General features: G+C 40.3%; 1 protein-coding gene and 1 pseudogene across 14 annotated transcripts; both read right to left on the bottom strand.

Moving 5' to 3' along the window:
- Positions 1–13,046: 13,046 nt before the first annotated feature.
- Kiaa1217 (KIAA1217 ortholog) lies at positions 13,047–394,252 on the bottom strand. 14 transcript variants are annotated; one of them, XM_077802770.1, is made up of 23 exons: positions 303,726–304,150; positions 294,708–294,991; positions 176,644–176,724; positions 164,418–164,616; positions 114,999–115,197; positions 111,069–111,162; positions 77,743–78,575; positions 60,636–60,740; positions 60,068–60,117; positions 54,179–54,345; positions 43,312–43,487; positions 38,069–38,199; positions 37,128–37,275; positions 33,074–33,497; positions 29,621–29,804; positions 27,350–27,513; positions 26,264–26,431; positions 22,790–22,909; positions 18,386–18,421; positions 18,158–18,235; positions 16,444–18,045; positions 15,816–15,938; positions 13,047–15,073 (listed from the first exon to the last, which is right to left on the bottom strand). In XM_077802770.1, the coding sequence occupies exons 1-23, from the start codon at positions 303,793–303,795 to the stop codon at positions 14,576–14,578; spliced, it is 5,934 nt and encodes a 1,977-aa protein (XP_077658896.1). In that variant the 5' UTR covers positions 303,796–304,150; the 3' UTR covers positions 13,047–14,575. The 14 variants fall into 14 exon arrangements, with proteins under 14 accessions (XP_077658896.1, XP_077658895.1, XP_077658897.1 ...); XM_077802769.1 differs by having other exon boundaries at positions 33,041–33,497; positions 303,726–304,149; XM_077802771.1 differs by lacking the exon at positions 18,386–18,421 and having other exon boundaries at positions 33,041–33,497.
- On the bottom strand, positions 139,295–146,272 carry LOC113191453 (large ribosomal subunit protein eL42-like; annotated as a pseudogene).
- Positions 394,253–430,653: the final 36,401 nt, after the last annotated feature.

The following is a 430,653-nucleotide window of genomic DNA, read 5'->3' as shown; positions in this document are numbered from 1 at the left end:
AGAAATAGATCTTGAACTGCATTCTCCTTTCAAAAGGTTTTGCACCCTCCAAAAATGCCTCACTTGCTATAAATGGGACTATGCTCTCTCTTGTAGGCCTAATTAGAAGAAAGGAAAAGGATCTTGCAACCATGCTAAAACTGAATCTGATTTTCACTGGAGGATGCTCTGGGTTTCCAGGGCTGGTCCCATCTCTGATGGAGTACCTCTTCTAAGGCTCACTGCAGCACTCAGTACAGAGAATTCTTTATTCCCAGGGTGGGTTTATCTGTATTCAATCAATTGATCCTCTCTTTTTGCCACAGAGGAGCCATTATTTCCTTCTCCCCTGCTCTGGGTCTCTGTAGAGAAATCCTTCGATGCAGCTTCCATCCCCCATGCCAGCTCTATTGCTGGTGTCCCCAGAGACGTCCCTCAGCAGTGCCCACTGATCCTGCCCACACTGCAGCAGTGGCCACCCAAAGGATGTGTTCAAAGCTAATTCTTCTGGAAGACTGGTCCATCCTCTAAAGCTCTAGACAAAGTCATTCATCATTGCCAGATGCCACTCTGTGGTCTTCATATACAGGTCAATGCCAGTGATCCCCTGCCTTTTCTCCTTCCTTCTTTCTCTTCTCTTCCTTTTCCTTCCTTTCCCCTTTCCCCTTCCTTCCTTCCTTTCTTCCTCCCTCTCTTTCTTTTTTCTTCTATTATTTTTGTTGACACACCAGATCTTTAGCCAAAGACTTAGACTCTTAGAAACTAGGTCAAATATCTGAGTGGAAGACATGGCCCAGCACTGTTCTTAAAGACTGCACTTCTCAGTTATGCTGCCACGCCTAGCCAAGAGAGTCTAAGTTCTTGCCCATCATCTGCAAGTGTTTTATGCAACTTTCAGGCCAGTATCTTGAAAGGCAGGAGGCCTGGGTTTCTACTTGTGTTCCTCTTTCCATGGATTGAATGCAACCTGGAACCTCTAGAACCATAAAATAACCTTGCCTTGCACAGTGGACAGAGAGGACATAATACCATGGACACCAGCCCTGCACAATCGACCTGAGCTGCTTGAATGTGAGAGAAATAGACCCCTCTTTTGTTTAAGCCATTATTGCTTTGGGTTTTCTGTTACATGTAGCTACCCTTAGCCCTAGGTTACATAAAAGTATAATGCACAATCTTACAGATGAGGAAGCTCAGGCACAGAGATGCTCAGCCACCTGCCCAGATTCCAGGGCCCCCCTCACGCATTCTCCAAAGCCTGTGATGGCATTAAAATCTGTCAGGTTCACTACGGAGGTCCAGTTTTTATCTCTGTAATGCAGAATTTTAGATCTTATTTATTTAGAAATATCTACTCCTTTATGATAGATTAAGTAGTTATAAACATCAGCTTAGTATTATTTATCTGAATAAAATCTATGCACTTGAGGGTTTAGATGTGACATATCACTAAAAACTAAGATTTTTCTAAAATGAGAGAGTTTACTGGGCAAGGACATCAAGAAGAAAACAACACACAAAGCTTCAATTAAATATTTACGTTTTTTCATATGTAAATTAAATAGTTTTTTTAAATCACTAATGTTGGACTATTTTCATAAGCAATGTTAGTTTTTCATAGGAAAGGTAAATCCAGAGTAAAGTCTGAGAAATAAAATTACCTCAAGAAAAATGCCCAGATATATTTAAAATTCCATCTTCTGCAGAAAATTCCCAAATTCCCCATTCTGCAATCCAAATTCCCTCTAGAGAGGTAGCACCAAACTGAACATACCAGACCTTGATTCTTATTTGAAATTCAAACAATAGCTTGGTGCACACAGATTTTCAAACCAAGAATAACCCAAGTTCCAATTAACAAAATGGATGGTGACTTTTTTGTCCACAGAAACTCTGTATAGTCACAAGAACAAACTACCAATAGCGGCAGTACTTTGGGCCACTCATAGCCCTGTGTGAAAAAAGCATCATAAATTATATTTGATTACTTTATTTGCATAAAGGTGAAAATCAGGTCGAAATATGGTTAGAGTCAGTTATAATAAAATCAGTTACCTGGTGGGGTTACATCTGGGAGGTGGCCTGAAGAGCACCTGGTTTCTTTCTTTCTTGAATTAGGATGGGAATCACCCCAGGTAAGTTTACTTTGTAAAAATTCAATCACAAACTTATACTTTGTGTACTTTTATGTGTGTTACAGTTCAGAAAAATGAGACTCAAAAGCTAATTTATATGAAGAGAGATGATTTAAAAATATCACACCTTAGAGTTGTATGGGCTTTTCCCACGTCTACAGAAGCCTGTGTCATACCCACTGTTACCTTAGTCCATTGGGACTGTTAGGACAAAATATACCGCAGACGACTTATAAACAGGAATGTATTTCTCATGCTTCTAGAAGGTTCGAGTTCAAGATCAAGATTCCAGACTGGTGCAAGGGCCTGCTCCTGGTGCATGAATGGATGCCATCTCCTTGTTGGGTCTTCACATGGTGAAGGGACAAATGAGCTCTCTAGGTTTGTTTATTTTTTGTGGGGTTGGGGATCAAACCCAGAGCTTGGTGCATGCTAGGAAGCACTCTGACACCTAGCCAAACCCCAGGTTTCTGAGTCTCTTACCAGGTCACTAACCCCATTCATGAGGATCTGCCCTATGACAGAATCACCTCCCAAAGCCCCCACCTCCTAATATCATTTCCTTAGAATTTCATCATAAATTTGGGGGAAGGGAGTGCACTTTCATTCTTTAAAAACAGGTCCATATCCTAAAACTTATGTATTATGCAAACAAGAAAACAGCCTTGTGGAATTTAAAAGAGGAGAAATGACCTAGGCTCAGAAGAGAATATACATTCAATATACAAATATATGAAAAAATATTGACCATCTCTAGCAATTAGAGAAATGCAAATCAAAACTACTCTAAAATTTCATATCACTCCAGTCAGAATGGCAGCTATTAAGAATACAAACAATAAATGTTTGCAAGGATGTGGGGAAAAAGGTACACTCATACACTGCTGGTGGGACTGAAAACTGGTGCAGCCAATATGGAAAGCAGTATGGAGATTCCTTGGAAAATTGGGAATGGAACCACCATTTGACCCAGCTATCCCACTCCTTGGTCTATAACCCAAAGAACTTAAAAACAACATACTACAGGGACACAGCCATATCAATGTTTATAGCAGCATAATTCACAATAGCTAAACTGTGGAACCAACCTAGATGCCCTTCAGTAGATGAATGGATTAAAAATGTGGCGTATATACACAATGGAATATTACTCAGCAATAAAAGAGAATAAAATCAAGGCATTTGCAGGTAAATGGATGGAGTTAGAGAAGATAATGCTAAGTGAAGTTAGCCAATCCCCCCCAAACAAATATCAAATATTTTTTCTGATATAAGGATTCTGAATCATATTGGGGTAGGGAGGGGGAGCATGGGAATAAAGAGGAACTCTAGATAGAGCAGAGGGGTGGGAGGGGAAAAGATGGGGTATGGGGTTAGAAATGATGGTGGAATGTGATGATCATTATTATCCAAAGTACATGTATGAAGACATGAATTGGTGTGAACATAGTTTATATACAGAGATATGAAAAATTGTGCCCTATATGTGTAATAAGAATTGTAATACATTCTGCTGTCATGTAGTTAAGAAAGAAAATCAATTAAAAAAAAGAAATGACCTAGGATACAGCTGAGATGTTCTTTCTAATTAAATCTAAAATACTGTACTTTGAAAGTCAGCAAATAGAGTAAAATCAGTTATATGGAAGCAGGTGACAATGACAGTGACTCATCATTTGGGTCATCTTGGGACAGGTAATCCTGAAAACGTTTAGGGTGCAATCAATTTGAAGGCTGAGGGAGGCCCTGGTTAGGTCATTCTAATGAGGCCATGGAGCAGAAGGGACCTAAGGACACAGCTGTCAGATACTCTACCCCGCACCACTATTTCCCTCTTTGTGAGGGATGTTTGGAAATAAAGATCAGAGATTCTTAGCTTGTAGGGTGGAGGCATGGACAAAAACCAAGGAAAGACCTCAAGAGAGGGCCAGTTCTTTGCAACAGATTCTCAGGGACTCTGACCCTCGCAGGTGTTGATTCTTTTCCCTTAGGCCAACCTGCAGCCCTTAGTGCAGCGCCCCCTGGTGGGCATCAGAAGGCAGAACAGCTCCATGTCACCTCAGCCACTCCCTAACCTGAGCTTTAGGAAACCTTCAGTGGACTTTTCTTTCCCTACACCATAGTAAATTCTGTCCTTCCTGGTCACAGTTGATAATCATGGTTTTGCCTCAGGCTCTGAGAAGTCCCAGCTTTCACGCAGTGAAAGCCAGGATGCAGGAAGTACTGAGAGCAGAGCTTCAAAAAGATGCCAAAGTGGAATTTCTCCACCTTTTAGTGGCACCCATGAGATGAAAATTCCACGTAGTTCCTCCACCATTCTTTGGGGGAGGATAAGGGCAACCCCGAAAGCTGAGTGTATTGATATACAGAAGGTAAAGTCTTTGTACTTGCTCATCAGGCAAAAAGTTTGTGGGATAGGAGTCAGCTAAGTAGGAGACGTCCGTAGGACATGTAGCAGCAGAGCCTGGAGTGGCCTAGTAAGGGCTTTGGGTTTCATTTAAATGCACCTGGAATGTTCCATTGAGTTTAACAGGTGGAAATGTGAGGGGGATACATATAAATTTGTCCAAATATCAATTTCAAAAGTAGCATTTGAGTAGGTGGAAGGGGCTCAGGGCTTTTGGAGACAGACATCATTGAGTGATATGTAGGCTATTGCTGTTCAGAATTCAATGCAATCACAAGTGACATTTTTTTTTTTGCACTGGGGATGGCACCCAAGGGTGCTCTACTATTGAACCACCCGCCTAGCCCCTTTTGAGACAGGTTCTTGCTAAGTTGCTGAGGCTGGCCTCAAACTTGTAATCCTCCTTCCTCAGCCTTCTGAGTCACGAGGATCACAGGTGTGTGCCACTGTGCTCAGCAAGAACACAACACTTGTGTTGAGAGGAGGAACACTACCACTAGGCTCTGCATGGAAATGTTTATTCATATTTTGATTAAAATACATCATCTATATGTCACTAAACTGAACTATCGATCTGCTTAGCTTATCTGGGTCGGAAACCCTCGGTTCCTGTGGCTTATTGTTTTACCCAGGTGTTTACAGCTTTGAGTTCTTTCATCCCTGTGATGGATAGCAAAACTAACTTCAGAAATTCCACAGCTAGAAATGCAAGAACAGCAAGCTGAGTGAGCTGGGCAAAATAGCCAGTTGGCAGGAGAGGGCCGCCTCACTGAGCTTGACTTCCAGGGAATTCCACCTTGGATCTGCCGTGTCAGCACTCGGGTCCCATCACTGGACATGCTACTCAGTGTTCTTTTCCTGAAATCCTAAGGTGCTTAGAAGGGAGGTTTTTTAAAAATATTTATTTATTTATTTAGTGTCTTTGTTCATTTCACTACCCCCCCCCCAAAAAAAAAAATAGGAATAATGGAGGTGGTGAGTAGTTCCGAAAGGATGGGCAAATGCCACCTTCCTCACAATTCCATCCAGGGCCACAGCTGCATAAGCTCGTCAATTTGGTATTTTTATAGCGGCAGTAAATACTGTAGTGAAGGAAGTGGAGAGATTTCAGTGAGGAGCAAGGCTTGCTCTAGTCTCTTCGAGGAAGTTCCAGAAATGACCACAAGGTGGCAGCAGGTGAACAATCTTTTCCTAAACTGCTGTAGCTTCTTACAGGAATCTTAAATCTCAAGTCTTCAGAGATTTTAGTGGATGATGTGAACCATAGGGACCATGTCAGTCTGCCCTACCCCCACACCCCATCTACTGGCTGGTGTCCCCACAGAAGACCATGGGTCTTCATGGTTTTAGGCAGGTCCTGCTATGGATCCCTCCATGTGTTACAGACCTTAATTTCTGTACTTGTTAAATATTTACATGTCACTGTATAGCCTTCCCTAAGTGCTGTGCAGGAGGGGTGCCAACAGCAGGGCCCCACATTCAGGCTTCCTGAAGGGGTAGTGGACCAGAGGATGAATACAAGTCAGGTAAGGCTGGAGGTCGGGAGAATATTCCAGGTGGAGGAAGCACCCTGTGGTTTGACTTGTCTGAGGAGCAGCCTGAGGCAGGGAGGTTGGAGCTGTGAAGGGCAGGGAGAAACCAGGTCCCATCCCGTAGGGCAGGACTGCCTCGCTTCACTCCCCCAGTGTCTCCCTTGTATGGAGTTTTAGAGGGAGCTACAGAGTCATGGCCCCTGTCTCTGGAGTATCAGGCTCAGGGCATTCTTTAACCAGGTTGGGGAAGGTGTGCCAGGTCTGGTGAGACCCCTTCCACTGTGATATTCCTCATTTGTGAAGACAAAGGACATTTGACTGCAACCCCTGTCATGATCTATTTATTCCTATAAGTTTTCCTGCCTTCTCACTTCTAGGCAAAGGAACTGTCCTACAGAATAGCTTTGAGATGATGTTTGATGAAAACAAACAAAACCCCAATAAACTCCTTCTCAGAAAGTCCAGGGACTGGACCAGAGAAGACCAGGGTCTTGGATGAGAGGTGGCTGGGACCCAAATGCCACTGGTCTGTAGTGAAAGGAGCAGAAGACCAGGGTGAGAGATGGCTGTGAAAGGGAATATAACAAACATCTTTGCCTTCCTCATAGATCTAACAGAGCTGAGCGCTCTAATTCATTCAGAATTCTCTGATATATAATTTTAGAATCCAATCTCTGTGAAGGACTGCACAGTCCACTTTTAATTTTGCCTCAAACAAAATGGTTGAGGAGATGCGCTTCCGAGGACTCGAGGCCTTCTGCCCAGAGGAGGGCAGGACAGTGGCTTGCCCGTGTTCTGGATCATCTATGCTTGTTACCCCACAGAGAAGTGCCAACTAGGGAAGGTGTCAAGATGGGCCCCCATTTCCTTGTGTCCATAGGATCGGGCTTGTTTAATATAGAACCACTGTGAAGCCGAAGATGGGGACTGAAAAGGGGCCCTGGGGACAGAAACAAGGAGATACCAGTGATGGCAGAGTCAGCCATAGTCAGCATGGCTGAGGGGTGACAGGAGGTTGTAGGGTGGGCAGACCAAGCTGGCAGATGAGAGAAACCGAGGCAGAGCTGGGGGCTGGTGACAGAGCAGAAGCAACGTGCCCAGCACCAACCTGCCTGATGCAGACAGGGAGACACGGAGGATGCCAGGACAGGGCTCACGGGAAGAGCTAGCCCCCTGCCAAGTAAGGAATGGGCTGGGGGCTCTTGGTTTTGACCTGGTGCTGCCAGCACTTCTCATCTGGGGGGTCTGGGAACTTCCACATCACCCTCCCAACTTCGACTTGCAAGGTCATCTGAGACCGGCTTCTGTTTCTCAACTCCCCTACTATGTCCCCAAACCCTATGTCACATCTAAGCTCCTGAAAGGGGTGGGAAGTTTTGCTTTATGCATCCATGTCACCTCAGAGAGGCCCAGAGGCAGCATGTGAAGTGCATCACCAACACGTCATTCTCTACCCAGGCACCTCTGTAACAAATTCACTTGGAGCATCTCATTTAAGCAAATATTAGGAACTGTTGTGGGAAATTCCAGAATTTCCAGAGGCTGAGGGAAGAGCCACACCTGCACTTTCTTAAAGTCAAGTCCTTAAACTGTTTTAACTCCAAAGATTTAAATACTGTAAACATGCGCTCCTGGTACACAAAGCTCTCAGCCTAGTTAGGATTGGAAGATGCCCACAGAACGAGAAGTGTCCAAACCCAAGCCCATCTCTGAAAAAGGAACCAAGTAACTATCCAGTAGGAGGACAAATATTGCTTATAAACTCCAACTTCTAAAGCACACAGTTGGAAAGTTAAAAAAAAAAAAGTAGTGGCCAAGCCAATACTCTTTTTTTTTGGGGGGGGCGGTACTGGGGACTGAATCTAGGGGTGCTTAACCACCAAGCCACATCCCCAGCTCTTTTATTTTGAGACTGAGTATTGCTAACTTGCTGAGGCTGACCTCAAACTTGAGATCCTCCTGCCTCAGGCTCCTCAGCCACTGGGATTACAGGTGAGATCTGCCATGCAGGGCTTGAGCCAATACACTTCAAGCATGAACTTTCTGCTATGTGGCAATAGTTAACTCATCTTTATTTTTCTTACTGCCCACCGCCCCTCTCATGGGAGACTGTGGTTCAGTCCTGATACACCATTAGCATCACCTGGGGATGTTTTTGAAACCCCAGTTGTACCTCTGAGTGCTTTCCAGGTGACAGCAGCCTACAGCTAGTTTGAGACTCTGGCAGGAGAATCAAGGCTATGCTGATGAAAGGGTGGGCTTTCTTGCGTTCCCCGACTTTTCCTGTTAGCAGATCAGCTGGGAGAAGGCATCTGCAATCTGTGCTGCCTGGTTCTAAGTGACAAGTCCCCCTCCATCCAGAGCTTCAGCAGTTCCACCTATTGCCACTCACCTTTCTGAGACCTTCCATCCCTCCCTCCCGCACAGTTGCTTATGGATTAATCATTTACCCCTCCAGGTACAAATGACAAGAGCAAAAATGAATTTAGGTTTCACAGGAAGTTCCAGCCATGATAGAGAATGTTGAGGCATAACTGAGCTCTATGTGTGTCCTGAAGTGCCACCATCATGTGCAGAGGGTCACTAGGCCAGTCCCATGGTGGCTCCTTATTGTTGGATCCTGTGCAATTGGGGGTTGATAATGAAGCCCATATCCATCATTCCATGCCAGTGGTTTTTAGTCAAAGCAGAACTGCCACTTGGGGGTGATTCTGGGTGTCTGTGGGAGAGTGTTTTAGTTGTTCCTATGGTGGTGGTGGAGCTGGCATTGAGTGTGGTCAGGATGTTAGACATTTGCTCAGGAAGATGTGTAGCAGGACCCACCCCTAGCAGGACCTGGTAACATCCACTGGCATTTTGAAAACCCTGCTATAATTATCTGAGCCTGGGGCCAATTCCATTTTACATTTTTTTTGAGGGGGGGGTGGTACTGGGGATTGAACACAGGGGCACTCAACTATTGAGTCACACCCCCAGTCCTTTTTTGTGTATTTTATTTAAAGACAGGATCTGAGTTGTTTAGTGCCTTGCTTTTGCTGAGGCTGGCTTTCAACTTGCGATCCTCCTGCCTTAGCATCCCGAATTGTTGGGATTACAGGCATGCACCTCCATGGCTGTTTTTTTTTTCTTTCTGAAAATATGCTATAAATTTTCCAGAAATGTGTAAGACAAGGGAGAGTTATGCTTTGTTTTGTCTGAAGTTTTTATTATTATTAAAGGCACTAGTGATCAAATTCAGGACTTTGTGTATGTTAGGCAAGAACTCTACCACTGAGCCACATCCCCAGATCTGTCTGAAGTTTTAAAAAGAGTTGTTCATTGTTTTGAGAAAAGTCTCATCATCAAACATTTATGGTGTTTAAGTTCCCAGTGCTCCTCTGGATTTTGCTGATTAGTTCGATAGCCTTATTATAACAATTATTAAGGCTTTCTGTAATGTTTTGTTTTGGAAACTAGGAGAGTAGGAAGGATACATCAAGAATTCTCTCTCATATTTAAAAGGGGACCTTGGATCTGATAGGATCAAAACTTGTTGAATTTCAAAGCCTGAGAGGCTGACGTGTCTTCACAAGTCCATGGTCTAAAGTCTTAGGAAACAGACCTCTAGAGAACCCCTTTCAGGAGGTGTTTGGAAGCAGCTTAGCTATAGCACCCCAGCAGGTGATTGAAGGTTACAGGAGGATTGCAGGGGGTCAGGCCTAGCGAGGCCAGGAGGAGGACAGGGGGAGGAGAAGGCATCCTACAGGGAACAGACTGCAGCTTGGGCAGGACCTCGGTGTGGCCTGTCAAGGCAGGGCTTGGAAGGTTGGGGCCGTCCCTATTCTACAGTGAGATGCAGAAGCATAAGGACAATAAAGTCCTCACAGGGAGTTTGTGAGGATTAAAAAGCAATGGCTGGACAGAAAAGGAAAGAAAAAAAATGAAGAATCAAAATAACCACAAGGGCTGTGAAACACCTTAGTATTATACCTGGTCCCTAATGGGCAACAGATGGTCGTTATTGCTGATACCTTCACAGACCCAAGGACTAAGGAATCCTTGTAAATCCTAGGCACTTGAAACAATAAGCATTTATGTCTAAATCTAAGGTAGGCAATGTAAAGTCCTCCTTTTTTGACACAGTGTGTTGCACATAATTAACTCTCCTGCTTCTGGGTCATCCAGGTGGGGACTGGTTTTTAAGGTAAGTGCCATCTCCAGAGCTAGAGGAACCAGAGATCTAGCAGGGCCTGGGATTCTTTTTTCCTCCATGGGATTTGTGCTCTTGGGATCCTTTAGTCTTTGGACGTTACCTGCTCAGCGGCAAAGATCAGGGACTTTGGTTGCATGGCTAACGACATTTTCCTGGACAATGTCTGGTTACTTTTACAAAACTATCTTTCAATTGGTTAAAGCAATTATCATTTCTCTAACTCCCTCCAAAAAGCTTCCTGATTGCTCAAATGTCTGCCTTTACAGAGCACTGGAGAAGAAAGGAAGTTGGTTAAGAATTATAGAGTGGGCATTTGGGAAGAGAACTGGGTTTGCCTATGAATCCAGCCAGGAAGAGTGTGGGTGATGGCTAAACCTGCTGTCTGTCTGGGCCCAGTGGATGTGTCTTCTTTCCTCATGGGTCTTGTTCCTGGCACCCTGCCCAGTGATGAGCACCATCTGGGCGTCTAGTTGGGCAATTTGGGACCACCTGCTCCCCAGCCCGAGAAGGCAACTCCATGCTTTTCTGCAGCCATGATTCCCAGGGCCTTGGCTTTTCTCCAAGTTTGTGTCAATGTCTGTTTTACACTGGAAAAAATTCTAGTAGCAAGCAGCACTAAAAGACAAGCAGCTTCTTTAATGTTGCAACACTGTTAAAGGTTCTGTGAGAAAGGACCCCTGAGGGCCAAATGCCACCACCTCCATGAAACACTAGAAAAGACCTCTGCTCTGGACGCCTGCAGCCAACTTTTAGAACTCAGTCTGGCCCATCCACCTCGAATGTGAGGCAAGTTCATGCTCCCCTGCCACCCTCAACCAGGCTAGGAGTCTCTGAAGGGCAAAACATGGGCTCAGCCACCATCACAGCTGTGATCACTGTAATCCTAACCTTTGTGGAGAAGCATTAAGTGTTAGGCTCAGTCTAAGAGTTCTGTATTTAATTCTCCCAACAATCCAACCAGGTAGGTTCCTTTACTGACAGAGGATGAAAGCAAAATGTGCTTGAAGTTGCACAACCAGGAAACAGCACTGATGTCACAGGTCACAGTCACCCCCACCTGTTGTACTGCCCTCTGCACAAGAGGCACTCTGCAAGGTGGCTCAGTGACTTGATAATGATTCTGAAGAGCTCATTTAGTTTATTTCTAAGCATTTTTTTTTTTTTAGTTCTAGAGATTTATTCGTTAAATGACAAACTCCCCCTTAAGTGAGTCTGTTAATAATTTAACAAAATCTGGAAATGCAGCAGTTCATCGCTCAATTGACTGAGGGTCTGTTGTCATTTTTTTTTAATATTTATTTTTTAGGTGTAGATGGACACAACACAATGCCTTTATTTTGTACGTGGTGCAGAGGAATGGAACCTGGGTCCTGCCCGTGCTAGGCGAGTGCTCTACCGCTGAGCCACAACCCCAGCCCCCTGTTGTCATTTTTGTTAGTTTCTTTCTGTTTGGGAGGGTCTCTTGGGAGTGACCATGAGCCAAGTAACCACTCTCTAAGAGAGTCCTGATGGGAGGTGGGGTTGGCTAGGGTCTGGGGTTGTTCAGGTGAGACCCAAAAGGATCAAAATGCACAAAACAAAAGAAATTCATTTCTTACAGATCCTAGAGAGGTTCAGAAGCAGATGGGCGCTGACAGGAAGCCTGGAAGCGGCAGAGAGCTCCATGGGCAGATGGGGGACAAGCGAGAGGGGACGAGGGGCCATGTCCTTATCAAGGCCCGTGGGCTTGCTCTGTCTTGGGCTTTCCAGTGGGGGTGTGGATGGAGTGGTTGGTTTGAGGAAAATGTAGGAAGGGGGAACTTATTTATATGTTTCTGGTGTTGCCCGTTAGGCTTACCATGGTCAGCTGCTGTGAGTTGAGTTTTAGGTCAGAGAGATGAGGAGCAAATGGGGGGTTAATTACAAACTACCATGTGGGGAGGGAAAGTCTTCACTAGGCCAAAGGTGACAGGGTGCCCCTGGGCTTCCTACAAGGTATCTCAGACTAAAACAGGAAGTCAAGGCACACAGTTTATGAAGGGTGCCTTGGTGTGGTCACAGGTGGCCTGTGCACACTTGGATTGGGATCTGCAGCTCCGGCAGTTTCCAGTTTGCAGAGGAGGAAGCAGCAGTCGGGGGGAGGTCATGGATCTGAGCTAAGCTGTTCCTTACCTGGAGAAAGGCTCTGTCCTGCAGCCTTACCTTGGCTGAAATGAACTGTTACCTGCATGACCTTGCCGAAATAATGGGAAGTCTGAGGTCAAACTGGAAATGTGAGCCACAGTGTGCTATTTAGCTGCTCACAGAGAATTCTCTTCATAGAGAGAAGCAAATACATCGGCATAGATTAGCTAGTTTATATATATGAAATAAAATAATTATAGTAGTTATTATACATATATAAACTGAATGTAGTGAGATCAGGAGAGATGACTGAAATGTGGCAACCTTTTATACCTAAATACTTGCTTAAGTGCTAACACATGTGATTTTACCATTACCATGATGAGACAAAAGAAATTGTTTCAGGTGAAAGCATCCCAGCTTAGGAACTCTGAGGTTTGGGATCATACAACTAGGTTCTAAAGTGTAAGTTAAGACTTTACAATATACACCAAGCCACCAAATTAACTATTTTGGAGGTGGAAAAGAGTGATAAGCAGGTTCCTAAGTTTGTTTCTGTAGTCAATTCATAATTTTGGTATTTTCACCAACTTTCCTATTTTTAAAAAATGAAAACATACAGTGTGGTGTTTGCTAGTATATTTCCCTCTAGGCCAGCATTTTTTATTTTTTCCAATTGAGAACTCAAAAAATAAATCTCAATGGTAAAGTCATTTTATTTCTCTATTTTACTTCTACCCGAAATGTAAGAAAACAGAGAAAGAAGTAAGAGGCTCTCCAGGAAGTGAGGGTGGAAACTCGGCAACCAGGTTTGCTTTCTCTTAGCCAAACCTTGAGAAGCCACAAAGAAGAGAGTGAGTCGGCAGGTTACATACAAGTTACGACACTTGCAATTAATTTATTAGGAACTCATTATTAGTCACCCCAGAGTTTTCAGAAAAACAGTGTTGTCTGAGAGGTTGTTGAGTTACATGTTACTGATAATGCCCTCAAAGCCAAAAACACTTAACTTAGTAATGGTTACATTTTGTTCTTTGACCAGGAAGTAGTTATAGTGACAAGGTACAAAAAATAATAAGCATGCAGCCCTTTATTTAGTTTTGCAAAGTCTCTGCTCATAGTTCTGTATATTACATGACTGTGTTATACAAATACATTTATTTACAAAACACTCTAGCTGTGCAAACTCGTTGCTTTTTAAAAATGTATGGATAGCCCCATTTCTGCCCATTCCAATATATCTTCTTAAAGCATGCATAAAAATTAACTTTGGTGTGGGAAAACTACTCTATGTGCTATCACATACAGTATTTTTGTCTATTTATATATTTACAAAAGTTGATCAGTTTACAGAACCGTACAGAAGTGTACATTTTAAAATCCACAATGCAATAGTGTGGGTTACCAGGTCTCAGAAAACGAAGGAAGGGGTTAGATACTGTAAAGAAAACAACCAGAGAATCTCAACATGTTTAAGAGAAAAACAAAAAGAAAAGAAAAAAAAAAAAGCAAAGAAAACAAGCTTGCTTGGGCTAGCAAATTATTATACATACTTTTAATGGCAGTGCAATAGTTTTGATAAACTGCTTTCTACAGAAGCCTCCCTATTGGCTTACGTAGAAGTTCATTGGCTTAGAGTCTAGCACACTACTTTCAAATGTACAATGCTATAGTATCAAAATGTTTTGGCAAAAAAGATCTTGAAAGGAACCATGAAGTTTTGACAAAAATAGAAATCTGTAATAAAGCTAAATAACACTAAAATAAAAGGAAATATTATAGTATCTGTTTTACAATTTATATAGTCACACTTGTGTATTTCTCTGTTCACTTCTAGTCTCCGTAATGAAAAATATTTTTATACAAAACATACTAAAGTTCTGGAATCATACATGTTTTACATGCTTAATACAGTTTCCCCCATCTCTCACACACCCTGTCCGCTCCCCAAACTCTCTTTTTGGTAGCAACATGCTCACTCCATTTGACAGGTCTCATTCTAGACAGTAAACACTACGTAGTTACAACAACAACAAAGTAAAAAACAAACAAGCTTTACCGAGATCTATTAACCCAGTATTTAGCACATACTTGTCATTAAGCCTCAAACAGTACAGCAATATATTACATTCTCTTGTGAAAACAGTTGTTGCAGACTGCTAAAAATGAAAAAAACAAAACAAAACAAAATATGTAACTCCGACTTGGGCCTAACAGGATTTGGCCTTTAAGAGGTCTCCTTGGCTGTGGAAGGGGTGGCTTTGCTTGAACTTCCATTCTGTGCCTTGTAGCTGGTGAGGCTGGGAGTATGGATGGTCCTGATGCCTTTGGCACCTTGGCTGAGGGAGGTCGGGGAGGCAGGGGAGGGAGGGGAGGAGGAGGAAGAGGAAGGAGGGACTGCTCGGCCATTTTGAGTCTGCAGTGAGAATGAAAGGTGGTGACCTTTACCTGTGTGAGGGGGGCTCTGAAATTTTAAGGAGCCATTAGAGACAGAAGGGATGAGGGAGGCGGAGTGAGCGGATCGTCCTGTTTGAGGGCTGAGAGGGTTAGAAGTAATCGATGGTTTAGTAGCAGGCGGATTAGGAAGGTTAGAGCTGTCACCACTAGAAGAGGGCAGAGAACTGCTTTTCCCAGAGCTGGGGGAAAGGGCTGGAATCTTAGAAGCAGGTAAGGAGGGGGAAGTAGGCTTACAGTCCCCAACAGCTTTCTTAGCACTTCCATTAGCCTGCAAACAAAGATGGCGGAAGACAGTTTATCAGAAAGCTGGTAACACGATCAGCCCACAGGGCCTGGCAACACAGCCCTTCTGAGACTCATCCAATAAAAGAATAACAAAATAGTTCAAGGCCTGAACTAAGTCTTGTGCTTTTCTAGACCTGGCAGATCCCCCCCATGCCCCCCCCCAACCACCCACCCCAGTCCAACCACATAGCAAAGGATGTTCAGGCAGACGGAAAGGAAGAAAGCATGTCACGTCACTCCAACTACCACTTCCTGTGGGCAAGGTTGGCCGTGCATTGGGATTATTATTGGGTTTGGGCGGGACACTGTGATGGGAGAGTTAATGTACTCCTAGGGATGCAGTCAACACAGACGTTAGTATTGGTGACTTTAAGGGCAGTTCAACAGCAGGTTGGTTTGTCTCTGCTTCCCAACGTGTTCTTGATGAAGCACTACATTCACCAACGGAAATTCAACTGGTCTGGCACCGTGTGTTAACAGTTAAAATTTGGAGTCACAAAGTAAAAGATGTTTTATTGCAAGCATGCAAGAGCGTGGTGAAAAGTTTAACAAAGGTTTTTGTTTTTTGTTTTTTTTTTTAGACTTTCTTCATGCCCCCAGATCCAGGATGTCTACTGTAAACCATAGCTTACAAAGAAAACATAGTATTTAGTATGAACTAAGTCAGTGACTTGCTTCAAAACGGAAATCATGTCCATCCAAAATTGGGTTTAAGGTAAGACTACCTGACGATATTGGCGAGGATCCTGCAGTTTGGATTGCTTGCCAGGTTTGTCCAGGCTTCCGGGTCTATTCTTGGAACTCATAGGGACGGGCATCCTGCTCGTCTGTGGGGTCCCTCCGGAGCCCTGTGGGAAGGACCAGCGAGAGGGGGAAGAGAAAGAGAAGCATGTGAGTGGATCGTCACCAAGGCTGCCCCCACTGTGTGCAGAGAAGGCCAAGGGGAGAAGCCAGAGCCCTACATGCAGGACAGATCTAGGAGACACCAACGTGGGTTAATTGGAAGAATCAAACAGAATCAACTGCTCACTACTGATCAAACGGATTTTAATGTGAGTATCAGAGCAATCATTTCCAGAGCCAATGGCTGACCCAGCATCCGGACGTTTACCCGACACCAATCAGCAACAGAGGTAAAAACAGAATCAATTAGCTGTTAGACACCTAGTTGTTGTTGTTTTGAAGGTGAGAAAGGATGAGAGAAGGGGATCATGGCGAACACACACACACAAAAAATATCACGAGCCACCTGAAAGGAAGCAATTAAATCACAAGACACCTTTGGCTAATGGTGATTATGGCAGGTTTAAGAAAAGCAGCTGGGTCTTTTCATTTTCCACCAGACCAAGATACCTTACGTGAAGCTGAAGATACTGACGTGGGGGGCTCTAGGGCAGGGGGGGCTTCATCCAGAACTAGCAAGTTTCGGGGAGGGGCCTCGTGGGCTGTGTGGGGTGAGCTTGCAACAGATTCTCTGTTGGAGGAACACGAGGTCTCCACTAAGGCTTTGGGACTCATTTCACTGATCGTACTTTCAAGCTGTTTGATGGTCTTCTCCAGGCTGTCCAATGTTCTGTAGGTATTTTTCCTAATTTCATCAGTTCTTGAAACCTGAACTGTGCTCTCTAAACTGGGTTGCTCCTGTCTCCTAGCCATATTTTTCGGGGTGTCTTCAGGTTGAGACCTGGTGATTTCGAATCGCTTGGCTTCTTTGTGCTGTTTCAAAGTGCCATCCTCTTCCTCTTCCTCGTAGACCACCACCTGCAGGGTCTTCTTGCCTGTCTTGGTTCCCGTGCGGATTGCCTGAGTGAGAGCAGCAAGTTGCTTTTTAGGGAACTTGAATTTAAATTTTTTCTTGGGGCTTTCAAATTGGTCATCGGCCACGTCCCCTTTGCTTTCGGAATCTGGAGAATCTGTCAGGCTCAACTTGCACGGCTCTGTTGGGTTCATGGCCTGTCCTGCTGGGGGCTTGGTCTCTGCTGATAGGGAGAGTGGCTTCGATATCATCTCTGTCTGCTGTCCCTCACTCAGACTTCCTGAGGCAACCTGCGTAGGAAACATGTGGGAAGCGTCATTCTTGACTACGGAGTCTCCATTTTCCTCCTCTTCCTCCTCCTCTATCTTTTCTTCCGTCATCATTCTCTCCAATTCCTCATCGCATTCCTCAAAGATGGTGGAAAGTCTCTTATATGCAGACCGGATGTCCATGGGTTCATCAAAAATGATGATAACTGGTTTCTTGTCTAGGCACACGACCGGCTCTTCGCCTTCAGTCACCTCTGGGCGGGAGGTCGTCTCTTTCTTGGTATCGATATTGACTGTCTGCACATCTTGTCCCTTTTGGCTCACTATGTCATGGACCTCCCCGCTGGACAGCACCTGGACAGCGGTTTTGGTGATCATGAAGGCGATGTTGTCAGTGGCTGAATTTTCTTCAGTGGGAGAACCTGGAATTGAGTCTCCATCATCAGGAGGATTCAGGTTTCCATGCCTCGTCCCTTTGGGTCTTAGAACAACTTGGCTGATATCTGTCATGAGCCCATCTTGATCTTGTGTTCTGATGTCATGACTATTCGATTCTGTTGACCTGGCAGGGGAGGGAACGTGACACTTATCTGTATTTTCGGGTCCTTGTTCACCCATCTCCTTTGTCTTTCCGTAATTCAACTTCTGATTCTCAGGGTCAGGTAGAGGGTACTGTAGTCCTGAGACTTGGGGCCCTTTGTTTATTTCATCTTCTAATGAGTTCATTCCAGAGAAGCTGAAACTGACCTTTGGCATATTTTTCTGGGAATAGTTTCTACTGTCTCTGAATAAATTCTTATTGGAAATGGAATTTTCCTTCATTAAGATGTCAGTTTTATGTTCTGATGTTATGGATGCATCAGAAATACTATTCTCCATTCCTCTTTCCCACTGAGGAGGGTCACTAGGTCTTAAAGCCCCTGCAGAAACCTGCAAGCGAGAGTGGAGGAGGAAAACCACACACATTAATCAGCAATGGATCTGCAAGGGAAAGTAATTGTCTGCATGGTTATCAGCTGGAACACAGATGTGGCGAACTCACCTTTTGTAATTCCATTTGGGGACCATTGTCATATTCAACATCAGATTTCCGTACATCTTCATGGAAAATTTCCAAATTCTGGTAGAATAGTGTAGGACATGTTACTCCACAAAACCACACCCCCCCAAAGTGGATTATAACTAAATTGTTTCTTTAATTAACATTTCCAAACATGCTGGTCAAGCACAGTTGGTTACACGCCAATCCAAAACCTATGGCTCTGTTTACCTGGGATTGCTTTGTTCTCCAACTTCCAAAAATGCCCTGTGTTTGCACAAGATGAAAGTCTCAATTAGCAAAATATTTCAAGTATTTAAAATTTTGTGGGGGATTATTTATGTGAATAAGGGGACCAATCAATACAACTTCTTTTCAACCTCTGACTGTGATCTTAGTTGAATCTGGAGCCAGAATTGCAAAAAGCACAGCATATGGAGAAGCAGTGTGTTCAGATTCTAATCCAAATCTTTCTCTTAACTATATGACTTTAGGCAAGTTATTCATTTCACTTGTCTGCACCTTCATTTTCTTGCCTAGAAACTGAGGAGTAAGACCAGGAGATTTCAAATGTCCCTTCCAGCTTGATTTCAGTCCTATTTCTGCTTCTGTGAAAATTGTTCTATAAAGACTTCTGCATTGATTAGTTATGGTGCTTTGGAATTGGAAAAACAACAACGACATTATTTTTCCCTGGTCAAATGACAGATTGAAGATGTCTTTGCAGTTTTTACGCAGGTGTCAAGGGGTCAAAATAACCTTCAAATTAATAACCAAGACAATCAAATCCAAATTCACAGTGATAATGCTGCCACAAAATACGGTCATGTATCACTTAACGATGGGGACCCATTGTGACAGATGCATCATTAGGTGATTTTGCTGTTGTGTGATAGAGTGTGCCTATTCAAACCTAGAGGGTACATTATCCATTCAGTGAGGCCTCTTGATGTCATCAAGAGACATGAGGCTGCTACTTGTGCAATAGGCCAGGCTGTCTTACTGTGACATTTTTTTTTTAATAAATAGAAGCACACACTAAAGTAATGATACAAAGTATCAAAGATACAGGGATGGGACTGGAGTTGTGGCTCAGGGGTAGAGCACTTGGCTAGATCATGCGAAGCACTGGGTTCGATCCTTAGCACCACATAAAATAAATAAATATAATAAAAGTATTGTAAATTCAACTACAACTAAAAAAATTAGAAAAAAAGATACATAGGTATTCAAAGTCTAGAAGATACATAAACCAGCAACAGTTGTTTATTATCAAGTATTATGTACTATGCATAATTGTGTGTGCTATGCCTTTACATGTAGATCTGTTTCCATCAGCATCACCACAAATAGGGCAGTAATGGGCTGTGCTATGACCTATGGCTGCAGGGACTGTTGCTAGGGGACAGGGATTTTTCAGGATCATCATTGTATATAAGGTCCCCTGTGGACCAAAACATTGTTATGTGGTGCATGACTTTTATCTAAACACAAAACAGATATATTAAGCTAAGACAGTGACAGTGACATCATGATTCAGCTTTACTTCTCTGTATATTACCATGCAACTTTTATTCTCTACATTTTATGGTGTAGAGCAAAGATACATTTCTGAGGGTCTCACCAAGGCTCAGACTAAAGGGCCCAACAGTGAGGCTGCAGGTAATAATGGAGCTTCCCCTAGAAGCACAACCTCGCCAGCCTGACTGTCCCCTAGAAGCACAACCTCGCCAGCCTGACTGTATGAGCAGCCTCAGGCCATGCCACCACCTGGACACTAGTAATGCCTTGTGGCTTCCAAAGCACTGCTGCCCCTTCTTGCTGTAGAAGCCCAAAAGGAAATAGTGGTTATAATAGGGTGTAACACAATCCTGAAGAAGGCTATTTGGTTAAACCAATGACAGAGTAACAAAGCACAATAACCCAGGCTGGGCCAACTCAACCCAAAGCAGTCCTAAGTCCCTGGTCAAAACTGGAAAGAATGTTCACATACACTCAAGGAATAACACATACACCGCAAGGTTAATTACACAGAAATATCCACAAGGTACAAGGCACATTTAGCCACCCAACACCTCCTGTTTTAACTTCTGCATGTCCTCATGTTGAAGTCCCCCTGCAGAAGGGCAGTGCTGCAGTTTGAACCATACAGTTTCTCTTGTGGGATTTAAAATGTTCAGATTATAAAACAACTAACATGTCAAATGCATGGTTTTTTTAAAAAATAAAGTTCTGGCCTAAGGTTTCAACTCCAAATATGTAGTTAGCATATTTTCCTAGGACCTGAGTGAGAATTTACCCTCTGAATCAAAGAAGGGATTGGCATGTAATATTAGGAAGACACATGTCAGACTGGTATGTCTTCCTGCGTTCATTTATTAGGGTATCTGTCCTGATTGTTCAGGGGCCTGTGCCACACCCATGTTAAATATTTCCAGTGTCACCCTGCAGAACATGTATTTTGATGTTGATTTACTAGCAGAAATAATCAGGTGGAAAGGCATCATGTTAAAGGTGTTGAGGAGGGCTGGAGTTGTGGCTCAGTGGTAGAGTGCTTGCCTAGCATGTGTGAGGCACTGGGTTCTATTCCGCATATCAATAAAAAAAAAAAAACAACAACCCACCAACAACTAAAAAAATATTTAAAAAAGGTATTGAGGATACATTTCAAGTGAACTATCATTTTCATCATGATCTAGAAAAAGGAATAAATGTATCAAAGCAAGTGTGACATTGGGTCAAAAGTGTCATGTAAATAGAAAATGATTTTTTAGTTTTAGAAGGTCAAGACTCTATGTGAAAAGGAATTAAGCCTCTTTAATATGTTTCTAGGCCCCAAGAGTTAGATTGCTTACATAACTGGAGAACCATACTCAATAGGCAAATGGACAATAAACCAAAATAAGAGACACAGTTACAAGAAAATTGCATAAAAGCAAAGTATTAGGCTAGAGCTTCATGATAATAAGAGGAAAACATTTCACTTATGGGACAGGTGAACAGCCCAGGTAGAGGTTAATAATGATAAGAACTGAGAGACAAATTTGAAACTTATGGTTATTATGAAATAGATCTATATCTGAGTAGAATGATCCAGAAAAAGCACCTGCAATTAAACCCAGTGCTGGGCACTCAAGATAGACCTGCTGGTTTTCCAAAAAAAATCCTTGGTTGTGATAAATGATATCAATGGGATATGGGTTTTTAATTATGGAATAACAAGAAATCTCATGCAACATTATAGCCAAATTGAGAAGTTCAAGTTAATAAATCAATGATTGTCTCTTTCAGAAGGGATCTTTGAGAAGTTCCAAGTTCCCAGTCAGTGTTTTAGACAGAAATGGTTGTATTGTCCCAAATATGCCATGCTAGGTCATGCCAGGGCCACCCATGAGTTAGTTATTTAATAAGATCACATAAGAAAATTCCACATAAGAAAATTTCACATGAAAAAGCAATATATTTCCAATATGACTTTGAGTTCAAATTAGGAGGAGGGTTTCTTCATGAGTGAGATCTATCAATATTCTTGTGATCTCCTCTGGTGGAAAGGATTCTCCTTCCCCTGGTAGCAATTTTATATGTCCCTTATGTGGCAGATATGGTTCATCCAAGGGCTCTAGGCTGGCTGTGAGCCAGAGAGGAGCAGATTTCTTGAAGGCTTTGTCAGACCAGCCTTCAGACACTGTGACGTGCCATCTCCCTCACTTAGATATGGACCAAGGATCCCAGTTGGAGAAGCTGTGGTGCTATCTTGCACCTGATTAGTTTGACTTTTAAGGGAAACTTTGAGTCCCTGAATTCTGATATATAAGTTCCTGGTGAGAACTGTTAGGACTTGAGTTGGTTAAGATTTTTATCCTGATATTTAGACAAGTATCTTCATTAAAATAAGATGGCTTGAAACCCCCAAATCATAAGTGCTCTAGATCCAATTTAAAGTCACAGCTCCAAAGTCCAGGTTAATATCCTTTCTCTAAAGTATGTATGCAATGACAACTGCTTTGTTTTTAAGCCTGGACAATCTTTTAGAAGCTACAAATATAGTTCAGTGCTAGAATTATCTCAGAAGACACACTTTAAAAACTGGTAATACTTCACAAGGATTCTGGTGGGCATTCTTGGACACATGTATAAATACTCATAGGTTTCTGTGATTCCATATTTATACATATGTGACCAAGATATTTTCTGTTATGCAGGTCTTCCCTGAGACTAAGGCTTTCACCTATTTTTAATATAGTTTCTTTCTTTCTTTCTTTTTTTTTTGGTCCAGAAGACATGTTAAAAGTTGGAAAACTTCTATATATTTGGTTGCTATTTCTTTTTTTTTTTCCTTTCTAGAGTTGTTCTAGAAAATCTAATATTCTTTAGTTTAGGAAGATATTGCTTAGCTTTTGCATATACTATTATATGCTGGGCACAGACACACAATGTTCACTCTGGAAACCTGAGCCAGGTATCTCTGATCTCAATATAAACCTGTGTCTCTATTAGTTAAAAAAAAAAAAATAAAGGCAGAGAGAAGGAGAGATAGGGCAAGAAGGTCAAGTGCAAGAGAGCCATGTTAGTGTCAGAGCAAGGAAGAAAGGGCTGTCTGACCATGTGGCAAATGCATAATTGCCACGTTGTTACCTTCTTCTCCTTGGGTGGCACTGTGGCGCCTGGCCTAGTGTCTTTAACGTGACTGTCAGCCCGGGACTGCTCAGCATGACTGTTTGAATTTACTTCCATAAAGGAACACTTCTGGAATGCCTAAGGAATTAAAATAGTGAGGTTAACAGGGGTCCAAGTATACCAAACAGAGAAGAAGGAAACAGGCAGGAATCCAAAAGCACAGGGACCCCAGTACTGGGGTCCTGCCTGCAGTCACACCAGGGAAGCATCACCCTGAAATCCTGCTCTCCACGGGCCCTCAAGTCAGCAGAACAGTTGACTTGGGGGTGAACCTCTGGGACATCCTCACCAAGATAAAATGGGCAGAGCCCTCAAGAGGAACACCCTGGGGCTGGGGGTGTATCTTATGACTGAGCACATACTTGACAGGCATGAGACCCTGGGTTCAAACCCCAGGATCAAAAAAAAAAAAAAAAAAAAAAAAAAAAAAAAGAGGAGAGGAACACCCTTTCTTTTGTGTGGGTGAGCCTGATTTGTACTTAGTAGGATTTCTTGCTCTGACCTTTGTAAGATGTTGAATGTAAGTGAATTAAAACAAAAAGATCTTTTCCTTCATTCCTTTTTTTTTAAAAAAACAAAACAAAACAATTTTATTGTATTATAGGAAGAAGTTCACAGGACATTTTAAACCTTAAAAGTAATTTTTACTAATCCATTCTCTGAAATAGTTAACAGGTCCTACCCTGCTTGAGGCTCATTTAAAACGAAGTGACCCTCCTCAGCACCCATACATGCATTTCCAAATGGCCAGGGAGCTGCCTGAGCCCTGGAGATCTGCCTCTGAAAATTAACCATTGCCACTCTGGGAGCCAGAGGCTGGCTCGTGTGGACACTGTCTCAGGGAGGCCAGTTCCCTGGCAAAGAAAGAAAGTAATGGCTGTTACTAGAGGGCTGAGAAGGAAGTGGACATTTCTAGAGCCTCCTGACACTTGACAATGACAGCAGGAGAGCTGAGGACTCAGGAACCCAAGTTCATGACCATCATTGGTTTTCAACCAGTTAATTTGAGGGAAAAGGACCATCACCAAGGCTTCTTCCAGAGAACAACTAAATCAAAATATCTGGGCCTTTTCCAATCCCCCAAATAATTCTAAGGTACAGTGAGGATTGAAAAATCACTAACGTAGGGCTGGGGGTGTAGTTCAGTGCTAGAGCACTTGCCTAATATGCATGAAGCCCTGGGTTTGACCCCTAGCCCTGCCAAAAACAAACAAAAACTCCAACAAATAAACTAACCAACCAACCAACCAAAAAACCTTATATAAATGCATCATCTCAAATAATTGTCTAGTATTTTCTTTATGTCAAATACAGACGTTTGGAAATAAGTTGGCAGGCAGAAAGGAGAATTGGTGTCTTCTCTATATGAACATTCCAGAACTGGTCCTAAAGTCCAAATATAGCTGATGGTGAGAGCCTCCTCTGCACTTTCTCCCATGACTCTGCTTGTCTCTCTCTTCTCGCCCCCCTGCCTTCCCTGCTACCTCACAGAAAGCCAGTCCTGGCTCACCTGGGAATCCCTGGCTTAAATGCCTGCCCATAGCCTTGCTTACTGAATCTACTCGCCATCTCTGTTGGGCTGTTAGGCCCTGGCTTTCAGAGCCTGTGTTTTCTTCTGATGCCTGGTGATGCTCTTAGAGGGGGCTGCAGAGTCTCCTCATCCTGCCCAGGATCTAAATCTAGAGGAAGAAGCAAAGAAATCAGCAAGGCCCTTGGCCACTGTCCTAGCAGGTTGGTTCTTTGTCCCAGCAGGAGAGCCAACAGGGCTTGGCTGAGTTAGGGTCACAGCACATCATTAATCACTGTTAAATGACCATCCACCATGGGGCCAGAGGCCAGATACTCCATGCAATGAAAAGTGGTCATCAAAGAGGGTATCGAAGATTAAGATTTCAGTGGAGGGAGGCATTCCCAAGTGGCAGGTTGGAAGTGACTACAATAAATGTATGACTTCTCTTAAATGGCTTAAACCTGGATTATTCACAAATCTAAAAGTTATTCACTTTACAAATCTATATGCTCCAACCATTCTAAAACCCTGTGAACAGTCTGATTTGGTGAAGGGATGTCCCAGGTCAGTCTGAGTTTTACTAAGGCTCAAAAGGGTTTACGTATATGACAGAGTAATCGAGAATCCTATTTTCCCTATAAAATCCAGCAGCTCAATTCTGGCAGTTATTACCATGGAAACTAGTAGTGAAAAAGACATGATTTGAAAGACTCCCTACTCCAAACGAAGAAGGAGAATCCATGGGCCTGCACAGCCCCACTTTGTGCAGGGAGAAAATGACATGTTTTGGAGTCCCAAGAAGTGTGACTATCTGATAGATGGAAATATCCTATAATACGCAGGAGTCCACCAAAATTCAGAGTTTAGTCTGGGAATTGTGTACGCGTTAGACAAGTTTTTAGAACACACTCTTAGGGAAGATTCTTATCTATGATTGGAATGTGAGATATCAGTTATGGGTATAGTTCCTATATCCCATCCTTAATCCTATGAGTGAAAAAGTAATAAGCATGTAAAGCTGATGAAGTATCATTTCTCAAACAGGCCAAAGCAAATGCAGAGCACATTTTTTTTTTTCAGCTCTTCAGAATATCTGATAAGATGACATTCACGTAGAACAGGAACCTGGTATGAACTACAGGTGGTCATTCATTGGCATGACTCAAAACTGGTCACTCTAAAGGTTAGAGCCAAAGAACAGGATCCACCTAAAGTGCGCTTCAATCAGTCCTTATCAAGGCAAGACAATGGCTGGTGTTTCTAATCACCATCTTAATTGCTTTTGGGATGAAGCAAAGACTATTAAGTCAGAAGGAAAAGAAAGAAAATCCTATGGCTAGAGCTAGGGAGGAGTACAAATGATTTTTCTTTTCTTTTTTTTTGGTTTGGGCAGACATTTATTTTCTAAGATCCTAAACCCAAGTAACAAAAGCAAAAATATAGAATGAGATTTCAGTAAAGAGCTTTCTCACAACAAAGGAAACAATTAATAGGGTAAGATAAAATTTTATGGGTTGGTAGAAAACATTTGCAAGTTATGTTATCAAATGTGGGGCTGATATGCAAAATATATAAGCAACTGAAATGATTTAATTATAATAAAATAAATAACCCTATTAAAATGGGAAAATTACTTGCATAGTCATTTCTCCATAGAAGATAATTACATAGCAAACAGATTCTTGACAAAGATGCTCAACATCACTGGTGAGATTCCTCACATGTCTCACAGGCACCCCAAGAGCCTGGTATGGTGCCATCTTGGAAAAGTAGAGGCCAAGGCTAGAGGACGAAGCTTATGTGTCCTAGCTCCAGGGGCCCCTCCCCAGCCTTCTCTAGCTAAACCAATCTGTGGAAAGCGGTGTCTAGAGAGTCCTGGATGAGATGGTAGAGAGTCAATGGCAGTCACCTCACTCACATACCTGGAGTTCTGCCATTATTTTGTCTCCTTCTTCTTCTTCTTCCTCCTCATCTTTCAAGGAGGATGCAGTGACTGGTGGTGGGGATGGGGCCCAGGCTGAAGCAGGCTCTTCTGCTGGACATTTTGTGGCTCTTGTCTGTGGGCTTGAACCAACATCTTCACCACTGGCCTGTGGGAAATTCAAACCACAGATAATGGCTTAACACCTCTTAGGTACCAGCTAAAAAAGTGACAGATTCACACGATCCCTCGTCATCTGATCCCTTGGCTTCCTGGATCTTCACACTTAACTGAAAGGCTAGTTTGGGTTTTCATTTTGACAAGTCATCATTTTGGTAAATAGATTGAAGAATTGTAATAAAATCAAAACTCAGCATCCAGGCCCTTTAAGAAAGGCCACCTCCCATCCTCCATTTCCTTGGAAATTGTATTTTACATTTAATGTGACAAAACTTGCCAAGTTAAGCGGGAGCTATAGCTCACTTAACATCTTTCTGTATAAACCCTCACCTGTGTCAGCTAAGCCGCTACCTTTGTAAGATACCTTTCTTTCACTTTCCCTTTTCTTCCCCTATTTTCAATCTTAAGATGACCTGTTTGGGGAGTAGCTTATGATTTATTTATTTTATTTTATTTTTTGTTTTGGTAATGAGGATTGAACCCAGGGGTGCTCAATCACTCCCAGAGCAACATCCCCAGCCCTTTCTATATTTTATTTATAGACAGGGTCTCTCTGAGGTGCTTAGGGCCTCGAGGCTGTTGAGGCTGACTTTGAACTGGCAATGTTCCTGCCTCGGCTTCCAAAGTCACTGGGATTACAGGTATGTGCCACCAGGCCTGTGATAGCTTGTAATTCACACTTAAATCAATGCAGTGAAAAGTCAAGTCAGGATAAAACCTGTGATGCGAGTCTATTCTAGTCACATCAGCTGGGTTTTCCCACCTGTGGCACTCCTTGGGCATGTAGTTTAGTTGAGGTTCTATTTCTCTTCTCCATATAACTGCTTTTATGTTTGAACCCAGAGCATCTTGTCTAAGGGTATCATCGTGCCCCAAAACCAGTTTACTAGGAATCAACCCGTCAGACCTTGGTGGTGGTGCTCTCCTTCCTGCCAGTGTAGACCACATCACCGGATCTCGTGGTAGTGAGCCCCGATCCAGGCAGGTAACTTCTCCGAGGAGGTGGGGGAGGGGGAGGGGGTGATTTTCCCCCCAGCTTGTCCAAGTCTGGTTCTGAATTTGGTGAGTCTTCTGGAAAACAATGTGCCATTGTGATTTTTTTTTCAAGATAATGTTCAAAAAGTCCAGTGTATTGCTATAAGCTTAAAGAATACTGACTTAAAAATTTTGTCTTTCCCATATAGCAACGATTAAGCATACAGATCCTGAAGATCGACTGGATTGAAATCTCAGAAAGACCCTGCACAAATGACCTAACTTCTCTGTGTCTCAGTTTTCTCATCTATTAAATGGGTATTCATTATTAAATTAATTTTTAATGACACAAAAAAGCTGATTGTCACTTGAAAAAACGAGGAACTAAAGGTAATTCCAAAATGCCTCATATTTCCTCCAACATCTTCAGTCCCTCAGTGAAAAGACAGATGTATTAAGAGGGATGTGTGTGGGGAATGTTAGAGGAGGATCTAGCTGAGGGAAGGCCAGAGAGGAGATAAGCTAAGTGAGGACAAAGGACAAAGCCAGAGAGGAAGTGAATTTTTTTTTAAAATTGGGGTCATGGTTACCTGGTTGAAAAAGATTCTTTCTGCTAAAAAATAATAAATAAAATAAAATAAAAGGAGGGAATAAGTGTAGAAATCAGAGTATTATAAATAAACATTAATTTCTGGTCACACATTTCTAGAGGCCTGCACATTAGTGGATTATTTCTGAGAAGGAATCAGAGCATTAAAAACAACAACAGTAATAAAAAAATATAACAGTAAATAATAGAACATTGTAATTAAGTAAAAATATTCTTGGGAGTTACTTGAAACATTTGTGCAGAACCCTTTTCAATCTGAAAGAATAAAGAGGGAAAATGAGGCACATTAATAAAATTGATGTTATATTTTTGTTATATAAATGCAAGAAGGAAAAATTATGAGAACTATATAAAACATCAAAGGACTGTAAGGCAAAGTGAATGATGGGGCAGAGCAGACGTCCACAAGATAGAAACGTAATGAGTGGGTCATTTTAGCTATCAGAAATTCTTCCTGGGGACTTGGAGAGACAGACCATCTTTCTGAGAAAAGTGTCCCTCCCAGGTCCTACCCTGTCGGAGTAGATGTTGCCTGGCTATCCAGGGGCCCCAGACAGGCCTCATCCAGATGGCATGTGGGATGGGGTGGGGCAGGGGCACTGAGGCCTCTGAGCAGAGGCTGAGGGGGGAGAGTTTCAGTGAGTGGAGCTTTGGAGAATGAAATGTGGCAGGGAATATTCCATGAATTTTCAATCCAATCCACTTAATGTTCCTTGACAAGCAAGTCCAGGTAGTGATTCCTTTTCAAATTAATTTTAATGGTTGGACAAGGTACGGTTGAATGTGACACGGCAGAGACTTTAGGCTGCATGTAAAATAACATCTCTGTACAAAATTTTAAGATCAGAGTAAGGCATGTGCCTTGTAATTAGTGAAATATTTTGTAGTTTGAGTTTGTAAAGTTATATTCATGCATCACTTAAAAATAGGGAGACACGCTGAGAAATGTGTTTTTAGGTGATTCTGTCAGTATGTGAACATCACAGATGTACCTACACAAACCATGATGGCTACAACATCACTCAGTAATACAATCTTAGAGGACCACCATGGTATGTGAGGTCTACTGTGGGCCATACGTTATGTGGTGCACGACTGTATTTTATGTTAGTATTGACACACTGATGCTTCAACTTCCATGATTGAGTTGGTTAAATATACATTCTAATAATTTTCTCAAATGTAGAATTTCACCTGATGATTGACATAATATTCCCTGAGGAACTCATAAAAGCACCATTTTCTTTCTGGGGGGTGGTGGTGGCGGACAAAAAGCTCTTCTTTTAAATGTAGGCCTCATACTTTCCTAGCTTCTGCTCTAAGTGTCATATGTTCAGAGGAAATAGAGAAGCTGGAAAATTACCTTTTTCTTTATTGGACATTATCTGTCATCCTAACACCCAACATGGCTTCCTACCACAGTGAGAGGTAAAAAGTCGTAGCAAGGATCTAAGGAACACCTGGGGATTCACTTTATATGATTCTGGAGAAGTGAGACCTTGGTCCCGTTGTCTAGCACAAGCTCCAGGAGTGACATCCCTCTGAGCTGAAGACACCCCATGCTGGCAGCTCTAGCTGTGAGATCAGCCTCACCTGAGAGTTCCAGCTTGTCCACGGGGGCATCTCCCTTTGGCAATGGGGCCGAGGCTGGTGGCATCTCCAGGTTTGGAATTGACTTCATGATGTTGGCCTGAGCTTCTTCCAGGAGCTTCTCAAACTCTTTCCCATTATAATGGTCCAGATTTTGCCTTTTCTCTTCCCATTTCCTTTCTGCTTTCTAAAGGGAAATGGCAAAAGAAGACGGTTTAAAAACCAGAGGGGAGAACTAATTTAGTCTGGAGATTTCACATTGAAGTTGGGCATGTAACTCAGTTAAAATGTCGACAAGACAATGTCCCGGTTTTCCTTGGAGGGACAACTGCACATATCAGATGAGTCCTGGCCACCCGACCTTTCTGCTGTCTGCCACATCATTTAGAACTACATGGCTTGACATTTCAGCCCAGGTGACAGTCATCCACAGAGAAGCAAGCTCAGAAACCCAAACCCATTCCTTAAATGATCACTAAGCCCTTATGACATACTTCTACCAATACAGAATAAAAAGGGACACAGATAAAGCTGTCAAAGATACGTTTTTCACTACCAAATTTTTGCTTTTTAAAGTAAGTTTTCATTGTAGAGGATATGTGCAAACAAATGAAAACCGCAACACTAACAACAAAATAATCTTGTTCTGTTCTGATTATACACTGTGTGTGTGTATTGAAATATCACATAGTATTTTGTTAATATGTACACTTTTTGTGTCAGTTTATAAAAGATAAAATTAATTTTAAAAATCCTACATCTTAGTTCCACTTCTAAGAACTAAGAACTGCTATGTGACCCTTTCTTGGTCATGTTTTTTTTTTTTTAATCCCTATATTTTAAAAGACATTTCTCCTGTGATTTTACAGATGTTCAATAATCATTCTAGAAAGGCAGAGTGGAAATTAGCCCCAGAACTAGTGGAACCTCAGAGTTCAAGATTTGGAAAAGATCACTGAATCAACACACTTTATGTAGGAGTTTGGGGTGCAGTAAGATGAAGAATTTGCTCAAGGTCCCCATATAATCAGTACCCTCACTCATTTTTTCTTCTTAGCATTTACTATCAGCTGGCATATACGTGTTCTCAGTTTCCCCACAAGTAGGTAAGGTTCTTGAGGACACAGACCTTATCTTTCTGTTCACTGCCTATCCCAGAGCCTAGGAGGGCTCAGCATCTCCACTGAATGAATAAGGTTCATTCCACTTGTTAGTGGCTAAACTGACAGAAAGACCCAGGTCTCCCTGTTTGTGGATCAGGGAATTTTTAGGAGATGAATTATGTCTCTTCTCAAAACAAAATATACAAATCACAATGATTATTATGCTAAGTTCTTAAACATCCATATTCTTTTAAAAAATTTTGGTGGGGGGAGGGTACAAGGGATTGAACCCAGGGGCACTTAACCACTAAGTCACATTCCCGGTCCTTTTGTTGTTGTTGTTGTTGTTTGTTTGTTTTATTTTGAGATAGGGTCTCCATAAGTTGCTTGGGGCTGAGACTGGCTTTGAATATGTGATCCTCCTGCTTTAGCCTCCTGAGCTGCTGGTATTAGAGGTGTATGCCACCCCACCTAGCAATATCCATATTCTTAATGGATATTTGTGAAATAAAAGTGTCATCAGACTGACATCCTTTAAGTATTGAGATAAGTGATGAGATGTCTTAAGAGGCAGATTATAAATTCTCAGGAGGAAAGGCATATTCCCCAGCTTCTCTATCAGGCATTAAGGACAGAATCAAAGCCCAGAAAAATCCTATGAGAAGCAATATTAATTAATTAATTTTTGCAATTCTGGGGATTGAACCTAGAGGTACTCAACTACTAAGCTACATCCTTAGGGCTTTTTACTTTTTATTTTGAGACAGGATCTCTCTAAGTTGCCAAGGCTGTCCTTGAACTTGCAATCCTCTTGCCTCAGCCTCTCAAGTACCTGAGATTTACAGGTGTGGGTCACTGCACCTGGCAATAAGCAATTTTTAAATTTTGCTGATTTGGATTAGGGGCACAGCCTCTAATTCTGGAACACAGAGAAGCTACATAGGGACATGGATAATGTGGTCAAAGGTATATTTTTCACTACCAAATTTCTGGTCATGACTGTGGCCACATTGGTTTTAAGAGGGCATCTCTAACATACCCACCCTGAGTTATTCCCTGATGACTTGCAAGAAAAGCAGGAAGGATCAGGACTGGGTTGCTGGGGACAGAGCACTGAGCTACAGGGTACAAAGAAAAGGCTTTGGGGTAAAAGGAAAAAGATCTATGGAAGCAAAATACAGGATTTAAAAAAGAATATTTAAAAACAGTGTGTTTTTCTACATGTTGGGTTTTTCTTTAATTTTTTTGAGGTGCTGTGGATGGAACCCAGGTCCTCGCATATGCTAAGCAAATGCTCAACCACTGACACACACTCCCAGCCCTCACTTGATCTTTTTTTTTTTTTTTAAACTTATGTAGTTTTTAGTTGTAGATGGACACAATACCGTTATTTTATTTGTGTATTTTTATGTGAGGCTGGGGATCAAACCCAGTGTCTCACACATGCTGGGTAAGCGCTCTACCATTGAGCCACAACCCCAGCCCCCACACTTGATCATAAGACCTACCTTTCTCTTTCCATTTTGACTGCCTCTGCTTTTCATTCTTAGAGTCCTATAATTTGTCATTCTGCTTCCTTAATTCTAGACCTACTACCACAATCAATCCTCTATATTGTCTCCAGATTAATTTCTTAAAAATACTATTTAAAAAAAATCACGGGTCAGATCTGCAGTGTTATTTCTCTGACACCTTCAAAATAAACTCCACACATTTCTCAAACTGGTTTCATCTATTTACCCATCTTTATGTCTTCAGTTCCAGTTAAACAGGTTTACTATGAGCTCAGCCTCTGCTCCAGCATCCCTCCATCCCAAAATGCCACAACACCCTTCTCTGCTTATCACGAATCTTCTGTCTTTCAGGATCGTAGTAACCTTCCCCAGCCTGCCTTTAGCACAGGGGAAACTCAAGTCAGCATCTACTGGCTCAGGAAACTGATGGTTACCTCTCTCCCCAATTTCCTGCTCAGTGATGTCATACTGTAGCTTGAATTTGCCGTAGTGGGAGAATGTACACCACGGAAATTGGTAAATGCCACAAATCAGAGCTTTCTTCCAGAGAGCTGGTTGTTAAATATTTACCGGCACCCCACTGACTAAAGGTTAGGGGCCATCTTTCTCAAATCTTATGACCTTTCCTTTAACTTGGCTATGGAATCCTATTCCCAATTGAAGGAAAAAAAATCTATCTTTGGCAAAAAATATATCTTTGATCCACAAATGAATTCATATACACACTATCTCTATAATTAGAGTGTAACTCATTAAGGGAAAAGACTTTGTTAACGGGATGATGAGAAATGGAAACAAGACTCTACCTCAATGGACACTGCCCTGTTCTTGGCACTCACACTGTGGATTTCCTCAATGAACAAGCTCTGCATGGTGGAACCATTCGTGGGCGTCTGAGGGGACTGTGGGGCTGGAGCTGACTGTAGTGCAGAGGTTACTTCCTGTGTAACTGCAGGAGGGTTGGCTGAGTGGGTACCAGTCCCCACAGGCAAGTTCTGGGCAGGGTTCAGCAGGGCCAGGGAGTGCTGGGAGGGCTGGATGACCACAGGGGAGCTCTGCGCGTGGTGAACGGTCATGCCAGACAAAGGCACCACTTCCGACTTCACATCGCCAGGGACTCCCGTGCCATGGAAGGGCTGGCTGGGGCCATGGGCTGCTTCCTCCTGGTTCTTCAGGACTTCGGCAGCTGTGGCCTTTTCCATAGCGACATACTGTGCGGCTTGGGCTGCATCGGTGCCCTTCAGGAGCCCGTCGGTGACATGTCTAGGAGAAACCATGCACAGTAGAATTATCTGCTAAAATAGGTCATTTCCATTTTGTCACTGTGGTGTACTCAAAGGCCATGCATCCCAGAGCTGGGTGAGATCAAAACAAGAGAAACTCAAGAGTAGCTGCTGGGGGGTGTGTGTGTGTGTGTGTGTGAAGGTTTCCATAGCAACTCCCTAATGCCCCTGATGGCCTCCTAGTTATGTATGAGCTGCTTCTCCAGGACTTTCCCAGGAGATGATCTCATTCCCTTTTCATCAGCACTGTTGTGCCCAGACTGATGCCAGCCTGTCATTGTTCGGATGGTGGTGACACGACATGAACAACAAGATTCTAACAACACTCTGACTCCACCACCTGATCCTGGCCTTTGCAGACCTTCAATACACCCAAGAGCTTCCTGAAGCCTCCAGCCACCCTCCAATGGCAGACACCTCAAAGGGTAACCTGCCTTCTAATTCCTTCTGTTTGCTCTGTTTGCAGATCAACCTGTTGTTCTCTGACATCCCCACCTGGACCCAACCAAATCTTTCTGCAAGGTCACAGATGACTCTATTGTAACATTGGGCTTGGTCCTCATCCTCCTCTGCTTTGGGAAGTCATTCATTGCTGTGTCTCTACCCATGCTTCAGAGGAAAAGGCAGAACCTTTGCTGACAGATGTGCCTGTGTTTGAGTGTCAGTTCTACCATGTTCTAGTTATATAACACTGGGCTCATCACCTTTTTGAGCCTCAGAAACTTTTCTGTAAAATGTAAGGATGGTGACAATGACAATGGACACAATGCTTTCCTTGGGGGTTGTTAGAACTAATGTTGTGAAGTTACGATATAAGACGAAGTCACGCCTGTAACTTGACCCATAACTTAAGAATCCTACAATCCCTTCTTATTAAAGTACTCTCTTCTCTCTTTTCTGATTTGAAAAGAAAAAGAAAAAGACACTGTATTTCATGACTCTCCTCTGTTACTTACTTCTCTCTTTACTTTTGACTTTACCAACCCCAGGCTTTTAACTCTCCAGGGTTTTCCCAAGATTTGTTCTCTCCTACCTCTACCAATTTACTGGACTACTGCTACCATTTTCAGTAATCATCTCCATGACTTTGATTTAAATCCTCCCTCCCTCTCTTCCTCCCTCTCCTCTGCTGTTCTCTCCTTTCTCCCTCTCTTGCTCTGAACTAGGCCACGATCCCTTCCAACTCTGTCTCTGGATCTTGCCCACTAATCTGGGTGCCTAGTAGGAATCTCTTCCAACCTCAAATTCCACTTGTGCCAAACCACCACTTGGGCATTTTCCTAAGCTCCTAAGTGTTCTCTGAACTGTGACCATTTGTCGCCCACCTCACCTTCCCTGCCATGGTGTATGGTCATCTGCATGTCCTTAGCAATGTGCTCATTCCCACTTCATCCTTCGGTCTTCCACCATGCTGAGAATCACATGTTATGCACAAACATGGTAGTACAAAATTAACCATAAATAGGCTTGTGACGGGCACCCTATTAGAAGCTAAAATTTATTTTATTTTGAGTTGTTCGACTCGTTTTATGTACCATTCTCACCACTGGGTATTTATAAGTAAAAATGTCATGTAACGTTCAAAAGCTATAATCCTATCTTCTGTCACTCTGTGCTGGCTCTCAGCACATCCTTTAACTGCTTTTCAGGGATGGAAAGGGAAGGGAAGGGAGAATGAGCAGTATTACCTGGCAGATCATGCTCTATTTTTGCTTAATAAGGTTGCTTTTTTTTTCTTTTGTGGCCTTGTGGGTGAGTTACCACATTTGGGTTAAAGCTTCATAAAGAATTAGTTTAACAGATTTTTATCCTATTGGAAGAAAAAGTTCCTTTGGAGATTTAAAATATGTGACTTTATGAAAAAATTTAACACACATGCAATTTCTTCCCGTATACAGTTGGATGTGGACTTCACAGGAGGGGGCATTTTTTATTTTAATCTGGAATTCCTTTAGCATCCTGTGCTTACACACTTGCTATAGAGGGTTATCTCAAAAGGGGCTTTTCTGAGGTTATTCATTGCTAGAAAAATTTAATCTGCTCCTTACACTTAATGATTTGCCTTAGTTAACTGTGAACTTCATATACTTTTCTTCTAAATCTGATTAAATGATTATAGTCAGTGATTAAAATCCCTACAAGAAAGATTCCTAAATATTACTTCTGTTTGGGACCTGATCTCAAATCTGGTCCAGAAGGGGAACTTTTTGATCTTATTAAAAAACCCTGAAACTTCAGGGACTGCCATTGTAGGGCTGTGGTTTATTTTTGGTTGTTGTTTAGTGTCTATTCCTCATGGGAGAGAGTGATTTTTATAAGGATAGGGTCCCACTTGTCTTGTTTATTACTGTCTCTATAACACCCAGCACCAGGGCTGGGCACAGGGAATGTTACTGAACTTTACTGCATCCCTGGCTGTGAGGTAAGAACCAAGAACTACTCTGGAGTCAAAAGATCTGTTCATAACCCAGCCCCACCTCTCACTAGCAGTGAATGTCCCCAAGCCTCAGATAAATACCTTTAAATAATGAAATAACAGTGGCTGGAGTGGATGAGGTAATACACATCAAGGATTCTGTCCTGCGTCTGATACATAGAAAGTGCTATGTCTGATACATAGAAAGCGCTGGGAGGTCCAAGTTATCCTTATTGTTAGGTTGAGAAGAGAGTAATCCAATTGTAACTCAAAGACAGAGCATACAGAATGTCATTTACCAGGGTGCTTCCGAATCCTGCATGCTTATATGTTGGCATCCCCCACCCCATGCTGGGGATTGAACCCAGGGCCTTGCACATGCTAGGCTAGTGCTCTGCTGCTCAGTTGTACCCCCAGGCCTGTAAACACTCTTTGAGTAGATTATGGAGTTCTGAAGTTTTCTTTTCAATGAAAGTCATGGGTCATTCAGTGATTTTCTAATCTTTCCCTATAGTAACCCTTCCTGATGAGCAGGTTCACCCTGGGTAGGAGACTGGCTCATGCCACTTCAGGAGTCTTGGTTCTCTTTTCTAGATGGCACCAACACACTCTCATATACTCCTTCAGTAGGAAATTTAAGAGAGACTTATTTATTTCTACTCACTTTCTCCAAAGCAAAGTCTTCTATGCCTCTGAAGTGAAGGAGGCTAATAGACTACTTTGATTTAGTCCTAACTTCAAAGTTACTAACAAAACAAAATAAAACCAAGCCAAAAAACAAAACCAACTTTCAAATGTTTTTTTTTTTTTTTTAAAGAAATGTTGACTGTGTCTACTCATTTTATTATTTTATTTTCTTGTGTTGCTGGGGATGGAACCCAGGACCTCATACATGCCATAAACGTGCTCTACCACTAAGCTACACCCTAAGCCCGTGTCTATTCATTTTAAGTCATAGGATGGGTCCAATGCTGCAAGTCTATACTAAAGAATTAGAACCTCGAGGTATATTGCAATGAAAGCCCTGGGGTGGAAGGAGTTGTGGTTTCCAGAAACAAAATTTGATAAGTCATGACTCTGGATGCAGGCTCTTGGATGGTGGCAGAACCTGGGTCTTCAACATGCACCCTGGTCTCCCCGGCCCACCCCCTCAGAAGGCCTTCCCAGCTTGGGGGTGTGGAGGTCCCCAGTTACCTTCGCAACATGGTCAGGATGTCTGTCATGCTGCGCACACGTTTCAGGAGACTGTCCAGCTTATGTGGCTCCTCCTTCAGAAATCGCACAGCCTCGACCTCTATGCGCAAGACGGCTCTCATCTTGTTTTGTAAGGTTGGAAATTCTCCTGTAGGCCAAACCAGCTGGTGATTAAAAGAGAATGGCAGAACCACCACCCCCATCCTGCACCCTGACACTGGATAGCACTGAGAAGTGTGGGATTCACATGTCTGTTGGAAGCGCAAAGCAGGGTTAAGAGAATAGGAAAATGTCAGTTCAAGTAACTTTGTGCAAGGTCACAGCTCCTTTAGGCCTGTTTTCTGTATATTTGGGTTAAGGCCAACTGAACCTTGGGGTTATGTTTAAAGAGTTTGGCACAGGTGTCCAGGCACACTGTACGGGCCCAGCAAATAGAAAAATTAATAGAAGTGTTATTAGCATCATTAGTCTTGAATCTTACAGAACCCACTAAAATATAAACTTCAAAAAGGTAGGATATTTGCCTGTTTTGCTCGGTGATATATTCCAAGTACCCAGGCCAGTGTCTGGCATGTAGTTATTTGATAAATAATTGCTTGTATGCTTGCATGAATGAATCCTTCACTATTTAACATATATATGTATATGTGTGTGTACACATATATATACATACATGTGTGTGTGTGTATATATATATATATATATATATATATATATATAAATGTGATACATATAAATTATATATTTACTTATTTTAAATGGAGTCTCATTACACTAATTAGGCTGGTCTTGAACCCCTGTGCTCCACCCATCCTCCTGCCTCAGCCTCCACAGTAGCTGGGATCACAGGTACACATCAACAAACTTGACATCTATTTGACAGATTTTTAAACATCTCAGGAAACACACTTCAGACTTCTCCCCTCTAGTGGAATGCTCACCTTTCAGGGTGGCTACTGCTTCTCCCACTTGTCTTAGGAGGAAAGCCCCATCTTCCACATCCTTGAGAGTAACCACTCGGCCAGCGGACGAAGAGTCCTTCTTCAAGTCTTCAACAAAGTCTTCCAGCTCACTGTGGAGGAAACAGACAGCAGACAGGGCTGAACAGTGGGGTCCAGAGGAAGGATGGGTACAAGGGTGGAGTGCTTGCCTGGGTCTCCCATTTCACAGTGTCGAACCCTCTTAAGCCTTTCACTTAGATGCCGAGAGCACATGAGAGCAGTAGCTGGGTTTGGCTTGGAATATTCCCCGAGGTGTAAGGAAGGTCCAAGGAGGTTTTCCCAGGGCCTGTTCATGGGGAGGCCCCCACTGGCCAGAAGATCATGCCTGATGGAAGACCCATTCTTCATTCCCAGTGGGGATGATACCAGCTAAGGGAGGGATGAGTGCAGTTTGTGATGGGGTGGGGTGGGGTGGTGTGTGCACAAAGAAGCACTTAGTGGAATGAGATGAGAAATATGGACTGGTTTACATCAGGTTTCTCAACTTCATTGTTTGACATCTTGGGCCAAATAATTCCTTTTTTTTTTTTTTTGGTCAGGGACTAACCTGTGCATACTATGATGTTTAGTAGCACCCGACCTTCACTTTTGAAATGCAAGTAGTACCCCGGCACCTTTCCCCTTTAACTTGTGATAAATAAGAATGTCCAGACATTGTCAAATGTCCCTAGGGGAGGAGGAACAAAACTGTCCCTGACTGAGGATTGACTCTTTCCTATCCAAGCTACAAACAGAAAATATGTTTACCAATCTGGTTTCTGGTGTGTGTGTGTGTGTGTGTGTGTGTGTGTGTGTATTTGGGTGTAGAGATGTCAGCTCCAATAGAGCTAAGTTAAGCTTTTCTACTTGAAACAACAAGAAAACAACAGTCTGCTTCCGGGCACATTACCAGCGCTACCCTAAACACCTGTTGGTATCATTTCAGTTTGCCTGGGAATGCAACCAGAGAAAATTTTGTCATGAATGTACAAGGAAACCTACTAGTGCAGAGAAAAAGGATTGGGAGGAGGGAAGGGAGGGTAAGGAGAAGTAATAGGAGATGTATTTGACCAAACCATATAAGCAAATATGAATATGCATATATGAATATGCATATATATTAAGCATATATGAATATGCCACAGTGAAACCACAGTGAAACCCACCAGTGTGTATAATAAATACGCGCGCGCACATGTGTGCGTGCGTGTGTGTGTGTGTGTGTGTGTGTGTGTGTGTTTGGGCAAGGAACATTGGGAAATGCAGAACCACTAGGTGGCAGTAAGTGAACAGTGATTCTGTTTCCTGGAACTGAGTGTGGAACAGGGAGCTGCCAGAGATAAAAGAAGGCAGAGTTATCAGAGAAAAGATGGATCACAAAGCCCCCTTCCATCAGGTGGGCCAGTGGATGGCGCCATGGCAGCTGTAGAAGAAATTCAGGCAGGGATATGTTGTAAATTCAACAGGACCATAAGGCAAATGACAAATTCATCCACTTCTGACCAGTGGATGGAGAATGTAGTGATATCATTCATTCTGTTATAGAAATTGGTTGTGAATATTTCTGATGAAACAATGTCCTTCAGGACCCAAAGGGAAAGACTTGCCTGCTCACTGTCCACACTTGTGAATGATATAAAGGTGCTTATTGTTAGGGGAACATACCCAAAGGATGCTTCCTACATCTACTGTATCCCTGAGGAGGAGAGACTGTGTGGCGTCCCTCATGAGAGCTCTACATATGGTATATCTGGAAAGGTTATTTTCTACCACATGACCCACAGTCACTCTGCCTGAATTCCATTTTGATGTTTTCTACACAATGTGACTCTTGGATTTTCTAACCCTCATAACTCATAGATTTTCTTTGTTGTGCAAACTGATACCATGGTATACAAGTGTCCCTTCTATTCTAATGTTCATGATACCTATTTAGACAAAGCATTAAATATTACATTTGTGAATTGAAAAATTGTAAAAGAGACACCAGAGCTAAAAATGAATGTGGAACATCTTTTAACCTAACAATCAATGTGACTTTTGAAATACTAAGTTGCTTTTCATGCTACTTTTGTGAAAAAGCATAGAGTTTGTTAAAATAGATTTCATCTGTTATTATAAGCCCAACTATTATTTCCAGGTAGAAAACCATGAAAGAGAAATGATCATGACCCAATATCTATCTATCCTTTTAGACTCAAATTTCACCTCTCTGTCATCTGACTGGCCTGCTAGTACCTGGGCTTCACATGCTCTCCAAGGGAACTTGTTTTCCAGTGCTTGGAAGGAAAAGGAGGAACAAGAGGAGGAGAAAGAGAGAGGTCTCTATTCCCTCATGACCCAGAGTTGGGAGTTTCTGACTATCTTTTATAACCTGTGCTCTCACTATGCACACACATCCAGTTAACCCACTTTATACATTATAAGAGGTAAAGTTACAAAAATATTACAATGGTATATATATATTTTAAAGACATCTTTGAGATGAATCCAGATCTAGTTTTTTTAAAATATATTTTTAGTTGTTGATAGACCTTTATTTTATTTACTTATATGAGGTGCTGAGACTTGAACCCAGTTCCTCATACATGCCAGGCAAGTGTACTACTGCTGAGCCTTAGTCCCAGCCCCAGACCTAGTTTTAGGCAATTGTACTTTAGTGTACTTTGTCTTTGATTTCTTTTCCTATTTCTTTTTCTGTTGTTTGGTTCAGGCTTCATTACCTCTTTGCCTAGATTGTTACACTTGCTTCTAGTGTGGTCAATTACTAATCTTGTGCAATCAGTCTGGCATAGGACCACCAGAGGGAATTTTTCAGAATACAGGTCGAGTTTTGCTATTTCCTTGATCAAAAATCCTTCCTCATCATGTGCAGGTGCTTTGGAATCATCTATGTAGCTTAAGTTTCATTGAGAAAAATTCTCAGGTGGGGTTGGACCTGGGAACTTGTATAAAAACCAGAAATTTAGCCTGGTGCAGTGGTGCATACTTGTGGCTCAGGAGGCTGAGGCAGGAGGATTGCAAGTTCAAAGCCAGCCTCAGCAACTTAGCGAGATCCTAAGCAGCTTAATGAGCCCCTGTCTCTAAATAAAAAAATATAAAAGGGGCCGGTGATGTGGTTCAGTGGTTAAGTGCTCCTGGGTTCAATCCCTGATACCAAACCAAACCAAACCAAGTCAAATCAAAACAAAACAAAACCAACAATAAAAACAAAATCCAGAAATTCAGATTTCTGTCAACATGATCTTCCAATTTTGGTAAGCACAGCCCAGACAGGCATCAGGCGGATATCCAAGTGGAGTGTAGTATAAGATCTAGAAATGAATGGCACAACCTAAACAGGAGACTTTAGTAGTATCTTGCATTCAATTCTCCTGCCAAACTGGACTACCCCCAATTCTCTAAGGATATCCTGTACTTTCCTGGTCCAGAGGCTCTGTGGTCCATAGGGTTCCTCTGCCAAAAAGATCTCTAGCCTCTGCTGATGAAATTCACCTGCCTTTAAGCCCAACTCAGTTCAGTTTAACAAACCACTTTTGACATTACCATGTGTATAGGGCTATGAGGGCTATGCTTGGCCTGTGGGGCATATAAAGAATAACTACTTCAGGTTAAGTCTCCCCAGTCCCTGGGCTCACAAGCAGTAGGTTCACCCACAACCTGCACATCAACAGTTCTGCACTAAACTCCTATTTATACATTCTGCTTTGCTACACTGAAGATCCCCAAGGGCCCTGTGCATTCTTGATTCATTTATGGCCATCCCATAACACCAACCAGAAAAAATCCTCTCATGTATTTCATGGCATAATTGTTGCAACTGTCTTAACATATATTCACGAGTATTCTGTGCATATGAATCTTGCACCAAAGACAGTTTAGTAATAAATGATTTTTGAATAATATTGACACAATTTTTAAAAAGCCTCTCATAAAGGTTGCATCTCAGTTTTATGCAAAAAAAATTTTGGTATCATATATGTGACAATTACGCAGTAAAATATGGTACAATATATTTGTTCCATTATCAGCTATGCTATTGGTCTTAGGATATTATTGAGATAAAGATGCTTGTTAAAGGCCAGAAACAAGAGTTAGTTAACCATTAAAAATTTAAGGAAATTTTCTTTTTAAATCTTGAGACCTAGTATTAAATAATCTGGCTGTCACAAAATCATTTCAGACAAATAATAGCCTTATTACCTCATGGTGGATGATCAACTCTGTCCACAAATGTATGAACTACGTAAAATTTTAGAAGTTTTTTTTGAGATGTCAATGAAGAGTGGCCTACTTTTATTTGGAAAATAATAACTCATATTGATTTTTTTCTCTCTAGACTGTTGAGAGGGACATTCTCATTTTAATCAAACACATGGGGTTGGTATTGTGATAATATAAGCTACAGCTCAAATATGAAAAAGGTGATAGAATATAACACTTTCCATCATAGAGAATTCTGGTCAGGTTGGTCATAGGAAGAATCTGCAAATTCCCCTTTTAGATTTAATATTTCTAAGCAAAAGAAAACTACCAACACTAGAGGAACCTAGAAAAATTACTATTCATGACACTAAAAGGTGAAATAATTCTATAACAAATCTTTGTTGCGTAACAAAATAAACATTAACTTAAAAGACGGGCCTGCCTCCTGATGGGGAGTAATAGAACTTTGCTCATTTCAATGGTGGGATTTGATAGATGCTTTCAATAAGGACCTTATATAGGATTGGTAACAAGCATCTTTCATTCTGAATCAGACACACTTTACATTGAAATTCTTCTTCAGCAATTTTAACTATGGTTGAATAATAGGAGGATAATTTTAGTGCTGTGTTATTTTGCTTATTAGTTTTAATTTATTGAGATTAAATACAGACTTCCCATTTATCATTGGGTTTTGACATTTGCTGCTTTTAATTTTATGTGTTGCTGAACCCTAGAGAAAAAAAATGTAATTCTCCAACTTGTAAAACTGCTAGCTCACTCATCTGGGGGTTGCTGAATTTCCCAGACTTCCATGATGGGGTACCTGTGTTCACAGATACCAGGACCAATGGAACACTGACTTGTACACAGTAGGGGCTTAATAAAGACACAGAGAGAAAAACACCAATTAAGAAAATCCTCCTTTTGAGTAAAGACACTTTTCCTTTTCAGGTTCAACAGCTAGACTTGGGACCAGTGACTTCTGGACAACTCACCATAACTTCTTGACAATCCTCTCCTCTTCGTGGAGGTATTTTTGTCTCTCTTGCTCCACTAGGGTGCGCTGTCGCTGCACGGGATCCTCCAGCCTCTTCATAGTTTCCACAACTTTGCTACTGATTTCCAGCTCAGCCTTCTTCATCATGGCCCTCAGCAGCTCCTGGTTCTGCAGCTGTGGAACAAAAGAAATCAGCCTCAATTGGCTGTGCCTGCCTGCCATCGTGGCAGCTGAATGCCTTGCAGACTTCAGAAGTGGATTCGGATAAACAGAATCTTTGCAACTGCATCGTTATTTCTTTATTTTAGCAGGAAAAGGAAGGGCTCAAAGACTGTATATCCTATTTGCTTCTTCAACCAACATCTGAATTTTAGCAACTGACTGACAACCAGACTTTCAAGTCTGTAGCAACAAAAGGAAAAAAAATAGGGATCATTTCTATCCTATGGCCATGCATCATGGGTACAAGATACAAACTCTATGGACAGATTTTTATAGAAAGCAGCAAAGAACCTAGCTTGGGAGCCAAGCAGACTTTGTATAAACTCAAAACCTTCTTCCAACCCCACTTTGAGACTTTGGGCAAGTTACTTAGACCTTCTTGGTCTTCATTTCCCTATCTGTAATGTTGAGGGACCTACTTTCCTTGGCAGGGCTATTCTGAGGTTATATGAAATACTGCTTGGATTGGGATAAGTACTCCATAAATGTGAACTTGGATATAGCATATTCCAGAGTATCAGTTGAAAGTGAACATGTGCCTCTCTGGCTGGTGCCTTTCATATGAATACCCATGAATCACAGACCCTAAAACAGTACTCACTGTTAATGGTAGCAATGACAATGATTCTAGATGAGCCCAAGGCTCTTGGCAATTTATGAATATCCCTGGATTTGAAGAAGGCTGCATGTGTACATAAGCCTACAGTTTCCATAGCTTCCAGAACTCTCTGGTGTGTCATCCCAGAGCATATAGGATTTGCAAGTTTGCATCTAGGCTTTACAAGAATCTAGACCAACAACATGAGTCCCTGGGGTAGGACAATTTTATGACAGCACATCCATCAAGCAAATTTCCTTGATCAACCTCAACAGCGGTGCTTCTATTATGCCTATTATATCATCCCTAAAATTTCCCTGAAATATCAGGTAGCAAATTTCAATTGTTTCCTTGTTTCATGGACTCTTCTCTAACTACTATGTATCTACTCGTGGGAGTTGGAGGTGTCTTTGCCAATTGCTCCCGATCTGTACATGTTGAGCAGGAGTATAATCTGACCGTGGGACCACTTGCTTGAGACCTCATCGAAGTTTCTATTTTCTCTGAGTAAAGACAACATATTTTAACTCGGGCTACAAGCAAAACCACTTTGGTTTCCAACATCAGCACTGCATGATGATTAACTGGCTTCCAGAAAAAGAATGCCTGGGCCTAAGTTCTAGTTTTACCACCGAGTAGTGGTGTGTCTGTGGCCAAGTCATTAATCTCTGTGTCCACCCATAAGAAGGTGTAGTAATAGTTCATAGCTCTTGGCTGGTCATGGAGACTGAGTAAGACAATTGAGTACTTACAATAGTCTCTGGCATGAATCCAGCTCTGAGTCTGTACAACCTACTGTTATCAGGGAGCGAAAACTTAGGGTAGGGCGTGTGGTTTTGTTTGGGAGGGAACCAAATAAAAATGTGCCACTCTTGGTGACCTTCTGTATATGACTCACAATCATGCTCTCACACTGCTTTTGCTAATGTTTTTTTTATTGTTTTGCTAAAGTCTTTTTACTGTGGACTTACAAACAGTCAAAGTATTTCTGAAAGGCACCAGTTTTGGAAGCAACTTCCTGCCATGCTCCCTGTAGCCAACCTGTCCACAAGGTGCTAGGCAGCCTGGCCCCTTCCCACATGGCCAGTCTCCCCTCTCTCCATGCACCCAGCACTCTGTGCTCCAGACACACCAGTATACTTTCAATTTCTCTGGCTGGCCAAGCTCTTTATACCACAGGTATTTTGCACCTTTTGACTTCTCGAATGCTTCTACCTCCACCTGGTTAATTTCTGCTCTCCAAAGATTCCAGGACACTGTGCCAAGCACAGAGCAGAAACCCGGACTGAAAGAACAGCATGAAGCAGCAATGTTGAGGATAACAAAATGATGGAGAGTCCATAATTGTTTCCTAAATGATTAAAATATGGAGAGGCTCACAGAACCTGGGCTTTGTTTACATCTATGCCCTGGGCTCAGCTTGAATGTTCTACCTTGCTCCAATCACAGTAGCTGTGGCAGGGTCAACACTGCACAGGTCAACTAAATACCCATAACAATACTACCTGCTATCAAAATGGTATGCCCCAAATTCACTGCCATGGATCCAATTTCACAGAGCCATTGCCTTTGAAAGGGAGGTAGGGGGGATGAAGAGTGATGGGTATGAAAGGGGCAAATAAACAGGTAATTAAACAAGTCTAAAAGTTATGGAAGCGTGAGTCCCTTTCCCGAGAGATTCTGATTTAATTGGTCTGAGGTACAGCCTGAGCCTTGAGAATTTTTAAACTTCTCAGATGATTTGATTTGCCACCAAGAATAGCATCAGAGGCTAAGAAAAGGGCTCTCCAATGTACAGATGATGTCACTGTGCTCTGATCTGCGGGGCACAGCCCTCTGCAACAACCCTCCTGCCCCAATCCCCCAAACAGTGCCACGGTCTCATTAGCAGTGAGCATTAACAATGGCCATCAAGCTAGAAATTACTGCTGGAATATTTCAGATTCTCAAAATTGAAATTTGAAAGCTAGGAAAAGTAAAGCCCTGAAAGTTCAAGGGATTTCTTCCTGCTTCCCTGGCAGTCACTGTCAGGATTAGAACCAGGAAAAATTTGAATTCAAACTATTTTTCCACTGCCCCAAGTTGTTCTTCTATCAAGATAAGGGAACACGTCTGCTTTGTTCCCAGCTATAAGCACAGTTTTTGGCCCATGGTATGTAGCCAACACATATTTGTTGTATGAGTGTTAATGTTAATATTTCTGAGCAGACTACGGGTGCCCTGGGAGAATACAACTGCACATCATATTTAAGTGCTAGAAGAGCAGAGAGGCATTCTCCTTGAATTCTAGGCTTTATTATCCTCATTCCCAGAAAGAGAGGCTTTAGGGGATCCAGTTGAGAGGACCAAAGAGGGAACACTTCCCAGCAGTCCAGCTGACACATGGGCAGTGATGCGTGACCTCTGGAGGAATAAACATTTGCCTAGTTTCTCTGTCTCCTTTTCTCTATCCCCCCCCCCCCCCCCCCGCTTCATGTCCGTTGATGCTGTCTCCAGGCCACAGGAATGTTCCCATTTCATCTCAGCACAGTGCAAACAGTGCTTACAGAAAATGCTTTCAGTCAGTAAGTAAGTTATTGGCAGCTCAAATCGTTGGTTTATTTTTGCTTACGAGGTGATACTTACATTTCAATTTTTTTTTGAAGATCAACTCCATGGAGTATGGTTTACAACCAATAAAATATGTCCATCTTAAGTCAGAGTTCTGTGAGTTTGGACAAATATATATGCCAGTATAATCCTCACCCCAAGGCCAGAAGACATTTTTTTTAATCACTCTAAAACTTTCCTTCCTTATCCTTTGCAATTAATCCCCAATCCTCAGTCCAGGGAAGCCACAGTCTGCTTTCTGTCATTAAAGATGAATTCCCCCTGTCCTAGAGCGTCATATAAGTGGAATTATACAGTCAGTATGTACTCTTTGGTGTCTGGCTTCTTTCATTCAGTACATTGTGGTTGGTTGTTTGTTTTGCAGTGTGGGGGATGGAACCCAGGGCCTGATGCACGCTAGGCAAGAACTCTACCTCTGAGCTCCATCCCTAGCACAGTACACTTGTTTTTTGCGATCCTGGCCATGCTGTTGAGTGTTTCAACGATTCATTCTTTTTATTTCGGAGTGGTATTTCATTGTACGGGTACACTAACATTTTTGTATTTTTACATATTACCCTGATTCTGTTGATCTTGTTGATTTCACTTATTTATAGTAGCTCACTCTATTTCTTAGCATGTCTTACAGATTCCTTTTGATTTCATATGCTCACAATCACGTCCTCTGCGAGTAAAACCGATGACACTGTTTACCTTCCCACCTGGACACCTCTATTTCTTTCTGTTGGTTTTGTTTTGTTTTGAGAGAGGGTCTCACTATGTTGCCAGGCTGGTCTTGAACTCATAGGCTCCAGGGATCGTCCCACTACCCTTCCCTGGCTGGATGCCGCTTTTCTTTTCCTAGCCTTTTGCACTTGCTAGGGTCTTCAGGATAGTGTGAAATAGAAGTGAGAGTAGATTCCCTTGGCCTTGTCGCTGATGTGATGGGATGCGTTTAGCATTTCACTATGACTAAAATGCCTTCTGTAGTGTAAGGACATTTACTTCTCCTCCTAGATCCCTATATGTTTTCGTTATCCGTTGTGAATTCTGTCACATGCTTTCTCAATTTTTCTTGAAATGATATGATTTTCTCCTTTGGACTGTTAGTATGGTCAAATATATTGATTAGTTTCTTCATATTAGAACAATCTGGTATTACCAGGAACATTTATATCCTTTTTTACCTAAAAAAAGGTTGAATTTCACTGCTATTATTCTGTTAAGGATTTGCTGAATCTATTTTCATAAGGAATATTGGTCTGTGCTTTTCCTATAATATTTCTACCTGGTTTTGCCTTAGGGTAATACTGGCTTCATGATACGAGTTGGGAAGGGTCTCTATTTTCTGAGATTTTTCCTTTGAATACTTTAAAGAGGCCACTCCATTGTCTTGTGGCTTATATTTTGATGAGAAGCTGGGATTCACTCTTATTTATGTTTCTTTGTATGATTTCATTTCTCTTTTTCCCCTTCTGGCTGTTTTTAAATTTTCCTAGTTATTCCTTGATTTTTTAAAAAAATATTTATTTTTCAATTGTAGTTGGACACAATACCTTTATTTTATTTATTTATTTTTATGTGGTGCTGAGGATCAAACCTAGGGCCTCGCACGTGCTAGATGAGCGCTCTACAGCTGAGCCACAACCCCTATCCTTTGATTTTTAGCATCTGATTACACCCTGCTTTGGTGTGGTTTCTTTTGTTCTAACTGGTAAAGGTGTTTATTGAGCTCTCTTGGTCTTGGATTTACAACTTTCATCAAAGTTGGCAAAATCACAGTCCTGATCTCTGAATATTTTTCTGTCCTTTACTGACTCCTTGATTTTGTTCCACAGGGCACTAAATTTTGGTTTGTTTTATTCTTATACTTTAGCTTGGAGAGTCACTATTGCTATGTTTTCAAGTTGACTGATATTTTGTTTGGTCTGTGACTCATCTAAGTCCGCTCAAATACCATACTTTTCAGCATTAAAAGCTGCACTGGGATTTAAAAAAAAATACCTTTCCATTTCTTGTTTTATTATGTTCACATTTTCCTTTAAATCCTTGAGAAGAATCATATCTATTTTGAAGTCCTTGCTGCTGACTTCATTATCTGTGTCATTTCTGGTTGGTTTCTACTGGGTGATTTTTTCTTAAGGTTATAAATCACATTTTTCAGAATCATTATGTCTAGTAATTTTTGATGAGATGCTGGACATGGAGTTTGGGATTTTGTTGTTTTCCTTTACAGATTCTGGACTTTCTCTGGTTAGACAGTTCAGTTACTTGTGGATCAACTTTGGCCTTTGAAGTCTTAAGGGTGTTCCTTAAGACTGAAGCATAGCCTTTCTCTGTTCTTTGCTGAATGCGCATGCATTCTACAAGGCTTCTCTACTCTTTCCTGTTAAAATATGAACATCATAACTTGAAAACAGCTTCCAAGCCTGTATGGGCTCTGGGAAAATTTCAGCCCCCAGCTCTCCCAACTTGGTCTTTGCCTGGCTCAGTGGTCTTTCCACACCACACAGAATTGGCTTATGACCCAACAACAGACCCACAGATTTACATATTTCTTTCTGTGTACAGCTTCCTTCTTCTTGGTACTCCATTCCACAAACTCTAGCTGCCTCAGCTCTCTAAATGTTGATCTTATTTCAACCCAGCAGCTGATCCTGGGCTGCTTGGGGTATCCCAAGCATTACATTTGAAAAGCATCTCTAGGCAGAAATCTGGGTCACTGGTGGGTCTTACCACCTTTGTTCCCATTCTCCAATGTATCACACCACCATTATCTGTTGCCTAGTGTCTGAAATTAGTTGTTTCATTTGCTTTTCAGTTCTGTAGCTGTCAACAGCGGGAAGGCAAGTAGATCTGCAGTTATTCCTTCATAGCTGGAAACATGATTTACTGACAATGTCTGTGACACGTTAATAAGCATACTTAGGCAGAAATAATGTTCTTGGACATTAAAATTTTAATTGGGCCAAATGAGTTATCCATATCAATGTCATAAACAAAGTAGGAAACTGTTTAAATCAAATTCCACCTACCTAAAAATAGACCTGTACTTCATGTACTTATTCTTGATTTCTTTGGTACAATCAGCTTTGACCACAGTGGATAGTGTGATGGGAATGGTTTTTCTGTCTAACAGTGATACTGAACAGCGGCTGCACCAAAAGTTGGGAAATTTCATGATGATCACCAGACCCCAGAATGACTCATGAGCAACTGGACAAGTTCTCCCAGGCTTTAGGGAACAAGACAGAGGATGCCAGGTCACAGCTGCATGTTATCTGGGTGCTGTCTCCCCATCTCAGGCTTCTTATTGTCTGAAGATCTGATTGAGGCTGGGTATATTGTACCAAGCAGCCCAATTTTCAAGCCCTGTACTAGTTTTATTTATTATTTCTGCCTGGCAGGAGAAAACAGGTTTTCTCCACACAAGCCACCAGAATACACATTCCCCTGACCATTATTTTGGACATCAGAAAATAAACAAGACCCTGAAACAAGAAGTAGTATCATATAAAAAGATACTTTCAGATAACTATTGAGTTTTATCATTTCTAACACAAGGGCTCTGTGTACTGCTGTTTCTTTTATCATGTTGATCCTCCCTCTCTGGAAAGAAATAGCAAATTCACAGTAGTCTTAAAAATGTAACATTAAATTCAGAATAACTCTTTTTTTTTTTTTTTTTTTTGGTCATGAGTATCACAATTAGGAGATAGGGTCTAAGAAAAAAAATTTGTGGGAATTAAATAAGTTGAATGTTTCTAGTCTCTTGATTTAGGTCAAGTCTCATTTGGTTTCCACAGAACCTGCACCAACTCTTTTATAGACTTATTTCTCCTCAGCCCACAGGGAGGGTTAGAAGTGTAGTCGCTTCTATGAGTCTGGAATTACCTTGGCAAAATCCAAGTACTGAGCCATTTGGGAAAATGATGTTGTTCATCCCTCAGAAAAAAGCTTCCTCCTCCCAATCATATCAGGAAAGGTAATATACATAGATAATTATTTTTGAAAGAGAACAGTTGTGAGTAAGAAAAATATTTTCCATTGTTGCTAGCCCATTATAGACTGTTATTTGGGAACAGGAAAATAGCAACATAAAAGATGCATATAGCAATCCTACCAAACATCCCTAAGCAGAGGGCACATCTGATTAGCCCCTGCGAAAGAGGCTTTAGGTTACTGTGTATTCTGTTCTTACAGACTGGTCGGTAACTTCCTTAGTTCCTATTTGACCTTCTGTGATGGCTGACAAATCTAAACAGTTCCATGAGGTACCTTATAAGAATGAGCATCCATAATAACCTGAGAGCAGTAGTTCTTGCCCTGGAACATTCTAGAATCACCAGCTAGTCCACACCTCGAGTCCACACCATTAAAGTCAGACTTTGGCAGGGGTGCCTCAGTATCGGTCATTTTGTTAAGAGCCTGAAGTGGCTCTAACGGACAGCCAGGATTGAGAACCATCTGTAGAGAATTCAAGTGAAACTGCAGAGCAGAGAATTATATGAAGTGATTTTCAGAAGTTCTCTTGATCTGCTTAGGCTCCTTTTACCTTCTTTAACTTTCCTTCTGCCCTGCTAAAATCTACACACCCTCCTGGGTCTGCATCCCATTTCTATTCCTGAGAAGAATCCATCAGTGTTGAAAGTGAGATGCTCAATACGATATGCTTGCAGTCTAGGATTTTCCAATGATTTAATTATCTAATTACTGGAGCTGACTGCCAAGCACAAAGATTTCATTCAGTTTCAGTATTTTTATAACACAGTTCAAAGAACATTTGAATTTCTAATTCAATTTTTGTTCTTTTGAGACTCTTCTAGAGAGTTTCGCATATCTCTAATGATAGCTCCATTATTGGCCTTATAATCACTTTGGGGTTGCACTTCATTTTTGTTGTATAATAATACATATGCTGAAGGAGAATGGGTGCTGCCATAGCTTAATTATTCTGAGTTGTTTTTGTCTTAAACAGACTCCCCTGACTGAAAAGATAGAAATCTGAGGGGGAGGGAAGTCACACTGGAAGAATACCAAGTCACAGGTAGAAACAATAGCAGCTGGGTTAAGAAATAAGGTGTTTATCTTCCCCAACATGTCTGCACTTGAGAACTATAGACATTTCTAAGCTCAAAAGCACATTTGTACATTGTTCTTTATTTTCGGAGAGCCAGAGGACCTGAGCAGTTCTGAAGCAATAGCGGAACTTGGGTGTTAAAATGGCCTAGACCTTGATCAAAAAACCTTCAAGTTCAAGGCTGCAAAGAGTGGCAAGTTGCAGGAGACCTCTGCTAGCCAGCTGGAGTACCAAATGACACCATTCACCAAAGTGCAATGCTACAGATAGGAACACCATAGATGTGCTAACAGATTCACCTTAACACCCATGAAATATATAGGGCAAGTAAGAAATTGATGCTAAATTAATTCTACTTCTCATCTTCAAACCAACAATTTCTCTTCTCTCGTCCTCAAACCAGCAACTTCTCTATATAAATGATAGATCCACTCATTTTTCTTATGGTGGGGAAAGCACAACAAGGAGAGCATAATTTCCAAATGGCCAGCAGGTGGCGCCAAAAGACAGGAGCAGGGTGAGGAGGAACTTCACTTGCAGAAACCCTGACCATCTCTGGCTTGCAGATGTGTCCTCTGGCCATCAGAGCACTAAACAATTGGGTTTAATTACTTTCCAACATTTAAAGATAGATATATTTCCTGTAAAACCTGTATTTCCAGATTCTCTTGCATCAGGCTACGGGTTGGCTAGGACAGAGTGGTGAAGGTTCTCTAAGGGGACAACTTTGCCCTTGTCCCTCCTCACTTCCCCTGTTACATTACTGCCTGGACACTGAAGACATCTGTGTCATCACCCCAACATACAACCCAAGCCCAGCCTGGATACTTCATTTCATTGCAAAGTCTTTAAAAATTGTGAAGCAAGGAGAAGCCCATGCAAGGGATGGGCCACTTCACCGACGACATGATTCAGAAGTGATGTAAGTAAATTTGCACCAAATATCCAAGGTGTGGGGATCTGAGCACTGACCAGTGTGTCTCTTCTATTAACTCCTGTGACCTAAGCTAGGGCCTTGGGGCAGATCCCTCAAATCGGCTGCTCTTTTTGTCCTCTGGTATGCGGAGGGCAAGGGGAAATAATTTTCTTAGCCATAATAAGGTGGTGAGAAAAATGTAGGGTTTATGTCATTAGTGTGTGGAAGGGACAGAAGAGCTGTGACTCAAAGACCTTTCCTTACTGCACCTTGGGGACTAAGGGGGTTGCCTTCTTCTGGCTACTGAGGACGCTACAGTGGTGGCTCCTGTGTGCTCTCCTGTTAGCAACGTTTGGCTCATGAACTTTGGTTTTATTCTTGAGGGGGTTATACTGGGGATTGAACTTAGGGACATTTGACCACTGAGCCACATCCTCAGCCCTGTTTTGTATTTTATTTAGAGGCAGGGTCTCAATGAGATACTAGGGCCTCGCCATTGCTGAGGCTGGCTTGGAACTCACGATCCTCCTGTCTCAGCTTCCTGAGCCACTGGGATTATAGACATGCACCACCACAACCAGCCCAAGAGCTTCTTCAAGGAAGCCAGGGAATATCTTGAATAAAGTCTGAGCCAGAACTATATTCTCGGTGCTCCACCTACCACAACAGGCAGGGAGGTGTGAGGCTGATCCATGAAGCAATCCTGTGACCTCATAAAGAGACATGCAAGCCAGCTCCCTAGTCCTTATACCAAGTGATAGAAGTTTTATGCAGTGTAAGATTTACGGGATTTGTTGACCAAGATTTGTGACATGAGAGTTATTTTCTCTCCCCTTTGATTCCCCTATAGTACATATATTCCTCAACAATGGAAAAGGATAAAAAAAAACTTGGAACATACTATGCAAATAAAATGCAGATGTTTTTCTCAACAAATCATCCAGGATGGCTTTTTTCTTTATGAATTCATCTTCTATTCTAAATTCATAGTTCTAAATACATCATAGTTCCTTGCATATAAATAAATAAAAAAACAAAAACAAAACAAAAAAAGCTTGGCTGACTGTTGCACCTTGCGCCTGCTCCCTGGGGAGAAAGAAGGAGCCTACACTGAGCTGGCAGCCTTAACTGGCTGTTAGAATGCTCCACAGGGCTCCTGTCTATTGAGTCTTCTCCAACAGTAAATGTGAATAGTATTTTTTTCTTTTGTCATGTGTAAGAGCATGTACCACTTAAAGAAATCATTATAGATGGCCTGTAGTTGCAGCAGAAGGCTCTAGACCAGGATTAAGTTGTGCAGGGGAAACCCGGCCATTATGGTTCTAATGCTTCAGGTCTTCAATTAGCCCCTAGGAAAAAGATGGCAGAAAGAGCCCAGAGAGGATGCAGTGGGGTGGGCTAGGGGAGGAGGTGAGGGGAGACTTAGCCAGTGAGACAGAGGGTGCATTCATGAGGGATACCTGGAGTTGTCTCATCTGCTGGAGCTGGAGCTTGAGTTCAGCCACACTTCGCTTCATATCCAGCAGGCTCATGTGGATGGCCGAGGCGCCTGTAGGCAGGGGCTGGCTGGGCGGCACCATGGCCTCTTGGGCGCCCAGAGTCTTCCCTCCGGAAATGTGGGGAGTTCCTATGAGAAAAGAGCAGCAAAAGACCTTAGAATGTCATGGAGGGAAGTCCAGGCTCTGAGCCCCATCTCAATACAGAGTTCTAGTAACTTTAAGAGTGCCATTTGCTTCCTTATGAAGCATGGTTATAAGCCACACAATGTTATGGGATGTAGTCTGTAAATACCATGTTCTGGAAGTTTAGTGCTAGAGGATGGTAGACCACAGAGCAGAGTGCACAGCTCGATGCCACATTAAGGAAGTTAAATGTCCCCGCTGCTCTCTCCCTCCCTCTCTCCCCTTCTTTCTCCCTCCCACCCCTTCCTATCTTCTGTAAGCACACAGGTTTGCATGGAGGAAAGTTAAAAAACACACACATACATACATATATGCGTGTGTGTATATTTATGTATGTATATGTATATTTATATAAAACAAAGTATTAACAGTATCCCATTGGTGGTATTCCATATGAATTTTATATTCTTATTGTTAGTTCTTAGATTTTTAAATCTACAGAGTGCACATACAGAAAAAATAACTTTAAGATTCATGCGACTGTGTCCTGCATGGCAGTGTACCCTAAGGATGCACACCTCGTTTCTGGACAAGAGTTGGGTGATCACCAAGATAATAAGGGCTTGGTTCTCTCCTGAATCCCTGCAGGTTTCCCAAACCCCAAAGAAGTAGGACTTCTGCACACATCTCCTTTAGTAAGAAAATGAGGCGTGACTCCAAAATTCTTTAGGAATAGAATTTAAAAAATCAGCAGAAAGCAACTCTTCCAGGCAACTCTTCTGAGGTGTGGCTCTGTGGCAGCACATTTACCTAGCATGGGTGGGGCCCTGGTTTCCATCCCCAGAACCGAGGGGGCATAGGGCAGAGCTGGGGAACTCTTCCTAAGTTATTTTATAGTTGCCATAAACTTTTGTTTTTCGAGTTCAACTTAAATAATCCTCATATATTTCGTAAGACCATCAGGGAACGGCCCGATTTGGCCAAGTTTGTTTGTAAAAGGACTTAAAAAGAATCCAAGTAGTGAAGTTTAAGGAATGGGAACAAAAAGAAGGGACTGCCTCCTTTTTCAGGCAACTGTTTGGAACAGGCCTCCAGAGTGGATGAATCACTAACTTATACACATGCACATACATATGCACACACATGAACACATGCACACACAAACATCTGTTCAGTTCTTTCCGGAAGCTTTGTAATGGGCCAGGCTGGCCTTGCTGGACAGAACCCTCTTATACAAACCAGAGTGGTTGGTTACCTAGCAGAGGTCTGGCTTTCCATTCTGGCTTAGCAACCAATGGGCCCCTTCTTTCCCCAGCACACACCACCCTGCAAAGCCTCAATGGAGCTGATGCCGTGGGCTAAAAAGCTGGCCTGCTATGAGTCAGGGAGTGCTGGCCACTGTGCTCTGACTAGCTTGGCCTCTACAACACTAGTGGAGAGTGGACAGCACACAGGTTCATCATACTTAAGAGACAGCCCAAAGAGAGCAGGTCTCTTCCTTGCCTCTCTAAGGGCCACTTGGGGGAAATCAGGAGAGCAGATTAGAGGCATCTTAAAAGATTTACAAAGGAACCCCAGCACAACAGACAGCAAGCTTTTATGAGCCTACATAGTCACTCTTATGTCCCCTTCCTCTACCCCAAAATGAAAATTGCCCTCAAAATGAGCAATATGTGCCATCTCTGCAATTGTTCAAAAGCATGTTCTCCACTGTGAAGGGACGAAGTAAAAGAACATCCAATAACATTTCCAATGACAGCAGCATGTCAGAATTGGTGTTTTCCAAGGTCAATTATTCTATGGGGGGATCACAGTCAGGTGGAAGTCTTCCTCTTGGGAATCAGCCACATTACTTTTATCATCATCACTCCTATGTGGAGGCCTAAGCGCATGTGCATGCACATGCCAACAACCCTCCCCCCCACAAAATAATATTATGTGTTCAATGAATGGCACCATTGAAGTGTTTCTCCAACAAAAATAACACTGTGCTAACTAACTATTACCTCCTGTTTGGTAAGAGGAACCGTTCTGCTAATTCTTCAGCCAGGTGAGGGCTCACCTTCCTTCAACATTCCTCTCTCTCTCTCAACGTTCTGAGGGCACCACTGCACCTCACCAATCTTTAACTGTTAGAGAAAAGAGGTCGAGTCTCCATGCTATCTATCTGTGAGAGCTAAATGCCGAGAAGTGGCATTCACAGTCAAATGGTCTTTACGGAACCTATCCCCTCCTTTATTTTGAGGTGCTGAGGATTAAACCCTGGTCCTCACACATGCTATACAACAGCTGTTCCTCAGCTGCATCCCCAGTCCCACACTCATTTTTTGAGATACCTATGTCTTCTTTTAAAGCCTCTTAGCTCACCCCATTTGGTTTCTATTCCATCATTCATGGAAATGGCTGTTTGTAAGGTGATCAGTGTTTTCCTAGTTGTCAGTCCAATGGATGTGCTCCAGGGCTGACATGACTTCATTGCAATGTGACATTGAGCTTTGTCAGTCATTTTTCAACAGTTACTTTGAACATTTCCTCTCCCTTGCCCTCCTCTACTGGTCCTTCTTGGTCAATCTCTTTCCTAATTCCTTTCTCTGCCAACCCTTGAAATCCTGGCAGGTACTGTCCTGGGCCTGCTTGTCTTCTCACTGGATGTGCTTTCTAGAGAGATATTTCCACCTCCATCATCTGCCCAGTTATCTCATGTCCTTGTCACCAGCATACAAGTATCTTCAGCTTCATATACCAATTGCTTCAAGTCACTACTGGACTTTCCCACGAGTAGGTTAAATTGATTATTTCCACTCATCTTCTGTTTCTACAGACCTAATTGCAGCCAGGAGTACTATATCCACTCAATTATTTAAGTCAGAACCTGGGAATCATTCTCAGTATCCACTTTAGAGTCTGATCTTGAGCAAGTAACTGAATCTGGTGGATTCTGATTCCTTATCTGTAAAATGGGCGTAAGAGTTATTGTGTAGGCTAACGGAGTGACACGCTTAACTGCTAGTCTGGCACAGGGGAAGTCCTTGCACTGTTAGATGTATTATTCCTCTGAGCAGAGGGCAGAGAGGGACTCTGTCAGCTCTCCTCTCCTCACCTAGAATCTCAGAAGGTATAGAGGCCAGAGGTGGCAGGAGTACCTGGCTGAGATCTATAGGTAAATGCACCAAAGTCTCCATTCAGGATGGAAATGATCTGCTGGTTGGATACCATCAGCAGGTCCCCACTTAGATTAGACTCATGAGACCTGGGATTCTGCCCCCCACCCCAAGGCCCATACATGGGTATTCATATTCTGTCCCTCTCAGGCCTGGTTTAGTGAGAGTCAACATAGGGTAGTCCTCAGGATTGTATTCTTTTCTGAGTACTTAACCTGCTCTTGGGAATTTCTTTTTGTCAGTTATATCTTAATTTGAATCTTATAAAGTACACATTTGACATGAATTTATTGTAATAGAATGAACATGGATTGGGGTTTGGTAAGACAGGCTGTCATTCTTTTTAGCTGTGTGACTTTGAGTAATTTGAACTCTGAGCGTCACTCCTTTTACATAAAATATGGACAGAAACACTTCCTTATAGGTTTATGTGTGTTAAGTGATATAATGCACAGTATAACACGTCCTATGCCTTGGAAATGGGAGGTTCCTTCTGATCTCATATCTACAGTAAACTACATACTCCTAAGGTAACCAGGAAGTCTGGTTTTCCTCCCTTTTGGTCAGATGAGTTCCCTGACTTCTATATAATTTTGTTTGTCTACAGAACAGGGATAATACTTCCTAGGATTCTGGAAGCATTCATGTATTTTGTGCACTGTATAGAGCTGCTATGGCAACTACACCCCTGTGGACAGGAGCTTGCTACATGAGAATGAGAAAGACCAAACTCAGCAGAGACGTGGAGAGCAAGAGCGCACCTCCATTGCCAATGGCACTAAATCGGTTCAGCCTTTAGAAAGAGAAAGCCAGCAGCATGTCGCCAGGGCTACTAAACTGCTTGTCCCTTTGGACGTATTGATTCCAATTTTGGGAAAATATCCAAGGATATTAAGACTTTCTCCTTCCCCCATGCTCAAAAGAGACATTTACAAAATTTTTCAAATCAAAACAACAACAACAATAAAACAGCTTGTATATCTTTTAAGGGACTAGGGTATCTTTAACATAAAACAATGGGATAAAATGACAGGTATGTGAACTAGGTTGAAAGGTGTCACGTGTGTGGATAATGTGTTCAGTTTCCTTATTGGAAACACAGAAATACAATTGCTCCTCATCCTGGAGGCTGTAGTCAGGAGTTAATGGGTTGATGCATGAAAAAAAAAAAAAAAGCCAGAATAGTGCATGACACATAGAAAGTACTTACTAAATGTTTCCTGTTATTATTCCACAAAAGGGGGAAGGAATAGAAGGAGAATACAAACCAGCATGTGCATATTGATCAGAACAATGGTATCAGACACTAATCATTTCTAATAAGGATCCCAAAGGGAGGGAAGGTTTTAGTATTGGGTAGTTTCCTCCCTCCACCCCCCGGTTCATAATAAATAAGAAACTAAATGAACGAATAACTATCTCCAAGAGAAACTGGCAATTGCTCTGAAAACAAGTTTTAGCAATTTCCATGAAATAATTCTCTGGCTTTGGCCAAGGCCACTGATTGATTTCTAAGCAAAATGCTGGAAAAGCAGCCCTGCTCACTTTAGAGCTCAACTGTGCTCAGCCAGCGTGAACCAGGGCCAGCAGGGGATTAAACTTAAGTCCCAAATTCTGTCCACTCTACTCTACTGCACAAAACTAGTAGATGTGGTTTCCCCAAATAAGGGGTTTGACCCAACTTGACATATGTTTCTGGGTAATTTAGCATCTGAACACGTTTCTGCTAATGATTTCCATTCTAACTTGAAGGAGGTGTGTGGGGGGAGGCTATATCTTCTTGACAGAGCCCTGCCTGAGGAATGCAGGGGGAGGCTGTCATTGCATATATCTGGACACTAGGAAACTCCTCTAGTGAGGGCAATGGTCCTCTTCTTGGAGAAGGCTGGCATTTAAAAAGCAGAGCCTGGTCCAGATGCACCTTCTTCTCTCACCTGGTCCACTGGCTGCTTCCTACTGGTTCTCGCCCTTCTCACCTATTCTCACGCTGCAGCTGGGCTGATGTGTTTCCCCGGTGTCCAATCTTCCAGTGGCTTCACTTTCCAGTTAGGATAACATCTTGAGTTCCCTCCATCTGGATGGTTCCTGCCTGTGTTCACCTCCCTCAATCCTGGCCATCCTTTGTACTTCACTTTGTCACTTTCTCAAGGGGATGCTCTTGGTAAGGGCTAGCCCTGTGGGTTAAACATTTATCTTGTCCTTCTTGAAACTCAACACACATAAAATTACTTGTCCTATTCTCAGTTTTCCCACAGGAGTCCAGGCAGCCCTGTGTCTGATGCCCACCATCCTTATCTAGTGCTAGGCACACTAGTGTGTCTTGGGTGTGTGGTCATATAAATGAATTAATGTAGCAGCAAGTGAATGAATGAATGAATGAATAAAGATGACAACTTTTCATCCCCTGAATCAATGACTAACTCTGCTTTTTCAGCACTAGCCGGAAGCTGTAGTGTAGGGAGTTATCCCAAAAGCCTTCCAAAGCACAAAAACTGGGTGACTTTGGGAAAGGTTAACTAGCTCTGAAGCCAGCAGGCTCCTAGACCTCCCAAGAACATTTACTTACCTGCACTTTCTGTGTGGTTCCTGTTGGCTGTCGTTTTCATCATTTTCTCGCTGAATGAAAGAAATAGAGAGTCAGCTACGTACTTTCCAAAATGCCCTTATTTTTTTGGTACCTTCCAATCACGATTCTAAGCAATTAGCAGTGATGAGATTAAGCAATGAGGGTATTTTGTCATCAGCATCATGACTGGCTTGGATGGAAAAGGCTTCCCGGGTGTGCATCTGATACTGTGAAATGTAGCCAGGCACACTCATGACTTTCAGATGGTGGCAGACGTGGACACGCGTGGATGGTGGTTGCGGGCACTGCGCAAGGAGTGGTCCATGAAGCCACATGCACTGGGAAGCCCATTTACCCTTCTTGGGCCAAAGTTAACCTTCGTCCAAGAATTATCAGAACAAAAACAACAAAACAAAACAAATATAAAAATCATGATTTCATAGAGACGAGAATATTTTAGCCTTGAAATGATTATGAGGAAAGGAATTTGAATGAATGAATGATTTTAATGATTAAAGAGAAACAGACTGAATTTAACTCTTTAATTGGATAGCTGGTTTCTTTTTACCTAGATGCATCTTTGCTACTACTTGTAATGGGCCCTTTAAAAAGCGCAGACTGAACAAGGCCAGTTAAACTGGCAATCTGCTTCTCCATGGCTTGCATCCTCTCTCTGTAAAACAAGAGAATTGTTTGTTAAAGCTCTTATTGACTTTCAGACTGGTTTTTCTAGGTGAATGATCCACCAGAGGTACCACCTAGAAGGTACCACCTAGAAGCCACCAAAGTTCACCCCAACCTGGCTCAGAAACCGGAAGCGCCTGCAAGTCCTTGGCTGAGATCGATTGGATGATCAGAGTTGTAAGACAGTGACCTCAATTAAAAAGACACTGTGCAGACCAGCAGAGGCCTCCCAGAAAACTGGAAGGAAGGGAGGAATCTCCCTCAAATTCTTTTGTTGGCACAGGATGTGTTTTTGAGTCTTTCTGCCCTGCTTCATTATTTGACCTTACACAAAACGGCTCCTCTCTGGACCAGGGAGACCCTAGGTCAGGTACTGCACAGTCACACACAGTTGTAATCTGTTCTTCTCTGCTGGGAGACTGCAGGATGGTTTTGGTGTGAATGATGGAGATGTTTGGCTGTGTGTGTATTTACACTTCTTTTATAGCCCAAGGGCAACACAAGCAAATGTCTCTTATTAAGACCATGGAAAATATGATTGAAATCAGTGTATGTTTGGGAATAGATGATGCTCAATCCAATGTTGTAGAAATTTTAGCCTAGAGGCTTTTATAGGATCAGGCAGGAAAATGAACATCCCTAACAACTTGATAACTCAAGGCGTCGATAAAAAACTCCCTTTGTTATTGACTCAGGGCAGATACCGTACCTCTCTGTCTTCAAGGTTCACAAGAGTCATGTCAGACATTTCAAACAGGTTCACATTTCCGGACCCCAGATGTTTCATAGAACTGTTACATTATTTTCGACACATTATAAAAACAACTGTCTATATGAGGAGAGCATCAAATGTCACCTCCTGTGAATTCACTTATGCATACCTCGTAGTTAAAACAGGAAGAGAGGGAGAATGGCTTAAATAGGATGGGTATCTCACCATCATTCCCCATGAGCAGGTGTCCTATGTGAGCTTGGGATAAGTGGCCACTGTGGGTCTCAGTTCATGGTCCTCTAATATGAACCTCAGTGATTCCTATGTTACAAACAGCATAGGCACACATGAAGACTCTCAAATAAGTCCAGTGACTTTATCTGGTACTCAATGGTACAAGTCATAGTGATCTATTCTTCCATGAAGTTGAGCTCATTGAGAGATGATATATGCATGTCCTGAATTTTATGGCAATTGAACATTTTCAAGCACAGGAGAAATGAGTTGGGCCTTGGAATGTGACCTATCATGCCAGGTGAAATTTCAGTTTTGCAATTCCAAGCCTCTGACTTCAGAAGTCCATATATTTTCTTTAGTTTAAAATGGTTGGTTTGTCACAACACTGAATTTTTCGGACATGAGCTAGACAGTAAGGATAGTTAATGGCTGTAGACCCCAAAAAGAAAAAAAAATAATTAAGTATTGATAGTATTATTTCTTGGTTCTAATGGAGCAGAAAGAAATCTCCAATGGTGAACATGGACACACATCTCTATGGAGTGCTTCAGCAAACGTCTCCAGGTGCACCGGCGGGTGCTGTAGAGCATTTTCAGATTCACCTCTTTCCCATAAAGTAGTTAATGTGTCAAAAGAGAAAGATTAGTAAGAAATCCAAATAAGGAAAGCAGTTTTAGTAAAAACCCAATGGAAATCCCAGGTTTATCAAACCAAATCACACAGTGACATCTCAGAAACATTGGGGTGACGGTGATGGTGCTCGAGATACAGACCCACAAACTCTTGGGAAATTAATGACTTTCTTGGGGAAGTGCTCAGTACCAGGTGAATGTCTTCCATTGCCATTAATTGTCCCACAGGGACTGGCTCTGTCCCCGGCAGTGCTTGAAGCCAAATTTATGACCCTAAGACAGGGGCTCCCTTCAGAATTACAGGTTTAGTCATCTTATTTAATCTCAGGCAAATGCAAAAAAACATATCTTTTCTGTTTTTTAAGTGGCATGGCATTTTTAGATTCTAGATGGCTGTGGTTAAGAAGTGGCTTAAGGGTTCTGTACAACTGGGGTGTGAGATAGTGAGGCACGGTGACAGCCCAAGTATGCAAAGAAGACAGCAATATTAAGAAATGCAAAAAAAAAAAAAAGCAAATCTACAGCTGTATAGGATAAAGAAGAATCTGCTAAGAGGGAAGTGGTAGAAGGGAATGCTGGGATTCCAACGCTGTTCCTGGGCACAATGCTGATTAGGGTTAAACCAGTGTTCTTGAAAGTAGTCTGCACTGACCGATTACATCACTGGAGCTCTGAGGGGTTCCTTCTGGTCCCTCTCTGATCAACGGCTTTCATTACCTTACCCAAGAAAGAAGAGTAGGAAAAAAAGAAAAATAATGAAACAGCGAACAACAACAACAACAACAAAATGCCCCCAAACATAGCACCAGAATGATTCTGGATAAAGAACATTGATCTTTAACTGGTTTATCATGATGGTTAGAAATCTAGAAGGTCACAGCACAGCCCAAGTCATCTCCACCCAAGAGTCTGCAGGAGGAACAGGTGTTTTCCCCAGCTCTGTGGGTACCTGGATTCTCCCCTGGGCTTTCCCCAGATAAAGGTTTTAGGATGTGGAAAGAGACAATTCCCCAATCACATCTCATTCCCTTATCTTTCAGGACATAGTTGTAGGACTTCCTGAGATGAGCTGTTCAGGAACCAAAGCCCTGTGTCCAGTGGGCATCCAGGTGCTCTGGGCTCCTTCTAGTATTGGGAGTTAGTGCATGAACCCTCCCTTGGTGGCCTCTTCCAGGCAGCGTCCCCTGCAGGGCTACCAGGAAGGACATAATAATGTAACAGAGACATGGAGTCAGATGACTGACATCCTCCTCAGAGGGTTCAGATGCTTGGGCCAGGCAGCAGATGGGGAGCGCATCTCTCCCTTTGCCCAGAAAACAGCAGGGTCTGAGGACAGCGCGGCTGGCAACGCACGGCAGCGTCTGTCTCAGCCAAAACCACCCTACGAAAATACAATTCTTTTGACACATGGTAATGAGAAAAGTTTCCCCCTCTTAGTTAATCATCAAAGAGTTTCTGGTTTCAGGATTCATTTGAGGGAGATTATCTGATTTATAAATTCATAAATAAGATTGTCTTTCCATTTCATGGTTGGTAATCTGGAAACAATTTTATGGTTTAACTAAATTACAGCAACTGGAAACTTACGCAGCCTTCTCCCATGATGAAATGCTATGAAGTATGTTTTAATGTAAAAGGGGAAAAATAGAAGGGAAATGCGCTGGAAGAAGAGAAATTAAGCACAACCCTGTCATTTTATTGCCGTGGCAATTTCGCATGATAATCATCAGAATATTAAAGATGCTTAGGCTAATTCTTGCCAACATCACTGGCTTTAAGGTATTACAGAACCGGTGTAATTACTGTTGAAAAGATGGTTTCAAAAATGATTTCATAAACCATTTTACATCACTCCATAAACCATATTTATGTGATTAGTAGGTATGGTTAACTGGTTATTTCGTGTCATAAGTCAGCTTGGCTGAATGAATCTTCTGAAGGTCCAAACATAATAAGAATAAAAAATTTCAAGTCAAATTCAGGGAAAGTGCTGGTGCTGCCTTCACTAGCTACTGCTTTTTTTTTTTTTTTTTTTCTTTTTTCTTTTGGTGCTACGGATGGAACCCAGGGCCTTGGAAATGCTAAGCAAGTGCTCTACTACTGAGCTACATCCCTAGCCCTTTTTAATTCTTACTTTGAGACAGGATCTCACTAAGTTGCCCAGGCTGGTTTTGAACTTGGGATCCTTCTGCCTCAGCCTCCCAAGTGGCTGGGATTACAGGTGTGTGCCACTGAACCCGGATTCAGCTACTGCTTTAGCCAGGTTTCCTATAAGCCTGTCTGACATCTGACCCACACTGCTTGGGGTCAGGGGTGGCTCTCGGTCTTCAGAGTGCAGGGTAAGAATTGGGTAAATATTTTTGGCCAGCAAGGCCATTTATAGAACTTTAGATTCAAAATTTCACCTTCACCAGTTTTTGAGTAGGGCTGTGTCTTTGTACTGACCGAGGCCTCATTAAGCCTGAATTGGGTACTTATCCTTGTATAACTAAGCAAATTAATGGCTATTAAGAAATAGGTCAATGTTGTAACAAGTATGAGGCTGGCAATTCTCCTACAGCGAATCCCACAGGATATGATTTTAAATATCCAAAGGAGATACAGGGGAGTTGGCTGGGCCCAGCCAGCCGAGTTGATGAGATTAGCTCCCAGTCAGAAGCACTAGCCTTCCTAACCAGTTACTTATTTTGAAAACCAGTGGCACAGGAGAGTCAAGAAGAACTCCAGTAACCAAGAATGGCCTTCTAAGAGTATTTCCTAGAAGGTCTGCCAATTCACTTCTAATTCTAATATTTTGTGAATTTTTCTTCTTTATGCTTATGATCGTTCATCTCTCCAGAAAGTGATGAATGGTCATTGGGACTGCCAGCAGGTATTGTCCAACACCTGGTACGTGCTGGGTGCTGTGCTTCTGCCATAAACAGTGTAGAACAAAGCACCATCAATCCCCGGCAGCACACTCTTCTCACGATATCAATTTTTGAGAAATCTAATTCCACTTTTGTCCTGGCAGTGCAAAAGGCATTCTCTAGAACTGAAGAGTGGACAGGCTTAAAGCTGGACTATGCCCTAACTTGTTCAAGCTCTGCTTCTGTGGTACGAGGGGAAAAAAAACCCAGAGTAAAGGCATTGTTTTCAGATGAGACCAACAAAACACTGGAATCCAGATGATCTGAATTGATGGGAAATCCTCACAAATATAGGACTGGGAGCAGCGAACTTTCTATTTCTGCCCAAAGTTAATCTACTGGTTTAAAAAAGAGAGAGAGAAAGAAAGAATAGGAAAAAATAAAAAAAAAAAGAAGCAAACCTATGTAACTAAAGATGTTGTTCTAAAACTTCCCAATAAAATTAACTAATCATTGAAACATCTGGATTTATTGAGGGGATGTTTGTGGTTGAACTCTGTCCCCTGCCCCCGCCTTCTGTTTATGGAGTGAGCAGGAGGACTGGGTATATTCTGTATTCCTTGTCGTGACTTCAGTCCACCTCTATGTGTCCCCTGCTTCTCCTTTTGGATTTACACATCTATAAGCTGGCTTCCAGCAACCAAGAAATTCATTTCCACATCTTTGGATGATTCCAACCCAGGAAGCTGTCCTCCTATCTGACACAGCAGGCCCCCCTCCTCAGTGTTGCTCCCCTCCCAATAGCAACACAGCCTGGTGACCGAGCCTTTGACACAAAGGCCTTTGAGGGACATTCCATATCTAAATTATAGCACCTGGCATGGGCCTCACACTCCCTCACCACCAGCCTCTCTTGTTTCTAGGCTTGCTCCCAGCATCCCTGATTCCAGACTCGACTGGCTTTGCCTTCTGACCATTTGGGAATGAAAATAGATTAAAAAAAAAATCCCTCTATCCCTTCTGTTTCTTCCTACCTCATTTCCTTTTGGTGAGGCTTTGAGGAGACAGAGTAGGGGGAATCCTCTTACTAGTCACCCCAGCTCACTATCTTTTGTAGCTTTAATATCTATACAGAAAATGCTTTTAGAGGTTTGGCATTTCGGATTTTTAAACTCTTCTTTACAGCCTTACTCTGACCTTGAATTCTAACTCAGGATGGTTTTACTGTCTATATCTGAAACTCCCAAATCTCTACTAAGTAAAGCAACATTTTGTTGTCTTCAGTTCCCTCATTTATACAAACTAGCCCTTTACCTGCATCTTAGCCCTACTTTCTCTCCATCAGCCATCAATGTTATTTTTTGGAGAGTCCCTGTTAATTTCTCTGGCTCCTTATTTAGTGTGTTAGTCAGGTTTATGATACTGATACAAAATACCTGAGATAAACAAATGAAAAAGAGGAAAGGTTTTTTTTTTGGCTCACAGTTTCAAGAGGTTTCAGTCCAGGGTCACTAGGCCCTGTTGCTTTGGGCCTGTGGTATCATGGTGGGAGCACATGATGCAGGAGGTCTGTTAATTTCATGGAAATAAAGAGAGAGACAGGAAGGGGCCAGGGTTCCAATATCCTGTTCAAGGGCATTCCCCCAATGACCTAACTTCCTTCCACTGGGTCCCTTCTATTTCTTCCCATACCATTTTCTTTGGTTATATTTCAAGGAAACAGAGAGGGACTTGTCTCACTGGGCAGACATGTTTTCCCAAGTCAGGAAAGAAACAATGACCAAATCACCTGAAATGCTCTGATAATGCATGACTTATGATGCATGAAGACATGCATATTTAAGAAACCTGTTTTTTAAAAAAAAACCAAAATGGGCAAAAATGGAGCCCCATTTACATAGCTCTGGAGAGGAAAAAAGCTAGAACTATTCTTCCTTCATAAATGCATGGAGACATTGAGATAATGAAGGCTCCCATGGGATGCATGTACTAGTAGTGGATAGTTTTGGACAGTTCACTTTCCTAGAGGCCTTGGGAAACGTTTGATTATCACCATCAGCTTCAGTTCACTTCAACAATCACTTTGGGTATGGGCACAGGTGCTTGGGATCTATGATGCCAGAATCTTTTGTCCTTGTTCTAGGCTTCAGATGGCACTGCTAGGTAGTCACGGGTGGCCACACTCTAACCAGGATTCTGTGGGCTTCCTATGTTCTCAACACTGTCAACAAAGTACTCCTGGATGATGGAGACAGAGCAGTCAACTGGGAAAGAGAAAATCCTCATAAGAGCTGACATGTGGCTGTGTCATGCAGCCACATCAATGTTTATAGCAGCTCGATTTACAATAGCCAAGCTATGGAACCAACCATGTGTCCTTCAACAGATGAATGGATAAAGAAAATATTACTCAGCCATAAAGAAAAATGAAGTTATGGCACTAGCCGGTAAATGAATGGAGCTGAAGAATATCATGCCAAGTGAAATAAGCCAGTTTCAAAAAACCAAAAAAAGGTCAAATGTTCTCTCTGACATATGGATGTGAACTCATAGCAAGGGAGGATGGGGAGGGGAAGAATTGAAATCCACTGGATTAGACAAAGGGGAATGAAGGGAAGGGAGAGGAAAAGGGAATAGGAAAGACAGTAGAATTAATTGGATATAACTTTCCTACCCTTGTATATTTGTACAAATGCAAAGTCCTGAGGTAGGAACATCTCTGACATATTCAAACCCAGGAAGCCGGTGTATGTGGGTGAAGTTTGTGACACAGAATATAGGAGGTTTGCTATAGTTTGGATCTTGAATTTCTCCCAAAGGCCCATGTATTAGAAGCTTGGTTCCCTGGCTTATGGCACTATTGGGAGGTAGTGGGACCTTTAAGAGGTGGGGACTAATGGAAGAAAGTTCGGTTACTGGGGGTGTTCCCTAGAAGGGGATATTAGGATATCCATTCTCTCTCTTTGCTTCCAGGCCACCATGAAGTAAAGAATCCTCCTGTACTACATTCCTGCCATGACATACTTTGCTGCCATAGACCCAAATCAACAGGGTCAAGTGTCCACAAACTGAAATCTCTGAAACTGAGTCAAAATAAACCTTTTCCATTATCAAGTTGCTTATCTCAGGTATTTTGTTACAGTAATGGAAAGCTGACTGATGTGAGGCTGAAGGTCTCAGCAAATAGAGAGCACAGGGTCTCAAAAGACTTTTTCTACCCCTTGTTTAAAGGATTAGGGATACACATTGCCTTTTGTCCACCACCCAGAGAAGATCATTTCTGAGATCCAATCTGACTTTGAATTCCAGAATTAAAAAATTTTCTTGTCGGAAAGAATTTGTTTGGGTGTCATACTTCTTCTCATTCTGGGTTTGTGATCTTGATAGAGCGGGGGTGGGGGGGTTGGGGAGGCGGGAACCAAGGGTGTGGCAGGCCAGGAAAATAGGGCAAAGCTCAGTCACACCTAGGCCTAGCACTCCCGATGTGCACAACTTCCGACACTCCAACAGGGTTCTTTCTAGCACAGCAAACATGCTCGGGGAAATCCTCTAGGTTAGCCTTTCATTTATTTCACAATTTACTTCTAATGGCTTCAAGTCAGGGACAAGGACACAATAGTCTCTCAGATCCAAATGAGATGACTTCATGGTTTTACATCAGTAAGGCTCTTATTTATAGAGAACTTTCTGATTCACAAAATGCTTTTGTACCTATGCTCATTTAAATTGCACAGAACCCTTGAGAAATACTAGTGGCCATGCCCAAGTTACAGTGAAGATCTGAGGCTCAGAGAGGCAGGGATTTCTTTGAGAAACACAGTGAATTAGTTTCAGACCCCCATAGCCAGTGCTCTCCGCCCTTGGTTCAGATTTGAGTCCTGTGGTGACGTGCAGTCTGAGGTGAGGCACTTCTCTTCCTGTTGGCTCTCTCATGGGTGACTACAGCCTCCACTCCCAGGGCATGCCTATACCCTGCTTCACGAAATCACTGATTTTGCATTTTTTTTTTCTCTCTTCCTGGAGGGCAATCTTTAATATTCATGCTCTGGAAATGACATCTCATTTTTTTTTTTTGAACAGGTACAAACTGGTAGGAATAGCTGTTCATTCATGTTATGGCTTATAATTTAACCTTCAAATGAGAGATGGTGTTAGAAGCCACGGAGAGATGTCTCTTGAGTGGTCCTCAGGGGGCTGTGAGAATAAGCCCCTTCCCCACACTCGCTTTTGATCTGTAAAATCTTAAGACTGGATGCCAAAGAAAAAAGATAGCGATGCTTAGAATAAAGAAGGAAGATATTTTGTATGTGTGGCCTCTGGTTTTTAAATTTTTATTTATTTTTGTTTTGTCTTAATTTCTTGTGCATGATGGTGGAGGTAGACAGGTACTATCTTCATGATGAAGAGAAAAGAATATTGAGACAGAATGATGGTGAAAGTAACTTACTGGAATAGCTCTGGTTGTTGCACCTTTGGGGTTTCTCTTCTGTTTGTCTGCTCTAGAGTCAGACATCAAGGTATTTGCTGATTTACAACTTGGCAAATACCTCAATATAAGAGTAGTGGGCAATATGGACTTTTTAAGACCCGCCATTTTTAAAAGTTAGAATTCATGCTTGGACTTGGCTGTATTTTTGAATCATATCATTCATTGCAAATAAAGTCTAGATTTCAAATAAGGTCAAATATAATCTCCCCAGCTAATCACTACAGAGGGTAACATGTGGCCTGGCATTAGGAGAGCCTGGAATTAGGCACCTGCTGTGCCAAAGGCTGCTCAGATGAGCCCCAACCCTGGGCTGGGTGGCAGCCATGTTGATTCTACACCAGGTTAATCTTGCCATCTTTTAAGGAGGCTAAATCGGCACCTTCACATTACTCTTCTCTTTGAAAAGGTTCTAGCTGGCAATGAAAGGGATGGTCTGAAGCACACAGGCAACTCTGGTTTTGTTTGTGGTTTCAGGCTCAAGACCTCATGAATGTTCAGAGATGGAGAGGTGCATTTTAATTTGATCTAATTAAGGAAGATGATGGCTTTTCCTTTTGAGAAATTGGTTTAAAGTGGCTCAGATCTTGTGGCAGTCATTCTCTGGTATGTTGGGCAGAATCTCCCAGGTGTAAGAGTGGTGCAGTCTTCATAAATCTGTCAATTCTCAAGTATGTTTGTCAGACATCGGTGGCCTGAACTCAGCAAAGGAATGTCTAGCAGATATTACTTAACCGTGATTAAGTTATATTAAAGTTATATTCCTGTGATGGAAGTAATAACTCTATTTATGGGTACTTACTTAATTTCTGAGACTGGCGAAAGCATATTGTAAAGTCATTTTTATAGGTTCGGTAATGGTAGAAATATAAATTTTGAAGAAAGGCCAGTCCGCCTTCGCAAATGATATCTTTTCATTCCATCATGTACGTGCCTTATATTCCAGACCATCTTAATATTCTCATGGAGGCTTCCAGACCAGAATAACTTTGGGAAAGTGCTCTTTTTTTTTTTTTCTGAATTCTTAGCAATTACCGTCTGTATCACTACTTTGGAATTAATTATGTACAAGCAGCCCCCAAATTATGGCAGTCTTGTCATTGAAAAGTTTACTTGTACTTTCATTGTTTAGAACTTGCAATAAGTGCTGGTTGGATTTCCAGCTGGCCACAGAAGCCTCTTTAACCTACAATGTATTATTAATTCTATTGTTGTTCTGCATCGTTTCCAAGGAAAACGTGTCCTAACTTCCCAGCTGGACTTTGCAATATTGGAAAAATATCTCCCCCCTGAAGCTCAAGCTTTTGGGAGATGTGTTGGACTTGGCATGTCCTCTCCTTCCTCCTGGCTTTGTTAGGAGACCCTGTCACTCTTGGGATGAGAAGAAGAGCATCCCAGGGTATCATCAACGCCCAAAGAAATGCCATGCATGAAATTCTACTGTTGTAGTTATTCCTCCAAAATGGGTATTCAGTAGGCATTCAGAACCCAGAAGCTTCCTGCCCTTAACTGTAGCATAACTTATACATGTGTATTAAACTTGTTTTATGATCGTCTTCACAGTTTATGAATAAGAACCACGTCTGAGTTTCTTGGTTTCCAGAAAAGCATCCAAGTCCACAGCTAAACCCATAAGAAGAGCTTAATAAACGTTTACTGATCCATAATCAGAGTTTCCTGAAATAGCAATTCAGGAAGGACCTGGGTCAGTCAGGTATTATCAGATACCCAAACAGGCAACCTAATAATTTCAGCCAAATCTGTTAGGGGTCTTTATCATCAGTCATATAGCTCAGAAGCAGTCTTAAAAGGATGACTCACAGCTGGCTTGTCTTTTTGTCCCTGGAATCCAAAGGGATGTACCACTCAAACTACTTTCCTGAAATGCACTTAAAAGTGCCTTTGATACTCTATTCTAATTCGAATCTTTAGGCACACTAATTCCATTCTCTGTTCAAATTAAATTTACTTTCTCATTACCCCTATGTGACCATTTTGTGCTTTTTGATATTATGTTTAAAAATAGGCCTCCCTATGGCTTTAGGCAGTCCTTTGTCCTAGCCATCCCTGTGTATTGATCTCCCGTTAGCATTTAGTAGAGTGCTCAAAGTAGGAACTCTTGGGTTCTTGGTATATTTCATGTACCCTCTGAAGTAGTTACTATTATCATCTCCATTTGCAAATGAGCACATGAACACAATTCCATAAGTGGTCAAAGACATTGGGAAAAAGTATTGAAACTGGGATTTGAACCCAGGCAGTTTGGCTTTGACATCTACTAGAAGTTACTGCTTCTCCATAAACGGTTGCTGAGAGATCGTTTTACTTTACCAAGAAGTAAGTTATGGCAGAATTGAATTAATAATTGGTGTGATTCATGTCTTATGAATGTCATAATTTGCATGGCTTGAGCATCGGCAGTCTTTCTCTACTTCATTATGTTTTTTGAAAATTCCCATTTTTTTTTTTTTTTTTGAGAGCCATGTTTCTTAACCAGGGGAATTTTACTCTGGTGGAAGGCATTTGACAATTTCTGGAGACATCTTTGACTGTCAAAGACTAGGGAAGGCTTGGGGCATATTTTGCTCCTGGTATCCAGGGGGTCAACCAAAGACCTCTGGGCCAAAGAGGCTGCTGCTCAGCACAGGTCACCCCCTCCCTAGCCCCTACAACTCATCAGGCCTGAACTGTCAACAGTACAGAGTCTAAATAGCCCTACTTTAGAGCGATTCCAAGTTTAACTACTTAAGAGATCTCTAATGTGGCTCACTTTTGACTAAACCAAGGAGAGGGGTTAAAAAAAAAAGCCATAATTCTTTTTGGGTCATTCAGACTGCTTTATAGCAGGATAAAGCATAGCTTAGAAAATCTTCAAAGGTCTGCCAATCACCACGGACATTTTTAAATGATAGAAACCCAAATTTAGACTTTCATCCAATCAACTGCTAAACCAAGGATCCATCCCACCTCTCAAAGCTACCATCACAACAACATTTAATCCTCATAAAATGAGAAAGTGATATAAAATGATTAAAAAAACACACACACCGCCAATTAGCAGGCAGGTTTCCTTTTCTACACACAGCTTTCCTTAGTCTTCCAAACCACCCAAAATAAGAGTTTCTGCTCGCTAAGTCTACACTGTTGCAAAAATCCTAACGAGTCTCATGTGGCTTTTCTTTCTTTAGACACAGGTGCCTAGGCAGGGCAAGGCTTTGCTCTTCAGTGAGCCTCTTTCCTAGTTTGTTGAATGTAGCTGCTCTAGGTAAAGAACAGTATAAAAGTCTGATCTTGGCTCAAGTTTACTGAGTCTGACAAATCATATTTCATTGGGAGGAATCTGCTACCCACTTGGAAAGGGAGTTATTAGTCACTTTGCAATGAGCACTCTTGACTTTTAAGAGTTATTTCAATAAAAATATTTTACACTATATGATCCCAACTACAAACAGAAAATAGCAAGACACAAATGTCCTTAAATTTTGCAATTCTTAAGAGCTGTTTTATATGCCCCGGGTAGAAAGCATGATGCTGTTTCATGAAGTGATTTCATAACCGGGGGAAGACAGCCTCACGCGCTGTCACATGATGTCTCTCTCTCAGCATCTCTCATGGTTTTTCAGACCCACTTTCCTCTTGAAGAACCAGGTGAAGGGTGTCACTTGGGTACAGCTACTTCAACACTCAAGGTTGTCTTATTTCTATAAGCTCAGACATGAGAACTGCTGTCCTGAAAGTCAAAAGTGACTGTGATCTATTACTTTACCCCAAAGTCCCTGGGCTCCTTGGAAGGAGAACCCCAACATCACATGTTATACCCTATACACTGCTTTTTCCAGATCTTCTAGATAGAATGGGTCATTAGCAGATGCTTCTTGAAGCACTTTTAAAAAGAAAAGATGCCAAATTCATTAGAACAAGGCACAGGACTAAATATAAGAGTCGAAATTATGCCATTTAGTCTTTAGCTCTTCATTTCCATGTCAACAGACCTGTTTTAAAACCGAGTTTCTTCAGACAAGCTACTGTTGAATGGCTCTTGGGTATGGTTGTGAAAGAAAGAATTTTTCTCTCTGATTTCTAACGTCCTGCAGTTATTTGGGTTATTACATGGAAGTGCTCTTTGGAACAGTATTTGAATCCAGCAGCGCCCAAAAGAAAGCAGAGCTACAGATTTCTCAGTCTCCCTCCTGTGTTTTTTTGTAGCTTCACATCTTAGATGTAAAATTTCACTTGAGAGTTTCATATAAAAAGCACTCTAAGATTTATTTGCTTTTTAATATTATGAAATTGCAACAGAAATTGGTTTGGCACTTTATACCCTGTACTCATGGAGTTTAAGGGGTTGTACACGCTTTAAAAATACTTACCCAGATTAAATATTTCTAAAATAACGTCATGGGGATAAGCAAGACAATGTACTATAATTTTGTGCTGCAGTAATTGTTTCTGGTGTTCTTATTTTAATTTTTTTTTGACGTAGTACTCAGATGCATTTTTTTAAAAACAAAATCTATCAAGAATGTTCTCTTCCTTCTTTCCCCACTTCTGCATAATTGTGCTAATATATTAGCTAGGGCAGTTATGTTTTAAATGGCATGTATATATTTAGAAGTATAATTATGCAAATTCTACCATGTTTATGATTGTGAATATCCTTTGGGAGCAGTTATTTAGCATCTAGTCCTGAAACAATTTTTCAAGGATTCTGGTTGAAATGCTCAGAATTCACTCCTGAATTCATTTCTTGCTGGGTGAAGGTGGGGGCTCATGGTTTTCAGTCCCAAGAAAGAATACTATACGGTGGTAAAAAGTACAGATTCTTGGACATTTTATGCCACTTACTGGCTTTGTGACCTTGGACAAGCTACTTAAGCTATCTGAGCCTCAGCTTCCTCATCTGTAAAGGAGGGGTGCTGCTAGTGGGTTCTCATGACAAGTACATCTCCTGATGTGTGCAAACTACTTACATAGGCTTGGCTCATAAAAAAGGTAAAATAAATGACAGCTGCCATCAATAGCTATAAAACACCCGGCAACCCTGCATTTCAGCCTAACCCTGCATTTCAGCCTAATCAACGAGCTGTTGAAGAGTTCACTGTCAGATTCAGAGGGGTAGCTACAGAGAAGGAAATGTGGCACAAATCCCATACTTTTCCCTTTGTCCCACCTTCTTATCTGTTCTGGAAGTAGTGGGGGGTGGGGTGGGGAGACTGAGAACAAAAGTTCTAGAGTTGAGTTCTTTTGAACCAAAAGTCACTATTTACTCTTGGCACCTGCCTGCTGAGTTGGGGCAGAGGTTAGTCTTTTACTAACAGCAGCTGTTAATCTGTTAAGCTGTATGAGTGTCTGCATGTATGTCTGTACCTGTGTCTACGTGCTGTATATCTGTGTGTGTGTTCGTGTGTCTATTTGCATCTGTGTGGTGTATGTATCTGTGTGTAGATCTGTGTATCTTTGTGGGTCTGCAGGTCTATGTGGTGTATATATGTATCTGTGAGTGTATATCTATACATGTATATGTCTGTGGTGCATGAGTTATATGTGTATGTGTCTATATATGTGTGTATGTGTGTCTGTGGGTATCTGTATGTTCCTCTGTGTATACATATATGTTTGTGTATATAGGTGTGTCTACATATTATGTCCATGGGCTTGTATATGGGTGTGTTTATGTATATGTGTGTGTCTGTATAGGGCTCTTAGAGAACAGTCTTGCACAAACACCCCAATTCTACCCTTTGGAGCTAAGTTCACTAACAGGTGAGGAGTCACCTAGCCAGATGTATGAGATAAAATTGTTCTGTGCCATTTCATATTTTGGGGAAGGGAAAATATGAAAATGTTAAATTAATTCATAACTACAATCATATGTAAGAACATGGTGATAATTATGACAGTGCATTTTAGGTGAACATTAATCTTTTTTGGTCAATGTTTCTAATATTTTTTTGTTTTAGATGTATACAAATTTAGATTTTCTAAACAGGTTTTCTAACACATAAAACAGAACTACATAGAATCTTCTAAGATTTAGCAAAAATGTCTCTGAGGCAGGCAAATCCTTTTTAAAAAGAGAGTGGAGGTTCTAAAAGAATGCAGATGGCACTGAAAGCTCATGTCCTTCCATGCTCTGGTCAGGGAGCTGCATAGGAAGACTCCTCAGGTCTGCAGAAGATTCTTGTTTGATTCCCTCCAATAACCAAATCCCTGACAAACACAGCTCAGCAAAGCCTTGAAGTTGTTTACATGTGGTAACTGCATGCATGACACCCCACTAGGCACTGGGAAGGAGGCAAATACCACTTGTTGGCCAAAAATGTACCTAGAACCCAGGGGGTGGACACAGTTAACATGATCCCGGTGGGATAGGGCTTTTGATCTTCTGATACCCTCAAGGTGGGCAGTGTGGGGAGGTGTCAGCATGGGGGGATGAGAGGGAGGACGGATCCTGACTCAACATTATATCCAGAAAATGGATTCATTTTATTATTTTCTAGACTAAATTCTTGTGGCTTTAAATCCCCTCTTTTCAGTGATACACCATTTCTCAATCCACACCTCATAATCCACTGCAGGGGACACATCTGTTACCCTTTCTGCAAAGCACACAGCACAAGCTCCAAGCCCCATGACAGGTCCTGGTACATTCCTCTCCAGCTGTGACACTGGTCTGTTCTAGCCAGCCACTGTGGACATTCATTCCACCCCCTTCACCGTCTGTGATTATGAGAAGAGTCCCTATCTTTGATTCTCAGAATTTTCACTTCCTAAGAACTATGAAAAGGAGAGAATGAATATTATTTTCAAATCCTTAATTTTTCTTAGTTCTACCTAATCCAGCCAGTCACCACTGAGGTTTTTTTTTAGCTGTGTGAGTTAGAATCTGTTGTTGTCTTAATGACCCCAAAATGTTCATGTTCATTCTTGTTCCATTCTCCTGAAATCTGTCTCTTGTGAGATTCCTTATGACTGAACAAATAAGGAGGGACAAGCTTTTCCTGATAAATTTTGCTAAAGGGGACAGGACTGTCTGATTTCTGTGTGAAAACATTGATGTAGACAGTTCACATTCCATTCACAAGTTTGGCCTTCTTTTTATAAGGTTATATAATAGTAAGTGATAATACCATTTTTTAGTGAGGAACAGTGGTTCTAAGAAGGTTCCGAATGACTGAATATCTGATTCTTATTTTTACACACCTTGTGAATTCACATATGATGACAGATAAAATGCTTCACCTCTTTTGGCCTCAATTTCCTTGACTAGATTTTTATGAGTGTAATTATTATGTTGACTTCCTTCAACCCATTCAGGTTAGAGAAATTCCCTCTATCAAAATTTGCTTTTCTATTATTACTTTATAAATTTTGGAGGGGTTTCAAAACATGAGAGGAAGGTTCTGCACTGGTGAATCATACCAATATATGCATATAAAAAAGAAATTTAAATACCCAGAGTGCCTCATTCACGAGAAAAGTTTTGCTGATTTTAGCACCATTCCTGAGTGGATATTAAATCTAAACCATTCTATGTTCATGCAAATTCACATTTTATCATCCTACAAGACAGGCAATGACACATTCTTTCCATTTCCCAAAACCAGATGAGAAAACAAAATTGCATTCTAAAAGAAAAACAGAAATTGCCACTGCAAACAAACCACTCACTTCTTATTTTCTGCAGCAGATCAATTACTATGATCTCTTGATCTACTTCTCTGAATAGTTTCTGCTAATCACAATTTTCTTCTATATGATTCAGATTTATACTAGTGATAATGCTGGCAAGACCATGGTCCAGAGACCTGCTGACTGATGGTCCTTGTGGGCATACCTATCCTCTTTACCATGGCTACTGTGTACCTCACAGGACCCCATTGATTCAGAAGCTCTTTGCAGAGAAGGCCAACCTTGGATGCTCCTCTGTGCCCTCAGCGGCACCCATAAAGCACAAGGCTGGAGCTTGGCACTTATTCTTTGGCATTTGTTCTCTGATTTCATTTCTGGAGAGCAGCCCGCCCTCAGCAACACATGAGCACAGACCACCCGTGGCTACCCTTCCCATGCCTTACCTGGTCTCTCTGTCTTTGGGGATTGTAGCAGTGCTGTAGGCAAAAACTTGCTTCTCAACTAGAGGAGGGCCAAGGTCCACAATGCCGGATAATCCTGGAGTGTTCCTGGGCTTTTCAAAATATACCAAGGTGCCTGGTTCCTTTTTAAAGGACTGACGACTTGGCGAGGCCCGGTCTGGCTGCATGGTGTGAGGGGGGCCGTGAGCATTATGATGAGCGTGCATGTCTATCATCCTCAGGTCACTGACTCGGTGAGGAGAGGCGGGGGGTGTTTTGGAGCCCAGAGTAGGCAAATGGCTATCTGGATACTTCCTTGGTTTCTGTCTGTACAGTGATTGCTCCATGTGCATTTCTGCTTGCATGGAAGGGTTACAATAAGCACTCGCTGACCGAATCGCTGTGCGGTGATATGCAATGATGTGATCAGGGACATCCAGGGGGTGCCCTCCATGGGATGAGGCTATGCTCATCCTTCCCTCATGATAGAGGTAAGGATCAGCATAGAAACCCTCATTTCTGTACATCGCGATGTTTTTGCTGTTCATGTCTTCATCGGGCTTGACATCTCTTCTTTCTAAGATGGCGCTTGGGCTTGGTGAGATGGATCTGGAGACCGGCAGGCTGGAGAGTCTGTCCCGGGGGATGGTGGCATTGCCAGGAACAACCATGGGGCGAGTGCCCCCATAAGGAATTCTGGATGGGGAGGGAGGCATGGAATGAGGCACAGGAGTGGATGGTGGAGAATTGGGAATTGCATGGGGTGGATGAGCTGTGGATCCAGGTCGAGAGGCACCAGGGCCATCTCCTCTTGCATAAACAATTTCTCTCTGCATCTGAAAAAATAAATAAAGGAATTAGAAAGTCTACTTTGAGATTTGTGTTTTTAGAGAGGTCTGAGTGTGATGCTGAGATGGGAGATTATCCAGGTGTTCTTGCTGCAATTGCAAAGGTCTATATGTGCAAGAGGGAAGCAGGAGACTGCAGGTCAGGGGTGAGCTGTGATGATGGAAGCAGAGTCAGAGATAGAAAGACTAGAAGGTGCTACACTGCTGACTTGAAGACAGAAGGAGGCATGAGCAAAAGAACGTGCATAGCTTCCAGAAGCTGCAAAAGGTCAAGAAATGGATTGTCTCTTATATTTTCCAAAGAAAGGGTGGTCCTGCCCATAGGTTGATACTGGCCTGTGAAACTCATTTTGGAATTCTGACCTCTATAATATAATAAAGGTGTGTGTGTGGTGTTTTAAGCTAGGATTTTTCCTCCCAGTGCTGGGGATTGAACCCAGGACCTCACACATGCTAGGCAAGCATGCTACCACTGAGCTACACCTGCAACCCTAGAGTCATCTAATTTTGAGTATTGTTATAGTGACCACTGTGAATGAATGACATAGAGCTCAATGCTGTGGGGCTTGGAGAGAAAATATTGCAGTGATTTAAATATTAAAATCATAGTTTCTTATAGACTCTTAATAAATGTGGGTCTAATGTATCAATAGTTCTGAAATTGTTTTGTAAAACGTGTCCTGGACATGTATTCCTACTATTAGACCTGGGAAACAGTAATCACCTCTTCCAGCTTTCCAAGCTAATACAATCAACGAGACATGACTAGAGAGGCAAAGGAGATCCCTGGGGAAGCTTGGGAGTTCCATTCATCCGCCAAATCTTATTTGAACTTACAAGAAACCAGACTGAGAAGTTGGGGGAGGGGATAATGATCCTGGAGATAACAGTAAAATTATAGTCAAACTCATAATTGGGAAGCTGAGGGGTAAAGAATCCTGACGGTACACCTTCTGAGGTGCCATGCGGTGTAAGGAACCTGCAGGCACAGCCATAGTGACTAGGGCTTTCTGCTGTCATAGCCTAGTCTTCGGATGTGTTATTCCCTCCCAGTTCAGAAGCTGCCACAGTCTCCCACTGACTCTCCTGTAGGAAAGCAATAGCGGAAGAATGAAGTCAATGGGGAAAAGGGAAATGAATTTGTAATTTCAATTACGCTACTGTGTTTAGCAAGGGCCCGCATTAAAAAATACAAACGATTCAGGACATGATTTTTGATACTGAAATTCTCTAATTGGCTACAAGGGACAGGATAGACAGCCTTGGCCCTTGCTTCAAGTCCTATTTGTGCCATCATTGAAGCCCACATTCCCTATCCTAACTTCCAAGAGGTGTTATAGACAGGAAGAGTATAAATGGTTATAGAGGGGTTGAGATAGTGGCATGAAGAGAGAAGGGAGCCCTTGAACAAACAAGAACCCAGATGTACTGTCAAAAGATAAATGATTGGAAAAGCATTAAGTAGATTCCTCAGAAAATTTGGAATGGAATCACCATTTGATTGAACCACTGAATCACCAGTTATCCCTCAGTATATACCCCAAAGACTTAAAATGAGCATTCTGTACTGATGCAGCCCCATCAATGATTATGGCAGGTCAACTCACAGTAGCTAAGCTCTGGAACCAACCTAACTGCCCTTGAACAGATGAATGAATGAAGAAAATGGGGTACATATACACAATGGAATATTCACCATAAAGAACAAAACTATGGCACTTGCTGGTAAGTAAATGAAACTAAAATCATACTAAGTACAATAAGCCAATCCCCCCCAAACCAAAGGCCAAATATTCTCTCTGATATATAGATGCTAACACACAATAAGGAGAGGGAAGAAGGGAAGAACAGAAGTTCACTGGATTAGACAAAGGGGAATGAAGAGAAAGAAGGGGGGTTGGGAATAGGAGAGACAGGAGAATGAATGAGACATCACTTTCTTATGCTCATATATGAATATATGACCGGTGTAACTCCACATCATGTACAACCACAAGAATGGGAAATTATACTCCATGTTTGTATGACATGTCCAAATACATTCTACTATCATGTATTGCTAAAAAGAACAACAACCAAAGACTAACAGTTGGCGGATGGGGGAAAAGAATAGAAAAAACAAAGGCAACAAGAGGAACTTGAAAATGAAAAGGATCTCCCAGCCTTGAATACAAAGAAATCAATTCCTTATCACATAATTTCATTTGTTTAGTAAACAACATTTACCAAGCACTTAGGAAGAGCCATACATTATTGGAAGGTATAGTTCTGAACAAGCCCATAAGTTTCTGCCAGGGACAGGCTGAGTTCTTTTATACACATGGTAGAACACTGGCCAAGAATCAGTGGATCTTCCACAGCTTCCTGACCCTGGGAGAATCTAGCAGTGCAGAACCCTTGACGAGACCAGGAAGTTTCACCTATTATAGTGGATTTCATAACAAAAGTCACTGATGATACACACAAGGTACAAATAGGTAGCAACAAATTGAAGCCCGTTGAGTATTCCGTTCCTGGGCATCAGCAAATTGGCTTCTCAGATCCCTTAGGAGCTGTTTCTGGGGACCCGTTCTGGTTAATCACTTACAAGTACAATTTATCTCCTCTCATGTCACACACAGAGTTCCTACCATCCCAGGCCAGTCTATTCTCCTGTGATATCCTCAGGTTGTTCGTATCCCTGGAATTCTGTTCATCTCCTCACCCGTGTGGATCCAGATCTACGCTCAGGTTCCAGGTGCCCTGGGGATCCAGCCCAAGCAATCCTCTCCCTGCTCACTTGACACCCTCATGACTCAGGCATGCAGGGTTGTAGACCAGGATGGCCACTCCCAAGGTCACTGCAGGATAGTATACCAGCATGGTTCTTGTTCCAGAACGGCTAGAGCCACCATGTGACAGGTTTTGTAGGAAGTCAGCACCCAGCCTCTATAAATGCCTCTCCCACTCAGTCTTCTACAATGTAGGATTCAATGAAAAGAAAGGGATGGCTCAGCAGGGCTTCAGAGGTCATAAAATCTAAGAAGGACCGGCTTAGCCAGCAGTGAGATATCTGACTGGATTCTCTGTGCAGTCAAACCAAATAAAGCAATAATCAACCAAAATGAACATCAAGATAAATTCATCATATTGATTCAAACATGGCACCTTCCATAAAGCATCACATAGATCACATTGTGCCCAAGACAAGTTAATAATAAATGGCAACTTGTCATTATTGTTATCAATACCCCTGTGTCGTGCTCCTATCAGAGAGAGAGAGAGAGAGAGAGAGAGAGAGAGAGAGAGAGAGAGAAGAGAGAGAGAAAAGAAAATATCTCTCCCCTGTAAGACTCTAAATGTCTAGAACCCCTTTGGGTTGAACAATAGTTCTAAACAAGCTTGTCCCTGTTCTCTGTTCTCTTTTCTCTCTTTGTTCTGCTTTAGACAACATCTTGGTTTGGGGAATTGTGACTCCAATTAACACTCAGTAGAAACTTTCTTCTTTCTGGCACAATGCTAAAAAAGAGCCATCTAGATTTCAGGGAGTATAAAACTGTCTAGGAGATAAATAAAACTGTAAAATTAATTTTAATTAATAAAAAGTTGAATATTTTTTTAAACAGCAGAGATATCTGTATGGGTATTTAAAAATGTGTTTGGGGATATGAAAAGAAACGGTGAGGCATTTCATTTTATAAATGAAACATTAAAAAAATTCTCATTAGGAAAAAATTCATTAGACTTTCTGGTGGCACATGTAGACATGATCAAAAAGAAATGTAACAAGTAGTTAAGAATAACTCTGTGACACTGTGTTGTAAATTCATATGGGGAATGTGGGTGATAGTCAAAATATTTAACAACCAATATCCAGTATGGCATGGGTGCCAATTCCAAGCACAATGGAACTTCAGCTACTGAGCATGATCCTAGCCAACAGCAATTGGCATTGTGTACCTGGTGGTAATGCTGTGTATCAGCCCTGCCTGGTCCACTCCAAAATCATAATGCCATCATCCAACAGGGTCATGGAATAAGTCACTGAGCTACTGAGCTATCCACAGTGGAATATAAGCATTCAATTATGAAAAGAACAGGTGATTGGAGCATCAATGTTTCTATCAGTCAAGTGACTTAGAAGTTGGAAGTCTTTGACAGAATTCTCCTGTTGATTTGCCAAGTGATGACTGACTTTCCAAGACAGTTTTAAAAAGCGCCCTGTTAATTTCATCCGTGGCTCCAGACCCCAAGAAGAGAATGACATGATTATCCCATTAAGTCTTGGGAAATAGGTTTTAAGCCTAAAACTAGATTAATCTCTGAAAATGAAATACCTTGGGTTCATACACTAAAAGGTATGGACCAAAGACAACTCACTCTTAGGGTGTGTCAAAGTCCTGGAAGATGAGAAGAGAGAATCTTCTCCAGGTCTTCAGTGTGATCTCCCAGGGAGGCCACTTGCTAGTCCAATAAAAAGTGGACTTCCTTGATCTGCAGACATTCGTCTGATTGAAGCAGGTGATGAGTCAGAGTCTTATAATTCATAACTTAAAACAACCTCCGCCTTTCAGACTTGTGTTCTTCCCGTGTCAATACTTCCTCGAGTGACACACCTACACAATTTTATCTCATTTTGTTTTTTAACTATCTGGCTATTTCGTAAAAACATGGCATTAAACACATATTGAGGTTTTCCTGTTCTGGTACTCAAAGTTAGATCTCCCAGGAGAAAATTACATTAATCTCACAAGGTAAAATAAATAAACAAAGCACAAATACACACAAGGCTGAAGATACATATGGAATTGCTGTTCGCCTTAATATATCTGAATTTATTCTGCCATCAGCCTCTCTTATGTCTCTGGTCTCTAGAAATCATCTCCTTGCTCTTAGTAAGTTAAAAAAGTCTCTGGCTATGTGGTATCCTTAATACTTTCTCCCCAGAAAATTTGTAAGATTTAAAGAATTTCATATCATAGCAAGAAAAGAAGATAACCTAAACACAAAAATAATGATTCTTCTGAATTCAATACATATATATATATTTTTTTCCTGAACGTAAGCTCAGATAGAATGTGTTCAATTATCTGGCAGTGTAGGAACCGGACTATTCTCCAGACTATTTATTCTCCCTCATTCATATGGTATGTGGGCATCATCTTTCCCTCTCTCCATTACTGCCCCAAATCACTACTGTGTCTCGGTTATTTGAGCCCTTCTGGTTTTTATAAAGAGGGAAATTTCCTTCAGAGTCTCATCACCATGGACCCGGGTAGGCAGCTATTGTCTCTGCCCATAACACTCAGCTCAATATGTTTGCCCTATATTTCTAACAGTCTAGGAAATATCTTGGGTGGCTTCAAATTAATTATTTGAAGTTTGAGTTAGGAATTTTTATCTACAGCTCTATTTCATTTTCCCAAAGCCCTGTAAGCCAAAAAAATATCACTCATTTAGAAGTTTCTTGAAGGTAAGATAAGAAAGCACACCTTAAAATTGTTTCTGGGGAAAGCAAAATGTAGCATGAAAAATGTTTACCTAACATCATTTGGGGAAGCTGTCTCATGAATCGTGTCTCTCTGTGGAACATTTAGAATGCAGAGATATATGCTTTGCAGAAAGGGAATATTATATATAGTTTATTGTATTTCAAACCCCACCCTTGCAAGTCTAGAACTTGTAAACATACCACTCCATAAGACCACACAATGAAGTAACTGGAGAAAAGAATTCTTAGGATATACTTTGATCCTGGAAGAATTAAAGCCACTTACTTTTTCTTCAGGAAACCACCTGTATAATTACGCTGTGAAAAAAGCACATTGGCTCAGCTCCTGGTTATGTGATCCCTTTGTTTGCTGGCTTCATCTAAATTCTCAGTTCCACTCTCGGATATCTTAGGCAGCTTTCTCTTCTGATGAAATCATCACAAAGGACGCGGAGATCCTAAAACGTTCCCCAGCTTGAGTGTTCACCACGAGTAAAGACCATTTTTCCTTTACCCAGTTCTCAGAGCGGAGCTGCCACAGGCATGGGTAAAAAGTAGCCTTCCCTATGATAAGCCAATTTCTCCTCCCCTTGGAAATTAGTCACTGAATAACCTCAGCCCACATCCAACCACAGGCTACCGCACGGGTGAGTCAGTCCTTCAACAATTGCTTACAGGGAAAATACATACCCCCAAAGGAAGTCTTAAGAGGCCTAGGTAAATGGGTTAAATCAAGAAAATATTACCAAATCGATTCTACCTAGGTCAAGCAGGATCGTTTAAACAAGCAAGCCAAGAAACGAAACCATCAGAAAACCCAACCTGCTAATCACTTCCAAAGACCAGCTCTTAGATCAGTTTTCTGTTAAGAGTGCTGCTGTGAAAACCTAGACCAGTACCCCAAACTCATTCTGCTGCCAGACTTTTGAAGTTCAGGAATTGGCAAGTGAAGGAAACCTGAGCCTCTTCCCCAGGTTCATAATACTGAAGGGAAAACATGGGCGATAAAGGAGGCTGTCTATTAATTAACCAGCCTGCCTTGACTAAGCTGAACTTTGGGTAGCAGCCATTCACCAGTCCTTCACAACACCGGGTAAGTAACTGCAATCATTCTGGAAAACACGGCTGAAATAAGAAGGGAAGACAGGACAAGTCACAGCTACTCAAAAGAGGAGACAGGCCCCGGAGCCCAGCAACCCCACCCTAAGCAAGATGGAAGAGGAGCAGACAGGACATTCTCCAGAGACCTCCCCCTGCGCACCACTGTCAGCACAGCCACTCACTCCCAGGGGACGGGGACAAGGAAGTGCGTATCCACAACAAGAAGTGGCTTGTGCAGCTCTCAGCCGGGGGACAGGTATTAACACATGGTTGGCAAAAATGAGAGAGATGGAAGCGCCTCCTTTGCTTGCAGGTAGGCTGTGTTCTATCCACGTCACACTTTCTGAGTCCTAGGGGACTGAGTGGCACCCAGTGGCTCTCCAACTGGGAATCCTGTGACACTGAGCTCTAAACGCTGGGCTGGCCTCATGCCACACCAGACTGCCACGCTCTGGGCAGCCTGTACATTTTTCAAACATTTTAAGATTTTTGGAGGTTGTTCTTGTTGACCAAAAGAATGCCCTGATGTCTTTTAAGTCCAAATCCAGTAGGAGTTGCAGGCTTTCTTTAAAAAACAAAACAAAACAAAAAAAAACTGGGATCGCTTCGTGGCCATTAAAGAAGGGGAAAAACGGAGCACATGACATTGCCTCCCTCCTAGGATGTCAGAGTGCTTGCCTAGCATGCACAAGACCCTGGGTTCGAACCCCAGCACCACAAAAAAAAAAAAAAAAAAAAAAAGAGAGAGAGAGAGAAAGAAACAATATTTGGATGAAGTGGTTGCAAGAGATGCTGAGATGCCACCTAAGAGGTCGGGAGAGTAGAAGGAATGTGAAAACCCCTGTTGTGATTTTTTAATCTAATCAGCAAGGGTTTGTTATTTCTCACCAGATCATGGGAAGCACAAGCTATCGGGCCCGGGGAGGCATCTGGTATACATTTGGCAGGTTTTGCTTCTCCAGTCAGAGGCGGGCTTTCCAGGAAGGGGGATGGATGCAGGGGCTGCCTCCCTTGACTGATGAAGCCACGCTTCCACACTCCAGCGCTTCCCACAGTCCCTATTTTATGGCACGAGGCGTGCTAATGAGCTGGGCTCTTGGAGCTCGCTTTACCTGCTGTCTGTGACACGTAGGACTGCTTGTTCCAGACATGGGGTGTGAAGTGTCTGGGGCCATGCCATCCCCCACCAGGAAACAGGAGCTGTGAACTCTCCATGCTGTTTGACCAATGCATCACTCCACGTTCAACACACTATTCTATGTCATATGCCCTAGAGAGCAGTGGCTTCTTGGACCCTGCTACCACGTGAGTGAGTCGGTGGGTACCATGTGAGAGGAGGTCTGGCTTACCCTCTCCCACCTCTTCCTTCCTGCCCTGTTCAGAGCAATTTCCTTTCACTTTCAAAATGCTCCAGGGCGCTGTGTGCACAGAGCCAGAGCTGGCATGGCTTCGTCATTACGAGGGCAGTAATTCACTGTCAGGAGCTTGAAAGCCAGCCCAACCCTGTGGTGAATCAGGATGAGTTAAATGCTCTCTAGTAAGCATGAAGCTCACCCCAGAGAAAAGGGGAGTTCAATATCCCAAGGCCCCCGAGTAGCAGCTAATGAACCAGACATGCTAATTTCCTAAGCAATATCCTGGTGCCATACACGGGGCCCAATGGCTTCACCTGAGTGGAGCGTGCTCTCCAGAGAAGGGCTTCCTCAGACTCAGTTGTTACTACAAAGTTTGGCTCAGTCTGCATACAGTCAACTCCCGACACCCCCATGCTCTGGTCTGATTGCTTCACCAGATCCTTCTCAGCCCTGCCTACCTTGGGATGCAACAGACTTTGTCAAATTACTCTTTCCCAGCAGTGCATAAAGTGTCCTGCTATTCCCCTCTTCCTTTCATTGACTAAGGCTATATATAAGAAAAGTGGAAGTAATTTATTTCTTTTGAGCTAGTGTTAAGAAAGGACATGCTAGTAAATATTCAGCCTTACCTCAGTAGGAAATAATTTCTATGCTCTGGGAAGGCCAATAGTGTTGTGAAATTTATTCCTAATTCCCCTTTCTTGTTCATTTCTTTATTGATTTAAAAAAAACAAAAAAAACAACTAAGTATGCTAAAAGAAAACCCAAAATGTGCCTATAAACATAATGATGGTATTGTGAGAGCAAGTAATTATTATGTTGGACACATTTCAAATGCATCTTGTTTATGCTGTTAAAATTGCAAAGATGGTCATTTGTGAGGTCTTATTAACCTATTAAGTGTTTCATTTGATCATAAATGGAATGTCTACCAGCCATGTGACAGACAGACCGTTGCCAAAATTACTGAATTCTCAGGAAAGAGAGGGTCCAGCCAACTGATGGCTATATATTTAAGATGATAGTTAATTTTCACAACTATTTTGACACAAAGAACTCTGCTGAGTCCTCCAATGCCAGACCTGGTGGAGCAGTTCTATGCCCTACTCTGAGAAAGAACTCAGTCTGGAACAAAATAAAAAAGGAATATTAAATAAATAATTTAACTTCCAAGCCACAATCAATAACTATGCAGAGCCGTAGGAGAGATAAAGAAAGAAGGCTTTCTCTCCCAGATACCTGACCTTCCATTGGGCTACTCCTGTGTTATCCAGGCCAAGGACAATCTCCTTTTGTACCTAAAATAGTTACAGTTTGTACATTCACATCTTGTTTCTAAACACTTGGAACAGATGGAGTCAACTACTCCTTCTCATTTTTTATCTCCTTGTCTGCACATCCACCCATTTCTTGGATGGAAACAGTCCTCGTATGCTTGACTCCCTTTTATCATTTTCTAAATTTGTTGCTGACACATCATCTATGTTACTAAACTCAAGCTATGCAGTGCCTTAGATATTTTCTTTTGATGATGGGTTTCAAAAAGTCTATTTAGCTCATCCATGTAATTCTGCAGTATACAATATATGGCCGTATTTACTTATAACACTTTTTATTGTATAAAAAATTTTAGATGCCTTTCCCTCCCTTGCAAATACTCATTATAATCACCCAGCAGTTTACAGTTTACAAAGTGCTTTCAATTTTGATTTTATTTAATTTCATGCAATTTTATTCTATTTCATAATATGCTTATGTGTATCATGCTCACATATACTTATGTAATTATACATCACCTCCTGCAAACACACACTGATAATCACCCACCAGTTTGCAGATTACAAAGTGCTTTCAATTACAGTTTCATTTCATGGCCCCCAGAACTCAGTGAAATACCTACTTACTGCCCCATTTGAATGGTTAGGAAATGAAGCATGGGGAATTAAGTATCTTTCCTCACTTCTGGTAGCTAGGAAGCACAGCAGTACTTATTCCTAGGGGACACATTCCAAGACCCTTAAATGGTGGATAGTCTCAGCCCTATATATACTATGTTTTTTTCCTATAACATACATACTTATGATTCAGTTTAGTTTACAAATTAGGCACACTACAAGACGAACAACAACCATAATAAAACAGGACAATCACAACAATATGCTGTAGTGAAAGTTATTTGAAACTTATGAATTGCTTCTGGAATTTTCCATTTAATATTTTCAGATTATGATTGTGCTCAAGGGCACTGACACTTGGAAAGGGAAACTACAGATAAGTGGGAGGGCCACTGCAGTGAGGTAGCAAGAACCTCAGTTCCAGGATTCCCACTGCTTCACTTCCCCCACCACTAGGAAAGGCCGTGTCCTCCAGGACACTGTGCGTGTTCTGCAAAGAATCACATCCCAATGCCTTCCCAGCCAGGATCCCAGAGGGGCACCTCTATTCCTGGATTTTGGTGTGCAACATGGAAAACACCCTCTGAGAAGTACCTCTCTTGCTTTGCTCACAGGTCTGGATTTTCACAGCAGAGGAGAAGAATCTCTGGGTGTCTCCCTGGGCATGGCATCTAATTATCCATTTGGTCTCTTGGCTTACATTAGGTTTTATATACTTGTCCAAGTATAAATATATACTTGGTTTAGATATGAACCATATCTAAAAAGCTCATGTGCGAGACAGTGCAAGAATTTCTAGAGGTGAAATGACTTAATCATGAAAGGTATAATTTAATCAGAGGATTAATCCACTAAACTGGATTAACTGGGGGGTAACCATAGGCAGGTAGGGTGTAACTGGAGAAAGTAGGTCACTGGGGGCGTGCCTTTGGGGTGTATATTTTGTCCTTGATGAACAGAGCTCTCTCTGCTTCCTGGCTGTCATGTCCTGAGCTGTTTTTGTCGGCCACACCCTTCTACCTTGATGTTCTGTCTTATCCAGGGCCCAGAGCTATGGAGTTGGACGATCATGGACTGGACCTTTGAAACCAGGAGCTAAAATAAACTTTTTCTCCTCTATGTTGTTCTTGTCATCTTCTGTTGCTGGGGCCAGTGTGAGCCAATCATCAGCAGGCAGCTGGAAGTTTGCTGGCAGCTGGAAGTTTGTTAGGGCCCCTTTGGCCACAGCTGCCGGCTGATGATTGGCTCACAGTGGCCCCAGCAACAATCTTCTGGTCACAGCAATAAAGAAACTGACTAAAATATGTCCCCAAATTATATTAGTTATATAGTTAATTATATATCATTTATAATTAACTAATAGATGTCACTATATATTATGCTTGTGTATATCACATCCATATATATTTATGTAATTACATATCACTCATAAATCATCACTATATAGATGTCACTACATCACTATTAGTTATACATATGTATATGTGTATACACAAACATAAATACATACTGTCATCAGTCAGACACTAGGTTACTCATGGCTAATTATCTGGGACACATCTGATTAAAATTCCTTAGCATTATGACCCAATTCTGCTACTGGGTGATATTTCTGGGAGATGCATTAACCACTGCCAGAGGTGCTAGGTCCCTGAATCTGGGCCCTTTGACCATCTTTCTTTTCACTAGGGACACTGATCAAAGTTGATTATGTTGTAAGTGAAGAAGGTTAGATACAGCACTATATAGCTTTCAGATGATTGTGACAATATGAGAATTAATAAAGTACATACATTTTGGTTCAATGATATGACAGATCAAAACTTACCAAATGAGTTGATGATTATATAGAATTTTATGTTCTACAACTGCAACTTAAAGGATGGATAGTTTTCAAGACTCATTGAAGAAAATGATGGTGAACACATTGATGAATGAAAGATGCCAACTTAGAAACCAAATGGCTATCTACAGTAGTCTTCCCCATCCTTGGGGGATATAATCCAAGACCCTTAGTGGTGCCTGAAACCAACGGGGATAGTACCAAACGGTATATATACTACATTCCCCTTACATACATATTTATGATCAGGTTTAATTAATTAACTTACTATAGACCTTAGCAGCCTCAGCATATAGTATTTTTTCTTTCCTTTGATTTAGAACTTTCACTTCTTGTCTTAAAGGAAGCATTTAACAGCTGGCTACCCTTTGGCATATTTAAATAGCCTGTATCACTACTCTTGTGCTCTGAGGCCATCATTAAGTTAAACGAAAGTTACTCAAATACTGTGATGTTTGACAGTTGATCAGATAACTGAGAATTGCTACTAAGGGACGCACGGGTGGGTAGTGTATAGAGTGTGGATACACTGGACAAAGGGATAATTTACATCTTGGAAAAGTGTGGAGATGGCACAAAATTTCATGATACTGATCAGAATGGTATAGAATTAAAAACCTATGAATGGTTTATTCCGAGAATTTGCCATTTAATATTTTGAACCATGGTTGACAAAGGAGCTCCTCCAATATCAGGACTGCTGTTCTTCCAATACCCATTTATCATGGCCTCAAGCAGTCTCAAGCAGTCCCAGTTTCTTATCACCAAGTGTTCTCTGGTAGGTTTGTCCCCTACCTGGCCTCCTTGCACCTTCCTTTGCTTTCCTCACAGCTCACCTGGAACCAACTCTGATGATCCAGGTTGTGATTTTTGCCTTTCTACAGGATTCACCCCATTTCTTTCTTCATATTGATCCCAGTAGGATATATGCTAGTTCCATTACCACTTATTAGAACGAACATCTAATGCAAGGTGACCTATGTTAGAAGAGTCTTTTTTTAAAGAATCATCCATGGATGGCTTCCAATGAAAGATGTTTCACGGTGTCATTATTTTGATCTTCAGCTGAACAATATCAGCTAGTGTGTCAGGGGAACGAAGGAGTGTGTGAGGGAAGAGCCCCAGAGGTTAAGTGGAAGACAATAATCCACAAATCAAGTCAGCTCAATTTTCCCTCAAAATAAACCTGAAAAACCAATGATGGCTTGTCAAACCAAATAGCCCTTGTGCCATTTCATCCTGGATTAAAAAGAGTCACTTGTCCCACTCATAAAGAAACCTTCAAAACCAAAAGGAATTCCACAAGTTTCCTAGGTATATAGAGTATGTTATCTTGAGAAAATCCTTATGGCTCTGACTGGGAATTAAAGCTATGTGTTACAAAGGCTCATAAGTGAAAAAGCATACGTTTCCAGTTCTCATTAGTAATGAAAAAATCTAAGAGCTGTGGGTTTATAAATTAAATGAATACAGCTTTGAAAACCCATCTGTTTTCCTGGGCTCTAGTTGGAGTCTGTAGCAGACAGAGTAAGAGCACCTGCTTGTTTTTGGACCGGACCAACGGTCCTGAATTCCCTCCGGTATGTCTCTTAGAAGACAGTACAACATGATGGAGGGGGAAGAATATCAATGGGGAATCATGGAATCTAAATTCTGTTCCAGGTGTTAACGTCAGTTTCTTTACCTATCAATTAGAAGCCTGGTCAAAATTTTCTCTAGGGCCCATTACAGTTATAAAATTCTGTGGGTTCAGGAGATATTTTCTGAGTGACTACTGTGTTATGGTTTAGACATGAGATGTCCCCAGAAAGCTAATATGTGAGACAATGTAGGAATGTTCAGAGGTGAAATGATCAGACTATGAAAGCTGTAACCTAATCGGTGGACGAATCCATTGAAAAAGACTACTGCATTGGGTGATAACTATAGGCAAGGTAGGGTATGGTTGGAGAAAGGAGGTCACTGAGGGCATACCTTTGGGGTTTATATTTTATTCCTGGTGCCTCTATCTCTTTGCTTCCTGGCTGCTAAGAATAGAGCAGCTTCCCTCTACCATGCTATTCCGCCATGATATCCTGCCTCATTTTGGGTCCAGAGAAAAGGAGTTGGCTGACCATGGAATGAACCTCTGAAACCATTAGCCAAAATAAACTTTTCCTCCTCTAAGATGATATTGTCAGGCATTTTGGTCATAGCGATGCAAAGCTGGCTAACATACATTGTGACAAGTCCAAGGGTAGCGCTGGTGTGGGGGTAAGGAGATCTGTAAGATGTCATTCCTACTTTTCAAGAGCTTACATTCTGGTAGGGAAAGTAAGGCATGTACATAACTGTTAAAAATAAGACAAAGCAAGAATCATTTTAATGAGAGTGATAGACACATACTCTTAGAGCCCACAGAGAATGAGAGCCTTCTGGCTGAGTTTTGAGTAACAATAATCCGAAGAGGTGAAATTTAAGTAGGTCATGGATTAGGAGTAGAGTTTCAGTAGGTAAAATAGAGTTTCCTTTCTTAGGTATTTCAGGCAAGAAGGCATGGTCAGAGATAGAAGGTAGGGAAGACCAGCTGCCCAAGGGAATAGATAGACCACTGATAGCATCAGAAAGTTGGTCTAGGTCAATGATTCTCCAACTTCAGTGTGCGTCAGAACCAGTCAGAGGGTTTATTAAAAGATTACTCGGTCTCACATCTGATTTGAGAGGTATGAATGGGGACCAAGAATTAGCATTTCCAACAATTCCTTAGGGGATGCTGCCCTACTGGACTGGGAACTACTCTTGGAGAACTGCTGCTCTAGAGAGAAGAGAGGAAACGCCACGTGGAGTCACTATAAACTCATGATGAGATCTCCATTTTACTCTGGACTTGGCTAAATTCTAGTTCAGAAGAGTGGCCTTATTCAACTTTGGGTTTAATTCCAGGCATTTGTAATTACTTAGAATTTCTCCAGCAGTAAGTATTTTCACTAAATCTGCCAGGAGAAGATGGAGATGGGGAAGTCTCTAAACATATTAAACATTAATGAAATACTGTATCTCCAAAATGCCTTCCGGAATTAGCTCATTTAATCTCCAGATCACTCCCATCCGATAAATATTATCATCAGCCATTTCACAGATGAACAAACTGGGACCCAGAGATGTCAAGGGTCTTATTCAAAGACAAACAACATGGCCAGGACCTAGGAAATGCCAGAACAATCTTGCATTCTAGTATCAAGAAATCAGTGAGGATGTCCGACTTTCTCTAAATGCTCTTCACAAGAGAGCATTGGCTTGAGAATCACCGCAGATGAGTATTATTTCTGTCCAAAACCAGGTTCAGAGATATCTCAACAAAAACATCTGCACTGATTGTTACAAGAGAGAGAGAAAGGTGAAACGGACCCAACCATATTAATGCTGTCTACAAATGGGGGGTAAAAAAGTCTTCCAGACAATGATTCTAGGGTATGCGTGAGCCCCACAACAGTGCTCCATTCAAAGGAATACCTTCCTGTGTTTTCAGTTCAAATATCAAGTCAGTCAGCCAGTGAACACGGCTGGGAAATATGAGATGGTTAGCAAAACCACTGCTTCGCCTTATTTGGATAAATAACAGCCTCAAAGACAAGCAGTTTGGGAGTCGTGCATATCCTGAGGCTGAGCTTGGCAAGCATCTCTGCCCACACCCACCCTGCCATGCCCTGCTTTGCCCTGACTGGCAAGAGAAGTCTAGCCAGCCACCAGCCTGTCCCCACTGAGCTCTGATACTGATAGGACCCTCCTCAGAGACTAGGTGGGCTTCCCTGTGTCGCCAGAGCCAACTGCCAAACTTTGAGCGTTCCTACTCTCTAATGAAGCCCTGCATTCCTGGAACGTACTCCCCCAAACACTGCCCCCTGCAATGGGCAAGATCTCTCTGCCCCACCTGAAGCCACGCATGTGAAGAAAAGGCTTTGTCTTCTCTGGAGTGCTTTTCAAAGAGAAGTGGTGCTCCAGGCTGAACCAAAGGTAGCTCTTCTCCCCCACTGCCCAACTCAACCTCTAGCCTACCCCCTTTTTCTTTGAATTATCTTTCTCTCTCTCTCTCTCTCTCTTTTTTTTTTGAAAAGCAACATCAGGAAAAATTTATCTCCTCTAGTGACGATGGGAAGATATGAATTAAAATAAATAGAGGGGCATTTCTTCAGATTCGAACAGCAAACCATTGGCTCCATTTCGAAATCTCTGCTCCAGTATAAAAATTAATTTCTAAAAAGTGTTATGGGTGTGCTAATCCTCTTCAATCTTTACTCCTTCCCTCCCTCATACTCAAGGAAGACAGAGGAGCATGGTGGTGAGACAAGCACTGGATGATGAATCCAAAGACTTGGTTTCTCTGTAGGAGCTCTTGTTGGCAGAAATCTCACCACTCTGGCTGTGTTCCTGACCCTGAACTTCTCTGAGCCTCCAATTCTGCTGTCTCATTGTTCCAGGCATACCTTTTGTACTTATGCTTCTGGAGCCACAAATGCCAAGCAGGCTAAATCATCATCGCATCACTCTGTGTGTGCAGAAATGCGTAAAAGACATACATTCTTATTAACATCACCAACAAACGCTCATGCACTTACTCAGTGAGTTTGTGAGTAAAGCAAAAGGAACAAGATGAATAATACCCCCTTGAACATGTTCCTAGGGAGAGGAAGAGAATGACACAGTCTCTTCTTGAAGCACAAGAACTGAGGGAAAAATGGAAATTGTGAATGTAGCAGTGTGAGAACACCTTCCTGTGTTATATAGCACAGACATCATCCTCGAGGATCACGTGCCTTGAACTCAGATTTAAGAAGACACTTTCCATCATTCCATTCCCCAATTTACTGACGATTCTGATCTCGTTCTAGCTATCTAAAAGACTCCAGACTCATCTCATACCAGAAGAGCAAGAAGTAGACTCAAATTTCAATGATATTTATAATAAGTATAAAATGAATAATTATCCTCATCTGTGCTTTTTTTTCCGCCCCCATTCCCATATCACCTGGGAGAGATCTCTTTGGGAATGAAAAGAAAATTCATGCCATTACTTCCATGTGGCCAGAATAAAGCTTGTAGTGGGTGAGGAGGAAGCTCAATTAGTTCAAGGTAAGTTTTTGGATGTTCTCAGAATTTCAAGAATCATCATCCCTTCTAGACCTATCCCATGTTTATATTCAAAGCTTGGATTTGGGCATTTGGGGCTTGTTCTTGATAAAAAAAAATTTTATCTTATAATATTTCTCAAAATAAATTCTTGGCAAAAATAAATTGATTCGCATTTTTAGGGGTATAACAAAAAGTAGAGGTCTAATGTAAATGTAGACTATTTACGCTGAGATGGTGTTGCGTATATATTCACTATATTTTAAATATAAAATTTGGTAATTTTTATATTAAGATGGATTATGTATTCAAGTACATTTCTTTTGATAACAATTTTGTGTCAAAATTAAAAATATACAAATTCCACACTGGACTCATTTTCATGCTCTAATCACAAGGGGGTACTGAATAGAAACTTATTAGCATTTTGCTAAATTTCTTCAGATCATTGTTACGAATAATAAAAATATGGAAACATTTTAAAACAACATATTTCAGTCTTAAAATGGTCAGATTAACATAATTATAGCCTTAGGTTGCCAATAGTGCCATGGATCTCATTTTCATGAGAATGTAGAAGTTTGTTCAGATCACAAGCTAATAGGCTCCTTGGTCTAAATATATACAGTAAAATCTGCAACAAATTTCTAAAGCGTTAAGGTCTGAACCCTGTAGATAGCTGGTGAGTAAATTACGCTGCAATGGAGCATTTTTTTTCTTTTCCTTTTTGCAATTACACAGCTGCTAGGAAATATATTTTTAGGTTTATTTTAAAAGGCAAGGAAAAATGGTATCTACTTGGTGGGTATGCATGCAGAATATTCCTTTAGTCACTACTACAAGATGCCAGCCATGTAGTCTAGACGAAACCATCAGGCAATGGTCACAAATCCCATGCGTTAGAGGTGGCATGTTTTATGAAAGACTGTGCAGAGATGTGTGAGCACACTCTGCTATTTCTGAATTTCCCCACTGTCAATATCGTGATTTCTTGCTGTTTGGGGCTTTGTTTGGTAGCTTTTCCTACTCTATTGAAGGCAAATGAAAAGGAACAGTTTCAAAGAGTGAAATCAGAGCAAGGAAAAGCATGACCTTTGATGTCATGGAAAAAGAGAAAAAAAAATGAAGGGAATGAGATTAAGTGCATGTGTCGATCAACAAAATGAGTCAAACATATTGTCTATATTTCATGAACCCAGAGTTAGTGTTGCCTGAACAGTGGGGACAGGTCCTCTTCCTCAAACGACATGCTAGATATTCACACCTTGTGTCTAGTGGGGCCTCCAATAAATAAATCTGCACAAAAAATGATGCAACGAATAGCTCCTCTTTTGTGGCAAATAATGAGACACTCAGGTCTTGAGACTTCATAAAGACGAATTAGACTGGATTTTGACACTAAAGTTGTTTTTCCAGTCCTCCATGAACCCCAACTTCGGTTTCTGCACTTCAAGCATTTACAAGATCCTGTCACCATTGTGTCCATATCCTTACACCAGCTGTACTAACACTCATTTAACCATTTTCTTTTAAGTCAATTTTAAATTGACTTTCCTTTTTCTCCTTAACTGCAACAGAAACAACAATATTCATTCACTCTCAGGCTCTTTGTGTGTCTTTCCAAAAAAAATCAATAAAAACAACATTATACAATTATTAAAATTTAATAACCACGTTTCTCTGTGGTACCTAAATATCAATGGTTCCAAGTGAAGAACAAATTAGAAAACAGTTTGAGCTTTAGTACATTAAAGTTTCAGAGTGACTGTAGGAGCTATTTGACACAGCAAAGAAACTGATATTTAGAGATAATACTATAATACCACATGACTTTGTTAAGCCAACCTTGTTTTATTCAAAGTATGTCATAATTTGAAGCAGCTGCTGTTGTTTCAGTTGACTAGATGTCTAATCTCTCTCCCATAAAAATATTGGATAATCTAAATCTAGTTCAAAATCCATTTGTTTTTGGTGCAAGCCCGTGTATTTCCAATCAATGGACTCTAGACCTACTATAGGATTCCTGGGTTTTTTTGAGTAAGATAATCTAGAAGAGTGAGACTTGAGCTGCTTTCTGGAAGGGAGGAGGTAACACCTGGCAATACTGAATGGCAGCAGTGGACGGCAAAGAGAAGTCAAATATACAGCTCTCCTAAGTCCATTAGACAAATAAACCTCATGAGGCCTGGGGAGGAGAACAAAAGCATGGAACAGGCTAACAGGGCACTAGATATGGACAAGGGGCTGGTCTGAGGACAGCGGCTTGGGCTGTAGCCCAATTTTTGTCACTACCTTATTTTGTGATTTATTTATTTATTTTTTGGTCTTGGGGATTGAACCCAGGGGTGCGTCAACACTGAGCCACATCCCCAACCCTTTTTAAAAAACATTTTTAATTTGGAGACAGGGTCTCTCTAAGTTGCTTAGAGCCTCACTAAATTGCTGAGGCTGGCTTTGAACTCGTAATCCTTCTGCCCCAGCCTCCGGAGCTGCTGGGATTACAGGCCTGTGCCACCAAAGCCCTGCTTTATTTTGTGATTTTGACCAAACTTCTTCAACTACTCTGAACCTCCTGGGACTCAACTTACAGGTGAATGGGTTACCAAAGATGACACCTAATACTCTCTTTCTACCTAGAAAGCCCAATGACTCTAAATAAGTCAAGCCTGTTCACTGAAGGAGCACCAATGATGCACAAATCTAAAGCCGCTCGCTCTGTTTCCTCAAAAGCAGACAAAGTGTCTATCACTCCTGCAAATTACAGGCAAGCAAAGAGATTGCTACCCTATGAGGAAAAAAAAAAGCATACCAGGGAGGAATTGTGTTACCAGGAGAAAAAAAACTTTTTTTCTCTTTAAAAATTAAAACATGATTCCTTTCGCTCTCAAATTTATATGAAATAACACATGCTCACCTGAGACAGTTTGGGAAAAGCATAAAAGTGCAACTAGAAGTGCACTATGGACCCAGGGAACCTCAGCTGATGTGGCAGGGAACAGTTTGGTATGATCTGGGAAGACAAAATCTCGGCCAGATAACAACATGTAGGTACAAGGGATACAACTTAAAAATACAAGGACATATGTTTCCAGTCAAAGGCCATTTCCGTTAACATCTATATTTGTAAAAGCAAAGAAAAGACATGTGGCTTGGACATCAAAAGGCAGATGGGTGTGGCAAAACCCTCTCACACACTCCAGCCACGGCTTGGAACCCTTTGGGAGTCAACCCTACCAGATACCTGCTGATGCTCTGTTCCAAGCGCTTACTTGAGCTGTGCTGGTTGTTTAGCTAACCCTGGGATTTATGCTGAAGTGGGGTTGGAAGCAAGTTGCCTTGATCCTGACGCCCAAATTCTGTGTTATGATGAGCAGCTGCATTGCCTGGTGATGCTGTTGGCAGTAATTACTTTGCATCGCAAATCACCAGAGTATTTTTGTTGCTCGGTTGACGTCTCAATCTTCAGGAGGGGGTGGTAAGAGCATTGCTGTAGGGGAAACTCTGGTTCTGAGAAGGCTCACTCAGCTTGCTGCCCTAACCCCAGAACCTTCACCTCTAACTTTCTGGAACATTCTCCCTGGTCTCCTCCTGAAACAGTGACAGGTGGGCACATTGAGCCAGTCTCCATTCAAAGACACTTTCTCACTTCCAAATCAAGCTTACAAATACTCTCCCTGTTCTCCCCAACACATTTTAAATGAACACTGCAGCACACAAAGCAAGAAAAAAAAAAACAATAAAATCTTCAGCAGTAAAATCAGCAGTTTACCCAAAGTGCTTTTCGCTATCTGATGTTCACTATTTTCATTTCACTAACTTATAACTAGGTCCATGGATAAACAATCAGCCTGATACAGTCCAAGGTTTTAGATGCCACAGATCTTAAAAAAAGAAAAAATTCCCAAAAGTACAAAATAACTTATCTTGAAGCCAATTCCAATATTACTTGTTTATTATTATTATTCTCAAGATAAATTATCTGTATTTGACTCCAGACTATAGGCATCAGCAACTGGTGAGGCTGTGCAGTATGGGATATAGAAACAAGGGCTATGGAGAATCAACCTGGATTTAAACCCCAGCTCTGCTACTTATTACCAGTGTGCTACTTCATCTCTCTCGGCCTCAGTTTTCCAATCCTAAAATGGGCACAATATTAACTATGCTATAGGATTATCATTATGACTTAATAAAAATATCTGTTATTTAGATTCCATTGGATAATCACATCTCATGTACATCAACTCATCTACAGACTGTGATAAAGACGGAATATAGATAAGCAGATCCATGCACACATGTACCTTTAAAGAAAAACTGACTGACATAAAATCTTCATTAAATTCCTTTAAGAGAAATTAATGCATAGTTTGTGAACAAACTCCTGCAAGAGTAAGACAAAATATTTATTTCAATCAGCGTGATTTCTATCAAAGACTTTTTCAGGCAATCATTAAATAACCTGGTGCAACAGACTCAAATCTGTTATTTATAAACTGTAGGAGTTTTCAATATTATATTATCAAGTTTAAATTGATATTTCTTTAAATATTTTCAAAACCAAGATAAAGGAGTTGTTTTTATTTAAAAATCTTAAAGTGATTTTCACAGGAACAAAAGACCAAATAATTCTCCCCCGCCTGTGCCTGTTAAAGGACACATTCTAATTTCCCTCCCATTTGTACCATGTCTTTCAATTTTCTACATTTGTCTCAGAAACTGAACACAAGTCAACATCTTCCTGAAAACATGGGACACTGTCACAAAACACATAAATCAACAAGCTCGGTACAAGCAAACTCCATTGACATTTTAAATCCCTTTCTAAATTATAAGGCTAAACAGAAACTAGATTCACAAGATTTGTGGAATGGAGACAGCCCAGTGTAATTTCAGTTGATCTTTCAAAACAGACGAACACCAGTAACAAAGAGGTCTCCTTCCAAGCAGAGTGCACGAAGTTGACATAAAAACCTCAATTGTGATTCCTCATTGAATTGAACTTGAATACAGAAGGCTTAACTCGAGTGAATGTAAATGTGCCAGAGCGTGACCAAAAGAAGAAAAAAAAATTCCAAAGATCACAATTTGTTATAAAGACACAGTTCTTACCTTTCATCTTCCGTGGACCTTTCTTTTCTAGAAAAAACTTTCTAGACTTGCAGAGACCTGGAAATCACCCATCTCTCGAATGCTTCCTGCTCTGCCTGTCTTCTTAGTGACTAAACGCCAGCCTTGGTTTTCTTACACAAGGAAGCTTTTAGTCAAAATATGTGGTTTAAAGGAGCAGTATCCACCCTTGTTAAAACCATTTCACGGACATTCAGAGGTTTTGTTTCTACTCTATGAAAGTTAAATCTAAATAGGAAGGCATTTTTCCTGTCCCGGAAATCAGCATAACTAAAACCAATGCTGAGCTAACAAGAAGTGTTTCTTCCATGTGTTCTGCCTGGCAGACACTGCAAGCCATATCAAGGAAACACGTGATGTTTATAAATACAATATGGCTCATGTTGTCATAACCTCTCAATGACAAAAAAAAAAAGTGCAAGGAAAAGCAAGCAGCCATGCAGCAAGAAAGATGAGATTTTGTATCACTTGAAAACTGTCTCTCTGATGCGCATATGTTACCTTCTTGCTTCCTAAAAAAATCAGACTTTATAACTGGGAGCAGTGAGGGAAGAAGGAACTATCTGTCAGGTTCTGGATAGCCACTGCATTAAAATGTATTCGATGGATGATCATTTCAGTAAGTCATTTCTAATCAGCTGGAACAGAAATCATCCTTTTGCATGTTAGAGAGACACAATATAATAGGAACATTAGTACGTGTGCTGCTCATAGGTGAGGTCCAGAGTATCCACTCAAGCAAATACTAGACAAGGATTTCACATAGCGTGGAACTGATGTGGAACATTATACATGTCTGTTTATATTTTCAATGATTAACTTCTGAGAAGGGAGCTACCACTCCTATCATTCTCACTGTTATCTTCAGGAATCTCGCGTAAGAAGTTAGACCAGAGTGGGACTGAGCTCTTGAGAGCTGGGAGACAGAATCAGTGAAATTTTGCCATAAGGGATGAGGTTATCTGTTCTAAAACCATGAGCCCTATTTTGTAAGTTTGGAGGTATTTGAAGTCCTGACTACAAATTCAATCTGAAAGCAAGATTTGTCCTAGTGAGTCATAAATGCAGCAACACATGATCTGCTGTATTATTTAGATTTGTTGCCGATATTTAACTTACTCTCTAACAAAGATGAATGCAATTCCTGAAACCCACTCTTCCAAAAAAAAAAAAGATAAGTGTTTTTTTTTTTTTTTTGGAATCACTTAGTTTAATCTGACAAATTCAGACTCTTTTCCTTATTGTTATTTTCATCTTAAATTTCTGGATTATTAGCTGCTATCAAGTCATCATAATGAAATGGGGAATGCTGTTAAGACAGGTAGACACTTTTATTCTCATTTGGGCCAGCAACCCACACAGGATAAACTAGGGATGTGCTGCAAAGCTCAAATGTTTGTGTTTACAGATTATCGTATTAATCTTAGTAGATAAATATCGGCAGGAAGTTTGACAGGAAAGTGGTGATGTAAGTACCATTTTTTATCTACATACTCAGGACAAGGACACTGAAGAGAGCCAGAGGGAGCATAAAGATGAATGAAATGGGGCCCTGGCCTCCAAGAAGCCTGGAGTTTGGCAAGGAACTTAAGATAGGTGCATCAGGAACTACTAAAAAGATTTGATGCAATCCCCATTCAAATACCAATGGCATTCTTCAAAGAACTAGAAAAACAGAATAGTCCTAGAACTCATTTGGAAGAATAAAAGAACTAGAACAGCGAAAACAATTTTAAGACAAAAAAAGCAATGCTGGAGACATCATAAATTATACTACAGAGTGATAGTAACAAAAACCGCATGGCACTAGCACAAAAAAAGACACGTAGACTAAGGGTACAGAACAGAAGGCGCAGAAACAAGCCCACCTATCTAGTCATCTGGTCCTTGACAAAGGTGCCAAAATCATACACTGGAAAAAGACAGCCCTTTTAACAAATGGTGTTGGGAAAACTGTTTATCCACATGTAGAAATATGAAATTAAACCCTTATCTCTCACTCAGCACAAAAATCAACTCTACATGGATCAAAGATCTAGGAATTAGACCAGAAACTATGCAACTCCTAGAAGAAAATGTAGGATCAACACTCCAACATATAGGCAAGGCAATGCTGTTTTCAATAGGACCCCAAAGCTCAGGAAATAATAAGACTTACTAAATGGGATGGCATTGAATAACAAACTTCACACAACACAGAAAACAATTACAAATGTGAAGAGAGAACTTAGAGAACGGGAGAAAATCTTTCCTAGGGATTCTTCTGATGGGATTAATAACCACAATTTAACACTAAAAAAAAATTAACACTAAAAACTCCTCCAAATAATTAATAAATGGGAAAATGAACTAAATAGATACTTCTCAAAAGAAGAAATACAAATGGCCAACAAATGTATCTGAAATACACTGTTAGCCATTAGAGACACAGAAATCCAAACTACACCGAGATTGCATCTCATTCCAGTCAGAATGGCAACCATCAAGAATACAAACAATAAATGCTAGAGAGGATGTAGAGAAAAAGGAACATTTACACTGTTGGTGGGATTGCAAATTAGTACAACCACCATGGAAATCAGATGGAGGTTCCTTAATTAGGAATGGAACCACCATATGACCCAGCTATACCACTCCTCAGTATATATCCTAAAGAATTAAAGTCATAATGACATATGCATGCCCATGTTTATAGCAACACAATTCACAATAGCCAAAGAATGGAACCAGCATAGGTGTCTGTCTATTAATGAACAAATGTATAAAAAATGTGATAAATATACACAATGGAGTTTTGGGGTTTTTTTTTTGTTTCTTTTTTTGGTACTGGGGATTGAACTCTGGGGCATTTAACCACTGAGCCACATCCCCAGTCCTTTTTATTTTTTATTTTGAGGCAGGATCTCGCTAAGTGGCTTGGGACCTTGCTAAATCGTGGAGGATGGCTTTGAACTAGTAATTCTCTTGACTCCTGAGCCACTTTGATCATTGGAATGAGCCACCACCATGCCTGGTTCCACCATGGGGTTTTACTTAGCCATCAAGAAAAATGAAACTGTCATTTGCAGGAGATCAAATGGAACTTAAGAACATTATGTTAAATGAAACAAGCCAAACTGAAAAAGTCTCATATGAGAAAGTGAGAGAGGAAATAGGAAAAGAAAGGTGTAGGGGGGGCTCTCATGAAAGTCAAAGGAAGATCAGTAAAGGTAGAGGAAAAAGGGATCAGGAAAAGGAGTGGGGAGGGCAAGGGGAAATACTGCAGAACAATATTGATTGAATTATATGTCACATCGTGGGCATGTACAAATATGTCACAATGAATCCCCACCATTATGTCCAAGTATAAGGCTCCAATATAAAATATAAAAAATAAAGACAAAAGAAAAGTAAGAATAAAAGAAAAAAAAGGAAATGACCCATAGACATGGATCTTGGAGACAGCAGTGGGAAAGGACTGAGGTAAGCATAGGAATGACTAGGAAGGCCAACTCCAGAGTTCTACCTGGCTTGAGACCCACTCTATCGCTCATTGGCTCTGTGATTTTGAGCAGGTTCACTAACCTCTCTGATGAGCACCAGGGTCCTCATCTGTCACAGGTAATAAGATAATAAGAACTCTCACATTACCTTATTTTTACAGTCAGAGATGAACAACCACAAGCAAAACATTTATCAGGGTGCTAAGCACAGAAAAGCATATGATGAATATTATTTTTTAATACCACTGTCATTGTGAGAGCCAAGGGGATATCATGGTTGGGTCAAAGAAATCTTTGAACAAATGAGAAAATCAGCTAGGAGTGTTTCTTTGAAGCTTCCATCTCTTGGGATTCTTTGCTCCACACTTCCTGTTCCTTTTTTCCTTATCCACCTTCCCTAAGGGTATCTTTCTAGTACAGTCAACAGAGAACAGAATGGGGTAAAGTGAAACATGAAAAGATGCCATGAATCCGGTACAATATAGTGTCAAGAGATGAAACAAATGTTAATAAAGTAACATTTATACATTTCAAAACTTGCAGAACTTGAATGGAAATATGAAGGAAAGGAGACTGTGGACTAAATTCAAAGAAACAGAGGTGAGCTCAAATCCATGTGACCTTGGAAATGACTTCTTTGGCCTCAGTTATATCATCTATAAAAAAATCAGCATACCTACTTTGCAGAGTTGTGGACTAACAGAACAGTATGTAAAGTACTTTAACGCATTGTCTACTGCAGACACAAAAAGGTCTATTATCTCACATTCGGGACAACAATGGTATAGAATGAACTCATTTACATCCTGTCAGATTCTGCAAGAAATTAACAGAGTTCACATTACTTATTCCTTTTTTTTTTTTAAATGAAAGTCAAAAGTGGAATGTACGACAAGAAGAAATTGAAAGTAGGGAAATTAAAGAGAGGGGCCAGGAACAAAGCCAATACACAAAATACCCGCCACAAATGCCTATATCCTTGCTGTGGGTGGGCCACAGATTTAATTCTAAGCTTTAGAGGAGCAACACAAAGAGGGAAAATGATCACTTACAAGATTCAAAGTGTCCATATGATAAAAATAAACCAAGAGAAGCACAACTATTTCTGGCGATGAGAACAGAGAGATATTTTTACAGTGGGTTCTCATTAATAACAGAAAATGAATAATACAGCATTTGTAGCACCATCATTATAGTACTCAATGCAATCCATGTAAAGAGGTTTACTCAACTTTTACCACAGGTTAGGATGCTGGACTGGCTTTCAGAGGTCTACTGAGATGGACGTATTGTGGTTTGTGCCTTTGAAGAACTAACAGTCTGTGGATGAGATGAACATGACCTAAATGACTACACCACCAGGTTTGCAACGTGTCCTCAACGCGGGGGAAGATTAATCGTAACAGAGCGTTAGGGAAAGCTGCATGGAATAGGCATTCTTTTCTTTAGACTCGAAAAGCAAGTTTTTACTTTTAAAACATTTTATTACGGAAACTGTCAAATATAAAAAAGTGGAGAAAATAATATAATGAATGCCCAGCTTTGGCATTTTTTCAACATTTCAACAATTTTGCTTCATCTACTTCCTGTATGTGTGTAGATTTTTGTTATTGTTTGCTGGAGTGTTTTAAAGCAAATTCCATTCATCCTGTCATTTAACCTGCAATACTTTCGTATGTTTCATTAAAAAAAAAAAAACCCACCAACCTATTATTATACCCCACAGAATTACCAGTTTCATCTTAATATCATCTGATTCCTAACACATGTGGAATTTTCCCAAATAGTTTTAAGGACATTTTTTTACAGCTGGTTTGTTCAACTCAGTATCCAAACACTGGTGTGCCTGTGGCACTTGGTTGTTACAAAACAGTCAGGTCCTGAGAAACTCAGCGCTCCTTTTCCAAACTTTTCTCAAGGTAGTAGTTTGTTAAGGGAATCAGATGATTGTCCAGCAATATGTTTGAAGACCAGAATTTTGAAAGTTAATGTCTTGAGTCTGTTTCATGCTAATATAACAAAATGCCTGAGGTTTTTTTTTTTTTCCTTCTTCTTCTTCTTCTCATGATTTTGATGATACTGGTGGCTAAAGAGCCCAGATAATCTGGTGCCAGTATCTGTGGGCCAGGCTGCATCAACATGGCCAAGAAGCAGAAAGGGAAATGGCCATGTGTGGAAGGGGCCAAGCATGTGAGATGATGTTGCTTCATAACAAACCACTCTTGTAAGAATTAATCCAGTCCTGGGAGAAGTACACTGATCTCCTCTGAGGGTGGATCCCCCCATCCATTTTCCAACCACCTTCCATCAGGCCCCATCTCTTAAAGATCTACCACTTCTTACATTGGGGACCAAGCTTCCAGCCCATGAGCCTTAAACCATCTCCAAACCATAGCAGGCAGATATGTGGAAAGGAAGAGGACATTTCAGAATCTTGGAACTAGAAACACTGGGGAGTAAGAACAGAACTGCAGCTGATGCAGTTGGTAGAGAAATAATGACTACTGTAACTACAGCAGCAGAATGCTAGCTAAGGAGCCTAGTATCCACAACTAAGTTACCCAGTTCAAAGATCAGCCTTTTCTCTCTAGCTATGTGGCCCTGGGATAATTTCTAAACATAAGAAACTGTTTCATCAACTACAAATAAAAGGACTTATTACAATGCCTGTCTCAAAATTTTGTCTTGAGAATTAAATAAAAATGTGTTAGCAACTATAAGAATACTGGTGTGGGCAATGGCAGAAGGGCCATCTCTGAAAGACCTTGCAGCATGGAATGGGCAAACTCTGGGGGCTGTTTGAATATGTGAATAGCAAGAATCAGGCAAAAGCAGAATCATTGACACCTCAATGCAATGTTTTGAACCTCACATCCCCTAGCCCCCAAGAGATTCATGCACACATGTATACTCCCCAATGTTACCAATCTATCCTCAAAAGATAACAAAAAAAATCAAGGAGGATAAAGGCTTGGAGGAAAAAAAAACAGTGATTTTTTCTTCAATGGGATACATTTGAAATGCTAGAAGAATATCAGTATGAAAAGAACCACATAGAAGTTGAACATTTGGGTCTTGAATTCTAGAGATGGAAGAACTAGGATACAGTTTTAAGGGTCATCCATATGGATGCAATAATTAAATCAGTAGTAAAATAAAAACTACAAGTGCAAAAGTTCAGAAAACAGACAAAAGAAATAAAAACTAAAATCTCCAAACTGGTAAAGACTGCGGGAACACACTGGAGATCATTTAGGGGGAAAAGGGAGGAAGAAACACTAGTGAATAAAGGAGGCTGGGGGGTGTTTGAATGGAGGGAAGGAATCCAGACATGGCGATGTAATGGAAGCCCATGGTTTCTAAGGAGACCATTCCTCAGCATCAAACACAAAGTTCAAATAGAAGAGGTCTGGGCAGCGGTGACTCATCTGGGTATTAGGAAGTAATTTAAGATGCAGGGTCAATTCTGGGGAGTTATGATCTAAATGAAAATCTGGCAGTTGTCTGTATACAAGTAAAAATCCTAGACAAGTGAAATTAACAGAAGGAGACAAGAGGGAGAGCATTAAGGGAGAGTAAAGAATCTTGGGAAGTAATGTTGACTATATACAAGAAGGTAAAGAAGCCCCCAAACTATGAAAAAGCCACTAGGAAGTCACCAGTACCATTTGAGAACCACAAAATGGAATGGTTCATTTTAAGTTATATATTTGTGAATTAAAAACCCTGTGAGTACCTATATAATTTGTGTGAAAGATCCCCTTCCATATGGGAAGCTCGATCCCTTGGGAACTGAAGTATCAGCTCTACCATCTGATGCAATAAACAAAGGCTATGTGATTAAATTACATCAGGATGATTTGCACCCGTGTGCAAAAATCAGAGCCGGGTGGGCTCAGATCCAGTTGAGAACCACAAGTCTCATTAGATATCCTGGCCTCAAAAATGCTCAGCTAGATGCTAAATGAAAAGCTAGACACATGCTTCCCACCAAGCATAAATTCCATGTACACTCTGAGGCCCATAACCTCAGAGTTAATACATTAGTCTAACACACTTCCTGAGGAACGCCATTCTATCATAAAACTGCTCTGGGAGAAATGCCTGGGAATTTTGGATATACAATCTGAACATTTTCTTTCTGTTCAAAGGCAAGATATTAAATTTATCATTTCAGGAAAGTCTCCGAGGCCACTGCAAAGTTCTGGCATGGCTGGTGTTACCCCTCTACTTGTTCCAACCAATGTCTTTCTCATATGCATGTTTATTGGTAAGGAGTGGGCAGCTGGGAGTTCTGGCCCAGGCTGACTCTAGAGGCTGGCAAGTAAAGTCTAATGACATCAGGGGCAGGGCTGCAGTGACTGACGCATGCAAGTGGTTACTGTGGAATTCCTTCAGGCCACGCTTACATTGCAAACATACGGAGGATGCAGCTCCCCTAAACCCAGCATGCAGCTTGGTTTAGTCTGTGACAACTGATCCTAGCTCTGTTCTTTACCATGAACAATGGGGTTTTGGAGCTGGGCTACAAATAAGGCTCAACAAAACTTCCTGTAGTTTCATAGCAATGCAGACACATTCATCAGAAAAGGAAAAAGAATTCTAACTTCCAGAACCAAAAGGTGAGGCCCAAGGAATTCCATGTCTCTAAGTTTGGAGAATCTGTGAAGAGGGGTTAAGTTACAAACTATAGGCATGATCACATCGAGCTGGTTTCTATTTTTTCATTTCTAAATAGTCTTATTGAGACAGAAAAGCTTTTCTGTTGTGTTGGATGGTGAACATTTGTCATCCCCTCATTTGAGGACAATGGTTGACTTTCTTATACAAACAACTGGTGTCTAACGTAGGCTGTGGATAACCCAGAAAGTGATCGTTGTCATCTCATCTACAAACAAAAACAGACCCACTTGCTGAAACCCTTAGCAAAAGTTGTGCATTTTAATAGGCTTTGTGCATATGGTTAATATTTGATGCTTCCAGTCCTCACAGCAGGTCCTTATGTAGGCACCACATCTGCTTAAGAGTTAAAACAGGTGTCCTCCCAGCCATAAACAAGATTCTCAAAGGCAATTGTGAGGCGCCTGTCTGGGAATGGCTCTACGTAACAGAAACAACTCCAAGCATAACGGAACTCCAGTTCAAAGGCCAGACATATCAAAAAAAAAAGATATCCAAAGGGGCAAAGACTCCTAAGAATGTCACCAAAAAAGAGTAATAAAAGGCATAGTGTCTTGTAGTATTTATCCATGCTTCATGATTGGCATGACATAATCTGTCTTCATGTATCTCTGGTTTATAGTTGAAGTGGAACTGGTTAAAAGTGAACCTCAAAATTTTAGATTTTCCAAAGTAGCCACACAGACTTCAGTTCTACTCACACACCATTTTAGACATAAAAAAGCATTTGAGGATATAAGCGGCCTTTTTCTCCAAAAGCATAGACCCTGGTTCCACATGTCACTACTCACATTCCAATCCAGAATCACACAGGGATTCTTCTAGCACTTTCAACTGAACCTCCTGACTTGTTTCTTGGTCTTGAACTCACATACTCTTTGTAGGAGATACAACTGTGGTCTCCCAATATCTGTACCCTAACTCCCTGCACTTGTGGTTACATTGGGATACTTGGGAAAGAGAGGTTTAAAGTTGTTCATCAGCTAACTTGAAAATAGGGAGATTTTTCTGGACTACAGTGTAGGCCCACTGTAACCACAAATGTCTTGAAAAGCAGACAACAGGTTAGAGATAGGCCGATGGTCAAAGTGATGCTATTTTGCTAGGTTTGAACATGGAGAAAGGGGATTACAAATCAATGTTGATGATTGCTAGAAGACATAGGGGGAAAATAGATTCTCTCTAGACTCTCCAGAAAAGCCTTGCTAGTGACCCCTTATATTGGGCCAGCAAAACTCATGTCAGTCTAAAGACTCTAGAACCATAAGATCATAAATTTGCAGTGTTTTAAGCCACTATATTTGTCATAATTTATTCTAGTGGCAATAGGAAACCAACAAGCATTATCAGGAGACAGACAGCACACCTCACTCAGGAACAACACTCCAACTCCAGGAAAGAATCATGCCTGAGTTTCTTTGCAAGTATTTTTTTTTTCTTTCTAGTTACACTTCAACATTCAACTAAGGCTAACCCATAGAAAAGATGATATGAAATGGTGCGGTGTCATCTAAATGTGTGTGTTTGTGTGTGTGTGTGTGTGTGTGTGTGTGTGCGCGCGCGTAGGGAGGCGGGTTATGGGGTGTGCAGCTGAGAACCAAATCTTTTATTTTCCCCTCCCATTTTTACTTCAGAAGAATGTAAAATTATTATTAGAAACTCAATCCCTTCCTGGTGGATCTACATTAATGTGATCTTAAAATTTTCTTTTTTAGTTTCCTTTTTCTTTTTCCTTCAAAACACCCCTAGATACTGTGAATATCTGTGTGATCTCCTGAGATGATCTAAATCTAGAGGATTTTTAGCTCTTAAATCACACAGATGTTTGTGCTTGCCCACAACATGGTTCACAGAAGATTTGCTAATATTAAATACAGTACAACAGTAAATAGTCCTGGATTAGAAGGTGAATAATGGAATGAGAACGTGAGGAACTTGGAAGACACACTCTGAGAACATGAATAGTTTGTCCATGTAACATGTGTACTCTTTGTTTGTATGTGAATTTTATGGGATCCTCTAAGTTAGTGTATTAAGGAGAAAATTTTCAGGATATTCTTAGAATGAGGCTTTTTCTAAACTCTAGGCTTAAGGGTTGGAAGGGTGTAGCTCAGGGATATGGAACTTGCCTAGCAGGTGGGAGACCCTGGGTTCAAACCCCACCTTGCCCAAGATAAAAATAAAATATAAACTCCATGCTTAGAGGTGAGGTGGATTAGGGTATACAACACTCCCATTTCAATCTGGTTGCCCCAAATGACGAGGCTATCTTATTTTTCTACTATGGAACAAACAATGAGTCACCAGAGGAGAACCCATGAAACCAGGTGGTGGGGTGTGACTATGTGAGAAGCAGGAACAAGAAGAAGAGATGGTTGGACCCACCAAGAAAAGTTAAAAATAGAACAGTGCCGCTTACCCTCAGGTCTCCATTCACAGTTTTTGGTGTGTGACTGAATGCGTGTGAAGGATCCTTGTTGTACACTTTGAGGAGGGATCTGTCCTGAATGTTCCTGGAATCAAAAACATCAAAAACTATGGCAGATGAAAGAAGCCTGACTCTGGCCATTTCCTCTGCAGGATCAGGTAAAAGCCATGAACAGACAATCTGGCAGTGTCTACCAGAAACCACACAAAAAGTTCTTTCACCATAAAATAGGCAAATATAAATAAGGAAAAGAAGAAAAACGACTTCGGCTTTTCTTTCTTTGTCTCGTTCCTCGGGCAAGTATTATTCTTTCAGTGTAGCTCTCCACCCATAAATATCAGGTAACAAGAACTTTCTTTTAAGATTTTGAGGGTGGAAAACTAGCGCTTTCAAAAACAATAAAATTCCAACGTTTACAATATGTTCAAAGAGATTCGGTTAATATTTAAATATTTAATCGTTTACTTTGCCCAAACACCTGGTTTGCTGCTTATCTAATGAATGTGCACACGCACACACACACACACACACACACACACACACACACACAAATGCCTTTTTTCTTTTTCTTTTCTTTTTGTCTACAAACATGCTCGGCAAAGAAAATAAAAATGTTATATGCAGTCTTAAAAAAGTACCAAAATTAATTAAATTAATATCTTTACAGTGCATTTGTTTCTTCCACAGTGGGTTTTAAAAAATACTTTCCTACAAATTGAATCATGGGCCATAGAGGAATAGCAGCAGATAAATTCTTCTCTCCTTCTAAACCTAGCACTTACAGCCAATGAGTCATTCCACAAGCAAAAGACAGAAATCTCGTACCTTGCTTGGCGCCTACCTTAAAGTTATTTAAGAGCACATGAATGTCTACGAAGTCCTTGTTTCACCCTGTAAAGTCTTGGAAGGGCCATCCAAAGTCCCTTCATCCCTGTCTACCCTGTGATTCCACTCCAGTGATGGCTGGGGCAAACTCAGAAAAATGTGTGCAGGAGGACAAATACCTTCTCCCAGGTGCAGCGATACATTTAATGGGCTGATTGCAATCACTGGGATTACTGGGTTATGTTTTGGTTTTAAGTGAAGTGGAGGATTCTTGGACTGGTCCTGCTCTTCTTCTTTAAATACCTGCCAGTCATTACTTTGAAGCAAGGACTAGTCCAAGCTTGCACACTTGTTCCACATTTCAAGGAGCTCGTTAGAAGTCTGCTGAGGGGAGCATACAGCCCTTGCTATTGAAAGGGGCTCAGTTAATGGGGAGCATACAGCCCTTGCTATTGAAAGGGGCTCAGTTAATGAGAAGGGGAATGTCGCAGGGGCAAGGCCTTGGGCATTCACTAAAGGAACGGCACCCTCTGGCTAGAGGTAGAAGTCATGTGTGACGATGTGGAGAAACTGCAAACCTCACTGGTGAGAAAGACTTACTGCAACTGTAAAGATATTTTGAAAATACATGAGCTTGGCTTATGATTAATTTAGAAACATGTTCATCTGAGATGAACCAACAGTAAAAGGCCAGATTGCATTTATGGTGGTGACATTTACAACACAGTATTCTGACCTGAACTCTGCAGCATTCCCGGAAGGAAAATACACAGAACCCAACACATAATGAAATAAGCCAAATGGTGAGAAAATACACTCTTGCTTCAAAAGTACTCAGGAGGTGACATGAAATTTGCCTTGAGTTTAGATTAAAGCCATTGTCTTCAGTTAGAACCTATGTGATACTTTTTTTTTTTTTGGTCTTAAAATAATGCTTATGGTGAAAATTTCTTCTATCATTCAAATGAAATAGAATTGAACCATCTTTTATATTTAAAAAAAGAGAGAGAGAGAGAATGATTCTCAGGAAGGATATATATGTGATCATTTAGCATAAATATTATATTCATCATCCAACAAAAGCATTTTTCTCTGCTTGAACACTTTTAGGTCTTTTTAAATATTTAAATCAAAGAAGCTGAGAAGTAAAATTATAGAAAATTTACAAATCAATGACTTTCCACTTAAGCTTTTTAAATGAGATTTTAAAAAAATCAGGCTATCAGTACTGCAGCTTAAAGATCAAAAAGATCATCATTTTTGTGATCATAAAATGTAAGCATCACTGGGAATGATAGTGTTTAAAGTGACTGCCCTTCAAGTGCTACTTTCACTAATCTTACCAAATGGATTTGCAAGGAGGGCCATGACCTGTTTCCTCCTAGTCCTTCTCGTATTTCTCTTTGTTAACCGCTTTCCAACATTCCCAAATAATGCAAACAAGAACCAAATGAATCACATTTTGAGGCTTGCGAAAGGCTCTAGGAAATAGACTTGTGGCAATCCTCCCATAGGCTGCAAGACAGTGAGCTCCAATCGTCTACAACCCTCTCCTTAGCCCTAAGCTCCATAATCAAGAGTGCTTAGTTTCACACCTACTTCCTATTACAGCATCCCTCCATGCCTCTAAGTGTGGAAATATGATTGTTATAAAATGTCATGTCCATGTAAAAATACTACATGGGATTATATTATTGCAAACAGTCTTCAAACATAATGTGATTATTTCAGCTTTAAGTTTATGCTTTGTAAATTAAAAAAAAAAGTTTTGGTGATAGCTTGACTAATAATTTATATTGAAAACAAGCATGAATGTTCTGGTACTCATGAATATTTAAACCGTTTTTAAAAAGCAGGAAGGTTGTGTAATAGGTAGCACCTATACCTTAGGGCATGTGTCAAACTTTGAAAGCCCTAAACTACTCATTCATCTTGGCACAATACTAAATATGTCATTTGTGATCATTGTTAGATATTTATCGGTTTACATTTACTGTCCTCTAAAGGCATATTTTAAAAAGTGGTACTTGTTATTTCCAAGATAACAAAACAGGAGAGCTTGCTACCACCACGGGGCGAGGATCCAAAAACCCCAAGTTCTGCCCTTGATGATCTGAGAATGTCGACAGCCAGGTTTGGGGTGGGGCTTAGTGCTTAATTGGCTGTGTGCTCTTGAATAAGACCCTTAACTTTGATGTTATCTGTGATTCTGGTTCCATAAAATGAAAGGGCCAGATTATCCACTAAATAATCTCTTGAGTTCTACAATAGGTAAAGGCCACCATATTAGTGATGTAAGTCCTGTTTCTCAGGTTATTTGAATAGAATAGTTCAAAAGAGTCCCTTCTGTTCCATATACTCCACCACTGCAGCCAATAGGATGCTTCTGTTTTTTTGCCATTTACAGTACCATGAATCTTCGTAGTCTAGTTTTAGAATACATCCATCTGGGTGTCCTGGAGAAAGCCCTCCTGGAAAGTGAGACTCTTGGGTAAAGGACACTCTCAAAGAAACAAATGGAAAGTGAGAATGCTTTGCAGTCTCATTTCTTTTAGGCAATAAAGGTGAGCCACTGCTTGTATTTTAACTTGTTAGTTGTAAATCATGACCCAGTAGGATCATTACTCCAAACAGCCACAGTCTCTGTCTACAGGGGAAAGAGCACTTGAGAGGGAGTTTGGAAATTTCTAGTCCTGAGTACTGCTTTCAGTTCTCACCAAGTTTCTCCACCAACTCTCTGGGCCTTGGTTTTCCTGACTTTGAGATGAAATGGTGGGCTGGATCATTTCTAATGTTCTTTTCTGATTTATCACACTGAAAGATCTGATGTCACACTCAAAGATCCATGCAAAAGTCTTTTGCCTCCATCTTTATAAACTATGCCTTGCAAATGAACTGTGGAAAGCCAGAGAGTGAATTCACACCTGGGTGAATGATCCTGCCAATCATGATAATGGCTGTTGCTTTCTTCACTGGGATGAGATAAAAGACCCTCTAAATACCATATGGTGGAGAGAAACAAACCATAAATACAACACATGGAAGACGCCCCCTCCCCCCACCAAAAAAAAACCCTCAAATGACATAACTACTTACCTTACATCATTTAATTCATAATAGACATTTCTGCTTTCATCTTTGATGTAAATGGCGACACTGGGCGACTCCAGCATTTTCATGGTGAGCTGCTGTGGAAAGGCACTTACAAAGAGAGCACGGATCGTGTCTGCACTTGTGATTTCATTCGGCATCCTGAGCTGCTTGGTTTCATCTCCGTACTGGAGATAGAGAACCCCTGCGTGCAAAAGGAGCATGGTTATTAGTCAGACTTAGAGGACTTGAAGCACAAGCTAAGCTGTGTCTGTCCTACTTCACTTACAGATGTTCTTGACAAACTTGAAAAGCATGTGACAAGGAATATATGTTTGGAATTTCCAAGGAATGCACTATCTGGTTATCACATAAGCATCTGCTTTTATTTTTTGGAGTCCAGGCAGGTATTAAGGAGGCTAATTAACCACTGTTTTAAAACCAAAAAGATAAAGAACTGACCTAGACTAGCCTAAGGTGAAAGGTAGCATTTAATTCCTTTGGAAGGTATACTTAGGACCTAATCCCTTAGGGTTATTTTTTCCATGTCTTTCATTAACCAGGAACATAATCATTATAGCAAAGGGTAAACTACAGAGCTTAAATCTTTGTAGTCCATTCAGAAACATTTTTAGTGGAAATGCTACCATATTTCTGTGGTCTTAATATATACCTACTGTATATTTGTACCATCTTAAGTTAGCTACAAAAAAAGAATTGGACACAGCAACATTTCATAAATAAAATGGGAAAAAGTCCATTACACAAAGAGAAACACAGGACTGAATCACAGAATGATACAATTTCAAGGGGTATGTGGTCCCCAGTGAACCACATTTCTTAGTATTTTATTCCCCTATAGAGTGTAGTCACTTTCCACATTGATTTTGGGCTTGGCCCTGTGACTTGCTTTGGCCATGGGAACATTATTAGCAAGTGTGATGCAGAATGAAAATTTGATATGTGTTTGCACACTAGAGGTTTTCCTCTAGGTGAGCTGCACCTTGGGATCCACTTCCAGGAGTTCAACCAAGGCACACCTGCGGGAGGCCACACAAAGAACCAGAGTCCTCCTGGCTCCAGGTATGCACTCATTTTATAGCCAGAACTACTGACTGGTCATGTGAATGAGCTATCCCAGCGGATGCCACATGGAACAGAAATGAGATGCTCCCTCCAAATGCTGTTCAAATTGCAGAATCATAAACAAATAAATGACTGCCATTGTTCCAAGTCACTATGTTTTATGGTCATTTGTTATTCAGAAACACATCCCTGAAATAGGATATCTAAGACCCTAACACTGAATGTGAATCTTTGTGAGATCCTACCGAGGGTGGACCACCACTTGGCTAAGCCTTAATAGGAGAGAGTGATAAGAGAATAGAGCGACGCCTAGATAAACATGGCAGTTCATGAGACAAATTTATTACTTCCTTCAGAAATTCCATTTAAAATGGCAATGAGGAATCCAAAAGACATAAATCCACAATGACAAAGATGAGAGAAAAAATGGCTGTGTGCTCTTGAATAAGACCCTTAACTTTGATGATCATAGCATTTGAGACAAAGTTGACACCTACATCTTTAAGGGAAGAACTTGACCTACAACATCCAGGGCCACAGAAATCAAGTAAAAGATAGGAAGGAACAGTGAGTTGAACGCATGAGGCCTGGTTGAACTCTTTTCTTCCCCAGTTCGTGGCAAGATGTCCACCTCTCCCTTTCCACACTACTCAGCCAAGGAATTCCTCATTGCACTCACATCAGAAGACTGAGGAGCTCCATCCAAAGACTGGATTCAGGACGCCCAGGCCCAGGGGAGAATGCTAGCCAAGGGGCTCAAACCCCAGTCAGGAAACTGAAGGATCCCCCTAGAAAACTGAGTGGCCTGGAAGAAGGTGACCAACAGATTTTTGAACATGATATTTAGATGTCGTCTGGTCATGAGATATGTGGAGTGCCATATATAAAAACTTGCAGCTGGTATGACTACGTCTCCACCATACATTTAGACTCACAGGGATTCACAGGTATTTATCAATGGCTGTAAACAGGAAACAGAAACTCTGTGAGGCGAGGCAGTTCAGGCACAGGGGAACACTTGGAGAACCGTGCAGCAGAAATAAAAATTCAGTGAAGAAGAAAAAGTTGATGGAATCTTAGAAAGTAGAGCAAACAGATCTAAGGGATGAGAAAGGGAGAAGCACAATAATAAGAAAAATAGAGAATGACATCAGAGCATCATAGTCCTAATAAGAGAGCTTTGGGTAAGAGATCAGGAAAAAGAGAATTTCCCCAAAAAATAATCCAAGAATTTTCTTTTTTTTTTCTTTTTTCTCTCACAAACTGAAGTACAAGACGGAAGATTTAAAGCATTCATGAAATGCCCTAACATGCATTTAGGCTTGTCGATGAGACACTAGAGATGACAGGAAAAAACAGAGGGCTGTAAAATCTCCCAGAGGCGGGGACAAAGTCACTTAGGAGGCACTGGTATCAGAAAAGTGGTAGCTTTCTGAACAGCAACCAGGAACCAAGACGATAGCAACACCTTTGAGAATCTGAGGTAAATAGATAATTTACATTTTAATTATTTATGTTGTTTACTGTTAGTTTTTCTTCCTAGAATGTAAATTTCATGAGATCAGAGATTTAAAAAAAAAACATTTTTTTTGTTGTTGTTGTCCATTGTACCTATGATAGTAGTAAGTTTCAGGTAGTAAGTTTCTTAATATTTGTTGAGTGAACGAATAAATTATTAGTTATCCAAGGGGGGATGTCACATGCAGTCTGGGTGAGCTGTAAGAGGTTTTGTTAGGTGATGTCAACTGCCAAACAGCCTTGCCTCTGGTTTGTATTCTCATTAGGAATACATTCTGAAGTGGCAATTTCTTGGACCAGCGTAATCCTCTTGTGCCGGGCAGGCATAAGCAGCTCCATTTCCCCTCTGCCCATCCTAATTTTGGCCCTCAGCTTCCTCAGGGAAAGGAGTTCTCCAGAATTTCCACGTGGTTCCACATTCCTCGGAGTACAGAGAAAATCTTTCTAGACTGTCTAAATCACAGGTTGTGCAATGTCTTGCCCCAAATGGGAGGTGTGGCCACTGTCCCAGGCGATTGCTAATGCTATATCAAAAGGCCAAAACCGCTTTGAGGTCTGGGCCCCGCTAGGCCTAGGGTGAGGCCACTGCTGATGAGCCATTTATGGTCTCACTCCAGTTTCATGTCACAGCCTCACTGCCCCAAAGGGCCTGATTTTCATCCCCACATCTGCATTCTGTACGTGTGTGTGCTTGAAATAGAATTTGTAAGCTCTGGAGTGGAAAAAAAATGGGGGTCTCAACTCTAGTTACCTCAGGTCTGGCTGGCTCAGATGTCAGCTGGGTACACACGTCCAGTTACAGAACGTGAAAATCTGGGGCGGATGGGAGAGATGCCTTTACAAACAGAGAAGAGCAGTCTTTTCACACTCGATTCAGGAAAGGTATTTAGAAATGCTTAAACTCAGAAGGAATTCTCTTAATATACAGTGGCGTTTTGTTGGCACACTGATAAGCTAAAACCCACATGGTTTCTAGAGATTCAGCGTGTTTGGCACAGACTCTCTCCAAGTTAGTCCTGGCTGCTCCAGATTCAGAGGATGTCGGAGGGAGTCTGGATCCTAACCTCCCTTTTTATGAGGAAGGGAAGAGGATAAAGAAATGCTTTTTTAGGATGCCTACTATATGTCAGATATAGGGTGCATTATTTCATTCCATCAGCATAGCACCTCGTCAAGTTGTTAGTAAGGCTACTATTTCAGATAGGGAAATAGAAGCTCTGAAGGGCCAATCAAGCAACTTGCCTAAAAGTTACAGCCACTTTACTAAGAAATATATCCAACTCTGTCAGTCCACAGAACCAGTACCTCTCCCTTGAGGCATGCTGCTTCTGAAATTCTGCATTTAACCTTGTCCAATCCTTCCACTCAACAACTTTAGTCCTCACACTTAGACTGACCATGAGTTGAAGATGCTGGGGCATGAGCAGGGCCGTTCAGGAAGCTATCTCCTGTGGGGAGTGGTGATGTAAATCAGGGTGTCTGATTATCTTGAGGTTGTGGTGCACTTGCACTGGGATTTTTCTGTACATGAGTGTAGGGTTAACATTCCCCAGTTGCTATGGCAGAGCGGCCCTTGGTCTCTCTGGGCAAACATCCAGAGATGTCTGTTTTAATCTTGAGTTGCAGACACTGTCTCCTAAGAACAGAAGATTCTGAACAGAGCAAGGTAACCATAATGGCTCACCTGTGCTGTGACCTTCAAGTCTACCTGCTTTCCAGAAACTTTCTCACAATATAAACTTTGGATGATAAAACCTATATAATAACCATGCGGAGCCAGCTCTGGGTCACTGTTCCTCCATCAGAGGAGAGTACCCACCTGATCCCACCTTTCTCTCTAAATGTTTGTGTGTCTTTTCTTAATCCCCCTTTGCCCCTCTCCAGTCTCTGAATGAACAGCCATGAAGGTGGCAGCGATCTCCTGTCTCTAACTCTACTGAAGGAAATGCCAACCCCTGGTTAAAAACAATCCACCCGCCAGGTGGGTTGGTGGGGCTCTGGGGAGGCAGAGAGCTCGGAAAGCTGCATCAGGGTTCTGAATGAAGCTCCCAGCACTTGGAGTCCTTCTGAGAAGCCTGGTCCTTCAGTGTCCTCCCACGCTGATGACTGCGAAGGCAGCGTGGATTTCAGCAAAAGCTCTAAGTCACACTAAAACAAAATGCAGCTGGCAGGTCCTTCAGGCTTGTGTCTGTATATTTTTATTGACTTGAATCTCAGAATTACTTCCACAATGCAGGAAATCTTCTCTTTCTTAAGATATCCAAGGAAATTCACAGTGTGGCCCCTCAGTTTCCAGCCTTATGACCCCAAATCATCCCACCTTCCTTGGGTATCCTGCCATGAATATTTGCACCAGGTGCTGTGCCCCTGACTGGTGATGGCCCTCTCGCCACTTCTTTGCTTGACACGCACATCACACATACCTCCTCTGCACGAGCTTCGTCAACCCCTCCCTCATCACTTTTCCATTATGAGTTAGAAAATTAATTTCCTCTCACATATGTGTTCACACTGTGTTTTGTTGAAATTGCCAGCATGGCTTTTAATTCTGCAATAGTTAGTTGTATATGTGTCGGTTTCCCTCATTGGATGGTAATATAGAGTAGACTGTTAAGCACCTGGTAGATGCTCAATTATCTTTAGTTAAAATAAATTCAATTCTCTCTGTAACGTGGTCAAGTTAATATGATGTACGCTTGCCTTCTGGAATGGCAATACAATTTCCTCTAAAGGGCATCTTCTGCAGGCAGATAATGTGACAATTCCAAATGAACTAAATTCCTTAATTTCTCTGAATCCAATTGCTGATTATGCAAATTACTGTTTGCATTACCAATGGCATCTAGCTAATGCCCTAAATATATAGAGCTCTTGCTGGATTTATTTTTCCACTTAAGAAAAAAAAAGATAAATTAAAAGACAAGACAGCTTTTTATATCTATGAAATCAGCAAATGTTTTTACAATACAATAGCTTAGATAAGAGTTAGGAAAATGGGTATTCTCATATATCACTGTTGGGAAAGTAAATTGATACTACTTTTCTGAAGGGCTATTTGTGGATATATATTCAAAGCCCCTCAAATACACATTTAGTTTGAGCCAGTAACTCAACTTTTATACAGTTAGGCACAAAGCAGGATGTTAAATGAAGCAAATTTGTAAGTACAATACAAGGGGTGGGGAAGTTTCTGTCCAAAAATAGGGAAGTAATTTAGTAAATCGATTATCTTAATAGATCTATTCACTGGAACGCTACACTGTTTTTAAAAGGGATTCTAAAAGCATGTGACAATGAACAAAAATTTATATTTCATTAAGTGGAAAAGCATATTATAAAATGGAAAGGAACTACATTTATAAAAGCCAATTAATAACCATCATGGAGAACAGTGATAGATCCAGGTTTTGTAGGTGCTGAAACCTAAAATTTTGAGGATCATAAGAATGAAAAGTTACATAGTATGAACTTTGGTGACATTAGCTTCATGGTAAGCCCACCAATTTGATGACTACATACCAAAATGTTAAGAAGAGTTGTCTTTGGGCAATCAGTACACCCACACTTTATGATTTTCTATATCTTCTTTCTAAAATAAGTGTGCTTAAAAGATAACTTCCACACATCTGAAAAGACCGGCCAACTGGGAATCTTATTCAGTTAACTGGGTAATTTTTTTTTAAGCCAGAGATAAGGATCAAGAGAGGCAGCTCAAATAAAACCTTTAAGTTAAGGGAGCAAGAATGTAAATTGGCATCTGAATGGGGAAGATACTGGTATTTAAGCAAAAGCTTCTAGAGTGTAGTTATCACAGTAGGGCATCCTTAGGAGACTGTTCAAGGGGTGGGGTGGTGACCTGGTGGTAGAGTGCTTGTTTAGCTATGTGAGGCAGTAGGTTTGATCCTCAGCACCACATAAAAATAGATAAACAAAATTAAGGTCTTGTGTCCATCTACAACTAAAAATATTTTTTTAAAAGAGACTATTTAAGAGTCTTATGATGTAAACTTACTGGGACTGTAGAAATGACTTCATTCATTGGCTAGATAAGGTCCTATCATGTGCCAGGTCTGTGTGAAGAACTGGGAACACAGTGGCAACAAAAGAATCACAATTCCTTTCTTCTAGGAGGGGTTTTCTGGCCACTTTCTGTGTTTTAACCCCTACAGTGGTTCCATAAATGACACTATTCCTTGGAAGTTAGCAGTTCACATCTAACACATATACTGCAACTGTAATTAGATTTCCTCTTAACTTGGTGAAGAGTAAGATAAATTGAATATTGTTGTTAACAATTCACTTCATAAGGCTAGTATTTACTCAGATATTAGACAAATAGTATGAGAAAGGACTTCAAGTTTCTATGTAAACCCCTTAATAGAACATGATATTTGCTTCAAACACAGCAGCAAGCTGAAGACGGTTGTGTATTCCCTGTAAACCTCCAAGATGCATTCTGTCCAGAGAGGACACCTACGTGCCTAAGTCCCTTCCTGTGGAACAGCTTTTCAAGTAGGTGACAAAGCAGAACAGTGACAGTTGCCTTGGGAGAAAGAAAGTGTAGAAATTTTATTCTCCATGGAAAGTCTGGAAACTCTGGTTTTGCAATCACCTTACTCTTAGATTTTGCTGTCTTTGTCTTCAGTTGAGGAACACCAAACCTTTGCTACAGTTTCTAAAAAGGATTAAATCAACCCATTATTATCTCCCTAGGAGAACTGCTATTTAAGGCAACATAAGACTTTTGTTAAGTCTTTTAATTAATTCATCTTTTATTCGTTATAATGTGGAACTTGGAGGTCCTCTGGAAAATCTCATCAGGAGATTCCTGGCAATAGCAAGTTTAAGCCAAATTCTAATTTAGAATGTACTTTAAGGAGTCATTACTGTGGCACAACCTGTGAGGGCGTGTTAAAAGAAATGAACATGTAGGAAGTTAAATATGGCAGAGTCTTACTCCACCAACAACCCGACAGACAGTAGTTGCTGGATGGAGGTCCTGCTTGGAGATTCTTGTTCTCAGCACTGAGACTTGGTAATGGCATATCAGTGTTTAACCCTATAACTATTTTGTACAATTGGGCCTCAAGTGAAATGTTAGTGCCATTGAAATAAGCATCCCAAGGCATTTCTATAAAAACTGTCTTGAATCAGCTAATGACTTCTGGAATTCTGGCTGTGTTAAAGACATGAATGTATTTAACAAAAAAGACACAAATGCTGATTTTTTTGCACTGTGATGCTCTTCATTCTCAATGGGTCTTATTGTCCTTTATGTGGAGATGAAACTTGTCCATGAAAAAAAAATAAAATAAAATGCAAAGTCACAACAGAACATGCAGAAACATCAACCAAACCAGCATTTCAGTCTTACAGGTTATTCAACAATTAAGGCAGAAAACACTACAAAAAATGCGGTAGAAAAAAATATACTAATTACAGGTATACTGCAACTGTAACTAAATTTTCTCTTAACTTGGTGAAGAGTAAGATAAATTGAATATCATTGTTAACAATTCACTTCATAAGGCTAGTATTTACCCAGATATTAGACAAATAGTATGAGGAAGGACTTCAAGTTTCAATGTAAACCTCTTAATAGAGTTCCACCCTTAGCACGCCCTGATACACACACACAAGAATTGAGGAGAGTGTTCTTCACCTGTGAAGGCTTGGTGAAAGGTATCCACGAAAAATCTCAAATAAGCATAATGCTTAATGATGAAATATAGAAGCCTTGACTTTCAATTCAGAATTTTTATATGAGCAAAGCAAATATGTATGAAAAAATACCTCATGACCAAGAAGAGTTTCTTGTAGGAAGGTAAAGATGACTGAATACGAGAAGTATTTTCTGTAATATAAATAAGTAGAAAAACTATACACTGATCTTTTTTTTGTGAGGCATATTCATAGAGGTCCTTGAATTTTAATTTTTGATATTTTGATTTCTGAGTTTACATTTAGGCCTAGAAATTAGGTTTAGGCCTATGGTTGGAAGAGAAAGAACTCCATCACACCACTTTAAACTCATGATCTATTATAGGACCACAGTCAAATGAAACTTACACCACAAACCCTACGAGTTTTATAGAATAATATGGAATGCTTCTTTGATAACAGCATAGATTTGTAAAATGTAAACAATGCGAGGGAGGTGGCACACAATTGTCATCCCAGTGGCTCCGGAGGCTGAGGCAGGAGGATCTTGAGTTCAAAGCCAGCCTCAGCAAAAGTGAGGTGCTAAGCAACTCAGTGAGACCCTGTCTGTAAATAAAACACAAAATAGGGCTGAGGATGTAGCTCAGTGGTCGAGTGCCTCTAGTTCAATCCCCAGCACCTCTCCAAAAAGTGTGAACAGTTATAGTAAACTACAAATATGTTAATCCTTTTTGGCCACCTCTTTTCTATATATATTCTAAACATGTCTATATACTATACAATAATCTTAACAGAGTCAAACAAATGTTAGGAAAAATCCAACAAAATCATATTTAAAAGACAAAACAGTAATCTGCAAATTAGAGAGGGTTGGGGATACAGGTCAATGAAACTCTGAGTTCCACCCTTAGCACCCCCCGACACATACACCCAAGAATTGAGGAGAGTGTTCCTCACCTGTGAAGGCTTGGTGAAAGGTATCCATGAAAAAATCTCAAATAAGCATACTGCTTAATGATCAAATATAGAAGCCTGGACTTTAAATTCAGAATTTGTATAAATTCTTCATGGAAAGAGAGAGCTAGCACAGTTAATATAAGAAAAAGAAATAAAAGGCATGTGGATTAGAAAGGGATAACAAAATGATATTGTTCACAGGTGATACAATAGAGATTCCAAGGAAAACCGCAAGGTATCATTAGAACCCATAAGGAGTCAATACGACTAATGATGCAAGATCAATGCATGAAATCAACAGCAAGGTGGATACTATTTTAGAAAATAGAGAATATAGTTAAATAAATATGCCATTTATAACAACAATCTGGGAATTCTGAAGAACAATAATAAGTGGGAGTACTTGCTCTACCAGATATCAACACTAGTAAAACATTGTGGTTTTGGCACAGAACAAATAGGATTATGGAATGACACACAGGGCCTAGAAAAAGAGTTATTATGAGAGCTTGATACAGGACAGGGCTGGTCCTACAAATCCATAGAGAAATGACTATTCAATAAATGATGTCAGGAAAATTGGTTCTCCATATGGGAAAAGTAAGAAATACATCCCTATCTTGCATCATAGGTAAAATAAGATTCCTGATGGACTACAGATCTATATGTGAGAAAGCCAACTATGAAACTGAAGAAAAATACATGGTGTTGTCTCCTAGCTCATTGGCATAGTGAAAAAAATTTTTAAAGGGAACAGAAATCGTATACCACAGAACAAAATATTGCTTTATTATCCTACATTACAATAAATATTTTATACTACAAAAGACGCTGTACATAAGGAAGACAAATCACATTCTAAAAGAAGATATTTACAGCACTCATGGTTGACGTAGGATTAGTATTCAGAATAATTAGAGATGACTTATAAATCAATAGGAAAACAGCAAAATAGAAATGGGTAATAATGGATATCCCAAGATGGATACGAATAGGCAATTCAAAGAAGAAACCCCCAAAGGCGAATAAACTTTAAAATGCTCACTAGGAATTTAAAATGTAATGCAAATAAAAAGAGTGACTCGCTATCTTATGCCCATCACAGAGGCAAAAATCAGTAAATGTAAGAGCTTCAGGTATTGGTGGGGACATATGGGAAAGTGGTGCCTGTCACTTCTTGCTGGTGAGAGTAAATTTGCACAATCTCTCTGGGACACCTGGGAGAGTTAAGGACATGCATCCCATAGTTGGCTATGTCTTTAAGCTGTCCATATAGAGAAAATCTCAAAAGTGGGCCCTGTTACAGGATACTCACTGCAGAACCATTTGTCAGTGATTTCTTTGTAGTGGCTTATTTGTAGAATAAAATAGTAAACAGCAGTAACAAGTGGAGTAGAATCATATCTACCAACACGGATAAATTGAAAAAGAAAATAATAATGCTGAGTCACCATAGAAACTTTATTGTAAAAGGATGCATGTGGTACTATCCATTTAAGTAAAGTTTTATGATACATTTAAGTAAAGTTTTATGATACACACAACAATGTGTATCATAAAACTGTGTATGAGTACAGCAAATAGAGCAGATATACCAAAATTTTCCTATCAATTATCCCTCCAACTTCAGCAAGTGGTTAGCTCTGGGGAAGGAAGAGAAATGAAAGGATATGGAGTTTTAAAATACTTTACGCCTGAAATAATCCTGGAAACATTTTCTTTTTCAAAATTTGACAAAAAATGTACATAGCACTTGTTATATGCCAGGGAATTATCTAAACCCTCTTGCAAGTATTAACTCACCAAATCTTCTCTATGAGGTCACTACTATTATCCCCATTTCAAAGATGAGGAAAACGGAGGCAAAGAGAAATCATGTGGGTGATTCACTTAGCTAATGATCTTGCCCATCATGTTCAGCTGCCTCTCCAATCATAAACAGATGTTGGCATCCATTTACTTTTGTAATATCTACCATATTGCTGTTTTCTGTGTTTTTTTTTCCTTTTTTTCAGTCAACAAATTAAAGAAAAATCATTTTAACAAAAAAGAATGTCAAAGTAATGCTGCTGTTTTAATAGTGCCCCTTTCACGGATCCCCATAATCTGACCTGGGAGCTCAAACCTGAATGAAGTTGTGGGAATTTGGGAGTTTTCTTTGGTTTGTAATAAAACAGAAGGTGTTGAAATTCTATAACACAAAGCAAAGAGTAAAGGCCACAAAGGGAAGAATGAGATTTTTTTAAAAAAAGATAATAACAAAAGGGTAAAAGTACAATACTCTTGTTTGGGGGAGGAGGGAATCAGAAAATCAACTGGCCTTTTAGGAATATGAAAAAATGTAACTTGGGCTGTGGGTCCAGCTCAGTGGCAGAGCACTTCCCTAACCTCCTTAGCACATCTGAGGCCCAGGTTGGATCCCTAGCACCGCACGCGCACACACACAGACACACAGACACACACACACAGTAAGAATTACACAGATTTTCCAATGCATCTTTTCTCAGCATCAGAAAGATTTTTTTTTTTTTTTAAAGGTGATTGCCACTTCACCTAGGACATTTATATATCCTATGGTTTCTTTGGTCACAACGATGAGCAAATTTAGGCATGGAGATTATGGACATTAGTGAGAAACAGTCTGAGCTCATCTAAAATTTTTTTTCTCTGTATAAGTATTAGGATTCTACACAGTAATAACTAACAACTATTGCAGATAAATGAAAATATCTTTAGAAAAGTTTTTGTGCTATGAAATGCTAGTTTTTAATATTGATACATGTAGACTTTTTAAAAGCCACCAACATATAGTATCATGAATTAAATTGCTAAGAACTTCTTTGATTTTCTACTAGTGGGGAGAAAATTATGATGCTTGAAAAGATGCAACCTCTTTGGTCCTCAAGTAGGGGGAGAAAGGGTTCAGAAAGTGTTAATGTGATGATTTTTTTTATACCCTAAGGCACAAAACTCAGGATCACCAAGAGTTTCCAGAGGACATGTTCAGGGTAGAGGGAGATAGGAGTGCCTCCTTTACACTATTAAGTCAAGCTAATGACACAACAAAACAAAACAAAAATGCAAAGCTATCCTTGGACAACAAATATTGTAAACAAACATCAGAAGACCTGTACCTGTGGGATTCCAAATCACAGGATCAACATTTTACTTTCTCAAACTCATTTTTATTTTTTAAATTAAAAAATTATTTAACTTCTTTTTTTGTGGTGCTGGGACTCAAATTCACAATCTTACACATCTAGGCAAGTACTCTACCTTGAATTATAACCTCAGCCCAATTTTTAATTATTTTTGTTTTTGTTTTATTTTTATTTTTTCTAATTAGTTATACATGACAATAGAATGCACTTTGATACATCATACACAAATGGAGTATAACTTCTCATTCTTCTGGTTGTACACGATGTAGAGTTACATGGGTTGTGTAATCATATGTGCACATGGGGGAAATAATGTCTAATTCATTCTATGATCCTTTCTACCCCCATACCCTCTCCCGTTTTCACTCCCCACTGCCTAATAGAAAGTAATTCTATTCTTCCCTAGCACCCCTTTTATTAATGCCAGTTAGCATCCGCACATTAGAGAAAACTTTCTGCCTTTGGTTTTACAGGATTGGCTTATTTCACTTGGCATGATATTCTCCAGTTCCCTCCATTTACTGGCAAATGACATCATTTTTAATGTTTGTAGAGAAGGGGTCTTGCTATGTGTCTCAGGCTGGCCTTGAACTCCTGTGCTCAAGTGAACCTCCCTAGTAGCTGAGACTATAGTTATGCAACATGGTGCCTATTTCAAACTCATTTTCAAAGTCACACATACAGGCTGCTTGGACCTCCCAAAGTCTTGCTCTTTGGTCACAACTCTCCCCACCTCTTTTCTTCTCTAGTGTCATTCCTCGGCTCCACACCTTCACCCTTCCTGTGAACTGTGCCTCAATGCCCAGCTCTGCATGGATCCTGTCCCACCAGTGTAGTCCCCGGCAGCCTATGACTCCCAGGGAAATCATTCCCCTTTTAGCATCTCAGGAAGCATTTGGGGGATGCACTTTTCATCCGTCTGCAAATCGCTGGCCTTTGCTGGCGTTTGGGTGTACCCACCCACGTACCTCAGGAGACCTTAAAGTCTGGGTAATGTCACATGCAGCCATTGAGAGATTCAGAACACTCAAATTTGACTCCTTGCTATTTTATTCCCCAGATCTACTGCAGAAGGCAATAAAGTTGGAAATATAGCCAGTCAGGAAGGGCGGGAACCCAGTGAGCTGCCGTTCCTCTCTGGGTAGACATTTCTCAGTTTCCTGTTAGGGGTCTGAGGGTCAGGCCCAACACTTTTTCAGAAAATGGTGAGGAATACTGTGTGGGCAGTTTGGAGAAATCCATATCTCACTAGCCTTCATTTTGAAGCTTAAAACAAACAGATATGCAAACCAAAAATCACTCTATCTCCCATGGGATCTGAAAACATAAAATCCATGTCAGTTTTGCTAGAAGTGAACAACTTTCCTAAATCTTTGTGATCTGATTTGATGGAAGTAAAGGATTTATGTATATAAATGCTGATGGGATGTGGGTTAAACTGTGTGGTGGAGGAGGAGTCTGGCAAAGGAACCTCTGCTCCCCACAATCCCGATCATTGGTAGAGGTACCCCTAAGACTGAGTGGTGACTAAGGCAGTGCTGCTTGCAGGACATGGGGAAGGAGCCTGCCATGCAGTTTGGGACAATCATCACATGTGCCCGGGCCCCCCCCGGGATGTGGAATAGACTTGAAGGTAGAACCAGAAGTGGGGAGGGAGGGCTGCTGCAGGGTGGGCTGGAGAGGACCCTTCTTAATGACACGATCCAGCACCAAACTGACAGGTGAGAGAATTCTAAAATCAGACCTGACTTTAAAAATATTTAGACAGAAATGATATACTCCTCTGTATTCTTGACCCAGGCAGATTTGTGTGTGATACACAAAGGCGAGTGGTGTTTCCTAATGTCAGCATCAAAGCCAGGTATAGAACTTCCTTCACCTCCTGACATCCACAGTGGTGAGCGGTCCATGTTGTCGACAGGTGATTGTACTTTATTTTTAAAGAGGTCCTAATAGAGATGGATACCTGAAGTCCTCTACTTCTGCACAGATTTGATTATTTGGGATTTTATGCTAGCAACAGCATCCTCCTGAACTGCTTTTAGGGTCCCCACCTTTTATAAGTTGGTGAACTACTTGAGTTTTAAAATTTCCCTTTTACAATTGTGTGCTAATTATTCTGTCATTTGTTCCCTCTTTGGTTCCTTTGGGCTCTCAATAGGGATGAGAGCTTTCTTAGGGATGATATAAAATATCACAGCTGCCCCACAGACACTCCCAGACAAACCCAGTTGGACGTTGGCCTGACATGGGCAGTGACAGGGTGTCAGCCACAGGATGGGTCCATTCCGTTCTGAGGCCTGTCCCTGGCTCACTGCCCACTGCCCCTCCTGAGCCTTGCCTGCTGCTCCCAGTGTGTGTTCTCAGGCTCGTGCCAGAGGGTGTGGGTCGCTGGCAACCTCCTCGGTCGTCTTGTCCATCTACACGCCCTGGCCTTTCATGAGAACTGGAATGTCCTTCCCCACCCTGGCCAGATGAGTAGAGGGGTTCCAAGAGTAAAGAGAACCCAGACAGAGGGCAGTGGAAAGAGCCCCAGCTCTCAAGGGCCTGGGGTGGGCGCTCAGGTCCAAAGTCACTCATGAAAGTGTGCAAGAGTGTGTGCGTGAGCAGGAGGGGAAGAGGGAGCGGGGGCTGAGAGTCATAGTGTTTTAAGCTAGGTCATCTGGTGGCTTCTTACCTAGCAGGGAAGGGACGAAGGGATTGTGAGGTGAGCCTCATCTGTGCAAGGTGCACCTCTGCGAGCCATTTCTTGCTTTCAGTGTGAGAAAGGAAGGAGCTACTGCAGACGGGAGTCTGGGTGAGGGAGACGAGAAGATGGAGCCACAGTTTCTCCCCAGAACTGCTGGGTCTCCAGCACTCAGGGACTTTAAGAAGAGGACAGTGTGGGGGCACTTGTTCTCATGACATAAACCTCCAGGGCTGGGCCTGACAAATGGACTCTAATCTGCTTTCACAAGACCAGAAAGACTCTTTGTACCCTTACATTTGACTCCCCTTGGGTACTTTCTGGAGACACATTTAAGAGACATCACGGGTGTCTGGTCCCCCCCATGTCCTTTTGAAGTCTCCGCGATGCCTTTTAAAAGGAACTTCTGATGTCAACCACAGGATAATAAAGAATAAATGTCTGAGAGTGGCTGGAGCAGGCAGGGCCCTGTGGGAACAGCTCTGGGAGTGGCGACTGGGGAGGGACTGCCAGGAGAGTGTCCCTGCTGGATTCATGTCCACAGGTCCCCCTCCCCCACTGCCTGCAGAATACAACCTGGGCTTCCAGATTCACCATGTGCTCCTTTTCCTCCTCACTGTGTTCATAGGTAGGGGTTCCTTCTAAATGATGGATCAAAATGACTCATGTGGGCCTTCCAACTAAAAATACTAGGAGAGAAGCTATAAACCCCTGGCTGCCTTTTTATCTGAGGAATTTAGCAAGCAAAGTCATTGTTCGGTGCTATGCCCCTCAAAACATGCACCAAACAGGTTGGGTTCCAGCTCTGGGCTGCAGGAAAGTGGGAGAGACAAGATTCAACTCAGAGTGGCTGTTACAGGCCTCCGTGTATTCTCTTAGGTTTATCTTCTGTAATAGCCACTTTGCTCATATATAAACATTATACTTACATAACAAGCCTAACAAAAGAGGAGAATAATAGTCAATGTCCCTTTTCCACAGGACAAGATAATTAAACTTACATCCACCGTAATGACAACTGAAGCCCAGCAGACTGAGCTATTATTTTGATCCTTAAATACGTTCTTTAGGATCAGAGATCTGTTAAAACTTAAGGCTGTTTCTGATTTACACAGCAGCACCACTGCATCCATTTCAATAGAATCAGTATAATTACAGATACTCTAGAGATATTCATGGCATGCTATGAGAATCACAAAGACCGGTGATACAATGGTCAACTCAAGAGAACTCAGCTTCTATTGATGAAGAACAAAGGATAGGGCAAAGGAACTAAACAGACACTTTACAGAAGAAGAAATATGAATGGTTGAAAGATATATTAAACCAAGCACAGGGGCGCACACCTGTAATCCCAGCAGCTTGGGAGGTTGAGGCAGGAAGATCGCAAGTTCAAGGCCAGCCTCAGCAAAAGTGAGGTGGTGCTAAGCAATGCAGTGAGATCCTGTCTCTAAATAAAATACAAAATAGGGTTGGAGATGTGGCTCATTGGTTGAGTGCCTCTGAGTTCAATCCCCACTGCCCCCTCAAAATATGAAAAAATGTTCAACATCTCTAGCAATTAGGGAAACACAAATTAAAACTACACTTCAGTCAGAATAGCAATTATCAAGAATACCAGTAACAATAAATGTTGGTGAGGATGTAGGGAAAAAGGTCCACTCATACATTGCTGGTGGGACTACAAACTGGTACAACCAATACTGGAAAAGCAGTATGGAGATTCTCCAGAAAACTTGACATGAAAACCCTACTTGACCCAGTTATCCCATTCCTTGGCTTATACTCAAAGGATGTAAAATTAGCATACTATAGTGACGTAACTACATCAATATTTATAGCAGCTCAATTCACAATAGCCAAGCTTCGGGACCAATCTAGGTGCCCTTCGACAGATGAATGCATAAAGGAAATGTGGTATGTATACACAATGGACGTGAAATAAATCAATCCCCCAAAACCAAAGGTTGTATGTTCTGATATGCATATGCTAATTCAAGATAAGGGAGGGTAGGGAGGGGAAGTATAGAAATCCATTGGATTAGACAAAGAGGAATGAAGGGAAGGGGGAGGTTGAAACAGGAAAGACAGTAGAATGAATGGGACATAACTTTTCTATGCTCACATATGAATCCATGACCAGTGTAACTCCACATTATGTTCAACTACAAGAACAGAATCAAAATTGTAATGGGTTGCACCCCATGTATGCATAATATGTCAGAACACACCCCACTATCATGTACATCTAAATAAAACAAAACAAAACAAAGGATAAACTCATGGACAAGTAGCGTAGAGTGTGCCAAATGATAGAGAGGAAAATAAAACAGGGTGTGGGGAACAGAGAGAGGCAGGGTGGGAGTGGGTGGATGGTTGTTTTATGCATAGTAGCTGGGCGCCCTGCTGATACAAAGATGTTGGAAAGAAGCACGGAGGGGGCTTTGCTGATATTCTGGGAAAGAAACATCCAGGCAAAGGGAGCAGTACGTTTTCTTGAAATGGAAACACAGTTGATATGGTCCAGAACAGCAGAGAGCTACTGTGTTGGGAGGAAAACAAGCGAGGAAGCGAGTGGAAGGGATGACTTTAGAAAAGCAGCCAGTGGTCAGTTTGTGCAGAACCTCCTACGTCCCATGGAGCTGGGAAGCTGACAGAGCAGAGGTGTGACAAGATGAGATTTCTTACCAGGACTGCTTTGGTAAGAACTGACCAGAAGGGAGCAAAGACTAAATTAAGAAACCATAGGAAGCCAAGCGAAAACCAGGAGAGAGCTTAGGATGGGCCTGGGTGGAGGGTTAGAGATGGGGAGAAGTGGTCAGATTTTTAAATAAACAGCAGTCCTTCTGTATCCATGGGGAGGAAGGTTCCCTGACTCCCATGGATAGCCAAACCCATGTACGCTCAGGTTTCTTATATAAAGGGTAGTATTTGCTCCTTCTCCTATGTACTTTAAATCATCTCTTTTAGTTATAAAACCTAATGTAAATCTTTGTTTTACTTTTTTGTTTAGGAAATAATGACAAGAAAGAGAGTCTGAACATGTTTGGTGTAGATGCAATTTTTTATTTCTGAATATTTTTCATCCATGTTTGGTTGAGTCCATGGATGTGGAACCTACAAATATGAGGGACTGACTATTTTTTAAAGGTGGAGCAAAACATATTTTCTGACACACTGGATATGAAATGAGACCAAAAGCAGCCAAGGATAATGGCACAATTTTGGTGTGAGCAAAGCGTTGTGTGTCAGAATAAGGCTACAATCTATTTACATGCAGAAGACGGTTGGGGGAATAAGAAGTTCATTTTTAGACCTGCTAAGGTTGATATGTCAAGAAATATGAATCTGGACTTCAGAGGAGAGGTCTGGGCCAGAAGAATCATCATCATGTAGCTGACACTTGGTCACCATGGGAACAGGACTAAATGACATCATCTACAGTGTTGGTTTAGAGAAGTGATGAGGTCGGGACAGAGGCCAACACAAAATGTAACAAAATGATAAGGAACCAGGAGGTTGGGAGAAAGAGGTCTCTAAGAGCCAAGGGAAGGACACTGGGTCTTAAGGATGGGAAGTGGTTTAGCTTGGGAAGTGCTGGCAGTAACGTACAGGTCACCTGTGACCTTGACCAGGGCTGCTCTGGTGGTGCGGTGGGATTAAAGGTCTGAAAGGAGAACAGATGGGGGCTCAGTGGTAGAGTGCTTGCCTCACATGTGTGAGGTGCTGGGTTCGATTTTCAGCACTGCATATAAATAAATGAATAAAATAAAGGTCCATCAACAACGAAAAATGAATGAATGAATGAATGAATGAATGAATAAATAAATAAATAAATAATAAAGGTCTGAAGGGACAGGTTGGAGAAACACCCAGGGAGGAACTGGAGATAGTGCTACTGATAACCCTTTCCAGTCCCTCTGTCGCCATGGTACCGTAACTAGAGAGGGACTTGGTAAACTAACATAGGGCTAAGCTACAATATTGGGTAATACAATCTCAAAATAGTCCCAAATGATTCCCGAAGACTGACAAGCCAGGCAGATGAGACCTAACTCAAATGTCATCGGTAATAATAGAAATATGTTTAGAAGATTCAGATTTCTCGTCTTTTTTTTTTTTAAGCCAAAGATTTTTGTGGGATTGTTACAGTCATAACGGAAAATTGTAACAAACATAACAATTGCACAGGATCTTTCTTTTAGAATTCTGCAGACGCAAACAACTTTTGGTCACAGTGATATGTCTAGCCACGCAGCTAGGGTTTTTCCTTTGCAGACATTACTAAGCCACCCTCAGCACCACCCGCTCTTGTTTTATAGGGCACGCTTTGTGCACAACTTGTCTATTACCTCTGTGATCTTTGAGGTATGCTTGGCCACAATCAAAAGCATCCATTTCTATTAGCAACTTCCTACTGATAGCATCTAGTCTCCAAATCCAAAGAAAAATAAAAATTTTCAATGTTCACAGCTAGATCCAAGGAAACATGCTAGTGTTCATTTAGATCAGGGCTGTGATACAAATGGAAAAAAATCACGTTGGGGGTTTTATTTTCCTTTGTTTTCTTTCTCTCTGCCAGACTAGGCTTAACTCTGATTACTTAGAAACTCTTACAGATATAAAAGAAAAGAATGTCCTAATCTAAGGAAATGTATGCAGAGTTGTCCCCTGGAATCCATGGGAGACTGGCTCCATCACTCCATGCAAATACTCAGATTCATGGACACTCAAGTTCCCCATATAAAATGGTCTACTGTTTGCACACCCTCCAAATACTGTAAACTATCTTAAGATTACTTATAATATTTATCACAATACAAATGTTATGTCAAGAGTTGCTGTCCTGCATTCTTCAGGGAATAATGACAAGAAAAAGTCTGTAGTATATGTTCAGTGCAGGCATGATTTTTTTTTCAAGAATTTTGACCTGAGTTGGTTGTATCTATGAATGTGGAACCCACAGATATATGGAGAAACAATTCTGTGTGTGTGTGTATGCTGTATGTGTTTGTGTATGTGTATTTTACAATAAAGATAAATTAAGGAGTAATATTAATATCTTGAAAGAATTTACCAAAGCAATCCTTTAATTAGCAGTTAGTGTCAAAATGCACTTAAATTCACAATAATAAATTAATTGGCCAAAGGTTTGGGAACATAAGTGTAAAAAAAGGGATAAGCCAATGTATTCAAAGCTTAAGTATAAGAGCATTAATAATTAAAAAAATAAAAAAACCTTCAAGTATCTCAAAAATAATACACTTTCCTTACAATTGCAAAATACTCGTTCATTTGTTCTTTTCTGTCTGCTGAAGAGTTAGGCTGACTTATCTTTGAATTCTTTTGTGTCAATGAGCATTAAGTGGGTACTCAGTAGTATGTGGCAGTGAATTTAAAAAAAAGAAAGAAAGAAAGAAAAGAGAAAAAGAGGGAGAAAATGTGTCCCACTGAATGGTAAAGTACTCATCAACTGAAGAGTGATTGTTTTGTCGGGAACAAGTTTATTAATTACAGTGTGGCCCATTTAACTATTGGAGTTTAATTTCAGCCTTAATCTGACATCCACAACTAACTACAATATCCTTACTGAGTTCAGTTCTATTAATACTGCTTAGAGTAACTGGTGACTTTTTTACATAGTGAATGGCAGGGAGGAGGGTGTGGCCTAATGGTGAGTCCTGCATGTGCAGGGAGGCATCTAGAAATCCGCCTTCACAGAGGGAAAAAGAGGATGTGCACAAAAAACTGTGAGAAACAGGTATTAGATAGATTAGATACTTGGGGAATAAAAAGAGTTAGGCTTTGTCAATAAAGAATGGTGTAGCTCAGTGGTAGAGGGCTTGGAGGGCTTGCCTAGCATGTGTGGGCCCTGGGTTTGATTACACACACACACACACACACACAGAGAGAGAGAGAGAGAGAGAGAGAGAGAGAGAGAGAGAGAGAGAGAGAAGAAAGAGCAATGTGGCTTCTAATGCTGAAAAACAAAAAGCAAAGTTATCCAGTCATTCAGTTTTTGATTCCTGCACTGAAGTTACTCTTCTCCGTGACCTCGGTAAAATCATTTAATGCTTTCAATTTGCTCATCTAAAAGTTCTATAAATCTGCAGTTCCACAAATACTACTCAATTAATTTTGGCTATTAGATTTTTATTCATTTCGAGAGAGAGAAAGAAACTCACAAAAGTGATGGGAACACTTTTAGCCTGTAACGTCAGCGTCTTCCTTTTAACACAGAGAAATATGAAAAAAACTTTATTGTAAACAGGATGTCATTAATTAACTCATTAATATTGAAAACCTGAGCCTCATTATCACCTAGTGGGCAATGCAAGAAATGGAAGACTAAACCATGAATCTACAGATGTGGCCTCTACTCAAGCCTGACTCCTACATGGGACTAGACATGAGCAATTCAGAGCATCATGGCCTGCCTGCCTTCCTTTCAGTGAATCCTTTCTGGATTTTAGTTGTATCTTGGCAAAATTAGTGTTATCATCACTTTATCAAGGGCATGAAATAAATAGATGTCTCCTATTTTATCATTATGAATGATAGAGTTTTGCTGGAAGACATCTGTTGCACATAGCCATTTCTATAAAGCCAACACTTTCCTCAAATTTCCTAGGAAATGGGTCAGGATTTCATGGATGAGGAATCTGAATACCAGGAAGGATAAAAGACTGGACACAGGGTCTCTGACCTATTCCATGACACAGCTGGGAGGGTAGTGTTGGGACCAGAATGTTCCTGATGTTTTTATAGAAGGCTGTGAGCTCACTCTGTGACAGGTGCGTCGGTTGTTTCAGCAGATGAAACTATTGTGCAAGAGTTGGGCAAACTCATTCTTCAGCCTGCCCACAAAGGGCTGGGCAATGGTAAGTGTTTGGAGAGTTGGATGCTACCATTTGCTAAATGTTCTATTTGGGCTTACTTCAATGCTTCCTACCGATGCTAAAATCTGCACACATTCAGGGAAGTGGGATTACTCAATAATGCACCTGATTATAATTCTAACTTCAGGAGGCAACACATTCCAAATCTTTTTCTAGTACATTCTCTATAGTCATCTTAAGAATAACAGAGGAGGCATAAAATCTTTTATGAGTCAGTAAATAGAAGCTTCTTCTGCACAAGATTTCAGGTAAGATCAGAGTACTTCCTCTTCCCAATTCTACCAACCGAGGAGGAGCTGTAGTCATTTATTCCAGACTAAAAGAAGAAAATACTTGATGAGAGAGGAATATTCAGGTTTCTTTTATTCAAGGCTATCAACAAATAGGAGCCACCTCCCAGGACCCATCCAAAAATGTGTGTGTGTGTGTGTGTGTGTGTGTGTGTGTGTGTGTGTGTGTGTAAGAGTTTTGCCCTGCAGGCTCTGTGGACAGGGATGTATGAGAATGTACCTGAGGGTACCCAGACTTCAAGTAATTTCAGCATCAGGAGAAACAGAAATAAGATTTACAAGTGGGAAATCAATAGATATAGTGGTTTTCTTAGGTCTTTAAAATACACTCCCCCTTTTCTCAACCAAATGCAGGATAAGATCAAAAATTTTACTTCTATGCTCATAGCTTTATTAAGAAGACGCTAAATTTGAACGTGCATTGGTGCTCTTCATTCTCCCAGGTAAACAATTAGTTGAATGCTGGCCTCCTGGGGCAGACAGCTTTGCAATGACTGTTTAGGGTCCAATAATAAGGAAAAGAGTCGATATGAAGGCTTCCAGTTTTGTGGTATGTTTTGCCCAGAGTATGGTCAACGAAATCAGGTGAAAAGATGTGAAAGCTTTCTGTTTTGCCTATAGTTTGAAGAAGATTTTTATTTGGAGAAAAGGTGAGATTATTTCACCTCCCAAACATTGCAAGCACTCCTTTTGGAAAAATTATTCAGTATGCCCAGGAGGGTATGGGAGGGTTTAAAGAAGGTAAGATTGGGAGAGAGAGTGAGCCCTGGGCTCAAAGCCCAATTCTGCCACTTACTGCTCTGACCTACACATTTTCCAGCCCTGTTTGGTCTCTGCTGTTTATCAATCAAAAGAAGAGAAAACCACTTCCCCTCCAGATTATAACAGGGATTGTGACATCAGTAGGTTTCCAAATCAGAAGAGATCATCAGCAAATGATACTTCATATTAAACAATATTGGTTGGGTTAAATGTTGTTCTTACATTTCTATCACAGACATATTTGTTCAAATGTATGCATGTCAATCTCCTCCAATAAAACATGAGAATTTTAGAGTGCCTTCATTGTGATCCCCTCTCTGGTCTTTGTTTCTAGCTAGTACTTTCATTTTGTCTTACTTTTAACCTCCTTACATGACTTGTCACATTAGGCTCATTTTAATTTTACTATTTTATATTATCACTATTGTTTCACACATTCCACGCCCTCCTTCTGTTTTTAGTATCCTTCTTGGTGAAGTATATATGTTTCAACCTAAAAGGTTGAAAGAAAAAGTTGCAAAGAAACAAAGGAAGACCCCATGCATTTTTGGCCCTCTGTTTTAGTCAGATTTTTTTTTTTTTTTTTTTTTTTTTTTGCTGCTGTGACTAAAGGACCCAACCAGAACAATTATAGAGAAGGAAAAGTTTATTTGAGGGCTCACAATTTCAGAGGTCTTAGTCCATAGAAGGTTAGCTTCATTCCTTGGAGGCTCGAAGTGAGGTAGGACATCACGGCAAAAGAGTGTGTCAGAGGAATACAGCTCACATGGTGATCAAGAAGCAGAGAGAGAGACTCCACTCTCTAGATTCTAAATATATAACCCAAAGCCACGCCCCCAATGTCCCACCTCCTCCAACCACACCCCACCTGCCTTCAGTTACCACTCAATTAATCCCATTGGGTGACAGACTCGCTGATTGGATTAAGGCTCTCATGGCCCGACCACTTCTCTGAATCTTCTTGCATTGTCTCACATGTGAGCTTTTTGGGGATACCATATCTGAGCCATAACACCATTCCTCTCCCAATTGGACAACTATAGGACAATAACAAAACCAGATTTGGCATGGATATGACCCAGAGAGAGTACTCAGATTTATACATATGCTGTCTGTGTGTGTGTTGCTCTATGAAGTTTTATCACATATATCACTGTGTGTAACTACCACCACAATGAACACACTATTATAATGAGGATTGCTATGCCACATTTTGAAATCAAACTCCTCTGCCCCACTTATATCCTTAACACCTGGCTACTACTAATCTGTTCTTCATATCTTAAAAAATTTTTTTGAAGCACAAATATTCCCACAAAGGGAATTTTATTGATAGCTCAAGTTTATTCCCTTCCCAAAGGTCGACTGCAACCACACGAAGTGAACAGAACATCAAGACACTGCTATTTTTATAATAAAACAAAAGATAAGCTAAGGGTTGGATCCCTCTGCCCCTTCTCCTCTTATCTCCTTCCAGGTCAAATGTTTGCATCTCTTAACAGCCAGCATTTTCTTAAATGTGCAGTTGGGCTCAACACATTCAACCTCTCCACAATGTCCTTAAGAGTTTTAGCCTTTGTCCCTGGAGAATCAACTTAGTCTGTTCACCTTTGCTACTCCGCTTCCTTTCATGACGCTGCTTTCTCTGAAAACAGAGAATCCTTGCCATTCGTGTACTGTGCTGCTTTGTGGTGCTTACTACACTTCTTGTAGAAAGTCTAGCAGGTTTTAGGAATATTTACCACATTTGCAGGAACACCATCAGCACGTAAAGAATTGCCCGTCACTTCACTTTTCTCTCAAGTGTGTTATGCATAAAATGGAATGGTTCCATGTGTCACCTTTTGAGATTGGCTTTATTTTACAAAGCACAATTTCCCTAATGTGCATCCAAGGTGTTGAGCATATCAGTAATTCATCCCTGATTAATGTATAGTCTTGTATGGTATGGATGGAACCTAGGATAACCATTCACCCACTGAAGGGCATCTGGGAAGTTATTTATTTATTTTTTTTACATAATAACACATTTTATTTTATTTTTTTTAAACATTTTTTTATTGGTTGTTCACAACATTACAAAGCTCTTGACATATCATATTTCATACATTAGATTGAAGTGGGTTATGAACTCCCGATTTTTTCCCAAATGCAGATTGCAGAATCATGTCGGTTACACATCCACAATTTTACATAATACCCTATTAGTAATTGTTGTATTCTGCTACCTTTCCTATCCCCTACTATCTCCCCTCCCCTTCCCTCACATCTTCTCTTTCTACCCCATCTACTGTAATTCATTTCTCTCCTTGTTTATTTTCCCATTCCCCTCACAACCTCTTATATGTAACTTTGTATAGCAATGAGGGTCTCCCTTCATTTCCATGCAATTTTCCTTTTCTCTCCCTTTCCCTCCCATCTCATGTCTCTGTTTAATGTTAATCTTTTCTTCCTGCTCTTCCTCCCTGCTCTGTTCATAGTTGCTCTCATTATATCAAAGAAGATATTTGGTATTTGGTTTTTAGGGATTGGCTAGCTTCGCTAAGAATAATCTGCTCTAGTGCCATCCATTTCCCTGCAAATTCCATGATTTTTGTCATTTTTTAGTGCTTCGTAATATTCCATGGTGTATAAATGCCACATTTTTTTATCCATTCATCTATTGAAGGCCATCTGGGTTGGTTCCACAGTCTAGCTATTGTGAATTGTGCTGCTATGAACATCAATGTGGCAGTATCCTTGTAGCATGCTCTTTTAAGGTCTTCAGGGAATAGTCCGAGAAGGGCAATAGCAGGGTCAAATGGTGGTTCCATTCCCAGCTTTCCCAGGAATCTCCAAACTGCTTTCCAAATTGGCCGCACCAATTTGCAGTCCCACCAGCAATGTACAAGAGTACCCTTTTCTCCACATCCTCGCCAGCACTTGTTGTTGTTTGACTTCATAGTGGCTGCCAATCTTACTGGAGTGAGATGGTATCTTAGGGTGGTTTTGATTTGCATTTCTCTGACTGCTAGAGATGGTGAGCATTTTTTCATGTACTTGTTGATTGATTGTATATCCTCCTCTGAGAAGTGTCTGTTCAGGTCCTTGGCCCATTTGTTGATTGGGTTATTTGCTATCTTATTGTCTAATTTTTTGAGTTCTTTGTATACTCTGGATATTAGGGCTCTATCTGAAGTGTGAGGAGTAAAAATTTGTTCCCAGGATGTAGGCTCCCTATTTACCTCTCTTATTGTTTCTCTTGCTGAGAAAAAACTTTTTAGTTTAAGTAAGTCCCATTTGTTGATTCTTGTTATTAACTCTTGTGCTATGGGTGTCCTATTAAGGAATTTGGAGCCCGACCCCACAATATGTAGATCGGAGCCAACTTTTTCTTCTATCAGACCCAGAGTCTCTGATTTGATATCTAGCTCCTTGATCCATTTTGAGTTAACTTTAGTGCATGGCGAGAGAAAGGGATTCAGTTTCATTTTGTTGCATATGGATTTCCAGTTTTCCCAATACCATTTGTTGAAGATACTATCCTTCCTCCATTGCATGCTTTTAGCCCCTTTATCAAATATAAGATAGTTGTAGCTTTGTGGATTAGTCTCTGTGTCCTCTATTCTATACCATTGTTCCGCCCTCCTGTTTTGGTACCAGTACCATGCTCTTTTTGTCACTATTGCTCTGTAATATAGTTTGAGATCTGGTATCGCTATACCGCCTGATTCACACTTCCTGCTTAGAATTGCTTTTGCTATTCTGGGTCTTTTATTTTTCCATATGAATTTCATGATTGCTTTCTCTATTTCTACAAGAAATGCCGTTGGGATTTTGATTGGCATTGCATTAAACCTATAGAGAACTTTTGGTAATATCGCCATTTTGATAATGTTAGTTCTGCCTATCCATGAACAGGGTATATTTTTCCATCTTCTAAGATGATCTTCTATTTCTCTCTTTAGGGTTCTGTAGTTTTCATTGTATAAATCTTTCACCTCTTTTGTTAGGTTGATTCCCAAGTATTTTATTTTTTTTGAGGATATTGTGAATGGAGTGTTTTTCCTCATTTCCGTTTCAGAAGTTTTGTCGCTGATATACAGGAATGCCTTTGATTTATGCATGTTGATTTTATATCCTGCCACTTTGCTGAATTCATTTATTAGTTCTAGTAGTTTCTTTGTAGACCCTTTTGGGTCTTCTAGGCATAGAATCATGTCATCCGCAAATAGTGATAATTTAAGTTCTTCTTTTCCTATTTTTATGCCTTTAATTTCTTTTGTTTGTCTAACTGCTCTGGCTAGTATTTCAAGGACTAAATTAAATAGAAGTGGTGAGAGAGGGCATCCCTGGGAAGTTATTATGGCTTGGATATGAAGTGTCCTCTGAAGAGTCATGTGTTGAAGCCTTGTTCCCCCATGCAGCAAGGTTCAGAGGTAAGGATTTTGGGAAGTCATTGGATCACAAGGGCTCCGACCTCATCGATGAACTAAGCCATTGAGGGATTCACAGCTAAATGTATTATTGGCGGTGGGGAAAACTGTAGGAGATAGGGCCTACTTATAGGAAATAAGTCCTTAGGAGTGTACCCTTCCAGACTATATCTGTCTCTGGTCCCTTCTCTCTCTGCTTCCCAGCTTTATCAGGTGAGCTGTTTACCCCTACCACACCGTCCCACCATGATTTACTGCCCCACTAAAGAAACAATGGAGCCGCCAGTCAGCCTTGGACTGAAACCTCTCTAAACATGAGCAAAAAACAATCATTCCTCCTTTTCTCTCTCTCTTTTTTTAAATATCTTTTTTTTTTTTGTAGTTGACTTTATCTATTTATTTTTGTGTGGTGCCGAGGATTGAATCCAGGGCCCTGCACATGTGAGGCGAGTGCTCTACCGTTGAGCCATAACCCCAGCCCCAATCTTTCCTCCTTTAAGTTGCTTTTCTCAGGTATTTTGTCTCAACAACAAAAAGCTCACTAACACAAGTAATTTTTATCATTTTGGCTGCTATAAGCAAAGGCTGCTCTGAACACCTATGAACAAGATTTTAAGAGTAGAAAGGTTTTCATTCCTCTGAGATAAATGTTAAAGAGTACAAGTGCTGTGTCATGTGGTAACTTCATTTTTTTAAAAAATTTTAATTTTAAAGGAAACTGTAAACCAATTTCCAAGCAGTTTTGTCATTTTACATTCCCATCAGCAATGGATGAATGGTTCAGTTTGAATCTTTACCAGCATTTGGTATTATCACTATATTTTATTTAACTATTTTATAGTGATTCCTTGTTGTGGCTTTAATTTGCATTTTTCTAAAGGCTAATGATGTTGGGTATGTTTTCATATACTTATTTGCCACCTGTTTACATTCTTTTTAGTAAAATGTCTCTTTTTGTATTTTATCCAATCTCTAATTGGATTATTTTTATAATGGAGTTTTGAGAGTTCTTTATATATTCTAGATAATGGTCCTTGTCAGATATACAGTTTACAAATATTTTCTCAGTCTGTAGCTTGTTTTTTCATCCTTTTAACAGGGCTTTTTTTAAAAAAATAAGATTCAAATGATCATTTTTCCTTTTATGGATCATGCTTTTGGATTCATGTCTAAGAAATCTTCACAAAATCCTAGTATATTAGTCAACCTTCTGTTACTATAACAAATTATGTTAAGATAGAGCTGGCTGCAATCTCAGTAATGCTGGAGGCTGAGGCAGGAGGACATCAAGTTTGAGGTCAGCTTCAGCAACTTAGTGAAGTCCTAAGAAACCTAGCAAGACCCTGTCTCAAAATAAAAATTAAAAAAAGGCTGGGGATGTTGCTCAATGGGTAAGCAACTCCTAGGTTCCATCTCCAGCATCACCCCCCCCCCCCGCCAAAAAAAAAAAAAAAAAAACGGTAAGACAACATAAAAAAGGAAAGGTTTATTTTTGGCTCACAATTTTGGACATTTCAGTCCATGATCAGTTCTCCCATTGCTTTGGATCCTATTGTGGTGGAAGTGCATAATATAGAAAGCCCCCACCTCATAGCCAAGACCGAGGTTCCATAATAACCTCCAAAGGTACATCCCCAATCACCAAAGACTTCCTGCTAGGCCCACCTCTTTTTTTTCCCCAATAGTTTTTTAGTTGTAGATGGACACAATACCTTTACTTTGTGTATTTATTTTTTATGTGGTGCTGAGAATCGAACCTAGTGCCTCACATGAGCCACTACCACTGAGCCACCACCCCAGCCCTAGACCCACTTCTTAAAGGTTCTACCACCTTCCAGTAGCCTCATGGGTTGGGGACTTTAACTCATAGGTAGGCCTTTGGAAAATTTTCAATTCAAACTATTCAAGACTCCTACGGCTTGAATATTGTCTCCTGATTTTTTTTTTTAATCTAAAATTTTTACAAATTTTCTGTGTGTGGTGACCCACGCCTGTGTTTCCAGTGGCTCAGGAGGCGGAAGCAGGAAGTTCGTGAGTTCAAAGCCAGCCTCAACAACTTAGTGAGGTCCTAAGCAATTTAACTAAGACTCTATCTCAAAATAAAACATAAAAAGGGCTGGAGAATGTGGCTTAGTGATTAGGTGCTCCTGAGTTCCATTCCCAGTACCAAAAAAAAAAAAAAAGAAAGAAAAGAAAAAAAAGTAAACTTTTATAAATTTACCTTTTTATATTAAGTTCATGAGGTATTTTGAGTTCATTTTTGTACAAGACTTAGATTGAAGCACATTGTTTCTTTCTTTCTTTCTTTTTTTTTTTTAAGCACATTGTTTCTTACCTATTGCTATCTCACTGCTTCAGTACCACGTGTGGAAAAAGCTCTTTTCCTTCCTCGAACTGCTTTTGCAACTTGTGTTAAAAAAAAATAAATAAATCAGATGGGCATTTTGTATGGATCTATTTCTGACTTCTGGCTTCTGTTTGATTGATCTGTGTGTCTATTCCTCCGCTAACAACTAACCTTTATTACTGTAGTTCCATACCAAGTCTTGAAATCAGATAGACTTATCCCTCCTACTTCACTCTTCTTTTCCAAAGTAGTTTCAGCTATGCTAACTTCTTTGCTTTTTTTATATAAAATTTTGAATAATCTTGTTTATGTTCATAAAAAAAAAGATCTTGCTGTGGTTCTTAGAAGAATTGTTTTAAACCTGTAGGTCTATTTGGGTAGAACTAACATCTTTACTTTGCAGAGTCTTCCAAGTTATAAATAGACTATGTCTTGATTATGAGGTCGTTCTTTCATTTCTTTTCAGCCTATAGCTCCTATACCTGTTTTGTTATATGTATACCTAAGGATTTCATTTTCTTTGGAGCAATGGTAAAGCAGACTGTGTTTTTCATTTGGGCTTCCCTTTGTTCGTGAGTTATATGTAAAAAGACAATTGACTCTGTGTGCTGATCTTTTGTCCTGTGACCTTACTGATCTCATTACTCCTAGGAAGGTTTTGTTTTTGGTTTGGCTCTTTTTGTACATTATTTGGGATTTTCAGTGTAGATACTATTATCTGAAAGCAGAGACCATTTTATTTCTTTCTAATCTGTACGCCCTTTGTTTCTTTTCTCTATCTATTGCTCCAGCTATCATATCTAGAATTACACTGAGTAACAGATGAAGTCAGATACTCCTGGTGGTTCCCTCTGGCAACATTCAGCTTTTCACCATTAAGTAAGGTGCTGCAGGTTTTCTGCAGATGTTCTTTTGGAGGGTCCTCTATGTTGTTGTTGTTGTTGTTTATGACTTGGTGTTGGGTTTTGTCAAATAGTTTTTATGTGTTAATAGATGTTATCTTACGATTTTAATTTTTTACCCTGTTGATATGAGGAATTTCATTAAGTGATTTTCAAATATGAAACCAGCATTGCAGACCTGGAACAAAACCCACTTGGTTGTATTGTTTTTTTTTTTTTTCGTTTTTTTTTTTATTTTTAATATATGCTGATGGATTCAATTTGCTAAAATTTTATTGAGGATTTTTGTGTGGAATACATATATTACTCATTCATTCAGTGAGTCTGGGAAGGGCAAATACTTCATATCTTGTTTATCTAAAATTGGCTCCTTTTTGCCCTCAACTCTTAAATAATAATTTTGCTAGATAAACAGATATTGGTTGATGGTCATTTTTTGCTCTGAAGTTTGAAGATTTTATTCCATAACTTTCTGACTTCTTGGCTTATAAAAACATACCATGGAGAGGTTTTATTTTCTTTGTTGGTACCTGTCATTTACCTCTGGCTGCTTTTAAGATTCCCTTTTGATCGCTGATGCTATGCAGTCTCTCCATGGTGGGCCTGTGCATAATTTTTTTTTTTTTTAAATCTTCCTTGGGATTTTGTGTTAGTTTTCAAACTTAAGATGTGGTTTGTCTTTAATTCTAGAAAATTCTCATCCATTCTCTCTTCCACTACTGCCTTTCTCCAATTTTCTCTAGTCTTATCTTCTAGAATTTCCATGAAACAGATCATCTTTGGTCACTTTCTCTTGCCTCTTAATAATCCTTTCACATTTTCTTTCCCTTTCTCCTTGGGTTTTCAGATTTCCTCAGATCTGTATTTTAGTTGGCTATTTTTCTTTTTAGCTGAATAATCTTGAATGATGTTGATTATTTTAAAGCCAATTTATAAACACGGTGTGGTTTTACTTGTATTGTTCACAAATATTCTAGGCCCATTATTAAACTACACCTCCTTATTTGCTCTGAAGTTAAATATGGCCTTATGACTTCTTTAAACAGAAGTATCCCTTCTTGAAGAAAGTTTTAGGGCCAAAACAAGATTCATTATGATCTACACATCCTGCACCACTGATGTGCTGAGCTAGAGCCTGCATCAATGGGACCCTGAGTGCCACTGGCAGGCAGGGTTCCATCCAGCTTGAGCTAGACATGCAGTTTGAACAAGAAATAGCCATTGCCTTGGAGATAAGTGCTACTGAGATTTTGGGGTTGTTACTGCAGCATTACCTAGCCTATCCTGACTTATATAACTGAGAAGTCCCCCAAACGTGGGAAATGTAAGTTCAGGATACCTCCCTGTGGATAGGTCCTGTCAACAGCATTTGTTTTTCCCAGATAATTTTCTCTTGTTAGCCCTAATGCCCTTGCTAGAGGCAAACTTCTTGCTGCTTTCCTGGGCTGGGAGAAAAGTACTCCCTTACTCCCACCCAATTTTATAGATGATCAGCTATTTGAACCTCTAGGCTATTTATTTTTGCCGGGGCTATCATTCTATCTTTCTGCTCATTCTCCTGTAGTTGTGTAAGAATCAGAGTCCTAGCCCAAAGGTCTGGTACTCATTTATGAAACATGCAGGTTCACAGTCATTTCTATTTCGATATGCTTTACTTCTGGAACCTGGAGATTTCATTTACTTCCTTGCAAACATGCCATGTTTTAATTTTTGGTGTTGTTTTTATATTTCTATGTGTTTGTAGCAAGGAGGGGTACTGTTTGCATCCTATGATCTTTCACATTGCATTATTACTAGAAGTCTCCCTAAGATCATTCTTTCCTACCAGTATAATTCTATCTTGTCTGAACTATTTGTGAAAAACTATTCATACTCAAATTAACTCTCTCCTTGCTGGGATGACTAGGACATATTTTTCAAGTTGATGAACACAGGACTTGAAAGACAGCAAACCAGAAAAACAGGAGAAAACAAGGCGGCCATTAGAATTTAGAGAAAATATGTAATAGTCAAAACAGAATCTTCCAGAAACAATATAACCTAAAATGTGAAGACAAGCTATTGATAAGAGTAAAGAATATGAAAAATCAGCCAAACTGAAATATTAATTACTAGAAACAACTTATTTGTTTTCAAGATTCTTTTTCTTTTTTTAAAAAATTTGTTCTTATTAGTTATGCATGACAGTAAAATATATTTTGACATTTTATACATATATGGAGTACAACTTCTCTTTCTTCTGGTTGTACATGATGTAAAATTACATAAGTTGTATAATCATATATGTGCATAGGATACTAATGTCCAATTCATTCTACTATCTTTCCTACTCCCATTCTCCCTCCCTTCCCTTCATTCCCCTTTGTCTAATCCAATGAATTCTATTCTTCCTTACCAGCCCCACTATTGTGAGCTAACATCTGCGTATCAGAACATTCAGCCTTTGGTTTTTTGGGATTGGCTTATTTCACTTAACATGATAGTCCCCAGGTCCATCCATTTACTGGCAAATGTCATAAATTAATTTCACTTTAGGCCTGAGTAATATTCCATTGTGTATATGAACGACATTTTCTTTATGCATTCATCGGTTGATGGACACCTAGGTTGGTTCCATAGTTTAGCTACTGTGAATTGAGCTGCTATAATATATTGATGTACCTACATCACTATAGTAGACTGATTTTACATCCTTTGGATATAAGCTGAGGAGTGAGAAAGCTGGGTCAAATGGTGGTTCCATTCCAAGTTTTCTGAGGAATCTCCATACTGCTTTCCAGAGTGTTTGCACTAACTTGCAGTCCCACCAACAATGTGTGAGTGTACCTTTTCCCCCACATCCTCGCCAACATTTATTATATTATTTATAATTGCTATTCTAACTAGAGTGATATGGAATCACAGTGTAGTTTTAGTTTGCATGTCTCTAATTGCTAGAGGTGTTGAACACTTTTTTCACATATTTTTCAATTCTGTGAAGTGACTGTTCAGTTCCTTTGCCCATTTTTGATTGGTTCTTTTTTTTTGGGGGGGGTGTTAGGTTTCTTGAGTTCTTTATATATCCTGGAGATTAATGCTCTATCTGAGGTGCAGGTGGCAAAGACTTTTTTCCCATTCTGTAGGCCCTCTCTTCACATTCTTGATTATTTTCTTTGCTCTGAAGAAGCTTTTTAGTTTGATTCCACCCCATGTGTTGATTCTTGATTTTACTTCTTGCACTATAGGAGTTAAGTAAGTAGATTCCTAAGCCAACATGATGTAGATTTCGGCTTACTTTTTTCTTCTATTAGGTGCAAGGTCTCTGGTCTAATGCTTAAGTCCTTGATCCACTTTGAGTTGAGCAATTAGACAGAAGAAAGAAATTAAAGGGATATGAATAGGAAAAGAAGAACTCAACTATCACTATTTGCCAACATGATTCTATATTTAGAAGACCAAAAAAATTCTACCAGAAAACTTCCAGAACTCATCCATGAATTCAGCAAAAAAGTAGCAGGATATAAAATTAGCACCCATAAATCAAATGTGTTCCTAATATATCACCAATGAATCTACTAAAAGAGAAATTAGGAAAAGTACCCTATTCACTATAGCCTCAAAAATATAAAATATTTGGGAATCAATCTAACAAAAGAGGTGAAAGACCTCTACAATGAAAACTACAAAAGAAAGATGTTAAAGAAGACCTTAGGAGATGGAAAGCTCTCCTGTGCTCTTGGAAAGGTAGAATTAATATTGACAAAATAGCCATACTACCAAAACTGTTCTACAGATTTAATGCAATTCCTATTAAAATCCTAATGATGTTCTTCATAGAAACAGAAAAAGCATTCATGAAATTCAGTTGGAAAATTAAGAGACCCAGAATAGCCAAAGCAATCCTTAACAAGAAAACTGATGCAGGAAGCATCACAATACCAGACCTTATATTATATTACAGAGCCATAGTAACAAAAATGACATGGTATTGGCAGCAAAACATACATGAAGTCCAGTGGTGCAGAATAGAAGACTCAGAGACAACCCCATATGAATACAGTTATCTCATACTAGACAAAGACACCAAAACCATACAGAGAAAAGATAGCCTCTTCAAAAAATGGTGCTGGGAACACTGGGAACCAATATGTAGAAAACAACTGATTAACTTAGAAATGAAACATAGTATGAAAAGATAATGATAAATGTTTGTTTTTAATTGGGGAAAACAGAGTGATTTGTTTTGGTTACTTTTGAAGGGAAAAAAATAATTTAAAAATGAACTCATTTAAACAGAAAATACCTTGAATACAGTATTTCTAAATGAAATTTAAAATAGCCTATGTTTGAGAACAAAATAGAGTGGAATTAAAAAAAAAAATTCAGGTCATCATTATGGCTATCTGCTAAATTACAGAGTACTTACCAAGTACCAGGCAGTTTATTAGAACATTTTCTGTAGAAGTTCAATTGTTATTTATATGTATTTTATGAGGCAGGTATTTATGGAAGGGGCTCAGAGGCTAAATAATTTCTCTAATGCCACACATCAGGTAAATCATTAGGTGAGGTGAACCTAATCACGAAACTGGCTGCTCCTGTTTATACCTAGTGCCCTCTTTTCTCTAGTGATGGGGTGGGAACAGCTACAGCTACAGGTATGGATGGCAGAGAAGAGAGTTGGAAAACTACCACTCAGTGTGCTAGACACCGCCTGGCATAGAGGAGGTGCCCAGCAAATGTTAGCTAGCACTATGCCTTCCCCACTCCAGTGCTAACTCCTAGATGGCACTAGCCAACCTTAAGCTAATTTCAAAATACCTACAGAATTCAAATTCTTCTCAAAGCCTCCATTGCTAACACCCTCCTCTTCCTCACTTTTGCAAAACTCTTTACTGGTCTCCCAACTTTGCCCATTCCCCCTTTAGTCTATTCCAAACCTAGAAGCCAGAAGGCAGTCTTTAATTCTGAAATAACATCAATGCTTATACTCTATGATATAGCCAAGCTCATTCCAATGTGGCTGGTGTAGCCCCTTCAGTATCCATCTCCATTACCTCTCTAAACTCATTTCCTGCTCCTTTGCTACCTACTGTGAGACTCCAATCATAATAATCTTGTGGTTCTTCAAATGCTCAGGGCCAGTTTGGCTCAGTGGCACATACCTGTAATCCTAGCATTGTGGAGGCTGAGGCAGAAGGATCGGGAGCTCAAAGCCAGCCTCTATAAAAGAGAGGTGCTAAGCAACTGAGACCCTGTCTCTAAATAAAACACAAAATAGAGCTGGGGATATGTCTCAGTGGTCGAGCGCCCTTGAGTTCAATTCCCAGTACCCCTGTCCCCCAACCTGCTCAGGGTCTTTGCACTGGCTATTCCTTCTATCTGGAATTCTCGTCCCCCAAATATGCATGTGGCTTACATATTCACATGTTCCAGGTCATGGCCTAACTGCCCCTTTCCCACTTTCTCCGTTCATCCTTTGCAAGTTTACAACTCTCTTCAGTAGTTTCTGTACCCCTTCCCCTGCTTAATTTTTCTCCATAGCACTTACACAATCCATTATCCTTTTAGTCAGTTTTTTAGTGGCTGTGACCAAAACGCCTAAGAAAAAACAACATAGGGCAGGAAAGGTTTATTTTACTCACGGTTTCCCAGTTTCAGTTCATGATCGGCCAACTTCATAGCTCTGGGTCTCAGGTGAGGCAGAAAATCGTAGCAGGAGAATGTGGCCGGGAAGCAGCTCAGAGCATGGTAACCAGGAAGCAGAGAGAGAGCTCCTCTGACCAGGGACAAATATAAACCCCAAAGGCATACTGCCAGTGACCTACTTCCTCCAGCCACATCCTACCCGCCTACAGTTACCACCCAGTTAATTTCTAGTAGTGGATTAATCCGTATGTCAGGTTAAAGTTCTCATCATCCAATCATTTCACCTCTGAACCTTCTTGCACTCACAGATGAGCCTCTGGGAGACAACTCATATCTAAACTGTGACAATATGTAACGCAGTTATTATCTCTTCCTCCAAATAGAACAGACACTCATGGCTCTTTTGTTGACTGTATCCAACAGTGCACAGAACTCCGAGTGCTTAGAAGATATTCAGCACGCATTTCTTAAAAAAAAAATGATTTTCCTTCTTCCCACCTAATAGAGCAGTGTGTACACTGTAGGCAGGAAAAACATAGTTTTAAATTGAATGCTTTTACTCTTACAAAGGCTCCCATATCATGTGACTCTTCTTATGAAGGGAAATGGGAACTCATGAAAGTGCCTAATCCTAGAATCATGCAAGATCAATTACTGAATCAAATCCTAAAACAGCGGGTCCCAGGGGACTTTCTTCATCAAGGAAATCTCCAGGTATAGTGGCCTCATCTCTCTGTCCCCTGCCTCATCCACATCATGAACAATATCAATGGTTGGGTGCTACGTGACCATGGTTAAGCCAGGGATCCCTTAGGGTAAGGCAAGCACAGGGCACTAGTGTAAAAAATCCCTGAATTAGGTAAACTGGGGTGTGTATGCAGAGCAGCGTGAAGTCATATTAAAAGGTAAAACTCCCAAGATCCAAGGATTGGGTCAGGGGTAAGTTGTTGAGTCTACACACATTTCTAAGTGGGTTGAGGTGGGGGCTGAGATGGCAGATACAGGTGACTCAGAGATTAAGGAATCAAAAATAGGAACATAAAGATCAGGAGAGACGGATCTGGGTAAGCAGGATGCTACCTATTCTTCCTGTGGGAAGGATGTGGCTCCTCCTTCTTTGTAAAGGCCATGTAAGTTAAGAGTGTTGGGATTAAGAACTTTATTTTTAATTTTTGGTGGTGCTGGGGATTGAAGCCATACTCAAGTATGCTAGGCAAGCGCTGTCTCACTGAGCTACCTCCCTAGACCTAAATGCTTTAGTGTAAGGTCATAATCCAGACCCAAACTCCATATTTTCTCCAAAGGAAGTTTTCTATATTTTCCTTCCAAAGTATCATGACAGGTTTTCATTCCGTGCTGGGGGCAGATGAACATGCCTCATGTGGCTCAATGTTGTAATTACCCTTAACTTCTTTCTGAGGGCATCCTACTGCCCTAAAGCAGTGGTCCCCTGACCTGCAACGTCAGCCTCAGTGACACCTGGAAACTAGTTAGAAATGAGAATTCTTAGATCCCAATCCAGATCAACTGAATCAGAAACTCAGGAGGTAGGACTAAAAATCTGTTTTATTCAGTTCTCTGCTGAAGTTTAAGAAGCAATGTTTATAATAAGCACACGCACATGCGCGTGCACACACACACACACATGCACTCACACACAACAAATAAATGTTGGGGGCTGAGACAATGGGTGGGTGTTACTTTACTCAGCGAAGTGGAGGGCTCTGATGATCAGAGATCTGAATGACGTGGAGAAGGTGCATGAGGTCGGGGAGGGTGCATGAGGTCGGGGAGGTCAGGGTCTACAGGGGAACCCAAGCAGAGGAGCAGAGGGGACCCAAGGACAGAGAATCTCAGGAGCAGACTCTGGAGCAGTCACGGGGCCCCGCACGACTGGCTGTAATCATAACCTTGACTGTGAAGTCTGTGATTTATATGTATTTTAAAGTTGGTCCTAACATGTGTCTTGAGTTACACTAAAAAATTCCTTAAATACAAGAATCTGCTCTCATATATTTTTAAAATAACTCACTGTGGCACCCTTAACAGTGCCAGAAACCAAGTAGATCCTTAATAAATACATGAATCGAGAAAAAAAAATTGAAAATGGGCAAAACTTGGGATGGGGGAGAAAGGAGGATTTATTTTTATCCTTATATTACTGGGAGACATTTAGCCAAAAATGTCTGAAGGCCAATTAACACCTTAGAAAAGTCTGAAAATGAGAAGTTGGTGGGAATATCGTTTTTAATGACATTACCAAACTTTTGAGAACTCAAACTCAGCACAATGAAAACAGGAGCTTTTCTTGATGCGGTACAGTTGAATCAGTTAGCTGTCAAGCAACATTTGTTTGCTAAATTTGGGAGCTGCCAAAGGGAAAAGTAGGAATGGCAGATGAGTCTGTACCCAAAGTTTTAAAATGTCTCCTGGCTATGCTCAGACTGGGTTGATGTACCATGCATGGGGGTGGGAGGCTGGAATAACACCAAATTAAGACAAATGGAAAACTTGATCAACATAATTTTAATGTCTTGAAGAAAGAGACACAATATGTTTGTGACAACTGCCATAAGCAGTTGAGAAGGGAAATAAGAAAGGGGGAGTTGGCCTGAGCCCTGTATCCAGTTTCTCAAGCTTCTAGAACCAAGTCTTCCAGGCTTAAAACACAGCCTTCAAGATCCAGGTCTTGGCAGGGTAGGTTTCTGCTGAGACCTCTCACCAGTGTTTGTCGATGGTTCTCCTTCCTGACTTTATTCTGTTATCCTAAGTTGCTCTTCTTATAAGGACATTAGTCATATTGGACTAGGATCTACCCTATAACCTCATTTTAACTTAATCATCTCTTGAAAGATCTTATTTCCAAATAGTGTCACCTTCTGAAGAATTGGGGGAGACACAGGCTCATAATAGCTCCCCAGAGTGACTTATATTTGTGAGAAACCAAAGATGGCATGTTGGTATCTGGGGACACACCTGCTGTTGTGCTCAAAAGCAGTTATCCAGGACAGAAAGCCCAATTCCCAGTGCTCCAGAGAGAACCTCCTTCCAGACATGGGGTCTGCTTAGTCTCAATCCCACATCATAGAGTTGACCTGAGAAATCTGAATGGGGAGTGAACCTGGGCCATTCTCTAACTCCTTTGCCTAAGAAAATGTACGTCTGCCCTCTTGCTATGCGGAATGTGTGCTTCTACTCCACCTGAAATATGAGAAACTGCCACAAATCTGTTTCCAGATGCCACCAGGCAGTCTTCTGGAGACCAGTGCTAAGATGAGAACACCAAGAAGGAAGTTCTACTTAAGGATATGACGTAAAGCAGGCTTGTATCTTAATTTTGTTTCTAGCACTTCACAGTATTCTCACACTATTCTCTAAAAGCTGATGCAAAAAAAAAAAATTGTGTGTGATTCTTACAGTTAAATGAACACAAAAGATCACATTTGAAAGTCAGTTGTTAGAAAAAAAAATGCATCTGACAAGAAACTTTTAATTGAAAAATAGCATGTGCTATTAACCTTGCATTTACCCAGATAACAAGGGTCAGTGAATAGATTTCAGATTGAGTTGTTACAGTAAAAGAAAATAAGAGAGATTGACAAACTAAATCTTTCCCCTCAGGAGTAGTTCAGACAATCTCTTCTAATGTCTCATTTCTTGTTCCAACCAAACCATTTCAGAGCATCTGAGGGTACAACATCTGGATCCAGACACTTCTCATCTCATTCCTGAAGTGTATAGTAATAGCTGGTACTAGACAGTATTCAAAATCTGAAGTTTTGTTGCTGTGAGGAGATTTCTTCTCTGGTTCTCTTTTTGCCATCTAACCTTTCAACAATGACCTACCCCTCAAATATTCCTCTCCAAGGAAGAAATTGTCCACCCTAATACAAATATTAATTGCCAAGGACCAATCACTCGAGGGCCTGGTGAATTGCCAAGATTATATCAATTATTTCCATGTATCAAATTAGACCCACAGAAATCTACAGATTCTAAGATATGCCCTTCGTACAGCATGATGTAATACTATGTCACTGGATTTTGAATTTTTATGTAAATATAAAACTTTCATGCAACTTAAATATAACTGCCTATTACATAATATGCTATGAATATATATAAGAGCTCTTGGATTACAATGCTTTAAAACTTTACTTTTTTCCTATTTAACTAACATAAACCTCTTCTTAAATAATGAAATTAATTCAACTTACTGGATTTCTCCTTTTTTTTTTTTTTTGGTCTTGGTTGAAATTACAGCAATTATTCTTATCTTAATTTTTCTGGCTCACATATTATGCTCAACTGCTACTTGTATTAATTCTTGTTTTAATGGTTCTAATATTTTTTATTGGTTTTCATTAGGCCAAATCAAATTGATTTTGGATGTAGAGAGGTATAAGAGATAAAACATGCTTTACTCTCTTCTATGTTACCTTTGAAACTTGAAGAGTTTCTTTCTGAATAAAAGTATTTTTCACATCACAAAATGATAGCTAGATGTCTGTGTTAGGGTATGGCATGTGGCTATGATAGACAGAAGAATATTTCACACTGATCCTCAGGAAGACTGAATTTCTGAAATGGCTTTGGACATATATTACCTTTCCAGTTATTTGGACCCTTTAGCTTCATCTTCATTAAAAAGTTTTATGTTAACTTTACAAAATGGTGACCTATGATTTAGTTTAGCAACACCCTGGCTGCAAATGGAGAAACAGAAACAGGAGACCCTAAGTCTTCTTTAAGATCCTTTTTAAGATGCCTCTGCATTTGTTAGCCACCTGATCACTGACGGACCCTGTAAAATAATGGTGGCTCAGGGAGGACTCAGACCTCAGCATCAACTAAATCTTCCATTCACTGGTATTCCTACAGCATGCCATCTACAAAATAATCCTCAAAGATACTGGTAAAGGGCACAGAATCTCTCAAGTCCATGTGAATTAAACAACTTCTTCAATATTTTGAGAGATATAGAGTTACAACCAAGGAATTTTAATAGCAAGAGATTTCTAAAGATATATAACTGTACTTTTTAAACTAAGAACAAACGCTTCATGAATCTACACGATCTTTCACAGGAACATTCTTTCGTAGGAGGGAATTGTGTGCCAAGTGGATAAACTTGGATAAATCTTCCCTTCCTTCAGTAAACCTCATATATGAAAACACTAGTTTTTAAAGGCCAAACGAAGGGTGAATTGCTTGAATTACAAATGCATGTTTCATGATATGAAAGGATTTCTTAAAACATTCCTGCCCATGATATTCCCAGCTCCAAATCTATCTTTCATTTAACGATGGACTCAGTTTGTACAAACTACCTCTCAGGGCATTCACTATACGGAGCATAAGAAAAATAAGAGGTAAGATTTATTTCAAAAACATTTTTTTACCCCAAAAGAGCCAAATTAAAGTACTTAAGAACTCCTTTTATATAGAGGAAATTTGTTCCTAACTTTCTTCCTCTCATCTTTCTTCCTTTCTCTATATCTCTGGATCTATTTAATATATTTTAGTATGTATGTAGATATTTTATTTATTTTACCAGTTTAGCATCAGCCCATTGTTAAATGAAATCTTACATGAAACTGAAAAATTTATAGCAAAGAAAGCTCCACAGAACTCAAGACTTCTCTAGAAGTTTGGAAACCACACTTGCAGTTCACTGCCAAGCCTCTAGAAGGCACCAGTCTACACCAGTTTTCGTGGAATTTCATGAAACCAACCCTGACAGAACCACCATATCTACAAACAGAAAATCAGTCAGTGTGTAGCTGCACAGAACTGAACCAGCTGCATCTAGTTAAAGCAAAAATTGATTCATTAAATAGCTTGCAGAATCACTGGGCTGAATTTTCACTGTGGAACTGGGCCACTTTGACAAAGAAGCAGCTTCCTGCCACTCTGGGCAGGTGTGACTCCGAAGCCATGCGGCCTTGATCAGGAAGCTGCCAGGACTATGGTAGGGCCTGGCAACACCTGGACCTTCAGCGCTACAAAAATGGATGCCCTAGATCCATTCTCTGAACCCTATCAACCTAATTACTGTGGGCTGGGACCCTGGCAAAGGATGCTGAGGACACCCAAGAGCATCAGTAACTTTGCCTTGTCACCCACCATCCAAAACCTTCCACATTTGATATTCTAGAATGAGCCTGTTTTCCAGCCTTAGTGGTAGAGGAAGACTCAACAGGAGAAGGTGGGAGGGGGGATTTGTGTCTGTCATCATAGCCACCCAACCTGGTACACTTGGGCCAGGGCACTAGTTCTGGTGCTATCAAAAACATGCTGGCATTTTTTTTCTAGTATCCTGAAAAGGTCAGGGATATGTCCAAATCTATTAACTTGCTATGAAAATCTTTTCTGCAAATTTCTGCTGTATTAATAACATTGCAATCACTTCCAGTGCTTAGGACCACAGATATCCTATTTTACCTACTCTGCAGAGTAATACTTTTCTTATTTGTTTAAAATTAGTTTTTTTTTAATAGTCAATGGATAATTGTTCATGCTCAAAGAATCGAAGGCTGGTCTTACAGTGGCTGCCCACACTCCTTTTGGATTTCCCCCTTTGGAAATGAACACCTCCTCTATCCTTTGCCCTCCCCTCCAACCTAGTCCTGCATACCCACAAGATGGCAGATTCTGGCAGCCAAGAACCACCCTTTCCTTAAATTCCCACAGGGCATGACGACCAATAAAGTCATCAGCTTGGAATGAAAAAACAGCCATACATTCAATAATTCACACCCCCTAGGGACCTTGTCCCACAACTAGTCTAAAATCCTCCTATGCCATTGAAAATCATTTTTGCCTTAGCGGTCTGAGTGTTTAAGAGGCAGTTCATTACAGAAATGGCAATACCACTGGCTGCTAGTCTGGTAAGCAAGACTGTTTTCTAAAGCTCTCCATATGGATTATGGTCAACAAAGGAATCTGGCTGCAGGAAGAAGAAGTTGCTGCTGCTGTTCTTGTTTTCATGAGTTTTATTTTCAAATTCCTGAGGGCACACAGAGGGGTGGGAACAACTTGTGGCTACCCTTTCCCCGAAGGCCAACTAGGGAGCAGCCAGACAACAACCCCTGCCTATGGTCACATTCCAGATGGGATCTATAAGGCAGCACGGTGATTAAAAGGCAACTACTCCATCATTAAGACTGCAGACCTAATATCAGTGGGGACAATTTTTCATGGAAATTATTTCTAAAACCAAGCCCTACTGAAAAGTGGGTTTCGTTTTTTAGGCTGCCTTTCTTCTGGTAACTCTATTTTCTCCAAAAAGAGAGTGAAAGAGAAATGGCATAAGTTCCACAGCTGTGTTTTGGATGAGTAGAGTGGACAGGAACCCACTGCCCTGGAGAAGTGAAGATTGAAAGATGGAAGGCCACTGGACCCAGTCATGTGCTAAGTCACAGCCGATGAACAAATTTCTTTCTTTACCTTGCTGCTTTGTACACCTCTCCAAGAATGGCTAGTTGGCCCTCAGCATCAAAAGGGACTTGTTTTACTGTCATTTGGCTTTTTCTGAAGGCTCAACATGCCTCTTTGAAATGACATGCTCACATCTTGCATTCCAGCACATTGTGCCTCAATGTCCACAGGGGATCGGTGCCAGGATCCCACCTCAGATACCAAAATCTCCCAATGCATGAATCCCTTATATAAAATGGCATAGGACTTACATGTCACCCATGCATATCCTCTAATACACTTAAAATGACCTCTATATTACTTATAATAACTTGTACAATGACAGTGCTATGTAAATGGTTGTTAAAGTCATTTAGGGAATAATGACAAGCAAAAGAAAGTCTGTACATGCTCACTACATACAGATGAACTTCATTTTTCAAAGATTTTTCAATCTGCAGTTGGATGAATCCAAGGATTCAACTGGCAGATACAGAGGGCGACTTGTGTTTATGAGCTACAAAATGTACATATATGCTAAATATAGCTATGTATATATTTATTTATACATAAATGTATTACATACTGCTCTCCATTCTGTATCCTGCATGTCTCCTAACAGCCTCGCAAAATGCTCAGCCTTCCTGCATTCCTCATTCTGGAAATATACTGAAGCCACAGAACAAGGGATTATTCAAGTGGAATAATTGTGAAGGTTTATCTTCAGGCACAGGCAGCCCAAAATGAGGTAAGGTTTAAACCCAAGGAGTGGGAGTATTTTGAGAATTCTGTCCATCCAGGCTCCAACATAAAGGTGTCAAGTCTTTTGATAGTGCAGCCTGGGCTAAGTGGGACTCCAGTAACAAATAATGCTATGTGCAGAAGCACAGGCTGGGGACAAGGCTTTTTCTATTCAACTTCATTCCAGACTCTGACTAGAGGATGGTGGTGGTGGCATCTTACAGTCCTGGGGTGACATCTGGGTAGGCACTTCAAAGGTGCTAGTGGAACACAGCTTCCAGTGTAAAATTCAAGTGGTTCCCAAAACTTAGTGATCACAATGAACAATATCTTAATGTGATACTTTTAAAACTCATGATTAAGTCAAGAACCCACAATGAAACTAAACTAAACGTAATCTTCCCATATGATCCAGCAATTGTGCTCCTTGGAATTCACTCGAAGAAGTTGAAAAAGTTCTGTCTACACAAAAACCTCCACACGGATGTTTTTAGCAGCTTTGTTCATAACTGCCAAAACCTGGAAGCAACCAAGATGTCCCTCAGTAGATGAATGGATAAACTGTGACACATCTAGATGCTGGAAAATTATTCAGTGCTAAAAAGAAATGATCAAGCCACGAAAAGACATGGAGGAAACGTAAATGAACATTACTAAGTAGAAGAAATCAACTTGCAGTTTACATTCTGTCTGATTCCTGTATGACATTCTGGAAAAGGCAAAACTATAAAGGTAGCAAAAAGCTCAGAGGATGCTAGGAATTAGGGGGAGGGAGATAAATAGGTAGAAGACAGAGGATGTTTAGGGCGGTGAAAATAGTCTGTATGAACATGGCATCATAATTTGTGCAAACTCATACAAAGTACAAAACCAAGAGTGAACCTTAAGAAAATCTATGGGATGTGCAGATGTAGTTTCACCAACAGACCCCAATGCACCCACTCTGGTGGAGTGCACTGGTAGCAAGGGAAGCTGTGTGTGTGTGGGGCAGGGGTATATGGGAATGCTCTGTGCTTTCCTATCAGTTTTGCTCTTAACCTAAAACTGCTCTGAAATAATAAAGTCTTTAAGAAAAAAAAAAATATGCCCAGTACGGCAGTGCATGCCTCTAACCCCAACGAGTCAGGAGACGGAAGCAGGAGGATCGCAGGTTCAAAGACAGCCTCAGCAACTTACAGAGGTTCTAAGAAACTTAGTGAGAACCTGTTGCAAAATTTTAATAAATAAATAAATAAATAGCCGGGGATGTGACTCAGTGGTTAAGCACTTCTGGGTTTAATCTCTGGTTTAAAAAAAAAAAAAAACCTACAATGAACAAACCATCAAAACTTTCAAGAAATAAAGATAAACAGGACTTTGAAGGAGATCTTAAGGCTCTGTGGATTAAGATAAATGTCAATGCACAGTTCTAAAAGACCAACTATGGGTTTCCAGGAGGTCTCAGCTCTAAGTGTCCAATCTGCAGCCTCTGAGGCCCCTTGGGGTCACAATTATGCCACCATCATGCTGTGGACACCATAACTGTGGCTAGGTTCCCCAGAAAGCGCCGCTCTTCCCAGGAGCCTGTGTTAAAGAAGGCCAACTACAAGGGGATTTACCTAAAGACGAGGCTGAGCAAGTCCCTAGCATCTAGACTCTTTGTGACTCACATTTTCCCCTTTATTTCCCATCCCTGTCAAACAAATTTACACCAGGTGGGCCAGGTGCATCTGGGAGGACATTTCCAAATTGGCCTAGAAGAGGTGGTCAAGGGCAATTCCAACCTTGCTGTCCAGGTGCCAGCCTCATTTTCTGAAACCATAGCCTTCCTCACTTTGGCAAACTTCTCCTTCTCTCCTGTCCTCTCTCCGTGTCTGTTTATTTCCATCCAAAAATTAGGAAAAATCACAGGTCAAAAAGCCGCTCATGAAGATGGCAGAATAAATACTTTGGACACATTTTTCTTTAACCTGCTGGGGCAGCGTGTTGGAGCAGCACTTTATGGCAAAGTGGCTGTAGAGTAAAACAGTGCTTTGCAGAAGTACAGCCACCCCTGTGCACAAACGCCAACCACGCTCAGCAACTCCTTGGACAAGGCTGCCCCCAGCTCCTGCAGTCTCTCTGCCCTGAGGCTTGGTTCCTGAACTCTGCAAGTATCTACCTGCACAGCCAACTGTGGATGCTGCCAGGGGAAATTCCTGCCTTGGAAACAAAGGATCTATTATCCAACACTCAAGGTCCCCCAGGTATGGGGGAGGAAGGGGAATTGGCAGTTCTTTTTATCTTCATTTTCTTTTGCAAAGCAGAGGCTATCTCTACAGAGACCTGAACCTCACTCATTTCCTGCAAAGCACAAAGGAGAAATTCCACTCCCAGCCTGGCTCCTGCTCCAGGTGTGAGCAGGGTTGAGAAAGCACAAAGCTCCTCAATCCAGAGGAAATCTGCAGCCAGGTGGCAGTGGAAAAGCCGTGTCATCTTCATAACAGCATGTCCCTGTACCTTCATGTGTAAGGTGAGACTAACAGGAACGAGAGGTCTGTACTTCCTGCCCCTGCCATTTAAATAACTCCTCAGCACCACATACCAACAAAGACGTTGTGTCCGCCAAGAACTAAAAAATAAATAATAAAAATTCTCTCTCTCTCTCTCTCTCTCTCTCCCCCTCCTCTCTCACTCTCTCTTTTAAAAAATAAAATAAATAAATAAATAAATAAATAAATAAATAAATAACTGTGCCCTACTAACAAACAAACAGGCAGATTTTCCGTGGCCTTCCTCTCTCATTTGAAAAATAAGGACCCTGCATTACTAATCCAAGATCAAGTATACAAATTTAATATTAAATATTAATGATGAACGTTTGCATGAGCTGTATATTTAGTAAAATTCAAACAAGAAGGATTAGCATGTCTGACTCTTGCACAAAACAGGAAAATAAAAAATATTCCATGTTTTTAAGATAACCAGTGGCATATCTTACAAATAAACAGAAGAGAGGCACTCAAAGGGTCCAAGCACACAGTAATGATAAGGAGACGAAAACATTAATCGCCCTCATTGATCAATACATACTGTATATGTGATGAAGCATCAAACCACATCTCAAAAATATATACAATTATGTGATCATAAAAGTTTATTTTAAAAAAGGTTAAGTACACTGGGGCTGGGGCTCAGTGGTAGCTCACTTGCCTGGCATGTGTTCGGCACTGGGTTCGATTCTCAGCATCACGTATAAATAAATAAAGGTCTATCAACAATGAAAAAAAAAAAAGTTTAAGAACCCAAGTGTGTTGGTGCACACCCGTAATACCAGTGACTCAGGAGGTTGAGGCAGAAGAATCACAAGTTCAAAACCAGCCTCAGCAACTAAGTGAGGTCCTAAGCAATTTAGTGACACCCGGTCTCAAAATTAAAAAAGAATATAAAGGGTTGGATATGTGGCTCAGTGGTTAAGCACCTCTGGGTTCAATCTCTGCTACAAAAGAAAAAAGAAAAAAAAAAGCTTAAGGTGAAGTAACCACCCTGCTTCGATCATTATATGATGTATACACATGTTGAATTACACTGTACTCTATAAGTTTGTCGAATTAAATTGATAACTAATGAAAAATTACCAGGTAAAAGTAAAAAAAAAAAAAAGAAAGAAAATATTGACAACCCAGAGGATAATAGTTTTTTGTTTTGTTTTTAGGACCAATTTGCTCTGGTTGGGGAAACAAAATCAAAGTAGCATTGTGTATCTATCTGCCCCTTTCTTCTCCCAGCATCATACTTGCTAGGTTTCACATGCCAGAATTCAGCTTTCTTCTGCATGGGCCAGCCCCTGAAGATTTTTTTCACACTGACCCTTCTCCTCTTTGATGTTACCCTGACTTCATCTGTCTGCACCCACAGGTACCAGGTGGGAACCTGCAAATGGCAGACGAAGCATATGAAATACTAGCACAGCGGCATGCTCTGCAAAGAGGCTTAAATTCTACTTGATCCTATGACTTGTGCATTTTGTTAAAGGGAGAGAAAAAAAAGAAACAACAACAACAAAAAAAAAACAAAGCAAGCTATAAAGTGAATTTCCTATAAAAATGGATGATATGTCGTAATGGTAGAAAGTTAGAATCTCTGTTTCTTGCGAAAACTTTCTGAAAAGAAAAGCAGCTTCCTATTTGTGGCTTTCACAACAGTCCTGGGAGTGATGGCCATGTTGGCCCCCTTCTTCCTGGAGCCATTCATATGCTCTACCAGACTGCCAGACAAGTGGTGTGAGGCTCCTAATACCCACCTCTCTGCTCATGCACCCCAACCGGTGGCTCTGGGACTGGTGGAGGAAGTCTTGGGAGGTGAGGCCAGGCTTTCTGTAGTCTGTCCTTGGTATTCCTTATTCCAGGAACACGGGCAAGTACTACCAGCCTCATGGCTCAAGCTGCTAGTTTCAGCCACTTCTGAATGTGCCCAGTCTCAGCAAATCTTCAATATTTGATATTTGTTATGGTTTGGATTTTAAAGGTCTCTTAAAGTCTGTATGCTAAAAGCTTGGTTGCCAGACTGTGGTGCTTATTGGGAGACAGTGGGACCTTATGGAAGGAAGTTAGATCATTGAGGGGTATACCCTGGAAGGGGATTTTAGGATTCTCTGTTTGCTTTCTGGCCACCATGATGTGAGCAGCATGGCTCTACCATGCATTCCCCGCCATAATGTACTACCTCACCACAGTTCCAAAAGCAATGGGCCATGGACTGAAATCTTTAAAACCATGAGACAAAATAGGTCTTCCTTATAAGTTGATTATCTCAGTCATTTTGTCACAGTGATGGAAAGCTGACTAACATAATATTAAATCAAGAAAATTCCCCAGGATCTGTGTTTTTACAAATTACAGTTGAATTCATATTTGAATGCATGGATTTGTGTTCCAAAGTGTAAATGTACATATGTACAGTCAGAGGCATCAGAACCTGCCTCCGGAAGCTTACCCAGAGATCTTTCTTTCGTCTGGTTGGTTGACCTCACCACAGGAAGGCTTGCACGAGTTCGGCTGCCTCTGGAAAAGGGACTTGGCGCCTCCCCCTCAGACATGGCTTCCAAAGAATCACCGGACGTCTCTGATAAATGCTCGACTGGGTCACTCAAACTGGGAGGCTGAGGACTGTGAGACAGTTTGGGACTTCTTGTCTGCAAAAGATATTTTAAAGACAGTGGGAAAATAGATTAATTCTACTGAAAATATTTTCAATGCTATCTCTGCCAATCTAGAAAAAGAATATGGTCAAGGGGGAAAGGCCATCAGAAGGACTGAATGGGGAACACTTGCCCAGTGGGCAAGCATTAGTTGTGAAGGTTACTGAAAAAAAATTATCCAAGAGTACTCCATTAAGAGCATTTTACTGCTGAACATCTAGCGTACAAATGCCATTTCAAACAGGGAGTTGGGGGCAAGTCATGTCACAGGAAAGAATGATGGCAAATCAATTCCTTTTGCCAGGCAAATTTTCACAGTTGTCACCACAACAGACGGGACTGTGCACATTTCAATACAGGGATGCAGTACTCCCACCAGAGTGACTGAACACAACCAGTCCTTCAGAGTCGTATATCAAGGCTGTTTCCCAAATCAGCAGACTAAAATGGTGAAGGGAGATATTTATATCACAGTTGAATATTTTTATTTTGAAGCAGCAAAATCCCATAAGTAAGATTATGTCTAGCTTTGGTTATTATTTACCTTGCTAATCAAGAAAAAGTATCTATCTATAATGATTTAAGCCAACTCACTCAGCACCCAGTTGAATTTCTCTCCTAGTTCTCTCTACTGCAATGGCAGGGGGTGAATGTGTAACCTGCTCATGATCTATTAGTCAATACTATTCTTGGAACATGAACTACAAGTGGGCACCGTGGGAGATTCAAAAGAAAGAGACAACATGTTGACTGATGTCAAAGTTTCTGAACTAATTGGTGAACTTTGTGAAGAACAACAAATAATCCAAGGTAATGTATAATTAAAGTATAAACTATGATTTGGGTGGTATATCTATTTGCTTTTCAACAAATACCTATTGAGCACTTCCTGTGTTCCAAGCACTATGCTAGGTACTGGGGACAGAACACTGCACAAAAGAAACATGACCTGTGCCTTGACAGTGTTCATAATCCAAAAAGAGGACACAATTTAAGATAAATTAAAGGTGCAAGAGAGTGTGCAACTCCAACGGTGGTGGTAGTGAGGTTATGAGTGGAGAGACAGAAACACAGAAGAACTTTGATCCCAGAAGGAGGGACAAAGAGAGAAAGAAAGACACCCTGGTTGTAGGGAATAGCCTGTGCTAAGTAAGGTCCCACACCAGAGAAAGCAGTGATCCCTGGAGATTTGGTGGGCAAGAGAGCAGAGCACACACAAAGTCTTTGAATCATGGTGAGAATTCTCCCTTTGACTGCCAAATAACAGAAGGCCATTGAGGTAGTTAGGGACGGGGATGAGGTAGGAAAGATCAGACAAATTTTTAGAAGATCACTTTGGCTATTGTGTCGAGATTGGAGATTATACATGTACAAGGGCACGGAGAAGGTGAGCTAGAAAAACTGGGGGGTTATGCTGAGTGAAATGCATTATTTCCCTTTCAATTTCCCCTTCTTCCATGGCCCATCTTTATTACATGATTCCATGCACTAGCTGGGAAGCAAACTCATTTGGAATTAACCAGGCAGGCTGGTGATAGGAAACTAGTCATCCCCAAGAGCCAGGTTTTGTTATGTTGCATTCTTAATTTCCTTTAATCCTTCCTAAGGCTGCCAATGCATTTTGACATTAAGCACCAAGACTCTTAACTTTCAAGGTGGGGCCAGCTTCCTGGAAGTACACTGCAAAGTCAGGCAGGGCCCTGCTCTCCAAAGGATCTGTAGATGGTTTTATGCTGCACTATGGCAATCCTAAACTTCTTAATGTTTTTTTTTTGAACAAGAGACCCTGGAAATCATAGAGCAAGTAAGTCCTTCCTCCAGGCTTTGTCTTCAATTCTTTGACGAGGAATGCCCCAGGAGTGCTGGATACTCTAAGGGACTCTTTGAGGACTGCATAGTCCATTTCTCCCCCTCTTTCTGGAAATATGTACAAGGAAAACCCTCTTGGCAGAAGCACTATCATGTTACCTGGACACACACACACCTTGCTACACCTTTCAGGACCTTCTCATAGAGGGAAGTAGGAATAAGATAATTCTTCTCCTTCTGCATCCCAGAAAGGCTTTGGGAGATACCTGAGTATCTCATAGGAAACTCAGCCAATTACAAGCCAATGAGATTACAAGTCAAAATCATGGCCAGAATGGACATCCATTAACAAGCAAATTGTCCTTGCTGGTTAATTTTTCTGTGCTTATTTCCAAAGTGGTTTGTTCCCAGATTTATTTTTCATAAAGCCTGCTTCTATTATGGGGATCTGGCTTTGGCACCCTTTAAGAGTATTATTTGAGTAGGAAAATCATCCCTAAATGAATAACTTGCTCACCAAGATTTACAAAAATTTATGTGGTCTTCAATGAAGTAGTTTCTCAGTTACTCTGCTCAGCAGAATAGCAAACTAAGATGCCCTCATTCCTACCTTAAAAAAAAAAAATACACATTTAGTTTAGCAGCATAGCCAAGAAATAACATTACTGTAAGCAATAAGGCAGCATTTACCACCTCTACTGGTCATCTTTGCAGCCTGCAGCAGACACGTTACATTTGATGAGTTGTCATTTTCCATTGTAAAAAGCAATAATCCTTGAAAAAAAAAAATAAAAATCAAATTCTCTATTTCTTCTTCAGGGTCATCATCGTGGTAGGTAAGTATTTTAAAATAGAGATGTAAGGGCTAATCTTTTTTTTCGAACTGCCTATACATAGCTACTCAGTTCTATATATAAACTCCTCCTCTTCTTTTTTTTTTTTAATATATGTCATTCACTTTCTCATTGAAAACTATCCCTGCATATTAGCAATCTCCTCACACATGGTACCCTCCCCTCTGATGTCAGCTCACTGCTGAGACATCATTTAGTTCAGGGAGAAGATAATGGAAATTGCTGACAGCAGGATCAGATACAATGACTTGATACATTGAAAAAATAAAAAGATACAAAGCGTTTGGAAGAGGGACTCAGCACAGTGCTAGGCACTGGGGGATGACAGCTTCTAAGGCATTTAAGGTATATTTGGGGACCAAAGATAACATATCCATAACAGTAGAGCTAAAAAGCAAGCCACGGTGGTACAGAGAGGGGTTTCCATTTCACCTTGGGCCCACCTATGGAGCTGGCCCTCTATTGACTGAGATCTCTGAAAACATGAGCCAAATAAACTTTTCCTCCTCTAACTGTTCTTTTTCAGGTTGTTTGGTGACAGCAATGAAAAAGTTGACTAAAACAACTGTCTAGAGCAGTAGTACCCCCATTATTTTGTATTTCAAGGAGTAGACCTTTCAAAAAAATTATAGGAGGTTACAACATGGAATACTGTTATTTTTGCAAAGTTAGAGGCAATGAAAAAATAACTTTATGGCTGGTGGTGTCACTTAGTGGTAGAACCCTGCTGCGCATGCTTGAAGCCCTGAGTTCTATCCCAACCCCCAAACAAGACAAAACAAACCCTACTGTCTATGGATCATTATTATCCCAAGAAAGGAAAAATATTTTAATGCCCTGAAAAGAAAGGCAAGATACTCATGCAATTTTAGATTTGGTCTCATTTTGCCTCAGCTAAAACTTTTTCTCAGCGCTGCATGGTCTACAGCTCAGTAGTGGAAGCCTGGGCTCTAAAATGCTGAATGAGGAACTGTCCTTACCTGGGGAGGGAGCAGGGGACTAGGGAAATGTTCTCTGGGCCACTTGAGCAGGCTTCAAGTTTCCCTAAGTCTGGATTTCCCTACTTGCCCAGGGAACTTCTAACACCAATCTCCTTCTGTTTCCATCACAAATTTCTAGAGATTTCTATAGATCATGCCCAAACCTACAAACTCAAACGAGAACAGGGGGTCTGTACAAGTCTGAATCCACTTGTCCTTTCTAGTCTTCTCTTCTTCAAAGAGGACTTCCTATCCCTCCCAAAACACTGGTGTCAGAGGCTTCCAGTAGCTCTCCTCTCAGCTTCATCTACAATTTATAGAATATTCTCTTCCTAATGGAGGAGTGAGGAGGAGTGAAAGGAACTAACATATGGAGTGCCTGAGTCACCATGCCAGGTGATTGATATGGTAATCTCATTGTAACCTCACTGGTCAACACAGAGAAAACAGCAATCCTGATCATTGTACTGATATGAAGGAACTGAGATCCAGTGTGTAGGATTCCACAGATGATGCCCAACGGTATGGTTGTTTAACCAGGAGTCTGGGGGTGCTGGCTCTAGTTTAGCTTCCACCAAAAGCTGGTCAATGTCTAAACTCATTGGATCACAACTATCTTATCTAAAAGGCAAGAGCTTGAACTAATTGGTACTTAAGATCCCTTTCATGACCAAAATTGCATAACTCTAAGATATACATCCTACAAAGAAGAAAAGATCATGTTGTCCAAAAAAAAAATCAGTTGACTGAGATTTCCTACAAATTATTTACCATATTGCACCTGCTCTATAGAAATATATAGCGAGGCAGTGGCAAGATCTAGTTTTCTGCACAGCATTAATTTTTAAAAGACTGCCAGGCTTGCATTTTTATCACCGTGAACAAATATTTGCTGAAACGTTCACTGTGTGCATTATGCTTTACTAGGGGATCAGATTTATTCTTATTTTTGCAATGCTGTTGGATTTGAAGACCACAGCCAAAGAGGAAGGAAAATTAGAGAGTCATCGATGATATTTTTTTCATTCACATTTTTCAGATCCTTTAAATTCGAAAATGAAATGCTGAGGTCCAGAAAATGAATCAAAACTGTAGCTTTATGTAACAAGTTCACTGTCAGGAACAGTAGGGTTTTTGGTTAGCCAACTGTATTCACCTTCCTTCAGAGTACATTCTATTTTGAGAAGAAAAACCAATGTTGCCTTAATGAAGTTTCACTTCATCCTAATTAATGCCCAATTTGCCACAGAGAATTCAGAAATATAATGAGGCTTCCCACATGCAAATGTATTCGGAATGACTCATTCTAGTCCTCATTAACTGACATGGTTAACCATGACACTCTGTGCTTTGACCCATTTCTTGCATCTGTGAAACTTTCAACTCAACTTCATCAAAATTCCAACTTCAATTCCAGAGAACTTTCTTGTTGCCGGAAGCAAAACTTTCTTGTTGCCGGAAGCAAAAGATTATGTTAACAAACACTGGGTCATCCATCGAGGGTAGATTTTCTCTGCCATCCCTGCTCCACAATACTCTAGTAGTTCAAGGAGAATTAATGAACTCACTATGGAAGGTCTACACTTCTACCTAACTTAGAGGGTCCTTTCTACAACCCACAGCACAATCACCTCCTTTCCATTCTCTGATCTTTCTTCTAGTCTTTTTTCAAGGACTCTGAGTTTGGGACTGGGGATGAGAAGACGGACAAAGTCCTCCCCAACATCACACCTCGCTTCCATTCCGTCTCCTGTCCTTACAGACTCCCAACTCAGGTGGCAGCCTCAGTAGGACCCTCTCCCTCCAGGTGTGCTCTGGAGCAGCCCTGGTCTCTGCACGATGCCCCCCTACTTCCCAAAGCTTCTGTGGCTATCAAAATCTGAGCCAGTTATCCCTAGCACCATTCTTATGATGATGGTTAATCTGGGAAATGGACCGAGGGCATCCACAGTTCTAATGATGAGAAGTGGATGTGAAAACTGTGATATATCTGGAAGAAAGAAAGAACTGTAGTTTTGTTATAGTCTTGTAACTTTGTGTGTGTGTGTGTGTGTGTGTGTGTGTGTATGTGTGTGTGGTGTGCTGTGGATTGAATCCAGGGCCTTATGCATGGGAGGCAAGCCCTCTACCAACTGAGCTATATCCTCAGCCCAAGTCTTGTAACTTTTGAGTGGGCCTGGCGTTGAAGACTCTGAAGAATGGTAGTAGAGGAGAATCAATCAGCTGTCATTTTTATTTAAAAAAAAAAAAAAAGCAAAATTGGGCACAAGCAGGAAGGAGTCCTGTGGTTAATCAAGAGCAAGAAATAAAGTCATACAAAATTTTTGTGTACTTCTGGGTCCTTCGTGTTGGCAGTTTGGAAAAACATATGCCAGGTTTATTAGAGAAACTTCTGGGCCTTATAAAGAGGAAGGTCTATAGGCCCAAACCCTCATTGTAATGCCAACTTTCAACTCTGCACACCTGAGATTCTCCTACCTTAAGTTGAATTTTGAAATTAGTGTTTTCCTTCCCCAACTTGGACAAAGGGGGGGGGGAGACATTTTTTCTAGGATGTATTTTGATGAACTATCCTTGATTAAACTCAGTTTAGACCTTGTTTCTTCAAGGCTAATATTTCAATGCTTTCCTCCCTCTTCCACCAGAAGAGTATCCAGACATTTTTCATGATTTTCACCTGTGAAAACAACCATGTTTGGTCTGGAGTCAAATCAGACGATTCAGCAGCTGAGCCAACCATGCCTATTGCTTTTACGGTTTCCTTCCCTGGATGCATTATTTCACGATCAGATCAGAAGGATGTAAAACCTGTGATGCCAGGTACTCACTGTCCATTGACGGCCTGTCTAGAGCCAGCCACAGGCATGGGTGTGGTGAGCTACCCATGGCTCTGTGCCAAGTGGACCCCACTTTGTGTGCCTATCTCACCACGCGAAGACACCAGCCAACCAATGTCAAGAACACCTCTGTGCAGAAAAGGGTGTCCCTCATCTTTTAAAGTAACATTCGCAATACAAACATACTCCTACTAGAGTATAATTTGTACGTTAGATTCCTCTTTTGAGATAGTATTAATTTATCTTGTCCTATTTTTAGAAACAAACAAAATTTATGGAACTTCTACTCCTACCTCCAACCTCCTTGGAAAACCGCCATGCTTTTAAGTGCTAAGGTCTTTCCAAGAGGAGGAGTGGAGGGTGTCCTCATGTTACAGAAGCCACCCTGAAAATCCTCTCCCTAGTTTGGGCTTAGAAGGTAAAGGAATTTGGAAAATGAATCTGGATGGGAGGGAAGTTACTTTTAGAAGTAAGAGGAGAGGGAACAACTTTTGAGAGGAAGATGGTAGTTCTGTTGTCAGTGGTGGTGATACTGAGGATGTTCTTTCAACCTGGGAGACCTGGATTCCCTTTGCAGAGAATTACTCTGACTGGGACCATGGCTGTGTGGCATGCTGAAAGTGGCTGAAACCAGGTTCTCAAGCCTAGGAAAAGATATGGCAAAGATCCCCATGCACCTGTCTGCAAACAGACTGCATGGGAGACATTGACTATGAATCCTGGGAGACTCAAAACCCCTTACCCAGATTTACTGGAAAAGTCAGCCGTCAGCCTCCTCAGGATTTCTTTATATCCCCAAATGAGAGAGCAGTATTTCCCTTGAATGTGAGGAGAATGAAATTTCTCAATAATTGCTGAAGCCAAGCCAGATTATTTTGATTTAGGAAAATTAATATATTCTACACTTGAGTGGCAGAGAGCAAATCTCTACATATTACATCTTTAATAAAATAAATAAATCTAGAAAAACCTTCCAAGGCTGGTTAATAAATTACAGTGTATTCCTACCCTGGAATACTATGCAATCATACTGAAGGTATTTTAAAGGAATGTTTCTGTGTAATTTAGAAAATGAAAGCAATACATCCAAACATTAGCATTGGTTTTCTTTTGATGGTGGTTATCATGAGTAGCATTTTTCCTTCATTTCTCCAAAGTGAGAATATATTGCTTTCATATATTAGAGAATTACTGAAAAAGCAAGATATTTTTAAACAGTAGATTAGGGGAAGGGAAGACTTCCACAGGATAGGATCCAGAGCATTTCTGTCTGTGGTCACCTGCAGGTATTTATACCATCTTTTCTGTGCATTCTGTACAACTGGATTCCAGGTTAAAGGGCTTGTCCTTAGAGAGATGATCCTCGAAATGAGGGCATAAATGCATAGGGAAAACACAGGAAGGAAACATTCTCACTTCCATGCCATGCAAAATTTGGCAGGAACCCAGAGCTTCCAATTTCAAAAAAAGATGCAGTTAGGAAAGAAGAATCAAAGCCAGCAAATCAACTGTGGACATGCAGATTGCACTTCCCCTCTTAAAGAGAACAGACTTTCACATCTCTAGTGCTAATGTCATTACGACAACTTAATTTTAAGGCCTTTAAAATTTGACTCCAGGTAAACTTGGAATTTTAGCAATTTTCTATGCTCTCTTGACTATTTTTCTACTTTTTAACCCCTTTGTGGCATGCAGCTGACAATGACTCTCCTTTTTTGCTCTAAGAGGTTTGGTTCTGCCTAGAGTTGCTGTTTGAGTCTGTTTCACTGCAGACTGGACATGGGCACCTCACTTGGCCTGAATGCACGATAGCCCTTCCAACTCTCAGGATTAGATGTCAACCTGACATCTGTCTACCTGGTGGTCTACCTGGCTGTTCTCTGAAATTACTCCTGCTTTTTGACTCCTCCCCAAAGCCAGCATGAGATAAAGGCTATTTAAAGAAGATCAGCCCTCACTCTTAGCCTGTCTCTTTAGTCTCCTTCCATTAAGTTAGAAAGTTCTGTTATCAGCAAGTTCCACATCTGGATCTCACTAACTCAGCCCCACCCCTTTCAGACATTCACTCAGGTACAATTGTTATTTAGTGATATGTTTTCCTCTTTTATTTTGCTGATACAAAATAAAAGTCTAAATGAAGACTACCGTTTACTTGTTGATTCTGCCTATGATGTTGGTCCATGTCCCTTTCATGAAGGCATGAGCAAACAGCAGTTCTTTTAGAATTTAAGACAATGAAAATGTTTTGCTGCCTGAAGGGGTCATAAGTCTTAATTTGCCATATAATAAGAATCATGTAGAGTATGGCACATATCTGGAATCTTGAAGCTAAATTTAATGTTCAAGAAAATCCTAGTACCTGTATTTGTAAATTGGCTTCCTCCTCCCACAAGGCTTCCCCTTTGATTTTTTGTTGTGTTCACCTTAGTGAGGATGTCACTTTAGAGCACATTGCTTTGAATCAAGCAATCAATTAATAGATTCCTTCCTTTGTCTCTTCCTGAAACAAGCAAGGTATACCTTATAAACAAGCAAAATGTTGAACAGGCGTTGGCTCCCACAGTTGTCATTGGATGACATCTGAGCAGGCTGCAGATGCCTTTGGAATTCAGCGTCAGGAATGTGCTTTAAAAGGCTTCGGGGATAAAAGGTGGCTGTGTGAGGATGGCTGTTATTACAGTGATGAAAGGAAAGGGACCTGCTTGCAGGCTTTGATATTTCAAATACAATACAAGCAGCATAACACATGGTGCTAAACCCACACTTGGAAGGCCTCTGAACAAAAGCCCTTATCAATCCCACCCCTGAAGCCTCAGGCTTCCCTGCCCTGGGTGGTACCATAGGGCTTAACTGCACTGTTGTGAAGCCAGTGAGGATTTACCCATTGGGAAAGGCCCCAACCTCAGCAAGGACATGAACAACGTTATGGGAGATGTTACTATGTCCTCACTATCCCACGGTGGAGAAGGCCACGTGGAGATGGCCCAGAGACTCTACTACTGGGCACCCAAGTCCCATTGAGTCTTAAGTGCTATGGCCAGAACCTTACCATACATCCCAGGAATAGAATTTGCTTTTACCTTCAAACTCAAAATGCACACACGTGCTCACACACACATGCACACCACCTGCCCAATTTCATAGGAACATACACACATACACATTGTAAATTGTGTAGATATACACATAGATATATATATAAGTTCTGAGTAGTTTTCTGGGCCAAAAAAGTTATTTTCTTCCTCTAATCTTGTCATGGTAAAATGTCTCAGGGTTAGAAGACATGGGCAGAAGACAAGATTAAGAATGAAAGGACTTAACTGCTCTTATCCTGTTATTGTATGGAACACGGCTTCCAATAATGCCATGTACTGGTGGCATGACCCACATAAAACTTTTCGGAACCTCAATTCTTACTTTAATAAAATATTCAGAGAGATTGGGGGTGCAGATCAACGGTAGAGCCCTTGCTTTTCTGGGGTAAAGTCCTGAGTTTGGTCCCCAGCACTGTAAAGAATAAAGAAGGTAATCAGAATATCTATTTGATAGAGTTGAGATGAGAATAATTTGAATAAAAATGCACAGGACAACAAAGAGGGACACAACACATTTAGCTACCTTTATCCAGTGTCACTCACATTAAAGTGGTTCTAGGCCACTCGGTTTCCTGCCATGCTGGTGCATCTCATGGCTTATGGGATCCCACGTGAGATTAGAAGGATGCAGCCATTGCCATAAGGCATCCATTGCACCTCTGTTTTGGTCTCCTGAGATTGGTAAATGGTCACTCCCAATTTCACTGCAGAGAATTGACACCCACAGAGGACCCAAGAGTGACTCATTTACTCAGTAGGAGAACAGAATGTCTTCAGTTTCCAACCTTGGCCTTCATCCTATTCATCTCTGAAAATCACTATTATAACTTGTCTATGAATGCAGATGAAAGTTTGAGAGAGTTCTCTGACATCCAATTATTTGCCAACAGGTTAAAAAAGGAGGAAAGAAAACTCAGTACTAAGGACTTATTTGTTTCAATCATAAGAAAAAGAATAAGGGAAGGGATTGAGGGGGCTCAGTGGTAGAGTATGTGCTTAACGGGTGCAGGACCCTGGGTACAATCCCCAGCAGGAAAAAAAAGAAATATGGGAGGGGATCCCAGACTCTTTACTGTTTATGATGGAAAATTCCACATCATCCTATCAAATCTCTATTCGGAGAGTAGGAAAAGCAGTTAATGGCAGGGTGTAAAGTTGTAGGAACGGCTTACCAGGGCATTCTTTCCCACTTCTGCGTTTCTACTCAGTGCATGGTGCTTGTGCAAGGAAACTGTAAAGATTCCTCTATTTCATATGGATTAGAGAAACTGTGAATACATTTAAGAACTCGTGGAAAAGATAAGAACAAATACCTCTCAGAATTAGGGTGCTATAGGGTTTGACAATGATCCTTGTCGGTCTGTTTAGCCCAAATTTAGCTGTCATACTTATTTGTTTTGAGAAGAAACTTTCTAATTTGAGCTTGTCATTCCAAAAAAGAAAAAAAAATCAAAGAGACCGATTATTTAAAAAAGGAAGGTGAAGAGGTCAGTGTGGTCACTGAAAACTGACCAAGAGGGAAGGAGCTCCCTTTGTACAAAGGCCAGATGGCTAGACATTTCCTAAGCACAGTGCATTTGGGCCTCCCCCAAAAGACTCAGGGCTCTGATACATGCATGCTCAGGGAACAGTGGAAAAACTCCATGTTTAGAGGACAAAAAGGAGGTGGACAACTATGTTTATAGAAGGCCCTGAGGTTGTTGGGTAAATAATCTGTTCATAATCAACTTCTGGGGTCAGACTTCCTAGAGTCAGATACCAGTCACTAACTAGCTGTGTGGCGTTAGGCAAGTCATCTGCTTTAGTTTTCTAATTTGTAAAATGGGGATCACAGTAAACCTGCTTCCAAGAGTTGCTGTGAGAAGTTAATACTTATAAAGTTCTTAGAACAGTGCCCAACACATTGTCCATTCTAGAGAAATGTGTTTATTTGCACCATTATCATGATTAAAATGTACGTCAGTAAAATGATCTGGATCCAATATTGGAGGTAGTAGAGCTGGAAGAGTCATTCTGCTCTGGGATTGTGAGAAGCATGCACACTTCTGTTCTCCTTCTATGAATATTCTTCCTCGTAGCAGGCAAGGATGGGTGTCTCTCATTATAGAAGACTACCTTTCACATGATTGTGCAAAGACCCCTGACTTGCTGTTGCCATGCCACTGATTCCACAAACCAATTTGTGGAAAGCATATTAAATATTTTGAAGCAAGCATGCAATGAATGTTCATTCCAATATCAACTCTCACCATTTAACAGCACATGGGTCAGAGTGCTGCCAAGCACTGGGCTTGGAAGGATTTGAATCAGGGCTTGGGGTCAACAGGGGACAGCAGAGGAAGCTGGTTTAGTCACTGACACGGATTAGAATGGCACACATGGCAGAGTGAAAAGGCACAGGAGGAGGCGCAACTGGATGCAGAAAAAGAAAAGGTGGAGTACTAACTCGCTGAGATGACTCAATTTTCATCAAGTACCTTTGAATGTCAAGTTCTGCCTGAAGAGAGATCAGCATGCACTGCAAAGCCTGTGGACCAGGAGAGAAAGAAAAAAAAATAGAAAAGAAAAGGGGTGAAAATGTGAAGAGGAAAAAGAATAACTTGAGCAAATGGACCATCTATTCATTCTTGATAAAAATATAGTTACCTCCTCCCCCACCCCAAAGAAAGAAAAAAATCGTGACAGTTAAACCACATATTTTAGAAAGAAATGCTAAAAGCAAGCCCTGAGTAGCAATGTGTTTTCACCAAAATATCCTGCTACAGACACATCTGAATTCACCTTGTGTCATTTGAGAAGAAGTCACATTAACCCTATGTTGCCCTAGGACTACAGAGGACTTACCAGAGCCTGCCCATCCCAAATGAAATGCCTTTCTTATCAGAATGCAATTTGGTGAGGCCTAAGGCTGCCATCTTGATCGACACTGGATACTGGGACACTGACCATTGAGTTGTTCTACTCACAGCAGGCCTGTGAGTGCAGTGGCCTCTGCCTACACATTGTCAAACTGTGTGCCATAGCCAGGGTAAATATATGTAGGATTAAATCAGCATAAAAATTCAGAGCACAAGTGCTAATATTGTCCTGGGGTCTGCCTTCAGTTTATGGCTTTTGTTGTGCTAGTTCTTAAATATTTTATTTTTCTTTTATCCTATTGGTTAATTTTTGGATGACTTAATTTAAAAAATGTAGTAGAAACATATTTTTGTGTCTTAAAAAGAGAAAAATTTTCACAAGCCTCATGCAAGAATGACTGCTTCTTGCACCCCCAAGTCCTAGCCACATGTTATTACACATGCACTCAGATATATCCATATGCCAACATATAGGAGCCTTGAAATACCATCATAATTGAATGACGTAATATCCATGATGCATATTGCCATTTTATATACATAAAATATACATACATCTACACACCTATTTTACATGTGTGCATTTATTGCTGATAAACTTTACATTTTTTTAGAACCCAAATGCATACATATCAGACACAAGTCACTCAGAGAAAAAGAAAATTCAAATATCATGGTAGCTGTGCTCAAAGGCCCAAAAGGCAAAAGACAGGTCTCCAAATAAGAACTGTGCTAAAATATTTTACCCTGAATGCATTTAGAGCTTAAAAAAACATAAAAGAACTTGATAGAACCTTTAAGAGGAAAGAGAAGCAACTCCCCTAGAAGAACTATTATCGAGACTGACCTCATAAAAGTCCTTAGTTTGGTGAAATATATTCTCCCTAGAAAGGCCAGGGTTGCTGTAGGGCCTTCCCATTCTCTGCTCCTAAGTTTATGGTCTTCACCAACTATGAAAGAAATATCTTGAAGTAGCCCACAAATAAGAAAGCCCTCTAGGTACATGATACATAAAAGTGTAAGATGAAAACAGGATGATAGATTTGAAGAGATTTTGTGGGTAGACCGGAAGAGAAAGGGCACAGGAAATCACAGATTCCATTACAAGGAGATGGTGTGTGTTGGGCAGGGGACACAGAGATGGCCAGAAATGGGAAGGGTTGAAGGAGACCCCAACCTCTCTCTGCAACGGGACTCTCATCAGAGGAACTTGGAAAAAAAGATAATGGAATACTGAGAGGAAGGGAGAATGCTCTGGAAAAGGAAAGTGGCTAAAGCAATTGCTTTAGGTAAATATCACCTGAAGGTCTAGAAAATAGGGGCCAGAGAAACAAAGGCTCCAAACTTTGTCATAAACCCATTCTACTGGTTGTGTCTCTTACCTTGGCTGATGATTTTAGTCAGCTTTTTCACTTCTGTGACTAAAAGACCTGACCAGAACAGTTTTAGAGGAGGAAAAGTTTATTTTGGAGGTTACAGTTTCAGAGTTCTCAATCCACAGACAGCAGGCTCCTTTCTAGGGGCTAAGGCAGAACATCATGGCGGAAGAGTGTGGTAGAGGGAAGTGGCTCACATGATGTTTAATGAGTAGAGAGAGACTCCACTTGCCAGATACAAAATATATATACCAAAGGCTCACCCCTCAGTGACCCACCTTCTCCATCCATACCCTACCTGCCTTCAGTTTCCACTCATATCTCATCAGCAGATTAATCCACTGTTTGGATTAAGGCTCTCATAATCCATTCCTCCTCTCAATTTTCTTACATTGTCTCAAATGTGAGCTTTTGGGGGGGGACATCTCACATCCAAACCATAATAGTGAGTGAGGTCAAGGAGGCCAGCAGAATCTCCCAGGAGCAGAGCAGGGAAGGATCCAAGACGTGTTGGAAGGGGAAGCTCTTCCTAGAAGATGGAATGGATCCCAAGCTGCAGAATGTGAGGCCAAAGAACATTTATTTTCCATAACCACAGTCAATTTTTCTCAAGATGACAAAAGGAAGCTCATAAAACTATGTTTGCTTCCCCATAGGTTACCCTTGTGTGGAAAAAGTGTTAAGCTCAACAGTCAGGCAGCAGAGAAAGAAAACTGCATTTTTAACAGGTTTCTCCCATAACACAAACTCAATCAAGTGTGTAGAACTTAGAAGTCTGTGACTTTGACTAGAAAATAGATTGTTCTTACAACTGTAAGTGTGGTGGAAAAGAAGTTATCTCTGATAAAACCACTTGTTATCAATTATAATGATAACCAAACAGCTCAGTGAATATAAAGAGCTTATATTAAGGATTAAGGAAATGTTAACCAGAAAAGCACAAAATACCCTCTCAAGGAAATAGTAAATGCTGCAAAAACAAAACAGAACAACTGATACCAAAACCAAAACAACAACCACCACCACCACAACAAAACCCTAAAAATTAAACAGAGGATGTTTGTTCTTTCTAAGAGGTCTAATAAGCTCAAAGGCTATCATAGAGGAAAATGGTAAAAGAAACTATAGGTGTTTCCGAATTATACCTGAGATCTCTTTGAAAGGCTGAGTGTGGCAGGAAAGAAAAGAGACCCCAAGTTTCCTTCCTCCCTACCTTGCTTCTGGGGATTGAGCCCAGAGTCTCGTGCCTGGTAGGCAAGCACTATACCCTTGAGCTGCATCCCAAGACCTCAAAGTTTCTTTCCTGAGATAAAGACAGTGCCCAAGAGCCTCAGATGAGTTGGTCAGGAATGGCAAATATTGGGTAAATGCTCAAAATGCATATGTAGCATAGAGAATCAAGAATGAACAACACCTATACAATGTTTATTAGGGCTTGAGTGATGAGTCATATTTATTTTTCTTCTTTGCTATGCCTATTTCTGAGTTTGTCTCATCATTTAAAAAAGTACTGGTAAAAGTGGCGAAAATGACACGTAGGTCTCTAGTGAGCATCAACGAGAGGTAAACTGTAAAGAATTTTGGAGAGTGCTAAAATTTTAAAAGGTTAAGTCTTAAAGGTTAAGTTTTGGTTTTATTCAGAAATTGAAGACTTCTGGCAGATTTAGAGAAAGTCGACTTTTGACTCTTTGGGAGTCACTTAACCAGTTAAACTATGATTAAATAAAATCCATTTATGGCAAAATGATAAGAATCAGGGCAAATACCTCTTTATTAAAAGTCCTCTAGACATGTAACGATATAGTGATCAGTGTGTTGGACCCCACATCATCTTCTAACCTGAAACCTAATTGCCAGACATTTTGCTTAGATTTTTTTTTTCACGTTCCTAAACCCAGAATATGGAAAAATACTTTCGTTCTTTCTTCTTTTCTTTTATACTCCAACACACTTGTATTCTAATTTACCAGTGGAAAATTTTCAGTATTAGTTTCCAGTTGGTTCAAGATTCAAGGAATATAAAATGTTATTTTTATCCAGCTTTGGAAAGCTCACTTTCTCTCTGCTTTCTAAGTCACATTATAGCTATTTAATTTCCTCGAACTTGACTCTCCTCATCTGGAATATAGGAATAACAATAGAAAACAACAGGTTGTTGGGCAGATTAAATGAGATTGAGGCATGCAGAACACTATGCAACCAATTCCTGGCACACACTAGGAATGCAAATGATAGGAATTTGAAGTTTTTCAAAACTTTTTTTTTTAATCAAAAATACTTTTAAAAATGAACCAATGATACCAAAACTTATGCTTGTTCTTTTGATTCAGCCAACTGATCCTAAAGAAATAATCCACAATAATCCACAAGGAGCCATGCTGGGTGTTGTGTTTGTGTAGAGTGGTGTGTACACACCCCAGAACTAACAGAACCAGCAACCACTAGCAATGATGAAGCAGCTGACCCTGCAACACTGAAAGAAGCTCACATATATAATTAAGTGGAGAAAACCATGTCAGAAAATATGACATGTGCTTTTGGTTTTCTTTGAGGCTTTATGCCTAGGGGAAAAAATAGCAGAAGGATACACCAAAATACTAATAGAGGTATCCTGCATGGGTCAAGGGATTGTAAATGTCTCTCCTCTTTATTCTTTCTGAATTGTATGTGTTACTCTGGTAATTGAAAAAAATATACAAAAAATTATTTTTTAAAAATCACCTAGGATTTGTGCTCAAATTATTTGTGCTTGATTTTCTGATGTTTCTACTTCTAAAAAAAATAGTATCGAATATGATATAAATAGCTACAAAAGAGTTTAAGACAAAAGGAGGTGAGATTTTATTCACTTGGGGGCTTTCAAAATGGGAAAATTGGAAGATCTATCTAGAGGGATAGGCTCTTTGTTATTTTTCAGGCTGCTCTCCCTGTTTTCTCACATTGATCATGTATCAGTTGCACCACGAGGGGGTGCCCTGAACTTGGCAAGAGCAGTACAGTCTCCTGCCTGATGGAAGGAAGCAGCTGGAATCCCAGACTTGGAGGAAACAAGACACCTCCCCACTGCTGGCTTTGGGTCATCTTGGGCCTCTTCGATATGCCTTAGGGCCCTGGTCTAAACTCACCCTGACTGTAGGCTACCTGTTTGTGAAAAAACTACAGTGGATAAACTGTATAATTAACACCAATGATGGAAGTGAGGGTTGATTTTCACAAGCCTGACAGATTTAATAGATTATAATCTATCTGATACACTAGATGCTATGGTTTGATTGGGGCACCGCAGCAATTTCAGGCTCTTTAGGGTTAATAAAAAAAGTTATCCAATTAAGAAATCCAATCGTAATATAATTCTTTTTAAAAACATTTTAAAGAGTAAAGATGGAATAAAATTATGTAGCCTTAAGTGGCTTGGGAGGCTGAGGCAGGAGGATCACAAGTTCAAAGTGAGCCTCAGCAACTTTGTGAAGCCCTAAAGCAACTTAGAGAGACTCTGTCTCTAAACAGAATTTCTTGTGTGTGTGTGTGTGTGTGTGTGTGTGTGTGTGTTTCTGGAAATTGAACCAAGGGCCTTGTTTATGTGAGGCAAGCACTCTATCAACAGAGCTATATTCCTAGCCCCCTAGAATATTTTATTTTAAAGGGCTGGTTCAGAGGTTAAGCACCTTGGGTTCAACCCCCAATAAATAAATAAATAAATAAATAAATAAATATATGTGGCCTTGTGAGACTCAGTAAGTCATGCTAACATTTGTAATTACTATAATGATAATGTTAAAATTAGTATTAAGACTCTAAACGGCAGACAAACAGAAAAGGCAGCAACTCCCAACAAAAGTAAAAAGAGTTCTACTGTCATGTATAATTAATAAGAAGCAATAAAATAAAATTTAAAAAAAATTTAAAAGAGTTCAGGGCAGATATCCTAAGAATCTGTAATCCTAAGAATTTCAAGTTTTCTAAGAAACCCTAGGAATTCTAAGTAATCTTATAGTAAATGTAGGATAGTGGTTGAGAGGATAACTTTTAGAAGAGGCAGAACTAGACTTGAACCTTAATTTCAACACTGCATGCCTGTGAGACCTTGGGCACATTACCTTGACTGTTTTCCTCCTTATCCCTAAGGTAATAATGTTTAGATTACAGCTTGTTTTATGAAATAGAAAATTTATGAAAAAATGCAAAAGCCAGTGGATAGAATCCAAGGCAGTACTTGATCTAGGAAGAGCCTGGTAGGTATTATGGTCATTCCTGCTCTTCGGCAGAACGTGACCAAGGCAACTCTCTGAGCTCCTGTTCTCATGAGTCCAAGTAAAGGAATCTGATCTTTTAAAAGAACAAAAATATCATGTATACTTCTGCATATAATATGGTGCTGGCGTTCACAGTAGTGGTTCTGAGGTATTTCACAATTACTTCTACGACCTTGCCACTCCTCACAAAAACAGACTGCAAAATACATGTGTCATACACAGGGTGGACCTTCAGCCAGTTTTCATAATGGTCCTGCCACTGTGTCCGGCTATTGTTCTGATGAAACAATTCATGCCACAATAGCTGTTAAGTTGTAATATTAACCTTGGTCCTTTATTTTCAATTCTGTGTCTCAATATGCACGCTTTTTTAAACTCCTTGAGTATGAGACTAAAATGATGCAATATATTTACAACAAATTTGAAATAGTTAATATTTTCATGCAGACAAAGGTGGTATTAGAAAAAAAAAACACATTGGCTAACTCTTTATCGAGTTCTTTCCTAAGCCCCCATATTCCCTATTAAGGAAGATAGGAATGGAAGGGAGGTGAGTTGGAAGTGTCTCCACGTTCGAGTATCTGGGAAGAGATAGCCCAGGTCATCTCTGCAAAGGTAACAGATATTCTTAGAACTTCCCCTTTAGGACATTGGGATGATCAATCCCTTGAGAACTCTACCCATTTGTTCCTGCACAGCCACCACCTGATATACTAGATGGATGCTGTGGTTTGATTGTCAACAGACAGTCCACTGTGATTGAAGTCTTGGTCCCAAGGGTGGCGCTATTACAAAATGGTAGAACCTTTGGGAGGCCCCCTGACAGAAGTTCCCTGGAAGGTGGTTCTCATAGAACATCTTGGTAGTTCCCCTGTGGAGGTTGATTAGAAAGTCTGAGTTTGGTTTGGCCCCACCCAGTTCTCTCTGTTTCCAGGCAATGCAATCACTTGTCCCAACAGGTCATGAGGCTCTCAAGAACTGAGCTGATGTGGGCACCATGCTCCCAAAGTAACCTAAATAAACCTCTTCTCTTCACAGCTAATCTTGGGTATATCATTACAGTGATGCAAACTTAATACATTGTATTTATTTGCTTTTCCCCTCCCACCACCACCATAATCCTTAGGAAGGCAGAGGTATCTTCGGTACTCAGTCTTTACTGACAGAATGAATGAATGAACACCTGGAAGGAGGCAATGGCCCTTGGGAGTCTTGGTTTTTATGAAGCCTGCGTGATTTGAGCACTTATCTTTTTTTTTTTTTTTTTTTTTTTTTTTTTTTAGTACTTGGGTAAAGAGCCCAGTGGTGCTTTTCAAATGAGCCACATACCCAGGCCTTTTTATCTATATATTTTTTCATTTTGAGACAAGTTTTCGATAAGTTGCTTAGGGCCCCTCTAAGTTGCTGAGTCTGGCCTTGAACTTGCAATCCTCCTGTCTCAGCCTCTGGAGCTGCTGGGATTAAAGAAGTATGCCATCACACCCAGCTAAGGCTTACCTTTTGTTAATAAACTATCGTTTAAGTCTGAGGACTTCAGATCTGTGCCCCAGGTAGTTGTGCCAGCAGCTTGAGCAGGACTATAGGCTCCAAAGACCTGGATCCAAACCAACATTGCTGTGCGTCTCACCACCAACCTTACTTCTAGGCCCTAACGGTGCGGCTCCATCCAGAGCATTCTGATCTATCTCCTGACTCTCCCACACTTTCTGGCTTCTTGGCCACTCTCACACCTTCTTGAAAGGGGGAAAATATCCATCTGATATGGAATTTCTGTTTGGCAGGACTTCTCTTCAGTTTTCATCAAAACCCTCCTCTTTCCCCTCCCCTGGAACACTGAAGTTGAATCAAAACACTCAGAATCCCTTAAGGGGAGGAAAAAAACTTCCCCAACCCCAGGTTTCTATTCCCCCTCATTATTACAAGGGCTTTGTAAAGCATCTGTTCTTGCTTCAACAGCTTTATGTGGGTGAGCTGGGCTGCTGGGAATTATGCTTTTCGGTAGGGATGGCAGGTGCCACAGAATACTTGCTTAGACTATAGTCCCAAGGGGGCTGACTTTAGGAGCTGCTTCTCATGCTAGAGGACTGGCTTCAGGTAATAATTTTAGTAGGAAAGAGGTAGAATAAGACCTAGGATTGTTTATTGAAGCCCATCAGAAACATATGTCGATTTCCCTTTCCCTCCCACAGAAAACAGGTTCAAAGTCTAGAACCTTAAAGATCCTGATCAACGTGTACCAGAAGTGAGACGATGATTCACTCTGTGCCTGGCACAGGCAACTAGCTGAGGGACATCTAGAGGCACCCTGCCTTCTTCCACCTACAGTGTGGAGGGAGGGGCTACTTCACACAACATTCCCTCTGGAAGTTTCCACAATGGCTGATAGGAGGACATCAGTGGAATGACTGCTGACACGTCTCTCGGAGGGAGAGGCACAGCTCCGGGGTCCAGAGAGCACTAGAGCCACAGACCTGGTTCTTATCCAGGCTCCCCCTTGAACTCCATGTAATTTATGCATGTCTGAGCCCTGGATTTCCTTTTACATTCAAATGAAGAGGTGGATGAAATCTTCATGACAAATTTTAGCTTTGAATTGCTCGAGACACAGAATGCCCCCTAAAACACCTGGGTGCAACAGAGGTCTCCCTCCCAGAGTTATTATGAGGCAAGGCCTAAAGTAAAGGACCCCCAACTCCATGGTCCTCTGATAAAGCTGATTTCCTTGGGAGAGCCTGAAGTCAGAAGGCCCGGGATCAGGACCTAGGTCAGCATTCATTAAGCATTTTACTTTGAATAAATTACTTAATCCAATGTCAGGCTTTGCATTGGATCCATTAAACTACCGAGTCTCACTTTCTATACCTGCAAAACGGCAATAATCATCCCACCTACTTATAAGGCAACTGAGAAGCACAAATGAGATATGTTGGATGAAAGCACTGTTAACTATAATGCCCTAAAAACATGAAAACAATTGTGTTATTATGAATATGAAGCTTAAGACATGAACAAGAGAAAGGGTTCCTAAAAAGGTTCAGATTGAGGACAGGCTACATCCAGGCCAGTCCTCTGTAGGGATCAAAGACCTTTAACACTCAGCTTCAGTTCATGAATGTGATGGACTGAATGTCTGTACCTCCCTGTATTCAAAAGTTGAGTCCTAATCCCCACTGTGATGGTGCTCGGATACTAGGAGGTAATTCATTTGAGTGTGGAGCCTTCATCATAGGATTAGTGTCCTCATGAAAGAGGGAGGGAGTGATCACTTTTCTCTCTGTTACACATGAATATAGCAAATTAGGTAGAGGGCCCTCACCAGAACCTGACGATACTGGCACCCTGGTCTTGGACTTCTAGTCTCCAGAACTATGAGAAAAAAAAATTCTATTGTTTAAGCCACTGAGTCTATGGTATTTGTTATAGCAGGCCAAATTTACTAAGATATCCACCAATGAAAACCATGGGAGCAGATACTGGCATCCACATTCACAGGTGAGTCTAGCCATCAGACTTGCTGTCCTGAATTCCAGAGTCCCACATGCCTGTCCATGATGCTACAACGTCCCCTGACCCCATTCATCATGAATTAGGCTCAGCTAACCTGACCACCCTCGCCAACCGGCATCACCTGCAGAACTCAATGTTGGACTCTGACCTTCTCTTCTACTTTCTGGCCTATTAACCTCCAGAAATAACTAAATATATTTGGAGGCTGAAAAATATTCTTTGAAAGCTAATAAGCTTTACTGAAAGAAAAAAAATGCCCTCATACAGAAATACGAATTTTGACAGTTCCATTTTGCTGCTTATTGCAATCAATAAGGGGGTGATGCTATTTCTTAAACTCAAAAATGGACGGATATTATTTAAACAGGAAATATATTGGTTGCTAACTGTTCTGATCAAACGTGATCATTATAAAAAACACAGCATAACTGAGAGTAATAGTCACAAATTATTGTTTTTAACATTGCATTTTAGGAAGATAATCTGAGGGCAGAACAATATAACATAGCTATGTATCTACACCATGATTTTGAAGTCACAGGAGTGGACTTCATACATTCTGCTAGCTGGGTGAATATTATTGGTTGCCATTTTTAATATCCAGTTGAATCTTTTATTCATGAAACAAGTGAAGATTTCAATCCTCTGCAATCAGAAGATTGGTTTCTAAGAGTTCTTAAAGAAGTTTAATGCTCATTCCTCTAATTACAATGAATTAAAATAGAATGTCTGCACATAACAATTCAACTCTACACAGACTTTGCTAATTGCCTGGAAACATTGAGAGAACTTTTTAAAAAGTTGAAAACACAGACTCTGAGTAGGCAAACAGCCTTGTACTGCAAACCTGGGAGAGTTAGACGAAGAGAGAGTAAAGAGCCATTTAGCAATATCAAAACGTTACAGCTTAGGTCGACCATCCTCAATATGAAACTTTGGAGCTCTGTGTCACCGCAACTCACAAGGATGAGCGGTGCCCTGTGTGATACTTTTAAAAGGGTTTCGAAAAACATTTTAGAAGATGACCAAGTGCCTTTCCAGGGGAAAGGGGTTCCTGTGGAACTTTGTAGATACCTCTCCAGTAAAAACTCTAGAGAGAGAAACTGAAAATACACACTAGAACAAACCTAATGAGAAATGTTTGGAGGAGGAAAAGAAAGACAGAAATTGTCACTCACAAACAAAATATATGGTTTTGTCATAAATAAGGTTCAAAAGGGATATTGGGAAGACACTGTTGTTCCCATCTGTAACACCTGTCCGTGTTGCTCCTTGTGGCCTTTAGAACCACTGGTAGGCACAGACAGATCTGGAAGGTGAACACCATGGGGTGAACTGGCCTCCCTTTTCCTCCTCTGAAAGATGGCTCTGGACCTCTCGGGTGCAGTGGGGGACCCTAACTTCAGGAAACAAAAAAACAACTACATCATTGAGATGAGGGTTTGCAGCTGGTGGGAACATAACTCTGCATGAAATATCCCTGTCTCGTCTTCCCCTTAGAAGTCCCAAGAAGCTGCTGTGAGTCTGGGGCCGATGGGGAGGGATATGGGGTCACTCATTGAAGGGCTCTTGGGGAAGGCTCGACATTCTTTGCATCCCCCAGCGCTGCCTTGGAGAACCCCACAAGGAATTGCTCCCCCGCCGACCCCCCAACCCCTACAGAGCCACATTTCCTCCCTTAATTTGCTCTCCCAGGCATGAAGGCTGAGGACAAAGTTGAGAAGGTCACTCATAATTTTGAGATTATTTGCTCCAGGGTAATTCAACTCTTAGGCAGGGACGTCTGGCATGCAGTCTCCTTCCTTTTGACCCTGGCCCCTCTCCTAATTTATCAAGTATCATGATGACCTCCTACCTCCTTTTCAAAGCTAATAAATCCCACTTGCATATCATCAACCAAAGCACAGCATCAGTTTCTATACCCCTAGGAACAGTAACTCACTCTTTCAACACAAGAATAACCTTGACTCTCCCTCCATCCCTAAGTTGACATTGACCTCCTCCTACAGGGATTGTCCTTGAGATGCAAATGAAGTGCTTTAAAATCCAGAGTGAAGAGCAGAATTTAAACTGAGTGCATTTGATTTTTTGGCATTAAAAAAAAGATTTTACTTTTTAATGGCATGTTGGCCACCATTTACTTACAACAGGCAGAACAGCACACCCGTTTATGAGAAGGGTAAGGCAACATTTTTAAGTTTATACATAAAGCACACACACAATCTTCCAATTATTAGATGTAGATGCAAAAACGATATGTGATCCTGATTATTCCACATGAACACTTGAAAGAAGGTAGACTTTGGATGGCCTCAACTTCTCTCTTTTTTTTTTTATTGGTTGTTCACAACATTACAAAGCTCTTGACATATCATATTTCATACATTAGATTGAAGTGGGTTATGAACTCCCAATTTTACCCCAAATGCAGATTGCATTTACACATCCACAATTTTACATAATGCCCTATTAGTAATTGTTGTATTCTGCTACCTTTCCTATCCCCTACTATCCCCCCTCCCCTTCCCTCACATCTTCTCTCTCTACCCCATCTACTGTAATTCATTTCTCTCCTTGTTTATTTTCCCATTCCCCTCACAACCTCTTATATGTAATTTTGTATAGCAATGAGGGTCTCCCTTCATTTCCATGCAATTTCCCTTTTCTCTCCCTTTCCCTCCCATCTCATGTCTCTGTTTAAAGTTAATCTTTTCTTCCTGCTCTTCCTCCCTACTCTGTTCATAGTTGCTCTCATTATATCAAAGAAGACATTTGGTATTTGTTTTTTTAGGAATTGGCTAGCTTCACTAAGCATAATCTGCTCTAGTGCCATCCATTTCCCTGCAAATTCCATGATTTTGTCATTTTTTAGTGCTGCGTAATATTCCATGGTATATAAATGCCACATTTTTTTTATCCATTCATCTATTGAAGGGCATCTGGGTTGGTTCCACAGTCTAGCTGCCTCAACTTCTCTTTAAAGGATGACTTGGGGAGTCATCCCTCCTCCCCATTCATAATGAGGTTCTTCAGTTAACTGAAACTACTAATGGTGGAAGCACAGTCTGATGTTTATCTCTGTTGTTGATGCATCCTTTGACTTCTTTCCTACTTCAGTGGAGAGAAGAGTGTGGCAGAGAGGGAAGGCAGGCCTTCATTAAGTGCATAGAGCAACCAATCTGATGCCCAGAATTCGCCACTCAAGGAAAAGAGAAAACAGCCAGATGGGCAAGTGGTCCTTTGAAAGAGCATCCAGAAGTGCAATTCTTGGCCCAGAATGGATGTCTCTGGTGGGTTCCCCATTGTATTATCAGGTATCTACATATATAAACTCTTGTCTGGGCCACTGACCACATGGTAGGGCCAGACCTGTGAGCAGATATAGTGGTGTCTTGTCAATGATACTGTCGTGGGTGACTTCATGTGAACTAGGAGCTGCTGCCTTGTTCCATAAATGTCATACCAATTTGCCTGCTGTATCCCATAAATCCAGAGTTCCCTGATGAGCTAAGCAGGGGCTAGCTCTATCATTAAAAGAGGAGACATACAACAGCAGCTATATGGATCTCAATAAGTTTAATAGAACCTTTTTGAGGGGGATTTATTAAGATGCAGGATAACTGAGAAATTAAATTATTGGTACAATAGGTGACTATTACTCACTTTATTGTCTTTTATAAGTTCTTCCTTGACTCAGAGAGAGAAAAGTCCTGTATTCTTCCTGGTTCTATAGCTCCTTTTCTCTAGCCAGACTCGAACCCTGCCAGTGTACAGTAAGCAAATGGGTCAAGGGTCACCCACAAACACAGCTGAGTGGCCAAGTGGAGACCAGCACTCCTGCTGACCACTAATGGATAGTGAAGGGCCTGGTCATTAAGACTGCCAGGTGCTCTAGAAAAGAATAAAGCCTGTGCAGGAAATAAAATCCACATTTAGAGGGGAAGAAAGGAAACCAGATAGGAACTTTTTAAAAGCTAGATTCCTAATTGGTTGCACCAATTTGCACTCCCACCACCAATGTATGAGTTTGCCCCCCACATTCTCACCAACATTTATTGTTGCTTGTATTCTTGATAATTTGCCACTCTGACTAGAGTGAGATGGAATCTCAGTGTAGTTTTAATTTGCATTTCTCTATTTGCTAGAGATGTTGAACATTTTTTCACATATTTGTCGATGGATTGTATCTCTTCTTCTGTGAAGTGTCTGTTCAGTTCCTTTGCCCATGTATTGATTAAATTATTTATTTTATTGGTGCTAAGTGTTCTGAGTTCTTTATACATCCTGGAGGTTATTGCTCTATCTGAGGTGCACAAGGTAAAGATTTTCTCCCATTCTGTAGGCTTTCTCTTTATGTTATAGATTGTTTCCTTTGCTGTGAAGAAGCTTTTTAGTTTGATTCCATACACTATGGAAAGCAGTGTGGAAATTTCTCAGAAAATTTGGAATGGAACCACCATTGACCCAGTTATCAGTCCCTTAGTTTATACCCAAAGGACTTAAAATCCGCCTACTACAGAGATGCAGCCACCCGTGTTTATAGCAGCCCAATTCATAATAGCTAAACTATGGAACCAGCTTAAGTGCCTTCAACAGGTGAATGGATAAAGAAATTGTGGTATATATACACAATGGAATATTACTCATCAATAAAGAAGAATGAAATTAAGGCATTTGCTGTTAAATGGATGGAGCCAGAGAATATCATGCTAATCAAAATAAGACAATCTTAAAGAACCAAATGCCAAATGTTTTCTTTATTATGCAGATGCTAATTCACAATAAGCGGGGTAGGGAGTTGTTAGGGAAGAGTAGACATAGCTTGGATTAGACAGAGCGAATTGAAGGGAAGGGAAGGGAAGGGAAGGGGTAGAGGGGTAGGAAGAATAGTAGAATGAGTTGGACATTATTACCCTATGTACATATACAATTACATGACCAGTGTGATTTTACATCATGTACAACCAGAAGAATGAGAAGTTTTACTCCATCTATGTATGGTGTGTCAAAATGCATTCTACTGTCATATATAACTAATTAGAACAATGAAAAATAGATAAAAAAAATTAGATTCCAAAAATCTATTTATAAGGCATGTATTAACTTCCCAAGAAAGTTATGGGTGAAAGACAATAGCCCATCAGGTATGATGAACCATGAAAGTAACACAATTAAGACACTATCAGTTATCTTTTTATCACCACTTGGCTTTCCCTACTCACTATCCTGGTGTGTACAGTCAGCTAATTCCAGTGTATGGAGGGGGAATGATTTAGGGACAATCTGTTTTATGGAATTCCTTTGGTTCTACCACTTAACCTCATGCTAACAAGAATAAGACTGAGAGTCAGTTCCATATGACGGATGAAATACATGTCTTATTTCAAGGTCAACTACTAATGGGTAAAAGAGTTTATTGTGTCTCTCCACAGATGTCAAAAATTAAATAAAGGAAGAATAATTTCCTTGATTCTTCTCTAAAGGGGGACTTTTTCTTAATTACTTCTTCTGCTTTTTTTGGCTGAACTGATCATAAAAACACATCAAAAGGATCAAATCAACACAAAGACCATTTGAGTGCAATCGGGCCCGATAAGTTATCTCTAATACTGTCTCAGAACTGGGACACAATAAAAAACTTATCTTCGAACACAAGAAAAGTCACTCTAAATTACTTTTCTTTGGTCAGTTCACAATCTAAATCAGACTTCCTCCCCTGCCCCCAGTCATGTAAAGGCTGCCCCATGGCTGCTACTGGAATTATATGATATGGAAGAGAGCTATCCTTCAAAATTGATGTCATAATTGTTTAGCAGCCAGGTCACAGTTTTAAGAGCAGGAAGCATGTGCAGCATATAAAATTACTTTCAACTTCGGAGGCTCCTAGGCCTAAAGCCAAAAGGTAATGAGTTACCTCAAAAATATTTTCTTTTCTTTCTTTTTTTTTTTTTAAAGTTATTTAGGGGGATAGGGTCTAAGACAAAAGCAATTTATACCACCTCACCCAGGGGTGAAGAGCAGCCACGCATTCACATCGTGCCTGCGTTTAATCTCTCATTTTCTTTTACCTGCCATTCACTCCAATGCCAGGATTCTTTTCATGCCCCAGTTCGCTCTCCTTTCAACATCATCCCCCCAAAGGCCTGCTCTTCAGCTCCCTGCACTACAGGCATTCCGAGTACACGAGCTTTCCATTATTGCTTAAATATCTTTTCTGCTGACCATGATTATCCATGAACCCGCCAGCGATCTCTACTCAGGGGAGAGTCAATTCTTTTTAAGAAGAAAAATCATTTCTGTACTTTATTTCTCCTCGAAGCTCTTGTCATCTAAAGAAGTTTGATGCATTCAGAGAGTTACTTGTTTTCACTAAAGGCTTTCAGTCACTGGCATGCACATGCCAATGTTGACAATGCCATCGCCCTACACAGAGAACAACCTCACAGTCTAAGAAGTCTCCCTGTGCCCGTGTCTGGTGCCCATGTCCAGGCATGGGGAAGGTGTTTTGCAAAGGAACTGCTTTGGGAGCAGACCATCCTAAATGCATGGTCTTCCAGAAAAAAAAAAAAAAGTCTCAACCTTCTCATCTGTGAAATGGAAATATGACCATGTGCCTTCTCCAGAATGCAGTCAGGAATAAATGAAATAATGTCAGTGTCTGGCACATAGTCAGTCAGAGCTCAACAAATACCTTTATGTTGCTCATTCTCCAATCTCTACTCAAAAATATTACAGAATATACAGGATGCAGTTAGTGGGATGGTATTTTGTATTATACGTTGGCTGATTCTGGCCGTTACATGTCCTTTACAAATAAGATCACTAGGTGAATATGCATCCACTGACAATCAATTCAACCTCCTACAAAAACAGCAGATCCTAGTTCCTTTTGAATGCATGGGCCTGCACTGTAGGTACGGGTACTTGTTCAGAGTATCATCGACTCTAGATAAGTCCTTAAGTTTCTTCCCAGTATGAAAATTGCTTTGCAGTAAAATCACAGCCCAAAGAATGGGTATGAAAATTTATTCTGCTTATTCTTCAGATCTGCTCTCAACCTAGATTTTTCTGGTTTTCATTATGTACAAGATCCTATGGAATGTGCAGGTGATGGGCTTTCCTGACATTTGTACAGTGTTCCTTCTCCCCCCACCCCCAACATCTCACTAATGTACCATTTGTTAAGTAATTTAATAATTTTCTTTCAGGTAACTTTTACCAAAGCCACAAAATTATTTTGGGTGGGGGGTGGTACTGGGGATTGAACCAGGGGATGCTTAACCACTGAGCCACATCCTCAGCCCTTTTTTGTATTTTTATTTAGAAACAGGATTTCACTGAGTTGTTCATGGCCTTGCTAAGTTGCTGAGACTGGCTTTGAACTCATGATCCTCCTGCCTTAACCTCCCAAGCTCCTGGGATTACAGGTGTGCACCACCAGGCAGCTCTCAAAATAATTTTTAAAAAGATCTCTCAATCCAAAAGTACCAAGTAAAAAGGAAGAAATATCTGCTGTGACTTTTATACACAGGTCCAGTAAAAGGGTCCATTTGCTACAGTTTGCTAGATAAGCCATTTTAAAACCTCCACATCCACCAATGATAAGTTTAGACATGCATTTAAACATTGCTAGCTATTTGTACATGTTAGATTACACAGAGGGTTGTTCCTGAAAAGTACATAGGAGTCAAATAAATTTTAATAAAATTGGCTTTTTAATTTCCAAATTGGTTAAATATCAGGCTTATACCAATGCTTTTATTTTCATTTATAATTTATCTTCAATTACACTTTCACCATTAAATACACAGTTGTAAAATAAGTTGTTTATTATACTGGAACAAACTAGAGTAACTTCTATTTTAGAAGCAAAATTGTTGGTATTTCTTTTAGGATATGGATAATTGTAATTTAAGTTCATTGGGTCAATAATTACCTTTCAGTTATTCAGTGATTTTCCTAAGGCAAGAAATGATATGCAATGACATATACATTCAGATATGGTTCTGTTTATTTACCTTAAAACTCAAAGTGTGATGACTATGTGAAAGATGCACTTGTTAATTAACTTGACTGTGATAATCATTTCACAAGATACTCATATATCAAATTGAATTTGCATACCTAGACTGTATTGTACACAGTTTTTCTTTGTTATTTACACCCCAGTAAATAAAGGCAGGAGAAAAGTCCTTGTTATGGTTTGGATGTGAGGTGTCCCCCAAAAGCTCATGTGAGAGACCATGCAAGAAGGGTTGGAGGAGAAATGATTGGGTTGTAATAACCCAATCAGTAAATTAATCACCTGATGAGATTAACTGGGTGGTAACTGAAGGCAGGTCAGGTGTGTGGCTGGGAGAAGTGGGCATTGGGGGAGTGGCTGTGGGGTATACATTTGCACATGCTGAGTGGAGTCTCTCTCTGCTTCCTGATCACCATGTACCTGCTTCCCTCTGCCACACTCTTCTGCCATGATATTCCGCCTCACCTTGAGCCTCAAGGAATGGAGCCTGCTGTGTACGGATTGAGGCTCTGAAACTATGAGCCCCCAAATAATCTTTTCCTCCTCTAAAATTGTTCTTGTGGGGTCTTTTAGTCACCAGAGTAACTAAAACAAGCTTCAACGCACATCTTCACAAGACTGATAATGGCCTTTGTTGTATTTTTAAAATGGGTGTGTGTACGCTGTTGTTTTAATTATTATTCTGATTTCTGTCATACTCTATTTTCTCATTTTCCCTCCCCCATGCCAATAGAGTAATCCACAGCTATGAAAACACAACATTTTTAAAAATAAAAACTGTGATGTAAGCTTTATGGCTTTTGCATGGCAAAATCCCAACTACTAATCTCCACTCACCCAGAGCCAAGAGTGGTCAAAGGTGGCACATGTGTAAAAAACCAATGTACTAAGTTTCCATTTCTAGCTTTCTCTGAGGAACGTGAAGGAAGTATGGAGGAAGGAATGGACTCCAGGGTCAGAGGATGTGAAAAATATAAATGGTTCCCTCCAGTCCCATTATCCCAAGCTCTGACTGTTTTCCTAGAGGAGCCTTTTTAAAAATCTGGTGAGAAAGATTACACACTGTGTATTTGAGGAACCAAACCCACATCTCTAGCTTATTGAGAGGTCTTAAATGTCCACGAAAAAAACACCTTTATGAATGTGGATAGAGGGATAGCAATTCAAGAAAGCAACCATCCCTCACCAGGTGGTTGCCACCTGCATCCTTTGGCTTCTAGATGGAACCTGCACCTGTCTACCTGAAGTGAGGGAGATAGGAAGGGTCAGGACTAGTGACCAATCACTGTAACTTATTTTAAAACAACTATGGACTACTATTATGTGCTGTTACCCTTATTAAGCCAAGTGAAAGTTATGTACAAAAGTAAAATTCTAACTAGGAAGTATCTTCAGATTCTAAAACAGCTTTGTTGAGACTTATCCACAAGGACATAGATAATGTGTGTACATTTTATTGATTAAAAGTGAACCAAACCCAAATGTCCACTGACAGATGAATGAGTAAATAAAGGAGGGGACAGAAATAAATGAAATATTATTCAGCCTCAAAAAGGAAGGAAATATTGATTTATGATACGACATGGATGAAACTTAAGGGAATCATGTTAAGCAAAATAAATTAATCACCAAAAAAATCACTATATGATTTTTACATATGAATTATCTAGAATAGTCAGTCAAACTCAGAAAAACAGAAAGTTGAATGTTGGTTGCTCAGGGCAGTGGGGAAATGGAGAGCTATTTAATGATAAGAAGGTTCTGGAAATTGGATGCATATCAATGTCTGTATAATTAACACCCTACAGTGTACACTTCAAAATGATTAAGATGGAAATTTTTACGTTATGTGCATTTTACCACAATTTTTAAAATACTGTCAACCATCAAAATATATAAGAGAAAAAAAAGTGTACTAAAGAGAACAGCTCATTGCCCAAGTTTCTCTAGAGATTCTAAGAAAACAAGGAAAGCTCAAAGGAAAAATTATTCCTAGCATATCATTTGTATTGCAGGGGCTATTCCTTGCTTTTATATTTAGACAAAATTCCATCTTATCTTAATAGCTGTCTCTAGAGGGGACAGTCCCTGGACTCATGTCAAGTTTGAGTGACGATTGTGGATACATTTCATTTAGCCTAATGGTCCCTTTGGTATTTTCTGGTTCTTTGAGATATTTACCCATGTTCTCACTTTAATGCTGGACTATATACAGATGCCCTTTGGACAGGCTCACTGAGGTACACTGAGGTGAGTCCCTGCTGCCTTTTTTATTGGGGACGATGGCCATATAAAGACAAGTCCCTGCTACCTTTTTTATTGGGGATAATGGCCATTTAAAGACAAGTATTGTCCCATTTCTATTCAAGTGGAAAACTGTGTGCTCAATGCTGAAGAAAACTCAAGAATGATAGCTGTCCTTCATGTGTCATCTGATGCAGCTTCTCACAGCTCTTTTTTTGTGTGCTGAAAGGAAAGTTCATTTTCAGTGCTGATTGTCAGTGAAGGAATCCTTGTGCTTGATACAGTTGGACTGAGAAAAGTATTTTTCTTATTGAAAGTCAAGGTAATAGAATATATTGTAAAGACCTTTTTTCAAACCCCCAGATTGCTTCTCTGGCTGGGGGCTGGGAGGAAGGAGCACTTCTGTTCTATTTGCTCAACTGAAAAGAAACAACCAACTGCCCAAACGACTTAAGATAGGTTTGCCACCTGGACAGCTGGTATTGGATTCTCTGAGAGACACTGCAGAGGTGATTCTGAGATAGGAACAGTTCTTAATTGTATCAACTCACTGAATCCATGGTCTGTTTTAACTCAGGAGCCAAGACACAATTCTACCATTAAACATATGGAAGACAGAGAAGAAATCATTTATTTTCTCCATGTATAAATAGTAAGGTCTCTCCCTTGGACTTCTACATGTACAAATAAGGATATTTTACAGCAAGAACCATTCTCTGACCATGTTTAAGTATAGATCTGTGTAGAGAGAAGTTACATCCCTGTTATTAAAAGATTGTTCTCTTTTGGAAAATACCCAATCAGCTCAGGGAGGAAAAAAAAAAATCCTTCACTATTCACATTATTAACTAAAGAAAGGCTTTAGGTTTCTACATTCCCCAACAATAAGATCAGAACTGACTCTTGGAATCTACCCCAAAACCTCAGCTTCCTGCTGCAAGAAGATTTACCTCCAAGAATGAATCTGTCCTAACTGCTGCCAGAACCAAGACCTTTATATGAAATCAATCAGATCAGGGCAACCCATAACTCTATTTGATGTGCCACATACTAAAAGATGCAGCGTAAGAAATGCTAACACTTCTCTGGCTGATTGCCTACAAATGTGTGCATGAATAGGTACAGTAATATTTATTGAACATTATCCCAGAAGTGAGATTTCTAAATAACACATTTAAAAATACTTTCTAGATGCAATTTTAAACATCATCTTATTTTTAATTTTGAATATCCAGTCTTCTTCAGCTTACTACAATGGCAAAGTTACTTCTTGTAATGTCATCATGAGCATTATTAGTTCTGATGTTCATAGAAAAAACTGGAACAACAAGGTCTCTGGATGAAGTAACCCCAAAACAGTAAGCAGAGAAGAACAATGGCTAATCTTCCTTCCTTTAGTTTGACTCATAACTAAAAATACAGTAACTCCCACAAATTAGAATTACAGAAGGAAACAGCAGTTCCGTGGAAACAAATACAGAGCTTAGAAATACTCTCCAACTTGAGCAGAAAGTTGGATCTCATATAGAGAGACATTTTAAATCAGTGGAAAAAAAATAATTATTCAGTCAGTGGTAGTGGCACAGGTGACCAGCCAACAGGAAAAAGAAAGAAAGCTGGTTCCCTATCAGACACTCACCTCAAAATAAACTTCAGGTGGAGTAAATACTACAGCCAAGAAATGTTAACCACTAATAGGGTTAGAATAAAACATAATTTTTAAATATATAATATTGGAACAGGGGAAGACCTTTCTAAAAATACACTCCAACAACAGAAATATAAAAGATATCTAAATTTGATTATACGAAAAATTCAAATTTCTCAAGCGAAACTCCTCACAAACAAAATCAAAATACAAATTGGAAAAATATTTACATCAAGTGTAGTAAAAAGTTAATTCCTTGATTTATGAAGTGATCTTGTCAAAGGAATACAAAAGAGAGTAGTTTTCCAATGAAAAAAGGGCAAAAACACAAACTAGAACTGCATACAAACACAAAATCAACTAACATATAAAAAAATATACTTTAACATAAATGATTTTAAAAATCTAAATCAGAACAATTTTTTTCACTCATTAGGCAAGTGAAACTTCTTAAAAATTTGATATGCAGGGTTAGTAACAATGAACTATAAGTCTTACATGTTGCAGGGTTGTCCACCTTGTTACAACCTTTCTGGTTAAATTCACAAACATTTTTAATAATCAATTGATTCTAGGATTTTCTCCTATGTATATATTAGCTAGGAGAAAGCCAGAGGGAAATATGAAGAGATGTCTAAGGCAGTTTCACCTTCCTAAGAAGAATAAAGACAGAACACAGGAGTTGCAGTTTGAGAAAAGTGGAAACAAGAGAAATGATCTCCTAAGTTGTATAGGAGACTGATTTAATCAATAGTGATAATTAATATGGTGGCAAACAATATAATTATTAAAAACTGAATAACATCATATGAACTGATGTTGAATACCTTGAAGATGCATCAAGTGAAGAGAACGTGTACATTATGATAATTTATCTAAATGCGCTATGCATCTGCCTACTGAGATATACAAATGCTATTTTAGGAAAGGCTCTTACAAGAAACTATTAACAATGGTTACTTTTAGAAAGGATTGAAAATTGTGTGTAAGAGCTTTTGGTTTTGTAAGTGTTAGCTTATTTGGATATATATTTGAGATTGACCCATGTAAATTACATCTATTACATTTAAAATTTTGATTTAAAATATTAGTCCTCTTTTCCTGCCCCCTGGTATCTTTCCTGTGGCCAGTCCTCTACTAAATTGATTAAGTATATAAGGAAGATATCTGTAATCAAAATGCTTAGACTTAATAATAATTGTTTCTCAAGTGTCTTTTTCTCCACATCTGAACTGATGTTTGTGACAGTTGCCCTCTGTGACCATGGACTTCCATGTATTTCTTCTACACATAGCTCACCAGGTACTACAATGTCTACGTGGAATGTGTTCTGCCTTCAATCATGATTCATGCTAACAAAGACAGTCTGGTAGATTTCCTTCAATTTTAATTATTCACCCAAGATCTGTATATCAGCACTCTTTTCAAGAATTGAGTGTTATAAAGAATGCTTTATAACAATACTTCAGGAAGAAATAGGATATTCCTAGTCTTATGCAAGCATCTTTTTTCAAAGTCCTGGAATGTCAAAGCTAAAAGGAATTTTTAAGAACATCCATTTCAGCTTCCACATTTAAGAGCATGGAGTAGAAAAAGTTAAATGCCTTGGGTAAAGTCACCAATTAGCAGCTGGCACAGAAACTGCAGAACTCTCCATGCCAGTTACATGCTCTGTGTCCAAAAAAACCATGTTAAGGAACTCTAAACTACATCTTCAGTTCATGAAAATAAATATTAAAGGAGTTATAGGACATGACATAAAGTGTCGAGGAAAATACATTTTGTTTTTCTCATTCAACTTGATAAAGTTTTCCCAGGAATGCTGGTTTCAGAAAGGGGAATGCTACAAGTGGATCCTCTGTACCCACAGATTCCACATCCATAGAGTTTAACAACTGCAGATGGAAAACACTTGGGAAAAAACGATGTCTGTAGTGGGTATGCACAGACTTCTTTTCTTGTCATTATTCCCTAAACAATATCGTATAACAACTGCTTACATAGCTTTTGCATTGTATTAGGTATTATAAGTAATCTAGAAATGACTTAAAGCACACAGAGGAAGTGCATAGGTAATATGCAAATACTATGCCATATTATATAATGGACTGGAACATCTACAGATTTTAGAATCCACAGGGGTCCTGGAACCAACCCCCTTGGATACTGTAGGAGGACAGACTGTACTCACCTAGAGGTGAAAGTAATGAAATAATACATCAAGACTCTATGGAAAAGGAACGCAAAAGGAGAACTCAATTCCAGATAGAGATTAACAAAACATCTGGTTTAAATAAAAACAATTTATGAGATCTCTTTTTAGGGATGGATGAGAAGGAATCATCATAACAGGACAATTCTCCAGCTGACTTCTGGGATTGCCATCTCAAGGAGAGGTTTAACACAGTTTGAGCACCTCTGATCTGAAATTCTTGAGACCAGGAGTGTTTCAGATTTTGGATTTTTTTTTTTAATTGGAATATTTACATAGACATAATGAGATATCTTGGGGATGAAATCTTAATCTAAACAAAAAACTCATATTTCCTATACAATTTATACACAGAGTCTAAAGGTAATTTTTATATTTTTACTATATCTGCATTTTGACTGTGACCTGTTACATGAGGTCAGGTGTGCAATTATCCACTTGTGATTCACAGCAATGCTAAAAAAAGTTTTGGATTTTGGAACATTTTGAAACTTGGATTTTGGAGTTAGGGATGCTCAACTTGTGAAGATTCTGCTAACATACAAAAGACAAGGAAAAGGAAATCCTACCACAAACAACTGTGGCACGCTTCTAGAAAGAAATTTTAGAAAAAGTTTATTTGCAAGCTGGGGCACTGAGTCCCATGTCAGGGATAATGTATCTCTAGGTTTTCCTTTTGCACTGTGATGGTTATTTCAACAGGAGTCAAAACAGGTTAACAAGAGCTGCAATCCATATGGATTTGGCAGCCTTTTGAGCAATAGTTGGTATCTCCAGGAAAGAGTGAAGCATTCAGAAAAGGGGATTTGCATTTCTTAGGATTACATGACTGGGTACTATCTCCACAAAGCCTTTGTAAGACACATTTCACGCACACGCACGCACATACACAGTCTTTCTCTCAAAATATATTCTGATCCATTAGAAGGCTAGATAGTATGCTGAGGTTATTTCTGTTTACTTGAAAATAATTTCCAGCTGGGTGTGGCGACACACATCTGCTAATCTTGTTTCAAAATTTAAAAAATAAATAAAAAGGGCCAGGGAAGTCACTCAGCAGTAGACCACTTACATAGCATGCAGGAGGCCCTGTGTTCCACCCAAAGTACTGCAAAAAAAACAAAAAGAAAATAAATAAATAAAAAGAAGCAAGGAAGGGACAAAAGAAAGAAAGAATTCCTTATGAGGTTAATCTATTAGAAGGAAAGTGCATTGCACTAAATAGGTGGCAGGGTGGTGGGTGAGGAACTTGACTTTATAAGGCAGTGTCTGGATCATTCTTTTTGTGGCAGTTTAAAGGAAAAGAAAACTTCCAAGAGTAACCTTCAAAATGGATCATTCTGTTTGAGCCAGAGGAGGCTGGCCTGGCATCAGCCTTTTGATGGGACAGATGCTACATGGGTAAGGGAAAAGATGGTGGTGGAGGGAGGAGATAGGGGTAGGAGATGAAGAAGGAAGTTCCACGCAGTAACCAGAAGATGACAGAAGTTACAGCAGCGTCCAATTGACACTCCCCTACAAAAAGGGGCCAAGTTGGCCAGTTCTTTCAGCCATTCTCCTACCTGACCCCAAATGTCCTGGAGCTCAGGTTCCAGTTAGGTGGTGAGATAAGCCTCTCCTTCCACACAGAACCACATGGCCTGCAGCACACCTTCTCTTTGACAACATGGCTCTCTACATCCTTGGAATTAGCCATATTTACTACACATGTTAAAAAAGCAAGGGAGAGAGGGAGAGAAGATGGAGTCAGAGGGAAGTGGGGATCCATCTGTGAGTCAGCCTTTAACACTGGCTTTGGAGGATATAAGTTCCTTATGCTAAAGGGTGTCTCCCATATCATCACCCCTGGATCATTCACTCCTAGATAGAATTCAATTGTGGAAAATACTAAACATCTCAAAGAGGCCCAGGTGCCACACTGGCCCAGAACCTTCTTAGCATGCTATCCAGTGAATTAACCAACTTCTGCGGGTCTTAATTTCCTCTCTTATTATAAAATAGTGCTAATGATGCCCCCTGGAGAGTTGTGCAGATTAAATGTGAAAATGTATGTGAAGCACTTGGCCTGATTCCTGGCCCATAGTATTTATTAGACAAATACTATAATTCCTGACTACCATCTCACTTTTGAGGTCACTGGATCCCGAACTCAGTGATTGAACAGGTCCTTATAAAGTTAAGGCCAAGAGCCCAACAAGGGAAGCTGACACTAAGAAAGTAAACCATTTACAAAGGATGGCATGGGACTTCCTTCGATTTAGAAGGCTAATTTTCTGTAGATTGAAATTAAATAAGAACTAATGAACTACATTTATAAATGAAGATCGACTTAAATGGTCAAAAACTGGCTGGCTGGCAATGTCCAAAAGAAAAAAAATATATTAAATGATTGATGTGCAATGATTATGACCCAAAGGTAAAACATTTTCTGTGCTGATATAAAGAGAAGCAGACATTGTTATTACTGTGTATATATATATATATATATATATATATATATATATATATGAATGCATGACCAATGTGATTCTGCAACCCGTATACTCAGAAAAATGAGATATTATATCCCATCTGATTCAAATGTATGATATGTCAAGGTCATTGTACTGTCATGTGTAACTAATTAAAACAAATTTTTAAAAAAAGAGATATATCCAAGGGCTAGGGATCTAGTTCAGTGGTAGAGTGCTTGCCTAGCAATGTGCAAGGCCCTGGCTTTAATCCACAGCTTCACAAAAAAAAAAAAAAAAAAAAAAAAAAAAAAGCAAAAATTTATAACATTAAGTGTATAGGGGGGTAAACAGAAAAAAAGAGAGAAGATGGAATGAAGAAGAGATCATTATTTAAAAAGTTGCTATGTGTACAAGATACTTATCAGGTTCTTCTATGCGTAGGGTTTATGCAATCCACATATTAACACTGAGAGAAATATGATGGTGTCAGTTTTACAGATTAGGAAACCAAGGTTCAAAATCTTGCTTAAACATATATATTGGTAGGATTTAGGGGGTGGGGTTGTGGCTTGGTGGTAGAGTACTTGCCTAGCATGTGTGAGTCACTGGGTTCAATTCTCAACACCACATAAAAAAATAAAGATATTGTGAACATCTACAGATAAAAAAATATTTTTTAAAAAATATTGGTGGGATTTTAATGTGAGTCAGTTTGACTCAAAGTTTTCCTTCCCCATCTAAATGAAAGTTATTCCTGAATTTGCTTTTAATATATATTTATATATCCTCCTATAAAACAGTTTGAACATAATTCTGTTAAAATGAAATTATGTTTTTATGTATGTATGTGTGTATGTACTGGTACTGCGGATTGAACCCAGGGGTGCTTTACCTCCAAGCCACATCCTCAGTCCTTTCAATTTTTATTCTGAGACAAGGTCTCCCTAAGTTGCCGAGACCGGTCTTGAACTTGTAATCATCCTGCCTTGGCCTCCCAAATCCTTGGGATTACAGGTATGCGCCAATGCACCCAGCTGAAATTATGCTTTCTTAAGAATCATCTATATTAGGAGAATTGATTCTGTCTAGAATTTTTAGTCACAAGAAAAGAACTGAAGGAAATAAACTTAAAATGACTCCATCTGACAATCATTTTAAAGGAAAATGTGTTAATTCTAGATTGAGGAAAAAATAAATTCGTATTATGTGCAAAACAAATCTATTTCAAACAAGTTTTAGGTTAGACAGAGAGGCATTCCTTGGGTGTCAAGGTCAGAATTGTAAAATATGCTCAGCTTCTTAAAAAGTTGACAAGCTGCTTCTTTTTAAGGATTAAATCCAGTCCAGCTTGGATGCATGAATACTTTGATGAGGCTCTCTCCAGGTTGTCTAATTGCTATAGGACCTGGGGGACTGTCTGTCAGTCCTCCAGAAGTAAGAGGAATTGAGTTTACTCATTTTAGGGCCATTTGTATGTCAACCTTCAGGATTGAGAGGCTAGGACTGAGAGGGTTGATTAAGGTCAAGATCCCCCATAAAGGGATTTTTGGTATTCTGCAGAGGACAAGCAAGAGCCATATCCAGATACCAGGGAACTCCTAAAGTACAATCATTCCTTGATGTCTACATTGGATTGAGTCCAGAATCCCAGAAATACCAAAATTCACAGGTGCTCAAGTTTCTTACCAAAAGTGGCATGGGGTTTGCATATAGCCTATACACAGCCTCTAATACACATTAAATCATCTCAGATGACTCATAATGCATAATGCAGTGTAAATGCTAAGTAAATGGCTGGTAGATTGTATTGTTTGGGAAATAGTAAGAAAAAAAAATCTGTACGTGTTCTGTACAGGTGGAGTTTTTTCTGAATAATTTTAATCCACAGTTGGTTGAACCTATGGATGAGGGATTCACAGACACACAAGGATGACTGCATACATAGAGGTGAGGATTCTCTATCGGGTCTTTGAGAATAGAATAGCTCTTCCAACCTCTTTAGAGTACCTATCAGGATATAGATTACTCAGAACTTCTGGCAAAAAAAAAGACTCAAGGGGAAGGCTGGTAGGACATGGAGACACACGCCAGACAGAACACTTGTTGGTTGCCTTCCAGACTACAGATGCAGGCTTAATTTAGAAAACATTTTGAGAGATTACAACGTCGTCCCATGTATTATTGGCAAAATGTTGAGGGAACAGTCTAAAGCTAAATGTGCAGACTAACAAAACACTATTTGTCATGCTTTCACGAAGTGAGGTACGTACAAGAATCCAACCTAAGATGGCCAAGCCACGTGTCACAGAAGAAATCACTTGTTCCAGCATCCATTTCTCAGACCCCTTTTGAAGCACCAAACTTGTATTCCGTCATTATCAGGGAGTCTTCAGGTTTTACTATGAAACTGCTTATGAGACAGTAATATCTTTCAAAGATACAATTTCTATTATATATATATATATATATATATATATATATATATATATATATATATATATATATATATATATAAAACATATGTAGTGTAATACATATGTCTCTATTTTGGGAAGTACTGGGGATTGAACTCAGGGGCACTTGACCACTTGAGCCACATCCCCAGCCCTATTTTGTATTTTATTTAGAGACAGGATCTCACTGAGTTGCTTAGCACCTCATTTTTGCCGAGGCTGGCTTTGAACTCACCATCTTCCTGCCTCAGCCTCCCGAGCCTCTGGGATTAAAGGCATGTGCCACCACACCCAGCTATAAATATATTTTTAAGGTGCTATTTCAAATAATTAGTATGAAAATTGGTAAATCACCAATAACAACACCAAACACAATATTGTAAAATCTCATAGAGTTTGGCCCATTGACAATGCTCAGTTCCAGGTTTTTTAAAAGTGTTTTCAGTACTATTGAAAATTTTGTAAATTATTGTCTGGTTCACTCAGTAATCTGAAGGACAAGCTGTTAGACAATGAAGGTAAGGAAATGCTTCCTGTGGCTGTGGTCTAGAAGCAGCAATTGAGGATATTTAGGCTGGGATGAACTTTTTTAGCCAATTCTATCTACACAAGTAAATACCTTTATTTAAAAACAATAATTTTTTTATTGTGGTTTAAAAAATATATAACATAAAATTCACCACTTTATTTTTATATGTATAATTCAATGGCCTTAAGTACATTCATACTATTATACAACCATCACACCATGCATCCCCAGAACTCTGTTTTTTGTTGTTTGTCACCAGAGATTGAACCCAGAGGAGCATCACCACTGAGCCAATTCCCATCCCTTTTTATTTTTTATTTTGAGAGAGGGTCTCACTATGTTGCTGAGGGCCTTGCTAAATTGCTGAGTCTGGCTTTGAACTTGCCATCCTCCTGCCTCAATCTCCCAACCACTGGGATTACAGGTGTGCACCACCATACCTAACTATGCTGCTTGTGCTTTGGTGTCATACCCAGAAAACCACTGTAAACTTAGTGTCATGAAACTTTCCCCATTTTCCCCTAAGAGTTTTACAGTTTTAGATAATACATTTTGAGTCTATTTGTGCATACAGTGTAAGGTAAGGATCCATCTTTATTCTTTTGCATATAGATATCCAGTTTTTCCAAGAATATTTGTTAAAGACACCATTCTAACCCCAAGAGTGGTCTTGGCACTCTCATTGAAAGTCATTTGAATATTAATTTTTTAAAAATCCTTTCTTTAGCAAGCAACTCTGTTAAGCTCACAGACAGTTTACACTCTTTCTTTAAACAAATCTTTCCAGGCCTTCATATCTAAATACAGATAATGCAGCACACACCTGTGGTCCTCCTACCAAGTCTTAGGCAAATCACCACAGACACAGCCGTGACCAGGATGGAATCACAGGACTTAGGGATATAGCTTAGTTCATGTTGGGAAGGGCAAGATAGACACAGAAAAAGGCACTTAATACTTATCATGTGAAGTGCAAGATTCGGAGGTCTGCACACATTCTAAGGGGAAATGGTAGTATCACAAGGCTTGTTTTATGGAAAACATGTTTTCCTAGTGTAATCCTTAAGCATAGGTTAGTCAAAGGCAAATCTGGGAAATAGGAAAAAATAGAATTTTGAGCTGTCTCAACTTCATGGTATTTGTGTTCTTTTCTTGCCAGAGATGTGTCACCGTGGTGCCAGGTGACCCCTAATGTACCTACGTAAAGTGCATAATTCAGTAGCTTTTAGGCTATTCACAGGGTTGTGCCATCTTGGCAATCTATTGTGGAATGTTTTTAGCAGACATACTGGCAGTTACTCCCTCTTTCCTCCTAACTTCTCTGACCCTCAGCAACTACCAGTCTACCTTGTATTTCTGGATGTGTCTGTTCTGGACGTTTCTTATAAACAGAGTCATAATAAGTGGTCCTCTGAGACTGGCTTAGTTCACACTGCATACTGTTTTCAAGATTAATCCATGTCATAACAGTACCACTGTTTACACATACCACATTTGGTCTATCAAATTCATCAGCTGATGGACATCTGAGTTTCCATTTCTTGGTCATTATGCATATCACCACTGTGAACATCCACATACAAGTTTTTATATGAATTTCATTTAGATTTCAAAGGGAGATGGTTAGAGATGGAGCTCTTAGGTTCAAATGACATGTATTTCCAGCATTCGTAAGCCTTGAAGAACATGACAAATATCCGGAAATACATTTCAGTGACCATCTAGTCTGTTTAATTCCTAAAATGACAAACTTTTAAACCTTCAGCCTTCTGTGCCACACTTCTTTCAATGTCCTTCATTCATTTTACCAATGTTACAAGTATGTGCCAGATACTGTGTTGGACCTGGAATTACAATGATGAGCAGGATAGAAATGGTCTATTTACAGGGGCTAGGGATATAGCTCAGTTGGTAGAGTGCTTGCCTCGCGTGCACAAGGCCCTGGGTTCAATCCCAAGCACCACACACACACACACACACACACACACACACACACACATTTACAGAGCTGAGAGGCCCCAAGGAGATTGCTAATTAACCTAACATATATAATAAAAGTACACAAGCATTACTGTGAAGGAGTTACAAGGCAATTAGAAGAGAGCTGAGCACACAGTTGTGGTAGGAAGAAGAAAAGTGCCAATTAAAACTTTCATACAGATTAAGTCCTTCAAAACAAATACAAATTTTAACATGTAGTTGAAAGACATAAGAAGGTTCATCTCCATGATTTTTTAGTCCAAATTCAAATATTTCATAAATACACAACATGTATTCCTCCACACACACAAAAAAATATTACTTATAATTTTAAAGATTCCTTAGAAGGAGGCACACATTCTCCCTCACTAACTTATCTCAATGTTTAGGAACAGACTATCTTCTTTTAAATCTATTTCAAATCCTTTATGCAGTTAAGCCTTTGCCCTCTTTGTCATCAAAAGAAAAGCAGAACAGCTGTCACCAATGTGCTTTTAGGAGTTCTTTGCATACTTAGCATGAACAACTTATCTCTCAACATTCTTCCACACCAAAGTTTTGCTTGGGCTGGAAGTCTTATTTTTCCCAACCTTTTAACTATCTTCAAGGCTTTTTCAGTATCCACAATCACTCCATTGTGGAGCTAAGACTAGATCCTTGCTTCACTTAGGCTGCAGCATGTGCTTAGTATAATGTGTTTTGTTCCTTGACCTTGGAAGTCATATGGTGATTTTGAGCTATATACTAACAAGGTCTTCTCTTAACTCTACTTAAAGTGTAGCTGGTCTCTAAGCTGGTCCAGAAAGGACTCAACAACAACAACAACAAAAAAAACCAACTCAATACTACTTTTGGAAAAAAGAAAAAGGAAAAAAAAATCTATCAGATTGCCTCAAATTGTATTCCTTTCAAACATTCATTCATTCATTCATTCATTCACTCATTCAGATTCCTCACACAAAAGATAGGTACTCTATTAGAGTCCCTGCTTCTGCCCTTGATATTACCATCTACTACTTGGTTTTCAACCATGTATTTCAATGACCACAATCATTTTGACCAATGATAAATCTCCCCCTACATCTGCCACCAATCTAGTCATTTTCTATGTTTCCTGCATAGCTTGCTGATTATTGGACATTTTCAATAAGTCCTGGAACTACTACTAATTACACAGCATTTGTTGATATGGCCCCTTTTACCCACTCCATTATGACCATTAACTCCTAATTTTAAACATTATTTCAATATTCTCCAATGAGGGAGCCCCTTGGGGAGCTGTGTAGTGAAAAATAATAATTTCTCTGGGGTCTGATAGGTGTGACTTGTGGCCCAGATTCAGCAGCTTTTCTAAAATCAAACTAAATTGCATTGTTCACTTCCCACAATCTATAGGCCGCCATTCTGTCACAGAGAGAGAGAAAAACTGCACTTTTTTGACAAGCTCTGATGTCTTTCAGACCACATTGGTAATACCTGCTACCTACCAGCCTGCAAAGTATTTCCAAATCAATTTTGGAAATAGATGATACATACCTACTTGATAAATGTTACTCTTCCCCACTACCACCACCACATTTTCTTCCAGGTCATAAAAGTTTTTCAAATTTGTCATTTCAAGGCTATTCTTCATTCCATATTACATAGAAATGGCATGTTGCTCCTTTCCTAGGTTCTATATTCTCTCTTTGACTCATGGATAAGTCACTGGGACTTACAGACATTAATACAAACTGTCTGTTAAAACCATCTTTTTGCCAGTTCTTCTAATAATTTTGTGAATTCCTCCAATTCCCAGTCAGTACTACCAGATTCCTTTAAAACAAAGATGTTTTGCTTTTGCAGGGCAAAAAAATAGACAAACTGACCTACAGACGTCATTTAAAACCAAATCCCTCTTCTGCTTAGCAGAGAAACTACATTTGCCTGTCCTGTTGTTTCTGATGTATTTAAGGAATGTTTCCCTTGATGTGTTTTGAGAGTTGCTTCTCATTTCCTGTTTGAGCTTCTCCGACTTTCCGCTTCTGCTGCTGCTTTGTGTTCCTCCTTGGCCCGATGCCATCCCCTGCTTTGGTGTGACATTCTTGTTCCTGTCTCAGCTATTCAAGCAGCTCTCTGTTCAGCATGCTGGGTTTCCTCCTACCTTAAGTCAGAATGGCTTTTCCATTCCTTCCTTAACTGGAATTTCATGAAGGCATGCCCCCCATGTCTTTTTTTAATCCAATCTCAACACTGATAGCTACCCCCTTAAATACCTGAGAGCTGTATCCATCATTTCGACTTCATGAAAGCTGCTGATCTGTAGCTTTTGAAGATACTACAAAATACTCACATCATTTGTCATGAGATACTTATCCAACTCCTACGTTTGTAATATTTAATTTTGGATAGGACCGTCATCCTAGTGGTTCTTTTGGTTTTCTTTAAAATATCCCTAATGAGGTTGGGAATGTAGCTCACGGATATCTGAGTATTTGCTTACCACACACGAGGCCCTAGGTTCGATCCCCAGCACCAAAATACCAAATAAAATGTCCCTATGGTTCATCTAAGAGTGTATTTCATTCTATAATATAGAAAAGGGCAATGAGATTGTTGATACCTTCAAGGTCTAAGTCTTGGTCAGATGATCAAGAGACCTACCCAACAGCTTCTCATAAATCAAAGATCTACATCAAAAGTCCTTGAAAGGGTTCCCTTTGCTTTTTAAATTTTTTTGCTTTCAAAACCTATAAACTCTCTGCCCAATGATTTCCTTTTATGTCCTCTTAAAGGCTAAAAAAAAAAAAAATTGCAAAGGGTTACAGTTTTACTTTTTAAGTACCTTCCTATTCTTAAACAGGCCATATTTTTGAATTGTGAGTAAGTTATGCAGACAAGTCAAGAATAGAAAGTTCTTTGACCTATTTCCTCCTTATTTCCTATAATTTAGGCAAGCCCATAACACAGTTCTGGCTTTGTACATCTCCCTAGACTCTTTCATTATGATTTTATTTATTTTTATTTTGCTAACGGTTGATTCTCCAAACCTGTTCAAATTCCTTGTAACACTCTCTTCATAATCAACAAAAAGTATCACATACAAAGGTAATATTCACATTCATCTTCTGGAAGAGGGTTTGCCATTACTGTACGGAGCATCCATGAAAACATTGGCACCCACAAGGAAACAGACTCAAGGTTACACTGTCTAGAATTAGAGTTTAAAATCCTACTCTACCATTTGTTAGCTGTGATCCTGGGCAAGTTGCATGAATCGTTGTGCCTCTATTTCCTGGTTAGTAAATGGGAATAAAAACAAAACCACATGTCTCAATGGGTATTGAAAGTCATTAGGACTCAATGAATAATTTCCTTAAATTTAGACCAAAAGGGCACTTTTAGTTAATCAATAAAATAGCAGGAACACATTCATATCAGTAGGGGGTTGGGAGTACAGCCCAGTGGAAGAGCTTAAATAGCATGCACAAGACTCTAGGACCTAAATACACAAATAAGTAAATAATTGATCCAATAGGTAACCATGATTTGGGAGAAATTCTCCAACATCTCATTTACATAAAATATGCCATAATTGGTCTGGGTACCGCAGTGAAGCCAGCCCACTAAACTTACATTTCTTAAACAGCTATACTTGGTATCTTTTGCTTTGTGAAGAAGGCTGCACTTATGAGGTAGTTTTCTAAAATGCTGACAATACCCAAGCTAGTTCTTGCCAAAGAATAAATAATACCAATATAGAAGACTATAACTGGCTTGCATCCCTTCTCATATAAATCTGATGAGTTTGCACTTTATATCTTATCTTTCAGAAAACAAATCAAAACCAAATATCTTATGCTGTCTTTCAAAAATACCAAGAAGCAATAACTCAACCAAAAGCAAAATCAAAAATGGTATGCATAAAACACTTCCAGTATAGGTAACAGTTTGCCATCTTTCTCTGTCTAAATTATTGAGCACCATTTATAACCCTGTTCATATCATTTTTCTTTCCTAGTTATCATCAAAATACCATTTTACTTCCAACTTTACTTTTCTTGTGTATAAGGATTTAAAAGGGCTAGTATTAACTCATACAATTGTGAAAGTGTCCAAAAGAAATTTAGATTTCCATTCATTGTCAAAAGAAGAATGTCACAAACCTTTAGTAGATAGCCTCGTTGAAACAATGTAAACACATAAAAGAAGGAAAATCCATCTTTGTTTGAGATAATCCATGACTGACACATCAAGAAGCATGACATTTTCTAACACAGAACCATGCACATGTATTTGTTTTCTGTAACCATGTCTTTCACACCTTTAGATTTAAGAAATGTTAGAGTACACTGGAAAAAATGAATTATGCAACTTTGATACCTATTTCCTCAGGAACTTTTGTCAGTTATTCTCAAATGAGACTACCAAAACAAAAATCTGTATTTCATAAACTAGAACGAAGTATTCTGTCATTGACATTAAAAAAAATAGCCATTGTTTTCATATTAAGGGGTAACAAGAGAAAGGGAGCAGATCATATAATGAGATTCAAGATAATCTCTATGTTAACTTCAAAATCCTGAGTGAAATGAATAATCTTAGGAGATACAGTGAATAAAATGGTAGCTTATAGGAACTTTTCCAACTTGGAACCTCCACACATTGATTCAGCTACTTGAGTAATGAAAGGGCTTGATGAAAAAGATAAAGAAGTAAAAATTAGATAAGAAGATTCTTTTTCTCTTCCAGGTATCCAAAGTACTCCTAATGGTACTTTCTTCCAGATAGTTCTGGAACATTCTGAAATGGAAACATTGCTTCAAACTAAGCCTTAGCATGATAGGTCATGGCCGTCTCAATTGGTACACCTATAGTTTGATAGTATCTTGCTGGAGTGCATTTCAAAGTATTCATAACATAAAAGTGAAAAGAATCTAAACTGTATCATAAGAAACTAATAATTTCATTTATTTTAAAAATCAACACAAATATCTTGCAACCATTAAAAAAACATAAAGTAACATAAACTATTAAAAATATGCCTAAAAATGGAAAGGCATTTGTATCTGGAGGATAGGGTTTTAAAAAAATGTTTTCTTAGACTCTCTGAATTTTCCACAATGAATGTAATTTCCTTTTAAATTGTTATTTCTAGAGAACTAAATATTAATTTTCACCCTTATTTGTGATTCATTGGTAAGTTATAAAATCAGTTTGAAAAATAAAATTTAAAAAGGGACAGTTTTAGAGTAAAAAAAATTTAAAAAGAGCTGAGTTTTTATTTTTATTTTTAAAGAGAGAGAGAATAGAGAGAGAGAGAATTTTTTAATATTTATTTTTTAGTTTTTGGTAGACACAACATCTTTATTATTTTTTTTTAATGTGGTGCTGAGGATTGAACCCAGTACCCCGTGCATGCCAGGCAAGTGCGTTACTGCTTGAGCCACATCCCCAGCCTGAACTGAGCTTTTTATCTCTTTTTTCATTGTTAGTTGATAACCCCAAATTGAATAAAAGCAATAAAAATCTTCTATCATCATCCAAGTACTAACATAGCTGTTATGGTTTGAATCTTTAATGTTCCCCCAAAAGCTCCTATGTTAGGCAATTGTGGCAATGATCAGAGGTGAAATGATATTGTTATGAAAATTGTAACCTCATCAATGGATTAATCCATTTGGTGGATTACTAATTTGAATGGACGACTGGGGAGTAACTGTAGGCACATGGGGAGGAAGTAGATCACTGAGGGCAAGGTTTTGGGAGTTGTATTTTGTCCCTGGCTCCTCCCATGTCCTCTCTCTGCTTCCCAACTGCCATGAGCTGAGCCAGCCGTTCTTGCCACGACGTTCTGCCTCGCTTTGGTCCCATAGCAATGAAATCAGTTGTCCGTGGACTGAATATCTGAAACCATGAGCTCTAACTAAATTTTCCCTCTCTAAGTTGTTGTTGTCAGGTATTTTAGTCACAGTGGCAAAAAAGCTGACTGTTTTGGTGTCAGGGCTTACAGTTTCAGAGGTCTCAATCCACAGACATCCAGTTCCATTCCTTGGAGCTCCAGGTGAGGTATGACATCAGGGTGGAAAATTGTAGCAGAGAAAGTGGCTAAGGACATCACACCAGGAAGCAGAGACAGCTCCTGCTCTACAGGGACAAAATCTATATCCCAAAGTTATGTCCCTGGGGGACCCACTTCCTCCAGCCACACCCTACCTGCCTCAGTTATCATCCAGTTAATTCCTATCAGAGAATTAATGCACTGATTAGGTGAACACTCTTAAAACCCAGCCACCTCTTGCATTGTCTAAACTTTGTTGCCTTGTCTTCCATATGAACTTTTGGGGGACATCTCACATCTAAACCATAACACTGACTAATACAATAGTCTATTAAATGAAAATCCTGATGTGGGAATTTGACTATTGGGCCCACAGACAATACTCTCCACCATGTGTCCTGAGGACAGTTGTCTATTTAGAGTATAATTTAGACTATGTACAAATTGAAGGCATCAAGATTAAAACCACAAAAACCACTAACCCAGCTCCTACTTTCCAGTAATCCCTTGACCCACAGGGACCTTATCTTTTGATAACTCTAATCATGTGCTCTCTGTCCTCCACATCTTAAGATTCTGTGGTGGGTGCAACTTGATGAGCAATTCCTCACAAATATTTTTACCTGTCTTGCCTCTTTCACCCATCATTGGAAACAGCATGGGTTCAACCCAACACGCCATTCACAATTGAGCAGTTAAAATTCCTAGAAGGATTAAAACCTCCCAAAACTGCTTAATGCTCTTTCCTTAAATTCACTATCCCAAACCTCAAATTGGCACTCAACTTTAGATGATTCTTTTATATTTTCCTAGTTGCATTACTTTTTATTCTTCCTGGATGATAATCCTAATAGCTTTTCCTCTTTCCTCAAATTTCCAACATTCTTTTCCTCCTTCTTCTTTTTATTTTTGTTTGCAGGACAGGAGATTGAACCCAAGGACACTTTATCACAGACCAACATCCCCAGTCCTTTTTATAATTCTGAGACAGGGTCTCGCTGAGTTGCCCAGGCTGGCCTGGGGCTTGTGAGCCTCCTGCCTCAGTCCACGAGTAGCTTGTATTAAAGGCGTGTACCACCATGCCTGGCTTATTCTTTTCTCTCTTCTGATCACCTCCCTCATATGTTATTAATAGACAAATACAACCACATCTTCTCACCCTCAAATCCACCAAATGTATAACCTATGAATCGTGGTTTTCCTGCTCTTAAGTTGGCCAATACTTCTACCAGGTACGAAGTCCCAAATGTCTGACCTACTCAGTATCTTCCTTTCTATACTGCCCCTTCTCATCTCTGTATCAGTCACAGGGGATACAAGTTTGCCTCTATATTTCCCTCCTTAAAAACCAACAGTGATGATTTTATGTTCATGTTTCCCTTAAACTCTATAATTCAATGATATATACTAGATGAAGTAAAACCAAAAAGTTTAACTGTCATGCAATATCCTTGAACTCAGTAGCTTTAAGTATACAATAGGTGATTTTCATGAAATTATTCAGCTAGAGAATATGCTCTTTCATTAACAATGTCACATGTAAATGAACAAGACTGCATGCAGTATGAATTAAATTTAAAACAAAACAAAAGAACACAATTATTTGGTATTCCCAAAGAGGGTTTTTCCTTATAAACTAATGGAAGTGTTCATTGAGAAAGAGAAGCATCTCTCTTAAAAGCACAGATGACATGAGAAATAAATCTGAGGAGGAGGCAGGGTAAGTCATTGAGGGGGTTAGAAATGGTATTCTCTGTTGATGGGTCTAGGAGAAAGAATAATGATGTTCTATTAGAATTACTTGAGCTGGCCTGGGATCTGGATCTGTCAGCCCTCCTAAGGATACCTGAGAAAAAAGCAATTCTGAATGATATCAGCAGACTTTATAAGCCTATTTTCAGTAATTATAACAAAATGTCCAAGGCTGGGTACTTTATAAAGAACAGAGGTTTATTTAGCTCACAATCCTAGAGGCTGAAATTTCAAACAGCTTGGTGTTGTTCTAGTCAGGGTTCTCCTGCTTGTGTCACTTCATGGCAGATGGTAGTATGGTGGAAATATAAGTGTGGGAATGAGATCACTTTGCAAGACAGGAAGCCAGAGTGCAGAAAGGAGCCAATTTTGTGACCTCTTACTAGACCTCAGCCCTTAAAGGCCCCACCATCAACACTCAAAAGCACACTCAACTCACATCCAAACCATAGCACAGACAGTGGATGCCAAAGAAGACTAGCAATTCCAGTCGATGTCTCCTGAAAGAAAGAGATCAAAGGCAGCACTCAAGCAAGGGACAGGGGAAGAAACCCACATCCTAGGATTCATTCTTACACCATCTCTTCCGAATTCCAATCTAAGAAATAATGTCCATTGCCAGAATAAATGCATTTTGTTAATAAAAGGATCATTAAAATTTAGAGGTAATTTTCATAACATGCAAACATTGTATAACAAACATTATATAAATAATGTCTGTTATTTACCCACTTATATTTCTAGAGTTAGGGTTTTTCAAGCAATGTACCAAGGAGTAAAAGAATGAGTTGGGGAGGGAGCTGGACAGTAACTCACCTAGTTACTGAGAGTCACAATGGCAAGTCTGAGATATAATCAACCAGAGTGGGCAGTGATTCACCAGTGCCCATCTGACTACCTGTAAGCTCAAAAAATTCTATGAATCCTGGATAAAGGAAAAAGAACCTCAAGGATAATCCCATAGAATCTAATCCAAAGAATGCAAACTCACACAAGAAAACGGCTCAGGATAGAAAGACCACAAAATACTGAAACTGAATTTAGAGTAGAAACTGGCAAATGAGTAGATTTCTCCAATTTCCTCCCCTCACCAACCCCCTGAAGGGCACATACCTGCCCGTCCATCTATATTCATATGCAAAGCAAAACTTTGGACTCATATCTACTAGTCTGTTTTCTATAGTCTGCATCAGGAGCATAATGTTCTCTAATCTTATGGCCAGACCAAACAAATAAGTAAATTGCAAGATCAACTGGCTGCTTGTAATTAATCTTGTCTAAGAGGTTTAAGAAGATCTATCCATGTTGTGGCATAAAAGACAGATGATGAGGGGGCCAAGGGACTGAGTGGCTGTGAACTCTCCAGAGCTTGGTTGAGAGAGCCCTGTAATTCTCTCTGGACAGCTATCCTATATGAAAAGCTGGGACCAAGACACCTTCTCACTCATTCTTAGATGCTCACTCAGAGACCAGACACACCTTTCTCATTTCCTCTGTATATTTCTTCTAATAATTCTGAAATTCCATAACCCTAGGCACTGATGCCAGCAGAGAGAGCTGAATGAGGAGAGCTTGCTTGAGCTTTTTCTCCTTAAAACCAAAGAGCTGAGCTCCAAACTTGAAAGGCACAAGAAAATCCCCAATACAAAACGTTAAACAACTTGCAAATCATTGCCCCTCGTGTAAGGAAGAAATACCAAAAGAATAAAGGCAAGGTAGAAAGCTGAGTTTCATGTTTAATTTACTGATTAACTCCAGATGGCTTTGGGATTGTTCTTTGATATGTAGAAACAAGAACTTCTAGAATTATTTAAAGTTGAAAAGGCGGCACCCCACCCAACTAGCACCTAGATGGTCACCTGCTTCTACCTTTCCCAGCTCAAATTCTGCACAGTCCATTTCTGAGAGGTCAAGTTCATGACCAACTTATGAAGGGAAGGCTCTTCCAAGCAGCCTCTATAGAAAAGCAAGTATAAGCATTATTATGAAAATATGATAATCCTGGGCTCCTCGTGGAGAAATTAGCACAACAGAGATACAAGTTTGCAAGACTTGACAAGACCAGTACACAAACAAGTATTGACATCACCTTTAAAAAAAAATTAAAAAGGTCTGTGAGAGTGTAAAGATTATGAAAAAAATAGTATTACAAAATAAATAAGGAGTCAATGTCTGGGGAAAAAAAATCCAAGAGTCATTCCTAACTTGCTACCCTGGGCTCAACTCCGTATCTATAATTTTTTTCTCCATTTCTACAGTGGTTCCTTTATCTAATATCTAATGCCTCACTTTATTAAAATTGTTATGTCTTCTGGATTTTTAGACACTTTTGATCATAAGTCTGTCATTAACTAGGGTACATTAGCTTTCAGGTACTAAGAAGAAAAGCATTAAAACACCTCAAGTTACACACACACACACACACACACACACACGCACGCACGATGATATTGCCATTTGCTTCAGAGTCCATTGGAGTTTGGGGCAATCTTAATGGCACACAAATTTTTCTTCCAGTGTGAAAAAGATTCAATCAATACGTTTTCCTTCTTAGCACAGCTGGTTTTTACAATGACATTAAAAAGCAGATGGAATGCTAGTAACCAAAAGCCAGAGGGCTGATTAGGCTGTTTGCAATCTGCACTTCACAAATAAAGAACTATTACTGAAAAGTAAAGGTCACTCAAAAAGGATTGTATTCAATAAGGAGTGTGGGCAAGGACACCAGAGCTCACTATCGATTCCCCTGAAATTCTCGGGAATAGGAGGAATGGAGCCTTGTCAGGGATGGCTCGTGGTTTGAGAAGACTTCCTCAAGTGTGCTGTGGTTTGCATGAACTGAGGCGTGCATAGAACTCTCTGTGCATTCATATAAATTAAATCAATACCTAAGTCATTCCATTAGGTCCAAAGTTCAGTTAGATGTTTCTGGACCAGGAGAAGACCAGGTCCTTGAAGAAACAAGAGGGCTGAGGCCAGGTCCATCCCTTCACAGATTAAAGGGCCAGGATGAAAAATTATGGTTCATTCATTCTGAGCCTCCCTCCTTTTGCTTTTTTTATTCCAAGCAGATGGATGTCCACTATCTTCAGGATTCTGATGAGCAGCATGCATGACAAGACCCAGAACAGACTAGGTACTTTGTAGAGATGTGACAGAGATACACCATTAGCATGTAGTTTTAAAGTCAGTAGCACAAGTGTGATTTAAAGACCCTTCTACTCCATGTGCATAAATCACTCATAATACCTGAAATTTCTACCACTAAAACAATTCCTTTGCCAAGTTCATGTGCAGGGTCTTCTCCCTTGTTGGGACTTATCTCCCTACTCTTTGCATTGACATTCTCTCTCCTTCCCAACACTCAGTTCTCGAAGCCGGCCATATGGGCCACACCACTAGGGTCTAATTGCTCCAGAAACCATCCCCCACTATTGAGCAGAATCCACTGCAGTGTGGGGTCCCTGCTATTGGCTACGTGGGCTGAACTTCTGTGGCAGAGCCCACTCCTCTGTGGTTGTTATTTTTTAAATTGCAATAAAATGTATACACAATCAAATTCACTATCGTGAATTTCTGTTGTGTGTAGTACTAGGGTCAAATAGGACTTCCTGCAATATAGGCGAGTAATCTAGCACTGAGCTACCTGCCTGGCCTTTAAACATTTTTAAATGTAGAATTCAGGGGCCTTAGGTGTATTTATACCATTGTGTAATGGTCACTCCCATCTACCGCCAGAGCACTTTTCATCTTGCAAAACTAAAACTCTGTACCCCTTAAATAACAACTTCCTATTTTGCTTTCCCAAATTCTGGCAAACAAGCACTATACCTTCTGTCCCTAAAAAAGTGACTATTCTAAATACATCATTATAGGTAGAATCATTCAGTATTTTTCTGTTTTTAACTGTCTTATTTCACATAGCATAGCTTTCAAGGTTCATTCATGTGACAGCCTGTGTCAGAATTTTCTTTCACATTTTGTATTTGCATTCTTCCACTGATGGACACATGGGTTGATTCTACCTCTCAACTGTTGTGAGCAATGTTTCTGTGAATGTGGGTGTACAAATATCTTTCTGAGAGGTGGACTGCAAGATCACAGGGTAATTGCATTTTTAGTTTTTCTGAGGAACTGCTATACTGTTTGCAAGAGAAGCTGCACCTCTTCTCTGTGGGTTTAAAGATGTTCCCGGGTGACACTGGTGAAAGTGAGAAAGTGGAGATCCCGTGCTGGGCCCATTAGAACCATCCCCATCTCGTTATATTAATTAATGACAACCACTACTGAAAGTTGTTTTGTTTTTACACGGTGAACAAAATGGTGCTCTTCTTGCAGATCTGATGATTCTGACAAATGCATGGGTGCTGCAATACGATGAAAATGGCCTCAAGGCAATTTTTTATAATTTAATATGGACCTCCTGATGATAATACTTAGCCAAAAAGGAATGGAAACTGTTAACCAGGATTAAGGGAATTTAAAACAAACTTTTTGATTTTGAGTCTTACTTCAAAAACAGCACTGCCAGCCCAAGATCTAAATTCTTAATTGTTTACAATAGACCAAGAAGAAAGTAATCAGCATCAAGCATACACTTTTTTTTTTATCTGTGATTAGCTATTCTATGTCTGATTTATGGCTTTTGGGTAGATGGGTACCAATTTATTTTTCCTCTTCATAGATCCATGCATGAAGCGTAATTACGAATTTGCTTGCATTTTCTGTGGTGTGGAATTAAAAACATAACCTTCTTAGAGACTTGGAATAAGATGACATCCTCGTCGTTTTATTTTTCCCCCCTCAAAATAAAAATTTAATAGATGCCAAGTAACATTTCCTACGATACACATAAATTCACTGATTCCAACCACATGATTCCATCGGAATCGTTGCTTTTACCCAATGAAACAACTCATTACAGTGAATAGTCATTGAAAAAAAAAAACAACTAGAGTTTTACATGCTTAATTATGCCAACTTTTCATTTTGTCACACTGTTGTATCATTAATACGGGCATTACTTATCTCCTGGAAACATTTACTCAAATGTACAGTTAACAAAGCTGGAAATGTGTATTTTCTTGCAGGCAAATTAATTTCAATAAATGCCAAGAGACTTACATAGCTTTGGCAAAGACTTGTGAATTTAATATTGGCTTGTTAACTCTAAAGCTCTGAAAGTAGGGCCACACACATCAGCTGAGGCCCCTCTTGTATCTAGTCACTGGGGCCTTGTCCAAGTGCTGTGCTGAGACTCACCCTTAGTTGCTCTTTCAGGCTTGAGCCACCAGTGCAGTTCTCACACCCTCCACTAGGGGCGTCCCACCCCTGAGGTCTTTTCTATTTCTTGTTCTGGTCACATGAGCCTTGTGTTTTTTTCCTGAGGCTTCCTTATACCACTTTATATAACTCCCCTTCATTGCTTACCTCCCAGATATAAAGAGAGTTTTCTAAAGAAAAGCAAACATGGAAATATTTTCTTTTGTTACATCTTCTGTTAACCTCTCTCCCAAACAACACTCCCCTTTTGTCCACAGATCAATGTGGGAACTGAGTGGAAGCAGGGTGCAAGATGGGAAGAAAAGGTTTGCAGGTTTGAGTTAGCAGGAGATCTAGAGATCAACTTTTTTCATGATTGCAAATATATTTTTTCATGACATGATAAAGACATACAGAGTAATTTTTTTTAAGAGAGATAAGAGTGGGACTATTGCCATATTCTCACCATTGTAACTCCTCCAAATTTGAAAGCTTTATAGAATTTTCCTCCTACTTTCTTTCCTATGCAAAATGATTTCTTCATTGGAATCGTATTGGAATTGCTTTTCCTCTCCTTTCAGAGAGTGTTTTGGGTTTTCCTTGGGTCTCTAGTCTTCTGTTATAATCTTCTCTCAAATAGTCCTCTTCCACGGTCTCCTCCTTCTTCCAGATGTTCTGTGAAGTCCATCTCTACAGCTCCTGTGGTGCTCTCCCTGCTTGAGCTCATCTACTCCCCACGCCCACTGCTGCCACTTGTACCCTGGGTTCACCAACTGTGTACCGCTACCGTGAACTCACAGAGACAATGTGTGATATTTTAAATGTTTATGGGAAACAAAGTATTTTTGTTACTTTTTCCTCATGGTGACCAAAATACCCAACAAGAGCAACTTAGAGGAGAAAAAGATTACTTGGGGCTTATGGTTTCAGAGGTTTCAGTCCAGAGACAGTGGACTCCATTGTTCAGAGCCTGAGCGAGGCAGAACATCATGGTGGAAGAGTGTGGTGGAGGACAACATCTCAGGACATGACAACAGGAAGCAGAGGGAGACTAAGCTCACAAAATATATACCCCAAAGGCATGCCCCCCAATAACCCCACCTCCTGCAGTCACAACCTACCTGCCTACAGTTGCCACCCAATTAATCCCTATCAGGGAATTAATGCACTGATTAGATTAAAACTCTCATAACCCAATCATTTCACCTCTGAACTGTCTTGCATTATCTCACACATGAGCTTCTGGGAGACAATCTAAATCACAGCAGTTTCAACGTTAGATCATCTACATTCCTTCTGATGGTATCATCTTTGCAAAGCAGGGTTTGCAGTGGTTGCCATGATAAAAAGCACAAATATGCACAAAAATCAAAGTGGAACAAGAAATGGTATTCGATCTGATTCCAGGGTTTGGGAGGTTGTCCTGTGTTCAACAGATACATGCATGCATCTCTTTGGGAAGTGAATTAGGGTTCTCCAGAAATACAGAACCACATAAGGGGTGTGTGATGTGTGTGTGTGTGTGTGTGTGTGTGTGTATGTGTGTGTGTGTGTGTGTGTGTGTGTGTGTGTAAAAAGAATGGGATGGGGAATGGAGGTTAAGAAGAATTGGCTCACACAATTGTGAAGGTTAGCAAACCCCAAATCTGCTGGACAGGTCAGTAGGATATAGACGCAAGAAAGAGCTGGCATCAGAGCATAAATGAAAAGATAGTCTGGAAGCAGGGCAGAGTTCCGCCTTCCTTGGGGAAACCTGAACCTGGCCTCTCTTAAAGCCGTCAAGTGCTTGGATGAGGCTTACCCACATTATGGAGAGTTAGAGGGTAATCAGCTTTATTCAAAATCTACTAACTTAGATACAATCTCATCTAAATAATACCTTTTCAGCAATATCCAGACTGGTGTTTACCATATCTGAATATCAGAGCCTAGCCAAGTTGATACATAAACCTAACTATCATCTTATAAAGAAAAGGACATACATTTTCCCTTGAATTTGTGTAATTTTAATTTTTAATCAGTCACTGAATTGCTGGGTTATAAATACGAAGTTGTTTGAATTTTACCACTTAATAAATCCAACGGTTAGATATTTCTGCCCGTGGGCACAGAGAATGCCATGAGCAGAGAAAGCTTGAGAATCCTCAGCTTTCACACTGCTGGCTGCAGCCCAGACTGTATTCAGGAGTTACGGACACACATATTCTAAACACCCATCAGGACACATGTATAATCTAAAATGAAGAATTATCACAGCTACGTCTCCTCACATGTTCCAAACTGAATTTCTATGTCCTCCACCAAACCTATTGTCAGTCTATTTCCAGCGCCCCTCTCTTCAATAACTACTCCCTTCCAGGGTAATATAAAGAATTTTATCCATGTCATATTTTATTATAATAACAAAGTTAAATAGTGACAGATCAAACGCTCTGGTCACAAACTATGGATTTATAACTTTTCAAGGGAAAGTGTTTATTTTCAACTTTACTATGTCTTCCCATCTAGAAAAAGCGGTGCTCAGCACGGTGACAGTAAGCATGCTTTGAAAAGGGACTTTCTCCTTGATTTAGAAGAAATCACGCTTTAAAACATGACCTCTAACAGAACACTGCGGAGGCAAATAGTTCATTCAGTGAGCCTGGAGATGGCTAGACCCTCCCCAGTAACAAATGAACAGTCTCTATCCCTGTGAGAAAGGAGTCCACTCCATCCAAATGGCTCAGCCTATGGTTGGTTTAAAACAAAAGTGTTGCCAGGAACAGTGGCACATGCTTATAATCCCAGAGGCATGGGAGGCTGAGGCAGGAGAATCTCAAGTTCAAAGCCAGCCTCAGCAACAGCAAGATGCTAAGCAACTCAGTAAGACCCTGTCTCTAAATAAAATACAAAATAGGGCTGAGGATGAGGCTCAGTGGTTAAGTGCCCCTGAGTTCAATCCCCAAGACCAAAAAAAAAAAAAAAAAAAAAAAAAAAGTTAAAAGTCACAAAAACCAAAGGTAAAAGTGTTACCCCCCCTCATCCCATTACAAATGCATGCTTGAGTCAAAGGTGACCACTAAATCACTGTGCAAAAACACTTTAATTGTAAACTCTCTTTTTTTTTTTACTTTATTTTTCATAATTAAAGCTGGAAACCACTAGAAGTCATTTCCTCTACTCTTTCATTTTTGTTGGCAATGTCTGCTCTGTTGAATAAAGATGCTGCTCCATCATGCATAATAATATTTATGGAACTGCACTCTTGAGATACAAGGCAATGTGATTTCTCTCTCTCAAGGAGCAGCACTTGTTATTCATAAAGAGCAATTGGTTTGCCATAAAAAGTCATCCCATTTAAATGGGGCTGCAAGCCTCACCTAAGTGGATGCTGGCCATCAACACCCTTCCTCGTGTTTAAGGACTGGGACAGTCCTGTGGAAAACTCAGTATTCTCATGAAAATAAACATCAGGAGGCTAAAAAGAAGCGATAGCTCAGAGAAAATCCATAAAAAAATTGGTTAATATAGAAACTAGAAAGTATTACAATTTGAACGTGTTTATCTAACAGGAAAATAATGCACATTAAGATGTACAATGAAGGCAATCAAAATAAATGTACTCCAAATAGAGGATTTGGGGACAAACAAGAAATCTGATAAAAGAATAGCACGGTTATTCTCTTTCTCTGCAAATGCTCTTTCTTCGTTTATTCTCGTCAGCCGATGTGTACATTTTTGGGCAATGAACTAGGTGAAAATCTATAGGCTGACTTATATATTGCAATCCTTTTGGTATATGAATCTCCCCAACCAGCAGACATTTATAATAATTTACAACTCCAGCATTTTCTAGACTACACAATCTCACCATCCCCTCTAGACACTCAGAGTAAACATAACCTGATTTTTCCAACACTTTTTCTAAAAATAAAAAGGACCACACAGTGAGCACCTCTCACTATCACCAGAAACATTTGAACAGCCAGTTCTTTAAAAATTCATTCCATTCAAAGCCTTTGGAAAATTAGCAATTCTCCATCGAGGGCCACAGAATGCTAGAAATGGAAGGGTTATGCAGACATCTAATCTTTGGCTTGGAAATACATTATTATTTTATGTTTTAGTTGTAAAGCTTTATTCCCCTGACAGATAAAAGTAGTGACCTCTGGGCTCAGAGGCCAGGGAACAGCCAAAGGAGAGGGAGTCCTATTGTCTAAGCCCACCGGCAGCTGCTGAGGCACTTTGCCATGTCTAAACCACTAAGCAAGAACACAGAGGCACCCAAGTGTCCACGCTTGGGGACAAGCAGAAAGGGATGTGTTCTAAAACAATTTTGGTGTCCCTCCCTATCTGGAGCATGTCAAGAGCTGACAAAGTCAACAGGCAGGAGCAGGGTCTTGGACATCAAGGCCAGTCTGTGATATAAGATAGGTTCAGGGACATCTAGAAGGTCAATAGCTTAACATTTTGAAATGGAACACTTAAGTTCCTGGCCAGTCCCTTGCTCCGCACAGGGTGCTGACTCATCCTGGTTTGCTTAGGGCTTTCCCAGTTTTAAAATGGAAACTCCCACCCCCTGGGAACCCCCTCAGTGTCACAGACTGGACAGGACAGTTAGTTGTCCTGCAAAAAATACTATAAAAGTGTCCCACTGCCAAATGACCTCCTGTTGAAGGGACACATTGAGTCAATAACTGATGAACAGTCTGGATTGTGGAGAACACATGTCACCTGAAGAGGCAGGAGAAACCGGGTGTTTCTACCATCATCAGGATGTAGCTGAACACATCCATGACACATCCTTTAGGGAGGAACAGATGCCCAAGAGTTTTCGTCTTAGCAGGTAACTCCCTTCTTTATAAACTTAATTATACTGTAATTTTTCTTACATATTCCTTTGATCTCCCCCTCGCTATGAGATAATATTAAGATAAACTTCCATCCAGTCACTGATTAAGCAACTGCAAGTTAAAGTTATTATAAGTAATAAAATGATAATAAACCGATGCCCATTTCACTGTTCAAGATTTTTAAGTATTTAACTGCTGTTCTGGCGACAGACAAAATTGCAATCATATCCTCTAGTGGACACTGCTTATGAAACCATCCTTAGGCCAAGCCATGACCTCCCCAAGGAGGCTTTTTGGGGACCAGGAGTGAGCCCCTGTAACTCGAAGATAAAAAATCAACTGTTTGTGTGATTAGTCAAAGCTGTGCCACCTTCCCTGCAGGGAGTCCCCAACACTTAGCATCACTCCAGAAAACAGGCAGAAAAGCATGCCGTCTGCACTGTGTGTCTGTCTCCTTAACCAAAGGAGTTCCACCTCTGAAGCTGGGGATCTGGCAAAGACAGGGGAGAATTCTTATGTGTCAAGTGATTCTCGGGAAAACTGGGCTCATTTTCACCTTAGGAAAAATTCCCTCCAGGCCTCAAATTCTGTCCTTTCTCTCTTCTTACTGTGGCTGCCTCAATTTTCTACAGTTATCCTGAATGTCAGCCGCTGAGGCAGTGAAGGGACTTTTTGTGCTGCTTTGTACCACCTTCTCTTCTTCGTGAGCTTCCCAAATCTCTCTCCATCCCACCTTTTTCTCCTGTCCTTTCCATCCTCCATCTCAACCTTCCAGAGATGCCCCTGGGCACTGCTGGGTACCACAGAAGACTGGGAGCAACAAGACCAGACAGAGAGCCACTAAATGGCAAGGGGTTCTTGGTTGAATACTGGCTTTATAACATGAATGGTAGGGGTCATTAGTGTCACATCTGAAACACCCATCAACAACCACAGAGACTAGCTAGAGGTGTGGAGCAGCATCCCATACTCTTGAGTTGGTGAACGTGCACATGTGTGCACACACATACACAATCATGCCCGCACACGTGGGTATCTCTCCCCATTTAGGAAGCTGTCCGAGGGCTCCCCTAGATGCCTCACACAACTCTGCTGAGCTGTGACATTACTCCTCTGAGCAAAGGTCCTTACCTGCCCTACTTAAGTCTTCACCGTGGTGTCAAAATGCCCAAGTTCTGCGCAGAAATGCTACCACGACTAACAAAGACATGAAATTAGTTCTCTTTATTTGATATGTAAACAGAATTATAGTAGAAAAGGAGTTAACAAGGTTTATTAAGTTAACAAGATTTACTTTTAAATGAGGTTATAAATAGATATTTTCAAAGTTTTCTTGCTGAGGGCTCAGTTGTTTTTCTTTCACAAGTAAATAAGATGGACCCCATTGATCCACTAAAACCACGACCAGCAGTTCCAAACCAACCATCAGCTCTCACCCAACCGTTAGCCGGTTGGCAATCCCAAGCCAACTTCATCACAGGATAGGACAAGATCCATCCAAAGAATCACCTCTCAGAATAGTACGGCCAGCTTTCTGCAATCTATAAGTAGTCAAAATAAACACGTTTCTGCAGGTGGTATCCCAAAGAAGCAAAACAATCATTATCTAACCCCCCCACACCCCACCCCAGGAAGGCATCCCACATAAAAATACACAAGAGCTTCCTATCAACTGCATCCCGAAAAGCCCCACTTGGCTCCAAACCCAGACAGCTTTAACAACACAACCCACTGATTTTTCACAGCCACACTCCCTTTCCTCTTAATTGGGTTGTTGATGGGCCTTGTGCTCAGCATAACAGGCTCTTCCAAACACAGCCGAGCTGCTCACTATGAATAAGAACATTTAATCACCGGGCGCCTCTTCTCAAGCCTTCCAATAAGAGCACTTTGTCACACATTATTTCAGTGCTTGCGAACAAATACAACTTCATCGCTCTCTCTACTGACAAGCAGGGCTCCCATCACTGTCCTCAAAGAAACATTTAGAAGTTTGCCCTCGGGGCTCCCTAAAAATCTTCAGTGAAGCTGCAAAATGCGTCCCATTGTCCCGTAGATTTCCATCAAAGGGGCTAATTGGAGGAGATCACAGCGGGGCTAGGGATGCTGGATTTTCCTGGATGCTGGATTTTCCTTCGCACACTATGAAATCTAAACATCGTCCACCCCACTTCCACCCAGGAGTGCATAATGCAGGTGTATTCTTAAATCCTCATTTTCAAAACAATCTTTGAGTCAGGGGGCTCAGGCAGGAGGATCGCTTATGCCCAAGGGTTTGAGGCCTGCCTGAGCAACAGAGTGAGCCCTTGTCTCAAAACAAATAAATCTGGGAGTTAGAGCTCCACTGCTATTTATATTCATTTTTCCTGAATGACCTGGGGCTGGCATCTCCTGGCTTTTGTGCCCAGAAGTTCCAAGAGGGCAGGCATCTGGGGCAATGGTGCCACCTCCTCTGGAGGAAAGGCACTGTCACTGGATAGGGTGATCCAGATTCCACAAACAAGCTGTGATGGCAACTGCTTTTTCTCCTGTCATCTCATGGGGCCAGACTAACCCTGGAATAAGGGCAAAACCAAAATTCCACCCCAAGGGGAGTCCACATCGTAGGGCAGGCGGTGCCCTGTCCAGGGGTCCTAGGGTGAGTGAGTCTTAAAAACAAAAACTCTGTTCCTGCATTTTCTCCTGTCTCCCCTTCTGGACAAAGTTCAGATGTCACCTGCCAAGTTCCCGGCCTTTCTGATCTATGAGAGAAGCCCCTGCCCATCCTTACCTGCATTTCTTTCTCACCCTCAGAATAAAATGAAGACTTTTTTTTTTCATTTTTCCCCCTCAAATGAAAACAAAGTTCCCTGATGATTTATAATGCCCTGACTCAAGACCCATATTCATCTATTTGTGTGACACAGGAACTCTAACTCAAAAGTAAATGTCACCACAGCAACATTGCCCAGCACGGACTGTCCCTGGGGTTTGAAGGTGACGCCCTCTGGAACTAGGGTGCAAAGAGCTACACAGAGCAAAAACCAGACAATGCTGGTGAATGTCACTGAGTCATTCAGAGAGGAGCTCAGGTGTCACTCCTTGTATCTTTCTTCCCCCTTATCACTATTTCCCCAGGGTACACTAGAGAGCACAGAGGCTACCCAACCACCTGCTAGTATTTACTAATTGATTCCTGCACGCAAGAAAAGGTATGAGCTCAGAGACAAGCCCCAACTACAGACTTGTCCACTGCCCTCAGGTTCCTTGGGCATCAGCCGAGTAACCAGGAAAGGGAAGTTTCCTTTCTTAATTCTCCAAATATCTATCAGTCTCCATCCTTCTCCCAGTTGTCTCAGGACATCCAATCCTGAACTGCCTCAAGCATGCAGATCACAAAGCTCTGAATCCAGGGTCAAATCTAGATCACCCCATGGAGCCTGGAGTTCAAGGTTAAGAGTTTCTGGCACAAAGGACAATAGCAACTCCTTTTAATACCTTTCTTTTGTTTATTTTTATGTGGTGCTGAGGATCGAACCCAGTGCCTCACACATGCAAGGTAAGCACTCTACCACTGAGCCCCAGCCCCAGCCCCAACAGCAATTCTTTTTTTTTATTAATTTTTTTTAGTGGTAGATGGACACAAAATCTTTGTTTTATGTATGTATGTATGTAGTGCTGAGAATTGAACCCAATGCCTCACACATTAGAGGCAAGCACTCAACCCACTGAGTTACAACCACAAGCAACAATAGTAATTCTTGATGTCAAAGGGATCCTTGCTTCAGATTTAAACATTCAATTAGCAGCAACTGTTATTCGAATATTTAATAAATTCAGGTCTATGTAACCTATCTTATGAGAGGCGCTGAGTTTTGGGAGAACATTTGGAATGAGATCCCTGAATTTGGTCGAATTCCACTAGGCTGTGTTGATCTTGCTTGAAAATGTAGAGACTAGAGAGGAGTATGTCTAACTTAGAATATGGAACTTTTATTTCCTGAAATATGAAGAATGTTTACCTAGACTGAGGAAGAGAATAAAAACCGTGAGGTTCTCTACCAGGTGGCTTTGCTAGTTTTAACTGACCTGAGTCCTGGCTTACCTATATTAGACCTATCACTGGGGCTTGGTCATCTTTCACTAGCTAGAAGCTAGGTAGCTGTAAGCATGTAACTTCTTTTTCTTTCAGCTTTTTGTTTTGGTTCTGGGGATTGAACCCAAGGGCACTTTACCACTGAGCTATACTCCCTGTGTTTTCTGAGACAGGGTCATGGTAAGTTGCTTAGGACTTCACAAAATTGCTGAGGTTGGCCTCAAACTAGCAATCCTCATGCCTCAGCCTCCTGAGTCACTGTGCCTGGCTTCGGTGTCAGTCTTCTAATGTTTTGCTTTCCTCATTTCCAGTGTTACAGATATCACTGCATTCCTTATTGGGTTGTTGTGAGGATTACGTGAATTACAGAGGAAGGAAATAAATGTTAATGGATGTTATTCTTACACATAGTCGATGGACAGTCATTTATTTCATGAGATAATAAATAACATGCTATAGTTTGGATGTCTGATGTCTCCCACAGGCCCACGTGTTAAAGTCTTGATTACCAGGGTGGCAATATTGGGAAGTGGTTGAACCTTTGAGAAGTAGGCCCTGATAGTAGATCTTTAGGTTGCTGGAGGCATATCCTTGAAGTGGCTTATGGGACCTCAACTTTTCCTCTTTCTCTTTGCTCCCTGGCTTGTGATATAAGTGCTTTTGCTCCACCACATGCTCCCACCATGATGTGCTACTTCAACACAGGTCCAAAGTGAAGGGGGTCACTTGAGCATAAACTGGAAAACTTTCTTCCTTATGAGTCAGTTTTCTCAGGTATTTTGTTATTCTAAGTAAAATTGTCCAACATGAGACATTTCCCAAAAGACTTTTTATTTTCAATATCCAATAGAGAAGAATTGGGGGAGGGGGATGGGGGCAGGATAAAACCAGAGAAATTATAGTGCTAGAACTCAAGAATCAGTATCACCAAGAAATGCAAACATATCTGTAATATATGCACTTTATCATACATTTTCTTTGTGAAAGCAGTTTAAAGACCAAGAATAATTATTCACATTTTACAAATACAAATAACAATTACCTTTGCCTACCCTAAAGATGAAAGACAACAGAGAGTATCCTAAGAAGCCTTTCTTTGTGGGTAGCAGTGTGTTACAGAGAAATATCAAGAATGAAGGTGAAAATCAATAATCAGGAAAGGTCCTCCCTGTACTGGTTACATGAAAATTGCTTATGTGCAATATCTGGTTTAAGTCCTACATTTTGGAGATGGATATTATCTTTGTCTTCCAGATGAGGAAAGAGGGGACCAGAAGTAACTCCATTTGAATTAGGATCACACAAAACATGGTAAAGTATATGACAACTTTGAAAATTTCTACAATGTTGGTTTTTACAAGTATTTCTTGGGGTCTGGGATGTGAAGAGGTGTTCTCTGGTGGTTACTAAAATGGAGAAAAGCCAAGTCCAATAAAGGTTAACCAGGTTATCTTTAGTGCAGGGTTTTTTTTTTTTTGAGACATCAGTATGCAAATGTATACTCTGGATCCCACAATGTGATAAAGTGGCCAACATGTGTCAGATCATGGAGGCCTCTGGGTGTGTGTTTATGTATAGTTTGCAATTGTCTTCTCTTCCATGGGCTACATTTGGAAAATGCACACTCTTGCCGCCATAATAAGTCCATAATAAGTCTTATTCTTAAAACGAGGATCTCCACCAACGTTTTCCCTGTTGCTTTGACACCTTGCCATTCATTCGAAAAGTATGTTGTGCTAGATACTGTTTCAGGTATAGGGGACAAAAGAAATGGGGGAGTCATAGAAATTGACTGACACTTGTCAGATGTGACCGAGAACTTATTTCAGAACCCTCTTTCTGAGAGAGAAAGACAAGGGGGAAAAGAAGATTGTGTGGATTTTTGTGATGAATGAGCACAAGGTTCCCCCCCCACCCCCCCCCCGGCTGTAGTCAATATCTTTGTCCCTTTTAGAGAAAAAAAAAAAAAAGACAAGCAAGCTTAGGGTCTATGTTCAGATTAAGCCCAAAGAAAGTGGATGACTTTGCCTCGTTCTCTATTCAGTAGACCTCACCTCATTCTGAAAGGGCAGGGGGATTACTTGTGATTTTGAAACTGGCCTTGATCCAATTGTGCAGACTACCTATTACTGCTTAACTGCAGTCAATTATATGAGCCTCACTATTCCTTTGATTCCCTTCCAACCTAAATTCCCTCTTTCTGGGGTGACTTTTGACGGTCTAGCCACTGTATTATCTAGTGGCATATGGAATTTGGAATGGTATTTCCATACGAGGACCATGCACATTCCTTTTCCAGGTTCCATTCTGAAACACATGTGCTATCAGTTAGCACAGGAGGCTGAGGAGGGACAAGGCTGGGGAAATGATGGGGAAGAAGAGCTGAGAGAGTTCCAAAAGGCAGCTCCTTATACTGCTTAGTATAAAGCAATAAAGACCATGGTTGCCTGCACAACAACATATATATATATATATATATATATATATATATATATATATATATATATGAATAGGTGAGACAAATTGGTTTATTGCATCCCATTATCTTAGGTTATATATTTTTCTTTTACAATTTTAAATGTAACTGGTCAGTTAAACATGGCTACAAAAATCCAGAACTTTCTATGACTTAAGCGTGATGTGACCACCCTTCCAACTCAGGCAATGACTTCATATTCCTGTTTCCCTCCAAACAAAGCTCTCAGATACTATTTTAGCAGCTACACAGGAGTTTTCTCCACAGTGAATGAGACAGCACAGCTGCTTCAGCCTTCTGGGTGGCAATATATGTCATTCTGTCTCAACAGGAAGAAATCTGGGGCCAAACAGTGTTGCTGTGAAGGCGGTCCCCGCATTGCACTTTGCCAGGTCTACCAGTGGGAAGCTTGACTCATGAAATAACACCCAGGCAGCCACATCTTTCTATGATTAATAACACCCACCATCCCTCCTTCTCGCTCATTAATGCAGGCTTTATAACGTCAGAACCTTTAAGGAGAGCTCAACCCAGAGCTGAAGGAAAAGGAGAAATCCACAAATCAAGAAGTTTCTACAAGGACACTTGTGAAGAACTTCAAACTCTAAAAGCGGATCCAATATTTTGGAGGAAACACATCTATTATCAGAATGTAAGACCTCAAGGAACTTTCTGTGATGGGAAATAAATAACATAAGATCTTTAAGAGAGTTACCAACCTAAGAGTTGTTGCCCAGTAACTAAACAGCTAAGGTTTAAAAACTGGGAAAAAAATGATAAAAGTCACATCTTTAGCATCTATGCTTATCTTAGTTATCCTAGGTAACTGTCAAACGTTTGCTGTATGAATGAACAACAGACAAAAGGAATGTTAAAATGCAAATAATCAGGAGATGAGGACCCTGGAAATATATAACAAATGAAGTAGAAAGTTAAATCAGCAAGAACCAAAACATCACATTGCACACTTTGGAAGACAAGATGTCCTTTTACAGAATATCAACATAGAACAGGAAGTGAAAGGGGACACTTGGTTTCAGGAATAGTGACAAAGCAGAGTTATTTTTATCACTTGGAAGATGCTGCTGTTGAAAGATCCTATTTCCCATGCAGGTGTGCGATGTGCACCCAGCATTTCCTGACATACAGGCCTTCAGAGAACAACTCCTCCTAAAGACAAACAGATGCCTGCAAGTCAGTAAGACATTCAAAGTAGCCAAATAAGCAGCTTTAAATACCATGCTTAAGGATTTGGAGCTTAGGAGAGTCCACAAATGTAGGATTTGTTTTTATGGCACAATAACAACAATCATTCACATTGCGGATAGAACAGCAGGCTCTTTGGTATTTTATTGTGGTGTCTAGTTTTGGGGTAAAATGATGCTCTGCTTCAACTCTTAAAGATTCTCCAAGTCCCAAGTACCACTGAGTGTTGTTCAACATTAATAACAAAACAACAATGCCCAAAGTTGCAAATTATTGGTGTTTAGGGTAGAGTCAGAACATATTGTCATCCTTTATAATGAATGAGTTCAGTTGGTTGTGGTAGGTATTGACAGTAGAAAGGGCACTTATTAGGATGCCTTTATTGACACCTTTGGGCACTACCTAAAGAGTGATTATAGTTTGTATTTTTTTTTTTTTGGTACTGGAGAATTGAACTCAGGGGTACTCAATCACTGACTATATCCCAGCCCTATTTTTTTGGTATTTTATTTAGAGATAGGGTCTCACGGAATTGCTTAGTGCCTCGCTGTTGCTGAGGCTGGCTTTGAACTCCAGATCCTCCTGCCTCAGCCTCCTGAGCCCCTGGGATTACAGGCGTGCACCACTGCACCTGGCTATTCTTTTTTTTTTTTTTATGAAAGAAAATTAATATATTTTCCTGGGACACTTAGAGAGACAAAAAAAATAATGTTAATAAGAGACCAGAATTTGAAGAAAGCACTCTTCTTTTTTAACACTAACATCAATGATTGGACCATTGGTATCAAAGAGACTCAGTCCCATGAGTATGATGCCCATCTTTGACCATTTTTCTCTCCTTGTTTTTATTTCCCTTCCTGGGGTGGAGTCTTTCATTTCTATCTAAATGGTGAAGACTTCTAACGGTGTTCTTCTAGGGCAAGGGCTCTGCTAAGCCCGAGAGCTACGTTTCCAGCTGCCTGACGGATGATCCAAGAGTTTGCACAGAGATGACGTGTCCACACTGAACCGTGGCCGGTATTCAACCTCCACCTCACTGCATCTGTTGCTTGTCCTGGGATGACATCACCTTCATCCAAGCAGATGTTGTAATCCTACATGTCAGACGCTTCCCGATTTTATACTCTCCTCACCACTGTCAATATTTCTACATTGTGTTTTAAATACTTAAATACCTTGAAATATATGTCAGCCACTACTCTAAGAATTTTATAAGATCTTTATTATCTTTTGTATCAAGAATCTAACCAATCTCCCTCACTTCCCATCAGTTCTTCCTATGGCAAGGAAGTTTTATTTCAAAAGACAACTACCATCATAGCACTCAGAGGCCCTAAACTGCTGACACCCCTCATTTTCTACACTCCTTAGCACAGTCCTTAAAGACCTTTATGACCTGTCACCTGCCCTTTGTGCCTCAGCTCCGGTCCCAATTCCTACGAAACCCATGTTCTAATCACACCAAACTAGGCACCTATCCTTCCAGAAGCCACATACCTTTGACTTCTGCCTCAGGGTCTTTCTTGACCTGGAACCCCCATCGTCACACCAGGCTCAGCCAGTGTAAGGAAGTTTCTTTAGAGAAGTCTTCCCTAAACTTCTCAGAAGAGCTGCTGGGAGGGCCTTGAACCCAAATGTTAAAACCCCAGTGGATCTAATACAAAACTCCAAGTGAAAACAAGCAAAATAATTTGCTCAACAAAATAGAGTTGCAAGACTTAGCCGGGTGTTGTGGCACATGCCTGTAATCCCAGCAGCTCAGGAGGCTGAAGCAGGAGGATTGCGAGTTCAAAGCCAGCCTCAACAAAAGCAAGGCACTAAGCAATTCAATGAGACCCTGTCTCTAAATAAAATATAAAATAGGGCTGGAAATGTGGCTCAATAGTCACATGCCCTTGAGTTCAATCCCCGATATCTCCCCCCACACACACACACAAAAAAAAGAGTTATAAGATTTTTTCTTGATCATTATGGTCAGGTTAAAAAAATAATAATAAAGGAACCTAGTATAAAACTGAAAATGATGAAGCAATGACAAACGGGCATACTTTTTCCATGCCAAAAAAAAAAAAAAATGTGGAGGAATTACACAGCTGTAGTCATAGGAGCAGCTGTTGAGTCAACCAACTCGGGTGCAATAGGCATGGAAATCAAGAGTGATGATTTATGCTAATTGACTTATATTTTGGTCTGAGTGCTCTCTATTTTTCACTTCTAAGCCTCCTGTCAGCATCATTTCTGGTTCTATCCATTTTCAGAATATTTCACACAGCATTTCTTTCCCATTGTCTTTTCTCGGCTTTTACTAATCATGTCGAAAAAGAATATGAAGATGTAAGTGAAACCGCAGACCACCTTCAGAAAACCCCACATCTAAATATGAATTCCATTAGTTCAGATGCATCCTACAGACCACAACCTCTGCAAACTAATGTGGAGAAGACAAAGATGGCCAGGACATGACCTTGAGTTCAAGGACACCCAGTTTAGGAAGGGAAATTCATAGCCAACAATATTGGATATCCAACAGAATTTGGATATCCAAAACCCAACTTGAGTCCGTACTCCACTCTTGCTCCTCCCTCAGCTCCCTGCCCCCCATTTCAGTAAATAATATCAAGAATCTTCCAGCTGCTGAGGCCACCAGCCTTGTTGACAATAATCTTGACTCCCCTGTTTTCCTCAGAGGACCACCAGAGTCAGACCGAAACTTCCAAAACTGTGAGCCAAAATTAACCTTTCATTTTTTTTTTAAGTTGAGCCTTCCTGGTATTCATTATAGTAACATAAGGGGGGCAGCAGGATATAGCTCTGGCATTGGAGGAGGTTCTAGGATGATTAAGGGAGAGAGAGAAATTCTTTTTCTCATCTCCCCTTCCTTCACAAAATTTAGGGGTTGTTATATTTGGGTGTTTTTTTTATTTTTAAGAAATAATTAACATGTCAAAGACATTTAAGATGACATGGGAAAGCCACAGGTGTGCTTGAGGGATTGTATGATGTTTGGTATCATGCAATGGAAAGATCCTGTACAGAGCAAACAAGAGGCTAGGGGGTTTTAGACAGAGATGTAAGTCAGGAGCTTCACCTACTGTCGGGTGTGTCACAATAATATAAAGAACTTGGAGGCTGGAGGTGTGGCTCAGAGGTAGAGCACTTGCTGAGCACGTGCAAGGCCCTTGGTTCCATCCATAGCACTGCCAAAACAACAACAAGAATCTGGATCTGACAGCCTACACCCAAAGCCCTTTAACTTCTTCAGAATCCAGTGAGATGGCTTCTTTATTTTCTGTTTTTTTTTCTGTTTTCAAACCCATAATATTAGGGTTATTACACTATTATTTACAATTTGTAGCATTTTTGTACTTCTCTGCCAGTGTTTTAAGGGCATTATCTCTAACACTCATTCTGACTCTGCCACGATCCCCAGAAGTAAGAATCCAGGACAGTAATAAGGATCATGCAGTAGAAAATGGCAGGGAGCTTCAGATTCAAGTGCATTCATCTCTGAGCCCAAGCTCCATCTCTCATGGTCAGCAGCTTGATTCACGAATTCCCCCCATAGGAATCTTAACCTGTGCTTCCATCCCAGCTTCTTTTTACAATGGACAGAAAGATAAGAGGAAAAAATTACACACAGACACACACACACACACACACACACACACACACACACACGAAAGATGCATTTCAATGTATAAATGCTCAGGTATAACTACATGAAGCGACATTAAAAGACAGATCCTCGCACCTCTAAGTAGAATCAGTGTGAATTCTGAAGCTACACATAGAAACTGACATGAGCAGATTTTCTGAAATAAACAAGTAAATGAAGTTATAAACAAAGAGCAATAGATTTTCAACTTGAAAGATGGTTGCACTGCTGGAAAATTAAGCATGCATTTAGGGTGCTTTTGTTTATATGTGAAATATGCTGAGATTCTAGTAATATAGATATTCACTCAAATTATGTCTGGCCTCATATTGGACAATTCTTCACAATGTGAAACTATTTTATGCCTTGCAGGATGTCTACGGCTCCTGGCCTGCACTCACAAAATGTCACTATCCCAATTATTGTGCCAAGCAAAAACAGTGTCCCTATACATCTCCACAATACTCCATTATGGGTAGTACTTTACTTTTGCCTGGTCTAGGCTGTGGACAGATATACCTCCTTACTTTATACCCTTAGTTTCTTCCCAGACAACTGAGGAGACTTTCCTATCATATGCTTTACAGCTTTGAAAATCTCAGCATATTACACTGTCATCTCCTTCTGTGGTTATTAGCAAGTACATGTGAACTGGAATACTCAGTTTTTGACACAGTGACAGATAACATCCTCCTAACCTTTATATCTTCCTTGCCAAATGTGTGGTCCCGAAGAACACAGCTGATAAGATGACAAAATGATTCACCCAGGCAGGTATTTATTCTTAGATGCTTGCAACTGTTTTTTGCAAAAAGTCTATAATTATACCCAATTAACAAGCGTTCTCTTAATGCTTATTGCATAGGCCAAATACTGCCTTGCATGGGTATTAAAAAAATGAAAATGACAACAAAACACTACCAAAGGTAATAAAAGCAACAAATTAAAGATTGTAAAGTAAGAAAAGGGTCTCCATGCTTTTGAGACCAAAAATGGTCACAGGAAAATGATCTATGCTGGATTTCATCTTCTATGTCTGAGTGATTATGAGACAATCTTCTAAGTCAATGAAGACAGCCTTAACTTTTAATGTAATTCATTCATTAGTCATTTAAGAGAGAGTCACAGAACCCCTGCTTCACATAAGGTGCTGTGTGATGTGCTATCGCTGAGCTTCTGACTCACTGTGGCAATGGAATCTCCGAAGGAGCTTTGTTAAAATGGAATTCTGATTCAGCTTGTCTGTGTGGGATGGAGCTGAGATGGTATATTTTTACTGCTAGGGGTCAAAAAAATGATATCCCTGAGGATGTCACTTTGGCATGCTGTGTACTTTGACATAAAGAAAACTGAAAGGACTTAGAAGCATCCTTAGAACCAGAGACTTTCTGACCTGTTTCTCCCCTCTGGCAGAGTGGAACTCTCACTCTCTGAAGTTCCTTTATTTGAAAGTCCTCCAGAAGGAACATAATGGCCTTCCATCCCCTCTAGGAAATTTCATTAGTGAGAAAGATTCAACTCCTATCAAAGGAAGACTGAAGAACATCATTCCACCTAGACAGAAGTTGTTGCAAGTTATTACTGTCTGTTCTTCAGGCCCATTCAACTTTCCTAAAAACCATTTATTACCCCTCAAAACTGCTCACGCGATCCCCCCACTTCCTGTCCCCTGTGAAGACCATATTTAAACCTCAAGTATCTGACCCTTCTTTGAGTTTCATATTTTGTGTGGTTCCTGTGTACATTAATACATTTGTATGTATTTTCTTCTAATGATATGTCTACTATCCTGTTATTTTAGGCGACTCAAGTATCAGAATTTCAAAGGTGAAGTTTGAGTTTCCCAGGGGATACTAATGCTTTTGGTTAGCAAACCATATTTTTTGAATAAAAGGACATTTCTCAAGCAAAATAATCAAATATGGACCCCACTTTCATAGAATTTACAGTTTACATAAGGAGGTATATTTCTTCCAAAGAAACACAAGAGCTATGTGCTGCTATAAGCGTGATATAAGAAGTAAAGAGCTTTTCAAGGTCAAAGACTTGCTCCTGGATGGGGGTGGCTGGATATTTGGGAAGATGGTGAAGAAGATGGCATTCAGGTGGCTTCAAGTGAAAGCAGGATTGGGCTTGTAGCAACAGAGATGAGTGTGAAGGAGAATGTGCCTCGCAGAGAGAATGGAGTCAACAAAGGGACCCAATTTAAAAATTAAGTGTGCCATGCTGAGGAGAAGAGGAAAGTTCTATTTGGAGGCATGATTGTAGGTGATGAGACTAAAATAGTGGGAGATGGAATTAAGAAGCCACCCGAAGGCAGATGGGAAGCACCCTGAATAGCCATGTTAGGAAGTCTACAATCCAGCTTCACAACTGTTCTCAGGGAAGTAGACAGACAGGGCTGAGGGGTGGAGGAAGAAGGACCAATGGAGAGATGACTGAAATAATCCAGAAGAGATACAGAAGGTCTGATAGAGAGACAGTCAAAAGTCCTGAAAATGGAGAAAAAAATAAGGAATGATTTATATCTAAATTTCCTATTTTGAGCTTTACTTTGAATAATGTTCTGCCTTTTTCTGATCTCGTAAGCAAAGTTACAAGCAATTCTTCAAGAGTTTGGGAAAACCCAATATAGTAATTAAGTTATAATTAATTGGTCAGCAGATCCCATTTTGAGTAAAAGGGCATTTTCTTTCACATGGGTTATGTTGGAAATAACTAAAGGATGCTATGATTTTTTTTCAGACACTTCATATTTAAGTTTGCTATTAATGAATGATGTCTGCCAATACAAAACAGTCATTTTTCATTCTCTGATGAGGTGGTCCTGGTGAAATTAAACACGGTTGTTTTTACTTCAGTTTTCTGTACTGTGCCAAGTTTAAGTCACCCCAAAAGAAATGTATTTCCATAGGAAAAGCATCTGGCTTTGAAATAGAGTAAGAGAAGATGGCTCTGAACATGAATTTTCAAAGAGGGGGAATGGAAGGTGTTCCAAAGCTGAAAATATTATCATTTTGAATTCTCCAATTCTCACCTTACCAAGCAGGTGTGGAATTTGACACTAGTAATGTGCTAAATACCAAAGTGTGCTTCCCTTTTGGATCTTAAAAGTTTCAAACCCATGACTCCTTTTCTGTCCTAGTAGGAAAAGATCAGAAGCCCTGAAGTGTGAGCAGACTGAAGAGAGATCTTAAAGTTGCCATATTTTTATTTAAATCTTAATTAGATGAAAATTCTTCTAAGGAATAAATTCACTCCAAAGCAGTTGGTCACATGGCACAATGCAACAGAACCATATTCTGTTAGGCAAACAGACCCACCCAACTCCATTTTTATTTACCAAATACACATGTGGTACAGTACCCTATTGTCTCCTCAGCATGAATGTCTGTAACTACTATCAGCTTGCCTGATGGAAGTAGCACCCATGCACAGCAAACAGGAAACGGGCCGTGTCAGTGGATCAGTCCCCACCTCAACGACAGAAAAAAAACTGGGAGTCTTTAAGTGGTTGGTTATTAAAAGAAATATATATGACAGGCAATTACAGTAAGAATTTGGACTGAGAGAAACTAGGTAAGAGTGAAATATACATGAAATGGGACAAAATTTCCTAAACCAAACAGCAAAGATGGAGCCCTAAGGTAACCAGTCCACCTCTGGTGGAAAGGGACTATACCAAAGGCAACCATGTGACCCTTCATGCTAGGATGTCGGCAAGGCTGGCAAAGTGTTCCAGGTGTTGGTGTCACCAATGGGCACTCAGAACGGAGCAAGACCATGTCAGCTCTGGCGATAGAAGATATTCATTCAGACACTGTTGATCATGCAGTCTGTCTACAGAACAGGACAACAGGGGGCTCCAGAGGTTGAAGCAGGCAGAAGACATCCTGAAATTCTAAGCCCAGTGGTGCACGCTTGGCAGGATCAGCAATAGAAGCTTTGCAGCTGAGTCCCTCTCGGGTAGATGGCTGCCAAGTCCAACAAACAGCCCTGGTTACAAGCTAGAGGAAAAGTCCCGAAGCATATCCATTGTTTCTTGGATGTTGAATGATAAATGCTAAATGGCAGGTGCTTTCCTGTGACGAACAGAAGGGATGAGGGCAGCGGAGTGCAGTAAATTCAGAGCAGCAAAGGCAAGAAAAATTTCATTAACACAGACTTCCTTGAGCATACATGGAAGCATTTAAATGCATTTTGGAAGTTCAGCTTGCAGCCAAGGAGGAGTCACATTTCTGGTTCATGGGATGCTACAAATACAACTGAAGACGCTACACTGTATATTTCCAGATATAAGAATATTTCTACCCCATCCTTCTTCCTCCTTCCTTTCTTTCCATCTTTTGTTCCTTTCTTCCTCACTCAGCCTACAATAGCTAGAGTGTTACTTTAACTCCCTGGGATCTCTTGAAACAGCCAACCTCAACCATGACTTGGTAGCTTTTCCTTAGCAAGAGAAGAGCCGTGCAATGGGTTTCCCCAGTTCTGAAGTCAGAACATCAGCTCTAAATGTAATTCCATCGTAGATCTGAAGTACACCATAAATACTCTGAGAAAATTCTGCCAGCCTTTTGAGAAGAAAACAGAAAACATTCACCTCTAGATAAAATGTGAGAAATGTAAGAACACCCACCGCCTCCCACCCTTCTCCCTGACCTGTTCCCAGCTACACAGAATAAATCCTTCTTCCTCCTGCCAAGAAGGGCAAATGGATTTCCTTAGAGCTAGCAGCACAGGATCTTCAGGAAGGGCTGCATGACCGGCCTGCACTGCCAGGCAGAGGAATGGACATTTGGATGGGCAGAGCGTGTGACTCGAGAGGAATACCATGGGTGATGCTGAGCTCCGACTTATTGGCCCGAGTTGGTTGAATTCAGTTCGTGGGCCAGGATCTCCCTTGGCCACTGACCCTCCTACCATACCTAGACAATCAAATCCCAAACTCCACTCAGTCCCAGCACCCTGCTCTCCTGCACTGAGTTAATGATTACTGCTGAGAAAAATTCCTCAGCTTTGCTGCCAGGTACCACCACCTACCCGTGGTCCCTACCTCAGTTGTGCTCATATGGTGACACTCCCCTCACCTTCTTCCATATAAACACTTAAAATCCTTTTTGTTCTCCCCCAGCCTCCTTCCTCACCAGCCTCTTCTGTCATTCTTCATGGGAGATCTTCATTGGAAAATTCAAAGATGAGTTGTTAGTCTTCTCCAACATTCTCCACCTCCATGGACAATCGTGATTCAGCCCCAACTCCCAATTTTTTTAAACTTTAAAAAAAAAATTTTTTTGAACTGGGGATTGAACCCAAGGGGCACTCAACCACTGAGCCACATCCCCCAGCCTGTTTTATATTTTATTTAGAGATAAGGTCTCACTAAGTTGTTGAGGCTAGTTTTGAACTCACAATCCTCCTGCCTCAGCCTCCTAAGTCAGCTGGTATCCAACTCCCAAGCTTTTGTCACTGACAATGAAGAAGATTATTTCTCCTCTGTTCTTTACTGAAAGCTAATCCACCCACCAACCTTTCCCACACTTCAGGGTCTTCTTCCCTGTTAGCCTTCTTAGAGGCCAAAACTTCATCCCATCTTCTGTGGTTGATTCCCTTCTTTTACAGTCCAGTTTCCAGGAAGAATATCTATATTCCCATTTCACTTGCCTGACCTCCCAATCCATCTCTGCCTACTGCCCCTGTCCCTCCATTGAGATGGTTCATCCCAAAGTTCGTGCCCTCCTGGCTGCTGAATACAACAGTGATGGCAATATGCTCACCTTAATGAACATATTGTAATTATCATTTTTTTGTAATACTGGATATAGTTGTGTTTATAAACTTGGCATGGGATGAAACAGGTAAGATCCAGTGGAGGGAAAAGGGTAAACGGTCCAGGAGAAAGCATATGGGCAGGCCCAGGCACACAGTAGGGGATTAATACATGGCAGCTGTGTAAGCGTGAAGAGTATCTAGGTGTAGCTGCTCACATCTTCTCATTGGACTTGTGTAAAATGCAAATTTGATCTTGTCACTTCTCCTAATTATAATTTTTCAGTTGCTTACCATTATCCATAGGATAAAATCTAAGCTTCTTAACCAGAGAGGTCCTGACTGTCTCACTTCTCAGCATGCCCTGTATACATGCTGTGCTCATCAAACTACTTAGGGGCCATTTGTTGGACACATGATCTTTTTGCTTCCGATGGACTCCTGGGTCTGACAAATTCTCATTCTTTAAGACTCAATTCAAAGGTTGTTTCCTCTGGACAACCTTCCCTGACCCAAATCAACTGATGTCTCTGCTCTGGTCAACGGTCAGTGCCCTGTGCCTCAGGTCCCACTGCACGCTCTGTCCCAGCACTTAAATCCTACATAGCAATCCTTTGTCCTCTTTCCCTAGGCTCAAGGGCAAGTACTCAGCACTGTCCTCAGTTGAAGTTTTATTGCCTAGCATGCAGTTGCCGCTCAAGATGTATGTTGAAGCAGCGAAAAACAGAAGACTCAAATAAAATGCTCCATGGTGAAGCTGCCTTGTATGAACTACACTGAAATGGTAAAAGAAATGGTAGAGGAAAGCGTAATGGCGATCTGGGAACTCACATCCACCCAAATTAAACACCTCAGTCTACAAGTTGGTAAAACGGGAAATACTTGGAGATATTTTCAAAGTACTTTCAGATATTATCAACTACTTTGATATTTTCAAATTACAATAATATATACTCAGGAGGCTGAGGCCAGGAGGATTCCAAATTCAAGGCCAGCCTTGCCAATTTAGCAAGATCCCGTCTCAAAAATTTAAAAATAAACATAAAAAGGTCTAGAGATGCAGCTCAGGGTTAAGCACCCCAGGTGCCATACCTAGTATCAAAAAATAAAATAATAATAACAATAATATAATAATAATAGTAAAATAATACAAAGGAAGAAAAGCACTCATGATATAGTTAGTCCAATCTCTACCATTATATCTTTCAAATAAACAAGTGATCTTGGCAAATGAATAATTAGAGGAACCTTAGGGAGGAGGCTCCTAGGAAGCAGGTCTAATTATGTTATTTTAAAAAGAAAAAGTGCAGTACTTTTTGAATGAAAATAAATTTCAAAGACGAGCTAAATTTCAATTGCACAATTATATTCTGCCAACTCAGTTCTTTTGCAGGCTTTTAGAACGGACCTAAGATGCCCTTCCAAACTCATGTGTTTCTCTCATGGCTACTAAAGGCCAGAAGGAACATCTTAAAAGAGAAACAAAACACTCTCGTGCTATTACATGAAACGTATTTTTATACATTTGAATTCTAAACAGTTTGGGAAATTGAATTGTGGCTTTATTTCATGAATTCTCAAGTAGTAAAACTGACGGCAGTTCACCGGTCACAGACAGAGGTATGGGATTTGAAAGATTATCAGGGGTCAGATGTTCAGTTAAATCATGAGTTATGCCAGCATTCTTTATAAATGTTAAACCACTTATGTTAATGGGCTAAAAAATCCTATTAACAAATGTTTTTGATTTTTCAACAAAATTCATTTCCATATTCACAGCAGGAAGTTACAGAGTTCAGACTATAAGTATGAAAGAACATAGTATTTTTTTTTTTATAATGAGCTTGGGGGAAAATACAAAGGACAAACAAGCTCCCTCCAAAGGGGAAAAAAAAATGGCTTTAATTGCTTCTCCAAGTAGTTTGTGATTATTTTATATAATTAAAAACTTGATTTGTGGGTCTATGTCATCTCAAATGTGAAAGTGGCTATTCTTGGCTCACCAAAGCTCTGACTGACCTGAACATCTTAATTCAAAGGAAGTGAGAAGAGCTGAGAGGTAAAGGACAGGATGCTCTTAAATCCAAATGCATAGGTATGCATTGGGGAATTTCCATTATTTAGCTGAATTGAATATAATTATAATCCTCCATCTTATGATTTAAAGTGAAATAAATGGCCTGACCAGGTGGCCTTTCTAATTAGTGCTAGGGGAAAAAAAATGGCAGGAGAACATGGGTTTTTTTGTTTGTCAAATATTTGCTTTCCTGGAGGGCACAGAAACTGTAAAAATAGTTGCTTTGTAAGAAATTGTAAAAAAAAGAATCTAAGTACTAAGAGACTGGAGTAAAATAAAGTTATTCAGAATTAGTTTTTTTTTTTTTTTTAATAACCATTCCTTCTAGAGAAGGTAAAAATGTCTCTGGAAGACCTCAGAAGTCTCAAAAGCCAGAATCAGCAAAGGCAAAGACGATATTAAAGAGAAAACGTCCTCGAAACTTTCTGCCTCATTTCCCATCAAATTAAATCTATAATAATACCTCCCATTGAATCTTCCTTCTTGATTGACTTTTTAAAGTAGAGTCTTGTTCTTAAAAAAAGAAACTCAAAAATTAACAGGTTGGGTTGGGGATGTAGCTCAGTGGTAGGGGCCTCGAGTTCAATTCACAGCACCACAAAAAAAATAATAATTAATTAATTAATTTAAAAATAAAAGGTTGGTGATCGTATTTAAGATCTCTTAAAATATGTGGAACATTTGTTTGTAAAAAATATATGAAGTTACGGGCTTGGGATATAGCTCAATTGGTAGAGTGCTTGCCTTGCATGCACAAAGCCCTGCGTTCAGTCCCCAGCACCACACACACACACACACACACACACACACACAAATATATACATAATTATTCAGAAAATGCTTAAAACTAAATCAAACTACTCAATTTTAAAAAGAAACAATAGGTGAAAGATCTGACCAAAGAACATACCTTTTTTGCCCTAATGGCAAAAAAATCTTATGAAACATCATTTGTCATTATTTGTCTTATTGTCATCTGCAATTTGAAACAAGATACATTTATTAGAACATTTAAGGTTCAAACAACAGGCAACCTGGAAGATGCAGAGCAAAAGGGACTCTCATTCATTGTTGGTGGAAATGCCAAAAGGTCCAGCCACTTGGAAGGGCAGTTTGCCAGATTCTCATGAAGCAATTAAAAAGCTATCAAGCAACAAAAAGACAAGAATAAGTAACTTCCCAGTGGAGAAACCCAGCAAATGCTCCTCATCCTGTGATCAAGGTCAACCTCAGCATGTTAATTTTGGTCTGATGTGACAAGGATAGCTCTTTATATCTGTTTCTTCCTACCCGGAACAAAATAACCCTAATCAATGTAGAAACACCAAACAAGTCTCAACCGAGGGAGACTCTACAAAATACCTCACCAGTACTCCCCCAAATTGCTGAGGTTATTAAAAAGAAGAAAAGTCTGAGAAATTGTCACAACCAAGGGCAGCCTAAGGAGATATAACAACCAAGTGTGAAGTGGGATGCTCAAACACATCCCACATTACAGACAGATAATAATGATGGCAATCTGAATAAATATGAGATTTAGATAATATAATGCATCAACCCTGTTTTACTAATTATAACAAATGCACTAGACTAATGTAAGATATTAATGGTGGAAAACTGTAACTAGGGTACACAAAAACTCTAAGTTATGTTCAACAATTTTTCTGGAAATCTGAAACTGTTCTAAAATAAAAAGTTTATTGTAAATATATCAGTGAAGTCTTGAAAATTTCATTATTTTCTACCAAACACTGCCTATTGCGAGTCTAGCTTTAATAAATGGAAAAGAATGATTTGAAATAAGCTATCAACACACCAATCTAAGGAATATTAATTGGTCTTCACATGTGTTAAAATCACACTATTTGAATATGAATTCAAGTTTCTCTATTTGACAGTTTTGTTTTCTTACATAAAAAAAATCCATCTTAAGAATTATAATTAAGTTTATTGTTTTACCGAAATATTTTGTTTACCTATGAGAAAAGGTCATTTTCATCTTGGAATCTGAGCATATTTCAAATTAGTGGTAAAGTCCTGTGCTTTTTCATTTTATTTCTTTACACCTTTTATTTTGCTTCACTGATATTATTCTACTTCCTGTACCCTGGATTTCTCCAAAAATTCCAGAAAGGCAAAAATGTTTTGCTCCTTTCAATTTTCTGCTACATTTCTGCAAACAGCTTCAAGACTTTAGTCTCTGAAACAAGGAATATCATTCTGTTCCTAGTCTTAGTACTATTTAGAATTTATTAGCATGAACCACATGAAACCGATAGCATCTGATGCATATTATATGTTGATGCATATAAATATCAACTTCACATGGTATCTGAAAGACTTTGACATTCTTTTTTCTGGAAAAACAGGTATGATAAATGTGAGCAGAGAGGAAGAGCATCAACTGCTACCAAACCTATCATGAGGATGAGTTCTTTTTTCTATTTTGCACTTACCACATTTTAGTTGTATAGCTTTCCACCTAAATCCCACATTCTTGATAAGCTCTAATTTAATTACTCTTTTAATTGTAATAAAATAAATATTTTAATAGCTAGTTATACTTAAGATATAGAATCCATAAACTTTTCACTTATAATGTCTTCCTCATATGCTCTCTGCAAAAATTCTTTGGCTCCTTTTTCAAAGACTTCATTTTCTAGGAGAAATTTTCCACATACTCATTAATTAGTAATATCTCCCAGTTACAAGGCAATCTCTTCCCAGTTACAAGGCAATCTCTTCGCTTGACTGATATTGTAGATTTTTCAGCGATTTGTTAAAAACAATTATAAGTGAGTCAGATGCCATCAATGCCAAAAAACTTTGAAGTAAAGGATACTACTGAGCTCTTGACCTTACAGGCTGGGCTCTGTAAATCTGGTTCTGTTCTGTTTTACGCATGGACAAAACACAGATACCAAAGAACCAAAGGAGAAAGCACAAGAGCAGAGAATTCCTATCTTATGCTTATGCTCTCTCTTCTTTTCAGTCATCCCTATTAGAGTCCATCCACAGCAGATTATCTGGTTCATCTCTGTTATTCTGCCTTCACAGTTCTTCAATCCACTTCCAATTCAAAAACAAGGAGATGGTGGCCACTTATGGAGGTAATTTTTATCTAGCATGACCTGATGGAGCATCGTAGTAGTAACAACCAAATGAATTTTGCAAGGCGTATCTGTCTGTTGGGATTGTTGAACTTGAAAACTGCTGTGCTTTGATTCAATTCTGATTGGCCTGATCTAGCAGGGTGATTCATATTAGCCAACCACCACCCAGGTGTGAGGGGGGAGGAGCAAATCTGTTTGCTGTTATGGCGGACCTATATGTCTGATGGAGTACAACCCAGGGCTCATTCACCTGCAGTATAAATCCTTGAAGGCAGGAGTTATTTAGTGTAGTGTTTCTATTGATTCTAGGATGCTCTATAAGTTATGTGTTTAATTAATGCTTTCTGATGGAGATGATGACAGTTATGTGATGGTTTGTTACATAGCCAACTGGGAGTTTCCATGATTGAATGAAATAAATAACGGATTCTAGCTGTGTATCACAAATTTCAACTGACATCTATAGTGTAAGTGAGATAAAAGAATTATAATGATTCCTAAGAGGGGATAATTCTACATTTACTGATTGAAGTCAGCCTCTAAAGTTGAGGTTTGCTGAGCAGGAGTAAAGGACAGTTGAAATGGGATGAATTTTCAATTTGTAGAGGATCTTAATGAAGTTAAAAATTTATATTACTTGATGACTTGCTAATATGCTCATGAAATGTTGACAAATTTAACATTTAAGATTAGAGTGTTCTCAGAGATCCTATTTTTGTCTAAAAATATCATAGATGAAAACTGAAAATAATAAACAAAAATGTTAACAGAGATTATTTCTTGAGGATCAGACATTTCCAACTTTGTTTTCCAGAATAATTTAAATTCTAAAACTTATACTGATGCCACTTCACAAAACCTAACAAATACCAAGGAAATCTACCCTAACAAAATCAAATCTTGGAATTTAGAAATAATTCCTTTTGAGATTTTAGTATTTTGCCTAAATATAACATAGGAATTGTTTCTATGACCAAAAAATAAGTGACAAGATAGGAACAAATTTTCTAGAGAACTCTTAAGAATTGCCTGAAACAGTTTATATTCCCATATAAGGAAGACTGAAGCAACCTAAAACCAAGAAAGAGTTTGTATGGCCTTCCCAGTTACCAGATCTTGTCAACATAAAAGAGGAAAGTAGCACTACCTCATCCAACCTCTCCATTAATCTCTAGTTAGATCACGAAAGCACTGGCTGTAAATGAGCAAGACTTTAAACCCCTTTATGCTGAGATGCCATTAACTTATAATACATTGAGGCCCAGCTGGGGTTTTGGCTGAGATTTAATGACGGGCTCTTTGAGTTACCTTGCTAAGAAGTTAAAGTGCATGTTGGACACCACATTCATTTTATATTCTTAAGCTTTCCATAAGATACAGGTCATTAACTCTATACCAATTTCCTCTGTGGAAACTACTTTAAATAAATGTCTCAAATAGAAATGCAACTTAGAAATAATAAGAATATGTTTTCCAAAGACAGAACTTAGGTTTACCAATGTGCATTTTAGATGGCTTTTGTCTAACCTTTCCTGACCCAGGAACTGTAGCACGGATTTCTACAAATGTGGTCAAACTGGAACACAGTGGGGGCTAAGAAGTCTCCTTTCTGGTGTACACAGACAGCCTATCCTTACTGGTCTTGCACAGGAAATCCTAGCATGCAGATGGTTGGACAAGATTGCCAAGAAGTCCAAATGTGAATTTTGATTGTTGCGTACTTTCTGCTAACCAAAGGGGTTCAAATTAAACTATCATCCATGTTATTGAAGGGAACAGTTATACAAGTAAAAACAACTGTATTGGCCTGCAGAATGCAACTCTTTGTTCTATTTTATTTCCAAAATAAAAGATGCAAATAAGACATATCTAAAAGAGCTCAAATTCTATATCTTGGGAAATAAATTTCATAATTCTAAAGAGTAACTTTTACTAATTGCAATATACTTCAGCTCTTAGGCTTCAGTTTTGCAGTCTTTGGGCCTTGGTCTATATAAATAATTCTAGGAATGTTTTAATTTCTTAGAATATTTTGTCTCTATAAAGTCCTCACCATTTTTCTAAATGTGTTTTATTAAAATATGGTTTTGTTTTTGCTGTTACTAGTCAACCAAACTCAGAAAACTCTCTAACCTTTCTGTTCACCCTTACTTATTGATCAACATAACTGATCAATAGGTAAAAAAAAATAAAAACAAAGAGGTTTCTGAGAGAATCCAATGCTTTCAGTCATGTGCCACTGTATACAGGGGCTGTTCTATGCCCTCATCCTGCGCCACCCACTCCTCTTGTTCATCCTCTACTCCTTCAGATTCAAATAATCTATGTGAACATGAGTATTAATCCTCTAGCTCATGTCTCTCCTATATTGTTCAACTGCCTAATGATAGTTGAGTGTCCTGTATAATCCCAAACACAGTAGCCAAAATTCCTTATCTACCTCACCTTCTCTCAAAATGCTCCCTCCTCTTGTCAAAGATACCATTTTCTACCCTGATGACCATGCTAGAAACTGAAGAATCACCTTCAGCTCTTCTTTCTCCTTCTGTATTTACCAAGTTCTATGGATTCCGGGACTTGGAATCTTTAATACACCTCAGATCCATTTGCTTCTCTCCATCTTCTTACTTTTAACCTCTTTTATTCTAATTCAAGCTTTTCTGGTTCATAGCACAGATTATTCCAACAGCCTGATACCAAGCACCCCCATCCGCTGTCTTACAATTGCCTCTCTCACCCCACTTCTCCCATCCCATCTCCACACTGCAGCTAGTGGCTTTTTGAAAAACAGATGTGATCATGCCATTCAGCAGCTAAAACCCTTCCTGGCTCCCCATTCCCTTAACCTAAATTCTAGGCTCTTCCATGCCCTCCTGGCTCTGCTTATCCTCTCTCCATGTTCTTCCAACCAACATAACAGATGCCCAACACATCCTGTTATGCCTGTGCTCAGGTGCCTTGACCCTTGTTCACATTCACTAAAGATCCAGGCAGTACATGCTCCTCTGAGTGCCTGGAAGCCCAGTCCTGGCTATCCTGCCTGCCTAACTCACATTTCCAGATTCCTTGTAAATGTTTCTTCCTCATGGAAATGTTTTTGGGCTATGGGTTAGGAGCCATTTCTATGTGTCCTCAGGTAACCAACTTCTTCCTATATCACCGAACTTATCACAGGTCTGTTCTAAGTACCTGTTCATTTGCAGTCTCACTGTAAATGCCAGCTTAGCCTATCTCTCCTATTCCTCTTCTCCAGTCAGGGCCTAACACAATGCCCAGGTCAGAGTCACACCCACATAGTCAATGAATGGATGAATGCGACTCAATATAAGAGAGCCACCACTCACTCAAGGCCCATCACATGGGCCTTTGAGCAGATAACCTCTTATCCACACCACTCTGCAAGTTGTGCACTATTTTTTTGGACATTTTACAGACAACAGTCAGTGGGATTAAATAGCTCTCTGTAAGTCATACCGCTTATAAGTGAATTCAAAACCAGGTCTGCATAACCTCAAAATTCCTGCTTATCTCACTCCAAACAGTACCTCTCCCTGTAACCTGGACACAACACAAGAAGAGTGCTATGTGTTGGGCCTCACAGAGTAATTCTCATCTGTCTTCTCCCTGACAGTCCTTCAAGAATGAAAACTTTCAGAAGCCGGTGGTTAGCTTGACCCTTCACAACCCACTGTGACTAGACTGTTCTTCATGGAGCTTAAAGCATGACCCAAAGTAACTCATTGAGGCCTTGCTTCTACTGCTATTTTCACACAGAGTCTAAGAGATGGTGTCACCATGGTCTAGAACATCTCATCCCTGACAGCTTCCTCCAGCTGCAGAGACCATGCACAACAGGCTCAAAAGATGAAAGGCACACATCCATAGAATTGCCATCCAAATGCATCCCAAGGAGAAAACAGCAAACACCACGTTATGTTGCATGAGGAAAGGTCCCTGGACAATGGCTGGACTTGCTGCCGCTGTCTGTATTATCTGTGTAAGGTATTACGTCAGAGAGCAGATGCAGGAATAATGGGTGGCCCTGTTTTCCCATTCACAAGATTCCCAGGGCAGCATCTCTCCAAATCCTTCTATAAGGCTTCTCTCCAGGAGGGGACCTGTCACAGATCTGCTAGCTCCTGAGAGCTATGCCAGGGTCAACCTCAGAAGCTTCTGAGTGATTGGAAGTCAATTTTGTAATCCAGGAAAATACCATCCTCTGTGACCCATGAATCCAGGCTGAGAGCTGAGATGGCCTGTGGTTGAAAAGCTGCCACCTTTTCATCAAGTTCAAGTAAAGACCTGATTTGAACAAAGCAAGAAGTTCCAATCTAAAGAACTAAGGATGGGGCTGGGGATGTGGCTCAAGCGGTAGCGCGCTTGTCTGGCATGCGTGCGGCCCGGGTTCGATCCTCAGCACCACATACCGTCAAAGATGTTGTGTCCACCGATAACTAAAAAATAAATATTAAAAAATTCTCTCTCTCTCTCTCTCTCTCTCTCTCTCTCTCTCTCTCTCCCCCTCCCTCTATCACTCTCTCTTAAAAAAAAAAAAAAGAACTAAGGATAAGATTCTAGGAGGATAAAACATTTTAATACAGGTTTAAAAGTTTTTGAAGAATTCAAACCCAAACTTCCTCAGGATTCTCATTAGCTATCTCAGGAACAGGGAGGGAAGCACGCAAAGGAGCCAGAATGAGCCGCAATGGTAAGACATTTTGTCTTTAGTAATTCCAAAAAGACCTTCATTGTTCGAAGGACACAGAAGCTGAAATGCCATATAATTCCCTTTGCGCTTCTGTGGCACATTCAATGGTATCAATAAAATGGATGATCGGCAAACAGCATCCAACTCTATTTGTTATTCTCCATTCTTATTAGACTAACAACATGTAAAACGATAAGAAATGAAATGGTGCTGATTCCAATGACCTTGTACCCCAATTCAATCAGTGTTCCACCAAATAATAGCAAAATCAACAGTATTCAAGCATCCAGATTTATGAATTCAATTCAACTTTTCTTCCCCATCCTGAGCAGGCCTAGGTAGAAACAGAAATGGCCCGAACTAGGAGCAGCAGCTCCCCTCCCCTCCAATAACTCACTGCAACCCCACCAAGTCCACTGGAGGGTGGTGCATGAAAGGACCGTATAGAATCAGAGAAGCTAAGAATTCAAAAGTCAAGGCCAGGGCCCTCGCTGTTATCTGACTGTGGAACAAAAGGTACTCTGGAAAATTCTATTATTAATCAAATTGCCCGAAGGCTAAAAGTCAACATGGCTGGGGAGCATCAATATCATCTATAAAGGCTTACTAAGGAAAAAAAAAAAAAAAAAAAAAAAACTCAGATACTGGAAACTTCTCAGTTCTCAACAGTCACTCATCATTTGCAGATTCTTTATTTGTTCATGGACAGGAGCAGAACAGTGAACAATTTGGGTTGCCCAGTAAACAGGTTCTCAGGTGGAGTCCAACTAAACAGTGCTCTGCCTTCTTGTTTCAGCTGTCCTACTGTAAATACATCATCCTTTTTTGTGGTCTATTTTGGGCCAGGTGTTTCTCTTTTATACCTTTTTTTGTGTGAATGTGATTTTATTATTTCAATGGTTCCCAAGCATAGTGCCAAAGCACCGTCTAGTATTCCTAAGTTTAAGAGGCTGGGCTTTGCCTTACAGAGAAAATAAGTGGGACAGAGGTGCCATGTCATCTGCCTCAAGCACTCCAAAAAGAACTTAAAAATAATAAGGAAATGAAAGTAGCGAGGGTACGTTTTACTGCAAAGAAGACTGTTAGTATTTAGCAGGGACTCTAAGTCTGTAGAGAGGAGAAGTAAGAAGGGAGAGAAACACTTAATTTGATGCTTACTGTTTAAAGGATCCCCTCTGTTCACACCTTGTAAATGTTAATGAGAATCTGATCTCTTCCTAATAACCACAGGGAACTTGATCAGTCTTCTAAACATATTTTTCCTCATTCTCTTTCCAGAGTCTCCACTGAATTGGGCAAAATCTCCTCTTGCATTCATTTAGTGTTGCTAAAACCACTCCTAGAAAATTAACTAGTTTTTAATCATTTTCTTCTCAAAGGATTCTCTCTATAAATAGTCAACAGAGCCACTGTCTGTGGGACAGAAGGGTGTAGATTTTTATGCAGCGGGAGGCCTTTGACATTCTGCTAGCAATTTAAGACTTCCTTCTCAGAGCTCAAAGACCAAAGAAAGAATTGGGGTGGATGCTAGTCTCATGTTTGCTCTTTTCATTAAAATTTTTCAAAGAAGACTTTATTCCAACATGCATTTAGAAGAAAAGGAAAGTGAAAAATTTTTCCTCCAGGCAAATAATTCATAAGGGCCAAAAAAACTCTTCAATATGATTTATTTCACAGGGATCATTGAAGAGTGTGTGAAAACAGATCTCTGTTGAAATTTCAGGATGTCTTTTAATGTCACCTTGAAAAAAGTAAAGGATTTCAAAGAACGATTGTTAAGTAAATCCACTTTTAGTTTAACGGCTATCTCATTTTGGCTGGAATGTAACTAAAATTCATGTATGTGATTCAATTTGACAGGAATGTAGCTCCTGACAATCAGTCAACCTCAGTATTTTATTCTCATCAATGAGGAAGTGGCTAGGTTGAGTAGCCTAGAATGTAGATTTGGGACCTCATATTCTTCTTTCAAAGAGATGCTTAGTGGAGAAAGTTCAGAACTGAAAGAAATCTTAGCCATCATTCAGTTATCTGTGCAAATTAAACATTGTTTTCTAATAGGTCAAATGACCAAGACAGTAAATAAATAAGTGAACAAGTGGTAGGGCCATCACATTGAGCTAGAAGCAGCTCTAGGCTAGATCTGACCCCTCCTGCTGCTGAGGCTACATAGGCACATCCCTAAGTAAGTAATGATTTTCCTGGTAATTTTCTTTATCTAATTTTACTACCTAAACACATTACCATTTGTTATAGAAATAGGACCCCTCACACAGAAAGAAGAGGGCAGGCCTGAGGGACCTTCTAATCTCACTGCTAGGCTCAGTAGGGAAATGTTAGGTGACCTCCCCAACCCAGAACCCCTCCCATCATATTTCTTGATCTAGTGACTGGTCCCTATGGGTCTTGATCTCTCTGTACTTCTTGCAACCAGCCTAAAATGTAGGCAAGTTCTGCATAAACCTGACAATGAGGGGTACTTCATCTTGTAGGAGGCCAGGTCATGTTTTCAAATGAAACAACCTTTTTATTTGAAAAGGTTGGGGTTCAAAGACATAAAAGGTTAGAATGAGCTGTGCACAGGGAAGAAGTGTGTTGAGACCCATGTATAAACAGTTTCATTATTTCTATTCTTTATTCCCTTAGTAAAAAGTAAGTAGCAACTAATAAAATGGTTATAGTCAGAACTGAAATTTCCAATAAGATTCACATAACACATTGGCTATATGATGTGGTTTTCCCAATATCTATAGCACTAAACTTCACTTCTAGGGACATGATTACAAAACTCAGCATTATAGAGTTCCTTACCCTCCAGAATCATATATTTAATGTCAATCAAAATAGAAATCATCCTAAAATTAAAGGCATTTTAAAAAATAATTTTGATGCCAAATTGGAAAAGAAAGCTTCAAAAGTACTTTGAAAATGGAGCCAAAGTACCCATTAAAGGAAAAATTACAGGCAAATTAAGAATATGCCTTTTCCAATGACATTGAACCTCAGTAATTTTCTCCATGATGATCTAAAACCCTATAATTCTCATGGAAATCTGGCAATCTCATCCATTTCCCCTTGGCAGAATAAATAGACCAGTATATGGTGTGGTTTGTAGTCCAAAGAAATATTGCTTTACAATGGAGGTTGGGGGCACATGCCAGGACTACTTGAGTATCATCAAAAGAAAGAAATCTAAGCTATACTTCACATTGCAGTAGCTTAATCCACTGCCTTTATTTTTCATGCTTGCTAATTGGCAAACAGATGAAAATAAGAAAGATGTTGTGATCCGTGCAGTTCACTGACAGTGCACTCTATTTCATTGGGCTATATGCATATAAGTTGCCTTCATGATGATGGAGGGATAGGTTTTAAGTATTTGATCTAATAGCCCCCCAAAACAGAATCACTAGAACCTCAGTGGGTGAGCGTGAGTCACCTATGACACAATTCAACAGAGTGTCACAGTGTTTAGTGACCAAACCAACTCTTTACAGTAACAACGACCTTCAGTTTGGGTCTAGAATAATTACTCACAATGGGGAAGGTTTATTAAGAGAGAAATTAAAAATCAAATACATTCCTTTGGAAATCAAAGAATGTATTATGAATTTTCCATTTCTAATGCCTTCACTCCACAATTAGGGAAAAAGTCCAGACTGCTGACTGGGGTGTACCTAGAAGTTGGGCACAGCAATTTGACTTGAATTCTGTTTCCACTACCCACTGCCCACTCTCATGGTGATGGAGACTGCCCTGATTTAGGTGAGGGCCTACCGGAGATGGTGGGAAGAGAGGAGATGAGAGCCCCTTTCGCTCAAACACAGACTGAGAAATTTATTTAGTATTTTATGGAGTAGAGGGCCCCAATCTTGGGATGGATATTGACACAATTATCTGCATTGTGTGAACATTTCATAGAACTTCTTGAAGAAATCAGATCTATTTTATGGTGGGAGATACACAGAACAAAGACCAAGGATTCCTGGTCCCAGAGTCAAACCAATTCCATTATCAATCTGCCTGCAGTCTAGTAAGCCCTGAAGGAATGGGCAGAAGCCTGAACCCAAATAGTAGCCTTCATGTTTCTGCCAAAGCATAATTTTCTTCCTATATTATTGCTTTTTGATGAATGTTTAAAGCAATCCGTTTTAAAATGGACAAAGCTTGGCAGGAGGTTAGCAAGTCAATTAATTGGCAGGGAGAAAGAAAAGCCCAATTTTACACACCACTATTTAAAGAGTAATTTCAAATACAACAGGTTGTTAACATACTGTGCATATAGAAACGTTCGTCTGCCCAATTTTATGAAAATCCAATATAAGGATATAAGAATTCTGACATTTCTATCCAAACGAATCAGGGGGCAATGATTTGCATAGCATTCTTTCCTGTTTACCCAGGTCTTTTTTTTTTTTTTCCTGTTGTTGTTTTAGTCTAGATAGCAGCTTCTTGTGCTATAAGTAGAGTTTATGGTAGAGTGCCTGCCTAGCATGCCCAAGGTCTTGGGTTTGATCACCACAAAAATAAATAGATAGATATACAGATAGATAGCAGCTCCCCAAGTAACTGTTGGCTTGAGTGCACAGATGATTAACTGCTAGGTGGGGAGCTGCAGGGTAGGAAGCTGCAGAGTTAAAGGGTTGGCTACCACTGTCAATTACAGGGTAATCAGAAAGCATACCATCTCTTTAATTAAATGTAAGATAATGGGAAATGCAATTTATGAAAAACAACCCACACCAAAATATCAAGACCCCATTTATTGTGGAGGGGCAGGCAACCCATGCAGTAACACCAGCAGAATATCAAGTCATTTCTCAGCCAACATTATGCCTAGATGAAAAGAAAACATTCAGCTCACTTCGGTTGGTGCCTTTTCTCTTTCCAAAGCATGGTCACTCCTATTAAGTATTAAAATACTATAAAAATAGTTTGACTGTTTAAATAAACCTACTTAACCTTATTGCCATTCTATCATCCTTTGAGGGTCAGTTTAAATATCTTCCCTTTTCTGAGAGAGAGAGTCCTTGCATCTTGGGAGAACGCTTTCCTCCTCGGGGTTCCTATAAACTTTTACTCATATGACCAAAAGAAAGTTTATTTCAGTGGTTCTGTGTATACCAGTCTCTGCCAATAATGTTCTCCTGGAGAACATTAATGGTCTTTATTCATCTTTATGCTCCCAGCAGCTACATGAATTCTTGGCTATTAGTGGATGTTTAATAAGAGTTTATGTAATTATATTTACAGAGAAGATGAATGGCACAACATTATAAATAACTCAACCTCATTGTAATAAAAACTGACCAATTTCTACTCCAAACTTTCACCTCTAATAATACCCATGACAGGATCTCAACACCATTCTGGAAGATATCTTTTGATCCCTGTCATATAGCCACAGGGGGAGGTGCTGATGAGTAGCAGAATGGCCAAAAAGTAATGGTTCCAGAGGAGAAAAGATGAAGTATTTGGATAACCAGTAAGAAATGATCCGTCTTCACAGTTATACAGATTTGGGGTTGAGGATAGTGTGGCCTTCGAAGTTCTGTATAAAACACAGCATCCGCCTGCCCTTTCTTCTTAGTAATCTTATTTCATTCACCTTCTCCTCTTCTAAAGTTAAGTCTTAGAGCTTAGGATTTAATTTCTCTCTAAATTGTTTTACTCAGACTTCCGTGATTCCTCACTCCACTCCAAAAGATGTCAGTCTCCCATTAAGCATTCCTTATCTTTCCTTACTACTCAATGTTCTTGTAGCTATTTAATGTTTTATCCCCCCCGACACCATGCTACAATATATAAGAAGATAGCAATATGATCCATCTTGCTCAGTGCACCCACAGCCCAGGAGAGTACCCGGTGTAAAATATAGACTCTGTTTATTTAGTGAACAGAGGGAAAGGGGAAGAGGGGAAAGGAAAGCTTTCACATGAAGATAACAGAGACAAAGATGTTAGGATAAATGTGGGAGCTACGGTGGCTAGCCCAGTGTCCCTCCCCCCTCTACTCTTCCACCTCAGAGCTTTATCAAGAAAGGAAAGGGACAAAGCTGAGAAAGACAGCCAAGAAGGAGGCTGCTTATCTCCATATGGGACAGTACACACTGTCATGGGATCAAGGAGTGTGAGCTAATATGAAGATGATGGTCACAGTGTTGTCAGATAAAAAGATTTTTTTCATATTCTTAAAAGGTTCATCCATTCATGGCGGCATTATCGAGATGAGAGTTGTATCAGCAGATTTAGTGAATTTGAAACCATTTGTAAGATCAACATAAGTATCATGTATGGTTAAAAAGATGAAGTCTTTAAGCCCAGAAAAATGATGACAGTCATGACCAATGTCCTTGAAATACAGAAGCTAACAGGACAGTGAGTTCAGGCTAAATCAATTTAAGAAAAACTTTGATGATAATGAACTGGTACGTCAGATAATTCCTTTCCCTGTTCTTTACAAATCATCTATGCTGTTTTCACAGTATAAGTTCTTATCCTAGCTGTCCTCTAAAATAAATCTCTGGAGGAAAAGACAGGAAACATGTTATCACTCACAGTTCAATGGTTTCCTGGAATGTTCTGGGCAATTCCCTTTGTGTGTGCCTCCCCCACTCCCTCCGCCCCTCCCTTCCTTCTCCTTCTCCTTCGACTTTTTTAAACTCTAAAGCTGGTCTTACTAGTTCAATACCCACTTCACCTTTCATCTGGTTACACAATGGTGTCGACCTGCTAAAATTCAAGCATGTCTGCTGTTGTTCTATCTTGCCTACCCCCTTCCCTAATTACCACTTAGGTATGTGTTCACAACAGTTCTTTAAAAAGACACCTTCCTCCGGTTGCTTTGCATATTTCAGACATATAACAAAAATAGGGGAAGACAACTTTGAACCCAGTATTCACCTTTATTATAAATGTTCTCCCTAACTTTCTCAGAGAAAAAAAAATCATACTGTATTTGTATGATAGAGTACGGTAGGCCCTCTGAAGCCACAGGTTGGTTCTGCATCTGGGGGTTGTGCATTAATGCATTTAACCATGGGTCAGATATACTGGGGAAAAAACTGTGCTGTGCTAAACATAGACTATTTTTCTTGTCATTATTCCCCTCCTCCAATATTATAACAACTATTTACATGCCATTTACATTATATTAGGCATGATAAGCAGTCTATGGAAATTATCTAAAATATACAGGAGGATGTTGGTAGGTTGTATGGAAATACTATACCAAATTACATCAGGGGCTTGAGCAACTGCAGACTTTGGTATCTCTGGGGTCCTAGAACCAATCCCCCATGGATACCAAGGGTCAACCATATATCAAGCACTAAATTTAGAATCATCTTACCAAAACTTTTAAAACTCCTCCCAAATCTAAAACTCAATGGACAAAAAATACACACACACACACACACACACACACTTTTTTTTCATAATAAAAATGTTAGAGGCTTTCCACGCCACACAACTGGAACATAATCCACTCAGTTGGGTAAATCTAGTCTGTAACAATGTCAGTCTCAGAAGGAAACAACACCCTCAAACCTAAAACCCTAAATGTTTTGTTGTTAATCACCCAACACACGTGGGAGACAAGCAACAGATCTTTGACTAGAAAGTAGGCAAATGCCTTCCTTAGAGTCCAGATGAATCAAAGAGGGACACTAGATTTAGGCATCCAAGAACCACAGTGTTCTTCTTGGAGATCCTGAAGACAGCATTCACACTCTCCCTCTGTGGGGCTGAAACCCAGCAGGACACAACAATGTGGCCTGGTGTGGCAAGCATTTCCTGCAAGAGCTAAGCACACTGGGAAGACCCAAGACTTTGCCTGAAAGTCTCCCCGGCCTTCTCCACTCCCGGAAATGGTCTAGTGTTTTGCACATTTTTAATTCCAAGTCACCTCTTCAAGGACATTTCCCTAACAGTGACAGAGCAGCAGTCATCATTATTGCAGAAACACAATTAGAAGGTTTGTAGAAAGATGTTAATCTCTTGTATATATTTATACACACAAAGAAAAGTGGGTGAGGCCCTGGCAGGCACATGCGTGTTCTCACGTACCAGCCCAACTCTGGAACAGAGAAGGAGCAAGACTGGAAAGAATGGATGACCTCAGAGGCAACACCAAGTGGAGCCTGAGACACTCACAGATGAGCCAACTTATCAGCAGCATTTTCACTGGTGACTGGACGTTGGCCTCCATGACAATGAACTGACTCAAGAGTATTTTAATAAGACATTTTATCTTGAAGAAGGCCTCATGTAGAACTCCCAATTCACCTAGCCCCATAAATTGGGACTTTACTGGATGTTTACTTAACAGTCGCTCTGATGGCAATATTTGATCACCTGAACTCTCAGGATTTGATCAACTACTGCTTCACCTTGAGTCCTTTTCTCCTTCTGTGATTGTGGATGGATATGTGGAATGACACTGGGATGCTCCTCAGAGCAACCTCTCATAGACTTCCCACAGCCATAAATCACCATTAGCATTGCCTTCGATACCAACCTCAGTTCCCTGGACCTTTCTATCCCTTTTCTCACTGTCATTGCCTCTTTCCTCTTTGAATCCTCTGCAATGACTGGGCCTAATGCTATGAGATGGATCCAGCACATTACAATGGTTCTTGAATACCAAATGCTCTTTTTCTATACGCACAGGCATTGAGGAGCTTCTTTCTTCCTTGAATCTGAAAACTTGCATGTCAGGAACTGGATTCTGAAAGGCCAAATCATTCCATCAACTTTGTCTTGACTCAGTTGCTTGAAGAGCTGGGATATCTAAATTTAGATTTTCTTCCCCATGGCTTAGCTCAGGCAAATATCCCTCCCAGGCAAAAATCTATCATTAGGATTCCCCTGTTAAAGCCATCAAAGCCTGGGAGAGAGTACTTACCAAGTCCCAAGTACAGAATTAGAACTTAGACCCATTTCCCACAGAAATAATGGAAAAATCACAGGACAGCAGGTCAGCTCAATAGCAGAATCTTCACTTGCCCTTCTGTAGGACAACTTGGGAGGCTGGTGCCAAATTCCACATAACCAGTTTAAGAGACAGACCTTCATAGCAATAAACCATCAACTGGGAAAGTATAGAGAAGTATTGTCCTTGTGCAATGGCAGAGAAGTATTGATGCATAAGGTATCTGTGGCCTTGAGAACCACCACCTAGCATGAATTAAGTGATTACTTCATATAGTTCTGTAACTTTTTAAAAATTGGCATTTTGACCCTCCATCTCCAATACTATGAATCCATTATTACTTTACCTCTCCTTATGAGAGTCCTAAAGTAAGAACAGACACTTCATTTCACACACAGAACAGAGGAGGCAAGATAAAAAATAAATAAATAAAAATTTTTAAAAGTCCAGTACTTAACAATTTTTGACAAGTCTAGAGAAAAGGGTTGTAGTCAAAAGTTGTTCAAAGATGATTTTATATTTCAAAACTGTCTTTTAGAACATTTTGTGGCTTAAGAGTGTAATTAAAAAACAAATGTTGATTACAGCAGGATTGATTATAACTGGTTAATAGCCACTTTGGGTTTTTGTTTTTCATAGTAGCTGCCCCAGGTCAGGGGCTTTCTAATTGCCTTTAGAAAGCCCAAGGAATATGTATGAAAACGTGCCACCTGAAGCACAGCTGCTTATTTCTGCATCCCCCTCCTAATTCTTCAAAGAGACCTGACTCTCGACCTCATTTTTCTACCTGGAACTGCGTGCACATGAAATCCAAGCTTCTGATTGTACTGCGAGAATACTTCGATTTAAATTATCTTTCCTTCCTCCCTGGTCTCTCGTAACTGAAGACTAAACCTTTTTTTTTTTTTCTTTACAGGGTGAGAAAAACAAACACAAGGAAGGCCCCTCAGTGTCCTATGGGCTCAGAGCTGTAGGACTGGAATTTTAAACCCTGGGGAAAATAACCAAATGCAGACACCTGAGCTCTTTGGGGCAAACACAATGGATGGAATCCTCTGGCCTTTCAAAATCCAGCTTCACTGGAGAAAGAGCTTCCATTCTGGCTGTGTGTGTGTGTGTGTGTGTGTGTTTTCTCAAACCCTTCCCTTTCTCCAAATGAGAGAGAAGATGGCTCCTTCGACAAGGCACAGGCTCCCTCGTGATTTTGTCACCTTCAAGGGTGCTCAGCCTCCAGACACAGGGTGTGGTAGGAACACACATTTCAATTCCGGGCTCTAGAACTTTCCAGAAACAACACCAGAACAGGACCCACATACAATGCCTGTACTCTAGTAAAGTTCCTATTAAGGTAACTCCAGCCAGGGGCAGTAGTGTAGGCCTGTAATCCCAGTGGCTTGGGAGGCCGAGGCAGGAGGATCCCGAGTTCAAAGCCACCTCAGCAAAGGGGAGACACTAAGCAACTCAGTGAGACCCTGTCTCTAAATAAAATACAAAATAGGGCTGGGGATGTGGCTCCTGTGAGTGCCCCGAGTACTCCTCAGTTCAATCCCCAGGACACACACACACACACACACACACACACACACACACACATAACTCCAATTGATCTGGCTGACATTATTTCATTTAGGAAAAATGATAGGAAATGGCCAAAGTTTTATTTATGAACATGGACATTCTCTCTTAAGACAGGCTCACTCACAAGACACACAGGCAGACACCGCACTTTTTTTTTTTCCAATCCCAGAGTCCCTGGGTGGCTAATCTTAGCTAGACTCTCATCACAGTTGAACAGGGTAGAAGCAGCTTAACTGCCTGCCACGTGCACATACTGGAATCAGAGAGTGGTTCATCTTCCCAGAGCTGCCCCTGAGCCCTGGGCTTTGAGGGGAAATAACTTCCTGCGGAAGGGTATCACCTTTGTTAAGACACAGTGCCGATGGGCATCACAGGCTCATTGACACCAAAGCCCCAGAAGGATGGGAATTGCTTGTGTGCCGGGTTTGCTCACTGTCATGCGCGGGTCCAGGCGACAGTACTCTTGTGCTGGGCCCCGATTCTCAGCCTGGGCCTTGAACAGATTTGCTTTTTCATTCATCTTTCACTTCATTGTGATGATTAATTCCAGATTTTCAAAGCCAATCAGGGTTTCGAACATGCTGTCTTGGTGTGTGTGTGTGTGTGTGTGTGTGTGTGTGTGTGTGTATCTGGGGTTTGGAAAACAATAAATAATCAAATATAATATTCTCTCTTACACCTGCAATCACTTTCCTTTTCCCATGCAGAATCTGCTTACATAGACCACTTGTGATAGACGGCACTTATCGGAGTTCTTAAAGACTGATGCAAGCCCTGGGAAACACGCACCTGGGAGGAAACACCAGTGGACTCCCTTGGCTACTTGTGTGGCCAGTGAAGGAGGAGAAAGATGGGAGGCAGGACCTGAGTCAGAAATCAGAATACTCATCCACCCAGAATATGTCAGGGTGCACCCCAGGTCCCCTGGGACTGCTTATCCATATCCTTCTGCCCTCCCTCCACAAACTCATGAGCCTGAGACAGCAGGTCTCCCAATTCCACATCTTTGACTAATTCCTTGTGTGTCCCTGGATAAGTCACCGGAGCTTTCTGGCTTTGGAGTCCTCGTCTGTCACATGGAGAAGACTAAAAATACCTTTTCGCTCTTCCATTCTTCGGTTCTCTGAGATAAATTTTGACCTGGTTTCACTTGGATTCTCAGATCAGGACAAAGACTTAGCTGGGCGCAGTGGTACATGCCTGTAATCCCAGCGGCTCAGGAGGCTGAGGCAGGAGGATCACAACTTCAAAGCCTCAGCAACTTACCGAAGCCCTAAGCAACTTAGCTGACCTTGCCTCAAAATAAAAAATAAAAAGGGCTTGGGATGTGGCTCAGTGGTTAAACGTCCCTGGGTTCAATCCCTGGTGCCAAAAAAAAAAAAAAAAAAAAAAGACTAAGATGTAAGTAGGTGGTCTTACTTTGACAAGCAAAGGGTCTTGGGACCCCATGATGCCATCAGGAACCCATGAAGGATACTGTATCCAATGATGGAATCAGGAACCCACGAAAGATACTGTATCCAATGTGGGCTAACCTCAGGTGTCTGGTGAATCTGTGTGGACTATGTGACCAGCTTAGGGGAATTCTGAGCACTGTTCCCTTGTTACCTGCCATCCTTCCTCAAGAAGAAGCTCATGCTTCTGGCCAGCTGTTTCTCTAATAAATGATACCTACCTCTCCATTTCCTCAATACACTGAAGTTATAAAAAGCCATTAGAAAACCAGGTAGAAACTGAATGGCCTCTCCCAAACAGAATATCCTTAAACCCCCTCTTCTAGCAGAAGAAGAACTAAAGTCTGGGCAGAAGCCTTTCCCCTAACCCTTCTCATTGTTTTTGCCCATTTTTCTTGCTGTAACAAAATACCTGACACTGAAATATTTATCAAGGAAAGATGTTTACTTTGGCTCGTGGTTCTGAAGGCTGGGAAGTCCAAGAGCAGAGCTCTAGCAAGGGCCTCATGCTACTTCAACTCATGACAGAAAGCAAAAAGGCATTCAAACCCTAACCTGCTCTCACAGTAAATAATCCAGTCCTTCCAGAATTAATCCAATCCCTCGAGATTAAACCAGTCCCACAAGAAAGGCATTCGTCCTCTTAACAACCTAGTCACCTCTGAAAGACCCCACTTCCTGATACAACATGGAAATCAAGTTTCAGTGTGAGTTTTAGAGGGAACAAACTATATATAAATCTTAGCATCCATTATGCCACTCTATCGTTTGAACCTGAAATGTCTCCTGTCCCTTCCCCCCCCCTCCACCCCGGTATTGAAGGTTCAGGTCCTGGCTGGTAAGGCTATTGGGAAGGTGGTGGACACTTTAGGAGATGGGTCCTATTTGGAGGAGACAGGTCACTGGGGGCATGTACTTGAAAGTTGTATCTTGTCCCCAGTCTTCCCCCTAATTCCCAGCTGCCATCAGGTGAGCAGTTCTACTCTACCATACACACACTGACATGCTGTTCTGCCTCACCACCAGCCCACAGTGACGGGGCTAGGCAAAATGGATTGAAACCTCTGAAACTGTGACCCAAAAGAAATATTTCCTCATTTGAGTTGATTTTTCTCAGGTACTTTGTCATAGCTATGAAAAGATGACTAATAGCCACCAATTTGATGACTGTGTATTTCCTTACCTCACTCTGCTCATACTATCTTTAAAAATATTTTTTTTTCTGACCATCTTGGTTCTATACATTTATATGTATTCAAACTCTGCCTGTCTGAAATATCTTTATAGCTCTTCTAAGTTACTGGATCTTTCTTCTCTTCTCTACCTAAATGGCCAGCAGCTGTTTTGTCTTCCTGTGACTATATTATGTGTCTTATTCTGAAGTTACTTTTCATCAACTCAACATTCCATTTCTTACCCCACCTCCTTCTGCTGCCAGGGTCTCCTGCTCAGTATCATCTCAGCCCAAAGAAATCTGAACAAAGCATGCTGGGCCAAGGAATTAGCCTCCAAACCTGAGATAGCAGCAGCACAGTCTTAACCAAAATGTTTGAATGCTCACACACACACACACACACACACACACACCTTCATATTACGCATAATTTCTCTTAAAATTTAAAACTCAGGCTTATTAAAACCCCAGTTGGTTCAGTTCCTTTAAGAAAACTCTTTTTTTCTCCACTCTGTTCCTATAAGAAACTTGGTAACCAGGCTTCGTTTCCTAAGGTTTCTTTCCAGAACATCTTCATTCTGGCAACAGGAAGACAGGCCCGTGAAATAACAGATCAGATACAAGGATCTGTCAAACGAATCCCTGTTCTAGGGCTTCTCTTTTTTTGAAGTTTTACTTTTTTTTTTTTCTACGTGGGCTTCAATGAAAGTCTCTCCCCTGCCTCCACCATCTCAAAACATTCTCCTCGTGGGAAGACAGATGATCAACTTCCCAGCACTGGAAAGCCTGGAGGCTTCGCTTCTACCATCCAAGTTCTGAGGACTGTGGGCAACTGTGACAGATCAACACCATCCTCATGCCGTGTCTAAGTCAAGCAGGAGCAAGATGGAACGTGCCAAGCCTCATCCACGCTTTGAAAAGGTGAAGCAGCCCAGTTCCAGGGCAGCAGTGCGTGTTTAAGAAATTCTTTGGGCTGGGGGTGTAGCTCAGTGACAGAGTGCCTGCCCAGCACGTCGGAGGGCCTGGGTTCCATCCCCAGCAGCACAAAAAAATTAAAAAAGCAAAAAGCAAACAAAAGCAAAGTGTTAAGGCAGAACCAGAGGGAGAAGAGGAAGTAGGGAAAAGCAGTTTTTTTGTTTTTTTTTTTTTTACTTAAAAAGTTTTAACCGGCAGCACTGAATTTGTAACTTTCATGGCATTTCCAAATCGGAAGAGTAAAGACACATGATTTCAGAGTCCAGCAAGGTAAGATGCATTGATTATACCCTACCTAGAAATAGTCTGTTATAATCAAAGAAAAATGCTTCCTTTCTTTGTGCAGCAAAATTAAGAGATGTTTCAGAATAAAGAAAAGCAATTTAATTATCATTAAACAAGGTTTAACTGCTTTGAGCAATCATCCTCTCACTGAGAAGCATAATTGAACTTAAAAGAAACCTTGTAACCTGTGGCCCTTTCTGGCTTCCACTCAGCAAGAATTGGCCAGGAACCACCCACTTTCAGGAGAGGCCGCCCAGGTGATTGGGAACATGACACAGCAGGCTAGGGACCCCAGAGAGGAAGGCAACCCCCACCCCTGAATCACACCACTTCTGTACCTGGCTTCTGGCTGGTGCACTCCGGGGCCCCCGACAGCAGAAACACATGAGTCCTCCTTCCTTCTGTGGCCTTTCCCCCAGAGCACAGACTGGAGGCTCCATGTCCACATCCAGTAGTGGCTATCGGCCAGACCTTTAACCTTCTCAGAGCAGTCAAGAGCCTGGCCCGCGAGTGACAGGACCTGCCCCCTTCACACTTAGCTGGCCTTCAGTCTTACCCATTCCTTCTAGCAAGCTGGCCTGACAGACAGGCTCAGGATTGGGAGTGTGATTCACAGGTAGAAAATACCGGTTTTTCATTGCTATGCAGATGCAGACTGGGTGGGGTGGGGTTTAGGTAAATCCGGATGTGTGGACACACACACAAAAAAAATCCAAAACCAAAAATGAAGGCAAGAATGTGTCTCTTTTTTATATATCACACCTGAGCAAATAGGCTCCACCCACATGCCAATCATTGAAGAAATTAAAGTGAACAGAGTGGTGGGAAGGGACCACTTACAGCTTGCAGGTATACACGGAGACAGTTAATATTCACAAGCGATGTGAGATTAGAGACAGATTTTTATGTAATTCATACAAAAAGAAAAAAAAGAAACCTTGATCATGGCTTTATTGTCAAGTGGCCAAATAGTCAACTGTCTCAATGCCAGTGTTTGTTCAAATTGCTTGAGCCTGAAAAGCCATGTAGGCATGGTGAGTCTGCATCCCTTGTGACCATATCTGCCTCTAAAATACGCCATTTTGGAGCTTCTAGAACAGGAGAATAAAGAATAAAGGGGTGGGGGATATAACATTCAAATGCCTGAGACCCACCAGGTAGGTGGACATCCCTCCATCAAACATTCTTGATGGTGAGGTTTATGCCACTCACAGCATCTGACCACTGCTGTCACTGGGCAGTTTCTGAAGAGCAAGTCATGCTGTTCAAAGGTCAGAGTCAGAAACCTGGATTCCAGGTGTTAAAGGTGCTAGTAGGAACTCACAGTCCTGGGGCTGGGAGTGTAGCTTGGTGATACAGCACAGTAGCTTACTATGTGCACAAGGTCTTGGGTTCAATGCCCAGCACCAAAAACAAACAAAACAAAAGCAAAAATCAGTGCCAACATTGCTTATCTGTTCTGCCAACCTTCACCGGGTATATTCTGAGTGCCCAGCCTGAGTGAGGACAGGGGAGAAACTAAGAGTTGGCTCCTTGAAATATACATTATTTAATTTTTTCCCACTGAGAGCAGATAAAAAGGCAAAGGTTTGATGTACCATTACGTCACTGGAAAAATCCAAACTCAAGGATTCATAACAATGTATCCCATTTTACATTGCTACATCAATGTATAGCTTTTCTTTTCTTTTTTTCTTTTCCTTTTTTTTTTTTTTTTTTTGTGGTGAAGAGGAAATATTTAAGTAACCTGCTGGGAATGGATTTAGAACTAGAGGGGAAAAAAAACAACACAAAATATCTACATTTAGCCTTTGGGCTAATGACAAGAATGATGCATTGTGCTCCTGGACACTAGGCATGAGACCCGGTGGCACAAATCATATCTCCTCAAGATTCTGTAAACTGCCCACAGTGTGCTTTGGGGAGCCCTAGAATTAGTTCTACAGGTTCCTTTAAGGACAGCCACAGAGACAAAAAAGAGGACAGGCTTAGTTAGAAGTGTCCCCCAACCCACGCAAAGGAACTTCTGTGTACTGTTTGAACAAAAGCTAAAAATATTTTATCACTCTCCTACTTAAAATCTTCACACTACCCAAAGAATGCACTCCAAAGTCCTAACTGTGGCTTTATAATTCCAGCTGCCTCTTTCATGTCATCTGAGTCATTCAACAGACAAGTCTCTTCCTGCCTTGGGGTCTATGCACTTGCTGCTCTTCTTCCTGTAAAACATGCCCATTATTTGCCTAGCCTGTTTTCTTACCTGGCTTCCTTCTCATGTAACTCTTTTATTTCCTTCATAGCAAGCCCCTCAGCAGTGGCTTCTTAAAACCATGGATAGTACTGAATCTTATATAAACTATGTTTTCATATATATATGTAAATATATATATATATTTCCCCCCCCCCTTCAACATATTCAAATTGCCAACCAGCATGACTTGTGCTTTGTGGCCATTATTCAGTAAAATAAAGGTTATCTGAACACAAGTAATATGATATTATGGCAGTTAATCTGATAACCAAGATAACTAATAAGTGACTAATGGGAGGGTAGCATATATAATTTGGATACACTGGACAAAGGAACATTTCACATCCTGGCAGGTACAAGATTTTATCATGCTACTCAGAGCGTGATACAATTTTAAAGTTGTGAATTGTTTATTTCTAGGATTTTAATATTTTCAGACTGAAGTTGATAGCAGGTAATTGAAACTGTAGAAAGTGAAACCACGGATGAGGATGGAGGACTATGCTTTCTTCTCTGCCTTCTCCCATTAGATTCTAAGCTCTGTGAAGGCAGTGAGTGGTCCTGTCATCTCATGTAGTGTATTCCCTGTGTCGGGTGCAGGACTTATTTGAACTAAAGTTTCAGTGCTAAATGAATAAATGGTAGTTATTTTTTTTTTTCTAAATCAAACAGATCACATGTTGCTGTACTATCTTTATGTTATTCAAAATTATTCTCACTTAAAATTCAATTAGCATAATTTCATAGAGTTAAACATCAAAACCACATTCTAAGGCCTTTTCATGGGTCAGTGGAGAGTCAAAGCCACTGGTTCTGAAACCGTTTGCCTTTAAGTAATGGAGTAATCTTGTACTAGTCAACTTTGGATTCTTCTCCATGAAATTAAGATGAATCCCATCATATTCAAAGAACCTTTCCACCTTGAACTTAAGACACTGATTGGGCAGAAATTGATCTTTTCTCACAAAATGTTTCAGGAGATGTTTCCATTATACTTGCTGCTATGTACTGAGCTTCTACCATATGCCTGGTACTGTGTTAAGTACTTCTCATATAAGGCCTCTGATCTGCAAACCAATTTGCTGGGTAGGAATTCTCAGCCCTTTTTTTCAGATGCAGAAGTGGAAGCTTACTTAGATCAGGTTTGCTCAAGACCACACAAATAGTAAGTGGTAGAACCAGTTCTTAAAGCTAAGTCTGGCCAAGAACAAAGGTAAGATCCCTCTCATCTCTTGCACTGTTTCTTGGAGAAAGCCTACAAAAACATTAGGTTAGGGTCATAGTCTGTAGTAGAGTCAAACAGGTAAGGATAGCAGGTGTGGACAGAGAGTGGGGGGTTAAAGTGCACCCTGGAGTCTACATCCCCATATTACTGGGGCAGCTGCTACTTAGCGCTACCAAAGATTCTGACAGTGTTTCTTGACCATATGATTTTTTTTTTTTTTTTTTTTTTAGTCAGGATGTAAGAAATTTGATTTTTAGGTGAAAATGCCTAATTCTAAACCATTCAAAGTGTTAGTGATTTTGTCTGTTTTGACTCTTATTTATTTTTTGCAGTGCTGACGACCAAACTCAGGGCCCTAAAGCATGCAAAGTGTGTACTCTACCACTGAGCTATACGCATAACCACATTTTATCATTTTATTGAAATTTGCAGAAGTCATTGAGCAGGTGTTTCTGAAGACCCTGGCCCCAAGACAGATGACTGCCAATCTATTCTTATGTCTAAACCTCTGAAAGTTGCCTCATTTGTCTCTAATTCCAGTAAGCACTTTTGCAATCCACATGATTGCAACTGCTCAAAATGTATGAATGGCGCCATGCTGTTAAGTCCCAAGAAACTTTAATTGTTCTTTCTTTGAGGTGAAATCTGAGGGCCCCTTCACAGAGTACAGGTTTCTGAAGGCAGAGATTTGATCTGTGCGTGAGGCTTTCTTCCTAAAATGCCAGGAAGAAGGTTGCTTCATAAATGCTTTTGACATTCCTGACAAGTAATCTTCAGGCTTGACTTCAGGGCTAAACTAAGCTCTCCTTCCCTCCCTCCCTTTTTGAGAGTATTGCTAATCAGTAGCAAAAGGATGGCTGCTCCAACTCCATCAGGTTGCTCAACTCCACCCTCTGGTGTGTCATTGAAATGGAAAAAAAGTAAAGGTAGGAGGTACCAAAGAGAACTTCAGGCTACAAAGGCATGTGCTAAATCATTCCCAGCATGATTATAGTGTTTGGAAATCCAACCTCATAAAAAGAGCCACAGTTTTCATAGCACACCCCTCAGGGAGCCCAGAAAAAATGCCCTAGGCTGAATCAGAATTGCTGAGTTCAAATCCCCATTCCTTTGCTTAAAGAATCAAGTCTCTAAATTTTTCTGAGCCTTGGTTGCTTTATTCATGTGTCTCTCTTCATACATATAAAAATAAAAACTTTTTTTTAAAAAAAGAATTATATTTGAAATAACTTGCGTGAAAGTTTTTGACATATAGCAAGTGATATATTGCATATGGAGATTCTAGTACCCATATTTATTTGCAAAGATTTGAATGCATACAGGGAAAATTTTTATTGAATTGCATTAGAATGCAAAAAGGCATATGAGATTTGGATGTATATGTCTTACAAAGCTAATGGTATTTAATATGTGGAGGAAGAAAATATTGTAGATGATCATGATATAGCAAATTTGGCCCATTTTTCTGAAGATTTAGAAAAAGTTCAATTAGGTTAAAAAGGAAAAAAGTTCAATTGACCTTCCTCCAATCCGGGGGCTACAGTAATTATGTTCTTTTTAATTGAATTACTTAAATTGCAGCTTTCCCTTGATTTGCACACCACAGCCACAGTTTTTACCCTTTTTCCTCTAAGCAGAGTTGTTTCTCATTAATTTTTAGATTAACCAACTAATTCCAGGCATGTTTATTCACAAAACACTATATTAAGAGGCATTTATTTTATATGTGTTCCCCTTTTGCAAATATTTGCAGTAAGCTTCAGGACTGATATTTTTATGAAGTTAAATAATAATAATAATATATTTAGGGAAAGCACAAAGTTTCAGAAGTAGCTTTTGCGAAAGAGGAAGGGAGAAGAGTTTAATTACAGTGAAGACAGTTAGTTACTGATTTGTGCTAACAAATCAAACCCCCTACACTTGAGGTTTGACTGCTTTCTGCGCATCTGGAATTAAAGAGGAGTTGGAGTTTAAAACCATGTCTAAGATTTTGCTTGGTGATTTGGGAGTATAACATGTGTTGTTTCTTTCCTTTCACAAGACATCCTCTGACAGTGTGCCTTCTATTCTTGACTTGCTCTGCGGTAAACAAAAAAGAGCTTACAGTCTTTGCAAATCTAAATATTCTGTGTATGAAAACAGGGTTGTTATTTTCACTTAGGAAACAGAATCATCAATATACAGGTTTAGACTTCCTACAGAAACCTAAATGGCCTTTATCTACAGTTGAGTCTCAGTACCTTGGTAAGGGGTGGGATTTAATTATAAAGAGATATTTTGTACGTTGGGTCAAAAGATGCCCTGCCCTACAAAGATGAGTTTACTGTATTTGTTGAAAAGTACTAGCAACTTAAAAACATTTAAATCAAACACACCTGATACTTGGAATGCAAAGCAGGATTTGTTTAGAAAGGAGGGATTCTAATTGGAATAAACTCATTTAGGGAAGACATCAGAGGCGGCTGCTTCTATAAAGAAGGACAGAGGAGAGACCTGCTTCCCTCTTCAAGGGTCAACTCCATCAGTATAAACATACACCCGCTTTGATACATGACATGAAGTCACTTTTCTCAGCCTACCTGGAAACTGCAGGCTTAGCTCAAAAGAACACAGGCTATACTCCAGGGCAACTAGTTTATTCTGTTTTTAATTTATGTTTTTATTAGTGCATTATAGTTTTATATAATTGGTTTCATTTAAAACTGGTTTTTCAGTATCAAAGTATTACATGTCTGTGGTAAAAATGTACATAGTAGAGAAATACAGAAATTAATAAAACTTGCTTCTCACAGCTTGCTAGTTCCTCTCTCTGATTTATTGGACATCATTTTAGGAAGTTTTAATGTCTAGATAAGTATACAGAAAATGTATATGCTTTCTCATACAAATAGGGTCCACCCTTTTTAAAAGAAATAGGATCCTGTTATCTCTACTGCTCTGTAGCTCATATTGCTTGTGTAACATGATTGGTTATGTGTCCATATGTGGATGGAGGGTCTCCTTCATGTATTGCCATGACTGCAGAGAACTACATTACATGAATGTGCCAGAACATCCTCTGTGACATTCCTATCGATACAATAAATTGGTGAGTCTTTTTTAGAGAAAATTGGGCGATACTTTTCAACTCTAGTGATCCAATTTGACATCAAGAAATTTGGCCTTCTGATGTGCTGACATGTGCATCAGTGCAGTACTATTCATAACAGGGAAAGAAAAAAAAAAGCAATCTAAAGAGCAATTAAAAAGGGGTCAAGTTAATATATTATGGAGCCACAGTTATAATTGCTCTGAAGAGAGAAGAGTTTTAAATAAGAGTTTGTGCTATTCTCGAAGTCATAAACACATACATCCACACCCACACACCCCACAGAGAAGAAACTGAAAATTGTCCTTTATGAAGCAATTGGTTGGAATTGCTTTCTTCTGGAGTCTTAAAAATTAACCTGAGAAGGGAACCAAATCATAATACAGTTTTTTAAAAAAAAGGGAGTTTATATAACCTTTCTCAGTGCAAAATGACGAAACAAACCTGTCCTTCTGGAATGACAAGCCAAATAACGGCTACAGCATGTTTTTCTTAGTAATGACTACTATGTAAATGAGACCTGACATCCTCCTTGATATTCTGAGAGGTATCCACCAACATTATTAATGTCAAAGAGAGAAAATGACCAAGGGTCCATCTGGTTCTCTGTTCTCTCAGCCATTCCAAACACGGGAGGCGGCAGCCTGCTTTGCTTCTGAGTGGCAAACAGTATGGTCAAAGAAAGTCCTCTCGGAAAAGTCTACGGCACCATGTGGCAGTCCTTCAGAACATCTCTGTGACTGGGCCTTGGGTTTCTTCATCTTACTTGAACAAAGCGGGGGCAAAGAGCCCAGGAAAGCTCACAGTGCAGAGGACTCCCACCATTAGTTTTATGGTCAACATGATCATCTGCATTTACCAACCCTAATAAAACTGAGAGTGGGAAATACCTTTCTTACTTCACTTGCTTAATCATGAGCAAACAGAAAGGAATGGAAGGTAAAATCACACAATAGAAACGAGCTGTGAAATTAAACCACAACGCAGAATCCTGGGGCCATCAGAGCCAACAGATGCTAACATCGACCTGTACTGACTGATGGAATTCATGTGTCCCATTAAATTAGCTACTGTCTGTAAGCTCTGGTTAAGGTTTTGTCCACATGCATAATATTTTGCATTTGCTTTTGTGATTCATACAGCTGGGCATCTGAACATTGTTTCTGCTGCCTATTTAGTCTGTTTTCTGGAAACAAAAGCAGCAGAGTTTCCTGTCTTTAGGATAAAGTTCATCCTAGTCTACCTAAAGCCATCCTGATTACACTCTTCCCAAGACATCCCACAGGTCTCAAGACTTCTAGCTGCCCTAACATCACACAACTGTCATAATGAACCGAGCAGGGGCTTATCTCTTTAGTTATGAAACCATGAGGGAGAGCAGATTTAGTGACAGAATCCTGCCTTCAGGGCTGCAGGTGTAGCTCTGCCTAGAGCACTTGCCAGGTGCATGTGAGACCTCGCACACACACACACACACACACACACAAGTAAAACTGGGGTGTTTCTGCTGGAGTTCAGGAGAACTTTCTGCTCTCTGATTCCTCAACAGCCAGCCTGAGAGAAATTTCTAGATCCATTTCTGGCACTGGGAGATTCCAGTACCTTTCTTTTTGAAGAAATTACTTACAAATAACTTACATGAGAATTTCAAAACAGTTTTTTTTTTAACAAGAGAATAATGTAATACTTAAAGATCGCTATCTCCTTTATGAAGAAACTTTTAAAATTCAGATGCTGTATTTATTTAGAATATAAACAAACCTGTAGGGGTTTTTCAATGAAAACATATGCTATGAATGAGAAATGGATCCAGGCTTCCAGTGCGTGACACCCAATTCTTCAGCTCCTGAGCAGGGATCCTCTGACTACCCAAGTCTTCCCTAAGTCCTGGTGCAAAGTACACTTCTAGAGCTTATCTCTTCTTACTGACAAAAGATCCCTGATCACCACAACAAGTATGTACAATATGAAGTTTCAATGGAGTTTTAAAGCATGGTCTGCAGGATTTAAAAAAAGAGTAAGAATGTTCATTAGTGATTCCAAACCTATTTGGAATCTTGGTACCCTGTTGCTGTTAGATTTCCTGGCTCTCTTTCCACCTCACAATTGCTGATTTGGGGGTTCTGAAACTTTGAATGAAATACATATTTGATTTCAGACTTCTAGATCTGCCCTTGAGATAAGATAACCAGAGCTGGAGCCAGCCTCACAGCCGAATTCATCTGACCACTGAGGTTATCTGCCAATGAATGGGCTCAGCCTTGGCGGTTCAGATGTCTGTCAAAAGCTGTCCATTAGAATCCCACTTGATGGGCCCACCCAAGACTTCTGCTAAAAGACCCTCCTTCCAGCAGTATGGAACCTGAATCATTTTGAATAGCGTAACATGGAAAAAGTGGAAAAATTGGAAAAGTTGCTAGAAAAACTCTGGAACTAATAGAGTATTTTCCCTGGCTAGAAACACGACTACTAAAAATAACACAATGAAAAACATATTTGTCTCTTCCACACAATGGATGCAGAATATAATTATGGGCTGTGTATCCGTCTGGGATGAAGACAAGGGAAGAGGTGCCAACATCCAGAACACAAAGGGAGTAAAGGGACAGTGTGTCCAACTCCTGGCTGGCTTCTGCACCCTGTGGAACTTCCAGCCCCCAGCTGACTCAGGTTTCTGCTCAGCAAATACCTGTAACATCAAACCCGATTCTTCTCTTGGGACTGAGAGAAATTTGAGGCAGATAACGTTTTAAAATTTAAATCTATGCAGTGGATTAGAGCTCCTAACAATAGAAACCAGTAGAAAGTAAATTAATACTACTTCTATATTCCTCTCTAGGAAAAAGACATAAGTGTAATTAAATTTATTTAAAAAAAAGAATATCCTAGGTCCCTTGACACACTTAACATTTTGTATTTTAATTAATTTATAAGAATAATTGCTTGCTGCTGGGAGTTATTTTAGTTATATTATTTTTTTTCTATGCTCCTTGAGATCAGAAAAAAATGCATACTGGTTTATTATGTAGTGTTTTTCTTTCTCTCAATGAGCTATGATTTCTTCATCTGTAACTGAAATCAAAAGACTCTGAGAGTCTCACTTGGCTTTTGTAATGATATGACAAAGGATGGGGGGCACTATAAATAGTCCAGTTTCTTATAAATAAAAACAATCCTTAACACCTGGAGTATTAATGCTTAGAATTGTATCTAAGGAATGTTGCTCCTGTTAACCCCATTTTATAGAGAAGAAAACTGAGGCTTAGGGATATGAATTTACTTTTCCCAAGTTTACACAGTTAATACGTGGCACTGCCAGCCGCAAAGTCCCCTTTATCATTCATTCTTCTGCAATAACTGTGGCAACCACAATTTCCTATGAATGGCAATCCTGGTGCTAATCCATGCTATCCAACTGCAAAATTTCAGGAAGTCTCATGTTCATGTATTAGTTTCTAAAACACTTTAAAATCTATCAGCTTGCTCATAAGTACTTTTTGTTTCAAAAGTCCAAGTTCCAACTGCACAAGTGTCTTTAAATTCTGTGCCTTAACTTCACGTGCTGCATGTAAGAGACGAATGAGTTCTCTTTGTGTTCCTTTTAATCTTGGTGGACTTAACTGCTCACCTCAACTGTTGTCCTTCAACTAACTCCCTGATCCACAGCCACCTGACTGATCCTTATCACCCTCAAAAGGCTACCAAGATGTTTACCTGCCATCAGCGTGCCTGATACAAACAGAAACCCCCCTACTCCCAGCTGTGGGGGTTTCCTATTTAAATAAAGCATGATTTATAAACAAACTACCTTTAACTACCCTCTTCCCCCAAGAAGCCTTTGTCTCTTTCTCGGTATTTAGAACTCCTGTTTCCCTAAAAGTCCAGAAATGAATATCTCGAACAGATTTTTTTTTTTTTAGTCCCAGAAAATGCATCTATGAGAAAAGTATACAATCCACATTAAAACAAAACAACACAAACATGCAATGTTCCTGAGCCTGATTCCAAGACATTTTTTGTGCTATTCCAGGGATTTTATTTTGGGGAGCATTTTACAAGGTGAACATACAGAACTATACATAGCCTCAATTTTGGAGTAGAAGAAGAAAATGCATGCACAACATCTGGGAATAATCAACAAATATGTATAGTATCTCGATTCTCAGATGGTCTTTCTAATCCTTATCTATGGCATTCTTACCACATTATTCACAGGGCACAATCAGCATAATGCATAATGCATCTTTTGTTTTTCAGCCCTATTCAAAAATCTCGGTTCATTCAACAACAACAACAAAAAGCCCTTAAAACAGCCCTGAAGCTCAACATTCGGTGTGGGAAAGCTGTGCTTATTCAGTTCTTCCTGCCAAGAGAACAATGCACAGAAACAGACCACAAGGTTTCCAAATAATTTTTGGCAATAACTTGGAAGGAAAAAAAAAAAAGACACATATTTACCTGCACCCAGAGCGCCACAGGTGAGGCGGCCGTTAAGGCAGAAAATCTAACTGGTCTTCTGGAAGTTTTCGTCTCTCCTGCACTCCGGGGTCATCCTTCCGAGCTGTCAGGTAAACCCCCCTCCATGTCTCTGCTGTTTTCTTTTGCAGTTTTTCCCAGTAAAACTCTTGTCATTTGCATAAAACCGACTTGTAGCCTATAGGACTATTTGAGTAGCTACTTGTTAAATTGGCTGTCTTGACATGCTCTTTCAAGCATGACATCATAAATCTCCATGGAAACTCTAACCCCACCTGCCTACATGCCAACCTTACCTGTCAGGCAAAGACTTAAACAATCGTCTGAAATTGTTCATTAATGAAACCTTTTTAGGGGCTTTGGATCTCTGCACAGTGTAATTTGTGCTGTTGGCAGAAACTTAGCCAAGACCGATGGCTTCATTTTCAAAGCCTGAGCTGTTTTGCAGAAAACAATGATCAAAATTATAGGCATTCGTTAATCTGCCCCTCCCTGTCTAACAATGCACTTAATCAGTGGAAGAAAAAAACTACAGCGGCACATGTGTGCCTCTCTCTGCAGGATAAAGTTACTTTGAAAACTCAGGTTTTGAAAAATCTTCAATTGATACTTCTAAGGCTTTCCCACTCTGCTCTTCAGCAACCCCCTTCCTACTTTTTTTTTTTTAACCAGCAAAACTTGCAAAACAGGTTCCCTGCCTGAGCCTGTGTATGTGTTGTGTGTGTGTGTGTGTGTGCACACACATGCCTGTGTATATTTTCCCTTGGCCTCTGTGGTTGCCAGTTGTGGGAGAAGGTGTGGAGAATTTTTTAACTCTTTGCTAACTCACCCACATCTTTTGCATGTCTAACCTGGTTTATGGAAGTCACTAGAATCACGCTAAAATCTATTTTTGGTTTTGAGGAATGGTCAGCAACACCTAAGAGATATTCCTTCTTTCATTCATTCATCTTTCACTGTCTCAAATTTTACAGAATACTTACTGTTTGCACAAAGGTTTAGACAACTTCTGCCAAATTTGTACACAACCCTCTAGGTAACACTGAATTCAGCACTCTCTTCTCACCTCTAAACTCACTATAGACACTTACTATTCCTTAAGTCTACGATTGCTGACGCTGAGGCCCCAGAAAGTGGAGTTTGATCCAAGCCCACAGGAATTTATCATAATGTTATCTAGTGGCTGTCACATGCCCTAGCATAAAGTTCTTCAGTGGGACTGAAGAGGGAGCTGAATGAACAACACAGAGAATGAACTAAGAAGCACTTTCAGGTAGCCTCAAGCAGAATCCAATTCAACACTTCAGAGAAACAGCAATAGCTAAAAGAACTTCCTGCTCAGACTTGTCAAAGATCCTGCTGCAAACTTCACCAGGCCCATAGCACGCGTCCTCAAAGGTTAGAGAGCAAAAATATTAACCTCTCCACCTTGCTGAGAGAGAACAATGCAACCACTTCAAAAACCCAGAATGGCTCTTTTCAAAGGGGGAATTAAAGATGCTTTGGATCCCATCCTCTGATGACTCTGAGTTTTGCATTGCCATAGTTCCCAGTCAACAGATGGGACATTACCTTTGAAGAGAACCAAGAAGTAGACTGGCTTAATATAGCAGCCAGAGTTGGAATACTCCAGGGAGGCAAGGCTATTGTCAGACATTCAATTACTGCCTCTGTGAGTTGAAAATACATCCAGATGAAGCCCAAGCTTATGCTTTACTCAGTGGGGAACAAACACAACGTGAAACAAACAAGAGAGAACCAGATCTAGGTTTTATTTGGTGAAATCTGCAGATGGTGTGGAGGCACAATTCAATTACAGTTATTCCTCAAAGTTCCATTAGAGACAAGAGCATGTGAAAGCTGATTCGACAGAGTTGTTCTAATAGGCCAAATCTTCCCTTTAGGTTATTTAGGAAATTACAATATCTTGCCTTTTGCTTACTGAAGTCAAGCTTGGAGAAGAGATCCAAAAGAATCAGGTGGGAAAGGCACATGAAGATAATCACAGAAATAATTTAGAGGTGAAAGCAGCTTGGTTAACCCATTCATGGGCAGGCAGACAGAGGTAAAGGATGAGTGAAGAATCTGTAACCAAGGATGACATCATTATGATGATGTGAGAATCTTGCACTATTTAGCGTGGGGAATGTTTTGGGCAATAACAATCTCAACAATAAGGGCAAAGCAGAAGGGCGGGGCAGAAATGCCAAGACTTGATTAGAAGTGACCAGGCCAGTAACGATTTTTTCCTCCTGGCTCCAAGTGAGGAAAACATGAAAAACTCAGTCCCCCTGAATGATATGATATGCCTAAGACTCTGCACCCCACCAACTAAGTCAGAGCTCAAGAAATGCATGTAGATAAGCTATTTTGTTTCTAAATTTAGCAACATCATGGGTATCTATAATTGCCTCCGGAAGCAAATAAGTTTCTTTCTCTTGAATGTATTTTAACAAATGTATTTTGTAATACAGGTAGAAAACCACTCACTGAAAAAGACCCTGAAAATATAAGCATACAAATAACTGCTAAAAGAGGTTACATTTAACACTTAGGAGTCTAAATTTTTGTTTCTTAGGAAACACAAGTAGAAATTGTCATGTAGAAAAGGAATATTTCTTTGAGTAGAAAAACTCCAAACTTTTATCATTCAAATAACCAATCCTTATTCCATTTAGGCTTCACAACAATAGTATGATGAAACTCAGAGAAAGTGAGCCTCAAAGAGAGGTAAGTGGATGGGCTGGGGATGTGGCTCAAGTGGTAGCGCGCTCGCCTCGAATGCGTGCGGCCCAGGTTTGATCCTCAGCACCACATACAAACAAGGTTCGATCCTCAGCACCACATACAAACAAAGATGTTGTGTCCGCCGATAACTAAAAAATAAATATTAAAAATTCTCTCTCCTCTCTCACTCTCTTTTAAAAAAAAAAAAAAGAGAGAGGTAAGTGGAGCAGGTTCACATGGCTACTAAGTGCTGGAGACTGTTTGAACCCAGATGGACCTGAGATTTGAACTCAGAACACCTGTGCTTAACCAACAGCTGTTGTTACTCCTAGCTGAATAAAACTGCTCATAACTGAGGATACTAATATCCCAAGTAAATTAAACCATGCCAAAAGTATTTATTTCTTAGACTTTACCTGAAAGTACATATTGGGTTGCAAAGTGTAAACACAGACCTTCCATAGATCTGTCCAGATATAAAGTTAATAGATGGTGCCAGGCTCTGGCAAGGTGGAGACAGGGATGCTCTATCTGCACAGCAGCAGAAGGGAAGGGGAAGTGTTTATTTAGTTTCAGGTTGTGTGCAGGCCTGCAAGGACTGCTCTGTGCAGGGGTAAGGCATTGCAACTCAGAGCTCAGCTCTCATAACCTTAGGGCCAACAGATCCTTAGGAAGCAGATAAGGCTGATGCAACACCAGATACTCAGGAAATATCTGCAATCTGACGTTCTGGTCTAAAAAAAAAAAAACCTGACAAACACTCAAAGGAGGAAAAAAAAAACAAGTATATATTTTTTAAGTTGAGGACATACTTTAAGTATCACCCAAAGAATAAGGACATTTGGACTTCTGAATGTATCAGTGGAACCCGACTGTGCTAATTCCTTGATCTTTCAGCTGTTTTTGATTTTGTTATTTGTTTTAGAAATTACCCACTCATGTTTTGTCTATTGCTGCAGTTAATTTCACATGCCACTTGGCTAGGCTATAGTGCCCAGTTGTTTGGTCAAACACCAGTCTTAGATATTGTTGGGAAGGTATTTTTAAGATGCAATTAACATTTAAATCAGTAGACTTTGACTAAAACAGATTACCCACCATAATTCAATCAGTAGAAGACTCTAAGAGCAGACAGCACTTCTCTGAAGAAAAAGGAATTCCACTGATCCTGTCTCTCTGGAGAACACTGACAAGCACAGCTTGTAACTCCAGTATATATCTCCACAGTCTTGTTTTCTGGCATAGATCCCAAACCTAAGTCATTTTCACTTAGAGCACCTACTGTCATTTCAAATACAACTTATTAAGACCTAAACTCACACAACTGTTTAGCATTTACCTAGCATGAACTGTATCTAATTTAAAAAAAATAGACAAATTTGCTATCAAATTAAGATAAAGGGCAATAATGAAATCCACTGGTGGTTACATTCAATGTTAATGGACTGAATTCTCCCATTAAAACTAACAAACTGAATTTTAAGAAGCAAAATAATGTTACATATAGTTCCTAACAAAGGCAAACAAATATAAATCAAAAGTGATTATATTTATATTTGTCTATGTACATATGTTTTCTCTTCTTATTTATTTATTTATTTATGCACGCATGCTGGGTACAGAACACAGAGTCTTACCCATGCTAAGTGTGTGCCCTACCACTGAGCTGCATCCTCCAATGAAATGTGGTAACATGAAGAAAACTTATCAAACACTACCCTTAAAAGACAATTCATGAAGACATTGGATCATAACAAGTTTGTTTGCAACAAAGAAGAAAAATGTAGAGCAAAAATTTTTATGTATGCAAGAACAAGATAAGAAGAAAATCAGAGAAGATGTTATTGTATTTCACTTGGAACTAAACAGACTTCAAGAATAAGAACTGAGGGGCTGGGGCTGTGGCTGAGTGGTAGAGTGCTCGCCTAGCACATGCGAGGCCCTGGGTTCGATCCTCAGCACCACATAAAAATAAATAAATAAAATGAAAGTATTGTGTTCAATTACAATCGAAAAATAAATATTTTAAAAAATAAGAACTGAGAAAAAATTAATAATAGGAATAATAGAAATAATACATGAGCATGTGTTGTGTGTATATGTGTATGTACATTCATATCTGTGCCTAATAAACATAGAACAGATGATCTGCTCTGATTCTGAAATACTTACAAACTTCCATTACGTATTTGGCTACTCCCACCCCCAAACAATTTAACAAACCATTAAAATATTTTTAAAGTAGAAATTTGACTAACTGCATTCTCTGATCATATCCATAAACTTATAAATAAATAATCTGAACTACTCAGAAATTAAATATTCTCAGTCAGCCCTTAAAATCCAAAATGAAAATTTTAAAAATTTCAACTTTCTTTAAAACAACGAAATGGAAGATATTTCATGCAAAACCACAGCACACAGACCAAGCTGGTGTCAGGAAACTTATATCCTTAATGTGTTCATTATTAAAAGAGAAACACTAAAATTAACTTTAATACTCATTATAAGAGAAAACCAAGATAACTATTAAAACTATGAAAAGGAAATTGAGATATAAGTTAAAAATAACAAGTTAGCAGACAATAATTTGGAAATAATATAGCCAGGCATGGTGGTGCACGCCTGCAGTCTCAGCTACTCGGGAGGCTGAGGCAGGAAGATCAAAGTTCAAGACCAACCTCAGCAACTTAGTGACACACTCAGCAATTAGGAAACCCTGTCTCAAAATAAGATTTTGAAAAATGGTTAAGGGTATAGCTCAGAGGCAGAATGTTCCTTGATTCAATCCCCATACCCTCCCCCCACACACATAAACTGATACTTAAAAAAAAAATAAGAAATCAAGTAAATCTGAGAGAATTCAGAGGTCTTTTGCTCTCTAGGAGTTTATATAGGGACACTAAATTCTTGATATTAACAAGAAGGAAAATAGATGTTTTCTGGAGTTATTGGAGAAAGAATCAGGGAGGTGGAATAAGACTACGTTGGCCTCTGAATAAGTTATGATTCTCACACTTTCTATATTCATCATGCTTTTGTGTAGGAGAAAGCTCTGGTTCACTTGAAATGTTTAAAAACAAAAAGGAAAAGAGGAAAGGAACAAAAAAATGGAGGAAGAAAGGAAATAAAGAGTGAACACAAAATATGGAATCACCCATAATTGCCCCACATGTAAGCCCTTCATTGCTCTCCTCAGCCACTACCTGTAGTCACCACTCCACCCACCTTCTCTCCCTTCACCATCTTGGTGCAGTTTTATCATGACTGTTGCTGCCCCAGCAAATACTCATGAAGCAGAATCATTGCACTAATGCAGAAACACATCTTGAGTGATACAAGACAAATCCTCCAGGTATGGCCAAGAATTGCAGTCCCCTCTCCATACTTTGTCAAATTCAGCCCTCAGTTCAAAGTTCCATCAGCCAGCCCCAGCACAGTTCACCTTCACACCTGTGTAGGTCGTCCAGCTTCTCCTTGAAAACCACAGCTTAGGCGACTGGAAAGAAGAAGAAAGAGTGGGCCTGATGGGTTAGAGATGCTGGGATGACAGTGTCAAGGGAGGCTGTTGCTAAAGCGGGGTGGTGACAACTCTGCCAAGGGGAGAATTTTTAAAAAAATAGAAAATTCACTGAGTTCTGGACTAGATCTTTTTTCTCCAAATTCCACCCCATCAACGGACACCAATAGGTGACACTCTGATGTCATTTTCTACCTGTTTCTTTCCTGATTATCGTTAGTAGTACTTCACGGTTCTCTGGTTCCCCAGTGTTTCCACACAACATGGTCAGATGATACAGGTGACTTGCTAAAGGTCCTGGCCAAGGTAGAAGGCAGAGAGAGCCCAGAGCCCAGGCCTTGGGTGCCCCACTGAGAGCTGTCACCTTTCTGCTCCACCTGCATCTGCCCTTTCACATCCCCATCCTCCCTGCATCAGTCATGACATGGTCCCCCTTTTCCTCCCCAACATCTGGTGTGTTGTGTTGGTAGCCATTCTGGCTGAGCTCCTCTCCAGCCACCACCCTGGGCCTATCACTGTGGGCCTGGACACTGCTGTCACTTCTAGGCCAGCACCCACGCTCTTCCCACCATCCATCTTGTGGATTACTGAGAGGCTGACCTTTAAACTTTGCTTTTACTCTACTGCCATCTTCAAGGCTACCACAGGGCCTGTATCTGCTGGTCCACACTTTCTCCTGATGTTCAAGGCCCAACACAACCTGGCTTCCTTCTTGAATCCGCTGATTTCCTGCTTTACCAAAGGCCACTTCTGTCTCATTTAGATTGTCCTACCCCTTGAGCCACAAGGAAGCCATATCCATTGTCTCAACATTGCCTCTCTTGACCTCCCCTCTCCATCAGAATGCCCCCATGTCTTGATCCTATTCATTCAAATACTGAGCTCTCAGTTTCCTGGCCATAGATAGATTTAAATACCTGCTATGTACTGGGATTTGGGGAAATAGTTAGGAAAAGGCTCTTGGAGTCTTCCATCATTCCCATAGACTCTTTGCAAATTCTGATCTCCAGTGTGAAATCTTTCCTTGGTGCTCTGTGTTCCAGCAAACTTTTGAAATACATATTACCATTTCCTAATGCATGTCTCATAAAACATGAGTTCCTAAATCAATGCTTTTGTGGGTCAGATAGTTTGGGGAAACACTGAACATTTTATTTTATTTTTGCAGTTCTGAGGATCAAACCCAGGACCTCATGCATGTTAAGCAAACCCATTACCACTGAGCTATACCCCCAGCCCAATGCTGAGTATTTCATTTCTTATCCACCTGCCCCCAATATCTCTACCTGAGATTCACTGGCAATATCTATTCACTTGTTTAAGGTCTGGTCTAGAAGGCACGCAGAGGAAAAAGCCTGTATTCCAGGCTACTGGGGAGGCTGAGGCAGGAGCATTGCATGTTCAAGGCCAATCTGGACAACTTGGAGAGATACTGTCTCAAACACAGAAAGGGCTGAGATATAGCTCAGTGGCAGATTGTTAGTGGGATTGAACCCAGAGAGCCACTACTACAGAATCACTAACAACAACAAAGATCTGGTCCATGTGTAGAAATTCATTTCACTTTGGTTAACCCCAAGAATCTTCCCCTAATTTAAAACTTTCTCCCCATTCTTCAAACCACTATTAACAGCCTGGAGACCTAGGATTCTGTAGAAGATATCTGTACATACTGCTGGTCTAGATCATTGCAATTTAGAACTTTCACTGATTGGAGATATCCAGGTGTCCTGGCCTTAGCTTTCCAACCAGAATGCCTTCCCATTAATGAGAAGAGTTTTGACACGTCTTTAACACCTGCTACAGTGGAGAAGAATTACATAATCTAATCCTCATTCCAGTCATACTGTTTGTCTCTTGCTTCAGCTAAGAAAAAGCCTCAGGGAAACTGACTCACCTACAACCCTGCAGCTAAGGGCATCCCAGCATATATAAAGTCCATTTTATCACACACAGAGTTCCATTAAAGAGATGTATCCTTGGCAGGTCAGAGGTTGGGTTTTGTACTTTGTATATAATGCCCAAAGCTGAGCTCAGCCTGTAGGTCCACCATAAATAACCATTTGACGGAATAAATCCAAGAACACACCTGCAGGAGGAAGAATGAATAAATGGCTAGGAAGTAAGCTTGATCAGTGAAGACAGGAAGGGTAATTTAGACTTTTGCAATGTGAGTTCTATGTCTGTGTATCGGATTAAATCACACTGGTCTTTTTTAGATCCCTCTATATGAAAAATTTCCGTCTAATTTGGTGGCAATTTTCTCTAGGTTTTGCTGATTACCGTTTTCCAGGTGTCTCCTGCCACTGCATGGCTATACTTTGAATCTTGCCTCCCCTACTTTCCCACCTACTTCCGGGCACTCCTTAGCAGGTTTTCCACTAGAATTTTATTTTGACTTTTTTTTTTTCTCAGTGCTCTTAATATAGCTCTCTTCTCAAGTTGTGATCTCTTGTACTTCTACAACACTAATTAAAATGAAAGTGAATGGTGAGGTTGGTGGCACCCAATTAAACATGGATCAAAAGGCACCCGTTATGAATGATCCCAGTTAGGATGCTTTTTCCTCTTTTCTGTATCCTGAATGATCAATGTCAATGGAAGATCAATTTTGCAAATAAAATGGGAACCCCTGGATTTCTGTCTGTTCGCTCACTGATGCCCTACTTGACATATTCCAAATCTTCTGAGATGCACTTCCACGACTCCACGATTCTTTTGGGGAGGCGGGGAGAGGGGAATGTTGGGATGGAACCCAGAGCCTCACAACATGCTAGGTAAGCACTCTACCCATAACCTGTAAGTCACAATTCAAAATGTAAGTCCTCTCAAAACACTTCCAGGTGAGCTCCTGCATCTAGTTCCATAAGTATTAGATTCTTCTTTCTGTTCATAATTTGACTCTTATTTTCATCATATGTAGATTTAGATGACTATTGTTTCTGATGCTCACTCCTTTCGACGTATTAAGATTATTTGGTATTTCTCTGAGGACCAGAAATGGTTTTATGCTGATTCTTCCAAAAAGCACATTCTTTACTCCCAGGGCTCTAGGATTTCATTAAACACATGCTATACACACACTAATACAAATTCTGTAGCTATGACTGGTGATTCTCTTCTGACACCATGGTCCCTCCGTCTGCTGGTATTGCTCTGGTGATACTAGCATTTTCCCAGTGTTAATCTGTCTCATCTATTACCATTTGTGTCACTGCTTCCTTACTGCAAGCTCCTTTTGTTCTCCAAATTAGTAAAGGAAGATGCAAGCAGGAGACAGACACCTCAGACATTTTAGGATCATGAGTAAAATTTCATACTTACTGGCACTAGGCAGACTATGTGTTGATATGGCATCATCACAAGCCCGAAGAAGCCAGAATTACTAAGTCATTGTACAAATAGCTTCTCCAGAGAGTTGCCCCCAAGTGACAACACTTTGTGTGTGGAAGAAACAAAACATTTTTGTGTGGTTCCATGAATTACGACAAATAAACTACAAGGCTTATTTGTTACGAAGCATAATCTAGACTACCCTGATCCATACATCAGTTTTAAGACATGCATCTCCTATTGGCTCCTTTTTCTCTTAAAACTTATTATTTGAAAGAGGCCAGCAAGCTACTGAAAGATAGTGTACAGGAGGGAGAAATAGCAGAGGCAGGCTGCACCCACTATTCTTGTTTGCGACATCAAATGACTTCTGCACAAAAATATGTTATTTGCTTTGTCCTGAAAGCATGTCACCCTCCCTGTTCAGTCTGTGACATTCATCGTCTCTGTGGCTCACAGTAAAGTTGTTTAAATCATGGTCTTTCTTTGACTGGAAGTGTTGAGGTCTAGTAATCACTGCTTCTCTTTTCTATTAACCCTGCTTTTCATTGGAGAGTTTTCTCTATCTGAATGTAAGGTCAAGGTCACAGGAGTCCTTGGTAGCATGCATTCCTCCTTTAGCTCTCCTTTCCTGTCTCATTCCCGAAAGCCATCCGCTCCACAGGTCCTGACATTTGCCTCTTTTATTCAGGGTCCAGGGGTTGTTTTCTTCTCTCCATTGTTAATACTTTTCATAGTTTTCTGTGAGTTTTGAGCAAACAGGAGTCAAAATGCCTTTAACCTACCAACTTAAGAGTTTGCCTCTGCAGACCTGCTCTCCTGACTCAAATGCAATTAAAACTTTTCTCGTTCTTTGCCTTTAACTTTCCATGATTCTTGCCAAAATCAAGTATATATATACTTCTGAAAAGAAGAAGTCAGTCAAAGGAATAGATTACGTTGAGGCTGAACCAAGGCCACAAGTTTCAACTTGTTGTTGCATACAACAACTCTTCTCCAGTGAATCAAGTTTTTGAAAGGTCATTGAAAGAGTAGGATGAACTCTGACTTGGAGTGTTTATGAATAAACATGCAGATAGCTTCCTGATTTTCACTTTGGACTTGTTAGCACAGCTACATTTCAGTGCTGGATACATATGACTATAGCACAGAATCATAAATGGTGCAGAACTCACCAGGCACAGAGAAACTAAGCAGGCTCTGGTGCTGCTTCCACATGAACAAGTCCAAGAAGAGGCTGGCTGAGGAGGGGGATGCCACGAAGGCCTGGTGGGCACTCAACAGCAGCAGTCATAAGCAAAGGCTTTGTGGCCCTACTGAACCTCATTGTTCATGTTCTTATCTCCTTATTTTGTTCCACCATAATGTTCACATGGAAGGGCAACATGTTCCAGTTTCTCTTCCTCTTCATGTGGAACAAAAGAACACATCAGATTTTTAAAAATATTTTTTAGTTGTAGTTGGACACAATATCTTTATTTTATTTACTTATTTTTATGTGGTGCTGAGGACCAAACCCAGGGCCTCGCACGTGCTAGGCGAGCACTCTACCGCTGAGCCACAACCCCAGCCCAACAAATCAGATTTTTTTTTTAAGAGAGAGAGAGAGACAGAGAGAAGGTTTTAATATTTATTTTTTAGTTTTCGGTGGACACAACATCTTTATTTAATTTTTTCGTGGTGCTGAGGATCGAACCCAGCACCCCGCGCATGCCAGGCGAGCATGTTACTGCTTGAGCCACATCCCCAGCCCAGATTTTTAAGTTAAAAGAGTAGCTGGGTGTTGTGACACATGCCTGTAATCTCAGTGGCTCAGTAGGCTGAGACAAGAGAATCGCCAGTTCAAAGCCAGCTTAAGCCCTAAGCAACTCAGTGAGACCCTGTATCTAAAAAAAAAAAAAAAAAAAAAAAGAATTAAAGGGCTGTGGGGAGCTGGGGTTGTAGCTCAGTGGTAGAACACTTGCCTAGCATGTGTGAGGCCCTGGGTTTGATTCTCAGCACCATATATAAATAAATAAAATAAAGGTCCATTTACAACTAAAATAAATATATATTTTAAAAAGGGTGGGGGAACTGTGGATGTGGCTCAGTGGTTTAATCCCTGGAACAACAAGAAGAGTACTGTACATAGGTTAATTGTAGCCACAAAGCAGGTACAATGTGCCTAGTTAGCTACATAGAAATTCTACGAATAACTGAGAGACAAAGACTATAAAACTTTTTTTTTTTTTTTTTTTTTTTCAGAAAGGCTCCTGAGTGAAGGAAGGAAAGCTGTTCTCTAGAGGTGGGGGCCAGTTGGACATCTGTTTCTTTATAAGTGAAGACATGAAAGAAGAGCATCTGCAAACTGTATGGTTACATGGAGACCAAGAGTAGGAAGCACTGTTGAACTACAGAGCATTTAAAAGAAGCAACTTTCTGTGGGTGTAAAACACACCCAGAAATCTTTTTTTGTACCGAGGAGTGAACCCACCGGCGCTTCACCACTGAGCCACATCCTTGCCTCTTTTTTATTTTGAGAGAGAGTCTAACTAAATTGCTTGGGGCCTCACTAGGTTGCTGAGGTTGGCTTTGAACCTGCAATCCTCCTGCCTCAGCCTCCCAAGCTGCAGGGATTATAGGTATGTGCCACTGTTCTGAGCCAGAAATCATTTTTTTTAAATGGTGGTTTTATATACCCTGCAACTGAATAAGATTTACCTTTTTAAAGAAATTTCAGGTGGCAACAGAAATCATGATTATGACTCTATTGCCTGACCCAATAACATGCATATAATCCATTGCCAAATGTTGGAAGAATTAAAAGTGGAAGAAGCAACATCCAGGTCTGTCATGAAGGGAAAGATCATAGACTTCCAAAGCTCTGGTCTTGGTTCAAATGCTGACTTCTTGAGTTGGGGAAAAATATGTGTCTTTCTTAGCTTCTCAGCCTACTTTGTGACTGCCCAAATTATAGTCCACCGTTTAATTTAATTCTTGGATTCTCTATTTCTTCTTATGTGTACCAATGATCACATTCTAATTGAAATAGAAATAGTGACTCTTTCTTCATTCAAAATATTTTGATCATTCCTAATCTATGTTAAATGCTCACCTAAATGCTGAGCATCAAAAGTGATTAAAACAAGATTCCTGCCCTTCAAAGGCTTATTCTAGATAGAAGAGAAACAAACAAACAAACAAACAAGAATTGTAGTACACCACAATTAGATGCTACAATAATGGCATGATTAGATATTGCAATATCAGCACTGCTCAATGTTTTGATGAGCTCAGAAGACAGGGCATTTGGACAGGATCTTGAAGAACTAATCTATGCACATGAATGATTATTTCTTCAACTGACTTGAAAACAGGGCTACATCTTGTAGTTTGTATTCTTCGGGATGCCTTTTCCATGATAAATGCCAAATAAATACATTTGAGATTTAAAATAAACTGAATAAAATCTGAATGTGATGCTTTTAATGAAAGAAAAATATAAGCTTCCGAAACATATTATTTTCTGACAAGGGGTTAAATAAAACTTTTCAGGTACTCCAGTATTTGTTTGTAAAAAATAAAATCACTTCAAATATTCATTTTGAAATACCAGCCTCTGAGAGTCTTTTTTTTTTTTGGGGGGGGGGGGGATACCATAAACCTGGACAATATAATGTTAAGCTTAATCTTCAGTAAAAGGTTCCATCAGCTTCTTTCTCAGCACTCTATGGTGGAGGTACTGTCATCCCTTGACAAGTGAGGGAATGGAGACAGAGAAAGATAAGCTCCAAACCACAAAATCAGCAGGAAGTGAAGGCTGGGTTCCAACCAGCCTTGTCTCACTCCAGAGTGACACCTCAGCCACCAGGCCAGGAGGCCTCACTGGTGATTGGCCTGCACAACTCAAAAAGGATTAGGAGTGTGCAGGGATCTGGGAATGGTGACAGCTGCTCCTATGCAGATAAGCATTAGGCTGCACTAGTGGTCATGCACCTTTCCAGCCATGCAGAAGGGCCTTAAAGTAACCCTTCACTTTTCAATAACTTAGGCCAAAGAAAACTCTTGACCACTATTTTTTTTTAAAGACTCAAATGTAAGTTTTTCAACCATGAATCTTCTGGGGTTTGGATTCAGATTTTGAAACATAAGGCCTACTGTCATTCTCATTGTCTTTGATACCAAGGAATTACAACCTAGATTTTCCTGTTATCCAGATAGTTCATGTCAGTCGCCAGATATGTCATTGCAACATCCTATTCTCTCTCTTGCTTGCTCATTGGCACTGCTCTTAAAAAGTAAGATCAAGGGGAAGCCGCCAGGAACGCAGCCAGGGGCAGAGGACCTGAGAACCTCGGTATCTAGAGATGCACATCAGACTTTAAGTCATTGGACTTCCTCCTTGAGGCTGGTCATGTGCTCTTCCTGCAGAGGAAGTCTGGGAGACTTCATAGTGTAAAGGTCTGGGAAGAACAAAGAAAAGGACTGGGAGCTGGGTGCGATGGCACAGGCTTGCAGCCCAAGGTACTCAGGGGGCTGAGGCAGGATGATCATGAGTTTGAGGCCACCTAGACAATTTAGCAAGACCCTATCTCAAAAAAAAAAAATAAATAAAAAGAAAAGAGCTGGAAATGTAAGCTTGGGGGTAGAGCATTTCTGGGTTCAATTCCCAGTACCACAAAAAGGAAAAGAACAGGAAAATAGGTGATAAATAATGGAATAAAACAAAAGATGAGGTGACTAGGCATTTCATCATGAAATTCCACCATGCCCCAGCTTATTTCTGGCTGGTAAGGGTTTGGTTTGCTTGCAAAGGCACAGCAGCGACTGGAACATGTGTACACAAATCTGTCCATCAAAATCTCACCCACTTTGAATAGTCAGCATGGAACACAAAAGAGGAATAAAGACAGAATGTGGCTTTTGTTCATCCTGCATTACTGGAAAGGGACAGTCGACTGGCTGTGGCAAGGCTATCCCCACGGAGGAGATGTATGTAACAAGAGACCAGAGCTGGAGACCACAAACCATATTCCTATCCCCTTTTATCTGCTACCATGTACCCCTCACAACTTTCTGGTTACAATTAGCTGCTCACATAGTATTTCTAGTCAAAGTTACCATCATCATAGTGTTGGCAATAATATTGACATTGAAAATAAGAACAATTGAGATATTTGGGGAACATAATAGAAAAGAATACCAATTTTGACAGGTAAATTTCTATATTTCATATATATATAGCAGTACTGGGAATTGAACCCACAGATATTCTACTTCTGTGCTACATTCCCAGCCCCTTTTTATTATTTGGGGGCAAAGTCTCACTAAGTTACCCAGGTTGGTCTAGGACATGTAATCCTCCTACCTCGGCTTCTCAAGTAGCTGGGATTACAGGTACATGCCCCAGTGCTGGACTATACATTTTAACTTTTAAATAAAAATATTTCCCTTCTCACTCAACACATACTTATGTTAGTCTTTTTCACCTTAGCCTTGTCCCCAAATACTCCCTCAGCGTGTCTCCTGCCCATGTAGTCAGACCACAGTCTCTACTCTAAGCTGTGACATTTTGTGAGATAGTGGAATAAACTTGTGAGATAGTAGAATAAACAAGCGTTCTGAGTTCAGGCTTATTTCAGTTCAAATTGCAACTTTTCCTCAGTATATTGTGCAACTGTAACTTATCCGAGTTCAAGTTTCCTCAGTCTGAACAGCTCTGGATAAGATATTGTGTGTCTCAAAAAGTAACAGAGCAGGGAAGAGCAGAGATTCCATTTCCAAGATGCACAGTGACCCTACTATCAACAGAAAAAAAGGTATTTTCTGTACATGCTTAAAATGAAAAGACAGCCTTCCTTTCCTAATTATCAAAGACTCAATCACCAGTCTGTCTTGACATTCACCAGGATCTTTTCTCCTCCTCTGCACCTACTGCCTTTTGGCTGTGTGAGCAAAGAGTGAACACACCCTCACATCTGTAGGCATTCTGACAAAAGATCCTTAGAAAGGAGGATGCATGAGATTGAGGGTATAGATTGAAATTATACCTACTGATGCCAATTTCCCACTTCCATGCTAATCAAAAGCTGGGAGAGTCGGACATAATTTTGGCAACTAGCTGGCAAGACAGTAGAGCACAAACCCACAAGCCCTGAAAGTGTCTCTCTCCCTGGAGGGTAGAGATCAGTCCCTGCCTGTCCCCCTCCCCCTGCCCACCCACCATGCACAAAGGCTAAGTGCTCTCTGCTTCCTTGACTATCTTCTCTATACTCAAAGTTCAATCTGATAACATGCCAGAGAGGTCCACAGAGGAGGCTTCACATCTCCTAGGACCCCAAACCTGCTCTGTCTGCTAAAAAGTAATTGCACACAGCCAAGAGACAACACCACCCCGGCCACAGTTGGGTGATATCTGTGTAGTTGTCAAGATAAACGGAGAAAACAAGTCGCTGAAGACAGCAGAAAGCAAGGCCCGAAGAAGGGAATCATCTATGATTAAAAAGAAGAGAAGCAAGCTGAGGGAAGCAAGCTTAAAGAACAGCCTGAGGAAGAGTGTTCACCACAAGGCCATCCTAGGCTCCCTTCTGCCCTAACAGGAATTTATGCATTGGTAAATTCATTTATCCACTGGTTCGCTGAGCTAAGCACTCAGTGCTTTCAGGGCGCATCGTAGTTGGTGCCATGCTTTTACTCGGTAAGATAAAACCCCTTCATTGCCTGCACTTTAGATGGATCTGTGGTTGAAATTGGAAGGTTCTCCCAGGAAATGGCAAGCTTTCTGGGCCCTTCTTCTCTGATCAGATCTCTTGTTTTCTTGCTGTGCTGCTAAAGAAGAATGAGCTTTCAGGTTAAACCTTTGCTACTACCCCAAGCTGGAAAAGAGATCTTGGAATGGCCAAATGGCAGGCCCAATCTACTAAACCATTTTCTCCCTTTCAACTAACGGTCAGCTGGCATGGCCTTGTGCTCACTGAGGAATGAGTTACCTAAGCAGGGGTGGCGCACCTCCTTACCTGGTCTCTCAGCCTTTCTTGGTGGCCCATGATCGCTGTGGCATGATGGGGGTATTTCTGCTTTAGGTGTTCCAGGAAAGCTTCTCTCTTTCTATCCATCTCCGATGTTTGCATTCCCAGTATTTCTTTGGAACTTCGGGGCCCCCCTAGAGTGTGTCTCCTTGGGATGTTTCGGGAAGACTTGGAAACTGAAGTACGGTTGCTTCCATTAGAGAGGCGCTCCTTGGTTCTGCGGCATTCTGCATCTTCTACTGATGTTACATGCAGATTGCTTTTTCCTTGTTCTGCAAAATGAAAAAAAAAAAAGAAATACATTTTGCAATTAATGATTTCACACAAGAAATCTCATTTATAGAACACCAACAGGGTTGGTGGCAGTTGTTAATGAATCATTGTAACTTAGCAAACCTTTTCCCTTTTCCTTTGCTTTTTCTTTTGTAGCAAAAAAAGGGGAAAGTATCCATAATCAGGAGAAATATGAAAAATTACACTGTAGAAATAAAAGATGTTGTAGCGAAAGCCCTGCTATTTCTGACTTTCCTTCCCTGAAGTTATTCCTAAGAAGAACACTTGTTGAGACCCATTGTCTGCAAGCAATTGGGTCACCCTTTACCTTCATCTATAATTACACCAAAATTAACACCAGTGATTCTGATTATTTCTGTATTCGTAATTATAGCATCATCCTGGTGACAGGATTTTTATGTTTTTATAAATTGAAGATGGTTTTCATCACTAAGAACAAAAATAGCTATCACCCTACACATAAGCCAGATAATCATTGACACATGTGAACAACTTGAAAACTCTATTCTTCCATTAGGATAAGTCAAAAGCAAGCAGAGCATATCATTAGAGGTATTAATCAAGGGGATAGGAAGATTTAAAGACATTTTACTTGTAGTGGACTTTACTTAAAACACACAAAGAAAAGGAAGAGCTATGGTGTGTGTTGATAACTTTGATCTAGATAGACTGCCACAAACTGACCTTTAAGGGACAAGTTGGTTTACACTTAGAACAGGGCAACTAAGACATGCAGGGTCAATGGTTAAAGTGAAGAACCAATACCGGGGATCCCCATTGATTCTCAGTGGGGATTCCTTCTCAATACATTTCAGTTAACTAGAAAAAGGAGTTAGTTCCTTTTTTTAAAAAGCCAGTTGAGGAAATGAAAGTTAAAAACTTTCAGAAGCAAGTCAGAAACTGGATGGATTCTCTTTATAAAGTCTCAAGGAGGACAGTTGTTGTCACATAGTCTTAGAGACGCACAGGCAGAAGAATATGTCCCTATCCACTGAATTCCCTGGAAAAAACACTAGATTGGGACTTGGGAGTCCTGTCTTTAATCCTAGATTCAGAACACACAATTTGACCCCTCTTAGCCTCATTTTCTACACTAATAAAGTAAGGATGGTTAGCGGAGCATGGTGGCACATGCCTGTAATACCAGCATCTAGGGAGGCTGAAGCAAGAGGATTGCAAGTTTGAGACCAGCCTGAGAAACTTAGCAAGACCTTCTGTCAAAATAAAAAGGGATGTAGTTCAGTAGTAAATCACCCCTGGGCTTATCCCCAGTACAAAAAAAAAAAAAAGAGGCTGGTTAGACTAGCATTAGAAATGCCAAGTGCCTTCTACCTCTAAATTCTTTAAATCTACTATAAATTTTTAAAATAATACATTTCCAATAGCAATTTATTTGCCAATAATTTAAAGTTAAATACAGGAAAATAGGTTCCATATTTCAGAGTTCTGCTCATTTGCATCAGAAAAACAGAGATCCAAACCTTCACACTAGAGATACAAAATGACAGCTTTCCAGAGTTAGGAATAAACCAAGTTCCCTAAAAGCAACGCCATCAACATAGTTTCCTCTTTGCCTAGAAATATCTGTACATAGAACTCTAGGTACAGACTCTCTTTGCTTAAGCATAAAAAGAAATAATAATAATCTAGGGCTGGTTTTCCTGTTATAGTCTTCCAAAACTTGATGTGTGTTCCGGGACTAATATTTCTTGTTTACCCTTCACTTCTCATTATATTGCTAATTATAGCATCTCCATCAGACACAGATGAAGGGAGGAAAAACACAGCCAAATTAGTTAATCCTATTTTTTGTTAGTTTCAGCAGTAAGTTTAAAGAGGGGGGAAGATGGAACTGTTGGTTAAAAAGATAACTGAGGGATTCACTGTAATTTCATTTATTTAGGTTCCTCTTTTAATGCGTAGACTCACATAATACCTACTTTTTGTTCGTTTATTTGTTTTTGTTTTTGTTTAGGGTCAGTTCCCTCATAACATAAAAGTAACAGATCTAGTGCATAAAACAAAACACAGGCCTGGGGATGTGGCTCAGTGGTGGAGTGCTTGCCTAGCATATGCAAGATCTGGGGTATGATCCCCAGAACCATAAAAATAAAGGTAAATGCAGAAAAGGGCATATCTCAGGTTGATAAACACACATGCAATCTGAAGAAGTTGATCATTGAGGTGTGTGTTACCCATGCATTTTGTATTAGCCAAAATTGCTATACACCTGATATAATACTGTTAATTTTCAGTAGATTTTTAAGATTTTTTTTTAACATTTATGTTTTAGTTATAGGTGGGCACAATATCCTCATTCTACCATTTTACTTTTATGTGGTGCTGAGGATTGAACCCAGTGCCTCATGCATGCTAGGCGAGCACTCTACCACTGAGCCCCAGCCCCAGCCCAATTTTTAAGATTATTTTTGACAGCATTAAAATAGTGTTTTTAAAACTACCCAGGATAGCTAGATTAATGAGCAGGATTGAGTCTCTGGAAAGGTGATTTCTTTGCAGTTATAACATACGCTCCACATTCACCAGATGGATAAATGTTCATGCCCAGTCAGTCCCACCACCAGCAGAAAGCTGCTTCCTGCTTGGCTATGACACCCAGACTCCCCTGAGCTATTCTATTTCATCCAAGGATCATCAGAAGAGGTCAAGCCAGCCAGAACAGTAACCCCTTGGAGACTAAAAAGAGTTTTCTACTTTCTTCTTTAAAATAAATTTGGAGAAGAGCTAGAAGGAGGGTCTTGTAGGTCATTGTCAATCTTCTGTCAATGTTAACCTTAGGGTGGCCTCAACTAACTTGGACTCTAAACCCTCATTCTTTCCAACACTTTTCACTGTGGATGCCACATCAACCTTATGCTGCTTTTCGACTTTTTTCTCTTGTGGATGTTTAACAAGGTTTATTGGGATGCAGAGGAAAGCAGTTTGGACCTCCCGCCCAATGATAAAGATCAGTGCCATCTGCCCCCTGTCCCACCACCAGGCACCTGCTCCACTGTCACCAGCACTCCAGCAACCAACACAATAGCCACTTCACGTGCTTCCCAGTCACCTGAGCCTCTTCCTCACTTAAGGCTCCACTCTCGGAAGCTGTCAACTCCCACACCTGAGCGAGAAGTGACAACTCTTAACATTCTGGCATTTGAGGAGAACGTGGTCTTTCAGTTGAGGAGAAGGACTAAGCAGGGTTACAAATAAACAAGAAAGAGAACTGGCAAAGGACATTGCATCACAATTCCTCAGTCATGGAGTCAGAGAACTGAGTCCCGCCAATGCCTCATTATCCACATGAATAGAAAAAGCTCAAGTGTGGATTAACCAAGGCTTCCAAACAGAAATACAATTCTATTTCTTGTTTGGAATGAGCTTTGGTGCTAACATTTAAACATGGGTGTGTCTAGTTGTTTGCTATTCTGGGAACCCTGGTCTAACAAAATAATGAAGCTGTACCACGAGGACAAAGCTCAGGCCATGCTGAAAGCCCTCAGTGTCCTCTCCCTGCCCCTCCCAGCCTCTGCAGAACTCAAGAGCAGCAACTCTGGGGAGCTCCCTTCAAGCAGGGCAAAGAGCAAACAGGAGCTTTAAGTGGAAAACAACCCCTTAAACATTCCCTGGAGCAGAGGTGGGGAGGAAGAAGGCAGGAAAGCCAGAGAGACACTCTGCAGAGTTGCAAAGGCTTCCCCGCTGGGATGTGTAGGCATTCTGGAAATTAAAAGTGGAGCCTGGGGGCGGGGCAGACACCAATATGCAGGGGAGTGTAGGAAACTGGGCATCCAGAAGGAGATACCCATATAGCAAGCTATGCAGACAGGCAACTGCAGGAGCTGCCAAGACTGGCTTCTTTGCCATACTCAGGTTACTCTGGCAGGGTCAGCTGACCCACAGCAAGGGATCTGGGGCGGTGCATCATTGGGGCATTCCAACCCCTGCTGGGAGCCAGTGGACAGTGCTGGCAGCTTCCCAGGGATTTTGTGTGTGTGTGTGCTGGAAATTGAACCCAGGGTCTCCACATGCTAAGCACACACTGTATACCACTGAGCTACACTTAGGCCCTTCCCTGAGATTTTTATTCCTGGGTCAAGATTAGTTTGGGTGCAGGAAACTGAATACAGGGGAACTCTACCACTGAGCATCCCTAGGCCTTTTTATTTTTTATTTTTTTTTATTGGTTGTTCACAACATTACAAAGCTCTTGACATATCATATTTCATACATTAGATTGAAGTGGGTTATGAACTCCCAATTTTACCCCAAATGCAATTTGCAGAATCACGACTATTTTGAGATGAGGTCTTGCTAACTGGCCAAAGCTGACCTCAAACTTGTGATCTTCCTGCCTCAGTCTCCCAAGTGGCTGAGACTGCAGGTCTGAGCCACAGTACCTGGTACCTCACTTCAGTAAGAGTTATCTCTAAGACAAATCTTTTAAAATAGTGTCCAAATGCTCTTGTCTTAGGGAATATCATAGGGAATTATTGATTTGTCTGGCTGTACAATCTGCTGTATACATAGGTAGATTGTATTTCCCAGCCCCCTCCACCTAATCGGGGCCTTGTGCTCATTCTGGTCAATGCAATGTGGGCAGAAGTGACGTGGGCCACATCAAGTCTTGGCCCCTGGACCTCCTGAATAATCTTCCATGTTTTCTCTCTTCACCTTTTGATCTGCTGGGTGCAAAGAATCCAGTGGAAGCCTCCTGAGGGATGGCATAGTGATGGGACAGGAGAACCCTGATAGGCCACCCGGGGGAGCTACCAGCACAGGAACAACATATTTCACTCTGTGTGGACAAGATATTAACCTTGATCAAGCAAAACTACCAAGATTAGAGGGCTATTAAAACAGCGAGCCTATCTAATACAGATAATCTGTTGGATGCTAACGGGGTCCCTCAGTTTTCTACCTTCCTTGTTAATATAAGGATCGCCACCATATATACAAATAAGCATGAAAACCACAGCTGAAACCCAGCCGTTATATTCCTTACAAGAATATAATCAACCTTAAATTGGAAGTCAATGGTAAAAAAGATTTCTAGTGTAGACCTTAGACAAAATAAGGCCAGCCCCTCCCCCAGAAAAGCACGCTTGTGTAAAGTGTTGATTAAAGTTCAATGATGGATTGATTATTTGATTGATTTGTTCATTCAGTCACACATATATTTATTGAGCGCCTGCGCTGTACACAGAGAGGAGCCAGGAGACAGAGTGGAAAGTTGTCATCAAGACAGACTTAATTCCCTATCCTCTTAGAGGATGCCTCATTATAATTAGGGAGGCAGACAACAAATAATACACAATCTAAATGTCAGGTAGTGCTAAGTGCTTTAAACAAGAAAACAGGATAAGGGGACAGAAACTAATGGAGTTATTTTAGAGGAGATTTTTTGAGCACAGACCTACATATCTGTCATTCATCATGGGGAGGGGAAGGCAAGCGAGTGAGTTGACCAATCTTCACCTGCAAAGAGGTTTCAAGATTTTAGAGGCCAGAGAAAAAGTAAACACTTCAGGGTGCTATGGGCAGACATAGGTATCCCAAAGAATGCCTATCTCCTAAAGCCACACTAAGGAGCCCATGGCATTCAAAGGGAACATGATACAGTTAGATTGAAATTCCACCAATAATTATTGAGTGCCTACTCTGCCAAATGCAGAATGCAATACACTTCCACACTGTTTCTTACCTACTAGCCTTGATCAGAGCTATTCCTGGGGTAACCATATGCCCCACTTCGCCCAAATTGCTCTGGGTTACAACTGATGCCCAGCAAAATTATTTATAGGGTTTCTTTTCACTCTTGAAAGTGTCTTGGTTCAGACAATAAGTTATATGATCACTCAACTGATCCTTATCTATAGCAGATTGACAAACTCAAAGTCCCTGAAGTAATATAACTTTCCTTCCATTCAACAAATATTTAGTGTCTTCTACATGCCTGGTGCTCCACTGGGTGCTGGGAATGCAAAGGTCAGGGAGACATGGTTGCCGCCCTGGAACACCATATTGTAACTGGGTGAAACAGATACATAGACAGATATAAGATTGAGTGCAATGACAGATGCAGACATGTGGTTATCGTGGATGATGCTTGTCTCAGAGACATTGCTCTCCTCTGCTGTCCTCATACTGACCAGAAGAACTGGAAATGAAGCCATACTCCTTCAGGGCATCATATTCACCGGAACTAAATGGGATCTTGAACATCTAACTTGGATTCTACCCTCCTTTTGCAATCTTTCCAGGACATCTTTAAAGGACATCTCTCACAGTCCCGAGTCCTCCCTCAACTCCAATATTCCTCTTCAGTGCCTTCCCACTTAGGTAAACAGCAATTCCATTCTTCCAAGCCTCTCAGACCAAAAAATCTGAATTCATCTTTGATCTCACTTTTTCTGTACATCCCATGTGCAATCTTTCAGCTAATTCTTTTGGTTTTACCTTCAACATATATCTAAAATCTACCTTGTTATCACCACACAGCCCCAACTACCTCTGTTTCTTGCCTGGTTTACTGCATAAACCTCTGCAAGGGTCTCCCTGCCCTTGCCCCAACCCACTTGGATTTTGCTCAAGACAGCACCCAGTACTACCTTTTAAAAGACAAACCCAAACTGTCAGCAGCTCCTCACCTACCTGGAAATAAAAACCCAAATCCTTATCATTGTTCCACAGGCCCTACATGCTCTGGCCTGGGATTATCTCAACCTCTTTTCCTTCTATCCTTCTCCCACATTCTTGCTGTTCTTTGAACATGTTAGATCCTTGCTGTTCCCCCTCATCTTTGTTCAAACATCACCTCACTGAGACTTTCCCTGATAATCCTATTTACAACTTACCTACAAACCCACATTCCCTATTCTCTCTCTCTGCCTTATTTTTCCTAGTAGGTTTATTTCAGCTTAGGAGGATTGCCAGATAAAATATAGGATGCTCAGTTGAATTTGGATTTCAGTACACAACGAGTGATTTCTTGGTATAAGTAGTATATCCCATGCAATAGTTGGGACATACTTATGCCAACAAATTATTGTTTATCTGAAATTCAAACTTAACAGGGCATCCTGAATTTTTTATGGGCTAAATCTGGCACCCCATACCATCTAACATACTATATATTTCATTCATTTATTCATCATCTGCCTCTACTACTCCACCCAACCCCAACTCAGTCCTTAGAATTCAAATTCAGTGAAGGCGAGTATTTTTTAGTCTGCTTTTTTTCACTGTTGGATCCCCAGCAGCTCCAAAAGTGACTACTGTAAAACAGATGTCCAATATTCATTGAATGAATGAATAAGTGAAGGACGGAGACACTGTCTCAGTCTGACCATGTCAGTTTCTGAAACATCTATGAATTGCTCTGGTTGTTTCAAAGTTATTTCTTAAATTGGTCTCATTCTAATTGCCCCCTTTAGAATCTGGGTCATTTCTTTCAGGACAGGCCCAGAGGTTGAATTCCTGCAGTCTAAATCCCATCCAATCAAATGAGAGGGACTGTGGGGGGCAGAGGGGGAGGGGGGACTTATCTTCAGCTGGAGTCCCCTGACCTGCTGCCCTCAAGAAGTGCTCTGCTTTGGAAGCACAGATAACTAGACTGATACTGTAAAACCCAGGGATTCTTCTCCAGCATTTAGGAAGCTTAAGGTTTCCTGCATTTCACTGGGGGATTTCTCTCTTCTAATTGTATTTTCTTCCGTCTGGCTTGGTTTTGCATTTTCAGTGTGGATGAGTCATGTGTTTCTTTCCTTTTGCATTAAAAAAAAAAAAAAAAAACCCACACACCTTTTCCCTTGTGCATAATCCCAACTCCCACGCTCAGCACAGCACTCCAGCAAGTCTTTTTGTTACTAACTGGCCCCTGGATGAACCTGGTGAAGGGTGGGGTGGGGGTGGTTCAGGATCCTTCAGTTTATGAACACACCACCTATATGATACTATATGATAGGCTCTGGCATCACAGACATCACTGGTCAACAGAGACGTCTTCGGTCACCCCATCTCCCTGCAAAATTTCTTTGGAACCACATAAGCTTCTGGAAATTCCCTACGGAAAAGACAAGTCTGTTATAAACACAATGAAAAGGAAACGGCCTGAAGAAAATTTACCAAAATTGTCTAACCGCTCCTAACTTTTGCATTAAAACCTAAAGGAGATTCCGAGTGCTACCTATCATTCACATAGGTAAATGCTCCCTGCTGTTCTGATCTGCAAAACAAAACATCCCCCTAAACTCTTGTGACTTTACTCTCAAATGCTGCAAAACTTTGCATCCCACAGGCAGTGGCCTCTGGAATCCCTCAACCAATGAATGGAAAGGCTGCCCGTCCTGGAGGTAATTTGACAAAAACAGCTCCTTTCTGCGCACTGCTAAAGCACAGGGGAAATTATTCAAAGCTGCTTAGCGATTTATTTGCCCTTGCCTAGAGATAACCGCACAAACTGACCGCTCCGCTCGGTGGGCTACAAATATGACATCGCCCTCTGCCTCCTTTGCTACTTTAGAAAATCCTGCCAGAGATAAGGTGAAGCCCAAGAAATCACAGCTCGCAATTCAGTTTAGAAAACGCACCCCCCCCCAAGAAATCAGCTTTTCCTTTCGCCAGGCGCCGGGTCTCCCATTTATAAAAAGCAGCGAGCGGCCAAGGGCGCGCGTCCCCGTAACTCCATCTTTGAATGACTCGGTTACTCACCCTGCATCTGTCTGCTGTCTGCTGAGTAAGGAAGGCTCGGCTCACATTTCTGGCTTTCGTTTTCTTCCATTGTCCCTGCCTGCGGCTCAGGCTCCGGGCTCTCGTGAAACTTCAGAGCGCAGTTCTTAAAGCTCCCAGAAAGCGCCTGGAAGGGGGCCGGGGGTGGGGAGGAGGGGACCGTGCGAAACCCCACCCCAAACTATTTTCCAGTCCAGTGCAAAGTCTCCCTCGCCCGAGGAAACTGCATTCCAGCGCCGGGGCCTCCCTCGCTCTGTCCCGGGTCTGCCGGTCCCCCGCCAGCCAGGTCCCCTAGGACTGGGGGCGTGCTCCTGAGGCTGTCCCCGCCTGGTGTCCTCGTGCTTCTCTTGCTGGGAGGCCCCAACAGGTGATGGCCTTTCCTACCCAAGACTCCGCCAGTCTGGTTCCCCCACCGCAAACTCCCGCCCGAGACTCTGCAGCCCAGCGAGGAAGGAAAACATTTCACACATGATTAGGGACAGGAACCTTAGCTGGAAGCCAGGACCCCGCTCTCTTTAATCTCAAGAGCGGAATGAGCCTCCAAAATCCGCCCATAAGATACACCTATTAATAAACAATGAACTACGGAACCTCCCAAGTTTACAAGAAATCCCTTAAAAGTTCTGAAAGAAATAGTATGTGATGAAAGGTGTGAAATAAACATGTCCCGGCACTGGCACTAACTTTTTGGGGATCCGATTCGCAACTTTCAAAAGGTAATGTCATTTTCACAAGGTCCATTTCAGGGTCTTCCTTTGAACTTTGAAAGGAGTTTTTACTCAGTCGGGTTCACTTTCTCTGACTCTTCCACTCCCCTGCCAACACAACACACACACACACACACACACACACACACACGCACGCACGCACGCACACCCACCCCTTGATCACAAACTGAAAAGTGAATCTACTTTCTGACTCTCTCAAGTTAATTACTTTAAAACATCTGAAGGGCAATTAAAATGCTTTTCTTTGGATGGGCAGAGTTACATCCAACATACTTGTTCTCCTTTTAAACTACCTACAAATATTTATTTTGTTCTTTACCCAGTCCTTGAAAAACTGGCAAATTTCCCAGAAAGTGAAAATAGGAAGCACGATGTCCACACGAAAAAGGATGGGAAAATAATCTAAGCAACATTTACCCTGCTATTTCAGATTCCTCAGAGTAACACAGTAATAACTGTTAGGAAGAGTGTGATATTTAATCTGTGGCCCCATATCATTGGGTGGGGGGGGGGGGACAATGGTCAGCCTGCTGGCCATACCTTGACCCAATATACAGGGAATTCAGGCAAGGTGTTTTGACATTGACTTAGGTCATAAATGTGTGTCAAACAATGGATGGCCTCTCTGCCAGATTATGACCTTGAGTCACGTGTCTTTGATGGTGGGGGCTGGGCATAGTTTGGTCATTTAGGACATAAAAATGCAGAAGCCCCTAATGGATGAAGGGTATGGGCCAAAAGGAATGTAAAAATGTGAAAAAGGAGATTATACTCATGTTGGGAGGAGAAAGAGAAAGCCCCTCAACTCCTAACAGAATTTTTATTAATATCTAAAAAGATGTGGTGACTCTTTCAGGAAATTAAAGCTATGCCTTGGCAGTGTGAATACAAGCAGTTGGTTTTACAGGGCAGCTAACTCAAGGTCTCCATGACTTTGCAACACAATTACCTGGTAATCTTACTTCAAGGAGAAACTAATCTTAACAGTTTCTGTAGTACTGGCCTGCAGGCAAACACCCCATGAACCTCACTATTTCTTCAGGTACAAAATGTTAAAGGAAATATCTCCTGGTTCAAGCCACCAGGTCCAGATTATCTAGATTTTTGTATAGCTGTTGTGTGTCTGTCTTCAAATTATTAATACCAAAAGGGGAGCATTGAAGCACTGGAATATCAGTCTAAACCAGATGTCCCTTGACCTTGGGTTTCACAACAATCCAACTCGCTTTGGTGTGGGAAGAACCGCCTCTTAGCAGTGCCTACCTGTCACTTGACATTTAAGGAGACAACAGCAGCCTACCCTGGCGTCTTCCCAGCTACCTCAATCCAGGCAGAAAAGATCCATTTGTGGACAAACACAATACTTTTCTGGGACTGTTTGGAAAGTGTCAGAGCAGCCACCAGGCCTCTGTTGATTCCTAGATAGACAAAATGGGGGGAACCCCTCCCACCATGTCAGAAATCCCAGTTTCCATATAGACCAAGGACCACCCTTAGCTGCCATGTGTCCAAGCTGTGCTGACCTCCCCTCCCCCATGGGCAAAGTGGACTGCCACCTCTGTAGATATTCTAAGAAGCAAACTCTTTGTGGAATGCACAAAAGAAAAAAGCAGTATGAAAAAGATAATTAATAGGAATCATCCAGGACTATGGAATTGACATATATGTTTGAACGCATAGGTTCTCTTGAGTGATCAAAACTTCTGGATATTCTACAAGCAAAAGCTTCTATTTATTGGGTGAGTTACTGGCCTCTTGTTCCTCCTCCTTAAGAAAAGGAGCTAAAAACAATTTGAGAAGACACTGTTTATACCACTGTGCCCAGACTGTGCCACACCACACCTCTCTCCCAAAGTTCCCACAGACCTTACCAAGAACTTTTCAGAGATTGTCAGTTTCTCTGGAAAAACAGCAGCTGTATTTGCAATCCACATAAACTTGGTAACTCTGGTCTTCATGAAAATACTACTAATGTCTTTACTGTTACTGGGGAGATGTGCTTCTTTCTGAAAGAAACTCTCTCTTTGAACTAGAAGTACATTGTTTTTGGTTTAATTTAATTTCTGGCTTTAAAAATTGCTATTACATTCCAATCTGCCTACTGCCATACTTTGAAATTTGCTGAGAAAGGGAGAAGAACTTGAAATTTGATTTTTCCTGTAGTCATATAGACGACAACGATGATGATGCCAGAGGGCTGAGTTTTCAATTCCGTTTCTGTTAACCAGGAAAGGTGCAAGACTATTTGGTTAATGACTCCAGATGTTGCACTTCATGACTTAAAATGAGCTAGCACACACACAAAAAAGTGTCATTTAAAAGAAAAAAAAACAAACAAACAAGTGATCAAAGAGTGCTATAAGGACAAAGGTGATTTTTCAGTCATAGCCAATCTATTGTGGAACTGAATGATTATTGGTTCTGATAATGCAAATTAAATGGCATGTGCCAAGATGGGAAATTCAACACAAGAATCATAAACAATTGTGGATGATTTCTCAGTAGGCCTATCTAATTACAGGGCAGAGGAAAACATGTAAATTTTCTTTATGTAAGTTTTTAAGGAGAGAAATTGCTAGAACCAAACCTAAGTGGAATTGATACATGTTTAATCTTTTATTTCCTTTCCCTATTAAAAGCAAGATAGTTTAAGATAACCGAAAGAGATAATTAATGCTTGCTGAAGTCCTTAAATGTTCTTTTCAAAGGCCCTGATAATAGTAGAAAAACTAGGTAAATAAATGAAATAAAGCGAAAAGTAAACAAGTCAACAGAAATGTTTCAAGCAGAGGCCTTGTGTTTGATGTATATTACACATCACCATTTCCAAGGGGCAGGCTGCAGTGGGTTGCCCTGTAAGTCAGAAGGAAAGGTCTTTTAACAACTGGGAAAACATTTACTTGAGTGGATGATCTGGTGAATGTGCAAGGCAGACTTGCCCTTCTTAGTTTTGACAGCAAAGTGTCAGGTGGCCAGGGTGACCTTATACTTAAATATAAACTCTGAGCACTTGGGAGAGTGAAAGGGAGAACTATTAATAATTATAAACTGGACAATAAGAAACCACGACTGTCCCTGGTAAATGAGCACAGATGGTCACCCCTGTGTGATCCAAGATAAGCCCTGTGTACTCAGAATTTTCCTTTCTTTGTTAAGAGACACAACCTCACAGATGTGACCAGGTAGTCAGTTACATCCCCAGGCTTCTTTGCAGAGGATCTTCAAGTTTCCCTAACACAAAGTTCGTAAAATGCCAGCAGCTCTGAAGAGACCTGAGAACTGAGGAGGCCAAGGGCCCCTGAGCACTCAGGCTTCCCTGTTCATGTGTCTTGGGATGGTCCTCTTGCCCCTTCCTACAAATTCCTCATGCGGTTATATACTACTATATAACTGCACTGAGATACAATGTGTTAATACTCTAAGCATATTTGCTTTCTTTTTAAAGGGAATCTATTGATGTTCGTTTTTATCGGGGTTTCTTTCATCTCCTCTACATTGGAAGATACAGCGCGGCAGAACTACCATCTGTGGACCACATCTGGAAAGTGGGGCTCATCTCTCCTCCCTGGTCACAAGAGAGCAAGTCTGGATTCCAGGTGGCCACTTTTAAGTGAAAATTACTACGTTGTATATGCTCATCTCTTTTATCCCAGAGTTTGAGCTAAATCATGGCCTGTTCCACAGGAGTTTCTGGATGCTCAGGGTAGAATCCATGAGAATGTGAGAAATTCCACTGATCCCAGCATCTCCTTGGCTTCCTAGATGTACCCAGTGGTGCCATTATCAGCCCCTTCAATAGAAAGGATTTGATGAAAAGGGACTTCCCTGGCTCATTTGTTGCCCCTGAGCTTCTCCATGTGCCCTCACTCAAAGATGCAATGAGTAGTAGAGAAGGACAGGAGCTACGGGGGACGATCACATTGCTGGGGAAATTTAATCATCAAGTTCTCATGTTCCTATTGCCTTTCTCCTCTAAGCCCTGTCACACTTGTTGAATCTGTTAGGATTTTTTATCCTCTTTTCTTATCTCTAAAGTCAAAGACAATTGCCCTGGATGACCCTTTGAATATTCTAATTCTTTTTGCTATATTGAAATAGAGAACAAAACCAGGGTTGGTATGAGGTGTGGGGGGGGGTTATTTCTGAAAATCTCTCTCGTCCTTTACAAGGTGGACACACCTGTCATCTGCTGGGAAGACTGAGGCAGGAGGATGACAAGTTCAAGACCCCCTGGACAACTTAGTGAGATCCTGTCTCAAAATAAAACTGAGATCGTGGCACAGGGCTGAGGATAAGCTCAGAGGGAGGGCACTTCCCCAGCATGCCCAAGGCCCTGGGGTTTGATGACAAGTATCAAGGGGAAATAAAACCAAAATGAAAATTCCTCTCTATCAACCATAGAATGGGGTCTGCAATTATTCAGGGGAAATTGCTGTAAAAACCATGAGGTACGTATTAGGCAGTTCACTGCAAGTATTTACCAAAAGTCTCAAGTTGTATGCCTTTTTATGGTCATTGATCTGTGTGCTGAGACTATGATCATCTCAAACCTAGGGTCTGCCACATGCTAAACAAGCACTCTACTTCTGAGCTACCTCCTCAGCCCCATATTCACAATTTTTTTTTTTTGGTCCTGGGGATTGAACCCCATGGGTGCTTAACCACTGAGCCACATCCTCAGACCTTTTTAATATTTTATTTACAGACAGAGTCTTGCTGAGTTGCTTAAGGCCTCACTAAATTGCTGAGGCTGTCTTTGAGCTTGTGATCCTTCTGCCTCAGCCTCCTGAACTTCTGGGATTACAGGCAAACACACCGCGCCCAGCCATAGTCATAGACTTAAGAGAGATGCAGACAAGAGAGAATGAAAAAGGCTGTATAGTATAAATATGTTAGTTCTTCCATTTTACTCGGGAGGTGGGTAGTCATGAGCAGCCACCCCCAAAACCAAAATGCTCCCAACAGTTCTCCATCACCCAGCACCTGGAATGGCCAGCCCTCTGAGCACTTTAGACAATCAGGGATTAAGGGGGTTTCAGAGGGTCAGGAGAATTAAGAGGGAACCCAGGTTGCTTAAGGGTTTGGGGCTATCAGAGGATTGGTGCTCAAGGGACCCATGCTGGTAAGATTCCAGGGTCGTCAGGGATGGGAGCAGTGTTCAGAAGGCTAGAGGTACCATTTGAGGGCTTCTGGGTACCATCAGGGCTCTGGGAGTGCTGTGTGAGCACCAGAGGGCTAGGGGTGCTCTGAGAGCTCTGGGGACTCAGGGCTCAGTGACAAAGGAGCTCTGCCCAACTCAGAGCTGTGCTCAGCTTGTTCAAGCCACAGCACCCTCAATTTTTGAAAACCAGTTATATGCTTCAGAAGTTAAATTTGTACTGATTTTTTTTCCTCTGCATCCCAGTTCATAGGATTGAAGATGAGGTGGAGACCAGGTGAGAGGGGGCACTGCTGCTCCTTGCCAATGGGAAAAAGTGTTTTAATAATGACTAACTTTTAGATCAAGTGGGTAGACCCAGTGCTGAAACTGGGAGAGGTAGGAGAAGCCCTCCAGCATTCACAAATTATTCAAGGGCTCAGCTTCTCTGCCCTTAGGCCAAGATGAATTTTGTTTGTCCCCCATGTGCTGCTAGAGCTTAAAAGTTTTCATTTCCTAGATTTTACTGTTTTGCTTTTGAAATAGCCCCCTTTTGCAAGCTTTGCAATCTCTCAACTGGAGAGGATTCGGTAGAATAAAATATTTAATTACATGTTGGGCCAGTGTTCCATAACACTGCATCAGGAGCCTGATTTGTACAATATGATTAAATTCATAAAAATGAAAAGGATGAAATTTTTTTTAAGTTTTCATTTGTCCCCACCATGTACTTTCCCCATTGTACACATATAAGCCAACAGCATGCACAAACACCAGGGCTCCGATATGTGAAAAACAGGTGCAGAAAAGCAGACCAGAGAACGACTGAGGATCATTCCCAAGCCCCTTCTGAGGAAGGCAGCTAGCGATGCTTCTTTACATCAACCCCAGGTCTTTCTTGGTCTATTTAGCAGGGGTCAGCTTGGACTTATACTAGTGGAGAAGCTTGGAGGCTCCCTGAGCTGGAAAAAGAATGAACAGATCCAGCCAGATATTTCCTCTTCTCTCCTACAAAACTGTAATGTGAAATGTACAGAAAAGGGATGCAGGCAGGGTGACCAACTGGCTTATGAAGAAATGTTGGTGCTCAAACTAAAAAAGTTGCAGCCCATATGGAAAGCAGTATGGAGATTCCTTGGAAAACTGGGAATGGAACCACCAATTGACCCAGCTATCCCTCTCCTCTGTCTATACCCAAAGGACTTAAAAACAGCATACTGCAGGGACACAGCCACATCAGTGTTTATAGCAGCACAATTCACAATAGCTAAACTGTGGAACCAACCCAAATGCCCTTTAGTAGATGAATGGATAAAAAAGTGTGGCATATATACACAATGGAATATTACTCTGCAATAAAATCTGGCATTTGCAGGTAAATGGATGGAGTTAGAAAAGACAATGCTAAGTGAAGTTAGCCAATCCCAAAAAACCAAATGCCAAATATTTTCACTGATATAAGGAGGCTGATTCATAGTGGGGTAGCAAGAAGGAACATGGGAGGAATAGAGGAACTCTAGATAGGGCAGAGGGGTGGGAGGGAAGGGAGGGGGCAGGGGGTTAGCCAGGATGGTGGAACGTGGTGGACGTCATTATACAAAGTACACGTATGAAGACACAAATTGGCGTGAACATACTTTTTATAAAACCAGAGATATGAAAAATTTGTGCTCTGTATGTGTAGTATGAATTGTAATGCATTCCGCTGTCATATATAAATAAAAATAAGTTCTAGGAAAATTGGGCTGAGTTGTGACCCCAGATGCAGGTAGTATGGAGGGTAGAAGCTGAGACACTAATGAACATAGCAAGCAAAAGCCAGGAGGCAGCACAAGGCAGATGACAGTGGGAGAGAGAGGCAGGGAAGGGGACAGGGGAGGCAGGGATCCTGTTGGGTCCCCAGAGTTGCTGCTATCAACCTGCTATAGCTACTGCTTTACCTCAAATGTCCCAGAATCATGTCCAGCTGCTCAGAGGCCTGGAAAAGCCATTTCCTCTTTTTTCCTTACTTCCACATATAAGCAATAACACAATTTATGGGCAGGTCTATAATGCACCTGTGAAAATCAGCAAATTCATCTGGAGATTTTCCAGAATCACTTCTGGGATAAAATAAGTAATAAATATGGTTTGGTTCATCTTAAAAACAGACCTACACGCACGCAATGGTCTTCGATCTATCTCTTTTGTATAAATGACTCATCTCAAGAAAGACACCCCCTCCCCAGATAGGCACAGTGGTTCACACCTGTAATCCCAGAGACTCAGGAGGCTGAATCAGGAGGATCCCAATTTCAAGGCCAGCCTAAGCAATTTGGCAAGATGCTGTCACAAAAGAAAAAAAAATAAATAAAATAAGACCTGGGGATGTAAGTCAGTGGTAGACCACCCCTGAGTTAAATCGCTGGTGGTAGAAAAACAAAAAAAGTTCCCCAAATTCCAAAGGTATGTATGTATACTGAACCCAGAAAAAAAAATGAAAACACCTTGTTTTGGTGTTTCCCAAACTTCAACCATTTGTCATTTCTCATCAACTTGTTAAGCATTTATGTTAACATTGATTTTAAAGCAACATGCTTAAAAATTTTAAGCTTTTCCTCATGTATAATAGTTACATTGTGGGTCTGATAAAACATTTAACTTTTTTTACATATAGTTATGAAACATATAACTACTAAAAAAGCAAATTGTTGAACTGGGGGATATAGCTCAGTGGTAGAGTGCCTGCCTGCCTAGCCTGCGTGTGGCCCTGGGTTCAATTCCCAGCACCAAAAAGAAAAGAGTCAAATATTTTGTTTTGTTTATGTATTTTTCCCCCCAGTACTGGGCATTGAACCCAGGGGCATCTAACACTAAGCTAAATCTCAAGCTTTATTTATTTACTTGTTTGTTTGTTTATTTATTTATAGACCAGGGCTAAATTGCTGAGTTTGGTCTTGAAATTTCGATCCTCCTGCCTCAGCCTCTCAAGTAGCTAGATTAAAGGTATGTGCCACCATGCATAGCCTGTTCATGTAATTCTTAAAATTGCTTCCTAAGTCACTACAGATTGGAGAGAAATGGTTTAGGCCAAATTTATCCCTCTCTTCCTTCACTCACACTCTGTTAATCTATTTCCTGTTGCTGCAATAGAATAATACCCAAGACTGGCTAATTTATGAAGGAAAACGGTTCATTTGGGTTCATGGTTCTTGAGGTCCAAGAGAATGGGGCTGATATTTGCTGTGCTTCTGATGAAGCCTGCGAGCTATTTCGCACGTGGCAGGAAAGTGGAAAGTGATGTGTATACGTGGGGAAGAGAAGCCTATGTGTGAGAGGAAGCACAAGAGGCTAAGGAAGTCAAATGCCTTTTGTATGAAAACTTGATCCAGGAGAGAGAGGGGAGGAGGGAGACAGAGAGAAGAAAACCACTCATTCCCAAGAGAAGGCTTCAACCTCTTCACAGCCTCCATCTGCATGACCTGTATGTCTCTCAACACCATTACATTGAGGACTAAGCCTCAACTTGAGTTTTGGTGGGGACAAACCATATTCAAACCATTCAAACTGTTCATTTGTTCAAAAAATTATTAAGTCCTAATTTGCTAATGGTGAGTACTAAAGTTGCTGACATGGGTGAGAAAAGCCATAGATTTGTGAATTTTTAGCAGACTGCATGGGAATTACTTGCTTATCTGTGATCCTCTCCCATGACATCGTGAGATCTCAAAGGAGGAAAAAAAATTACTTTGGTTATCTTTGAATCCCCAGCTCCATCCACAGCCCTTGGCCCCAAAAGATGCTGAGTAAGTGGTTTTTGCATCACGCAATCAATGATGGATGAAACCCGGGAGATTAAGAAAATAATGTCTACTTTCACTTAGGGGAAGAAGAGTTCTACTGGAGATGTAAAAGAAGAACATGGAAAAGGGAGCAACCACACTGTCAACAGGAAAGACTTGGGAGAAGTGGTGGCCAAGAATGAATAGCTTTATGAGGTACATCACGCAAGAAAGAGCATTTCAGGTCTCCAGGGATCCCCAAGTGCAACAGCCTGTGTCTTGAAAGAAGAAGAGCATGATGTTTTACGTTAGGGATGGCAAAGGATAAGAAATGTTGGCAAATAATGACAGAAAATTAAAAAATAATAATAATGGGCACTGAGGACTGAAATGAAGCAAATTATATTCCATGCATGTATGATTATGTCAAAATGAACCCCATGACTATGTATAACTATAATGCATTAATAAAAACATTTGAAAAACCAAGACTTCCTGGGGATATAGCTTAGTTGGTAGAGTGCTTGCCTCACATGCATAAGACCCTGGGTTCAATCCCCAGCACCACACAAAAATAAAATAAAATAAAAATTAATGGGGGGGGGTGGGCAGAGATAAACAGAAAGTTGACAAACAAAGCTGATTTTGAGTGTTCTTGCATTGCAAATGAGAAGTTTAAACTGATCTGCAGCTCATGAGGAATAACAGGACCTTTATGGATAGTTTTTTTTTTTTTTCATTTTTTCCCTCTTTTGGCTGTTCTGGGGTGAAGCCCACGACTGGCACCTCCTTTGCGAGCACTCTACCACTGAACTACATCCCCGGCCCTGACTGTACTTTAGAAAAGTGATTGTATTGGCATAATGGAGGCTGTCATGAAAGTAGGGAGAGGAGCATCAGGGAAATTAGCTATGATTAGTGATGGGAAATGCACCGTATTTCTTGGTGTGTGTCTTCTGGGGATCACAGACAAGATCTCTCCATTACTCCTTCTCCCCTTTTCCACGTATTGACAAGAGCCAGTGCCAGCAACCTTCCCACCTTTGTTAAATGTTCTCCTCAGTGAGAGCTCATCCATTAACCACAAAGTCACTATCATTCAAAAATCATATTAACTATCAAACCAGCATCTATGTTTATCAAAAAGAGGGGGAAAAACCCAATAATGATAATGTATCCTGATGAGCAACAAATAATAAAAAAGAAAACGAAACAGGCAGAAAACGCTGTGAATGAACAAAACTCTGTTTCATTCAAGTTCTCAGTTTGCGGCAGAAGCACCTTCCTGCTTGCTCTTGAGCTGTGTGAGTTTGCTTGAAGAGTCATTATTTAACCTCTGTGTGCCCTAGAGTTTCTCAACTGTGAAGGTTTTAGTCTAGATGAACCCTGAGATCTCTCTCAGATAACATTTGATTTTGTTCTCCTCCTATGGCCTTTCCACACCACTCCAGTTCCTATTAGTAAGACAAGCCACCTCATGCTAGGCCCTAACTTAATTGTACTAATGGAATGGAGAAGGGTTCCCTAGGCTTTGCTCTGCGGGTCCATCTACAGGCTCCAATGTTGCAAAAACACACTGCAGTAGCCTGGTTCTTGAGGCCTCACCTTTATGTGGAGTCTTTGAGCTCTGGAGACATCTTATGGTTTTTGCCATCACAAGCTGCGAATGTTTCTGCAAGAGAGTCCACATGGATGAACACAGACTATCCAGGCTGAACCTCCGCTCCACCATGTATTTGCTGTGCAACCTGGGGTGAAGCATTTCAGCTTTCCTACCTTCAAACTGGCAACAACAGTACCTACCTCCCAGGGCTGTTGTGAGAGCTGAAGGAGACTGAGCTTGGCACCTGGCAATTGCCATACAAGGGGTGTGAAGTGAATAAACAGAATCATGTGAAAGATATTATGGATAGAATGGTAGCCATTCTATCCATCTTGGCCATAATACACTGACACGATTGTCCAAATATGGGTCCCTAAGAGACCCAGGCGTTTGGGTCAAAGTGACAGTGACGCTACTGGATAAACAGCAAGATCCCCGAGGATTCATCAGTTTGCTCCTACACAGCGATACAGACAGCTATTCCCTCTCTGCTTCACAGGGAATTCATTTTGGCACTTTTCTTCAGTGTCTGGAGCGAGTGCTCTGAATAAAAATAAAATGTGGTGACCTCAGTAATCTGAACATCATAGAAATATTAAGAATGGATCTGGATGAGCTCTGCCCAGTCACATGACATTTCCAAGCCTGGCTGGGAAAGTTTGAATACTTAGTCACTTAGTGTAGACGCATCTGCCAGGAAGAACTTGCTCCCCCAGTTAGAAAGACCAGGTTCTCTCTACCTTGGCCCCATCAGTCACCTTTCCAAAACACAAACAATGGGCTTTTGTAACCAGAGCATTTCTATTTTATGTTGAGGTCAAAATCCAATTAACTCAACCCTGAGCACCCAAAGAGAGGTAGCCAGGAAATTCTATGCAATTGAGAGGGGAAGGGAAGGGAGGGAAGACTCCGGAGTCTGATAAACAGATTGCTCCCTGGTAATGGGATTCTTAAAACAGTGTCAATACAGACTCGTAACACAGGTAACCTCAGAGCTACCTGGAATACCAAGGGAAACCCCAAAAGCAATACAGCACAGAAGTAAATATATGTGTTTGTTTATGCATTTAAAAAATCCACAACGCTATTCAGAGCATCTGCAAGTCCACGGCAGGGACGTGAGGAGAAGGATGACGGATTAATAGGTCCACCATTCAGTGCAGGAAAAACTTGATTGTCCTGTAAGTATTATGGAACTATGACCAGGACAAAAACAGAGTAGAAACATGACCAGATTTGCGTTTGAGATAAATCTGCGTACAGAATGGATCTGAGAGGAGCAGGAAAGGGGACCATAATAAAATGTTTATTGCCATAGTTCAGAGGAAAAATGTGAGTCTGAACTAAGGAAGTCGAAAAAAAATCAGAAGGTACAGAGCCGTGAGAAATATTTCAAAAGTAAAATTGGCAGACTGTAGATATTCATTAAATGTGGGGTAGTAGAAATTGGGAAGTGACCCCCATTCAACTGAACAAGCTCAGGTTTCCACCTACGTTGGTGTACGTCGGTGTGCTGATTTTGTCTGTTAGTATTACCGCAAATAGGCCCAACTACTTCCAAAATGACTTCATTGCCCTAATGGGTTTCTGTTGGTACATTGTTTCAAGTGTCAATAACAATATTTCATGATTTACAAAAAGGGATGAAAAATTCAACATTCTGCCACTGCCCTCCTTTTTCCTCAGTGAGAACTGGCTCTAGGCATACCACGTCAGTTGGCAGTAATTTTGTACACTATGCACTTTTGATTGATTTCCATGTGCCAAATTATAAATCGTTATCAAGAAATCTAATGACCATTTTTCAAAATGATGTCGAAACCCTGTATGGAGTTATAAAGAAAGGATGTGGCAGGAAGGTATAGCTCAACTAAAAAGTCAATACTGAAGCAGTTCTCTTTATAGATCTAAAACCATGTGTTCAACCTGTCTTAACTGCAAAACCCAGAACTCTGTTGCAAGCTCTCTGGTTCAACTCCCGGTCTTAATAGAATATGTCAGATGTCACATGCCCTATACCCAGAACAGTGCCTGGTATGTATGAGGCATAAATATTACTCCAGAAATATTTGTTGGATAAATGAATTGATAACAAAGGCAACCAACAAGAGGCAGGTTTAATATCAGGACTCTGAACCAGATTTTTCCCTTCCAAGCCAAGAATCCCCATAAAATAACAAGAGGCAACACAGGGACAGCACAGCCTTCCATACCTCCTGCCTTCCATATTCAGCACCTCTCTGCCTGACTTTGGTGCTGAGGATCTTTCTAGATCTGCACCTTTGCATGGGAGAGCCAAAGGGGCTGAGGCACTGTAAGGCAGAGGAGCTCAAACCCCTATGTGGGCGTTTGACCACTAGAGGGCAAGAGAGTCAAAAGCCTGCTCTGGAAGCCAGCCTTGCCCTTGAAGGGTGTAAACTTCTTCCTCTGCTTATGGATGCAGCATGATTAGAATTCCTTTTACTAACAGTCCCCAATATCTAGTATCCAGGAATCAGGAATTGGAATATGATTTTTTCACCTCTGAGCAATTTGAAATATCCACCTTTGGCAATGGTTTCATTTTTTTTTCCTAATAATTTTTAAAGAAAACCAGAAAATAATCAGGAAAAATTCCCAAGATTGATCACTGCTTTGAGTTGCCTCTTGTGTCTTGACCGGCCTTCTGTGAGTGACTGGGTGCTCCTTCTTACCACCATATGATATGACCAGAGACACTGCGGGTCAGGTAGGGAGGCCACCAGGGAACATACAGGCTGTCCAGTTAAATTAGAATTTCAGATAAACAATGAATAATTTTTAACATGCAATTATGCTCTGGTATGAGGGCAGATTTGTTATTTTTATGGGTTCGTTTGGCAACGCCATCTGCATGGGGCACTAGGATATTTGCTCTTCCCCTAAGGCCCCTGGTCCTATTCACTCCTCTGGGTTGGCCATGTCTTTCCTCCTGCCTGGAAGGTTTTCCTCCATCACTTTACCCACCTACTCATTTATCTGCTCCTTGTTCAGGGTCTGGCTTGAGTGTCCCTCCTTGCATTCCTTCTTCACCAGTGCCTCTGGATGGAGGGCTGTGGGACCCAGTGTTTGTCCCAGCTAGTCAGTGTGGGGGCCTGAGACTGGTGATTCTCAGTGGGACCAGAAGGAAGGGGATGGATGTGAAGCACCTAGAAGAAGTCATTCTAGATGCCCCACATATTGGAGAAAAACATGGCTGGAAACCCCTGCTGTATCTAGCAAGCCCCTGGAGGGCAGGGACCTAGATCTTGTTTGTGACTCCTGTCGCAGTTTCTCTGCACCTAACAGAGATACCCGCTCCTAACAGATCCTCAACAGGTACAAGTTAAATGAAATCATCAAGCTCCTCAGTTTAGGTGGTAGAGCACATGCTTAGCATGTCTGAGGCCCTGGGTTCGATGCCCAGCACAAAACAAAATAAAACTTAAAAAAAAAAATATCCCCACCCGACTCAACAGGTCCTAGATCTTTGTCAAAATAAACAAGACACAATCTCCCTTTAGCTGTCCTTCTGGCACATTGATCTAAGAGGTTTGCCCCCCACCCCACCCCACCCTAGTCAGTTCTTTAGTTGCCTGACAAAGAGGAAAAACTCATTTGGTGCCTGGCCATCATCAGCTCGCTGACCTTCTGACCTTCTGACTCTTCTGGAAGCATGTTCACATATCTCAGGGCCTCTGTTGCCTTCTGACCTCTTCCTCCCCTTGGTTTTTGCCCACTTTTATGGAGGTGGATGCCATAAAACAGACTTGCTTGTCCTTCATCCCAATGGCTAATTCTTGGCTTTCCAGACAGGCTAGACTCACAGCCCTAAAAGCTCTGTGCTCAGGTTTCCTGGGCCTGGGAAGAACACCGGGTTGGGACCAAGCTCTGAGGATTGACTGGGTTTAGCTGAAACAAGGGAAAACGCTCCTGGGCTGGCTACCCCATAGCTTGTACAGACAGAGTTCTGGACAGGAAGACAGGGCACCTTAAAGCTGGCAGGAGAAGGAGGCTTAGTAAAGGGACTTCAGTATTTTAATAAGCATGGACAGGGCTCAAAATATGCTACTAGGAATGCTGTGGTCTGAGGACAGAGACTCCTACCTTTCTCAGGTACAAAGAAGACAGAGGGAGTAGTACCAAGCCCGCCTGGAGAGAGTCCTGGGGGAGAGCTGCCTGGCCACTCACGGTGGCCCAGCAGAAAGAAGGCCAGAGGAGGAAGCAGCCCGCCCCATTTTCCTTTTGGCTCTGTTTGCAGCTACACTTGTTCAGAGCTTGTTGAATTGAATGCAATAGGAAATTCGTCAATCTGGAGACAGAAGCCATGGGGGGAATGGAGCGGGTGTGGTCTCAGAAGGCCCATGGATTGGCTCCCCCTTCTCCTCTGGTCTCTCTGAAAGCCCTGTGGTGTCTCCCTCTGCAGGGGTGGGAACCATCAGGGAATGTGAGAGAACAGTGTGAACCCCACAGTATACAGAGTGTTGAGGGACATGGAGGGACAAGATCAATGACTTGTTATGCATGTGGAGAGAAAGAACAGGCATATGAAATAGAGATCAAAGGACAGGATCAAGTGTGAGTGGTAGAGACACTGGCTTGGGAGGTTCAGTGTGACTTTTAAGAGGTGGAACCCAATGGAAAGGAGGCAGGTTTTTGAAGGAGATGTTGGGACCCTAGCCCCTTCCTTTCTCTCTGCTTCCTGGCTCCCTGAGGTGAGCAGCTTTGTTCCACCATGCATTCCCCACCGTGATGTTCTTCCTCACCACAGGCCCAAAGCAATGGAGCCAAGTGATCATAAACTGAGGACTTTGAAACTTTGAGCCAAAATAAACCTCACCTCTTATTAAGTCAATTTTTCTCAGGCATTTTGTCACAGTGATGGAGAATTGACTGATATAAGCCCACACTTGCTTTAATACTAAGCTGTATGTTTTAACATCAGCTTTACCAGTAACCATGCTGATACTTCAGTCTCTTTCTTACTTCTTTACTTCTTTTAAGAACTTGGGTGTGGAAAGTCATATGGCTTAGGAATCTTCCAAAACCATACACTATCCAAACACTGATCCCTCATACATATTAGTCATTATATTAAGTTCTTTACATGCGCTTAAATATTGAATCCTCTATGAAGAAGGTGCTATTATTATTATTATTCCAGTTTTGCAAATGAGGAAAATGAAGACAATCAGTAACCTGACAGAGGTTACACAGTTAGGAAGCATAGGATCTGGGATTGCAACTCACGGTCTGCCTACAGATCTAACAACTGCTTTCAAGCTTTGCTGGCCTCATCCTTGACTTCTTTTCATTTTTTTCTAACCAAGTTATTGTGAATAAATGATGATGAAGATGATGATGATGATGTTGGGGACTGAACCCAGGAACTCCTGTATTCTAGGCAAGTGTTCTAGCACAATGTCACCCCAGCCCTGTTATTTTTAATCAGAATTACCCCAGTCCTAAATAATTTTTAAATGAGCAAGCCAAAGTACGTGTACATGGCTATGCTTAAAAAAAAAAAAATGAAAGAAAGAAAAAAAGCTGAAAGGGGGAAAAATACCATCAAAACAAACATCCTCAGGTGCTGCGATCTGCCCTCACATGTCAAATGTTAGGAGCTGAACGCTCCTCTTGTCTCTTGCTGACTTAGATAGAGCTGTCTGGCTTAGTGCACAGAGCTGTATCTAGCAGCTCACTTATTTCCTCAGGGAAAAACAATTGAAGCTATCGCTCTTGTTCAGGTTAGATAGCAACAATTTAGAGAGTTCTCCCCTGTAGATAGAGGAAGACAGGTATTATCTGGCCTGACCATGGGAAGATGAAGAAGTAGTACCAAGTGCTGTACTTATAACTCAGCAGGACAGATGGCCAGCGATCGTACAGAAAAGACTCCATGGTTTACCCAGGGCTCAGCTTTTGGATCCTGGCTGAACACTTTGCCAAGCAGCTATTTAAATTGGACAGCAATCTAAAATCTTGGATCAGATGATGAGTTCTTCACAGCAATTTTTTTTTTCCCCAGATAAGTCCTAGAAGGCTCTTATAAAACCAGAGCTATGGGATTTGTTGGAGATGAGTAAAAAGTTAAGTGATAGAATTTGGCAGCCAGAGCCTTTTAGCCACTATCAAAGGAGCTTCTCAAGGTCTAGCTGGAAGCATAGCCCCAGCCATTGTAAATGTCACCTCTGGTCACAAACACAGAACGAACTAATTGGATCCTGTGCTTTTCTCAATTCCATGATGGATCTTGTTTCTATGGCATAGAAAGTTATTTAATGTCTGTTAATGTCATCGGGATGTGACCTTTAAACCAGGTTAGAAGGCCCTCCCATGGCCCCATGTCATCTGTCCCAAATGTGCTTCTCTTAGAAACCAGGGTCACCAAGTGTGAAGCACTTGACCTTGTGGGGGAGGTGCTGATAAATAAAGTCACAATGACTGTGTTGACAGGGTTCAGGACATGTGACCCCAGGACACCACGTCGTGACATTTGAGGAAACAGCAGAAGCAAGAAGGTCACTCTCCTTCCTTCCCTTCACCTTTCTCTGCCTAATCAGACTATCACTTTGTCACGTGAGGGGTGCTCTCTCTCCTTCCAGAAGAAAGGGGATCATCTTTACCTTGGAAGTCATGGGGACTCAGAGAAGAATCTGAACAAACAGGACTGGCTAAGTTTATTACCACAGGTCAGACCCTTCCTGCCCTCCAATCAGACTTCTGCATGACGGTCCCTCCTTTATCAAACCTAACCATAAAAATACACAAGGTTTTCTGTTTCTTTGGGTCTACATTTCCAATGGCTTCCATGTCCCACAAAGCAGACATTAAATGACTTTCTATGCCTCCCTCTTGTGAATCTTCCTTTGTTTTAGGTGTTTCAGCCATGAATGTAGCGCTGGGTGAGGAAAATGTTCCTGCTCGATAGTTTGGTTGCCTCCATCTTTGGTCTTCATCTGGATTTCTTTGGCAGGACTTTATAAGATCATAAGTAGCTCTCTTGAATGGAGGAATTTCCTTTTCTTCTCATTAAATGTTTCTTAATCCTGACTTGCTTTAGTAGGGTAAAAATGCAGGTCTTTTAATCATTAAACTGAGTAAAATCGTGCTATGGAAAACACAAGACTCTGTGGTACAAAGTACCTGATAACCGTTTTAAGAGGACAGCGTAACAAACCCACATCCTTGTTATCCTTTCCTGTCCATGAAGTCATCTGTTCATCAGAGCACTTAGCTAATATGCATTTCCTTCTTATAGACTCTCTCCATATGGTAGCTAATTGGAGCGTTCTGGCCAGCATTTCCTGGAGTAGGTGCCAAAGGATGGAAAGGTGTTAAGAAAATAACTGGTCAGCAGCTTGCCTACCCCTAGACGTGATATCCTCATTCTAATTCTGGAATTCCTAGATAGCTCTGGGCTCTCCCAGGACATATGGGGGAATCTGTGGGCAGGAGAAACTTCTGGACTCCCTGTGTTCGTCAGCCAGGGCAATCCTGCTATGGGAAAGCCCTACAGCTCACTTTTGAAGTCCAGCAGAGTTCAGAGCTGCTTACCGTTCTACCAGGAGAAGGTTCCAAGCCTGGGAAGCCCAGCCTCAGTCTCCATGCCACCAAGCTGTTTGGAGAAGTTCGGGCATTAGAAATAAGGATGAGAACTGGCTCTGGCATGGGCTCTGAAGGCAAAACCTGTTCTGCTTGCTATTTTACTGCTTCTATCACATGCCATGTTACTATGCATGGGATTCTGGAGGTCCCTTCCTGACCACTCCACTTATGTGAGAGAGGTGGCCATAAAGAATTCTTTGATCTACCTCTCCTGAGGTCAAAAGACCTTCATATGACAGGTGGTGTTCTGCCCTGTATCCAGATGAAAGGAATCCTACAAAGAGAGGCCAAGAAGAATGTGAACAAACAGGCCCTGCTAGTCCCCCTTGGCATTCCCTGTGTATCACCATTAAATCCATTAGACCCATTTGGTCTAATCATTATTTCTCCCTGATTTCTAATTCTTCATCAAGCCTAAGCATAAAAGCACAGTTTTCTAGGGATCTTTGGGTCTTCATTTCTGAAGCTTTCTCATGTCATGTAAAACTTTAGTTAAAAAAAAATTTAAGGTGCTTTTCTCTTATTAATCTGCCTTTTGTTATAAGGTGGCAGTCATGACCCTTGTGGTAAATGAGGAGGAAGTATTACTTTTTGTCCCTTACATGGCTAAGAGTGTATGTACATGTATGTATGGTGAGAATGAGGAATGAGAGTATTTTAAGTTATTGCTATCAGTGATAGGAATGATGGACTGTTACATCAACACAATTAATTATCATCTAGAACTGCTTCTTAGTCTCTGGGTCACATTTTCTAAGTATTTTTTAAACAAAATGGTGTGGGCCCTTCCTATGATCTCTCTATCCCTTCTACGTGTTATCCTGGATGGCTCCTTCCAATCCTGGAATTCCTAGTAACTCTGGATTGTCCCAGGACATATGACAAAATCCACCCCTTCAGCTAATCACTTGGTAGTAGTGACAGCCACCATTTGAGGAGTGCATGCTTTGAATCAGGTGGCAAATGAACTAATTTCATTTATTGTTCTTAACAAACCAATGAGGTAGTTACCATTCTCGGGTGAGGGAACTAAAACCTTGTCTGGTCAAACAACAAACCCTTGGAGACAAGATTCAAGAGCAGTGTTCAATCTCAAGTCTTTAAAGAATATCCAGAAAACGCTGAAATCAATGGCTGACTCCCAACTATCAAAGCATAGGCACATGTTATTAACAGCCTTCTGTATCAGTGGCTTCTATATCATGGGATTCAACCAACTGTCAGTTAAAAAGAATTGGAAGAATTTCATCTTTTTAACATATCCAGACTTTTTTTTCCTGGTTATTCTTCCCTAACCAATGTATAACAATTATTTACATAGCATTTACATTATATTGGGTATTATAATTAATCTAGAGATGATTAGGGGAGTATATACATAGATAATAAAAGGGACTTAAGCATCTATGAATTTTAGTATCAATGGGGAGTACTGGAACCAGCCCCCTATGGATACAAAGGGAATGACTACATTTAATGCCCAACCTCCACCTTTCTTTAAATGCAAGAAACAATTTCATTTCAGATAGAACAGACCCAAGAATAAGCTCCAGTGGGCAGCAGCCTATTGAATGTAGCTAAGAAGAAACTTGCAAGTTTAATTGCAGTCAGTTTCACAAATGATTCCTGAACACCAAGTGTGCACCTGGTAATATACCAGAGGCCAGAGATTCAAAGATGCGAATAAGGGGCCCTTTTTAACATGCAATATATTCATGGCTGTGATCTTCACACCACTGAGAATCTCTAGTGGTCTGCTAGAAAGAACTTGAGACCTCATTATTATTAAACCGTATCTCTTTATGGCTTCGATTTTACTCAAATATTAGTAGTGGGGTGGGGGAATTAAGTAATTTAATAGCTAAGTTATTTAAAGCATTTAAACAAATGTATTCAAAATAAATGTGGCTATTTCGGAGCTGAATAGAAATATTGCCTTATTTTTTTAAGATAAAGTGCAGGACTTCAAAGAAATTGAGGTCATTTCCCTTAGGATTTTACCCCTGAACTCCCAAGGGTACTAGTTCTTTTTTCTTTGTTGAGAGTTCTAATGCCTCAAAACTAGGTAGAAATATTTCTAAGGGACAGAGCATATTAATTAATGAAGAGGGATTGAGAAGAATAGACCAGCGACAGTTTTTTAGAAGCTGAACTCTACCGACTGAGAGAGGAAATAGATGTCTGAGAGTCAGGAAGAAGGAGAACTCATGGGGACCTTAATTACTGTTCACTCAGTCAGCCACTAAGATTATGTGAGTAAGAATAAAAGAGAAAAGAATGAGAGAAAGGAGGTTTAGTGAACTCATGATATCAAGGCAAGAAAGAAGGATCGGGTTAGGAAAAATAGAGTAAAAGATTGGATCCACAATCCGGTTTTCAGAAATTGTTTATGAGCAAATCCTAAGGAGAATGGCCAGGCTGGCAGTTCAGGGTTGTGAGGAAAGTCTGAAGGCACATAAATAGAGTCCTCTTAGGAAAGGGGCATCATGAAAAGAGGGGTAGAGAAGACCAGGCAGTGCTGAGCACAGAGTCCAAATTGTAGAGCGTGCACTTGAAGAAACTGAGTAAAATGAACTGAAAAAATAGTGAAAAATGGATAATAGGTGAGGAAAACCAAGGAGATCCAACTTTTAAGTATCTCTGTAAAAATCCAAGCCAATAAAAGAGAAATCATCTCCAAAGATAAATTTAAGAAGCTTTAGTGCAATGAAGGACTGCGTTCTATAGGATGAATAAATAGAGAAAAGACAGACACCGATCAGATGGTACCAGGGGGAAAGTCAGTTCTGGAGGGTCGTGGATAATAAGTACAAAAGTTTCAGAGATATAAAGTGAGACCCGAGAATTCTGGACTCACCTCAGTCATTCAGGTAAAAAGGCAAAGGATTTCCAACCTTAAGAGCTCAGGAAAATAGTATCTGTGAGATCTGTGAGCCCTTTTGAGGAAATATTGGAAGAAACATCCAAGAAACAATTGAAAAGGGGGCTAATTGACCATGGACAGAAACTTCTGGAACTGTGAGTCAAAATAAACATTTCTTGCTCCCCCAGTGCCTGCAAGCGAGGCGCACCGGCAAGCCACGGGCGGGCGGGTCAGGCCCAGCAACCAGCCAAGGGACTGCAGCTACACGCGCCGGCGGGGAACGCGGACCGGACCCACTAGGACAGGTCCGGCGGCGGACAGCTGAGGGCTAGGCCCGTCCCCTCCCCCAGTGTCTGCAGGTAGGAGGGACTGAGAACAGCAGCAGAGCCAGCCCAAAGCCTGCTGAGGGGCGGAACCGGCCCCTCCCCCAGTACCTGCAAGCGAGGCGCACCTGCAAGCCACGGGCTGGCGGGTCAGGCCCAGCAACCAGCCAAGGGACTGCAGCTACACGCGCCGGCGGGGAACGCGGACCGGACCCACTAGGACAGGTCCGGCGGCGGACGGCTGAGGGCTAGGCCCGTCCCCTCCCCCAGTGTCTGCAGGTAGGAGGGACTGAGAACAGCAGCAGAGCCAGCCCAAAGCCTGCTGAGGGGCGGAACCGGCCCCTCCCCCAGTGCCTGCGAGCGAGGCGCACCTGCAAGCCACGGGCGGGCGGGTCAGGCCCAGCAACCAGCCAAGGGACTGCAGCTTCACGCGCAGGCGGGGAACGCGGACCGGACCCACTAGGACAGGTCCGGCGGCGGACGGCTGAGGGCTAGGCCCGTCCCCTCCCCCAGTGTCTGCAGGTAGGAGGGACTGAGAACAGCAGCAGAGCCGGCCCAAAGCCTGCTGAGGGGCGGAACCGGCCCCTCCCCCAGTGCCTGCAAGCGAGGCGCACCTACAAGCCACGGGCGGGCGGGTCAGGCCCAGCAACCAGCCAAGGGACTGCAGCTACACGTGCCGGCGGGGAACGCGGACTGGACCCACTAGGACAGGTCCGGCGGCGGACGGCTGAGGGCTAGGCCCGTCCCCTCCCCCAGTGTCTGCAGGTAGGCGGGACTGTGAACAGGAGCAGAGTGGGCCCAAAGCCTGCTGAGGGGCGGAACCGGCCTCTCCCCCAGTGCCTGCAAGCGAGGCGAACCTGCAACCCATCGGGAGGTTAGGCCCAGCAACCTATGGAGTGACACAGGTGCCCCTGGCGCCTGCTGGGTAGGTAGACCTTTGACCGACCAGCAAAGCAGACCTAGGGCCTGCCAGCATGGTAGACGGATCACACTAATTGGAGGAGGATCACAGCCACTACCTGCCCTGCAAGGGTGATTTTTCAACTATACAAGAGCAATATAAATAAATAGAGGGGGAAAATATCAAAGACACAACAATTTCACCAAGCAGGAAGAAACGCCAGCAGTATGAAACGACAAGGAAAGAAAGGACCACAGGCAATGCAGGTCAACTCAACTTTAGAAGAGGTAATAGCTGCAACAGATGGAATGTCAGATAGAGAGCTCAGGACATACATGCTTCAGATGATCTGGAGTCTCAAGGAAGACATGAGACAGCAAAATCAGACAATGAAAGATCACATTGACAAACAAATCCAGGAAGTTAAAGATCAATTTCACAGGGAGATAGAGGTAATAAAAAACAAACAAATAGAAATACTAGGAATGCAGGAAACAATAAACCAACTTAAAAACTCAATTGAGAATACTACCAGCAGAGTGGATCACTTAGAAGATAGAACATCAGATAATGAAGACAGAGTATTTCAACTTGAAAAGAACATAGATAGCTCAGCAAGTCTACTAAGAAACCATGAGCAGAACATTCAAGAGCTATGGGATAATATCAAAAGACCTAACTTAAGAGTCATTGGGATACAGGAAGGCACAGAGCTCCAAACCAAAGGATTAAGCAATCTATTCAGTGAAATAATACAAGAAAACTTCCCAGACTTGAAGAATGAGACAGAATCCCAAATCCTAGAAGCCTACAGGACGCCGAATGTGCAAAATCATAAGAGATCCACACCAAGACACATTATAATGAAGATGTCCAACATACAGAACAAGGAGAGAATTTTAAAAGCTACAAGGGAAAGGAAGCAGATTACATTTAGGGGTAAACCAATCAGAATAACAGCCGATCTCTCAACACAGACTCTAAAAGCTAGAAGATCCTGGAATAACATATTTCAAACGCTTAAAGAAAATGGATTCCAACCAAGAATCTTGTATCCGGCGAAATTAAGCTTCAGGTTAGAAGATGAAATTAAAACCTTCCACGATAAACAAAAGTTAAAAGAATTCGCAGCTAGAAAACCATCTCTTCAAAAAATCCTTGGCAAAACATTACAGGAAGAGGAAATGGAAAATAACATTGATAACCAACAATGGGAGGTAGGACAGTAAAGGGGGGAAAGTAGTCAAAGAGGATAACAAATCAGGTTTAGTAACATCAATAAACAAATATGGATAGAAGAACAAACCATATCTCAATAATAACCCTAAATGTTAATGGCTTAAACTCACCAATTAAGAGACACAGGCTAGTAGAATGGATCAAAAAACAAGACCCAACAATATGCTGTCTACAGGAGACGCATTTGATAGGAAAAGATGTACATAGACTGAAGGTGAAAGGTTGGGAAAAATCATATCACTCATATGGACCACGGAAACAAGCAGGAGTGTCCATACTCATATCTAATAAAATAGATTTCAAGCCAAAGCTAATCAAAAGGGATAAAGAAGGACACTTCATACTGCTCAAGGGAACCATACACCAACAAGACATAACAATCATAAATATATATGCCCCAAATAATGGAGCAGCCATGTTCATCAAGCAAACTCTTCTCAAGTTCAAGAGTCTAATAGACCACCATACAGTAATCATGGGAGACTTCAACACACCTCTCTCACCACTGGACAGATCTTCCAAACAAAAGTTAAATAAGGAAACTATAGAACTCAATAACACAATTAACAACCTAGACTTAATTGACATATATAGACTATACCACCCAACATCAAGTAGCTACACTTTTTTCTCAGCAGCACATGGAACCTTCTCAAAAATAGACCATATACTATGTCACAGGGCAACTCTTAGACAATACAAAGAGGTAGAGATAATACCATGCATCTTGTCTGATCATAATGGAATGAAACTGAAAATCAATGATAAAAGAAGAAAGGAAAAATCAAACATCACCTGGAGAATGAACAATAGGTTGCTGAGTGATCAATGGGTTTTAGAAGACATCAAGGAGGAAATTAAAAAATTCCTAGAGTTAAATGAAAACACAGACACAACATATCGGAATCTATGGGACACATTGAAAGCAGTTCTAAGAGGAAAATTCATTGCTTGGAGTTCATTCCTCAAAAAAAGAAAAAACCAACAAATAAATGATCTCATACTTCATCTCAAAATCCTAGAAAAAGAAGAGCAAAACAACAGCAAAAGAAGTAGAAGGCAAGAAATAATTAAAATCAGAGCTGAAATTAATGAAATTGAAACAAAAGAAACAATTGAAAAAATTGACAAAACTAAAAGCTGGTTCTTTGAAAAAATAAATAAAATTGACAGACCCTTAGCCATGCTAACGAAGAGAAGAAGAGAGAGAACCCAAATTACTAGCATACGGGATGAAAAAGGCAATATCACAACAGACACTTCAGAAATACAGAAGATAATCAGAAACTACTTTGAATCCTTATACTCCAATAAAACAGAAGATAGTGAAGGCATAGATAAATTCCTTGAGTCTTATGATCTGCCTAGATTGAGCCAGGAGGATATAGACAACCTAAACAGACCAATAACAATAGAGGAAATAGAAGAAACCATCAAAAGACTACCAACTAAGAAAAGCCCAGGACCGGATGGGTATACAGCAGAGTTTTACAAAACCTTTAAAGAGGAACTAACACCAATACTTTTCAAGCTATTTCAGGAAATAGAAAAAGAGGGAGAACTTCCAAATTCGTTCTACGAGGCCAACATCACCCTGATTCCGAAACCAGACAAAGACACTTCAAAGAAAGAAAACTACAGACCAATATCTCTAATGAACCTTGATGCAAAAATCCTCAATAAAATTCTGGCGAATCGGATTCAAATACATATCAAAAAAATTATACACCATGATCAAGTAGGATTCATCCCTGGTATGCAAGGTTGGTTCAATATACGGAAAACAATAAATGTTATCCACCACATCAATAGACTTAAAAATAAGAACCATATGATCATATCGATAGATGCAGAAAAAGCTTTCGACAAAGTACAGCATCCCTTTATGTTCAAAACTCTAGAAAAATTAGGGATAACTGGATCATACCTCAACATTGTAAAAGCAATCTATGATAAGCCACAGGCCAGCATCATTCTGAATGGAGAAAAATTGAAGGCATTCCCTCTAAGATCTGGTACAAGACAGGGATGCCCTCTCTCACCACTTCTGTTCAACATAGTCCTCGAAATACTGGCCAGAGCAATTAGGCAGACGAAAGAAATTAAAGGCATAAAAATAGGAAAAGAAGAACTTAAATTATCACTATTTGCAGATGATATGATTCTATACCTAGCAGACCCAAAAGGGTCTACAAAGAAGCTATTAGAGCTAATAAATGAATTCAGCAAAGTGGCAGGATATAAGATCAACACGCATAAATCAAAGGCATTCCTGTATATCAGCGACAGAGCCTCTGAAACGGAAATGAGGACAACTACTCCATTCACAATATCCCCCCAAAAAATAAAATACTTGGGAATCAACCTAACAAAAGAGGTGAAAGATTTATACAATGAAAATTACAGAACCCTAAAGAAAGACATAGAAGAAGACCTTAGAAGATGGAAAAATATACCCTGCTCATGGATAGGCAGAACTAACATCATCAAAATGGCGATATTACCAAAAGTCCTATATAAGTTCAATGCAATGCCAATCAAAATCCCAACAGCATATCTTGTAGAAATCGATAAAAGAATCATGAAATTCATATGGAACAATAAGAGACCCAGAATAGCAAAAACAATACTAAGCAGGAAGTGTGAATCAGGCGGTATAGCGATACCAGACTTCAAACTATACTACAGAGCAATAGTAACAAAAACAGCATGGTACTGGTACCAAAACAGGCGGGTGGACCAATGGTACAGAATAGAGGACACAGTAACCAATCCACAAAACTACAACTATCTTATTTTTGATAAAGGGGCTAAAAGCATGCAATGGAGGAAGGATAGCATCTTCAACAAATGGTGCTGGGAAAACTGGAAATCCATTTGTACCAAAATGAATCTGAATCCCTATCTCTCGCCGTGCACAAAAGTTAACTCAAAATGGATCAAGGAGCTTGATATTAAATCAGAGACATGGCATCTGATAGAAGAAAAAGTTGGTTATGATCTACACGCGGTGGGATCGGGCTCCAAATTCCTCAATAGGACACCCATAGCGCTAGAGTTAACAAATAGAATCAACAAATGGGACTTACTCAAACTAAAAAGTTTTTTCTCAGCAAAAGAAACAATAAGAGAGATAAACAGGGAGCCTACATCCTGGGAACAAATCTTTACTCCACACACTTCAGATAGAGCCCTAATAACCAGAATATACAAAGAACTCAAAAAATTAGACAATAAGATAACAAATAACCCAATCAATAAATGGGCCAAGGACCTGAACAGACACTTCTCAGAGGAGGACATACAATCAATCAACAAGTACATGAAAAAATGCTCACCATCGCTAGTAGTCAGAGAAATGCAAATCAAAACTACCCTAAGATACCATCTCACTCCAGTAAGACTGGCAGCCATTAGGAAGTCAAACAACAATAAGTGCTGGAGAGGATGCGGGGAAAAGGGCACTCTTGTTCATTGCTGGTGGGACTGCAAATTGGTGCAGCCAATTTGGAAAGCAGTATGGAGATTTCTTGGAAAGCTGGGAATGGAACCACCATTCGACCCAGCTATTCCCCTTCTCGGTCTATTCCCTAAAGCCCTAACAAGAGCATGCTACAGGGACACTGCTACATCGATGTTCATAGCAGCTCAATTCACGATAGCAAGACTGTGGAACCAGCCTAGATGCCCTTCAATAGATGAATGGATAAAAAAAATGTGGCATTTATATACTATGGAGTATTACTCTGCATTAAAAAATGACAAAATCATAGAATTTGGAGGGAAATGGATGGCATTAGAGCAGATTATGCTAAGTGAAGCTAGTCAATCTTTAAAAAACAAATTCCAAATGACTCCTTTGATATAAGGAGAGTGAACAAGGACAGGGTAGGGACGAAGAGCTTGAGAAGAAGATTTACATTAAACAGGGATGAGAGGTGGGAGGGAAAGGGAGTGAGAAGGGAAAGTGCATGGAAATGGAAGGCGATCCTCAGGGTTATAAAAAATGTCATATAAGAGGAAAGGAGGGGTAAGACAAGATAATACAAATGGAAGAAATGATTTACAGTAGAAGGGGTAGAGAGAGAAAAGGGGAGGGGAGGGGAGGCGAGGGGAGGGGAGGGGGGTTAGTAGAGAATAGGACAGACAGCAGAATACATCAGACACTAGAAAGGCAATATGTCAATCAATGGAAGGGAAACTGATGTGATACAGCAATTTGTATACGGGGTAAAAGCGGGAGTTCATAATCCATGTGAATCAACCATGTAATATGATGTATTAAGAACTATGTAATGTTATGAACGACCAATAAAAAAAAAAAAAAAAAAAAAAACATTTCTTCTTTTTAAATTGATTTTCTCAAGTATGTCTTATAGTAGCAAAAGGTTGGGACAAAGGGCTACCTTGAGGACTGAACACATCTGGGACTAAAACTAAGCCTAAGGTAACCATAGGAATGAAGATTTCAGAACTTAAACTTTATGAACAAGGCCCATTTAAAAATAAATTTGCTAACAAGCATTAGGAAATCAAGGGGAAGATATGATAAATTTAGATAGATAGGTCAATTTTCTCACTTTTCAAATGAAGGGTCAAAAGGCATTCATCTGTTAAATCTGGTAAGCCAGGGAACAGGAGTAGGATTTTGTCTGATTTTAAAAGCACATGTATGGAGGATGCTATGGTTTGGATATGTCCCCCTGAGACCCATGTGTTAAAGGCCTGGTCACCAGCCTGTTGTGCTACTGGAGAGTGGTGGACCTTTAGGAAGTGAAGAATGGTGGAAGGAAGTTAGGTCACTGGGATGTGCCCTTGGAGGGAATAGTAGGGTCGATTCCCTCCTCTTTTCTCTTTGGCTTCCTGGCTGTCATGAGGTGAGCAGCTTCCCCTGCCATATGCTCCCACCATGATCAGCTACCTCACCATAGGCCCCCCAAAATGGGGCTAATTGACCATGAATAGAAACTTCTGGAACTGTGAGTCAAAATAAACATTTCTTCTTTTTAAATTCATTTTCTCAAGTATGTGTTATAGTGGCAAAAAGCTGACAGATGACTTTTTAAACAGGGATGACATATTAAAATAAATGAAAACTAACAAAATAATAGCTGCAATAAAGAAAGAGCTTAAGGACTCAGAAGAGAACGTAGAAGAGAATGTCTTGAAAGGGATTCTGGACTACAGAATGATATTTTTGGACAGGTACTTGTAACTTACTTCAGCTAGATCCCTTATCCTGCAGGGTTAACACACAAGCCTATCTTATTGGGGAATCAATATCACCTGGGAAGTAGGATTGCCCATGGTTTTACCAAGTACAACACAGAAATATGAAGACTTCCATCCAAGTGCCAACTGGGTAAATGGTGATCCCAAGATTTCACTCCTCAGCAAGGAATTCCTCCTTATGATCATGCATTGGTGGAGACCAGAAATCAACACGAGGAACCTCGTTTTGAGGATCCTCTTTCTTTCAAGTCAAGTTTTTTACAACAGTGTTTGAAAAATTAGTTGAGCCTATACATCCATTTCCTTTTTCAGAGAGTAGGATTATAAACATTATGCATCTTGATGTTACATCCTGTGGGTAATGAGATCATAAGAGTTTTTTGTCCCAGTACTAGCCAATAGCAGGGTTCAGGAGCCTGCCTCTGATTTCCTCTGGCTTTAATAAGTATCTACAGTGGCAAGATAAAATTGTAGCAGTGAAGATAGATAGGAAAAAGAACAATCCTAAATGCCTGGTTTTGGATCTTGTACTCCGAGTGATGGGGCCAAGCACCCCTCTGTTGGCCAGTGACCTCTGCCCCCTATCTGAAAGCCTCCACTGGACCGCCATTGGTGCCTGAGTTTCTTGAGGTGAAGACAGGTGTGGTTTTATGGGAGACCCCTACATGTGTAACTGACTGTCTTGGCGGGGGCTTAGACAGTGAGGGTGAACGACCGAAAGTGCTAGGTAACTTATTTGGGCTTTCAAAAACATCTCTTCATGGAGAGGATTCTGTGAGGTCTACTAAAATAAATAAAGAAAGAATGACACCATCTAAAATGCACATCTGTTATAACAGCTGTTCCTAAAAGCAGACGAAGGTACAACTGCCACATAAAAACTGAAAAGAGGAATATCTTCCAATTTTATCCATACTCTAATGGATTGTAATTCCCCCTACCATTTATGACCTGGTAATTCCACTGGGATTTGGCCTATTTCAAGTTCCACAAGTGAAAAACCCACCTGGGTTTTAAACCCTAATTAAATATCCCAACTGCCTGAAAATTTGTCAGAGCTTTAAAAACAGCATCCATCCTTAAGACTCCCACTCACTGTCCCCTGTTGAAAACTGGAGTGTCCATCACTAAAATAAACCCAAGAACAACTAAGAGGTGTCTGTCCCTCTGTGCATATTGCTAGTCAGAGAGTGGATGTCACTTAGGGGTGACTTTGAGTGGAGAGGGCTGAGAGGGGACAAATTTCTATAAAGATAGTGGAGAAGGCAGAAACTGAGTCTCACTCTCTCATAGGAAATATATTGAGGAATGTGGGGATATTTAGTTTGCGGAGGAGAAAGCTTGAGGAGACAGGGCCGTTGTCTCAGTGAATTTGAAAGCTTGTCATGTAGAATATGGAACAGATTTATTCTGTGTTGCTGTGGGGAGCAGAACCAGTGTCAGCGAGGAAGCTCATTTTCATTCATTATAGAAAGATATTCTGTATAATTTGATTTAGTAAAAAAAAAAAAAAAAAAAAAAAAAGGTTGGTTTGTTCCTCAAATAGAGAGGGAGCTCCCTGCTGCTAAGAATAACCAAGTACAGGCTAGTTGAACGTTTCTTGGGAATTTTGCAGAGGGGTGTTTCAAACTGGAGTGTATGAGAAGAATCAAAGAACCTACTTTTACATTCTGTCATTTGTGCTGTTAGAAAGCCTTTTACATAATTTTCAAAATGTAGAGAATAATGATGTTGGGGAATTATCTTTAAGACACAGAGGGTAATTTAGCCCCATTTCTTTTTTTTTTAAAATTCATTATCCTCTTTTCTGAAGATGAATTGGAAGCAGATGATGAACAGAAAAGGGAGAAGAAAAATCAGAGGAAGAGGAGAATAAGGAGAATTTCTGTGATCTTCCCCTCTCAGAAATTAGGCAATAATTGAAGAGTCCTGTGAAATGTAAACCCTTGCATAACTAGGGTGAATTTTCATCAAAGACCAACTCGCCTTTGCAAACAGACTCCAAAAATCCCTCACTGGACATGAATTTCCACCAGCAGCACTACAATTTTTAGTACAAAATGTAATGTTCTTGTTTTTAACCTGTTCTCTACACGGATGTTCTGTCCTATCTATGAGGGTATCTGGGATCATTCCTAAGTGATGAATTTGCTTTCAAAAATGCCAGATTAAAGAACATGTCTAGTTACACCAAGCCTACGAACAACCAAAAGAACACCCGTAAATACATGCAAAGAGCCTCATCGACCTAACCTGTTTCCTAAACTAGAGGAAGTGAAAACAAACAAGGCCATTATAATCTCCCTGGAGAGCAGTCACTTTTGAAAACAGATTAAAAAAGAACTATGACTCAGCATCAAGACACCCTTGGATGGATAGTTTGGATGTGAGGTGTCCCCAAAAGCTCACATGTGACACAGTGCAAGAAAGCTTAGGGGTGAAATAACTGGGTTATGAATCAGTGAATTAATCCCCTAATAGGGATTAACCGAGTGGTAGCTGAAGGCAAGTAGGGTGTGGCTAAAAGAGGTGGGTCATTAGGGGTGTGCCTCTGGGTGTATATTTTGTATCTGGTGAATGGAGTCTCTCTTTCTGCTTTCTGATCACGATGTGTTGAGCGGCTTCCCTCTGCCACACTATTTTGCCATGATGTTCTGCCTCACCTCAAGTCCCAGGGAATGGGAACAGCTGTCTATGGAGTGAGACCTCAGAAACTGTGAGCCCCCAAATACACTTTTCCTCCCCTAACTGTTCTTATCAGGCCTTTTGGTCACAGCAGCGGAAAAGCTGACTGCAATACTAGATGAGCATATTTGGGGTCCTCTCGCTGGATCTCCACTGGTGCTAATCTAAACTCCACAATTCTCTCAGAGCCCACTTAAATTCCACTCTTCATTGCAAATAGGAAAAAGTACATGACATACTGAATGTTTCATAGGTGCTTCAAAATCTGTGTGTCTGGAATTGAGCTTGTAAGTTTGTCTTGACAACCTGATCCTCTTTCAGTGTTGTATGGTTCTACCGATTATTATCTAAAGAGAAGTCAAAGACCTCTCTGACACTTCCTTTCCTCTCACTCTTGGATGCAATTATTAATTAAAAACCATATAATCTATCTCCTAAGTACTGTTTGAATCCATCCTACTACTACCATCGTGGACAAAGCCATCTTCTCTCCCTCAGAAAACTGTTTTCTAGTTTGAAGTTGTTCCCAAGTTTCATGTGTTAGAAACTTAACCTGCAAATTTATATGTTTCTGATATTTGGAGGCAGGCCCTTTGGGAGGCAGTTAAGATTAGATGAAGTCCCATGTGTGGAGACCCCATGATGACATTAGTGACTCTTTTCAGTTCTGGGATTGAATTCAGGATTTTGCACATGTTATTAGTGATTCTATAAAAAAAGGAAGGGATTCAAACTAGCATGATGGCTCTGTCTTACCAGATAATGTTCTCTGCCACATTATGATGCAGCAAGAAGGTCCTCACCAGATACTGAGTACCTCCTGAATCATGAGTTGGACAGACTTCTATTCTTTATAAATTACTTGTTTCAGGTATTTTGTTACAGTAACAGAACATGAACAAAGATACTGTCCTTCCAAAAAAGAGGCCATGATTTTTCCCACCTCAGAGTCTTCATACATGGGATTTCTTCTGTCTCTCTTTTGTGCCTGCCCCCCTTCAGCTAGCCAAGTCTAACTTCTCCCTTAGGTCCCAACTCTGTGTTCTCAGGGAAGTATTCCTTGACACCAGACCCTGCTGATACTTTCTCTGAGATATTCCTAAGGCTTCTCACGTCTCTTCCTTATAGCCCACATCACACTTTAAATCCTGGTTCATCATCTACTTTCTAAACCAGATTAGAAATTCCAAGAAATAAGGGACCATGTCTGCCTGAACCAGTAATCTAGGTACTGGCACCTAATTTGTGCTCAACAACTTGTTGTCTGAATACATGAGTGAGAGATATATGCAGTCTATGTCAATGATTCACAACCTTCACTGTGCAGAAGGATCACCTGGGAAGTCAATTTGGCAGAACCACAGTCAGTCCCAGGAAACTATCTTCCCAACCCCAACTCTGGGGGAGCTTCAGTTCAGATTTTCCTTGGCTCATACTTCAGAAATCAATATTCCAGGAAACACGGGGACAAGGGAAAGAAGAAGAATTGAGGCTAAGGACATAAAAGAGAAGAAAATGTGAGAAGTCAAATAACAACAGAAGATATTGATATAACTGTGGAAACAGCCACTGAACATCTCAAGGGCTAAATGGAAGGTTGTCAAATTGATGGGCGAGGGTAGCCTTGAATCTTAGAAGCAGCCACCGGAGGGAGCTAGAGGTCTGGGGTGTCGTTAGAATAGGGAAATAGATTCAGGCTTGTGTTGAAGGGTGGCTATGGTCAGAATGGAGGAGTGAATAATAGAAAGACAGACAGTAGGAATGTGGGTTCAGAAGAAGGGAAGCATAGGGTGAGAGGAGCAGGCCCAGGAACTGAGAGATTGAGGACATGGTTGGAAAAAGGGGAAGGGCCTGACCGCTGTGGGCCTCAGAACATACCCCCCTCCGCCCCCAAAATATGCCCCTTTAGTATGAGGGCTGTTTCCAGCTGAAGGTAGTTGAGAAACAGATGACACAGGAAGAAGTCTTTGCCCAACCACTTTCTGCCTAAAAGAAGGTCACGAATTTCCCACTGTGATGTGTCCTTTTCCCTTCATTTGAATAGAAGTTCATTCAACTCATGATTCAGGAAGTTGGGGAGACCAAGAGTCTGGTGCTCAGTATCTGGTGAGGACCTTCATCCCCAGGGAGAGGGGATGACCCTTACCATGGCAATGCCACCAACTTGCCTCTCATAACAAGCCTCACTAAATATCCGTTATCTTCCATTCCTTTCCTCCGGATATTTACTTTTTTTTTCTTTTTTAGTGGTGCTGGGGATTGAACCCAGGGCCATACTATTACACCTACCCGCCATGTATTTACTCTCCTATCCTTTATGGCTCTTAGAAGTCCAAACTCCTTTATCTTTCCATTTTGTTAAAATGGTATGTAAACTTCAAGTCCTCACTACTTTGTGGAGGTTTTTCACTTCTTTTCTGAGAGTTCTTCTACATGCATGTGAAGGTAAACCTTTTCTTTTGTTAATCAGTCTTTTATCAGTTTAATCCCCCCGCCCCCAGTACACACACATCTTGAATTTGAGGGTAGAGGAAGAGTCCCCCTCCCACTACATTAAGCAAAAAGGAATGATAAGATGAAATGCCCAAATGTAACACCTGACTTATGGTTTAAATGAAGGGCTAAATTTTGGAATACTTAAAAGGAAATACCCTATTTTTCATAATATGCTCCATTTCTCTGAAACATTAAAAGGCTTCTCCATAACAAAGACTTCCGCTATGTCATAAAAATAGAGGACAAAAAGTCCAAGCTAAAGAAAAAGATGATATGTACGTCATTATCAGAGGCACTTAGTTCTAAAACCAGAGGTACTGAGAAATTTCAAAGAAGATGGAACTGAGATATAAGTCTACCTTTGAACTGAAGTGACATAAGATGAGTTCGCCTCCCCACACCCCTTTACTTATTTCATGTCTGCTTTGATGAGCAGTGGAAAGAGATCTACTGGCTGAAATTAAAATGGCGCAATCCAGTATATGCTAATTATCAAAGGAGGGGAAGGTGTCAAAAAGTACAAAGGAAAACTCCAGAATTTCACCCTGACTAGATCCCTTCATGGCACCTACAACCAGCTCCTGAACTTCTGTTTTTAGAGTTTGCAGCAGGGGCAGGGGTGGAGCTTAGAAGATCTGGCTTTATATTCTGGTTGTTCCACATCCACATCAAATGGATTCACCTCCACTCGACTGCAGATTCCATTTTCTTGTTTCTTTTTTAGTATTGGCATTGAACCTGGGGCCTCATTGCATGCTAAGCACATGTTCTACAACTGAGCTCTACCTCCAGCCCTCGAAATGGGGATAGGATTCCTTGCCTTCTTTCCAAGGTTGTGAGAATCTAATGTAAACCATTTGTAAACTGTAAGTCACTGTATAAGTAGAAGGCATTATGAATATTTACCCAAAGTGAAGCAATAAATAACTCCAAAAGAAAATTTTCTTTCTTCTTCTTTTTTTGTCTTCTTAAGTTACTATGCAGGTGACATTCAGATAAACATTAGTTGTCATAGATGATGTCAGGTATCGTGGCCAAACAATTGTGAATGACACAAATACACTCATGTGTACACTTATAGTTTTTTTAACCTGGCCTTCCTTCATTTGCTTTCCTCGGAATAAATACCCGCAACTCCAACAGTACATCAGTGTGACTCTCTGAAGGCTAAATACTGCAGGAATTTATATCGGATATTTAGGAAAAGTGCCAAACCTAGCAATATCTGTGCACACATTAGATAAAGGATTCAGCAAACAGATGCTCCTCCTTGCAATCAGCCAAGAACTTCTAATATTCTGACAACTTGTTAATCAACCAACATATGGTATCACTTTAGTAAACACAACACTCAGACTTTGCTTTTTACAGAGTGCTTTCTAAGAGATGTAACGGTCCTGATTTATCAATGCTGTTCACTGGAATCCAAAGGAAGCTGGCCTCACCCTCCACTTGAAGTTTGTTTAATTACTTGGAAGAGAAAAATAAATATAGGTATTGATTTGGATTGCGAATTTTTTTTCTAGGTTGGGATTTTTAAAAAATATCATCCTCAGGGACATTTGGAAAATGATGACATATTATATAGATTCATACACATCACAGGTTAGAAAGTGTCTACAGTTCCTACATCAGTTTCCTAAGGCTACTTAACAAAGTACCACATACCAGGTGGCTTCAAACAAGAGAAATTTATTCTCTCACAGTTCTGGGGGGAAATCAAGTCATGGGCATTGCCACGCTCCCTTGAAGTTCCTAGGGAATATTTTTTGGTTTTAGTCATGACCAAAAGACTTGACCAAAACAACTATGGAGGAGGAAAATTTATTTGGGGCTCATGGTTTCAGAGGTCTCAGTCCATAGACAGCTGCCTCCATTGCTCTGGGCCAGACGTGAAGCACCCATCATGGCAGAAGGGTGTGGAGGAGGGAAGCTGCTCGGGACATGGCAACCAGAAAGCAGAGAGAGAGAGCATTAGGGACAAAATATATACCCCAAAGACACGCCCTCAGTGACCTACCTTCTCCAGCCACGCTCTACCTGCCTATGGTTACTTCTTAGTCAACCCATTCAAGTGGATGAATGCACTGATTAGGTTAAGGTTCTTGTAACCTAACTGTTTCACCTCTGAAAATTCTTGTATTATCTTACACTTGAACTTGTGGGGGACACCTCATATCTAAACCATAATACCTTCCCTGTCTATTCCAGATCATGGTAGCCCCAAGCCTTTCTTGGCTCATGTTAGCAAAACATCAAACTCTGTCTCATCTTTACAAGGCCATCTTCCCTCGGTGTTAACCTGTGTACAATTTGTTTTTCTTATTATCGGGATACTGATCATATTAGATTAGGGACCAGCCTACTACAGTATGACCTCATTTTAACCTGATTCTATCTATAAAGACCTTAATTTTAAATAGAGTCATATTCATGGGTATGAGGTTTTAGGACTCCAGCATATCCTTCTGAGGGACACACCACAATCAATCACAGTTCCAAGCAACACAAATCTGATCCTATCGGATGGTCCTATTTGTCATGTGGAAACCTTTTCTCCCAGTACTGTTACTGTAGGAAACCATCCTCCTTGGATACCTGTAAATAGACCTAGTCGACCAGTACAAACAGGAACCTAGAGCTCAGAAATGTACCCCTTTGTATATCTCCTTTTCCAGTCTACTCCTCTCTGGGCCCCTTTTTGGTTTCACACTTTGTTTCTCAATTCTTTTCCTCCATACTTCATCTCAAATATGTCTTTTCTTTGTCCTCTGGCTCCACATAATGGGGCAGCAGGTGGGTTTTCCAGTCCGTCCTCAGAGAGGGGACTCCCACCTCCACTTTCAATGTAGTAAGCGGGGCCAGCTTCTCTGAGGCATGTGAGAGCCAGCTCCTTCCTCTGAAAGGTGAACAAGCCTTGAGCCACAACAAGCAAGTGAGGGAGTGGAGGTGGAGAGAGGGTAATAGGCCTGGGCCCTACCCTTTTAAGGGTTCCCCCCCCAATCTGATATACCAGTGAGTACATATTTGGTGACTTGGAGTAATAGCATCCTTGTTCTCATTTATCTAACCATTCTACTTCTAAAATTTCAGTAATGATGTTCACACCTGACGTTTCACAAAATTATATATTTCATGAGTTTTGATGGTTAGCCACAGTATCTTCATTATAAGATGTTAAAAAGTGATGCCGACTTTAAAGAGGACTAGGATTATGGGAAGGTTCTAAGGGTTGGTATGGATTCGCGATTCTGGTTTACAGTCAGAGCTTGCAGAGGACACGTCACTAAGAATGACTCCATAGGTCCCTTTACCCCGTAGGTCCGAGGTCCTCTCCATGTGGGCTTTCATCCTTGTACTCCACTCCACTGAAGCCCTTCTTGTCAAGGTGTGAGTGACAAATCCAGGAGGCAGCCTCGCCCCTGCCCCTTGTTTTACAGTGCTGAGGATGGAACTCAGAGCCTGCTACAAAAGCCCTCTGCCACTCTCTGAGTTACTCGTTCTGTGTGGAAGAGACATAGACCGACGGACAGAGAGACAGACAGACACACACACACACACACACACACAGGCAGAGAGGGAAGGTTGGGAGCATGGGAAGTGGGCACATATTTGACATATTTGTCTTTTCTATAGAGAGACCCTGAGCTCATACACTAAGCTTCAAAGACTAAATTAAATTAATCAATTATAGTTAGAAGCAGTTTAGAGCTCCTTAGAATAGGGACTTGAATTCAACCTCGGGGCTGACATGGTCTTTTTAATCATAGCAATGTAGGTAAGGGAAAGACGAAAATGTGCTAAAACAGTATCTGCAGCTGGATGTTCTGGACTGAGGTGTCCCGTGGGCTGACTCCCTAACTTGAATTTTTTTTAAAATATTTATCTTTTAGTTTTAGGTGGATACAATATCTTAATTTTATTTTTATGTGGTGCTGAGGATCGAACCCAATGCCTCACAGGTGCTAGGCGAGCGCTCCACCACTTGAGCCACAACCCCCAGCCTCCTAATTCGAATTTTTAAGAAGAGCTAAACGTATGTTCTGATGTAAGCAGCTTCTCTGGGGGCCAAGAGGCATCTCTCTTGTTAGGGGGCTGTTGTTTCCCCAGGAAGGAAAACAGACTCACTTTTCAATTTCCCAGAAGAATCCTCTTCTGCAACAGGTTCTGTGATGCACTTCAAGGTTCAGCTTTAGAACTGTGTGTGGGCACACGCATGCACAGACGTAGGTGCACACAGTGGTGGTAGGAGGATCACCCTCCACTACCCCAGGGTCTGCAGGGTGTGTGCTGTGAACTCTGACCTGTACAGATACTCAGATAGACCTCCTGGGGAGGAGCAAGCCTAGAGCCAGATGGATGTGGAAAGGGCTGCATTTGTGGGCTCCAAGCCCCTCAGGCAGGAGGAGTAACAGTAGCTCTTGCTCCACATCCTACTGCCACAGAACTTCCAGAAAACTGCCTCTATCACAGTGAGGCCTTGCCCTTGCTGGGCCTCAAGTCCCTTCTTCAGAGGTCAAGTGACTGTAGACACGACTGTGATCTCACTGAGAACACAGAGTCCCAAGGGAGGATATTTCCACGACAGGCTACCAAAGCCCTGGGAGCCCCAGGAGGAGAAGAGGGCCAGTGTCAGAGGCATGCTTTCCTGAGGGGGCAAGAGAGGGCCCTGTGACACTCAGAAATGCCTGAGGGGCACATCGACTGGCAAAGTTGTTTTGTCAAAGAGAGGCAGCTCAAAGTCTGTGCTTTGGACATTTAAAGACCAGTGTGACTATTCTTTTTTTTTTTGATAGTCACAGGCTTGGGAGGTAGAAGGTTTGCACGGCTCCATCTACCACTGTCAAGAGCCATCCACAAACTCTACATGAGGACGTTTTCAGCCTTGTAGCCAGTGAGTGGGAAAGTCTGGTACTGGGAACTTCCTGGGGCAATCCCACAGGGTAAGATCGCCCAAGACATGTGAACTCCCCCTCAGCTCTGCTCAGAAAGGTCCCATGTGGCACCAGAGATGGGGTGACCTGCTCTAGTCACACAGCCTCTCTGAGATGGGTGTAACCTGCCCAGATGCCAATCAACCTGTTGACTATAAGACATCAGGAAGCAAGACTCCACCCCTGAAACTTTAGCCCGCCTTTGACGTACCCCCTTAAATAAAACACGGGAACTATTTTCTAATTGTCTAGCTCCAGGTCTTGTGTGGGCTGAGCCTATCAGATACTCTATCCTTTAAAACTATAATTCTGACTTTGTCTTTTGTTCTTTACTAATTATTTCAGACCCTAAGTTCTTTGGAGGCTTATCCCTCCCAGCAGGGAAGAGTTTCCTGGCAAGGTGTTGGCCATCCCATGATATAACATGAATATTAATATTATGGTTGACATTTATTGAGCATTTCCTATAGACCAGGCAGTATGTTTATTTTATTTTATGTTATCTTTATTCTATTTGTATGTGGTGCTGAGGATCGAACCCAGCGCCCCGTGCATGCCAGGTGAGCACGCTACCTCTTGAGCCACATCCCCAGCCCCTAGCTTTTTAAATGTAGAATTTTCTAGGGAAAACTCCATTTTTAGAATCAGTTTCTACTTTGAGACTCTATAAAAGATTTCAATGTAATGAAGTGGAAGCATCTTTTAGAGGGTGAATTGAAGCCAATCACCTCAGAAGCCGACTTGTAAGATTCTGTAACTATCACAATATCATCGAAATAGTCTTGGCAACTGTTGAGTATTTAGGCTTTTGTGAATTATCTTGTTAATTAGTTTCATTAAAATGTACTATTTTGGGTACAAAACAAAGAAAAAGTCCATGGTTCATTTAGAACAAGCAGGAAGGTAAGAACAGGTTTAATGTGTCAGGTCGAAGGGAGAAACTAAATAAAAATAATTATTTTTAATAAATAATTTTTATTAAAAAAGTAAAGCAAATAAATAAATTTTGTTAGCTGTTATCACAAATACTTGAGATAACCAATTCATAAAGATAAGAGGTCTATTCTGTCTTATAGTTTTGGAGGTTTGAGTCCTTTATCGGTTGGTCTCATTGCTCTTTGGTCTGTGGTGAGACATCACAGCATAGCAGGAGCATATGGCAGACCAGAAGTGAAAGAGAGGACGAAGAAGAAGAAGAAGAGACCAGGGTCCCACAGTCCCCTTCAAAGGCATAGCCCTGATGATCTGAAGGGATCTCACTACCCACCCTCTCAATGCTTGACCTTTGGGGATATTTAAGATCTAAACCATAGCAGACCTCCAACACCTATGAGAACAAGAACTATGGAGTGCTCGAGTTTGAACTTGTGGCCTAGCAGACGGTCATGAACATCACTTACCTTTTTGGCCATCTGTGTCCTTCAGTTCTTGAGTAAGGTTATTCCAGTGTAGGCACTAGAACTAACCAATCCTAATAGAGTGTACACCATGAGCCACTGGAAAATATTAACTCATTTAATCCTCAGAGTGGGTCAGGGAAAGATGTTCTGCTATTATCTCAATTCAACTGGTTGAAAAATGGAGGCCCAGAGAGGCTAACACTTTCCCAAGGTCATACGGATCATGAGTATTGGGGCTAGGACTCGAATCCAGAGTTTAGTGCCTGGTTCTGTGCACTTAGGCACTACACAGACTGGAATGTGTTCTTCTTTCAGAATCCTGGAGCTGCTGATTTACTCTGTGTCTATGGATTTTGATATGAAAAAAATATATCTTGATGTAGTGTTAGAGGGAACATGGTTCCCCTAGAGAGCAATCAATTATTTGATAATATTTTCTTTAAATCTTCTCTCCTCTTCCACAACAAACCCTTAATGCCTATCCAAAAGGTTGCTGCCTCAATAGAAACCCAGAATTCCAAATTTATTTATTTCTTTTCTCTACTGCCCTGTGTGAACTACACACTCAGGACAGTAGCCAAAAGTTTGGCATTTAAATTCTGGTTCCACCACATACCAGCTGTATGAGTTCTGTCAAGCCATTTGTGCTCTCTTCAAGCCGGTTTCCCCCTTGGTAAATTGGGCATAACAGTACCCATCTCAGGATGTCACCGTGCTCACATTAAAATAGTGCAGGTAAACTGCTCCCCACAGTTCCTGGCTTCAGTAACTCCTAGCTGTGTGCTTTGATTTTAATTATGATGTCAATCAGCATTACTGTAGGGAAAATAGCCTTTTATTTTAAACATTCTTAATACTTTCTATTAAGATCACTTATTTTTTTTTAAATTATAAAAATATAATCTTTGTAAATATCTAGATGAGCGGAGTTCCTTCCTGTTATGCCAACCTCCCTATTTTTGAGATCTTTCCAAAGTGTTTCTTTTGACTTCTATTGTTAGAGGCATATATTGGTGTCATAAGTTCATTAGAAACCGAAATGAGGAAGGTGACGATGATGATTCCACAGAGACACCATTGACAAGCCTTTCCACTTGGAGCATTCACATTTGAACCCTGGCCTAATTTACCGGAGAATAATCCTGATCCTTACGTTTCCAAGCAAAGGAAGCCCTTTGTGCCTTATTTGCTCTTGTCAGATGGATCCTGCTTTCAGCTGTCCCAAGTGGGTTGGCAAGACCCAGTCAGTTTTGCTGCTGTCATTCAGAGAAAAGACAGTGTGTGGAAATCTGTGTTGGGACTTAGCTTTCCTACTAGGCATTACCGGGCAGAATATTGTCCTGAATGAGGCAGGCCTAGCTGGGGGCCCCTTCAAGATGGCGCAGCCAGAGGACCCATGGGACTTGGCGTCTCTTTACTCAGAAGGCAGTTTCTGGGGATGGGGTGGGGAGGCTGGATATCTTAAAGCCACAAACAGTGCTGTTGTGTGTGTTTCTAACGTTGAATTCACAAAGACTTTAAGTTTACAGTGCATCTGTTTAGACCTATCTAACTCTCATCAGCTCAACAGAAATGAGGTGGCATAATCTTAAATCTTGCGTTGCCTGAGTGGTAAGAATGTGAAGTGGTAAGAATGTGAAGAGTCCACGTGGAGCTGTTCTTTTGAACATCACATCTCCTCACTATGGCTTTGGTCTTCCATCTATCGTGGAACTTGGACTCATTTACTGAGCACCCATCCCCGACTCTTGTAGGAAGGATGTTGCCAAAGGAAGGGCCTCCCCTGGGAGGATCTCCACACAGCACATCCTGAAAACCCCTCTCCCTCCACATTTCACAGCCAGGAAAATAATGGAGTCCCCAAACAAGGCAAATTTCACACAATGAACTTGGGGACACTCAGGAGAGCAACTCTATTTCCTTTAACAACCAAACAACAGAGATACTTGAAAAAGACTCATTCATCAAATACAAGGGCTCGGCTCCCCTGGGAGTCCCACCTTCCTCTCCTCCTTTCAGGAATAAGTCTATTTATTTCTCTGCTCTCTAAACCCCTACGTGGCCACCAGGCTCAGTGCAGCAAATGCTACAAAATGTTGAACATAAAATAAAGTCTTTTCAGTACTGCTGTATTTAGTATAGAAATAAACTAGTGTTAGAAAATGTTATTCTTCATTTATTTGGGTTTTGTATAAAGCATAGACATATGTAGATAATCACAGCAAATAGTCTTCATGCTTATATTAAAATCTATATTTTCCATGGCTAGCAGAGAGATGCACTCACCTAACATATTCAACTATTGCTACTAAATATAGCCTGCTTTTGGATAAAAAAAATCCCTTAAAGCTTTTTGAATATTAATAATCAGTTATCTTACAAAATAGTGACTTACGGAGGCTAGGTTCTCTGGGTTGTCTGTTGGTTTGTTCTTACTGTTTTATGAGAGTGTAGGGTACTTTATTTCCGGTAAGTTGCTCAGGGTCCGTGGGGCCTCGTGTGGCAGCCACAGAAACAAGATGGCAACCAAGAGTGGAAGAATTCACCTCTGTCTAGGGAGGCAACTTTTGGAAGAGCCCTGGCAACCTAAGGTGCCTAAGGGCTGTACAGATCACTACACAGTGAAACCAGAGAAGGTTAAGTAGCAAAATCAAACAGACTTACTGATTAAACACCACTGTCTTTTCCAGTTCTATATTTTATTCATTCGTTCATCATCTTGGTTTGAATATGTTCCCCTGCAGCTGATGTGCAGGAAGCTTACGGTATTTGAAAGTAGGGCCTTGGAAAAATAATTAGGATTAGATCAAGTTAGGAGAACAGGACCTCATGATGGCATTAGGGGCTTTAATAATAAAAAGAAGAGAGACTCAAGCTAGCATGCTTGCCCTGTCTCATCATGTAATGTCCTCTGCCTTCTTATGATGTAGTAAGAATGCCCTTACCTAATGCTGGCACCATATTCCAGGACTTACCAGATTCTTACACAGTAAACTAAATAAATAAATTTATTTTCATAATAAATTACCCAGTCTCAGGTATTTTGTTACTATAGTAATGGAAAAGATGAAGAGAATGCTTTTTTGAGAAACTTCTAGGCATTCAGAACAAAACAAATTCCATATTCTCAGAGTTTCTTTTCTGTTGGCATAGACAATAATAAATCAAGAATTTTAAAAAATATTTTTAGCTATAGATGGACACAATACCTTTATTTTGTTTCTTTAGTTTTTACCTGGAGATGGGGATCAATCCAGGGCCTTACACATGCTAGGTAAGTGCATTACCACTGATCTACAACCCCAGCCCTCAAGAATTTTTAATTCAGTAAAGAAAGATAGTGTTAACAATGAAGGGCAGTGTTATTTGGTGGTTAGGGAGGAGTGAGATACTACAGTTTGGATCTGGAATGTTCCCCCAAGTTCCATGCATTAAAGGCTTGCTCCCTGCCTGGCACTATTAGCAAATGGTGGGAATTAGAGAGAGAGAGGGTTTAGTTGAAGGATTTAGGTCATTTGGGGCTGTGCCTTTGAAGAGGATTATGGGACTGGGGTGTCTTCCACTTCCCAGGCAGTGAATGGGCCCCAAGCAAGGAGGATATTCAGTCATGACCTGAAATCTCCAAAACTATGAGATAAAATAAACAGTTCCTCTTTTTTAAATTGATTTATCTCAAGTATTTGTTGCAGGAACAGAAAGTTGACTCACAGAAGGTGTCTGTAACAAGTTAACACTGATGCTCTAGGTGATGAGGTAATAGAGGGAGATAAGCAGCTATTAGAAGAAAATGTTCCAGTTGGAAGAAAGAGCAAACATATACAAATGTCCTGGGGCAGAGCATATTTGGTAAATAACCAGAGCATAGACGAGGCTATTGAGACTAGAATGGACAGAATAAATCTGAGAGTGGTGGGATGTGGGGTCAATTAGACCTACATTTGGCCTGGGCCAAACCACTGGAGTCTTAACAACCAAGACAGGAGGTCTTTCCATCTATGCCAAGTGTGAGGAGAAGCAGCAGTATATTTGCTAGGAGCCCCATAGCTCTGACTTTTAATGCTTTTGGTGATGTAAAGATGATGGACATATGAAGATAAATGCTGGGCACAGCCCAGAAATCGAATGTGTGAAAGATTCTTGGAAATGTGGCTGTATGTATCTCATGCCTTTGAAGAGTTAGTTAAGCCCATCAGAACAGGGGTCCTTCCTGCGGGGAGCCCCAGGCTCTGCCAGCAGCTGGCATCTTGTGAATGACACACCTGGACCATGGGCCTAGCTTCTGAAAATGGACTTAAACCCACCTTCAGAGGCACTGCTTGCTGAACCAGGGGAAAAGGGCCTCTTTACTCTGAGGGGGTTTTCCTTTGCTTAAATGAAGTAAAACGACTTCTCCAGGAGCTGAGAGGCCGGTGCTGTGGAACGCAGTGGCACTGTCTGCGGCTAACAGGTGTGAACATTGATAATGTCAGGCTGTGGCTTGGGAGAGCCCAGGGCATGGAGGAGACAGGGGCAGCCCGTTCTTCTGCTTTAGGGGAATGTCAGGAAATCCTCTGATATATTGGCCATGCTGTTCTTGGTTCCCTTCCCACTTTATCATGCAGAAAAGGACCCAATTATTTAATAATGAGCTATTCTGTCTGTCATGTTGCTCTTTAAAAAAAAAAAGAGTGTAGCCCATGTAGGGAGAGCACTGCTCACACCCCCACCGCTTCACAGGAGGTCTCCTTAGTGCAGGGGACTCTCCTGCCACATTTATGTTTAAGAGTTTCTCTGGAAGAAAACCAGGCACTAGTCAGACACACTCAGCATTGAGTCCCAGTTACCTACTTACTAGTTGTGTGTTTGGGGTCAAGTTACTACTTTGGCTGAGATATGTTTCTTCATCTGAAAAATAATAGTTCCCTCCTATAGATGTAAATTTTAGGAGCTGGGTGCAGGGGTGCATGACTATAATCCCAGTGGCTGGGGAGGCTGAGGCAGAAGGACTATGAGTTTAAAGCCAGCCTCAGCAATTTAGGAGGCCTTATGCAACTTAGCAAGATCCTGTCTCTAAATAAAAATATATATAAAAAAGGAGCTGGGGATGTGGCTCAGTGGTGAGTACCTCTGGTTTCAACAACAACAACAACAATAACAACAACAACAACAAAGGTAAACTTTAGGACTGGAAATTTACGTCTAGATCTTTATATAAATACATGACATCATGACATTTAGTAGGCATTTAATTGATAGTCATGACTTTTATTATTATTATGAATACTAATTCCAATCTTATAGTTTTTAGGTTTCTGTGTTCTCTACCCCCAGATTCAAGATGAGCAGCAATCTGAGAGGAATTAGAATCTGTCAGAATTAGAATCTCAATATTTTATCCATCCACAAAGGTCAGACCAGGGAAGACAGATGTAGTACAAACATGCTGTGGATCCAGCTCCTTCTCCTTTACCAGTTTTGACCCAAATGCTATTTGGAATCCTTCTTAACACAGTAGCCCCAGCATCCTCCACCCATAGACAGAAATTGTTAGAGGAGATGAATTATCATCTCTGTACTTGGTATGAATGGTGACTAGGCAGTACTGGTTTTATGTGAGGGAGGAGAAGGGGCAGCGAGGAAAGGGGTTTGTTAATGAATGTGAACTTCATAATGAAGCCCAGTGAGTTCTTCACAGATGTCAACCAGCACTGGGCAAAAGTGGAAAATGTCGGTGCTCAGAAGTGAGTGCGTCCGGGGGCCTTTCCATCTTGGGCTAGGTTCTGCCCGGGTTAGAGATCTGCAGGAAAGACAGACTCCTTGAATTTGGGCTGCTAACTTGCACAGGACTTCACAAATGCCATGACAAAGTTTTTGAATTTCACAAGATTCTGAACAGACATGTACAGGGCATTGGTTTGTTTCACGTTGGGGGGAAACATCTGAAGGAACCCACTCACACACCCATGCACCCATAAAAACCTTTCCAATATCTGTCAGTAGGTGCTACTCTGTTCAGTGCTTTTCCTCAGGACGATGAAAGGAATTTGCAGGAGTAAAACACCCAAAGATTAGAAAAGCCCAAGCAGGACAGAAACCTACTGACTGTCCATACATACTTAAGTCTTAAAAGAAAATACTGTTTTTTTCTGTTTTAAAAATTATTCAATAACTGCACTTTCCTCTTAATAAAGGAGTCTGTTAAACTCAAAGCTTTATGTTTAACTTTTGCTCCTTTCTAAAACAGCTTTCTCCTCAGCTATCAACAATTGCAATATTTATCCTCCAATTGGGGCTGTCCATACCCAGACTGCAGTAGGAATCCCCTGAAGCCAGCCCTCAGCAGCCCCAGGACACGCCTTCCCAGGATGTCCACCAGGGCAGGGAGAGTCCAGAGGTCTCCCCAGGGATCTCGTGGTGAAGGAAAGAGGGAATGAAGAGTGGCATTGGTTTCCTTTCAATCTAGCCACTCAAGTCCTGGTACAAAGTACCCTGGAAAACTTAAATGATTTGCCCAAAGGTTTAAAATAAATCCTTTGAAGTTGTAGGAAAATGATGTTCAAAAAATAGTTTTTAGTCTTTTCCTTCCTTGACTCATAAAATTGGGGGCCAGGCAAAGGAAGTTACTGTATAAAGGAGGAAGGACAATGGAGCCCCCAGCTCTAAGGCTGTGTCTTGAATCTTGGATTTCTACAAATTGTTCTGATACTTTACCCTCTGACCCAAACCAGCAAGAGTTCACTTAAAGAAAAATCAAAGTCACTTTTACTAAAAGTCTGCCTTTTTCCTGCTGTAACCAGGTGATCTGAGAATTCAAACTCAGCGTTGAAAACATGAAATAGTTTCATTTATTTATGTTTTCCCGTGACTGCCTTTAGCCATGATCTGTCAACTAGCTTCTTCCTGTCCCTCAGTGATATCTGAGCTAGATTTTATACATTTCTGGTCACTTTCAGTTTTGGAAAGTCTAAGCAGGCTTAAACTCACATCCACCTTCATCTCATCTCCTCTTCCCAGTGCAACTGGGTGTGGCTCAAGATATACTCATGGCTCCAGGACATGATCTGTTTCTGGAAACCTTCTCCTCCACTTTTACCCTGAATCTAGCTTTTTGGTGGGTTTATAGTGGTGAAGAGGAATGAGTGAAATGCTCTCAGGGGCCCGACCCACTGTCTGTCTGTCTGTGTTCCTTTGTGCTATGGTTTAAATGTGGCCCCCAAAAGTTCATATGTTGAAAACTTAATCCTTCACTTCCTATTTAGATGGCATTTGAATGTGCTGCCTTTGGAGGCATTAGGGACCAGAGGAAGTGTGAGGATGCCCACCCCCGCCACGAGGGTACCTTTATCAGAAAAGGAAGAGAGACCTGGGTTTGCATGCTCTTATTCTCCTGTCATGTGAGACCTTCTACCATGTTAGGATACACAGAGAAGTCCCTCACCAGATGAAGCCCCCGCATCTTGAACTCCCTAGTCTCCGGAACTATGTGAAATACCTTTTTTAAAATCAGTTTTCTCATCTCAAGCATTCTGTTATAGCATCACAAAGGGACTAAGTCACCCTCTTCCACTCCAACAGAGCCCCTGCTATTGGCAGTAGCCCCTCACCTCTACATACTCACTCTCCTACACACACTGATACACACTCACCCCCACACACGTGCATCTTCTTATAAACTGGGGAGCCCTTTATCTGCTGTTGGAGAACTCTCAAGATTTCATCTGTCTGCCTGTGCTCCATGCAGTAATATCCCCCCGTCCTTGCCAACCCATGCCGGTCATCTCTGCTTTATACTGCCACCTTTCTCTTACTTCCTATTCCCCAGGTTAACAAAAAAGGGGAGCTGAACTGCTGGGCTGCTGTGAAGTTGATATCTTGCTGGCCGAAGACCTACCGGTCACTCACTCCTGCCCTTCTCATGAAGGCACTCTTCCCTTGGCTTCAAGAAGGGGAAGCTTCCCATTGTGTCCCCCAGGGGAGAGAACCTATTACAGTGAGCACCGCATTCATATGTTGGTTGCAAATGTTCCAGGAGAGCCCTTGTATCCTCTTCTTGTTTTCCTGGGGTACAGCTGTTGGTTTGGACAGCAGGACCTGTCCCCCTAGAATCCCAGAGGGGATTCTCCCAACTGTTGGGGGTTGTCTTCAGTATGTGGGCTACCCCAGGCTCTTTATACACAAATTTAGTCCCTCCTTGCTATTTCAATGGGAAACAGGCCTTTTAATATTCTCCAAAATTCTCCCTAAACTCACTTCCATCAAACCATAAGCCTTTCCATCCATTTAACAAATATTTACTGCGTGCCCAATCTGCACTGGGAGCTATTCTAGGCACTGGGGATGTGGCAGCAAACAGGACAGAAGGGGTTCCTTCTCTAACAGCTTACTCTGTATTGGAGGTGGACACTTTAAATAGAGACGCTAGCAAGATGATTTTACACAGCGCTAAGCGCCCCAAGATAGTAAAAAAAAAAAAAATGGTGTGGTAGAAAACGACCAGAGCGGGAAGAAGGCCACTCAAGACTCGTGACTACAGAAGGCCTATCTGAAGGGGTGATCACTGACCCAGATCTGAAGGATTCCCAAATAAAGGCAAATACAAAGGTCTTGAGGTAGGAACCTGTTTGGCATGTTTAAGGAATTCAGAAAAAAACAAGTAGATGGTTTTCCCACTTTCATCTCAGAAGATAAATCTCCCAAGATATTTTCTCTGTCCTCTGCTTATTCTAGGCTAGTCTACGAGGTAAAGAGATCCACTGTTCATTTCTTTGCTAGTCCATCCTGAATATGCTAGGCCATTCAGCTGTCTTTTTAGAGACTTTGGATATTAAGGGGTATTTTCACTAATTTACTTGGGTTATATGCCCAGGAATATCCTTATCAGAAGGCTACTGCAGCATTCTGGCCAAAGTGCCACTCAAGTGAACATTAGCCACTAGCAATGGAAGAATAAACCCAGATGGCTTTTCCTGCCTGACACCTTCCTAAGGAAGCTCATGGATGAAGTCAATATAAAATCTGTGTGCTGTACCTTAAAGAATCATACAAATAAAGATATGTTATTGTGAGGCTCACTTACTAGAAAAGGATCGATAATGAATATAAAAGGATCGATAATGATCAGAAAGGAAATAAGTTCTCAGAAAACTTTAGGGTACCATTTCTCCAGTTGGTTTATTACTTTGAAATCTCATTGGAAAATTGCTCATTTTGTTAAACAAAACTGCCGTCATAACATTCATGCCTGAAATGGCATAATTCTTTGTGGCACTGAACTTCAAATCTGAGAGATATCTTTGAGATAATTTATAATACACTCTCGTTTTACAGATTAGATAATGGATGTCCAAAAAGGTAATACAGCATTCCAAAGTCACATTGCATTCGTAATCGTCAGAATTGAACTCAATCCAAACTTTTTTACTCCCGGCCCATTAATCTTGCTGCTGTGTCTAAGCTAAGAACTGTTACTCGATGTGCAGTATATCAAAGACCAGAGCCAACTGTGCTGTCAGCACAATTCGGTAAGAGGTGTTATCATAGGCAGCCTCCAAGATGGGCCTCAATGGTCCTTGCTTCCTAATATTTCACCTCTTACATTGTACCAAGGTTGGTCTACATGACCAACAGTATATAGTAGAAGTGATGGTATGTCACTTCCAAGATAGGATATAAAAGACTGTGGTTGCCATACTGTTCTCTGTCTCTTGGAATACATTCCCTGGGGAAAGCTGGCTGTCATATCATGAAGATGCTTAGCCTATGGAAAGACCTATATGGAGAGGAAGTGAGATACTTAACCAACAGCCAGTAAGAACAGATCTTACCAACAGCCATGAGTGAACTTAAAAGAAGATCCTTCAGTCTATTGTGACTACAGCCCTAGACAACAGAGACCTCACTGAGACCCCAAGCTTGAACCACCCAGTTAATCTGTTCATAAGATTCCTGCCAAAAAATATTATGAGATAATAAATATTTACCCTGCCGTTTTTAATGTAGCAATAAATCACTGATATAGACATCATGCTGTCTTCCTCTAGGGGATTCTAGGTACCCTGTGAAGGCTGCATCACTTAGTGGTAACTCTGATTTCTTCTTACACAAGGGGGAGAGAGGTGCTTGCTCTGCTCAAGGACCTGCTTCAGCTCTGTCTCAGCTGCAGACATGAAAAGGGTGGATGGTGGCCCTGCCAGATGCCAACAAGTCCTCCTCAAAGGGCAATTCATGGCAGGTGTTAGCCTACATGGACACTTCTGTTGGAAAGCCATAACCAAAGCCATGTCCGTGGTATGATGTTCAGAGAGAAAAGTGAACATAAAGCACAGCATTAGTCAGATTTCTTTTAGATAGGCACAGTCTCTCACTGTAATTTTCATGCTTTTGGAAAACCAGAAATTTCCAGAGGCTGCCCTGTCCCTGTCCAGTTACAAATTTGTTCTGGATTCAGTAGAAAAGATGTTTGGAGATATTAGTCGACACAAATTAAATATCTCCTTAGCCACTTTCAGGGCTGTGGACACTTTAAAATACTTGCAATTTAGGACCCGGCATCTGCTGGTGCTTCTGTGCCTGTGTCTTAAAAGCACCACCTGGCGTCTGAGTCACACCACCCTTGTTTCTCTGCTAGACGATATTTCTCTTTTTCATGACTAAGTTTGAGCTCTCCACCTGTTATGGTTTGGATACAAGGTGTTCCTGAAAGGTCCTGTTAATGCAGGAATTGTCAGAGATGAAATGATTAGAGTATGAGCCGTAAGGTAATTAGTCCCTCTGCATTTTGATTGAATGGACTGGGTGGTAACTGTAGGCAGGCAGGACATGGCTGGATGGGGGTGTGCCCTAGAAGGGTGCATCTTCCCTGTGGCCCCTTCCCTCTCTCCCTCTCTGCTTCCTGACTGCACTATGAGCTGAGCAGCTTTCCTCTGAGCTGCTGCCTCGTCTTGGGCTCAGAGCAATGGACTTGGCCATCTGTGGACTGAGACCTCTGAAACCTTGAGCCCCAAATAAACTCTCCCTCTCCTATGTTGTTCTTATCAGGTATTGTGGTCACAAAAGTAAAAAACAAAACAAAACAATAACAACAAACCCCACTAAATTTACAAAGCCTTTCTAAAGTGGATCTATCTGAGCAGTATCATTTTTTTACCTATCTCTTCCTCACCATTATGCCTCATGCATGAATAGAGCTGAGCCTAGATCTGTATTTCTTTTGTTCTATGGGTGTCCTTTTTGGCTCCCCAACATGATTCTCTAAATTGAGGGTAGTGAGACTTTGAACAGTGTGTGTGGGGGACTACTAAATATCACCCAAGAGTGCCAGTGCCTGAGAAGCTTGCTTGGTGAGGAACGGGTGGATAATAACAAGGTCAACTCAACCGGCATGTGGACTTTCTATAGTGAACTTTGCTCATGAGAAGATCATGTTCAATCTTCTCAACTTTCTCTGTGGGGAAATTTTTTAAAAATCCATGATTTATCATTACACAGTTGGGCACAGACAGAAAAGTCTTACATGCATTAGTAATGTACTTCAGGAGTTAGGGTCTAGCCTTTCCACAGCCAGAGGAGAAGGTCACACCAGTTTTTACAAAAGGCATTCCTAGCAAGGAGATTAGAGGGGATGGCAGGATTTCTTGCCCCTCTGCCTTTCCCTTCCATGGTGCCTGAAATCCACTGTAACCATAAATGCCTCTGCATTAGAGTTATGGCCCTTTTGAAATGCAAATAATTAAAAAAAAGATCTTGTTCGATTTTTATAAAATATTTTATGCTGAAGGTGTTTACCAGAACATGTTTCCTCAGGGTTCTGAGAGAATCGAATTTTATGGAACACAAGGGAATAAGACCCAGCTTCATTTAGCTCAGGAGACTTCTGAGGACAGCTGCTTCTTGGGGAGGGAGGGCTGCTCACTCACTCCTCAAAGAGAACTGGATGTCAAAGGTGAGCTCATTTGCTTTTTGGAAAGTTTACAGGTAGGGAACTCGGAGTGAAGCACACCCAGAAAGTATAAGGAGTACAGAGGAATTTTCAAAAAAGATTTTATAGACTTGTGGGGGGTCTGGTAATTAATGCTATTAAATTCAAGCACTTTGGGGAATATCACTTTAATATTTCCATCTTAACCATACCAAAGTCAGGAAGTGCAAAAGTTGATGTTCTGATAGCAGGAGTAATTCATCCCCATTACGCGCTCTTGACAGAATTCTTACAAGCCCCAGAAATTTGTGTCTGTAATATACTCAGCTGCTTTTGCAAAAGAGGACAGCACTCTTAGCTCCCTCTGAGCAATATGGTTACATTTTCAGCCTCATTATAGGACTCTTGGCATTTAGTTTGAAAGGCTGAGAGGGAAAAAATCCATTTGTGGAACTTCTTTAGCAAGATAGGGGCCAAAATAGAACAGAGAAACCATTGTTTTACTGTTCTCTATGGAAACAGAGCATTCAAGTTTGAAGTAGCAAGGTTTTTTCCCCATTAGAAATTAAAATTAAGAAAAGAATACCATTTACAGAGCCTCTAAAATTTGAGATGCTTTAGGTTAAATTTCACAAAAGATGGGAAATATATTTACACTGAGAAAGATCACAAAATATTGCTTAGAAAAGTTTTAGAAGACTTCAAAAATGTAGAGACAATGTTCTTAGGTTGGAAGAATTAAAACTTAAGATATTACTTTTTTCCACATGGGTGGATTCCTATCAACATCCCAGAAGGCTGTGGGAAAAAAAATGATAAGATGATTCTCAAATGTTTGTTAAAGGAGAGGACCTAGAATAGCAAAAAAAAAAAAAAAAAAAAAAAAAAAAAAGTTTTAAAAGAACAAAGTTGGAAGTCTAACTCTATGTGATTTCATATGAATTGATGGTAATCAAGACTGTGGAATTAACAGAAAGATAACAGATCAATAGACCAGAATAGAGAACCTAGAAATAGACCTACACACACTTTGTTTTATTTTTTTTAGTACTAGGGATTAAATCTGGGTACTTGTTGTCTTGCACGAGGAAACTTTTAGGGGTGATAGATATGTCATCATCTTGACTATAGGGAAGGTTTCATAGGATAAACACATCCCAAGGCTGATTAAATGGTAAAATCCAAATGTGTGAAGTTAAAACCTCAATAAAGCTATTTAATACACCTGTCTTTCAAGGAAATATTTCATATCCCAGCCTCTGAAGTTATCCAATCAGAGCATAGAAAAACCCTCAGCCCAATTTGAGGTCACAGAGTGGCCCACATGATTCTCAAGAGATAGTGCAGATCCAGGATTTCTTGGGAAGCAAACTAGACCAGGAGACAGAAATCATGAGTTTTTATTCCAGCTGTGTCACTGAGTTGCTGTGTCATTTTAGTTGAATCATTGAATTTCTCTAGATCTCCATTTTTGTGTGTGTTCAGCATGAATATGTGGGACATGATATTCTTGGAGTTCTTGTCATCTCTGACAAGCTCTGAATCTGTATTTCTGAACAGTGAACCCAATACAGTACTTAGCTTCTGTGGCTCTATCCAAGTTGCCCAGTTCAGAGAGTCACCAGAGAACAAGTCCGTGACCATCAGTCATTTGTCAAGGGTGAAAAGGAAGACTAGGAAAGTCGCCTGGCGCTGTGCTCAGTGCCGTCTCTCTTATTATGGTAAACTACACACACTGCAAAAGCAACCATTGCAACTCTTTTTCAATGCACAGTTCAATGTCACCACGCCCACTGACATTGCTGTGCTGCTGTCACCACCACCCATCTGCGGAACTCTTTTCATCTTGCAAAACTAAAACTCGGTATGTATTAAACACAAACTGCCCATTCTCTCTTCCTCTATTCTGTAGCCATTGCCATTCTACTTTCATTCTCTATGAGTTGGACTTCTCTAGGTACTTCATTTAAATAGCCTCATCCCACACAGTTAGTGGATGATATTATAACCTATTTCTGCCAATAAACCAGGAAGTAGGAACTAAGCTTTAAAAAACAGAGGAACAAATAAAGGCTTTGAGTGGACAGCTTCGTATCATACAACTAAGAAGTCACTGGCCCAGCATTGAGACCTAGGTCAGCTGATTCTTCCGTGACTGTAATCATATAACAATGCATTTAATAAAAAGGCAGTGATGTCTCTGAGAGAGGACAGGAGTTTGAGAATAATATATACAGTAGTGGAATTTACTCCGCTCTCAGTGGTGGTTGGATTATAATGGGCCACTTAAAACCACAGTGACTCCATATCCATATCTGCTAATTGTGTGTGTGTGTGTGTGTTTATTTAAATTACTTCATTCCTAAAACCAAGGTGAAATAAAAATCAGTTAGATAAAATAGGGAAAGCTCCCAGTACTTTCTGAAAAAAGTGAAATACCACGCAAGTGTGGTACGTGTTTTTATTACTTCCAAGGTTTAGAGTCAAATGTTTCTAGAAAATACAGAATGAAATTCCAGACACACATAACCACAAGTAGTGTTCCCACCCTCAAAAGCATAAACCAACCTTTTTCTGGCTGCTGTTTCAGCCGGTGGTGAATCCTAGGGGGTAGGAATTTGCAACTCAGTGTTGTATGAAGGAATATTTGCTTCTAAGACCAGCTGTAGCCAATCAACCTCAGAGTGAACCAGACAGCCCCACAGCCAGACTTCATGGTAGAAAGGATAAAAGGCAGGGCCAACTGACTTGGGCTAACAATTCAGGAATTGAGAGTAGTCCCTAAAGCCTGAGAACCATGGATTGGCACCCAGCAGGTGCCCTTCTGAGTAAGTTTACCTTGCAGGCATTCAGATATATTTTTTTAAAAATACAAAATTGTTCTTAGATTTATTCTTAACTCCAGAATGAGCGAATCTTGTTCCTTTTCTATACCTGTCATTTGAGAATTATTTATTCATTATTAAAGAGTTTTGCAAGCATTCCACAATTCTAGGAGCTGTTTGTTTTTAATGAGAACAAAAATCCAACCTTAGAGTCTTCTTTTCCTGTTAAAAAATTTAGCATTGCTTTGAAAATAAATCAATACAATCTTTCTTTACAAAGAAAACTTCACCCCCCCACATCCTGCTCCTCTTTTAAAGGGACTAGAAAGTACAAGATAGTAAAGTTTATTTAAGTGTTAGATGAAAAAGGCATAATATGTTCTGCCTTATTTAGTCCAGAGAGAGAATTATGTACTGGATATAGAGGGGGATTTAGAAATCTCACAGAAGTAACATAATCTCTGCTTTGTAAAGATCATTGTCACTCTTAAAGCATTGTCTCTTTCTGTGAAGTTTATGCATAAAAAGATATAAAATGCTATTGCACAAAATAAAAAATTTTTGTAATTCATTAACTTTCAGTTTGGACACATAGCAAATCTTTTACATATTGATTCGCATGGAAAGGTTTTCAAAAGGCTAAGCACTTATCCAGTAAATGAGAAGCAAAGGAGATGGGAATGGGCACTCATTTTTTATCCATGGATATTTACTACAATAAGAACATTTTTCTTTTATAGCATGTCACTACCATTTGCAATCTGGGCGTTTACAGCAAATGTAGACCATTCAAACCAGAGTTTTAAATACATAAACCAACATCAGAAAAAAAAAATCATGATCTGCGAAGTGCAGGGAGGGACAGGGAGGAATGGAGGGGGAAGGAGATGTTATTGCTCATCTCCAAAAAAACCAAACCAATCTTGAGACAGTAAAGGATAAAAAGAGAAAGGGAGAGAAGAAGAGGAAAACTACCGGAAACTAAAATGTTAGGTCTGACCTATGGTCACACAACTTAATTAGTTTGGTAGCAGCATGAAACTTCTACCTAGCTATTTAAGAATCAAACTGAAATGGTTGGGATTAGTATGGAAATAACACAGGATAGGGAGTTAGCTTAGATTCAAGTTTTAGCACTGCCTCTACCTACTTGTATGACTGAGTAAACCACTCATCCATTCTGGAACTCCATTATAGTTCTCTAACTATAAAATGAGAGGACTAGGTATAAATCTTACCCTTGGGTCTGTGTAGCTTTAAAAGACTATGATTCTCTGGTAAAGCAACACAAAAAGCCAGGAGTGTAACTAGCAAAGGAACTTGAGAGTTACACTCAGCACAATTCAGAGGGGAATTTGAGTCGGAAGAAGGCTGACATTATTTCCTGGGATAAAACAGTGGTGATACCTTTCCAGAGAGAACTTAATCCACCTGAATTCTTATGAATCCTCTGAAGAATGCAGGGCATGCCTGGGAGACACAGCTCCCTATAATACAGTGTCCACCCTCCAGGACACCTTTGAGGCATCCTTCCAGCTTTGTCCTGGAACCCTGCAGCATGTCCTGCACATGCTAAATCCAGAGAATGAATTCTAGGAAAATCCCTCCGCTGCCCAGATTATAACCCCACCTAGGGCAAGTGACTTTAGGCAGATTTCTCAGTCTCTTTATCCTTAATATAGAGGTAATGATGACAGTTGTTAACTCGAAAGTTCTTAAAAAGAGTCAATGAGATAAAATATGTGGACTTCAATCTGAGTTTCTCAAACTACTGTGAAATTCAGTACAGTATGTAGTGTTGGCCTTTAGTAAGCTCTTCCTGCCACCCTCTGCAACTAAAAGTAAACAAACAACAGATACAAGAAGTGTGACATTCCTGTTCTTATTTCCAGCAAGTGCCTGACATGTGCTTCCCTCTTTGTGACACAAATCCTCTGCTCAGCTCTGGGCACCTCTGGCCTCTGTGCCCCACTCTGCAGTGGAGTGAGCTCCTTTTCCCAGACTCCTAAGGCTCACTTATTTCTCGCCACTTTAGATCACATATTCTTTCATTTCAGATGTAAACTGGAATTTTCCAGGATGCCAATCAGGTTCGTGTCCTCTGGGGAGGACTAACCCTCTTTAGTCCCAATATTGAGGCCCTCCTGGAAAAATTAAACCCTTTATAAATGTCAGCGCTATCTCGTCATCTAGTTACAGAGAATGAAATTACGCACCGTAGAGGTACAGAGCCTAGGGATGAAGGGAGGGGGAGAGATTCTTGATGACCCTTCTAGGAGGACCTTGTGTGCAGCCACCTCTTGCCATTTTGTTGTCTTTAGCCTCTCTTCCTGCAAGTCACTTTGTTTTGATTTATATCCAACTGATGCAGCAGAAGTGCTGTACCACTGAGCTACATCCCCAGCCCCAGACTTTATATTTTAAGAAACAGTGTTTAGGTAATAGATGTACTAAATTTAATAGTTTATATTTGGTATTTTCTTATATTTTGTATTTATTCTTACTGGCTAGTAAGAACCCAGCTACCTGAACTCGATCCAGACAACTAATGCAGCAGAAGGGAAGGAGGGAACGAGAGGCCTGGAAACCAAGCGAAACTCAAAGATGGTTCAGAACAAGCCCTTCTTCCCAAGTTGCTCTTCCTTGTTTGACCAGCAGTTCCCAGTGGCACCAGAACCAGACCAATCCCTGGAGATAACAAAAGCAAGATTTGACTGTTCTCTTCACGTTGGTGCTCTTCTTAACTAGGGATATGTTGGTTAACAAGACCTTCCTGCCTTCTATGAAAATACTTATGAATGTTTTAGGAAAATATGTAGATTACCTTTCAGTTCTATTTAAAATAAAAATTTGGCTGGGTGTGGTGGTGCACACCTGTAATCTCAATGGCTCGGGAATCAGAGGGAGGAGGATCGAAAAGTTTGAGTCTAGCCTCAGCAACCTAGTGAGCCCTTTTTATTTTTTATAAAATAAAAATTAAAAATAAAAAAAGGCTGAAGATGTGGCTCTGTGGCTAAGAGCTTCTGGGCTCAATTCCCAGTACCAAAAAAAAAATAAAAATAAAAATAAAAAATATTAAAAAAAATAAAGATTTGCCCACAATTTTCTCTTACCACACTTCATATGTATGTATACACAAAGTTCAGGATCTGATTATAAACAAGATTCCTCTATTTTCTTACATAAAAATAATTTCTTGAGGAAAGATTGTTGATATACCCATTTGTGAACTTCCAGTTCTATCAAATCAGTTACATCTTACTTTCATAAGGTGCAAAAACTTTAACTATGATTCTCTGAGAAACGAGATGCTGTGCAATATGCAGGGTGCCTGCGAAACTCAAAGACTCTCACTTCACACAAGATGGGGTGATCTGTTGTCTATAAAATAAGAAAACTCACTGAAGTTTCCATATTATTTTAAGATATCCAAAATGGATTAAGATCTGAGGGTCAGGAGTTATCGTTTTATAAAATATAAAAACACGTATTGAGTTGAAAAATAGTATATATCTTTTCTTAGAATGATTAAATATAAGTAAATGGGAAAATACTTTTAACTTCAGTTTTTTTTTCCAGTTTAGTTTCAGAAAAATGTATCTATTTACATGTAAAAGAACAGCATCAGAGGTAGCAATTCTTCCACATAATACTACATAAGTGCTCTATAAAACTTAGTTCAAATTTGTGCAAGAAAAATGTTAAATCTATTCATAGGAATGAATGCTGTCGTTAAGAATGCAAAATAGTTTTAGAAATTTAAAACCAGGAAGGAAAAATGTCTCCTTGAAGGATAAATATTCCATATATGGTTTTTATGCAAAGAAAACTTATTTTTAGGAAACAGAAGAAAAAATACCTTTTAGTTCTTTTGGATTTATGTGTTTAAAAGTGACTATATTTAAAACAAGATTTTATTTGTTTGTTTGTTTGTTTGTTTGTTTATTTACTTATTTACTTACTATGGTGCTGGAGATCCAACCCAGGGCCTTAAACATGTTAGGCAAGTGTGGTACCATTGAGCTACATCAGTAGCCCCAAACTTTATATTTAAAAAAAAAGTGTTTAGGTAATAGATGTACTAAATTTAATAGTTTATATTTTGTATTTTCTAAGATAAGTAATCAAAAATGTGGATCTGGGCACAGAGTAGAGAGTTCATTTTTCAAATGACTAAATGATTTTGCTGAACACATCTCTGACATTACAGCTATTTTATCACTGTTTAGACACAGCACATCTGTTGGACAATTTACTCTCTAAAACTCAACCATATTAAACTGCACCCTTCAAAGAATTCCCGAAGCGGTGCTTTCAGTGAGGAGAGATTCTGTACTAACTGACAATACAGATCACCTTAAAGAGTTTTTCTTTTCCTACAAAACAAGATGTTTTTAGGGAAACAATGACAAACCATTTTTCACTCTCCCTCATCTCCATGGAATTGCAAAAATAAAAATATCAAATTTTCAAACTGCCAAAAGAAAACAGGGGTGTTTGTTGACCTCTACAATGAAAACACTGGTAGAAACAGCAAGATGTTCCATATTTATCAATCAGCAGAAGCTATTACCCTGACCATTCCAGAATTACAGAGAAGGTCACTAACACTGCACATCCTGAGGCCTCACCAAGTCATTGAGTTTTTACTTGGAATTAGAATCTTTACAAAAATATTAAAAACAAAACAAAACATGCTCCTTCAGTGGTTCTTCGGTACTTTGGGATTTGCAAACCACAGCGTACGACCTAGAGAAGGTCAGCCATTTGCAAATCCCTCTAGATAAGGCAAGTATTTTCCAGGCAACTTTCTCTTTGACACATGTCTGTTTTGTGACTTCCTCCTCCATTGTTGGGAGATGGGGTTGGGAGACATTTGGGAGGTGAAATGTGGGTCATTGTGGCCTATCTCTTGCATCCAGTTAAGGACTCTGTTTTTCTCTTCCTTCCTTTCTTTCTCATGTAGTTCTGGGATTGAACCCAGGGCCTTATGCATGCTACATAAGTGCTCTGCTACCAAGCAACCTCCCTAGTCCTTGGAATTTCTCTATTTATTACTGCATATAACTTAGAAACAGCACATAACCAAACATGATAGCTTTTGACTTTGCTTCAGATTACCAAATACTTTGAAAGGTGCTAAATTTAAAAAGAGCTTATATAAAAGAGGCTCTAGAGATTTTCCTTGCCCTTCAGGAGGACACAATAAAAAGTTGACCATCAGCAAACCCAGAAGAGGACTCTCACTAGAAGCACACTATACTGGCACCCTGATCTTGGACTTTCAGTCTCCAAAACTCCAAAACAAGAGAAATAAATTTCTATTGAATAAAAGCTAATAAATAATAAAAATAAAAGACATCTTCAGGGGAATTATCTGTGACTCTTCAGTACCCTATATCTTTCCTGATCCAATGTCACAAATGCAATACACAACAGGTGATCCTTATTCTAAGTAGACTGTTTTCTTCTTTCAAGAGGTAGATGCTAAGTGTCTTACAAAGGCAAACAAAGAAATTCATATGTTGGATACTCAGCATATAAATTATTATTTTCTGGCTTTGTCTTTCTAGAAGCCTTATGTATATGATTCTTTTATAACAGTTAACTGCTAGACCAGCTCCTGTAAGAGGTATACATGCATAGATGTGTACAATTATAATTTTGTAATTTAAGTCTCTGACAATAATCTCCATAATCAACACTGAGATGTGTTAGTAAGCAAGGCATCAAAGTCACAGTGAAATGGACAATGAAGAACATACCAGAGTTTTCCTTGGCAAAGTTGCTTGCATTGTTATCCTGATGTTCCAGCAATTGGAGACCTGTTTGTGCAACTGCTGGAAATAGGTCAGAGATATAAGAAGCATGAACTGCAGAACTCTTGGAATAAGAACCAGCTCATGTGGAGTAAGACTTTGCTTTCATTCTTTTATCTCTGCAACTTCAAAATAGAACCCCTAAGAATTTCAATCTCATACTAAACCAAATTCTAAAGTGTTCTTTGATCTATAAATGAAAATCCAAATAAGATGATAATCATTAACTTAAATAAGTTCTCTGTTTACAAAACCATTGTGACTATTTGGCTGCTGTAAATATCTCATTGTCTAGGATTGGAAAACTGGGCACAGAGAAGCAGGATATATAAATTACAAAGAATGTGCGAGAGGAAGGAGGGAGGTGGGGCCAACAAGAGAAAGCAGATACCCCGAGTAACTTGAACGACCCTAAAAAGGCAGGGAAGGAGGACCTAAGGAAGAAGTAAGCACAAAACATCTAAAAATAGCAGGGCTCTAGGAAATTGTCCCAAAGATATTAAATCTGCCATTGTACTCCAAATCCTGCCATTTTGAGTTCAGGTCTATAAAAAGCCATCTTTTAAAAAACGCATCACCTCCTTCCGATCTCTATCCAGTAAAGGTACTGATTACACATCCTGCTTCTAGCTGGTGGCCCTTGCACCCCAGGATTTCTTAATTTCTTACATTAAAAAGCCAGTCACTTGTTACTGTTGATTTCTCTTCGGCAATTTCCACAAATCACAGAATAAAGTCAATAGTTGCCCTGTTGTGTTGGCCACCCATCATGGAAGTGGGAGAACAAAACAGATGCATAATTTGCAAATACAGTTTAAAGTGTGTGTCCTTTCTATTCCTTTCTATCCTTGGTAGGGCTCATTCTACATTGCTTTTCACTTAGAATCTTCTCCTTTATTTCCCTGTATCTTTTGCATTAAAAAGGATGTCCCGTAAATATTTTTTGACTTTTTTTCCCTAATGTTAATCCATTGAAGGCTTCTGAAGGAATGATGTGTCTTATGACTGGTAAAATGAGAATTTAGCCCTGCATTGACTATTGGAAAAAAAAACAACACTTTAAGTTTGGATTGAATATATGAGTAAAATCAAAATCCCTTATGTAAAAACACTTTTTATCAATTTAATTACATTTACTTTATTTATTTATTTATTTAATGTGGTGCTAAGGATTGAATCCAGTGCCTCACGCGTGCTTGGCAAGCGCTCTACCACTGAGCCACAAACCCTTACTTACCTTATTTATTGCTGGGGTCCCTTTAGGCTCACTTTCCTATTCAGATTAGGTAGATCTAAAACCAGTCCAATACTGCTGATAGTGAACATGTGCATTCATTTTTATACAGCTGGATTGCAGACTGGATCTTAAATGGGTGGAGAATCTCATTCTCTAGGCAATCCCATTGTTCTCTAGGCAAGATACTTGGTACCGCCCAGTCCTCCGGTCCTAGCCAGAGTGTTTTTTTGTCAAGAGTCTTCACTCAAGGCTTGCTGCTAGCATAGCATGAGGCCAGATATGTCAGCAAGGCTGCGCCTTCTCAGGGTTGAGTCAATCAAACTCTAGTTGCTAGCAAGACTGTTCATATTGGGAGGGTTACTTTCTTAGTAAGTGATAGCAGCAAAATAAGTAGAAGCTAGAAGAAATTGACGCCCGCTGCCTAAGAATGACAAGATAAGCAGATCACCGCAGCTGTGGTGTGCAGAGCACTTGTAGAACTACAGCTGCATCCTGAATGGCTTTCCTGTTCCAGGCAACTTCTATGCAACTATGGAGACACCTCCCTCCTTATTTCTCCACTTTAAACTTTTCTTCAACTAAGGGGAGCTCTATATCTCCCTGTAACCTTGAAGAGTCTACCAGTAAATTGCTCATTGCTATTTGTCCTCCCTGTCCTTCTACTTTTTAATGGTATAAGAAACAATTTCAACATGATATGGATTAATGTTTTTCCTCTGCTGCAGATTATTGTAGTTTTGGTCGTTGACACTGGGAATAAATCCCTTTTTTCTTCCTGATATATATTATGGCTTTTTAGTAACAAGAACAGTGCTCGGATTTTTTTTTTTTAAGTCACTTTTGGTATTAAACCCACAGAGAGAACAGTGATGCTTCTCAGTAACAGTTTCTATAGTCACATGACCTCCGTAGAGGCCACACTGGCTTATTCTGTTCAGATTTTCAACAGTGTTAAAGGTGGATAGTCTTTCTCTGTCCTTCTGTCTTTATAAAAATGGCCCTCCGCATATTTGCAGCCTTCATTCTTTGCCCAGCTCCTCTCTGTGCCCCATTTGCAACTGTTCTCTCCTCTTTCTAGACAATATTATCTATATCAAGATACTACTTCAACACTGAATTTCCTATTTGCAGACTGTGCCTATGAAAATTGAGTCATACAGTCTATGAAAACATATAGCCATAGATTGTTAGACCAGGAAGAGATCACCTAGACCAAGTCCCTCAATTTATAAACTCAAATTTTAAAACCTATATATGATTCACTTATTGGAAAACTTTGTTAAATAAACTTTTGTACAAGGCCATAGATTTTGACTGGATCTCAGCACTGGGCACAAAAGACCTAACAGAGTTTTATCATAACTGATGAACTTTGTGCCCCATATGGTGTGCACAACTGTAATCCCAGCTGCTTGGGAGGCTGAGGCAGGAGGATTGTGAGTTCAAATCCAGCCTCAGTAATTTAGTGAGGACCTAAGCAACTTAGCAAGACCCTGTCTCTAAATAAAAATATAAAAAGGTTTGAGGATGTGGCTCAGTGGTTAAGCTCCTCTGGGTTCAATCTCCAATACCAAAAAAACAAACCAAATCAAACCAAACCGATCAACCAACCAACCAATGAAAAACAAAAGTATCCTTGGGTTGCAAAAGACCCCGTAGCCAATCAGTTAATGAAGAGGAAACAACTAACTAGTTAAGCTGTGACCAATTGATGAGGCCGTAGCCAATTGAGTTGTCCTATATGCCTCACTTCTACTTCCCTAAAAATACTCTCTGATTAGGTTTTTGGTTAGAGTTCCCAGGCCTGCTCTGCTTCTTCGAGCTGCCCAGTTTGCAAGTTGCTTTTTTTTGTTGTTGTTGTTGTTGTTTTGCTCAAATAAACTCCACTAAATTTAACTCTAAGGAATTTTCCTTTTAACAACTTTTAGGTTCATTAGGAAAAACTTTTTGAATTGTAAATTTTCTGAAATCTAAATGCATATCATGTCTTTCTGATGACAACTTAATGTCTACATTGAACTGCGCTGTAAATATACATACCGGATTTTAAAGTCTTAGCAGGAAGAGGAGAAAATATCCCATTAACATTTTTATATGGAATATGTACATGCTGAACTAATATTTTAGATATATGTGTCTTAGTCTGTTTGGGCTGCTATAAAAACATGCCATGGACTGAGTGGTTTATAAACAACTTATGTCTCCCACTTCTAGAGACTGGGAAGTCCAAGATTAAGAAATGTGCAGTTTCAGTCTCTCATGATGGCTTCTTTCCTAGTTTATAGATGATACCCTCTCCATGGGTCCTCAAAGGGTGGAGGGGACAAGGCAGCTCTCTGGGGCACTAATCCCATTCATGAGGACTCCAACCTCACGACCTAATCACCTCCCAGTACTCACAAGGATAATTAAATTTTAAAACAAGAAATTTGAGGCACACAAACACGCAGACCATAAGAAATTCAGTTAAATAAAATATACTATTGAAATTAACCACATCTATTTCTCTGTAATTTTTAATGTTGATGCTAGAAAAGTTTAATTACATATGTGGCTTACAATTTATTCCTATTAGACCACAACTGTCTAGATAAGAGAAGCAATGCGTATACATAGGTTCTACTTGGTCCTGGTGGAAAATTTCATGTTTGGCAGGTAATCTATCTCAGCCATGAGAAATGGGGGAATATTCATTTTCACCAAATTTTAATTTCAATATAGTTAATGAATTCTCTCTCTCACACTTTTTCTAACCAAATCACATTATCTTCAATAGGCTGGCTTCTAAACACTCCCCAGTTCAGACCTTGGTTTTTTTTTTTTTTTTTTGAATTTTTTAATATTTATTGTTTTGAGTTTTCGGTGGACACAACATCTTTGTATGTGGTGCTGAGGATCGAACCTGGGCTGCATGCATGCCAGGCGAGCACGCTACCGCTTGAGCCACATCCCCAGCCCCAAACCTTGGTTTTAAATTCGGTATCTGGATCCAATTTGCTCCTTGTCAATTTCTAGTTCAAATCTTCAATCTTGAACAAAGATTCATGCTTCTCCCTCAAAACTCATGCAGCTTCTCTTGGGTTCCCATTCCTTGTATTCAATTTCACTCTGTCATTTGGTCTTCCCACCTTGATGACCTTTCTCATGATGGAATGTCCTCCATTTACATAAAACACAATAACACAATAGTTCATACTCTCCTGCTTTCTGAGATGTCCACTCTGCCCTGGAGTTCACGAAATATATGATGTTTAGGAAGGCAAGACCTTCAATTTCTACTGTGGAAGCTCATGAAGAACCAACCGATGTCCCACTATTGCTACTGCCACTGGAATCCAGACAAATATCAGGGACCTGAAATACTGCAAGGAAAAACTTTCCCAGACCCTTCCACTCTTTGTCATCAAACCCATCTCTGCTGTAGCTCTCCACACTTTTGTAGCCCCCTGAAGAAATGACTCTCCCCATTCAGGTTCCACTGCTGGGCTTAAATTTGGTGGGAACTGAGGAGGAAGTGAGGGGGACAGGGTTGGGGACCCAGGGCCTGATGAAGAGAATCAAGGGCCCTAGTGATTTCTATATACACTTCAATATAAAAGTAACACTAAGCTTAGTTAAGGAAGTTCAACAAATTCTGATTTTCACTATGAATGCCATGAATGTTTAGTATCAAATATAAGTACTCATGTAAAATACTTATATCAAGTTATTTCAAAAAGATGTCTTAATGTTTCTATTTTGTTAATATCCTTAGGAAATGTGTAGTCTTCCCACTGGATAAACCACTAAGATGGAGAAGAGTCCTTTCTCTGGCTACCTGGATGGAGGGATGGGTGCCTACTATTTTGTGTCTGAAACTTAAATTTGTTTTCCCAGGGACATAAGGATGTATGTAATGCTAAGTTTCCATGATTCAGCTAACTTGTGAGTTAAATATACACTCCAAGAAAAAAAAAAAAGCCTACAAATCTGATCATTATTTGTATTCCCATAGTTTTTATGGGCTATTTAGTTCTAAATTTTAATAAGTCAATTAAAAATAACATTTTATAAACACATATAGGAAGTCTATAAACTGGTACTATGTGTTCATGTTGATCTGGCTCATTCTAAATGATCCAAAAATAGGGACTCGATTCAATTTGTTTTTATTATCTATGTCTCTTTGACATCACGAGTTTGACAAGCCTGAGATATGTGTTTGCAAAAGAACAGCGGCTGAATGTAATTAGATCACAGCTGTTCCATCCAGTGACTGGACTCACAATTCAGTGGAAATACCCACTCAGGAGTCATGATCTGACCATGCCCAATTGCGATCATCTCTGGGTTGAGAACAATGCTAACACACTCTTTGCAACTAACAAAGATTATCTGGGAATGAAGCTATCCACTGGAAAAGTACACAGTATTTCTGGGTCAAAGCGTATCCCATTCAAATTCGGAGAATTTCCATTATTGTTGAACACTAATCCTGCATTCTTGCTGCAAAATTGCACAGGAAAGTTCTTTTGGAAGGAGACAGGGTCAGTTCATGACTGAGTGAAATTCAAATGATTATAATATAAATGAGATGATTTTCTGTCTAGTCTATGAACTCAAATTCCAGGTATTTCATGGAGGACGATGTTCTAAAGCTCTCTGAGGTGTGTTCTAGCTAGAGGACTTGGTTTGGGGTGTATCTGGCTTCCTTTGAATTGCTTTTGTCTCTGGCTCAGCATTGTCACGGAGAGTCAGGATTGGCTTTTAGGCTCTACAGAACTTTTCTGACTTTAAGGCAATCATTCTGAGAAATGAACTAGCTGATTTCTTTGAAGGGATTTTAAAGATTGGGGTAGAAATTTTTAGTAAAAATTTTAAACCACAAATATCTCAATTGAAAAATAAATTTTAAATGTCTAGTGGATAAGAGATAAAAATAACTTTTCAGAGTAAATGTGTAGAAGAAAGAGGATGGGGGAAAGCAGAGGTAGTCTATGTTTTGTTAGATTTACATCTAAGTATTCTACCTTTTTTGTAGCTATTGAAAATAGTTCTAAAGCATTTACTTGCTATCATTTCAGTGTACAATTGATTTTTGGTGGGGAACGTGCCTTGGCTTTGTATTGTGTAACCTTACTTAACTCATGTAGTAGGAGTTATTTTGTAGATTCTTTGTGATTTTCTGTGTAAGTGATCATGTCATCTATAAAGAGGGAAAGTTTTATTCCTTCCTTTTTCATTGGAATGTTTTTTTCTTTTTCCTGCCCTAGTATTATGCATAATCCCAGTATTATGCAGACTAGAACCAGTAGGAGTGACCATCTTTGCCTTGATCTTGATTTTAGAGGAAAGTTAGCAGCCTTTCACCATTAGGTGTCTTTGCTGTAGGATGCTTAAGATACTTTGTCAGTTTGAGGAAGCTGCCTTCTATTTCTAAGTTGTGAGTTTTATGAGAAACAGATGCTGAATTTTGTCAAATGATTTTTCTGTATTTATGTAGGTAATCATCTGGTTTTTCAGTTTTAGATTGTCAATATTGTAAAACAATCTGATTTTCAAATATTGAATATGCCTGGCTTTCCCAGGATAAAAACTACTTTGCTGTGTTCTGTTATTCCATTTTTTTGTGTGGTTGCATTGAATCTTCTAGGATTTTATTGAGAATTCTTAGATTTGTGCTCATGAAGGCTATTACTCCGTAATTTTCAGTCATTGTAATGTCTTTGGTTTTGCTAGTAGAATAATGCTAGTCTCGTTGAGTGAGTAAGAAGTGGTCTCTCACATAGGCACTTTACCTCTGAGCTATATCTCCAGTTCTTTATTTTTTGAGATAGGGTTTCACTAAGTTGCTGAGGCTGGCCTCCAACTTGCAATCTTCCTGACTCAGCTTCCTGAGTTGCTAGGATTATAGATGTACATCACCATACCTGTCTCTTTTTATAGCTCCTCAAGGCAGAAGTTTAGATTACTTATTTGAGATATTTCATCTTTTTCTAAAATAAGCATATAATTTCAATCACTCCTTTAGTGGAATCTCACAAATTTGGGGTTATTTTCATTTTCGTTCAGTTTAAAATATTTTAAAATGCTCTTGAGACATCCTCTTTGATTTTATAAATAGTTAGATTTTCAGGTGTTTGGAGACTTTCCTATTACTTATTTGCTTCCAGAGTTTGTGCTTGCTTGGGGCTCTTTTTATAAAAGATACTCTAAATCTTCACTAAATAATTCCAATCTGTGTTATCACAGTAATATTTTTAGTTGATTGTCTTTTGTCTGGTGAGGACTTTTGAATGTTATCCTACAGGTTTTGAATGTTGGGTTATGAGGCCATGGTCTTTCTCTGACTTTTATGGAAAGTGCTAATCTTTTTCCTTTGTCAGGCAATTGACCTGGGTCAAGGCTGCCTGTTATTGGGTCAAGGCTGCCTGTTCTGAGAAAACTCCCGTGGATTGTGATTGCAATATAAATTTAATTTTCAAAGTCTTTGCAGTGAAATTTAGATCTGTCCTGCACATGCCCCCTTCTACATTCTAATGTGGGACATGCATACTTACTTTTTATTCAGTTCTCAATAATTGATGTATGCTGTGTAGGTTCAGCACCATACACATACAGTTTTAGAGGTGAGCCCAGGAGTTCATAAACAACATGAATGGTTGCTTTCCCAAATTCCTCTATTTATACAATATCTCTGTGCCATGGTACTTTGTAGTTCCCTGAGACTTTCCAAGAATTTTGAAACTCTATTTATCCTGCTGCTATGGTATACTTCCTGAGACTACTCTGTGTCCCAATCTGAGTGGTAGGAAGACATAGAGTAAAACCAATAGATATTTGTCCCAGACTTAGAAGCATGGTTCCTATGATTGAAGAGAAAAATTTCCCAAAACCAAGAGTTTTAGACTCCTGCTAGTTCCATTGTTGCTATGGCCATTGTGAGGATATTTAGGGGTTTGGATGCAAGAGTACAGAGAAGTGGAAGAAAGAGAGAGAATTGCTCTCTCTGCATATGAAGAGATCCTTTCTTGTTCTTTGATTCTCTTTTGGATGTCCCTGTTGGCACCAGTGCCCACATCTAGATTGAGAGTTTTGTTGGGCTCAGGAGGAGAGACACTGGAGGAAGCAAACAAGGTTATATTCACTGCTGTTTCAGGGATAGTCAGAATTTTTGTCTTCTCTCCCAGAGGACTTTTCATTTTCCCAGTGCTGTTTCATGCATTCTGTCTAGGTTTTATAGCTGCGTTCAGTGAGAGAGACAGAATGTCTTTGCTCCACCATAACCAGAATGGAATTTGCACTATATTTATCATTGCACATTGTTTTAGAAGTTCTGGGCAATGCAACAAAAAAATACAACACAGAAATGAGATAGAAAGCTTGAACAGGAGTCAAACGATTACTGTTTGCAAATTTTAACAGCCAACATTCATTGACTGCCCACTGTGTGTCAAACACGATCTGTAGTAATTTATACACACAAGACCTCATGTGATCCTCAAACAAGCCTATGATCTGGGCATTATTGCTACCACCTCCACTTTACAGATACAGAAACTAAGGCCAAGTTAAAACCCTTAAGTTGCTCAAGATCATGGAGTCCATTAGTGGAAAAGCCTCTATAGTAGCCCCAATAGATTAGAAATACAAGATGTGTGTTCTTAACCCTATGTAATTGATTGAAAAAGTACTAAAAAAGATTAAGAGTGAAGCAGACAAACCTTAACCAATATTAAGACATAGTATCAAGGCACAATACTTAAAATATTTTGGCACTGACATAAAAAGGCATTCAGATGAACATGACAGCATAGGTAATTCCAAACAAAATCTATGAAATATGAGAAATCAATATACAAAAAAGCAATGTCACAAAACAATAAGGACAAAGTGAATTGTTTTGGAGCAATGGCTTAGCTGAATGTAAAAAAAAATTTATAATTACATGTCACATACCACAACCAAATTCCAAGTAGATATAATATATTTAAAAATAGAAACATTCAATAAATGAGACAAATACAAGTAAATATTACTAAACCTCTACAGGAGACAATTTCCTAAGCTCAGGAGTGATAACAATAATCATTATTTGCCATTTAAAGTACAAAAACTCATAGAGATTATTAAAATGAAGTGAAAGACAAAATATTTTGGAAAAAAATTTTCACAAAGAGGACATAGGTTTAATATTATTAATTTAGTGGTCATATAAATTTTAAGAAAGCATTCAGACCATAAGTAGATAAATAAAGGATATAAACAGATACTTCTTATATTTTTAAAATTTTAGAATGGAAAAAATTCAACATTATTAAGAAAAGCAGTTTGAATTAGGACCATGATGTCACTCACAGAAGAGCTTAAAAAGGGATAAAACTTCATGACACTGAGGCCCTTGATACAAAGGTATAAAATAGTTTGAGAAAAACAAACATAGAAGTTTTGGACACCAAATTTGTAATATATGAGAAGATTCTTAAAAATGTAATTACATTTTGACTGGGAACATTTCTGGAAATATATCTCAAGGGAATAATTCCAAATACAGGGAAGTGGTGATATATAGCCATCCAGTGAAATGCGTGTGTTTTTAACTTAAACATAAGACCATAAGAAATTAGCAAAGTACATTGTGCAGCATTCATTTTATCGGGGTTGGTTGGGGTTGTGGCTGAGTGGTAGAGCACTTGCCTGGCATGTGTGGGGCACTGGGTTCGATTCTAAGCACCACATATAAATAAATGAATAAAATAATAAATATCCATCAACAACTAAAAAATATATTAAAAAAGAAACACTTTATGAAAAACTATATGAGGCATTAATATTGCATCTCTAAATAGCTTATGGTAACATGAAAACATTTACTCTTAAGAAAAAAATAGTCTGATTATTTACATAAAGATGGCAAGTACATTAAAAAAGAAAACAATCACATGAACCAGTAGTACAGAAGAAAACAGGCCTGGCCAGAGTTGAGACTGACCTTCCTACTACATAAACAGTGGTTTTCTTGCATTTTTCTTCTTAATTCCTTTCTATTTTTAAAAAATGGGCATTAAGAACATATTACTTTTATATTTGAAAATCTTTTTTGTAGCTATATAATATTTAAACATGTTGTTTATTGCCATAATTTAAAGCAAAACAATGTTTTTTGCACTTAAAAAAACTCAATGGCATTCATTTGTGTATTTGAAAGAACTGCTGAATATGAGTGGACACATCAACCCCCTTTTTAAGAACATGTACAGAAAATGAATGAATAAAATGTCATGACATCAGTTTTAAAGGAGATTAAACAAGTAGATCCAATGCTTAGTCTTCAGGAGGATGTTGAAACCTTCTAAATAAAACATCCCTTCTTTACTGTTTTTAAGTTCAGGCTTAGCATACCCTGGTAGAGTTATAAATGGCTTAAGATACTTTATCTAATAATATAATTTGGCTCTATTTTTAAAAATACATGCAAAAAATGAACTCATGTCATGATGATTTAAAAAAAAACAAAGTCTAGGCAAAAAGTTTTGGCTGTTGGCCACCTTACTGGTGCTAGGAATCTCAAGAAAAGCAGGTTTGCTCAAGTGTTATGTGATCTTTCAGAGAAAGTGTAGGTGTGGCAGAAGAAAATGTTGTTTGCAAAATGTCATTCTCTGCTGTGAATCACCATTAGGAAGTCCCTTCCCGAGGGCTATGGATCTCTGCTACAAGCCCAGACATCTGGCTTTGAGCTGGTAATAACACACCTACTTGCAGTCAGTAGGACATGGCAGGATTCAGCCCTCACAATGCATGCTGCCTAGGGCAGAGAGAACTAGGGATCCTAACAACAGCCATGAAAACCTTGCTACAAAGGGACCTGGGTAGCCTGCAGACTGATGATGAGGACGTTTTTACTTTTGAAAAGGGATTAATAATTGCTAGAGCTCTCTCACATGCCACTCCATGCGATGAATCTTTTAAACAAATATGCCAGAACTTGCATACTAAATGAGCACTGTCCCCTTCAAAGGATTATTTTATTTTAATGATGCTATTATCATTCAAGTTGCCTTTGATATTACACTTTGGACACGAACACCAGAAATTATAGTGCATTAAAAAAAATCTTTTCAACGTTTCCAACATTTTGACCTTTAAGACCTTTAAGGTAGGATTAGTGGTTTTTCTTTTTTCTTTTTTTTTTTTTTGGTAAGCAGTCGAAAAGAACAAGTCTTTTAAATAATATGGACATTTAACTATACTTTGAGCTAATTTCCAAGGCCAATGTCTCCCTGCCTTGACATAATGCTCAGTCACTGCTTCTTGGAAGAATTAGGCTCAGAATATATTGCTATTGAGTGGTGGCAGTTTTCTTTGCAAATAATTAGGTGAGATTCTAAAGTAAGGAAGCTGTTGCTTTATATCATTGTAAACACACTGAAAAAGGCTACACAGACTATTCATATCAATTACAAAAATATTTCAGCAAAGCCTGGATTATCAGTGTAAATTTGCAGTCTTTATTATAGACTGTTCATTTGACTATATTTTGGTATATCTGCCCCTCCTTAAAATAGTCTTCATATTTTATATTCCTATTACTAAAATAATAATAATATAACCTCTGAAAGACAAATATTGGATAAATGAATGTTTACATAACAAACACTTATCCCTTTGGAAAACCCCAATTTTATAAATTTGAATAGAACTCAACAATGTATTTCTCTCCCCTCCCTGGCTCTATTTAAAATAGAGGATTCTGGACACAGTTCATTCATTTCTTGATGACTCAGAACGATCCTTGTAAACATCAATTACTCATTATGTTTGGAAAATTGAGAAACATATCTCAAAAATATGGAGAGATACCCAGAGCATATGAAGATGTGCATTTTCTTTGTCCCTACACTGAATGGCTGGCTCTGTATTGTCATTTGGAAAATAATTTCTGTGTTGACTTTTTTCTCCTTCTTGTAGTGGGCTCTTTATTCCTGCTTGTTGTCTATTCACAAGCATGAATCTCATATTCCAATGCCCCCTCTTTATTTGCAACTTCATGTCTCTGGGAAGTGTAACCAGAATATCAAATATATTAAAATTGTGTCCAAGCTAAATACAGATGCTCAATTTACCATGGTGTTACATTTCAACATCTGAAATGTAGCTGTAAACAGAAAACACTGTTAAGTTGAATGTGCACTGAATGCCCCTAACCTACCAAAGGTCCTAGCTTAATAACACATACTTAGAGTATGCCTTTTTCCCCTTGTGATTGGTGGCTGACGGGAAGCTGTTTTGCGACCGCTGTCTAGCATCACTGCAGGGTATCATACTGCAAGTCACTAGCCCTGGAAGATATCCAAATTCAAAACACAAAGTACGTTCTGTGCTGAATAAGTATCACTTGCACCATTATAAAGTTGAAAAATCACAAAGTGGACCATCCTAATTCAAAGAAGCTCTATACCACGGAAGAAGCATGGAAGGGCTACAGTCTCATGGTATCAATGGGATGCTGTCCTAAGGTCAATACTGACTGCAGAAAGACTTGTTTACTTTGATGTTTTGACTGCATTTTTGACCCTTGAGATTTCAGCTCACTCTGTGGGTATGGTAGGTATCACTTGAAACCCATTTGATGGATGGAGAAACCCAGGCTCAGAAAGCTTTGCCGTGGACCTGTGACCACAGCTCCTCTTCTGGCTCTCACCGTTCCTTTCTGCCTTTGGGCTGAGTCAGGCTTTTTCACTCTCTGAGCTGCCCCCACCTGTGACTTTGGCAGCACTCATCACTGCAGGGGTTTGTGAGGTCTGAGGTCTGTCCCCTGCTCCAGCTCTGTCCTCCACTGTACTGAGATAACATTCAAATCCTTGGGTTGACAGACCTCCTCCCCATTATCCATTTTATTTCTGCTTCCCTGAGCAAGTTAGCTATTAAGTGTGTGTTATCTATAATGGAGCCCCTATCCAGTCCCTGAGCCAGTCCTGCCCAGGCCAGCAGACTCAGGCTCAACATAAGGCTGCACATTTCTTGTCCTAAACTCAGTCTTTGGGGATCTACCACCCACTGACCTAAAGCCCTCCCCCAACTCCTAGTGGGGCTTAGTCCAGAAACAGCATCTGCTCCAGCTTCCTGATTTTTCCTCTGGAGGCTTGGCTGAGACAGGGACTATAACTTGAATTGCACCCCACTTAGAATTGGGCATTAGTTTTCTGGTCCCCAAATGTGTGCCAGGAGCCTTGCTAGATGTCCTGTATGTGGATTGTTTTATTATATATTATTATTACCACCTCACAGATGAAGAAAAAGTTTAGAAAAGACAAATTACTTAGCAGAGGCCACAGTTCAATGAAGCTTTTCCTGCCTAGATAGAATTCATTTCCACATATAGTCAAAGCGGACAACACTACCTACAAGCATGGCTAACTGAATTTATCCTCCCACTACTTACAATTCTTTATTTTCACTTTCTACTTATCATATTAGACCTCCCCATTAGATACAAACCTGATCTAGTAAAATTAATGCCACATACCTCATGGGACACTGTAAGGCAGACACTGTCCACTTACCATGAAGGTCAGCCAAATTCTAAGGCTCCTCCTTTTGCTTTGATTATCTGCCTGGGTCCTGACACCTGTCTTTTCTGCAGAACCCCTGTTAGAGTTTCAAACATGCTTTAAGCCTGTTGCCCAGTCTGGAAGCCAATGCTCTCCACCTTATTTTCCATTATTGCCCCATGCTTGGCTTCAGTCAAATGGAACTAATTGCTCTTCTTTATGCATCTGCTATGATTTTTTTTTTTAAATCTCCTTCATGTTTGTTCTGCTAGAAATGCCTTTAACAGTGCTCCATTGACCACCTACCCTCTCCCAAACCCTCCCAAATCTCTGACCATCCAAATCACTTTATCTTTTTTATCTGGTATATCCACATCTCTAAGAAGCCTTTCTCCTTATACAAACTTCCAGTCTAGCTAGAAGCAGGCCCACTCTTTTGACTTCTTAGAGCACTTTATTTGTACTTCTCCTGGGGCGCTTTCTCCAGAGTTCAAATGTAAATGAGCAAATCTACTCTGTCAGCTCTGTCATAAAAGATCTTTGAATTTTCTCTGCTACTGTCCCTCCGAGCCTAATCTAAGGGGTTAGCTCTTCCTTCACCCCTCATGAAAAGTTAATCCAAACCATGATTTTCTGATTACTCCTTCTTAAGATAAAGTTCCATGTTCATAGTAGGTTACAAAATACTATCTCAATCCAGAAATAAAAATACACAGGCCAATATTCACCAACACTTGAATTATCACTTACAGGTAGCATTTCTTTACCATGGTAGGCAGAGGCTGCCTGCAAGGTAAACTGCTGTCTTCAAAACACAGAGTGGGTCTGGCTTCCTTTATCTCTTTCACTTCTGTCCTCCTTCACTCACTAACTGCTGTTTCTGATCAACCTCCTTCACCTCGAAGGACAGTGTTACTACTTAGATATGAGGTGTCCCCCAAAAGCTGATGTGTGAAACAGTGCAAGAATTTTCAGGGATGAAATGATTAGATTAGGAGAGATAAAACCTAATCAGTGGATTCAGCCACTGATATGGATTAGCTGGGTGGTGACTGTAGGCAGACAGGGTGTTGCTGGAGGGAGGAGGTCACTGTCAGGCATGTCTTTGGGGTTCATATTTTGTCCTTGGTGGAAGAAGCTGTCTCTGCTTCCTGGTGGCTTCTCCCCCCATGCCCTTCTGTCATGATGTTCTGCCTCACCTTGGGTACAGAGCTATGGAGTTGGCTGACCATGGACTGAACCGCGGAAGCCATGAGCCAAAATAAACTTTCTTTTCTACATTGTTCTTGTCAGGTCTTTGGTCACAGTGACACAAAGCTGACTTCAACAGCAGGAACATTATTTTTTGACACAGAAAAGAGTGGAGCCAATATATAGAGTTGATCATTTCTCTCAAAGATCACTTTTGTAGGTTCTCCACAGACTCACCCACTCTTCTCATTTGTTGACTCAAGGAAAGCAGCTGGAACCTGCTGGTTGCTTCTTTCTCACAACCTGGGTTCCTGGCTATCCACCTCAGCTTTTCTCTGCTGAGGTGAACCTTTTGTGTCCTCTTTGTGGCTGACAAATGGTTAGTTTATAGAACCTATTCTTGATTTTCCTTTAGAAATTCCCACATAGACCTGGCATATTACTTTGGAATTTTGTATCTATTACAGCTAGATGACTTGGTAGAAATTTCCAGTTGAACATCTTGTCACACAGCTAGAGAACAGTCATGGAAGAAAGCCTGCTTCTTTAGAAGACCGTATACTTCCTGAGGGCAAGGATGATGTCTGATTCATCTTACACCCTTCACAACATCTAAAATTGAGTTCACTAATTCACAATAAGGGGGAAGGGAGAATAGAGGTTGTTTTTGTATTAGGCAGAGGTGAGTGAACAGAGGGGAGGGTATATGGGGGTAGGAATTATTGTAGAATGAATCAGACATTATTACCCTATGTGCATGGATGAGCAACTCTGCATCATGTACAACCAGAAGAATGAACAGTTATACTCCATTTATGTCTGATGGGTCAACATCCATTCTGTCATGTATAGCTAATTAGAATAAAAAATTTTTAAAAAATGGAGTGTTTTCCTTAATAGGAAATCTATAACTAGAGCTCCTTAGAAGGGACATACTTAGTCTTTTATTTTCTTATAGTTACTAACATTCAAAACCAACCAAGAAGGTATTTTCACACATCTTCTTTTTTAATCCCAATTCAAAATTATTGATGACGAGGCGACTACTCTGTGCTCATCATATCGATTTCCTTTTCTTCTTACAGGCTGTCTGGTTACATTTACTAGTCTCTCTTGCAGTTAAGTAGGACTATATGACTGAGCTCTAGACAATGGGTTGGGGGCAGAAATGACATATACTGATTTTAATAAGGCCCCAGAAGACATCCTGTAGATTTGATGCAGAAATTGCTGAATAAGACAATCCTCCATGGGCTGAAAGCCGAGAAGGACAGGCCCTAGAAATAGCAAAGCCATATATTGTAAGTCTCCAAATGAGGGCTTACTTAGTACAGAGCCTCATGCTGTCCTCATCCTAATACCACTGGGTTGTGTTGTGAGTAAGAACCACACCTTTCAAGTGAGAAGCCACTGAGATGTGGAGTATTACAGCTATGACTGACAACACAGAGGGCCAGATTCTAATAATATACTTCTAAAAGCAAGTTAAGGAAATTCTCCTAGAAACTTTTTTCTTAACCCCCTTGAGAAAAACGCCAAAAATATATTTCGTAAGGTTTCATATAACATGATCTATTCTTTCCTGTGACAGTTCACATACCCTTACCCAAAATATGAGTCTCATTGCTCCTTTTAGCTTAAGTGATTTCATTTTTAGGTGAAAGAAATGTAGAGAAATTCTTTCCTTTTCCCATCATTTCCTCAGGCCTGGAGACCTAAAATTTATTTTTAATTAAAAAATTATTGGGTATGAAGGTACAGAATGGGCATAATTATGGGATGCTAAGTTAGGGACTGAGCTGCTTTTCTGAAGGACTGCAGTTTATGAGTATTAGGCTGTATTTTTGGAGTAGGAGAAAGACAAGTTCATTCAACCATGCAAATTAAATTATAAGACTGGGAATCATGATTTCTGTGAAAATGTGTTCTCTGTACTGTGTTCATTATGACATTCTTTCCAGATTTTTACCATAACAGTTCCATTTGGCCTTTAAATAACACAGGGTTGGTAAATGTCTTTGGTGAAAGAGATGCTGGTTGAAACTCCCAGGTTGAATTTGAACATATTTGTTTCAGTATTCCGGAGTTATAAATATCTTAGAAGAAACACCAAGCAATCAAAGAACAGAGGAACTATTATTGATGAGTGCAAAGTGCTACATCTGTACAGCTTAAAATAGTTTTCGAATCTGCCTTGGATATCAGCATGGTAATCCTATTTTCAATAAGATATAAGGAAGGCAATTTCATGTTTTCCACTACTGTTTCAAATACTCGATAACACTGAATTATAATAATTCTTTATATTTTAACCAAATAAGTCATGGAGTAACTAAAGACATATATCCTATTATTCCATGAGGAGGAAGTGTTATCACTGTCTTATGAGTTTTGGCAATCTTTAATTTGTTATGACACATCAAGGGAAGAGACAAGCTTGTACTCGTAGATTAAAGGACTCCGTTTAAGGAGTCCTCTTATTGCACTGACTTATAATGTCCTTTGGAATCTTGAGGTAATCATAAAATAACTGTAGATTTGATGCAGAAATTGCTGAATAAGTTATGATTGTGGTTGATTATATGGAATTGAAAACAAAATGGTCACGGTCAATTTAATATTATTGAGAACTCTCTATATGCCCATCTCTAGGTACACTCCAAGGTAATTCCAATTGGTATTGTTCTCATTTTATGAGCAACTGGATGGCTTATCTGTTTCGGGTGCCTCCTTGGATAATTATTTCTTTATAATTTTCTGCTCCTCAAGTATAGTATGGGAACTCCATGGCATTTGACCAACTCTGTGTTCTAGGCCCATTTTCCTAGAAGTTTATTTTATACAGGGAGTTGGATACTGCCACCATCATTAACTGTCAACATTACACAAGTTATGAGTTCAGGGATTCACACAAGATGCTACAGGACACAAAACCAGATTCCTGCCTTAAAATAGTTGGTCTAGAAGAACAGTGAAATCTTCCTTTTCCAAAACTTGCAAATTAAACATGTTTTTATGTAGAATATGAGAGCTTTTTAACTTATATCATAAGCTAGTGAAACTTCAAATAACCCAATATCTCCAATCTGGAAAGTTTCCTTTGAAAGTTTGAGTTATAACTTATACACTGAAAAAGGAAGGGATGTGAATAGAAACTTTAAAAAAAATGTCTGTAAGAGACAGCAGGAGAGAATTATCAACAAGTTGTCCAAATAGTGTGCAGATGCTAAGGATTACAGTCTTATTAAAGGGGAGGAAGGAGGCAGTGGGGGTCAAAGGTAACATGGGACAGGGTGTATAGGCAGAGATAGGAGGTCTGTGATCTTGATCATGAGAGACACGTGAAACCTGAAGTCATGCATCTTCATCAGAGAATAGTGAGCCAATGGAATGTCACAGCAGAAGGAAGAGAGGTCTATGACACTGAGAACTGGATGGCCAATACACACTGGATAGGATGAAAGGAAGTTCAAATCCAGTTTCCAGGACTGGAAACAGGGAATTTTAAAGTGAGATAGGATACAGATACATAGAACAAGAGGTAATAGAGTCATATGTTCAACCAAGGCTGTTTAAAAGCAAGATCAGCAATGGGAGTGAGGAAGAGTCCTCCAGGTTATGTGCTAGAACAATTTCAGAATTAAAAATTAATTGCATACTTTAAAGACATTTAAATTCTTTTTATGGTATTCATACTCATATCACTTAGAAATATGAAGTCTATGATATACCAATGACCAAATGAGACCTGCTGGTGTCCTTTCAAACACTAATGCTGAGATCCTAGGAAATGAGAACACCCCTTCCCTTGGCCTTAGGAACATACTGATTTTAATGACCTTATTTACCTAGTGTTCTTGATATAATAAGTAATAGGCAACAACTAGGAGCGCTTTGTCCTGCATCTCCTTTATTATCCCCACTTATTTCTCTGTTGCACTGTAGCAAGGTGCATAATTGAAAGTATAAATTCAAAACCAAAAATGAGAAAAATCTCAGAGAGTAACTCTCTGCATCAGCATTTTCTGCACATAGTAGGTGTCTAGCCCCTTTCTAACCAGCTCAGGGTGGCCTATTCCAGCCCTTGCCTCATCCCAAGTGATCTCAGGCAGAAGAGGATGGCTACCCTACACAAAGAGGAGAAGTTTTCTCTGCTTAGGCAAATAAACTCAGGTTGTACTTTGGTTAAGTTAGAGTTAACTTGGATTCTCAAGAAGAGGGATGTATGGCCTTTAGTGGCCAGGGCCAGAGCAGGGGGCCTTGGCTCTGATTGCTTAGGTAAGAATTATTAATGCCAGTTTATAAAGGTGGAAAATGAAACTATTAGTTATTGTTCATCTCAAGCCTTTGGTCTTGCCTTCTCCTTGGTTCAAGCAAGATGAACCCTGGGCTGGGAGCTTGTCTGAAGGGGCAGTGGAAGCCCATGCTCCATTTCTCCTGGGACACCATGCTCATTAGTCACAGTCACCCATTAAAAGCTTTGTTAGAAAACTAAAGGAATGTGCTGCAGCCCATGTAGAGGTCCGGAAGCCCCTTTCCTGTATAACATGGATGAATGGGTCTCCATGACACGCCAAGCCACACATCAGTAGGTCGTGTGCATCAGCAGAAGGGATCAACAAAAGCAGAACAAAAATTTTAAAGTCAGCATTTTCGGGAGCCAACTCTTTTCATTCCAACGGATAAGGATTTAAATATTTTCATTAGCCTTGCTGATCCCAGTTATTTAAAATGACAAACACATTATATTATTTTTTAAAGCAAATTATACAATGCAGGGTGCAGCCCAGGCCTGATAATTTTCTAGAAATGATTATTGACCCTTATATACCCCTCCTCGAAAACATGAAAGGTCAAGTTGAGGTTAATGTTCTGGCAAACCACTTAGGATCTAGAGTAACAACTGTTTTGGGAGGAATTATTGCCATTGTAAACTACTGACAAGGGCTTGAAATGGTAATTCTTAATTAAGAAAATAAAAAGACTCAGCGTCTGCCCTCTTATCATGCAGCTAAAAACTGACTCCACCTCAATCCAAACACAGAATGAAATTCAGCAAAGAGATAGATTTATTTTTGTAATGATCTGTTTGAGATGTTTAATTTAAAATAATATGCCAAATCTTTAGAAATAACTTTGGGTATCAAGTGTTGAAAGAATATGTGCTTTATTTTTATGAATTTTTTTGTTTTTAATTTTAATTGTGACTTATTACTGACTTCTTCCCCCTAAGTTCTTGTTTCCAAACAGAATTTTAGGGCAAAATGTCTCAAAATTATAGCATGTTCAATATAAGTAATAACATTTTTTCCATAGTATGTATTGTGTTCAACAATTAGTGTTTTGTTAGATGTACCAATTGTTTTATTTGGTAATAACAAACAGATATTTTATTAGTTCACTAACAAATAGTTGGTGGTTTCATAATTTTGACAGAAAAATTATGTGTAGAGTATCAGATAAGAACAATATTAACAGTAGAAAAAAATGAATATAGTCCCTTTATTTCTATGGACTTATTGGGGTGCTATGTCAAGTAGAAATGGAATGTGTTTTGAGAAGATTGGACAACTCTGATATCGAGCATCTGGTTATAAAGCTGTATGCAGTCTATAAGAAGATTTGTCAGGAAAATGTCCCAAGGTAGGAGAAAAAAAAATCACAAAATTTTGGATTAGAGTTGTGGCTCAATCGTAGAGTGTTTGCCTAGCGCACATGAGGCACTGGGTTCGATCTTCAGCACCACATAAAAATAAATAAGTAAAATAAAGGTATTGTGTCCATCTACAACTAAAACAGTTTTTTAAAAAATCACAAAATTCTAGGGCTAGAAAAAGCTTCAGGCTTTTCCTTATAACCTTTAAAAAATATGTCCTAGTCTCTCAATAAGGAAAAGCAAATAATGTTTACAGTGTTTCAGAAGATACTTGTCCTCTATAGTACATTCCCTAAATTTTCTCAAAGTAGGGCACATAGCCTTACCCCATGCTGTACCCCATCATTCTCAACCCACCAAGCTGTGAGTGAATTTATTGTAGAAGTTCAAAGGCATGTACCTCCTTAGAGGCTACATAGTAATATTTCAGGTTTACATTAGTTTAATAAATTTCAAGCTGATTCTTGGACAGCCTAAATTTCTATAAAAGCTGGTAAGAAAACTTGGCACAGAGGATATGATTTGTGAAATTCTTAGATCTTTTATTTTTTTTAATATTAAAAAGGTCAAAGTAGAACTTCTCTTCTGCATTTTTTCTCTCAGGAAAACCTGAAAATTTTCCCACTATGAACACTTAAAATAACAGATACAAAGATGTTATTTTTTTCAAATGTATTCCAAGCTTGCAAAAAGAGGGCAAGAACAAGAATATGAGAGAGAGGGCTGGGGGTGTGGCTCAGTGGTAGAGCAGTTGCCTAGCATGTGTGAGGCACTGGGTTGGATCCTCAGCACCACAAATAAGTAAATAAAATAAACGTCCATTGACAATTAAAAAATATTTAAAATAAAAGAATATGAGAGAGAGAGAGAGAGAGAGAGAGAGAGAGAGAGAGAGAGAAGATGGGGTGGGGGAGAGACTCCTCTCTAGGTCTGAGACACAGAGATCTAAAAGTCAGTATGGGTAGAAAATAAACAAACACTGATCTACGTTCAACAAACTTATGGGTCTCAGTAACATAGAAGCTTAGAATCAAATGCCTAAGTAGAAGCAGGAGACAGGTTGGGGCCAGAAGATGGACACAACAATGATGCCCATCCATCTCTATCTAGATGCCAAGTGAAGGGAAAACAGATTGTCTACTCAGAATTTATAACCAGAATATGTATATGGTTCAGGAAACCCAAATCAAGAAAATAACTTAAGAATTGTCCTAGGACACAAATCAAAAAAAAAAAAGGACAAAATGTGTCTTTAGGGCTGGCTCTATCTACTCTGGCTACGTATTTTTACAATGTTTTTTTTTTTTTCCTTGAAGATGAATTCGTAATCCTAGATTATTAACTGCATAAAGAAACCATCTGAGAGGACTGGCAAAAAAATAAATAAATAATGTCGGAACACAGCAAGTATTGGAAAAGATATGGAGAAACAGATGCTGTACTGATTGTGCATTTGAATCACCAGGGGGAAGCTTTAAAACAAGCATCAGGTCCCATCCCCAAAGATTCTGATTTAATTGGTGTGGGGTGGGACTTAGGCATTGGTAATTTTTAAAAGCTTCCTACTAAGTGATTCTTATCAACCCCTACTTTGGAACAACTGCTCAGCGATGTTCATTGTTGAGTAAGCCAATACTATTTGTAGGGTGATTTAGCGTCGTGTAGTAAAGGGAACACATGCATTCCCTACAACCAGATAATTCAACTTCTAGGCAACTCAGGAAATTTTAACACACATGTAAGAAGTTATGTATAGAGATCCCTTTGGCACGGTTGCAGCATCTATAGCAAAACTGCAAGGATAATCCAAATTTCTCTCAGTTGGAAAATCGATAAATCAACCTTGTGTTATTTATGCAACATGATATTATCCTGAAGTTGCAAAAAATACAATAGATACTTACCTATGTAGCAACATGGATACATTCCCCAAACAAGGCTGAATTTAAAAAATGTTACCAAGGAATATGGAGATGCTTTATATATTTTAAAATCTAAACACAAAACATGAAGGTAATCACAAATAGATATAACCGCACAGAGATGTAGCCAAATCTGTATCTACCACACATACACATGCATATGGTGAAAATACCAAAATACCCAAAATATACAAGGGAGTGATATGCAGCAGTTTCAGGATAGTAGTTATTTTGGAAAAGAGGGGAAAGAGAAAAGGGTAGTGTTTCAGTTGTGTTTATAATGCATTTTATTTTATTTTACAAGTTATCTAAACTGAAGATGGCAAAATAACATTTTTAATCTTGGTGGTTGGTTTGCAGATAACTATTGAATGATTGTGTGTGTGTGTGTGTGTGTGTGTGTGTGTTTGTCTGTATGTATGTGTGTGTGTGTCTGATAGTTTATATTAAAATACTTAAAAGGCCAAAAAGGAATTAAATGGAATGACTGTGGGGCCATATCCACATTATTTTTTAGTCACTGTAAGAAGCAATAATACTTTTTTTTTTGTACCTGGGATTGAATCCAGGGGCACTTACCCACCAAGCCACATCCCCAGCCCCCTTCCATTTTAAAATATTTTATTAGGGACAGGGTCTCACTGAGTTGCTTAGGACCTCATTAAGTTGCTAAGACTGGGTTTGTACTCGTGATCCTCCTACCTTAGCCTCCCAAATTGCTGGGATTACAGGTATGTGCCACTGTGCCTGGCTAGCAATAATACTTTTAAAACATAAGAAGTAAAAAAGTAAAAATAAATAAATAAATAAATAAAAATGTCACTGGATTTGGAGGTCAGAGGCTAGAATTCTTGTTCTAGTTCTGCAACTAATTAGTGCTATTGTGTAAACCATTTTACCTAACTGCCTCCAGTTTCCTCATACATAGAGGGGTTGGATGAGATGATTCAAAATCCACTCTAGTTTCAAATTTCTATGGACCTAAAGTTGTAAGGATATAGTATTTCTGAATTCAATTTTTCTGTCTCCGTGGACGCTGTCTTCAAAATACAGACTTACCCTGTAGCAATGCATTTACTTTCAATTATAATCATGGACCATTTCAAAAGTAATGGCCTAAGGGGCATTCAATAAGTAAACTTTGAATCAATGATGTAACCAATGTGGCAAATTAGCTGAAAATGTTTCCATAACCCAGAAAAATATTAAAATGAAGAAAACTGTTATGAAATACCAATGACTTCCATCTTCAAATTTATAAATTTTTACTCACCTGTTCATTGATAATATCATGTCTCATCTTGATATGTCTTGTCTCGCTTGTTTATAGGCCAGTTACCACTATTTATCACTTATTAACACAGTTTTTTTTATAAGAGCAGATGTTATAGTAAATTTTACTTAAAATTTATGTTTTAAGGCAGCAAAAATTCTGATCCCTGGTCCCTTCTTGGTAATTTGAAAGACTTTATTCCATTCTCTGAGTGGATAATGAAAACCTGGCCCAACATAAACAACTAACACACATTTGTTCACTAATGTGATGTTTTCTTCCAAGAATTATGTTTTTAGCCAACAAGAATTAATTATCCCTATAACTCTACAAAAACCCAAGCACAGAAACACATGGTGTGGGGTGAAGTCACTCTTGACATGGAAGTTAATGCAGAGCAGAGAGAACTGAAATCCATTTCCAATACAAGCAACAAAAACTCATTGCTGAGGTTTCAATTGCTCCTCCCACTCCACCTCATCCCAGCCTGCCATACACTCCTGGCTGCCGATTTTCTGCCAGAAATGCTATCCATAGATTAAAATAATATGAAAAGAGCCTGGCAATCTACAGCCTGAACAATTAGGAAATAAACAACAGCGATAATAAACACTGAAGAATGCAGAGTAGTAGTTGATGGGAACATTCTTAGATCTTTTTTGTTCCTCCTCTATCAACATATTTGAATTAAACTGCTTCCTTACCTGTATTACAGGTGATAGGTGATAGGTGTCATAAAATATTTATGACACCTATCACATTACATCTTGGAATGTGATAGGTGTCATAAAATATTTATCATCTCATCTGGTAAATAGTCTTGGTGGATCCTGTTAGACATTATCATTGTCTGATACATACAATATGGCCCTTCACATTTGTCCAGAACACAGGTTTATAGAAGAGTTACTCAGTGCAAACTATTCTCCTTACAAAGGAAAGCAACCCAATGGTTCAGAGAGGGCCTGATGCCTTTGGAAACTCAGCAATATAATTTCTGTTGGGGACAATGAGAAACCACAAGACTCACTGTCATCTAGCAAGCACACAACAGGCCACTTACAAAAGGTAAATTCTACTGAGCACTTTCTTAGCTTGTGAAAGAGGGGCATGATGGGTAGGAAGTCCTCCATTCTTTGGGCACACTAAGCAAGCACTCTACTCCTGAGCCATACACCAGCCTCAAACTTCCTCTCCTCATGGCTCTCCTTGGTAAAGGTGGAGCACCCAAACTACTGTAGGTGGGTAGCCAGCATCCATAAGTAGGGGTTGCTGGGGCAACACTATGCACCTTAGAAAGAAGCACAAATCCTTGTGGATTTAAATCAGAAGCAGATAATTTCTGTAAAAGCAACAACCATCCAGGATGGTTAAGTCCATACTCTCATTTTGTTTGATTTTTCACAGTTCCCAAATCACTCTCCCCCCTCCTCTAGTGGGGGGGTGGGTGGTTATGGCCATCCAAGATTACACCATCGCCACTAATGCTTGCAAAAGTGGGGCACAGATTCCTGTTGTTCGCCACAGGCCTTTGCCCTTGGACTACATCTAGCTACTCTATAACATGTGAGGGGAAATTTAAAGGACACCCACAGATCTGAAATAATACCCTCTCCTAAGAGAAAATAACAGATGGCCTGGCAGATAATGATCTTTAAGTAAAGGGCTAGAGAGAGTCAAGGCTGGTTCTGGGAGCACTTGGCTTTGGCAAGAAAGGATGAATAGGAATCATGTTTCTCAGAGAACGAGGCTGACAAATTTAAAGACTACTACTGAAAGATAGAGGGAGGGATGCCACACGTCTATGGAAGTGAACTTCACCCATTATCTTTCTCTGGAATATGTCCTTCAGGCCAGCTGGTCTGTGGTATAGATGAGGGTTTGGTGGTAAAGTGTGCGACAGGGGATGTGGAGGAAGCACAAACAAATCACCCTGCGTTCCACGCTGCCCAGAAAGCAAGCAGAAAGTACATCCACACAGCTGTCTCTTCCCCTGGCTGACTGCTGGGAAGGGAAATGCCATCTTTCCAACAGCACTTTCAGGATTTACAGCTACCACATAAGGTTGGAAGGGATGAGGGGTGGGTGGAAGAAGATAGGAGCCTGGGGGTGTGTGGGGGGGAAGCACAGTTTGGCCACTTCTAGACTCCTCCCTGATCAATGTGCACCGTTTAACTGCATCCAGATGGATCAGCATCAAAGCTCTAGATTCCCGAGGAGGCTCCAAAACATGCACAGTTGCAGCTCAAACTAATAGTGTCACTGCAGAAAGGTAACAGCAGTTGAAATATTTTTAATGTTTCTGTGCCCTTTGCCAAAGAGCATTTCCCCCGACCCCAAGTCTGCAATATGATTTAATGGCATTTTCAAAAGGAGTTCACAAGAGTAACATTTTAAGCTAATTTTACCCTCTAGATTTAAAAAGTTCTTCAGCCAATTTACCTATACATTCCAGAAAAATCGACAGTATGATCTGCTTGCTAGGGCCAACGGTGTTGTTTTCCAAAGAGATTTTTTTCCCTTGCTTATTTTCCAATTTGAAAGATAGTTTATATTACTAGAGGAAATGAGGCAAAAGATATTCACTCAAAATGTTAATGAAATTAAATAATTCTTGACACACAAACATAAACATGACTATAAATATTACCTGCTACCTGCTAAACAGCATTAAGAGCAAAAACTCAATATCTCATCTTATAATTAATTTATGGGTCGGCAAATCATGTTACTTATAGTCTAACCAATAACTTTAATGAGATTACCATATGCAAAAAGATGCTTATTAGGAAAATAAAAGCAAAGAAAGAGAAAAATCACAGTACTTACTTTGCAGTGATATTTTTAAAGTAATCCTGAAATTCAAATTAAGAGTTTTTGTTTAAAAAGAGAGACTGATCTAGCTATAATCCTTTAGACCTCAAGCTTCACTCCAGTAATCCACAGGACAAATATTGTGAAATCTTCCTTTTGTACTATTTCTCCAAATATCCAAGTTCTATGAGGAAGTTATAAAAAACAAAAGACTGTCCTTAAAAAAAATGAAAGGAAAGAAAGCAAAATTGAAATGTAAGCAACAAAGAAAAAAAAATAAACCCTGTCTAGAAACTAGAATGTAATTCAGAGGTGTAACTATCTGTCTCCATTCGAAGGTGTCCTCCTGCTTTCCTGGTGACATTTCTCATCATTCAGCCCAGTACTGTTTTACAGCAACATGAGGATGTTTGAAGCAAAATGAACTCATCCTCTGAAGTTCCTTGTAGTAAAGGAAAACAGATGGAGGATTTCCTGCCGAGGACTCCCTACCCAGCACAAATTGGAGGGGGTGTGGAGTTGACTTGTGAAGGCTCTCAGTTTTCTGGGCTCAGCAGTATCTGCTCAGCAATGAGCCCACAGGAGCCGCCTTGTGCTAAAGAGAACTCTCCTTCTGCAGTAACTCCACCAATAGCAATGGCTTGTAGGAGCAGGTCAATAATATTTCAGTTCCCTGTTTGTTACTGTCCTTAGTTTCAATCTCATCTCACCTCTAGGACCAGATAAATGCACATAAGGACAATTTGCTGAAATAGTCTTCCCAGTCCTGTTTTCCTTCTCTCTTCCCAGGTTTCTTATCTGATAGAAGCAGTTTCCAGGTACATGCACATTGTGAATGTATTCCCAAAAATCAGTTTAAAATGTTAGAGATGTTTTCCTCCTCTTTCTACCCCTTCTTCCTATGAAAGTACATTCTAAGGACAGAACAAGACATTTTTAAATATGTTATGAAGATGCTGATGGACTCGGTAATTTTTAAATGAGGAAAGCAAGACTCTACACAAAGTACTCAGAGCTCTGGAGCCCTGAACACAGATTGACACTCTAGTGAAAAACAAAGCAGACAGAGCTAAGAGCTAAAACTCATCACAAAGAGTGAGGACACTATTCCCTATCAGAGGAGGTTTTCTCCAGGCATCTAGCAGTCCAGTTAACAAAACATCAACCCTGTATCACATCAATTACCCTAACATCTCGCCCAACTCCGTGGATATATTTCATGTTGCAACTTGTGTTAAATATGCCCCTAAAATTAAATGCCATGTGATCCTTCCTTCCATGTCAATGTCTTGATGCAAGAATTTATTTTTATTGGGCAAAGATTTCTGTAAGATCAGCTGAATGACAGGATAATTGATTAAAAGAGCTAATGATGTAGTTGAATGAAGAAGGCGTGTAAATTGCAAGTAGAGCTATGGCATATCTAAGTGGTGAGGTCAAAGAAAACTTTTGCAAGCTTAATGAAAAAAAAATCCAAGATTATCTGGAAGGATGTTCTATATCAGGAATTTACAAATTATGGTCCATGGGCTGAATTAGACACATTGCCTATAATTATAGATAAGCTTTTATTAGCACACACTCATTCCTGTTTATTGCCATGTTGTCTGTAGCTGCCTTTTATTCTACAGTATCAGGGCTGATTAGTTATGACAGCCACTGTGTGGTACACAAAGCCCAAAATATTGACTCTCTGTCCCTTTACAGAAAAAGCTTATAGACTCCTCTTCTATGTGACAGAAGAGCTTATAGACACTGTAGCTTATAGATTCCTCTTCTGTGTTACCGGACAACCACTGAATCCTTTGACTTTCTTATTCTGAGCTGTGTAGTCAGAAGTGTTACATTATAACCATATTTAAGGATAAGGCTCATCACATAAATGTCCCCCTGCTCTGCTGCTCCCAGGTAAATGTGACAGGAAGGTTTCATGGGGCATGGGGTGAGAAATCCCAAGCTCCCAGGGGACAAGATGGATCATATCATGTAGGAATGTTGTAGGATGACACAGTAAGAGGAGGAATCCAGCACTGTCACGAAGGGAAGCCAGAGAAGCAGGGCTGAGCCTAAGCATTGAGAAATACAGTAAAGTCAACGGTGCAGAAGAGAACAATGAGGCCTGGGTATGAGTCAGATTAGGAGAAACAAATGGCCTGGAGCAAACAGTACCCAACGCTTGGAGCAAAACTAAGGATATGGTATTCCGTCTTTCTGATGGCCCTGTGCAATGCGACTGAGTTTTTCAAAATGAAGGCTGTGCATCAGGGCACCTCCTTAGTCCCAAGGAACTGGGGTGGTGGGTCACCCTACCTGGTGGTGGAAATCAGGCTGAAAAGAAACTTGAGGTCCAGCAGCTTTGCCAGTCTTAGCACCTTTCCTTCCTAGAGAGCTTACAGAAGAAGCAGGGAGCTGCCCTGGTGCTACCAGGGCACCAGGGGAAGACTGACTTGTTCCAGCTCTCAGTGAGCAAATGATCTGGCTGCGAGAACACACTCTGTGTGAACAGGAAGAACACAACCTCAGAGCAACCCCGTAAACAAGTGTGAGATCATCTGTACTACTGGACAGTACTTGGCCTGGCCTTTTCACCCCAAAGCCAGCCTGCAGTTTTTCCAGAAGAGCTGACTTGTGTGATTTGATGACTGCCTGTTGCCTTGAATTCTCTGCTTTAATTTTCCCAAACTCCCCAGCCATCCAAAATAATGCTTAGTTGTTTTTTTTTTTTAAAATTTATTTGTTCTTTTTGGTTGTACATGACAGTAGAGTGCATTTTGACTTACTAAACATACATGGAGTATAGCCTCCCATTCTCATGGTTGAACATGATGTGGAGTTATACTGGTCATATATTCATGCATGGACGTAGAAAAGTTGTGTCTGATTCATTCTACTATCTTGTAATGCTCAGGGTTTTTTTTTTGTGTGTATTTGTTTTTTAGTTGTAGTTGGACACAATACCTCTATTTTGTTTATTTATTTTTATGTGGTGCTGAGGGTCTAACCCAGTGCCTCATACATGCTAAGCAAGTGCCCTGCCACTGAGCTACAGCCCCAGCCCGTAATGCTCAGCTTTTAAGTTTTTTAACCTCAATGAGAGATAATGACCCAGGCCTTGGGAATGTGTGTGTGTGTGTGTGTGTGTGTGTATGTATGTATGTATGTATTATTTGCTTTAAATTTTTTTCAATATACAGATATTTGCCAACGTATCAGTGTATCAGCTCATCAGGAAATATGTCTTAAGCTTGTACTATATGCCAGGCACTGTGCTGAACCTGGGGCAAAGGACTGAATCAACAGGACAGACCTCCAGCCTGCTGGATAGGAAAGAGAAACACATAAATATGCAAACAGGATAATTTCAGATTGTGATAAGGGGTTGAGGAGAAATGAGGAATGTGATACGATATAGAGGACCCAGGCTGGGGTGGGGATTCTGTCTTAGGTGGGATAATCAGAGGGGACCATCGTGAGAAGGTGACATTGTAGCTAAATATTGGGTGTTGAGAAGGAGTGGGTTGTGCCATGAGCTAGGAGAGCTTAAGTTCAAAGACTGAGATAAACAGGAACTTGGCATTTCCCAAAAAGCAGAGAGGACACTCATGTGGCTTAGTGGGCAAGTGGGGGAGGGTGAGCAATAGGCAGAGACCAGATGGTGTGTGGTCTTGTCAGGAATGATGAGGAGGTTTGGAATTTTTCCAAGGCCAAGGCAAAACCATGGAAAGGATCTAGGCAGGGAATGTGCGTGAGCTGATGTACATTTTCAAAAGGGTTTCTCCAGCTATGCTGTTGAGGATGGAGTGAAGGCGGTGAGAGGGAATGAGATCAGTGGAGGGATAGGTGTTGGCAAGGATTAAATGGTGTTCCATGGAAAGAATGGTTTAGAGATGTATTTTAAAGATCGGGAGACTCCGCTCCCTGTGATGGTAACCTGAAATGGCCTTGTTTAGTTGTTTGCTAGCTAACTTTAAATTTTCATCCACACGAGGAAAATCCATAGATCAGGGGCCTTATCTTCCTTGGTTACCACCATACTCAGAGTACCTAGCGCTTGCCTGACATAGAGAAGAAATGCATGTGATTCTGTAGTTGTATGTTAAGGATGGTGAACACAGCGCAGGGCAGGTCACTAAGTGAGAAGAGAACACATTGCCCTGCAAAAAGTTATCTTTGTCTCTTGAATTTGAACACTTGTGAAGACCCAGTTGATTGGCTCACTTGGCATCTTTTCCAAGTCCTTCCCTCATAGTAGACCCTGAATACTAAGAAGGCCATTCTTCTGATTCTCTTTGTGGGGCCCCACCAGATTTACAGATTCTCATACTGGCATAAATCGGAATGTGTGACAATACAGAATGCATCCATTTTACAGATGCCGATTAGCATGTGGCATAGCTCTGAAGCCAAGAGTTGGGGCCAGCTTCAAGGACTGTGCAAACAGTTATAATCCCCATTCTTAGAAGGGTCCCACGCTTGATTTATAGTTCTGCTCTCATTGTCCTGACTCTTAATAATTTTGAAAAGTTCTACATTTTCATTTGCACTGGGCTGAACAAATTGGGTTGTTGGTCCTGCTAAGGGTTCTGGTATTTGCTTTCTCCAACCAAAAGGAAGCTAGGCTATATGTTCCCAATAACCAGCAGGTAAGGCAGTGGCTTCAGGCTCCCTGGATATTGACTCAGGCATCGAGATACAGAGTCAATAGGCTTCTTGTTCTCTGTCTTCCTGTTCTGGTCCTGGCTAGTTCCTTTGCAGGCTAGTTGTGCTTAGATGTACTGTTTTAGAAGTCAGTTATGGGATCCTGGTCTAGATCCTGCTCTCCTAGTCTTTCCGATGGATTTTGTAACCAGGATTCCCTTTCTATTGAAAGGATGTAGTTATCCTCAATTTTCATCTTAAACAAAGGTAACTCTTATGGGGTAAGTTAGCTTCCCTAAAGAGCTTTTCTACTTCTTTGCCATCTTTTTGCTGTTGAGGTGGTAGAATTCACTGGCACTTTTGAGATTCCATGTTCTGGTCCTGATCCTTATTAGGTGACGAGTCTGAATCATTGCTTACTAGGGATGAACTTGGACATGTCAGTCACATCCTCAAATTATAAAGATGCATTTTTTTTCCCTTACAGAGATGCTATTGAGTTCCCGCTGGTGGACCTAGTAGCCTTAGCCTGGTCTGCAGTCTGACTTGGATGTCTGTGTAATAGGTGCACTGTGAGCTAGCCAAGAATCCAGCTGTGTTGGTTATCACTGGATGCCATAGTAAGTAATTACAAAATGAGTTACATAAAACAATAGGAATTACTCTCAGTTCTGGAAGCCAAATGTCCAAAGTCAAGGCATGGCAGGGTTGCTTCCTTCTGGAGACTTGAGGGAAAATCCATCCCATGTCTCTCTCCAGCAAGCCTTGCCTTTCCTTACACCCTTCTCTGCCTCCTTCATCTTCACATAGCTCTCTCCTGTGCCTCTGCACATTGTCTCCTCTTCTCATGAGGACCAGCTATTGGATTGAAGCCCAATCCTAATGACTATTTCCTCATCTTAATTTAATTACATCTATAAAGATCAAGTTTCCAAATAAATATCAGTCTCAAGTTTTGGATAGATATAAATTTTGGGGTGACATGGTTGAACTCATTACTGTACCTGGTCAGTTGAACAAACCGGCTTAAGACAGGTGAGGTTAGAAAGACTTAGAGAGGACCCCACTGTCATGAAAGAAAGTAAAACTAGTTGCAGAATGGCTTACCCTGCCATTCATGATACCTCTATATATGATGTTTTACATTCTTCCAATGCCTTTGTTCTCAGAAAGTCTTAAAGTATAGGAAAATGTCCATAATTAACTCAAGCTAAACATCTAAGAATAAAAACCTTTTCATCTAAAAAAAATTCCATGAATATACCCCTCTGATTTTGTTCTGCTACAGGAACATCTGTAGTGCCATCAGCAAAGGACAACCTTTGTGTAGAGGAGAAAAAAGTCAGGCAAAAGCATTGAAATTATGTGACTCCACTCATCCACAGTGGGGACTTTTTAGGTTTCACAAATCAAAAAATAATTTAATCTATTTTAGATACTTTTTTCTAGCTCAATGAGATCTAATTCCTTAAAGCTGTAGAAGCAAGTACCCCCACCTCAATGAATACCTAAAATGACACTATAAAATATAGCTTTAGGATGGAGACATCTTTTTTCATGAGCACAGAAAAGAAGATTACATTATTCAACTAGACAAAAAGTCATTCTGTCAGAATTCTTTTATCATTTTCCACTGTACGTATCTTGCCAGGAGAGAATTACAGTTATTGGGCAGCATTGAAGCTATTTATTCCCTTTTTATTCCAATAATTAAACTAAAACGCAATCAGTTGGGTTACCTATAGCCAATCTGTGGAAGATTAATACAGGATGTTCTTCTTTTGCTCATATTTGGCTTCTGACTGGTAATGAGACAGCAATAAACTTTATGATGCCATAACATGTAAGAATTGTATTTTGTACCAAATAGCTAGCATCAAAAATAACTACTGATATAAACAAACCACACAACACAATCATTCTTGGCATACATTAATGTGTCACTGCAAATAGTGATACAATGCCTATTGTAGCTGAAATCCGAATATTTAACTTAAAAGAATGCATAAAAATATTACTAAAAATATGTCATGTCTAAAAAAATAATTCGAAAATAGATTTTGGTGGTTAGCTATTAAATCACCTCATTTTTAATATGTACTGTGAGAAAACCAAAACCTGCATTGCTCTAACCTAAGCATCTGTCTTCACATAACTTAAAAATCCAAATTTACAATGCAGAAACATTACTGGCATAATGAGCATTTAAAGCCTATGTTTCATTTTGCTATTTGCCAACATTTCACATTCACAAATTAATTATTTCTCATAACACTTCTCAATAAATGTTTATAATCCATTTGCTTTAGTTGGAGAAATTAAGACAACAATATTTTGAGTTTTTTTTTTTAAGTTCCATAGAAAGCATCAGAGCCATGGGATTATAGGAAAAAGTATCGATCAGGACTTTGCAAAAATATGCCTTAATTCTGCATAGTTATTTTTCCCCTCTAGCCAAGTAATTATAAAATTTCATTAAAGGAATGCCAAATATCTTAAATTTGTATGCTTTAATTGCTTAATCATAGCAATCATTTATAGTAAATTTTTAAAAATGGATTTTCATAGCATTACTATTTTTGACTCCCCAAGTCACTAAATAAAATCACAGAATAGACTACTTAGTCATTCTATCATATGAATATGGGAAATCTCTGAACATCTGCACTGATGCTTCACTTTCCTATGATTGATATAAATATACAACTTGTCTGTCTTCATATGAAGACAGAGATGAACTGATCTACCAACACTGAAAAGATGAATTAAGAACCTCAATTCTCTTACACAAACTCAAATAAGACTATCCCATACTCCAGTTCTCATCCATAGTTGCAGCAGAACCATTTGACATTTGCTGAGTATGCAAAAAACTATGAATGAAACTTTCCCTCTTCAAACCCCACAAATTATATCTTGTCTGAAACTTTTGAATGAGAGTTTCATTTCAAATTTCAACACTTTCAAATTGGTCTCAAACCAGATCCTGTTACTGTCCTTAATTTCTTTGATGTCCATTCAGTGCTTTCTATATCTTTTACATCCTCAAACATTTATTTTTTATTTCTGTATCTTCTAAAATTTATTCCTTGATTATTTTTCCTTTTATCAGCTTTCCTTTCACATTTCAGCATCTTTTCATCTTTTCCAATACCCTTCCTTTTCTCCTGAGGAGCCATCTGGATTTCTGTTGATTTCAAATCCCTGTGAACTTACTTTCTCCCTTACCTTCCAGTTTCCATCTATTTGCCTTTCCCTTGGTTTTTTCCAGCACAGTTAATCCACACAGGGAATTACTGACAGATGGTGGGAGCCATACAAAGATCATAGACCAGTGAATCAATGCAAATATTGTCTGTAACTATAATCAGAAAATGCAAATATGTTATTAAAAATGAGACCACAATCCAAATGAAAAGTTAACAAAGTTATCTCACTGTATAAGACAATAGTTACCATAATTGAAAATGACAACTAGGAAGACAGACAAGTGAATATCTTTCCATCTGTGATATTAAATAAATAATTGGTTTTTGTTGTTGTTGTTGTGTTGTTATTCCTTGTGTAATCTCATCCCTCAGATAATCAGATAAGAGTGACAAAGTGAAATTCAAGGTATAGCCAGTTTTGAGAGCACTTTGCTTTCTCTCAAATCTCCCCATCATTCATCATTAGATGTTATCTAGATTCCCCATCTACTTTCCAAAGTAGGGGTCATATTTAGATCTTTGGAAGTCTGAATTAACTTAAATAAAATTTGGTAAAATGGCAATAACTTTTTCTGGAAAGTTCAGATATATTACATCTATCATGTTCTCTTTGCCCATTAACTTTATCTGTCCATGAAAAAGCAACTGATTTAGTACAACACGATTTTGTTCCTCACTTTCCCAACGTTTAGTTGGTTAAAGATTTCTTTTCTTTTTGTGCTGGGAGCATGTCTGTAATTCCAGTGATTCAGGAGACTGAGGTAGAAGGATTGAAAACTTGAGTTCAGCTTGGGCAATTTAGTGAGAACCTGTCTCAAAATAAATAAAATAAAAAGGGCTGGGATGTCACTTAGTGGAAAAGCACCCCTGGTTTCAATTCCTAGTACAGCAAAAACAAAAACAAAAATAAAAACAAACAAAAAAATAAAACTTTTCTTCTTCATAATTGTTCAAGTATTTTATAATGGATTCAAGCTAGACTTTCTGGACAGTAAAATTTTAAGCTGTATTTTACTAGCATCCTTTAAAACTTAAAGTACCATGTTTTGTTTTTCCCTCTGTTCTTATAGTATCCAACCTATGGTATCTTTTAAATCTTAAAAAACCCCATCATTGAATTCTAGTTAATAACATGAGCATCAGGCATCCTTATCTATTTTTGCCACTGAAATATATTTGGCTGTAAGATAATCCCAGCATTTCTGTTCCTGATACAACTGAGGTTAATATTTTTTTTGTAATTTCCTTCTGTTATAAACAATCCCTATGGTTACACAGTTGCTTACAACTATTAGATAAATAAAATAGCCTGCCTTAGGATGAGAGGTCAAATTTGACATGGGCAGGATTTTGGAACCTTCCCGACTGCTTCTCTTTTCTCTGCCCTGACATGTGACACATGCTGGGTGCCTATGGACCCTCTTCCAGATGAACCCCTCCCAACACTTACTCAGAGTAATGTGATCCCACCATTAATATTTCATTTATTCATGTTTTTTTTCCTTTAATTTACAGCTGCACCACTAATCAAAGTGGCTTGTGGATGTTAATCCAGAAGCTCTTGGCTAGTGCTGTCCTTCCCTTTTGCACCTAAGCAACATTCTTCATCCCTTATGTGAGTTCAGTGGCCTTTTAATTTATTTTATTTGACATTGGGTATTGAACCCAGGGATGCTTAACCACTGACCCAGATTCCCAGCCCTTTTTATCTCTTTATTTTGAAACAGGGTCTCACTAAGTTGCTTAGGGCCTCACTTAGTTGCTGAGGCTGACTTAGAACTTGTGATTCTCCCTGATCTCCTGAATCACTGGGATTATAAGTGTGCACCACCACACCTGGCCTTCAAGGGCCTTTTAAAAGGAAAACAATTCTAATATGTTGGTAACAATTGTTAGGAGATTTGATGTGGCAAGATATCCCCTTCCAAGATGTACTATACAAGGATGAATGATGAAATAGCTGGTGGGAATTTTGTGAAAGCATTTGGGCCCATCTTCCTCATTTAGGCAGAAAAAAATATGTAAACTGATCAGAGCAGGTTGAGCTGTGTCCTGTTGTTCACCTGGCACAGTACACTTGATAGCAGAAAAGTGGAACAAACTGAAATAAGCAATGATGCCCCTATTCCTGGCTATAGGTAATTGAGAGTCCCCACTCCTATCAATGAAGCATGAACATTCAGGGCATGCAAAAGTAATCAGCATATAGGCAGTTAGGGCTTAAACAGGAGAGTCACATAACAAGGGACCAAGAAACTGAGAGCTAGCTTTCAGTTTCCAAGTTGTCTTATGGTCCAAAACTGTTATTGGAGTGCCATCCATTAAATCTGCATTCCAAGGAAGAGGAAGGAGAAAGTATGGAAGACCTTCTTTTACCCTCTTTAAAAAGATGTTTTCCTGAACTCCTGTATAGCTGATCACTTAAATCTCATTGGCTGGTATACGTTCACAGTCACACCTCATTGCAAGGGAGTCTGGAAAATACAATAATTTCTCCATATGACATTGTGCTCAGCTAAGAATCTGGTTTCTGCTATCAAGGAGACAAAATGCAGTTGTAGACAGCTAATTGCCTCTGCCACCATCCTGTAGGGGAAGTGACTGTACAGAGCATGCCCACCAGCTGAGGGGTGAGGACGTATTGTTGTAACTGCCACACAGAGCTCTCTCCCATCACAGTATTCTCTGTGCCTAGAATCAGTCTCCAACTCTTCTTCCTTTGGAACTCAGCCTCTCACCTTTCCTGGGAGGGCCTTCCCTGTCTTGATGGGGGTCCTCCTTCTGCTCTGTGGAGTCAACGGGGAGTTTCCCATATGCCCTGTGCCTGGTGGATCAATAGCTGCAGGGACTTCCATCCTAGGTCCTTTCATTTGTTATTCACCAGAACATTCTAGAAAAGTGCATGGGAGAGAGTAGGTATTCAATCAAGCTCTGGTGAGACATGAATCAAGCCACTTTTCACAGAGGCAAAGCAGCCCTGCAGAGGACCTGCTCTGTTCAAAGGCAGATGGACAGAACTGCAGCCCCTGCAGGTGTAGAGACCCCCGGGCTTGGAATAAAAGGAATCTCAGTCCTAGATGAGAACAGACATTACTGGGCTCTCCAGCCAAAGGAATTAGAAGCTCATTTCTACCTGACCCCCCACCTATTACTCTTAAGAATTCCATCTTCACATATGGGCTGAGAGAGGGACATTAAAAATCTGCTGTCTTTGGTACCTGAATGTCTCCAGGTGCACCTCTGACTCCACCTGCCATTTCATTTTCTAAGTTCATGCCATCCTGTGACCACTATGGCTCAGCCTTTATATATTTGCTGTCTACTTACCCAGTAATCTTTGGGACTTGATGCTTTGAACCACTAGAGCGGTGTTTCCTGTATTGTTTTTTTTTTTTTTTTTTCTTCCTGGGACTCTATCTTGAGTTTTTTTTTTGCTATCAATTTTTTGCCTCTTATGAGTTTCTAAAATTTCAACATAGACCCCAAACCTAAATGCACCTCATAAGTGTATTCTAATTAGTTGGCCATGTGTATTTCTGTTTATATAACGATAAAACAAAATAAGAATAACTAGCATTCTGGGGTGAAACATTCAGCTCTTTCCAACATTTTCTGAGGCATGTCCACAAAATTCCAAGTACAAAGCAACTCCAAGAACTTAAAACAGACGGGAATGTGTTTGAGGAGGACCTCCCTGATAATTCCAGCTAAGATTCTGCAGTGGACAAAACCAGATACATGGCCAACTGAACAACAATGTTGTTTTACCAGGTTTTTTTTTTAATTTTTAATTTTTGTAGTTGTAGATGGACAGCATGCCTTTATTTTATTTGTTTCCTTTTGTGTGGTGCTGAGGATCTAACCCAGTGCCTCACATGTGCAAGGCAAGCGCTCTGCCACTGAGCCACAACTCCAGTCCCATTTTACCAGTTTTGAAAAACCAATCTTTACCGTTTTTTTCTCTAGGTATGGGTAAAATTTTAAAAGTAGATTATTATTATTTTTGAGCAATTTTAGATTCACAGCCAAATGGAGCACAGAGTACAGAATTTCCTACTTCTGCTGCACCCCTAATCCATCGACATCTGCATCAAAGTGGTACACTCATTATATTCAGTGAACCTACACTGACACATCATCACTTCAAGTCCATAGTTACATTAGGGTTCTCTCTGGCTGCTTTATATTCTATGACAAAAGTATGGTCGCATGTACCTACCCTGACAGTGTCATATAGAAGTTTATTTGCCTTAAAAATCCTCTGTGCTTGATCTATCCATCTCTCTTTTTTCTCAGCCTCTGGAAGAACTGATTTTTTTCATTATCTCCCAGGTTAGCCTTTTTAGGAATGTCATTCGTATCTGATACATGTAGAATCATACCAAAGATTTGTTTCTTCAGATTGGCTTCTTTCACTTCATAATATGCATTTATGATTCTTCCATGTCAACTCAAACCTTGGTAGTTCATTTCTTTTTAGCGCTGAGTAATATTTCATTGTTTGGATGTAATAATTTATCTATTCACCTACTGAAGGACATATTGGTTGCTTCCAAGTTTAAGCAATTCTGAATAAAAATTCTGTAAGCATCCAGGTGCAGCGTTTTGTGTGGAAAAAGTTTTCAACTCCTTTTTGGGTAAATATCAGGGAGTGTGATTGCTGGATCACATGGGAAGAGTAGGTTGAGTTTTGTAAAACAACAACAACAACAACAACAAACCTTACAAATGTCTTCCAAAGTTCCTGCACCATTTTGCATTTCCACCAATAAATAGGGTTCCTCTTGCTTTACATATTGCCTTGATTGTCAGGGTTCTGGATTTTATTCATTCTAATAGGTGCATAGTGCTGTCTCATGTTTTCATTTGTATTTCCCTGATGACATATGCTGTGGAGTATCTTCAAATGCTTACTTGCTATCTATATCTTCTTTGGAGAGGTGTCTACTAAAGTCTTTGGCTCATTTTTAATTGGGTTGTCTTCTTGTTGTTGAGTTTTAAGAGTTATTTGTATGTTTTGGATAATGGTTCTTTATCGAATGTGCTTTTTGCAAATATTTTTTTCCAGTCTGAGGAATGTGTTTTTATTCTTTTGACATTGTCTTTTGAAAAGCAGAAACTTTTAATTAAATCCAGTTTCTTAGTTATTTCATGGGTTGTGGCTTTGTGTTTTATCTAGTAAGTCATTACCAGACTTAAGCTCATCTAGGTTTTCTTGTACATTATCTTTTAGGAATTATATAGTCTAGTGTCTTATATTAAGGTCTATGTCAGGTTTTGAGTTAATTTCTGTAAAGGATATAGAGTTTGGGCTTATTTGGGTGTGGTGGCACACACCTGTAATCCCAGTGACTCAGGCAGAGGCAGGAGAATCACAAGTTGGAGGCCAGCCTCAGTTGCTTAGCGAGGCCCTAAGAATTTAGTGAGACCCTGTCTCAAAATAAAAAATTAAAAGGGCTGAGGTGTTGCTCAATGGTTAAGCAACCCAGGTTCAATCTCTGTTACCCCCACAAAAGTCCTGTGTTTAAATTCTTTTTTGTTCTTGCATTTGTTGTCCAGTTATTCTAGCACCAGCTTATATTATTGTTGTTGTTGTTGATGGCATTGAATCCAGGACCTCATGCATAGTAGGCATGCAACTCTACTACTGAGTTACATGCCTAGTTCCCCAGTATCTTCTCCATTGTATTATCCTTTCTCCTTTTTCAAAGATCAGTTGCCTATATTTGGATCTGTCTGCTTTGGGGCGGGGCGGGGGTGTCTCAGTTCTTTCTGCTGATCTCTATGTTTATTGTTTCACCATAACCTGTTGTCTTAATTATTATAGTTTGATACTAAGTTTTGAAGTCCTCCAATTTGTTTTTTAATATTGTATTTAGTCTTTTGCCTACTCACATAAATTATATGATCAGCTTGTTGATATCTACAAAATACATTGATTGGGATTGCAGATCAAGTTAGGAAGAACTGACATTTTGACAATATTGCATATTCCTATCTATGAACATAGGATATTTCAATTTATTGCGTCCTTCTCTGACATTTTATCAGAGTTCTATAGTTTTTTATGTTGATTTTGTACATATTTTGTTAGATTTATGCCTAAGTATTCTAATATTTTGATATTGATATAACTTTCAAATACCAGTTGTTCATTGTTGGTATTTTATAAAGCAACTGACTCTTCTGTATCAATCCCTTGCATGCAAAATCTTGTTAGAATAATTTCTTAGTTCAAGGATCTTTTATTTTTTAGTTTTCTGAGATTTTCCACATCGATAATTCTTTCTTTCTTTTTTTTAATTGGTTGTTCAAAACATTACAAAGCTCTTGACATATCATATTTCATACATTAGATTCAAGTGGGTTAGATAATTATTTCACCTACAAAGACAGTTTTACTTCTTCCATCCCAATCTGTATATATACAGATAATTTTTGTTATTGCAATATAATTCACATACCATCCAACTGGCCCTTTTGAAATGTATGGCTCAGTGTTTTTAGTGTATTTAATGAAGTCTGTAACCATCACTATTTAATTCTAGTCCATGTTCATCGCCTTTTGAAAAAAAATCCCATATTTATTAATCATCAATTCTGATTCTACACTTCTTGGATGTGTCACAGTTTACACCAAGATCCAACATCCATGATAAGTAAACTACTGTTATACAATTGTAAAGTATAAAAGGGAAAAGAGAAACCAACACCAAAATAGAATTAAAGGCACAATAAGAGTAATTTATATGTGAAAATACTGGGCTAAACATCATGAAATGATAATTTTTAGAGGAAAAATGGCATATTGATGTTAACTTCATATGTTTCAGTCTAATTTGCTTTGGTAGATTTGAATCAATACATTTCTTCAAAATTCCTTGAAGAACACAGCCTTCATTTTAACTTATAATCACTTCCCAAATATAGTAACAGCAATGTGCAAACAAAATATGAATAAATAATCTTTAAGTATCCACTAGTGCTAACATCTCCACAAGAACAGGTGTCTTGGAGGGTTTCTAAGCATGTACAGAAAGGGGACCCAAACACTTTAATTAAAAAAAAAAACCTTACAGTATTTAAGTTTGCTAGATAATCTCATGAATAATTCATAAACATAATATACAGCCCCACTAATAACCATTAGAGAGAGAAAATGTGGAACTGGTGCTATTGCTGTGTACCCAGTGCTAATGAGTTTCTCAGGTGTCCTATGGGCTGAGATTTTTCAGTGAAATACACTATTAACAAAGAGGTGTTGTCTTTACCAAGCTGAGGCCATGCTTTGACCTTGACTACTACTGTGATTTGAATTGATGGGATGAATTGCAGTTTGCTGTTTTAGTTCTTTTGGGTAAAAGTAACATTTGGAACATTTCTTACAGGAGGAAAAAAAAAGCAAGAAAAGAAAAATCATGAAAAACCTAAGGCTAGCAAAAAATGTTAAAGCTATGAAGTTCCTGATGATAAACATTCACCCCGTCCCCTTGCATATAATCTTTACCTGCATTATTTTTAGATAATTTAATAACAGGGTGATATAGCTGATCCTTTATCTTTTCCTAGACTAATTTATGAAGAAACTGTCAAAAAAACAAAAACCTAAAACCCCACCATCTTCACTACTGAAAAAAAAAAACCATTTCCCTAAAACTGGCAAGAAAATGAAAAAATAGAGAAGCAAAATATCTAGGATAATTTAGATCTCCATACTAAAAAATGCATTTATGTTAGATAAGAACTGACATCCTTGCGAAATAGTTTGCAAAAGGAAGAGTTAATGATATTCTCTGCCTTTAAGGCAACTCTCTGAACTGGGCCAGGACCCAAACTGGACAGTCTTGCTAAAAGCAATATTCACTTTATGTATTAAGTGCTTGTCTTATGTAAGCCTCTGAGTGAAAAATACATCTTATTCCCAGTGAAAGTTGAGGAACAGCAGACTGACTTGAAAAAGAGAATCTTCTGATTTGGGTGATGTCTACTTACATTGATTTTGTTGGTATTTTTGTGCTAATTTTTCATACCCAAAGTATTAACTGTATTTGGGAGAGATGAACCCCCTTCCTGTTCTGAGTGTACTATTACTATCTCCCAGACCCAACACTAAGAGGAACAGAGCATCCTCTCTGGGAGCTGCTAGAACCCCCACCCAAGAGGCTGCTGTCAGCAGGAAAACCTTTTATTCTAGTGAAACAGATGTGCTACCTGCTGGGCTCAGACATTATTGACCAAGTAGAGTAACAACTTTGGGCTTGTTACCAATATAACTATCATAATGGCAGCATCAGAACCTGTTCCCTGGTGGGGTGATTTAAGAAAAATTTGAAGAATCTGAAATAAGAAACAAAGACTTTGCAGGTTGATTGCTATAATGAGCATAAGAGAGGGAGAGGAGGGGAAAGTAAAAGGGCTGACCTAATATTGCAGAAAGCATTAGCAACTGCATGGACTTCTTATTAGGTAGAATGTGATGGAATTCAAATACAAAAGAAAAAAAAAAGAAAATGAGATCAAGTCTCCCTTTTGAGGCAGGCAAAGGGCGGCAGTGTTTGAGGTTTAGACCTCAGTGGCAGAATTAGTAAACTATCCACTTCCTCCCAGGGTATAACAGAAGGGCTTTCCCATTTTCCTCCCAAGAGCTGGTTTTTCACAAGCAGGGTTAGAGCAGGAGCCTTGGAGATTTTCTTGCCTCAGTTTTTTCCTACAGTGGTAGAAGTGAGTGGACTAAAGTGGCCACAGTTTGGACTAAACCCCTTTTTAACATGGACCCTGACAAAGTCACTCCCTGGCTGAGGCAGTCTTTCTGTGCGTCTCTGTCTCCATCTCTCTCTTGCATGAGTGTGCACGCACACAGAAATGAGAATTACAGCTGCCCTCTATCAGACAGTCAAAGAACCTGGGGTCTCAGCAAAAACTGTGACTCTATGGAGCCCACCTGAAACCCATTCCCCATCTGTCCCCAGAGTTCAGAGAAGTTCCTTTCCTTCCCACGCTGCCACAAAGTAACTGAAGTGGGTTATGCAGCAGAGCGCTCTGGTCTCTGGTCTATGAAGATATAACTGGGCAGACCCTTATCCATTCACAGATGGGAAGTAATGCATCTAGAACCTGGGCAGCCTTTTAGCCCTGCTTTGGACTCTACGTCGGTTTTTGAAACCTCAGTTCCATAGTTTGGATGTTGCTCATTCTCTACACTTTGTAGTCTAAAACTGTGCTTTATTTTCCCTCTCAGTTTAAGGTAAGCAAAACATGTTGGTGGGGTCTCAGCCCCTAACCACCAACAGATCTCTTCTCCAGTCTCATACGTCATCAGGCCCCTCAACTTCTGATTTCATGGAATCCCTTGTGCCTCATGACAGCTACTCTTCTCATCTCAGAAAACAAATGGGCACCAGGTCTACAACCCACATGCTTGGAGGACACTGCATTATTGTCTAAGGGTTAAATGGCCCTTCTTCTAAGCCACCTTGTCAAAGATCAGAGGCAGCTAGAAAGAATGCAAGCAGAGGGAAGGTCCAGTGCTCCTGGAATATAGAGATTTGCAGCTTCAAGTTGCAGGCAGTTTCTGCAGAAGCCTGCAGGTACCTCTCCAATGTGCGGTGGCCATTATGGCCTATGAAATGTGGTCTGGCCTCAGCACAATTCTGCCTGAAGAAAAGGAGACCACCTGCAGAGAAAATTATCTGCATAAATAACGATCTCACTGGAGCTCTCCTTGCAGATGGTCCTGATTTGGAAAAGGTATGCGGCCAGTCTTTGAAATATGACTTCTGTATTTTAGGCCACTTGGAATTCTTTATAAGTCTCACCATCACTGTGACAATTTATTAACCCGAAATCATTAGCTTCCTCTGAAGCCCAGTTCTCTTTTCATGATTTCCTGTTACTCAAAAAATTACCAGACCCTAATTTCAGATGCTTTTTCCTTTGCCCTTTTAAAATAAAATTAGCCTTCAGAGTCTATAATTTTTCCTCCCTCCTTCCTTTTGTCACCATTCTAACTCAGGCCTTACTGCTCATCTCTCCATGTCTGTTCTATGACATGACAATTCTTCTGTTTCTGGTTTTCTCAATCTATTTTGCATGTAATTGCTAAAGGTCATGTCATTTCATACATGGCCCCCTTTCCTTAACAAGCACTGATGTCTTCAAAGCCTCACCATGACCTGTATTCAATATAAATTTTTACTGTGCATTGCTCATCTCATGACCTTAAGTTTCATTTTCTCCCAACAGATATTTGTTCCATATTTGCAGTGTGTTGTTATACATCATCTTTGGCTCCGGAGAGACTGCAACCCATGAGTCAGATCCTTCTTCTTACTTTCAGAGAAGGGAGTTATCACAGATAAGTGATCAGAAAGAGGAACTATAAAAACATGTAATGAGGGAAGCAAATCTAGTGTCTGGGGACCTGGGAAGTGACATTTCAGCTGAGGTCCAGGTGCAGAATAAGGACAAATGGGTGAAGTGCACGTGATGGTACCAGCGTGTGCAAAGGGCCTGATGTGGGAAAGAGCCTGATGCACGTGTGGAAGGAGAGAGGGCTGGAGAGTCAGTGTTGGGATGCAGGAGGAGACGGGGAAGCCCAGTGGGGGATGTAGGCAGGGAGGTCACCAGGGGCCAGACTGTGCACAGCCTGGCAGGACATGTTGAGGAATTTGGGCTTTATTATAAAAGCAATGGGAAACCACAGCAGGTTGGAAGCAGAGGAATGCGATAATTTATTATGTTGCTGAAATATCACCCCAGCTGCAAAGTGGGGGGGAGAATGAAAGGAGAGGCTTCTGGGTGACCACATAGAAGGAGGCGTTGTGTAGATAAAGAGGTGGTGGCGCCTGGGACCAGTATGGTGCCACTGAAGGGAGCAGAAAAGGAGAAAATACCTGGATTCAAGAGAGAATGAGATTTAGTGACCAGCGCTCTGAGATGGGGGCGGGGGTCAGGGCTGTGCAGCACTGAGGGACGTTAGGATCATATCTAAGATTTTTGCATTAGAGGCCAAGGATAGTGGTTATATTGAATGAGTTGGGAGCCCAGGAGGGGGACCTGGGAAGAGTGTGGGGAGGAACTAGCAACTGAGGTTATCTTTGGTACATATTAGTCTGAGGAGGATACACCTCTAGGAGGTAACAGCATGTGCCAATCTAGAATCAGAAGAGAGGTGCCAGTGTGAGGGGTACACTTGAGATTTGTCAGCACATGTGTAACTGAGATCACGGGTGTGGAGGAGGCTGTCTAGGGAGAACTTGTAGAGTGAAGAGAGAGAGAGTGGCCGAGTCCTGAGCCTCAAGAAAGAGAAACATGGAAAGGCTTCATAGGGAAGAAGGAGCTTGCAAAGGAGTCTGAGGAAATGAGGACAGTGAAGTAGCACTTTCTCTGCAGGCCAGAAATCGAGGGAAGGATGGGGTGGGGCGTGTCACAGTGCTGAAGGCAGGATGGCTATGGACTGCAGTCCCATGGAGGCATGGCGGTCATTAGCATCATTTGTTAAAAAGTGTGTTCGTTTGTATTCTATTGTGAGGTTCCCTCCACATTCTGGTTGGTTTTTATTTAATTTTTATTTTGTGGTGCTAGGAATGGAATCTAAAGCCTTGCACATGCCAGGTAAGTGCTCTACCCCTGAGCCACACCCTCCCGTGCCCTGGTTGGCTCATGAAAAAAAATCGTATGCAGGAAAATTCAGTCTGTGCTTTAGAGTTCTCTGGGTTCTGACAATTACTGAGATGTCACACCCCAAATTTCCTTCTGCTATTCTTTTATGTTCAGTCTTTCTCCTCCATTCCTGGAAACTAGTGATTTGGTTTTCATGTTATAAATGAAATCATACAGTATGTAATATTTTGGACCAGGCTTCCTTTACTTAGCAAAATATATTTAGGAATCATTCATGCATGAGGTAATCGCTCATTCCTTTTTATTGTTGAGTAGAATTTTGTGGTGTGGATATGGCATGATCTCTATCTTTTCCTGGAATGAAGTTCAAGTTGGTTATTTTCCATTTTTGTGGATGATGAATAAAGCCATTTGAAAGATATGCCCACAGGATGGGGGAGGTAGCTCAATGGCAGAGCACTTGTCTATCATGCTCAAGGCCCAGGGTGGATCCCTACCTAGCACAAAGAAGAAAGGAAGGAAAAAATATTTTCATACAGTTTTTTTTTTTTTTCTGAACGAAAGTTCCTTCCTCTTGAAAGTGGGATGGTTGGGTGATAGCAAAGGTTCTGTCTAGCTGTATAATCATTCATATCTTGATGATGGGAGTTGATAAGGTGCAGACAGGAGAGGAGAGGGTTAAAGAGCAGAAGGGAGGTGAGGAGGCAGAGACAGTAAGTGAAGCCCTGCTGTAGGGAATGCAGCCCAGTGCAGAAGCAGAGATGTGGTTGAGAGTGGCTGCCAGGTTCAGGGAGGGAGGGCTTGTCAAAGATAACAGGGACATGAGCAGGTTTAATGAGGATGGGAAGGAGAACCAGACAGGGTGAGGTTGAAGATAAGGATGAGGGAAGAGGAGTGGAAGTTATCTGAAAATGTAGGAGGACTTGACTTCTGGTGAAAGGGTAGCTCCTCCATTTCAAGGACAGGCCACAAAAGCAATGAGTCTTTCAAACCCCTCATCTGACCTTGACAGGGCTTCTTAGGGGATGTCAGAAGACAAGTTCAGCCTTCTCACACTGCACGTCTGCATGACCCCTTGAACCCAACCATGCGGTACCATGATGATGTTATGTTCATGCTGTTAAGAGCCAGTCGATGTTTGGGGAGGAAGTACTCCATCACCTCTGCTTGTCCAGCAGTGTTGAGCACTTGCTAAGGAGAAGCAGCAAAGCTACAAGCTCAGCAGCTTGTTAATATTTATCCCCAAAGGTATGTTTTGCCTCATTTTCACTGGTATGATGTTCAAATTCTGATCTCAATGTCATACTAATCATTTGGGTCACCACATAGCCCACAGGCCACAGAACGTGGATATATTCAATATATTCAGGATGTGGGGGCTGGTGACATGGTTGTGAAAATTCCCTTAACTTTGTACAGTTTGGAATATTTGTTAACTTTTTTTTTTTTTTTTGATAACCTAAACGTGTGCTTGCTAGAGATCCTGACACTGACCTCCTGATAATTAGTGGAGACTTTTCCTCTGACTCATTAATGAGTAAAACAGATTCTATTTTTTTCCTTGTATTTTTCAAGAAAATAGGCACAACAATGATACAATAAGAAAAAAAACATTGCATTAACCAAAATGATGAGGATATGAGTCTCTGGGCATCTTATTTAAGAAGTTATGGTTTTAAGACCTTCAGGGAAATATCTGAAATGACTCTAGTCAATCATTCAGATGCTGTGAAACCTCATTCTGATAACATAGCAGAGCCATTTGTGAGCTGGGACTGATAACAACACAGTTTGTTGTTGGATATCAGATTTAACATCTTAAACATTCTTAGGAATCAATACATGTTTTGTGGAAGAGCTCTATACAATAGAACTCACTGTGATAATGTCATCTTAATGTATCCGAAAACTTAGGAGCTCTAAATGAGGAAATGTTTCTCATTTTTGGAAAAGGCTTAGAGAGGGCCTTGCGCCTAATACAATCAGCAAGGAGTTCTTTGGATGGAAACTTGGGTTGTGAATCCAAAAATAATCTACCCAGGTGACTAGTGTTTTAATGACTCTGGGCTCTTGTTTTGTTTTTCTCAGCTTGCAGAGCTGCCATATTATAAATAAAATGCCTACACTTTTTTTATAAGTTATTTTTTTCTTAACATTTATTTTATTTATTTATTGTATGTGGTGCTGAGGATCGAACCCAGTGACTCACACCTGCTAGGCAAACGCTCTACTGCCACAGCCCCCAAAATGCCTACACTTTTGAGAAAGCCCTTTTATAAGACTGGGCACCATTAACATCAGGGCTGAGAATCCTAGGAGGTAGATCCATGGTTATAAATTTGTTGCTTGAGTTTGATTGACAGACATCCCCAAGACAGTCACTGTAAGCTCAGAACTGGGGATCTGCTGTGAATTGTAAATACTTCATCCTCTCAGAATGGTCAAAGACCCTCCTTATATATTCTTAGGGAGAGACCCCAAAACAGAGATTATGATTTTGGTCACTAGGATCCCAGGAACCCTTGGATCTGTTTGCAAAATGGAGAAGTGTGATTAAGGAGCTTCTGTATTTACTGAATTCTAGCAAATGAGCAGGGTCTCCTCAATTTGGGTGGCAGAGGAAAGCAAAGCAAAGGCAAAGTGGTTACGACGCATTAAAACCCAGAGACTAGGAGAAATGACTTAAGGAGAAATGACTCCTTAAGCCTGGCCATAGGAAGTCATTATCCTTTTCTTCAGGGAAAGACCATTACCTAATCCTTAGAGTTTATCCTATACAACATAGTTGTAGGGCTACTGGGAGGTTGGAATAGAAACTCTTAATGGACCATTAAGCCTAGAGAAAGGACTATTTTATTTGAGCTACCTTGTCAATAGCAGTCTACTTCCTTGGTTTGGGAAACTGATACCTGCCCTGTTCCATTTACATCTCATCACCAGAAGCCCTGGAGGTCTGACACAGTCTGATCAGATATAAAGAGAAAATGGCAGCAATACTCCCTTATCCAGCATTTTACTTTCCATGTTTTTCAGTAACCAAGGTCAACTGCTATCCAAAAATATTAAATGGATGTTTCCAGAAATGACAATTCATAAATTTTAAATTACGTTCTATTCTTAGTAGGATGATAAAATTTCATGCTGTCTTGCTCCATCTTGCTTGGGACAAAAATAATCTCTTTGTGCATTGATCCATACTGTATATGCTACCCTCTCATTAGTTAATAGCTTTAGGTTACATGAGCTACTACATACCATATTAAGCAACTGTTGTGTTATCATAGTGCTTTGAGCTCAAGTAGTCTTTATTTACTTAATAATGGCCCCAAAGTGCAAGAGCAGGGATGCTAGCCATTCAGATATGCCAAAGAGAAGCTATAAATTATTTCCTTTAAAAAAAGATGTGAAAATTCTTGAATAAGGAAAGAAAAAGAAAATCATATGCTGAAGTTGCTAAGATCTACAGTAGCAATGACCCTTCTATCCATAAAATTGCAAAAAAGGGAAATAAATCATGCTAGATTGGCTATTGCACCTCAAACTGAAAAAAATAAGCGCTTAGTTGAGAAGAAAAAGGCATTAAATTATATGATTTGGTATTGTACGTGGTTTGGGGTATCTACTGGGGGACTTAAACTATTTCCCCCATGGATAGGGGATAAATGTGCTCAGAACACATACTTTGTAACTCCTTTGCAACCAAGAAGAATACATAATTCCGAATTTCTTGCAATAAATGTGCAAATGTGAAGAGTGTTGAGATCTGATGCCAGGAACAAGATGACTGCTGTGACAGCATAAACCCATGTCACACAGTGGTAGGCTTTTTTCTGTGGCCTAGATTCTATAAATGGTCTTTGCAAATGGCATTTAGTGGGTGACCAGAATTAGGAATTCCATGTCTGCACACAGAATACAGTGGGGCTTACTAATTGGAATGAGGGTTGATTCCATGGCCTTTTTCCCTTTATTGACTAATTAATTGAGTAAAATATTTATTATGTTTGCCAACTACTTGAACAGAGAAAACCTGGAATAACAGATGAAAAACACAACAATAGAACCTCATGTATTTATACCCCTTTAGTTAAGAATTTGAGAAAGTACGTAAAACTTAGCAATGAATATTTAGCAAACCAATGAAGAACATAATACAGTTGTAACTGAAGAATGCTTAAATTATGAATGGCAGTAGTTTGCAAGAACTCTCCCTTTAGAAATACCTTTAGAAGCACATAAAAACAATCCTTTATAAATAGACCATTCCCAAAGATGTGCCAAAGTTGTTTCTTAAAAAATTGTCATAAGGCCAGGAGTTAACCTAGTCCCAGTTACTACAAATCTTTCAAAGTAATAAAACAACACTTCTTAAAATGTCCCTGATTTCATGCTTCTAAGTAAGTTAGACTGACTTTCCTTTCCACCCTCATTGGTATTAAACCTTTGCCTGCAGAGCAGCTTTCATTTAAGGATTAATGGATTTGCTGAATTTGGGTACCATAAATATCACATGAGTGTCCAAATTAGATGGAGTCTATCCAGAGTCTTACTGGATAATTGGGAGGATGAGGATGACCTAAGGCCATGTCATCTGCAGAACTGTTACAACATCCTGCACTGGCTGCAAATCTCAGTGTCACTTAGGCAAATGCGTGCTCCAGTCCCCACTGAACACACAGAGGAAACATAAGCATGAGGAGGTTTAATTGCTGGGTCAAGGTTACCCTGTGAGTCCCTCATGGGAAACTTGGAGCAAGGAACAGATTAGGTTTGTTTTAATGTCTTTATCTCCCTCCCATTCCTGGCGATAAGAAACCTCTATTTTTACTGCTAATTTGGATATTTTTGAGCTTGAGATGGCATTTCTCAGTTATTCTCTGTCCTCCTTCCTTCATTAATGTTTTGCAAATCTTTAAAAAAAAAACCACACGCTACCCATCAAAAAAGCCAAGTTAGACATGTATATGACATTAGCCAGAAAATAAGAAACTCAAGCTTCATTCCAAGTTCATTTAGACTATATCCTTGATAGAATTTGGGATCCTTACAGGAACAACAGCAAAATCAGTCTGGAAATACTCCTTATTTAAAATCTTGTATACATGGAAACTTCTAAAGGGGATATAAGAAATAATTAGGCCAACAATCATTCACATATCTTTGTTGACATTAAAATATTCTGGCTAATGTCAACCTGATAATGAAACAGTATCTGTACTCTCAAACATGAAGGAGCTACCCGAGTTTGAAACACGGTGGGAAGCAAAAGGAATGCCTAATTTCCTCAGCTGCCCAAAGGCAGAGCTGGCCCTGGAAAAACCTCCCTTTGCTGAAGCTCCTTCTTAGAGTCACTTCCATTCTTTTTAGTAAACTCCTTTTAAAGCCTTACTCCATTGTCAAACAATGCAGGACACCATATCAGGCAGAATCTCACCTGCCCAGTGATGGTTGCTGTGGATTTTTAAACAGGAAGCTGAGAAGCAGCAGTCAGGTGTGTGTATGTCTGTGTGTGTGGGTGGGTAGGGGGTAGGGGTGGCTGCGTGGAACAGTTAGGGTGACAGAAGACAGAACAAACACATTTTTTTTTAATGGAGATGAGTGGCTGAGGATGCTAAAGAATTTTCAGGCTACTCCTGCCATTGCTGGAAACCACTGTTTGCTCTCAATACCGATTTCCATAGTTCTGCATGGTGGCAAGCAATAGTCACCCACAATGGGATAATGTTGGTGGCAAAGGGCAGGAAGTTTTAATCCTTCCTAAAATAATTTCTGACTTTCCCTGAAGCACAGAAAGCCAAGCCAAGCGATCTTGACTGGGTTTCACATCTCCCAAATGATTTTCAACTTATTTACTCCCTCTAGTCCCATAGCCCTTTATGACTTGCATGGAATGACTTGGAGGTTTGGCAAAGGTGGTCTGATATTTCAGTGATCTTGTTAAAAACCCCCATCAAATGTTATTAGCTCATGACATCCTAACGTGTGGGAACCACGGAACTATCATCATCTACATTTATCTACATTTGGCTTAAAAGTAAACTGTGCTATTTATATCTTTGTGATAAGCTCTGTCAGAGTGGAGAGTAATAAAAACAATTCTACCCATTTGAGTCTGAGGCTTGTCAGCACCGAGTCTAAATCAGATGCAGCACCAGGAGACATCTCTGGCATATCTCTTTCAATTAACTTTTGTCCCCGATCTAATCCAACCTCCTCTCCGCAACACCTTTGAGCACTTGCTCCCTCTGAAAATGTTCTCTCGGTTGACCTCCACACACCATAGCAGCCTGGTTTTCCTCCTGCTCTGAGTGACTTTGCAAGGTTTCCTGTGTGATGTCCATTGCCTTTATCTGTCTCTAAAAGGATGATATCCTCAGTCCCCATTTCTTGTTTTTGCTAACACTATCCTTGCAGATCTCATTCATTTTCATATCTCTGCTTTCTATCTATAAAGCCATATCTATTAAATTTACCTTTCTCACATAAGCTGAAACAACATAAGGAAAGCACTTGGGGTCATGCACATGAGAAGGGCTCATGTCCTCATCCAACCACTGTTCATGGAAGGTGCGTGTCTACCCAGCACTATGCTGGCTGCTGGGGATACAGAAGGAATCAAAATTGACAGGATCCCTGCCCACATGGAACTTACGTTTAAATAGGTAGAACAAGGTAAACAAATAAGTAAAAGGAAGCACAATATTTAGTCTTTAGATAATGTGTTCTACTATGGAAAAAATATAATGCAGAGAAGGTAGACATGGAGTACCTGAGCAGGAGGTATTTTCCATTTAAAATTGGGTGACCAGGAGAATCTTCCTGTAAAGATGACATTTTGATATTTGTTTTTTAAAGATTGACTAGCTTCACTTAGCATAATCTGCTCTAATGCCATCCATTTCCCTCCAAATTCTATGATTTTGTCATTTTTTAATGCAGAGTAATACTCCATTGTGTATAAATGCCACATTTTTTTTATCCATTCATCTATTGAAGGGCATCTAGGCTGATTCCACAATCTTGCTATCGTGAATTGTGCTGCTATGAACATCGATGTAGCAGTGTCCCTGTAGCATGCTCTTATTAGGTCTTTGGGAAAGGGGAGGAAACAAGGACAGGGTAGGGACGAAGAGCTTGTGACGAAGATTTACATTAACAGGGTTGAGAGGTGGGAGGGAAAGGAAGTGAGAAGGGAAATCGTATGGTAATGGAAGGCGATCCTCAGGGTTATACAAAATGACATATAAGAGGAAAGGAGGGGTAAGACAAGATAATACAAATGGAAGAAATGATTTACAGTAGAAGGGGTAGAGAGAGAAAAGGGGAGGGGAGGGGAGGGGAGGGGAGGGGGATAGTAGAGAATAGGACAGACAGCAGAATACATCAGACACTAGAAAGGCAATATGTCAATCAATGGAAGGGAAACTGATGTGATACAGCAATTTGTATACGGGGTAAAATTGGGAGTTCATAACCCACTTGAATCAAACTGTGAAATATGATGTATTAAGAACTATGTAATGTTTTGAATGACCAACAATAAAAAAAAAAAAGATGACATTTTGAGCAAAGACCTGAAGAAGTTGTGAAAAATATTTAGAGATGTGTGTCTGAGTATTCTGAGATGTAATTTGCTATTTTCCTTTTGCAAAGAAGTACTAGATAAGAATGTGGAGATTAATTCCTTCCCAGGGTCTATAAATATCCACAGATTTCCCGAAAGCCTATGTCATAGCACTAGCCAGCAATTATTGAGCACTTACTTTGGTATTTAATTGTGTTTTCCACAAAACCGTGGCCTAGAGACATGAAGTAATTTGCTGGAGATTATGCAAGTAATGAACAATAGGGCCTGGATTTCAACTTGGGCAGGGCTCTACCCAAGTATTCTTCACCAGCACTGTCCTCTGGGCTGTAGTGCCCACTCTGAGTAGGAGGCCATGGTTTGAATGAGGCAGAAAGATGGTCAGGTCAGTTTGTGCCATCAAAGGAGCAAGGGTAGAGCAGCGGGAGGAAGTCTGAGCTACTTTGGTCTGGCTTCTTTCCTGTCTTTCTTCTCCAGGAAACCCTGACTTTGGATTTTCAACACATGCTTTAATTTTATATAATGATGAAAAAATTGTAAAAAGGCAAAGATGCCAACAAATAACAGATACTCTAAAAATTATTGAAGGGCTGGGGATGTGGCTCAAGCGGTAGCGCGCTCGCCTGGCATGCGTGCGGCCCGGGTTCGATCCTCAGCTCCACATACCAACAATGATGTTATCCGTCGAAAACTAAAAAAAAAAAAAATATTAAAAAATTTTCTCTCTCTCTCTCTCTCTCTCTCTTTAAAAAAAATATTATTGAAGTCCAAAGATAATAGGAACAAAAACCCAACTGGTACCCAGGGCAAGCACAATGAATTCCTCAGGGGTAAAGTTACCCTCAGCCTGTCAGTCATTCCCAACCAGAGGTTGAATTACAAGTGGGGACTAAAGCACTATGGCCTTCAGCAACAGAAAGCTTCTTTTCATCTCCCTTCAGGAACTCTGGCCATGTGAGTGCCACATTTAGTCCCATCTTAACTGGCTAGGACATCTGCCAAGGTCATGCCTTTTGTAGACTTGACCTTGTGAACTCAGAGATGCACTCTGGGCCCAGCTGGGCAACACTGAAATTTCTGTGGGCAAGAGGCACAAGAATGTAGGCAGTTTCCGTGTCATTCTAAAAACCTGCCTCAGTATTCATTCTCTGGCGAACTAGATTGTGCAGATCATCTTAAGGGCTCAGGTTAAAAGCAAGGCAGGAAGCTGAAAGCAACCAAGGTACAGGAAGCCAGAAGGACAAAGCAGGAGGGAGGCTCCAAGAGGAGATGAATGGCAGGCCTGAGTCAGTCTCTCTTGGGCCTCCCAGCAGGTAGGTGCAGCCTGAGCCAGCCTGAATGCTGTGCCCGTCTCCCTCATCCCAGCTTTTATTCCTCTCTCCCCCCTGCAGAAAGCAAACAAAAACTCTGCCTTGGAGGTCCAGTGTAGCTTACATCTCATGTCCTGAGGAGACATTCCTGCAGGTCTGAAATTGGTATGTTTAAGATCTCTCTATTCATAACACCAGCCTGAGTTTCCCAGCTCATTTTCTTTAGACTTTATAAACAGCAAATAAACAATCAGGAGCAATGTTCTGGGGCTCTGAACATCCCATCCTGGGCACATTTGTTTTTACCCTTGTCTCTGTAAATTGGAACCATGGTGTAAAGATGTGGCCTTATCAGGCATGCAGAAGTGACTGTCAGCTCACTCACTATGCAATCATTCCACTCGACTCTTGAATAAATCAGCTTCGTTTTCAGCTGAAATGTTAAACCCTAGGTATGATGTTGAAAGCTCTAGAACAGGTTTTCATGACACTTAACTCATACCATTTGTTCTTCTAATCATTGTCATATTGATCCCAAAATAAGAAAATTTCTGTAATTCAGGACATTCTTGTTTAAAAATAATTTTGACAAGTGTTAAGATTAAGTTAATCATTGTGTTTTCAATGGGGGAAAAAAGCACTTGCTAAGCTATTAATACGATAAGAGCATAAGAATGGCTTAAATTGCCTGCCTGAAAGAACAAGCTGTTCCTTAAAGACCATTTACACACCAAAAATGCACATATTAGGTTGATGCTCTGTTTAGAAATAATTTTTATTTACACATTAAGTCAAATATACTCAGATAGCTTAATTTAAATCACTGTGCAAAGTTGGAAGAAATTAAAATGTTACTTCTTTTAGAATCTTAAATTTGAGATGGGTTTTTCCTTCTAATTATGGTTAATTAGTGAGGCTTTATTGTCATAATAAATCACAGGGGAAGTTTCTAGTTTCATGGGTGGTTGATGCCGATTCTAATCAGGATTGCTGACCTAATGCTTGAGAAAGGATTGGCTGCTTCCGGAAGAATCCATTAAGGACTTGAGAAAACAGATGTGCCATTGAACAATACTAGTTATGCCAAGGACAGAGCGTGCCTTCTTCCTCCTCCATTCTCTTCAATAAAACCAAGGACAAACATTGACCCAGGAGCACTGTAAAAACAACCAAACCACATCCAGTGTCCTCAGGCTTCTCAAGGTCCTATCCAGTCAACAGCCATTCCCAGCAGGAAGGACCTGATCCCAAAGCTCTCTGCGAAGATTCCACTGCATATGAGCCGTAAGAATCCTTACATAAAAGCCAGAAACGAAAAGAAAGACTTGGCAATTAGGGTGTTTTAATTAGAGATCCTTTGGTTCTAAGTAATAGAAACACAGTCTAATAAGAGTCATAATAACCTTGAACAATAAGGAGGATTTATGGATATGGGGGTATTGCTCACAGGACATTGGAGGGCCATAGAAGAGTCTGTCAGTGCACTGGGCCAGCCTTGGATGTGCCTGGATGTTCTGGTTTAAGTATCAACAGTAGCTTCCTAGTGACTCTCAGATACAATTCCAAATTTTCAGAAGACTGTCTGTTGTGGTCAGTTTTCCAATTTAGTTGTGCCTGGCATTGAGAACACAAATACTTGCATAGAGGCTCTGTCTGTGACTGATAGAGATACAGAGATGCAATATCATCCCCAAAGTTACGACCATCATCATGGATGTCCCTTCCTTTTGAAAATGACCAATTTTCTTCTACAAATGTTATCAGGAGTATCCTTCCCTTTTATAAATGATCAATTTTTCTGGATACCAAAAAAAAGTCCCAGCATTAGAAAAAAATAATGTTGTATCATGAAATGAATAGTTTCTTTTCCAAGACTGACCAAAGAGTTTTTACAGGAAGCATGCCTCAGTATTTCAAAGGAGTGAGAATAATCAGATATCTTATTTATATTTAAATAGGCTTATGTTATTCCCTTCTTCTGACAATATAATACCATTACAGAATATATAGTATTACCCCATTTATTTTCTAAGGGAAATGGACATTGTTATTCTACTCCTACAGTTTGGATGAGTGTGTCACTTGGTAAGCCGTGCCCAAACTAACTCTGGTGCTTATGCATTACAGTAGCTTCATATGGCCCTCAACAGTGTAGGTGAACACTTTCTCCCAGTGCCCTGAATCTGAGCCTGTATTTTATAGCTCACAGTGTCACTGTGTCTGATTTCTTTACTCATGTGTCTTTCATAGTTGTCTTCCCTCAATCCCTGCACAATATAGAAACCTGATCAGTACTCTATTGATGAAGGCATGAAATGGGTTAATACAAGTTGCCAGTGTGTTCCATGCATAAGAGGAACCCAAAAGGCCACACCATGCACCACCATTTCATGGAATAGGAAAGCAGTCAAAAGAAACATAAAGATCAATTAGCTACTTGGCCATTTGTCTTTTCATATACTAGAAATGATAGATTATTTTCTGTTTGTTGATAGCTTTTGATATAATTTTATTTTACTGTGGCCCTTCACTTTATAAGACAAAAAAAAAAAAAACAGGTTCAGAAACATGCATGAGCATACAACTAGTTAGAAAAAAACACCAAGATTAGAGCCCACACATTAGCATTATTGGTGAGTATCCAGTGGGATAACAATTCTCACCAGAGAGAAGGGTGCAGGGTTAAGCTAGTGGATTTGGCCTTTGCTAGGGAGAAATCCTAGAAAGTTGCTGATGCAAATTAAAGTAACTTCCCTCTCCATCACTCATCCCTTCTCCAGGTCCCTGATTTCTCAGGGTCTCCAGGGTATTGTTCCCTCTGGGTTACCCTCTGGTCCCTGGAATTTCAAGGAAGCTCAGATCCATGGGCCAAATATTTCCCTGAACAATGGTTCTTCTTTCTCACAACTCTTATTGTATTTTATATATGAATCTCCTTTAAATTGTATTTTCATTATTAGTTTAAAAATAATTTTAGCTTATTAAATCCAAGAGTATAACACCATCCTTTAACCACTTGTGAACTCGCAAGAATTTAAGCTGCTCTACCACCTTTTCTAGTATTCTCTTAGGAAAAAAAAAAAGAACAGTGTTTTATTTACTGTATTTATCGGTTAGGGCAAAAGAAAGCAGGAACTTTGGGTATAGAAGACCTTGAATTTGGATTGCAACTCTGCCATTTTGGGGACCCTTCCATAAGGCCTTTCCCTTTTCTATGCTTTTGTTTCCTCATTGTAAACCAGGCTGTTGTCTGGATTGAAAGAGGGAATCTGCACACAAGGAAGTGATTGTGATTCCTGGAGTCCTCAGGAGACAGGACTAGGAACGCTTCCTGCTCTTTAAGAGAGTCACAGAAAGAATTCACCTACCACCATCCTGATGTTCTTGGATTCCAAGATCCAAAAACACAAGGAACAGCTTTCTGGGCTCCAGGGAGTGGCCCACACAACAAATCCCAAGAGTAAGTATCTTTTCTTCACAGCCACCATGCAAAATTCCTTTTTTATGTCCAAAATAAGCCACACTTCCAGGTCATGGGGTAGGCCTCATGTCTCCCCCCAACTCTTTAATTGCAGTATGTTCTCCAAGCAGTCTGGTGCTCAGTATTATATGTGGCATATTGCTCAATATTGATCTTTAGTTTAGCCAACAGGAAAACAATCCCATGTGCTGCAGTCTGGCTGGGCACACAATCAGGAGCCACTCACAGCTTTGTAGATTCAAACAGCAATTCTTTATTCCCGAACTCACACCGGCCCTCTACAAACAAGTTCTGGGGAAATTCACGTTCTGGGCCAAATTCCATGTATTCCACCAGGCTCCGAATCCCAAATACTTTTTGAATCCCACAACTCAACGGGAACTCAAGGGGGGGGGGTGCCTGAGGCAGCAGGATACGCCCTATTCCCAGCAGGGTACACTTTAAACCTGGAACTGCCCTAATCCAGTAGGATCCTCCCTAAACCCGATCCACCCTGGTCCTTGAGCAGGGTCACCTTTCTCAAACATACATGCAATGTCACTGCAAATGTCCAAGGCAAGTCCATTTCCACGAGTCCTTCCTCTAAGCAACATGGGGTATGCTGGCAAGGAAATTGTCATACCTACTTGGCTAATGCCTCTCAGCATTCATGGCCTTATACAGCTCATGGGTTGGCTATGCTCGACTGGGAGTACCAAAGCTGAAGACAGCACCACCTGGCCACTAATCTCTGCCCTAACTCTCAACAAAACCAACATGTGGATGAGTCCCACCCACTGTCAATCATGTCCTTTGGGGCCTTACTTCCCACAAATGATTCCTCAGGGAAAATCTCTTCAGTTGCCTGGAATAATAGGAAGTTTCCAAGGCTTCTTTTAGAGGATAGACTATGTTCAGTAAGGACCTCTCAACAAAACAAAACAAAAAACAACAAAAATTAGGTTAGTTAATAAACACCATAACAATAGTGACTAAAATGATATTAGATTTTTGAAAAGGAACCACATTTTCATGTCACTAGGGAAACAACGGAAGAGATAATGTCATAAACATCAGCTAAGCAGATTGAGAACATTCACTGTTCAATAAACATAAAGAGTGAGATGAACCATCACTGAGACAGTGCAAGAGAGGAGGAAAAAGCTAGAAAGGATAAACTCAGAATACGTGGTAAAAATATTGGCAACATGTCTTTTTAACCGATGCAAAAATCCTATAAGACATCCAGCAGTGGCTCTTGAAGACAGGACGGGAAAGGGCGGAGAGATTCCCCAGCCTCCATTTGTCCTATGCAGTGGCTCTGTCCCTTCCCTCCTCTTCAGGATACAACATCTCCCACTTTAAAATGAGCTTTAAAAAAGCTGCAAAATTCATTTGCACTAAGTTTAGAAACCCCATAATGCTTTTGCTTTTGCTGAGAAGTCGGCTTTAAGTCAGGGCATGAAATACCTAGTTTGGAACTTCAGGCTGTGCTGAGCACATGAGGAAGGTGTGTGTATATCTGTGTGTTTTGAAGCAGAAGGACTTTGTTAGTTTCCTTGAACCCTCAGCAGGATGGACAGCTATGATGGAGCAGAGAAGGAGCACTATAGTGACAGGTAGTGGAGGAGATGAAAGAAGAATCCCAGATAATAGGAAGAGAAAAAAATAAAAAAAAAAGAAAAAGAAGACATTGGCCCTCCATGGAATGCCACATGACCTGCCTGTTTTTGCTCTCTTTTCTTTTTGGTTTCTTTGACTTTTTTTTATAAATGTGACAAAAACTGAGTTTGTCATTGACATGTTCTTAGGGAGAATCCTACGAAGAGAAGGGAAGGAATCAGAGAGGAATAGGGTAATAGAGGAAATATAGGCAGAAAATGACAATGTATAACAAGATCAAAACATTTAAAAAAATCCTTCTTTACGGGCACAGTCCACATATTTTCTTTGACACTGGCATTTTTGTCCCCATATTTTGTGGTTACATGATGTGGAATTTCACTGGTCATATATTCATATATGAACATAGAAAAGTTATGTCTGATTCATTCTTCTGTTTTTCTCATTCCCATCCTCCTTCTTTCCCTTCATTCCCCTTTGACTAATGAACTTCTATTCTTCCCTTCTCTCACTTATTGTGTGTTAGCATCCACATACCAGAGGGAACATTTGGTCTTTGGATTCTGGGGATTGGCTTATTTCACTTAGCATGATAGTCTTCAGTTCCATCCATTAACTGGCAGATGCCATAATTTCATTTCATACTTTATGGCTGAGTAATATTCCATTGTGTATACATACCACATTTTCTCTATCCATTTATCTGTTGTAGGGCACCTAGGTTGGTTCCATAGCTTAGTTATTGTGAATTGAGCTGCTGTAAACATTGATGTGACCGTGTCACTGTAGTATGCTGATTTTAAGTCCTTGGGGTGTAAACTGAGGAATGGTCAAATGGTGGTTACATTCCAAGTTTTCTGAAGAATCTCCATACTGCTTTCCAGAGTGGTTGCACGACCAGTAATGTATGAGTGAACCTTTTCCCCCACATCCTTGCCAACATATATTCTTAATTGTATTCTTGATGATTGCTGTTCCAACTGGAGTAAGAAGGTATCTCAGTGTAGTTTTAATTTGCATTTCTCTAAACTCTGTATGTATTCTTATCGCCATCCCCAATCCTTCAAACTCCTTCCAAAGATACTTTGGTAGTATAAATTTATACTTTGGTAGTATAAATTTGGTAGTATAAATTTAGGTTTCTATGGTAGTGGCTGCCTAAGAATGACCCTTGTTACTTGCCCCTTAAAGAACATAATGATCCTTAAAGGTATTTGATCATACACAGTCCCTCAAGGGACTCTATCAAGGCAAAAAAAAATTATTAAAAACCTGAGTTTAATCTTATAAATGGTCTGAAAATGATCATATTTATTATTATTGATGTTTATGTTATACATTTAGGAAATAATTAAACTAAAGTTATTTTTTCTTCACTCATCAAATTCACTGATATCAAATTTAGGATATTTGTAATAAATTAGAGCTTCTCAAGACATCTTTCTTCTAGAACTAGACTTTTATTATGAAAATAGAATAAATATTTTTCCATTTTTCAGTAAAATTTATTTAAAAAATGCTGCTAAGGAATTAATTACTTTTTAATAAAAGTTTCCATATGTTGAGTTAAAAGATGGCAAAATGAGAAAAGTAATATTCAACCATTTTTCGTCAGTTTTCAGATTTTGAAAAATCTCTCTTTTTTTTTCCTCTGTGCATCACTTTCCAAGTCCATTCTCAACACTGTATTTTTCTCCTACTTTATGACAATGATGGGCAATCATGGCTTTGCAGGGTCAGTGCTGCAGTCTCAGTTCAGATATATTGTCATCTGGTATCTGATGGCATTTAGTTAAACATTCATCATACAAAATATACCCTTCATCCTGTGTAAGTCCGCCCTGGGCTGGACTTGATCTTTCACTCACAATTTGAGAAGACCACTAATGCAGAAAAGTGACTACCCAAAACATGTCCTTCAAATTCAGAAATCATCGGGTATAGTGGCTATTTGGTTAAATACTAAGTTGTAAAAAAAAAGAAAATACCTTCTATTTCTCTCTCTCTTTTTGTTTTTCTAATTTCAATGAAAAATTAAGGCTTAGATGTGGATCTCCAATGTTAAATGCTTAAATGCATTAGTTTCAACTAAATAAAAATTTTAATGTACAAGTAAACCAGAAGATGCAAATGTACTTCTCAAGCCACTTTTTTTCAATGAAGATTTTATGAATAAAAAGAAAACCTTGCAATATTTCGTCCACTTCTGATGCAGTCATAGAAAAATGCTTATGCAAATATTTGAACAGTTTTTGGAATTTCTAGCTCTTTAGATGGATAATAAAAAAGAACCAAGCTTTATATTATCTTCAGTAATTGGGGATTATCAATTAAGGGAAACTCTAATTCCCTTGATGGTGCCACAATGTTCCTTTAATTGGTACCATTAGGTATGCTAACAGAATGATTTATTTAGTAGATATACTATCTACTTTCATGAATATTCAAGAAATGATGATTATTAAAATACTCTTAAAATATTAACAAGACTACAATATTATCCAAGCAACCTGAATCCTCATTGAATCCTACAGAGAAAAGCTTTCAGGATATAAAAATGCTCTGAACACAAACAATGAGAATCTAGAATTCTAGGAATAGAGGGAAATTACCTCAGTATAATAAAGAACATACATGACAAGCTCATCCCTAATATGAGACTCAAATCATGAAAACCTGAAAACTTTTCCTCTGAGATCAGGAACAAGACAAGAATTCCCACTCTCACCACTTCTTTCCAGCACAGTACTGGAAGTCCTAGCCAGAGCAGTTAGACAAGAAAAAGAAAGAAATGGCATCCAGGTTAGAAGGTAAAAAATGAAATAATTCCTGTTTGCAGATGACATGATCTTATTTATATATAAATCCTAAAGACTAGCAAAAAAACCTTTCTACACCAATAAATAAATAAATGCATTTAGCAAATTTGGAGGACATTAAATCAATGTTCAAAAATCAGTGTATTTCTACATATAAGCAAATTCTCAAAAGGAAACTAGAAATTACAACAGAAACAAAAGGAACAAATAAAAGAAATAAACTTAGATTAGGAAGTAAAATACTTGCATGCTTAAAACTATAAAACATCATTAAAATTAAAGAAGTTACAAATAAATAGAAAGATATTCCATGATCATAGATTGTAAGATCAAATATTATTTAAAAATCCATACTACCTACAGTGATCTACATATTCATTGCAAACTCTATCAAAATCCCAATAATTTTTTTTCTTTTTTTTCTAATGAAAGTTTTGACAGAAATAAAATATCCATTTCTAAAATTAATTCGGAATCACAAAGTATCCTGAATAGCCATCTTGAGAAAGAATAAAACTGAAGGCATTACACTTCCTGATTTCAAAATATATTACAAAGCTACAGAATTAACACAGAATGGTACTGGTATAAAGACAGACATATAGACCAATGAAACAGAATAAGAGCCCAGGAATAAACCCAGATATACACAGTCTATGGATCTTTGACAGTGTGTCAAGGTATACGAGAAGAAAGGACAGTCTCTTCAACAAAGGACATTGGTAATGCCAGAAATCCACATGCGGAAGAATGAAATTGGACGCTTATTTTACAAAGCATATAAAAATCAATTCAAAATGGATGAAAGACTTAAACATAAGACTTGAAACTGTAAAAGTCCCATAAGACAACAGGGGAAAAGTTTCATGACATTGACCCCAGCAATGATTTCTTAGAAATGACACCAAAAGCATAGGAAACAAAAATAATAAGACAAGCAATACTACACTGAAGTAAAATGCTTCTGGTCATCAAAGAAAGCAGTCAGCCGAGTGAAAAGGCAAACTGTTGAATAGGATAAAGTGTTTTCAAACCATGTGTCTGAAAATGGGTTAATTTCTAAAATATGTGAAGAATTCCTACAACTCCAATAGCAAAACAACCCTGGAAATTTGATTAAAAAGTGGGCTAAGAACTTGAATATCCAATAATGATATGAAAAGATGATTAACATCATCATTTCATGCAAAGCAAAACCTTAATGCAATATCATCTGTAATATGCAATAACATAAATGCATCTTAAAGACATTATACTAAATGTCATAAACCAGTCACAGGAAGACAAATACTGTATGATTCCACTTCCATGAGATATCTAAAATGGTCCAACTCATGAAAGGAGGAAGTGAGGTAAGGGAGAAATGGCAAGTAGCTCAACAATGAATCTAACATTTGAGTTATGCATGATGAATAAATTTTAGAGATCTGATGTGTTAGAGTCTGTAAACAAGTCTGGATGGCGCCTGGCATTTTGCCAGAGGGAGTAATTTGTGAAGTAAGGCCAGAGAGCCATTAAGTGTGGAGATTTCTTATTGGTTGACTGATGTATCTAGTTTATGCTAATTAAGATAAGCTATGTGGAATGTATAAATACCACTCCTGTCCTACAATAAACGGCTCCTACTCCTGCTGTATCAAGATACACAAATTGTTCGTCACCCCCCTGGTTATTTTGCTGCAGCCGGACTGTGGCACTGATGTATACAATGTACTTATGGTTAACAATATTGTACACTTAAAATCTGATAATGGAGTAGGCCTTGAGTTGTATTGCCATAACAACAAAAAAATTCATTTTAAATCTCCAGTTTATTAGTTCTCTCTCTTTTGTATCTGGTCTACCAGTTAACAAATCAATTGAGCTTCTACCTTTAGGTATTGCATTTTTCATTTTTAGAACACCTCTTTTTAAAATGTGACAGGTCAATATTGCTAGAATCCTTCATTCAATACATACACATGTATATCATTCTGTATCTGATAATCCCAGTTTCAGGAGTTTATGTGAATCTGATTCAGTAGAGTTCTTTTGCCTTCCTGACTCTTGCTCACAGTCACTTGTTTCTTTATGGATTTAGTGAATTTTTATTGTGAGCTCATGTTTTTAGACTTTCACCAGTAGGGATTCTTAGATGCCTAGATATAAAGTATATTCTTTCCAAGAGGATTTTCCTTATTCTGCATCTATGCAACTGGGGACACTCCAAATCTGGGATCATTAGATAGCATTTTTATCTCTTGGCATTTGTTGCTTTCCCCTCCAATCTTATAATATCTTAACTTTAGGCTCCATAACCATGTGAATGCAGACATGAGGTTAGACGTTCTCCTTGTATTCCCTTTCTTTCCTTCTTAACTCACAGGTGTAGTTCAGACAATACGACACTGAAGTAAAATGCAGATTTTACTCACAGACGAGGCTGCATAAAGGGTTCTGAGCTTTCCCTTGGAAGGGCAGTTATTTTTTCTTATTTATCTCCTGACATAATCCCCATTCAGTTGGGACTCAGGATCTACTTATTGCTCACTAAATGTGCTTATTAAAATTTTCTAGGCCACAGGGGATTGACAG

Source organism: Urocitellus parryii, chromosome 9 (genome assembly GCF_045843805.1).
Source record: "Urocitellus parryii isolate mUroPar1 chromosome 9, mUroPar1.hap1, whole genome shotgun sequence".
Classification (NCBI taxonomy): domain Eukaryota; kingdom Metazoa; phylum Chordata; class Mammalia; order Rodentia; family Sciuridae; genus Urocitellus; species Urocitellus parryii.
The sequence above is the reverse complement of the archived record's forward strand: the minus strand, read 5'-3'. Positions and strand labels throughout refer to the sequence as shown.

Bases quoted from the DNA above. Each gene is read 5' to 3' on its own strand.
- Kiaa1217 (XM_077802769.1), bottom strand. From the start codon at position 303,795: ATGGAAGAAAACGAAAGCCAGAAATGTGAGCCGAGCCTTCCTTACTCA. The intron at 22,910-26,263 runs GTATGTGAGTGA...TTAATTCCTTAG, and splicing joins AAATAATGGCAGAACTCCAG to GCATTCCAGAAGTGTTCCTT. The intron at 18,046-18,157 runs GTGAGTTCGCCA...TCTCGCTTGCAG, and splicing joins CCCAAATGGAATTACAAAAG to GTTTCTGCAGGGGCTTTAAG.